Source organism: Rhinolophus sinicus, linkage group LG12 (genome assembly GCF_036562045.2).
Source record: "Rhinolophus sinicus isolate RSC01 linkage group LG12, ASM3656204v1, whole genome shotgun sequence".
Classification (NCBI taxonomy): domain Eukaryota; kingdom Metazoa; phylum Chordata; class Mammalia; order Chiroptera; family Rhinolophidae; genus Rhinolophus; species Rhinolophus sinicus.
The window spans coordinates 68,051,736-68,609,218 of record NC_133761.1 but is presented as its reverse complement, the minus strand read 5'-3'; the positions used below and the strand labels follow the sequence as shown (position 1 = coordinate 68,609,218).

Below are 557,483 nucleotides of genomic sequence, written 5' to 3'. Positions count from 1 at the left end.
AGGAGTATACTCTGAGGAACTGATATTAAATGTGTGGACAGTGTTAGAATATTCATTGCAGAGAAATAGTTGAAGTCAACCTAGATTTAACGGGAGGAAGTCTATAAATACGACATATACGTGAGATGGCATATACGCAACCATTTACAATCATGTTTACACAGAATATGTACGCAGTGGGAAATAATCTTGATGTATGTGGAATTTCTTAAAAATGTAGTAACGGTCTTGGATAAATGTCAAGGAACACAACACCTACCAAGACTAAATCACAAACAAATAGAAAATCTGAATAGACCTGTAACAAATAAGGAGATTGAATCCGTAATCAAAAATCAAATAGAGTAGTACATACAGAAAGGGCTTTGGGAAATGGGGAGAGGTCTACAAACATAAGCTTTTATTGCAGAACACTTAGCAGAATTGTGTCTATAGGTTTACCCAAATTACTTAATGTCTGAATGACTAAATAAGTCTTTTCAACATATGATTGGTAGAAAAGGGAATGGTGAAGATGCTGAGGAGTCACCCTCCCAATGTCACAGGGGCTCCTGTGCCGGTTCATGCTCTTCTAAGTTTGCGGCACTTCAGTGTGTGAGCAACTTGGGGAAATAGGAATTTAATTTTTAAATGACCCGAATAGAACCTTCTCCATATTAGACACACAAACGGTCAACAGGCACACTAAAATGTTAAACATCATTAGTCATGATGAAAATACAAATTAAAACCACAATGTGAAACCCCTTCACGTGAAACAGAATGGCTATAATTGAGAAAAATAAAACAAATGGCAGCAACAATGTGGAGAAATTAGAACCCTTAAATGTTCCTTCTGAAAATGTAAAATGGTGGCCTGAGTGCACTATAGTTGGGAATTTCTAACCCATAAAAAAATTCCCATGTGGTACAACAAGTCCACTTCTAGAAGTAGACCCCCCAAAATTGAAAACAGATGTTCAAACAAACACTGATACATGAATCCACAGCAGCACTGTTCACAACAGCAGAGGCCTAAACAATCCAATGTCCATCTTAATCAGCAGTGAAAACTAAGTAAATAATTGTGCAGCTACTCCAGGATTCTTTAGATTGATATAATTATGAACATATTAATAATTTCTAGAAACATATATCCCCATAGCACACACAAAGACTTTTAATGTACCACATGGCATGTTTACTAATACACCAATGTATTTAGTTCCTCTACAATAAATACCCAAAAAGTTGATAAATCTGTCTTCAGTAATCAGTGTTTCATTATTTTCTCCTATTATGGAAGTAATCTAGACATTAAATACATATCCATCATTAATTTAGATAACAAAACTGTTAAGTTTCAAATTACCAAATACACGTAGAAAACCTTTTCAAAGCTTATGTACAATATAATTATCGCTGAAAAGTTTACATAAATATCTTTTATTTCCATTGTATCTATCTTACATACTAGTTAAAAATTAAAGATGTCAAAAGCAGTTATTACCGAAGCTATTTTCTGGACACATTTTGTAACACAGATAACAAACTTATTTTTAGAAACCCAGTTAAAATATATATTTTTTATGTTAATGACTTTCACAGATATGACTATGTGATAAACCCAAACTAAAACCAGCTTTAATATCAAATATTTCACCACATCATCTGATTCTGAAAAGCATTTGGGTTAGTTTCTATTTTATTTCTTAATTTATGTAAGCATTTAATTTCTTCAAACCAATCAAATATTACACTAGTAACACCATCCACAGATACAAAACATCTTACCACACACAAACTGGTTTCACACAGGGATCACAAATTAACAGAATTAGTAATAACTTTAGAGAACGTACAAGATGGTTTACAAGAAAACAGCTGGTAGTCACAAGAACTCTGTAACACAATTTAAATGTAGAAGATTTTCCCATTCCGGGATCCATCGTCTGTAAAAGGACAGTGAGGACTAAATAGTGAGACAACCAACCAGCCTCCTTACAGCTCCGGCCAGGAAGCCAGAGGCCCCTCCACAGAGAATACAGAGGAAGCAGCCCTCCCAGAGCCAAAGGGTCACCCCCAAAGACAGTCAGAAAAGCACAGACCTTCGTCACCCAGGAGGTCAGGATGGAGGCGTGGACAGGGTGTCTCCGGTCTCCCACAAAATGTGAGGCGCCTCCAGCCCCAAACCCACTAATCTGTGGCCCCAGCAGGTGCTACTAGACTGGGATGTGTCCAGCACTAAGGGGTATGGAAGGCTGGGGGGACAGATGCCCCTTATGGGCAGAGGCCCCTCTGGACACACTCCCCTGGGAGCTGGCACAGCCAGGCAGAGGCGCACTGGGAACCCCAGCTTCTCCCACTGGCCACCAGGCCCAATGGAGTAAGTGCACCTGGCCGATGGTGGGGACCGAGAGGATTAGCTTCCTCGGTCACACAGCCAAGCTCCCGGGACACAGAACGAGAAGGAAAGAAAAACCTCAAGCGGTTTTTCGGCGGGGACCCACAGCAAAGTTTGTCTCCGCAGACGCCGGTCTTGACAGAACTGCTTAACTCCCCAGCCTGTGGGGCCGGCTCCAAGGACAGGCTTACGGGAGCCTGTGCCTGTGTTCTGTCCCCATGGTAGTTCCTTCTTAGGACAAACGACATGCAAGACACAGATACAAGAAAAAACGAACACCTCTGGGAGGAAAGAATATAGAGTCTCTAGGTGCAAGAAGTTAGCTGCAGAAATATTTTTTTCTGACGATCTAAATTCAGAAAAGAGACAAAAGCCTCGCACCCCTTCTAACTTCTACCCAACACCACAGACAGAGACCAGGAATTATGATACATGCGCACCTAGAATTCACATCACCATGAAATTTCCAAATACAGCGAGGAGAAATCAGGTAAATATGACATTTAGACAAGGGTGGGAGTGGACTCTTAGATTTTAGATGTAAAAATGGGAGATTTACAGGTAATTCAGGAAAAAGCTGAACACACGTGGCAGGTAAAGTTTTGTGAGGCTCCTGCATGGAGTCTTCCTGTCTGCTGCTAAGGGGATTGTACTCAGGGTTGTATTTGTGCTTCACAGTCCTTAAGGAGACAGGAAAAGGGGAGCCAGGCTGGACGAGGGAAGCTTGTGTTGTTAAAAGTGCCCGTTTTGAAGTTTTTATTTTATTTAGCTCAGCAGGCCTGGGGCAGTTGTGGGCTATGTTCACATTTCAGATCTACTCAGCAGAGGGCCAGGGGCAGATGCCGAGACTCTCATTTCTATCAGACTGAGAAATCAGCTTCCATTTTTTGTCAAGTTTCTGATTGGTTGTTAAATCCTTTAAAACCTGTTTCAACATAACCGTTCTCTAACTCTTAAATCTCCAGAAAGGTTTTTAACATTTGCACATCTCTTGATTTTCTCTTCTGCCTTTTTTAAAACCTAATATTGATATTAGCATCTGATATGACCCAAGAAGCTAAATACTCATTGAAAACGTTAAGAATAGTTAAATTTCCTTGTATTCATTTGTATTGAAAATGGGGTCTTTCTCTAGGGTCCAATCAAACAGCTGTTTGTCATAAGAGTTCTCTGACACATTTTCCAATTTAGAAGTTTTTCCAATTCAAAGGATCCATAGTCTGACCACTGAAGATAGGATTTTAATAGCTACTCAAACCGATAAGCCTTTTCACAGCTTAAACAAGAAAGCCAAAGGCTTTCGGTCCCTGTGGTATTTCCTCGTTACAACAAATGACACAAGAGACATAGACACAAAAAATGACCACCTCTGGGAGGAGAGATTCAATAAAGAAAACCTGTGAGTCGCTACTCCCAAGAAGCCAGCTTCACAAACATTTTTTCCTGCCAATCTACATGTGGAAGAGAGGAAAAGGACATGCAGCACTTTTAAATTCTCCCCAACACCACAGAAATAGACCAGGAAGGATGGCAAGGTGAACAAAAACACCACTTACCTCTGCCGCAGATGTCCCCGAGCTCTCAGCAGCAGCGGTTGCCAGGAGCTAGCAGTGCTCCAGCCGGTAATTCTCATCGCAGGCCCCCCAATACTGTGAGGGCTTTAAAAATTATTTCTTTTGCTCTAACCTAGTAAGTGTGTTATCGGAGAGCAGGTCAGAGTCATCACGGGAGGGCATTCCAGGATGTAGGTTGTAACAACGCCTCATGAACAAAGGCAAGCAGGCCGAGGAAGTATTAAAAGAAAATATATCCACAAAACACAAGAGGGGACAAGCCCAGAAGTAAGACAGACTGTGCTGGAACAAGGAAAATTTAGGATTATATTTGAAACAGGGCAAGAAACATTCAGGGGTGGAGTCACAGGTGATCCCAGGGCGTTTCCAGTATGTTCCCAGGGTGTGTCTTTGCTGAGGTCTCCTTCCCATTGGAGGAGGGATTCCCTTGAAGGAACTGTCTTGGTGACACAGAGGGTGGAGATTTTTCCCTGCCAGCAATGCTAATAGTATTAGAATCCATTACAATTAGCTGTAGCTGCACCCTTTCTTAGAAGTGATCTCATCTCCTCTCTTTTCTTTGTTTCCCCTCACATCTTCCTTCCTTTCCTCCCTGCTCTCCCCTTGGCCCTGTTCTCTCTGCCTATAACAACTTCTTCTAGCTGAGCTGATCATAAAATTAACAGAATCAAACTAAGATAAAATAGAATTTTAACATATGCACATGGGGAATTCACATACACGTGAAAATTCCTGGGACAGTGAGGTAAGATTGGGTGCTTTGCAGGTAATTTAGGGAGAGTGACACACTCATAGAAGGTACATTGTTGTTAGGAAACCCAGAACATAATGGGACTGGGGGAACTCCCGGTGGTCAGCAGGCTCCTCGGGCGTCTTCCCGCCTTATGCTAAGGAGTTTATGCTGAGGTTCCCTCCCTAAACCAGGTCTTTCCATATGCATCTCTTAGACAGGAAAGGGGGAGGGTCAAAGGTTCTTTATGAGTCTTTTGTTTCCTAATAATCAGCTTAAAGTCAATATGCCCAAGGGCATATTTTGGTCCTCTTCATTCCCACCTTTGAAACTTTAATAAAAGTTTCACATCCAGAAGTAAAATTAATAGATTATCCCATATTTCCTTGATCTAATCATTCAGTCGTGAGAATAACTTAGTTTAGTTACAAGGTTGAATCTTATTTCAGGACCCAGTGATGAAGATACACTTCCAAATTTCACCTTTTATTAAATATCTGATTACTCGCTTATGTGAGGGAGAAACGGACTTTCCTCTACCCTCAGGCTTCTGACTGCTGTAATAATCAAATAGACATGAAACAGATTAGCAAGAGAAAATAAGTAGATCTAATGCATACACATGGGAACCGGCACTGTTTCCCCAGGTCTTCTGTATATTCCTTTAGGCCCCCCAGGACTGAAGTTCCCACGCCAGGCCAGCCCTCTGGACCCAAAAGTGGCCCCAGCCTTGGACTAGACACTTGGACAGATTAAAACAGAAAACTCTTTTAAGACAACCCAGGATCTTTGCTTTGCAGACAGAAAACTTTTCATAACATCTTCTCGGGAGCGAGAAAATGAAGGAAAACTTTGTCCTTTAACAAAGTCGGAAAGAACCACACTCTGCTGCTACGTCAACTTAATTTTCATATTGCAGTTCATTTACTTCATTAAACGTAATCCACCCTTATGTGGCTTGACCATACACAACACTTCTTTCAAGATTTCTCTGTCCAGCCTACATTCAGATTCTGGTCGCGTGTCCCTGCCTCCCACTCTGAAACGACCCGCTTCCTATTCAAAGTCAACTCCCTTTCCTTCAGAAACACATCTCCACATCTCACACGCTTTCCTAGACCCAAGACATAGTCTGTGTTTCTTATATATACAATTCACTTTCTTATTAATTTTTATTTCTGTGGCTTTCATTACATACCAGAAGTCTTAACTTATAAAAAAAAACCTTCATTTCCAGTGAATACTAAAAAAGAAGCACTGTGACTATTACATGAGTGTTCTTTACAGTGACATTCAGAACAAATTTAACACTTTCTACAAATACACTAGCCTCTGGAGGTTCGGCCACATTGTGGTTTTAGTTGAGTGACAGTTGTAGACGATGGCTCTCCCGGAATTAATACAGAAAGAGATGGTGAACAAGTGAACGATGCTAAGAGTAGGGCCATTTCAAAACAGGGAAATCTCAGGGTGAGGAAAAATAGCACGACACTAGCTGAAAAGACGTACAAGTGAAGAAGTTACATCTGTTAGTGAGAGGTGTAAACACAAGGGAAAGAAACAGCAGTGGAGAGAAGATGATTGATGGGCTGAAGGACTTGTGGACGGAAAGGCGTCAGAGGCAAACCTGAAACTGGACGACTCACTCCAAAGAGAAAATGGTGGCGTAAAGTATGAGCTCACTTTACCTTCTAACAAGAGAAAATAAACCATAAAACAACCCTGTCCCCCACCAGCATGCATTACTTCCTATCGGGGTAATGTTAACAGACTCCAATGGGAATAGATTCAAGGTAGGGTACTTCACAAGAAACACAAAAGTTATTGAGTTCCCTTTAAGATGAGAAATGCCCAGTAACACTCTGGATAAAAACATTTAACTCAATGAAAATTAAAGCACATTTTCAAATATAAAGGTGAATTAAGTCGTCTTCTAAATGTAGTAGTTAAGTCAAAGACACATTAAAAAAAAAAAAAAAAAAAAAGACGAACCCTCACAACCGACTTAAAATCCAACTGCTAAACCCTCACTAGGTTATGTCACAACAAACAGGAGAAATCACAGTCGGGATCCGATTTCACCATCTACTGAGATCCCAATAAGACCTTATGAAATTCTTACAGGCAAAACATCAAATTTCCAAGATGTATCCTTGTCTTTTCTAATTCTTTCTTTCTCTATTACCTAAAGAAAATGAACCTCCAGTAAGACACATGTATGTATCTTTTACACAGCGTAGCCCCCCTTTTAATTGAAGTTGATATTGGTGATGTTGTGGGCACTTCAAGGGTTTAAAGAAACAAACTGGAGCCTAACTTGTCAAGCTGGGAGCGGAGAAGAATAGCCTTTACAGGTGACACCCAGACGGGTGTCATTCCCGATGTTGTCCACGAGGCGGCAGCACAGAATCGCTTTCCCTGGTGACCTGCACATGGTGTGAATTCCAAAATGTACACGAGATGGCAGCAGAGAGCGTTTCCTCAGTGCGTTTCAATGAGAAACGGGACACCAGGCAAGAAACTAGCTCCCTGTGCAATAAGTCCTGTTTGAGGCCCTTCACAGGCCTCGTCTCACCCACTGCTCCCCCTTCCCAGATAAGGCAGAGATCATTCTTATCTCCATTTCACATGGTACTTAAACGGGAGACTGATTCTAACACAGTCCTGAGTCCAGGACCAAGGCGGAAATGGGCCCTTAGGGCGTGCACACAGGAGATGCTGGACAAACAGAGTGATCCAAACAGTCCTTGCAGCGTTGGGTGGAATCCTGGTCATTCCATTGAGGAAACTCTGCACGTAAGATAATGGTGCAGCGTGCCAGGCACTCACCCCGGCTGGTTTTGGGGTGGGAGCGGGGCCGGCAGTTGGGGACAGGGACAGGTGGGAAGGGAGGTGGCGGCCTGGCCCTTCACAGGAGGACAAGCAGCACCAGATCCCTGTGACAACGACTGCCCCACAGCTAAGCGATGCCTGAGCTCGGGCCTTTTGAAATCTCCTCTTCCTCAGCCCTTCTGTTAATAAAGTAAATTATATTTATCAATTTTCCCGTTAATTTCGTCGTGCATCCCTACGATTAATCCAACTGGGTCATGATGGAGTATCTTCTTTGTACATTGTTGGATATTTTGTTTGACACTTTTGCACTTGGATTTTAATAAGATTGGCTTGCATGTTTTCTTTCTTACGCTCTAGGATGTCCTAATAACTAATTTGGGGTTCACGGTTTTGTTATCCTCATGAGTTGCAGAGGCTCCCCCTTTCTACTCTAAAAGAGTTGTGTGAAATGACTTGTCTATTTCTTGAATGTTTGGTAGCGGTTACCAAGAAAACCATGTCAGCTTGATTTTCTTTTTTTTTTTTTTAGGATGGATGATTTGTAACTGCTGATTCGATATCTTTTAATAGTTACAGGCTACATGGCACTTTTTTTTTTTTTAACTTGAGTAGGTTGAAAGCTCTATCCCTCTCAGGCCAAAGAGCCTGGGTCTTCTCTTAGTGGATATAAGGGTAATACTAGTGGCACCAAGGCTTTCTCCTATTTCACTCTGAACTCAGTATCTCTGCATTCCCTGTGAAGGGCCCTTTTTTGAGATAAAGTCGGGGAGGTTGCTAATTATCTCTCCCTTCCATTGTTCCTCCCAAGTGTCCATGAACAGAGTTGGGCCAGGCTCCAAAGCTTCAATTTCCCCAGAGGTTGCTGGAGTGGACCAAGAATGTTGAAGGTCCCATGAGTCTCCTGGAAAAGTGAATCATCTACAGGCACCAATCGTTCCTCTTCCCACTGTCCACAGATTTCCTGGGGGCGGGGGGCTGACCAGGCCCAGGAAGCTAGCTCTTCCCTGGACTCCTGTCTCCTTCCTTCCTCTGCCCTGATCCCAATCTCACCAGGCAAGGCAAAATGCTGAGAACGGCTCTCCACAAATTGTAAGACTCGCACCTGGGAAAGACATGTGCTTCCCTTGACTCTAGGACCTGCTGTCACTTGGTCTGGGGGAAGCTGGAAGGGATACTGGCTGCTGAGGGAGCCACCACACACAGAATGCAAAGGGTAGCAAAAGCATTTCAGATAGAGTTGCCGCTGAGAGGTAGGGAGAGGGAGTTTGAGCAGGAGAGAGCATGGCTAGCAGATGTTGGTCACGGCCTCACCCCTGCATCCCAAATCCTGCTTTTCAGGTTTTTCTAAGCATCTTCCCCAGGTGCTGCCTAGTCTGGTGTGGAGTTTGTACTACTAAGCACTCAGGTGCTCCACTGTCGCTTGCTGAAAGCAAAATCCACTTTCCCATGTTCAAAGCTTGATGCAAAGAGGAAAGCCAGATGCCTCTAGGTTAATTCAGTCATTCAGGCAGCAAGTGTTCTTCAAACATATCTCAAGGAGAGAAACATCACTTCCAAAGGCCCACTATTAAACTTCTTTTGGACCGTGCCTTAGTTCGTTCAGCATAGGAGTGGGGAAGAGAGAACATGCAGACGTTCCTGTCACTCCCTTTACCCCCTCAGCCACCACCATATGGCATATGGGATCCTGGGATCTTCGGGGGCCCCAGGGCTGCCCACTCCCTCCTCCAGGTGTCCTGGCCATTCCCAGCTGTTGCCCAAGCCAATAATAGACTCACATGGCCTAAGCAGCCGGAAGCCCAGGCTTAGCTGAGGACTCCCTCCCAGTTTCCCCACCCCCTCAATCCCTTCATTCCTTGGAGACCAAACTCCAAGAAGGTACACTGAAAAGGACACCTTAGAAGAGGCTTCTAGAGGAAAAAGGAAGAAACCGGCGCCCATCACTCCAACCCTCGCTGTGACCTGCCCTTGACCTTCCTCAGAAGCACCGAGGGGCCGGACGCCTCCAAACCAACCCATACGCACAGGCCACTGCTCTTGTTTTCCCAAAACTCCTTCCTGGCATCTAATCTGAGACCCTCAAAGTGCAGCAATCATTCATGTGACCTTATCTGTGCCTCTGGGGGGATGAGAATCTCTACCATATTCATTTTTTAAAGTTCGCTCTCAGTTTGCCCCTCTGCGTCCGTGGCTAAGCCCTAGTTGTCTTCCAGGCTACAAGCTGGAGCTCCTTCCCTCAGCCCTGACCCAGTGAAAGGCAGACTCTGAGTGTAAGGGGCGCTGACTCCACAACAGGAGCCACATCTGAGACCCCTACAGTTGAGCACAGACAGAACATCAACCCCCAGATTCCTATCAACATCACCCAGACCCAAGGGAGACTTGGAGCCAAGTCCACAGGGCCTTGAACTCTGCCTCCCTGTGTGTGAACTTGGACAAGTGACGTCTCACCCTGAGTCCTCAGGGTCCCACTGTACAGTGGGAAGGTTCAACTAGACGACCTACTAGCCACCGCCAACCACTGAACGCCCTTCCCAGAAAGACAGGAGAGCAGGGAGGGCCAGCGCTTCCATTGGCCTTAGGTATGAACCCTCGCCTGCTCTCCTGACCACGAGGCCCCTTTCAACATAAGCCTCGAGCTGAATGTGGGTATCACTCTGTGGCTCCCCCCCCCCCCCACACACACACACAGAAAACGTGTCTCTCTTGGCCGAGCACAATGGGGATTTGCCCTTTATGCTGGAGCCCGTCCTGACACAGTACTCAGAGCCCCCGTTCCCACCAGCAGCCCAGCCAGGCCTTCCTCACAGCCCCACCCACCCTGCTCCACATTGGCAGGGGGACTCACAAGGCCAAAGTGAGCCAGCGTCTGGGCGTGCCTACCGGGCTGGGTCCAGAGCATCTCTGGAATGACGCAGAGGTGTCTGGCCTTTGGAGGGCGTCCAGATATCCACTCCCCAGCTGGCGGAGAGATCTCCCAGAGCAGCAGGCCCCAAATGCCTTGAGACAATCTCTTTCCAATCCTTTAATCCAGTGGTAGGAGCCATTTTCTATTAAGAGACAGTGACATCAGTGGAAAAAAATAGTCATCCGAGGACCATACAATGACATAAAATCACTTAATTTAGGTGTAGATGCTGCTGCTACCTCTTTTTAATCAAGAGAGATGTATAAAGCCTTAAACACACGTGGTTTTAGAGGAAGTCAAAACTAAATAATCAATATTTTAAAATGTCTTTATTCCAAATTTGGGGTAGTTGAGATGATATGATTTGAAATACTGTGAAAGAGAGCAAGAGTAAGACATTGTGGCGGGAAAAAGAAAGATGAAAGGGGAATGGAGAGAGAACGGTCAAGGCAGTGGAAAGAAGCGGGGGGCAGAGAGGGTGTCAGGCGAGAACGCGGGAGTCTCCTTACGCTGTCCCTTACGCTGTCGGTCTCTCGGCTCCGTGCTCCTAACCGTCTAATGCTGCTTTGTAGGTTACTACCTGGATGACAGGTCACCATTTATAAAGAGTCAACATAGTTGGTGCTTACTTCTAGTATAAAATTTAATCTTCACAAGAATTCTGAAAATTAGATAGTTTATACAAGAAGAAACTAAGACCCAGAAAAGCTGTCCAAGTTCAAACACCACAAATAATTGCAGTCAGGACTTAGACCCCTGCTGGGCCAAAGCTCCACACACTGCACGGCCCCTTGGTGCTACCTCGCCTCCGTCTCACCATTGAACGAGCCCTTGATCGTCTTTGCTCATGGCCCCCGATTCTCCAGGACCCACTCTTTCCTTCCTTCTGTTCCTTTTCCCCTTTAACCTCATGCCGCCTCTCTCCCCGACCTTACAGCTTTGTCCAATCCGACCCCCTTCCAGACTGCTCAGGCCCAGATCGTCCCACGGCCACCTCTGCTCATCCTTCAGGCCAACCCTGAAGTCCCACTCCTTCAGAGAGCTCTTGCAACCACTTCCCAGGCTCACTGTCGCATGACTCTCACTTATTTTTATCATGGCGCTTACCACTATATGGTTTTTTCCCTTGTTTATTATCCTTCTCTCTGGGTTAGAACAGAATCTCCACGTGAGCCAGAACGCAGCAGCCTGATTCCTCTGTCTCCAGCACCTGACACTATTTCTGGCACGTAGCAGATGCTCATTCAGTGCTTGGTGGAAGCTGGGTGGGTGGACAAACTGCACTGTGTCCCTTTATAGACTCTGCTCTTAGCAGAGATGTACATTTTGTCAGAGAACCAGTAAAATCAAGCCCTGGGCAGAATTTCCCACATCAGTTCAAGTTTCCCCTCTACAACGTAAATCAAACTTCATCCATTCCACAAGCACGAGCAAACTCCTTGCTGAGACTGTGGATGGACCTGAAGGAGAATCACCCCCGACTTAAGACTGGATCTTCTGCAGTTTACAGATTCTAGACGGGTCACAGGCATGCCCACAAAACATTGTCATTCAAGATTAAATGAGCCACAGCAATGAAAAATGAACAGAAAAAAACAGGCTCAAAGGAAGGAGATATGCCCCTGGTTGGATGATGGGTGAGACAGAGGGGCCAGCATGAGCCTTGAATGTGGGTTCCCACATCCCTCATCCTTGGGGGCAGAGCGTCACCCAGGCAGGAACAGCCAGGACCCACAGGGCATGTCCACACTGGGCCGGGCACAGAGCCCAGGAGGAGGCAGCGTGACCAAAGGGTGGAGGGAGAGGGGCCTGACTGAGCCGGCCTGGGGACTGGCTGCAGCCGCGGGAGAATGACCTGCGTGGGCGTAAGACCCAGAGCAGCCGGCCTCTGGGCAGCAGCCAGGGTGCAGGGAGGGTGGTCGGTGGAGGGCCTCGCCTGCAGCCATGAGGGGCTGACCTCGTTTCTTTCTGAGAAGCTCTGTGAAACAGATTCCTCTCTCTTCTTCAAGCAGTGTGAGTACAAGCTGGTCAACACACACGATTTCTCAACAGCAGGAAATGAAGCAATAGTTTTTGAGGCAACATCCTGCCTTAATGGAAGGCAAGCTCCAGGCTCTGGTCATTTTGCTGTCAGGTTAGTCTTGTTTTTAGTAAACAGTTCTCCTGCTAAGGGTGCTTGCCCCTCAGGAAGGGGTGGAGACCTGGGGGCCTTCAAATGAGGGAGGAATAGGCAGGACTTCATGGTTCTGCTCACTGTCGGGCCTCTGATGGGAAAAGCCTGGGGTGTGGAGGGAAGGGGAGGGGAGCTGGGCCGAGGGCACTCAGGGAGTCCTGAGAAGCGATGCCAGGTCTGGACTAGTTCCCAGGCTCTGCATCTTTTCTCTCCATTGTCGATAAAAGAAACATCCAACACTGTAAAGAATTTTTATAAGAACTTATTTGAGCCAAACTGTGGACAATTGCCAGGAAGAAAGTTCTCAGAGAAGGACAGTTTTGTAGCTTCTTTTATGCATTTGCCACTTGGGGATGGATTACAAGATAGTTAACAAGATTATGTGTTCTCTTGAGGGTGTGTCATGCAGGGACTCATGCGGGGTCTCTGGTCCAACTCCCCACATAAGAACGCAGGACATGGTGAGGCCAAAAAGGAACACCCACAGAGCCATAGGTAGGGGAGTCACACCACTGTATTCTCGCTGGCCGCTGGGGGAGACACACGCAGTAGGCCCACAGGATCCGCCGTCCACCATTCACTTCTTCTGCCTGCCAACCAACCAATCAATGCAGCCCTGCAGTTACATCAGTAGCCAATTGGCTAATGGGTACCTGACGGCCAACCAATCACAATCCACAGTCATTCACCACCCCAGCCAGCACCTCCCCACGCGAGGAAACTGCTCTCTGGGACTCTGTCCCCCCAGGGTGGCTATGCTTATTTGTTTTTGTTGTTGTTGTTGTTTTTCTTATTTCAGAAGCGTGTGAACCAAGATGCACAGAAACAATATGCCAGGGCTGCTCACGGCAACGGAAAAACTTTTCACTAAGGAAGTCACAGGCCTGGGGCGTGAGCACCCACCATGCCAGCCCAGTTAGGGACCTATGATCAGATCCCCCTGTGAGGTTCCTTTCGATAGAACCTGTTTTTGTCCACACCATCTTCCTGAGGCCCACGGCTCAGCCATAAGCCCAGTTTCGGGAACCTGAGACTGTACACATGTCTTCTAGTCCCTTGTCCCGGGCCCATCTCTGTCACTACCTGGTCACATCATGCTGTAACTATAATTGCTCCTGCATCACTCTGACTGCTGGGGGCTGCAGCCCTGGTGGCCCCTGCAGGTTCATAAACGTTTGGCCGAATGAGGCACTTGCTGCCTCACCTTCCTGGTCTCTCCACCTCCACCTGGTCCAGAATTCTCAGAACGCCTGGGGGCTTGGACAGGGCCTCCTGCCCTTCTCTCCTCAGGTGACCTTCTCTACTCCCGTGGCTTTAAGTCACAGCTTTACGCTGACGACAGCACACTTAGGTCTCTCCAGCCCAGACCTCCCCTCTGAACTCCACACACAAGTACCCACTGGTCTGCTTGCTCTCTCCACTCACACGAGGCATAGACAGCTCCTCTGCACTGTGCCTGAAAGAGAACACCTCACTCTAACACCTGTCCCCACCCCAGGGCTCCTCACTTTAGAAAATTACCATGATCGTCTCCACACCACACTGCCGGAGGCGGACCCTTATGGACAGCCCCTGAGGCAGCCTTATTCTTCCCTCTGTGCTCTGCCGGCCTCTCCAGCTCTGGACCCACAGCCTGGCCCAGGCCATCATGACTCCTGCCTGGACCTTTAACAGCCTGGACCTATGTACGTTCTCAGCTCTTCCACGCCTGTCCCACTCAAAACCTACTCCACAGAGCAGCGAGAGGCTTGAAATGGCACAGATCCTGCTGTGGGCCCTGCAGAAACATTCCGTGGCGTCCGATTGCACTTAGAGCAAAACCCCGCACGGTTTACAAGTGCCCCAGGCCTTCTGGCTCTCCACTCAATCTACTCCAGCCACACGGGCCTTCTCTAACTTTTTTTTTTTTCCAATACCCAAAGCTGTTTCTCATATGCTGTCCTCTACCGAGGTCATTCCCCCTTCTTGACATGGCTAACCCCTCTAGGCCTCAGATTCAGTTTAAAGCCACCTCCTCAGACAGGCCTCCCTACCATCCAAACTAAATCCCACTCCTCACCCCGCCCGGCTCAGACCAGGACTTGGCACCTAATAGGGGCTAGGAACCTTCTCCTGAAAGAATGGGTTGGGGACAGCCAGCTCCTGTCAGCACTTTCCTTCCTTTGTCTACACCCTCCCCTCATTTTGACACTTTCTCAAAACTGCCCACACAAACACCACATCGCAGGGTCTCTTCTCTTCCAAAATTAGCTGTAGAACTGGACAATTCTTTGGCTACTCCTTTTAGTTTCAGGGTTTAAGAGCTGATCACTTCAGGGTAAGAGTGGGGAGAATAAAAAGTCACCAACAGGGAGAAGTGGCAGAACCTAGAGACCGACCAGCTTCCTACGGTCGTGGCCGTGCCCTGCAGAGAGCTCCCAGCTTCCTTGCTTGCCGAGATCTTACCAGTTATCTAGCCCAGTCCCAATTTCAACTGTCCTGTCCTATCGTCTGACGATGGAGCATGAGTTTCCTTATAATGTGGTCACCCTTCTCCTGCCTCCCCCCGTAGGGCTGGCCTTCCTGAACCCAGCTGTACTCAGCACTGGAAAGGCCACCATCTGCTTCAAGCCTTGCTCGACCATACAAAATCCACGTGGCTGGGGGCAAATCGCATACACTCTCCAAGCCTCTGTTTGCTCCTCTGTAAAATAAGGATAAGAACAATTGTAGGATTTGGCAGGGGGTGACTGGCATAGTACGTGTCGAACATTTGGCACCCATACAATGTCTCCTCTTCCCCTCACGATGGATAAATGGTGTGAAGTTGTTCAGCCAAAAGACTCCTGGGCTCTAGTGAACCATTTCGTGCTTTAACCAAAAAATCTGCAAATAACAGATCTGGTGTTGGGTGGCTGGTGTGTTCTCTTGTGGTCTGAATGGTGAGCCAAGTCACGCAGAGCTTGGTCTCCCTGAAGAGAGAGGTGCCCATTTCCAGTCACCAGATCATGGGAAAATCTTTATTGGACACCAGAGCTCAGAAGAGGGCCTCCCATCTCTTGGGAACAGGGTACATCTCTGAACAGGAGTGGTCAGATGGCGCCCTCCCTGTGGCGTGGGGGGACAGCACAGCTCAGAGGGGAGGGCCACTCAGCCATCTGTCAGTGTGCCCTGGAGCCTCCCCTAAAGTCTTATTTGAAGGTCTGGGCTCAGACTCAGCTCTGCAGAGGGACCGTGTGCCACACGCTGGGCCAGGGAGTTAAGGGACAACCAGTGTCCTCAAGGCCACGTTGGTCACAGCTCCTCAAGGAGAGGTGCATCAGGGTGACTGCGGGGCAGAGCAGATATCACAGGATCCCCCGCCGCCCCGATGTGGGAATTCTTCTTCCTGTGCCAGCCGAGGGCTTGGATGACCACTAGCCTGCATTAGCTGCATTGGTAACCACCTCTTCAACAAGATGGGCCGAGGCCTGGGGGTTTGATCTTGGTGTGCTCACGTGGGTGATGGCTGCTGGCCCCAATGTCTCGCGTGGCTCCACACCCAGCTTTCTCTTCCCAGTCCAATGCCCAGAGAACTCAGACCCACAGAGAGCCACCGCTGCCTGACAAGGGGGCCCTGACACGGCCGTCCCAGAGATGGTGCCTGGGCCACTTTCCAAGCTGTCTGCTTAACGAGAAACCCACTTCAGGGTGGCCAAGAGTCCCTTGTGCAACCTCTTGGCTGTGTCCAGGGGCCTATCAGGGCCCATCAGCTTCATTTCATTTATTTTAACAAATGTGTATTGAGCAGAAAAAGAAGTTTACACTGTTGCCAACATGACTAAGCCACAGTCGGGAAAAGAACAAACCAACAGGCTTGTCCTAATTGCTTCTGTCCCCCAAATAATAAACCTTGAATACTTCTCACAAAGTTGGACTCGCCAGCAGAAACATTTGGCCCCTGAGTTTCCCTGTGCTGAAATCTGAGCATAGTGTGTGAATGTGACGGTTGTGACACACTTGCTGTTTTCCCCCATGAAGAGACGACTGTAAACATGGTCAGCTTGGTCGTTTGTAATTTCCCCTTTAAACACATGTGCTTTGTATTTAGCCTGCCTGTCTTTGAAGGCTAGCTCACTCTCAGTTTTCACAAGTGAACGTTTTCTTCCCTTCTGTGAACACAGGGGCTCTGGTCCTCCGCTGAGAGCTTCTCCCAGAGGTTCCACGGGGGCTCAGAGTGCCCCTTGTCCAGCCCTGGGCCCCTGCGACCCTGGCTCCTCTGGGGAATCTCGTGTGATGTGAAGAAGCCAGATCTGATTCTTGGCCACACTGGCTTCTGGTCCTGACAGAGCACAGCCAATTGCACACACACTGGAGTGGGATGTGGCCTGACAATTAAGTGATTTCTGTCAGGGGCCAGCAGTGCGGTTTCTGGAATCTGATTTCCTGGTAGCCTTTTCAGAGATTTGCATATAAGGTTATGAAGATTATTATTATTGAAAGGGGTGTGTACTGCTAAATTTAGAAGAAAATCCCCAAATTAATCCAATTTCCAACAACGATGCTTCCTCTCAAAAGAACTGATGGAGCTTAATTAACTACCTAGGTTAGTTACGTGCTACGCTACACCTAGGTTAGGTGATCGGTGCTCTTAAAATACACTGGCAGTGCTTGTTTCCACCGCAGATTCTACTGGTTCCTCCAACTTGTATAAGAGTTGGTAAAATTATCTATTTTATAAATATGAAAAAATTTTGAGGAAGCAAATTGATATGTTTTATCTATTTCTCGAAGGAGCTAATAAATCAGATTGTAAGATCTTTTAAAATCTAATGGAGTAAGCTCCTGGTCCAAACATCTCTTCTTTGAAGCAGTATTACCGTATCAATCACTTACGTAGACGTGAAGAAGCCAAAGCTTTCTAAAGCATCGTTCTACTTTCATGCTTGAGATCTGTTGGCTCAGAATTTTTTTTCTGGCTAAAACTGTAATTCAGGAGGGGAAAGAAGAAAAAAGGTTTTGACAGTTAATTAATGATCTTGTTGCTAGGTTACAAAATAAGAAGTAAAATCATTACTGTTAAACAATTTAAAAGTTTTAATATCTAATCTATAATTGTATACGAAGAAAATTATGCATCACATTCTAATCTAGAGGATTCTTTGGAAAAATTAAGCTGGTTTAATAAGTTTGGTCTAAAATGCTTTATACCTTCTCCCTGATTTCACCACCATTACAAAAACAATGTGAACACAAGAGTCTAGTTTGTGCAACTCTTGGGTTTATTTTGTTGTGAAAAGCCCAATTATTTTGAATGGCTTAAATTTCCTCTACTTTTCTTTCTGGTCATATAAAATACCGTCCATTTATTTAAGATTATAAAATTGCAAAACAAAGAGTTCACCTACATTAATGACAGTAAGTAATATTCTTAGAAAAAGAGAATATTTTGTATAATGCTAACAGATCACACAGATTTGATGTGTCAATTGAAATTGTAATTTCCAGATTCTTAGTTAACTCTATGACCTTAAAATAATAGTAAACTTGAGTTGATAATACACGATTTTTGGAAGCTTGAACAACATGAAATATACCCACTGTTACTTAGTACAGTACAGTGTGGCTGCAGTAACAGTTTGAGAGCTGTGTAGATTCCTTTGGGTTATGTTCATGCACACAAATATTTTTTTAGGAAAGGTAAAAAGTGTGAAAATCAATATAACAGATTACACTTACACAAGCTGGAATGAAGCACTCTTTTAAAAAAAATTTTAATCATACATTTTATTTAACCTAACTCATATAGCCACAATATTAACATTTCAACATGTAATAAATATAAACAATATTAATGAGCTATTTCACACTTTTCTATTCTGTCTTCAAATCCAGTGTTGATTTTTATACTTACAGCCCATTGAATCACTCTTTAAATGTCATTTTGTCACAACTGAACTTTCAAATTTCAAGAGAAAAAAAATTTAATGAGAACTTAACATAGACCATGGACTAGTATGTCATCAGGATACTTTAAAAAGAACAATTCTGTAGATTATAATGACAAGTACTGATTGTCCTTGCCTATAAAACAATGCTAACGAAGGTTAAACTCTCCCAGTTCCTGGAACATGGCAGGCTCTTCCAACACCGCTTTTTCCAGGCTGGTACTCCCCTACCTTCCCTCCTCCACTTACACGTCATTTCCTAAGGAAGGCTTTTCTGACCATCTGTGCCCATTATAAATTCTCTTAACCCTCGGAATTGCCTTGTTGAGCTTCTCACAGTTGTAATAAATAACTTGCTTATGTGATTCTGAGTTTAGCGTCCATCTTCTTTGCCAGACCATATACCTTATAAAGACAGAGACTGAATGTTTTCACTCACCTTTCTGCCTTTCTCCCTGAGGGCAAGACAACTGTACATGCCCAGAGTGCTCAGTAAGCATTGTTGGATGCGTAGATGAAGGACCATTGCAGCAGAGGGGGCTTAGAGACACTGGGTCAGGGAAATTGAGTCAGGACGTTTGTTTTGTGGTTTTATGGTGGCTCCCGAGTCAATTACTCACAGAGGGACAAGAGCTATTGAAGGAGATGGAACTTTGAGGACATCGGGTTCCAAACTCAGAATACAAGAGTTTGGAGTTATGTACTGCGCTACGATCGCTCACTCAATAAGGACTTTACTAAGTATCTCCTCTGCGTCAAGCACTGGGGGTAGACACAAAGGTAAAGAAAACAGCCTCAGTCCTGCCTTCACTGCGTTTATAGTCTGGCCCAGGAGACGGACATTAACAAGACACCTACCTCTACCTCTACACGCCGAATATGGTGATAACTAAGTCAGGTGCTGGGAAGAGAGGTCAGAAGGACTCTGACAGCCCCAGCTGGAGGTTCCCTCACCGGAAGGTGCTTGCTGAGCTGCAATGGGAAGAAGAAAGAGGAGGAACAGGCCAAAGGTGGGCCTGTTGGGGGGCAGCTCTCGGTGGGTCTCACATTTCTGCAGATCTTAGGAGCTGTGTCCTCCCAGACTGCATTTCCAACGATGTTTGTGTAGCCAACAACCTTGCAAATGGACACAGTGTTTTCCTCTGGAACAAACGCAGGTTTGTTTACTGTCCAGTATAAGGAAGATAGCATCTCCCTCCAGGTCCCAGGAGAGGGGGCTTCCTGCCCATTAGAAAAGACTGTGTTCCTTAAACTCAGCTCCCCTGCTGCGTTGCATGCTCCAGCATCACCCTCCAGGAACTGGGGGCCAAGGGAAGTGTATTACAGTACTAGCTGTTGCCATTAAGACTATGCAGATTAGGACTTGCTGACAGGAGGGACAAGCCACCCACCCCTGGTCGGCCAGTAGCTCTCAGCATCCAAGCTTCCACTTTGGGGAAGTGAAAACCCCAGGGCCATTCTGGTTGAAAGCTGTTTCAATACACCCAGGGCCTGCAATGAGCCAGGAGCAGGGCTGTGCCCTGTCCCCAGTCACAAGCGAGCAGCAGATGGGGAGTGGGCACCTACTGCTTATGAGGTGGTTGGTGCAAAAGTCACCAACTTTCATGGGCTCAACTGCAAGTGGTTATTGTAAAAGGTGACCCAGAAACAGTAAAGCAGGAGCTCATGCCGGGACCCTAAGTCCCGGCACACTGAGATGCCCAGGCAGCCTCACAGGAAGTGACGCAAACGTGACGGTCATGCTGCTTGCTGTGTCATGAGCAAGTCCTCTGTCTCTCTCCTAGGTTCTCGTGTCTCTGGCCACAACCCATGACAATGGCTGTCTCATGAGCTTGCAAATGGCATAAAGCCTTCATAGTTAGTGACAGGCATGTAGACAACGTATGTAAAGGCTCCGTGGTGGGAGACAGTAGAGCAAATGCTCAGGTTTGGCGAAGGTGTGATGGGTGGGGTGTAGGGAGTGAAGGGGCGTGGGTGACCTGGGCTGCTCAGCCTTGGCACCGTGGCCAACCCCACTGAGGCAGGCCCAGGGCTACTTGTCGTGAAGCCACTTTCCTGCAGAACATGTGAAATTAATAAACTGAGTTTGGGGGAGCACAGAACAACTAGTCTTGGGCCAGTCCGAGCCTCGGACATAATTTTTAACAAAGGAAGAGAGTGAAAATAGGAGGTGATTTCTTAACACCCTGCACTCTGTTATGAAAAGTTTGCGTGCGTGCTGCTTTGTAACACCTCAGTTCGAAATTAGAGGAAGTCCACTTCTCAGTGCCCCAAATGAAGGTGAAAGTTATCACCGACTCTCACTGCTGTCGATCATCTAGGCACAAAAGGAGTCAGTTGCCTTCAAAGGGAGAAGCACTGACCCTTTAGTATTCACAGAGTACGACTCTGGACACACTGCTTTTTGTCCACTCCTTACAATAAAAAGAAGGAGGACTCATTCCAGTTTTACTGGGAGAGGAAAGGTAATGAGAGGGAGACAGGGAACGAGGGAGAGAGCTCACTCACCCAGATCTAACATGGGAAGGTTACTTAATGTCACTGTAGAAATAAAGGAACTTTGTTGAGAAGACCTCTGACCGAGTCTGGCTCTTGGTGTCCTGAACTTTTCACTCACTGCCTGTTAATTACTTTACAGCCTGCAGAGAATGGCGTTCTCCTGGATCAATGGCCAGAAAGTGTATCCACAAGCCGGGCTCCAGCCTGCACAAGCCTTCGGGAGCTCTGCTCTTCCCCGAAGACTGATGAGGACTCATGAGGGAGGGTGGGTTTCAGAAACAACACCGAGAGAGGAGCAGAGGTGGTGGAGATGCTCAGCCTGGGAGTATCAGGAGTCCCCGTGTCCCCCAGCACTTGGCCGCAGTCCCAGGCTGGCAGCAGACCCTTTCTGCTCGTCCTAAGTGGCCTTTCAAACAAAAAGCACCAGCTCTAAAGTGTTCTCTGGAGCTTCCCAGGCCTCCCAGACTTTTCCTGTAAACAGTCAGCACCTGGTTGCTGAAAGGCCTCTTCTCTCAAGTCAGGCTGTGGGAAACAGCTCAGAGAGAGCTTGAGGGGGAGCATGGGTCAGGCGGGTGCTGGATGAGGGGAGAAAATCAGCAACAGCCTTGTTTGGGCCAGTGGGTTACAGTTTCAACACAGCCAAGGGCAAAGGTACACAGGCTGCCAGAAATGCCCGGAAAATGTTGGCTAGAAAAGCTACAGATGTGGGAAGGAGGTCTTTGGAAGGGAGGCTGAGTCACCCTGGGAGCCCCTGGCGGTCACTTGGTGGCTCTTTTGCTGGCAGGTGCCTCATGAAGAGGGGCCCAAGATTTCAAAACTCTCCGGGTTTCTCAATTGTCCCAGGGCTCCTCCCACAAAGTCCCAGACTGGTGGTTCCTTCATTGACCAGCTCTGTTTCCATAAATGGGATGGTTGGAGGCCGGGGCAGTAGTGGGATAGGTATAAAGAAAGTGTGAGGCATTGGCAGCTGGGCGGCAGGCACAGGAAGAGGCCACAGCTGCCCCTCTCTGCTGCAGCCACCATGGGTCTGGGGGTGGCTCGCACAGGTCTCTGGGCTGGGGATGCCCAGAGCCACTGGCCGAGGGACGTGCTCTCCTACCTGCTGGGGGAGGGCAGGTGCACGCAGCAAGGCCCTAACCCTGGCTTTCTCCTCAGGTTTGGCAGTCCTGGCGCTGCTCCAGAGCTGTAAGTAACCTCCCTTTAGGTCCTGGGAGGCGGGGCTGTGGGGAGGACGTCCACAGGCGGTACTGGCCGAGGGGAGCACTTTTCCAGCTTCTTCTGTGATTCACAGGCTCAGAAATATTAACTCTGGTAAAATGCAGATGATAAGTATTCTGATGTTTGTTATACTATTTCTAGTTTTCTGTATATTCGAAATGTTTCAAAATAAAAATCTTTCAAAGGCTAAGGCTCCATGAAGGCCTGTTGGGAACCACTGAGCGGATGAGCGCCAGCCCCCGCTCCTCCCCCATCACCTGCGGGCAGACAGGCTCCCTTTGCACCAGGAGGGATTCAAATGAGAGCAGAGGAAGGACTGCCCGGTCCCTTGACATTGTGCCGCAGCTTGGGGGTGGGCTGAGGGGAGCTGCTCTGGGTGGGTTACAGGTCAGGGCAGAGAACAGGCGGACCAGAGCCTGTCAGCCAAGGGCCCTGCAAAGCACCACCCTGGAGGCCGGGTCTGTGACACGGGCTGTGTTGGGCTGGGTCCCCTGCTCTTCGGGGAAGCCTTGTTTGCTTGCAGCAGGCCCCATTTCATCCTGTTCTTAGTCTGCAGTATGCTCACATGGCAGGCTCTTCTCCAAGCATGTTCAGAATAGGCCCGATTTCCGCGGGACAGCCGTGCTTTCACTTAGCATTCGGGGTGCTCACACCCCCTCCCCCGCGCCCTGGACCTGAGCTCAGGGCTCAGCACAGGCCCCCCTGAACTCCTCCTCAGGTGCAGCATACAAGCTGGTCTGCTACTACACCAGCTGGTCCCAGTACCGGGAGGGCGACGGGAGCTGCTTCCCAGACGCTGTGGACCCCTTGCTGTGCACCCACATCATCTACAGCTTTGCCAACATAAGCGACAACGAGATCGACACCTGGGAGTGGAATGACGAGACGCTGTACGGCACCCTGAACAGCCTGAAGAGCAGGTCGGGCCACGGGCCAGGCTGGGCGGGCACGTGACGCCTTGGCAGGGCTGATGCTCGATGCCACCTGGAGACGCCAGTGCCGAGCTCCTCTGGGAACGTCCCCCATCTGCCAAGGGTACCTCTCCAGGGAGCCTGGACACTGCTCCCTCTCTGGGTCGCCACGTCCTGGCGTCGCCGCTGTGGGGGACCGAAGTGGTCTATGGTGTCTTAGAATATCGGGGCTGAGAGCTGGAAGGGCCTCCAAGGCCTACGGGAGGCTGTGTCACAACAACTGTGCTCTTCCCTGCGCCCCTTCCTTGTGCCCACAGGAACCCCAATCTGAAGACCCTCCTGTCTGTCGGGGGATGGAACTTCGGTTCTCACAGGTACGACCCACTGCTAGAGGATGATGGGTACAGGTGAGGAGGCTGCACGGGGGTCCCAGCGCCCCAGACGGGCTACGCGCAGGAGCCTAAATCACTGTCAGGGGCCCGCCTCGTGTGCCGCCGAGAAATCAGAGCCCACGGGGGAGGGACCCTCGCCAAGAATCACACAGCAAGTTGACAGTGGATGGTCTGCTTCCTTGCCAACTCTCGTTACAACTCAGACCTGACAAGGAAGGACTTCTGGGGGTACCGTCCTAAGGGCTGGACGGACACAGAGGGGAAGGATGGGGCAGCTGGGGAGTGGAGACCCTGGGAGACTTCCTGGAATGGCTACAGTTGGAGCAGGGCTGGCAAAGGGGGTGGGGTAACAGCTCCCACTTACTGAGGGACGTCTCAGTGTCAGACGTCTTTCCAGCCATTGTCACATGTTATCCTCACAATGGCACAGAGACATTACATATATCCCCATTTTCCAGACGACGTCTCTGAGACTCAGGTGAGAGCCTGTTCAGAGCCGGGCCTGGAACCCAGGGATGTCGGGCTCCAAAGCACATGCCTGGAAGAGGCTCCTGTGGCGGCCGTGGCCTCCTGGAGCTGTGGGCTCAGGGCCCCTCTTCCTCGTGGCTCAGACACCCCTCCAGAGGGCTGAATCGTCCAGCGTTTCAGTGCTGAGCACTCTTCTGGGCTGGTTTTGGTCCTAGATTTTCAAAAATAGCCGCCAATGCCCAGAGTCGCAGGACTTTCGTCAAGTCAGTGCCGCCCTTTCTACGGGCCCATGGCTTCGACGGGCTGGACCTTGCCTGGCTGTACCCCGGAAGGAGAGACAAACAGCATCTCACCAGTCTGGTCAAGGTATTGATTGGGGCAGGAAAGTGCCACGGAGGTGGGTGGACACCGGGGAGTGAGCTGGGCAATGCTGTCTCCACCCGACAGCCTGCTGAGGGCAGGTGCAGAGGGGCTGACGCGTCCATGCTTCAGCTCCTGGGAGCCGGGCCGGGAAAGCCCAAGGGTCTGGGTCCCGAGAGCTCACAGAGCAGGAAGCCGCCTGTGGCCAGGCAGGGCTGGGGTGGGGTCCTAAGAGGCAAAGTACTCACTCATCACTGCTGCTCAGTAGAGTGTCACTGCATCAGGGACACTGAGCCACACCTGGGAACAGGCCACGCATGTCCAGTTACCCCAGAGCAGTGCTTGTCTAGAAAAATTGTGCACAGCACCAACATAAGGCACCTGAAAACTGTGATCTCATGTGCTGGCTCAAACAGGCACCAAAAGGCAAATTTCTTTCAACATCATACGTCCCATCATACAAGGCACGTCACGGTCCCTCCAGGGCAGGAGTAACTGTGTGCTGCTGGGTGTGCCCTGGCCTTGTGGAGACGAGACTGGGCTCAACAGTTTTTTAGGAAAAGCATGGGTGCGCCGAGTCCAGCCGCGCCAGTCTCCCTGCACAGGCCCCTCCCACTAGCCAGCCTCTCCCCCAACCAGGAAATGAAGGCTGAGTTTGCAAAGGAAGGCCAGAAGGGGCCAGAGCAGCTCCTGCTCAGCGCGGCTGTGTCTGCTGGGAAGGTTGTCCTCGACCGCGGCTATGACATCGCCCAGCTGGCCCGGTGAGTCCACGTCCACCTCCCCTCCAGCAATGAGAACCTTGCTGTGTGACCTTGAGCAAGTCACTTCCCCTCTCTGTGCCTCAGTGTCCCCATCTGCCAACGGGGCATAATGAGCCCTGTCCTCCCTTTCTCATTTGGGGGACAGTGCTGACCAGCTAAGAGTTGCCGTGGGCACGTGTGAGGAAAAGGCAAGCGGAGAAGCTAAAGAGCAGGCACTTGCTGCGTGTGGAGCTGAGCAGAGCGGCTCCCAGCAGATGCACTGCCAGTACTGACACTTGTCATTTCCGGGCTGCCAGGGAGCCCTCTGGGAACACAGCGGGGGGGGGGTGACCTCCTCATCTGCCCCCCCCTTGGAGGGAAGAAGCACTGTCACTTCAGAATTGCCTTTCTGATGATCTCAGGGGGCTGCAGACTCAGCGCCCAGGTGGATGACCGAGAGGGTGGCAACGGGGCGGTCCCAGCCGTGTGCCCCAAACACCTGAGGTCGTGTTCACACAGCCCCTCACACAGGACCTGTGTGGGTCGCAGGTCCTGCTCTTTTCTCACAGCTGTCTGTTGATGCCACTTGTAATCTGCACTCACCAAGATGAACTTGGTGGGAGAACGTGACATGTCACCCCCAAACATCTGCTGCGGTGAATGGAAGGGCTCCATTCCTGCCTTAAGTGCACGTGTGGGGCCCTGAGCCCCCCGGGGTGGTCACTGGTCACTGCTGGGTTTGGGTCAGTGGCTGCCCGTCTGCCCTGCTCACACCCTGCTGGGCCCCCCTCGGCCCCCACCCCCCACAGACACCTGGATTTCATCAACCTCATGACATACGACTTCCACGGAGCCTGGCACCAAACCACCGGCCATCACAGCCCCCTGTTCCGAGGCCAGAGGGAGGCACGTGCTTACAGGTTCAACAACGTGGTGAGTGCCCGGAAGGAGGAGGGCTGGCCAGTGCCCACATGCCACGCCCAACTCCTCAGTCCCCTGCCAGGGAGGGGCTGTGGTCCTACTTCACAGATGAGGAAACCAAGGCCCCAGGTCTGTGCGTCCTCCAGGGTCTAGGAAGACAGGACGCCGCAGCACCGTCCAGGAGCAGGGCCTCTCCTGACCAGGCCGCAGGGGCTGAGGAGGCAGGAGTCTGGTCTGGACGTGCTGCTGGCTCCTAGGGAACCTGAGCCAGTCACCTGATTTCAGCACCTTTCACACAGTAACAATCGCTCTGTGTGCTCGTGAGGAGCTTTGGAGGCTGAAACTGCACAATGTCTCTTAGCCTGACGAGGTTCCCGGGAGAAAGGGGGGTCCTGGGGCCTGTGGAGATGCACCCAGCCTTCCTAGCTAACCCTGCCCCCCTCCCCGCCCAGGACTATGCTGTGGGCTACATGCTGCGGCTGGGGGCCCCGGCCAAGAAGCTGGTTATGGGGATCCCCACCTTTGGGAGGACCTTTACCCTCACCTCTTCCGAGACGGGTGTGGGAGCCCCCACCTCAGGACCGGGAATAGCAGGCCAGTTCACCAAGGAGGAAGGGATCCTGGCCTATTATGAGGTATGGCTTGGGGCGAAGGTCGGCCTCCCACTGCCCCCTGCTCTGCTCCTTCGGGGATGAGAACAGTGTTCCAGGGGCCTGGGGGAGGGGCGGCCAGGCACACCCAGCCTGCAGCACAAGCTTCCTGAGCGCCACCAAGAGGCAGGGGCTTCTGATTCTGGCCAGCCTACCGCTCTGTGAGCCTGGGGCCAGGCCATAGAGTCAGCCACACAACTCGGGGACATTTGCATCTGTTTTACACAAGCTTGCAGGAGGCCAGCAGTGTCCGGGGGCCTAGTAGCCAGGAGGATGAAGCAGGGGCTGAAAGAGACTCGGGGAGCTGCACCCTGTGGTCTCAGCACAGCTCCCTGCACCCTGCCTTGCTCTCTGCTCAGATTTGTACTTTCCTCCGTGGAGCCACGGTCCACAGACTCCTTGACCAGCAGGTTCCCTATGCCACCAAGGGCAACCAGTGGGTGGGGTACAGTGACCCAGAGAGCGTCAAAACCAAGGTAGGTTCCCAAGGCCATGCCCAGGATAAAGAGGGAGAGGGACAGCCTGCTCTGAGCAGCCGCCAGATGTGGGTTCCCTGCGGTGTACCAGAGTTTCAGGCCCCAACGATATCTGGCCTCCCCTCTAGGTGCAGTACCTGCGGAACCGGCAGCTGGCAGGTGCCATGGTGTGGGCCCTGGACTTGGACGACTTCCGGGGCGTCTTCTGTGGTCAGAACCTGCCCTTCCCTCTCACGAGTGCCATCAAGGACGCACTCACTGCAGCTTAGCCTCTGTCCTCCTGCCAGGGAGCCGGGTTGCCCACCCCATGAACCTGTCGCGCTCCCTGGGACCCCCCCTTGCAGAGGCCACAGCTCTGAGGCCGGAGCTTCGCTCTGGGGCAGGGCTGGAAGCAGAGCGCCTGGAGGCAGCACACACTGTTGATGAATGTAATACTCGGTGGCCCCAAGCTCAGCACATGGGGATTTCCTCCAGCTCCCTTCCCCAGGCCTCTGTCTCAAAGGAGACCATTTGGCAACCTCCACCACCAAGGAGCCTACTGCCACCTCTGCAGAGCCCCACTTGAACCCCCAGGAGCACAGCTGGGCCCCGCCCACCCGCCAGCTGCTCAATAAAGCACCAGAGCTTCATAGCATTGGCACTCGCTTCAGGACCTCTTTGCAGTGGCGCCTGACTCACCAGGCCCACCTCGCCCATTTCCTATGGTTTCTGTTCTCCCGGGCTGGGGGGGCCTGGGTTTGTGGAGGGGGAGGCCACCATGGCCTCGGCCAGAACCCAGGGCGTCCCAAAGGGAGCCCGCATCCTCAAATCCATCTGCCCTGAACTTTGCCCGAGAGGGCGAAGCCGTCCAGCCGTCTCGGTGCAGCTCTTGATGAGAGCAGCCTTTTCTGCTCCCAAGGCCAGCACACAGGAGGAGGACGCAAGCCCTTCACTCCCAACCCTCCGTGTCCTCTGACGAGGGAGGTGTGGGCACCAGCCCAGGGCCAGTGTGGAGAGCCCTGACCCCAGACGCAGGCTAGAAAGGGGACACCAGTGTTACCTCATGCACCGTCCCTTCATCCCAGGGCTGGAGCCTGCAGGCCTTGGGAGCCGGCCGTCCAGCCTCCCCTCTCCTCCCCTTCCCATTGCTGCATCAGCCCTCTGTCCTACTCTTTTCTCCCCTGGGGACACACTCGGCCCTCAGACCAGCAGAGATCCAGGCTGCGCTGCTCAGGCTGGCGTGGGACACGTGGGTGGGGAGGAGACGCGCCTTGTGTCCAGGGAGAGGCCAGTGAACGCCCAAAACATGGATTCATTCATGGGTTTCCTGAGGTTTGGACCAGCTGTGACTTAGCCTAGTGGTTTGTGACACCAGCTTGAGGTGTAGGGAAGGAAATGCCTATTAGCCTCCCTGAAATCTGAACCAGTTGGAGCTGGGCAGATGCAACTGGTCCCAAGGTCACAGCCTGGCTAAAGGCGGAGAGAGTGGGAACTTGGCCAGAGCCTCAGGGGTACCTGACATTTCACTGCTGGCCAGAGGACCGAGCATTCCCCCAACCCCGCCCCCTGCCTATCCCACCAAACGAGGGTCTTTGAAACCCAGGGGCTGTGAGCTCTTCAGGGCAGCCAAGTCTCCACCCTTCCCCCTGCACCCCCTCACCCTCCCCCAGCCTGGGACAGGCTCTGCAGAGCTGACTCAGGGTCTTGACCAGTTAGTCACGTTCACTTATAGCTGTAGACTCAGAGTCCAGGGATGGAAACCTGGTCTCCAGGCCCCCCCACCCCCTGCGCACAGCACACTGAGTCACCTGGCAGAGGCCCCCAGGCCCTGCACTGCCACCCCCAACAGGGACGCTCCTGCGCCCCAACCCTGGGAGGGACACTGCCTGTGGCTGCGGGCCCTACGTAAACTACATGTGAACTGATTCCTAAATATCGCACGTGCTAAAGTGTGTGTAAAATTTATTTTTTAAATTTGAAGAATTATTATACAATGAACACTTGTGTAACCAACACCCAGGACAGGAAACGTGACCTCATTAGTCTCCTGAAACTCCACGCAGAGGCCACCACCATCTGCTGCCCTGTGCTCTCACCCCCTGGACATGCCCCAGAGGAAGGCAGCCTGCTGTAGTCTGCCGAGTTCCCTTGGAGGGTAACACCACCTCCACACTAGGTGCGAACACACTCCACAGTGACGGGTGCCTTCTGCTGAAGGCTGCGATTGTCCCCAGGTTTGGGGCATGAAGCAGAACACCGCAGAGGGTGTTTCGGGCATGTCCCCTGCGGCACACGTGTGGGTCGCGTGCTTTCAGTTCTTCTAGATGCCATCTCGCTTCCCAAAAGGAGGCTCCCATCTACCCTGCCAGCGGCACCGGAGCGCTCATTGCCTGTCCCCTCCCCGGCATGTGGTGTTTCCAGCTTATTAGCGTTTTCCTGGATGAATGAATCAATAACTAGAAATTTGTACCTGCCTCGTTTCCTCCACTGCAAACGCCTGAGCCTTGCCCCACTTTGAAGAGTTTCAGAGTGCGGCCACCCGCCAGGGCCTCCTCCACATCTGCATTACGACTTGAGCCCACCCCAAGGGCCAGGGGTCCGTCATCTGGAACAGGCAGGGAAGGGGAGGCTCAGAGAGGCGGCACCAGGGGCCTCACATCCCCTCCTGGGGTCCCGTGGCTGGAACACCTTGCTCAGTCCCACCGTGGCCTCCCACTTCCTCCTTCTCCAGGGCCTTCAGCCTCAGGCCCCAGGGGATGTGAGGATGGGCAACCGTGGGACCCCAGGGGCAGAGCTGGGAGTGCTCCCCAGGGAGGCTATCTCAGGCTTCTGGGACCCAGCCCCAGGCTGAGGAGCCCTGGGCACAGGTGACCACAGAGGCCTACACATACTAAGGCGGGTTCATTCTCCAGATAGAAGCTGTCATTCCCACTGCCCTGACCCCTGGCACAGGTTCCTGCCAGCGTCCCACCTCCTCAGTCTGTGCTTTCCTCCCATAAGGGCACCAGCACCTGGCTGCTGGGGTCCAATCGCGGTGACGGTGAGTGACAGATGGGGCACTGCGCTCCACAAGGCACCCTGCAGAAAGGTCCCTCCCCCAGAGCTATTCCTGTCCTAGGAGCTCCCCGCCCCCCAGTCCCCCCGCCCTGACCTGACCCCACAGCTGGGAATCATTTCACTGGGGGTGGGGCCGCCCCTGCTATATAAGCCTGGACCTAGGTGTCCCAGGCACCCCAGAGGCCAGACCCTCCACTGCGGACTTCTGCACACTGCAGCCTGACCCCCAACCAGCCCAGCAATGACAGGAGAAGTCACCGCGGAGGCCCCTGCCGATGGCCCAGAGGAGAAGGCCTCTGAGTTGGCCAAGGGGCCCCCTGAGCCCTTGGAGGAAGGGGCAGCATCAGGGAGTCCCGGGGAAGAGCAGGCTCCAGTGGCGAGCCCTCAGGCCCCTGTCCCCCCGGCCACCAAACCTGCACCCCCAAGTGAAGGTGACAAGAGGTGGGGCAGGTGGGAGAGGGAGGCAGCGGGAGCTCTTGGCATCCTTCATCCTCTCCCCCGCACTCAGACGTGCCCAGTGCCCCGCTGCTGCTGACCGTGGAGGACGTGAGTGACAGCTCGATGACCGTGAGCTGGGAACCTCCGGAGAGGCCAGGGAGGCTGGGGTTCCAGGGCTACGTGCTGGAACTGCTCAGGGAGGGAGGTGAGCTAAGCCCTGCACGCACCCAGGGGGGTGGGCTTGGGGCACAGCAGAGACAAGCCCCCAGACCCTGCCATTGGCCAGTCAGGTAACGCAGTCAGGGGGAGCCCACATGACCTCAGGAGGCCCTTATCCTCCAGCTCCAGGGAGCCCCTGAGTAGCAGCACAGAAGGAGGGGACACAAGGCAGTGCTCTGATGAGAGGTGAGGGCCATGCTACATCTCAGCGGAACCCTGCTGAGGGCGGGGGGCAGAGGGCCAAGAAGCTGGGGGGTGGACGGCAGTTAGACTCAGAGACAGTGAGAAAACTAGGGGACGGGGGTCTGGCGACATTCCCGCTGTCTGCTGTCCACGGCAGCCACGCTCAGCCTGCCCTCTGCCTCTGCCCCGACCGTGCTGTGTGACCTGGCAAGGTGTCCACCCTCTCTGAGCTTCAGCCACCCCACCTATGGCCACCATTCCATGGCTCTAACGTCAGGTGTCTGATGCCATTTGAGAATGAGAAGTCAGGGAAGGGGAGCCCGGAGAACATGGGCCCATAGAGGGAGATGGCTTCCCTAGATCACCAGGGAGCAGAGTGCCCATGGCCACACAGCCAGGGCCCTGTGCCCTCTCCTCTCCGCAGCCTTGGAGTGGGTGCCTGTGAACGCCCGGCCCATGATGGTGACCCAGCAGACCGTGCGGAACCTGGCTCTGGGAGACAAGTTCTTCCTGCGTGTGGCTGCCGTGAGCCTGGCAGGGGCCGGCCCACCAGCTGTGCTGGACCAGCCTGTCCACATCCGAGAAACCATTGGTAAAGCCCATCCTCTCATCTGCTGCCCCCAGCTCTCCCAGGCACTTTATCTGACAGATGGAGAAACAGAGGCCAGTGGGCAGAGCGGACGGGCGGTCACGTCCCTGCTCCCACACACGCGTGCATAAGCCACGTGCTGTCAGCATCTTGCCTTAAGAAAGTCCCAGGTTCTTCAGCAGTCAGGGGCCTCTGGAGGTCCAAGAGGCCATTTCCCTGAGTGGCCGAGTCCCCAAGCATTAGGGAAAGGGCTTCCTGACCCCAGAAGTGACCGCGCAAGCGCCCAGGTCCCGGCCGCAGGTCCCGCGCTAGTCATCCCACCCTTCCACGTTTCCAAGCACAATCCCTCCTGCAGCCGTGGAAGCCATTTCTGCCCATTTTCCATCATTTCCTATGGCCTGGGTTCCAGATCTCCCCCAGGGTGGGACCAGAGTGAAGTCTGCTTCCATCTGGTCCCACCATGTCCCTGGGGGAGGAAGCCAAGGGCCAGGAAGGCTTCTCCACGCCCACAGGGCAGCGTCGCACTGGGGGCCTGGGAGGCCGGCTGCTGTCCGTTGCTGAGACTTCTATTTGCAGGCCGACCCTTGCTCCCCTTCCAGAGCTGGTCGGGTTTCAGACTGTTAACGGCAGTGAGTCATTTGGTCTAATCCAAAGTCTCTGGGGACAGCCCAGGGTCCCAGGTGAAGAGAGACACAGGCCAGCAGGTGGTCTGAGGCCTTCTCCACCTTCCCCTTACTCCCTCTCCCCACCCCCACACTTCTGGCCTCCAGAAAGGGGTTTCATAGCCACACAAGGGGTCAAGTTTGGATTCACGGAAATACTTCTCAACTCTAGGGCCTGAGAGATGTGGGACCCATAGGGAGCTTAGAACTATGGACTGTCACACCTCTCTGAAGGTGACCAAGCCTATGGTGGCAACCCTCCCAGAACCTGCTTTCCACACAGGACCAGTCATGTCCCGCCAGGTGGCAGAGGGTCTGCTCAGCGGTTTCCAAAACCACTGAGGGTCCTGGACCTTCCCCAGGGGCCCCGGGGAGCTGAGACTGAGAGGCTGCAAGAGCCCGGGTCTCACCCCGAAGCCCGACGTTGGCAGCCAGACTCGGCACCCACCACTCCATTGAAATTCCTCTGGCAGGAGAAAGGGGGGTTTCCTGGAGAGAAGAGGCGGAGGACGCTGTGAGCACACAGGGCACACAGGCCGTCCTCACGGGCAGCGCAGGGCGGGGGCCTGCCCAGCGTGCTCGGCCACCTGCAGCTGCCAAGCCTTCTGTGCCTGCCGCTTCCAGAGCCAAGTGCCACGCAGCTAATCCTCAGAGACACAGTGTCCCTTCCCCGTCTGCTCCCCTCCGTCCTGCGCACCAACTGCTGCCACCTGTTTGCTGCTCAGATGCCTCAGTCACCGCCACCCCAGAACAGCCGGCGCAGAGAGTGGCTGGGACTGCTGCAGCTTGCCTCGGAATTCCCCGTGGCTGTGGGGGCTGCACCTGGTTAGGTGACAGCCAGGAAGGTGGTCTGATTTCAGGAAGGACTTCCCAACTGTGAGACTGAAGGTGGTGGGAGGGGTGACAGAGGAAGAAGGGGGTATGTCTACTGTGGTGTCATTTAGGAAGGGACAGATGCTAACCCTCCGGTGACCTGGACACTGGGCCCCTCGGCGGCAGCGTGCTGGGTTGGGGTGGCAGAGGCATCGCCCCTGTTCTGGGCATGCAGGCCACAGGTGCAAGAACCCACTGCCGGGCAGGGTCCAGGCACCCAGCACTCACACCACAGGGACCTCCTGGCTTCCAGGTTCCCAGGCGCCTTGGGGTTTGGGCCCCTGGGCCTCAGGGACAAGCTCTGCCCTTCCCACAAGGAGGTGGCCCCGGGATGCAGCCAGGAGCCCTCACCCACCAGCACCCCACTGCTGTGCTGAGCCTAGACTCTTGCTTTGATGCAGAGCCCCCCAAGATTCGCGTCCCTCGTCACCTGCGTCAGACATACATCCGCCAGGTGGGAGAGACGGTCAACCTGCAAATCCCCTTCCAGGTGTGTGTCTCCTGCCACGTGTGAGCGCAGGTGGACATCAGGGCCCCATGGGAGCAGGTCAGAGGAGCCCAGGGGATGTGAGGACCGGCCCCGCCCACCCTGTCATGCACATTCTCTAGCCTGTGGACAGGACAGCCCATCCCAGGCTGACTGGACACCTGGACGGGCGGCTCCGAGCAGCACCTGTGGCTCCAGCCCCTCCCTGCTGCCCCTCGTGGGCAGGGCTGTTGGGTGGCTCCCAGAACATACCCCAGAGACCCGGAGTTCGGGGGTGGGGACCTGGCTCCTCCTGCACACCAGGGTTCCTCTCTCCCAGGGGAACCCCAAGCCTCAGGCCTCGTGGACCCACAACGGCCACGCCGTGGACAGCCAGCGGGTGAGTGTGCGCACCGGGCAGCAGGATTCCATCCTCTTCATCCGCTCGGCCCAGCGCTCAGACTCAGGCTGCTACGAGCTCACCGTGAAGCTGGAAGACCAGGAGGCCAAGGCCACCGTCCACATCCTGGTGATCGGTATGTGCCGGGAGGCTGCCCGCCAGGGCCCCAGTCACCCTCCACCCCCATCCCACACCTCCTACTGCAGAGCAGACCTCATGGGGTCCAGCCAGGGGCGTGTGAGAGGAGCAAGACCTTGGGTGCGGGGCTCTGTGGTGGCCCCCACCCCACTCCCTGTCACACTCTGGTCCTGCAGAGAGACCTGAGCCCCCGAGCAGTGTCAGGCTGCTGGACGTCTGGGGCTGCAATGCTGCCCTCCAGTGGACACCGCCCCAGGACACAGGCAACGCGGAGCTTCTGGGCTACACGGTGCAGAAGGCAGACAGGAAGACGGGGGTGAGGCCTCCTGGAGCAGACAGGGTGGGGGCCCAGCCCCCAGGAGTCCAGGGACTGAGTTCTAGTCCACCTACTGCTAGCCTGCCTCTTTGTGTGGCTTATTGGCAAGATCTGTTTCCTGTCTGGGCCTCAGTTTCCCCCTCAAGACTGTCAGGGTAGCTCTCTGAGGCACCTCAGACTCTAGGTGGCACTTGTGGAAATGTCATGGGCACAGGGATCACCTGGGAATCCTGCTAAAATGCAGATTTTCACTCGATATGTTCAGGGTGGGGCTGAGATCCTGCACTTGTAAACTAAGCTCTCAGGTGGTCTCAGTTTGCAGGTACTCAGGCCACACTTTGAGTGCAAGGCTCCAGAATTCTCTGAGAACCCCAGAGAGGTCACCCGAATGACCCAAGAGCTCCTCCCAATTCAAACTCCCTCAAGCCCAAGGCTAGAAGGTTCAACCCGCAGGGACTGGGCACAGAATGAGCCCTCTGAGGATGGGGCAGCGAGTGGGGGGCAGGGTGAGAGGTGAGATGACAGGCCGGCTCCCTACAGCAATGGTTCACGGTGCTGGAGCGCTACCATCCAACAACCTGCACCATCTCCGACCTCATTGTGGGCAACTCGTACTCCTTCCGGGTCTTTTCGGAAAACCTGTGTGGACTCTCTGCCTCCGCCGCTGTCACCAAGGAGCTTGCCCACATCCAGAAGGCAGGTGGGTCTGGGCCAGGACCAGCGATGCTGGTTCTCCCCCTCTCATCTCTGCCTTTTCCTGTGGGCTTCTCACAGGTGCTGCCCTGTCCACACCCACGCACAGATATACACACCCGCGCACACATGCACACCCAACCCCATACAGCTATGAATATACCCACGTACTGGAACAACCGTAAAGACACGGATGTGGGGACTGATTTAACAAGCACATCAGAGCAGACCCATTCCAACAAGAAGCCCCGGGTGGGAGGCTGTGGATTCTAAAGTAGCATCATAAAGTTCGCTGGGGCTCACGTGCATGTCCCAAGGGAACCAGTCTGAAGGGCAATGAGCGTGGACAGTGAATTCTGGCAAGTCTGCTGAAAGCACAGCCCTCCCAACCCTAATATGACGCCACATAGATAGACAAGAGAGATACGAGTATTTACAGTCTCCACACAGGGCATGGCCCCTGCGTCACATGTGAAATTCCAAGCCCTTTCTCCCTGTCACCCTGTGTGCTCCAAGGCCCTCCCCCACACAGAGTCTGGGAGGATCCAGAAGGCACACTCTTTCTAACACCAGCCTGAGCTGCACAGAGTTAGGAGGACATTTTTGTTTCAAAAGGAGAGCCAGTCTGGTCTACAGAGACAAACAGAAATGAAATGCTGGTCTCCACAGTCAGCCGAGATCCGTCACCTCTCTGGCCTCCCTGCCACCCAGGCACTTTGCCCCTTTGAGACATTCTGCATCTGAGCTCCACACACTGGCCATGCCTGGCTTCATAACGGCTCTGCCCCGGAACCACAGACGAGTGGTCAGGATGAAATGGGGTGTCTCCGGTCCTGCTGATGCCGAGACCTCGCTCCCGACCATCGTCTCTCTGCCCAGAGGGACGGAGCCGTCATGTGCTCTTCCATCTTGAAGGCACATCCTCCAAGGGCCGTGTTTCCCGTCTGGCACATGGGGACAGCAGTTGCCCTTGCAGAGGGGCGCTGTGCAGACTAGGTGACATTGCTGGGTGGAAGCTTCAGTGATCACCTCAGGAAAAGGAGACCTCAGAGGTCTCCTGCAACTGCACATTCACCCCATTTTCTCCCTGAACACAGAAATTATTGACAAACCTAAAGGGTTTGTGGAGAGAGACTTCCTAGAAGCCCCCTCGTTCACCCAGCCCCTGGCTGACCACGCCACCACCCCTGGCTACAGCACTCAGCTCTTCTGTAGTGTCCGGGCGTCACCCAAGGTGAGGGGGTGGTGGGGGCAGTGGGCTGAGGGATCCCACCAGCGTGTCCCCCTGGGCCCGGAGATGGCCTTGGAGGGCCGCGCGCAGCCCCCAGCCCCCAGCCCTCCTGTGACCTTGCTCCCACAGCCCAAGATCACCTGGATGAAAAACAAAGTGGCCATCGAGGGCAACCCCAAGTACCGCGCCCTCTCTGAGCAAGGCGTCTGCACCCTGGAGATCCGGAAACCCAGCCCCTTTGATTCCGGTGTTTACACCTGCAAAGCCACCAATGCCCTGGGGGAAGCATCTGTGGACTGCCGGCTGGAGGTCAAAGGTGAGGGTTGAAGAGGGCCTCTCCACGGATGGGAGGCAGAAGCTACCTCTTCCCTGGACTGGAGGAGGCTGAGCGCTGAGAACCAAGACAAGTCCAAGGGCAGCAGACAGAGGCCAGGCTGTCAGGACTCGCCACGAGGGAGGATGGCCCACGGTGGGCAAAGCAGTGGGGTGCACCTTGAGCCCCCGTCCTTCCTTCCCCACTTGGGTTCTCAGCAGACACCCCCAACCCCGGCTCTGACCTGTGGGATTTCTTCCAGCCTCAGCCACTCACTGAAGAGCAGGTGGAGGAGGCTGTGACCAAGGAAGGTAAATGGCTCCGCCTACCCCGCCCCCCCACTACCTGGGGCAGAGGCTGGGAGCAGGGGTGGGGTGAGGAGGGAAGGGGCAGTCACTCACCCACTCCCAGGGCATCTCAGAGACACGAGGGCAGCGGAGCAGGCAGGCGTTACCAGTGAGGCCAGGACGGCAGTGACCTAGAGGGCGACTAGGCCTGGCACTGGGTGACCTCAGGTCAGGGCAACCTCTTAGACCCGTCTTCCCATCAGAAAAGGGGGGACAACAACCTGTGCCTGCCTTCCCTGAGCAGGTGGTTCTAGGCTCTGGACAGTGAGGAAGTGGGCAGAGCTCAGACCCGGGAACTGGGCCCCAAGGGAGGGAGCGCTGGGGGGGGGGAAGGAGGGCTGCTCCCCGCCCCAACCCCTCTTCAGCCCGGCTCTGCCCACTCTAGGGGCTCATGGAGTGTCTGATCTGCCAGCTGCTGAGGGCCTGAGAGGTCAGGCACACCAGGCCCGCCAAGCCCAGGACCAGCTCCATGAATGCCCAGACCCCCATTTCCACACTGACGGCGGTTGGCTCTGATCCAGGGCACCAGCCTAGCCTCCTCCCGCCGTGACTGGAGCCCTGAACCCAGGAATGGGCCTGGCAGACCAGCCCAGGCTTCCCGGGCACAAGGGGCCTGGAAGGTGCAGACACTGGAGTGAGAGCCTCTGCAAAGGGTTGTGTGCTGGTGAGAGGCAGTCAAATAAAAGTGTGCAGTGACAGGGAGCGTCATGGTGACGGCGTCTCCACGTAGGATGTTGCAGAGGCACCAGTAGGAGGGGACCCAAGGAGTCATGGGGGTTTTCTAGACACGAGCTTTTTCAGGTTCTTGTTTTCACGGTCAGAGCTTGCCACCCCACGATGACAGTGACACACCCTGCCCTGGAAGCCTCAGTGCTCCGAAGGCGTCCTCATGCCCCTGCCCCACTTCTCGCCCATCCCCACCACTGCTTCCTCTGGGCTCAGGCTGTCTGTCGTCCTCTGGACGTGGAGGTGGGTAGGCAGTGGTGTGCTCGCCATGCGGGTTCACAGTTGTTTATTAGCCAGGTGGCCTTCCCTGGGAGCCGGGGACAGTGCACCTCTGAGAGAGGGAAGGGCCTGGAAACAAGGCCTGGAGGAGCTACCCACACTCAGAGCCACGGCCCTCACCTTTCTGCCCAAAGGGCTCCGGGCTCGACAGGGGGCGACCCTTCCCCAGGTGCCCCAAAGCCCCTGAAAACCAGCTTGCATGCCAGGGGTACTGAGGGCAACTGCCAGTAAGACCTTCCTGCCCACAGTCTCAGGGGGACGGCCTCTGTCCTGCTCCAGCCTGTCACCCCTCATCCCAGGAGTGCCCACAGCCAGCCCACATTCTCTGTCCACTTCCTCCTGGGCAGGCAGAATGCTCCCAAGAGCTGGCATATCTCCATCAGGCCCAGAAGCGGAAGAGATGAGTGTCACCTAGGAGAGTCCAAGCTCATCTGCAGATGCTGCTGGCGCTGGTAGCGCTTGTGGCCCAGCTGACAGGTGGTTACACTCCAGGCTCCTCTTCGGGATGCTCAGTGCTGCCACCTGATGGCTGCGTGAGGCCACACCTCCACATTTGCTCTGGGGGCAAAGGCTGGTGCAGAATAAAGCTCTTTCTGCCTCCCCCAAGTCTAACTAATCCTGGGCTCCTCAGGACAAGGAGAGCAGGCACCCTGGCAGCCAGCATGGCTGGGGACATGGGTTCCTGGCAGGTGGGGAGTGAGGCTCCTTCACTGCTGCCCTCAATGGCTCTGGCCACCTTCTCCGACAGAACAGGAGAGAGAAAAAGGCCAAGATGCCTGGTCTCTCTCCTTCACTCCATCCTCTCCTGTCGTTAAGCTTGGTCCCTGGGCTGTACCAGCAACACCTAAGACAAACAGCTCCCTCAGTGCCCACAGGCCCTTCTCAGTCCCAGAGTCCCAGGCCCCACCCAGACTGAAGCCGGGCTGCCCTTGGGATGGTCAGGCAGGTGGGGAGGCTCGAGCCACTTTCCTCCTCCCCTCAGGTCACCTGGTCCCTTCCCCATGGGCTGCCCCCAAACCTCGTCCAGGATCCAGGGGTGCAGGGCACCGCCAGGGAAGGCTCACGGAGCCCGGGGGGACAGCGGGGTGGTGCGGCTGGGCTGGGGTGCTCTGGGTGTGGCAGGCGGGAGCAGAACGCCACGTCTAGTCAGCGGGCCTGTCTTCTGGGGCATCCTCGCCAGTGGGGGGAGCCGGCTGGCAGCGGAAGTGGTCGTTCCAAATCTTAAGGAAGGTGACACGGAACTTCTGGATGCGGAAGGCGTAGACGATGGGGTTCATGGCCGAGTTGCCGTGCGTGAGGAAGATGGCGATGTAGATGAGGACGCTGGGCTTGTGGCAGGTCGGGCAGAAGAGGGTGATGCAGTTGAGCACGTGCAGGGGCAGCCAGCTGAGCGCGAAGAGCACGAGGACGAGGGCCAGAGACTTGGCGATCCTTAGCTCCTTCCCGTAGTACTTCTGCGGGTCGCCCGCGGAGGCCGACACCTTCTTGGCGAGCTGCTTGCGGATGAGGTGGAAGACCTCCAGGTAGATGAGCACCATGAGCAGCAGGGGGGGCAGCACCCACACAAAGAAGTTGAAGTACACCATGTACTCCATGCTGATGACCTTCTCGAACTCACACTTGATCACGGGCTCGCCCACGCTGCCGTTGGCCGCCCACGCCCGGCGCACCTCACTCAGGTTGTTCCAGCCAAACATGGGTGTCAGGCCCACCAGGAAGGCCAGGGTCCAGCAGCCCGCGATGGCCACCGCAGCCCTGCGCGGCGTCACCACCGCCTTGTACCTGGGGAGAGGAGGGCAGAGGTGAGGCCCAGCCCCGCGCCGGCCGGCGCTGGGGCGGTGCTGTCTTGGGCTGAGCGGATCTGAGATTTAGGCCAGAGCTGGCCACTTGTACAGGGTGGGGTCCTGGTGAGTGACAAACTTCATGACAGAAAGCAAAGGACGCTGTTTAGGAGTTTTAATAAAATCAGCAAAGTGGAAATCGCTCACGTGTGCTTGGCATATGCCCGCTGGCAGTGTCGTCACTGCTTCACGACGGCCCTCGTGGGGCAGGAAAGCATGGGCAGATGAAGGGACAGAGGTTCACAGCAGTGCCACGATCTGCCCAAGGCCACATAGAAGCTGGCAGTGCTGTCCTGAGCCTCCTAACACGTGTCCACACTGACCAAACGGACACCCCCCGCCCCGGGCCTGCGGGCACAACTGTCAGAAAAGCCCACCCCCCCTGCAGGCCCCGTGCCAGGCCAGGCCACTGCCCTCTCCCCCTCCAGCCACTGCACAGGGCTTCTCTCCTGCGGGGTTGTGATCAGGGCTGAGCACAGCCAGGCTGACTGGGAATTAGACTCAGGAGAGGAGAGGGCACTGGGCACTTACTACACGGAAGGATCGACGACATGGGTACGGACACTCCCTGCCTGCAGCACAGTTCTGAGTGCTCTGGTAGGGACCAGACAGGCCCCCGCCACTATGCAGCTCGCATTTTGTGGAAAGAAGCAAGTAACACAAAGGTAAGGAAGTAAGCCAACAAGACAACCACAACTCGCGACATGTCCTTTGAAGGAAACACATGGGACAATGTCAAGGGACAAGGCACCGAGCTTTCATGTCATGACACACACAGAGGATGAAAACATGTGACATAAAGGCTGACGGGGCTGCCCACCCCCCACTGAGGGCTGAGGGTTTCAGTGTCCCCACTTCCCTCTAAACCAACGCAGCCAGCAGCCAGGGTGTCCTCTGCCCACACACCAGCCTTGGAGCCATTGCCAAAGACTGGCCGCCCGGCTCTGTGCCCAGGAGCTGGCTCAGCGCAGCACTTGCCCAGTTGTTATTTTCCAAGGCAGCTCCCGAGATGCATGGAGGGACCTCCTGGGTGTGACAACAGCTACTGGCCCCACTGGTGAGAAGGGCGAGGCCTCCCTCCAGCTGTTCTTTCATCCCACAGCTTTCTCCCTCACAGGGATACTTCCGGCCTCTCTCGTCCTGGACGCCCATCCATCCCATCAAGCCCACTGCACCGTGAAACTTTTATAGGAACGGAAGGAAAGTGGTTCGGGGGTGGGAGGAGAAGTCAGATGCTTCCCTGCCCCGTCTAGAACGTGAGCACCTCCATGGGAACCTCATTTCCAACCTCCTTACACGTCCAGTGGGGACGCCGAGGACCCAAGAGGACTCCAGCACCATCGGTGCCGTGCCCCCCCCACTCTGTGATCAGAGCGTCCTTGTATCCCCAAAGCACCAAGGGCCTGCAAAGCTGCCCAGAGGTTCTCTCCGCTCTAGTCCTTGCTCTCCGGCTGTGGCGGAAGCCCGTCCCCTCCTTGTGGGTCCCCAGCAGGGTGGCCTCCTGGGCACATGCTGGAGTCAGAGGCCCGAATTCGGACCCTAGGTCTACAACCAACTAGGTCAGGTCTCCCTCTGTAAAATTAGACAGTGGGACCCAGTTCCGAGTGTAAGGACCAGAAGACATGAGTGTGGAAGGCTCTGTAAACACCCCAATATTCCTGTGCCTGGGATCCCACACATCCAAGCCCCTGGAAACATTCGCACCTGGAAAACCTCTGGTGTCTCAGCCAAGGGCTGTGCGAACATCTGGCTCAGGGCTTGCTGCTCATGGCCTCAAAGTGACACAAGGTCTGGCTGGGAGTCACTGGGCAAGACCAAAAGAGCACAGATCGTTTTGTCAAGAGAAGAAAGCTGAGGGACATAGGTCTCCAGGACCAGCCTCAGCAGGACTGTGGGTGCAGCTGCAGAGGGAAGGGTGGGGGCCACACCGCCCATCAGTCATTGCTTACAAAGCCCCGTCACATTCATGTCTCGGGGAACCCCCATAACCCTCCTGTGAGGGGAGTGCAGCACAGACGGAATCCCCCTTCCACAGGTTATACATTTAAGGCCCAGGTATCCTGCCACCAGGACACCATCCTTGAGGCAACAGGCTCACTGTGGGTCACCTGGATGCAGGAACGTTTCCTTCCTGTGAACTTTCAAATGGCGACCTCTTACCTGTTCAAAGAGGATACCACCCAGAGATGTGGGGGGACAAGGTGACGTCTGGGTCTACTGTCCAGCCTGGGGGGACCTGGGGGGTTCTAGCCCAGGACCCACAAGTGGGCATTGGTGACCCACCGAGAGAGGTGGATACTGACAATGTCCCAGGTGGGACAGAAGGGGGAGGGAACTTCTAGCTAGAGAGGTGCCCCCCCAGCCCTTCCCGACTGCCTGGAGGCCCGGGGTCACACCTTCCCTGGGGCTACGCCAGGGCCGGGTCCCAGGGGACCCTGCAGCTCAGGGTATCAGTTCTCATCTGTTTTTCTTGCTATTTTCTCCACGGTGGGAAATGGATGCTCCCGGGACCTTGGCTGAGGTGGGGCAGGCTCTCCCAGGAAGGGCCAGGAGAAACTCACCTCTCCAGACATGTGGGAGAGAGAAGCTGAGGCACATGGATGGGGGTGGTGAATGTGCCTCCAGCACTCAGGGTTGCCCTCCCAAAGCCGGTGCAAGGCCTCCCCCCCTTCGGCGTCCCCCCCTCCCGCTGAGCTGGGACTCAGCCAGTGAGGGGCTGCCTCAGGAATGTGCAGTGACCACCAGGTAACAGAAGACCCACCCTCCGCGGGGCCCTTGTACTTCCTGCTCCTCTCCCCCGCCTGGGAAGGCTCTCCTGTCCTTCAGAGGTCACCTCCGCAGAGAAGAGCCCTGACCAGCCCACGAAAGTCCCCGCTTCCTGTGCTCTCTGCCTGTCCCTGACAGAGCCCATGACTTCCTGACTCTCTCCGGAGGCACACACACCTATTCCTCCCCAGGAGCCTCAGCTCGTGAGGGCAGAGCATTTCCTTGGCAGGCTCACCGGCGAGTGCCTCTCAGGGAACCCAAGACAAAGATTAGAGGTAGGTGCTCAATCGGAGAAGGTCATAGGCTTAGCGCTGCAAGCCTTTACGACACCCTGGGGGAGAGCAGTCGCCCGCGCAGGCCCCAGGGCTGGGAGCTGTGGGGAACTTGCTGCCAAGTTCCACAACTACTAGTCCCTGCTGACATAAGGCTGCTTGGATGAGGGACTCTTCTGGAAGGCCAGCTTCCAGCATGTCCACGGCAGCCCGAGCCCCATGCCGCCCCTGCAACGTGAGACAGCGGCCCCGGGCCAGACCCTGCCTCCCTGGAGTCTTCCAGCTGCATCCCAGAGAAGCCATGTCTCCATCTCGAGCTAAACCCGAGCAGCAGCCACGAGCACGCCCGAGATCCCCACTGACCCTTTGCCTCGTGAATAGGCCCCTTTCACAGTGAGATCAGCGCCAGTGGGAGGCCAGACCACGCAGAGGGCTGGCTGCTCCCTGCCTACCCGGGAGGGCTCTTCCCGGACACCACTGGGATGGACATTTCAGCTGAATCTGAGAACACAAACAGTAAGCCTCCTTAGAACATCAGGTGACGAGCAGACCATGGGACCTGGACAGGAAAGAGCCTTTGACAGAGAAAGAGGGGAGGGGCATGGAGACCCAAAAGCACTCTCCTGACAGAGGGGGGCTGCATCACCCTGCCCTGCTGCTCTGTGTCATGGGGCACTGAGCCCTGCAGGTGGCATTTCCCAAGCACCTGGGTCAGCTGGGTCCAAGGGAGGCACTGGAGTGCCAGCAGGAGGGCAGAGAAGCCAGGATATCTCCTCCCCCTCTGGGCAGATGGGTGTCACACAGCAGTTAGTCTCCTCCTTGGCTCCACCTCCCAGCAGACAGGCCCAGGTTCCAGCTTCAGCCAGCCTGCCCTTCCCCCCCACACCTCCCCTTCTGTGTCCTGCAGCCTGGCCTGGGGGCTGTTTCCCATTGTTGCTAGTCTCTGGCCTCCCTCACCACCCCCATCTAGCCTCTCGGATGCTTCAGCACCTGAGTGACCAATTCCTGCCATCAAAGGCCTTCAGTTGTAGACTCCTGAATGATTTCGGTGTTCATGGTTAGAGCCCATGTTCAGGAAGGACACTGAAGCAGAAAGAATGGAGCACAGTGCTCACAACGTCCCTGCTAGAGGGAAGAGAGAAAATACGTGACCTCAGAAGACAGAGCGAGCCCTCACGGCGGGCTTGGAAAACCAAACATGGTTGTTTGATGCCAGGATGATGCAGCGTCCTCAGCTGCTGGGACCAGGCCTGCTGTCCCTGTTTACCTGTCACCTGCTCCTGCCCAGGCACGGGCTGAGGGCTGGGTGGGGGGCCAGAAGGGGTCAGCGCCCTGGGCAGCCCTGCCTCCATCTCCTCCCTCTCCTTGGCTCTGGTCCCCTCCTTCCTGCCTTCTTATCAAGGATCTCAGCCACTTATAACTGGAAACTCGGATCTGAAGACCAGGGAAGTGGGGCTCTCAGACTATTGAACTACTTCCTGCAGAGAAATGCTTCCTCCCAAAGGAGAGACGGAAACCAGATACGATCAACTGCAGGCTCCAGGAGCCAAATATTTGCTGCCCAGAGAGGTCTGGATGGGGGAGGGCAGAGCAGGATGTCTGGGGGCTACTAATCCTGCTGTGACTCTTGCTGCTTCAGGCCCTGAGGCATCACCCACCATCTGCAAATCTCAGTGTCACTCTTCCCCAAAAAGGGGACCATCTGCAGCTGCAGGGCCAGCCTGCAGAGCTGCAGGGGAGGGAGAGCTACTTGGAGCTCCTTGAAAGAAAAGAGCTAAATACGTTGATGAGGTTATTAGTGTCATGGGCCTTGGAGATGACGCCTGGTCACTTGCTGAGGACAAATAACTGCACAGGGAAAGACGATGAAGTCTCTGTGTCCCCTCCCTGCCCAGCTTCAGACTCAGGTCCCTTCCTGCATCTAACTGGGCGCGAGCAGGAGAAACACCCCTAGGGCTGCATCTGAGCCTATGGGGAGGCACAGCCCTGAGCAAAGGGAGGCCAAATCCCAGGTCCAGAGGCGCACGCCCACGGGCCTCCTCCCTGCTGTGCCCCCCACTCTTCCAAAGAGGGGTTTTGATTTGTTCCATTTGCTCGAGGTTCTGAGCCTGAGGAGTCTGCAGGGGCTGGGGTGTCAGGAGGGGGGTTCTCAGATGTGGAGGAGGCACGTTTTCAAAGTATACTTGCCTACAAACCCCACTCTGCATCCTAAGCCCACACAGATGACAGGAGGTCCAGGCACTGAGCTTTGAACTGACGCCACCCCTGGGCGTCCAGCGCTCTGACTCCCAAGGTGCAGCCCGCCTCCCGGGGCCTGTGGTCCAAGAGGAGGAGGAAGTCTGACCTGAACAGCAAACTCAGGAAACTCTGCCCAGGTCTCAGCATGCCTGGCCGTCTCCCGCTCTGAGACTGCACTCCCATCTCTAGGGTAAGGACAAAGTGACCACGTGGCCCCACCTGCTGTGGGAGACATTCTGACGCATCAGGTGAGATGGAAAAAACCACCCTGTCTGCAAACGGGTTTAATGACCTGTGAGTGGCTGGCCCAGTGAGGCCTTCCTGGGGCGTCTGCAGTGTTGAAAGGGGTAAAATTCCTTTCCCAGTGAAGTGGAAAGACCTGCTATCGTGGGGAAAGGGAGCTGACTGGACATTCCCATCAGCCTCTCTGGCCTTTGCGGACCGTGGTCACCTACACAAGGTGGCAGAGAATCCTACAGCCTGGTGGCCGTGTCGGGAGGGGAGCTGCAAATGTTCCCGTCGTCATCCCCTTGTGCCTGGATGGAGCTGCCCCGCGAGTAAAGCAGCAATGGCAGGACCCCAAAGAGGGCATCTGCCTTGGAACACCTCTTTGTGGAGGCGTCAGGAGAACCGGGGGCTGTCCAGGCTCTGCAGAGAGGGTGGGAGGGCGTGAGCTGGCTCTGGTGAGCCATGTGGGGGCCATGTGGGACCGAATGAGATGCCCCCTCTCCTGCAATGTGTCCGTCCGTCATCCGACACAGAGACCAGCCGGGCACCAAGGTCGGAGGCGCCCAGGGGCACAGTCAGCTCCCAGAAGGGCGTCCCCGCTCTGAGGACGTCCCGCTCCAGCCGTGTGCCCCACGGAGGGCAGGGGCAGCATGGAATGGGGACAGACATGAGATTTCAGTGAGTGGAGCAGTGTGAAGTCAGACCTGAGTTCAAGGCCACCAGTGAACAGCTCGTGGCCTTCAGCAAGTGACAAGGCCTTGTTTACACAACGGGATGACACTTGGTTGGCTAGTGACTGATTTCTCCAGTCCCTCACTAGGTGAAGCCCCACGGAAGGGTATCCCTGATTCTTCTGGGAAACAGTCAGCAGCCTGAAGAGATACAAAGTAGCCGCAGGGACAGAGATACACAGTTACTTGTTCACTTGGGAAGGCCGGTCACATGGCCTGAGTGCCAGCTCTGCCACCTCACAGCCAAGGTGCAGAGTCACTCTGTGTTCCCTGATCTGACTGTATCTAGATCTGGGGTGGGAACTTACACCCCCCCCCCCAGCAGCAGCCCTGGGCCCCTCCCTGAGCACAGGAAAGCCCCGGGGTAAGTGGCCAGTGTAGACACTACAGACCCCCACACCCTGTGAGCACCTCCTGGCCTGTCTGGAACCACAGGCGACTCAGCGCCTGCCTGGAGGGTTGCTTCCATCAGAGAACTGTGACCCTGCGTGGACAGCCCGCAGCCACCAGGAGTGGGAGTCACAGGGGTGCTTGCCCCAAGGGGACGACTGCTCACAGGGGCCTGGGTTCCTCTCCATCTCCTCCACCTGGGCCCTCAGGGCTCCCTACAGTTCAGGGTATCCAGCCTCCTGTGCAGGACAAGGCGTGATGAGCGGCAGGACGCAGAGGAGGACAGAGAGGACAGGAGACTCCCCCCTTGCAAATCTTTCCAAAGGAAGAGAATACATCAGAAAGTCCTCCCGAGGGTCTAACGCCAGCTGCTTCTGCGGCATCCCAACCCCAGGGCTCTACTCTGAGGACCCAGGAGGAGCCCGTTCACAGTGTCCCAGGGCCTGGCCCTGTCCACCCTCACATGCTGGCCAGTAGCGTTTGGAGCCCAAATAACAGCAGGAAGAAGCCACATCTCTCGGAATCTCCCGGTGCTTTCTTTGCCGTGCATCCCTCTGCACCCTACTCACAGAGCCCCAGGGCCCCGCAGCCCGTGGGGCATTGACGTGAAATTGCAGGCCCGGCCCAAGGCAGGCCAGCTATGCACAGATGAGCCTGGCTGCACCCCAGCCCGCCTTAGCCCCCCTGCATTTGCCCTGGAGGCGGGCTGCGGGCAGGAGGGGCCCTGAGGCAGTGGGAGGCGGGGAGGCACCAGGCCTGCCCAGGCCAGTGCAGGCAGGGTGGCAGGGTCCAGGTCACAGGGGGGGGGCTGCTGCTGCTCTCCTCCCCCCTTGTGGGACAATCAGTAAAACTGCTTTCCTCCCTGAGCACAACTGCAGTCTGCTTCCATGTTGAGTCCTGGCAGCTGCCACAGTCCCTGGCACACAGTGGGCACCCAACGCTATCTGTGGAAGAAAAGCAGACTCATACAATGCACCCTCGAGCGGAAAATGCAGAAAAAGAGGGGGCTGGGGAAGAAACAGAGAACAAATCCAAAGAACGGGAAACAGTTACAGACATGGGAGAGATTAATTCAGCGACATTGACAGCCACTTTGAATGAGAGTCAGGTGAGGAAGGCGGAGGCTTCCTGCCCCTCTCCTCCCCGTCCCTCCTGCGGGCAGAAGAGTCTGTGCCCCCCACATGCAGATAAGGAACCTTCTGTAGAATCCGCAGGATTTCCACTCCCAGGTCTTGCCCCAGACACCCAGCCCAACACACGAGGCCACTTCATTAGGGGGTGCTGGCAGGAATCCAGCCACACGCTCTCCTGGGGTGAGGCCAGCTATTATCACTGTGGCCCGGTGGGGGCGGTGAGCTGGCCTCACCCTGAACGGAGCAGCTCAGAGGCCTGGCAGGGCCTGATCAATAAAGTCATTTTCAGGCACTTCTCCCACTTCAGAAAAGCCTTCTCAATCACGCACATCTGCCACAGCCCTGCATGGGGGGGTCTCAATTAGGAAGGGGGAGCTTATTAAATCAAAGCCGGTTTTTTCCATCTTCCACTCACGAAAACTTCAAGGCGCAGTGCTCAGAGCTGGAAAAGAAAGTGCAGACGGCTGGCAGTAATGGTCCTTGGGGACTCAGCCAGGCAGAACCCAGGCAGGGCACGCACCCCAGCCAGGGTGGGGCGGGGGGGCACCAAAGAGGCTTCCCTCCCCACTCGGGGGCCCCTTCAAGTCCCGTGAAGGCCTGGCCACCCCGCTCTCCCTCCCTTGACCTCCGGAGCTGGTGCCCACTGTCTCCCACAGAGTGACACCGCTTGGCCGGGAACAAACCCTGGCAGGTGTCACAGGGTCACAGGGCCTGGCTGTGACTCCCACTCAAGCTGCTGTCAGCAACACGTGCAGCATCTGTGAAATCCGCCACATGTGCCGCCAGTGTGTCCAGTTACCCCTGGCACCCAGCTTCCCAGTAGGAAGGCAGCGCCTGTGTGGAGGAGGGCACCGGGTGACTAACACAAGGTCACACAGCTGGTGGCCAGAGTGGGCGCTGCACCTCAGGTCAGCAGCCCCCAAAGCCTCGTGTTTCGGGCCCTGAGTTCCCATGAGGCCGTGAGGAATCTGAGGAGAGCACAGCCTCACACCCGTGTCCTGGGTGCCCCATGGCACACAGCATGTGGCGTGGAAGCAGCTCCGCTCACCCTCATTGGGGAGGAGCCCAGGAAAGGAAAGGCATTATCTGGGACTGTGCAGGACACAGGACACAAGTCCCTGCCAGGGCCACGGCAAACCCGGTATGACCTGCTTGTCCTCGTGGATGGCCACGCCCAGCACACATGGACAAGAGGGGGCCAGGATCAGGAGGAGGGGCAAGAGGCTCCCCCCTCAGCAGCGTGGAGCGCTTCCTACTGGTGGCACACGTAGCCTTGCGCAGTGACAAGAGGAGATGCTGTTGTCACTGGGAAAACTGAGCCCCAGGAAGGTCAGTGAATGCCCAGGGCCACAGCTGGTAAGTGTGGGCTGAGACGGAGCCCATGGTCCTCGGGCTGGGCCAGAGCTGCTGGCAGCATATGCTCTGCCTGTGGTGCCAGCAGGGGCCTCGTGGAGCCCGTCTGCACTCACTTCCATGGGCCTCGCAGGATTATTTCCGCTGCCAGGCGGTCCACGGCACCTCGTGACTTAGCTTCCTGGCACCGTGCAATCAACCACAAGCAGGCACTGGGACCAGAGAGGACGCAGGCCAGGCCAGGCTGAGCTGTGCCCACCTCAGCTGGGACTGTCCCACCCGCTCAGCTCAGCCTGAGCTGACTTCCCTCCTTGTGTGTCTCAGCCGGGAAGCTCCCGAGGACGGCCGCCCAGGGAGCAGCTGTATCACAAACAGGTGCACGGAGGCATCCGGCAGGCAGGTGCTCCAATCCCATTTTTGCTACCTGTGAGCTGGGTAACAATTTTCAAGTTCCTTTACTTCCCTTTATTTATAGAATGCTGTTGATACGGGCCTTGCTGGACTCAATACAATTGAATGTGCTGCCGACAAAGGCATGGACCTGCTCCCAACCCTGACAATGTCAACATGCACGTGGCCCCCACACACACACCAGACTGCATGTCGCCTTCCCCCAGGCCCTCTCAGGCCAGGCAGACCCCGGGCTCACACACGGAGGGACTGGAAGCAGCAGGGGAGGTGCCCCAGGCACTGCACCCAGAACAGTGAAGGGCGCACCCTTACCTGAGCACAGGGCTGCAGGTGGCTCTCAGCCCGGCCACCGTCACTTCCCCATGGGCAGGCTGGCCGGTTGTCATGTGAAGGAAGCCTCAAGCCACACTGGTGGGTGAGCGTTTGCTGTCCACAACAACCACAACACACACACACAGACAGACACGCACACGGCGTCCATCCGTCCTCTTCCCCCACCAACAGCAGGAAAGGGGAAGGAGCCCATATGCTAGAGAGACCGTGTTCTCACGTAGGAGCCGCCATAGTCCCACGAGGTAGAGGCTCCATTTCCATTTTGCAGAAGTAGAAACTGACGCTCCGAAAGGTTGGCCAAGCTCACAGCACAAGCAGAAGCAGAGCTGCGGGAAGGCGGGTGGCCAGGCACTTGGGACCCTGTCCTTCCAGCAACCTCAGCACTCACACAGCTCCCTGGTCCCCACAGCCACCAGAAGGAGTCGGCCTGGGGCCGCGAGTCCCCTTGGCTGTGAGCACGCAGGTCAGAAGGGTGAGATGGCTGTCCAGGCGGACACAGTGGCAGACCAGGCCCTGAGCTGCGGCCTCCTGCTTCCCAGCCCTGAGTCTCCCTCTGTGCTGGGCTGATGAGGGGGGTCTCTCCTCCCAGCCGCCCCTAAATTGGGAGGGGGTTCCCCTCCTTGACTCTCCTTGCAGGTGTTCCCTTGAACATTTTTCCCTCCAGCCTTGACTGCAGACTGAGTTCAGACCCAGGCCACCTTCTGACAGAACAAGTAAGGCACGGAGAATGTGCCCTCCTTGCTGACACTCCTATGCAAACCCACGAGGCCCTAGAGCGGCCCTGTCACGACAAGTCTGAACCAGCACCGGCGGCCGTTCCATCACTGCTGCTCTGTCTCTGCCACGTCCGCGTGCGACACACCTGGTGTTGGATGGAGCCTCCGTTCTGCTGGCTGCCCACTGCCCACACCACAGCCACAGCCCCAGCAGGTGGGAGGCAGACAGGGGATACGGCAGCTCCAGGCGTGGGGCAGCGTCCGCCCCCTACCTGTCCTCTCCCCCAGCAGCGGCTCCTGTCTTTTGGGTCTATGCTCTACTCAAATGCGCGGCCTGCAGACAACAGCTCCCTGTCACCTCAACAACAGGCAGCCCTTCGGCATCGCTCTGAACTGGGAGCCGAGACCAGAGGGGAGTCTGGGGGCCCCATAACCTGAACAAAGACACCTCCCCTCCGGTTCCAAGAGCGCCACCTAGCAGACACAGCTTTACACTAGGGGCTGGAGTAATGCCCATTTTATAGATGTGGAAACTGAGATCCAAACAGGTAGATGATGTCACCACGATGCCCCAGCAGTCTGCGTTGGAGTCGAGACTCAAATACAGGCCTTTCCACTCATCTATTCAATTATTCATTCGACAATTCTGGTTACACTTAGCAGCTACGTGGCTGTTTGCAAGCTGTGCGACCTCCAAGCCTCAGCTTTCTCAGGAAATGTGAACAATGGGCACGTGTTATACTATTGATAGAAAACCAATAGTGCCTCTTCATAACCTGTGCAAGAATTTAAGTCTGAGACTCCATATGAAGATAAGAGCACAGGCTTGGCAAACACAAGGGGCTCCTGTCACCTGCTACAATCACCATTCATTCAGGGAGTTACTGGTCAGTCACTGGGAACCAAACGTGGGCAGGAGGCACAATGGCCACTGTGGAGATCCATAGAGATGAACAGGCTTGGACCCCACAGGCCAGTGAGGCAGTTACCTCAGTGCAATTGCACAAGGGCTGTGCTAAAGGGGCACATGGGGTCGTCCCTATGTGAAGGCAGAACAAGGAAGGCTTCCTGGAGGAGGGGTCATCTGAGCTGAGTATTATGGAAGGAGTAGGAGTTAAACAGACAAGAGAAGGGAGCTGCTTTCAGGGGGTGTGTGTGCGCGCGTGTGTGTGCGCGCGCGTGTGTGTGCATGTGTGTATGTGTGTGTGCGTGTGTGCGTGTGCGTGTGTGCGTGTGCATAAGACGTGGTCTTAGGCATCAAAGGCCCTTTTGTCCTCCTCGACTCCAAGGTCTGGACAGGCTCAGAAGAGCTGGCTGGAAGGCAGAGAAGTGAGCTTTGAGCACGGGGAGCAGGAGGCACACAGCTGAGCGTCACAGGTTGGGGCAGTGACCTGGGCCCTGGGTCTGGGTGTGTGCCAAGCCCGCTCGGGCCTCCTGCCGTGCAGCAGCTGGTGAGTTATCAGTGCTGCCCACCAGACTGTGGGTCTGTGCCCTTGAGAACAGGACTTGTGTCATCACAAAACACTTGTTGACTTGCACATGTGAACTGTGTTCCTGCGTCAAGGAAGATGAATGGTGAGGCGTGGGCGACAAACAGGAAAGAGGTGAGCTTGGCTGGGCCTCTTGTCTGGGCCTTGGAGAAGGATGGAGGGTGGGAGGGGGCAGGGTGAGAACACAGGGTTGGATGGAAGGTCTGGAAGGCCAGGATAGATTTTTTTGACTTGTAAAAAAAAGCTACAACCCCTTCCACACACGTGCATGTGTGAACACATACCCACCACTAACAGCCTGAAGCCACCCTGGCCTCCTGTCACAATTAAAGGTGCCCCTTGGGAATGTCAGCCTCTGGGGCTCTGAGTGGTGTCTGTATTTCTCCCAGCCCTTGCTGGGCCATTGTCATCAGTGGCCCTGGGAGCCCATAACGTGGGGGCAGGGTGTCATGTTTACTGCGCAGAAGACAGTCCTGTGGCAGGCGTGGCAGCTGGGCACAGCGAGTTCCCAAACACATTAAGTGCTTCCCTCCCCAGAGGCGACTTGTGGGGCTGCCGGCCCCCAGGGGAGCCCTCACTGCAGCTCCCTGAGATGCAGGTTCCCAGGAGCTGCACAGGGTGAGGCCCTCAGAGGATTGCGAGGGCTCGTGAGGGGCTACTCACTCCCCTCAGAGGAACAAGAGCTGGGTGTCCGGAGACCAGCATGTGCCCCCCCCAAACTTGCCATGTAAGCTTGGCTGAGCCCCTGTATCCCTCCGTGCCCCAGCTTCCCCCTCTGATCTGGGAATGCTCTAGTGAAATGAGCCTTCGTGCTCTGTGGGACAGGATGAAATAGCCGGCTGAGCTCCCGGCCTTCTGCCCAGTCTCCCCACCCCTGTAAGGGTTCGTCCTCCCTTTGAGCTTCTCCCCTTCCTGCCCCCACAGACTTACTCAGCCACATACTAAGTGCCAGCCAGGGGGTGTCAGGCACTGGAGCACACGAGCAGACAGGAACACAGCCACACCTGCCCTCACAGCGCCTGCAGCCTATGCTGATGGGACGGATGGACCTGACCCCAAAGGGACGACAGGGGCCACAAAACATCACGTGAAATGGAGAACAAGCTTTGGAAAATCTGACAATAACGGCACTGCAAAACCTTCCCTGCTGCACGAGGCAAAGGGACGCGTTTCGGCGTGGGGAGCTGATGGCCCCCTGAGCAGGCTGGGCCACAGACGGCCTGCCAGCCAGGAGGCCCCATCCGGGCTGGGCTGGGGCTCGTGCTGGATGACTGCCGGCTGTTTGTTGAGTGACTATCCTATCCTGTCGGCCACATTACCTGACCCTGGGCCTCTCGGTGCCCTAGAGCAGCTGGGAGGAGCCTGCTGTGGAGGGACCACCCGCAGTGCCAGGTCACCAGTGGGGGTTCGCGGGGGTGGGGGGTGGAAATGAGGCTGTGAAGGCACGCAGTGTCCAGGGACAGGACCTGCCCCAGGGAGACTGAGGGCACGCAGAGACGTGGGCGGCTTAGCTACCCCAGGTGCCTCATCCTGAATGGAGCATGGCAGGAAAGAAGACTCCAGCTCTGCTGTATCCTTCTGGAAGCTTCAGGGAGCCCAAAGCCACACGTCCTTAATGCTGTGTCCCCGCTGAGGAAGCCAATAGTCTCCTGGGAATGGGCTGGAGACACAAAGTGGAGCAGCGGGAGGGGCCTGGGAAGCCGGTGGGGGCAAGACGGGCCCACCTCCACCTCCAAGACCTCAGGGACCACACGGAGGGGCAGAGGGCAGAGGGATGGGAGCTGGCAGCCGTGAAAGAGGGGCCGTCGCTGGGCCGCCGTCACATCCGCTTTGCCCGAGTGCCTGCTGGCTTCTGCGCCTCCCAGTTCTCTCCATCTCCGCCCCCAGCTCCCTGCCGGCGCCACCCCGCCCAGGCCACCCGTCTCAGTCTCCAACCTCCACTAGACAAGCACGGTGACCTCCTCATGTTCATGTGCTGAGAACACGGATTGATTTTTTTTCCAGGTGTGAAACCACCCCTGCACACATGGAATAAACCCTGTTTGGTTGTGATATATTACCCCTTTGATACATCACTGGATTTCATCACTAATATTTTATTAAAGACTTTTGACTTTTTAAATACGTAATTTGGATTACGTCATTCCTGCTTCAAGCACTCAGAGGCTTCACACTACACTCAGATTAACATCCAAATTCTTGACCGTGAACCACAGCCCACATGGCCCTGCCTTAGTCCTCGGCCCTGTGGGTGTCTGGACACTGGCATGGAGTTTGGAGAAGCCAAAGGGAGCTGCCAGGGAGCTGCCAGCATGGCCTCTTTTGTGGAACTCTTTCCAAGTTGTGACTGGAGCTCTCTGCTTGCTACCCTGTGCACTGGCTCGCCCCCGACTAGTCCCTACGTTTCATAAAGGCAGGGACGGGCACCGTGCCTGGCATGAGCGTGAAGGAATGAACGCTCCCTCCTCAGTGCCCGTGCAGCAGAGCACACAGCCTGCTGCCAAGTCTCGCTGCAAATTCCTCACCCTGAGTGTCACGTGGGCCCTTGCTGCCACCCCAGTTGTACAAAACTTCCCACTTCACAGAGAACTACGTCACACGCGCTGCTCTCGCCACCACCTCCTCCCGCGAGCGCCCTCTTAGCGGGTGACCCTGCTTCCCGCATCACTGGGAAAACGCAGCTGTGCCTCCTGCCTGGTGGATGAGGCCACGCCCCTCCAGGGCCAACCCTGTGTGTCCCTAGGTCCCAACCCTGCACGAGGACATCTCTCCACAACGCCTGTCCCTGGGCCCATCATGAGCTCTGCAGTGTCCACGGCCGTGTCGGTCAGTGCACAAACCTCCGTCCTGTTAGAAAACAGCACAAAACACGACGCCTTGACCCCTTCTCCTGACAGCTAGCACCCCGTTGCTTCGCTCTCTTTGCAACAAGTTCCTCCCATGCCGTCCTCCTCTCTCTGCGCCTCCCCACGCAGGATCCTGCTCCCACCTCGGCGGCCGTCGCCCTCGCCAAGCCCCGTGCTCACTCCCAGGCCTGTTCTCCTGTGGCCCAAAGGCCAGCCTCTCGCTTCTCCGTCCGTGGTGCACCCTCCACACCCAGCGTCAGGACACCACACCCAAGGCCCCGTGTGGAGGCCGTGTGGTCGGTTCTCCTTCAGCCTCGGTGCTGGTGCCTCGGTTGTCCCAAAGCTCCCAATGCCTCGTCCCCGGTGTCCCGAGTTCTTCATCTCGGGGTCTCGTCAGCCCGGACCCGAGCTCCACCTGGAACCTCCCACTGCCCGCTCAGCACCCCACGGAGGCACCTGGCAGACACTCCACACTCATCGTGTCCAAATCTGAACCCCTTTGATTGCGCCCCAAACCGCAGCACACGCTGCCCTTCCTTCCTCCTGCCAGTAGCCGAGGCCTGACAGTTTGCTCATGAAGCAGGGCCCGCTTGGGACCCCTGCAGTAGAGGCTGTGTCCCAGCCTCAACTTTCCTTGACCTAAGGCTTCATAATACATTATCCTCCTGCAGCTTGAGCTCGAAACGTCCCATCCCAGTTCCCTGTTTTAGAAAATTACCCTGAAACTCATGATTGATACCCTCTCCTAACTGATCACAATCTCTATGGCCCAGCATTCCTTCCACGTTACTGTCATCACTGCTCCTGGTTAGTTACCACACTCGAGAACAACATCGCCAGAGGGAAGGCTCTGCACAGACCCCCGGAACCATCAGGTGGCCTCTGGAGGAACGCCCGGATTTCCCCTTAAATGTCCCAGGCTGGACGGAGAATGTGAAGGCAGGTTTTGGAGGTGTTAACCAGCCGCCTTCTCAGACCACCGGTGCTCTGATCATAAACGCTTATTCTGTGACCCAGCTCCTGTGTCGGTCTATTGGCCGAGCGGCGCAGGCAGCACGAGCCCCGGACTCGGTCGGCTTCCGGTCCCACTCCTACTTCACTCTTCTCACTCTCACATCCCCACATCCCATCCATAAGCACACCCTTTGGCTCTTTCTTCAAAATACATCCAGAATTTAAACAAATCATTGTTTAAACTGAATACAGTGGAACACAGTGGAACTCTAACAGCTGTGAGGAAAAGAACAGACAGAACCTATCTCACTCGACAACAGGCATGAACCTCAGACGCACGCCTAAGCTTCAGAAACCACACACGGAAGAGTACCTACTACTTGATGCCCTTTACGGAAGGATGTCAGCATAAGCGGCCACCCTTCGAGGGGAGCCTTCTGGGTTGCAGAAATGTTCTGAATATTGTCTGGGGGGTGGTCACGTAGTTCTGTCCCTATGTGAAAGGTACTGAGCCAGCCGCCTGAGCTAAGGACGCTCGCTGCAGGGGTGACTCAGCGGCCCACGGAGCCCCATGTCCTCGTTCCTTTCTGCTCTGTGCCCACCCTGCCAAACAGGCAGCATGAGGCACCGTGCTGAGCCCGCTACCCGGGGGCTGCTCTCCTGTCCAAGAAGCGGAGACCAGGCAACGACGGCGGGACTCAGGGCCCAGACAGTCCTGCGCGCCCAGCACCAGAGCGCACGGGCAGAGGGATGCCAGACGCTCGTCTGGGGATTTGCAGTCGCAGAGAAACTGGGCGGAGGAGCACTCGACTCAGAGTAAAGGGACTTGGGAAACACTCAATGCAGAAGGAAGCACAGCTGTGTGCTGCCATGGGCTACCATGAGCGGCCGGCGGCCAGCGTGAGTAGCCGGCAGCCAGTGTGAGTGGCTGGCAGCCGGCGAGAGCTGCCGTGAGCTGCCGTGAGCTGCCGTGAGCTGCCGTGAGCTGCCGTGAGCTGCCGTGAGCAGCCGTGAGCTGCCGTGAGCTGCCGTGAGCTGCCGTGAGCAGCGAGCCAACCGACGACCCGCGACCGACTGCCTCAGCCGGGGGGAGCACAAGGCTCATAACACCAGCCTGGGTCAGGGAGCTGCGTCCTACACATCCAGACTGAGAAACAACGGCTTGAACTGGAGTTGGGGGCGGGGGAGGCGGAAGAAGGGGGGAAATAAATCCTTACCAAATAATTGTTACTGACATGGGGAAGTGTTTATAAAATAACATTAAGTGAATAAAATGAAATATAGATGTATAGACACTCTCAACCATATAAAAACTGAGAGGTGACAAATGATAAGATAGATAGATGATAGACGTGTGGGATAATTTTCTGGACACCAAATGTTAATACTAGTTACCTGTAGGTGGTAGAATTACTGGTGATTTTTATCACCTTTATTCTTTCCCATATTTCTCAAATTTTTAACACTACATGTGGATGACTTTACACTCAGAAATAGAGATGAAGTGCCAGGCCACAGCCTGAGGGGCTCCACACCATGACCCTGGGTAGAGGCTGCTCCAGAAGGCACCTTGGCCATTCTCGGATTTCAAGCAGCTCACACCTGGTTGTGTCCTGGCAGCCACTGCAATGCCAGCTGAGGGAAGCGTTCACTCTTGGACTAATCCCGAGAGCTCTCAACTGAAGTCCAGTCACCCTGCCCAGCCCAGTCTTTGGTGTCACCCACCTGAGGCTGCCCCTACTTCAAACCAAGAATTCCCATTTGGGTCAGGAGGCAACATCCACCCATGACACTCCCCCGGGGAAAACACACTAACTGCTGACTTCTCTGTTCCGTGCCTTGAGGGAGGTGACAGCTAACAGCCCCTCCTGCCCTGGCCTTTTGGGTCAGAGGCTGGGGAAAGAGCCCTGGGCCTGTCTCGCCTCCCCTTTTCTCACACTCCAGGCCCATGACTAATCTACGCTCACACAGAGGGGCTGGAGGCAGATGTCAGCACTACAGAGCCATTGGTCTGGGACCCTGAGGCCACAGACGGTGGCCTGCTGGGGGACAAGCACAGGAGACACCTTCAGTTGTCAAGCAAAGCCCCGGCCAGTCAGGGTGGGGAGGGATGAATTGATGCCTAACAGCAAACACACCCTAATCGACCAGATTCCCCTCCTGATCCGCACGCCTGCCCCCCACCCCCGTCAACAGCCCAGCTGGGCAGGCCACCAGCTGTGGACAGAGGCCAGGCTGCCAGGGGCTCAGCTGCCACTAGAGCAGAGGTGAGGAGAGAAGCGAGGCGTAAGTGTGGCCAAGAAATATGCAGAGGAAAATCACCCCACCCATCGCCTGAGGGGACTCCTCCACGAATCCTATAGCTTCTTGGGGCCGACTCAAGATGCACATGGCCCACTGGCTAAAGGCATCTGGTCAACAAGCTGGATCCAAACCCCCTCTCTGCTCCTGACAAGGTGTTTGTCTGGGCAAGTTACAGAAGCTCACTGAGCCTCAGCCCTCAGTTTACCTACAGAAGCGTCTACAGAATGGGGAGAATGATAGCCTCTACTCACGAGAGGCCATGGGCAACCAATGAGACGGCGCATGTGAAAAGCAGCATTGTGCCCAGCTCGTATCACTGGGAGCTGAAAGCACAGTACAACCTTCCCAGGGCCTCCACAAAGCACTGGCAAGAGGGAAGCAAGAAAGGGCCACAGATGCCGCTGAGAGAAACAGCAGAGACCTTGGATCCAGCCCTCCATTTAGCAGACAAGGGTGGAAATGGCTCAGAGGTAGAACACCTTATCCGAGGTTGCACAGCCCATTAGTAACAGAGCCAGGTCCAGCAGCTGCCTCCTGGGGATGGGCCTGCGATTCCTGCCAGCACTGCCACCACCACTGTCACAGGGCATGCAGGGCGCACTCCACAGCCCATAACCTCTGTCATGTCAGGACCAGGCCTTTGGCTCACGCCGGCACCCACTCCGCAGACAGAATTTCTTGAGCAGCCTTTCTACGTCCGCACATCTGTGAGTTTCCTAATGTGGCAACATGTACGTGGTCGGGCTCAGCTCCCGCCACTAATGGACTGCCTTCCCTGCCTCGTCTCTCCCCTGAACAACAGTCTGTACCCCACATCCCCGGGGAAACCAGGACTCTGTGAGGGAGGTAGACAGAGCAGAGACACGGTGAGGTGGGGGGTAGGGGGTCAGGAAGGCAGGCAGTGGGATCCTGGGGAGACCCTCTGGCTCTTACTTTTCCCCTCACAGCTCCCGCTCCACCTTCCTTACAGGGTCATGGAAAAAATGGTGCATCGAAAAAAAGCTTCCAAAAGTTGCACAAATGTAATGCAAATGGGAGAAATGTGGGTGTCTAGGCCTGCCTGGGCAAGTTGCCAAGCGAGACCAGAGGTACTGCATCCCAGATATGGAAGCTACTCCGGGGTGGCAGGTGCCAGAGATGGCCAGAACGCCCGGGCGACAACACTGAAAGGGGGCATGATGCCTTGCAAGATCTTCCCAGCGGGGCCGGCCCTGGCCCTGCGCCCAGGCACTGGCTCCTGGTGGCCCAGGCACTGCCTGGTGACGAGCTTGTTGCCTGGAAGTCCTGGCCAAGAAGCCCCAGTGCGGACTGCACACCCCTGCGAGGGCTGCCCCCGTCAGGCGACCCACCGTGGTGCTATCTGACGCTGCATTGGTCCCCCAGCTGTGACTGGCAAAGACACCTGATGGTTTTGCAACAGAAGGGGAAGTTAAGAGAAGGTGCTGTGTTTCTCCCTCCTCCTGCTTACAACAGAGATCCCAGAAGTGGGAGCTGTGCAGAGGCAATGAGCTGCTTAGGTTCCACAGGACAGCTCTGGGGAGTGGGGTGGGGGGAGCCGCTGCCACAGAGACGGGACAATGAGAGGAACGAGATGCAGGAAAGCTGCCCAGTCTGGTCAGAGAGCAGCACCCCGCCCCTGGCGGGCCACCCTCAGCATAGCATCACGGGCCCTAGCAATCTGCTGCCCCCCCTTCCCTGGGACTGGTGGGCCTCAGCTCACCCCCACCCAGCACCCGTGACCTTCTTGGTGGCCCCTGCAATACCCCCGACCCCCGCCCCAGGCAGGCTGCTGACTGTCACCGCAGCACTTCAGCTCTGGGGTCCTGGGCACTGCCAGGCCCCCTCCCTGATCCAAGCACAGCTCCCCCTAGCTCTGCAGAGCAGAGGGCAGGAGGGCAGAACAAGGGCTGGGCCACAACGGCCGGCCGAGAGGGTGTCTGGTGCACCTAGGGCTTATCCTACCTGCTGTCCTCTCTAGATGGCCCTCAAGCCACAGCATGGGCTCAGCGGCTCTGCACTCACCGGAGTGGGGTCTTGACGCGGAGGTAGCGGTCCACTGCGATGGCCAGCAAGGCCAGGATGGAGCTCTGGGTGAGGATGAGGACGGGGCAGGCGACCATGAGGCAGGTGTGGAAGTAGGTCTGAGGCCCCACGTTGATGAGGATGGCGAGTGGGATGACCAGGGCGCCCACTGCCACATCAGCCACGGCCAGCGACACGATGAAGCAGAAGGTGGCGTCCCGCAGCGCCTGGTTCACCTTCACCGCCCAGATCACCAGCACGTTCCCGGGCACCGAGACCAGCGCGATGAGCAGCTCGATGCTAATGTAGGCGGCCTGGAAGGCCGAGATGGACGGCGGCATGTCGGCGCGGGCGGGCGCGTCAGCCGGCGGGCACCTGTGGGCACAGAAGCCTGGGTGGGGGGTGCTGCCCGGCAGCCCTGGGACTCCCGCGGCCCCCGGAGGCGCGCCCCACTTGGCACGCCCGTGACCTGCTCAGGCTGGCGAGGAAATTTGGCCCCTTCTCTGCCTAATCTTTGTCCCCTCCCCTTGTCGTCCACAGAGGCCCCAATCAGCAACTTAAAATAGCAGTGCTCACTCCTCCACTGGCTTTTTTTATCAGGTGTGAGGCTGCTCCCAGCACACACGCACACCCCACAGGGTCCCCCATGCCCTCAGAACAGGGTGCGCCGAGCTCACCATCCTGCTCAAAGTTAGGGGCACCTGGTGCCGCCCAGAGCTCGCAGCGCGCGAGGCAGGTCTGGGCTCCCGGCAGCGCGCGGCAGCTCAGTCCTCCGCTGTGGCCGCAGCGCGGCACCCCGGCCTCGCAAGCAATCACATGGTGCGGCAGAGGCTCGGCCCCCGACGCTGTTAAAGAGGTAGCGCCCCTGCTCCGCACCTGGGACGGGGCTGGCAGACGTGGGTCCGCGGGACTGAACCCCGCACAGGCTGCGGCGCGAGCTCCCCTTCCCTGAGACGCTGGGCACCTGCTTCCCCGCAGTGCCCTGGCCCCGTTCCAGCTCTGCCAGGGACCTTCGCCCATCCCACCCCTACAGGGAGGCATTCTCGTCGCCTTTTTCAACCTTCTGCGGCAGCCCCATCGGGGAACCCCGGGGGCGGACGGAAACACAGACCTACCCAAGGTCACCAGAACTGGCAGGGCTCCCAGCCACCTGAGCGTTCCGACCAAGCGCCCGCCCAGCCCTTCAGCAGCCGCCAGTTCGACGATGGCGGGAGAACCCGGCGCCGGGCTGCCAGGTCCGGGGGATGCAGCTGGCGGGCCTCGCCTCGGACGCCCCAGGCGCGGGAGCTGAGTGACAACGGGCCCCGCACACCGGAGGCGCGGGGGCGGGGGCGGCCCCGCGGGCCCCGCCCCCCTCGCCCTCAGCCTCCTCCCCCACCCTCCGCTAAACAAAGGAAGTGATTCTGGGTGAGAAACGCTGGGAAACGTGAGCTTTTCGTAGGGTTCGCTGTGTGATTCCAGCCTCGGGAGTGTGCAGAGGTGCAGCCTCCCTGCGTCCACTCCCGCCTTCTCAGGCGACGCCTCCGCCGGTCACGCGCAGCATCGCGGCCCCCGGGGCTCCAAATCGCCCTCCTCTTTGACTCCCCCCACCCCATCCCTCACCCCTTCACCCCTGCTGTCCCAGGAAAGCAGCCCGGCGCGTTCTCATGGGCAGCATCCCTTCACAGGCTCTGCGTCACGGCGCGTGCAGGCTCTCCTGAGTCACTATTTCCTTTCTCCTGTATCCTTCAGAGCTGCCTTTAGTCGGTTAGCACTTTCTATTTCACAGAGCACGGTGCTGAGGCTCAGAAGCGACCTTGCTTCCCGAGATGGGCCGCGTCAGTGTCAGCCCTCTGCGCCTCCTCTGCCGCCGCTCCATCTCCGCACAGCCGCGGAGCCAAGGCCACAAGGCATCCAATCCAATCCCCTCGTGTTACGGATGAAGGACCAGCCCAGTGGCACAGCAGGTCTACAGGCCTCCGTGCTGCGCCGTCCCCACTGGGCCCACCACTCAGGCTGCCTCCTGCTACAGTTTCAGATTAGCAGGCCTGCTGGTACCTACCAGAGGCAGTGCCTTGCAGAGACCCCAACCCAGGAGATCCTTGTTCGTGGATACAGGGAAAGGGCCCTGAGAGGGCAGAGACAGGCTGGGGACCCTGGGAACACTGTTGGATGTCAGGACACCCAGAGGAGGGTGAGCACACAGCTTCTGCGGGGTTCTGCACTGATCACAGAGGAATGGGGTGACGCTGGGGCCTGAGCAGCTGGGAGGAGGGAGTGAGGGGGGGTGAACCTTCCTGGGGGACAAGGAAGCCCAGTGTGGGGACAGATAACTTCTGTTTCTGCCTTCAGGGGAGCAAGGAACCTGTGCCTCACACAGCAAAACTGCAAAGATCCCTACAGCCTGGTTGGAGAAACTAGGCAGGGCCAAACCTTCCCCTGCCCCACCCCTCCCACTTCCTCAACACTCTAGTGGCCTGGGGTGTCCCACTCACTCCCCTGCCCCACAGGCCTTGTCATCCACCCCACCTCTCAGCCCTTTCCTTGACCCCAAAACCTTCTGTGACCAAAACTTTCTCTTGATTTTCACTGTCAGAAAAACCTGCGAAGACCCAGGTAGGCCTGGACTGGGGCAGAGGGTCGGGGACTGTGTCATGGGATGCAACCTTCAGCCACATCTTCAGCTCTTGGAGGGTACTTGAGCCCCCGCATACCCTCCCACCCCCAAGTGACAAGGGGTGGATATATTTGCATAATACCTGTAGGTAAGTCGTTTGTTCCTCAGTTCTGGGTAAAATAAACCCAAACCCTCTTTCCTTCTCTTCCCCCTCCCTCGCTGCCCCCTGCATGTTCCCACGCCAGGCCTCCTGGGAGATTCCGAGCGGGCCCAGGCAGGGTCCACCCAAGATCTCAGTCTTCCTGAGGGAGGGGTGGGGGTCAGTGGTGAGCAGAGTGGGCAGCAAGACTACCTGGTACTAAGTCAGAAGAGCTGGCTGCTGGCTTCTAGGCCCTGCTCTGACACTCCCTGGCTGTGTGGCCCCAAGCAAGTCAGCTTTGCCTCAGTTTACCCATCAGTCAACAGAGGATTTACATCTATGGTCCTGTCGTGCTCTGACAGCCAGTAAGTCCTTTCTACCTAGAAACCTTCTAAGTCCCCAACCTGAAACAAGTGCCAGGACTGAGAATAGAAACGTTGGCGGTGGGGGAAGTGAGCGGAGGTCAGACAGCTATCGTGGAGAGAGGACAATGTGGGGAGATATAGGCAGAACAGGTGGAACCAAAATTCTGGAATTTACACTGAGCCAAAAACTCTCTGGCTTCCACATGTGTCCAGGAGCCCCTGGCTAGGTGCCCACCCCACTCCAGGACCCCCCTGGACTCAGAGAACCGCCCCTATTTGGAGCACCACCTCATGGTGTGGTGCTGAGGGCTGACCCATGGAGTGCCCACATGACATCTTACTGACAGGACAAGCAGGCCACACCAGGCAGGTGGAATAGTACCTAGAAAGGGGGCGAGGGCCAAGTTCTGGAATCTGCTCGGTGCAACCAGTCAGTCATGGTGGAGCTGGCACCCAGGCCCACAGGTACCAGGTCTGGGTGCCCTTAAAAGTACCCAGTGAAAAGCTTCGATTTGGCACGTGGCTCTGGGGGCAAGACAAAGTCAGCGTGAGTCTAAACACCAGGGCCTGGTCTCACCCATCCTCCCCTTACCTCGCGATCCTGCTTCTTTTGTCCAAAGCCCCTGTGCTGCTTTCTGCACTGGCCCCTCGCCAGTCTCTGGGCTGTGGGCAGGGGTGTGTGGGGAAGAGGGAGGGCTGAGGTGGAAGCACCCCTGAGGGACAGCCTGGCACCCCCCCCCCCCGTTCTCCACACTGGACGAGATGCCCCGAGTCTGCAAGGGGCCTGCTCTCCATGTGCATCCCTGGGTCTCCAGCATGGGGGCTATCACAGCTTGGCTCGGGCTTTAGGGTTCTCCTCCCATCAGGCCCCTGTGTTGCTTTTCAGCGTTGTTCTGGGGCAGCGTGTGCAGGAAGAGGAGCAAGCCTGGCCATGGCAGAGATCGAAAGCAAAAGGTTCCTGACAGCCAGGAAGCTCCTGGCCTTTCCCCCAGGAGCCCCCAAGCCAAGCCTGCCCCTGCAGTGACTTCCTCGAGGTCCCCGCCCTCTTCAGATTTGAAATCTGGGTCTCTACCTGTCTCTGTCCCTTCTTCCACATCAGAGACTCCTGTCTGGGTCTGTGGGGATGGGCGACCACAGGCCGAGTGTTCCCCTGTATCTGTGTGTTGGGGTGATGGGGCGGGCCAGTTAGACCAAGTCTCCAGATGGCGGGGAGGAGTGAAGAAATCCTGAAGTGAGGATGCCACTTTCATTTCTTTCCTAACCTCACCGTTTGTTTGTTCATTCATTCATTCATTCATTCATTCACTCTATCCAACAAACATGCATTGAAGCCTTTTTGATTCAGACAGTAAGCTGAGCACTGGCCACAGTCCCCAGAACAAGCTCCCAATCAGGCGGGACCGACCCACAGCCCCTCCTGTAAGGGGCAGGACAGCCCTCCCCCGCCCCCCACTAGGGGCACTTCCTGTAGCTGAACTGCAGGGGGCGAAGGGGAGCACTGATGCCCCTGCCAGAAGGATGGCAGCAGCCCTGGGCACCGCATGGCTGGGAAGGAGCCCAGATCTTGGGGACTCAGAGAACCGCCCCTACTCTACCCAGCCAATCTGTCCACTGCACAGATAAGGAAACTGAGAGGAAGCACTTGTTTGCACCCACCCAACAGTTGGCGACAGGGCCTGGTGCGGAGCGGGGAGGGGTGGCGGGGAGGGGGGGAGAATGTCCTGAGGTCCGGAGGTGAGCCGTGCTCAGGACGCCCTTAAGCACCAGCCCTTTAAACTCAGAGCTTGTGGAAGTGGGGGTCCTGACTTTACACCCTCCCCTCCGACGGTGAGTGGGCCACTGACACACCCAGAGACGACCAGCACATGCACACTGTCCTACAATAAGAAAGGCCCCTCACAGACGCAGTTCTGTGTTCGACATACTTTACATCTCACACACGGGAGGGAGCAAAGCAGGTGTCCCTAGTCCCTAATCAGCTGAGGAAACAGAGGCCAAGAGCAATAATGGGAAGCTGGGTGGCAGAGCTGAGACCCACCCGGGGTGCTGTGTTTTACTGGAGCAGGTGTGTGTGCGGGGTGGGGGCGATTGGAAGAGGGTCCAATTGATCTGAAAGGGATTCCTGGGGGAGGAGACTCTCCAGCAGCCCCCCTTTTGTGTACTTGATCGACATGTTCGATTGGTCTTATTAAAGACCCACTATGAGATGGCACTGTTCCAACGTGCCCTCCGAGAGCTCCAAGTGTGGGGGCTGGAGGGCAGGGCTGGCGTCGAGCCTGCTCAGAAGGAGCTGGAGCGCCAGGTGCGGTAGACAAGCAGAGCCAGGCTGGGCTGACAGGCTGGCAGGCCTGGCGAGGGGCAGGGTGCTGTTTGTGGCTAAGGGCTGGTGGCACGAGGAGGGCTCTGTGGGCAGACAGACAAAAGAACAACAGCCTGGGCAAGAGAGGTGTGCTCTGCGCCAGATGGTGGGCTGGGCAGTGGGGTGACAGCTAGGGCAGCGCTGCTGGAGGCCTCCCGGGGAGGCTGAAGAGACGAGTGGGCGGTGACCCGATTACAGCCGCGAGGCCTCAGCCCCATCCCGGCTCCACTCCTCGGCATGGGGAGAACCTGACAACTCACCACGTCTCTCAGCCTCAGTTCCCCTAGTCAACTCCCGTAATTATTTCTTTGAAAGTGCTTTGCAGGTTGTAAGTCACTAGACAGAGATCATGGTCTGCTCTGCTGGTGATGGGAAACGTCTGAGGGTTGAGCAGGAGTCTGCAGGAGCTCTAGATGCTCTGGAAAGACCCTCTGGGGCCTGCGCAGAGTGGCCTGGAGGAGGGACAGGGCACACAACGCAGGAGAAACGTCAGAGGCAATAGCCAAGTTGGCTAATGGAGACTCAAAGGCAACCCTAAGAGGAACAATGGGAAGAGAGGAGATGGACAGGAGAGACGTCTGTCACACGAGCTCCTTGGCCAGCACCGCAGAGCAGCCAGGGAGAATGGAGAGGTGAAGGTAGCTCTTGCATTTCGGGCTCAGGCTCCTGGAGAAATGCCGCTGGCTGTGAGGCAGATACGAAGGGCACTTGGGGGAAGGTTAAGAACTTCACTCCTGAACGGCCTGAGTGGGTGGGGTCTTCCCTTAGGGACATCCAGCCTCTGGGTCCAGCGGCTTGTGGAAATGGCCAAGGGACAGTCAGAGCTCCAGCAGTCATTTCAATCGAGTTGGCATCAAAACTCTGGGTGAGGTGAGATCCCTCAGGAAGAGGATGGAAGTGAAGGTGGCAAGAAGCAGGGCTGTGCCCACCCAAGGGAAGTGGGCATCTCAGCAGCCGGGTGCTGAGGGGTTCAGGGCTGGAAAGCAGCCGCGAACGACCTGAGAGGCAGTGGTAGGATTTGGTGACGTGAAGGGGGGGCGTGGGGCAGATGCACCAACTCCCAGATTCACGCCGGAGCAGGGAGGGAGAAGTGGGGCCGTGGGTGCAGACAGGCTTTGAAGAGCTTGGCAGGGAAGAGAACAGAAGATGGACTGTCAGCTGCAGGAGAGAGGGGTCAAAAAGAGGTTGGTTTTAGACCGTGCGATCTGAGCATGCTCAGAACCTGAGGGAGGCGAGCAGTGCAAGGAAGCGATGAATCAGAAGGAAGAGAGGCTGAGCGCAGACCCCGCTCGTCAAGGTCCTAAGTGGTTAATGACAGCTCGCTGGGCGCAGAGCTCTGGATGCTTGCAGACTTGGGAGTAACGCTCCCTGCCATCTCCAGCCCTCCCGCCCCACCTAGAGCATGGCTGGCAGCTTGCCCCACGACGCTGCTCATCATTTAAAGAGTCAGCCCTCTCCCGGCACCAGCAACTCTTCATCTGGCGGCCCATGGCTGGGCCCCCACCCCTGACCCCAGCCCGTAGGTGCCAGCCATGGAGTTCTGGCTTCTTTGGCCCTGATTGCAGCCGTCTGCCTACCATCCTGCCACCGCCTGGAAGACATGGAGTCGGCTCCACCACGTCATGGAGCCATTAGAGCTCAGCCCCACCCCCCAGCACAGCCCTCCCCAGCCCGGCCAGTAGGTTCATCCCACCATCCTGGTCACCCCAACACCACCTCCGAGGGTGCAGGGCAAGGACCTTCAGGGGGCAGAAGGGGAAATCGAGGCAGAGGAGATTGTGTGACTCCTAATGCCGCCCGTATTCCTTCTCACCCATCAAGCAGTGCCCTTGCCCCTCAAGAGAAAGAAATATACCCACTTCCTTCTGTACATTCTGAGAGCGAGAAGGAGAGCATGAGGGCCGGGGGAAGGAGGCAGGAAGGACAGAAACAGAGCTGCCACATTAAATCCAGGACACCCAGTTACAAGTTTTTTTAACAGCTTCACTGAGATATGATTTACATATCATAAAGATCACCCATTTAAAGTGTACATGGCTTTTAGTATATTTACAGAATTATGCAACTATCACCATAATTTAATTTTAGAACGTTTTCATCACCCCCCAAAAAAACCTTGCACCTGCTGACACTCATTTCCCAACCCCTCCCCATACCCACGCAGACACTGGCAATTGCTAATCTCCTTTCTCTCTGTATTTGTCTATTCTGGACGGCTCATATAAATGGACCCATATCACACGTGGTCTTTGTATCGAGCTTCTGTCACTTAGCAGAACGTTTTCAAGGTTCACCTGTTTTGCCACTGCTTTTGTGACTGAGCGATATTCCATGTGTGTTTGCACATTTATAATGGACGTTGGGTTGCTCCCACTTTTATGAATAATGCGGCTGCAAACATTCATGCACAAGTTTTGTGGGAACATGTATTTTCATCTGTCTTCGGTGGGTAGAGACAGAAGGAAAGGCAGAACCGCATGTCTGGCCCTTTCCCATATGTATCTCCTGTGTCCTCGTGCTGCCGGGGTGGGAGCTGCTGTGACCTCCTTTAACAGATTAAAACACCAAGCCTCAGAGCGGGGCCTGGAGCCACGAAAGCTAGAACTGGAACATGAGCTCAGGCTGCTGACTCCTCGTCCAGGGTTCTTTGCAAAACGTCACAAGGCGCCCTCTCTGAGTCTGCAGTCCAGCCCAGGGAACAAGACAGATGGGATTGGGAAAGCAGCCATCACCTTGTCACGTGGGACTTTTAATCTGGTGCTTTGTGGGTTGTGTCCTGGGGTGAGGGCTCAGACTGAAGCCAGAGGCCCTTGGGGAGCAGCAGGCAGAACACTGATGGATGGAGTGAGCCCTGTTGCCCGCGGGGACCCCGAGAGCATGTCAGAGAGCCCCCCACAGAGGTGTTCACCGTGACGGTGTGATGGAAGTCAGGAATCACTCTGTCACATGAAGCAATCTGAGCTGCTCAACGTTCCTGGGAAAGAACAGGCAGGAGACCTGTGGAAAACACAGGCCTGGCCCCGATTCTGGCTTCAGCCCCTTGTCTCAGCTCCGGTCTCCCCTGGCCTTGCTGCCCTGATCTTAAGCAGAATTCAAAATGCTACTCTGGAACTTCTCATCTGCCTGGACCCTCGGCCCTGAACCCAAGGCCCTGTCACCAGACAGCACTGGGTGTGCGAAAGGTCTACACACATGTTCCTACAGTGTGGGTGGAGAGGTTGCTACGGCCTGGGTTCTTGGCCCCCTCGGAGGGCCCACCCAACGTCCCAAATGCCAGACCAGAGGGACAAACGGGAGCTTGTGAACGGTGTCGTCCTCCAGCTAAGAGCCACCTGCTCCACCTGGCTGGTCAGGTGGGGTGGAACCAGAGGAGCCCTCACAGAGAAGCACTGGGCTTCTCCCTTTCTACCACTGTTCCAGGCCCGGAACGGGAGTCACCCAGGGTGGAAATTAGTGCTGAAGACAGGCTGAGTGTCGGATGGCGTGCGGATGAAGCACAGTCCCGACAAAGTCCGTCAGCACCTTAGGCGGAGAATGCTAGCTCGCACGGCACAGCTGGGAGGCCGGTCGTCTTCCCACCGCAGAGGGGGAAACCGAGGCTCTGGGACGGGAGCGGCTCTGACCGACGGCTGCAGAGCCCGGAGGGCCGCCCGTTCGGGGCCCTTGCCTGGGGCTCGGGGTCCCCCTGCTGGCGGACGTGGGTGAGGGCTGGGCCGCTAAGGTCCGGGGCGTGGCCGCCGGCAGGTGCTCTGCCCCACCTGCCGCGGCTTTGCCAGCTCACCCCTCACGGGGGGCTGAGGACCACGGCCGGCCAGCGGGGCAGACACAGGGGCAAGGCTGCGGTGTCCTGGGGCCCAACCCAAGGGGCTTTGTGCCCACTCCTCCTAAGCAGCCCAAAGGGATGGCTGGCTCCCGTTGCGAGAAATCCACAGAGAAAAGGATTTTCCAGCTTCCTTGACACTCCACCCTTCTCGCCTGGCTGCTCTCTACACTAACGCTCCTGTTCCTTCTGGAAACAGGTCCACTGGCCCTCAGCTGGCGTTTTGTTAGTTCAGTCCTCCGCGCAGGTTACGAATTTGGTCTCTAGTGTCAAACAAATTCCTCATCAAGTCTCCCTCCTGTCCCGTCTCTGGTGTCTGAAGAAGCCTCACCTTCCTCACCGTAAAGGGGGCTTTCGTAGTGGGCTGTTGGGGGGCTCTGTGATGTGCCGTGAAACCGGCAGCACTGGTCCGTCAGTGTGACGAATGTCACTGTTTTCACAGCTCTTTGACCTTTCCCACTCTGTCACTGCACGTCCAGAGCATGGGGTGAGGGGACAGAAAGTGTGGAATGTCTGTCATGTGCTCCCGACATTTCCAGCCCTGTCATCCCCTTGTGCTTCTACCCCCGCCTGCAAGGGAGGGGTGGCAGCTGCTCCTCTCCCCTGCCTGGGCTCCGACCCAGCTAAAGGCCTGGCACAGCTGCTGGAATGGCCTACATGCCTTGGGTTCAGGGTTACGCACAGGACAGCTGGTGGGGGGGTGGGGGGGCAGCTGGGGTACATCTCTCTCGTTATGGCCCCTCACCCTGCAGCTTCCCAAGCCTGCCAGGTCGGCTGCGGCCTCTGACCACACGCCTGTCCAGCTTTGGGGGGCGGGGGGGCAGGAGGAGCTCCCCTCTTTCCCTCCCTTGTCTTCTGCCCTCTCGTGCCTCCTCCCCCAGGGCTGAACCCGCCCACCCCACCCGCAGGCCCCTGCTGCCTCCCCACCCACGTGCTGCCCAGCTGTCACGGGCTCTGAGTGGGCACTCCGCCTGCCGACACCGCTTATGAATTGCCAGCATTCACACTCTGGCCCCAGAGCCTCCACCTGTTCCCCTCGCTCTGAGCAGTGGTGCTGTGTGGCCCCATCTGTTGTCTTCCATCCAGCACTCAGTGCCACAGACTAAACTCCAGCACCCCCAACCTCCACCTGCCAGGACAGGGGTGGGAGGCCTGGTGGAGGGACCGGGTTGGGCTCTTGGCAGAGCAGCCTGACCTTCCCATCCAGGCACAGCAGCACGGCTGGCACAACCTGCATTCCAGCTTGAGAGAAGCGAAAGCCCACTCTTCCCACAAGGCCATTTGCACATGAATGGCATTCTCTCACTGCATTTCATGTATCCATGGCCTGAATCAGGGCCGGACAGTGCACCACGCAAACACAAGAGCGGCGACACCTTCTAAATTAATTTTCTTTCCACAAGCAATAAACGAGCACACTTTCTTCGAAAACAGATTGAAACCATTGCAGTGCTGCCCCAAACCCTCTGAGCAGTCGCCCAGATCTAGGCCCTTTCCCCTAAACACAGAGGTGACCATTATCACCTGTTTTTCTACATATTGCACAAAACTTAGATAGAAAATACATGGTACTATCATGTAAGTCTAGGTTTTGCTGTTATTTTTTACATAAATTGTAACCTACAACTATCCTGCAATTAGATTCACTAAAAAAAGTCTCATCTGTGTAAATCAGTACGAACGGGTCTACAGCCGTCTCCCCAAATCTCCACAGCATTCCTGGCACTGACACGTCGTGCTTCCCTCAGCCCCCACCCTGCTGCCAGACGTGCAGGCTGCCTCTCGTTTTCTCCCATGACAGATGCTGCATCCCTGTCAGGCATGAGCCTCCTCCAGCCCGGTCCTGCCTGCTCTATGTTCCTACCCCGTGAACAGGAGACTTATCACGTACACAAGTGTCCTCAGGAGCATTTTATTAAAATTTTTAGTAATTGTTTTTCAAAATCCTGAGTCCCAATAAGATGATTTTTATTTTCACTTACGGACAAATCAGTGCTCTCAGAAAGAGCTGTGGCCAAGCAGGTAGAAGGAGACGGAAAAGAGAGTGAAGAAGGTAGAGATGAAAGAGAAATGAAGAGGACAGAGTAAGAAAGAGAAAAGCAGAACACACGTGCTGCATGCGTACGCCCACGTTGCTCTCTCTCCAGTACAGGACACTGGACTGTCCAGCGGGAAGGAAACAGTTAAGTAAAACTTGGCATGTCCATTCAATGGAATATTATGCAGCCATTAAATGGTCATTAGCAACACTTGGGAGCATGGAAACGCTTCTGATATTAAGGTAAAGAGTAGACACAGAACTAAAACTATGGGCTGAAGACGACGCAGGTTAGGGGCCTAAACACCAGACAGTTATTCTCTCACTCTGGAGGCTGCATGTCCAAGACCAGGCTCCCGGCACCGTCGCCTCCCTGTGGGGATGCTCTTGCTTCTTGCTCAGTGCACACTGCCCTGCCTCGGTCCACGGACGCAGAGCCAGCTCCCTGGGTCTCTTCTCACAAGGGCACAGATTCCCACCATGAGGGCCCCACCTTCACGACCTCATCTAACCCTCATCACCTCCTGAAGGTCCTTCTCCAAACACCATCACAGTGGGGGTTACGGCTTCGACACATGGAAGGGGATCCACGAGCACCACACCCAGCCACTCAGATTAGCTAATTATCATTTTCAGGTGTACTTACAAGGATTTTGTATTTTGGGCAGTGGGAGTGAGAGTGAAGGCAGGTCCTAAGCGTTCTCAGCCCATTCCCCCAATAAGGCTGAGGGCTTGCTTGGCTCTGGGGACTCAGCAATTCACGGCTTCTGAGCCCCTTTCTGTGGGGGGCGCCTGCCCCACGGCCCTCTCAGGTATTCTGCGTACATTCCATCCACCTTGCAGCTGCTGGGCCTGCGTGGCCCAGGGTTGAGGGGGGAGTGCGCTGATTCTGTGCATTTTCTGTAAATGGGGACTTCCTTCCAGGATTGCTTCTCCCCAGGGATTTGCAGCAAGATGGAAACTCACACACGGCCTTGGAACTGGGGAAGCGGCACAAAAGGGAAGTTTTAAATCTACAGCAGAGAAAAGAAGGTCCTGCCAGAAGCAGTAGATGGGGAAAGATGGAGACAGGGATGCAGGAAGCATCTGCACTTGGTCTCATACTGGGGGTTCGCACAACAGATGCCGGGGATTATTTATAACTCGCAGCAGACAGAGCTGAGATTGTGAGATGCCAGGGGCTTGGCTGACAATGAGTGGGGCAGGCAGAGACCTCCTGAAGGACTCTAGATGCTGGTTTGGGAGGGCGGGGATGGGGGGAGTCACTGTTGAAAGGCTATGGAGCCCGTGCCCACCCGCAAGGCTGGGTAGGACGTCCTCCTGAGAACCGATGCTCTCAGGGATGGCGACCCTCACTCTAATAATAAGAGCTGACTGGGTACCAGGCACGAAGCTGAGTGCCATCTCCCCGTTTGTAGCTATGAGTGGTGAAACCCTCTGCCTGGCTCCTGGCCTGTGTGGGAGACAGGAGAGCGCCAGGCCCCGGACAGCCACACTATCACATCAGCGCTGAGCCACCTAAACAGGCAATGTCACCCAAAGGCACAGAGGTTTGGACTGTGAGCTTTGATGATGGTGGGGAAGAGGACAGGGAGGCTGCAGGAGGGATGCCAGTGATGCTCCAGACTGCACATGTACACGCGTGTGCATGTGAGTGTGTGATGTAGAGTGTGTGTGGGTGATGTAGAGTGTGTGTGGGTGATGCAGAGTGTGTGTGGGTGATGTACACTGAGTGTGGGTAATGTAGAGTGTGTGTGGGTGATGCAGAGTGTGTGTGGGTGATGTAGACTGAGTGTGGGTGATGCAGAGTGTGTGTGGGTGATGCAGAGTGTGTGTGGGTGATGCAGAGTGTGTGTGGGTGATGTACAGTGTGTGTGGGTGATGTACAGTGTGTGTGGGTGATGCAGAGTGTGTGTGGGTGATGCAGAGTGTGTGTGGGTGATGTAGAGTGTGTGTGGGTGATGTACAGTGTATGTGGGTGATGTACACTGAGTGTGGGTAATGTAGAGTGTGTGGGTGATGCAGAGTGTGTGTGGGTGATGTACAGTGTGTGTGGGTGAGGTACAGTGTGTGTGGGTGATGCAGAGTGTGTGTGGGTGATGTAGACTGAGTGTGGGTGATGCAGAGTGTGTGTGGGTGATGCAGAGTGTGTGTGGGTGATGCAGAGTGTGTGTGGGTGATGTACAGTGTGTGTGGGTGATGTACAGTGTGTGGGGGTGATGCAGAGTGTGTGTGGGTGATGCAGAGTGTGTGTGGGTGATGTACAGTGTGTGTGGGTGATGCAGAGTGTGTGTGGGTGATGCAGAGCGTGTGTGGGTGATGCAGAGCGTGTGTGGGTGATGCAGAGTGTGTGTGGGTGATGTACAGTGTGTGTGGGTGATGTACAGTGTGTGTGGGTGATGTACAGTGTGTGTGGGTGATGTACAGTGTGTGTGGGTGATGTACAGTGTGTGTGGGTGATGTACAGTGTGTGTGGGTCATGTACAGTGTGTGTGGGTCATGTACAGTGTGTGTGGGTCATGTACAGTGTGTGTGGGTGATGTAGAGTGTGTGTGGGTGATGTAGAGTGTGTGTGGGTGATGTAGACTGAGTGTGGGTGATGTAGAGTGTGTATGTGTGACGTAGTGTGTTTGCTGGGGGGGGGGCCACTCCAGGTGCAGGCAGTGTGGTTATGTGACAAGGGCGCTGAATGCTCACTAAAGGCGTATTTTGTGGCTCTGAGGATAAGGCGGGCAGGCTGCTGGAGCCCAGCACGGCTTCCTTGGTGCCATCTGTCACCTCAGGCGAGTCGCTTCGTCCTTCCAGCTCTCAGGGCTCCTCGTGGTCTGGATTCTTCACAGCTCTGATCATCTCTGCAGCTATGATCTCACTGCAGCTGGCCAGTGTGGGCAGTGGGAGGCTTGGGATCTCTGAAGGCAGAAGTCAAGCTCCTGGCTCCCAACCCCCAAGGCCCAGAGCCAAGTCCGGGTGAAGACAGCCAGCAAGAGCACGCAGAGGGAAAACTGAAGGTGCTGTCTGCTCCATGTGGCAGGAGTCAGGCCATGAGCACCGCGAACGTGCCCACACCCGCTTGCAAGGCTGCAGGGGCTAGTGCCAGGCAGGTAGATGGAATATTCCTCCATTCATGACTCCAGGAGTGAGGCTGCCCGTCTCAGAATAAACAAAGGCTGAGGCAGCCCAGTGCAGCTCTCACCGGCTCAGGCCACAGCCCTTTGGCAGGCCACGGGGGCCAGCCCGCCTCCACAGTTCATAGCTTATGTCCCCTGAACAACACCTTCATCTCTTCCCAGTGGGTACCAGCAATGTCCAAAGGCCCAGGAATTCACCCCAGGCCACAGAGCACACAGGCTATGAGGTCCAGGTCACCCCAAGAAGGAAAAAGGGCCCTGAAGCCTCACTGTGTCAGAGAAGAGACTTGCTTTGATGAGGTGGCCCGTCTTTCAGTTCAGCTGATCAGTGAGTGCCAGCTGCTTGTCCGCCCTGGGGAGGAGCTGGTCACACTGGTTGTCCAGGACCTGAGTCTGTAGCCGTGGACCTCCATGGAGAAGACGGCTCAGTGCCTGGAGTCAGCCAGGCTGGGCGCCTGTCCTGCAGCTGCCTTCTGTCCGTGCCATCAGCGAGTTCCTTAACCATGACACCCAGCCTGAAAACCGGTGATGACACACGTCATCGATTCATCCTGAGGACTGTCATTCATGTGTGCAGAGCATTCACCGCAGTGCCTATAAACAGGAAGTCCTAGGTGAGGATGAGATGCTGGTGACTGTCACATTGTCCCTTAGTGAGTCCTACCCTGCGCCCATGGTACGTCCCCTGACCATCCGACCGGTACCGGCTGACACCACATGGAGAGTGCAGTTGGCTCTGGGTGCAGGAATCCGAGGAGACCTTGCTCCTTGCACTGGACCAAGAAGTGTGAGAGCCTCGCGAGCCAGCAAAGGAAACAGTCGCTTCCAGAAATGTGGTTACAGCCACGAAAGACCAGGAACAGGCAACAGGAGACGTGGGAAGCCAGACAGTGCTGTGACAGCAGCTCTAATGGAAGAACTAGTCCCCGCCGGGTCCCCACCCAGTTGGGGGAGGGTGAGGGCCCCAGTCCCAGCCCCATCCCCTGACCCACCTCCCAAGGCCTCAACTTCCCTGTCCATAAATGCAGGAAAGCAAGCCACAGGCTAAGGGGGGCAGGGCTGCATGTCACTGTGGGGCGAGCACGTGGAGCGTGGGCTTGGTGATCTCGGCCATGGGGACTCCCCAGGGGCTGAGGCTTGGCCCCTCCGGGGTGGACACAGCCCGCTGAGAAAAAGTGTCCCCAACCTGCCCCCACCCAAGAGGCCATGTGCTGGCCCACGGATTGGGGGTACAGGAAATACGGCTCAGGGAGAACACCCCAGGCGGGTCCCAGAAACCTTCACGCAGGGACCACAGCAGGTGGACCCGCCCGACTCCTGGGAACATTTGCTTCCTGTCTCACATGGATCTCTGCAGAGGGTCTGAGCAGGGCCTGGGGACAGACAGACAAAGGAGCAAGTGGGGAAGGGAAGGGCGGCCTAGCCAGCTCACCCTCCCGGAGCTTGGAACAGCTGGAAGAGACCCTCCAGAGCCTGACTCCATTTCCCTTATTTTATAGATCAGGAGACTGGGGCCAGAGAAGTCAGCATCGCACAATGGGAAGAGACTACAGAGTCAGGGAGACACAACTCACCACTAAAGTGCTGTGTGACTTGGTGACGGTTCCTTAACTTCTCTGAGCCTCAGGTTTCTCCTTTGTAAAATGGGAACCTGTCGCTACTCCACAGACTTGTGAAAAATGAGTGACATGATGCATGTGGCCACTAGCATGGCAGCCCCCATGCAGTAGAGGCTCAGTACACAGGAGCTTCCGTTCCTCAAGGTCACACAGGGGTCAAAAGCAGAGTTGGGAGCTGGGGCAGAATCCAGACCTCCCGACGTCCGGCCCCTGAGTTACACCACATCCTCATCCCAGCTACTGAAAGAGTCAAGGAGAAGACAGCCTATGAGGAGCCTGGGGACGGGAGAGTGACGTGAGAAGGGGCTTTCGCGTGACCAAAGCGCGGGGATGTATCACCGAGGGTTCCATTTCAGGAGCTTATTTAAGTGTGTGCCTGGGACAGTTTAAAGGCTGGGAGTGAACTAAATGGCATCTTGATGACCTGTTCAGCCCTCAGATGCTAGAATTAAACTCACCAGAAGCAGGGCTGGTCACATAGCTCCCTAAAGCCCTGCAAAGGAAGGAAATGAATATGCATTTATTCATGCAACAAACACTGAGTACACAGTAAGCCTAGAAAAACGGGCTTTCTAGTTATCATTCTGCCTATGAAGAAATGATGGCTCCAAGACATTAGCTGAATAAACGGTCACACGGCTAGGCAGCAGCAGGGCCAGGACTCGTCACCATCTGGGTCAGAGCCCTGCCCTGTGCCGTCTTCCGATGGGGAGAAGAGCAAGGCTGTGTCTCGGGCTGGCATCCTTGCACTGGTGTGCTGGACAGAGGGTCTCTGGAAAGCTCCCGCTTGCCACTGCCCTGGGGTAGAGTGGCCTGCGGCTGCCCAGCTCTCTCTGGGGCCACCCTGCCCTTGGTAGGAGTCTGTCTAGGGCGCTATGGCTCCCTCACTAGGGCACTGTGGTGACACCCTCAGTGCCCAGGGGCCCCGCTGGGCCTGCCAAAACTGTGCAACCCTTTTCTGAGCACTGAGGGCCGCGAGGAAGGACGCTTAGAGCCTGAGAGCACAGCACTGGCCCTGTCTGGGGGTAGACACAGTGTCTGCCCTCGGGAAGCCCCCACTCTTTAGAAGAGCTCTCAGGGTGACGGTGATAGAAGAAACCTCCGCTCTCAGGCAGTTCCTAGTCTCATGGAGGAGGCGGGCACAGTAATAGTCATGGAGCTGACGCTTACTGAGTACACGCTGCGTGCCAAGTACTTCAGATATGAATCATTTAATCCATGCACCAACGCACATGGGTCCTGCTTTTATTCTTATTACAAGGATAAAGACATGGAGGCACAGAGAGGCCAAGGCACTCACACAACATCACAAAGCTAGAATGTGGTGGGAGCAGGATTAGAACGCAGGCAGTCTGGCACGAATGTCAATCAAGTAAAAGAGCAAGAAGAGGCAAGCCATGGGCAGCGCTGACAGTCTGGGGACACTATGCTCACAAGGGTTCCAGCTGACCAGCGACGGCGGGTCTGGGCAGAGGAGGCTGCCCGAGGAGCCCTGTCTCAGGCCTCGGACCTACGGTGCCTGGAGGGATGGTTAGTGACAGGGCCATAGCTGAGGGGGCTCCATGGAAAAGGGGTTGTTTTTTGATGGGAGAGACTTCAGCATGTTTACAGGCTCTGAGGAAAGACCAGCCAAGAGGGAAAAGTTAAAGACACTTGAGAAAAAATGGGACATGGGATGCAGTCCTTAAAGAAGACAAGAGTAGCCCAGGAAGAGCTCCAAGTCCTGACAGACAACAGGCGACAAAATGAGGTTGGCAGAGAAGACATTATCCATCATCCCCATTTTAAAGCTAGAGAAATGAAGCCAGAGGGCGTACAGACTTGCCTCAAAAAGCACACGCATCCCCTGACCTTCTACCCAGAAAGCTCCCTTTGTGTCAGACTAGAACCCTGGCCAGCCCTGCAGGACGCAGCGAAGCTGGGACGAGAATGCAGGGGGGGTCTCACGGCACATTCTGGGAAGGGTGGCCGTGGGAGAGTACTGAGGAGAAGACAGAGCCAGGAGACGAGCAAAGGCATCTCCACCCCAGCAGCAGCTGCTCCCAAATATGTCACAACTTGTCAAAGAGGCAGAAATAGAAGCTGTCCGTCCAGGGAGTGGAGGGGGTGGTGTGGCGTGCTGGGGCTTCTGAGCCCTCGCGGAGGGGCACGCAGGGCTAAGTCCGGAGGTAAGTATGACATACGTGCCAGGCAGTTCTAGATAGGCTGAAATGGGTCCAACAACTGCCCGGTTGCCTTGCAGAGACTGAGTGCGGGAGCAGACATGGAGATGGGGAAGGGACAAAAAGCCAAGGAAACCCACCTCCCCAACCCCATTCTTTAGGGCGAGGCCTGGTTCAAACAACTCTCTTCTCACGCTGACCCATGAGCACTTTCTCCAGACCCACATGCTGAGTCAGAAAAGCATGTCACCTCTCAAAGAGCCATTTGGGTCATTCAGTCCAGCATTTTGAGTTACACACGGGGAATGGAGAACCAGAGTGGAGAACAGACAGAACGAGCCCTCCTGACTCCTCATGCCACCGCCCCGGCCCCGCCCGGCCGCCTCCCCCTGGCTGTCAGGGCCTCAGGCTCCCTGCCTCCCCAGCCTGCTGCCGCTGACCCTCCATCTTCATCTCCTCACTACTGCTTCTCCCATGTCGCCTGGACTCTCCTGGAGCACCTCTGTGCCCTGGCTGCCCCTGCCTGTGGTCCCGGGCCCACCTGCCGAGCACGTGCTCACCTGCAGCACCTTCTTCACCTGCAGCCTCGGGAGGCACAGGAGGCCGCTGGACTCAGCGCGAGGCCTACGCTCTGGCCGACCGCGAGCCAACAGCCTCACGCTCCGGGCACTAGGGCTCCGCAGCCCTGGGCACGTCACTTCCCTGGTCTGGGCCTCAGTTTCCCAAGAAGACGTGGGCCAGCTGACCCTCGGGCTGCCGTCCCCGCTCAGCCGGGTCTACGGCCTGTTCTCCCCGGGCTGCAAAGCGGCCGCCCCACAGAGCCCGCTGCTGTCAGCCATGGTGACGCACGGGCGCGGGGACGCACACGCGGCGCAGCCGGAGCGCAGCCCCGCAAAGTGGCCGTGGGGCTCGGAGCGGAGGCTCCCGCCCGCTCAGCCCCTTCGCTTTGGGACGGGAAACGCGTTGCTGTGAGCCCCGGCACCTGGCAGCCCAGGTCAGCCCAGCTGTGAGGTGAGCGGGGCCGAAAGGTGCTGGGAGTCAGAGGGAGGGTGTGTGTGCCCGGAGGGAGAAAGGAAGAGCGGGGCGCAGGTGAAGGGCTCGGCGCCGGGAGCCCGACCACATGCCCATGAGAGCGGCCTGCGCGCACCGGGCTGGGGGCGCCGCGGCCTGGAGCCCCAGCAGGTGGGGCTTCCATCGGAGGGAGCAGGGCGGCTGGGGCGGCGTCAGGGGCCGGCCGTGTGCCAGGCCAGTGGGGTGGGGATTAGGACTTGACGCCCTGCTGTCAGGTTAGAGCTGATGGATCGCCGCTGCTGGGAGCACAAAGGCCGCTCTGTGCGGCACCAATGTGTCCCCATCCATCAGACGGCAGCCTGTGGGGGGTGCAGGGGGACCAGAGCCAGGCCCCCAGGTGCCGCTTCTCCACAGCTCGGCTCTGAGAGAGGAACAAAGTGGCTGAAGGGACAGCCCCCACATCAGGGTTTTGAGGTCAGAGACACCTGGGCTGCCCTCTCTCCTCAGTCCTGGGAGGGCCTGTGCCCCAGAGCTAGACCTTGACATGGTCCCCAAGTCACTTACTCAGACAGATGGATACAAACACTTGGCCAGACAAGATTTCACTGAAACCCAGACACACAAAGTCACCCTCACCTCCAGCCCACTATCTTGTTTGGTCAGAGACAAAGGTCACCCAGACAGAAGGCCTCGCTCACCTGAGCTGAGGCAGGGGCTGTGCCCAGGCTGGCGGGGGCCCAGGGCCTGCAGAGGGCTCCGGGGATGGTGGTGTCCCTGGGGCACACCAGCGCCCTCCTGGCCTCCTCTTCCAGCACCTGGGGGAGCCGCCCTGTGCATCTTCCCTGCTCACAGCCAGCACCACAGACGGAAGAGCGCACCTTACTCAGGACACCGACCCGCAGCCATGCTCATAGCAATACATGCTTCTAGTGTGAAAGAGGGAATGAATCGACACACACACACACGGACACACACAGACCATACACACCACACCTCACACCTCACACCACGCCTCACACCACACCTCACACCTCACACCTTACACCTCACACCTCACACCACACCTCACACCACACACCTTACACCTCACACCACACCTCACACCACACACCTTACACCACACCTCACACCACACACCTCACACCTCACACCACACCTCACACCACACCTCACACCACACCCCTCCCACCACATCTCACACACCTCACGCCACACACCTCACACCACACCTCACACCACACCTCACACCACACCACACCTCACACCACACCTCACACCTCACACCACACCTCACACCACCACACCTCACACCACACCTCACACCACACCTCACCACACCACACCTCACACCTCACACACACCACACCACACCTCACACCTCACACCACACCTCACACCACACCCCACACCTCACACCTCACACCACACCCCACACCACACACCACACACACCCCACACCACACCTCACACCTTACACCACACCTCACACCTTACACCTCACACCTCACACCACACCTCACACCCACCACACCTCACACCTCACACCACACCTCACACCACACCTCACACCACACCTCACACCTTACACCTCACACCTCACACCACACCTCACACCACACCTCACACCACACACCTCACACCACACACCACACCTCACACCACACCCCACACCACACCTCACACCTCACACCACACCTCACACCACACCTCACACCTCACACCTCACACCACACACCTCACACCACACCTCACACCACACCTCACACCTCACACCACACCTCACACCACACACCTTACACCTCACACCTCACACCACACCTCACACCACACACCTTACACCACACCTCACACCTTACACCTCACACCTCACACCACACCTCACACCTCACACCACACCTCACACCTTACACCTCACACCTTACACCACACCTCACACCACACCTCACACCACACATCACACCTTACACCACACCTCACACCTTACACCTCACACCTCACACCACACCTCACACCACACCTCACACCTCACACCACACCTCACACCACACCTCACACCTCACACCACACCTCACACCACACCTCACACCTCACACCACACCTCACACCACACCTCACACCTCACACCACACCTCACACCACACCTCACACCTTACAACACCTCACACCACACCTCTCACCTTACACCACACCTCACACCTCACACCACACCTCACACCACACCACACCTCACACCACACCTCACACCTCACACCACACCTCACACCACACCTCACACCACACCTCACACCTCACACCACACCTCACACCACACCTCACACCACACCTCACACCACACCTCACACCACACCTCACACCTCACACCACACCTCACACCACACCTCACACCTCACACCACACCTCACACCACACCTCACACCTCACACCACACCTCACACCACACCTCACACCTCACACCACACCTCACACCACACCTCACACCTCACACCACGCCCCACACCACACATCACACCTCACACCACACCTCACACCTTACACCTCACACCACACCTCACACCTTACACCACACCTCACACCACACCTCACACCACACATCACACCTCACACCACACCTCACACCACACACCTCACACCACACCTCACACCACACCACACACACCTCACACCACATACCACGCCTCACACCACACATACCTCACACCTTACACCACACGTCACCCCCCCCACCCCCCCCACACACCTCACACACCCCCACACCACACATACCACCCCTTTCCCAGCTGAAACGCATGTCCTCTCCCGGTATAACCCTCCTCCTGCCCGAGCAGGTTCAGACTCAGCATCTGGCTCTGGAAATGCAGCCATGGTGCTCTGCATGGCCTCCTTGCCTCAGCTGTCACGTCCCCCCATTGCCCACAGGCCTCCTCCTGTCTTTGCAGGCTCATCCTGAGCCCTGAACCCCTACATACCTGGGACCCATGCCCCCTTCCCCTCGCTCCTCCTCTCGTCCAGGCCCCAGGCTGCCCCGGATCCAGCCCAGTGCACCTTCTGCACAGCCCGACCTCCAGAGCTTCTGACTCTCCACAAGCTCCTGACACACCTGTATGATGAACCCCTTCATTTGCAATTGATCACGACCACCATGTTTGCTGCTGACGTCGAGTAACTCTCTGTAGGATGGTGATTTAATGTTCATGTTTGCGTGCAGGCTCGCCATCTGGATAAGATCCTGAAAACCCTCGTGGAACAAGCCTGGTTCTCCTGCCCCCACTTCTAGAGGGTGTGGACATGCCGTTTGGAGGTAAGGCAGATTGGATCCCCAAAACCAAAATGATGCAATTTCTGCGTTTCCATAGTAACTTCAACATCACTTTTATCTCAGGCCTCACAGGATTAGGGTGTAAACAGAGGCAAACTTTTCTTTCTCTCTTGTCTTTTTTGGGCAGGATCTTACGTCCAGCTGATCAGGGTCCAGCCGAGCTTTAGAGCCCACAGCTCCTGTGTTGTGACTTTTTATCACACTCATTAGGCCAAATGAAGACCTCACAGCCCCCCTCAGCACATTTAGTGTCCAGCTGTGTCTCCTCCCCCCCACCCCAAAAGGACCCGCATTTTCCTGGCTCCTCCCCACAGACAATGAGAAGGAAAGCCAGGCCCTTCTTGCTCCCTTCAGACCTCAGCCCCCCTGTGACGTCTCCCCTGAGTCCCCTGCGCAGCTCCTCGTCCTCTCGTATCCTTGCCACTCTTTGGCACTGACAGCACCAGTCTCATCTGGCATCAGAGGAGGGGTCAGACTTAGTGCATGGGGTCCTAGAGAAAAAACCGGGACCAAAGGGTAAAGGGGCAGAAGGGGCAGATCGCACTGTGAAAACCACAAGGCCTCCCTTCAGCCACTGCGTCCATGGAATGGGCTGCCCTGTGAGGTCAGCAGAAGCTCGACAGTGGCCACTGGGGAAGGGGGTTGGATAGAACTAGATGACTGGCAGGTCTACCAGATGGCAATGTCCTGGAGGGCAGAGACCCTGCCGTGGACACTCCTGTCACCTTTTGGCCCTCAGACGAGCCTTGTGCACTGCTGGTCCCTGAGGCCAGCCTACTGCATGGGGAGCACTAGTCATTGTGGACCCCAAGGCCTTTGTTGACAGGTGACCACAGACTGAGAAACCCAGAGATTAAGTCGTCCCTCCTCCACCCGATGTGTGAGAGATGCAGGATGCATGTCAAACTGACGCAGAATCAAGCCCAGTGGCCAAGAAGAGGGGAGAGTTACTGAGTTTGAAGGGCTGTGTCTCCACGCACAGTGAGGAGTCAGGAAAATCCTGGCATCTGGGTGGGGCAGGAAACAGTCGAGGAGGCAACATAGGAGGACAGGTGAGGATCCAGAATGCGAGGGGGGGTGGCAGAGGGCTGACTAGACCTCGACCTGGCCACGGTGGGGACGGCGGCAACGCGTAGACTTCTGTGACCCTGACGGCACATTAAAGAGAAAACTGCCACTGACCCCCATGAAAGAAGAAGACCAAAAATGTCCTCTTGCCTCGATGTAACCCCAGTCACATGAGACCTCAGAGACATACGGTGTCAAAGCTGTGTTGGAAACCCAGTGTCGACCCTCCTGCCCCTGGACACTGACCGCACATGCCCCACATTCGCAGCCTTGCCCTTTGGCAGACGGTCATGTGACTGCTAGAGCCTGGTTCAAGTCTGTGAGGAGGCAGGGAGCCGGACAGGTTGACCTAAGGCCCCTTGCAGCCTAAACGCACCCCTTCCTTGCCCCCTACCCTGCTTCTTTGGGACCACAAAGAGAGAGCAGACAGCCCCCCACCAGGAGTAATTGAAAGGAGCAGATGAGAGGAGAATGTGTGTCCCCCCACCTCCCCTGCCCCATGGGGGCTGCCGAGAAATGAAAACTAATCAAGTTACAGCGGACGGCCTCCCTGCCCGTGCACAGGAGCCGGCCGGCGGCCCGGGCAGGCTGGCCGGGAGGGGTGGGGGCCGGGCCGGGAAGGGAATTGCATCTAATCCGCTGTGAACTCTTGATGTGCAGCAACAGCTTAGAGGGGCTCGGGTTTCCGTGGCGTTGGCTATATTTATCTCTGGTTCCATGCCAGCGGGGAGGGTTTAAATGGCACCTAACAGTTGGCGTGAGGGGCTGCAGGAGCTCGGGGGCTGGTGGCAGGAACAAGCCTCTTCCGACCCCATGGAGCTGTACGAGACACCCCCCTACTTCTACCAGGAACCCCACTTCTACGACGGGGAAAACTACCTGCCCATCCACCTCCAGGGCTTTGAGCCGCCGTGCTATGAGCGGACTGAGCTCAGCCTGAGCCCCGAGGCTCGAGGGCCCCTCGAAGACAAGGGGCTGGGGACCCCGGATCACTGCCCGGGCCAGTGCCTGCCGTGGGCGTGTAAGGTGTGCAAGAGGAAGTCGGTGTCCGTGGACCGGCGGCGGGCGGCCACGCTGAGGGAGAAGCGCAGGCTCAAAAAGGTGAACGAGGCCTTCGAGGCGCTGAAGAGAAGCACCCTCCTGAACCCCAACCAGCGGCTGCCCAAGGTGGAGATCCTGCGAGGCGCCATCCAGTACATCGAGCGCCTGCAGGCCCTGCTCAGCTCCCTCAACCAGGAGGAGCGCGAGCTGCGCTACCACCGGGGCGGCGGGCCCCCACCAGGGGTAAGTGGCTCCCACCGCCTGCCCAGGGAGGGCACCCCATGGGGAGGCGGGCTCAGCGGTGAGAGCAGGTGCCAGGCGGGCGCGGTCATAACTGGGCTGTCCCGCTGACCTCCCGTAGTGTCCCCGTGTCCTTTCCAGATGAGACAGAGGCAGCGGGAGGAGAGGCAGTGGTGGGGGTGGGTGGCAGAAGACTGAAGGCGGAAGTCCAGAGCCAGCCCGGGTGGAGGTGAGGATTCATGCCAGTGCCTGGGGACAGGCCCCAAAGGCCAGGCCAGGCACACAGAGGACGGAGAGGGTGGCCCTGCCCCCACCCGGCCCCGCCCTGGATGGGGCTGAGCGGAGAGCAGCAGTATCTCATGGAGCCCCAGCAGCTGCTCAGATGAGGCTCTGCTGGGGCCGGACACTCTGCCCCCTCCACCCTGTCCCAGGGACAGAAGCACAGACCCCTGGAGCTGGTATCCAGTGAGGGCAGAATCCCCACCCAGGACGGAGGCCAGGGCAGGCCTGGAAGCAGGGGCTCTGTGGCCAGGTGGGGGCATGAAAGGAGCTGCTTGTGAAGACTCCAGGTGGGGTGGGGGTGGCCCAGGAGTCTCAGCTCCCTGGGACTGGACAGAAGACACCACCAGGCACAGGGGGCCTGACCTTCGCCTTCACCACCTCGCAGGTGCCCAGTGAATGCAGCTCCCACAGCGCCTCCTGCAGTCCAGAGTGGGGCAGCACACTGGAGTTCGGCCCCAGCGCAGGAGGTAAGTGAGGTGGGACCCGGCTGACCTTGGCTCTAAACCTTCAGCCTGGCTCTGGGCACAATTGTCCCCTTACCTTGTTCCCTGCTCCAATCTTCCTCCCTTGGCCTCTCCAGGGACCTGCTGAGCCCAGGGCCCCAAATGGTGGACTGGGCGGCCCTGTGCCTCCCTGAAGTCCGGACCAGGCCAAAGTGGCCCCAGCCTCCTGCGGCTCCCCAGCTGGTGGCTGGTGGCTCACCTCCACGGGCAGGAGACAGTCCCTGCCCCAGGGGTCCCTGGGAATCACTGAGTCAGTGCCACACAGCTGGGCCCGCAAGGGCAGTCCGTCTCCCAGGACACACCATCCTGGCCCCACCTCTTCCAGCCACAGTTAGAACAGCGGCTTCCAGGTCCCAACCCCTCTAGGGGCGTCCAGGGGGGGCATGGCTTTTATGCATACGGCCGGGAAAGGCAAGGGCTGGCAGTGGGGTTCCTTACACTTGCTCATCTCATTCTGGGTCCTGGGACCCCCTGCACTGCCCAGGGAACAGCCTCCACCTTCTCCCTACAGACCACCTGCTCACAGCTGACCCCACAGACGCCCACAGCCTGCACTCCCTCACCTCCATTGTGGATGGCATCACGGTGGAGGACGTCTCTGTGGCCTTCCCAGACGAAACCATGCCCAACTGAGATTGTCTGCCAGGCCGGGCATCCGGGAGGGCCCCCCAGCTGGCCACAGATGCCACCACGTGGGCAGCAGGAGCCTCCTAAGCCCGGCTGTCCTGATGCCAGGAAGCCAGCCGTGGGGCTGCCAAATGCCAGCCTTCCCCCTCATCTACAGAAGGTTCACCCTCCGCCCAGAGAGGGAATGGACGTTCTCACTTAGCTGACTCCACAGAGCACAGGTACCCCGTTTCCAGGAGGCTAAGGTGGGGGAGCCGAGCGCCCCTCGTGTACGCCCCTGGCCGGGGGCCAACTCAGGACCTGCGCGCTGATCACAGCACAGCCCCCGGCTCCACTCCCCCAGGACCTCAGAGACGACATCAGTGTCCTGCCCTGGACGAGTTGTGCACACCTCCTGTTCCCATCTCTTCCTGATGCCAGTGGCTGGGCTGGGCCTGCCCTCAAGTGAGAGAGAAGAAAGGGACAATCCCCTGTTCCCAAGTCCCTGGGGGGCCAAGCTTCTGCAGTGACTACTGGGAAGCTTCCCGTGCTTTCATGTTCTGTTTTGTTTTGTGTGTTGTTTGTAAAGCTGCCATCTGACCAAGGTGTCCTGTTCGAAGTTGCCAGGGACAGGTGGGGGTGGGGGGTGTCTGGGGGTGATTTCTTTTGTTAACTAAGCATCGTGTGGTTTTGCCATTGTTTTGTAATTTGTTTTTTGCTAACTTATTTGGATTTCCTTTTTTAAAAAATGAATAAAGACTGGGTGCTAAAAGAGTGTCGTGATGATGTAGAGGGAGGGGTGCCTGCTGCTGTCGGCCCCAGTCCAAACGCTTCCCAGGGCCAGGCACCCAAGGGCTGGCGCTGGTGGGGCGCTGGGCCCCTGCTCTTTCTACCCTTCAGAGGAAGCCATGCCCACAGACACCCTGTGGGACACAGGCAAGCCCGCTGAGTGTCCACTGCACTCTAACTCACGGACCTGCTCACTGCATCTTACGTCCCAACAGGTCCTCCAAGGAGCCGACCACGCTCACGTGCCATCCTCGGCGAGTGGGCAGGCTGGAGCTGGAATCGGGGGTTTCCCCTCGCCCCCGGCCACGCCTCGTATGACACTACCAGGAGGAGCCCTACAGGGCGGTGGGCTCAGACACTGTCACTGTTTCGCAGGCCAGTCAGCATGTCCCCTCAGCACACCTGCCATTTCTGCAGACACAAGGGAGGTCGGGCCCTGCCTGCAGCTCAGAGAACGGGAGTGGGGTGCTCACAAGGGATAATCAAAGGGAGAAAAGCTGGGTTCTCTCCAGATGGGATGCTGTTTTGCACAGACTGGCTCCCGGGGGGGGGAAGGTGGGTGGTGAACTGAGAACAAAGATTTTGGACAGCGATTACATACGGGTTAACTGGGGCTGTGTCAGGAGCCAGAATCTGAGTGGACCGTGAAGATCTACTAAAAACTTGATTAATTCCAACTGCTTTAGGCTAAATTTGTCTGATTTCATGCAAATTATAAGTTTCAGAATCATTACAGAAGCCTGGAGGCCCAGCTCCCACTCAGCTCTCAGGCCCTTAATAGATTTAAGCCAGGGTTACTGACCAGGCTCTGGGGCCCATGGGCTCAGCTGGGCCGTGTGCCCCACATCTACCCTCCTGACTTGCTCCTGAACAGGGGCCGCAACACATGGCTCCAAGGGTTCCCTCAGGAAGTCTGAGTAAGGAAGAGGAGGAAGAGGCCTCAGAGCAGGCTCAGAAATGGGGACAGCCGCTCGTCCCACACAGCAGTCGGGCTGGGCCTGGGGAAGCACCAGCGAGCCCCAGCTGCCCCGCTTGTGGGGTTTCCTTCTGAGTTTGCATGAGTGGTGCAGACGTGGGTCACAGGCTGCCTTGTCACGTTCCATGCCGTGGATGCTGCCATCCTGGAGCGTCAGTGTTTAGGACACTGCCAGCCTTGGAGAGGGCAAGGATGTACCGTGTATTATCACTACTCAGGTGGAGGAAACGGCCCCATGAAGGTCACAGAGCCACTGCACGGGTGGCGCAGACGTGGGGTTTGGGACGTGGTCACAGCCTCACCTTCTTGGACGGCTGCAGGGTTCTCTGCACGGAGCTCAGCTCTCCCTGACTCACTGCCCTTGGAGACTCAGGTTCTGCCCGGCACCTCCCAAGCTCCAATGGTGACAGTCCCCCTCCCGCCCCCCCTTCAGTTGTTGGGGCTGGCGCTGGCCGAGAAGGGCACTTCCCTCTGTTAAGGAGCTGGTAGGCTCCGGGTTGCAGGATATATTTTTAGGCTGATTCCTCCTCAGTTATCATGTTGGAAACTGAGGTCCTATTGGAGAAGGAGCAGTCCTGAGCGACAGTTATTGGGTCATCTGTTCCTGAGCACTGTCACCAAAGCACAGGGACTTTGTTAAATTAACAAAAGCTTTGCTTTGAAATTAAGTTACAGATGAGCATTAATGAATAATGAGCAGTTCTTTAGGGAAATCAGCTTCCATTGCTGTCTCCAGAGGGAGCACCTGCAATACATCAAACTGGGTAAATCAAATGCTGCCAGATATGAACTTGGGGTTCCCGGGAGGAAAACATAAGAAGTACTTGAAATTGATAGCTATAAATTGTCAGTGTGCAGATAGGAAATCCTTGGAGCGTTTTAGAAAATGAGTGTGACCTGCAGAACACTTAAAATGCTACTTGTCATGCTCTGATAAACACTCTCAGATACGTAACTTCTCAAAGGGATCTTGTTTGGCAGCCGGAAAACCTTTCTAAGTGTGGCAGGTGTCGCAGGCGGTGGCACCACCTAAAGAGGCAGGTGGAGCGGGACACAGCAGGGTGAGAGGTGCCCCTCAGCTCAGGTGTGTTTCCTGGCTAAAACACTGACGTGTCACATCCCTTGCTTGTCTGAATTCCTGAGTTCTGGGCCCCAGGCTCGGGCACCGGTGCCTGGAAATGAGTTAAGGTCTGGGCTGGGGTCTTTCCTAAGGAGGCACGGCCCAGGCCACAGTGGGGACCCCCCAGTGTTCACCCCATAGCAATGCTGGCTGGGCCTCCCTTCAGCCACCGGCCACCAGATGCTGGGAGAGGCCAAGGAAAGTGCTCTAGGAAGGAAACCTACATTCTCTCTTTTGCACAAATGCCAACAGAAATGGGATGCTGGGGTCTCCTCTGAAGCTCGGCATGGACAACATCCAACTCCCATCTCCACTAACCCTGCTCCGGCTACGACCCCCAGCCAATGGGTGGCAACACCGGAAAACTGAAGATTTTCTGGATCTCTTCAGCTCTTATTCCTGTAACTAGCTGATCACGGCTGCTCAGTTCTACCTTTGATCATGGAGAGGATGGGAAGGGCCTCCAGAGGCTTGTAGGCACCCGGCCAGCACTTGCCCCTTGCCTGTGCCCTCCCTGGGTCACAGGCTGCCTTGTCACGCTCCATGCTGTGGATGCTGCCATCCTGGAGCGTCAGTGTTTAGGACACTGCCAGCCTTGGAGAGGGCAAGGATGTACCGTGTATTATCACTACACAGGTGGAGGAAACGGCCCTATGAAGGTCACAGAGCCACTGCACGGGTGGCGCAGACGTGGGGTGTGGGCCAGCGCGCTGGCAGGCTCAGCCGAGGGCCAGGGCTTGAGCTCACTTAGAGAAGCAGGTGAGATGTGGTGAGCAGTCTGGCAGTGCGTGCGACGTTCTGACACGCTCGTCGCAGCTGAGACAGGCACTGCGGTCAGGACCTGAACCTGGACCCACACCTGTCTCACCAGCTGTGCACGTTTCGCCTTACGGCCTCCTGTCCTGTGAAATGGTGCTTCATGGGATTGTGAGGGTGAGAAGACATGCAGAGTGTGCTCAGAGCAGCGCCTGGCACAGAGCAATTCTCAACGATGTTTAGTCTTACTTCACACTCCTTAGAGGAACCCTCTGGGACAAGACCGGCTCATTTGTCCAGTATGTACATCTAGGGACAGAGACCAACAGACTGACCTACAGTGGCTTCTTCACAGCCATGCAGGATACGGACAGCTCGCGGGGCACAGTGCCATCGGCCTGCTGGGAGGCCTGTGACGCCTCCCAAGTGGTGCTTGGAGTGGGCCCAGAAGCTTCGCAGCTGCAAAGAGCAGGAAAGAAGTACCCGTGCTGCATTCCAGTGACAGGCTGGGTGGACTTGACACTGGGGGTAGGGGGACCTGGTGCAAGTCATGTCACACTGAGGCACTGGGCCTGAACTAGAGGTGCGGGGACCAGAGGGCGACTAGGAGCAGGGACCTTGGGAGCAGCTGCGTAGAGGGGGGAGAAGAGAACTCCAGCCCAGCAGTCGGGGCTCCTCACGCCTCCATCCCATCCCCTTGAGTCCCATGGCACAAGCAGCCCCGACAGCGGCCTCTCCAGCAATCCCATGCTTATGCGAGCAAACAGAAGGTTACCAACAAGTTTTTAAAACCCTGTATTTCCTCCTAGGGCACACTAGCCCTTAGGATGGGGCAGGAAGGTGGGCATGTCAGGCGAGCTCCAAGTTTAAAACGAGCAGAGCCGTTTGTAAAGTGTCTTAAAACCGGGTTGTTTATTGGTACGTACACACGCGCACACGCACACACCCCCATTCCTGATGCACAGTACAGTACTAAGAAGGGACCTCACAAGTACAGGAGGCTGGTGAGGGGGCGCAGGTCACTCCAAAAGTACACTGACTGTCAGACAACAGGTGCCCCAAGACAACTGCCTTCCCACTGGGGTTCTCTGCCCCATCAGCTCCACACAGTACTTCAAAGACACCCTGAAGGGAGCCGGGTCCCACCAGCTGCTGCCTATGACATGGCCACCATGTAGGGTTAAGGTATAGAAGACAGGCTAGCCCATCAGGTCCCCTGACAGAGTCAGATGGCCTTGGGGTCCCCAACTCCACCAATCATAGGAATTTGGGGTGTCTCCTTCATCTTACTAGCTATCACCCAGGGGTGGGGCCTTTTCTCTCCGCCAACTCATTTGCTGCTCAAGACCTCCAGCTCCTTTTGCGGAGGCCTGATGAACAGGGAGGTCAGGAGACGAGGGACAGCAGGAAAAGTGGCTGCTTCGCCCACACCCAGGGGGCCCAGCCAGCCCCACCACGGTGGGGCTCTCCTCTACCGAAAAGTAGCCGCAGGTTCTGAGACCTGGCACTGCCTCAGGCTCCACTCCTCCTGGACCGGGTGCTCTGACCCCTCATCCCACATGCTAGTGCAGCCTTGCTCAGAACCCGAATTGGTCAGGTTACAAACCAGCTGCTCAGCCACCTGCAGGGTGGCACCACACAGGCCCCGCTCCTGAGACATGCTACAGACACTGTCCTCTCCTCTCACTTGGATGAAGCCCTGGGTTCCATCCACTCACCCTGAACTCAGGTCCCAAACACCTGCAGGCACCTTGGCAGGCTGAGGATATGGGTGAGGAAGAGGGATTTCTTGGGGATGACATTTCTACCAAGCCAGGACCTGCATCCCTCAGCCTCAGTTGCCACCATGCTGCATGGTGGCAACAGCAGTTGCCATGGTAGCGGCAGATCTCAGAATCTTCTGGAGGACGCAGTCCCTGCACACCAAGAGAGCCCTGAGCAAGGGGTGGGTGGTTTGGGGACGAGCAGGAGAGTGACAGCCTTCACCAACATTCGGTAACCTGGACCTGGGGCCTGACTCACCAAAGGGGCAGCTTCACTTTCTTCCCAGGTCCGGACAAGGGGCCTCAGTCTACTTTTTCCCCAGACCTGACTCTAAGGTCAGTGTAGATTTGACCCACCCATCAGGTGTGTGCTATAGGGCTGGGATCAGGACACAACGGGCACAGCCAACCACAAGGGAAGGGGTGCCGGAAACGTAGTTGGCAGTTCTGCCCCCAAGCTAACAGCCCCACAATCCCTGCCCCCAGCCCACGGCAGCTCCAGCCCACGGCTGGGGCAGGAGGCAGAGCCACAGCCCTTTGGGCTTAGGGTACCACAGGCCATTGGCTCAGCCTCCAGTGGGCCTGCCTGCCCTCCTCACTGAGTGGGAAAGCAGACAGCTTCCCATGCCCACCCTCGGCCCACAGCTCAGGAGCCGATTTCCCTGAGTCTTCTCACTCACATCTGGGGTTCAGCTTAGCTTCCCCATCCACAGCCTCACCACCCTGAGGGAGAACCGGCCTCCTGGAGATGACTTTAGGAAAACAACGCTGAGCGTGCCCGAACCTGATGGCAGGCCATGTGGCACCGCCAGGGAACCGACAGGAACTGGAGGCCAAGCAGCTCAAACAAGGGGGAGTCTGCGTGTCCTTTCCTTGGAAGGGCCGTCCCCAGCCCGTGGCACAGTGTCCTGGTTTCCAGTGGAGGTCGCAGTACAGACCGGCCAGGTCCAGGAGAGGGCGGGTGGCGCGTCCCCCTCGGGTCCCCCCCCCCCGGGGGGGGTGGAGTGAAGGGGCTGTGCTCCTCGTGAATCTGCACACCACCAGAAAACCCAGCCACATCCACGAGACTTACAAAGGACACGCGGGGGTTGCGAGGGGGGTGCGATGCGAGGGGATGCTATCGAGGGATGGACGAGTGTACTCTGAGATCCAGGGCCGAGCAGGAGGGGTCAGGGCCCGCTAGTCCCGGAAGGCGGAGAGCATGTGTCCGTAGAGATAATGGGAGTGAGCTGGGAGAGAGAGAGACAGGCGCTGTGAGCCGGGGGTTCGCGGCCCAGGTGGGCTTGGGCAGTACCTGCGGGAGCAGCGAGCGCGGCGCGGGGGCCAGGTGGAGCCGGGAGGGCCGGGCAGGCCGTGCGCAGGGCCTGGCCCACCTACCCCGGTCACCGGCACACCCGGCAGACCCGGGCAGGAGCATCACACGGTGGCGGTCTCCGGTTTCGGCGCCCCCGCCATCCCGGCTGGAGGAGCCCGCAGCCGCAGGACACCGGCGGCAGTTAGTGCGCGTGCGCGTGGGACAGCCAGAGCAGAGGTGCCGAGCGAGCTGGCGCAGCGGTCACTCACCTTCAGGCGCGACCTTCTTTGGCGGGGCTGGTGGAGGCTGCAGGGGTCCCTGGCTGAGCACGCTGCCGCCGGGGAGGTCCCGCGGCCGGAAGCGCTTCCTCCAGGAGGGCGCGCGGCGGAACACCTTTTCCTCCCCCTGCATGGGGGACACAGCGGAGATGCCACTCAGCTACCTGCCTGGGACGGGGCAGTCCTGGCTCCTTCTAGGGGTACCACTCCTGTCCCTTAGGAAAGAAGGGAGCAAACATCTGGCCCTCTGCTTTTCCATCTGTAAAATGAATTGGGTTGAAGTGGGCACGACCCCCTAGGACTCTGAGAGTTCCTGACACGGGTGGGAGGGGACCCTCTGAGGCGGTCTGAACAGTCTCCGGGAGGCTCGAGTCGTCTCAAAGCCAGCTCAGAGGCCCAGCGACCTGTCTCAGTCTGATCCGCAGGACGTGGTCGCCAGGCAGCCCCCACCCGCTCCTCCTGCCCTTCTGGGCCTCAGGATGGGTCAGGAGTCAGGAGACCTGGCTTCCCTGAGACTTCCGGTTCCTCGTCTGTAAAGGAGGAACAACATGCCCCACCTCTGACTCCAGCTGCCCATCCTAGTGGGGTCAGGGGACAACACTGAGTGACGGGCCAGGCAGATGGCTGCCTCCTCCAAGGACGTGGTGGGCAGCCCCTGCCACCTGCCGCCTCACTGATGCCAAGTCTCCAAAATAACCATCTCTGCCAAAGGACGCCCAGGACCCCAAGCCCACAGGCTGCCCCTGTGCCCCGACCTCCCCACCCTGCCCTGCTAGGCAGCCCAGTCTCCCTCCACCCTGTGTTCTCGTGCATGGGCAGGCAGAGTGCCGCCAGCAGGAACAGAGGACACTAAGCCACCTGTCCTCACCTCAACAACCCTGCTCAGCTCTAACCACGTAGGGTTTGTTGCTCGTGCCTGGAGGTGGCCAAACGCCCCTCTCGGTTTTAGCTCAAGTTCCTCTGTCATAGCTGTGGTCTGGCAACATCGCTATGTGTCCTCATGAGATGACTGCATCAATCTCCCCCCTTTTGAAGTCTGTACTCCATGGGCCAGAGACCACAATCTTTCCTGTCCCTGCCAGAGCAGTGCCAGGACACTGCAGGCACTGAACACATACTGCTAACCGTGGACGGCAGTGGCTCCCCAGGCAGGCATGCCTCTCCTCATCACTTCCATGCCCCTGGATCCTGCCCTTCACTGGGCCTGCAACCCCTCTCCCACCTTCGGCCAACCCTAAGGGTTGCTCCTGCCTTCCTCCTCCCCAAGAGTCAGACAATCTTTCCGCCCCACTCCTCTGTCCCCTTAATCCTGATCTCCGTGCAGATGGGGACATGGACGCAGCCCTCCAGGGGAAGCTGAAAAGCAAACTGACAGGGGAAACGGCTGCTAGAGACAGCTCGAGGCTGCTGGTGATGTGCTGGATGGCTGGACGCGGGGCAGCTTCCCCAGACCCGACCTGCCCGGCAGCAGCCACCGTACTCCCAGGACTGCCCTTCTTTTTGAAGCTTCCGGCAGGAGCCAGTCCGCACCAGCCCCACCCCACATGCATCCCAGAAACGCACGGCGCTCCCAGCCAGCTGTCACCGATGCGGGAACTCTGCCAGAGCCTGGTGCGCGACAGGGCGCAGTGGCACATGGGGGCACAGGAGTCACACACACTCGCTCCAGTCCTGCCCGCCACACAGCCTGTGACACCACTAAGCCACCTCTGAACTCCAGTTCCTCCTGAGCCAGGTGCCACCGTGACCTGTCACACAGGGTGACTGTCAGCATGAATGAGCGGTCACCACAGCACCACCAGGCCTGGCCCAGACAAGGCCTTCAGACAATCAATCGTTCTGTAAGAGTGGAAGAAATAAGTGGCTTTCTAACGGAGGAAGCAGCATATTGAGATGTCCGGAAGTCATTTCTCAAACAGCATCAAAGGGAGCGAAGACACAGGTGTGTGGGGAGTGGGTGGGGGGGGCCACACTGCAGGGCCACTGGGAAAACTCCGATCTCTGAGAGTGGGGTCTGCGGTTTACCTCCTTGTGTGTGTGTGATGACACCCCAAATTTCAGGGTACCTCTGTGAAGAAAACAGCCCCCCACGTTCTGTGTGTTCCTGAGTGTGTCCTGCCAACCAAGGCCGAGCAGTCTCCCCACAAAGCTGGGTTCTGAGGAGGGAGCACTAATTGTGTCCCAAAGAGCCCAGAAGTCTCAGCAGAGGCGGTGAGGGGCAGGGGTGAGGAGGAAGGGGAGCTGCACACCCAACAGGGGTCAGAAAGTGAGCTGACCGCACCCGAGCTACTGCGTTTGAACAGTCTGGGTTCTCCTGAACTGTTTGGAGCCAAGGAGCGAAGGCAGACCCAACAGGCAGGGTAGGGTGTGGGCAGGGCAGGGAGGCAGCAGGGGGAGAGGGGGCAAGGAGTGGCTGTGCCCTCAGGCATCTCAGGGTCTTCATGGACAGTCCGGCCTAAACTCAGGCCAGGCTTGATGGAACCCATGGGAGGCACTGAGAGGAAATCTTGACTTGGTAAGAAGACAGACACGACAGAAGCTGGAGAGGAAACTGCTGGCAGAAGCCGGGACCACGTGTCCAGCTGTGTCAGCTGAGGATGGAGCGAGCAAACCCGTGACTTCACGGCCTCAGCATCACGTCTGCCTCCCAAGGACCACAGTGCTGTAGGGTGGGCTGGAATCTGAATGAGCTGTGCTGATGGCACTAAAGAGATGGGATCTGAGATGGAGATGCCACTGGGGGCACCGGTGGAGGGGGCACAGGGGCAGAGCACAGAACTGGAGTTGCTGGAGGGACAACACACAGCAGCCTTCAGTTTTCGTTCAGGGAAGCGTCTCAGACACGTCCCCAGCCTGCAGCTCAGCCTGGGCCTGCCTCCCAATCCCTGATCCCCTGACGTCACCCCATCCCACGGCTCTCGACCCTTGGGCCACCCACCCAACATCAGCCCATGAACTTCAATCTGGTGAACCAACAGTGAGCAAAGCCAGGGCCCCTAATTCACATTGGACACTCACGTCATCCAGTTTCCGGTCTGTGCCCAAGGCCAGCAGGTTGTTGAACTCTCTCTCCATCAGCTGACGCGCCTGCAGCCCACAGAGTGAGAAAGGGAGAGGCGGGAGGGGCTGTAGTTAGCAACCTCCATGCCATCTGTCACCTGTTTCCTAGGGGTCCAAGGGCAGAGATGGGCTTTCAGTGCATTTAACCCATTAATTGATCTGCTCCTTGAAGCAAACCTGTGTCCTCTTGAGTCAACTGTAAACCTCAGGATTCTCTCCTATGAAGCAAATTAGAAAACTGCACCTTTTTAAAAAAGAGGGTCACAGAACACGTGGGTGGACAAGCTTCACTTCTTGGGGGAAAACCCCACATTTTGTCTTAGTGAAACTCTTGCCTTTCGGTGGGGGGTATAAATAAGCACATGTGCCATACGTAGTAGGGATTTCACTTATTAGGTTAAAGAAACACAGTTCATAAGGCTGCACTCGGCCAAGTTAGCCCTGGACGAATGCTCAGTCATGGACTGGGGGGCCCTTGGGCTGACTGGCACAGGAGTTTAACTCAGGAGATTTGGGAAACGCCAGAAATAAGAAAGTTTTCAAAACTGCCACCAGATATTTTTCACCATTTTAAATGAAGGGTTCCATATTGGCTCAGATCTCACTTCTCGTAATAGCTGGGCCACGCAAAGGGGTCAGGAAACCAAGACAGGCTGGGCAGCTGTGGAGGGACCCTGCCCTGTCCACGGACCAGTGGCTCGCCACAGAAATGGATGCACTCAGGGGCAGGAAACGAAACATGGAGAGAGCAAGCCCACTTACCCTGCTGTTCCGCAAAGACAGGCCTTATCCGCCCTGGGGACACACCATTTTTATAAATGACCAGGAAGGAGAAGCACAGTGCATTTTCAAGTATCTAAGCTCTCCTTATGGAAGGAAGGTCCCTGCTGACCTGCTGAGGGGCTGGTGGGGTCACTGCACAGAACCCCGGGGGCGGCCGTCACCCCCAAAGGGCCACCACACCACCAGAATTCTGGGACCGCACAGCCCCACCATCACACCAGCCAGAATCGGTGTGAGGCGGCTCTGGGACTGAATTTCCAGAGCCCCGACAGCTGCACAGTCCGGTCAAGGGCAGCTGAGTTGATGATGAGGGCTCAGTGAGGGAAGGCTGGAAGGACGGAGACACTGTCTGGGGAACCAGAGGCTTGGGCCCGGAAAAACAGCAGCAGAGTTTAACCACAAAAGCAGACGTGGTGAAGACCATTCCCACACCCAGGGGCCACCCAGGGTCCCTGACGTGGGGGAGGCTGACACCGGGGGTGACATGTCAGGTCTCTTAACAGGCGCACGTTCAGTACTTCTAGAGTCTGTTATCCACCGGAAGTTAGGGAGGCCAGACAAACAGGTCCAAGAGAATTTTGATCCATTGTTGGACAACAGCCCCTTAGTAATGACATACTTTACGGGCATGTGTACTCTTCTGCGCTGTTGCAGGGACACAGCCTGGCATGCCTTCGAGCAGAGGCTCTGGAATGTGTTACTGGGTCTATTTAGTCTAAGCCTGGGCCTGGGAGCAGCCCCTGAGGGTGGCAGACAAAGGAGATAGATGCTCTGTGGTCCCCTGGGAGCCCAGGGCCCGTTCCCCTCTAAGAAAATTCAGGTCAGGGAGCAGGTTGAGGAAAAGGAGAGGCTGGAGCCTCAGCTGCCAAGATGGGGTGGGAGGAGATGGGGAGCGACGGGCTGACGCGGTGTTCCAGCCGTGCGGGGCGCTGTCTGTGAAGGACGCTGTTCCCTGGGCTTGGCAATGCACGGGGACCCCTTGGGGGTGTAGGGGCACCGTGGTCCCCTTGGGGACAGGCCCCAGAAGGAGCCTGTGGGCGTGTGGAGGAGCGCTGGTGAAGGGACGCCCACCTGGGTGTTCTGTGTGGGAATCTGCAGCAGCAGGGCCAGCGAGCTGTGGTCGAAATTCTCATCCAGGGCCAGGAGGGCGCCGTGCACGCCGCTCTCACGCAGGTGACCCGCGTAGTCGCGCAGCCCGATGGACTGGACCCAGTGAACCACCTGCTCGTTGGTCCAGACCAGCAGATCTGTGGACAGTTGAGACGGGAAGAGGGGGGCGGTCCAACCAGGCCCGTGGGACAGCACTCCCGAGACTCAGGGCCCATCCACTCTAGCACCTGGGCTCCTGGACCACCAGCCCGCAGGCTCCTGACTCTCCCCGAAGCCCTGGCACGGGCCACTCCCTGCTCCCAAGCTGGAATGGCCTTGTTTCTTCTGCCTTCGAGGTGTCCTTCCTGCCCACCCACCCGGACCCCCAAGCATCCCGAGCACTGTCCTGGGGACTCACTGCATTGGTCCTGCTGGTGCCACTGTCTGCTGTGGCAATTACAGCTGACACAGGGCAGGGGCTATTTCTTTTCCACCAAGTGACAGCGTCCTTCGTGCACGGACACAGCCCCCTCCCTCATCAGACCTGGAGCCTAGCTCCTTCAGGTCGGGCTGTACTTTCCGCTGAGATTGGAGCCTCCACTGGGCCCCAGGCCCCCACACCTTTCCGAGGCAGCTGAGCTGACCGCTTACCCTTGACCTCGTGCTGGCTTTCCTCCCGCCTCTTCTCCAGCTCCTGCCGGTCATAGTTCAGCCTTTTCAGGCACATGATGCCACACTGAAGGCTGGTTCTGCAGGCACACAGAGCCTCAGGGCCCACCTCCAGCCACACTGCCCCACGTCCTCACCCACACCCAGCACAAAGCTCCCCACTCTGCTCCACCCACAGTGTTTCACGCGACCCCCCAAGGCCGCTTCCCTCTCAGCCCGGGTATGGGCTGATGTTGGAAGCAGTTCTTGAATGGAAGCAGCATGTCCCAAAGAGAGAAGGAAAAATAGCAGCAGCAGCAAAGAGAAAGCAGTACGTCCCTCCCTCTCCAGGCCCTGGAGTGACAGAGACCCAAAGACCCCGCCAGTCACAGCAAAAGCAAAAACAAGACAGGCCTGTGTATTCCCACTTCACTGAATCCTCACAATGGCCTGCAAGGTATTAGTGGTGTCCTCCCTTCCACCCACAGGCCTCAGGGCCTTTGCACTGGCTGCTCCCTCTGCCTGGAACACTATTCCCCAGTCTTTGCTCAAACGTCCCCACCCCAACCCACACTCCCAACCCCCTCACCCCTAATTGTTTCCTACCACATTTTTGGTTCCTAGCACGTGTGCTACCACCTGTCTGTCTCTCCCAGTTAGCATGGAAGCCCATGAGGCAGGGAACTCTGTCCTCACTGATGGTCTCAAAACCCGAGAACAGCGCCCAGCACAGTGGACATCAGTGCTGGTCAGTGAAATGGAGCCTTTCACGCAAAGCACTGCAGGCACTCGCAGAATGATAACTGCCCTGGGCTGAGAACCACAGAGTGTGAGTTAGATGGGACCTGAGGCCACCAGCCCAGACTCCCACCCAGTGCAGGAGTCGCCTGGCAGCGTCCCTCTGAGTGGCACGCACACCTGCGCCTCCCATCACTGGACGGACGCACTACCTCTCGAGGCAGCTTTCTGCACAGTTGATGCTCCAGCCCTGAACGCGGCTGTCGCCCCTTCTCTCCCAGGGTTGTCATCTACAAAGCTGAGGACAGCACAGAAAGTCCCTGCCAGCCCCACCTGCTGCTCTCCATTAGTGAGGCCATTGCTTTGTGACATTAAATCATGCACATGGCTCCCTCCTGCTGTCCCCTCAGCTGTACCCAGGCAGCCCTACTCCCTGGGACAATCACTCCGTAGCTCAGACACCCCTTCTGGACCTGTGTGACTTGAAGCTAGATGTGAGAAAGGACTTCCTAAAAACTGTCACTGTTGGAACCATTCCCACCCACCTTGCTCTCCAACCCAAATGCTCCTGGGGTCAGGCAGGCATTGCCAATGTGCAAGCAGGCTAGAGTGGTGGTGGGGGGGGGGGGCGGGGGAGCTGGGGGAGCTGGAGGGGCTGGGGGACTTGGGGGCTGGGGAGGCTGGGGGGGCTGGGAGGTTAGGGGGGCTGAAGGGACTGGGGGGCCGGGGGACTGGGAGTCTGGAGGGGCTGGAGGGCTGGGGGGCCGGAAGGGCTAGAGGGGCTCCGGCATCTCAGGGGCTGCAGCTTCAGTGGTTGTCTCCATGTGAGAATGTGCCAATACAGCTTTCAATTTTTCAAGAAGCCAGCCATCCCAAATTTTGTGTGAAATTTCCTGGTGTTTTAATATTGGCAACGAAATTCGTAATTTGAAAAATGCCACGTGTGCCAAAGAGAACAGATCTGTGGGCCAACTCAGCCCACGAGTAGTGGATCGGGGACTTCCCCTCAGACATCTTTGAACGGAGGACCTTTCCAGCAAAGAGGAGAGGACTGGATGATACCCTGCACAAAGGACGTGAGTGCAAAGCACACAGGCTCAGATCCGGGGCAGCGGCCAGGCAGGGGCCCAGAAAGACCTCTCCTCTCAACGCGGAAGCATTCAGTCACCTAACCTAGGCAGTGTGTTCAGCTCGAGTCTTCCTGGTAACACAGAGGCTTCAGCAAGCCCAATGACAAGTGATGGAATTCACGCCTGGGGAGAAACCCCCAAGAAAGTGAAGCTAAAGAGAAACGACTTTGTGTCGTAAGGGCTGGAGAGGAGAGGACGAAGGCCTCCAGCTGCAAGACATGATAGGGGACGGGGCTCCCGCTTTCACAAGAGGGAGGGAGACCTGTTCCTGCCCAACGGGCCACGGAGCAGGGCCCCCCACTCACCGGTGGAAGCTGTCCACCATCTTCAGGTGGACACGCAGGTCCTTCTTGCTGAGGTGGTCCAGCATGCGTGCGTCCACAAGGCACTCCATGAAGTGTGTGCGGTACTGGGGCAGCCCCAGGCTGGGCAGCCACTCGTTCCCGATCCACTCGTGGTTCATGTCCCCATAGGCCAGGGTCTGGGGGAACAAGTCGGAGGGGCTGTTGCGAGGAGGGCAGTGCCAGGTGGCAGCTGGCCTGGCTGCGGGCGGAAACATGACCGCATCCTCCATCAGCTCAGTCAGGGCTAGCGTGGGGAGGTGGGGGTTTTAAATGGAACTTTTTAGGATCTCACAATGATATGGTTCCACTTTCGTACCATTATCGGCACTAATGACAGAAGCAACTACCCAGGCGGCAGATAATGGGACCCCTCCCATCCGTCCCTGGGACGCATCTGTGGTTGTGCCGAGGCCTGCCTTCCTGTGTCAGCTGCACGCCCGCCCACGGAGCCCAGGGGACAGGCTGCGTGACGGCTGCATCGTGGCAAATGTAGCCAGACACAAAGAACAGGACGGTGGTCTGTGTTACCCTCCTGCCCTTCTTCCCCGTCCCCTCCCCTCGGGAGGTGACCACCGTGCTGAGCTCTGTCCCTTGCTTGAAAAACATTTCCACAGTGTTTACAATCACCAGTGTGGGATTCTCTAAGCAATATACTGTTAATTTTGCTTGTTTTTGAGTGTTAGTGTGAAATTCTGTGAATCTGCTGGAGTCACCCTTTTCCCTTGACACTGTATTTCATCCACTTCCTCTACTGTGTGGGTCACTGTGGGAACACACTGTGACCGACCTGTCCCATCCCAATGACGGTCCCCAGTGAGCGCCAGCAGTGCTGCTCCACTGTCCTCACGGCACTCACCGGACTCCCCGCCTGTCTCCCTACCTGTCTCTCCCCACCAATATGAGCCCCCAAGGGCTTGGCTTGTTCACTTCTGTATCCAGAGCCTAGAAAGACCTCACGCCTAGTAGCTACGCAGTGCAAGTTTGCTCACTGAGTGACTGAAGGAAAGGCCTTTGCTCAGCTCAGTGGCCCTGGGAGGGGCAGGGAAAGGAAGAGGGTTCTTCCACTCTGCGTCTCCTTACTCCCCAGAAGGGAGTCAAACTGACAGAGGAGGCAGGCGTGCAGCCTCAGCCCGTCACCCGCCAACATGAGAAACCCCAACAAACGAATGAGGGGCGGGGTCAGCGGAGGAGACCTGTTGGGAGAAACTGTCTGTCCCATGTCCTGGACAGAGGGTCTTACCTGAGCCCAGCTGCCCTCCTCACCATCCTAGCAGCATGTGAGGGAAACAGGCCGTCAGAGGGAACCGCCATCCCCCCCCAGCTGGGTGGGTGACAGGGAAAGTGTGCAGGTGGTTAAGACAGACGGAAGGCTGGTGTAAGAGCCCCTCTTTGCACTTAGAGGGGAGCAGGTTGTGCGTGTGGGAAAAACACACTGTACACCTCCCGGCTGGCATGGGAGCCAGGCTGCCCTGCCCTCCCCATGCCTCCAGCGGTGAGGTGAGGGTTATGGCTCCAGGCGCCCAGCAGTTCAAAGCTCCCGCGGCAGCCTGCTGGGGTGAGCTGTGACCCCGGATGGAGCCCACACACGCACACACACATGTGCACACACGTGCACATGCACACATACACGCAAGCACACGCACATGCACATGTGCATGCATACTCGCACACACAAGTATACACACACGTACACATAACACAGGCAAACACGCGTGTACACCGTTGCCAGTGACACTTCTTTCCCACCAACCTTCCACCTTGAGAACAACCCAGTCACACATCAGGGACACCCATCTCACATTTGATCAACTCCCCAGAATTTTCCCCTCAATCCTTGCGGGTCATCAGCCCTAACCCAGGCACAGGGCCACACTCACTGTTTCAGTGGATGTTGCCAGCGTCTCCATCTCTTCGTGAGTGACCCAGACGTTCCCGGAAGACTGCAGACAGAGAGGAAGTGTAGTTGGTCCCACATATGGGCCCCTAGGGTCCCCATCAGTCTCGGAGCCCCAAGGACAAGCACAAAGCTTGTGGCGTCCTCCCACCGGCCCACCCACAGCTCTGCACTGTCCAGCTCTGAGCAACTCTTACTGCCCCGTGCCACCGCTGAGCTCAGCGCCAAGCACATGGCGTGTTCAGCTATGAGGGCTGCAGCCTGGGACCACGGCTGAGGTCTCATCCTGGGGCCCGGGGAGAGGTCGGAGGACCAAGACAGAATTCACCAATGCCCCCTCCTTCTGCTACCCCAATCTGGCAATAACACAGAACCCTGTGAGTCCCATCCTGAAAATGCTGCTGAGATCTAAACTGGTGGCAGAGTGGGGGGTGGGCAGTGGGGCAGCCGGGTGGTATGTGGGACCCTCCTAGCCTCAGTGTCACCCCTCCTGGGGCCCAGGGGGAACCCTTTGTGGGGATGGAGTAAGGGGCAAGACTCTTGCCAGCCTGCGTGCGCAGGCTACTCCAGAGCCTCTGAAAATGTCCCGGGTGAGGGAGGCCACTCACGGTCCTGGAGGTGGGCGGGGCGGAGGGGCTGGTCAGCGACACCATCTCCCGGATGGCCAGCCGCAGCTTGAGCCGGTGCAGGGCGTTGCTGACCCCGATCTCCCGCTGGATCTCCGTGTCCGACAGAGCTGACATGATGGCACCGCTCTTGACGTTGGCCCGGCAGGCAGCCACGTACCAGGCCGGCATTCCCACCCAGAGCTGCAGAGGGGCACAGTCACTCAGCTCCCTCCCCAAGCGAGGCAACACTGAAGGGCTGGGGCGAGGGGAGAGGGGCAGGGGCGAGGGGAGAGGGCACAGACGAGGACGAGGGCGAGGGTGAGGACAGGCCTCACCCAGGTCACAACAGACAGCAACAGAGCACAGGAACTGAGGGATGTGGAGACGGCCACCGTCAAGTGCCTGTTCCCCATTTTACAACAAAAACCTGAGGCCAGGGCAGGTGAGGGACTTTCCTGGCACCACACGGGTGACCAGCTCCCGGGGGCAGCCTACAGGAAGGGTCAAACAGCCTGTGAAAGTCATGGCTCGGCAATGACTGTGTGCCCTTATCTGAACTCAGCGGCATCAAAGTGTGTTGCTGGGCGCAGGGGATGGGTAAGTGTGGGCACATGTGTGCACCTGGCAGGCGTCCTCGCCCCACCCTGCTTACCTCCAGCCAGGAGACCACAGTAGGGCCGTCCCATTGGGCAAAGGGTGTTCCTTTTCTGCGCACATCTTCAAGTAGCTGGTGTCTTGCAGGAAGAAGAACAGAGTCACCAATCCTTCCTGGTCCACGAGCTGACTACCAGGGACGCGGGCTGTGCCCAAGGTGGCCTCCCACTCCCTGTGTTCCCCACCCCTGCACTGCCACCTCTGCCCTGTGCCTGAAGCGCTGACGACGAGACACAGGGCAGGAACAGCTGTGCATCCCTGAGGGTGACAGGGCATGACAGCATCTCAGTCTGCTCTGCCAGACACCCCAACCCCCTGGCCTCCTGGCCCCACTCCTGTGCCCACACAGACCAGGCCATGCTGGGCTCTGGCTGCCTGAGCTCAGTCCCACAGCAGCCCAGGGGCAGGGCAGTTGGGGGGGCCAAGCCTGGTGTGTGGCTCTTACTTCTTCTTCAGCCTCCGGTCCTTCTCTGCCTGGGTCCCCAGCTTGGCAGGCACCATGGGCTCCTGCACATTGAGTTCAGAGTCTGTCAGCAGAACTAGAAGGGAAGAGATGGCATGTCAGTCAGACCTTCTGCTTCTCCTCCCTTGGCCTGGGCCAGGACTGGGGAGCAGACCGTGACAACCCAGGAGCCTGATGGGACCACCCGTTATTCCTGGAGCCTCGGCTCAGCATGTCTGCAGGCAGGTGGTCCCAGAGTGGCTTTGAGTAGGTGGCCCCAGCCCAGAGTCTCCCCGGGAGTCTAAGCCTGGGGCATTTTCCAGCTGGATGGAGCGACAGGTGCCACCCTAACAGCATCAGAATCCTCGACAGAACTTGTCCCTCCTCCAAACCAAGGTGCCAAGGAGACCCAAGAGCCAGACCCGATGGGCTGTGAGGCTCAGAAAGTGTTCTCCCGACCTGGCTAGGGCTGGGGACAGGGTGTCTTTCTCAGGGTACCTCACAGGCACAAAACCACCAAGAACATGCATGGCTCTGCCCTCTTCTGCTAATGGTCCCCTGAGCAGATGCCAGAACCCTAGAGAGCTCATGGCAAGGGCAGCCCCTTAGAATTCATTCACGTCCCAGTCACCGCACCCAGAGCACAGAGGGCAGTGGGTGTGCCTCACCCAGAAACCACTTTCAGATGCTATCTTAGGTGCTGACATGGTGGGAGACACAGGGGCCAGAAGGCTCCACTCAATGCCTCTTCCAGGGAGCAGACCTCGCCTCACAGCAGCCATGTGCAGGGGACGGTGGCTCCCACACCCCCACACCCCGAGCAGAGGTCCTCGGCCTCCCCTCCTCCCAGCTCAGCTAGCTGTGTTCTGATTCACACCTTCCTGGGTGCAGGAAGGAATAATTGTGCAATTACACCTTGAGTTCCAAGGTTCCTTTCCCTGATCAGGCTTCTCCATGCATGAGGTCACTGATGCCCCTCCACACTGGAGACTTGTAAACGTCTTCCACTGAGTTTGCAAGACCCTTACGAGCTGGCCTCGGCTTAGGACCCAACCCACCTCCCCCACGCACAGCAGACACAACCTGTCCCCCACAAGCCCGTGCCTTTCTCGGACCCACTTTCGGGACACACGCCTCTTCTCGGCACATTCCTGTTTGGCCGTCAGCTTCAGCCCCAGGACTGCCCGGCACCACGGCTGAGCCTGAGTCCCAGAAGCCCCAGGCACCCTGCTGTCCCTGCTGTCTGGGACCTGTCGCCTACTTCCCCTTCATGAGAGCTCCCGGAAGGATGGACCCAATACTAAGCCTGTGTCCAGCGCTGAATCAGAAAATGTGTGTTGAACAAACGACTGAATACAGGAGGGAACGGAGGGAGGGAGGGAGGGAAGACAGCTGACACTGACGTGTAGCTACCACGTGCCGAGCGTGTACTACGACTGTCTATTATCGCACAGGTGGTGCAACACCCAGGCACTTACTCGAACGTGACGCCTACTGAGCCATAATGAGGCAGGATGACATTTTGAGTCCTGGGGGCCAGACGGACTAGAAGTAGGTTCTGTTGACTGGCCAAATAATTCTCCAGATAATCCACCAAAAGAAAACAGAACCACCAAAGAGTGCAAGCGCGCGCACCCGGAGGGCAGGCCTTCGTGGCAGAAAGCCCAGAGACCAACATGGCCCCCCTTTGCCATCTCTACCCCAGAGGTTACCATAGAGTTCAACAGGAAGTCAAGACTAGAGAGTCAGCAAGGGGCCCAACTCCACCCATAGTCCTCCCAGCTCTATGGTTAAGTGTCCTAAAATGTCAGTTTACTTTTAACAGTTCTAATCCAGACCTGATTCTCCTGAAGAGAGAGCCGAGAAGCCCCTCCTGAAGGTCCTGAGCACAGCACATCAGAATACCCCTCAGGGGTCCAACTGTCACTGGGCACAGGCACCCTTCCACAGCGGACCAGGTGACAGCCCCCCGCCAGGTGACAGCCCTCCGCCTACCACCTGACACTAGTTAGTGTAGGAGCCACCTCCCTGGGAGGCAGCCCTTCCCACTGTAAACAGCTACAAGGGAAAACTGTCCATGGCCCGAGGGCCCGAGGGCAGACAGAGGGGCTGGAGCCAACCATAGCCTCTGGTGCAGGCCCCTCTACTCACACCCACGTTCTAGGAAGGGGACAGAGACCGTGGCCCGTGGCTCCGTCCTGGCTCAGCTGGACCGGCCGGCCCTTGTCCTTCTTCCCGAACAGGCGGCCAATGGACGACTTGAAGCCTTTGCGCTTGGCGCCCCTGTGTAAGGAGTCCTGGCTGCTGCTGCTGCTGCTCGGGTTGCTACCCTGGTCCTCCACCGGCCTGCACAGCACAGCCAGGAGCGGGGGCAGAGAAACATACTTAAATCATGGCAGGAGAGATGGAAGGCAGACCTCAGAAGAACTTATAGTGATACAGCTGGGTGAGCTGGAAGGGGTATGATCAGAGCAGGTGATCAAGGGAGATACGGGGCTGTCCTTCCCTGATGGTGCTTCAAGGAGAAGTGACCGGTCAGACCCCTGGGACAGGTGAGATGGCCCTGGGGACGGAGCAGTGGGGCTGCTCGCTCACCTCTTGCCTTCTTCCTGGCTCTGGGCTGCGTGGCCAAGCTTCTCTAGCCGCAGCGTCCTGGGTGAGGAAGGAGGAGAAGTCTCACATTTTATGGTGGCTTTATCCTCTCGGTTCTCTTCCCGAGACACTGGCGGCTGAACAGATAGTGGAGCCATCAGGGGTAGAGGGACAGCTGGGGCCTGCTGACCCAGCCCAGACTGAGGGGCGGATGAGGAAGAGGGGCATGGAAAATGCAGTGGGGAGTCGCTGGGGGCCATGGTGGGGGGCAAAGGGGTAGGGCCTGGCGTCAGGCAGCACTCACCAGCAGCTTCCTCCTGTGCTTTCTTAAGTCACTGGGCTGGAAGAGAGAGTGGAGGGTGAGGTCAGACTCACCCTCTGGATGCCCGAAAGTTATCCCCAAGGGGAGCCCAGTGGTCTGAGGACAAGAAGCGAGGACTCAGTGCCTCACACAGGCCTGGAGACAAAGTCACAGCAGGAAAAAGCTAGCCTGGAAAGTAAATCGGGGCGAGCTCGGGAAGAGAGGAAGGGGTGTGCGCAATGGCAGGGTTTTGTATGTGTCCTGTGCTCGTACAAGGGACGGGCTCAGGAGGACACAATACCGGCCCACCCCACCCCCAGACAATGCGATCGACTCCCCCTCGCCAGCCCCCAAAGCAGAGCCCAGCACGACCGTGCTGCTCCTCTACTGTCCCAAGACTCTCACCAGGGTCATGACCCCCATTCGGTCCAGGTCCTGGGCAGCACTGCGGGAGGTAAGCTTAGGGGCGGAGCGGCCGCTGAGTGCAGGGGACACGCTGGCCAGGGACAGGGCGGTCAGAGAGGAGGGGATAGGGCCACGCTTGTGCAGCTGGATCAGGTCGAGGGCCTCCGAGCTGCCACTGGTCACGCGCGTCTGGATCTCCTCGGCCCGCAGCTCTGTGCACTCTTTCTCCTCCTGGATCACCCTGGGGACAGGCGGGACCATCAGCCACCGGGGCCAGCAGAGGCAGGTGGTCCTGGCACTGCGGGCGTGCAGGCTGAAGGGCACAGCAGGTTCCACTGCTCTCTTCCTCGCTGGCCGGCTTAGGCAACATGTTCCCTGCTTTAACGAAGCGGGTGCCAGGAGGGTGCCATCTAGGCAGCGGCTGGCGCAGACCACCCTGACGGCAGAATCCTGACCTACCGCCCCCTGCAGGTGACCTATCAGGCACTGGGCTGTCTGGCCTCAGCTTCCCAGTCAGCAGTGCTCTATGTCTCCAAGCACAGGACCTGTAACTGATGCTGACCCCATGGCGTTCTCCCAGTTCAGGAAAAGTGAGAACAATGGGAACATTGCGGGTGGGTGGGGGCGCTCGGAGAGGAGTGTACGCCCGTCACACACCCGCACATGAACACAGATGTAACGATGCCAACTGTCTCTGAGGAGCCGGACTTGCCTTTACTCTGAGAGCATGTCTTTCCAACGTGAGGGTGTTAAATGTCCTGCTTCTGCAGAACGGCTATGGCAGGAAATGGCAGTTATCTTGAATGTTTTACTTGGTGGAATAAAGCTGGCGGTCCTGTGTCAGTTCCCTTCTCTGTGTGTGGAAGGGACCCGTGCTGCCTGCCCTTAGGGCTGTGCCAGAGTGACAAGCGCACCTCAAAGCACTCCCCCCAGGTGGCCTGAGTGGGAGGAGCACGGGGAGGGGCATGGAGCCTGAGCCCCTCGGGACAGCCTGGCCCCACTCAGCCTCCCTGGACTATGCTGTAAGGAGCCGCCGGGAGAGGCCAGTTCATGCAGACGTCCTCCCCAGCACCCGGCCCCACCTGATCTCCTCATTGATGGCATCCAGTTGCTCCTGCAGCATCATGGCCAGGGTCTGGGCGTCAGAGTGGCTGCTGGGGGAGGCCACGTCCATAGAGCCCAGCAGACACCCGGGCTCACTCTCATCCACGTCGGAGATCTCAGGGTCACTGTCAAAGGCAGGGGTGGCCGTGGGGGCCAGCACCCCAGGCAGTGGAGACAGCTCCCAGTCCTTGGCAAAGGAGGAGGGGAAAGGGGTAGCAAGAAGACGTCCCCGTGGCTGAGGAGCAGAACGCTCCTCACCCAGGTCAGCAGCACTGGCATCTCCTGGGAGCTTGCTAGGAATGCAGAGGCTCAGGCCCACCCCAGATCTAACAAGATCTATTTGCACATCAAAGTCTAAGAAATGCTACTGAACTGCCTCTGGGAGCTGGGGAGCAGACAGGCAGGCTGCTGCTCTGAATCCCGGCTCCCCCAGACACCAGCTGTGCAGTCCCAGAAAAGTGGTTTAGGCTCCCGAGCCTCAGTCTCCTCATGTGTGAAACGGGGTCACAGGACCTACTCCCTGTGAGGGCTGGCACAAGCAAGCGCGTTAACACAGACGAAGGGTGACAAGGCCCAGGGAACAGCAAGGGCCAAGTAGGCCTGTCTGTCCCAGCTCCAGCACATCGCAGGACCCTCTAGGAGCATCTCAGAAACCATCCTGCAAATCTCTTTGGTGGGCAAAGGCCCAGAAGAGGACAGCACACAGAACCCAGCTGGGACAGGCGGAAGGACAGGGGTAGGAAAGGAAGGGGGCAGGGACACAGAGGGGCTCCTGGGCAGCTGCTGTGTTCTTACAAAGAGGACGAGGAAAGGGGTGAGGGGAAAGAGAAGAAGCCCCTTCAGACTGAGACCCCTCAGCCTGGGCTCCTTCCTGCTGCACCTGTATCTCCCAGGGCCCTGGGGCATGGACAGGCTCAGTAAACAGCACGACCAATGGTTACAGGGCCAGGAAGGCATCAGACTGCCCCTTGTCCTTCCTGGTCCCCCAGTCTCCTGAGGCAGACCCAGCAGGAACTCGCAGCTGCTCCTCAGGAAATGTAAGGTGCCACCCCAAGGGACAGTCAGCCTGCCATCCCGCCCTCCTCTCCCCCACAAACCACAGCTTTTGTTCCAGAAGGCTTGCCAATTCCGTCTTGCCCCTGAATCCCCCACCCTGACCACATGCCCGCACACCCAGACACACGTGCGCACACTTCAGGGGGGCCTCGGGGACGGCTGGCCACCCGCCAGCCCCCACCTCGCCCACCAGGAGGCTGAGGCGAGGGGCACACAGCTGTTGCAGCTGACAAAGGCCCCAGCCCCAGGGCTGCAGCTGTCGCTGACACAGGGGAGGGCAGAGAGAGGATTTGCACCCCATGCCAGCCGTCTGTGAAACTGGAGCCAGGCACATGGCAGAACTGACCCCAAATTCCTGGGGAGACCCCCCCACACTCAGCCCACTGCTCACCACTCACCTTGGCAGGCTCCTGCCGCAGTGCCGAGTAGTGGCGATGCAGGCCTGGGGGCACGTGGCTGGTTGTGCTCAGGGAGAACCGCACGTCCACCGCACTGCCCGGGCGTGACCTTGCATGGAGCGGACGGGGAGAGAAGAGAGCCCTGAGGACTGAGCCCCAGCTCACACCCCCGGGCCCATAGACTTTAGGGTCTTCAGCTTGGAGGAGTCTTAGCAGGACAGAGAGTGATGTGTTTTAGGGCCGCCATGTAAGCAAGAGCTTGATTTATTCTCTGGTGCTCCAGGTGAATGTTCTAGGGAGACAGCCTTCCATTTACAAGAAACACCTTCGAATGGCAAGAGCTGGCTTATGATGCAACTGGGCGCTGTAAGGAAGCTGAGCTCCCCATCGAAGAAACATTCAAGTGGAGGCTCAATGGCCCTTGCACAAGATGCTGTGGAAGGGCTCCTGGCACGGAGAGGTCGGCAGGAGTGATCTTTTTGGGGCCTTCAACTCTGAGGGTCTGTTTCTTGGTCTTCTCCCCAGCAATTTTCCTTGGGGTCTCCCCATAATCTGGATGGCGCTTTGGCCAACATTCCACCCTGGCACCCTCCCCCATCCCAGGAAGCCTCAGGAGGCCCTGACACTGGACCAGGGACATACACTGCCCCAGGGGTCTATTCCAAACCTGGGATTTTAGGGTACCAGTAATGATCCTGTGGGATGTCTGGGTGCCCTCCCAGCTTGGAACCCTTAGGTAAGCCCAGAGCAAAGGGACAGGGTGGGCCTCCAACGGGCATCACAAGGCAACTGGAGGGAAAGGGGAGCTCCTGCCTCTCCCTGTCCCCTCCCCTGCAAAGTGGCACCAATTTCATGCCAGGTCCAGTGCATGTGTCGTCAAAGCCAAGAACCCCCAACCATTAGGAAAGTTTGGTGTGCTCAGGGCCAGAGCTCACTAATGGGGGAGAGGGGCTACTCTCTTCTGAGCAGCCTGTGGGAAGGGAGAAGTCGGAGGAAGAGGCTGGCTACCGTTTCTGTCTCATTCCCTGCTTCTCTCTACACTCCTATACAGAATTCCTGACAAATGTGAAGATGGTACTTAAGTCTGCACCACCCAACACGCTTTTCCCTAATTCCGGCCTCCCCCCACTCCAACGCAGACACACTTCCTTTAACCTCTCTGCAGGAAGCCAGGGCGGCCCCACTGGCCTGATACGGAGCTTCCGAGGTTCTGGTTTGAGCGACTTAGGTTGGGCAAGAAAACAGCCAGGAGCCACGAAGCTGGAGTGGATGCACCCGTTCAGTCTCCTCGAGCCTCATCCTGCCTCTCTGGGCAGAGAACTGAGGGCAGGCTCGAGGTCTGAGTTCAATGTCAATTGCTTCACAAAATATGGAGAAAAATCCAGAAGTTCCCTGAAACGCCAGCCTAATCCAAGCATGAGGTGGAAAGCTCCACTCACCATCTCTTAAAATGTTTTCAGGAAAAGGGGTGGCACAACCGTGCAGGTGACAGTAAGGACGTCTGGAAGCCTCATTCCAATCTCTCTGCCGGCTTCCTGAACCTAGGTGGTCCTCAAGCAAACAGCAAACTGAAGACCCCTCAGACGGTGTCTCAGAATGCGAGTGAGCCAGGCACTCTCCATGAGCGGGCCGGGGGGCGTGGGTGAGCCCTCGGTCAGGAAGCAGGGAGCACGGCCTAAGAGGGGCCTCCTGTGTCTGTGTGCCTCTGAGCGCCCCACGGAGCACAGGCGCTCCCTTCCAAAGTGCCCAGTGAGCTCGGTGGCTTTGACCCAGCTCTCCAAGCCTCAGTGTCCCTCCTGAAACGGAGAAGCACCTGAGGTCCTGTGCAGCCTTTCGGAGGGAGGAAGTGTCTGTCCTCAGGGTCCACCCATGACCCCTCCCAGCACGTCCAGCCTCCCGTGCTCCAGTACCTGGAGTGGACGCCGTCTGCAAATGGCCCCCCTCGACCCTTCAGCTGGTCCACCTCTTGGCGCAGCTTCTCAATCTCTTCAGACAGGCGGCCCTGTGCCAGGCAGACCCAGGTGGGAGTGGCGGCCAGGTGTGGCAGAGAGGGGAGAGGGGGACAAAGAAGACACCAGAGTCGAGGAGAAGCAGAAGAATGCCCTGCAAAGTCCAAAGCCAGGGACCCCAGCCGGGCCACGGATTTCACCAGAAGAGATGAGGTCCAGCTGAAGAGTGACCACAAGGGCAGCAGCGGGCGGGCAGGGGGCGGGAGAGGAGAGGGCTGTGTCTGGGGAAGGATCCTACCAGAGCAGGCCTGCAGGGCCCTCCCCAGCACACTTCACAGGGCACACGAGGCAGAGCACCACAGGGCCGTGCTCTCCAGGCCTTGCTGACACTGGGAGGCAGGCACAGGGGCTGACCCTCCCAGAACCACTGCACTCGTGCCTCAGCCACTTTGAGGTATCACAAATCCTTCTGCTGAGTCCTTCACTGGGTCCCAGGTCTCTGCTGCCCACTCTGTGCCCTGTGCTGGGGCCTGATTCTTCTTTCCATGGGAGGCAATGCATCTACTGCGCACGCTCCAGTGAGGGTTAGTGAGGTAACGTGCGCGCGGACTGACAAGGGCTCGCTTGGTGCGGGGTCCCTCCCAGGCTGGCCGGTTGGTTGGCCAGCAGCTGGGTACCTTGTGGTGCCGCTGTTCGTCAATCTGCCGCTGGGAGCTCTCCAGCTCCTGCATCAAGGTGTTCTGGGGGAGAACAGCTGTGAGCCAGGGACCCCGCCTGGCTCTCCATGGCGGCCAGCTCCTCCCTTGTCCAGCCTCGCTGCAGGCCAGTGCTCACTGGTCCCGTCCCAGACGCGGGCCCGGGACTGACCGCTCACGGCCCGACCCCACCCTCCCGGAAGCCCCGCCCCTCCGGGCCGCCTGGCCCCGCCCCACCACCTGCCGGGCCCGCCCCCCCCCCCCCCAAACCCCGCCGTTCCGGGTCCCGCCCACAGCACCTTCTCCTCCAGGGCGGCCATGCGCTCCTTGAGGTGCAGCTGCAGGCGCTCGTTGGACTCGGTAAGCAGCCGGTCCACCGTGTCTGACAGCCGCTTGTTGTGGTCCTCGTTCATCTTCTCCCGCTGGCGCACCTGCATAGCCAGCCCACCTCGCACCAGCCACCGCTGGGCCATCCGCTGCCCGCCCCGGGAGCCACCCTGCTGGAGCCACCCTGCTCGCTTGTCCCAATGTCATCCTGGGGAGCCCGCCCAGCTCCTCCCGCCCCTGCATCTCTGTACCAGGTGGCCAGTCCCTCCCCAGCTCCCACTTCCTCCGAGCCGGGGTCCTCAGAGCCCAGCCTGGCCCTCACCCGGGCCAGCTCCTGCTTCTTCTCCTCCAGCTGGCCCTCCAGCTGCCGGACGTGCTCCTCAAAGCTGCCGTGCCGTTCTGCAGCCTGGGGGCAGGGACAGGTCAGCGCAGCAGCGGACATCTGCCCCCTGCTCAGGCCTCCTGGCACACGCACCCCGTTTCCAGCGTGACCCTTGGGGGTCTGGGCCTCAGGGAGCAACATAGCCCAGCCCTCCCCTGTCATCTTGGAGCAGAACTGTCATCATCACCCCTTCTTCCTGCTCAGGGCCTGCCTTAAAACATGGCAGAGCTGGCATCGCAAGAGACTAAATTCTCCACACACTTCTGGAAAAAAAACCCACCTGAAAGCATGAGCTGCATGTCTTTATGCCTCCAGATGGATGGACGTGCACCTCAGTGCAGGAATTCAAGCTAAAGTGAGTTCAAATCCTGGCTCCCTCTCTTCCCAGCTGTGACCTTGGACAAGCTACCTTAGTAACTCATGTGCTTAGTAACAGTTTCCTCAACTGCTAAATGTGGATAATGACAGCACCAGTGCCTCGTACCACTGTGAGCACTAAATGAGATGATCCACAGCAAACACTCAGGACACAATTAGCACTCAGTCAGTTGGAAGCAAGGACTACTCTTCCAACAGGCAGAGAGGGTTCCTGGAGTTGCACCATGAGAAACGGTTTCCGGCTCCTGGCCCACGAGCCTCCCACTCTCAGCACTGACAGTCTGGCTCCATAGAGCTCAGGAAGAGGGGGCACAGGCAGAGCCCGGGCCCCGGCCACGTGCCTTGGTGAGGGCTGCAACCCTCTGGGCCAGCTCGGCCTCCACCTCGGGCAGCGTCTCGGCCTTGCGCATCGTCTGCTGCAGCTTCTGCTCTGCCACCTCCAGCAGCTCCTGTAGGTGTCGTGCCTTCTCCTCACACTGGCAAAAGGGCGGGGAGGAGAGCCAAGAGGGAGAACCGAGGCCTCCAGGCCCCACCCGGCCTGAGCAGAGAGCAGGTGATAGGCCAGGAAGCAGCAAGAAACAAGCTGGGTTCTCGGCTGCCCAAGAGGCAACAACATCCAAGGGGATGACCCCGGGGGCTCCTGGGCCACCAAGGGAAGACTCCAGCAGGATCAAGACCCGAGTCAAGTACAAGGCTTCCCCGCGCCACCTGGAGGAGTTACCTGGTGGTGCAAGGACTCCTTATTGGCCAGCTCGTTCTCCAGTTTGTCGTTGAGGTCGTGGATGGAGGTGGCCTCACGCTGAGCCGCCAGGTAGCGCTTCTCCAGGGTGGTGATCCGCTCCTCCATGTCCTCCTTCTGGGCCAGAGCCTGCGCGGGACATGAGGGGACTGATGGGAGGTCATCACCTTCTCCCTGCCCCCGTCCGATCTGCACCTCCCCACCAACAGCTGGTGGGCTGCAGCTTCTCCACACTGCCCGGCCAGTGTATGGCCTCCACCTGTCCCTCCTGCCACTCCTGCCACCATCGGACCCCACCAAGTGCTCCGTGTCACACTTCCCGGTCCTCCCGCCACCCAGGGCATCCAAGTAGCTGCCCTCCTGAGAGCCGGACGTCTGCACCCGGCACGAGGGGGCAGGCCAGGCCTTCGCCCACCTCCCGCAGGTCCCGCTGACGCCTGCTGCTCAGCTCCTCCGACTTGATGAGGTCCCGGCGGGCGGTGCCCAAGTCTTCCTCCAGTTCAGCGACGGCTGCAGTCAGGGTGACCAGTCGCTCCCGGGCCTGGCTCAACTCAAAGCTCTGCTTCTCCAGCAGCTCCTGCAGCTCCTGCACCCGGCCCATGTCACCCTCCAGGGACAGTGAGCTGTCAGTTGGCCGTCAGAGCCCAGGACATCCCGCTCCCTGCCCCACCCAGGGAGGTGGAGGCAGGGACAGCTCTTCCCCAGCCTCAGAGCTCACTCCCCACGATGACACACACCCTGACTCTCCCGTGTATCTCTTGAAAAGCAAGTTTCTCTTTCACCTGCTATCTCAGCCTCTTCTACCTTAGAAAGGCATGACGAGGGGGACCAAGGCTCCGGGAGACAAGGGCTCTCTCCTGAAGTGGACACACAGGTAGAGGGGCCCTAACAATTACACTGGACAAGCACCTGACGTGTCTAGCAGTGAGTCGGGCACTCAACCGACAATCTATACACTTCTCCACAGATGGGGTTAGGGAAAGGCGGAAAGAGGAGGGAGGATACCGGAGAAAGCCCCGAATTTAATTCAAGGAGCTGCTGTCCTGAATAAGCTGGGCCGGGCCCTCTGCACCTGTCTCGGGGAAGGCATGCCCCCTGCTCCATGGCTCCCCAAGACCCACCTTCCACAGGCGTTTCGGTCCCAGCTGCACAGTCCCCTCGTCTCCTGCCACTCCGTCCTGAACCCCTGCCCCCTGCTGCAGGGCACAGCCCCCGGGGCAGTGAGTCACAGACAAGACAACCTGCTATATGTTCCACACACTTGTGGGTCCCCCGCCTCCTAGACAGGTGCCCTGCCTCCCCTTGGCCAGCAGTCTGCAGCCAGGACCATGGGGAGAAACCGATGGGGAGCAGAGTAGGGCAAAGGGGTGCACAACCTTGGCTCGAGGGGCCGCAGTGCAGAAGGAGGGTGGGAAGGCTGCTTACCTGCTGGTGGGCACCTGCCAGCTGCTCCTCCAGTGTGGTGACTCGCTCCAGGGCCGCCCGGAGCCGCTCTCGCACCTGCCCAAGGTAAGAAGTCACGGGGAGATGGAGGGAGAAACGGAGACCCCACTGGGCACTGGCTGGGTCCACCGCTGCTGGGTGTGAGGCAGAGCAGGGTGTGCCAAGAGGCACCCTAACGGGAGCCCCTGGAAATGGCCAGTAGGAGGCGGACCAGCTAGAAAACAGTCTGCCCCAAACACAGGACACAGACGTCGCAGAGAAGGGACCAGAGGCTGCAGGGCAGGCTGGGTACCTTCTCATCCAAGGCCTTGTGGTGCTCAAACAGCGACTTGAGGGCTTTCAGCACCTCCACCTCACTGGAGACCCCGGAAGGCGACTGGGCCTGGCGCTTCACCACGGTCATCCTTAGGGACCGCTCATGGCGGGACACCAGGCATTCCAGATGCTCTAGAAGCAGCTGGCAGGGAGCAGGAAGGCGAGAGGAGTGCTGTGGGTCTGTGTGCAGGGCGACCGGAGTGCCCATGGGCTCGCTGGGGGGACCGGGCGCCCCATCTGTGCCATTGTTCAAATGCTCAAATACTTCCGTGCTTGTCAGCCCCAAGCCGGCTGCCCTGGCCTCTCTCCTCGGACCCCGACTACACGTGAAAGACGGAGGTGTCTGACTGTTACCCCAGCATACAGGGTAGGGATGTGCCGGCCTGGCCAAGGGGTCCACAGCCCCACGCACACGCCCCAGGACCCCCTTACCCTCGTGTTATTCCGCTCTGCTGTCAGCTCTGATATCTCTTCCTCCCGCTCTAGGAGCTGCTCCCGACACATGCTCAGCTCTCGGGTTAAGGTGGCAAATTCCTGAAAACCCCCAAGGCCCCTCAGCACGTGGGACACGCCCCGAGCAGCGTCCTGCATGCACAAGGCAATGGTGGGGCCCTCTCAACCATCCCTACTTCCACCATCTGCCCAGAGACCTCCGTCTCCATCTGGTTGGGCAGTAGACTCCCGAGGGGCCCACAGCTCTGGGTCCTGCACACTCCGAGGGCACAGGAGGGTCTGAGGGGACAGGGCTGGATACAAGAGCCAGAAAATCAGTCTGCTCTGCAGTCCCTTCCCCCTCCAGCCACCAGCATCACCTGATGTCCTCCCTCCCATTTTGTGTGTCTGTTTCCCCAGCAATGCAAGGAGCTTTCCCTTTAGAACATGATGGAGGGTAGTTTTGCCTCTGGTTTGACACAGTAAGGTCCAGACGGACCCTGATGGACATTAGAGAAGCAGGAGTCCCAAGGAGCTTTCCCCCTCCGCAGGGTTTTGGCAGCTGCCGGTGGCCAGTGAGACAGGGGACTGAAGGACCCACCTACACAGGAGCAGGAGAGCATGCAGGCCTGCCCAGCCGGCCAGACGGCTTCAGCTCTGGCTTCTGGGGCCCCTGCTCACTCGGTCCAGGGCTGCACCCTGGCCACTTGCTGGGCCCAACCCAAACCCAGGCTGGCATCCATTCGAGGGCACTGCAGAGTCCTCTGCAGCCCACCGTCCCCATTAGGACAGCACACAGGGGTGACAGGCTGGCCCCACAGGTCCAGGCCCAGGTATCCTACTGATTTCCTTAGACATCACCTCACTCCAGAAAGAGAAGTGGCCCAAATTCTATGGCTTTCCTGGGTTGGGGGTGACTGAACAGTGGCTGTAGGAAGGGACAAGGGACCCAGAGAGGCCAGAGCCTGAGACGCCACAGCCCAGACCCTGCTCCCTGACTCCCTCTCTATCAAGGCCACAGCCAAAGGCAGTCAAGCATCTCGACCCTGGAAGGCCTGGCCCTGGTCCTGGTCATGCCCCAGCTTTCACACATGCACACGTGACACGCTTGTACCCAGAGACAGGACTCGATGGCAGACCCCAGCCCCACCTCAGTGCACCACCACCAAAGCATGGGTGCTCTGTCCTCCCTCCCCTCAGCCCAGCCCCTGCATGGCCTCCCCACCCCAAGACGCCTCTGCAGACGCTGTCCCAAAGCACAAGTCAAACTTCTCCTCGCTTTCCAGCTTCATCGCCCTAAGGCCCTCGGCCTGGGTCCCCTGCTGTTTCCAGCCACCAGCGAGCCTTTCTAATGCCACACCTTTGCTCAATGGGGGAGCCCAACCCTCTGTCACCACCTGAGGAAATCACAGCCATCTTTCAAAACCCATCTCAAAGGCCGTGCCTCCTGGGGCTCCCCAGACTCCCTGGGGGAGGCTCTCCCTGCTCCCACAGTGTTGGGAACGGTGGCTATGCCCATCATTCACTCACAGATACTGTGAGCACCTCCCACATACCAGGCCCTGTGCTGGTCGCTGGGGACAGTGACGAGGTCCCTGTGCTCAAGCTCCCAAGAAGAGTCACCGAACCTCTTTGAACTTGCACCCTCCAATCTGCGAGACACAGGTGTGTCCCTCAAGTGTCTCCAGGAGGGCCCAGTGAGCCCATGAGTGCAAAGCATTTAGCACAAGGCCACCAAAGCCAGCGACCCGTCACTGATACTCTCTCTTCCAGTCACTTGCGTTCTGGTAATGAGCTGCAGGACAGGGATGGCTCCTCCACTCTCGGCCCGTTTGGGCCCCTGCAGTAGGGTAGGACGGCCCACCTCCCACGCCAATTCTTCACCAGGACCCCATCTTCCTACTGACAAAGCATCACAAGACACTGAGCCGGGCAGGAGCCTCTGCCACCCACGCCCACAGCGTCCTGCCACATGGTAAAGGGCCTGAGCTGAGCCTCGAGCCTCTGGTTCCTGGGCTGCCCTGCCAAGCCCTCAGCCTGGGTGGTCACCAGCAGCTAAGCAATGTGCTCGAGGTTTCGTGTCATCGTTTGTGATAACAGTGCCAGCTTCACAGCTGTGAGAACTTAGGGAGGAGCTGAGAGCACAGAACACACGCGAGGGTGACGTGCGCTGGCCGTGGTGCTGAGGCAGGCGTAGGACAGCTGTCCAGACAGCGCTTCCACGTTCAGCTCTGCCTACAATTTCCTACGGGAAACCTCTTGGTTGCTCATCTGAGGACTAAGAGAGGCGACTGGGCACCTCCGAGGCTCCCCCCACGCCGTCTTCGGTCCCCGGTGGCCCAGCACCCCCAAGAACAGGCGTGGGGAGGAGAGGCCGGCCGTGCAGAGGCCCTTCCCTGCCAGGCGCCACCTGCCGGCCGAACAGGCTCACTGCAGTTGGGTTTTCTCCCCATCAAAGTGCAGCCGCTTCTCCAGGTGAAGCCAACAACATGCTGGCTGAGATGCTTGGGAGTGGCAGGGACACGAAGGCAGTGACGCCTGTGAACCCCATGTGCTGACATGAGACTTCGACGCAGATGGGCTGAGGGCCCCAGGACGCTAGGCTCTGGCCTCACCTGAGGGAGCGCGGAGTTCAGGTGACGCTGGAGCTGGTCCCTCTCACGGAGGGCGTCCTGGAGCCGGCTCTGCGTGGCTGCCAAGGCCTCCTGACTCTCACGAAGGGACTCCAGCAACTTCTCCCGCTCATCCAGCATGTTCACCATCAGCTGCTCAAAGTTGGCGTCAGTGTCCGTGCCATGGGGGGGGCCCAGGGAGTCCCCCTCCTTGATTGTGGGCATCACCTCACACATGGTGGGGGCAGGCAGGGCCTTCTCAGCGTTGGGGGACAGGGGAGGAGTTCACGGAGTTGGCAGCTCCAGGCAGCCCCAGAGCACAGGTCTCTGGACAGGCGGTGCCAGGCAGGTGACAGCTGGGCTGGGGCTGGTCCTGCGGCCTCAATCTCTCTGGCTCTGAGAGGCACCTGGTGCCTGAGGACCCCCCATAGGACAGAGCCAGAGGACTGGGCGTGAGCCCTCAGGGCTGGGGCTGGGTGTCCTATGTCCCCAGGCAAGCGGGCAGCAGCCAGGTGTGGCCATGACAGACAGGGAGAGCAGGCTGGAGGTGGACCCTTGCTCACACAGAGCACTGGAGCCTGGCAGAGTTCCCACTGGATCTAGCGACACCCATTGTTTCTGGAGGACACAGATCTGTGGGAGAAGACTGCTATGAGGACGAGCTGGGTGGAGAAAGGCGTGTAGCGGACGGTGGGGGTAAGGGGGCAGGAAGCTGGCACCCCCACTGGGATGGGGCCCTCTCCGGTTCTCCCACCACGGGAGCCTCGGCCTCCAGCTGCCCCACCTCCAGCTGTCAGACTGCGGCCACTGGCTGGTTCCCCCACCCACGTGCTCTCTGGCCAAATATAGAACTGATTCAGGCTGCCCAGACTCCTGTGGGACCTGCGGTGGGAGAGGGGGCAGGAGGGAAGGGGGTTTCTGGCCCTTGCCCCATAGCTTCCCCCACCTCGGGCCAAGGCAAGCACAGAAGGGGTTAAAAGGCTCCGGGCATGTCAGGGTCTCACACAGGGGCCTGACTGGAGGTCAGGAGACAGGCAGGGGGCTTCTCCCCAACCACTGGTACACCTGGCTCATCACTCAGGAACAATGCTCGGCCCCAAATCACGCCCACTCCTGAAACCTGGCTGGCAGCAGGGGTGCATTCTGGGTTCACAGCCTGCTAGCCTGGGCTGGAGCAGGGACCCCGGGGTTGACGTGGGGTGGGGGCCGCTGCTCATGGCTGGGAATCTTCTCCCTCCATATACACCTGCCCGCTGCTGGCACTGCCCGCAGTCACCAGCGAGGGCATTAGCACATGCACAGCCTGGCACAGGGATGCCCGGTGGTCAGAGCAAAGGAGGGTGTGATGAGTTCGGCAGCAGCTGGGGACCCCCCTGCCTGCCCCTGGCTCCCACCTCCCAGCCCACTCCTGCGGCATGACTTGAGACGTCAGGCACCCACGTGACCATGCCTCAGGAACGCTGCTTCCCTTCCTTCCCATCCCACCCCTCCCATTCGGGAGGCACAGAACAGCTTCTTGCCCACCCCTCAGTGGCAGACTGGGAAGGTCAGGGAGGATGGGAGACATGGGGACCCCCCAGTGAGAGCTGAGAACTCAGAGCCTGGGCTGAACCCGGCATCAGGACCAGAGAAGGGCCAAACCTCTTTCACCTGTCATCGCCTCCCCTAGAGTACCGATGGGCTAGGCAGAAATGGGGGGCAGCAAGAGAGAGGCTGGGGAGGAATGTGGGCCTGGACCGGACAGAAGTCAGGCGCCAGCCTGAGAACACCCATGTTCACACCACAGCCATTCCCCGGGGGCCCCGCACTTCAGGCAGGTGTGCACATACCTGTGCACGGAGACCAAGGACATACATGTGGCCACGCACATGCTCCCAGACATGGAAACTGGACACAGACGCTGACACAGGGGACCCTGTCCCCAAGCTGGACAGCCACCATGGAGGGCAGGGTCCCAAGAGGCTACCGAGGTGAAGTATTAATAGCACCCTGGTCTGCCCCCCCCGAGCAGCAGGAGCCAGAGCTGCCCTGTCACTGACGCTAAGGACGGTCATTCCTCCCACTGCCCAGCCTCTGCGCCCTGGACCCCGCAGCCCAGTGCTCCGATCTGGGAGCAGAAAGGCCACCATGGCCCCGAACACCTCCCCAAGCTCATCAGCAGCCACTCCCCACACCCACCCCAAGGAGACATGGGAGAGCAGATGAGGAGGCCAGGCTGGGGAAGGGCCCCTGCGGCAGAAAGCTACTCAGGAGTCAGGGACCCTGGAGATGGCATCAGTGCAACAGACCCCAGTGGCCTGCAGTGAGTGACGGAAGGTCAGGTGGGTGACCTTGGCCGTATCACCACGACTGAGGCCTCTCCTGTGCCAGGGATCCCAGGGTGCTTGTTCTGCCCACCTTGGAGGGAGAGCAGAAGGCACCATGACTGACGGGGACAGTGAACTGCCTGGATGGCTGGGGGCCTGTGGGTAGGGTTACACAGCTCTCACAGCAAAGGGCCGACAGTTCTCTGGCTGCCAGGGTAACAGGCGGCCTGCTCAGTCTCCTCCTGCCAACTGAGAAGCTAGCCCCGCTACCACCAGCCCTCTCCCAGCCTCCCTGCACACCATGTGCCAGGTGGCACCTCCACTTCCCCTGGCACAATGCCCCCACATGGAGCCAGGTGCCCTGTCGAGAGCATAGGGGCTGGGGACACCTGGCTCCTTCTGGCTCCTGGGCTGGCTGGAAATAGTGGCATCATCATCTCAGCCTAACAAAGCCTCCTCAACCCCTGGACTGCGTCCCGGTGACATGCACAGGTCGATTCACAGGCAAAAGCCACCAGCGCCCAGAGCAAGCAGGGGCTTTGCGGTGAGGAGCGCGGGCGGGAGAGCTCCAGTGAGCAGGCGTGTGTGACGGGGAGAGGCTGAGTGAACAACAGGGAAACTTCTTTGGTTTCCCCAAATTTACCCCCATCTTTCCCTAACAACAGGAGGGGCGGGCACATGGGTCGGGTGTCCTGGCTGGTCACACGCAGGCTGGCGCCCCACGGCCCCACCAGATGGCCCGCCCACCACTGCGAGGTAGCCAGCCAGGGCCAGGCTGCCGCCCTGTGGAGGCCACCGGCATGGGCCAAGCTGCCGGAGTGCTCACATCTCAGTGCCTGTGAACTGGGCAAAGAGGGCGCTGCAGGGTGGGGCCCTCAGGGCCAAGAGGCAAGAGGAGGGGCTGTGCACCCCCCCCCACTGCAGGGCGGTGGTCACCCGGGAAAAACGGAGCAGTGCCCATGTGGTCAGTACTGAGCACGTGCCAGACACTGTGTGGTCAGCTTACTTGAATCCTCTCGGTTCCTTGCAAGGAGGACGTGATTCTTCCCGTTTCACAGATGTGAGAACTGGGACTCAAAGTCACGTAACCAAGTCTGCACAGCGAGAAAGAGGAAGAACCAGGGCTTGATTCCAGTCTGTCTGACTCCAGAGACGGGCAGGGATGGAGGCACAGGAGTGGACAGGACTCCTTCAGGCCACAGCCTGTTGCCCTCGTCCGAGACAATGCAGCCGAGGCACAGGTCAGCCCGGGGAAAGGCCTCTGTGCAGCAGCCACCATATCACGAGATGGCCCCTGGGCCTCGATCTGTGAGACCCATCTCTCCAGCTGCTCCCAGGACTTAGTTATGGGCCAACTCTTCCCAAGACACAGCCTGTCACGTGCGTGAGCACCCAACCTGCTGCACAACCAGGGCCTCTGGACAGTGAACGGAGGCACCGTGACAATCACACCAGGACACAGGGGGACACTGGGGCTGTCACACCCACTGTCACCACCCAGGAGGACTAACATCAGGCGAGTGGGGAACGGAGGGCCACAAGTCTCTGTGCACCCCCAAAATTGCACCCCCAAGTCTCTGCGCACCACCAAAATCACACCCACAAGTCTCTGCGCACCCCCAAAATCGCTTGTCCTCTCAAATAGACCAAATCATAGCCATCACAGACCGGGGTTGTGAGCGTACCTTTAGGGACAGCCTGGGGCAAGAAGAGGGCAGAAGTGAGACAAACGCAAAAGGCTCTGAACTCTCTTACTTTAATCTCATCAGCTCCAAGTTGGCTGGACATCCGATTGAGGTTTCTTTTGCATAAAGGGTTCCGCGTCTAAGAGGGGGTTACACAACCCCTGGTTTAAGTGTTGTCTGCAGAGACCCCGCTCAGTGAGCAGGTCCTCAGGGAGGCAGCACGACAGGGTGACAGAGCGGAAAGCCTGGGAGGGAAGGCTGCTCAGCAGGCCCACATTCTAAGTGTGTAACAGACGCCCCATGTGCACGCACGCCAGCACAGAAGTCTGCACCAGTAAACACAGCACACAGCTTTGGCCAAGCTTACATCACCGAGTAACCTTGGCCATCTTCTGCTAAACAGAGCTGCTGGTTAACACTGACATGAGTCCTCCAATAATGTCTGCAAGAGGAAATGAAGTAGCGTGGGGTATGTGTAGAGAATAAAAATCTTTCAAAATAGGGGCCCTGCGGGACAAATACGGGTCTTCTGGTGTTGGAGAAAAACGCTCAGAAGTCTGCATTAGATCAGCCGTCAGATTAGGGAGCCGTCACAAAGCAGAAAGCAGACGACCCAGGAGAACCCAGTAACATGAGATGGGAGCAGTCAGGTGCCAGGGGGCAAAAGGTCCAGAGTGCACAGGACTGCTCAGAGAAACGCAGGCGTCGTAGGAGTGTGAGTGTGTGGTTATGAAAAAGGGTGTGCGAGCGTGGTGGGGTGAGGTCCTGACAGAGAGTGTGAGCGTGTGTGTGCACAAGAGTGAGGTCCTGACAGAGTGTGTGTTCCGTCATGAGAGTGCACAGGTGTGGTCATGCAAACACATGCGTGAAATCACACATGCTCCTAAGAACACGTGGGCGCCATGGGAGTCTGCGCATAACTGTGAAAGATATAAGTGCATGTGTGGTGTTGACCTGTGTGAGCCTGAGAGGGCGGAAGGATGGGGACGACAGATAGCAGGAGTGACAATGCCACTTATTGCAAAAGCTCCTCCCGACAAGGGCCGAAGGTTTCGGGCCCTCCCCCTGGGACCCAGTGCGAGCAGAGGTCACGCAGCTGGGCCCAGCCCAGCCTTCGACTTACCGCTCCCCCATCAGAGCCTCCCTGTGGGGTCTCCGGAGCCCAGGGTCCACATGCACCAGTGACGGATCTCCCAGAATGTCCAGCGCTCAGGAACCAGCCCCAGCCAAACCCCTGGCCTGGCCCACCTCTGGGCCCCCCACTCACAGCCCATCACCGTTCACCCCACTCCCACCTCCCTGGAACTGCGGGTCCTACTGAGAAGGGCTTCCCGAGGTCCTGCGTGCAGGACTCAGACAGCCCATTCTACTTATTACCCCTCAGAAACAAGGAGTCCGACGCTAAGGGAGGAAGCCCTCAAGTCCTAAGGAGGATTGTTCTTAAACGGAGTGCAAGCCCATCACCCCTTTGAAACGACAGTTATCTGAAGACAGTGGTCATGAAGTTACATCAGACGTGTTTACTTTATAAGAACTCAACTCTGCTGAATGGCAAAATAAGAATAAAGGCCTGTAAAGCAAACCAGCTATTTCATCTGACACCTGACTACAAAATTATACTGCACTAAGCACTCTTCAAAATCACGGAATACGTTATGTGTTTATGTAACTGATATATAATGTCTACTAACTACATCTGGACTTAACATTTTGTTCAGTTATAAACCTAAACCCATATACCACGCTTCATCACTTTCCCTACTGCCTGCAGGATCTAATCCCCCCTGAGATGCTGCACCCCTGCGCTGGGTCCCCAGAGGCTCCTCTGCTCCAGGTTAAAGATTTCTGGCTGCAAAGAGGCTCTACTTCGTTGAACCCAGGGGATCAGAAGCCAGACCTCTTCAATTCCATCCAACAATTACTTACCGAGGAGGGTCCTGTGAATCCAGTGCTGACCTAGGAGTGGTTATGGATACAGGCTCGGCCCTTGAGAAGTGCGGCCTCCTGGAGAGAACACAGACACACAGTGATGGCTGGAGAGCCACACAGAGAGCAGCACTGACCGCATACCCAGCCTCTGGCCCAGCCGGGGGCGGCCCGAGCACCACTGGGATTTTCTCCTCAGCTCTCAGAATGAAGCAGCCCTGGCCAAGGCCTGTCGGACCCTGCTCCGGGCTGGAGCTGACCTCACCTGGGGGGCAGAAGACACTGGGGGAGCCAGGCCAGGCTAGGCCAGGCTCAGGCTCTGCCGGGCCCTGCAGTTAGACCCCCAGCTCGGAGCTCCTCCCCCATGACAGTCTCAGTGCCCAGAGACCTCCTCTCCATGCAGCCTGGCACCACGGCCCCTCCAAGTACTTCCACTCTGATGGTCACCCAGAGGGCTGCATTCCTGTGAGCCAGCACCATATGCCTTTCAGAGCTAATTATAGGTCAGCGAGACAGCAGGCCAGAGGGGGCACAGACGGTGACTTCCTGTGGCTGCAGTACACGCCCGTCCCTCCTTCCCTCCGGATTCTCCACCTGGGACCTGGACTGGAGGCTGCTTTCACTGCCTTGGTCCTCCCAACTCCACAACTCGTTCTCTCCAGCACACACTACACACAACTCCATACCACACCATGTTTCTATAGCAACCCATCCAATGGTCCAAAGCCCCGGGGGAGTGTCCCTGGCATAAGAAGCCTCAGCTGGCCCCCCCATATCCTAAAGCCCTCTGGGCCCCAGCTCCATGGCCCTGAGCTGAGTCTTCCGCCTGCCTCCTCATCCTCTCCCTGAGCTCTCACCCCATTATCCTCCGCGGCTCCAAAAGGACCACAGCAATCCCTGACAACTCTTTCCAACTCTAAGATTTCAGCAATCAACTCAGGGATGACACCCAGGAGCCTGGCTGCCTGGCCACCCTGCCCCTCCAATCCTTCCTCGGTCCCCAGCTGCCAGGCCACACACTCCCCGGCCGACACCATGACATGCTCACCGAGTGAGTGAGATTGCCCTTCCACACTGAGCCCCCACACTCTTCTGCCTCCCAGAGATGGGGTCCCCGCTGTGCCAGGTGTCTAATGCCTTTTGGCCCCAGTAACCACTGTGCTCGTCATCATCTCATTATGTTGAGACCCCTTTATCCCAGGCAGCGGCCTAGGCCTCAGGACAAAGTCCTAGAAAAGAGCCAATGGAAATAATCCCAACTGCTCCTTTGGGATGACCTGGGTTGTTAGTAGTTGTAGGGGGTGGGTAGGCTGGAATTCAGTTCAGACCGTTCCATCTTTTTCTAATCCAACAGCAATGTAACAAAATGGGGGACGGGTGTTAACAGAGTGCCTACTGTGTGACTGTGTGTACCTCTCAACTGCCCCACGGCTCTAAAGACCCAGTACCTAACACGTGTCTGGCATATAGCAGGTGCCCAGTAAATGTTTGCTGCGTGGAACCCCTCTGGAAAGACAGGAGATCCCTGAAAGCTGGCGCCTGGAGGGCGGCCTTACGCCCCCAGCAGGAGGGGGCCTGCACGCCAAGCACACCCTCCTTGGTAACCACTTGCTCACGCGAACAGCAAAGCAGCAGCCCAGCTCCCCTGCCCCTCCGACGGACACCTCCAGCATGACGTCAGCACCTAGTGGCACCTTGTCCTCCCCCCTCCTCCTCCTTCTCCAAGAAAAGCACCCACATCGCATTTCCAAGTCCTCCAAACCAACCTCTCTTCCCACCGGCCGTCAGAAGCCGCAGGATCTACACAGGAAAACGTACTACGTGGTGGGAACTCGGCTCCCCACTCTCACCCTAGCAGCTCAGGAATCTCTATTCCGCCCCCTTTTCCAGTTGCTACAGACTGCGGAGACGGGCACCTCTGGCACAGCCTGCGTCTCACAGCCGGAGGATGGAGAGCTAGCGACATGAAGGGGCGCTGTGAGCGACGCGGGAAAGGTGAAGACCCCCCCACCCGGGGGAACGCGACGTCCTCAGCACCTCTTGTGCCTCCGGGAGCGGAGCTGGCCCCGGAGCCTAGGGGCGCTTCTTCTCTGACTCTCCTAGGGGGATGGAGGTGCAGTCCGTCTGGTTTGCTCCAGGACACCTGCCACTCAGGCCCTCCTCTGAGGCTGATGGATGAGCGCGAACTCCACGCCCCCCACCCCGCCCCCCGCAAATCGGACATCGCCTCTACGCTCACCCCAAGGGCAGAGGACTGCAACGTCCGGAGAGAAGCGGCACAGAGGCAGCGTCTATGCCTGTGGAGCGAAAAGGGGCTGCTGCCCAAGGCGCGCCAGAGACCCCTCCCCGAACTGTGCGGAAGCTGGAGGTGGGAAGAGAGCCATCCTCCTCCAGCCTGGGCTCTGCACGCTCACCTGCCTGCACTGCTCCAAGACAGGGCAGCTCCTCGGAGGCCGCAGCAGCCAAGGAGCCGCCTTGACCTGAGGCCCCACACGCCCGACACCCAGCAGCTGCAGCCTCGGGGGCACGAACCCCGCCTCCTCACTCGAGGCCACGCCCCTGCCTGGGGTACGCCCACCCCTCACGTGACCAGAGGCCACCGCAGCCGCCTAGCAGAGCCCCACCCCCAGAGGCGGGGCCTGCCACCTCCCTCCAGGCCGCGCCCCGCCCAGCCCAGGCACGTGACCTGAGAGGGCTGTGAGGCTGCGCAGTCTGGGCTCGGCCTGGAGCTTCCCTTCAGGTGGCGCAGCATATAGGGCCCTCACTTTGAATCACCCAGGTCCCTTAAATTGGGCTCCGTACTGGCCTGGTTGCCAGCGATTTGTCACCTTTCACACCTGCTCCCTCATGCCCATTTCTTTTTTTTTTTTTTTTTAAGATTTTTATTGGGGAAGGAGAACAGGACTTTATTGGGGAACACTGTGTACTTCCAGGCATTTTTTTCCAAGTCAAGTTGTTCTCCTTTCAATCTCAGTTGTGGAGGGTGCTGTTCAGCTTCAAGTTGTTGTTCTTTCAGTCTTAGTTGTGGAGGGCGCAGCTCAGCTCCAGGTCGTTGCCGTTGCTAGTTGCAGGGGGCGCAGCCCACCATCCCTTGCGGGAGTCCAGGAGTTGAACCAGCAACCTTGTGGTTGAGAGAATGAGCTCCAACCAACTGAGCCATCTGGGAGCTCAGTGGCAGCTCAGCTCAAGGTGCTGTGTTCAATCTTGGTTGCAGGGGGCGCTGCCCACCATCCCTTGCGGGACTCGAGGAATTGAACTGGCAACCTTGTGGTTGAGAGCCCACTGGCCCATGTGGGAATCGAAGCGGCAGCCTTCGGAGTTAGGAGCATGGAGCTCTAACTGCCTGAGCCACCGGGCCGGCCCCCTCACACCCATTTCTTGATTTTCCTTTGGTCACACCCATTTTTAAGTGGAGAAATTTGAAATCTATATATATTTCCGTAGCGTGCGCTTAAGTGAATTGTGTTGCTGTGCTGACACTGGAAAACGAAATGTCGGTCTGTTATACACACATTCTATGAAGACACTGTCCACGCCAAAATTCCTGGCAAATTTTAGCTCAATTTCCCTGACTTGCTCCTTCCCCTGTCCCGTGGTTATATACGCATCTTTCCCATCTGGTTTGGGAAGTTTCATCACCGTGCCCAGTCAGGCCTTCAGGGAACCCACGCACACTCTAGAAGCGGAGGGATTTCATATACGTGCTGTGTGTGTCCATCCATAGGCATACACACGTCCTACACCAGCAACATATGCTGTAGTTGAAATCCATGGCAAAAATAACCTTTCATTTATTTTCTTTCCTTCAATATATTCACCATTTGGCTTAGTTTCCTTGTATGTTTGGTAGAAGGCAGGACAATTTGAGTAATTCTGACTTATTTGGGGGGTAAGAAGTGAAGCTAAATTTATGTTATTTTGTCTGATCCTCAGGGTGAAATCAAAGTATAGATTTAAGGAAGTGAAAATTACAAAACCGATTTTACAAAAGTAGTCCAGCAAGTTCCAACTCTTCTCCAGGGGTGGGGGTGGGGGTGTCTCATCAGAAGGAAATCCCTGAGACACTTCCTGTGCTTTCACTAGTAAACCATGAATCATCCTAGAAGAGGCGACTCAGCTAATGAAGAGGGGAGGCTGAGGCTATGAAGGCTGCTGGTAACACACGTGACCACATATTTGTCGCCTTATGCTAAGACAGCAGCTGAGGCACCTACTATTCTATCATCGGACCATGGAGTTTGACACAAAAACTCGGAAGGTGAGTCAGAACACAATTATTAAGCCAAACCTATTTCACGCCCCCTTTGAAGGTAACGCCTAAATTGGGGCCATGCCCACTCTGCTCCAAGAAACCTTTAGTTCAGGAACTAGGGTTTCCTCCTGCCTCAGAGGCAACTTATGACTGCACATATTTGCAAGGTGCTCACTGTCCTTGGGTCTTGTTTGTTTTACCATTTAAATGCCCAGATTCTGTATATGTCACTGACCCAGGCTCCCACGCTCAGCATGGGGTAAGGTTAGCTGTTAGCAGAAGTGTTAAGCAGATGCTCCCTGAGAATACTCCTTAAATAGCAGGGGGTAGGGAGGATGGCAAGGAAAGGACAACACACCAATTTAGCAGTCCGGTAACAACTGCCCCCACAAGATGTTCGTGTCTAAAGAATATCGCCTTAATGCCCACCTCATGGCAATATCCAGCCAAAATCCAGCTCACTGGCTAAGTTGGGGTGGGAGAAAGCAGCAAAAACAAGACAAAGCAACACAACACACCCATGAGGCTCTTCTCAGAGTGTACCAGCTACAGCAAGTCCTCTAACCAACAGGACAATAGTGTTTCTGCAGGGACGACACGGGATGATGGACTGTGCAGGGCGGGGCAAGTGACAAAGTGCTTAGAGCTCAAGAGGCTGGGTTCACCATGGGGTGCATTTTTTAATGACCTTCAGTATAACAAATGCCTTTCTTACAATTTAGTAAAAATACCACTGTCTTTTCTGCAGTATGTTCTTGGTTCGTTCTACACCTTACTTAGAAACATATTTAAAAGATTCTCATCCATCTTATACACCTTTCCGGCTGATCAGGGATAAGGCATACCATAACCAGGTTTTTACTCACCTTTTACTTTATCTACATGCACTCTGCCCACCCCCTCTGTCACCACCTACCACAAGAAAAGTGAGACTGACCTTTCTAACTGTGGCACAGCAAAGACCTGGGCCAGAGTCCTAGCTGTCACTCACTGGCCGGTAGACCTTGGGTAAGTCACTGACTCAGGATGAGGACAGCGGTACCTACCTTGCAGGGCTGTGAACTTTAGAGCTATCGTGTCAAGTTCCTTGGACTGTACCAAGCACAGAAAATCACTATCATCACTGCTCTCAGCCTGGTGCATAAAAACACCTAAAATCCAAAATTGGCAAAAGAATATTTACGTGATAAACTTCCAAAAATCATTTTTGAAGAAAGATACACAAGCCAATCTTGTAAGACTGTGAAAACCCTGTCACCTGCTTTATTTCTAGAGAAGGGTAAGGGGAAAATTTTCATGTGAATTTGAGAGGCAGCTAAACTGGAAGTAACAGTAGCAACAATCCAGGCCTCTCAGGTTCCTCTGAGCCAAAGGCGCCGCGGAAGCTTCCTGGTTTGGAGATTCCAGAGTTTAATTTTCCCCTACAGCAAGGTCATCCATTTTCACTGGGATAAAAGAATAAAGACCACAAACTCAATAGCACCAAATGGGGTTTAACACAGAAAATAGAGCCAGGTTTCTTCTTTCAAATGAAATTTTTACATTAAAATATGTTCAGAAATCATAGTTGCTTTTCCTCGTGATTCCACCTCCTCCTTCCCCTCCCAGGAGCCCCAGGAAGCCGAGAGCGTGTGCGTCCCTAAGCAGACCTCCAGTGCAGCCGCCCTCGCGCTAGGCTCTCAGGGAGAAGGGGTACTGCGGGTGCCACCAGTCAAAGAGCCGCACGCTGTGCACGGGGTCCAGGATCACTTGTACGCCCTGCTCGCTGCGCAGCTTCCGACCGCCGCGGACAGGGACGTCCTGGAACAGCAGTCCCACGCGATGGTGCCTCATGTCCGTGCTCACGCTGATGGTGAACTGGGGGGAAAGCAAATCCGGAACCCAGATCAAACAATCTGTTTTCCTACCGGCTCACTCTGAAGTGACACAGCTGGGACAGAATTTACACGGCTAGGCCCTGACACCTTTGCCAAAGTATAAAAAATAAGGGTGATTGTACAAGTTCTCCTTAGCTTCTTCAGGTGAACTATGCTAAAGAGCAGCTCCCAGGTGGCTGAGTAAGTGAGGGTACCTGCACAGACTACCAGCAAAGCTCATTTTAAAAACTTGGGTTAGAGCTGAAAGAGATGACTTGAAGGGATTCTGATGAGATACTATCGAGCGAGTCAGGCAACATGCAGGAACGTACACCTGGTCCCACTTTTTGGTAAATACACCAAGTCTCTGTGTACACGTGGTCAGTACAGAGCTGTGTGAACGCACAGCACACGGGGAACGGGCAGTGTATGACCAGGCAACTAGCATGGCCTAGCCTGGGGCGGTGGTGGGGAGGAGCAGGGGGTGCTGATAAAAGGACCGTGTAGGACGGGATCTCAATTATATAGGATCACCTAAGGGAGTCGGTGCACACACGTCCATGGCGCACAAAGGGACACAAAGAATAGTTCCTGAAGGGTTACTCTCAGTTTTAGGTTACTGCAAATCTAAGTCGTCTTGTCTCAATGTATTTATGCATTATTTAAATTTTTTACATGAAATATGTATTATCTACTTTACCATTAAAAAGAGTAAAGCCATTTTCAATGTGGAGGGGAGCCCCATGTACCTCTGAAATGAGCCTAAAGTATAAAGACAAATCACATGAACTCTCCAGTTGCCAATGTAGTTAGAAATGTTAAAAACCTAAAAGATAGGCCAGAGGCATATTTCTTGTTCACTAACCTAATTCTTAGCTGAGCATGGAAGGGTCAGAGCACCCCAGGACAGAGCGGGCCACCCTGTTTTAACATTGCATCTATGACACCACATGCACACCTGGGGGCCCCGACACACAGAGCTCACATACAGCCCACCACTATCCCAGGGTCGTGTCTCTCAAACATAATGCTCACTACGCAGGAGGTGCAAAAGCGTTCTCTTTACTGTAGAGAAGAAAGCAGGTGAAATACTCTCAGGCGTAAGTAACTCCTCCATGGACCTGTCTGCCCTGATTTACAAGTCAGTGTTCAGACTCTTTTTATTCTTCGTCAGGGTTCCTCTTCGATGGTGAAGTTTACCAGTTTCCTTCCAACCCTAGGCAGAGTCCGAGTCTACGGAAGAGCGTGAGATGACATCCAGTGTCCACTTACCAGGGTGAATATCATTCCCATGACAATTGGGATAAAGATGAAATTGAGGGTGGTGACCTGCAGCAGGCAGCAGTCCTGGTCCGGGTTGCTGTGGACGTCTTCGTATTGAACAGGAGGCTGCAAGCCCCCCACACGCTTGCTCTTTAACCTGGGGGACTGAAGAGAAGGACATTAATCTCATGGCTCAGAGGGGACGTTTAAGGCTCTAAGACGCACTCCCTGATGAAAACCCTGGGGCTCCACCGATGTTGCGACCCACTTTTCTGTCACCGCCTCTGTGTGTGTACACATTGGCTTCTACGCAGATCCAGGAACACCTGACCTTTGACAGAAGGGAAACACCTTCGCATGAGCAACGTGGCAGTGGGCACAGGGCTTCAGTTACATGGCGTTTCCTGCCAGCTAGTGAGAACTGGCATCTTATAGCTCTACCAGAGGCCGTCCACTGTTTGAAGACTTGCCAATACCTTGTGACTTGTCAATCTCAAAAGCACACCTGCTGCACAAAAGGATGGAAGCAGAAGTGCCATCTAACCCCAGATGCCACAGACAAGGGTCACACGTCTCAGAACCAGAGGACATGTCAGCATTCACTCCCCAGCAAGTACTGCCTGCCCTGCCCCAGGAAGGTCCTGGGGTGACTTCCTACCAGCATCCAATGGGTGTCAACTTGTTGAAAATGATGATTAAAGCTAAAACTCTCCTCTGGAACCATGTTTTTGAAAAAAATCAATGAAAAAATATGATTTACTTTAATTACTAACCTACCTGTAACTCACCTGCCAGCAGTGAGGAAAAACTGACTGTACGTGTAACGTGTCTCATCACTGAGACACTAAGAGGAGGAGAGAAATGAGGTGGTGAGCGCAGGACGTGAAGACGAGCCGAGCAGCCCGCACTGTGGCCCAGATGTGAGGCAGGCCCAGCCAGAGCCACGCGGGGGGACAGACAGTACCTGCTCCCCTGTAAACGGCCTGTTGGCAGTCCCTCTCCTCGTGGCTTCCCCACCGCCTCAGACGTAACACCAGATAGATCACTGGTGTTGACAAATACATTTGCTTCAAACAACAACAAACTTTAGGCAAATAACCTCAGTACATTGTTAGAACAAGCGTTCCCCTTTTTCCCACCTCTAAAGTCTTCAAATACATAGAAAAGTTACTAAAAGAGCACAACGAACTCCTGTAGACTCTCTGGCATTGGATATTTGGCCACGTTTGCTCTCTCCCCCTCATTTTATACATATGCACATGTGAAAATCACACGACTTTGGCAGTGGGAGCACAAAGCCATTTGAAAGTGACAGTGACACTCCACCCTCATTCAGCATAAAGACACTTACATCTGACCACTGTATCATTATCACACCCGAGAACATTAGCAATAATTTCATACCCTCTAATTTCCACCACACATTCAAAGGTAACTGTCCCCAAGATCTCTAGGATAGCTCTTTGTCCCCTGACCCAGGGTCCTCTCAAGCTTCCGTCTTTGCACTAAGCTATTACAGCTTTGTGTGTCTTTCATGAAGGATAGCTCCTTCTTCGTTTTCTTTTCATGGAATTATTACAAGTTTTCATGTGTATTATGTGATTTTAATAAGGCAATTTTATGCCTAGTGAAATTTATTAGAACAAAATACTATCTGAAAAACAAAGAAGAGATACAAATACATACCTGTTTTTTGAACTTGAAGTTGAATTCCCACATTGGTTCCTGTCTGTTCCCAACAATCTTTCTGCACCAGAAAAGTAAGCACTGTAAGAAAATAAAAATAATAAATAAATAAATGACAGAAAACAAAAAAAATCAAAATAAGGTAACGAAAAATAATCAGTAAAAACCATTCTGTTTGACAGCTCTGAAGCCAGCCACCGTCCCAATGCTGTGATTTTACTTTGGCACAGATAGACACCCCCCAATGTGACACTGGTGCAACATGAAAAGAGACAATCCCAGGGCTATTCAGTAACGGAAGAGGGACCAATGTAAGAACCTCAGAGGCTGCTGAGCTCAACCCCTATTGTTCTCATCTCTAGAAACAGGGGCACCCTCTAATTCAGGCCCCTCCCCTATGTTAAAGCATAAGGGCAGCCAGTAGCCACCAGGCAAGATGGTCACAAAGGCAGCAGAGACGGCCGGCCCTGTGACAGGACAAGCCGCTCAGGACCTTCTGGGAGCAGACAGCCGGTGTGGGCTACAGCGCTGGACTGGATTCAGTCTAGAGTAAGCCCTGCAATGAGTCAGGCTAGAGCTAAGGTTAAGCACAAGAAGTTAAGTACCTCCCAGGGGACAAGGGGTGGGTCGTCCGCCGTGCCAGCTGTCCTGCCCTTCAGACATGCCCTGTACGTCCTGATGTTCCATCAAAAATAATGGGCTTGGCTTTAAGGGGCAAACACTTCTGCTGCCATCACAACGGCTCCAGTGTCCCACACAAGCTATGCTACTGAAAAGAGAGAGAGGGGGATCATATACGAAAAGCTGGAGTCCAGGAACATGGGACTGCTTCCTGTAGGCATGCTGGCCACTCCCTGAGCGCCATGCGACTGTGGTTCTACAAGTGGCACGGCCATGCACGGGACACCTGCCACCGCAGGCCCCACTCCTCTTCAGAAGACCTCTAACAACAAGGCACAGGTGCAGCAGCCAGGCGGCCTGGGCTGCTGGCAGCACTGACACCCAGTGACCATCCCACCTGGCTTCTCGGTCCACGTTAGCAGTCAGTGGGCAGCACTGAGCCTACGGGGCTCCTGAGTCCAGGCATCAGCGCCTGCACTGGCACTGGAGCCGCTAGGACGCGTCACGCACGCACCTGCCAACGCCTCTGTCCCAGCAACAACACTCCTGACTGGTCAGCTGCGGGGTGACCCCACCCGTGAGTGGGTCGGACACTATCAAGTGTTTCTTTACTGGGGGAGGGAAACTCGAACTGTGAGATGCTACACTGTCTACTCACATTACAAGCAGAAACCGCAGCGGGGTGCAAGGGTGCAATTCTCCTTCTGCCCTACATCCATCCCAGCCCGTGGCCCTGACCACCTCAGCCTGCAACCCTGGGAGGAGCCTTGATAAATCATCTTGAAATCCACAGTGTCCTTTTCATCAATATGCATCGGGTCAAATATTCTCACACTACAGCTAAATGAGGGCAGAAGAACCATTATAACATTTAAAGCACAAAAACAAAATGCAAAAGAATAGGCAGTGCCACAGAACATCAGATTTGGGTTAGGAAAAGAGTAATAAAAATTACCACAAGCTCAAAATTCAGACAATATCAGTTTGAAAAGAAGTGGGGGGACGGGACATCAACGTGCCTAAATAATCACACGTGCTACACTAGTCCTGCTGGGCAAAGGTACGTTTGCAAAGATTTCTTTACGGAGAAGAAAAGGCAGAGAACAGACAAGGGCTATCAGACCCATGTGCAAATCCGAACACCAGAAACTCGAATGCAATGCAAGACTATAAACGACCGGGGAAGCCCAGGACACCAGTCGTCTGGAACACAGGGATGACAGAGGCTAACGTGCTCACGGTCCCTGACGTGAGACGCCGCGGAGCCTGGCAACAGCAAGCACTCAGCAAACGGAAGGGAGCCACATCGACAGCAGGACCTTTGAAAGAGGTCACAAGAAAGGGAATCCCTGGGGTCACGGTCACATGAGAAAGAGAAACTAGTCAATTGTTTGTGCTGTATCTTTGTCATGGTTTAAAGCGCCTCTTAAGAATTACAGTTGACACCTACCACTGAGTGGCGTTCCTCCTAGCCCAAACCATCGAAACCATCTAAAGTGGTCCAATGTACCGTGCACGAGAATGACGTAGAATAAAGAGAATAAAGAATATGGTAAAAGCACAAGGAAGCTTTCGGGTCACGGTAACACGAGCCAGGCCAGCCCAGCAGCAACGGCTGGAGAAGTGAAACCCCAGCGGCGTGAGACCCACAGCCCTTGCCTCCCACCGAGAAGCTGCAGACAAGCCACGGTGACAGACCCCCACAAGGGTCCACCTGGGAGCCCCCAACACTCATTCTCACTCACTTTGGAATTCCTCAGTGTGCTCGGCGTGCTTTCCGGAATGGCTGGGATTTTGGAGATTCGAGCAGCAAACGGCTCGTACATGTGGTACAGAGACCGGATGACACAAGCCCGGAGACAGCGCAGCTTCTCCATGGACTCTGGTCGCAGGCGCAAAGGCAGACAGGCGTCCAGCGTGTAGTGCCTGGAACAAGACACGTTACTCCCCCAGTGTGTGACTCTGTCCCGCTCCAGGGCAGTCGCCCAGGACTCCCGGTCTCCAGGACTGCCCAGCACTGTTCCCTGAGCAGCAGCTGGTGTGTCCCCAGTGCAGTCACACACATCACCACACACTTCACTTCTCAGCTATGCAAACCCAGCTCCCATGTACCTTACATTCCTGTACCTCTCCATCCATTTAACGTCGCTGCCCCTCAGCATCTCACTCCACAAAAGGGCATCTGCCCAATTCCTGTACTGTAGACCAGACCCTCAGGAAGAGCCTGCGCCTGGAAGAGCCACCAGGCTGTCCTGTCACGTCTCAGCGAGTTGTGCTCACTGCTGCCTACACACGCCTCGCACACGTGCTCATCACCAATCTTGACAGTCGGCACCCAGTCCCAAGAGCAAGCCAGCCCTCTCACTAGCCAAGGTACTCGTTCCCCTCACCACTGCGGCTGCAAGGTCCGCCCAAGTACAAACCCTACATGCCTTCAAAATGACCAGCGAATCTCAGAAACTAATCCACTTGCACAGAGGCAGACAGGCACCTGCAGCTGTTGAAAATCACAGTTGCAGCACCCCCTGAAGAAACTCAGTCCCTTCTGAGACCTGCAGCAAGACTTTCTGCTGCAAGTGGACACTGGATGGGGAAGGGGCCCCCGGAGTGAAGACATGTACCTGGATGAGTTAACAGTACCAAGCTTCACCTAGAGAGGAGCTCAAGGAGTCCAAGCCAGGCTCACACCAGGCATGGAGCAGAGAAAGGAAAAGGTCACAGTCCCAGGAGCAGCTCCACATCACAAACAGCATAACGTCAGCTACAAGACAACAGAGCTCCCGGGGTCGCACCTTCGGTACAACCTGGTCCAAAAGGCGGCAGTGCACGTGACAGTCCAGGCACTCTTACAAATCAGGGAGAACTTCGCAATGTCCTCAGGGCGGATGTAGGCGGCCAGCAGCAGCCAGATGTCCATGGGGTACTCTTCTCCTGCCGCGCCGTCCTTGTCTGCCGGAACACACAGGAGAACCGTCACCCCGACCGCCCCCAGCGGCCCCTCTGAGGAGCCCCAACCACTTCAATTCGCCCAGGGCTTGCACAGCTGAGAAAAAGGTTCTCAACAGGTCCAACGGAGCCTCTCCAACTCATCATTTCCTGCTTATTCTAGCTGCTGGAAACTTGCTTCCTGCTGCCCACGGGGTACGGTACGTCTTGCTCTTAGGACCTTTATTTAACAATTATTTCCATACTATTTTGAGGTATTCAAAGTGCCTTTGTACACATTCTATCATTCAGCTCTAATAATTCCTCAATGGAAACAGGAAAATATTGTGCCCATTTTACTAATAAGAAAACAGAACCTCGCCACCTAGTCAAGGTAAATAGAACCCAGTTTTTCTGACTCCAAATTCCAGCTTTGCACTGTACGCTCTGCCCTTGATTTTCCTCATAGTCTCCACCCACCAAACGGCGTCTTCAGTTCAGTCATTTAAAAAACAAAATTGATTTTAAGATGGTATGAGGAAACCTCAAAGTTAATAAAAAACCAGGTAAGTGACTGTGTTATTTTCAATACTCAAAAACAGCTGTGGACATTTGCTTTTCTTCTGGTTTCTCCTTGTTTCACTGCCAGTCTGACCTACGACCCTGGCCACAGCATTCAGTATTCAAAGGCACTCCATGGCATGTTCCCCACCTCCTCCTCCACTGGTGTTAATCCTCGACTCTGGGGTTCAGACATCTCAGGTTCAAGTGAAAACTCACACTCCATAAAGACACCTGAATCTGGGCTAATCCTAAACCTACCCTTTAACGCAGGTGTAGTCACAGAACTATCCAAAAACCAGTTTTCTTATTTCTCTTTCCTGGGCAAAAAGGCCCTATACCACCTCCCTGAAGGTACCTCTGCTTTTCTAATTTTCTAAATAGCTGCTTCCTGCAGTTCTGTGACTCAATCAGATGCTTGCGTTAGGTTGTCCCTACCAGAGACCAAGGCTTCTAAACTAACATCCTCTTTTCTCTTTTCTCATTCTTATCCTTTCCGGTAATCTCCAGTAATCACTTAAGGCTCAGTCTTAATACACCATGTTTGGGCCCCACCTTCTCCCACATTAAACCTCGTTCTGAAACAGAAGGCAAATGATTATCAGAACTTCCTCCCAAGACCCATGAGAACTTTTATAAAGCAGAATGCTATTAAAATTTTTGTCCTTAGGGACAAAATTCAGTAATTACTGAAGAACTGTGTTTTAAACAAAATTACTAAGAAATTTCAAAATGTAGGAAATGGAATCAGTAAAGAAAAGCTTCATGGAAATAAACCGTGAAGGACACGAAGAATTCTGATAGGCACGGATGAAGAGGAAAAGTACCTCAAACAAAACAACTAACATGAGACCCAGATACTTAGAAAAACAAAACATATGTGAGGGCAACAAAGAGGCAAGCCTAACAAGGTTCTGATATTGAGAAATCACTGTTAACTTTTTTAGATGTGATAATGGTTTTGTTTTTTTTGAAAGGAGTATTTATCTTTTGGGGATAACTACCCTGTTTCCCCAAAAATAAGACCTAGCTGGACAATCAGCTCGAATGCGTCTTTTGGAGCAAACATTAATATAAGACTTGGTATTATATGACATTACATTATACCCAGTCTTACAGTAAAGTAAGATCGGGTCTTACATTAATTTTTGCTCCAAAAGACACATTAGAGCTGAGTGTCCAGCTAAGTCTTATTTTCGGGGAAACACAGTACTAAAATATTTACAGGAATAATAGGATATTTGGGAATTGTGTGAAAATAATTGTGTGTGTATTGCGGGGGGAGTAGTGGTAGAAACAAAAATGGCCATGAATTGATAGTTATTAAAGCTGGGTAAAAGCTCTGTAGCATTCATTATATTATTTTATCTTCTTTTGTGTGTTTACTTAAAAAGAACCTAAAAGAAAAAAGGGGGAAAAAAGACCTGTCTGACTCAAATGAAGAAACTTAACGGGGGTAAAGTGGAGCAAGGAAGTAAAGATAAGTTACACGTAAGAGTCTGTGAGCCACAGGTCACATATTGGTAAGTTACTGGTGTCCTACGTACATAAAGAATTCTTCTCAGTAATTAAAAAAAAAAAAAAAAAAAAGTTTAAAAATGGGCAAAGGATCTGAATAGACTTTTCTCCAAAGAAGACATACGAATGGTCAATAAGCTCATGAAAAAATGTTCAGCTTCATTACTTCTCAGGGAAATGCAAGTCAGATCCCTGAGATCCCCACCTCACACCCACTAGGATGGCTATTACTTAAAAAGTTAGACTATAACAAGTGTTGGTGAGGATGTGAAGAAACTGGAACTCTACTACATTGCTGGTGGGAATGTAAATAGAAACTTCAGAAAACAGTTTGGCAATTCCTCCAAAAGTTAAACACAGAATTACCAAGTAACAATCCAGCAATTTCACTCCTAGCCAAGAAAAACAAAAATTTACGTCCACACAAAAATTTGTCCATTAAGTGTTCATAGCAGTATTATTTATTCATAACAGCCAAACAAAAAGCAATAAGCATGAAATACTGATGTATGCTCCATATGGATGAACCTTAAAAACGCTGCACTAAGTGAAAGAAGCCAGACACAAAAGACCACGTTATATAATTCCATGTATATGAAATGTCCAAAATAGGCAAATCCAGAGAGAGGAAGGAGATTAGTGGTTGCTAGGAATGATGCTAATAGGTTTGGGGGTGACAGAATGTTCTAAACTTAGATCATGCTGATGGCCACACAACCCTGAAATACTAAAGCCATTCGACTGTCCACTTCAAAGGAGAGTATTTCATCTCAATCAAGATGTTTAAAAATCTGTAAGCTGTTCCGCGGAATGTGTCAAAAAAAAAAAGATGAAGATAAATATCTAATAGATTGGTGATGATGAGTAGGGATTTCAAGAAAGAAATTAAGAAACAAAGAAGTGTGAGGAATGTCAATATTAATTTTGGGGTTCTGGAAAACATATCACTGACAATAACCGGTACAGTTTCAAAGCAGTGTCAGTTCATTAATTTATTGATCACTTCAGTATATTCTAATACATACAAATCTGTATTCTCTGATTCTCCAGTAGACGTGAAAGTTCTGGTAGATTTGAGACCAAAAACACACATATTTAGTATATTAGCTTCCCCTAACAGCTGGGCATCAGGAGCACCTCAGCTTTAAGAACAGCTCCAGGTTCTCCCCCCCGAGTCTGAGTCATTACGTCTAGAGCAGAACCGCTCAACGCTCAACGATGGTTAGCACATTATATACGGTTAGTTTATTTTCTTTGTATCATTTGTGTAAGTTTTATCGCCACTAAGATATAAATACCACATACTTTTCTATTCCCCACAGTACCCATCAGACATAAAGCAGACAAGAATAATCACAGAACACTTAAAAGCCACGGTAATATCTAACCTTAGCTGAAACAAAACTAGTTATATGCAATCCACATATTTCGGAAAACATTTTTGTCACATCTCTGTTTCCTTACACATTCCGAAATCCAGAAATACAAAGGGTTTTTGTTTCCACTTTCCCATACGGATTTTTACCTGACAATGACATGTTCTCCATGAATGGCTACTGTGGTCAAGTTCACAGCTCCAGAACTCTACTGACTCTTACTGAGTTCCTTTCCTCTCAAATGGAGACCAAAGTAGAAAGCCGGGATATATTAAACCCTGTACCACTGCTAAGATCCAGACTGTGGTTCTCCACAGCTACCACCTCTGGTGCTACTGAGAGAGTAAGAGCCTCAAGTTCTCACCACAGTCGGGACTAACAATGCAAAAGACAGCGAGGCCCATACCTCTGTGCCTCTTGCTCTTCTTTTTCCTGGAGACAGTTCTCTCGTGGATGCTCTCCTCCTGGGCATCCACCTCCTCACTGCTGTCCATGTCACAGGGCTCTCCAGCCCCAGAAAGAGCTTCCACTGCAGGAACCTGAGAGGCTTCCAAGCCACAAAGGGATTTCACTAGAAGCAAAAAAGGGGAGAGTGAGAAGGCGGAGTCCCACCCAGAAATACAAACGGCTCACGCAGGATATCAGCATCCATCAGGGGGGGAGGGAAAAGCAAACGCAGTATGAGAGAGTCAGCTGAGAATACAAAAAGAAAGAAAACTAAGCATTTTAAATACAAAAAAAATTGGAAAGCAATGGGCAAACTAACTCCAAAGCTGCAGAGATTGACTCCTGAAGAAGAAAAAAAAGGGAGTGCTTTATTCTTCCACTATACACCCTGCAGGATAAGAACAAAAGGTGGACGCTATTCTCATTTGCATAAATTCTGTGGCCCAATGTTTGAGAGGAACTGAATCCAATTTAACCACGTCCCTGAGCTGCAGACCGTAAACGTTATAAAAACACAAGTCTCAGGGACATGTGAGTAAAAAGCTTGAAAGTAAGAGAAGCATGGAAAAAGGAAAAGACTACTTCAAGGTTATTATCACACAAAGAAGCAAAGTGCAGAGCACGTGGAGAATACGTGAACTATGGGGGAAAGGCTAACAGCCAAGAGGAAAGGAGTGGAAACTACGGAAGAGCCCGCAGACAGAAGTACGACTTTCCGCTGCAGAAACTGCTAACGCGCCAGGCCCACCCTCGACCTCCCTGCAAATACACCTGCGCCACCGCCGAGCCGAGCACACACGGTTCTGCGAGGGAGACGCCGAGGCCGAATCCCAGCAGCGGGGACCCCCAGCTGTTCTCCCGGCCTGGGTCGGCGAGCACTCGTCGCAAGCCTACCTTCCTGCTGAACGGCATTGGCCACGGCTTTCTTGACCCGTCCGGACCTCACGACGGCCGGATCCGAGTTGGCATAGTCCGCCACGGTCACTGAAACAAGCGCCAGCCCTCAGCGGAGGCGGCCTCCGCCGCCGCGGCCTCCCCACCAGACCGCCCGCTCCCCGCGGCCCGGCCCGGCCCCTCCCGCCGCGGGCAGGCGAGCGCTCGCCCCCGCGCGTCCCGTCCCTACCGGCCGCCGGCCCAGCTTTGCAACGCTGCGGCCCCTCGCCCACCTCGGCCAGAGCAGGCGTCGTGGGCCCGGAACTTGAGCCGCTTCCCTCGCTTGGGCATGGTGGCCGTGTCGGGGCGCGGCCGGCCTAGCGGGCCGGAACCCCGGGCCATGTCTCGGGCCCCCGAGCCGGCTCCGGCAGCCGCGGGACGGCTCCGCCCGGCGCCGCCGCCATCCCGCAGCGGAGGCCGCAGCTCTCGCGAGGACTTAGCGGGGCTCCGCGTCGCGTTGGCGGCGACTCGTCCGAAGCCAATCAGCGCCTGGCCGAGGCGTGACGCCATCACCCTGCGCCTACGGCTCCGCTGCGCGAGGTGGGGGGGCCGTTGTGCGCTTGCGGGGTTTCGCCGCCTGCACCTCTGGCAAAGGGGTTGGCGTCTCAGACCCGGACGCCACATCCGTGCGGATCAGAACGGAGCTGACACCTTGGTCTCCCCGGTTTTTCTGCCACCGCCTCTGTCCACACTCCAGGTTCACGTCCCCAGATGCACGTGCGTGTCCTCCTCGTGCTCCGTCCCAAGCCGCACAGACTGAGCGCCTGCTGTTCAACGTGCTTCTGTAAGAGTCTTCACTCTAATTTCTTATTCAAAAGCTGTAACTTTGTGAATTCTCAAAATGCGGGAGGAGTTCTTAAAATTATTTCGATCCACAGCCGTCCTCCAAGTAAAATATGAGGATGATGGACGAGGAAAGAATAGTCTTTCCTTAGCATTGAAAAAGCCATTGATTTCAGAACTGAAGGCGTGGGACCTGAATGTGCCACCAGCACGAGTAAGAAGTCATCGGGTGTCCAGGGTGACGTTCTCTGTCCTATTCTTTGCAGCTCCCAAATGATGGTAACCCCCGGCTTGAGAAGCATGGGGATTAGGGACCAAACATCCAACCTGCTGGACCATCAGTGCCCCACCAGGTATCTGGGAGACTCTCGTGTTAATCTAATTACCTACTATGTGGACGTTCATTGAGAGCAAACCATTGGCCTTTCTGCTACCACTGTGTAACAGACTGTTACCAGAGGTCGTGCTAATATGCTTGTGTACATAATGCATGTTGTAGTCAAGTTCAAAATGCAGCTGGTAAGCATTGAGCCTTCTCATTTCATAATGTTATCAATAAAAAATTCATAAGGCCCACACCTATGTACGTTTCTGCTTGTGTGGCACCGTGTTGAAAGTACTCAGGCATGCGGACTCTGCAGGAAACCAAAGGTGCAAAAGACACAGACCCATTAATACGCCAGCACTATCGCAGAGGTTTGAACTGAAATGTTCTCATATTCAACAGTATAATTACTATTTTAATATATTGGAGTGAAGTGCTAATTCCAAAACTGTGTTTCATCTTTCAAAATTTCAAGAATGAAAAGATCTTAAGGAAGGCCCCTCAGACTCTTAAGTCCTTTGGCCAACTTAGCGGAACAAAACACCCATAGATCTTTTATTCCACGTTTTATTAAAGAGCAACAACTTTGAATTAATGGCACTGTTAGCTTCCAGACCCAATGATACAGGTTCTTTCTTCTAGAAAGACAAATTGTAAGTTCCTAAAAGATCTGTTACATTTAGATGCAAGTGGCATTTAGTTATTATCCTAACTATTAGGAAGAAAATAAATCTTTGTCCTCAACAAAGAGGAAAATTTAAGGATGATACGCGAATACATACAGCATTACGATGCTGTCTTTCTAGATTATAACCATCTTACTTTTTTGTACCATATTAAATTGTCCTTTGTTTTGTGCTAATAGTAAATGACAGTGATGGTGTTTGTCTTTAAAGGTCCTTTTTGTTAAAACTTAAAGGTGGCAAAAATATGTTTGCCAGAATTCTTTTAAATTTTAATATCCTGCGAAATCCTAAATCCTAGGAACCATTGCTTTGGAGGCATTGACAAATCATTTTTTCTGATTTGAAGAAATATATAACAGAATTTCCTACTGAAAGCAGTATAGTAAAATAATATAGGAAAGTTTTTTTTTTGAAGTATGGACTCTGAAGCCAGACCCACCTGGATTCAAAAAGTACCCCTGCCATTTGTTGTCTACAGGACCTTGGAAAAGTTAATCTCCCTGGCCCTCAGTTTCCTTGTCTACGAATTAAAGGTAATAATAACACCTGTTTCATTGGGTTATTGAAATAATTCATTAATCCATGAAAAGTATTTAAAATAACATGTAGTAATCACTCCGTAAGTGTCAGCTATTTTGTGGTGGTGGGAGTGCTTGTTACTTAAAGACACCTTAGGGGACATTCCTCTGCTTCAACTACATAAAGACAGGACACATGGAGAAAACAGAAGCGAGACATCCCATTCTAGTTGATGAAATGCTAGAAAACTAGGTGGTCTTTCCTGAGTACTTATCATGCAAGTGGCAGAGCCAGAACTCAAACTGATGACTGTCTGGCTTCAAAGCCCATATATAAAACCACTGTGCTCTCCTGCCTCTAGAATGAAGAAAATCACACTAACGTGTTGCCTTTGAAGAATAATAATCGCCTAATCAGATGCAGCATCACAGTAGCTAAAATGGAGGAAATCTGTAAAACAAAAAACAAACGGAAAGGGTACTTCAACAATGAATTTCTATGATGTGCCCAAGCTGTGGACATGTCTGAGAAAAATCTGATTCAAAATAAGATTCAGTGATACTAGAAAAAGCACATTTGTTAAATCTGGAGAAAACTGCTTGTGACTAACTTTTTATATACCTTATAAAACACAGTATATGGTAAAATAATTTATCTAGTTAAGTTCAGACGGAGGCTGAGTGTTTTTCAGTTAAGAATAATAATAGAACAGCGTAATAATGGGGAGCTCAGATTCTAGAAGCAGATGTCTGGTTGTGAATCACTTCCTCCTTTTAACAGCTACATGACCTTGCAGGTGAGGAATAAAAACTTCTACCCTCAGGTTCTGTGTCTGGAGACAAGACACATTAACGGGAGGAAAAGAAAACAGTTCATTTATGTGTGAACACGCATACAAATGGGAGACCTCAGTGATTAGTAAGCCAAAGTATGATTAGAATTTGGGGACTGTATACCACCTTAATAGGTGAAGGGGAGGGGGAGAAAGGTGTTGAGGAAAACAAGCGACTTTGGAACAAAGAGGAGATCAGAAGGTTTGTGATAATATTTCTCAGTCTTGGTGTGAGTGGTCTCTTCATTTCCTTGAGGGCCTTCAACCCCCCTAAGTAAGAGACTTGGGGTAGGTTTACTTTCATTCTCCCTCTGGGAGAATTGCTCTGACAAGGAATTTACTGTAGCCTGCAGCTTTTAGTCAGATAAAGGAAGCTCTGAGCTTTTTATTTTTTCTGCATGTGTTGAGTCGCAAATGTCTTTAGCTTAAAATGACATTTAGACCAAAGTGGCATATTTTGGGGTGGCATATTCTGGTCTCCTTCAAACTCGAGGAAATTACTTAATTTTACCAAATTCAGTTTACTTATCTATAAAAAAGGCATAATAATGGTACCCAATTTACAGAATTGTGAGGATTAAATGAGATAATATAAGGAAAGCTCTTAGCACCTGGTATAGAGTAAGCACTCAATAAACATTAGCTGTTATTATTTGCTGCACTTAAAACTAGAAGCATATTGGTTTGAATCAGTAATGCTCAACCTTGGCTACGTTATTTTTATAAGAGTCCCCAGATAACATTAATGTTCATCCCAAATATTGAGCACCACAGGTTTAGGCCAGGGACCAAGAAACTAGGGGCTGCAGGACAAATCTGACCCAAGCCTGTTTTTAAAAATAAAGTTTTGTTGAAACAGCCACACCTATTTGTTTATGTGTTATCTGTGGCTACCCTCACTGTACAAGGGCAGTTGAGTAGTTGTGACAAAGACCACACGACTCTCAAAGTCTAAGGTATTTGCTGTTTGGCCTTTATAAGGGCTGTACCGGCTGCAGCAGGACCAGCTAGACCTGGGCGTGATTCCCGAAGGCTGTGCTCTCTAAGCGCTGCTAGGTCCACTGGTGGAAGGAAATGTGTGCCAGAGGGCGTTTTACGAGGAAGACTCTGCAGCAATGGAGTATATGCGACTGCTGGTGCTGTCGCATCCCAAGACTCTTGGCTGCTCACCAGGCAGGGCAAAGTCGACTCAGCCTCAGGAAGAGGAGAGGCAGAGGTACAATGGGAATTCTGGAAGGACTGGTCTTGGGAAGTAACGCTAGACGTTGGTCAAGGCCTGAGCATTCTGAGAAGGGTGACCATGCGATTTACTGTCCAAACTGGGATACTTTTGAGAGTGAAAAGCAGCACTACCCAGTTCCACTACCACAGCAGGTGTATACCAGACTGTCCCAGGCAAGCAGAGATGTATGCTCATTCTGATTTTTGCAGCCTACTTGACATAGATGATATAGTCTGATGAGGGGAACAGACAAGACAATATCCTTTTGGCTTCTGAGGGCCAGAGAGAGGGGAGTCGCCATGAACTGGTTCTTACCTATACCAGATTGTAGCACCCTGAGGTCTTTCCTATCTGTCTTCGTCCATTCAGGTTGCTGCTGTAACAGAACTCCATACACTGGGGACTTATACACACCAAATTGATTTCTCAGTTTTGGAGGCTGAGAAATCCAAGACCAATGTGCTGGCAGATTCAATGTCTGTTGGGGGCCCACTTCCTAGTTCATAGAGGGCTGTTTTTCCTGTGTCCTCACCTGGCAGAAGTGGGTGTGGGAGCGCTCACGTCTTTGCTTAGGACAGGAATCCCATTCATGAGGGCTCTGCCCTGAAGATCTAATCACCTCCACAGACCCCACCTCCTACCGCCATCACCTTGGGGTTAGGATTTCAACATATAAAGGGGGGGGGGGACACATGCAGACCATGGAAAGACCCAAACCTCCAAAGTGCCAAGGCTGAGACCTCACTGGAGCAGTGTTTGCTCAGCCGTGCTTATTTGCTTACATGTCGTCTGTCAGCTGCTTTCTTGCTACAAGGGCCGAGGTGAGTAGCTGCAACAGAGGCTGTATAATTCACAAAGTCTAAAATATTTAGTGTGGTCAACCTCCGATGTAGAGAAGTAAGACCTCATCACTGCTGGTGGTAGCGCAAATAGACACAACCACTTTGGGACACTGGCAGTGTCGACGCAAGTCTGTATGTACCTTGTGATGCAGCAGTTCCGTTCCTGGCTCCATACCCGACACAAACACAAGCACGTGTGCACCGAGACTTGTACAAGGACGTACAGAGGAGAAGCTTGGTAATGGCCGCAAATTTGACCCACCCCACATGGAGACCATTAGGATGGGTTAGTAAGTTTGGTCTAGTCATACAATGGTGTCTAATCAGTGATGAAAATGAACACACCATCACGACAACATGGGGAAAAATCTCATAAACAATGCAAAAGACGCTCATACAAAATATCGTCTGGCCAAATAATTCTCCAGATAATCCACCAAAAGAAAACGGCTTATTCGAGAAAAGAAGTGGAACCACCAGAGTGCAAGCACACTTGCGAACGAACGACCCTCTGACCGCCCAGGTGGAAAAACAGGACGAGCCCAAGTATGGTTTCTCCCTTTATTGGCATCCCGAGCCCTGGCGGTTACCATCGAGTTCAACCGGAAGTCCAGGCTAGAGAGCTAAGAAGGAACCCAGCTGTACCTCCCAGCTGTACCCATAGTCCTCCCAGCTCTACTGAGTTAAGCGTCTTAAGATGTCAGTTTACTTTCAACAAAAATAATACATACTGTGTGATCCCATTTGTCTAAGTTCCTAAAAGAGGTCTGGGTTGTGGTTACGTCTGAGAAGCAGTGAGTGGGAGTGAGTACACGAGGTTTGGTTCCCGGCTAAGCGGGTCCAAGGGCAAAGAGCCGAGGCTGGGGAGGCGGGGCTGGAGCTGCGCTCTTAGGCCGTCTTGGGTAACTTTGGTGGCTCCTGCTCGCGGGCCGCCTGGACCACGAGTGAAGGAGCGGGGCGCTCAGGGACTGCGGTCACACCTTCCGCCGCCACTGAGCTGCCCCTTTGCCGCCCCACACCCGGTCAGGCCAGCCCCGCCCATCTCCCAGCCCCTTGCGGGCCTCCACCCATAACGCCCCCGCCCCTTTTGGGGCCCAATCATAAAAGTCCCCGCCCTTTCCGGCTCCGCCCTTCCGCCCTTTTTGGGCTCCTTTTGTCGTCGGCCCCAGCTCTTACGGTTCCCGCGTCTTCCCTTCCCTCCCCTTCCGGCCCTACAACGTTGATCAGGCCCGCCGCTTCAATCTCCCCGGCACTTGCATCCCTCCGGTCTTGAAAGTACCCGCTCTTTCCGGCCCCCCCCCCGCAAACGATGCCCTGCTCTTGCCAGTCTCCGCCTCTCCTGGCCCCACCCCTTACCCCTACGAGCCCCCCGTCTTGAAAGTCTCCGCCCTTTCCTCCCCAAGGCTCTCATCAGGCCCACCCCTTCCGGGCACTTGTAGTTTTCAAGCGCGGGGCGGGGGCTGGAGGGGCGGGGTTCAGCCCCCGACCCGCCCTTTCCAGGCCCCGCCCTTTCAACTCCCTGTCTCTTCCGGGTCCGCCATTTCCGGCACCGACTCGTTCCAGGCCCCGCCCCTTCCGCCACACTGCCACTTTCCGGTCCATAACTTCCGGGCTTGCCATTTCCGGACTCGCATTTTTCAGGCCCCACCCCTTCCGGGGCCGCCCATTCCTGCATCGGGACTTTCCAGGCCCCCGCCCCTTCCGCCACACTGCCTCTTTCCGGTCCGTAATTTCCGGGTCGGCCCTTTCCGGGCTCGCATTTTTCAGGCCCCCGCCCCTTTCGGGCCTGCCCCCTCCGGCACCGGCGCTTTCCAGGTCCCATCCCCTCCGGCACCGGCTCTTTCCAGGTCCCGCCCTTTCCGGCACAGACTCGTTCCAGGTACCGCCTCTTCCGCCACACTGCCCCTTTCCTGTCCGTCACTTCCGGTTCCGCCCTTTCCTGGCTCGCATTTTTCAGGCCCCACCCCTTCCGGGGCCGCCCCTTCCTGCATCGGGGCTTTCCAGGCCCCCGCCCCTTCCGCCACACTGCTTCTTTCCTGTCCGTAATTTCCGGGGCAGCCCTTTCCGGGCTCGCATTTTTCAGGCCCCCTTCCCCTTCCGGGCCCGCCCCCTCCGGCACCGGCGCTTTCCAGGTCCCGTCTCCTCCGGCACCGGCTCTTTCCAGGTCCCGCCCTTTGCTGCACCGGCTCGTTCCGGGTGCCGTCCCTTCCGCCACACTGCCCCTTTCCGGTCCGTAACTTCCGGGCTTGCCATTTCCGGACTCGCATTTTTCAGGCCCCACCCCTTCCAGGACCGCCCCTTCCTGCACCGGGGCTTTCCAGGTCCCGCCCCTTCCGGCACCGGCGCTTTCCAGGTCCCGCCCTTTCCTGCACCGGCTCGTTCCAGGTCCCGCCCTTTCCGGCAACGGCTCGGTCCAGGTCCCGCCTCCTTAGGCCACAACGCCTCTTCCGATTCCGTCACTTCCTGACCTGCCTTCTCCGGGCTTTTCGGTCACGCCCCCTCGCTGGCCCCGCCCTTTTCTGGCCCCAGGTCCCACCCAGGCCAGGCCCCGCCTCCTGCCCGCCGGGTTGCGTGTTGTGGGATCGCTCCGCGGGCGCGGCGTTGGAGGACGCGGAGCTCGGTCATGGGGTTCCAGCTGGTGAGGCCCTCGCTCCGTGTCCTGTGTCAGGGGAATCCGTCCCATCTAGTCTGGGCACTCAGCTCCGGACCAGGGGATCTCACCGCCGTCCCCGCCCTGGATGCCGGGGTCCCATGACCCTGTCCAGGGGACCCTTCCGACCCGGGCCTGCTCCCGCGCTGGAGCTCGGGGCTGCCACCCTCAGGGCGGCTGGTCGTGCGGGACGGTCACTACCTGTGCCCGCGGCTCTTCCCCCGCGAGTGGTCACGCTGCCTGCTCTCCCCGCAGAACCCAGGCCTGCTGGCCTCCCTGGGGGTGGGGCTGCTGACTCTGCTCGGCCTGGCGCTGGGCTCCTACTTGGTTCGGAGGTCCCGCCGGCCTCCGGTCACGCTCCTGGACCCTAATGAGAAGTACCTGCTGCGACTGCTGGACACGACGGTGAGTGGGAGGAGGGGGCGGGCTAGAGGCGCGGCCAGGGGCCCTCCGCGGTGGCCGGGATGCCCTGGTGAAACGCTCACCCCTCCTCCAGACTGTGAGCCACGACACGAAGAGGTTCCGCTTTGCCCTGCCCACCGCCCACCACGTTCTGGGCCTGCCTGTGGGTAAGGAGAGTGGGGGGTAGGCGCCTTCCCCTGCTGCCCTAAGGGGGTGATTCTCCTGAAACACGCTGCTTGAATCTGTTCCTTCCACACCGTTTCCCTCCCCACCTCGCTGTGAGGTGCCCCTGGGCCGTTTGTAACACTCCACAGTGCTTTCTCTCCGCAGGATTTGCACACATTCTCCTCCCATCCCCAGCAAACACTAACTTTCACCCGTTGCCCAGACCCTCAACTCCCCTGCTGCTGCCGCCAAGGTCCGGGCAGTAACCGATAAGGGTTTCTCCATGGGGAGGGACAATCCGTCAGGGGGCTCGAAGGTGAATCGTCCCTGTCTGATGGTTCATTGGGACAACAGTGGGAAGCAAGATGCCCTTGTTCTCTCCAACATCCCTGAGGTTTTTGAAAGGTGACAGGAATGCAGCACGTCCGTAAGCAGCCCTTACGTAGGTCTCTGCATGGTCTCCAGGCAAACACGTCTACCTCTCTGCCCGAATTGACGGCAGCCTGGTCATCAGGCCATACACTCCCGTCACCAGTGACGAGGACCAAGGCTACGTGGACCTTGTCATCAAGGTAAGGGGGTAGGAAGGAGCCCCAGGGGCTCCTCAGCCTGGTCTTCCTGGGATTTGTAGAAACGCCCAAGGTTGGTTTGACAGCAGGAGAGGCATGTCCTGTGTGACTGTGGAGGACGTGTGTACCCCAGCTTAGGGAGTGTCACTCAGCAGGCTCAGAAATCCGTGATGGGCCCAGCACTGTGCTTCCCGTTCTGTCTCTCAGGTCTACCTGAAGGGTGTGCACCCCAAATTTCCTGAGGGAGGGAAGATGTCTCAGTATCTGAACAGCCTGAAGATTGGAGATGTGGTGGAATTTCGAGGGCCCAGTGGGCTGCTGACTTACACCGGGAAAGGTAACGGCCCCACTGCTCCAGCCCCTGGTCCTCTGGGCTCGGTGTGGCTGTGTGTGCGTGTCATGTCAGCCCTTCCCGTACACACAGCTCTGGAGTCATAGAAAGGCTCACTGTCAGCCCTGTTTGCCACTTGACTTCAGCAGCCACAGCAGCGGGGTTTTAGGCCTGTTCCCTACCCCCCTGAGCTGCTTGGAGAGCCGGAGGCAGCTCCCAGCCTCCCTTGGGGACAGCGGGTGCATTACTGAGCCTCCTCAGCTGCTCTGTGCCACTGGGAGGGTAGATTCCCACCTGGCCCCATGCCTGTCCCCTCAACAGGGAGTCACCCTCTGCCAGCGGCGGCTGATGACTCATGGTGGCCCTCACCTGACTGGTCGTTAGTAACGCGGGACATGCAGTCCTGGCCCATTGTCTCTCAAGTAGCATCATGCTACTCAGCTCAGACCCCACCCACACGCCAGGGTCAGATTTCACGCAGCTGCTAAGCTGGCGTGGAGTATTTTTAATTCTGCAGCTGCCATCTTAGCTTCCTCACTGAGTTCGTTCTTCTGCCCCGTCTTCACTTCATTTCTCAGGGAATTTTAGTATTCAGCCTGACAAGAAATCTCCAGCAGAGCCACGAGTGGCGAAGAGCCTGGGGATGATTGCTGGCGGGACAGGTGTGTGTCACTGGGGCCACCCTCCCGCCATTGCTGATGTCACCACAGAAACTTGCAAGTGGTCCTCGGGAGCTTTGGCGGTTCTTCCCAGCAGTGCCTAGGGCTCCCCAGTACGTGAAAAAGTCATAATCAAGTAGAAACCAAAAGAATTTTCACTGATAGAATGAGAGACAAACCATGTGGGCTCTGCCGAGAGCTCACGTTGAGTGGATTTAATAACTTTTAGGTAGGACAGAGAAGCAGCGAGAGATAGTACAGTCAAGAGGAAAGAAAATTGACATTTCCGTGTCGGAGACACTGTGCTGGTCTTTTACGTGTGTGTCTGTGAAGTAGGTCCCACCCTCCGCTCTTACAGATGAGGAAATGCAGCTTCACCAGACGGTTTCCACTGGTGCCCTGGTAACGCACTAGTGCCCAAGTGAGCTTGTGCCAACCCACGTGCACTGAACCTGCGAGCCCAGTGCTCCAGAACCATCACGTTGAGTCAGTGGGCTTGTAGCACCTGTGACCTGTGAGTCCTAGCCAACAACAGCCTGTGAGGGGACGAGTCTCAGACTCATCCTTAGAAGGAGTTTAACAGTCAGTACACTTAGATGAACGTCGAGTGTGATGACAACTTGTCCTCCAGACATGAATTTTCATGAGTTTGGGGCAAAGGGCATATCTATCCAGAAACTTAGGTGCAGGATGACACAGCAGGGGACCGGCGGTGAGTGGGTGGGTTCCCACAGAGGGCCTGTTGCCTAAGGAGTGGGGGCAGGAGCAGCCGTGGCACGTGTGTCTCTGGTCTCGTGCAGGGATCACGCCGATGCTGCAGCTGGCCCGGGCCATCCTGAAGGACCCTGAAGACCCAACGCAGTGCTTTTTGCTTTTTGCCAACCAGGTTGGTTTGCTTTCCTCGGTCCTGGGACGTCACAGTTGGGTGGCTCGGGCTTATACCAACGGGCCTGTTCTAGCCTCAGCCCGCGGTGCCCCCTGCAACGTAGAATGTTCTACTGCTATAAGGGGGCAGGGTGTTGAGCCAGATCCTGCCCCTGGCTCCAAGGAAAGCAGAAAAGATAACGTTTCAGGAACCAGGCCTGAGCGTAGCTGCCTGCTGCTTGGGTGTCCTTAGATGTTCCATCATCTTCACGCCTGTGAATGAAGGCTCTTGCCCTCCCGTTCCCGTCATCCTGACTCCCTGACGGTCCAGTTTATTCCTGGGACTTGAACGTTCTTTTCCGCTCCTGACTGGAAAGTGGTTACAGCAGAACTTTTGTATTGGGACTCAGAGGTCCCTAAAGCCCTCGCTCCCGTCTCCTTTCAGACGGAAAAGGACATAATCTTACGGGAGGACCTGGAGGAGCTGCAGGCCCAACACCCCAGTCGCTTTAAGCTCTGGTTCACTCTGGATCACCCCCCAGCAGGTACCGCCCCACTTCAGGACACCCCACAAGCCGGGCCGTGGCACTGCGTGGGTTCACCGTGGTCTCCGGGTCCCTTCCTTCCAGTTGCTGCTCACAGGTGGCAGCAGGAATGACCATGCTGCTGAGGCGGGCTGAGTGTAGCCACCAGCTGCCGCTGCCACCTGACACCTCAGGAGCCTCCCGGGGCCCTGGCCCCCACGTGGCTCTGTACCCCTTGCCAGCACGGGTCTGGGTGTCAGTTGTCTCCTCTTCTCTGCACTTCAGGTTGGGCCTACAGCAAGGGTTTTGTTACCGCTGACATGATCCGGGAGCATCTGCCTGCTCCAGGGGACGATGTGCTGCTGCTGCTCTGTGGGCCACCCCCCATGGTGCAGCTGGCCTGCCACCCCAGCTTGGACAAGCTGGGCTACTCGCAAAAGATGCGCTTCACCTACTGAACGTCCTCTAGCTTCCCTGGTCCCGCTCCTGCCCTGTCCCCAGTCAGTACTCATGCTGTAAGCCCTAGATTTCTTCCTGACAGGATCGGCCTTTTGTCTTTCTCTGGAGCAGAAATCTGGGTGGTACCTGCAGGAACGGCATCCCTGTAGCCCTGGAAGCCACACACACGTGCGCGCGTGCACGCACATACTGCCTCAGGTCAGGCCGTGGAGCAGTCTCTTCCATGGGCCAGAAAGAAGCAGGTACATTTGTTCCAAGACGAGCCAGTTTCGTGGTAGAGTCACCCTCTTCTTATGTCTGATGAGAGGAACAGTCTGTGTCGTGGATTTTACTTGCTGTTTGATGCTTTACTCCTCGCAGGTTCTGTGTGCCTGCTGAGTGGACTCCTAGAGTTAGTTACAGAGATGGCATGAAAGGTGGGTGGTTTTTGCAGACCTCATAGGAGGGAATCTGAAACATGTATTTGTGTGTTTGTCTGTCTATGCCCCTGCCCGGGCTGGAGGGCAGTGGCTCTCCATGGGCTAAGACTGCTGCTTGTGGCAGGAACCTCTGCTAATAAATGGGGCTGAGGCCCCAGTGTTTACCTAAAGGGCCGTTGTGTCTGGGGTCCTTGTTTCCAAGCTTTCATGCCTGAGAATTTGGGAGGCTTTCCTAGCAGTTTCTCCCAGGTATTACAGAACCTTTGAGCAGTTGTACCATGTGCTGAAATAAGACCTGTCACCAAACTCAGTGACTCTCTTAACAGCGGTCTCAGCAGAAACAGGAGCTCAGCCTCTCCCTGGAGGCTTTTAAGGTGGGGCAAAGAGTACAAGTTGGAGGCAATGCTTCCTGAGCCCAGCTACCATCACAGTGGTCCTTCTGCCTTCACCACCATATTCACCCTGCAGGATACCTTGTAAACAAAGTATTGCTTTCTGGTCAGAAGGTCTCCTCTAAGAAGTAACCTGACACCACCAGCCCTGGGCAGAGTTGGTGGCCCACGCCCACCCCTCCTGACTGCACTTCCCTCTGCTGTGACAGTTTGACCCAGTCCACTCCCTTCTCCCAGGGCCTGACAGGGCAGCTTCAGATCTTGTTAGTCCCACTGGGACAGTCCCATCAATCTCAGGAGGAAGTCACCGTTGGTTTTCTGCATGGAACTATGTTGTTTCTGTGGGGCTCCTGAAAGAAAGGCTGGGGTACCTGAGAATTCACCCCTCCACAGGGCAAAGTATCAGTACGTTCTGTTGCTGGTATTGCAGCAAACATTTCTTGATGAGCTGGTGTGTGTATGCCACAGGCTGTGTGTGCAATGGGAGACACTCGACTACCTCACCTCCATAAAGGACAGTCTTGCTTAAGATTGTTGGGCACTGACAGGGAAGCAGCTCAGCAAAGAGAGTGTCTCACCCAGAAGTTCACCATGTCTTCTTTTGCCCTGGCTTCTGCCTCTTCCACTCAACCTGCAAACATTCATTAAGGACCTGCCTCGTGCCAAGCACAGCTCAGCCTGAGGATCCGATGGTAACCGAGACGGGTCTCAGACCCCAGAGAACTCATAGTGCAGAGTAAGATAGACCAGTGGGAAATAATGACAACGTGCTTGATACTGTGGTGGAGATACAGGTGTGGGTGGGGGAGGGGAAGGAGGAGGCTGAGAGTCAGCGATGCTGAGTTAGCAGCCGTGGACCAGGCACTGCTAAGAGCTCGCCACATAATTTCATTTTTCCGTCATCCTGTAAATCTAAAATGAGGATTTGCCAAAGGTCATACAGCTGGTCCCGCTGGAGAGAACTGAACTCAGCGCTGTGGACAATGACACATAAGGTCTATGAAGCACTTTCCTGGCACCATACTAAAGCCTGCATAAAGTGTCTCACCTGGTCCTGACAGACCCTGTGAAGTAGCACCACTTTATCACCAGATGTCGGGGGCAGTAATTACCATTTGGAGGGTCGGTAACATGCTCAAGGTCACAGGCTGGCCAGGGGCAGGAAACCTGGGTGTGCGGACTCCAGAGACCACAGAGAGTTAATCCCCACCCTAGGCACCCGTCTACGGTGTCGTGCGGGCGGCCTGCGGGGTCTCAGCTCCCGCTCCCCATATAAGAACGCAGGACATGGTGAGGCCAAAAAGGAACACCCACGGAGCCATGGATACGGGAGTCATACCACTGTATTCTCGCTGGGGCTGGGTTGGAGACACAGGAAGCAGGAGCCACACTGTCCGCAACCCGCCGTCCTAACTGCAACCTGCGCTTGCCAGCCACCATCTTGCTAGCCCCCATTTTCTGTTAGCGTAGCCACAGCGATTATATCAGTGGCCAATGGCCCACTGGTTACAGCCGACGGCCAACTAGCCACAGCTGATGGCCATTTACTACCCGAGCCAGCACCTTTCCACGTGAGGCCGAGAGCCTGGAAACTGCTCTCTGGGGCTCTGTCCCCACAACGGTTATGGTCAGTTTCCTCTGCAGGTACCACTAGTTATGCACCATCCTTCGGAGGACGGAGGAAACGGTCCCTCAAGTCATTTCCCACGTTGCGTGGTTCAGAGGGTTGCAGCACCACGCTGTCGTCTCCCATCTGGGGCCACCGCAGCAGCGGGAGCGGGAGCCGGGAGCTGGAGCTGGGAATTCCCGGGAGACTAGCTGGAACCGATTTCGCTGTTTATGAGGAAATAACAGCCAAACTGAAGTCTCGCCCAGGGAGGGACCGCGAGGTTGAAGGAGGATTCAGCAGCTCAGGCTGGCGGCGGTGGTCACCAATGCGATGCAAGGAACGTCCCGGCACGGAGGGCAGGTGCACCGAGGGGGTGCGGCATGGCTTCGCAGGGTCCGTGCAATTCCCCGAAATTCCTCCGCGCCACGCAGCGCTGTGTGCGACTGGGGGTGTGGCCCTCGCGAGCTGGGGCTCACGATTGGAGCAGAGCGAGGGGCGTGGCCGGGCGGAGCGGGCCTGTGATTGGCCTGCGGGAGGAAGGCCGGGTGGGAGGGGGAGCGGGGCCGCGGCGCGGAGGTGACGTCGTGTGTCGCGCGCCCCTTCCGGCCCGGAGAGCGTACAGATCGGGGCCGCTCGGCCGTAGGCCGCCTCCAGCGCCGCGAGATGTAGCGCGGGGCCCGCGGTCCGCAGCTGAGCCCGCCTCCCGGCCGTAAGTTTCGGCGCCGCCGCAGCGCGCGAGTGGGCGGGGGCGGTGGGGCGCGGGGAGCCCGGGGCTCGGCCCAGGCCTGCGGCGGGGCGTCCTGGGGTCCCGAGACCCCTGGAGCCCGCCCGGCCTCCCGGCTACTCTGCCGTCCGGGCTGTAAACATTTCCGGCCCCTCCCACTGCGCGCCGCCTCCGACGCGACCTCGAAGCCACTTAGGGCGTGGAGGCGGCCGGCGGTCCCGGGGCTGCTGTGTCTTCCCAGCCCCGCCGGGGCGTGCGGCGTCTGGATTCAGGCTGTGGCTCGGGACGGCTCAGGCCGGAGCTAAGTGTGGTCCAAAGGCTGCCGCCCAAGGCAAGTGGGGGGGACGGGGCGGGGTGAGGACCTCGTTCGCGGGGCCGCCTCTGCCGCGGGGAGCGCCTGCCTGTGGTGGCCTGGGAGCCCTGAGGGTCCTCCGCCTGCCGTCTTGGGCAGGGCAGGCCTGACAGCGACCCCACCGTGATGTTGCAGGCGGGGAGGTTGGTGGACAATTGACCTTTACTTAACGGTGCGAAATCTAAACTGCTTTGGAGGACAACGAAATTTCATCCCCTCAGAAATCTGGCATTGACGTAAGGCATCTTATGTTTGGGACTTTGGGTCTGCACGCCTTTGATTTTTAAGAATGTAAAAGAGATAATATGCTTTCCCTCAGTTTCTCGTGGCCATAGGCGGCGGCGGGAAACGACGAGGCAGGTGCATTTACTGTAACACAGGCTCAGCGTCCCGAGCAGTAGGAGGTCTACATAGCACTTACTAGGTGAGCCATTTCCCCAGGTATCAAGAAGACAGACCATAGAACAGCAAGGATTTAAATCAAGTGACCACTCTAATGGCTAGTTCTTTTCTGAAATGAGGTAGTAATGGGTCTCTTCCGGGCCCTTCTCTGCCGATAGGGTTGGGTCACCTCTTCTGCCAACTTCTGTTCCTGGTGTTTTATCTCATCTGCACAGTTGCTAGGGACTTGGGGGGGGGGTGCTAACCAGATTGTGGTATCAGGGTAGCAGTTCCGAGCTCACAGCCACTGAATCTCATTATTCCAGAAGTAACTTCTGTTACTGTGCAGTGGCTGGTACCTCCGGAAGCAGTCTTAACAGCGGGTGTGCTACCTGTGGAGGTCTGTCTTGAGTGGACTGCTGTAAAACTGTATCTGCTTGCAGAGTCGGGTCTGAAAGCGTTTTGTTCTCAGCAGCCAAGAAATTCAGTGATTCCCAAGGGATTAAAAAAAAGGAAATAAATTAACCAACCACTTGCCTGCCAGTAGGAAACCGTCTCAGGCAAGAATCAGGAAGCTGCACTGATCCGCGAGGCTGCTGATGGAGGAAGCACACCGTCACGTAGGCTTTTAGGCTGCTTTCAGTTTTTGCAGTCTGGCCTCCTTTTACTTCCCCAAGACGCTCTTATGGAAAAGTGGGTTCGGGTTCTTCGCTGCCATGGGGCCAAGTTCTTTCAAGGCTGCCTTGGTTCCTACCGCGGTGCCCTCCTGGAATGCCCTGTTCCCATCTTTCCCTGTCAAGGTCCTTTCTCACGTCTCCCAAGAACCTTTCCTGTCATTCCAGCGGAAACGGAATCCCCCCCAGCACTTAATGGCGTTTGGCCTTGTAGTGATGTTAGTGGGAAACAAGTTATTGCCCCTCTTAAAGTAGAGGCTGGCGACCCTTTGGAGCTCCTTTCTCCACCGTGTCTGCGTAACCACAGTGCTGTGCGTTCCTCAGTGAGCAGCAGGGGTTCTCAGGTGGGTAAAAGAACCTGCACTTCCTTCTAGGCTGGGGAGTGTGTTCCCTGTCTCCTGGGACATTTACCAAGGTCTCTGTTTCCCTCTAATTATAGCCAAACCGAAACTCCTTAACAAACTGGATACATCGTTTTGTCCCATCACTTGTGATCACACTAGAGAACTAAACAGTCATCTTTAAATCCAGAAGCTTTAGTAATTATGGTGGGTTTTTCTGGAGCTAGTACTCATCAAAGTCATTACATTTAACCTCCATGTGTCCATCCTTAATGTGACCCCTGGACTTTGTTCATCTCACTATGCTCAGTTGACTCCCTTTTCCTGCTCAGAGTGTTGGGGGCGTGTGGTTATTATTTATGACGTTTGGAGTTACCTTGGATTGAAAGGTCCTGAAAGTGCCCTGTGAGTGCCTCCGGGCTTACGCCTCATTGGCTTTTGTTTCATTGGGGCTTCCGGGACATAGTGTGAAGTCATCACCGTGTTACGTAACTTCTGACCATAAATCTGTCATGTGCTGGACAGCAGGTATTGAAAACGGGCTGGCGTGGAGCTCCTCCACATGCTGTATACTGTTTGCTTTTTTTTTTTTTTTTTGTCATGGCATTTGAAAAGCTTACCCGTCTGTTCGGGATCAAAAGACCTCTTCTGTTGGGAGAACTTTAACTGGAGAAAAGCTACAAAGGAAGTTAGATTGAGATTTTCCACTTCAGACTCTTACGTCAGTGACTGTGCATTGAGTAGGAAAGCTGAGGCCCGTCACTGGTGGGTAATTTTCACACAGGCCTTCGCCCTGACTCACTGTCCCCAGCAGTGCTTTGAGCGCCTGCCCAACAGAGAGAAAACATAGAGGAGAAGATGACTGTGTCCCTGTCTTTACTTCTGGCCTAGGCCTGTTTACCACAATGGGAGTTGGGTGGGCATACATGCACCTACCCATGGGATCTCTAAGGTCCAGTGACCCCCAAAATGAAAACTTCCAGAAACTTTGTGCCTTTGATCCCGGGGAAGGAGTGTGCCATAGCCAGGAAAATGTCTCAGAAAACTGCAAGGGAAATAAACTCTCCAGCTAAGTGGCTGGTGACTGAGAATCAGTCCCCCCGAGTTTGGCACAGGGTTCTCTCACTCACAGGAGCACAAATGCCTCCCTGCCTCCACAGCTCTGTTCACTAATATCACAGCTTCATCCAGTTGGAAAGCTTAGTGGTCAAGACTTATTCGCTGGAATTGAAATCCCATCAAAAATGCTTTCCAGGGAGTTTGACCCAATTCTGTTTTGCTGTATTGGGCGTGGTGAATTTGAGGGAAATGTGTTTGCGCTAAAATACCTGGATACAGGAGACTGGTAGGAAGTTGAAGTGTATTTGGCTTTCCAGAGTGTTTTCACAGTCAGTGTTAACACTTTGAGGGTTTATGCCGATTTTTTAGCATAGAGACAAAAACGCTTGGAGTAATCCCGAGTTATCTGTGAGCGGTCCCCTGTCAGAAGTTACATCTTCAGGGCCTCGTTTTATTACTTGCTCTTCTTTCTTGCCAGACCTCCGATCCCTGTCTCCCTCCCCTGTCTGGGTTGCTACAGTTTAGAAGACCAGAGTGGACAGTGGGCTTTGCTCTCGTGCTGACTTCCTGGCATGGACTTCAGTGCATGATGACGTGGTGATGAGTCGTAGCTGGTGGCTGGTTTGTGGCTTAACTGGGGTGTTAGGGTTAGTGACTGGGTCTAGGAAACAATGCTGAGGGGAGGTGTAGAAGCTGGGGATGGAGCAGCTGGAGGGAATGAGAAGAATGACAAAGTGATTTCCACTGAAAGGGAAAAAATTTGGGTTATGGCCAGGAGACTAAGGTCATGCTAAGAGAATGCTGGAACTTTCAGATCCAATGAGAAAATTACAAGAATACCAAACTAAGTTCTGCATCTGATCTCTGAGCCTAATGCCCAACTTAAAGTTTGTCTGTAGTATTCTCATAGTTATACAGCATTCAGAATAGCTGAACTTAGCTTGTGGTCATTCTGCTTTAGGGGTTCTCTCCCCTCACGGCCCTCCTGGAGCAGTGACTTTGTACATAGTTACCTGTGCCATCTGCCTGTAGACTGTTTGAAGACGGTGATTTAACTCGTTCAGTTTTGTATTTTGTACAGTACCTTAGACTGCCTTAGGGTGCTAGTGCTAAATACACTTGTTAAATACTCTGAGTGTGTTGGCTCACTCTGGGGAAAAGGATGGGAGGAAGTCCCACAGCAGAAGAAAGAGCATGAGCCCGTAGCCAGTGACAAGCAGTTAAGAAGACATGTGCTTGCCAGCTGGAGTGCTGCCTCATTCATTCGTTCGTTCATTCATTTGTTCGTGTGTTCATTTTGAAATGTGGGTTCTGACCCAAATCAGGGACGTGTGTTAGTTTGTTGTGCGTGTAGTGTTGTATCAGAGAACCTGAGAACAGTGTTTTGGGCTGCCTCTGAAGTGCTGGCAGCAGTGTATCCTCCTGAGGCTTCCTTCTGCAAATGCCCAAAGCTACGCGCACAGATTGCTTCCTAGGAAAGCTGTTGAGTAGGTATATTTCACGGGGAGGAGAAGTATATTTTGTAGTCAGCCTGTTGGAAAAGCCTTCCCAGGGTTCCTTCTCATGTGGCTTACCTGTCCCTGGAGGTTCTCAGGGGCCGCGTTTCCCGTTCTCCATGGTCTCAGTTGTTGGCTGGGACGGTGAGCTGGCACCTGACTTGTCAGACTCTTGCACATTTGAAGGAAGAGGAACTTAGTGTTGACACCATGTGACACCTACAGCGAGCTAATGTTTGCTCTCTCGAACTAGATTTGCCTGTTGTTTCAGCTGTGCTTTGGGTTAAGCAATGGCATGACTCTTCTGAAACTTGAGAATTGCCCTCACCTAACTACCTAGACCCAGTTATAACCCCCGAGAAGGAGTTGTGACTGCTCTTGGATGCAGAAAGACGTCAGAGACGTTGGTGTAGTGAACAGCCATGGGAGGTAGGTAAAGTCGCTCCCTCAGGAGCAGGGTCATGCTTACTGCCCGTTATAAAAGGTGCAGGTTCCCTAAGTTGAAGGTTCCACCCCTGTAAAGCAGTTTACTTCATGGGCAGGAGTTACCTGGCAACCAGGGCAAGAAAATGCTGTCATTCTGGGTACTGCGCTTGCTGTGAATAATGAACTCCTTTGTTTCTGGGAGGAAAAACGAGTAATTTACAAGATAGTTGAAGTCTCGGGGCACTTTATCCCTCTTTGCAATATTATTTTCATCTCTGAGGCCTGATTGAAGCCTACTGCCTGGAATGCAACTCAGGGAAACCTGAAGTTTTTGAGACTTTTCCTAGAAAACTGACTTCTGGGTGGCTCTGGTTTTCATAAAGGATCTGTGTGCCTGTCTCCAGTTTCTGAAAAACCAGTCTGAGCACGGCCTAGGTTATGATCTGCGGGGGCTGGGGCAAAGCTGCCTCCTTAGCTTCAGCTTCCTGCTTCCAGGTGCTGTGTTTCCCCGAAAATAAGACCTCACCGGAAAATACGCCCTAGCATGAGTTTTCAGGGTGACATCCCCTGAACATAAGCCCTAACGCGTCTTTTGGAGCAAAAATTAATATAAGACCCAGTCTAATTTTGGGGGAAACACAGTAAGTTATTGGTTACTTTAAGAAGAGACTGCGGTGAAAGCTTGTTGTCCAAGTGTCGAACCAGGCTGGAACCCCACAATAGAATTAATAGACTCTGCAATAGAATTAATAGAACCACCAGCTCCTAGACCACAACAAGCTCCTTTTGCACACAAGGCACAGCTGTCAGAGCACTGCCAGGGTTGGGACCCCGCTGAGTTGAGTTGGCATTTAATTCCTTCTAAGCCTGGGAGGTCTCGTAGTAAATACAGCCAGGCATCGACTTCATAGTTTTGCTCCACAATCTCAAAACCACACCTTTCTTGGGCAGCATGGCTGTGGGTGATAGGCTGGTTCCTCATTCAATGGGCTCCGTGCCTGTGGGAGGGAGGTGAGGATGGGGAGCTGCTTTTCTGTGGTGACAGTTTGGTACAGAAACCACAGGTGCTTTGAAGGCAAGCAACCAGGTGTTATATTTTCAGCCTTATTTATAACATTAGCGAGGTTCTCAGTAAAAGATGATATTAAAGAGGTAGAACGAGGAATACATTTCATTTTAGCGGTTAATTGGCCTTCAGATTTGGAGACAGGGTGTGAGTTGATTAGCTAGTGTCTTATTCAGTCTTGACTTGTGGAAATGAAGCTATAAGAGGAATAAATGGTCAGCACCTGTCATGTTTGTGTTTGCTTTCTAGTGTCTGCCATCACAGGGAGATCTCTGCCCCCCAGGGCTGGGACGCCAGCCTTTCCCCGGGCTGAAACTGCAGGATAGCGAGGTACCAGCCAGATGTCTTCTCACAAAGGGTCTGCGGTGGTACAGGGCAGCGGGGCTCCTGCCAGTAACAGGGCGGCGGACACGGTGGAGCTGGCGGAGCTGGGACCCTTGCTGGAAGAGAAGGGCAAACGGGTAATCGCCACCCCAAGCAAAGTAAGTTGTCTTCCCAGGAGTCATTCCCTGGTGAGAGTCTCTCCTTATACCTCTGTCCATCTCCATCTTTTAAGATCTCAACTCCCTCCCCGAAAAGTGAAACCCCAGCACCCGGGAACGTCTCAATCTCTGTCCTAATCATGCTATATTACAAGTATCTTTTTATTTGTCTGTTTTTCCCACTGTTGGCTTTTACGAGTTCACGTATCTTTATAACCCCAGTATTTAGCACAGGCCCGAAATCCAGTAAGTGCTCAGAAAATGTCTGGGAGTGAATGGAGGCAGCTGTTAGGATTGGGTTTGGCTTCGTGTAACAACAATCATTATAGCTTTGACAGGATAGTCGTCTCTCTCCAGTAAAGGAATTCTAGAAGGAACCAAGCCAAGGCCAGTCCGCAGGCTCCACTCGTCAGGCCCCTGTCGCCCCTCTTCCATTCTGAGCTGTTATCATCACCCCCACATCCTGGCCAGCACAGAAGAGGGAGGGGAAAGGAGGAGAAGGCCCACCGTCTCGGGAAGGCCTCACCACACTGCTCATTACGTCCCTTGGGCCAGCACTTAGTGACGTCGTTAACCTTCAGCTGCGGTGGCTGTGAGGCACCACAGACTTCACCGTCGGGCCTGCGTAGTGACAGTAACATGGTGGTCCTGAACAAAAGCAAGGACTCTGTCACTGAGAACAACAGAGAGGATTGGGGTAGGCCGGCGGGATCTGTATCTCCAAGTCTGAGGCCATTTGCTCACCAGGGACCATCAGCAGGAGGGGGAGAGAGCCTAGCTCTGCGAAGGGGCCGGGGTGCCAGGCCCTCCATCCCCGTGTTGGCAGTCTTGGCACAGAGAGAAAAGCCTCTCTCCGGGGTGGGCTTGTGCTGTCCCATGCACACACTTTGTGTCAGGGCTCCTTTGGGTACAGGAGGCAGCGGCCCTTCTGTGGAAGCAGTTGTGAGGCCCTGGTCCTCCTGGGAGCTGCTGTGGATGCAAAGTTTCAGTCGCTGCAGCATCCCCAGTTAGTGGTCAGGGAACTACAAACAGATGTCAATTGTCAAGGGCCCCTCTGAGACTCTGGCTTTCTCAGTGTGCTGGAAATTTACTGTTCTGGCACAGAGAAGTGTTTGGGAAGCAGGGGAAGTTGAGAACCACTCTCCTAGAGATGAGGGTGGGCCATTCAGACTTAAAGAACGTGTAGCACTGGTGTGCTAACCCTGAGTCGCTCTGGTGGCGGTGCCCACCACCCTCTCCTGTGTGCTGAGTTGAGCTTTCCCTCCAGCGTTTATCTTGAAATAGTGTTGTAAACTCATTAAGTACCATGCTTTTGGAGAAGGGCCCCCGAGGCCCTGTGCCCAGGAGAGAGGCTGGACAACAGGTGTGGAGGTGGGTTTGTCTGGATGCTCCTGAACTGCAGTCGTGTGGTTTGTGGGCTGGCTCCCAGGATTCATTTTTGGTGCTTTTTTTCCCCCTACAGGCTGAAGAAGAGCAAGCATGCCCAGTGCCCCCAGAAGAGGAGGAGGAGGTGCGGGTCCTGACACTTCCCCTGCAAGCCCACCACGCCATGGAGAAGATGGAGGAGTTTGTGTACAAGGTGCAGCCTCCGAGCTTCTGTCCTGGCAGGGGCGGGGCCGCGGGCTAACTGGGCGTGCCCAGCTGGCAGGCGTGCGCTGGGTTGAAGAGCCTTTACTCCTGTGGATTTGTTTTTGCTTAAGGTGAAGTAAATCCAGGGAAAGGCTAGCTAAACTTCTACTGCCTGATGTGTTGGGCATTGTTCAAAATATATTCTAAACCAGGAGTTCTTAAATTTTTTTGCTATGGATCCCTTTGGCAGTCATCAACATATTAAAGTGTGAAATAGTAATATGGGCTCCTGTATTAGCACATAAATATGCGTTAATTATAAGCTAGAGCAGTTTATTAAAACTTATAAGTTCTAAGTAATGATGAATAGAAACAATATTTTGATATTTGCAAAACTAATGTGTGAAAATGCCTATGCTTTCTGTTGGTGACAGAGTCACAAGTTCTAATACTGCTGTGGCTTGTTCATAGTTACAATTGAGGGAAATGTTAAATTTTAGTTAAAGGTGAGTGAAAAAGAAGATAACTTTTTTCCATCCAAATTTCCATCTACTCCCTGGATTCTGTCCACTGTCTATGTGTCCTAGGTCACGAACCCTGCTCTAAAAAGACAGTCTCAACCTACTAAGAATCTAGAATCTCATGAGGAGAAGGATAGAGCAGGGGACAGCCAGACTGTCCTGGAGGACAGTGACAAAGGAGAGCGAAAATGTATGGTTTTTAAAAGCCATGTGCATAATTTCTAGTTCTTTCTTTTCATTCACTAGATGATTTACTTAAGTTTGAAATTTCAAGTAGCGTAAAGTAGGTCCTGCCATATTTTTTTTAGATTGAGAAACACTTACCTCAGCACATCCACATAAACTAACACGACTCTGGAACATCGAACAAAAGGGTCAGTAGCAGGAGAGCCTCGTTCATGCTCTTGGGTTTCTGCAGGTCCAGGCTGGTCCCCCCGTGACCTCAGCCCATCAAGAGCCTGCCCGAATCCTCCCAGACTGGCTCTGTCCTCTCTTGTCCTAGGGCACTGCTCCCAGAGAGTGTATATGCAGTTGACCCTTGAATAACACAGCGTTAGGGATGCCAACCCCTGCACAGCTGGAATTCCATGTACAACTGTGACCCCCCCTCCCCAAACTTCAGTTGTCCCTCGGTGTCTTCAGGGCATTGGTTCCAGGAACCCCCCTCTCCCGACCCCATACCAAAGTCCGCGAGTCCTCACGTCCCTCACGTGAAGTGGCAGAAGTCACTGCGGTCAGCCTCTGCATCTGTGGTTGGTGGGGTCTGCATGTGTGAAACCTGGGGACAGGAGGGCCGGCTGTGTTTGCAGTAAAGGACCCACGCGGCCCCAACCATGTTGTTCACTGGTCACCTGCACCCTAGGTGTGGGAAGGCCGCTGGAGGGTCATCCCGTACGACGTGCTCCCGGACTGGCTGAAAGACAACGACTACCTGCTGCACGGCCACCGGCCGCCCATGCCCTCCTTCCGCGCTTGCTTCAAGAGCATCTTTCGCATCCACACGGAGACCGGCAATATCTGGACCCATCTGCTTGGTGAGCAGTCAGGCGGGCAGGGCGGTCCTGGCTGTCCTCTTAGTGCCAACGGAGTGTATGGCCTTTGTCCCTGGGAGGGAGCACAGGGCTGTTGTGATTGCTTGATGGTGGCTGGCGTTGGGCCAGCCTTGAAGCTGCCACTGAGCTCATTGAGGCCATCGTTGATCTTGAAGCGGCAGGGCGGGGCCGTGGGGGTGGGGCGGGGCGGGGCGCCTAGCAACGGGACAGGAGGTTGCCACCGGGGCCTTCCCTTGTGCTGCCGGCAAGGGCTGTCCTTGCCTGGGCGATTCCTGTTTCGTAATTCCCACAACCAAAGGCCAGCGTTTTGAAAACTGGTCCTTTGGTCTGGATTTAGATGAGCGGCACCCTTGTCTGCTGCAATTCAGACTAGTCCTGTAGCAGTCACTACAGCAGGTTTTGGTCCTGCCGTAGCAATGCTCACGTTTGCCTCTCCTCTTCTCCCTCAGGTTTCGTGCTGTTCCTCTTTTTGGGAATCTTGACCATGCTCAGGCCAAACATGCACTTCATGGCCCCCCTGCAGGAAAAGGTGGTTTTTGGGATGTTCTTCCTGGGCGCAGTGCTGTGCCTCAGCTTCTCGTGGCTCTTTCACACCGTCTACTGTCATTCAGAGAAAGTCTCTCGGACTTTTTCCAAGTGAGTTGAAAGAACGTCAGTAGGAACCGATAGTGCACTGTTGTCATAGCTGTGGTCCAAGTGCTGATGCACTGAGACCCCCAGAGACCCCTGACGATGCCCACGGGCCCAGCGGGAAGGCTGGCCGTCGTGGGTGTGACAGGCAGGTGACGAGCTTTGCTCTTAACTCCTTCACGCCAAAGTTCACGGCAGCCCCCTCCACAGAAGCAGCCATGTGCGGGTACACTTCTGCCCTGCGCAGTGCTGTCGTGAAGCGTGGAGAGCAGCAGTAGTCGTCCCTCTGGTTGGCCTGGGCAGAGCAGGGCATGGGGGCGGGGGGGGTGGCACTCCTGCCACCGTGGAGTGGAGCTTATCTTGGCTGCCCACACGTCGCTGCCTGGCTCAGATGTCCATCCTCTGAGCTCCCAAGTCCCCAGCGTGGAGCCTGCAGTCCATTTGTTGGCTTGCCCTTGTTATGCTGGGCTTTGGTGGTGGTGGTACGTTACTGTTTGTCCCCAACACCGGTAACAGATCCATTTGAGTGATTTACAAAGTCAGTTAGAACAATACCCCTTAATACTACTCCCAATTTAAGGGTTTTATTTTTAGAGCTCAACCTATCAGAGCCCTTCCTGAATGTGAAGCAGGGAACTTTCTGGATTTAAGTACCCAGGAGGGGACTGTGGCTGCTCACGGCGCAGGCAGAGAGAGCTCCGTGACCAGGATTCTTAGCGACTTCTCTGCAGAGTAGAAGGGCTTGATCTTGTAGAATTTGATCCAAGACATAGGGCAGGTTGTATGGGAGGTGAGGGGCGACTGGGCACGGTCAAATCTGGGAGCCGGTGAAGAACAGAAAGAACCAGGTAGACGAGCCGTGGGAATTCTTCGTTTCTCCACTGACGCGGTTCATTTCTGTGGCTTTTGTAGACTGGATTATTCAGGGATCGCTCTGCTGATTATGGGGAGCTTCGTCCCCTGGCTCTACTACTCCTTCTACTGCTCCCCACAGCCTCGGCTCATCTACCTCTCCGTTGTCTGTGTTCTGGGCATCTCTGCCATCGTCGTGGCCCAGTGGGACCGGTTTGCCACTCCCAAACACCGGCAGACAAGAGCAGGTGGGTAGGAAGACCGTGGAACCTGGAGCCCCACGGCTCAGCCCAGGGCCCTAAGGCGTGCGGTTTGGGGACCCCAGCCTCACCCTGGGTTGTGATCAGCACTCGTGGAACAGCATGGGTTTTCAAAGCTCTTTTCTCCCAAGTTTCGTAATGTTTTCATAGAAGGCTAATAGGCCGTTTAATTACTACACTGGCCAGTTAGCTGCAAGTGTAGAAATGACTGCTCTTACATTTGGTTTGAGAAAGTTAAAACGGACAAAGCACAGTTGTTGTAGTGACGTGAATCCTAACCATTCAAAGCAAAGGGTTAAAATTGAAACAGCTTGACATGTTCTACCAGGGAGTAGAAGGTAGGTTTGGTGAAGGACAGACCTTGAGGATAGACACTGGTAACGACTTTTGTAACAGCCCCACGCCCAGACATCTGTGCGGTCTCACCTCGTCTTCTACTCACATCTTACTGGAAGTTAACGGCGGTGTTACGATGTCAGCAGGACGTCAGATCGGTGTACAGGCCACGCTCACAAGCAGTGTTCACAGCAGTCTGGCAGAGCCCACACCACAGGCTTGTCACAGACCTTAAGAAACGTCACCTAGACTTTATTTTAAGCTTTACTTGCAGCAGCACACCGATTACCTCTTTTGACTTAATTCTGGTGTTTTAACCTTTGCTTAAAAGAATCAACTATTCATCAAGCACTGAGCACATGCCAGGATTGTGCTCTGCATGTGGAGGAGGGAGTCCAGCCTGCAGTCGTGTACTGTCGTGGTGTTGACACGTGCCCAGCTTCCCTTGTTTGTGTGTCCCAGCAGTCACACACAGCTTCTGTCGGGGTACCTCTCCCTGCTCGGGGTCACAGGCCTGCTGACCGAGTCTTTTATGGTCTTAATGGGAAACCCATCCTGCTCCTCTCTGGCCACCGGAAGCCTGACCGTCGAGCTTCTGTACCCAAGTCAGCCATCAGGGGGTTTGGCCAGACCATTTTGCCTAGGCTTCTTACCAAATGCTAAAGACTGTGAGATGTGGGTTCTTGGTCCTTAAAAGGTAATAGCTGTATAAGCATTTACACAGTCTTTTTCCCATTCTGGGTGTCCAAGAAACTGCTGCTGACTTCTCCATCTTGTGGCCAAATGTCCTAAGTAGGCACTGGCCACCAGAGAACAGCTAACAGCCATGGACGCGTGACTGCAGAGGCGTCAGTGCCTTGGTGGAGTGGCTGCCTCCTGCTGACTGCCGGCTTCTGTCTGTGCAGGAGTGTTCCTGGGCCTGGGCTTGAGCGGCGTGGTGCCCACCATGCACTTCACCATCGCCGAGGGCTTCGTCAAGGCCACCACAGTGGGCCAGATGGGCTGGTTCTTCCTCATGGCCGTCATGTACATCACTGGGGCCGGCCTCTACGCGGCTCGCATCCCTGAGCGCTTCTTTCCTGGAAAGTTTGACATTTGGGTAAGAAACGGCTCCTCCCTGTGGTGGGTGGGGACTGGCCTAGAGTTAAAAGTTGTGAGTAAATGGCAGTACGAGACGGGGGGTCGGGTACTGTTTGGGGTACATACATATACATGGGAGAAATAACCAACATTAACATTTTGGTGTATTCCTGACAGGACTTTTAACATTTTTTCTACAACAGATATATCACTTTCATGATATAAAATTTTAAGGCGAAACTAGAAGAGGCAAACGCTTCCTCCTCCTTACTCCCAGTCCTTCCTTGCCACTTCCCTAAGGACTCTTCTCGTTGTTCCTACAGTTCCAGTCTCATCAGATTTTCCACGTCCTGGTGGTGGCGGCAGCCTTTGTCCATTTCTACGGGGTCTCCAACCTGCAGGAATTCCGCCACGGCCTGGAAGGCGGCTGTACTGATGACTCGCTCCTCTGAGCCGTCTCTCCTGAGGGCGGGAGGGACTTCCCAAGTGCTTTTAAACACAACTTCTTTGCTGAAGTGACAGGAAGAGTCTCAGTTGTCTGTTTCTAGAAGAAACCTCTTAGAGAGTTGAGTCCCAGCAAGCTTCAGCCCACTTCCCACCCTGGGACAGTAAATTTTCCATTTCCCTGGCTGAGGGAAGGTGGGGGTGGCCAAACGTCACCATGCCCCTCCTTGGCAGTCCCCTCAGCAAGGCGACTCTGTCCCTGCAGAGTACTTTGAAGCTCATGTTGAGATTTTACCCCTCCTCCAACCATTTTGGGGAAAAGTGATGAACTGGGACTCTTCGGAAATTCTGTTTCTGGAAGAAAAAGTCCCTCCCTTACCCCGTCCTTACTTTGTAACCTGGCTTATAACAGGCCACCGTTTTTGTAGCACACTTTTCAAAAACAATTGTAACCGGTCCCGTCTTTCCAGGGCCTGAATCTGCTTACACAGCAGGAAGAACAGAGTCACCAACTTGGATGCAGCCCGGCTAATCATGCAAATGTGTCCAGGCTTCAGATAACTTGAGTTTCAATGTTTTTTTCTTGGCAGAGTAATGTAAAATTAAAAAGGGGAAAGATATTTAATATTTAATACTAAGCTTTAAAAAGAAATCTGCTATCATTGCTATGTATCTTGATGCAAAGACTATGGTGATAATAAAAGAAAGTACAGAAGACAGTTAGTGTCCAAAGACTTAACATGCGTGGTCTCAGCTGCCTGCACATCTGTCCGTGGATTAAAATCAGCAAAGTCGTCTCAGGTCCTGCTGAGGCACAAATCTGGGTCCTAGGCATTGCTCGGCCGGCGCGTGTGGGCCGTGGAGAAGCCCGAGTGAGTTCCCAGCATCTGCTCCTCGATACAGCCTTGTTTTTCTCTACTCATTGCACAGAATTTGACGAGAGAAATTCACACACTGTATCACTCTGTAGTAGTGAGAAGGCCCTCAGAGGTGTCAGGCTATGTCCCTTTTGAGTATCCAAGGTAAGCACATCTGAGAGCTTAGTTCCTTTCCGACTGCCTGCCATGCTTACGGTTGTGTCGTCAGGAAGTTAGTCCATGTTTTCTGTGCCTTTGCAAATCGTACAGTGTCACCTCCCAGCTAACGGGCAGTTAGACGGGAATCTTCCTGAGTTACAAAGACGGGTTCACGTCAAGGTTAGGTTTGTACACTGGGTGAATAAGGGATCATTTTAAAGAATAATCTGACTAGGCTGACAAACAGGAAGTTTCTCAACCTCAAGTGGTAATCAGGGAAATGCAAACTAAAACCAAAGTGTGACTCCACCTCCTCCTTCCGACTGACACATTAGATAGAAGCCCTGACGTGTGGGTGTGGGTGTGGGTGTGGGATGCCATTGGGAGCAGGACCAGTGTGTGTGGACATGCGTGGCGTGTGTGCACGTGTTTCACCCCCAAACAGTTCATGAGAGACCATGAGATGGACCTGAAGTCCACTCTGGATTACTTCATTTAAAAGCACTTGTTCTGACCACTAAACTGTTTCCTTAACGGCTCACGGCCTGCATGTTGAAAAACACTACCCTTGAGCAACTTGGCTTGTATCAAGAGACTCACTATAGCTGGCCACAACTTGAACGGAAAAAGAAATCTTGGTTTAGCTGCACAATGAAACACTACTTAGTTACAGTGACGACAACACGGTTGGATCGCAAAGATTAGGGGGAGGGAGGGGAGCAATTTATGAAAAAATCTATCAGGTTCAGAAATTTGCAAAACCAATGCTCGTTTAGGGGTATGAATGTGGTAAAAATTCAAAAGGAAATGTTAATTTAGGCAAATGGTGCCTCTGAAGGGTAAGAACCGGAGGAGAGGAGGGACACGCTATTTCAGAACTTAGCTCGTGCCTTGTAACTAGCTGGTCAGCACTTGGTGTTCCTTAAACCATGCGTGTTTTTTCTTGCATGTATGTAGTAAGGGGTTAACAAGAGGAGCTGATGGCAGAGCACACGCTGCTGACCTGCAGGGTGCAGTGGTCACAAACGCCTGTACGCTGGGGACAACCCACTGCAGCTCAGTGGCAGCGGTGCCCTTTGTGGAGGGGTGTGCTCTCTGGTTCCCCACACTGCCCAGTCCCTGGAGGCATCTGTTTGCAAGCTCTCCTGTCGCATCTGATCCAACGCCATCTTCCACAGGAAGTACGGAGGCCGGAGCGACTGAAATCCGGTGTTTTCTCATTTTCAGTAGGAGACAGGACCAGGGAAAGAGGGTCTGAGACAAAGCGTTTCTTGAGCATGTGCTTTGTACTTTGCGTATGTCATTTTGTATCTTTTTAACCCTGTGAAGTAGGTGGTATTATCCCATTCCACATGTGAAAAAACTAAGGTCCCAAAAGACTAAGACTTTTTCCAAAGATGACAGATAGGATCAGAGCCTGTATCTGAATCCAGACCATTCTGAGTTAAACCCCATGTTCTAAAGCCTCCGAAAAGTTCAAAGGCATAAAAAGGGAAAAACCTCCCTCCTGCCCTGTCTCCCAACCAACCAACCACATCCTTTTGCCAAAGAAACGAATGTTACCACTTAATTTTCAATATTTCCAAATGCGTTCTGTACATATACAATCAAATAGAAATATATTTTCCCAACCTTTGTATGCAAATAATAGCAAACTGGACGCACTGTGCACAACTTCAGGGTATTTGAGGGATGTGCTCTACTTTATTGAACCAGCCCCCTACTTACACGGACGTGAAGGTGGTTTTCCATATAACCTACGACGACCTTGCACACACTTCACTTTACGTGTGCAAGACTGTGTATGAAGGAAAAAAATGATAAAAATCTCAGTTAAGGATGTCTGTATTCGTAACTTGAGTGAACTTTTCCAAATGCGATAGAACTTGTACCAGTCCTGCAGTTCACCCCCAGCGTGTGAACCCGGGATAACGTGAGATCGTAGGGAGATGATGCGAAAGACGGAAAGGAAACACTGTACATTAGATTGCTGCCCACTTGCCTATGGTTTTATCCCTAAGGAATCAAAGGCCCGAGAGGGAAACAGTGTCATCAAACACAATGTTTGGACAAAAACTGGGTCAAGCAGCCTGACGCCCTTGCCAGCCAGTCAGCTGAGTGCGCCCAAATCAGTCCGAAGCAAAATTCCTAAAGGGGACGCCCCGCGCCCGGGAGCTGGAGACGTCGGCAGACGAAAGGGGATGAGGACTCCTCGGACTTCTAAGGGGTCCCTTCGCATGTCCCTCAGTGCAGGGACCAACTGCCCGTGACGACCAGTCCCTTCCACGAACTGTCTCGGGTGCAAGCGGCAGAGAAGCACCTGCGGGACGGCGGCGGGCCCCACTGTGATGCAGAGAATGCGGAGGTCGGGGGGCGCAGCAGCCTGGACGAAACCTGGCCTTTCCCGCCGTGAGCGCGTCCCTGAAGCCCTGGCAGGAGAAACGTGCGCCCGGCCGTCAGTGCCGCGGCTCCCGGACCCTTCGCGCCCTCCCAGCCGGCGGGGTCTCGGGCACAAGCTCCCTCTCCGCCGCGGGAGGCCGGACGCCCAGCACCTGCGGGTCACGTGCCGCCGCCGCCCCACGTGACGCGCTCAGGGAGGCGGGGCGTCCGCGCTCTGCGACGTCATCACGTCGCGCGGCCGCGGGGACGGCACCCGACGAGCGGGGCGACGGCTCGCGAGGCTCCGGGTCGGGGCGGCGGCGGCGGCGCCCGGGCTCCTGAGCCGCCTGCGGGCCGCGCCCATCGCACGCCATCCCCCCGGGCGGGGCGCAGGTGAGCTGACGGAGGGCGCGGGTGGCGGTCGGCCCGACCCGGGTCCTGGCCCTGCCCGCGTGTCCTCCCCGCCGAGGGGACGCAGCGGACGGGCTCGGCGCGCGGCTCTCAGCTCCGCCCCCGGGACCCCGGCTGCGGTGCCCGCCGCGTCCCCGGTGCCGTCGGGGGCGCCGTCCTCCTCCTCCCGGCCGGCATTTGCTGGGCCGGACTCGGACGCCCTCCCCAGGCTTCCCCGGTGCAACCCCCGCTCAGGTTCGTGGAAGTTGTGGGACACAGGGCCTCGGGCGGAGGGGGGAGGACGTGCCGAGACCCGGCCTGGGGAGGCGGGCGTCCCCACGCCGCCCTCGCGCCACCGTGGTGTGACAGACACTGAGACGTGGGCCGCGCCTGTGGGGACCCCCCCCAAAGCCTTCACAGTCAATGGGCATCTGCTTAGACCTTTCCTTCCTCCGCACAGTCGCAACTCAGTTGACTTCAGGAAAAGCTTTTTGAAAGCATCGTGTGCTCTGATGACTCACCTCCTTTTCTGTAAAGTGGGCCCCGCAGGGTTGCTGGGGGGATTATCTCCAGTGCGCACAGAGCAGCTCGCTGACTGTAAACTGTAAACAGGAGGACGTCAGCGTGTGCGATGTCGGTTTTCCCGTCAAAACGTATGGTGTGAGTTCTGGACTCTTGAAGACCCTGGTTTGAGGTTTATTCTTGGGTCATTTCAGAAAGTTTTGGATTCCAAGGAAGACAGACTTAACCACCCCGTTTCATTCCCCAGAGTTGTCATTGATGAAGAAAAGGAAAGAAATAGTGTGACAAAGCCTGTCACCAGCTGTCGCGTCCAGCGCAACACAGGCACTGAGAGAAGGAGAAGGGGTAGCGCAGGGTTAAGAAAGAAGCAAAGTTTTGAAACGGGCCAAGGGTCTCACAGCCTCAAAGGACTGAGAGCCCCGAATCGGGCCACCTTGTGGCTTTTATTAACACACATACAAGGAAGTGGCATTGTTTTTCCTACGGTCTGTGAGTCTCCTACATCATACCAGAAAGCTGGTTCAAACCAATCACCTTGCCTGCCGGAAGTCCCATGATGTATTAGTAGTTGTTTGTACCTCCCCAGGGGACAAAACCTTTATGCTGAAAACATACTGAGATGGAGAACTGATGTTATCACATCTAGAATCACTTCCCAAGCAGGTTGTGGGAAGGAATGCAGCCACAGAGGCAGAAGCTCTCCTTAGACGGAGGGAAGGGGGGGGCTGTGCCCACCTCTGTCAACCCCGTGAGTTCTCCTGGTGGCCCCCACACAGCTGTGCCTGTCTTGGGATGTTCCTTTCTTGAGGGATCTTACCCGTCATTGGCTAGCCAGCCATCCTTCAGGGCCAAACAAGGAGATGGCATGAAGGTGAAACAATGTCCCTGGAAGGAATAGTCTCACAGACCCTGCTTTCTTTTTAGGGGTAGGCACGAGGGGACAGGCGGGCAGGCAGCTGCATGACAACAACCATCAAGAGAGTACTTCTTTCATTTTTTGATGTGTAATCTAGTACTACATTCATTCAAGTGATGCATGCTGGTGAATTTTGCGGGTGACTGACTGTGGCAGTAAAATTCGTGGGCTTTGGCTAAGTTTCTATCCTGAGAAGGCTGTTTGTTTCAGTACACAGAATTACTACAAATACTAACTTGTTGGTGTTGACGGATGTTTACTGATAACGTAGAGTAGGAAGACCCTTCTGGAGAAGAGCTTCAGGACCTTGATCAAGTGGCGGTCCACACACACGCCTGCGTGGTTTGCGTCACTCAGTGTAGGTAGCGGGTCCTCATTGGAAGTTTCGTTTTAAGAGGAATCCAGATATATTTGGAAATCACCATAAATGATTCTTTGCCTACTTCTTTAGAAAAAAAGTTTACTTTCACTGACTGGCTTTCATGGCTGTAAGGTGGAGGCACAGTTTCTCTTTTCTTGAATGCATTGACTACGCACTTACTGTACACCTGCCTGGACAGAAAAAATACATAACAGGATCCCCACCCTCTCCGCACTTCCCCGTATAAACTACTCATGGGTGTTGAATAACAGGTACGCGCCTTTAAGACATTTTGTCTTTTCATCATTTTATCATTGGAGATAACAGCCTGGTGTAGATGAGCAGGACGTGTAGTTTCTATTTATAATACAGTTGAGCATTGATTATAATAAATGTCAAGAGGTAAGCGCGCACAGAGAAGAGATCATTTTTACTTGGGTTACTTAGTGGCTGGATTGTGGGCGTGATGCCAGGAATGGGGGTGCTCTCTGTTTGTTGTTTGGTTCTCAGGAAGCCTCCTTGAGCTGTAACGACAGTTGAAAATGTCCTGTCCCTACCCCCAACCCCCATCCTTCAGATATGCCCACTCTGTTTTTCTCTTGTACTTGCAGAATCCCAGGGCCTGTTTCGTTCTTTTTCCACGTTGCTTGATGGGAGGCATCATGGCCCCCAAAGACATCATGACAAATACTCACGCCAAGTCCATCCTCAACTCGATGAACTCCCTCCGGAAGAGCAACACGCTGTGCGACGTGACCCTCAGAGTGGAGCAGAAGGACTTCCCTGCCCACCGCATCGTGCTGGCTGCCTGTAGCGACTACTTCTGCGCCATGTTCACGAGCGAGGTGAGACTCATAACCTTGTGGTCGGCTCGCTTCATTGGCTCAAATCGCAGTTCGACAGAACAGTGGATTTCTGTAGGTGGGGTTGCCGTGTTTCCCTGAAAATAAGACTTAGCCGGATAATCAGCTCTATTGCGTCTTTTGGAGCAAAAATTAATATAAGACCCGGCCTTGTGTTAGATAAGACCGGGTCTTATAGTAAAATAAGACCGGGTCTTATATTAATTTTTGCTCCAAAAGACGCATCATCGCTGATGGTCCAGCTAGGTCTTATTTTCAGGGAAACATGGTAAGTGGGCTCTGGCGAGGAGCTGCCACTTGGCCAGGCCTCAGTGTTCTCATCTCCCATCAGGGATGCAAGTTATACATCATAACGTGGTTGTTGGGACAGTTCTTTGAGAAAATTGCGTATAGAGTGCTGAAAACAGTGGCTAGCGTGGTAAAACACACACGTCAGCTATTGGGTTTTACGTACTATGTTTAAAGACTATTTTACTTAGTGTTTTAAAATGTAGCGTAACGCTATTGAATATAGTATGATGTACTCTTAGAAAGCTGAGTACTGTTGGGACATTTTCCCGGAGCAGAGAGACCAAAGAAAGAGGCTGACTACTCCTTGGTTATCTATCAGTGCTGTCAGTGTTTGTTAAGGGAACTTACATGACCACCTTACATTCCTGCTGGGCCTAGGGCTTGGGAGGTGGCTCAGACAGGCGCTGAGGGGTTAGGGAAGCAGTCTGCTCTGGGCGGATCTGGCTGGGTCCAGCTCCAGGGTCCTGGGACAGGCTCTCCAGAAGTCCACAAGTACTGCAACTTTCTTATTTTTCAAGATCTCAAGTCTGATTTTTAATTTTTAAGTAAATTGTCTTGATTTTTTCTTTTTAAGCTTGAGTGCTGAACGCACCAGTGTTCACTATATCATTTATCTATGCTTATACAAATACCTAAAATACGTCATTATGGTAACACTTAAAAAAAAAATCTTTTTAACCACAGTATATTCTTTAGTTAGTCCCATCTCCTTATGAAGATGCTGCTGCTGGATCTGAGCAGAAGAGGTAGTATGTTAATGACAGTAGCTGCCTTTCGTGGGCCAGGGGCTGTGTTGGGTGATGGTTGTATCATGTACCCGAGAGCTAGGTGTCACCATCTCATTTTACAAATGAAGAAACAAGGTGTCGGGTATTAAATGACTTGCCCCAAGTCACATGGATTGTGAATGTAGAGGGTGGGATTGAATCCTAACTTTTTTGACTCTAAAGCCCAAACAGTTTTGAACTACTGTGCCCCACAGCCTCTAAAATACAGATTTTTGTATTCTGTAATTTCATTTTCAGGCCAACATAGTTGATGATACCATGAGCCAGTGCTCGGTCACAGGGCTGGGAGGAGCGTGGAAACCTGACTGATCACTGCAGCCAATAGGGCTGATTGGAAATGATCTTGGGGGGATGACACCACAGATGCCCACTGTCTGCCCACGTGCATCGGAAGGAGTTGGCAAGTGGTGAGGAGAGTGCCGCCCGCAGCTGCCTGCGTCCTCTCCTGTCTGTCCTCACGCTGCTTCCACGTCCAGACTTGATGTGGAGTTTTGTATAAGACTTCCCTCTCTTTTTTCTTAGCAGTGATTACAGTCTTTTTTTAAAAACTGACATTGGGAAAGAAAAGGCTAGATGGTTTGGTCTTTATTTTTAAGACTAATTAATACAAAGGAGGGCATCCAGAGGCCTGGATTTGGGCTCAGTTCTCTCAGCAATTCTGATGAGCCTGGCAGCCACGTAACTTCACGGGGTGGGGCTGGGGGTCTGTAAACTAAAGTGACCCAGCTGGGCGGCTCCACGTTCTCTTCCAGCCCCATGTACTTGTCAGCTGGTCCACAGGAGTGAGGCCAGATGCCTGGTTGTAGCATCTCTTGCTGGTTAAGTCACATGTCTTCTTTGAACCTTAGACCCTTTGTGTCTTACATGGCCACAGTATCAGACCTGACGACCTGACCAGGTCACTGTGAGAATCAGATGAAATAATAGTAAGTGAGAACCATTCTGAAAAGTCTGCAAAGCAAATGTAAATGTGAAATGACACTGTAATTGCTCTGAGTTACTGCGTGGTGATATCGTTTCCATACATAAGCAGTTTGGCAGCTGTGACTGTAGTTGACTGAATAAGAAATTTCTGGAGTAAGTGTCTTATACGAGGTCTGACAGTTAATTCGCGAACTCGTTGCAACAGTGTTGCTAAACTTTTTGTTTTATATCAGAGGGATTATTCATTATGAATTTGTACCAACCAGACAGTTAACCAAGTTTACTATTTGGAAGTGCTGAAAAGGCTGCGTGAAAAAGTTAGACGACCTGAACTTTTTGCCAGCAATTCACGGCTCTTGCATCACGACAATGCACCAGCTCACACGGCACTGTCTGTGAGGCAGTTTTTAGCCAGGAAACAAATAACTGTATTGGAACACCCTCCCTACTCACCTGACCTGGCCCCCAATGACTTCTTTCTTTACCTCAAGATAAAGGAAATATTGAAAGGAAGACATTTGGATGACATTCAGGACACCAAGGGTAATACGACGACAGCTCTGATGGCCATTCCAGAAAAAGAGTTCCAAAATTGCTTTGAAGGGTGGACTAGGCACTGGCATCGGTGCATAGCTTCCCAAGGGGAGTACTTCGATGGTGACCATAGTGACATTCAGCAGTGATGTGTGTAGCACTTTTGTAGGATTAGTTCGCGAACTTAATTACCAGACCCCGTATATTTCTGTTTGTAAATACTTATACCCTGTTAAATGGTAATAAAATAATGCACTTGTGACTTTAATGTCAGGGATTGGTTTTGTTCTTGGCTTTGGTAGCAAATACTTTTTGAGTATTCTGGCTGATGGAGGAATCAGAGGTGACTTTGATGCACTGGAATTTTGTAAGTGTTTTGAATTTGTAAACTGCAGTTAAGCTCTAATAACATTCTCATAAGGTAATCAATTTCCAGATAGTTTACTGTCCTATAAAATTGAAGATTTCCACCCTTCGCTAAACAGTTTCCTATGATCATTCGGTTTCATCAATACTCAAAACTCCAAGGGTGTTTTCTAAACTAAAGATACCACCAGCAACTTGGTAATCCCAAGAGAGTGTCAACCAAGTATCTTGCAAAAGTATCAAACAACTCAGCGTGTTCAGACATGTTAACAGCAGAAGGCCCCTTCGGGGGCTCTACGTGCTCCTTTCGTCTTTACCAATTGTCCAAGGACAGCCAAGACCACACTGGGTAGTCCTGGGGGTCTGGAGCTGTAACCCACAGGGTCTTCCCCAAGCATGAAATTCCTTTGAAGTTTCGTGCTTTGCCTGAAAGGGTCATGGACACTAGTGGTGGAACTGGTGCATTCAATTCTGTAATACACCTATGTTTGCTTTAATACAAAAACAGTGTTTTAAATTATTCACTAGTAAAGTTGATATTCTAAGAAGATGTCACCTCGCTGGGTTACATACAGTTCCTCCCCCACTTGAACAGCTACAGACATAAGCCATATTTGCTTTGTTCCCAGCTTTCCGAGAAGGGGAAGCCTTACGTCGACATCCAAGGTCTGACCGCCTCGACCATGGGAATCCTGTTGGACTTCGTGTACACGGAGACGGTGCGTGTGACGGTGGAGAACGTGCAGGAGCTGCTCCCCGCAGCCTGTCTGCTTCAGCTGAAAGGTACAGCTGCTGCAAGGCAGCCTGGAAAGCTTTCCAGTGAGTGGTGTCAGCTTGCCCAGTCGTGAAACGGTGGAGACAGACTGCAGGCACCCCTGTTCGGTGCCATGGCACGGAAGGTCCGATTTCACTCGCAGTGGGAAGGAACCTCTCAGCATGTCAGTGTTCGGCTTTTAGAAACTAGCGTCTACACCTTTCCTGTTTTTAAAAAGCTGGAGGAGGAGGTAATGGATGCACTTTCTCACATAATGTGCATAGTAGCCCTGCAAGGACCAGACACCGACACTGCTCACTGCCCATGTGGAAGGGGGTGGGGGCCAGGTGGATAGAGACTTTCCGGGGAAACCCTCTTGTACCTCCAATTTTTAAACTGTATAAATTATGTATTAAAAATTTAAATTGACACACTAAAATGAAAGTATAAAGTTTTCACAGGATGAGAGGTGGTCCCCCTTCCAGCCCCCAGTCTGTCTTTCTTACCCTCCACTGAGGTTTCTATTGTTTTCAGTTCTTAGTACCTGGTTGAAACAGTGTGACGCTTTTGCATCTTGCACAGCTGTGACACTGAGGTGATACTCTGAACTTTTCAGTTAAGAAACATGCGATTGTTATCAGTGTCTCCTGTTTTTCCTTCACTGGAATCTTTTAGTAAGTGTTTTGAACATTTAAAACATTTTCAATTACAGTTGGCATTCAGTACTATGTTAGCTTCAGGTGTGCAGGTTGGACAGTCACATGACTCACGAGATAAATTTTCACGTGCAGTAGAAATTAGGGGTGTTGTGCTGAGTTGTAATTGGTTTTGAGCTTGACTCTCAGGGGTGTTGTCGGCATGTTTGCTCAATGGCGCCAGAGTCCACAGATGCGAGTGGTCGTGCGGTGTTTGTCTTCAGCCGAAGTGGCGACCGTGTGGATGCGTCCATGAAGGTCCCCTGACACGTGACACAGACGTGGGACTTGAGTTCCTTAAGCACAAGATTGCGATCTGATTCGTAACTGTGACACTGTGTAGAGAAGATGTTGCACTGCCAGCGTGTGCTGCCCTGACATGTCACTGTCTGTGTGCCCAGGTGTGAAGCAAGCCTGCTGTGAGTTCCTGGACAGCCAGCTGGACCCTTCCAACTGCCTGGGCATCCGGGACTTCGCCGAGACGCACGGCTGCGCTGACCTGGTGAGGGCCGCGGAGGTCTTCAGCCAGAAGCACTTCCCGGAGGTCGTGCAGCACGAGGAGTTCATCCTCCTCGGCCAGGGGGAGGTGGAGAAGCTGATCAAGTGCGACGAGATCCAGGTGGGCAGACGCGGGCCGGGGCAGGGTGGGGGGACCACTGCGCCCTTGCCAGGGGGCTCCCCGTCGGGTGTCCAGAGGCTTCATTAAGTGGCCCTGGAACTCTGGGCCGGATTTATTTGCATATTTATGGGAGGGAGAGAGTTCGCCACCTTCCTTAATAAAATACATGATCCCGACGGTTAGGCGTCACTATTGAACAAAGTGTGGGCTGAGCATGAACTGGAAGGAAAGTGGATTTCTCTGTCAGCCACTCACCCGTTTTACAAACATCTGCCGACAGTGCAGCCATCGCTGTGCCACCTGCTGTGGATCGGAAAGTCAGGTGCAGCTCTTGTTTCGGAGCGCCCCAGCGTAGCGGCAGACAGAGACGACAGAGATCATTAAGTAGAAAATAATGATCCTGTTCAGAGCAAGGAGATTACGTGCGAGAAAGAAGAGTAAACCTGGGTTGAATGACATCGAAGGGAAGGGACACAGGGTGGCGGTCGTGAGCAGCCGCCAGGTCTCATGTGCCTTTGTGGGTTTGAGGGAGTAGAGGGCGCCTGTGAGCTGGAGGTTGGGGTGGTGTCTGACCTGCAGAGGGAGACACCCAAGCCCAGGCCAGGGCTCAGTGACAACGCAGCGAGAAGAGCCTCAGCCAGTTCTGGTTCTAAGATACAGCACCAGGGCTGGAGGGCTTTACTGCCATCGGGCAGGGGTCATGAGAAGGCTGCTGAGAGCTGTTGGTGTCTCTGAACCCCGTGGCATTCATCTCCAGTGCTCCAGTTCTTTCCAGTAGCTTCTGGAAAATACCTAGCAGAGCCAAGTGTTAGATAAAAGTCCACCTGTTGGTTTTGTTTCCCCCAGTTAGGAGAAATTCGATTCTCCAGGAAGGCTAAGAGTTCATTTTTGTCCCTCTTCTTCTCGGATAATAATAAAAAATGAATTTTAAACTAGTGGATTAGCAGAAGTTAGTGGCTTGTCAGTTTCAACACGACACACTGGAAGGAGCCCAAGTTTGATTAATATTCTGGATGCTCTAGGACAGGTTTGCTGCTTAAAGAAACCCTGTGATACATTTTTGTAAATCAAATGCTTGCCCCTGATTTATTGTTGACACTAGGATTTTTACGTAATAACAAGTCTTAGATATACTTCTTGTCAAACTGTAGCCAACTTTCTCTTTACTCCTTTCCCTGCTGACTTTTCGGAGGGAAAAGGGATTAGGGCACATTGACGACCTCGTTTCAGCTCAGAGGAGCGAGTCTCCGCTTGGACTTGCTGTTTCCTTTCAGCTCCGAGAACCTGCTGTCACGAAGCTGCCGAGCCAAGTGTTTGCTGACGTGTGTCCCCACCCTTGGGGGGTGGGGTGTTGTGTCCTTGCACAGAAGTGCCAAGTGGCACGTTCTTCAGCCTTGGACACTGGAACTTTGCCAGAATGCATGGATTTTTCTTGACTTGTCCATACACAGAAATACAGTGAATGGAATGAGCGCTGTAGACTTGAAGTTGGCTGCACATGTCATACAATAGCGAACACGCGGCCTTTACTGTCAGCTCATTGACCGAACACTCTGGGCCCGGAACAGTTCCAGATGCCGGGTCTCCAGCTGTGAACAAAACAGACAGAAATCCCTGGTCCCTGGAGTTCCATTCTCAGGGCACCATTCTTGGTATTTTTAATCTAATTTAATGCTCAGAAGTGTCTGTTTTTCAGAGGAGGAAACTGAGGCTTTGAGGTTAACCGTCAGACCACAGCCTGGAAACGGTCGAGCCAGGACTCGGAGCCGGGCAGCCAGGCTGTCTGTTCTCTCAACCACCACACGATGAGGTGGTCTCCTAGGAGGCGGTTGGTTTGTAATCGACCAGATCAGGGGCAGTCCCAGAAGTCATTTATTTTAGAATGACATCGACTTTGGAATAAAACTACTTGGCATAGGAAGAGCAGATAACTAACCTTTTTATTCAGCAGCTGAGAAGAAAACAGTCTGAGAACTCTGCTTTTTTCTCAGCAAATGACTCATTTTTGTCTCCTCCGTGTATGCCAGTCAGAAACAGAAAGCAGATGTCCGACTCCCGTTGCTGGCTGACACTTCCTGTCCATTGTATAAACCAGCAGCACTGAGAACAGTAGGAAGCCATGTGTCGTGCTGGTTCAAACAGCGAGGGCTTTAGAATAATCAGCCTGGGTGACTTTTGGTGGGTGACGTGTTACCTAACCACTCATCTTCAGTCCCCTTTTCTGTACAATGGAGCTGATGGTCGTACTTTCTAAACAGTAAGTAGGAATGCCAGTGCCTCATACATAAAAGAATTCGGTGAAAATTTTTATGGAGAAATTTTACTCCATGGTGAAGCATTAATGTTGGGACTTGTCCTCCCAGTGCAGCTATTTTTTTCTCCAGTTCTAGTTTATTCTGTTTTCAGTAAGATCAAAGATCCCTGCTCATGACTGAAAAACCCCATTTTAAACCTAAAATGGTGTATCTAATTTAAACCTAGAATGTATCAGATGTAGCATACAGCTGTTTAAAACTATTAGTCTGTCATTCGTTAACAAAAACATTTCTAAACTGTCACAGACACCCTTCCTCACCCTTCCCTGCCCTGAATCCATCTTAGTGTGACCGCCCCTGAAGGTGGTGCATAAATTCCCATCGCTGCTGCTGCGGTCTGAGCACCGTCACCTTCCGCCTCTAACTGGTGTCCCCACTCCTGGCCCTTCTCAACTGTGGTCGTCAGGTGATCTTGACAAACATCAGGGCAGTCAGGTCGTCAGCCTGCTTGAAAGCTTCTCATGGTTTCCAGTTGCCCTTGAGTCAAGTGCCGTGTTCGTGGGCTTTGTTCAGCTCTCCGGCCTGATGTGCTCCCTCCGTCACTCCGACACCAGCCTCCTGCCGTTTCTCAAGCCCTCAAGTCCTTTGCTCTAGGACGGTGCTGTCCAACAGAACAGCATGTGACATGGAAGGGCCGTGTCTGCGTGGTCCAGCTCACGAGCCGCTCAGAGCCCTTGTGCACTGAGCCTTGAAATGTGGCCAGCGTGACCGAGAAGATGAGCTTTTGATTTCACTTGAGTTGAGCTAACCTGTGTTTCATCGAAAATAGGACCTAACTGGAAAATGCCCTAGCATGATTTTTCAGGATGACATCCCCTGAACATAAGCCCTAATGTGTCTTTTGGAGCAAAACTTAATGTAAGACCCGGTCTTATTTTGGGGGAAACACGGTAAGTGCAGCCAGCGCCCGGGCTAGCGGCTCCCACATTGGACAGTGCAGCCTGTGCTCTGCGTCTGCCTGGAGGACTCTCGCTCACCCCGGCGGCCTGCGCTTTGTCCATCAGGTTGGAAGCTGTCGCTTAGGCAGGGCGGCCTCCATGCATCCGTGGGAGTGAGGAAACCCCGTCTTCTGCCGCAGAGCCCTGCACGTCTCCGGGGTGGTGACGGACGATGGCCCGGGCTTGTTCATTTTTCCAATTTAACGCCGTCTGCTTTGTTCACCATCATATTCCAGCCTCAGCACAGGGCCTGGCACTTAGTAGGTGTTCAGGAAGCCATTGAGTGCGTGGGTGTTCGGAAGCACTGTCCACGTTTCAGTTCTTAGGAAAGGTTCACAGAATGGCTTCTTTCTCTAGGTGCTGTCACACTCTGGAAGGTGTCTCAGCCAGAAACAGTCTGGGGCTGCTGGAAGGGACACAGGACCCTGGTCTCTGGTGTGGTCTGTGCGAGGTCCTAGGTGTCATACCTAGTGCTGTTCCAGGGGCGTGTGATGGGTTTCGGGGCATGTTGGCCAGTTTGTCATGTGAAAGCTTGGGGATGAGTCCCCGCAGTGACTGGTGTGTGTCATCTCAAATAGCATGGTAGCTGCCCGAGCGCTAATGGACGGCGCTGTGAAAACGAGTCCCTGCTTCACAGGCCAGTGGGGTTTGGGGAGCAAGCCCAGAGATACTAGGGAGCACTTCTGAAGGAAAGTTGTTTTAAGAACCACCCCCTTAAAGTTTCCAAAATGACCAGAAGAGAGTTCAAGCCCCGGGAAACTGGGAGGTGAAAGCCAGGCTGTGACTTTGGCTGACAAGGCACTGTCTGTCCTTGGTGTGTTAGCCCGTTTGACTCCTTGGCCTGGTCTTATTGGGTTATGTCTGAAAAGATTGTTGTCTCAAGACCCAGTTGTTTCTGGAAGTTGGAAATCATGGGGAACGGGAGGGAAAGGCATGCGCGGCTATTCTTGGACCTGGGAGATCGCTGGGATGCAGGTGTGTGACGCACGCGCGCTTGCACATTTGCAGGTCGACTCGGAAGAGCCTGTCTTCGAGGCCGTCGTCAGCTGGGTGAAGCACGCGAGGAAGGAGCGGGAGGAGTCCCTGCCCGACCTGCTGCAGTATGTCCGGATGCCTCTGCTGAGTCCCAGGTACATCACAGACGTGATAGACACCGAGGTGAGTGGCAGCGCAGGCCCCCCCCTGCTGAGTCTCAGCTCAGTGCTGAGTCCCTGCGACTGTGTCACGAGGCATGGGCTCTGCCTCCAGAGTGCCAGAGGCTGGTGCTGCGTGGTCTCGGGCAGTGACTCGGCCGGTCGTGCTCCTGGCACAGGTGCAGGTCTGTCATTTAATTTAATTTGTGCTTGGTTTTGTTTTACGTGACGCTAAGTGTCCTACATAAGCATCATCTATGATAAATTTTGTGCCCTTCTCTGTTAAACGTAAGTTGTTCCAAATTGCCCTGGAAAAGATGCTTTGCTATCAAGTCTCTATTTTTGACCTCTGGTGAAAGTAACGCAAAAGAAGTTTTAATATCAACTCGGGTCAAATCATATTTATTTGTAAGTGTTTCTCCAACTTAAGTTCTTTGTGGTACGTTGCCATAATTTTATGTGTCACCTGTATTACCTGGACCATACCTTGGGGGAACGCTGGCTTATGACATGTAGGGAAGGCCCAGTCAGGGAATGGCTTTTCTGACCAGCCCCACGTCTCTTTGGGAGTTAACACAAAAGTGTTTCAGTTGTTCACATTAGAGAAGCTCAGGCTTGTGGTGTCACTTCTCCAACTCTTTCATTTGTCGTTTCTTCCACACAACCCATGCATATACCCCTCGTATTCATTCTTTATATTGTGCTCTGGAGCCGGACTTCGAACTGACACCCCCAGTCACCACTTAACCTGGCAGTGAGGGCGCCTCTCCTCTCTGCTCCTCCCTCCCTCCGAGCTCCTGGCGGCCCCAGTGGCTGAGCCCACGCAAAAGCCCGGTGTGGCGCCCTGTGGCCTAGCTCATATCAGCCAGTATTCTGTGCCCGGGAGCCGCGTGGGGACGGTGCCGTGAGCTCTTATCCCACCTGACTTATCCCACCGGCCACCCCAGAGGGTAACAGGAGCCGTTTGGGCGTCCCTTACATTGCTACCAAGTGTTACATACTTGTGCTGCGTGGTCACTGGTAGGGTGTGCAGACAGAAGCTGTTGCTGTGAGCGCCGGGCTGCATGGGAAGCCCCACAGGACACTTTTACATCCTTTGATGCTTCTGCCATGTGACATATTGTCTGTTCCAAAAGCTTTCTACTTTTCTGGAAAACCACAGCCTCGTTATTACCAGCAGCCCTCCTGGACCTACCAGGTTTTGGAAACTGGTTTTCTGTGTCATGTTAATTACAACTTAATTACAAATGTGCCGTTTGTACTGAGGATGCTGGAGGTGGCCCTGCCGCTCACTGTGCTGTCTGCTGTGCCTCAGCCTGTCATCCGCTGCAGCCTGCAGTGCAGGGACCTCGTTGATGAAGCAAAGAAATTCCACCTCAGGCCCGAGCTGCGAAGTCAGATGCAAGGACCCAGGACAAGGGCACGTCTGGGTAAGCTGGCACAGAGGGGGTGGCGTGATGCAGTTGAAAAGAGCGGTCTATAAAAAATTCAAAGACCTTGTTTCAGACAGTTTTTAATCTTGCATTGATTGTTTCATCTCAGACAAATCACTTTACCACCTGAGCTTTCTTTCCTGTAAACCAAGATATCTTCTCTACCTATTTTACATAATTATTTGGAGGGTTAAATGAGATAGTGTGTGAAAGCACTTCATAAATTGTCAAGTGTTACGCAGTGTTAGCATTTGATTTCAATGTATTTGGAGCTGTGCATTGCATATTATTTCAAATGCCATTGTCTTAGCAGACCCCAGCAGTGACTTTGGGCAAGTTTTGTGTGGCTTTGGGCAAGTTTCCATTGATCTGAGCCTGCACTTCTACCTCCAAAACGAGGCTACTGAGGTCTTGTCTCACTGGGCTGTGGTCGCTATTAAATGAGATAATGTGTGTAAGACGCCTAGCGTGCTCAGAGTTTACTTCCATTTCCTGTCCTCCTGGTTTCACTGTTTCAAGAGCCTAGATGATGTTGTGTGTAAACGCTGAGGTGTTAATTGATAGTTAAGCTGTTCATTGATCATTTTAAGTAAAATGATGATTTATCCCCTACATTTTATAATGACGTAAGTGCTGCACGTCAATGTAGAAAATTTAGAAACAGAGAAGCAAAAAATAAATAAATAGAAGTCATCCACAATCCCACCACCTAGAGATACTGTTTTTTTCTTAAGGGAACTGTTAGAAGGACTAGCAGATGATACATTTCTGTTAGTTCCTGCGGGATGACAAAACGTGGTCTGTGTCTCATGCTACGTACAAGATACGTAATCAACGCAGGACTGACCGAAGGTACTAAGTGTGAAAACATGAAAATAGTAGAAGAAATTATAGGAAAATATTTGTATAACTTCTGGATGGGAGTCGGTTGTCTCTTTTTAATTGTGTTGAAATACACATAAACTTTACCACCTTAACCATTTTTAAATGGACAGTTCAGTCGTGTTAAGTACAGTCACGTCATTGTGCAGCTGCTCTCCAGAACTGTTCACATTACGAAACTGAAACTCTGTACCCTTCGATGACAGCTCCCCCTTCTCGCCACCCCCTGGGGAGGAGCCTTCTTAACCAAAACAGGAAAACCTAGAACCCTTCGAGGTTAGTGGACAGCACCTTTTTTTTTTTTTAGTTTCCAATTGATGGCAAAACACATAAAGTCAAAAGACCTAGACTGGGAGAAAATACATTCAATGTATATGACACAAGGTTAATATTTCTGATATAAAAAGAATCCACGTAAATCAACGAGGAAAAGAACAGTAACCCAGTGGAAGGCTGGTGTGAGAGGCTGCAGGTGGCACACAGACGAGGGAACGTAAGGGGACAGTGAACATTTAAATTAGGCTCCACTAGCCGTTCCAGAAGTGAAGATCAGGAGTAAAATGCTCGTGCCCTTCCTGCCGCACCTCTAGGAATCTGTACGAGAAATAATGTTACTGGAATAATGTCATTATGAGCATGCGTAAGTGAGGACATATAGGAATTCACTGTAAATTGCTAACGTGGCCAGAAAAAGGGCTACAAGCTGAATTGCACCTGAGGGGAGTGAATGGTTGACGGGACTGTGAAATGCTAGGAAACTGTTAAAAGCATTGAGTCCGTTGTAAGTCGCTGGGCAGATAGACTAACAGTATACGAAGTGGGGGCGTCATTAAAAAAAAGGAGGCAAAACTCCTGTACGTGTGTATGTTTGCATGAGCATAAACATGCAAGGGAAGCACTAAACCTGCAGCAAGGCGGGGCTGCAGGGGGATGTTAGCTGCCGATGTTAGTTACACCCCTCTGCTCAGGTGAGACGTGCTGTGGTTACCTTTGTTATTTAAAAAGCATACACATGTCCTCTAAGTACCATGTGAACCAGTGGTGTAGTGGAAAGTCAGACATTTTACTTGCTTTGCTTTCTATTCCCAGTTTGAATTTGGACAAATACTTTTACCCCTGTACACTACCTTTTCTATACCAGGGGTGTCTAAACTTTTTTCAACGTGTTTCACCAAGGGCCATATGCGGTAAAATACACAAACAGCCGGGCCACTCACTCGAGGTAAAGTACGTATTGCCTCACCTGGTTTATTTAAGTAAACTAAATGTATTTTTGGAATTTGCTGCGGGCCAGTTAACAATGGATCATGGGCCGCAGTTTGGACACCCCTGTTCTATACAGTAGCCCCCTTATCCACAGTTCTAGTTACCTGCAGTCCACCGCGGTCTGAAAATATTAAATGGAAAATTCCAGAAATAAACAATTCGTAAGTTTAAATTGCTTGCTGTTCTGAGTATGAATGAGATGAAATCTTGTTGTTTCCCGCTGGGGCCACGCGTCCATGCTGCACACGCTCCCTGCCCATCAGTCACTCAGGTGCGTCTGCGTGATCAGATGGACTGTCCAGTATGGTAGTGTGTGTTTCAGTCGTCCTTGGTTAATAACGGCCCCAGGCACAAGAGTGGTGATGCTGGCGGTGCACACAGGCCAAGGAGAAGCCGCAAGTGCTTCCTTTAGGTGAAATGGTCAGTCTGTATTGTGTATGCGGGGAGAACGCAGCATACGTAGGTTCGGTGCTGTCCGAGGTTGCCGGCTTCCACTGGGGGTCTTGGAACGTGTCCCCCGCGGATATGGGGGGCGCTGTATATCTGGAGAGTTAAATTCAATCACTAGGGTTGTGTCCACTGCAGAAGACGTTACTTCTCTGCTGCAAAGCCGACGGTGTCCCAGAGAGCTCAGCATAGCACTCACCAGTTGTTTGTTCAGTTGAACTGCAGCGAATGAGAATTTCTGTGAGCCAGCAAAGCTGGAAGATGCCGTGGGGATGCATTTCCCACATTTCTCTGAACAGGCAGCAGAAACTTCCTGCTTGCTCAGGGGACTTGCTTATTGTCCTGACCTTGAGAACTTAGAATGACTCTGCATGCCCTCCTTGTTTTCTAGAAGAGACATTCTGAAGCTGTTTCCAACTAGACTCTTAACTTGGCATCTCCTTGTCAGTGCTTCAGGAGCACGTGGTCCCTCCCTTCGTGCCCTCTGTCCCAGTGCCCAGGAGGCACATGGTGACCAGTATGTTGACTGACAGGCATTCAGCCAACAGGATGTGCTGTCGGTTCTCTGGGTCTTGTACCGTAAATATTCCCTATCTGCTTCTGTGTCCCATCCTTCAAAAGCTGCCTGAATGAACTCATATTATCAAGAAAGGTTTTTTTTTCCAGTTTATGTTTTTCTTCTGGGAATTACATAAAGCAACAGAAATTGCAGTTGAAAATGAGTGGAAATGTTTCAGCTGTGCAGATATAGACAGTGCTTCTCGGTTGTGTGCAGGTATCAGCCCCTAGCGTGATGCTCGTGTGCACAGGGAATGTGTGTGGATGGAAGGTTTGCTCCTACCTTGTCTGTTCAAGTCCGAGGGAGAGAAGAGGTGGGGAAAAAGATGGGGCAGGTAGATGGGGCTCGTGCTGCCGTCCATCCTCTCCCAGCCTGAAGGCATTTTATGCACAAGTAAGATTAGCAGCATAGGAAAGGGCCCTTTGCTCACGTGCTTTGCTTTTCTAAAGGGAGCTGACTCTGAGGACTCCTTACTGGCTCACCTTGGAGAAGGGGCCAGTTTGCCTCTTGGTGAGATGGGTATCATCCCTGGAGATAGGTTAAACTCCATGGTTTGTCTGTGGGGGGTTATTAAGAAAAATCTCAAACATACACAAAAGCAGAACGATGGAATGATCAGCTGGTTTCAACAATTACCAACTCGTGGCCTATCTTTCCTGAAGCAAATCCCAGACAGGCTCTAATTCCACCCATATGTAGTATGCTTTCATGTGTATCTCTGAAAGATAAGGAACCTTTTTTTAAAATTAGTTTCAGGTGTGAAAAACAATATACTAGTTAGACATTTATCATTTATACCCCTCACAAAGTGATAACCCCCCTCCCCCAATCTACTCTGACATCACACACAGCCTTTACATTTCCACTGTCTCTATTCCTAATGCTGTACTCCACTTCTTGTGACTCTATATATGTGTGTGTGTATATATATACATACACACACGCCACATGTATGTATAAAATTGTAGTTGACGTTCTTTATTATTCATCTACAGCTTCAGGTGTACAGTGCAGTGATCAGGCAGCTGCACCATCCCTGAGGTGGTCTCCCAAATGGGACAAGTGTCCATCGGATACCCTACAAAATCTTTACAACATTATTGATTACATTCCCCAAACTGACTTTCGTATCCCGGTGGCCATCTTGTGGTGACCGATTGTGTTTTCTAATCCCCTCACCTTCCCCCTCATCCCCACCTCTCTTCCCATCTAGCAAACCTCAGTTTTTTCTCTATGTCTCTGAGACTGCTTCTGGTTACTTTGCTCATTTATTCAGTTATTTATATTCCACATATAAGTGACATCATATGGTATTTGCCTTTCTCCGTCTGACTTATTTCACTTAGCGTAATGTTCTCTAGGTCCATCCATATCCTTGCAAGGAACCTTTTTGTAATGTATCCAAAATGTCATTGTTACTCCTTAAAGAAAACACAACTGGTTCTTTGTCAGATATTGAGCACATGTTCACATTTCCCCAGTCTTCCCATAACTTTTTTGTTTTTGACATTGCATTGAATTGATATCTCTTCAGTCTCTTAATCTATAGGCTGTTCACTCCTGCCTGGGTTTTCCCTGCAACTTACTTGTTGAAGAAACTGGGCTGTTGGACCTGAATGTCCCTCTGCTGGATTTTGCTGATTGTACCCGTGTAGTGTCATTTGACATGTTCTTCTGTCCCCTGCATTTCCTGTTAGCTGATGGTGAGACTGGAGGTTCGATGAGATTTCAGATTCAGGTTCAGTTTTTTTGGCACGATTACTTCCTAGGTAGTGTGACGTACTTTGTGTTACGTATCATAAAGTGTGTTCTCTTCCACCTAATGGTGTCGCAGCCCTTGATGGCCATGGTCAGGGTCATTACTTCACTAGGGTCCACCTGTGTTTCCTGTCAGTGTGAAGGTCCTACCTCTGCTCTTTTACTTCCAGTTACTTAAAAGATTGCTCTGGCCTCCTACATGCCCTCCTGGTGACTGAATTGTCTCAAATGCTCCGGCTAACCCACTGTCCCCAGGTGCTCAAGGAGAGCAGACACGTGCTTTCCTCATAAGACTTGGTCTTTGGAAAGAGACAAGGCAGGAGATATTTTATCAGAATAAGGCCATGGGGGAGGGAAAGATAGGCCATGAGAACAATCTTCTTTGGGAAAATTGTAGAGAAGAAGACTCCCTTTAAAAGCCCGGTCTTGTGGAAACCTGGAAGTTTTGATGAACTGGTAGGGAACGTGGTCATATAGTCGGCTAAATTGGAAAAATTAAAGTTCATGGAAAAGAGATTTTTAAAATCTGACACTTGGCTCCTATGCCACACCTTTAAGTGTTTCTGAGACAAGGTTAGGAGAGGGTTCTTCCCCAGTACAAGAAGCGCCGTTTTGAGTTCCACAGGCAGGAGGCCAGGGAGCTCCTTCTGCCTCGGCGTGCACGTGGAGCCCCGTCCATATGTCAGCCAGAGCCTTCTGGACAGGTCAGCATGGTATAGGGCTGTGCTCAGGTTTCCTTCTGCGAGTTCAGTATTGTCCATAAATTTCAACTGCAGAGATTTGGTTCCTCAAGAGCTAGAGCCTCGAGAAGAAATGGTTTCCGATGCCTGTTTTACGTCGGATGGCTTCTCGAGGCCGGCGACCCAGCGTGCTCTCCCTCTGTCCTCAGGGGCCAACGAAGTGCTTCTGGTGGTTGGGGGCTTCGGAAGCCAGCAGTCTCCCATCGACGTGGTGGAGAAATACGACCCCAAGACTCAGGAGTGGAGCTTTCTGCCGGTGAGTAAGGGCAGGTCAGTGGTGGGAGAGTCCTCTGTCACTGACCCTAGGCTGAGTAGTCCAGCCCTAAAAGTAGAGAAGCCGGTGACAGCATGATGTTCTTTACAACGTGGCCTGCACACGGTGGGTGCTCATGGAGAGTTACTTAGGTTGGGCCATTAGACCACGGAGTCACATCAGACTCAGCTGGCCGGCACTGTTCCCATGGCCCTGCAGCTGTCTGTAACTCCCAGCATGCCTCACAGCTGCGCTCGGTAAACGGGACTCGGGGTTACGTGGTGTTCCGTGGAACTCAGAAGTTTGCGTCTTTCTCCCTTGGTGAGTGAACGGTAATAATTCTGAGAAAATGTGGAACTCTCTTGATCAGTCCTGACTTTCTGGGCCTTTGACTCCTGGCCCTTTAATTAGCAATTAGTGCAGGAAAACTTTTCTACTTAATGGAAGGATAGCAGTCTTTAGCCCAGTGCCTTGTGGAATAGAAAGGAATCCGATGCTGGGTAACGGAAAGATTAAGTCTTCTGACAGCTGTGGCAAGTGCACACATGGAGAAGGCTTGCGTGTTTAAGGGCTTCACAACACGCAAGAGGCATTCATTGGGTGGGCACACAGCTGGAGCCGCCTGAGGACGCAGCAGGGCCGGAGGGTAGGTGGTGCCATGACGGAGCAGAGTGTGTAGATAAAACCGGGAGGACGGCCGAGGTGAGGCCCCAGCCTGCGGGACTGAAACCCTCCTCCTCTTCCCTCCACAGAGCATCACTCGGAAGAGGCGCTATGTGGCCTCCGTGTCTTTACATGACCGCATCTATGTCATCGGCGGCTATGACGGCCGCTCCCGCCTCAGTTCGGTGGAATGTCTAGACTACACAGCGGACGAGGACGGGGTCTGGTACTCCGTAGCCCCGATGAACGTCCGGCGGGGACTTGCTGGAGCCACCACGCTGGGAGGTGGGCTGTGCTGTGGGCTGCATGGGGCCGCCCGCGCCGTCCAGCATGAGCTCACGAGTGTGAGCGGTGGGGGTGCTGCTGCGGTCTCGTTCGGAGACGGCAGTGTTGCCGGGGCTGCTTAGTGCTCACCGCGACCCGCAGCAGCTGGTGGCTGGGCTCGGCACGCGTGCCTTCCGAGCCGCAGCGGGTGTTTGGGTGATGTTGAGGGTCCCCGCTCACCCCTCATTTTTAGAGGTCTCGACTGCGCTGTCTTCTTAGCAGTTAGACTGCATTGACTTATTCCAGAAGAAACACTTTGTTTCGTCCCCCACGTTGGCGAGACTTGGGGGGATCTGTGGAGACTTCTCTGACAGCCTGTGACTTATTCATTTGAGCAGACATGATCTACGTGTCTGGAGGCTTCGATGGCAGCAGGCGTCACACCAGCATGGAGCGCTATGACCCCAACATCGACCAGTGGAGCATGCTGGGAGACATGCAGACAGCCCGGGAGGGCGCCGGGCTGGTGGTGGCCAGCGGCGTGATCTACTGCCTAGGTGCCCAGCTGGGGCAGGGAGGGGGCCGAATGGGCAGCAGCCTCGGGGCGCCTTTTGCCAGCATTGAGTCCATAGACTTCCATCCACGAAAACCTGGTGTGGCCCAGCAGTTTCCGTGAACTGGGATTACCGTTTTCGTGGAAGCGGAAAATAGGGTACTCTCAGGTTTCCCTTTGGATGAGGGGAACTCTTGAGGGAGAACTGAGGCTGAAAGAATTAGTGGGAACACGCCAAGGAAGGTGGGCTGGGCCTGGGCGTGAGGGTCTGTCACTCTTCCTGGAACGGCCTCTGCTCTGTCTTTCAGGAGGATATGATGGGTTGAACATCTTAAATTCAGTTGAGAAATATGATCCCCATACAGGACACTGGACTAATGTCACACCAATGGCCACCAAACGCTCTGGTAAGAGCAGTCAGATCTAAGGGAGGGACGGGAGTGCTGTCACGTCCGTGTGTGTGTGTGTGTGTGTGTGTGTGTGTGTGTGTGTGTGTGGTGGGTGCTGTCGCAGGACGGGTCAATCAGGTGGTGTTTCCTCCCTCACTGTAGACTTAAATCACCACTCAGATCGCGCTCTCCTCTTTGCCTGTGTTTTCTTTAAATATCATGAGAACAAGCACAAACTTTCAACTAGGTTGTACGTTTGAGGGCCGAAGCCTTGTTTGATTCATGTCCTGTGTCGTTGGATGCTGGCACGTCTAGAGCCGTTGTGCCCTGAGAGCATCTCTCAGCACAGCGGGCTGGGCCGCAGTCACTGCCCTCGCCTCCTTCTTCCCACTTCCTTCTTTTGCTAATGGAGAGGGTTGGGCTCCGAGTTCATCAGATTAATGGCTTTTTTTCTCATTCGCCTGCCAGCTGGAGGGTTTGCAGAGGGGATAACCTGTGCTCAGCTGACTGTTCCAGGCCAGCCTGGCTGCAGTCCTCACCCTCAGCTCGCCATCAGTGACCGTGTTCTGATTCACATGCCAAGCTCGGTACTAGAACTTGCTGTACCTTTTCCCCGCAGGTGCAGGAGTAGCCCTGCTGAATGACCATATATACGTGGTGGGGGGATTTGATGGTACCGCCCACCTCTCTTCCGTTGAAGCGTACAACATCCGCACCGATTCCTGGACAGCTGTCACCTGTATGACCACCCCGCGGTGCTATGTGGGGGCCACGGTGCTTCGGGGCAGACTGTATGCGATTGCTGGGTGAGCGTTTCATACCAGGCTGGATCCTGCATGCCTGGGGCAGCGTGAGGGAGGGGGATGGTTTGGGCCAGGGGAAATGTCCGCAGTGGCAGCCTCAGTGGGGAGGACAGAAAGCTCCGCCCTCAGGCTTGTCCCCTTCCTTCTCCCGCAGCTATGATGGGAACTGCCTGCTGAGCAGCATCGAGTGCTACGACCCCGTCATCGACAGCTGGGAAGTGGTAACCTCCATGGGGACCCAGCGCTGTGATGCTGGCGTGTGTGTTCTCCGAGAGAAGTGACCCCTGTCGGCGCACCACCCAGAGCTAGTGACCAGCCCATGGGGCAGTTTTCAGGAGAACCAAGTCTCCTTTCCAGAATGTCTGCTTCTCACTGTGCACAGCGTGATGAGCAGCACCGTGCGTGGTGATCGTACTTATTGAACACACTCCCCTTGCGCTGGCGTCGTCCCCGAGGAGGGTGGGGACAGACACTCGAGGGAAGAGAGTACACACTGACTGGATGTGAGAAGCCAGTCACCTCTCCTCCTAGTCTAGGAGCACCTTCTGCCATGTCTGACTTCCCGTGTGCGTAGGAGGACGTCTGTCTGTATGTGTGTAGTGCCCCGTGTGTTGCAGTTACGGTGAGTATGGCCACCCGGGTGTGGGCAGTGCCCAGCTTGCATCGGGACTGGAAGGGCGCCAACGTAAGGAAGCTTGATAAAGTCCAAGCCTTTGTCTTCCAGGAATAAATCCCTGTCCTAGTCTACCGGTAGCTAGGGGCAGCATGCTTCCCTTGTGCAGGAGAACAAAGGGAAGAGCCCTGTCAAAACTCTGGGGCCCTGGGGGAGATCTTGGTGGCATTCCCTCATGGGCACGGGTTGGTGTATTAGCTGGGTTTAGAGCCAAGTGCAGTAAACTGAATGCCAGGGCACGTGACTGAACCTGTACCAGCCCTGAGGAGTGACCTGGAAGACCAAGGCAGCCGTGTCATTTGAAGGATCTTTTGATTCCCCCGAGGTCTTTCTGAACCACATGCTGCTTCTCTTGGCCCTGGAGACTGTCCGACAGCACAACAGAGTGGACAGATGCTGGGATGGGCGGAGATGCAGTAAGTGTGGGAGTCCAGTGAGCCTGGGGACAGACTGAAGTACCTGTGACTTGGTGATCGTCTTACTTCCTGCCAGGGCTCATCTGTGCATGGCAAGTTTTGCCTTGAGTGGGTGACAGACTGTCTTCGTTGAACCACATACTGCTATGACATTTCCATGCTATTTATTTGGGGGTGGGACGGGGTGGTAGCAGCCTGAAGTTCAGCTGCTTGAGTGCTGCCCCATCCTTTGAAGGGCACACTTCTGCTAAGGAGTGGTTTCTACTGCTGTGTTTGGTACATTCAGTCCTTCTCTTGCTACAAGCTACCCTTATGTGTCCTTGCAGTGCATTACGTTCATCCCAGAACAATAACCAAGCACAACCACAATTCTTTCCTTAGTTCCAGTACCTGCTGTCGCCATTTCTGAGCTCCCATTCAAGGCTCCCGTGTTACGGAGTGAAATTCTTGTTTTGTGGGTAGTGGGAGTATGGGAACGTAATAACCGAAACAGTTTCCCCTTACTCGGAAATTCCATGTTTTCCTCTTTCCCTGAGTTGAATTGACCTGAAGAGTTCATTTCCTTTGTATTTTTTTAAGAAAATATTAAAAATCATCTATGTCACATGTCTGTAAGAGAGTTTGTGGCTCACCAGCACTGCCTGCAGACCGTCTGGGGGGCCAGGCGTAGAGAGCACCTGTAGGTCCCTAGTCTCCACCCTACACCCCGTGTGTGTGCCAGCTCGCTCCACTGAGTCCCTGCCAGGGACAGGTCAAAGGTAGCCACTTCACCAATGGAGAGTCTCCTCAGTAAAGTGTTACCTGAGTTTGCGATAGTCGTTGACTCCTCTCACATGGAGGGACTTGAAAACCGGAAAGGGAATGAAGAGGCAATCTTGAGCTCATTTAGTACCCTCTTGAGTTTTAGGGTTTTAGTCACCCCAGCCCTTTATGTCTTTGCTTCAGTTTATAGCACGTGGTAGAAACAGCTATGCAGAAGGCCTGCAGAAGCCCAGATGTTCCCAGAGCAGAGGAAGGGGGCCGAAGGACTGTGTGTTCGATAAAGAACCTTCCTTGAACAGACGCATTGTGCCTGCTGGTTAAACTGCAGCCACAAAACGTGACCGTGTCAGCAGGAGAGCGGGAGGCAGAGAAGATGCTCCCAGGGTGTTTCAGACCAAACGCCCAAGTAGTTCCTATGTGACAGCCACAACTGGGTATCCTGCAGAGGGTGTAAAACTCACGGCTCCCTTGCCACTCTTCCCAGTGCACGGACACACACTGCCCCGGGCCGGGTGCTTCCTCCTGTTTCTCTAGCTCCCTTTCGCGGCAGCCAGCCGCCTAGTTGTCCTACCTCAGAAAGCTGTCATTTGTGTCACAGTACAGAAATTTGACTAGTTCCTTCATGATTTTGTGTTTGTTCCAAATCCATCCCGCTATTTTCATTCCCTTTGATACCACAAAGAGCAGGCCTTCCTCTCCTGCCCGGCCCTGACATCCTTGCCTCTGCTCTTCCTGTCTCCCAGTCTGGCCCTCCATGTTGTCCTCAGTCTCCTTTCTGCAGCCCACGTAGGGTCATTACAGTACCTCACAAATGGCAAATTTTCAGTAACGCTTCTAAGTTACTTCTGGCCTAAAATCCCAGATTTACATTGCCCATATTATAAAGTTCAAATTCCATAGCATGACATTAGCCCCCTGGTGACCTGGGCCCCTTCTACCTTGCTGATCTCACCTCCCTTTACTGCCTGGCCTCCTCCCCCGCCCCCAGGCATAATGGTACTGTGCTGCAGCGTCAGTGGTGGCTACTCGTTCATGTTTCTACTGTTCCTTCTCTGCAAAATAATCTGGCTTTCCTGCCAGAGTCCTAGTTGCCTTTTAATGCCTCATCCCAGCGTAAAGCCTTTTCTGGCCCTAGATTGTGACTCCTTATTCTGTGCTTCCATTTACTTTGTTCCCCAGATTATCTTTATCACACATCGTTGGGCTTGGGTCTGTTTTTCTGCTTAGACCAGGGGTGTCCAAACTTTTTTCAACGTTTTTCATCAAGGGCCATATGCAGTAAAATACACAAACAGCCGGGCCACTCACTCGAGGTGAAGTACGCATTGCCTCACCTGGTTTATTTAAGTAAAGTAAATACATTTTTGGAATTTGCTGCAGGCCAATTAAAAATGGATTTCGGGCCGCAGTTGGCCCGCGGGCCGCAGTTTGGACACCCCTGGCTTAGACTGTTCTCAGATACAAAGTGCCTGTCATTGAATCCTCAGGGGCTAGAATATTATACTCACTAAGTGTTGAGTTAATGAAGAAAAAGGAGAAAAAATGCAGGCGGGGGTGGTGGGTAAATTAGACATTACCTAATCAAGTGGCCTGGTCCCCCCTTACATTCTTCCTCTGCCATTTCAGGAAGCCCATGGCCTAGAGATAAGCTGCAGATCTAAAGACTAATGAGATGGGATGAGAAAGCAGTGCGATGACAGAGCAGTGGCGTTGGGGACCCTGGAGTGGAACCGCTCTGCTCTTGACCGTCCTTGCGCACTGGCAGTAATGAGACCCCCACGAGGGGATTGTGACAATTGCCTCGCTTCCTGAAGCCGCAACACGAGGCTTTGCCACATAGTACTGGTCGCTCTGATCAGGACGGGCAAGCGATCAAAGCGCGCAGGCTTCGTTTCCCAACCCCAGCGAGGTGCATAGTCTCCGGCAGAAGCTAATGTGGCTGAGACTTGCTAACGGGCTCTGCCCTCGAGGCCCCTCGTGGCGCCCGCGCCCCCATTCATGCATGGCGCTAAATTCAAGTCTCAGGAAGCTAGAGTTATGGTCCTCTTAAAGACTTGTCCGGGTTTTTCCCAATAGTAAGGTGAGCCTGGTGACAGGTGAGTGTGGAGAGGATTTGTCACGTCCCAGGCAGTGAGCCTGTCGCAAAACCCTGCCGACACCGAGCACTCGGGGCGGCCGTGAACGCGTGCGCGCGCGCAGTAGAGCCCAGCGCGTGGGAAGCGGACGCCTGCGTAGGGGGGCGTGGCCGCCCGCTCCCCGCCCCTCTGGGCCGCGCCGGCGCAGTCGGAGAAGAGCGAGCCCAGCCCGCACCTGCGCGATCGAGGCCCCGAGGCTGGGGTGGCGGCTGCGATGGAGCCTGAGGCGCCGCCGAACGAGCTGGTGTCGGCCGAGGGCCGGAACCGGAAGGCGGTGCTGTGCCAGCGCTGCGGCTCGCGGGTCCTGCAGCCGGGGACGGCGCTCTTCTCCCGCCGGCAGGTAGGGGGCCCGGAGGGCGGAAGGGCGGGGGAAGGGGAGGCGGCCGGGCGAGTCCCCGCCCGAGGCGTCGGGCCCCGCGGAGGGTCTGGAGCCGGCGCCCGGGTCTGTGAGCCCTCGGGCCGCCGGGCGGGGCTGTGACCAGGTTCCGTCCCGCGGAGCCCCGCCGACCCCTCCGACGCGCCCCCGCCCTGAAGGGGCTCCGGGAACCACAGCCGGGTGCGGGGACCGGGTAGCCGCGGGGACCCAGACCATCCCGACGAGTCACACGGCGGGTGGGGCAGATGCCTCGAGTCCCGAAAAACCATTTTGCAGGAAGACCTGATTTGTATTTTCTTCAAGTCACGAACCGTGCTTAGTCCCCTTCGTACCGCCATCGGCCACGTGAGAAGGGGGGGAAGTGCCGTTTTGCTCGGCTTCCATTGCGGTGTGACTCGCCGCAGGAAGGCGCGGCGTAATCTCATTTCCCCGCCTGCTGTCGCCCAGAAGTGTCCCCCGAAACGGGCTCCGCCCTCAGGCCCTCTCCCAGTGGGAATCGGGGTTCGCGCTCAGCTTGTGGGGAGCGCCAGCGTCCGGTCTGTGGCGGGGCTGCTGGCGTCCCGCGGACGTGCGGGGCAGCCCCGCCGCTGCGACTTGTCCAGTGCCCGTCAGTGGTGCCGACGCTGAGAACCGTGGCGTCGGGACTGCAAAGCACCCCCAGGTCTAATCTCGCTTGGTCTTGCGGGATTATCAGTATTCGTTGTTTCGACTGTTCGTACCACTAGCCTGTGAGTGCCCGGTCCTGCCCGTTCTCGTTTGGGGTCTTTGGCATGACAGCAGCCATCTCACGCTCCTTCTGTCCCGTGTCGGCCCGCGGACGGGGAAGGTGCAGACACGGGCACCGGCAGGGGCTCTGGGGGCCTCTCGTTTCTCAGTGCGTCTCTCCCGTGGCGGCCTCCCATGGTGTTCCCAGAGAAACTGGCAAAAGTGGTAGCTTGTCACCTCCTTGTCACCTCCGCAGCCGAGGCTGTCACAGCGGCCTGCCCAGGCTCGGGGACACCGTGGACCTACCACAAGTGCTCGCGGAAAGGGAGCGCTTACAAGAAAGTTAGCGGGAGAGGGCTCTGAATTGTAACAGTTTGTATTCTCATCTACATTGTAGCGTGCGTGTCGACTTTTTACAATGAGACTGTATTGCTACAGAGAGAAAGAAAATATTTTGTTTTTAAAAAGGTACTTGAGTTAAAAAAGTTAAAAAGTTAACAGTTCCTGAAAAAGCAAACTGAGGCCGCCATCAGAACCTCACTGAGTTGTGGTGTTTCCCTACCTCTGAGGCCCTCGGGCTGCGGGCCTGACAGCAGAGCCAACCCACCTGCTGAGGGACCTAACCGGCAGCTTTGGCCCCCAACCCACCACGTCGGCTGCCTCAGCCTAGGCATTGACTTCTTGGTTTCTACCCGGTGGTCATCAGAAGGCCTCATCGTATTCCACGTGTTATGTCCCATGCCCTGGCCCTAGTAGTCAGGCCGGCTCTGCAGGGAGTAGGTCGGGGTCCTGTTGCCAGACATACGCACACATACGCGCCATCTGGTGGGCCTGACTTCAGGATCTAAACAGAGATGGAACTCTTGGGGAAGAGAGGGAAGGGTGAGTAGTAGCATTTCCCTTAACACTAATCAGACAGGCAGTGGGGACCCTGGGAGGGGGCTGGTGTGCCTTGTTGGATGCCCCCTGAGTGCTGAGGCTCAGGTGCTCTTGGATTTTCTCCCCGTGCGTGTAGTGAGGATGTGACTTCACACCTACAATACAGGGGTAGGTCAGAAGTGTTTTTAGGAAATTCAGGCCCACAGAAAGTTAGTTAGGACCAGGATCCAGGTTGCCTGGTGCCTGAATTTTGATTCCTAACTCTCCTCGCCTCTGCCTGTTTCCATTTTCCCTTAGGGTAAAACAAAGCTTTAGGGACTCATTTAAATGTCAGATGAGGCAAAAAGAGTGACTAGAATGACAATATGATGGCGGCAGGACTGTCCTGTTTTGCGATGTCCTCAGATGTCATCTCAGGTGACACAGCACAGATACCTCTTTTAATCAGCCAAGTGCTTGCACGACGGGCAGTAGGAATGTTCTGGGTCGCCCCTCCTCCCTGCGGGGTTACCCTCCGGGGCCTCACCAGTGCATGTCCACGTATTCAGTGCCCATTAGGAACTCTTGGGGACTTCCTAGCTGTGATGGGGGGGACCTAGTCATCCCTACCAACGCATTTTCCTTTTTTGGACTAATGTTAGTCCACACTCCAATCTTTTTTTTTTTTTTTCTTTCAAAATTCTGCTTTTATTGTGCTTGCCAGTGCCAGACCAGCACACTAAGAGTTTGGGGGTGTATTGCGGGGTGGAAATAAGAGTACTGGCAGCAGCCATGAGGGGTCATGACTTTGCTGGCATCGTCTGGGGCAGCTGAGTGTGTGTGAACTAACCGAATGGAGAGTGTGAAAGAGGTGTGTGCGTGTTTGCTGGAGGCTTTTTCCTGACAACCAGAAGGCATGTGGGTTAGAGAGTCAGGGTCCTAGGGCTAGCAGTCCGAATTCTAGAGCTCGATTTTCCTTTTTAACATTATTTCTTAAGTCCAGCATATTCATAATAGGGAGAGGCTAGAGCAAAGCCGGATAGCCTATATGTATTCTTTCAGCAACTGTTTGAGATTTGCTCTGTGTCAGTCCTATGCTAGGCACTGGAGGTACAGTAGTGAACAGAAAGGTAAGCTTTCTCCTTTCCTGGGCTCACCTTCTAGTGGAGGGAGACCCATGGTAAATGACTAAGCCAGTAAGTCAATAAGGTAATTTCAGAGAATGGTAAGTACAAAATAAAGAGCCGAATGGCGTGAGGAATCTTTGGGGGTCATGAATGTGCTCGTTATCTGATTATGGTGATGGCTCGTTGATGTGAGCCTGTGCCAGAATATATCAGATTGTACACTTGGAGTGTGCACTACACGTGCTGACATGTCGGTAAAGCCGTTTTTAAAAATGAAAATACAGTGGGCGCCCTGAAGCTAATTCAGATGGCTTGGTTAGGGAAGACCCCTGAGCAGGTTACTTTTGAGCTGACAATCAAGAAGGAGCTGGCCTCGCCAGGACCCATGGGCAGAGCACACTTACCCTGTTTGAAGACGGCAGGAAGGCTGGTGTGGCTGGAGCACAGTGAGCTGGGGGACGAGGAGCAGGTCTGGCCTTGGAGCCAGTGGGCAGGAGAGCAGTGAAGCCAAGTTACCACCGCAGCCAGCCAGAGTTCCTCTTTCATGGCGCTTCAGAATCAGGGCCCAGACCACAGGCGACAGGAGCCACCCAGCACCCTCATCTGTAACTCGGTGATGAGAGAGCCCTCGTTTGGTTCCATTCCCAGAAAGCACTGGGCGCCATGCAGAGGGTATGGAGAACGGGGTGGCGGTGACTAGGCTGCCCAGCCCTGTGGTCCTGGCTCTCTCCTCTGCAGCTCTTCCTTCCCTCCATGAGGAAGAAGCCCGCTCTGGCCGACGGCAGCAGTCCCGAGGGCGACCTTCTCCAGGACCACTGGCTGGTGGACGACATGTTCATGTTTGAGAACGTGGGCTTCACCAAGGACGTGGGCAACGTCAAGTTTCTGGTCTGTGCGGACTGTGAAATCGGACCCATCGGCTGGCATTGCCTGGATGACAAGAATAGTTTCTACGTGGCCTTGGAACGGGTTTCCCATGAGTAACGGGGGGTGGGGGCTCAGCTCCACCCCCAACTGTAAAAGCTGCTGCTCACAAGAACTGGTACTTAACCTGGGCAACAGCCTTCTCTGTCCTAGTACAAATCACAAGTGGCGCACGTCCAGCTGGGCGTGCAGAGGGTAGTCCTGCTTCGTCAGCCTCGCATGCACGCCTCTCGCTCAGTTCACTTGGCATCACAGCATTTCCTGACCCCCCTTTTCCCCCCGTGTAGGGCCCGATGCTCCCACCAAGCTTTTGTCACACCCGGCAGTCTGCCTGGGCTCTTACCCAGGGCCCTTGTGTCCTGCTCTGGAACAGCCATCGTCTGCCTTTTAGCCACGAGGACACATGACAGATGATGCTTTTGTGCTGATAGTTGAAGCTCCACCTCTCCTGCAGGAAGCATACAGGTGTCTGAGAGCGACCTGGTTGTAGGGCCAACTGTATCTACAGTAATTTATTCCTTTTAAAAGAAGTATAGCATTTCCAAGTGTCAGTACTTAGACTGCTAATCAGACACTTGGGACACACCTGATACTGTGTGTGAGCACCTCTGCTCCAGCTCCACAGTGACTTTGTGTTGTGAAGGTGAATGTGGCCTCTCTTGCCGTCACGTTAGCGCCTCACTGCTCCGGCCGATAAGTTGAGGATCAGATTTTCAACTCCATCCGGCGGCCACCCCAAGGAAAGCTCAGCCTGGGCTGTTTTCCCAGGATCTCCAGGGACCACAGTAGAGGCTGCGGGCTATGGGCCTAGGCCTTTGCCCTGTCACACAGGAGTTTGTGGTTTTGTCTTATGTGGACAAGTAACGCTTCCTTTGTTCTTAGGAGACTAATCCTTTAAAGGACAGTGAGTGTCATCATTTACTGAACCTGCAGGGCGTGGTTCTCACAGTTTTGGTTCATTTGGAATATTTACCAACCCAGACTACAAACTTCGCATCCAGACGCCTCTGATTCTGCAGCTGTGGGGTTACTCTGACAGTTTGGTACTGGCAGACTTGTTCACCCATTGAGTAGCTTTCCAGTTGTGTATCACTTCTCTTCTGGAATGACTCACCTTCGGAGGAATCTATGTGACCAGGTTCAGCTGTCCTCTCCCTCCTCCTGAGATCCAGGAGGCCTAGAACTGAAGTAGAGACCTTACAGCCTGCAGTCTGTTCGTGTGCATCTGGCTTCTGGTTGCTTCCTGCCCCCTTCTCCCCGCAGCTTACCCTGAGGGCTCAACTAAAGTGCAGGCAGTGGGCACAGTTTTGCAACCAGCCACTTCCCTCTTCCCCAGTCAGAGCCTCAGTGAGCTCTAGTAGAAAACGAGAGAACTGTTTTCCAGAGAATCGGTCAAATGTCCATGATTATGGCATTTGCAGAAAAACAACTGTGAGAATTATCCACTCAGGTCAGAAGGAACAAAACCAAGTAGATGCCTCTGGGGCGTGTGGCCCCTCCCTCGCACAGCCAAAGTAGGCAAAGCGTTTTTTACAATTAGGCTTCGACTTTTCTTTCCTTTTTTAATCACAGAAATAGTATACGTCATTACAGATAAATACAAAAATGGGTACAAACATTTTTTTAATCACTCATATTTCCACCCTGCAGAGATTGTCCATGGTAATGTGGTGTTTATCATTCTCGGTGTTTTTCTACATGTCCATGTAAACATGTATTGTTTGGTAAAACAAATACCAGATCATACTGTACTCTTTTATAACTTGCTTTTTCCTCTTAACAAAATACTGGCTTCTCATGTTAGTAGATACCCATCTATGTACACCACTGTTGTTAGTATTCCATTGTATTTTACTATAATTTATTTCAACAATCCACTATTAGATTGTCCCAGTTTCTTATAAACAGTGTGATACAACGTGCATCCTGTGCTTACGTCTGCATCTGCATCCCCGACTACTTCCTTGGCATATATTCTTACAAGTGGGGTGGCAGGGTGTGAGACGGACTCACTTCCCTGAACCTTTCTAACACTGGGTATTTATTATCATTAAAAGAATATTTTGCCACTTTAATAGGAGAAAAAAATAGTATCATTGTTTTGATTCGCATTGATGTTATTTCTAATGAAATTTTTATATACTTATTGGTCATTTGTATTTCTTTTTTGAGAACTGCCAAGCATTGTTGCCACAGTCGCCAGAAATATCGAGTTGTTATTATGCCTTTTCAGTTTGATGTGAAAGAAATAAAGGCATTTAAACAGTGGAAATTAGATTCCTGCACGTTCTTGGGAAGAATATATAATTTGTCAAAGCAGAGGAGAGAGGAAACCTGAACCTGAGGGTTTATCTTGAGGTCTGTCAACAAATTCATGAATCACTTAACATCCATGATAAAATGAGCGTGTCATCTCTTTGTTCCCCTCACACATGCTAGGCTCTCAGTAAAAACGCCTGAGTCAGCTGAGTGCTGTTTGCCCTAGGTAGGTAGGTAGGTAGGTAGGTAGGTAGGTAGGTAGGTAGAGGTAACTCATGCCTGCTGCCATGAGTATAGAAAGCTGCAGTTCCTGTTGGGGAGGGCACTTGACTTATCCAAGGCCTAACTGTTTCTACAAAAAAAATTTTTAACACAGAATTGGAGATGTACAATGGTGCACTGACATTTTGCATGTTGTTACCATGACATGCAGAGGCTGCTCAAGTAACTGACATGTGACTAACAAGACTGCTTCCCTGGTAAGTGTGGACAGGTCATTTGGAGGGACCACCCACTGAACGGCAAGTACACAGGCTGGCCAAAATGTTTGTGAAATCTGAAGGCATCGGAGGGCTGACATGACCTTGAAAAAACTGGCCCTTGGCAAAGGTGGAGGCTGGAGGAGGAGGCCTCAGGGGTAGCCTCTCCTGCGGCTTTGCCAGAGTTGGAGGCAGCAGTTTGGAATGAGGCCTTCCAGAAATAGGGGACAGGGATAGGCCTGGTGAATGTCCCTCAGTTCTTTGCACCCCAGAAATAAGGGTGAACCAGAAGTAGGAGACGCAAGGCCTCTCAGAGCATTGCAATTAGATTGAGGTGATCCCCAAACTTTGGTGTAAGCAAACAAAAACTCTCTCTAGAGGAAAATATCATCCTAATCCTGGAATTGTTTTCACAATTTTGCTAATATCCCCAGACAATATCCTGAATACAGTGAAATGTAACCAACCATGTGAGACAAGACAGTAAGAAAACCAGGAAAGCAAGACAATGGAAGCAGGCCCAAAGAGGCTGGAGATGACCTTAAGATAACTGCTTACTATGTTCGAGGAGATACACAAGTTTGGTAATTTCAGTGGCTACCTGAACATGTGAAAACAAGTGAATTTTGGAATTTAAATCCAGGAACCAAAATGAAGAGTTCAGGGGAAGGTTTTAACATCAGATTAGGCACAGCTCAAGAGAGAACTAGAAAACGGGGAACCAGAAATTAATAGATTTGCAAGACTACAACACAAAACTTTATACAACACAACAGAGAGAAATTAAAAGAAAATATTTATGGGGCCAGAAAACTACAGCCGACAGGCCAAGTCCACTCAAGCCAGCATCTGCTTTATTCCGGCTCAGGAGCGGCAAACTGAGGATGGCTTTTACCTTTTTAGTTATATAAGTATCTACAGAATAGCCTCAACTTAGCCTCAGCCCACAGAGCCTAAAATAGTTATTATCTGGTCCTTGAAGAAAAAAATGTGCCAACTCCTGACTAATACTGGAATTGTCTACTTTCCCCCAGACTGATACACAAATTTAGTAAAATCCCAATTTTAAAAATCCCAAGTTGTGTGTGTGTGTGAAATTCAATTCTAAAAATTATATGAAAATGCAGAGAACTACAAATAGTCAAGACAGTCAGAGAGGACAAGATGGGAGACTTTCTCCATTGGATAGAACTCCTAGTTTGTCACAAAGATAGACGGATACACTAAAGGAACCAAACAGCTCAGAAATAGACCCAGGCGGATGGACGCAGTGATTTGTGGCCAAGGTGTGTAACAACTTAGAAGGGCATGAGGCACCTTCTGAAATGCTGGGAACGTCTTGTTGTTTTTAAATCTGGGTGTTGGTCATGTGATAAATTAAGCTGTACTTCTTTTGTGCACTTTTCTGAGTATGTTATACTTTAGTAATGAAAAGGTTTTTAAAAGAATGTAGCTAATGGTCCGATACAAAGCCCACTTTCCTAAATATTCTCTCCCTCAAAATTGGATGGCATTTGTTTTCTATTATCTCCAAAACCTATACACATTTACAAATTAAACCTTTGAGTCTCCTTCCTTACCTGTAAGGAAGGTAAATTTTATAAGCCTGGGGACCAGGGACATCCTGTTTGCCGTGGTACCCCGGTACCTGGCCCAGTGCCTGCCAATCGTAAATACCTGTAAAGGGAATTGAAAGTGAACTCTACTGACTGCTGTGTCATTTTAGCAGGACTCATTTAAAGTAATTCATTCTGGTTATTCTAAATGGAGCCACCCAATAGTGGGGAGAGCTACAGGCCACGTTGGAGACTTTCACAGGGTTTTATATACTTTTCTAAACTACAGGAAAGTGGGGGGACTAGGACAATTAACTCCTGTGTGCCCACTACCTAGATTCAGCATCTTACTCTCCTGTGTGTACTTTCTTTTCGCTTTGCTGACCTGTTGAAACTCACTTTGGCTATTACAGAAGATACAAATCTGGTTTTGTGCCTAAAAAATTAATACTACCCCAAAATAAGAGCAGCGTACCAGTATTCAAACTTTCCCGGTTGCCACAAATGTGTTTTACAGTCAGTTTTTCAAAGTCAGGGTATAATTAAGGATCAGGCATTATGTTTGTTATTTGTCTCTTAAATCTTTTAATGTAGGACAGTCCCCTCTTTTTTTCTTTAAAGATTTTATTGGGGAGGGAAACAGGACTTTATTGGGGAACAGTGTATATTTCCAGGACTTTTTATTAGGGAACAGTAGTGTGTTTTTCCCAGGACTCATCCACTCCATCCAAGTCAAGTTGTCCTTTCAATCTTAGTTGCGGGGGGCACAGCCCACCATCCCTTGCGAGAGTCGAACCGGCATTTTACGTGTCCCCCATCCTCACGGCCAGCAGAGGGCAGTAGAGGCCACCACCTGCCGCTGTCCACACTGACACCCTGTAAAGTCCCAGATCCCAGAAGCAGCGTTGTGAGGGCAGGGGTCTTTAGCCTGGGGCTGTGAACATCGAACATAACTTTTAAGGATCCTTAGGAGCCTTTTAGGCAAGGAGGTCTATACCTCTGTTCTCAAAAGGAGAACCGTTTCTAGCACACGAGCCATGGGGACGCCGTGCAGAACGGTCAACTGGGGAACCTCTGCCTTGCCTGCCGGTTCCGAGCCCTCACACCCAGCAGAACACTTGGGGTCACAGAGGGTTCTCTGTCCCACTTCAGCCTTCTCGGGGAGGACGTGTAAAGTCACCCAACCGGAAGGAGAGTCATGCTCTGAGGCCTCCTGGTGGGAAAAGCCACCCCTGCCCACCCACCTGTGGCAGGGCTGGCAGCCAATCTCCCACCTGCCTGGGCCTGTCTGAGGCTCCTGGGCAGGAGGGAGCTCAGACAGCCGCTGAGTATTGGGCCCCCTGAAGCCCTGGGGCTGTGCCAGCAGGAGCAGGCCCCCAGCAGTGAGTGGGGTCCGCCCCTGCCAGCTGGGCCTGGCAGCCTGGGTTCCACTGAGCCTTGTTGGCCTGACCTCAGAGACTTTGCCAAGCACACTCCTCAGGCACTTCACTTGGTGAAGGTTTGGACGAATGAGAAGCCTGGACCCAAAGCTTGCTGCTGGGGGTGGGGGCTAAGCGCGGAGGCTGGGGCTCAGCTGTAAGCATCTCCCCAGCTCCCAGGAGGGATGGCTGTCAAGGCATCCCTGTTCCCCTGCCCCTGGCCAGCGCTGGGCAGCAGGAGGGCAGGAAGCAGCTGCTCCTGGTAATGGGTGTGGCAGGCACAGAGGAGGAAGGAGGTCAGCGGGGAGGCAGCTGGCCGAACTGAGGGGCACGCGGAGGCCTCATAGGGCATGGAGGGGCTTGTCCTCCCGCTTTGCTTCCTCCCCGCCCCCACCAGAGCAGAGGCTCATGGTGTTGTAAAACGGTGTTTTTATAGCTTTTGAATGAGTCTTTTAAAAATTGGGAGGTCTGGGGGCCGACCCAGTGGCTCAGGCGGTTAGAGCTCCATGCTCCTAACTCCGAAGGCTGCTGGTTCGATTCCCACATGGGCCAGTGGGCTCTCAGCCACAAGGTTGCCAGTTCAATCCCTCAAGTCCCGCAAGGGATGGTGGGCTCCGCCCCCTGCAACTAAGATTGAACACAGCACCTTGAGCTTAACTGCAGCTGAGCTCCCGGATGGCTCAGTTGGTTGGAGCACATCCTCTCAACCACAAGGTTGCCAGTTCGATTCCTCCCGGTTTGACTCCCGCAAGGGATGGTGGGCTGTGTCCCCTGCAACTAGAAAACGGCAACTGGACCTGGAGCTGAACTGCGCCCTCCACAACTAAGATTGAAAGGACACTAACAACTGTCACCCCAATAAATTAAAAAAAAAAAAAAAAAAAGACAACTTGACTTGGGGAAAAAAGGCCTGGAAGTACACACTGTTCCCCAATAAAGTCCTGTTCCCCTTCCCCAATAAATTATTTTAAAAAAGAAAAAAGTTGGGAGGTCTGGGAAGCATTTTTCTCAGTCTGTTGAGATCTTGCTTCCAGCTGTATCTCTGTTCGACTCAAATAAATTTTTGTAAAAATTCTCTACAGGTTTGGAAGAAAATAAAATTGGGAGGTCTAACATAATACTTGGGATTTCCAGCTTCTGAAAAATCTCCAGCTCTGGCACACCAGGCGGATACCCCTACCTGGCACTGCCCTTCAACTGGGCAGACCCTGCCACAGGCCTCACGGTGGGGGCCGAAGGTCAGCTGTCAGTTAGGACAACACTTGCTATTGGCTTCCTCCACCTGTTTGCCTGTTACCTGAGGGCCCTGGGGACACGTGACCAGGGCCAGGCACTGTCCAGGGAGAGGCTGCTCTGATGTGGTCTCGGTCCCTTGCTCACATTAGTCACTCAGCTTCCAAGCCTGAGAAACGTCTGTTTGACTCACCTCCTCTGTGAGCCTTTCCCTGGGGGCTCCAGGCAGTCACCCCTCGTCTGGGCCCCTTAACACAGTATTTCCCACTTGATCAGGAGCTGTCGCAGCCAGAGTCCACGGCCTTCCCGTCACCGCTGGTGCCCAGGGCCTGACACGCAGCTCTCTGGCTCTCACAGCTCCCTCTGTGGAGAACTGTGAACAGGAGCCTACGTGATGGGCCGGGCTGGGGGGTCGACACAGAACTACGAAATCACAGAGGTTGGAGCATGGGCAAGCATTTCAAACAAGCAATGCAAGGCGATTTGATAGTTCATAGGCCACTTTCTTATCACAGTTTTAGAATTTTGAGTTTATGTATTAAAGTCACCATTGCCAGGAATAGACGTGTCTGAAATGGGGAACTGCCTTTTGGAACATGCTCAAGGATTTGTTGTTCAACATGTTGGGCTTGAAATGACAGGAAAAGGGGCCGGCCCGGTGGCTCCGGCGTTTAGAGCTCCATGCTCCTAACTCCGAAGGCTGCTGGTTCGATTCCCACATGGGCCAGTGGGCTCTCAACCACAAGGTTGCCAGTTCAACTCCTTGAGTCCCGCAAGGGATGGTGGGCAGCGCCCCCTGCAACCAAGATTGAACATGGCACCTTGAGCTGAGCTGCCACTGAGCTCCCAGATGGCTCAGTTGGTTGGAGTGCGTCCTCTCAACCACAAGGTTGCCGGTTCAACTCCTCGACTCCCGCAAGGGATGGTGGTCAGCGCCCCCTGCAACTAGAAAAAAATGGCAACTGGACCTGGAGCTGAGCTGCGCCCTCCACAACTAAGATTGAAAGGACAACAACTTGACTTGGAAAAAAGGCCTGGAAGTACACACTGTTCCCCAATAAAGTCCTATTCCCCTTCCCCAATAAAATCTTAAAAAAAAAAAAAAAAAGAAAGAAAGAAAGAAAGAAATGACAGGAAAAGAGCCAATGGAGGGTGTCCGTCATCAGTTGGGGGTAATACACTGAGGCCCCAACTAGAGACCGCTGAGGACCCTGGCAACTTAGTTGGGAAAGGGGAGGGAGTGAAGGGAGGGAGAGAGATGAGTGCCATGGATGGTGACACATGCGGGGCACCTGGCACATTTTGTTGTTTTGAATTCTAACTGGCTCCCTGTTCTGACCCCTTCAAGCCAGTCTGCATGCAGCAGCGACCTTTCCAAAGCAGGGCCAGACCCTTCCCCTCTCCTGTTTAGAGCTTGCCGGTGAGGCTCTATGCCTGCAGGCTTCTCTAGACCCTTGAGTTGGCTTCTACAGCTTTTTAAAAATAACTGCTTTATTGAGATGTAATTCACATACCATAAAATTCACTCTTTTTGATAGTATACAATCCAGCAGTTTTCAGTACATTCACAGAAGTGGGCGCCATCACCACAGTCAATTTTAGAACATTCTGTCGCCCCCAGGGAAGCCCGTGCCTGTCAGCTGTCATGCTCCATCCCCTCCCGTAGCCCCGGCTGCTCATCTGCTCCTGTTTCCGTGGATTTCAGCCTTTTGCAGGTGGACACTCAGTTGTCCCAATGCCATTCACTGAGAAGACCCCTTTCTGCCCCAGCCCTCCTCCATCTCGGCTCCCCACTGAACCAGGTTCCTTGTCACTTCTGGTCCACTTCTCCGCGTGCTGTTCCTTTCACTAGAAAATCTCCCTGAGCTTCTCCCTCGTTACCCAGCCATCTTCTCTGGTTATCTGGTAGGTCTAGGCTTAGATGTCACATCTTCCAAAAAGCCTTTTCTAAGCCCCCAGGAGTTTGTGCTCCCCTGTACTTAACACCAGCAGTGTTGTCCTGTGTGCCTGGCACATAGTAGGCACTCAGTAAACAGCTGACGAATGGATGGGTCTCAGAAGCTCAGGAGAAGACTGTTTCCAGGAGGAAGACTAGCCAGTGTTGTGAACTGCAGAGCTAAGGAGAACGAGGCCTGAAAATATGCCGCCGTTTTGACTCTTTTTGTCATTACAAGTAGGGAGCAGTTCCAGCTACACCAAGGATGCAGAAGCCAGTGGGGTGAAGGAGGGACCGGGCGTTACAAAGTATTTATGAGTCTGTCAGGAGAGGAGGGGATACATGGGCACTATGAGCAGCTTAAAGGGATACAGTTCAGATGCATTTTATTGCTACGGGTCCGTCTGCTACTTTCCTGAACTTCCGGGAGTTTGGCTTCTCATGTTGTCAATTCTAGGGACGCCGCTGCCGCTGACTTCCCCATGCACCCTGCCTGTAACTGCGTACGTTCGAACGTGTGTTTGCACACACAACACCCTGCATTGGTGCTGAGCTCAGCATCTCAAGGGCCTAAAGATTCTGCGAGTGACCAAGGCCTTTCCCCACCTTGGGCGAAAGTGTACCTGCCCCAGGAAAACACGCTCCATGAGTCGCTTGTTTGGATAGAAAAAGGAAGGAACAGGTCTGTTGACAGCTCAGTGGCACCAAAGGCACAACAGTCTGTCCTTGTGGCCTTGCACGCCTGTCACTGGAATGAGGTGGCTTTACCTTTTTACACCCTGCTGATTTGTCTTCAGCTCTGAGCTGCTTTCCTATTTTGGCACTTTCCTCCCAGTGGTTCACGTGGCCAATGATGAACCCACCACCCTGGTCCGCGCTCGCCACCAGCCTTACACAGCTCGCATTGTACCCCACGCTTTCCAGAAATCTCTCCCAATCCATCTGCCCTTCCTTCCAAGAGGCAGCCCAGGGAGGCAAAGCTGATATGACATGCCATTGTCAGTGTACGCTGGCTGGCGAGGGTGGGCACAGGGCTAGGGTGGCACGCTCTTGGGGACCACCTCTTCCTGTCCCTGCTCCTGTTTCCCATCTGTACTCTCTTTCAGTGGAGGCGATGTTTAAGTCCTTGTGACTAAAAGTGTGTCCTTCATCCAGCAACACCCGCTTCCCCTAGAAGCCTGCCAGAATGCTTGTCGGGTTAGCCAGAATCTGCATTTTAGTGACACCACCGGGCGCCTGTATGCACACGACAGTTTAGGCCTCTCTCAGCCCTTTGATGCTGAGTCCCTGTGGGTCCCTCCAACTCTTCTTCAAGCCTGAATTTTATGGCACATGGCTCAAGGCTCAATAAGTATTAGCTATTATTATAGGTACGGGTCGTTTTGCTTTTGCCCAGTTCATCCTCCCAAAGCTCTCCTTTGAAGAAGATGGATTAGGAAAAGCACTTCTAGAAGCCAGGAGCCCAAGGTTCTTGTCCCAGTTTGGCCGCTGACTGTGTGACCTGAGACCCTGACCCCTGAGCTTAGCTCCTGGTCCAGAAAACGGAGGGAATTGGACTATGTGACTCTAAGGCCTTTTGTAATCCCAGCGATTCCGCCTTTCTTTAGCAGCTCATTTCCATCTCCACCCTCCTTCCTCATTCCCGACACATGTGTCTGGTGGGGAGGGACCTGTCTGCCAGGTTCGGGTCCCCAGGACACAGTGCTGCTTTTTCTCCTCCCTGTTCTCTTCTCCTTCCCAGCTGCCCTACTTGTCTTCATGTCTCCACTCCCCCTGGGGAGCCCATCCCTCCGTGGAACTCGCTCTTCTCTGCCGGGTTTGTCTCATAGGTTTGAATGTGACACTCTCCAGCCTCCTAGTGGTCTCACCGCCCTTCTCCTGCCGCACCTGTCCTGGGGCACGACAAAGGCAAAACGTACCTCCTTTCGTAAAAGAACACGGTTTACCCCAGTGGCTTCCAGCTTTGCCAGGAGAGAGGCGGAGTGGGCTTTATGAGGGTAGTGGAAGGACTTCACTGACACAGGCAGGGCTCTGTCCCCTCTGCAGCTCCTGTGGCCTTCTCCTGTCGTGCTGGGAGCACTCTGTGTTGCACAGTTTTCTGGAACACGCAGGAGAGAGACAGAATCAGAGAAGGACCAGCGCTTCCTTGGGACACTTCCTTCCCTGACATCAGCCTGGCCACACGGACCGGTCCTTCTGTCTCTCCCTGGCTCACCATCTGCCCAGCCTGTGAACACAGGCGTACAGGCCGCTACCTGGCTCTCTCCTTCCCACTCTCCTTGGGTGACCTTCCCCACTCCTGTGGCTTTACGGACTGTGTATGTTGTATGTGTGTGTGTGTGTGTGCCCATACAGTGTGTGCGCACGTATGCACACGTCATCTCACACACGTGTGCACACACGTCCACACACACTGCTAACTGCCATGGCATATCTGATCACCAGCCCTCGCCCGTGTTTTGGGTTCCCAATTACTCAACTGTTCATCAACTAGGATGAGCAAGAGCTAGCTCACCTCTAACAGAGGGAAAGAGAACTACCGATTCCGGCTGCCTCCCAAACCTGTCCTCCCCGTTTTCCTGGGCTCCGTAAACAGCCCCACCGCTCGCCCAGTTACTCAGGGGAGAGATCCCGGAGGCACCCTTGACGCCTCTCCCCTCAGCATGCCACAGTCCATTATGTAGCCCTGTGACCTTTTCTTCCAACATGCGTCCAGAATAGGGTGCTCCGCCAGCATCTCACTGCTGTTTGGCAGCTTTCAAGACGACACAGGGGCAGCTCTCAACCTGCGTGTAAGTGCATCAGCGTATAAGGGCAAGTATTGTTTTGCGAAACTTTTGTTCTTTTCTGAGACTGTTGGTGTGTAAATGAAAGGGCTGGAGATCACAGTCAAAAGAGAGTGAGGCCGCAGTGGCCTGGCGGGGAGAGTGTGGGCCTGTGCCGCAGGGTAAGAGGCAGCCAGCGGTGAGATCTGGGCTAGGGTTTCCATGTCCCCTTTCCTCAGCTTTAGAGAAGTCAGCTTGGTGTTTGGGGACCAAAGGCCCGAGGACCATTCCAGTCCCAGCTCTGTTACTACTTGTGTCACTTTGGCCAATTAACCTTTCTGAGCCTCAGTTTCTCCATCTGAAAAATGGTGACAGTATCCACCTACTCCGCAGTTGTTGTGTGTCCAGTAGTCTAGTGACTCCCAACCACTGGTCCTGTCTTATTCCTGGTAGTACAGCGGTTCCAGTTCTCACCGATCACACCTTCCTGCCAGGGGATAGAAGAAAGGAAATTAGCACTTAGGATTTTGTGTGTCAGACCCTGTGCTCAGAGAACAGGAGACACAGTTTGGTGGAACTCTGTGGTTTCAGGCAAGCATCGTGGGGGCCTAGTGTTGTGTGCAGGTCTCACGTCATTGGAAGACTTTCATCCCAGACATTGGGAATTCCAAACTTCCCAACTCTCCAAGGCCAGCGAGCCTATGAGGGGCTGCTCAGCCCAGAGCTCTTAGTTAGTTAGGGGTGGTGGCAGCTGCAGGATGTCAGCCTTTTGCAGCAGCACAAGGTTGGGAGTCCAGGACCTCCAAAGTGGCCCAACCAGAATGAGAGGAAACACCCGAAGCCTTGGCCTAGCATGGGTGACTTTGCTCAGGGCTGGTGACCATGGGAATATCCAGCTGCCAGTGTCCGTTGGAGGCTCCCTGGGGAGGGGAGGCCCTGAGCCCTGATCCCCTCCTGCTGAGTCAGCAGAGAAGGGTTCCAAGACTGGAGAGGAAGAAGAGGTATTTGGTTACCAGGTATCATCCCTGGATCCAGACCAGCTTCCCAGGGACAGAAGCCCAGACATGAGACCTTTGTCATGGTGTGAGCTGATCTGCAAGGGGGGCCTCAGTGGCTCGCTGTGGGGCAGAGGTACCTACAAGAGACTAGCCCCCCAGAAAAGGGAAATGAGCACGGCAGGGCCACAGGGAGGACAGTTTATCGGCCTTTGTGGTGCCCCCAACCCCCACGTGCTGATCTGCTTCTGGCTTCACCTGGGAGCCAGATTTTCCTCCAGTCCAGTCCAAAGCTCCATCCTCAGCCAGGCGGAGCCACAGACACGCAAGCAACCCCCCCCCCCCCAGCAAATATTTGTGGAGCTTCTACCAGGTGCCTGGTGGGGAGGTGGGGGAGGGGGGAGACTAGAGACCATCCCTCCTTCGGTCCCCGCGGCTTGCAGTCCGGCGGAGTGGTGCGCATAGGGGAAGAGGGCAGGACCGCCGCGCTGAAAGACAAATCCCGAGTTCTAAGTGCAGTACCAGAGTAGTAACGAGGCGATGTGGGAGGGCACAGGAATAAAACGCGGAGGCCAAAAAGGCTGCTGCCACCAAAGACTCCAGGGCACCAAAAGTGGTGGGAGAGATGATGGCACTGAATTGGCGAGAGGAGCTGAGATGGACCGCGAAGAGGTAGAGGGAAGGCCTGGTCGCTGGGGAGAGGGAGGCAGAGGAGAATCAACAGGCCTGGGAGGGAAGGTGGTGTCAGAAGGGACGCAGTACCAGGAATGTGCAGACCCGAGATCAGGGCGGAAGGGAGCCCTGGAGAGCAGCGGGCGGCGGGGGGATGTGTGTACGAGTGTTGGGGGTGGGGGGAGCGCCCTACACGTGCGCTACGTGCTGCGCGAGCCTCTCCGCCAGCCCCCCCCCCCCCGCCCGCCCGCCCTGGCCGCTGGGAGCCCGGCTGCCCCCATTCCCGGAGCCCGGTGTCGGGCGGTGCGCGGGGGCTGGGGCCGGGGGAGAAAGTCGTCCCCAAGTCTGGAAATCTGCAGCGTAGCCTTTCGATTTAGGCCACCGGAAGAAACGCGGGGGGCGCCCCCTCTCAGGCTGGCGGACCTAGGGGCGCAGGCCGGGGGGTGGGGTCGGGCAGGTTGGGGCCCAGCCCGCCGGGTGAAGACGGAGACCCCCAGGAGTGTGTCCAGAGGATCCGGGGCTGCACAGATGGGGGCGGTTGGGGGACGGAGGCCCGGCGGGGCGGGGTGTCCGGGAGTAAGGAGGGGTTCCTGGAGACGTGGCACTCGGAGGGGGGCTGGTTCCGCCCCGGCCGCCCAGGCTCCGACTCCACTTTCCCTCGGGAGCCCGAACCTGACCCCGTCCAGGGCTCGCGCCCAGCGCTCCGGGAGCCCTAGTCCGAGGGCTGCAGGCGGGGGTTGCCCGGTCCGGCCTCCCGGGCATCCCGCGGTGGGGACCAGACAATGCGCCCGGGCCCCGCCCCCGAGGCCGTGCAGCCAATCGGCGCCCGTGGCCGGGCTCTTTAAAAAAAGAAGGGCCGGCGCGGCGGTGTCAGCTGGAAGATCCCTCCGCCATGTAAACACGCATCATAAAGGGCGGGGGCGTAGCCTGCCGGAGCCCTCCCGGCCTCCGGTCCCCTCACTGCCTGGGCGACCGCCCCTCTCAACGTCACAGCTCTGCCTCACCTGGGAGCCGCAAAATCTCAGCACTTAGGGCCACCACCGGAAACTGAGCGCGAGCTTGGGAGTTGGGAGCGGGCGGGAGTCCTGGCAAACAGGACGTACACAGAGCTAGAAGGATGTCCTTAGGTTGTGCTGTGCACCTCGATTAAGTAACATTCACGACTCATATATGGCTACAATTTTGCTCAAAGTTATGCTTGCCTGGCTTGAAGGATGACACCGTTAAGTGTGAAATAGTCTTGGTGCTCTCCCAAGAGAGCATAAGACAGGAATCAACTCCAGCAAGACCCTCAAAAGCGCAGAACGTCCTTGACAAAGGGCAACGAGGATGACCTTTCTCGCTAACATTTTATTATGAAAAATTATCAAATACTCAGCAAAATTAAAATAATTGTGCAGCAAATTCTTCCATACTCACCACAGCACCTAGATTCTAGTTTTTTAAAAATAATTTGCTATGTCTCGTGTCTGTTTCACACTGATGATTCTTTCTCTAATCTGATGTCAGCTGCCCCTTGGCTTAAGTCTCCACTGCAGTGGGAAGCAGAACAGGCTCACCTATGTCCCAAAGCGCTGGGGAGCTAAGAAACAGACTACCTTCTCCCAGGACCTCTCTGAACTCTTTTGGGGAACAAGTACCTCCAGGAAGAGTCTTTTGAAAAGGCGGCTCCCCCGTCCCCTGTTAATTGGAGAACCCTTAAGGATAGAGACTTCCTCTCCGTGAATCTGAGAGCAGGGCCAGGACTCGTGATGGCTCCTAGAGGCCCTGGCAGATAGTCCTTTCATGGGTTTGGCTGTTTGCTGGATAAAAGGTCTTTTTAGTGTGGAAGTCCTATTTTTTGAGTTTCCTCTCTCCCCTTTTCTAGGGTAGGACACTATCCTCCCTCCCCTAAACCCCAAAAAGTGCGTCGAAAGTGTTGATATGTCTTAAAGTCACTTAACCTTTCTGGGTCTCCATTGCCTGCTCTGCAAAATGGGGATATAGCAGGACCTACCCAACAGGATAGCTGTGAAGATCCAATGGGCCAACATACTAATATATGCAAAGCATTTACATCAATGCCTTACATTCAGCGTTAAATAATAAAATTTACATCAATGCCTTACGCTGAGCGTTAACTCAGGCATTACATAAATAATAGCTCTTTATTATAAATACACTAGTAACTCTCCAGTTCTCATCTCTCCCCTTCAGCCTCTTGGCTAGTTCCAGCTGTACCAAAGACCCCCAAACTCAACACGTGCCATAGTAAACACACTCTCTCCCTCCCCAGACTGACTTCTTGCTCGCATAATGTGGGTGAATGGCCTGCAATGCCAAGGGGCCAGCATACACACAGGCCTGTACTCCTGTCAGGAGCCCTGCTAGGCTAGCAGACCATGCTGCAGTCTCTTTTTGCAAGTCAAAAGGACTAAGCCCCAAGAGACTTTCAGACCCCCACGCACTGATTAAGGCCTCCGGGGTAGCCATGGCTTTCAGTGAGAACTAAGGCAAACCCTCAGGTCTAGTGCCTTTCAATATGGTCATTTATTCACACAGAAAAGCAGTGGAAGGAACAGCCTCCTAACATGGTCACAGCACAGTGTAATCACAGCAATACAGCCGTCAACGTAGCAATAAGTAAGTATTTTGTACCAAACCCATCCCAGAGTCAATCAGAAGCCAGTGCAGGGGTTGCTGGTCCTGGAGGTCAGTCTGGAGAGGATCTGATCTCGCTGGGGAGTGAGGTCGAAGCTCAGAGGTTCGTGGAGCAGCTTGGTCCTCTGTCAATCGAGACGCCTCCCCGAGCTGTCAAAGTCCTGGGCTCTTAAGGACTTCAGCAGAGCCCTATGACACCACCTTATCAGTCCTTGCAGACTTGTTTCCTATCAGCCCATCCAACTGCCACGCTGTCCGTCTGGTGGTGGTGACTTGTACAAACAAGTTGTCTTCATGGGAAATTTCCACAGCACTCAAGTGTCCAAGATGGAGTCACTCTTGCTCATATAAAACCACACTTGCAGGGGCCCTCTGCATAACCCCAGCCACCTAATCATCCTGGATACCTTATTGTGCGTCCCCCATTCATCACCACGTCCTAACTTTACATCCCCATTTGCATCCCTTCCTCCTAGTGAGTGGCACGCTTCCTGAATTTAGGCCCCATCGTTTCTCCTCCGGATGGCTCCCATCTTTGGCTCCTTTCACACCCATGAGGTTGGGGACCACTCTGTTCTCTGCAACGCCCCCACCTTGCAATACGCAGAGGCTGCATCACTTATGATGCGAGTGAATTTGAGGAGGTCGCTTAACCACCCTGCGCCTCACTGTCCTTATCCGTACGGTGGGAACAAGAGTCCTGCCTTGCAGGGCTGCTGTGCGGGTTAAGGGCTTAATCACGGAAGCCCGGAGAACAGAGCCCAGGCTCCAAGGCTCAAAGTGTCAGCTCATCCTTATCCTGTCACTATTGTTTTCCCGCCTCCACGCCTTTCTTCCGGCCGAGCTGCTGCCGGTCCCCCTGGGGTCTTCCTGGGGGTGCATCTCCGCCGTGGCACGTAACACCCACCGGGTGCAGCCACCACCGGCATAATGCGACCCTGGGTGCCCGCCTCCGCCAGATGTGGCTTCTGGAGAGAAGGGCCTGGGGCACGTAGCAAACCGGCAATGGACACCGGCTCCCGGGACCGCAGGGGCGCCCACAGCCCCGCGCAGGCCCGCCCCGCCCGTTCGGGGGCGGAGGGGTGGGGGCGGGGCGGGACTCCTTTTCCTCGCCGCGGCGGCGGAGGCGCACGGCGTGGCTGGCGCAGACGCCGTCGTCGTCGGCGGAGGAGGAGGAGGAGGAAGGCTCAGGCGCCCGAGGAAGGCTGAGGAGCCCGGCGCCGCTGTCGCCGAGCCGCAGCCCGGAGCCCCGTCCTCGTCCCCGCCGGACCGCGGCGATGGAGCCGGCCGCCGCGCCGCCCCCTGGCCCGCGCCCCGCGCCGCCCCTCGGGGGCCCCGGCCCGCTGGGCGAGTTCCTGCCGCCGCCCGAGTGCCCGGTGTTCGAGCCCAGCTGGGAGGAGTTCGCCGACCCGTTCGCCTTCATCCACAAGATCCGGCCCATCGCCGAACAGACGGGCATCTGTAAGGTGCGGCCGCCGCCGGTGAGTCAGGCGGGCCGGGCCGGGCCGGGGTCGGGCCGCCGGGAAGGGCCGGGGCCGGGGCCGCGGGGCCCGAGGGATCGGGGCTGGCGGCGGGGACCTGGGGGCCGGGGGCGCGGGCGCTGCGGGCCGGGAGGGGGCGCGGGCGCCGGAGTTGTGCGCGCAGCAAAGTTTCAATATGGCGGCGGCGCCGGGTCCTTTGTGTGACGGCGGCGGCGGCCCGAGCGGCCCTCACCTGGGCCGGCGCCCTGCGGGCCGGGGCGGGGGCCGAGGTGAGCGGCCGGGGCCGAGGTGAGCGGCCGGGGCGGGCGGGCCCACGGGCCCGGGGCGGGCGGGCGGGCGGGCGGGGCGCCGACCGACGGGAGCAGCGCCGAGGGCCGAGCGCCGGGCCCCCTCCCCGCGAGCTGAGCGGCGGTCGCCGCCGCCCCCGGGGCTCGGGCAGGGTCCCCAACGGCAGCGCCGGCCGCGGGCGGAGGCCCTCCCCGAGCCGGACGCGCCCGCGCGGCCTGCACGGCGGTTGGACGGCTCGGGCCGTTGGAAGGGGGTTTAACCGCCGTCCCGCGGGGACGCGTCGCGCGGCCCCCGCCCCCGCCCCCGCCCCCCCCGGGACCGGCCGCCCCCCCCGCCCCCCCCCCAGCTGGCTCTCGGCGGTGACATTCCGAGTCGCGGGGCCGTGACGTGACCGCGCCGCGGTGCGGGGAGAGCTCGGGCCCTGCGCCCGCGGCCGAGACGCCGACGCCTGGCCTCGGGTTTCCCGGACGAGTTTGCAAACCCAGGCGGAGTACGTGCCGGGATCCCCGGCGGTGGCGCGGGCGCCGAGAAAATGGGCGACTCCCGCGCCGGCTGCGGCTCGTTCCGGACGCTGAGCGGGGGGCTTCCCGGCGGCTTCGGGAGGGGCCGTGAGCAGTGTCGGCGTCGGGGGGTCTGTCCAGAAATGGGGCACCTGAGCGGGGCGGCGGTGACAGCGTGTGCGGAGCGGGGGCCCTGCGCGGGGGCCCCCGTCGCGGCGGAGCAGGACCGGGGAGCCTCCTGCTTCCTTTCTTCCCTGGGCCTTTCATAGGCGCTTTTCCCAAAAAGGTAACGTTGCTCCGCTCGGGCCTGGCCGCCCCTTTCCTCCTGCGGCCGAGATGCTGACGCTGAGCCTCGCAGGGTGTCGTGGGCTGAACGCCCGGCGACACGACGGCCACCATTTTGAACGGAGGGTCGTGCCCCCCGAGCCTGAGAAGGGGGTACCGAGCCCCGCGATCCGCACGCGCGCCCAGGCCCCGTCTGGAGGCCGCCTTTGTTTAACGCGCCCGAGTGCCACATGGAGCGAGTTGGGGACTGTTTGTTGTTGATGGGACCGCGAAGGTGACAGCGTGCCAGAGGTGGTGTCGCTCCACGGAGGGTCTGCGTGGAACAAAAGCTTCTCAGGACATGTAAACAGTCTTTGCATTGGAAACTGTTTTGTTTTAGGAAGTGAACTGTGACAAGTGGTTTCATACAGTTGAGATAAAGCAACAACAACAAGGTATGAAACCTTTTTCTGTGGCAATAGCTACATCGCGCCTGTGTTTCCAGATGACTTTTGCTCACTAAGTTTTCGGAATACAATTGGCTGTATTCAAATAGGGGCCGGGTCTGTGGGTATCTTGTTGTCAGGAGCTTCAGGGGAACAATTACGAAGCATGTCCTGTTCCTTTTGTTCATTGTATCGAATGGTGCTTACAGCTGCTTTCTCACTGAGGGCCCTAAACTGCTGGACTTTTGAAAACTTGGGGTTCACAGAAGTTTGAAAGTATGCTGAGATAAATGTGATAAAAGGTAATACATCAAGAAGACTGTTCTCAAATCCTGAGTTAAAAGTTTAAAGAGGAAAACAAACTTGTTTCAAATTACATCAAGTATGTAGGATAGCCAAGCTTGTTTCTTGTTTCTTTTAATTTTCAATTAATCTGACTTCTGGTTTTGTGACTTTAAAATGCAAATTTGTCATTTCCTCCTTGATGTACTTAAATATGTCTTTTTAAGGACAAATTACATTTTCCATGTCATTTTGTGATAGTTGGAGATGATTAATTTTAGGGGTATAACTATTTGGCAGAAAATAGTTGGCTGCTTTGTAAATACTTTTTTGAGTCTCCCAAGTTTGAATAGAATATAGTTGATGGCTTTATTTTCTTTTATTTTTTTAAATTTGAATCTCTAACTTTATTCATAGTAATTTGTAATCAATTATGTCTGTGGGTGTGAGTTGATGGCTTTAATAACTTTCTTTGTTGTCCTCAAACATCTAACATTTGGCCATAAGTAGGCAGATTCCACAAATTTCTTTGGCAGTGTCCAAAAGTCAGGGGTTTAAATTTAAATCAAACCCCAGATGACACAATTTTTTCAACTTTAACTCCTGTGGTCATTAGTTTGACCCCTTCGTGTAAAACTTAAGTGTTTTACAGTCAGCATGTTGGAGTGAGTCTATTAGTTCACCCTTAGGAACAGGTAAGACCTTAATCCTTTCTTTGTACGATAGAGGTGTTAGTGAGACGGAGCGCGTGTCCTCTCTTTCCAGCCTGTCATTGTCCCGACATTTAGGTTGGATTGACGAAGGCCTAACCTCTTTTCCCAGTTTCCTTGATGTCTGTCATGAAACTTTTCTCTAGTTGTGATACTTTGGCCACCTTAAACCCTTAACATTTGGAGAAAAGGCTTATCCTTGAGTGAAGGAAGAATTTATAATTACCTTTAAAAATGGCAGCTTCATGGAGCTATAATTCACATACCGTCCAATTTATCAGTTTAAAGTGTGCAGTTCAGTAGTTTTTAGTATTTTCACAGAGTTGTATAAGGATCACCATAGTCAGCGTGAGAACGTTTTCATCACCCACAAAAGAAATCCCACATGCACTTGTAACTACTTTTTAAGACAGATTTAGGACTATACGGCTCAGAGGAAAAACTTTTTTCTTCTCAGTTGGTAGGAGGCTGGATTAAGTCCTACAGTTCTAGCTTGAATCTGCCTTAAACAAAGCAAAAACAACTTCATTTGTTGTAGTCTTTGTATGGGTATTTAGCTAAACTTGACTTTGCCAGTGGTAAACTGGTCACCCTGGGAGCCACAAACATATCCATCAAGTTGTACTCTTAGTGAACTAATCAACACAGTTAATAGACTTTCAGACTAGACATTGAGTGATATTACAGGTAAACGAGGCAGCTGGAGAGTCATGTCCCACCCCTACTGGAAAAATGTCCCTCGCTGTGATGGTAGTATTTGTTTTTAAACATGCAACCTAAACCTTTTTAAAGAGCAAATGAATACAGAATTGCCTTTGAAAAGTATTAATAAATGTTCTGTATTAAAGCTGGGGTTTGGATTATTGTGTTATTTATTGAGAGACACTGATAAGAGAAAGTTATTAATCCCCAATTTCATTCTTTGTCTCTAAGGTACTTAATTTTATGATGTGTTGGCCCAGACTCAGAGTGTTTCTGGTTAATAGATTAGTAGTAAAATTATGTGTTTAATTTGGGGACAATGACAAAGTCCAGGATGTTTAGGATACTTTAATATAGGCAGACAAAAATCTGCCAGTGAGAATTTTCTTTTAAAAAGGCAAAAAAAATACTGTAAACTATTCAGTTAAAAAAAGAGTCTGGTTTATGTGCTGTAAATGGGATCTTTTTGTAGACTTGCATAGCTTCTCATTGTTGTCTCAGTGGGACCACACTAAGGTTTGACTACAGAAAAGGACAAAGAGAGAGCTCATGCCCCCAGATGAAATGTGGTTAGGTCTCTGGACCCATGTCCCACGAAGCCTGCTGTGCACCTCTTCGCAAAGGCCATCTGTAGGGTGAAAACCAGGAACCTAGAAAAACCTTGCTTCCTTGCACAGCCCTTTCAGTTGGTCTGTGTTGAGCTGGTGGTGTGGTTCTTGTTTTTTTGTCCTTCTAAGAGAATTTGATAGTCTCCGGAGATTATGCTAATATACTTGTTTTAAGTGCAGAAGATCATTGCCAACCTCAAAAAAATTTTTTTTTTAATTAGATGGAATAAATGTTGGAAACTGAAGGGCTGGCTGTACTTTCCTTTCTGAAATTTCTTTTACCGTGTTTCCCTAAAAATAAGACCTAGCTGGACCATCAGCTTTAATGCATCTTTTGGAGCAAAAATTAATGTAAGACTTGGTCTTGTTTTAATATAATATAAAGACCGAGTTCTTATATAATATAAGATCAGGTCTTGTATTCCTTTTTGCTCCAAAAGACACATTAGAGCCGATGGTCTGGCTAGGTGTTGTTTCCGGGGAAACACTGCGAGCTTGGGTCTTTTGAAGAGAAGTCACCAGGGGTCCCTTTGGGGTGATTGGCTGGGTGGAGTGATAGATACTTCGGGAAAGTGTTACCACGGGCTTACTGCCATTTACTTTGAGACGTTTAGACCTGGACTTTAAAATCTGAGTTGTGAGAAACTTGATTTAGACATGACAATTGTATGCAGCCCGACGAAGATTTCTTAAGCATTTAAAAGAGAAAAGTTAAATGAGATGTTACCTTTGTACACCTCCCAAAATTCTTCCAAAAATGTTCCTTTTCTGCCATTAACTATTAGATGAATTCTATGGTGAATTTACTTTTTTATACTTCCAAGTTTATGAACCTGACTAATGAGGAAAAGCTGCTTCCAGGGCACTGAGACTTTTCTGTTTCATTATTGTAAGGTATTTGGAACAAAGATGTAGAATTGGACTTTAGTGCCTTCTTGTAAAGTCCCTTTTGTTTTTTGAAGCATTCACATCTTTAATTGTAGACCATTCCTCTTAAAGCATCACTACCATCTGTACACCTTTAGACGTAACCTGGAGCCATCCCATCTGTTCATCTGTTTTGTTTTATCGTGATTTAAAGTTTCCTCCTGGATGTAAAGACTAGTTACTTTCCTCTGCTAGAATCATCACTTCCACGGAGTAAATTGAATTTTTTAATTATGGAAATGTTTAGGCGTATTCGTGAGCATGAAGACTCTAGTCCCTTTAGCTACTTTCCCGGCTGTAAGACAGCAGAAGGCAGGGTACAGCGTGGGGTGAGAGCGCACGCGTGGCCGTCCCTTGTTGAGAACAGCTTAGCTTTTGTCTTCCTAGGGGTGTGAGTGACCTTGGGCACTCAGGGACGCGGTCCCCGCCTTCAGTGAGTGGCAGACACTGTCCAGGTTGCACAGTGGCTTTGTTGCGCATTTGTTGGAACCTGTGTAGAAAGAAACGTGACCATCTTCAGACCAACTCTTGGCACAAGTTTGGTGGTGGATGGAGGGCATCCTTCACTCCCCGTCTGCTCGTTGTCCAGTTTCCTATCCGCCAGACTTCCTGTCAGCAGCACGGAGCTGGGAGTCAGGAGTCACCAAGAAACAGGATGAAGCCCATTTCTGGAAAGGAGTTTCATGGAGACGAGAACGAAAAGGCCCTAATGAGCTGTTGGTCAGACTGACTGTTAGGCTCACTTCTGTGAAGAACGGTGCTTTGACTTGCAGCCTTGACTGCAGTTTCTGTCTCAGCAGAGTTGCTACTTAACATTTATATGGTATCAGATGTCCAAAATGAGCAATTTAAAAGTCAGGTCATTGAAAAATATTTTCTGTCAGTAACCCTTTACAATCTAAGCCCCCTGACCCCCCAGTAATAACTTCCTTTTTCATATGGGAGACTAGTTAAACAGTACCAGGCAGAGTATCACATAATGAATCGTTTTTTTAAAACTTGTTGATTCCATTTCCCTCGGCAATATGTCTTACATCAGATGTAAAATTTAAGGACTGTTTTGCAGGGATAAAAAAAATGAGCTTTTATCAAGAGTGTATGTGGAGTTTTACGAATTAGTAATACTTTTCAAAAGTCAGTTCCTCTATAATGTAAAAGAAGGAGTCAGTGTTTCTAGATTTTTGAAAAACAAGTGGGTAGTGTCAGGAATCTAATTCCATTGTGACCTTGGATAAAGTCATTTTTCTCTGACGAATGCCTTCTCATCTGCTCTAAGGGGATCTGACACTGACCCAGGGCTGCTGTCCAGATTCATTAATTGATGGCTTGCAAGGATCTAAAATCCCAAAGCTTATTTGCTCACTGCTTAGAAGAGTCCGGGGACTGATTTATGATTTAGCGAGACAAGTTAGTGCCAAATACTGGTACCTCATGTTTCCCTGCAGTGAAGGGATTTCAAAAAAGTGAAGTTTGAAAACAAAACCTACCCAACATCAAAACTAGAATATACAGAATGTAATTCTTCTATTGGTTTAGGTGAAGTGTTTCTGTATCTGGAATTTAAAAAAAATTAGTGGGATAACAAAACTTTTTTTAGGTAGAGCTGTTATAAATTATTTCAGAAAATGTTCAAGTTCACGTGTGTCATGTGTATCTTGTGTAGTGTGTGTACACAGGCAGGAGTGTGTATTTGGTGAGCTTTGGGCTGAGAGTTTTCAAGATGATTTTCTCTTCCCTCAGTGTGGGATGGCCGTGATGCCGTGGGGGTCGTGCAGTTGGAGGGCGTCTGCCCACCCAGCAGTTTAAATAATTCCAATTCTTGCCTGACAGGAGAGTAAATAGTCGACTGAGTTTTTAATATTCTGCAGTGATCTCACTTGTAAAGTGTGTGTGCGGGGGCAGTGAAGAGGTGGCAGGGGCCATGTTTGTCTTGATGCTCAGAACACAGCCACGTTATGTTTCATTCTTTACTATTAGATAAACTTTTAGAAAAGGAAAGCTAATTAGAACGCCTGTGTAATCATACAAACCTGGATTTGCAAATATTTTGTTTAAATAGATCTTCTGTTATTGGGCCTCATAACGTTAGCTTTTAGGTGGACCCATATATGCTGCATTTCCAGTGCAGCGTGGTTTTGTTTTTGTCGTGCGTCAAGCAGTTTAGTCAGTATTGCTTTCTAGATGTATTAACACCCTCCCTAATGTGTATATACCAAGTTTTAAATCTTTAAATGTTGAGTATTTTAGTTGTGAGCATGTAGCTGGGCTAAGATTTCTCTTCCCAGCTATTCTCTTTCTGTGGCTGCAGGCAGAGTTTTGTGCATTCCTGTATTAATTCTTGCCATTTCACTGGCTTGACCAAATTGTAACGTTCAGCGAACTAAGGACTAAAAGCTAGTGCGTTTTGAACACTTGGTTGGAGCTTTTATTACGCACATACTCCTGTGAGGCATACATACATACTCCAGACGACAGACACCAACCCATTCCTGTTTTGCTCTAAGTCATAACTCCAGAAACAAAGATCAAATCCCTATTAAAACCACATAAATACAAGGTCTTTAAGGCAAGATCCTCCCAGTTTTCTGTGTGGCTGGACCAATGCATCGCTGGGTAATATTGAAGCAGATGGTAGCATGTCATCCTGGGCAGCTCTCACTTGGAGGGAAGAGATCGGTGAGGGGGACCACTTAGGAGTTGTACTCTGGTCGCTTCTTATTTGTGGGTCAAGGGACGAGGGGATGGAGGTGAGAGAGAGACATGTATAAAGAGAATTTGTGGACTGTAACCTTCCTTTTGTAAGATTCCAGGTATTCCACGCTTTTTCTCCCAGAAAGGCTCGTATCCAACATGATGAGGCATTTCGGACAAACCGAGAGCAGCCACCAGTTTGCCCAGTGGGAGGCTGGCATCAGGCATTTATGGCGAGTCTGGGGGTGGGGTTTAGCAAGTTGGGCTTGACGGCAGCCCATTCTTCAGGGTTCCTCTGTAACTCCTCTTTTTTCCACTGCTAACCTTGTGGCTTTTCCTATCTTCCATTTGTAAAGTATATCTTTTTCTTATGTAATAGCTAACTGCTCATCAAGACTCTTTGAGGGGGACAGGATTTAGAATTTGGCTTAGGATCCAAGACAATTTGGTTTTGAAGGTTGGTGTTAGCCAGACAGAAACGAAAACTTGAGTGTAGAGATTTCATGGAAAGAATACTAGAGTAGGAATCAAAACATTTGACTTCTGATATGTGTTCCATTTTTGTTGCTAAGGTAGGACAATTTTACAGGTAAACTGTGCTGAGAGGAGTTATCTAAGGTGACTCACCTAAGGTGACAGCTTTTGAAGGACAGATTGAGGAATTCCAAACCGTGGCTTTTTACTTCCAAGTAGTGTTCTACCTTCTAATACGCAGTGACTCCCTTCACAGACCACAGAAGTTACCCGGCTGCTCTCGGCTCCCGCACAGGCTTTTGGGGGAGGAGAGTAGTTTTCCCTCGTTTCCTTCTGCGGGGAGATCCATGTAGATCGTGAGGTGCACGTCTGTGATGTCAACATGCTGTTTTCTTTTTGTCTCTTACAGTGTTTGTCTATAAAGTTTATGATGTGTGTATATATTAAACTTTCATTTATTTGTGTTTTCCCAGGACCCATCAGCTCCAAGTCAAGTAGTTGATTCAATCTAGTTGTGGCGGGTGCAGCTCATGGGGGAATCGAACTGGTGACCTTGGTGTTAAGAGCACCGTTCTCTAACCAACGGAGCTAATAACCGGCCGCCCCAAAAGTCTATAATATTTTAAATGAATCTTGTACCCTTATTCTTTTAGTTTATCAGTGTACGAGAGCTTAGCCATTTCATGCTCTCTGTTGGTTGGCTCATTTGTATGGAAACTCCTGGCTCATCACTTGCACTGACCACTGGGAGCCCAAGTATTTGAATGTTAAGTACGTCCCCGGTCATTCTAAGGCTCAGCTAGGTTCGAAAACTACTGGTGTAGATTATTCCCTGATGAGGTTTAGGCAGCTGTTAACATGAGGAATTCTCTTACCTGTTGACTTCTAATTAATAGAAATTCTCCGCTCTGCTATAGGAAACTAGGGAGTCCTTTTTTCTCAGCTCTGGTGAATGAAGAAATGATATGGGTCCTTGGGGGTTGGTTGTAGGTTCAGTTCAGACATTTATTGATATGTCAGTGCCAGGCATTCTGTTAATATTCTAGCGTTTTTAGAAATGAGTTAAACAGCTTTGAGTTAAAGACGCTTGGTGTACTGGTGTGAGAGACCTGCGGCTGGACTGTACGGTGTGAGTGTGAGTAGGCGTGAGTGTGAGTAGGCGTGAGTGTGAGTAGGCGTGAGTGAGTAGGTGTGAGTGTGAGTAGGTGTGAGTAGGTGTGAGTGTGAGTAGCGGGGATGGAGCCATCAGGGATGGGGGTGTGGAGTTTTGGGGAGGGGCTGCCTGGAATGCCTGGGAACACTTGGGTTTAGGGAGGAAATGGGATCAAGACAGAACCGCAGAAACAGCACGTTTCCGTTGGAGGCGCAGGAAGTGCGCTGGGAAGCGCAGGAGAGAAAGCAGGTTTGGTGAGTGTCAGTGTTTCAGACTTACTTGACTTCATGGTCATGGTTTTCTTGTTTCAACTGTAGACAGAGCTGCGAAACCCTTTAGAGAAGACCTAGAAAAGCAGGTAATAGCAGAATTTTTACGGTTTGTGTCCCATTGATACCAGGCAGCCATTCAGGGGAACACCAGTTTTATTAGCCTGAAATTCCTCATACTTTGATTTAGGTTACAGTGGGTTATCTTTTAATTCAAACCGATCATTAAATGTGGCAGTAAACGTGAACGTAGGAAGGCAGGTGATAGAGGTATCTCCACAACACAGGATGGTCTGAGATATTTGTATCAGGATGCATTATGTTGAGGTCTCTGGAGGTAAGATCCATTTATATTTTTCTGCCATCCTAAACCGAGCATGCCTGTGTGTTAGTCCATCCTTTTCTTTCAAATGGGACCGAGCCTTGACGCAGGTTAGAACTGCCGTGCACGGAATCCACGTGCAGGTTGCCCTAGTACAAACATGAGGGTCCTGGCCGTGCGGGAAACTGAGCAGCCTCAAGCAATCCGAGTTCAGGGTCAAGCCCGCGCTTTCCTTCAGATAAGGTTGTTAGGGATCATACATGGTCCAAAACCATTTCTGCTTTTAATGTTGGACTTACAGTTACCATATTTTAATTGTAGGGCTAATAGCTGTTAAACATTTGCACCTAGTGAAGTGTGTGGCTCACTGGTTTGGTTTCTTTTTCTTAGTACAGTTACAAATGTGTCTGTAGATGGAACATCGAGCAAAACAGATTTTGCAGGCTTTTAATATCTTCGAGGTTCAGGCTGGTTTTTAGTGCCACTACTGTCCCTTTCATGACATTGATTTTGAATGTCCGAGAGTGACCAGTTTAGCAAGTACTGAAGGAGATAGAGCATGTGTTTATAGATCCAGTGAGGTCTTAAAGTTAGGGTGTGGGATGTTTCACTTTCCCTGCCCTTGGTGTCCAGGCAGGTTTGGGTGTCACGGAGCGAAGTTTGAGTGGGCGGAGTCCAGCCTCTTGCCTAAACCCCTTCACCTGACAAACATCGTTTCTGGAACCTTTCTGAAGTACGTAATCTTTTCTTAATCTTCACAGCCTCAGTTTTCTACCAGAAATTGTCTTTTCCCCCTGGGATCCTAGGTGTGAAAGAAAACAAAACTACTTATTAAATGATTTCCTTGTGGGAAAACCTGTGGCAGTGTAGCTGTTTGATCATCACATGGCTTGTCGGCAGATTGAAGGAGTATGTACTTGCAGCAGTTAGATTCCTGCAGGGGAGCAAGCGCTGAAACTGCTTCCGGTCTTGTTCAGTGACTATTAGCAGAGGCTAAAAGTTTTGGTTACATTATACAATATTCCTTTCGGATACTTTAAAGTATCAAAGCAAAAACCATCACAGTGTTTCTAAGTGGAGATTTTCATTGTTTATTTGGCTACTTAATTTGAGAATTATTTTCCTGTTTCAAAATTTTCAATTCTTAAGAGGCCTTGCTAGGATCTCTTCCCTTCTTTAAATGGCTCCCCCTGTCCCCATGTAAAATCACTGCCCGTGAGGTCAGACTTCGCCGAGGACATCTTAGTTCTAATACGACAGTGTGCGTTGCAAATAATGTGTAATTCTTTCATTGGAGTGTAGCTTGACAGCTGACAACCGAATGACGTTTATGTCATTTTCTCTCATTCTTTATAATAACCAGAAGAGGCAAAGTTTTCAGTGATCTGATTTTAATGAATGACTAATCTTCTGAAACAGTTTCTTTAGTTTTTAAACGTATTATACCCACTGTGTGAACTTCTTAGTGACAGACATGTACTGTCTGTCATTTCATTTTTAGGATGCTTCATTTTCAGGATTCGTTTTATTTTAAAAAGCTTCATGTTGAAATAAGCATAAATTATGTAAAACCAAGAGAGACACACATCTGTGTACATACCTAGTTGCATATAAACAAAGACATAGCTCGTAATTCATAAGGCTTTAATGTATAGACTTGATGGAATTCATTCTATATCATTGTATTTTGGGCTTAGCAGGCATATTTGAGTAATCAGGTACTGCCATTATGCATTACCCATAAGTCTTAGTTTGTAAAATTTTCAGGCCAGTTGGACAGTATTTGATCATTTACTTGGATATTCTGACACGCTGTCTATATGTTTTTGGTCTAACCTTCAACCCAGATCAGTTCGTTCCAGAAAGCCAACAGCTTTGTAAAGTGTTAGAGAGCAGAGCTCTGGGCAGCAGAGTGTTCTTTAGCATATGCCACAGCGTTATTGCGAAGCAGTGTGATTCCCTTCTATTGCACTGGATGGTGTACAACTAAACATTGCTTTCTTTATCTTTAGTTACGGAGCTAAACAAAAATAAATGACTTTCATCTCCTTGACCCAGGCTGAAGTGTAAGGTAGTATTTTTAAATTTATTAGCAAAGTATACTCTGTCTTTAACTGACATTTAAACATTAGCCATAGTCTTTGTTGAAGAGGTGATATGACAGCGTAAACACTTGAAGACCTTATCTGTAATTGCCTTCTTAAACAGTTAATGCTGCCGTTATTTTTTTTCCCTCTTTTTGATGTTAGTAATAGCTTTGTACGAATTTGTAATCTGCTGTTTCCCTTTTTAAAAATTATGGTAAAATGTAATGTACTTTTGAACATATTTTATCAGGCATTGCTAGTTGGGCATTTTTTCCTTTGGTCTTGCTGTCACTAAAACAAAATCTTGTTTTACTTTTAAACTAAAAGCAATCAATAGTGATAAATTGCAACAGCATAGATCTGAAATAAAAGTAACTTCTTTCCCCCTTTCTGTTATGAATGTCTATAAAATTTACATATTTGTAATACTGTTAACACGATTTTGTGTGTTTAGTTTTTTCACTCATCCAGTCTTGTCTGTCTCTCCATTTGGGACATCTAGATCTTTTTTCGTTTATTATAGCTGCAGAGCATTTTCTTGTTATTTATAAATGTATCAACATTTATTTAGCTTATTCTCTACTGATAGGTATTAAGTTCAGTTCTGCAGTGAATTTTCTTGTGCCTGTATCTTGGTGATGTGAGTGGTAATAAGTATTTGTAGAGTAAATTCCAACTAGAGGAATTTTCTGGGTTAGCGGGACTTTGAAAAATATGCTTTCTAATTGCCCTCAAAAAACAAACAAACAAACAAACAAACAAACAAAAACTGCTGTTCTAACTGTCAGGGTACACATCTCCTAACATTGCAGTGCTGGTGAGATGTGTATTTCTAAGCTTTGCTAATCTGGTAGGTACAAGTAAGGGGATCTGTATATTATTGTTCTTAAATTTTGATTGAAGCTGGACACCAGTAATTTTATGATTGGCTGTTTTTTCCTGCTATTTATAGAATTTGTTCATTCCTTTGTAAATTATTAGTCTTTTTCTTATTTGTTGGTATGAGCTTTCTGTGAATCGAGCATTTTAAAGTGCTGTGTAATACTCAGTGTTGATGTAATGCCATAATAACCATATCTACATAATAATCATATATGTGTAGTTTCTAGAGAATTTGACATTGTTATAGCTGTTTTGTAACAAGAGAGAGACTTCTTTTTTGTCCCCCTTCTTCCGCCTCCCCCGCCAACTCCGGTCCAGCCATTGTTTCTCAGTCTGGATGTGTAGGACACAGCTCCCTGGCCCAGGCTGGTGTTATGAGCCTTGTGCTCCCCCCGCTGAGGCAGTCGGTTGCCGGTCAGCTGGCTGCTTAGGCCAACCTCTGGCTGCTCACGGCAGCCCAGCTCCAGGGAGAGCTGTTGTTCACAATTTTAGCTGTAGAGGGCGCAGCTCACTGGTGTCCATGTGGGAATCGAACCCGTGATCTCGGCGTTAGGAGCAGGGCGCTCCAACCACCTGAGCCACCGGGTTGGCCCGAGATACTTCTGTTGACCAGAGGAGTCAGTCTCTCTCCTAAGTCAGTGATTCTTCACCAGAGATGTCGAGGCCCAGGGACGCTGCTCAGCTGGAAGGTGTGAGGAGGGTCGTGTGCAGGACGTGTTGCGGCTCTGGGGAAGGCTAATCATACATGTTCTGCTGTCCTGGTGGGAAAAGGTTGAGAACTGCTACCCTATGTTCTATTTTGTTTGACTGGTTAGAGATAACATGATTTGTGTAACCCAGGTTTTTAATTTTAAAAGTTTTTAAAATATCAGAATTATAAATTCTTCTGATAAAAGCCTTTGATTTTTCCCTAGGATTGGCAGCCACCATTTGCATGTGACGTTGACAAACTTCATTTTACCCCACGTATCCAGAGGCTGAATGAATTGGAGGTAATGTCCTAACTACTGTTCTGGTTGCCTGTACCCCAGAGGGACCTTCTGTGAAGAGGCACTGCCACCAGTCCAGTGGTGGGTGTTAGCAAAGCTAAGATATGGCCAATAATTGATAATCACAGTAAAACAGATGGCAGGAAGGCCTTTGCAGCAAACCCAGTTTCATTAAAAACGCTGATTTTTGTCATTCACTGTTGGCTCATTCGTTCATTCATTCATTCAAATCCTTCCAAATTTAGGTGACAAGCACTAGAATTTGAGTTCTGAAAGGGATGTACTGTGAGATCCGTCTAAAGGAAAAGATTCTTCAGCTCTAATTTTCTTCCAAGTTGATGTATCTTCACTTAGATTTAATAACGCTTTAGTTTCCCAAGGAGGAGTGAGGCTGCAGGGCGTGTCTCTGCACTCCCTGCACTGCTGCTCCCCTAAAGTGCAGGAGTGCGGTTTGGGTGCTGCCAGCATCGCCGTCATTCATTTATGGCAACATTTGCTAATCTGATTTTCATATTGGACCAAGCCATATTTTGTTTTTCTACACTAAGCGCACATTCTTAAATGGAACGTCTGTGGCTGGTGGTAATAGCATCTAGTATTTGTGTTTTCAAGTGGAGCTTGAAAGATGGGAGATGCATACTCACTGTGAGGTCTTGGACTGTGGTCGGGAATGTCTGAGCATTGATCTCAGTATTAGTCTTGTGCAAGTTAAAACTTATAGAACTGTCTGACTGACATTTTACAAGGAAAGAGAAATGACAAATTTTTAAAATAACTTGTAGACAACAGTAATCATCTGGAACATTTAAGGGAGTTTCCCTGGCTGTCTGTTGTCTTGAAGTTATCAGGACATTACAATTGATATAGAATCCCCATTGTGAACCTGTGTTTAGATTTGTGTTTGAGCAGGTAAGAGCATCTGTGCTTTGAGAGAACAGGCCTTTCATGTACCCAGATTGTAACAGACCAGGGGCCGTACAGAAGCTTACTTGTCATAGCTTCTTAACCGGTAGCAACGTTGTGCTCATAGCACGCCATAAACCCAGCACCTGCCCGCCTGCCTGCTTACGGGAGGGAGGGTTTGCCTGGCACATGGTGGGGTGGGATTAAATTTATGTGGTGTTAATATGGAATTATTCAACCAGTTTTATTTTGTATATTTTGGGCAGTTTCTCTGTGGAATTCAAAAAACGGCATTGCACTTAAAAGTATTGTAAGAAAGCACATGCAGAGGTAATAGGCAGGAGCTTTCAGTTGAGGCAAAATGAAAACTCAGGTCTTTGTCCTTTAGGCTCAAACTCGTGTGAAATTGAATTTCCTGGACCAGATTGCAAAGTACTGGGAGTTACAGGGAAGTACTCTGAAAATCCCACATGTGGAGAGAAAGATCTTGGACTTGTTTCAGCTTAATAAGGTAAAAGGTTAATGACCATCCTCTCTCAGTTAATAATTGTTCTGACTGCATGAATGTGATATTCGTTCCTTTAAAAATAAACAAACTTGTTTTCAGTATATAAAATGAAATTCTCCATTCCGTTTAGTGATTGATTGGGCTGTACTTGTCAGGTCTGAAAGCCTTATGACATATTTTACTGCCACCTGTTTTTGTTTTCTTGTTGATGTTGATTGTTTTTTTTGTTTTGTTTTTGTTTTTGTGGGGGGTCATTTTTAAACGTCACAATAGCCCTGTAAAGTACTCCTTTCTGTTTTATTACAGATAAGACAGCTGAGGCTCAGGGAGAAAATTGACCAAAAAGGCTGAGTCACAATTCAGTACCTTAACTTAAGGTTCCCCTCAGTCTAAAGCAGGGGTGTCAAAACTGCGGCCCGCGGGCCAACTGCGGTCCGCAATCTATTGTTAATTGGCCCGCAGCAAATTCCAAAAATATATTTAGTTTACTTAAATAAACCAGGTGAGGCAATACGTACTTTACCTCGAGTGAGTGGCCCGGCTGTTTGTGTATTTTACTGCATATGGCCCTTGGTGAAAACCGTTGAATAAAGTGTGGACACCCCTGGTCTAAAGCCTGCATTCTCCCCACCGAGCACACTGCCACCCTTCCTACTCCTTAGTTCGTGGAGATTTTTAAGGTTCATTGAGTTGGACCCTTTTTTATTAGAGATGTTAATCTAGTTCTTGCTCCCAGAAAATCTTGACTACTTTGGGAAACTGAGAAGCAGCTTTTGCAGGTACAACATGTTTATGGGCTGTGCTCTCAAAAGTGATGTTTTGATTTTCTAGCCTAAAAATAATAGTGTGTATGTATTTTCTTTTGGCTTGGAAAAATGTATTTTTCAAGGATTACCTCAGCCAAGAACATTTTGTGCTTGGAGTCATACCTAGGCATGAGGGAATTAGACGTGGTTTCCATATAGGTGTTACTAATTTCTTTTGAATTTTATTTAACAGTTAGTTGCAGAAGAAGGTGGATTTGCAGTTGTTTGCAAGGATAGAAAATGGACCAAAATTGCCACCAAGATGGGCTTTGCTCCTGGCAAAGCTGTGGGCTCCCACATCAGAGGGCATTACGAGCGTATCCTCAACCCCTACAACCTGTTCCTGTCTGGAGACAGTTTGAGGGTGAGTCTTGGGCGAGCCTTAACCTGTCCTGTTTCACTGCTTATTGACACATTGTCTTCAGGGTGAATGACAAGGCCCTGATTATGTGTGGAAGGTACTGTTCATAAGATTTGTTTGTGAATTTTTCTTCCAGTGTTTTTGTTCTGTTTTGAGAGCAACCATACTTAGACATTTATTTTTGGAATGAATAAGGTTGTAGAGGAAATACCCTTTTGCTGTCAAAAGCTGAAATCTGTTACTATCACTACAGATGTTTCTTCCTTACAACTCAGAGTTGATTATTGTCTGTTTGTTCTGGCTTATGATTTTGCAATCGCCAAGTGTATTTCTGGTTGTCATGTGAACATACAACGTGAAATACCTGGCTGGCCGGTTCTCTTTTGCCCGCTGAGATCTCCAAGGTGATTTTCAGATTGAATGTTGATATTGGTAAAGGGTAGGGAATTTAATAATACTGGGTAGCTAATGGATCTTCTTGTAAGGATCCATGTTCCTGTGTAGCCATGTTTGTTTCCTTACACAGATGGTATTTGCCAAATTATTCAGATAAAAATTTTTGTTCTAATTAAGGTAAAACAATATTATAAAAACTTAATTTTTAGGGCCCTTGTCAAAACAAAAGAATGTCATAATCCATTCACACCCTTGGAGTTACTCTTAGCAGTGAGCCCTGTGATGTTCAGAATTGTTACTGTGCTACAGAGAGATAGGAAGGTAATACTGTATGTTCAGGGATCAATTACTAATAAAAACTGTCTTGATCCAGACATACCACCTATAGTGCTTAAATCTGCCGCGCTCCAAGCGTTGTGCTTTCTTCCCTCCCTCCTTGATTCCAGGTGAACTTTTTTTTTTCTGTGTATAAGAACATGCCCCAATCTAATATTCAGAAAGGAGTTGTTTTTTAAATGTACATTGTATAAATGTTTGGTGAACCCGTGGATAAAATTGTTCAGAATATTGTATGTGGAACCTGTATGCCTCTGTTTTGTAGTCAGATCTCGACGGTAGCCCACAGTACATTTTCTCACAATTAACCTTCCCACCGCAGCGTGGAGGTGACAGTGAACGCAGGAAAGAGACTCTGCCTGCTTTCGGGATGCAACCTTCTAGAAGCATCTCGTCTGTGTACTTACAGAGGCAGTGTTGTTTCATAGTTGAAAAGCATGTAAGCATGTATACAGTCAGTCTGAAAGAAATCAGTATTGCAGGATAACTCTTTACAAACTGTGTCTGCAACACAGGGGCCTACTATGTGCCTGTTGAGGGGCCTACTATGTGCCAACTGTCTTCTAGGCACTGACACATTCACTGTAGAAAGTTTAAAACAAAGGAAAGTATGATGAGAAAAATCACTGCTAATCCTCTCACCTGTTTTACCCCAAGCCCTTTTTATTGCACATCCATACAAATTGAGAGGGAGTATACCCTTCACACACAGATTGTATCCTGCTTATTTCCCTGCCTAGCACATCATAAGCATTTGCCATGTCATCAAATAATTTTGAAGATACTGTTTTTTATGACTCTGTGGCATTCCATTTTTATAACCAGAGCTTGATTTGATTTCTCCTATTGCTGAGTGATTAGATTGCCTCCAATTTTTTATTATAATACTGTGGTGGGCATTCTTTGTACACGTTTTTATGTTCATGTCTATTTTTGAAAAGAATTCTTAGAGGAAAGGAGAATTGGAATACATATATTAATGTTTTTAAAAAGAATGGAAACCAGCGAGGTAGCACTGTACACCTGTTAGTGCGACACAATCCAGAGCGCTGATGACACCGACACTGGGACGATGTGGCAGGACGATGGGGCAGCAGCTCTCACTGGGGGTCGGGGCTGGGGTGTGGGCGGTGCAGCCTCTGGAGGACGGTGAGGCAGATGGTTCGAAAAGGAAACACACTCTGAGCAGATGATCCAGCAGTCACACACCTTGGCATTGACCCGAAGGAGCTGACAACTTAACGTTCACACGAAGCACACCTGCTCATGGATGTTCATAGCAGGTGTATTAGTCATAGTCACCAGAACTTGAAAGTAACCTAGATGTCCTTCAGTGGATGAAGAATAAATTCATTCAGACAAGGAATATTATTTAGCACTAAAAATAAATAAGCTCTCAATCCATAAAAATACATGGAGGAACTTTAAATGCATATTTATAAGTGAAAGAAGCCCGTCTGAAAAGGCTTCCAACTCTGACGTTCTGGAAAAGGCACAAGTGAGGAGACAGAGGATCAGTGACTGCAGGGCCTGGGGGTGGGAGGGGGGGAGGAGTAGGCAGAGCACAGAGGAGGTTAAGGAGGTGAGACTACTCTGGATGGGACCCGACATGTCAGTGCACATTTGTGCAAACCCACAGAAGGCACAGCTCCAAGGATGACCCTAATGTCAGCTGGGGACTCTGGGTGACGATGACATGTCAGTGTAGGCTCATCACTTGTGACAAATGCAGAAAATGAGGTATTTTGATTATGGAAAGTTATTTTGGGAGCTTTTAAGGGGCTTTTCTAACAATTGGGCCTTCAGTTAATTGACACATGCAAACAGGGCTGCATGCGGCTGGCCTCCTGGGAGTGCTGTGAGCCCACTGGTGACACTAACAATGAAATGGATGGAAGCAACACTATTCACTTGCTAAAAATTTTTTTAAAGCTGCCAGATGTATGATTGGCAACTGCAAACGTGTCTCTGTGTTTATCTAGATTTTAAAAATTGCGGACCCGTTATGAATGTACATAGATAATTATAAAATGTATCTTGCAAAAATGCAATGCAATTCTCTAAGGTTCAGAAAGAAGGGAAACTCATCAGTACAATGTGTTTCTTCTCTAGTGTCTGCAGAAGCCCAGCCTGGCCACAGACACAAAGGACAGGGAGTACAAGCCCCACGATATCCCCCAGAGGCAGTCTGTGCAGCCTTTGGAGACGTGCCCCCCAGCTCGGCGAGCAAAACGCATGCGAGCAGAGGTGAGACCGTCGACTCACGCCTGCCTGACACTGGATTGCGCTCGGCCACACGCTCTGCGAGTTTCAAACCTTGTCCGCCCCACAGGGAGTGCTGTGTGTGTTCTAGCGTTTACACTTGGGGGAGTTTCCTGTCAGAGGGGTAAGGAGTCGATTTCTAGGTTAATGCTGCCTGGGCAGACGGCTGCTTAATTGTTAATACAGTCTTGGGAAGAATGGTGTCTGGTTTGCCTGTTACCCACATGAAGTTAGGCAGTATTTATTGGGGAGTAATGCTGGAAGATGTGAAGCCAGGGAGATTTTGGGTGAAAAGAACTAGCTTTTTTAAAAAAGAGCTTCGAAGATAGCTAAAGCTACTTTCTATTTTTCTCAGGCTTCCTGGAAAAAGGAGCATGGAATCTATGGCAAACATTTAATGCAAAGACAAAACAATGATGCAGCATTGGGGGAGGGAGCATGACTATATGAGGTGAAACATGAGGAAAGGTCAGCAGGCGCGAGAGGCTGTAGAGCAAGGCAGTTCGCTGTGGGAGCAGCGTGTGTTGCTGGTTGCCTGGCCCCCACACAGAGGTGTGCGGGTTGTGGCTTCCTGCCCTGCCCGGGAGAGTGGTAGGGGTAGGTGAGCGGTGTGGTGGTGCATCAGGGGCACGTTAGAGCTGGGAAGCTCTAACCTGGTGACACTAACAATGAAATGGATGGTTTCTGAAGCTTCTGGTGATTTAATGATTGTCGGTGAGGATGAAGGGAATAGGCTGTTTTGTTTCCTGAGGAAATGGGTAAATAAGAGAATTGTTTTTCCACTTAGATATTAAAAAAAAATGTAGTGACTATTTTTCAGAATCAAGATCACCTCAGAATAGGAAAATAGGATTATTTGAAGCTCATAAGCATGTTTAAAATTCAAGTTCCATTAATCTACAAGTCACTTCTTGCTTGAGCACATCTTGATTGTAAATGTTTACGACACGCCCAGTGCAGTGGATGCCTAGGTCTGCCTGCTGCCACAGTGGTGGCGGTGTCAGCCGGGAAGAAGTTCTGCTCGCAGGGGACGTCCTGACCACGTAGGAACGAACACGGGAATATCCAGTGGACGTCCTGACCACGTAGGAACGAACACGGGAATATCCAGTGGACGTCCTGACCACGTAGGAACGAACACGGGAATATCCAGTGGGCGTCCTGACCATGTATGAATGAACACAGAAAAACGACCAACCAAGTTCAGTTCCAAAAACATGTCAGCATTACAGACCACAGACACTGCTTTGCTTTATCAATAATTATTAGCACTTCAAGAAATAATGGACGTATGTCAACTATAAGTGAAAAATAAATTTTAAAAATAATGGAAACTGAGAGTGGCTTATATACCCTTGGTGATACGGGGATCCTGAACAATTTTGCTACGTTAGAAGAGTGGCTTTATAGTCACAGTTTACTGAAAGAATTAATAGAAATCTGAATGGAAGCTGAGGTTTCCATAAATGTGGGCAGACTTTGGAAGGAGCCAACAAACTCTTCCAGGCTGACGGAATTACGTGTATAACTACCTGGGCTTTGGTTTTATGGGGACTGAAGAAAGCATCAGGGGAGTAGGTGAGAATTAGGAAAGGAAGAGCTGTTCCCAGTTAGGATAGTAACACTTCCCATGATTTGTTCCTGATCCTTTTACCTTTCCCGATTTTTTTGTGACCTATTGAAGTAGAGACTACTCTCGTAACTTCTAATATTCCTCACCTATTCCTTAAATAACAGTACTCTGAAGGGTGCGCTCTCCCACTGGAGGGTAGTGAGAACTATGTTTTGAATTCCCTATTAATAGAGACAATTTATAGGATTGTAGTCACCTTGAGGTTCCAGATTGATTTTAGAAGATTTATTTGTTTTTAAAGGAAACATTCATGTATATCATAATTTATTTTTAAAGGCCATGAATATTAAAATAGAACCGGAAGAGACAACAGAAGCCAGGACTCATAACCTGAGACGACGAATGGGTTGCCCAACTCCAAAATGTGAAAATGGTAAGAAAATTTATCCCCAACTAGGGAAGTAGTAACAAGTAAATCAGTAAAAACAATTGTTTGTTAATTAAGAAAACATTGGAGCAACTGTTACATGCTAATCCATGACGTGGGCCTTGAGAAGTAAAACACTCGTATGTTAATGTCCTTCTCTATCAAATGTCCATTAGGAGTGCAAGCCGATGAGTGTGTGTGTGCATGTTAGAGATGGGCTGGAGTTTCTCAGCTGTCACTAGTTGCTCCTTTGAAATATGGTTCAGTAGCATTCATTGAAAAGGAGTGATTGTGAAAAGCATAGGTGCCTCTGACTGAACGCCTGATTTATTCCAGCGTGTCCGGCAGACATGCTTTCCAAAGCTGAGTGTTGCTTGATAGTTGGCTGCCTGGCCCTTGCTTGATGTCAGTTGCTGAGAGGTAGGTTTGGGACTCTGTGGAGAGAGATCCTGTATCCTGTGTAGGCAGGCACACACAGGCAAGTGAGCCTGTGACTGACGTTGGTGCTCAGTGCTGGGCGAGTTGGTGGCAAGGCAGCACGATGTAATGGAAAGTAGGTGCACTTTTAAAAATATGGATCTGGATCCTGGCTCAACCAATGACTGGTTAGTTGTATGACCTTAGAGCTGTTCCTTGACTTCCTTTAACATCAGGATTAAGTAACTTATGGGAAGTGTTTAGCACAGTGCCTACCAATGATAGCTCAGTAACTGAGAGCTGGTGTTTTAGCTGCAAGTCTGTGGACGCAGGACGTTGGAGAGGTAAGTAGTCTCAGGTCTCCGAGGCCAGTCTGTACTGGGGAGGAGGTGCCCTGGTGAGAGGTCAGTTCACTCAGTCAGAATCAGAAGGAGCTTGCTCGCCTCGGTGCATGTAATGCCCTGGTCTCACAAAGGCTGTGTCTTCAGCACCTCTTTGAAGGGTGTGCAAACCCGAGCCACATCCTCCTCAGAACCTTCCAGCATCTTGGATTTTAAATGGTGGGAGAGTTTGTGTTTTGTCGTAAGGTAATGAGCACTGAGCCCATGGACAGAGGAACACTGGGTGCTACTGCGGTGAAGTGGGAAGAAACGTGAAATTCTGCTGGTGTTGGGTGTTCTGGGAGGGAGGCGAGGAGGGTAGGGAGGCAGCCGAGTGCTGGCGGAGCTGAGGAATTGCTGACTTGGATCGCCTCTTGCAGAGAAAGAAGTGAAAAGCAGCTTCAAGCAAGAACCTCTGGAGAAGAAGGAGCACGTGGTAGAAAGTGAGAGGGAGAAGCCCAAGAGTCGGCCTAAGAAAACCACCAGCGCAGTGAGTTGACGTGTCTGAGCACTTCTATCCCATGTGTACTTTTGTGCTTCACGGGTGTCGGACGATGAAAAGGCCTTTTCAGCTCAGTTTGTCGTGTTCGTTCCTACACGAGGAAGTGTCCCCAGCCCAGTGGTGGCATCGGGAGCACTGACAGCCACTCCTGGTATCCAGTGAGCACAGGGGGACGGGAGCCAGGTGATGCTACAATTGCTCAGGTGTCCCCAGCCCACCTCCAAATGCGCTGAAGGCTCCATCAGAAACCAAGTTGCTGTTTCCCAACTTTGCAGCAAGGCAGGAAAAGGGACCGGAGTGGGGGCCGAGGCCTGGGCAGAGCTGAGGTCTGGGGAGTGTCCGAGAGGGTCTGCGAGCTTCTTTCCTCTACCCTCTTCTGGAGCCCAGCGAGTAGCTTGACAATAGCGCCTTCCTGTTTGGAATGTGAACTTAGTGCAATAGACGTTTTCTTTCTCAATAGCATTTCCCTTCCACACCAAAATATAACCAGTCAAGTAGCAGAGCCCAAGCTGTTATCTGCTACAACAAAAAGACTGAAAAACTGAGATTCCTGTTCAGTTGGAATCTTCACTTTCTGTTACTGGGTCATGTATTGGTTTGCTGGGGCCGCCACAGCAGAACCACTCACTGGCTGAAACAACAGACACTTCCTTTCCCACAGTCCTGGAGGACAGAGGTCTGAGATGCAGGGGTCCTGTCTGCAGGCTTGGTGTTTTCCCGAGGCCTCACCTTCGCTTCCGATGGCTGTCCTCGCCCTGCGTCTTCACATGGTTTCTCCTCTGTAGTGTCTGTGTCCTGATCTCTTTTTACAAGACCACCAGTCGTAGTGGGTTAGGCCTACGCATTTTACCCTAATCGCCTCTTTACAGACCTTGTCTCCAAACACAGTCATATGCTGAGGACTTCAGCATAAGAATTTGGGGGAGACACAGTTCAGTCCCTAACAGGTAATGATGATGTGTTGTTATCACTGTGTATTTGGGGAAACTCTTAACCATGACTCCTTAATTCGAATATAAAGCAGTAATGTAGCGTGGTGAATGAACTTAAATGGTTTTCTTTTTTTAAACATTGAGTTTTTCCTTTATAAATTCTGTTTTGGGGTAGGCCAGTAATTTATGACCCAACGTGTTATTTTTCTAAGCTACTGAAAACTGGATGTTAGGTAGAAAACTTTGGTTAAAACACGTCAGTGAGGAAGCTTGGAGGCGACATGTTAGAGGTGGGAATGCCTGAGGTGCTGGGAAACCGTGTCACGGGGGGCGGTGGGTGAGGCATTTCTGTGCTCAGCTCCCCTTAGAGGAGAAGGGTTTTCGTCTGAAGCAGGGGGGCCAGGCTGGATTGTTCCTCAGCTGCAGGTCGTTCTTAGAACTTCGCAGAATCAGTGGTGGCTCATGCCGCTTTGTTCTGTGCGCATTGTCATTGCGACAGGTGGACCTGTACGTCTGCCTCTTGTGTGGCAGTGGCAGTGACGAGGACCGTCTGCTCCTGTGTGACGGGTGTGATGACAGTTACCACACCTTTTGCTTGGTCCCGCCGCTGCACGATGTGCCCAAGGGAGACTGGAGGTGTCCCAAGTGTGTGGCTCAGGTGAGAGCTAATGGCGCAGGTAGGCAGCGCTGGGGACTTCCCTTCAGAGTCTTGTTCTGTCTTTGCCTTTGGGTTTGGATGTGGCACTTGACAACAGTGAGGCCCCTGAAGAAGACGGGGCTGGATCTGAATAGAGGGTGGTCTTGGAAGCGAGCCCCACGGCTGTGCCCGAAGCTGAGAGGCAGAAAGAAGTTTCAATAACTATACTTAAGAAGTGTTCTAATCGGAAGAAGCATTGTATGGATGCTTTTTGCAAAAATTCTTGAACACTGAATGATTTTAGAAATAGAAGTGTGAATTCATAATCTATAGGTAACCACCGTTAATATTTTGATGTATGTTCATCCAGACTTTTTTCTATTTTAAATGAATTGAATTGTACTACATAAGTAATTTTAATCTGATTTTTTCATCTATGTGTCTATATATAGGTTAGACATAGATCAAAAACGTTTTGTCTTTGTCTTTTTCCGGCAGGAGTGCAGTAAGCCACAAGAAGCGTTTGGCTTTGAGCAAGCGGCCCGGGACTATACCCTCCGTACTTTCGGGGAAATGGCAGACGCGTTCAAATCCGATTACTTCAACATGCCGGTCCATGTGTGTACACACGTAGTGCTTTAGGGTTTTCTGACCTGTCGGGGAAACGGGTCTGGAGACAGATTTGAGTTGGCGCTTCCCACCGACTGTCCACAGCATGCGCAGTGACACCTCTAGTTTTTTTGGTGGTATTAAAATTCCCACAGTCCTTTCAAATGCATTCCAGTCTCTCAAGTGATTTATCTTTAGTACTTTCTGGAGTACCAACAGGAGCTCCAGCAGTTCTTTCCGCCCAGCAAATGTAACTCGGAGAACGTCACCACAAGGGTCGCCTGACCCCTGTGTGCCAGCTAGTATGCCCGGCATTGGGAACACACATATACTCTGTTGCATAAGTTAGTACCTTACACGTTAGGGTCAGTTCATTTTAAATTCTCTCTGACTCATTGGGAAGCATAGCATGTTTCATTCAGCATTCAGTGTTGCATCCAGTGAGCGCACCACAATTACGTGGTTTTCTACCATAATTCTGGGTATTTCAGCTGTGTTTTTTCTCACTGCTAACAGTGCTACAGCAAACACTTCCTGCTGCTTTAGTTGGATGATTTTCTTGAGATGGTTCTGCGGTCCGAGGAGAGTGTTTATCCGTTTTTCCCCACCCTAGTCGCTGTGTCACTTATGAGCCCCAGCAGTGTTGCGTGAACCCGTTTTTCCCCAGCGTCACTTGACATTAGCTATCAAGTTACTTCCAATGTTTGTTTATTTAATGGGTTTATAATCTCAAATTATACTCCATTTGACTTTTCCGTTCTTTTGACCCCTCGTGTGTTATATTATTTCTCCATTTGTTTGCTTAACTAGTCCTGGTGACTTGTATATGACCTCTTCCATCTGTGGTTGGCTTTTTATTTTACTTAAAAGATGAGGACTTTGAGGGACCGATTTTGGACTCGCATCAGACGAGCCACACCGTCCAGACACTGTCTGGTGGCCCACTGTGTCCCCCGGTCATCATGATTTCCTGCGCCACTCTGAGCCAGGTCTAGAGAGAACAGTGAGAGCTCTGGTGGACGTGGGTGGAGTGTTTGGACACATCTCAGGAGGAAGCATCATTCTGACACTGCCCACTGTCACTGCCGTACGTCAGTCAACCACGTTGTACATTCCATTTGTCCTAATAGAAAAACATGGTCAGTTCTTCAGTGTCCGCATTTTGCTTTCCTTGACTCCCGTTTACAGTAGTGGCCAGGCTTGTGACAGAAGTATACGAATTCTTAATCAGTTTTTATTCTTTTTGTTGTTGAATTCCTTTTAGAAAGTAGTGTTCACGTCTGAAGTGCCCAGGCTTGATTTTGTGGCACGTCGGAGACAGTTGTTCCTTGGGATACTGTCCTGGGGCTCTTGTCACTTAGCCTGTAAAGTCAGATGGCTCATGGGCAGTGTGTGGGTGTCGGAGGAAATGCATGTTTTTCTCTTCTTCATGTTTTGTTTCCAGATGGTTCCCACAGAACTAGTTGAGAAAGAATTTTGGCGACTGGTAAGCACTATTGAAGAGGATGTCACAGTAGAATATGGAGCCGATATCGCCTCGAAAGAATTTGGCAGCGGGTTTCCTGTCCGAGACGGGAAGGTCAGACTTTCCCCTGAGGAAGAGGTAGGCTCTGCTGGGCGGGGCTGTGTTTGCAGAGGACACCTGGTCGTTGAGCGTGTCCTTGATCCCACGGGCGTGATAACGATGGGCAGCAGCCTCCCTGCAGACATAGCTGTAGCTTGGACCGTGGGTAGTAACTCAGTTTCTGTTTGCTTGGCTTGAAGTGCTGTATGATCACTTCCAGCGGATCCTTAATTACCACATTTTTAATGGTTTCAAGAAAAGTAGAAAGAACCCACACAAGAATTCTAGTCCCAACTGTGCCACTGCATTGTGATGACCTGGGGAAATTACTTGTGCCTTGGCCTTCAGAGTCTTACCTTTGGTTTCTCCTTTTGAAGAAAATCGGAGGGATTGGAACCAGACCTATTTATCTTTGAACTTTGATGTTTGAGCCCATTATTTCTCACACTAGCAAACTCCGGGAAAGGTTTCTATCCCTGTCCCAATAGGAAGTCAGACTGGTTATTTTTGTAAGCTTTTTGAAATCTAACCTGTACACAGAAAAGTACATGACTGTGTGTGTGCAGCCTGGTGAATTTGCACAGACTGAACACAGCCGAGTAACCGGCACTGGAAGCAGAAGCATGATGTTCCCACGGGTCCCGGGACCCCTGTCGCTCTTTTTCGCCACCTGCCCCTTGTGAGGACAGCCACCCTCCCTACTCCCAGCACCACTGTCGTGACACTGCAGTGACACTGTGACACTGCAGATTAGTTTACCAGCTCCTGTGTGTGTACTCTGCGGGGGACGGGGGGTACAAAACTATGAGAGTCCGTTTCTGTACAAGTGGCAAAAGTTTGGCATCCAGGAAGTCAGCATAGCTGCTTCTCCCCGCCCTGCTGCTCAACCTTTTTGTTTTTAAGGAAACTGTTTTCATCCATTTTTTTGAAACTATCAGAATTGTAAAGTGGTCGCACGATATAGCCAAACATCTCTATTCTTTTGTCTCCTCCTTTTTAGGAGTATCTTGACAGCGGCTGGAATTTGAACAACATGCCGGTGATGGAGCAGTCTGTGCTGGCCCATATCACCGCCGACATCTGTGGCATGAAGCTCCCCTGGCTGTACGTGGGAATGTGCTTCTCTTCATTCTGCTGGCACATCGAAGACCACTGGAGCTACTCGATTAACTACCTGCACTGGTAAGAAGCTTGCGGAACTGACAAGGGTGCCAGCCAGGTTGCAACCTCCACCTCAGCGGTGTCTCACTTCACTCTTAGTGAGGACACGTCTCTTAACTGTGTATGGAGAGCGAAGAGCTGGGTTTTTTTTCCTTACTGATTTTTCACTGCTGTTGGGACAGGCACCCTAAGTTAAGACAGGTTCTTTAGTATTCCTAGGGAATCCACAAGCCCCCCTGAATGGCATACCCACTGTTTTCAAGTGTAGCATGTTTCTGGGGATACGGCAGACAGCTTTGACCCAGTTGGCACAGAAGCCGTTACTCACTTTAAGGGGACAGCCCTGCACCTTGCTGTGGCTGTGGGACCCCTGGTGGCAGAGGAATGCAGGGCAGGCTCCCTGGCGTCCTCCAGGCCCCAGGCTGCTGCTGCTCTGGGCTCAGTTCTGGTCTCAGCACACAGTCGGGGGGGCCTGGTCCAAGTGTGTGTGGGCGCGATAGTAGGACTTACTTACTTTTTAAACTCTTCAACCAAAGCCATTTTTTCTTTCACATCTGTTTTCCGCCCCCCTCTATTTCCCTTGCTTTCTCAGTACAAAAATATTTGAAGATCTATAACTCACTTGAGTCCCCACACCAGGAATTTGAGGGTGTACCACAAGAAAGAGGGAGTTGGCGTGTGTGTAGAGTATGGGTTCTGCTTCCCGAGGCAATTGCTCCCAGCTGTGAAGTGAGGCTCGCATTTACCATATTCCACAGGCCTGTTACAGATTAAGTGGTTGACAGTTTAAAGTGGTTTGAAGAGTAAGAGCTCTTTAGAAATCCTAATTGCCCTGGTGTCTGATTTAAGCTCATCGGGCAGAATGAACGGGAGAAACGATGGGGCGTTTCCATGCCTCGTCAGTTGCTATAGGAAACTGGGGAAACCACATAGCCTGGAGCTGAGCATGATACCTGCAATGCTCAGAAATTCTAGGTGTCTTCATTTTCCAAAGGGTCCGACAAAAGGGAGGGAGGAGACGGACCTCAGCTGGACGCCCCAGGTGGAGACTCCATGCTGGAGGGGGAATGCACTGCACTGTTCAGGTCACATTTCTGCTGCTGCTTCCTCCGCCAGACATTCCTGTGTAGCAGCAGCTCAAAGCCGGCTCTAAAAAGGACGGCCTGCTTTACCCCCAGCTTTGCTGCTGCTGCGGATCGGTTGTGTGTGTGGTTTGAAGGTGCTGCTGACATTTCATGTTTATGTGTGTTTCGAGATTGATGTAGGTTTATGTTTACAATCTACTTTCAGGGGTGAGCCGAAAACCTGGTATGGCGTCCCAGGCTATGCTGCCGAGCAGCTCGAGAACGTCATGAAGAGGCTCGCCCCCGAGCTCTTTGTGTCCCAGCCAGACCTGCTCCACCAGCTTGTGACCATCATGAACCCCAACACGCTGATGACTCACCAAGTGCCTGTAGGTCCTTAGCAGCCCTCCTGCCCCCCGGCTCCAGGCGCCACTTCTCCCTGTCCCTGGGACTCACTTTTTAGGAAGTGGATTAGCTTCTGTGTTGTCCACAGCATGCCTTGATGGGAGAAACTGCTGTGCAGTTGGTGAATCGGGTGCCGTGTCACACTCGTTGGTTGCAGCTGACACCTTGATTCTGAGCAACCTTACTTTACAAATAACAAGTGCAGTTCTTGCTTTCCTTGGCCGCAGTCCAGGCGTGTGCAGCACACACAGGCTGTGCACCCATCCCCACTCGGTGCTGTCCACACTGCTGTGTCTGTTTTCCACCTCATTCCTGCCCTGCAGCAGAGCAAAACCCTAGTGAATATGTTATTTGTTAGGACACATTACTGTGAGCGTGGCTGGGTTCTGTGAGCATGGAATTCGGTCTAAATTCTGATGCCAGAATACTTCATACTCTTTACCTACTTTAAAAAAGAATTTATTGCCTCGATGTGATCTTCGTTTTGAGTGGTGAACTGAAGTGCCATGCTTGTAGGTCCTGGTACGTTACACCCTAACCCCAATTAAGCTTATTTTAAGGAAAAGCATATTTCAAGTTGTTGAGCTTGGACTCCAGGGCCCCCTCTAGACCGAAAGGCACTGTTAGTGATGTTTCTGCCGAGCAGTTTCCATGACGTGACACATGCACACCAGCTTCCTTTGGGGAATACTCTGGGTGTTGTGGGGTTTAGATGGAGATGTGGGACGTTGAGGGCTCCAGTTCAGCTAAATCAGCTGGAAACTATACATATGCAGTGTTAAAGGAAATTCTTGATGTTCCTGTGACCTAAATTTTATGCTTTTGGGTTCATAGGCCAGTAAACGGGGTCAGATGGAAAAGAATATTTCTTTGAGGCATCGTAGCTTAGAAAAGAATGACCAGTAACTACCAAAATACCATATCGCTGTTGGAATTTTCCACATTGACTCACCCCCCCCCCCCCCACATCCCACACACGTGGATTGATCTTTCTGATTCGCTGTGAGTAGCTTGTCTTAAGTGAGTCCTCTGGCCCTGGCTCTTTAATAATTGAGCAAACCACATGGAATTATTAGATTCTGGACCTACAGAGACAGAAGAATGAACTTCCACACTGGGGAGTCACACTTCAAGAGAAAAGACAGATAACAATGGAAGGCTGGAGTGGTTTGATTGTGCTGTCAAGTCGGAGGCTGACCCCTTAACTCCATGGGGAATCAGAAAGAGTTCAGAATGACATTTGCACTAAGACTTGGAGCCCTGATAAGGAATACATATGGCAAAGAACTGGGGGAGGGAGACGTGGTCCCTGTAGCAGGAGCTGTGCTCGTGGGGGGGGGGGTGTCTTCCGACTTTGGTCTGAATCAGCCCTGAAGGGCAGTGACAGCACACGTGGCTGAGGGCCACCCCTAGTTTTCTTGTGCTGTGGCTTTGGGTTGTACCCGAGAACTCACATAGCTAACAAGTTCCCAGTTACTGAGAAGTACGTTTTGGAGGCCCATTGATGAGGAGACATCTAATATTATTATACAGTAATAAGCTCCTTCTGAGGATTTGTGTGCCTAGAGCAGTAAGGTGCTTTTTGGGTGAGGGTGGTGGGAAAGGGGAAATTTATGGTTAGAGGTAAGTTTGGGGTCCAAATCAAGAAGGGCTCTGTGGGATGAGATCCTTGAAACAGCTGGAACTCTTTTAATTGGTAGGAGATCCCATTTTGGTGTAGCAATGTAGCTTGTTCTTCGTCGTGGCTACGCTTAGAAAGGTGTGTTCTGACCCTGGATGTAGCCGTGTCTTCGGAGCATCAGCGTATTTCTTTTCAGGCGCTAATCAGCCCTGGCAGTTTGGGGCAGCAACTCCGTCTTAGGGCGGAAGCTAGCATCTTGGTGGCATTGCCCCGGCATGGTGGTTGTGGTTGTTCTGGGTTGTTTTTGTTTTTTTCCTGGCTTACTTTTAATTGGTGGAAAGCTGCCCCTGGTGGAGAGTCATCTGACAGTCTGTGTCCACATTGTCTTCTGTGAGAATGTCACTAAAAGTCTCCCGTTCCGTCTCTGTAGGTTTACCGGACTAACCAGTGTGCGGGGGAGTTTGTGATCACGTTCCCGCGAGCCTACCACAGTGGCTTCAATCAAGGCTTTAATTTTGCTGAGGCCGTGAACTTCTGCACTGTGGACTGGGTATGGGGTTGTGACGGCCTCCTGCAGGCTTGTGTGGGACGCGTGGGAATGTCGGGTCACGGTGGCTTACACCTGTTGCTGCCCGTGTTGTCCGCCAGGCACCCTGCTCGGCTCCAGTGACAGTTTTTCCTTTCATAGCCAGAGTTGATGAAGAAGAGTCTCTGACATTTTGGCTACAGCTCAGTATCTCATTGCAAACTAGTGACAGACAGTCAGTCTTAAGACCACCTTGTACAGCACAAGCTTCAGTTGTCCACAGCACAGCAGTTTGTCACAACACATTTGGTTTCAGTTAGTTTTTAACGTGGGTTTTTATATTAATACTTTCCGTCCACCTAAAAAGGACTGTCTAGTTTAAGTGTGTGATGTTAAATCTAATGACTTACAGCCTTGTTTCAGGGTTTTTCTGAACAATAATCCATCCATATCTAATTATTTTGTTTCAGTTTTTGGACCATTATTGTCCCCTGAAGTAGGTGAGCCCCTCCAGTTGAGCACAGTTGTTTCAGGAACTGTGTCGATTCCTGTTCTCCATTAGCGTCTGCATTGCTGTGGACAGTGCTGCGTTGTTATCATTGGGTTTTTTAAACCCCTTTTGAATTACGGCACCTAGTATGCCAGATCTTGTAGATACAAAGATTAAGAAAGGCCCAAGGCCCCTTAGAGTCTGCTTTTAGAGTGGATGAGTGTCTGACCCAGATGTGAGCTTTGGTAATTGGACGATAAAGGTCAGAAGTGTGGAAATGGGAAGGAGGAAGGTGGTCTCACGAGCTTCCCTCCCTCTGCCTCTGCAGCTGCCCTTAGGCCGTCAGTGTGTGGAGCATTACCGCCTGCTTCACCGCTACTGTGTGTTTTCCCACGATGAGATGATTTGCAAGATGGCTTCCAAGGCCGCCGTGCTAGATGTTGTGGTGGCATCGACCGTTCAGAAGGACATGGCCGTCATGGTCGAGGATGAGAGAGCTTTAAGAGACGCTGTGCGTAAGTTGGTAGGTTTCTGGATCCCCATCGTGTGTCCTTGGTGTCACTTAGCGAAGTTCCTGTGCACTTGACCACATCTCATTTCCTTCAGGACCATTCCAATAGATGTGTAGTAATGTCTCGTTGTGGTTTTAATGTGCATTTTCTTTAATGGCTAATGACACGTCAGATATCTCTGTCTGCTACCTGTATATGTATCTCTTTGGTGAAGCGTCTTTTCAAATGTTTTGCCCTGCCCCCTTTTTATAGGATTGTTGTACGATTTCTGTTTATTCTGGATATAGTCCTTTATCAGGTAGGTGTTCTGCAAATAACTCTTTCTCCAGTTGGTGGCTTGACTTTTCATGCTCTTAGCAGTGTCTTTCAAATAACAGAAGTTTTTCATTTTAATGAGGTCCAATTTTATCAGCTTTTTATTTTATGAATCTTTTTGTGTTTTTCTTTCTTAAGAAATTTTTACCTAACCCAAAGTAACAAACATTTTCTCCTATGTAGTCATTTAGAATTTCTAGTTTTAGGTTTTACGTTTAAGTCTTGACTCCATCTCAAGTAATGTTTGTTCACGGTACAAGATGTGGGTCTAGAGCACTGGTTTTGCATATGGATGTCTAGTTGTTCCAGCACCATTTCTTGAAAAGACTACCTACCCTTTTCTCGCTGAATTGCCCTGGCACCTTTGTTGAAGATCAGCTCACGTATGTCTGTCTGTCCCTGGACTTTGTCCGAGTCTGTCAGTCCACATTCGTCCTCTCACTGATACCATGTGGTCTTGGTTAGTGAAACTTTCTAATAAGTCTTGAAATGAGGCAGTGTGAGTCCTCCAACTTGGTTCTTTTTCAAAATTGTTTTTGACTATTTCAGTTCCTTTCCTTTTCCATATACATTTTAGGATTAGCTTATTGATTTCTGCCAACAAACCTGTTGGAATTTGGTTGGGACTGTATTAAATGTATGAGTATGGATAGTTTGGGGGAGAATTGATATCTTAACTGTATCGATTCTTCTAATCTATGGACGTAGTAGTTTCCCCATACGTGTAGGTCTTCTTGAGTTCTTTCATTCAGTGTTTAGTAGGTGGCAGCATGCAGATCTTAAATGTATTATCTTGGGGAGATAATTACGTATCTCCTGGGCTTTGGTACAGTGTGCCTCTAGATAGAATCCTAGAATGTCGGCGCCCTGGACTGGTACAGACTAGGACGGAAGAACTGAATGGATGGTTCGTAAGCTGATGTCATCAGGCTCAGTCATTCTCAAGGTTGGGTTGGAGTCCAGTTCCAGAAAAGGAGAAAAGTGGTAGAAGTTTGATCTCTCAATGACAAAGGCTGAATTCCAGGAGGGCTCTCTAGATGTCAGGTGGCATAAACTACAGTTGAAATTGACTCATTTTTCTTGACACTCTTTCAATTGGGAAATGCTTTATTAATGACTAGTCTATTGCACAAATTGTCGAACCTTTTCAGATAATGATATCCCTTCTGGCAGCATTTCATGTAGGAGGCTCTAGGCCACTCGGCACCTTCCCCTCCTGAGCAGGTCCTGCGTGATCGTGTTTCCACTTCCCCATTTTCTTTCCTTTTACTTACATTTGTTCTTCTTATGAATCCAAGGGCAGTATTACTCTGAAGCCCTATGTAGTGTTTACTCTGAAGTAGAAAGTGTATACATTTACTTTGCTCTTATCTAAACCCAAAGCATGGACAAGGCCAATTTGGGATAGAATATAAACAGCAATCTTAACAGTTTTATAGTACTGCCATTTATTAATTACTGTTTTCCTGCTCACATCACAATGGCCCAACATAAGGACCTACCTTGTCCAAAAACAGGTCCTCCACAGACAAGCGGAGCAGGCTGACTTTCCCACGTTTGCTGGTCATTGTTACTTCCACCCGGCACAGTTTTAACCCTGCACTCCCTATTTAGATAAGGCTTTTTTTTTTTTTTTTTCCCAACTATTGCATGTTTGTCTTGAGGGCTGGTGGATTATATTCTCCTTTGGAGGCCTCTGAAGGATACTTTATTCTAGGGAGTCATTGATTCGGAAAGGATGGATTTTGAGCTGTTGCCAGATGACGAGCGTCAGTGTATCAAATGCAAAACCACGTGCTTCATGTCTGCCATCTCCTGCTCTTGTAAACCTGGACTGCTTGTCTGCCTGCATCATGTGAAGGAGCTGTGTTCCTGTCCTCCTTACAAGTACAAACTGCGGTGAGTAGGGCGCATGGGGCTTTCCCTGTGGAAAACACTAAATCCTGACTCAAAGCTCAATGACATCCTTGTTTCGGGCTGAATTATGAATTGTGAAACCTCTGCTTTTCTCCAAACCCACACGTCTTGAGCTGAGTCTGCCCTCCGTCCCCAGGTACAGATACACTCTGGACGACCTGCACCCCATGATGAACGCATTGAAGCTTCGTGCAGAATCCTACAACGAGTGGGCCTTGAACGTGAACGAGGCTTTGGAGGCAAAGATCAACAAGAAGAAAAGTACGTGGTGTAGAAAGTCGCACAGGCGATCGGCGAGTTGGGGGCTGCGGTAATGAAGTCAGACTAGTAGGCCACTCGGCCCCGCGTGGTCCTGGTCAGCTCTCTGTGCTGGCGGCACGCTTCCAGAACACACGCAGACAAGGCGTAAAGACGAGACTGGGTGCTTTCACTGCACCTGGCACATGAATTGTGCGAGATCGGGAAGCAGAAGAACCATCACTCCTCTTTGTGTCTGAAACAGAAGCATTTCACGTTTGATATGGAACCTTCCAGAAACTTTTTAAAATTAGATCTCATGATAAAGGCAGCATGCCATTAAATTAGGAGTCTCTGAGGTGCTGCTTTTTCATTTCCTGTTCTAATCAAAGCCTCTGTCTCTTATTACTACCTTTGAAAGCCACTGCTTCCCTTCCATCTCTTTCAGAGTGTTTTCACTGGCTTCCCTTCCTATAGTCTGACAGGCAGCTCTGTCCTCTTGTGTTAAGGGGAAGGACGCAGGCTCCCTGTGAGTACACTGCTTACCTGCAGCTGCAGAGTAAATGCGGGGGCAGGACGTGCTTCGAGCACAGGGAGAATCTGCGCTTGCTTGTTTTGACAAGCCAGCTGTTTTCATAAATAAACATTTCCATATTGGAGAGCAACTCGAGGCACTTGCTGAAAAACACTCCCCCCTCAGCCCCCGTCCCCACCGCAATCAAAAGTACAGATTTATTAATGACATAAAGCATTGCAAGTATTTATTGGTCAGAACTGATAAAAGCGACTCCCCTCTACATTTGCACCATTCGAAATAAACGTGATGGTCATAGGAAAGATGACCTCCTCTTTGTTCCTAGGCCTTGTCAGCTTGAAGGCTTTAATTGAAGAATCTGAAATGAAGAAATTCCCGGACAATGATCTGTTACGTCACCTTCGCTTAGTCACACAGGACGCGGAGAAGTGTGCCACTGTTGCACAGCAGTTGCTCAACGGCAAAAGGCAGACCAGGTGTGTATTCTGACTGAGAATTTTGCTGGCTGGTTTTTCTTCTGAATCTGGGAGTGTTGGGTCCGTATGTTGTCACGGCAGCCCAGCCTGTATCTTTACAGGTACCGATCTGGTGGAGGAAAATCCCAGAATCAGCTGACAGTGAATGAGCTGCGACAGTTTGTGACGCAGCTGTACGCTCTTCCCTGTGTCCTCAGTCAGACGCCGTTGCTGAAGGTAATGGATGCGCATGTGAGCGGAGTGGGAACGCCGTGTGGTGTCAATACCTGGTCCACACCATTAAGTCGTGATCGTCTTGGATAGTTAACTTGTGCATTTACTTGCAGGTGTGTTTTGTAACACACTGAGTGGGCTGTGTGTGTGAGGAGATGATGACAGGCCTGTGAAGGAGAGGTAAAGGTGGGAGTGCTTACCGTGCAGGTGACCACCAGCTCCTCCTCGTAGGCACTGTAAGGTCGTGTTACATGGCTTGTTGTAGCTGTCAGTTGGCTTAAGTATGGTCTCATTTACCCGTATTATTGCTGAAATCAAGCAAGATGGGAGAGGCTTGCGTTGAATATGCATTGAGCCTAAGTATGAAAGAAGCCGCTGTTGTGATGCAACAACCTGTGACTTTTTAGGGGCTCTTGAGTCGTGTAGAAGATTTCCAGCAGCACAGCCAGAAACTGCTCTCTGAGGAAATGCCCAGCGCTGCCGAGCTGCAGAGCTTGCTGGATGTGAGCCTTGAGTTTGATGTCGAGCTTCCCCAGCTTGCGGAGATGCGCATCCGCGTGGAGCAGGCCCGCTGGCTAGAAGAGGTGCAGCGAGCTTGCCTCGACCCCAGCTCCCTTACGTTAGATGATATGAGACGTCTCATAGACCTCGGGGTGGGCCTGGCCCCATACTCAGCCGTGGAGAAAGCTATGGCCCGGCTTCAGGAGCTGCTCACAGTGTCAGAGCACTGGGATGACAAAGCCAGGAGTCTCCTCCGAGCCAGGTGAGAAAGCAAGCTGGCACTCTCTCTCGCATGGGGAGGCGGGCTGGCATTTCCATCTTCGCGCACGGAGCCCAGTCACGGGCATGTGACCGACGGGCGGCTCAGCGGCTGCAGCTGTGCGTGTAGACAGTGCAGAAAGAGCTACTTGGCGTTGTGGGGTGTGGGGGTGTGGAATTCTTACTTCGCTGATTATGACACGAATGGTTCAAATGGACATACCTTTTCTAGAGTTTGTTTTCTGGATAAGAGAAGAAAACAATTGATACGTAAGTGGAACTGTTTGGATCCACAGTTAATGAATGAGACCCCAAGGCGTCTTACAGGGAACTGTCGGAGCTAATACTCTCTGTTCTGTAAGTGAAGGAACGTGGCTGCACGCCTGTGCTGCTGCTTGGGGACTGAGGACACCTTGTCTGCACTGCGAGGCGGTGCTGCACTCAGGCTGACCATCTGCTGGGGACACCAGCTCTCCCTAATCTTGCTGTCTGTCTGACAGATTTGTGCTGGGTCTAGCTGACGACACAGTATGAAAAACTTATCTAAGTTGTAGGCATTCTTTGTAATCCTGCAGTTGTGGTCATTGAGCAGAGTCCAAAGCTTTTTCATACTGTGCTTTTGTTATGTTGCTATCCTAGAGAATTTTAATTTTCTTAGTGAAACTGTGTGAGTATTGACAGTGTGTCTAGTTTAACGCAGAGTAAATTATCACTAAGTAAACTGCAAATGGAAGTTTGGTTACACCAGCATCAAATGAGGAATAAGAACTTACACGCTTCCCGCAGTCAGTTGCTTTGTCCTAGATGCTCTGAAATCTTGTGCAGCCATTTGAAACTAGTTACTGTGATACCTAGTAGTCACTGCCATTTAAAAAAAAAAGACTTGATGGATTGAATTTCCTTTGAAATGACTTTTCTAGTTTGTCTTGTAAAGCGCAAGGAAAACGGCCCATCAGACAACATGCTGAGCAGTGTCTGTGCCCTTTTGCAGACCGCGGCACTCACTCAGCAGCCTTGCTACGGCCGTGAAGGAGATCGAGGAGATCCCTGCGTACCTGCCCAGCGGGGCAGCTCTGCGAGACTCCGTGCAGAGGGCCCGGGACTGGCTTCAGGACGTGGAGGCCCTGCAGGTGGGTGTCAGGAGCCGGAGTTGGACAGTGGAAGGGTGTACAGAGCGGCCATTTCCGGGGGGGCACGTTGCTCATTCTGTCCCCGGCCGTCCGCACTCGGATATCTTTGTCCACCTGTTGTCCTGAGCGGTTGGTGCAGGCGCTGAAAGTCGCCCACTGCAGTCGGGTTCCTGGTTGGGGGTCGAAGAGAGCGTGCTGAAAGTGAAGTTGGGAGAGACATGTCGTTTCTTGTCTTTGATGAGTGGTTCTCTTGCATGGCTTGTCAGCAGATGCAGTGACTCCAGTTACATGATTACACGGCTCGCCTAGGTCTCAGGGCCCAGAAACTTCACCGTGTTGTGGCTTAGAAGTACCTCCCCAGCCTCCCAAAGCAGTGGAACGTAGCAAGGTCCAGGGCAGGTAGCGCTAAGAACCTGTGGCCCACTGGGCGGAGTGATATTACTGACGTGGCTTGCAAATGAAAGAAGAAGCTGGGACCCACTGGGAGCATCATGAAGGTCCAGATGGCATTCTGGGAATTGCCCAGTTTTCAGCTGGATAACTTTATTTGAAAAGTGGTTGATGGGGCGGGGGAGCCATGCTCTCTCTAATCATCACAAACCAGTAGGTCTTATGGGCCTGCTGAAAAAAGAGATCTTTGAATTATTTAATGGGCCATGTCTTAACATCTCTAAAATTTCTATCGTCTTTGAGTCTTAAGTTCTGTTTTGTTGAAGCCTCAGATTCTCGGAATAAAATGCTACCTGTTTTGTGAACGTTTGTGTCATTGTACGCAGTGCTGATGAACCAATTGCTAACAAGAAATGCCCAACAGGAGGGTTTTAGCCAGATGTTTGCAACAGAACACCTGGGCTTCTATTCTAGTTAATACGGAAGAGAAGACGTGTTGTTTGAGAAACATGACTACACAGTTAAGGCGTGACCCCGGCTAGCCAAAGAAGACCAAGGGAAGGATTTACCATGTGTGTCAGCTTCCTTAATGGGAGCTGTACGTGCAGGCTCTTGTCAGTATCTGGGGGACCGTAGTAACTAGCTGAAGCCACGGTCCCCCTTTTCACTCATGATGGTGGAAGGGTGAGCTCTTTGCAGTCAGGAAAGGTGAGCGTTTGAAGTCAGACGGGGTACGTTTCTGGGGAGGTAACTCCCTTCGTGTTTTGCCGTGTGCATACTGCTTAGCTCTGTGCCTGCAGCAGGGTCTGCAGGGAGAGCAGGAGCGTGTTGCTTCTTTCCTGAAAGAGCAGGCTGGCTCCGGCTTGCATGACACGTACATCGCGGGGCTGGTAGAGGCCTAACAACAAGGCACCCCTTTGGATTCAGTGGTTTGTTCATTGTAAGGCATTGCCGGTGATCTGCTTGGCACACACGAAGAAGACTCCATGTGTTTCTAAATTGAGGCCATAGGGACAGTCCCCTTTTTCACGTGTCCAGCAGAACATTTACGAGTATGTCCTTTCAGTCTCCGTTCTATCAGAATAAGAATCAAAGGCAGTGAAACATCAATGTGCCTTGTCTGCAGTTTCCCAGTTTCCCCCAGAATGTCCCTTGTTGTTGCTTGTCAGCCCAGGATTCTCGTTAAGTTTCTTTTAGTACGTTCTCCTCCCCGTGCTGCTTTTTTTCGTGTCATTGTCCAGGACACTTATCCTGTGGGATGTTCGTCTGGTTATTTCTTTTGGTGTGTTCTCTCTCCTGTATTTCCTGTGGGCTGGAAGTGAGCTCCAAAGGCTTGATGGATTCAGGTCTAACATGTTGTGATCCTGTGTCCACTCCCACTTGCAGCACCTCAGGAGGCGCCTGGATGACCTGTTCTGTGAGGCTGGGGGTGGTTAACACGGATGCTCCTCCACCCCACCCCTCACACACGCCCAAGGCTTTTATTCTTCCCATTTTGGGTATTTCATTCTCCAAAGGTGGTCCCAGTACCAGCGGGACCAGCACCCCCTGGAAGTGTGTTAGAAATACAGATTCAGGGGCCCTTCTCTGGTGACCGGAATCAGAACAGCTGGGGGTGGGGCCCAGGAAGCTGTTTAAACAAGCTTTCCTGATGATTCTGAAGAAAGGTGCAAGTTTGAGCACCCATGGGCTTTCACAGTTCATTTTGCTGAGTAATCAGTAATTTATGCTGAGTTACTTCAGGTCATCATTGGCGAGTAGATTGGAGTAAAATATTGTTTTGTTGCTTATATTTAGGTAAGTCAGTATGAAAGTCTTTTGAGTTATTACTAATCTACATTTATGATGTGTGTTTTTTTCTCAAAATATCCACAGGGAATGATGTGACAAGTGAATTGAGAAGGGCATAGTCCAAATAAAGGAGCCTCAGTGTGTGTTGTGGTCACAGTTGTTTCCCTGGGGTCCAGCACAGACTGGGTTCTTTAATTATCTGTTGAGTGAAAGAACATGTCATGACCCCCGCCCCCCCCCACACACCCCCATTAGCTGGTGGGTTTTGTCCATATCCGTCTGAATTTAACATGCTGAAGTCGTAGAGTGGGCCCATTCTGAATTGGGCTCGCCTCACTTTACACAGAAGTGTTCCTTTTTCTAAGTCACTACAGTTTTTCTTGATCTATTAGGTTGGAGGACGTGTGCCCGTGTTAGACGCACTCGTGGAACTTGTTACGCGAGGCCGCTGTATCCCGGTGCATCTGAATTCTTTACCGAGACTGGAATCGCTAGTCGCTGAGGTTCAGGCTTGGAAAGAGTGTGCTGCCAATACGTTCTTGATTGAGAATTCTCCGTGCTCTCTCTTGGAGGTGAGTTTCATCCGGCCCGGGTTGGATAAAGCATGCAGTCCCTCCCGCCCAGGGTGGCGTCACTGCCTGGTCTCTGTTCATGAGTCACTGTTTTCAGTAGAGCCTGAGAGTTGCTTCTAAGCTGCTAGTGATGTTTTCCAGACACACAGTGTCTCAGGAAGGACTTCCTGTCATGGGGTTCGTGCCTTAGTCCGTGTTGAGATTGGACTTTGGACCTTGGCCAAGCTTCACCCGTTGATCTCCTCCACTCCTCATAAAGTGTGGTAGTTGGGCTTTTCGTGTGTTTTGTAAGCTGACCCTGGTCACGTTTGGGACTGAAATCAGCATATGTCCCATTTTTACTTACTGTTAGATTGAATCTGGACTCAAAGTCCGTCTTTTGTGAGGTTTTCTTCTTCCCCTTCCTTCCTTTGCAAAGGAGTCTTCTGGCTTCAGGGCAGCATGTTCTAAAGAAAATGTTAGACACTGAGGGCTTTGCCACCTCCCCACGCTCGGGCTTGACCGGAGGCTCCCCGGGGCTGCAGCTGAAGTCCCTGTCACCAGTGCTTGTACCGTGTCCCACATTAGGTGCTGTGTCCTCGGTGTGATATCGGCCTTTGGGGATCGAAGAGGAAGCAGAAAAAGTTAAAGGAGCCCTTGCCAAGTGGAAAGAAGAGAAGCAGCAGACTGGAGAGTCTGAGTGACCTGGAGAGGGCCTTAGCCGAGAGCAAGGAGACGGCCGCCGCTGTGCGTATGGGCCTCTCGCGTCCACTGTGTCGCTCGGGGAGGGTAGTTTCTAACTCTTCCTTGTTTACAGTTTTGGGAGGGCAAGTAGAAGGAGAATTTTACAAATACTCAGTTTTTCCAAAAACTTTCTGAAAATTGTCAAATGTAAGTGTCCAGCTGGAGAGGCAGCAGCAGATTTAGGGGCCCCCCAGAAACCGCCGTCGCGTGCCTGCGGGTCAGGCCAGCGATCCGGGACATGCGAGGCCGTCCGCCTTTGCAAAGCGTTGTTGATGCGAAGGTGGTGCCTCTGCAAGGTGAAGCCGTGTCCGGCTAATGTTCAGTGAGCACAGCGTCAGGACAAACGGAAGTAGCTATGTGATCTCGATGCTTTAAAAAATGTTTTAGTCTCAGGTGTAACCAGATACTGATTCGGTATTTATACCTTGTGAACTGATGACCACAGTAAGTCTAGTTACACTCGTCACCACACAGAGACTTTTTTCTTAAGAGAATTTTAAGGTCTGCCTCACTCTGTTCGGCAACTTGCAAACATACGAACCGGCAGTGTTAACAGTCGTCACCACCCTGGACGTGACATTACCCCCCAGGGCTCGCTGGTGTTACAGCTGGACATCTGTACCTCTGACCCTTGATCCATATGACTCATTCCCCACCTCTGGCCACCAGTCTGTTTTCTGTATGTATGAATTGGGGTTGTTTAGATGTCACATACAAGAGAGAGTATACGATTTGGCTTCGTCTGACTCGTGTCACTGAGCAGAATGCCCTCGAGGTCCGTCATGTTGCAGATGGCGGTGTTTCCTTCCTTACGTCTGAGTAATACTCCATCACGTATCTCGGCAACAGTCTCCCTACCCATTCCTCTGTCGATGGACACCTCGGTGGTTTCCATGTCTTGGCTACTCCGGGGACCATGGGGGTGCAGATGCCTATTAGTGATTTCTTTTTCTTTGGATAAAGACCCAGAAGTGGGATTGCTGGCTCCCGATGAGGTAGTTCTGTGTTCAGTGTTTTGAGGAACCTCCACACCGTTTCCCACAGTGGCTGCACCTTTGCCATCCCTGCAGCAGTGCACAGGGTGTCCCCTTCTCCACGTCCTCACCGGCACATGACATTTCTTGTCTTTTTGATGACAGCCATTCTAACAGGTGTGAAGTGATAGCTCACTGTGGTTTTGATGTGCATTTCCCTCGTGATGAGTAGCGTTGCGCCCCTGTTTATGTACCTGTTGGCCATCAGTGTGTTTTCTTTAGAAAGGTGACCATTCAGATCCTGTGCCCGGTTTTTAATTGGATTTCTTATTTTTTTTATTGCTGCTGAGTTGTATGACTTCTCTCTGTAATTTGGGGATTGACCCCAATCAGATACGTGATTTACCAGTATTTTCCCCCATTTGGCAGGTTGCCTTTTGTTGCTGGTTTCCTTCACTGTGCAGAAGCTTTTCAGTTGGATGTAGTCCCACCTGGATGTTTGTAATGGCACAAAGCATTGCTTGTTCTGGAGTAGAAATACACCTGCTGCTAGGACTGGAATGGGCACCTTCCCACCCTCTTCCTTTACAGCAACCTAGTCTCTCTTGTGATGGACGTAGGATTGCCTTGATTCATTTATGCACTTTGACACAGCCTTTCCTGGGCATCTCTACACTCAGTCAGGTTCGCATCAGATTCTGCTGCCTGGGCAGAATTGTGGTGTTTTTAAGGAGCCACCTCCTGCTGTGGGAACACTGGTTTGAACTTGGCTGCTGTGTCTTTAGGCGCCTGGACTGTGAGCCCCTCATGTACGAGCGCATCCGTTTCCTGTTATTTCATAGGGGAATGACAGTAGTCACTTGCCCTCTGTTTCTAACCTGTAGGAAGGCCCCTTGTCACCACTGACCCAGACATACTGCCTGCACTTGGTCTTTGTTTGCAGAAATAAGTGGGTGTTTTTTCATATACCAAAGGTTTGCTACCCAGTTTACTTACAGATCTTTTGGTTTCTTCTCTGGTCCTGCCTTCACACATTTTCTTCTCCAGAAGGACAGAACGGAGGTTCATTCTGGCCTTAGCACTCAGGGTGCCTCATCTCCTGAGTCATGTTGTTGCCGGTAGGCAAATGTGATGGTTGGGAACGGTTTAACTGTGACAAGCTAACATTGTCAGGACTTGGGAATGGAACTGGGAAAGGACTAGTTCCTGTGGCCCGTAACGTTTGTCTTTCGAGGGGGGCAAGATCAGTTTTAAAGGTGTGCGCTTCCCCATTTATCTGTGATTATTGCGGGGGTTCTGGGGATGGCTGGTAGTCCAGCCTTTTGTTGAGGAAAGGGTACGGTAAGTTAGAGGTGGCGGTGGCTTAACTGACATAGGCAGTTTGGAAGTTGTCACCTTCAGACGCTGCCTCTCCTTTGTGGTGCTGAGTAAGTCTGAGGCGCCTGCACTTAGATAGGTCTGGGGTGCCTTGTACGCATATGTCCTGGGTGCGTATTGTGTCGTGTGAAAGCCCCTGATAGACCACTGGCACGTACTGGTCAGAACCACTCCAGCCTTTCCCTGTGACCTTGATTCTGTTTGTGTGTTTTCAAGTCATTCATACAGGTTTAACTGAACTTGGCACTTTCCTGGGACGTGGCTCTGATAATAGAGAGGAAAAGACTTTGCAGTAGGAGTATACTTGCTGCTTTCTGCGGAAAAACATCTTGCTTTTGTCTGCCCTAACAATTTCATTTTACTCTCATCAGGCCTGTGTGCATGTCTGTGCATGTAAGAAAGTGTTAAAGTCGTTTCTATTTAATTTTTCGTGAGGGATCCAGTGTCATCTTCTACAGTTGCTCTGTCCAGCACACATGTGCGGCCTCAGTGTCAGAGACAGCCAGAGGCGTGGCCTGCTCCTGTGTGGTGGGTGCCCTAGGAGACCTGTCCACCCAAGTACCTTTTCAGGAGAACACACAAGCTAACACACTGAGGAAAAGTTAGTGCACGGAGATTGTGAAACCAAAAGTCTGTGGCTTTCAAGAGAAGTACATTTTCCAGGAGGTAAATGAGTGAGGAAGCAGGAATTTTAAGAAGTGGTGTGTGTTGGGTAGTGCCTCCCCTTGAGTGTGGACTGTGCCAGGCAGAGCGTGTGCAGTCAGCACTGCAGCCTGTGAGGTAGGTGGGCACTGTCACTCCCTCCTTGTGCTGCACGTGGGGTGTGTCGCCAAGGTCACTCAGGTGCTGGTGGGCAGAGCCAGGGTCTGGATGCAGACGGTCTCCTCGGCGCCCAGGAGAAGGCGTGGTCTGTGACACCGTTCTCCTTGTTCACTCCTGCAGATGGCAGCGCTGGGGGAAGCTCGCCTGAGGGAGATGGAAGCCATGCAGTCTCTCAGACTAGCCAACGAGGGGAAGTGGCTGTCGCCCGCCCCGGACGTGGAGACGAAGGTCTGCATGTGTCAGAAGGCGCCGGCCGCCCCAATGATCCAGTGTGAACTCTGCAGGGATGCTTTCCACACCAGCTGCGTGGCAGTCCCCAGTGCTGTGCAGGGCCCCGGCGTCTGGCTCTGTCCCCACTGCCGGCGGTCCGAGAAGCCCCCCTTAGAGAAGGTCTTGCCCCTGCTGGCCTCACTGCAGCGTATCCGGGTCCGGCTCCCCGAGGGGGACGCTCTACGGTACATGATCGAACGGACCGTGAGCTGGCAGCACAGAGCCCAGCACCTGCTGTCCTCAGGGAGCCTCAGGGCCATGCACGGCCGCACGGGCGCGGGCCTGTCACCGAGCAGGCGGCAGGCCCCGGCGGGGCAGGCGGCACAGACCAGCGAGGTGAGCCGCCCCTTCCTCCACTCCCCTGGGCCCCGACCGTGTGGCCTCAGGTGGCCAGGACTGTGTCTCAGGCGCTCAGTGTGGAGCAGACCTCATACCCGCATGTGTGCAGAGCCTTTCCCACACTGAGGTGTATGGACCCAGACTCGTACGTAATACCTGGGTGTGGGAAACCTTTTTGCCTGACTGTTTTTCTCCTCTGTCCTCTTGTGTAAGCCGCGAGTAGGAAAGCGAGGGGCCCTCCCAGTGGTGTTTCCCTGAGAGGAGGAGCAAGCTTCTGCTCTTGGGTGTCTGCTCTTCAGAGGACAGGCAGAAGGTTTCAGACCTTTTGTGGTCTTGCTGCCAAAAGCCAGACTCTTCTGAGTGTCCCTGGTATCGCAGCGGTTTCTGTCTCCTGTGGAAATGGCTGCAGGAAAAGAATGTCCCTCTCTTCATGGGTTCCCCTGAGGGCTCAACCCACACAGGTTTCTCCATCAGAGACGTCACAGCTGCCTGTGCTCCAGGGGGGAACGCAGACGTAAAGTCTGGGTTCCATGCTCAGCAGATCGAGAGGCAGGCTGGAGACCGCTCTCTGCCATGTTTATCGCCTCGTCTTTTACCTTTTTCCTGGGCTTCTGAAATACAGCGCCTGCCACTGAGCTGGGACCAATCAGATTTTTGTTGCGTAGGCGAGTTGTGACTCGGCGGCCTCCAGTCGAGACCTTTGTTTTCTTTATACCAGATGTGCTCACATGTGTCCCCGAAAATAAGACCCGGCCGGACCATCAGCTCTAATGCATCTTTTGGAGCAACAATTAATATAAGACCGGGTCTTGTATAAGCCCCGATCTTATAGTAAAATAAGACCGGGTCTTCTATTAATTGTTGCTCCAAGAGATGCATTAAAGCTGATGGTCCGGCCAGGTCTTATTTGCAGGGAAGTACGGTAGGAATTTATTAGTACAGGGAAAGGACCCAGCTGTTGAGCAACAGTTTCTAATCTGGGGGCCGAGGAGTGTTTGCCCTTTAATGAGCGTGAAGAAGGTGGAAAGGTGGGTGTGAGGGATAATGGCAGTTCCTCGGCTGGTTTACTCAGAGGGTGCTGTGTTCACCGTGTTAGAATCTTCCTAAGGAGAATTTCACAGGGATACAAGGCTGCATGACCTGTTCTCATGCAGCGAACGTGACTTAACTCCCAATGCTGCTTTTCCCCTCTCTGAAATCTGTCCAAGTGAAACCAGGAGGACAGGGCATGGTGTGGACGAGGGTTGGTTGGGCCACCTCTAAGATGCCAGAAGACACCTTTCAGTCAGGAAAGTCCAGTCTGTGTGTTGGGCTGCCTGTCTGCTGACCCCGGCTGCTTGCATTGGGCTGGTGGCGTGTTTGTGGCCCTGGAAAGGCCCCCCACAGAGTGCTGTCTCCCATTAGGTGTCTCCGCCTCCTGGGACGACTTCGTCTTCCTCGCCTGACGACCGAGACAGCAGAGCCTCGTATCCGCCCTCTTCCTTCTTTACCGGACAGAGTCGCATCCCCCTCCACGGTGTGTATTTTGTTTTTAGTTCTGTGTTGAAGGATGGATAGTAACAGGTGGTGGCGTGGTAGGTTTTTGTTATAGATGGTAGAAAAGGATTGGACCCTCGATGTGGGATACAGGGTAGCAGTGTTTGCAGGGCAGAGAAGGAGCACAGTGGCAGGCTTACCGATGCCGAGGAAGCAGAGAGGAGGACTTGACTTACATCCATTGCCGTCAGGGCCGAGAGGGTAAACAGCGTTTCCACCCCAGGCTCAGTCAGGCTGCCGAGGTCCTTCATTACCTGCAGGGAGTCCTGGACATAAGCCCCACCTGGCAGCGACCTCCTCCTCGCCTGTCTCTACCTGTCAGTGCCGCCCCATGAATTGTGCCTGAAGCGGCAACTGGAGTCCTGATCCGACCCCATCCCTCGTCACCATGTCACACAGGCCCCTGCCCAGGGTCCCTGTTCTGTGCCTTCTGTTGAAAGCTGTCAAGACAGAGGGACTCTTCTGCGTCCGCAGGGAGTGAGTGCGGAGGACTTCGGTGTAGGGCTAGCACTCCCCGTGTCATCGGAGGACTTAGAAAACCTAGTCTGGGCTCTGCTGGAGGGGGACTTGAGGCACTTGAAGTGAACCTGAACTTGAGCTGGGTGCCGTTTAAGGAGAGGCTGGTAGAGGCACGAGGGTGAGCCTTCCGCTGAGTCCCGGGTCTGGTGCAGTTTGGGCGCCGGGCGGGGCCTGATGCTGGTGTGGCCTCCGCAGGCATCAGCGCTGAAGTGAGTGAACTGCTGATGGAGGCGCAGCTGCTCCAGGTGTCGCTTCCCGAAATCCAGGAACTTTACCGGACTTTGCTGGCGAAGCCCAGCTCTGTGCAGCCAGCTGGCCGGAGCTCACCAGTCAGACCCAGCAGTGAGAAGGCAAGTGTCTGGGAGGCGGTCGGTGGGGAGCTGCTGCAGGAGTGCTTCCTGAACAGCTCACAACTTGAGGCCCCGGTGACCCCGAACCGCGTGCGGACTGTGCCAGGGAGCGGGCACGTGCTGGCCACCACGCGCTGGGGCGCCCCGCCGGGTCGCTCCTGGTTTTCAAGTCACCGTGAGTTAGTTAGTCTGTAGCGAGGTGCTTCTCGTCTTTCCCACGTGGTGACGGCCGGAAGCAGCGTCATTTTTTTTCTGTAAGGGAGACACGGTAGAGATGAAAATGCAAGTATAGCTGGGGTAGAGGCTTCAAAAATCAAAGATATTCTTGGAGTTAACATTCAGCAAATGCTCTCACTCCTCTAAGCCCAGCAAGACAGCTGTGGGCAGGGCTGTGTGGCGCTGGGTTTGCTTAAGGGACACTGGGATGTCCTGTTTCCTGGCACCCAACAGACGCTGCTTTCTGCCCGTTTGGGGACTGACCGACCCGTAACATCTAAGGCCTGAGAACACGGCCATGAGAGGGAATAATCTCCCTAACGAGGGCAGAAGGGCAGGTATTGGCATTTAGGAATTTATTTGTCATCATGATACCAAATAGCAAGGCACCCTTGTCGATTATGGTCGGTTAATGCTCCTCCTCCTGTAAGGGGCGGGGGTCCTGTTGGGACGGAAGGAAGGAATCAGCGTGGTTCTTTAGACGTGCGTAGGTCAAAGGATGAACGTTAAACACCCGGGTAGAAACCTCATAGCACTCAGTTACACCCTCATGCATTTGGCACAAAGAAGAAAGTAGGCATCTGTCCCCCCCACCTCCGGGCCGGTCGGCTTACTGACGGCTAATGGTGTCTCCCATTTCCTTCTCCCAGCGTCACTCTGGCAGGATGGGCGGGGGTGATGGTGTCGATGAGGGCCCCTCTGCTTTCACACGGCTCCCACAGCCTCACCAGTTCAGTCATAGGCTAAGCTGAGGCTAAAATGGAGTCTGCCCATCCCCCACCCAGAACGACGGCTGCCGCGGGAAGCGAGATGGGGTGAACGGCCTGGAGAGGAAGCTGAAGAGACGCCTAGAGAGAGAAGGCCTCGCCAGCGAGCGGAGGGATCGAGTGAGGAAAATGCGGACCCCGAGAAAGAAGAAAATCAAACTGAGCCACCCCAAGGACACGGACAATCCCCAGTTAGAGAGAGAGCGTAGCTCTGAGGCAGCCCCATCTGCCGAAACCCATTCCCCGCCCTCAGACGCGTCCTACTCCGAGCAGGACGACTCTGAGGATGATGACGCCATCTGCCCGGCTGTGAGCTGTCTGCAGCCGGAAGGAGACGAGGTCAGTGAGGTGTGGGCCATGGAGGACATGCTTCCCCCTAACTCAGGAACCCTGTGAGCTGGACCTTACCTCGCTGGGTCCCTCTCTTCGCTTACCTGCTTTGAGCTGCTCTGAAAGGGTTGTCAGCCCTCCCCTGCTGACACCTCTGCTCCTACCATCGCTCCTGGGTCTTCTCCCTTTTCTGGAAGAAACTCTTCTCTTCTCTTCTTCCCTTTGTCCTTTTCCTGCTCCTCCAGCTTTCACCGTCCCGGCGCTAAGAAGGTGGGAGGGAGGCTGATGTAACGCCCTTTGCTCACTCACCACAGGGCAGCGCAGTCTCCACCCCAAAGCAATCACGACTTGAGCAATGGCTTTGGCTGGTGGGCCAGAGGTCCCGGTGGTGGGACAATGGCCGTTAGTGGCAAATGGCTGAATGTCTCAAGGCCGGCCTGCCCAGTTTTGAATCCCGTTTTTCCTCTGAAAACCCCATCTCCCTGCTCTTTGTAACCAGGTGGACTGGGTCCAGTGTGATGGCAGCTGCAACCAGTGGTTTCACCAGGTCTGTGTTGGTGTTTCTCCAGAGATGGCAGAGAAGGAGGACTACGTCTGTGTGGTCTGCACTGTGAAGGACGCGCTGAGCCGGAAGTAACCCCACAAACCCCGCTCAGTACTCACTGTCGTTGAGGACTCTCCCACGACCCCTTCAGTTCTCTGCAAAGCTGCAGGACTGGGGCCCAGACCAGCCTGTAAACGGTGCTATTTCTATTCCTTATGGATCGTTTTTCCAGAACTCTTTGAAAAAAAGAAAAAACAACTAAAAAAATTTTTGACACCTTTTGTATTTTTCCCCCTAAGAGCTGTTTGTGGTTGTCGAGGTTTGAAATGCTGACTGTTTCTGCAGGGTTTCCACGAGTTGGAAGGCAGTGGAGCTCACACCTCTTCATGCCCAGCATAAAATCTGACCTCTGTCTGGGATTTACCGGCTTAACGAGTCCAACTCAGTCTCAGTGCCCAGAGGGCACCAGAAATTCCAGTAAATCCTCATTTGAGGAATTTCTCTCTTGTTTACTCTGTTACCATATTGGGGAGCTTAAGTTTTTCACTTTTGGGGTTTTTGTTTGTTTCTTTACCCTCTTTTCTTTTCCCTCGTAGACTAGGTTTATTTATCTAAGCAATAACTTTTATGTTGGTTTCAGTGGCTGGAATTAAAACAAAACAAACTTCCAAACGGTGTGTTGGTGCTTCAGCATTTGGTTGGTGTGCAGAATGCAGACGTCTGGTTTCTAGTGTCACCAGTGAGCTGGGGGCATGGAAAAGGGACTGCTCTGAGCGCTTGCCACAGCTGTAGCTGACTTTCTTCCTGCCCCTCCTTCCTCCTGTTCTTTGGTAGCTTGTATCAAATGTTGCGGTTCATATTGTGAATAAATCCTCGATCCTAACAGAATACTACATGCTGCTTATTTCAGCCGCGGGACTGTGGTGCCTTCCTCCCTCTGCCAGGGAGCTGCTTGCTTTTGCCTCTGCCCAGCCAGGCTGCAAGCACCAGGGACTCCTGTGTGTCCAGCTCTGCTGTGGGCCACGACGCGGCCAGTCCCCACTGATAAGGAACCCTGCCCCCAAGTCTTCAAGGAGTAGCACCTGTCTTTAAAGCCGTGCTTCCTCAGGATGTGGCCAGGTTACTCCCAGCTCCCGTCAGCCCTCCTGTGAGGTGATGACGTCACATCTGAGCTCACAGGGAGTCGGTTTAGGGTTCATTGTCAGAGGAACCGAAGGGCTTGGGCAGTGTGGGTTGAGGGAGGCTGGGGACAGCCGGGCTCTGCCCTCCGGACGCCACCGTCCTCCTGACTCCGGCCGCTGCAGTGCTTATGGGTGACCCATAGCTTCCATTCCTTTGCTTACAACGGACTGTTCTTTACAAGGCAGCGGAGCAGACTGCCTGTGACCAGAACAGAATCCTGCTCGCTTTTTCCCGTTCTGTTGCTAATAGTGGTTTTCTCCACTCTCTATAGCCATAAACCTGAAGGTGGGTAGAACTAGTGGGTCTTTAATTGAAAAAAAAAAAAAAGAAAGAAAAGAAAAGAAACGGCAGTTTGTGATGTGGCAGAGTTTTAATGTACCAACCCCTTTTATGCAATTCGTGTGATTAAATCTCTTTAAGACTCCAGATTGTCTGCACTTTCCCACAGTTGTTGTGATGTTTCTCCTTGTCTGATGGGGGTTGAGGGGCCAACAGAGAAGAATCTCCAGAGCGCGATCTGGAGTGTTGGTGGTTTGGCCTTAAATGTCCACATTCTCAGAGCCCCCTGACATTGGGACAGGATGCCAACTGAGAAAGTAACCTTGAAAAGGGACCCGGCAGCTGGAAGAAAAAGCCTCTGCCTTTGGAGAGGTTTGACCCTGTGATACACGTCCCCCACCCGCACACACTCCGTCTTCTTCACCTATAGGTTGTCCTGACCAAAGCATCTGTGGGGAGAGGGAAAAGGGGGAGGCTGAAACCTTCCGCTCCCCATGTGAGGACCTTGTGACACAGAACTTCAGGACAGTGGTGGCCCAGAATTACTGTTCCTGCCCTGTTTCCCTGAAAATAAGACCGAGCTGGACCATCAGCTCATCTTTTGGAGCAAAAATGAATATAAGACCCGGTTTTATTTTACTCTTAAGACTGGGTCTTTAATATATATATAACCAGGTATAATACATATAATACCGCGTCATATTAATTTTTGCTCCAAAGGACGCATTAGAGCTGATGGGCCAGCTAGGTCTTATTTTCGGGGAAGCACAGTAGGTGACAAGGCTGGGCAGCGTCTCTAGGCCTCTGTTTCAGTGCTACGTTCTCCAGCCAGTGCCGTCTGTTGTGTACGCAGTGGCACACGGAGCTGACACTTGCCATCATTGTCCTCCAGCTTGTGAGGAGGGATCCCTGAGAGAGGGCTGGGGCCTGAGCCTGAGGGTCAGTGGGTGGAGAGAATCTGATGAGCTTGGCACCGAAGGGTGGACGAGGCCCCCACCGCACCTCAGCAGCCGCTTGCTGATTTTCCTTCCAAGTCCAACAGGTTTCTTACGTAGAATAAAGGGTGTGCTGTGTGTAGGGGCCGGCTGTGCGGGGGGGCGGGGGGGGAACGGGACCAGCTGCTTGACTACTTAAGGGCAGCGCCCGCCAGGGACCAGGGACGTGGGGCTCATTCTTCTGTCTCAAGGTTAACCTAACGCGAGGTGTGGCCTTGGGGCGTGGACTTGGTAAAAGCCAGAATTTCCCTGCTGTATTCTGCCCTGCAGAGCTTTGCAAACGAGGTATGAAGATGGCAATTTGGATCTTGTGTTTTGGGAGACGTATCTGAGATTTGCTGTTGTACCCGCTGTAAAAGGCAAGCTGACCGGGTGTCTGCGGGACAAGGCTGAGAGGGTGGACGCCACCTGGAAGGGTGAGCCCTGGCTCCTCCCGCCTCCCACTGGCTCAGAAGGCCTTTGTAACCATCTTTGCCTCTTCCACCTACCATCTTGATGCGTGTTCGACTTTATCTAGTGGTCATAGGTGTTTTTCCGAGCTCGGCCCTGCCTGGCGTTCTGTCACATAACAACAGCCTGGCATGATTATAGGTGCCATGGCTCTGTAACAGGAGATAGAATGGACGGCGAGTGTTTCAGGGGTCATTGCCCGTGGCCGCCAGTAAGTGACTGCTGGTGTGCGCCAGGCACGAACCTGTGGTAAAGTGGTCTCGCCATAACGATGCAGAAAAGAGTCCCCTTCTGATGAAACTGCCCGTTGGGAAGAGGAGCCGAGGAACAGCGACGATGGCATTGCCGTCCCTTAGCTCACACGAGGGTCGGCGGCCCCCTCACTGCAGCACCAGGGCCACAGCCTCGCAGATCGGTGTGTAATAGAAATGTTGCTGAAAAGCTACCTAAACCATACATTGTATAAAGTAAAACTGTTGTAAATCCATTTTCAAAGCATAAAGAGTCAATCTGTAAAGTGTACATTGCATTTCTTGCAAATTTTTGCTAATCAAATTTTCACGTTTCAAGATTGCTGGCATAAGAATCCAACTGCATTTGTATCAGTCCACACGGAGCATGTACACAGCCAGCAGCAGCAGAGTATCCAGCTCCCTGCTGCTTCTGGGTCAGTTGTATGAGGGGAAGGGCTGGGACATGTTGGCTTTAGACGTGTCTTTTATTTTCAGGATGACCTGCTGCATTGTGACAGGAATGGACTTAGGAGGTCATTTGATCTATTCCAGGTGAGTGGAAGCCAGAGGACTGTTCCTTCTCTTTCCTCTTGGATGGGAAAATAGAGAAAACGTTACCTTTCTGAGGAAATAAGTTACGTGTTCTACTAAAAGTAAAAGCCAAAGACACCCTGTCTCCCCAAGAAAATCTAGCTCCTGGCAAACTTACCTGTCTGGCACTGAGTGGTCTGCCCATGACTCCAGTGGGAACACAGATGGCAGAAAGCCCCCTTTGCATATGGTAGCTTGACAGTCAGTTAAATGGTGAAAAAGATGTTGAGTTTAACCTAAGTCGAAGGTATGAGGTCAGACATTTAAGTTCGCGAACTCATTTTGAATAATTCATTGCTGAATGTCACTACGGTCACCATCGAAGTACTCCCCTTGGGAAGCTATGCACTGATGCCAGCGCCTAGTCCAGCCTTCAAAGCTATTTTGGAACTCTTTCTGGAATGGCCATCAGAGCTGTCGTCATATTATCCTTGGTGTCCTGAATGTCATCAACATGTCTTCCTTTCAATATTTCCTTTATCTTGAGGTAAAGAAAGAAGTCATTGGGGGCCAGGTCAGGTGAGTAGGGAGGGTGTTCCAATACAGTTATTTGTTTACTGGCTAAAAACTCCCTCCCAGACAGTGCTGTGGGAGCTGGTGCATTGTCGTGATGCAAGAGCCATGAATTGTTGGCAAAAAGTTCAGGTCATCTCACTTTTTCATGCAGCCTTTTCAGCACTTCCAAATAGTAAACTTGGTTAACTGTTCAGTGGGTACAAATTCATAATGAATAATCCCTCTGATACCAAAAAAGGTTAGCAACATCGTTGCAACAAGTTCATGAACTTAATTGTCAGACCTCGTATGTCCGTTTAGTAAACACTGAAATTGAGCGATTGCTGTCGGGAGGCAAGGACCTTTGCTCCGATAACGCGTTATCATCAGTGATTTTCAGCATGGGCTTCCTTTGAAATGGTTAAAGAATAGAAACATGTGAAGGAATTTAACTTGTAGAATGCTTTTACAATTCTAGATACCGTGTTTCCCCGAAAATAAGCCCTAGCCGGACAATCAGCTCTAATGCGTCTTTTGGAGCAAAAATTAATATAGTAAGGTCTTATAAGGGAGACTTGGTACTAATATTCTTCAATCCTTTATGAGCGTTTCATCGATATTTAACAGCAAGTTTTATATGCAACTCAATCTTGTTTTTATAAAAACAAGTGTTCACATTTCATTGGTTTGTGTAACAAAATCACTGACAGATTGACTGTTACACAGTTGGGAACAAATGCCAGTCACCAGGTGAGAACAGGAGGAGGCTGGAGCTGCTGGCAGGGCCGGCCGTGGGTGTGGCCCACTGTTTGCAGCCCCTGGTCTGGTTCTGGCACGCAGGGCTGCGTAGCTCCCAGGATCCAGCTCAAAGCTTCTGGACCTGTCCTGATTCACCAGCTGCTTATGGCACCCTTGGAATTGTGTTTAGTGCCAAGTGGTGGCCTGTGATGGTCAGTGTCGCTGCTGCACTAAGGAGGTGGCCAGTCCTAGGGGCGGTGGACTGGTCGGCCTGCACCTTGCAGCGAAGAGCACACCTCACCTGGCTTTGCAGTTCTGCTGGCTCTGGAGTCTGTGGGCCCTGCGCTGGGGAGGCTGCCTATAGCCTCGGTCCCTCCCACACTTCCTCTTGTTCCCAGACAGCAGATTGAGTGGGCGAATGTGGCCTGGGCTGCAGCTACCAGGACTTCACTTGCTTTGTTTTCTAGAGGTTTTGAAATCTAGCAGCCATCTTTAGCCTCGAAATAGCCACCACCAAATGGGCAAAATGCCTCAATAAGGGTCCTTTTCCCCACGGATAACTGGGACATGTGGCCAGTGACGTGTGTCCCCCAGCGGCGCTGGCCTTCGCAGGCGGCCACTGCAGCCTCCCAGGCCATTCCCCAAGCAGGCAGCTCCGGGTACAAGCCTCGGCCTTGGTGTGCCTTGGAAGGTTATATTACGAGTGTCCAGCCTGCTTTCATCTTCGTGTCCATCCCACTCCACTCCCCCCACGAAAGAAACCCCTCAAGCAGCAGCGTGCACAACTCAGGGTGCAGGTGGTGTCCAGAGAGCAGGGGGTCTGGGGAAGGAACAGGGTGTCGGGCACAGAGCCGTCAGCTCAGCCTGTTTCCCACGGAGCCACTCCAGGCTCGGCCGCCAGAGGGCGCCGTGGGGTCCTGTGAGTGCCCTGGCTTCTGCCAGCAGATGTGGGTCTGTCCCATTTCGATTGGCAGGAGGGAAACAAATTAAGAGCGAGTTTAGGCAATTGTCAATGTTTTCAGGAAATACAGGCTCCAGCCCTGTCTTGCACACAACCTTTCCCAACTTTGGCCTTTGAATAGGTAGGTTTGTGGGTCCAAGGGACCGTGGGATAAAGGCCCTTCTGCTACAGAGAAAGGCTGGTCCCGATCAGGACACGTGGGCTGCCCCCAAAGCCACCTCTGGAGGGAGACCAGGGCAGAAGAGCAGGAGGGCTTCCTGAGTCCAGACGGCTGGGACCTCGGAAGCAGATGTGGAAACTGGTGTGGGAGCCGTGGGCCCACAGAGGATGCATCGTGGGGTGTGGCCAGTTGCTGAACCAGACGGCAAGCCCGAGTCTCGGGGCCACAGCCCTGCGGTTTCTGAGCCCTGGTGTGGCACTGGGTGCCAGCGAGTGTCCTCGGGCTTTGTGTGTGCTGCTCAGCCGTCCTAACACTTGTGAAGTCCTGGTGACCTGTGGCTCGCTGGCATTTTGACACAAAGCTGCCTGTGTTAGCTTTAGAACTGCAAGTAGGAGCAGTGCCTGTTCTCAGTCTCCATTTCTGCCAGGTCCTTGGAGGCGGGACATCAGCAGTTCCTAAAGGGACGGCTTCTTTGCCCAGGAAGACAGTGGCCATTTCGTAGTCTGAACCAATGGCAGTCACAGTTCCTGTTCTGTTTCTACTATTAGTCCCTCGTACACGGAGACCGTAGGGTGGGGTGGGGTGGGGTATTGCAGGAGAGGAAGGGTGTTTGCAGGCCCTTGAGGACAGGGCACCGGGGACTTGCAGCAGACAACCGGGGAAGGCAGAGCACCAGGAGTGGCCTGCTCTCCCTTGGTTCCCGGAGTCAGGACTGGGCCACTGGGGGGGCAGTGGTGGGCTCTGACACCCTCGCTCGCTCTCCAGCCCAGACTTCTGCCATGTTAACCTCTTACGAATTCACTTCTTCGTTTAACTTGCTGTTTGGGAGATGGAGTCGTAGACATGAGGCTGGGAGCAGGCCCTGGGCCGCCCCCTACAGGGCTCCGAGCAAAGTCCTGCGCTCCTGTGCTCAGCCCTGCATGGCATCTTACAGGTTCGGAGACATGCAGAGCGTGGGTGCTGTGCCCAGGGGGCACACACGGGGCAGTGTCTGGGGCAGCCTCTGGCCGGTGTTCGGTCCTTTCCACCTTCCCTAGCCAGGCCGTCAGCTAAGCTTGAGGCTCGCAGCCAGCCCAGGGCTTCTGGGTTCCTCGGGAAAGTCACCCTACTTCTCGGGCAGGTGAGGAGGGCCGTCTTTACGTGTGCTGGCCGTCTAGAGCTGGAAACGCAATTCCTGTCATCGCCACACTAAGTTCTTGCTGAGGGTCAGGCACCTCGGCCACCTCACCACTCTCCTGTGAAGTAAGCCCAGTTACCTCGGTCCTCACGGCCAGCGAGAAGCGAGCTGAGATTTGAACCCAGGCAGTCGGGTTCCCCAAGCCAACCTGGTAAGCACTACACAGACGGCCTGTGACAGGCCAGCCAGAGAGGGCACCCTGTGGGAGCTGTGATCTAACCCGTAACCCGATCCGATGCCAGTGGATTTCCTGAGACAAGGCTCCTGCGCAGACCCTTCGATTGGTTTCAGAAGAACCCCCATGGCCTCACCTGTGCCTGTGACCGCCCACTGCTCCCCTCTCCCACCCCTCCAAGGCCCTTACAAGCTCTCATCACTTCCCTCAGCATGACTGGTGGCTGCCTTGTGTGGATAAACACTACATCATCCAATCTTCACAACACCTCAAGGCAAGCGGTGAAGTCACCCATCAACAGAAGCAAATGAGGCTTTAGACCAGGGGTGTCCAAACTTCTTTCAACGCTTTTTACCAAGGGCCATATGCGGTAAAATACACAAACAGCCGGGCCACTCACTCGAGGTGAAGTACGTATTGCCTCACCTGGTTTATTTAAGTAAACTATATTTTTGGAATTTGCTGCGGGCCAATTAATGGATTGCCGACCGCAGTTGGCCCGCGGGCCACAGTTTTGACACCCCTGCTTTAGAGGTTAAGAAACATTCCCAAGGTCACAGCTTCCTGACCCTACTGCCTCCTTTCTCCTGCCACAGTGCCTACCTGGAGGCAGCGGGAAGCTCAGGTTACCACGCAGCTTGCCCTCTTCCTGGTGCCTGTGACTCCACATCTGTCTCCCGTGAGGCTCTGACTGCCTGCCTCCACCTTGCAGCCCTAGTGGGGCGCCTGACATGCAGTGTCCTAGGAGGGGGTAAAACTTTGGGTCTGAAATTTAAGACCTTTCCTCCAGGTTTGCACCTAAGACCCAGAGAAGGGTGACAGCTGGCCCTGAGATACCCAATGTGCACCTGTCAGTGCTAAAGCTCCCTCTCTGCCGTCCTCTGCGCTGGCTTCTGGCGCTGCCTCCCATGGCTGGGGCACGTGGAGGGCAGCTCTGGGGTACGACCTCCATTTGTGAGGGTTTTAATGGATGGGGGATATAGCAGGCCAGGGTTAATTATTCAGAGACTCTTCCCACCCACTTGCTTTCCTCCCCTACTGACTTCCAAGCCCAGGCTGCCTCCTGGAGAGAGGCGACACCCCGCTTCTGAGCGAGCGCCTCCCGACACAGCACCTGCTCATTCCTGGGTTCACCACAGGCTGTGAGGGGAAGTGGTCTGGAAGGGGCAGCTTGTACACGGGGCAGAGGGACTCAGAGAACCCTCCCCTCTATAGAGCGGTGAGCACCAGGGCTCAGAGTGACTTACCTGGGACATCAGACGGTGACTGGTGTCGGGGGTTAAAGTTACTATTCCCTTTGAATCTGAGAAAGAAAAAGAAAACTTTCACTTTCAGACAAGTTAGGGGGTAGATGAGGTCCCAACTACAGTTACTATAGTCCTGGGATGGGATAAAACTCAGGTGATTATTTAATACCTAGTGACTTAGTGAATTTCTTCATTATGCCAAGTATGGTCCTAAAGATGAAAATGCCTCCTCTCCCGGAGTGGAAAAGTATAGAGGAGCAGCGTCAGGCCTCCCTCTTTGAGCTGTGTTTTAAATTGTTTTTATTGTGGGGGTTTGGCTGTTCAGAGACCAGGGTTTTTAATTAAAACCTAAGGTTTTATGTGGATTGTACAATATTTCATTTTATCCACATTTCTTTCTTCCCCATCGTATGAGTTAATGACTTCTGTGTTAAAAGCACGCTTATGCAATGATATCTGAAAGTTAAATGGATTTTAGTATGTAATATAGTAAGTAAACTTTAAAATGTATGTCCACAAAATCAGATTAAAAGAAGGAAACCAAGACCTTTAGCGACAAGGAAGGCATGGGTGTTTCTCAGACTGACCGTTTACTCAGAATCGGGGGAGCCGGGGTGCCCAGCAGAGTGACAGGGCCCTGTGGGGATGGTGTTGGGCAGGGAGAGTGGGAAACGAGCTGGCCAGCACCCGCAGTGTGGACCCCCTGGACAGCCAGAGCTTTGAGAAGCTTTGAGAAGACCAGGACCTCTCCAAGAAGAGGACAGCAGTGCAAGTGTTGGGGTGCAGGCGCTGGCAGGCCGGTGAGTGGATGGCCCCAAAGTGCGTCAGATGCCACAGGGAGGGCGCAGGGATGGTGGGTCCCCGGGGACAGCGGGGTGGGAGCAGTGCTTCACTCCTGCCCCTCATGCCCCATGCCAGGGAAGCCACTAGAGAAAGACACCAGGAAGCTCTGAGCAGTGGGAAGTGGCAAGACAGCAGTCCAGGGCTCACAGACCCTTCCTCCCTGGAGAGCTCTGGGAACCAGGGGGGCTGCCCTCCCTCACCTTCATGCTTCCACACGGTACTGTCCTCCGGCAGGGGCTGCCTCAGCGGCCCCTGGACGAGCTTGCGGTCAGTGATGGTCTGAGAGCAGCAAGGGCTCATCTTTTTAAAAGCCCAGACACTTGAAAGCTGGGTGTGGATGTCACATGCCTCCCTTTTCTGGCTCCTGGAACCTGGGGAATAAGCAGGAGGGATGCTGCACCCCCATTAGGTTTACAACGCAGACACTCACTCCTGGTCCTGATGAGTTAAGAGAACACAAGACCGTGGCCAGGACACCATGTTTTTCATTTAACCAAGTTGCGGTTTCGACTCTTAAGCAGTGTGGGGAGGCAGGCAGCCTTCCTCTGCTTGTTGGTTCCCAGGCGCAGAAGTAGGGCGGCAGGTTGACAAAAACCTCCACTGGGATGGGGGCAGCCCTTCACTGGCTTGGCTGGGCTCTGGGCTCTGTGTGTATATGGGGGGCACAGCCCTCTCTGGCTGGCGTCCTGCAGACTCATTGTCCAAATGTAGAGTAGGAAGGAGCCAACAGACTAAAGCTGGCCCCTTTGGTCAAGCAGCTGAGGGTGGGGTCCAGTTTCATACTGTGTAGACTTAGACCCCACTTCCTCCTCTGCCCTTGCCAGGCTGCTTGCAGGTGGGCCTCAGGGCCGCAGGTGCAGCTTCAGTCTCATTGAGGACCCCAGAGGCCTCCATCACCTTTCCCTGACGGCCTGGCAGGTGGCAGCCACTCCCCGTGCTCTGAGGCGAACCTGAGGTGTGGCCTCTGTGTCCTACCTGGCGTTACTGGAAAGTGATCTGAAGACAGAGCCTCCAGTGCTGCTTGGGCCCCCAGGACGGGAGCCTCACCAGCACCCCTGGGAGGGAGGCAGGGCCCAGCCCCACTGCAAAGCAGACTCCCCAGATGTCGAAGTGGGTGTCCAAATTATATAGACCCGGGGTCCGGGGCGCTGCCCTCCTCCCAGGGAGGGCTCCCCTGCCTGCATGTGGCCATGCTTCCTCCCCAGGCCTGTCTCAGTGCCATGCGCTCTGTCTGTGACTCCTTGGCCAAAATACCGTTCAGGGGGCTGTGTTCTCAGCGCAAACCGCCCGGAGTGATACCCACCTTAAAGGGACATCTTAAGCAATAAGAAACTAGCAAGTGTGGAAAGCCCTGTTTGTTATTCAGCAAATGGTAGTTTCCTCTTTTCTTTTCCAGCTCATCCAGATCCTCCTTGCCACCTTCCTTGACCCTTCCCTGTCCTTCCTCTGCCCCCACCCACCCTATTCTCATGGGCCCCAGACACCTTTAACTTCTCCCAAGGATCCCCTATTCCTCACCAACCCTTTAGGCTCAGAAGCCCCTGCCCTCCTGGTGACAACTACAGGTAGAGGGGGCTGTACAGTGGGAGGGGGGAAACGGGAGGGAAGGGGCTCTGAGATCCCCAGTGACTGTGGGGGGCTCCTGAGGCCGGTGGTGTAGGCTTGGAGGGGCCTTGAGGCCCCGGTCTGACTTCCTGACGTTCAGCAGCAGGCAGGGCCCTGAGAGCTGGGGAGGGGGGAAGGGGGGTCTGCCCGCGGAGGCGGGTGCTGCCCGCGGGGTGCGTCCCCTCCTCCCCTCCTTTCCCCTCCCCCTCGTCCTCCTCCCTCCTGCCCCCCCCCGGCTCCTCCCGGCCCCGCCCACCGCCGCCCGCCCCGCCCACAGCCGCCCGCCCCGCCCACAGCCGCCCCGCCCCGCCCCGCCCCGCGCCGCGCCGCAGCGCACGCCGGCGCTCCCTCGCTCCCTCCCTCCCTCCCTCCTTCCTTCCCTCGCTCCGCGGACGCAGAGCCTCCCGGCAAGTCTGCGGCAGAGCCTCTTGGCCGAGTTGGGGCCGGGCTCGCGTGGGGACTCAGGCGCGGAATTGTGCCAGCGCCGCGTCCTCGCCGCCCCTCACTTGGCCCTCGCGTGGGGCCCCAGGTCTCTCCGCTGCTCCGACCGCTCCGGGTGAGTCCGCGCCCCAGCTGTGGGGCACCCCTGCTCCCCCAAAGTTTCTCCTCCCGGGCGGGCTCTCAGCCTGAGCCGAGGGGCGCGAGGTGGGGTCCGCCTCCAGGCTGGGTGGTCGGGAAGTTGTGGCCGAGGGGAGTTTGGACGCGTCCAGACCGAAGGCTCCTTCTGGGGGCCCGGCTCCTTTGCGGGCTGGGGGCGGGAGGAGGGCGCAGACTCGCCAGGGTCCCGGGGATGAGCCGCAGAGCAGGGCGCTGACTCCCCGCGCCGCGCCGCTCCAGTCTCCTGGACGCCCCCGCCTGCCTGAGGTCCCCACCTCAACTTGGGGATCCCCTCCCCGCCGTCTTGGGAGGGCAGGCAGGGTCCACGAGCACCAGGAGGCAGAGACCCTGGATCCGGAGGGTGGGGACAGACGATGGGTCGAGAGGCGCTGGGACAGGGACTCGCGCGGCGGGGGGGTGGCGGCCCCTCGCCTCTCCACAAATCTCATGACTCAGCAGGACTAGGACGTCCCGCCCGCTCCAGTCGCCGCTCCTGGGCTGCACTCCCCCCCCCACCCGAGACTGCAGACAACCCACCCCCATTCTGGAGTCCTTCACTGACCTTTCCTTTTTGGGGTCTCCCTTCCCCTGTGCCTATTCCCCCTTCAGTGCACTGGGTTTTTAGCTAAAAACGCAGGTGATTTATCCTCCCAGCCCTTTGACCCAGCATCTTCCCCATTTCTATTCTCACATCCCTCAGGTGCCTCCAGGACACCCCCAGCCCCTGGTGTGTGTGTGTGTAGAGGGGCTGCCAAAGCCCCATCTCTCCCTCTGCAGCGTCCTCCCCTCCCCTGTGAAGGTACAGAAGTGAATGCATCCCCCTGCCAGCAGGAAGAAGTGAGGACAGGAGGTGCGGGCCCTGGCAGGGGCACTGCAGTGAGGGGAAAGGCTGCGGCTGGCTGCGTGGGGACACCCAGATGGGGTGGGCAGGTGGGCCCCAGAAAGAGAGGAAGGTGGGCTAGAAAGGGGGTCCGGCCTGGAGAGTGGATGGTGCCCTTCCCCCTCTCTTCCTCTGCTGCCCTGAGGGGGTCTCCCACGTGTCATAGATTGTCCTCAACCTGGGCATTTTATCAGAGGGTGAGCCCTTAGTCCTTCCAGCCACCTCCCCTGCTTAGGTTCCTGTCCAGCCTGAAAGCTGCTGGAAACATCTGTGGCCACCAGAGGACCCGAAAAGAAGAGCTAAGCCCAGTACCCTTAAGGCCGGCCAGAGGGCCCGCACACCGCGGGCAGGGCAGCCGTGATGCAGTGGGACGTGCCTGGCCTGGCCTGGGTCCTGGTGAGCAGTGGCCTGGAGGGACTGCAAGCTGCAGCCTGTGTCAGGGCCCTGGGGGTGAGTCAGCGTCAGGGGTCCAGGCCACCCCCAACCCTTCTCCACATGCCCCTGGGGAACCACCAGTGCTAGCTGAGCCCTCATCCCTGGGGTGCTGTCCCCCTGGCTCTCAGACGCATCTCTGACTTCATGCCTGGCTTTTTCTGGGGACCTCTTGAGCTTGATTCTCCCCTCATCCCCTCCCTGTGTTGCCCAAGGATGAGCTGGGGGGCTTCTGGAAAGCTGTGGGAGGGGGAGGCAGTGGCCTCACTACCGTCTCCAGGAGGAGGAGCCCAGAACACTCTGCTGAGTCAGCTTTGCTCAGCAATCCAGGAGTTCTTTCAGGCAAGTTTCCTTTTTGAGGGGGGATTTTGCAAACACAGTTCTCACTTTTTCAGCTTTGCGTCCTGACACCCACAGAGCAGGGCGCAGGGAAGAGAAGGCTGTTGGTGCTTGTAAACATTGCTCTTCACCCTCAGGAGAGCTGGCAGGTGCAACGGGGCTGTCCTGGGCTCTTCAGGGACCTGGGATGGGTGGGCTTTGAGGGGGCCTGGAAAAATCCTCTTCCGTGCCCTCTGCTGCCAGCCCCAGGCAAGCCCGAGCTGAGTGCAGTGGCCCTGTCCCTGGATTTCTGCTTTCTCTTCCGCACGAGCCTTTCAGCCTCTCGGAGAGTAGATATGGGGTGGCAGGTGGCAGATAAGGACGGAGCTGGGGCTCCATGGGCTGGAAGAATGGCCGTCACGCCCTCCCCAGACAGAAATGTCCTCGGGTTGCCCAAGGCTGTTTCGGAGTTTTGTGTTTGGGCTTTGCTGACCCAGGTTCTAGCTGAAGCTGGGTTTGCTTGTCTTGAAGTAGATGACGGGAGCTCCTTAAGGACTGGAATGGCAAACCAACGGGAACAGCAAGTGGGTGTTTGCTCTATGTGGCTAGTGGCTAAAACAGGGGCTGGGAGCTCTCCAGGCCTGGGTTCAAGTCTCTGGGCCACCGACTGCAAAGTGTGTGACTTGATAAATTCAGCACTGTTTGTTGGTGAACACCTGCTGTGTGCCAGGCACTGTTCTTTTCACTGGATACTGCAGTGAACACAACAAACCCCTGTGAGCCAGTCTGAGCAGAGTTTCTACGTTTGTTCACCTTCGTCTTTGAGTCTGTGTGCCGGGAGCTGTGCAGGGCAGTGGAGACTCAGTTGGCAACAAAACACTCCTGGTTCCTGCCCTCATGGCACTTACAGTCTAGAGAGTAACAGGGAATTAAACAGATAATTGCACACACAATTCATTGTAACTGTGACAAATGTCAGGAATGTAGAGAGGGTGCTTTGAGGGCAAAAATGGGGTAACCTGACCAGGTCAGGAGAGTTTCATCTACAACAGGTAAAGCACTCACCCCACAGGGTAGAGCGTGCTCAGTGATGACGGCAGTGTGGCCCATGGGACAGGCACACCTCACTTCTTAAGGTGAGTTCTCATTGCACCAGCGACAAGTCACAGAGGCTGGGATTTGGTCCTGACTCGTCCTGGACGGGAAGCCTGAGATGATTAACACAGTTTATTTGGAGAAAAGTCACGTCATAGGTATTTGTCCTAAGAGGCAAGATAGTGACTGTCACCTGGGTTCCTTCTAGTTCTGCCCCTCACTGTGACCTGGGTGAGTTCATCAAAGTCGGCTGTAGAATGCAGATACAGTTCAGATCTGTGACGTAGGCTGTTTTGGGTGAGATGGACTGAATTAAGCTCTGTAACATCTGGAGCAGTGCTGGAGAGCTGGGAGAGGCTCCAGGGGGCCTGCGGGCTCCTCACACCCCTCCGCTGCCCACAGGCCACCTTGTTTCTCAGGTTCCCCAGCTGGGGGCACTTTCCGTTCTGTTATTCTTAAAGACTCAAGGGGAGGGTCTGCTCTGACTCCCATGGTCGTTTCCCAGAGTCTCTTCCCGGTGACCTTTGGCCTTTCTCTATGTCTGACGAGCCGTATCTTGTCACAGCTTAATTTCTGGGAAGGGTTCGTTCCCGCAAGCCTCCATTTTCGTCCTTGGAACTGGGAGTTCAGGCCAGTGACGGAGTGAGAGCTAATGTGGCTCCAGGCCCAGGGGGACCTGACCCGTCGCTGTGAGTCTGGGTTGCCGGGAGCACCTGGCTGTCAGCTTCCCTGAAAGAGGCCTGAACTTCAGCGAGGGGTCTATAGTTACACAGCAGAAGGATGCCCCAACTCCATGGGGCAGAGACCATGAGAAAGCTCCCTCCCCAAGAGATTTCACACTAGGACAGAGCTCCTGTCTGCCTGGTTAGGAGGTCGTCAGCTGAATGCCAGGGTGGGGAGGCTGAATTCCAGGCCCCTTCCAGACCTTGCCGGTTAGGAATGGATGATGTGAGTTACTGGGACCATTATAATGGTCCCCAAAGCTCAGAGGGTTTGGTGCTACCAAGCAGCCCCCACCTGGAAGTCAGGGCAGAAAAAGAAGGGGAGTTACCCTGCACCCCTTGAACTGCTTTGTCTGGGCCTCAGGATTTCAGCTGTCACTGTGACATCACTCACCAGCAGGCAGAGGAGAAGGCAGAGCCAGAACGGCCTGGCATGCAAGGAGCGTGCTGACAGGTGCTGAGCAAGACAGAGGCCCCCAGCCTGCTCCTTGCCCAGCTCTTTCACACCCGCCCCCTTACTCCAGCATGAAGCTGTCACATCTGCTGCGGCCCTCAGGCCCTCAGCCCCACCGTGAGGTCTGCCACTGTCCCCATTTTACAACTGAGTCCCAGGCAAGTTATGTGAGTTGTTCAGAATCTCATACCATCCAGGCAGGAGCAGGTCTCAATTCAGGTGGCAGGTGCCTTGGGGGCATTGCAGGCCACTGCGGCCGATTGGTCAGAACTGCACCGCCTCCTGCCCCTTCTCACCAGCTGTGCCTACAGTGGAGCCGCAGGTCAGGGGTCCTTAGAGGAAGGTGCAGGCACCACAGTTGGTGTTCTTCAGGCAGAACTGGAACAGCAGGTGGCAGCTGGGAGTCAGAGGGCCAGACTCCAGCTAGAACTACCCCTTCCAGCCTGCGCCTTTGCAAAAGCTGCTGACACTGTCTGAGCTGCAGGGTAATTCTCTGTGATGAAATGCGACGTCCACAGAACACTTCCAGTTTAGGGCATATGACGTTTTACCCCGTTTACATATGAAAACAGTAGCTCTCAGAAGGTACATAGCAGTCACACTGCTATGGGTGGCAGAATCAGCATCTAGCTTCAGGTTTGCCTGTTCAGTGCTGCTCCCGCCAGGCTGCGCACTCTGGAGAGGGGAGCAGACAGGCCCACTGCCTGGGGACGAGACAAACGCCCACCACGCTGGCACCCACAGAGCTGTCTAGAACTGGTCGTGCTGCCCACACAGCTCTGGGGATGCACAGGGAACCAGAGCCCAGCCCATTCGGAGAGAAACATCACAGTGGAGGGCTTGCAGTGCCCCCCCTTTGCCTAACGCTCCTTATTGAGCAGGCCCTCCCAGGGCTACCTGCTGTGACCCCCAAGGCAGAGGGAGTCCTTCCCTGTGCGCAGCCGCACTCCTCCCCCTGTAGACCCTTTCCTGCCTGCTGTCCTGTGAGTTTGGGGGTCAGTGCACACAGTCCTGCGGCTGCAGCGAGGCTGAGAGCTGGAGGCAGGATTAGGGGCCATGCCTGCCTGGACATGACAGGTGTGTTCCCAGACTGGCTGGAGTCAGAGACGGAGATATGACAAGAGAAAGCTGCTGTCATTGCACTGAGGACAGCACTAGGGTAATGGTGGAAAACTGAAGCAAGCAGGGTTTAGGTTAGATATCAGGCCGCACTTTCTTGCTTATTGCGCTGAGACTTCAGGAAGGTGATCATAGGGGTGAAGGAAGAGTGTCAAATCGGCGTTCCAGAAAAGTAGAGAAAGCTTTTCAGAGGGACATTGGCATGGAGACCAGGGTGGGTGGGTGACCTTACAAGGTCCCTCCCTCACATGAGCCCGTGGATCTTTCTCCTTGCGGTGCCACTGATGTCAGCGCTGTCTGGATGTCTGTGAGAGGAAGATGTCAGGTCCTCTTGGAAATGAGCTGTTGAGCATAAACTATCCCCAGTTCACATCTCTCGATGACATATGTGGCTAACTGCAATTGTCACACTCAATCAAATGCAGCCCAATTACACCTTTGATCTCTTGTCCTGCTGTAATATAAATATGGCTTCTGAGAAGTGTATTAGTTGCTGGCATTGTGATTGCTGCGGAGGCTGGGTTTGGGGGCTAGGGGAGGCCAGGGCGTTTCGTGTTTCAGATCCAGAAACAAGGGCTGGAGGTGGCTCTTCGAGGGCATGGGATGGGGCAGCCCATAAGGCTTCTTCCCAGGTCCCTGCAGCAGTCCTGTCTCTAGAAATGGGGGATGGATCAGATGCCCTCTCAGGGTCCTTTGTGTCCTTGGACTTTCTGTTGGTACCCGTGGTCACAGATTCTCTGTGCGCGTGCAGGTGGGGGGAGCATTATACCGGAGCGTGCGTCTGCCTGCAGGTTACAAAAGGTCTTTTGAAACCCTGTTCCCCATTCCTCTGAGAAAGATGCCCCACATCTTTAAAAAAGATTTATAGTGCAAGAAAGACAGGAGGGTTAACCTCTAGCATGAAGGACGCCTGGTAGACACAGGGGAACTTCTGAACAGTAGACGTGGTTAGACATTGTGACAGAAGAGCGAACAGGTGGTGAGACCTCCTCCAAAGGGAAGGAGAGCCTGGGGCAGGGTAGGAATGAGGAAAGGATAGATTGGCCACCAGGATTCCCTCCATCCAAGGAAATGTGGGTGTAGATGTGCTGGAGAGAGCTGACGGTGCAGTTTCGTAGTTGACTTGTGTTCAGTGAGTGTGTCACAGTGTCGGGGGAGAAGAGGAGGAGGAAGAGATAGTGCTGTGTGTAATAGGGCTCATTGGGGTGAAAAGCCCTCCTTTGTCAGTGTTATGATGTAATCTCTGGGATAAGGGGTGATATCGTGTGTGTGTGTGTGTGTGTGTGTGTGTGTGTGAACTCAGCAGCTTCAGATTTCTGTTATGAGAGTCAAACCTGCAGCAGAACAAACAGCTCCTTCGGCTGTGGCCCATCCACAGGTGCTGACTAACTGCCCTGCCAACAAGTTACATCATTCAGCCTCAGTTGTGAAGGGAGGACCTTCAAAGGAGCCAAGGACCTTGTGAAGATCATGGCTTCTAGATTTGTTCAGCAGGACTCCAGTGTGGGGCTCAGGATAGATTTAGCTCCTTCTTGTCCACACGCTCCTGATGTCATTACAGATGTTTTCAAGGATTTCTCAAGGGTTATGTTAGTAGATACATAAATCTCCTCTGAGGTTACTTTGCCATCAACAGTGGAGGAATGGACAGTACATTTATTTTTTGAGACACCCCCGCACTTGACTCCAAGAACCCACAGAAGGATCACAGTCATGATTTTGGACTTTGGAGGGTACTCTTGAAAGATCCAACCTCCAGGCCCTTGGCGAGACCTTTCACACCCACCCCATGTCTTCTAAAGAGTGTTGTTATCCTCATATCCTCCAAATTTCTCTTGGCACTCCCTTCTGGTGATTTCCTTTTTAGAAACTTTCCCCTTGGAAACGTTGGAGTTAACTAGTGTCGGTTACGTTGTTTTCCTTGAAAGGACCTGTATGTGTCTCAGTGTGTTAGAATCAGGGCCATGCTTGGTTCGAGGTGATGAGAAGTGAGAGGTGGGGATGGTGCACTGTCCCCTTCGCCATATTCTTGGACATCTGCCTGTGTGTCCCCTTGGAATCCATCTCTGCCTCCTTTCCCTGAACCCGCCATAGCACCACTATGACGCTGGAGGTCCCAGCCGTGCTTAGAAACGCAAACCGTGCTGCTCAGGACCGGGGTTCAGCACCACGGAGAGCTCCGCGACGCTCCCCTCGGACCCGGAGGCCCACAGGCCCGCCCCTGACTTTCAGCACCACGGACAGCGGCCCAGCTCAGCGCTGAGTCCTGACTTTCCAATTTCGGAGACGCGGGCAGCGTGAGGGAAAACCAGTGTTGTGGGGAGTTGTTTACGCCCTTTACTAAGTGTGAGATGGTGGCCAAGCCACCTCGTCTCCCTGGGTCTCACACTTTACTGTGTAAAATGAGGCGGTGAACTCCAAGCGCACGTCCATGACTCTTACCCAGGAGGCCTTCAGGTCGCTTGACACACATGGCCTGGTTAGGGGACGGCCACTCTGGCCGCTAGGCAATAGGACTTCAGGACCTCGGGTCCTGGGTTCTGGCTGTGGTCTCCCAGGGTCAGTGACTTGCATCTCCCTCCAGTTGTTGAAATGTTGAGAGCAGGGACACATTCCAGATAGGTCACTTGCAGGAGGGCTGGGCTGCAGTGACAGCAGCCTGGCCTGATCTCACGGCAATGGGGCCAGGTGTGGGGGGAGGGTGGGCAGTGGCTGCAAGCTCCCCGAGTTCTGAGGGCTGGGGAGCCTGTGGGAGTGGAGCGAGGACAGGGTGCCAGACCGTGGCTGCCTCCTGTGCGACTGTAGTAGAGGCTTCTCAGACGCTTGGTTCATCTGAACAAGGTCGTTCTGCTTCCAGGCTCAGGAAAACCCGGGAGGGAGGCAGCTCTGCTCCCTTCTGAGTCCTTTCCCCAACCTCCCCCATCTCCATCTCTTTCTCGACCACCATATATCTCACTAAGCTGATAATGCAAGCCCTGCTTGTTTCTGCGATAGAGGGGGCAGTCAGCCTGGGGCAGAAGGTGACACTGTCACCCTTGGCTCATGAAAGGCAGCCCAGGCTCCACGTACTGGTGGCATCTCTTGGAACCCGCCAGAACACACCTACTACCAAAGGGGGACTGCAGGTGATATTCAGGTTACCCTCTTGTTTCCCCTTCAGGTGCTTCTCCTCATCAGCTCCCCTCAGAGACGCCAAGTGCCTGCCTGCTGTCCTTGGCCCCCAGTCCCCCCACTCCCCCAGGTCTGCTCGCCTCATGTCCTTTCCCAGCCCCGAGGACAGGTTGGGATGTCTTCTGCAGCCCCGGGCACAGATTCAAGCTGCCCTCTGCTGAACATGCCCCCCCAACAAAGGTTGGGTGGGTAATGGTGGGGTCCCAGGCATGGTGGGGCTGCTGGAGCACAGCTTTTAGGCAGTGCTTCCTGTGACAGCTACGCCACCAGTGGGCAAGCCTAGCCCTCAGGAGCAGATGGGGGCAGGGAGAGGTGGAGGCAGAGTCTTGCTTGGCAGGGAAGACTGTTGTGTTCATGTTTGGTAGTGTTCTTGTTGGGGGAGGGAGAACTGGGGGCTTAAACTTCTAGAACCAGGAGTCCCCATTGCTCAGGTCCAGTCCTCCCAAACACTGCCCGAGCAGGGAGGCGGTTCTGGGGAGCAAGGCCAGACTGGGGGAGCAAGCTGGGTTCCACAGTGTCACAGCAGTGAGCCCAAGACTTTGGTCTTAAAGAGAATTGACTGCATCTATCTCCAACTAGGCCCAGGGAACACAAGATCCATGGAGATGAATTGGGACCCACTCTTAGGAAGATGGTTTTAATAGACCAAGAACTTGGTGTGTTTGGGGTGTGAGCCTGGGGTTTCATTCAATTCCTGGAACTTGGAAGATGCTCAGGAGATACGTACTGAATGAGTGTTGACGGGTTAGAACTGTCTAGACAACCCGTGGTCTTCGTCAGGAGACCCCAACACCTTGTCCCGGTGTCAGCAGAAGCCCGGTCACCACTTACCTGTGTGGTCAGAGGGGGCCTGCAGCACTGACAGCTGGGTCTTGAGGCCTTTTCTCTTGAGATCTGAGAATCAATGATTGTGGGACCTCTTCTGAAGAAAGGTGACCTTCAGATGGGGCCAGAGCTGGGTGGGCAGTGGGCGTCTTTCTCAGGGACACGTAGCCCAGTACCTTTTGCCACATCTGCTGTATCAACCTGCCACCAATATGCTTGTTGTGTTGGTAAACACAGTGTGTCTGCTTCACGTTTCTTTGAAATCCTTCTTGTGAGGTTGCGGCATCGTAGTCTAGCTTGGCTGGAGCCTTGCTGGCCATCTGCTGGCCAGCCACCTGACTACCCTGGACACTTCTCAGGGGGAGGCGCTCAGGAGGACCCTAGGTGGGCAGGGGACGGAGAGATGGGTTACCCTTAGGGGGAGTGAAGGGGGAGTGGGCATGGGTCTCCGCTCCGCTGTTCCCAGGCTGGCCCTGGCCCTGATGGGGATGAATAATTGATGTGACTAATGGATCATCGCTCCTGGATAAAGTATTCAGCAGGGACCGTGGCAGATTTTGTAATCAGATGTTTCACGCTGCCCTCCTGGTAGGTGTGGGACTCCTGGGTTTCCCTGACTCTCAGAACCGTGGGAGCGGGCACTTCCCCAGAGAGAAGAGGGTTTTGTGCAGGGGGGCCTGTGCGGTAGCTTTCTCAGGGTGTACTTTGAGAGGGGAAGGGGTCCATAGTTCTTAATTCTGGGGACTGGACTTGCTTGCTTTGTGGGGTGTCTACACTGCCCGCCATTCAGAATGTTGGTGGACTCCCAGGAGGGGCTGCTGGGGGTAAACAAAGCTGCAGCACATAGTTTGGGGGTATCTGGGGGGGGCACACATAGCGCTGATGGTGGACGGGGGACCCGCCTCTCCCAGGATGCTCCCTGCCCCCTGGGCACTTAGAACCACTGTAAAAGTGGTTGCAATGTAAAATATGATGCAATGAAGAAGGGTGCTCAGAGGACTTAAGTGGTCTGCCTAAGGTCACACAGCTAGTGAGTTGTGGAGCTGGCCCCTCCCACAGGGCTCTCGCATTGCTGTCTGCAGCCACAGTCTCATGGCCTCTTCTCTCCACCCACCTTCAGCTTGTCTCCTCCGCTTCCCCACTGACCCTGTGGGACTGATGTCATTGGGATCCCAGGATAGAATTACAGCTACAAGCAGCCGTGTGCTGAGAAGGCTGGCTGGTCTCCGATGGGGACGATGGGGGCTGGATAAGGGGAGTGAGTGTTTGTGTCTGTCCCTGGGTAGGAGTGTGTGTGTGTGTGTGTGTTTGTCTGTTTGTCCCCAGGTATGGGCGTATGTGCCTGCCCTATGTGTGAGTCGGCACATGGCCGTGCACAGGGTCTCATGCCTCATTCAGGTGTTGGCCAGTCTGCACTGGCTCTGCTGGTGCCACCGGCACTCGAGTGAGGGACAGAGCCCACGTTGGAGGCACAATGGTGGCTTCAGGCAGCAGGGTGGTGACGACACAGCTGTTGTTGGCAGAGGCTCTTCGCTTGCTCCCCCGGCCCCTTGAGCTCAGCCCCAGGCCCACCACACACGTCTGCAGGACCTACAGCTTGTTGGACAGACGGTGTGGGACGTGGGCTGGGCTGCAGTTCTCTGGGAGTTGCCCTGAGGTGGACAAGAGCAGGCAGGGCAGGAAGGAGCTGAGGCAGATTCCATCATTAGAGGATTTGGGGTGGCCCTCCCGGCTCCCTCTTCCTGCCCCACCAGTTATAGCCAGGATGCGTTTCACCAGCTGGTTCTGTGATGAGAGGAGGAACCATTCAGAGATTCCATAGGTGGGCCCCGTTTGCTGTATCTCCTGGGGGGAGAAGCGAGTGTGTTCTGCTTTGCTGTTTCAGAAACAATTACGTAACGGCCCATATTAATTAGAATCCTCTGAATTTCCATGTTTGATTTTATCAAGCTCTATATTTAGCCAAAACGTCTGGTGCTCCAAGTAAGTGGCGGCCCTGTGTTGGGTTCTGGGACAGAGCTGAACAGCCATGGCCCTGCCTCCCGCGAGTCCAGACGCTGAGGACACAGACAGGGAGAAACGTCACTTCAAAACTGAGATGAAGTTCAGAAGGATGGAATGGTGGGTTCTAGAGGAGGTGATGTTTATAAGCGTCTTGGAGGAGTTAGGGGGCACTTGTTGACTAGAGGGCGTCCTCGGGAGGGAGCAGGAGCAGCGTTGGCTGACGGCACCGAGGGCGGCACCGGGGCCAAGGCTGAGGGAAGGGCCTGCAGGGCCTGCAGAGGCGTTTGGATTTTCCCACCGAAGGACGTGGAGCAGGGCTGTGATGGGATCACATTGCGTCTGAGGAAGTTTCCTCGGGGGACATGTGATTTCTGGTTTGAGGGGAGCAACAGAAGACAGGCGGCAGTTCGGAGATAATTGTGGAATCTAGGTGACAGACGCGAGGGCCTCCGGGACATGGAGTCTGCATCTCACCTAATTAGAAGAGTGCGCCAAACTGATGGCCAGTCCATGTGGGAGGTGGAGGAGAAGAGGCCAGGGCGAGCCCTTCGCCTCCCTTGGAGCCTCAGAGCCCAGCCACCGTGAGCAAGGATGGTGCCTGAGCTGGGAAGGGACGTAGAGGACTATGGCTGGTTTCGTGAGGGACCACAGGCAGTTTATTTTGGACATGGTGAGTCTGGGTTGCCTCTGTGTGGAAATTACCAATAAACAGTTGCCAGGGTGGGTCTGGTACCAGGAGAGACCCAACCTTTGCCATCAGGGGAGGTGGGGCAGTGAGGCAGGGTGGGGAGACAGAGAAGGGGGTGGGGACGTCCTGGGGACACCACGCAGGACAGCAGCAAGACAGGGTGAGCTTGAGGGAAGGAAGCAGTAGCAGGAGAACAGGAGTTGAGTGTTGCCTCAAAGCAAGGGGAGCGGGGGGGAGAGGGACGGGGTGAAGGGGAGGGGAGCGGGGTGCAGCACGTTGTCAGGTGCCAGTGAGATTGAGCAAGGCAGGGGCCAGTGTCCTCTCCAGAACAGGCACTTCAGAGGATGCTGGGGACCAGTGGTGACAGGTAGCAGGGCAGCTGGATGGAGGTCGTGTGTGTGTGTGTGTGCACACGTGTGTGTGGATTGTAAATGGGATAAACTCAAATTTGTCTGTAGATGGAGGAGGCAGTGGGAGACGGAAGAGAGATTGAGGAGGGTTTCCAGGGGCCCCAGGGGAAGGCGGTGAGGGCGCAGAGACGTCTCCCAGGGGTGTGAGGACAGGCAGAGGGAAGCTCGAGTGCCCGCCCATGGAAATGCTCACCCACAGCCAGGCCTGCCCGTCTCCTGAGCTTGTCCCCCAGGCTTCTGACAGCAGGTGACACCAGAACTCTGCAAGGACGTGCTCTGCACTGAGTGCACATGTGCTGAGGAAATGTCCCTGCCTGCAATAAATCTTGTGCAGATGCAGAAAATGCATTTAAAGGCTGAGAAAATAGAGGTGTCTGGAGCTGGTGGGGGGGACTAGGGGCGTGCGAGCTGGGGCTGCACAGGGCCCAGGCGCAGAAAGGGAGCCCCACGTGACCCAGGCCGTCCTCCCTGGTGCTGCTCTGTCAGCACACAAGTGAGCGGAGGTCTTGGTGACACACAAACAGCCGCGTCATGTGGACATTCCGGGGGGAGGAGCACGACTGAGTCACGTCTCAGTTCACATGGCTTTGGGGTGTGCAGACCACACGGTGCTCTGGTTGGTTTGGGCCCGATTTAGGCGCAGGTTGCTGATTCTTTCCTGGAGCATAACTGAGCTTCCAGGCTGCGACTTTGTAATGCTGTTGGGGCCGTTTTTGCTTCCTTTTTAACTTGCGTGCTGCAGCATGAAGCCAACCTGCCAGTTCTGACATTAGCTTGCTTTTGTTCTAGAAGTTTGTTGTTTCTATGTCTAAGGAAGACTTAAAAGTAGCTCAGACAGTCCCAGCTGGTCGGTGACTGTCAGGACACCTGGCCGGGCGGTCCCACCAGACCTAGCTGCCCACCCGCCCTGGGCCCAGATGTCCAGGCGAGACTGACAGGTGTCTTGGTTCATTGCCCGTCTCAGCAAACACCCCGACTGACGCCCCCGCCTGCACTGCCCTTGTGACCCCGGGTTGGTTGGCTTTAGTGTTGAAGACTTTTCCATTTGGTTTTCTGCAGTGTGTCTGTGATGTGTCCGATGTGAGTTTTTTATTCTTTCTACTTTGGGATTTGTCGAATCTGCGCATAATGTCTTTCATCAACTCTGGGTGTTTTCAGTCTTTGTGTCTTAAAATATCACATCTGCCCCTTCATCACTCTTTTTCTTACTGTAACCCTAATTAAATACATGTTTTCTCCCTGTGCCCTCTCGGTCTGTCACCCTTTCTTCTGCATTTGCTGTGTTTTTTGCCACTACGCACTGTGTCATTTCTTCTAACACGGCCGATTGCTTCTTTGACTGGATTCGCCCCAGCCAGCACTGGCCATGTGGGTGGCGAGCACTCGGGGTCCAGGAAGGGGAGGAGGTGCCTGTGAAGGGAAGAGCTGTGGTTAACGTCAGTCCACCACCCTGGCCACTGCAGACGTTCTGTTCCATCCCTGACACCTGGACCGCCTGCGACTGGTTCAGAGCCCATGTTGATCAAACAGACAGAGGCACGAACTTCAGTACAGAGCAGTGACCCAGGGCTGTCAGGTTCCTTCCTGTCCTTTACAGCTGCCTTCAGACATTAGGTGTGATGGTGAAAAGGCACCCACCACGTCCCATCCATGCTTTTCAGAGGCAGACTTGGCCGTTCCAAAGGGGCAGCCACGTTGGGCTCCCAGCCTCCTGGCAGTGCAGTAATTAATTCTGGCGGGAACTTCATTAATCTTGATTTAGTGCCCAGTATCCTTGCACCTCTCCCCCTCGCCTTCACTTTCCTGCACCTTAGACTTCAGGAAGCATGTTAGTTCCTGCTGACCGCCAGTCCAGGGTGGGGTGTGAGTTCTGCAGGGAGCCCCAGGCACCTCACCCCAGTTTTCAGCCAAAGGAAATTTGGCAGCACAGGGGCCAAAGAGTCAAGTGCACTTTTCCTGCTTCCCCATCACCTGCACCCTGTTCTCTCCGTCTGGGCTCCTGTCTGGGTTCAGCTCATTCTCCATCTGCTCCCAGGGCTCCCATGAGGTGGGGTCACTCATGGGACCTTGCAGGCTGCAGGGGGCTGAATTCTAACCTCCTGGGGGTGGCCAGTTAGCTCAGTTGGTTAGAGTGTGGTGCTAATAACACCATGGTCACCGGTTCGATCCCCACATGGGCCACTGTGAGCTGTGCCCTCCTTAAGTAAGTAAGTAAATAAATAAATTCTGACCTCCTGGCCTCACACTAAACACTCGTGGGGGTGTTCTCTGGGCTGCTGTGGCCCTTCTGACTGGTGAGCGCTGCCCGACGAGTCCGTGCTTGGCACACAGTGTGATGCCATCATTTGGTGGGTCTGAACCTACAAGCTTTGCATTCATCAGATCGGTTCTGTCCACACCAGCCAGGAAAAGCTATCTCCAGGCAGGCAGGTGGCAGTGGGGACACAGGTGTGCCCTGATCTGAAAGTCCAGGGGTCTGGTGAAGGGACTGAGCGGGAAGCACGCTCATGTCTTTCTCCTCAACCACGGTCTTCACACCTTTTAAAGATGAGAATTAAACATCAACTAGTACTTCTAAATGGAGTTGTAATGCACAATTTAATGCACAATTTAGAGAGACACAAAGACTGGCTAGTTATGTGACTCACGGTGTCTGATTTCATATTTGTTGCTGACGTTTTCCTGGCTTGTGTGGATTTATTAATGCGCACTGAAATTATTAACAGGGTTGCCTGCCGTGGAGGAGCCCTTGGCCCCAGTGACCATTGGTACACTCCCTCTCTTGTAACAGCTGCCTGAACCTCACTGCTAACTGGGGAGTTAACTTGTGGGGCCCCAGGCTGGCCCCGTTCCACCGAGGTGATGCACCCAGGTGACTGGGAAGTCCAGCTCCTGCGAGGCCGGAGGGTCCTGGGACCTGAACACCTGGGTCTGCTCCTAATCCTGCCACCAGCTGTGTACACACCACGCCTGTGTCTTGTTCTCACGTGCCCTCTGCCCTTCCCACACATCTCCGCCCCGCTGCTCGGACCAGTGCGCTTACGGTGCTGTGCTGTGTGACATGGGGTGTCTGCATCGCAGTGTGAGCCTCTTCCTGGATGTCCAGTGACTAGCAGCCTCGGAACCTAACAGACATTCAAAGTGTCTGACAAATGAGTTAATGAATGAGTAAATGAATGAATGAAGTAAACGTATGAGCTTTGTGACCGACCCTGAGAAAATGAGGGCCCTGCTCTGAGCCTGTTACCCCATCTGCAAAGTAAGGGGTTGGGTCCAGTGAATTTGAAGGCCTCCGTGCTTTGTAAATACTCCCACGGCTGGCGGGACTGGCCAGCACCCGCAGAGTGTTCTCACCGAACACCTGCCCCCTTGGAGCACAGAGTGGCACTGGCAGCCGGTGATGGATGCCAGGCTGGCATGAAAAATTCAGGCCATGGGCTCAGCGCCCCCGCCGGTGGCTCCAGGGCCCTGAGTCCCAGCACAACCGCAGGGGAGTGACACTGTGTTTGGGGATTAGCCCATCGTCACACATAGTTATGAGACATGGGATCACGTAAAGGGGCAGAGCTGGGTGGGAAGGGAAAGAAACACTTTGTACCCAGCGGTGACACTGAGTGAGTGGGGAGGAAGCCAAGCCATCCGTCTCCAGATAGTTCTCCTCCAGACGGTCCCGATCTGCGGTCAGTTGTCCCGTCTGCTGCGTCTGTGTGTGTGTGGCACAGCAGCCAGCCTGGTGCTGCCCTCTGCCCTGGGGTTTGGAGCTGAGTGTCCCCAAGGGCATGTAGGCTTTTCCTGACAAGGAGTGCTCTGCAGGTGTCACGCTCGCACCCAGCGTGCTGCCATGCGGAGAGCAGGCACTCTGACTATTGACTGAATGAGTGAGCGAGTCAGTGAACACGCGTCACGGGGCCCAGGAGGGCAGGAGCTGGTTGTACTCACTGCCCGAGCCCCGCACCTGAAGTCTGCGATCCAGCAGCTGCTCGCTTAGTATTTGTGGAAGAACTGACTTGAGGAACGGGATGTGAATGGATGAGGCTGGTGGGAAAGCTCGAGCGCTGCATAGCCCTGCGTCCAGAGAAGGGGCCACTGGGGTCACACTCAGGGTCACGGTCAGGACTCGTGGGCTTGGGACTCTCCCTCCTGCTTGCACAGTGGTCTGGGGACGCCGTGTCACATTACCTGGGTGCCCGAGCTGAGCCCACTGAGTTAGTCTTGGGGTTGGGCCTGGGAACCTGCAGTTAGAGATGCACATGAAAGTCCAGGAGCCGTTGGTCAGGCTGCTGGGACTGGCGTCCAGCCTCTGTCACCTGCTGTTCTGGGGCTGCGGCCTTCCTTTACTGAGGGCAAAGGTGCCTGGTGACCTCCCCTGTCACAAATGAGGAAACAGGCCATGAAGTCAATGAACTGTCCTGGGACACACAGTGAGCAGGGCTGAGTTGGGACCAGAGTCTGGGCTGGTAAACACCACACTGTCTCGTGGGGTCCCCCAGTGGCTCACTCCATCCCCCCTACTGTCGCCTGAGCCCAGCCCCTGCCCTCACCTTAGGGAGGAGAGCCTGCGCTGTGTGGAAATACACAAGGCAGAGGCAGCCTATCTCGGGTGGATGGTCGGTTTGTTTTCCTTTAAAGACCACCTGCCATGTGGGCCTGGTGGCCCCTCCTGTCCTCTGCCCAGGGCGTCTGATGGCAGCAGGGGGAGGTCCTGCAGGCAGCTGCTTGCCTTGCCCTGACTCCTGTCCCTCACCCCTGACTTACCTGTCAGTGGCTGTCACCTGCTTGGCAGATGGCAGACTGGCAACACCTCTCCCTGGGCTGTACCCAGATTGGCTCAGCTGTGTCCTGGTTGTCCCTGAGCTGGAGCCATCTGTGCCTGAGAGACACCCAACATCAGAGGAGAAGGGCAGCAGGACCCTCACAGCCCGTGCCACGTAGGGGGAGAGCGCAGGGCCGAGCAGCTTTACCGGCCTGCAGACAGGCTCCCAGGCTGGACGCCACTCTCTCCAGCACAGGCTCCCATCTCAGCCGCTTCCGTCTGCTGTTCTGGTCAGCAAGGGCCCCGCCTCTGTCTCTCTCTGGCAACTGCAGCTCCTGGGAAACCAGGGGAGGGAGGGGCGCTGGCGGGGCTGGCGTGCCTGTGCCAGTCCACTCGTGGTCATCCTCTCGTTGTGTTTTTGTGGCTGGCCTTTTCCATTGGGAATCAGAGCTAGACTGAAAAGTTCCCTTAAAATGAACAGAACAGGGCCGGCCCGGTGGCTCAGGCAGTTGGAGCTCCATGCTCCTAACTCCGAAGGCTGCCGGTTCGATTCCCACATGGGCCAGTGGGCTCTCAACCACAAGGTTGCCAGTTCAATTCCTTGAGTCCCGCAAGGGATGGTGGGCAGCGTCCCCTGCAACTAAGATTGAACAGGACACCTTAGCTGAGCTGCCACTGAGCTCCAGGATGGCTCAGTTGGTTGGAGCGAGTCCTCTCCACCACAAGGTTGCCGGTTCGACTCCCGCAAGGGATGGTGGGCTGTGCCCCCTGCAACTAGCAATGGCAACTGGACCTGGAGCTGAGCTGCGCCCTCCACAACTAAGACTGAAAGGACAACAACTTGACTTGGAAAAAAAGGCCTGGAACTACACAGTGTTCCCCAATAAAGTCCTGTTCCCCTTCCCCAATAAAATCTTTAAAAAAAAAAAATGAACAGAACAGAACACAGAGGTGGGGTGTGTGCAGAGCAGTGGAACGGGCCCCTTCCACCCAGACAGACAAGGAGGGTGGATCAAGGGCATGGCCTTCCTGAGACCCTGCAGCAGATTTGGTGTTTGATACTTCAAAGGGGGCATTGTTGGCCCCCGACCCCCAAAGAGAAAGCTCATTCAGACAGAGAGAGAGAGGGAGGGAGGGGGAGAGAGAGGGAGAGACAGAGACAGAGAGTGACGGGGAGAGATGGAGAGAGAGACAGAGACAGATTCTTGAGTCTGGAGGCCTCTCAGCCTCTGATGGAGCCAGATGCCCTGGGGACCAGGAAACAGAACTGCTCCAATTCAACAAACATTTGAGCTCCATCCACCTGCCCGCCTGCCTGCCTGTGTCCCAGGCCTGGGGCGCGGGGGGTGGAGGGGACGAGCAGCCCTCATGCTCCCTCCCCCAGACCAGCAGGAGCAGTGGGGAGGGGTGACATGAGCGCTACCACCCTCAGTAGGACGCCTTGGCACATCCCAGACAACCTGGCCCCCCCTTTCTGGAAGCATTTGGCTTCACATTTCCCTGGGAAATGAGGACTCTTAGGGGAAAAATGAGCAGCAAAAACCCTGAGCACTGCATTGCAGTGCCTCCGAGCTCGGTGCGGACTTCTGTTTGAGGCACCACACGGCCTCCCCCAGCCTGCGCTGGGCCCCCTCTGGCAGCTGTTGTCACAGCCCTGAGGGCCAGAGGCAGGGGAAGTGGGTCACCAGCTATGCTGCCACCCAGCCCCGGACTGGCCCAGGCCGGATCCAAGGAGCTTTGGTAGAGGCAGAGGTGGAGGTGACAGCTGTGGGGGAGAGCAGGGGACACGGTGGCCTGGCTGGAAGGCCCTGCCTCCGCCCCTGTCACAGCACCTGGTTATCTCTATCCCAAGGGCACCTTTTCGCTGTAGTCTGTGCGTTCCCATTGCTGACACCATCCAGTGTGATGTGACATGTCCTCATCATTTTCTCTTCTTTCTCTCCACAAAAGGGGCCAGGCAGCCTCTGCCATCCACCCACTCCCAGTTTCCCAGCTCAGATTCAGAACCATCAGAGCTGAAAGCCACCCAAGAGACCATCCAGTCCAATCATTTCATGTTATCAACAAGGAACCTGAGACCCAGAGAGAAGTGACTTGCCCAAGATCAGTCAGTGGGCCGGGGGCAGAGCAGGTCCTAGCGCCGCGGCCTAACAGTGCTGCCGGAAGTGCCGGGACAGACCCACTGAGGCCCCCAGAGGGCTCCGGTGACTTCCTGCCAATTGATGGATGGATTCTTGGGTCAGCTGTTCAGGGCAGCCGAGGAGAGCAGTGCTGACAGCAGTGCCAGGACCAGGGTCAGCGTCCACCCACCCCACCCTGGGCTTCCTCTGGGTGCTGAGTCCCCCTGGAGACCTCTGCCCTACCCCTCAGAGCCCTGTCCCCACGCTGGCTCCAACACGGCTTCCAGAGTGTCAGGGTTCAGGAGGGTCTGGGCTGCTGCTGTCCTCCGGGCAAGAGGGAGGCCAGGCAGGGGCATGTCCCTCCCAGCACCCTGGAGCCAGTCAGGGCTCGCCTTCCTGTGTGAGGGAGCAGACAGTCCCCTCCCTCTCTGACTTGTCCCGGAAGAAACCCCCCCCCCCAAATCCTCCTGCCAAAGCCGCCAAAGCTCTGTCCAGGGTTCTGAGCTCCACCTCCCAGGGCCTGGGCCCTAGGGGGGCCTGGGTGGGGACAGGGGCCACCCAGTCCTGCCACCGGTGGGCTCCCCTCTGGGTGGCCCTGCGGCCACGGCAAGCGTGGCCCTGGCGCAGGGGCTCGAGGCCTGATGAAAGGGCTGCTGAGCAGGAGCCTCGCCCCCCGTCCCACCTGGAATTCGGACTAACTGGCTCGTGTTTGGGGGTGCTGTGCCTGTCAGGTCACCCCACTCCCAGGACACAGGTGCACTGGGTCTTGTCCAGAAGGATGGTAGAGGCAATGGAAAACTGGAACAAGAGTGGAAGGAGCCCCTGTGACTAGATAGCGATAGTCAGGGCGGCTGTGGTGGCTGCTCTCAGGGAGCTGGAGAACCGTCACGTCTTCTGAACGCTGCACGCTCACCAGTGCTGGAAGCCACAGGGAGACAGACTTTAGCTCAGATAAGGAGGTCCACTCGAACGCTTCACAGCGCACAAGCCGTGAGAAGGGGTCTCCCAGCGTAGTGGGTCATCTGCCATGCGGGCACTGAGGGACGCAAGTCAGGGAGTCCCTGGGCTGGGGACAGCTCAGCAGGAAAGCAGGGGGACCTCACGTCGATGGCTGTGTTGCTGTGTCCCTGTGTTGGGCCCTCTACACAAGGTGTGTCTAGCTATCGAAGCTTCATACCGTCCTTTGCTGAAAAGTGGTATTTCCCGCTTTCATAGATGGCAGGTGAATGTCGGGTAGGTTAGGACGCCTTGCGATGATGTGCGTTCAGCAAGTTGAGGGCGGATTTAAGCAAAGCATATGTGGCCCCCTGTCCCTTGGTCCCCACTGAGCTTGGTCTCAGGCTGGGGCAGGGTGACCGGGCCCAATGCCCGGATAAGGCTGCACTGCTGCCGCCCTAGGTCTCAAGTGAAGAGCGGCACAATCAAGCACATGGGGAGCAGAGCCCTTAGGGCCTGGAGGGCTGGAGGCCCAGAGAGGTGTCCATTTGTCTTGGAGTCACACAGCAGTGAGCCAGATCCCTGTTCAAGCTGACCCCACGACTGACCATTCAGATTCGTGTGTGTTCCAAAGCTCACCTCCCCATCAGTGCCTCACAACCCAGGCGCTGCAGGGCCATGTGTGGGGACACTTGCTGGCCCTGTACAGCCCCAGTAGGACTGGGCCCCGCCCCCTCCGCCGCCATTGCAGCCCCCAGGATGTGGGGCGTGGGTGTGGTCAGGAGCCCCCTTGCCCTCAGCTCTGAGGACTGCACAGCCATACTCCCTGGGCCTTATTTCCGGGCCTTTGGTCACCCTGTTGCTCTGACCAGTCACCTGCCCCATTCCCTCCTGTCTGACCCGGCACTTCCTGCCCCCCAGAGGGCCCTGGTCACCACACTGGCATCACCCTGCCCTGTGCCCTCCCACATGCAGCCCTGGACCAGTGGCAGAAATCAGAAGCCAAACCTTCGGTCCTTGCACACCTGAGGTCTCGCACACACACACACTCTTTTGGACAAATAGAGCCTGGGCCTGAGAACATCGCTTAACTCCCCTGGGCCCCACCGTGCTGTTCTGGAAAATGAGGGTAGCAGTCTCTGCCACACGGGCGAAGTGAGATGAAGACATGTAGGCTCAGCACCGAGTAGGGCTGGCTGATGTGTCCCTGTGCCTGAGTTACTGCAGCATCCCCGTGTCACTGAACACTCGGACACACAATCAGCTGGTGGTTTACAACAGATAAAGGAAGCAGAGGGAACGTAAATGACTCTGAGAGAGACGAACGGGAGGGTGTTCACACCTGGTAGGGCCGCAGACTGGGTGCCTCACCCCAGCTTCCTCAGGCTTGTCCCAGGCCCTCTTCTCACCACACCTAGCAGCTCTGCAACTCCTCAAAGGAACACGAGACCCCCCCACCCCACCCCAGGCCCTGGCACACTGAGTATCTCCTTCAGTGTCTCCAAGGGACCTCAGCACCAACCCCTGCGCCTGTCCACCTGCCCACAGATGCTCCAGCAAGGGCTTTCCGTCCGTGTAAGGGACCCCCATGCAGCCCGCAGCACAGGAGGGGACTTCCCTTGCCCTCTGCCTTCCCCTCTGCCTTCAAATCCACCCAGAGGCCACAAATAGAAATGGTGGCACAGGAAGCTGCAAGGAGATGACAGGAGGGGCACCTGGGGGAAAGGGAGGGGCCCGTGTGGGCTGGGGGAGGGACAGCATCTGGGGTCAGGAGCCCCAGCTCCATGCCCTCACTCTGCACCTTGGGAAGCCTTTGGGGGCTTCCTGTGCCTCCATGGAGTGACAAGTTGTCCGGTCCCTGGATTGTTCAATAAGATCGAAGGAAGTCACACTGTAAGCTGTCATTACCACCCCTGTGGCTGGGGGATCTTCTGGGGCCTAAGTGGCTCTGAGCACAGATGTCTCAGCTGCCTCTTCTCAAGGGACCACAGTACTCCCACCTCCCCCTGCTGACCCAGCCTCTGGCTGTGCAAATGTCTTCTGACCTTTCTCTACCCCATCAGAGCCCCCTGCCCCCGAGGGAGGAGGCTTCTGCGTTCCATACAGCCACTTTCAGGAGGAGGACCGAATCCTGCATAAACGCTTTATTTGCTGTAATTAGACCCTGTTTTACTGGAGGTGGCTTTTGATGCGTTTTACTAGAAGGAGCTGTGGGGGTCATTTCATCCTCGCTGCCTCTGAGCAGCACCACCTGCAGTCGTAAAGGTGGAAGCGTCCTGGAAGCAGGACGGGGCCCTGGGACCCTCAGCATCGGGAAACCCCAAGTCTAGCCTTAATCCAGCCCCCTGAATTTTGCGCCCTTTCCTCCCTCCTCCCGGCAAAAGAAGCTTTGGGGAATTTCAAAAGAGAAGCATTTCTCTCCCCACGGAGAAAGGGAAGAGGCACACCAGATGACAGGCCCCTGTGGGACACCGGCAGACGAGACTGTGAGGTGTGGAGTCCCGGGTGCCCTCCTGCGAGCGTCTGGCCTTGAGCCCTTGGCCCTCGGGTCCCTCTTCCCCTCTGAAGAATGGCGGCTGGGGGGTGTGTGTCTCAGGCACCGTAGGTCTCCCAACGCCCCCCTCCCTGCCGTCCGGCGGTGGCGCACACTCCTGCACTCGCTTGCAGCCTGGAAATCCTGAGTCAGCTTTTTCTGCAGACGAGGGTCGGTGACGAGCGAGCTGCCGCGGTTCGAAAGGCAGGCTGCTGCGGGGCCGGGAGCCGCGTGCTGCAGCGCCGCAGTGGCCGCGATGGCGGGGGGAGGGGCGCGCAGGAACGGGGAGAGCAGAGGGGATTCGCCGAGGCCGTGGGAATTCCCGGGGCTCCTCGCGGCATCTCGGGACTCGGTGGGGACCAGCAGCGTGGAAAGCCCTGAGTGAGGCCCTCCACACACTCACGTGGGGGTTGTCACTTTCTGGTTTGAACCCCAAACTTGATTCATGATTCTGAGTATGAAGAACTGGAGCAAACAGGAAGGGAGCAGAGGGGACGGGGCACGGGCGGGGTGGCACTGGCAGCCTGACACCTGCAGAAATTCCACCGCTGGGCTGGGGTCCTGAGGTGGAGGCAGGGGAGGCACACCCAGGCTGGCAGTACCCCGCCCGACCTGCCTGGCCTCCCAGTGCTGCGGAAACCAGGGGAGAAAGCGGGGTGGTGGCAGGTGGGGGGGCTGGGTCCCTGCGGCCGACCTCGGGTGGGTCCCTACGGGGCGGGGCAGGCCCAGGGTCCTGTGCGGCAGACACTCCCTCCTCTCCCCCGCTCTGCCCCGGTTTCTCGGCTCCCCAGAGGCTGGTGCTGAGCCCTGGGCGCCAGCCCACTGCACCCTCGGGGACTGAGGCTGGGGGCGCCAGCGGCGGAGCTCTCCGAGCGGAACCCCCACCTCCCCTACCCCTCCAGACTCTGCCCTTTGTCTATATCACGCCTCTTCTCCCTCCCTTTTCTTTTCTTTCTCGACTCAGGAAACCTTCATCCGCATCCCCAGAAGCGAATCGGCTCCCTTCTGCCGGCTAGCCTTCCCCCCCCCCGTCCCCCAGCCAATCCCCACACCCGGAGGCTCCTAAAGCTGGTGGGCGGCGGGGGCGGGTGGGGGTGTCGCGGGAGAGAACGGAGCGGGCGGGGACCCCTCCGCATTGCCCCGCGGGCTCCGGGGTCACGAAGCCGGCCCCGCCACCCCAAACTTCTCCAGGGGCGCGCCAGTTGGAACCCGTCCCCCACCCGCGTCCCTTTCGCACCCACTTCCCCTCCCCTGCCGCCTGTCCTTCAGCCCACCGGCCGTCCCGGGTGGAGAGGGGGCGCGCTCCCGCGGCGGGGATCGCCCGGGCGGGGGCCGCGCGGAGCTGGCGGGGATCGCCCTGGTGGGGCCGGCCCGCGCCGTGTGCAGGCGGATGTGAGGAGCATGTCAATTGGCGGCGGGGGAGCGGCTCGGGCTGTTACTACCGCAGAGCGAGCGAGCGCGCGCAAGGAGCCGCAGCGGCCGGCGGCGGGAAGGGGCAGAGGGGACCCCGGCCGACCCGCCCTCCGAGCTCTGCACGAGCCAGGCCGCAGTGCGCCCTGACGTCCCGGGTAAGAGAAGCCGGGCGGGGCGCCTGCGAAGGCAGCCGGTGGTCCTGGGCGAAGCCGTGCGCGGCAACCCCGAGGGCCTGGGGCGCGGGCGGGCAGACGCAGGGTCTCCAGACTGGGACACTTGGACTTTCCGGGCTCGGAGCTCACAGCGGGATAAACTAAGTGCAGGACGGAGCGCGTGGTGGGGACTGGGTTCCGGAAATCTACTTGCATGGGAATTGCCCGGTTAGTCCCGGGGGAGGGGTCACGAATGATCCCGGGGACCCTTTGTCCTCAGCCTGGTTCTCCTCACGGCAGCCCGGGACAGGCGCGGGCGGTACTGGGCAGCGCAGAGGCTAAGGCGCCGCAGCTGAGAACGTGGGAAGGAGGGGGAAGTGGGGTGCGGTGAAAGTGGGTGCGGGGCACCTGCGACCCCCGCCCCCGCCTCTTTGGGGAGGAACCGGAGGGCCCACGCGCGTAGCTTCGAGCCCCCTTGCGCAGAGCTAGGCGTGCGGGGGAGCCTGGCGGTGCGCGGAGCTCACTTCCCCTCCGCGCCCCGAGCTCTGCCGCAGCCGTCCGGGGCTGGGATGGGCAGAGGCATCTTAGGCCCCTTCCTCTCCTTGAAACTTTCTCATCTTCCAGCACCGGTGCGGCTGGGTGAACTGGAGGAAGCTGGGGCCCAAGGACCCTGGCCCGCGGCAGAGCTTGGAAAGAGCGGGGTGGGGGTTGGAGGAAGGGGCCACAGGGCAGTAAGAGCGCATGCTCTACTCAGTTTGCTGTGTGACCTTGGACAAGCTCTGCACAACTCTGAACCTCACGGTGATGGAGGCGCGTGGTGACGAGGAATGGGGACGATGTGGGGGCAGGGTGGTCGGGTAAACGCGCCCTCGGGGGCACCTGCCCCCAACCTGGGTGCTTAGGAATTCTCCACCTTTGATCGCTGGCCACTCTGGGGGCGGGTGGGGGGCGGGGGAACTTTCAGTCAGCTCTGGCCTCGGACAGCACACCTACCCCTCTGGGCCTCAGTATCTCCATCTGGAAAATGGGGGTTTGGAATGTACGGTGTTGGAAGCCTGTCCCAGTCCTGACACCTGCTGGCCCCAGCATGCAGGTGAGGTCTACTGAAAGGTTGGGTGGGGTGCAGATTCACCAGCAGCATTCCTTCTGTCACCTGGCCTCTGGGGAAACTAACCCCCCCCCCCAAAGGCAGCAGGGTTGTGGGCCCCTTAGCCTGCTCACCCACTCAGAGCCTCCAGTGGTGGTGGCACCAATGGCCACCTTCCCAGACTGCACATTCTCTGCAGGGGCAGTCTTTGGGGGGAGGTTTCCAGGGACAGCTGGGGTCCAGGGAGTTAAAGGGGGGAGGTCAAGGACCTCCCAAGGTCATGCCCTCTGGCCCCTGAGAGGTCCCTGGTCTCAGACCGGGATGATCTGAACCGATGGTGATTAGAAAGCCACCCGACAGCCTGCAGCACTGTCCTCCTGGGGTGAGCGCCCAGTCTTCAGTTGAGAGGAAGCAGCAGCTTGGCCCGGGGCTGGGGGTTGTGGGCAGAGGGCGGGTGTAAGGTAGGGGCCTGAGTTTAGTTCTAGTCTCTGCCTGCAATTTCGTGCCCCGTTTTTCTTTTTCTCACCTGGACATTGACAGGGTTGAACTGGGTACTCTCACGGCTGAAGTTCTGGGCTGGGGTCTGAGAAGCAGGACGTGGGCTTGGCAGGGTGATGGGGCAGGTGGCCTCCAGGAATTCCCAATGCACTAGCCCCACACTTCTGCCCCCAGAGTGGCGACAACTTGAGACAAAATGCCCTGTGTGGATGGGGCCACAGTCCAGGCCCTGCACACGTGCGGTCTGTCCTCAGGCAGGAGCTGCTGGTCTGAGCTGTGTGACCTTGAGTGAGTTACTTGACATTTTTGAGCTTCAGTTACTTGTCAAAATGAAATGCTAATAGTGGTGGTATTTTAAGGTTGTGGTAGAATGCTTGGTGTGATGCTGAGCCCGCTGTCCTCAGTGCGTGGCAGCTGTGTTGACAATGACAGTAAAGGCTGGTAGCAGGCAGCAGGCACCTCTCTGTGGACAGTGGCCGTGGGCAGCAGGAGAAGATTTGCGGACTTGCAGGGTCATCCCCAAAGTAGCCCTGCAGAGTGGGGACCCGCTCTGCCTCCCTCTGTCCCATCTGTCTGTCTCCCCTCCTCTCTCTCCCTCTGTCCCTCCCTCCCTCCCTCCCTCCATCTCCCTTTCTCTGTCTCCCTCTCCCTCTTCTCCCCCCTCCCCCCTGCCTTCTCCCCCTGACTGGTGGAGTCATTCCACAGCAGAAACTTCATGGGAAAGAAAGGAACTGCGACACTTTCCTATCACCCCACAACTATTCCCCACTCTCCCGTTCTCTCTCTGCCGCCTGGTCTCTTCTGTGGTTGAGCGAGGATCTGTGCTCACTCGGCACCTTGAGCTGCTGCCAGTGGTGAGGCTGGACCTGCCGGGAGCTCTCAGGCTGGGACTCCCAGGGTCCCCGCAGGGTGGCAGCGCCCCAACTTGGGTTACCCCAGATGCACCCTGAGACCTTAGGCCTCCTTATTTACTAAGTTCAAGGTTGGTTTAGATCAATCAGTTCCCAACCTGTTGGTTCCGCTGCCCGAGGCAGGTGGAGTGGATGGGAGGTTCTGGGAGTCATTTGGGCCTCGCTGCCCTTGGGCACAGTCCTGTAACAGCCTGGGGAGAGGTGACGTCTCATCTCAGTAAGAATGCTGGTGGTGAGAGCAGTGGCTTTGCAGGCAGACAAGGCCAGCTTCTCATGCTGCTCTCTCCTTATTAGCTGTGTGACTCTGTGCAAGTTACTTAATGTGTCTGAGTCTCAGTTACTCACCTGTGAACTTGAATAATATCACCAATCTGTCAGAGGAAGGATGGGGACAGAGCCCCAATTTCCTGCATCCCCTTCCCGCTGTCCACTGGCTGTGGGCTGCAGGAGTTTGCATGCTCTGGCCGTGTCCCCAGGAGCTCCACCAAGGGGCTGCAGGCTGAGCGTGAGCCTGTCAGAGGGAAGCAGGAAGGCTACCAGAAGGCTCCTGGGCGTTAGGGAGCGGGAGCCCGGGCGTGACCGCTTTCCATGAAAGGTTGTTGTGAGGAGACGGCTGTACAATGAGGTCTTGGGGACAAGGGCTGATTGGAGCCACAGCAGGGGCCGCTGAAAGGGGCCTTCAGGCCTCGTGTCATCCAGTCCTCTGATTCTGATTATGGGGAAATGGGCTCAGAGAGGGGAGCACCGTGCCCAGTACCACAGCATGCTCGCCCCGGAGACAGGGCAGCACCCTGTCCACTCTCCCTGCTAAGCTTGGAGCAGTTATTGTCACATCTGCTAGGATCAGGACACCAGGTAAAATACAGCAGGGCCGTGAGTCACTGAGAGGGGGGCACCTCCTGACCTCGACGCTGAGGCCATCCAGTCCAAGTCCAACACTCCCATCTGGCAGATTGGATCACTGAGGCCCAAAGAAACGCAGGGACTAGCCCAAGGAGACATGGACTCCTGGGCCAGAGCCTTCGTGGCCTGTGTCCACCAGCCCTGCTGACAGCCGTGCCCTCTGAGGGGAAGGGGACAATTGCCAGCCTCTCCTCTCAGTTCCACTGGCAACGCTGAGTGAAGGAAAGTCAATATTTGCCCTGTGCCAAAGGACAGGCGTCTGACTTGGGCTGAGGGCTGCTGCCTCCCTGAGAGCCTTTGCATTTGGTGCATTAAATAACCCTTTGTGTCTCGGCCCAGCGCCGTGCCCTCCCTCCCAGCAGCCCTGCTCCCTCATCAGTCCCCCTCATTGTTCAGAGCTGACACGTCCACTGGAGAAAGGGACCTGCAAAGGCTCTGGGCTCTGGCCATGGAGCAGATGGCACGGTGAGCCGAGCTGTGAGAAAGAATTGCATATCTGGGCCCCCAGCCCAGGGAAGGATGTGGGAAAGCGCTTGGCAGGTCAAGATAGGCTGTGAACGATTTTTCCTGCCTTTGTTCTGTTATCTGTCATTTTCTCTGCTTTGCCTCCTGCTCTCTGTGCACTGTGTTCTGAAGTGGGGGGCTGGGGGGGCAAGTGCGCAGTGCTGGCTGAGCACAGCCCAGCTCCCCGCAGGCACTGGGCTTCCTGGCGGTGGGACGTGGACAGCCCTCACGCCCAGCGCCTCGCCGGGTCGCCCTGTTCAGGTCCCAGCTCCTGCGAACCTTTGGCAAAGTTGTTTGAACACTTGGTACCTCAGTTTCCTCATCTTCAAAGTGGAAATAAAATGGTTTGTGCAGCACAGGGTTGGTGGGGGGTTGATGGGTGAATATGTGTGTCAGGCTCCAGCATAGCCAGGCCGGTACACAGCGCTGTGAAGGTTCAGCACAGGGTTGGTGGGGGGTTGATGGGTGAATATGTGTGTCAGGCTCCAGCATAGCCGGGCCGGTACACAGCGCTGTGAAGGTGCAGCACAGGGTTGGTGGGGGGTTGATGGGTGAATATGTGTGTCAGGCTCCAGCATAGCCGGGCCGGTACACAGCGCTGTGAAGGTGCAGCACAGGGTTGGTGGGGGTTGATGGGTGAATATGTGTGTCAGGCTCCAGCATAGCCGGGCGGTACACAGCGCTGTGAAGGTGCAGCACAGGGTTGGTGGGGGTTGATGGGTGAATATGTGTGTCAGGCTCCAGCATAGCCAGGCGGTACACAGCGCTGTGAAGGTGCAGCACAGGGTTGGTGGGGGTTGATGGGTGAATATGTGTGTCAGGCTCCAGCATAGCCGGGGCGGTACACAGCGCTGTGAAGGTGCAGCACAGGGTTGGTGGGGGTTGATGGGTGAATATGTGTGTCAGGCTCCAGCATAGCCGGGCGGTACACAGCGCTGTGAAGGTGCAGCACAGGGTTGGTGGGGGTTGATGGGTGAATATGTGTGTCAGGCTCCAGCATAGCCAGGCCGGTACACAGCGCTGTGAAGGTGCAGCACAGGGTTGGTGGGGGTTGATGGGTGAATATGTGTGTCAGGCTCCAGCATAGCCGGGCGGTACACAGCGCTGTGAAGGTGCAGCACAGGGTTGGTGGGGGTTGATGGGTGAATATGTGTGTCAGGCTCCAGCATAGCCAGGCCGGTACACAGCGCTGTGAAGGTGCAGCACAGGGTTGGTGGGGGTTGATGGGTGAATATGTGTGTCAGGCTCCAGCATAGCCGGTACACAGCGCTGTGAAGGTGCAGCACAGGGTTGGTGGGGGTTGATGGGCGAATATGTGTGTCAGGCTCCAGCATAGCCAGGCGGTACACAGCGCTGTGAAGGTGCAGCACAGGGTTGGTGGGGGTTGATGGGTGAATATGTGTGTCAGGCTCCAGCATAGCCGGGCGTACACAGCGCTGTGAAGGTGCAGCACAGGGTTGGTGGGGGTTGATGGGTGAATATGTGTGTCAGGCTCCAGCATAGCCAGGCCGGTACACAGCGCTGTGAAGGTGCAGCACAGGGTTGGTGGGGGTTGATGGGTGAATATGTGTGTCAGGCTCCAGCATAGCCAGGCGGTACACAGCGCTGTGAAGGTGCAGCACAGGGTTGGTGGGGGTTGATGGGTGAATATGTGTGTCAGGCTCCAGCATAGCCGGGCGGTACACAGCGCTGTGAAGGTGCAGCACAGGGTTGGTGGGGGTTGATGGGTGAATATGTGTGTCAGGCTCCAGCATAGCCAGGCCGGTACACAGCGCTGTGAAGGTGCAGCACAGGGTTGGTGGGGGTTGATGGGCGAATATGTGTGTCAGGCTCCAGCATAGCCGGCGGGTACACAGCGCTGTGAAGGTGCAGCACAGGGTTGGTGGGGGTTGATGGGCGAATATGTGTGTCAGGCTCCAGCATAGCCGGGCCGGGTACACAGCGCTGTGAAGGTGCAGCACAGGGTTGGTGGGGGTTGATGGGCGAATATGTGTGTCAGGCTCCAGCATAGCCAGGCCGGTACACAGCGCTGTGAAGGTGCAGCACAGGGTTGGTGGGGGTTGATGGGCGAATATGTGTGTCAGGCTCCAGCATAGCCGGGCGGTACACAGCGCTGTGAAGGTGCAGCACAGGGTTGGTGGGGGTTGATGGGCGAATATGTGTGTCAGGCTCCAGCATAGCCAGGCGGTACACAGCGCTGTGAAGGTGCAGCACAGGGTTGGTGGGGGTTGATGGGCGAATATGTGTGTCAGGCTCCAGCATAGCCGGCCGGTACACAGCGCTGTGAAGGTGCAGCACAGGGTTGGTGGGGGTTGATGGGTGAATATGTGTGTCAGGCTCCAGCATAGCCGGGCGGGTACACAGCGCTGTGAAGGTGCAGCACAGGGTTGGTGGGGGTTGATGGGCGAATATGTGTGTCAGGCTCCAGCATAGCCGGGCCGGTACACAGCGCTGTGAAGGTGCAGCACAGGGTTGGTGGGGGTTGATGGGCGAATATGTGTGTCAGGCTCCAGCATAGCCGGGCGGGTACACAGCGCTGTGAAGGTGCAGCACAGGGTTGGTGGGGGTTGATGGGCGAATATGTGTGTCAGGCTCCAGCATAGCCGGCCGGGTACACAGCGCTGTGAAGGTGCAGCACAGGGTTGGTGGGGGTTGATGGGCGAATATGTGTGTCAGGCTCCAGCATAGCCGGGCGGGTACACAGCGCTGTGAAGGTGCAGCACAGGGTTGGTGGGGGTTGATGGGCGAATATGTGTGTCAGGCTCCAGCATAGCCAGGCGGGTACACAGCGCTGTGAAGGTGCAGCACAGGGTTGGTGGGGGTTGATGGGCGAATATGTGTGTCAGGCTCCAGCATAGCCGGGCGGGTACACAGCGCTGTGAAGGTGCAGCACAGGGTTGGTGGGGGTTGATGGGCGAATATGTGTGTCAGGCTCCAGCATAGCCGGGCGGGTACACAGCGCTGTGAAGGTGCAGCACAGGGTTGGTGGGGGTTGATGGGTGAATATGTGTGTCAGGCTCCAGCATAGCCAGGCGGTACACAGCGCTGTGAAGGTGCAGCACAGGGTTGGTGGGGGTTGATGGGTGAATATGTGTGTCAGGCTCCAGCATAGCCGGGGTACACAGCGCTGTGAAGGTGCAGCACAGGGTTGGTGGGGGTTGATGGGCGAATATGTGTCAGGCTCCAGCATAGCCAGGCGGTACACAGCGCTGTGAAGGTGCAGCACAGGGTTGGTGGGGGCTTGATGGGTGAATATGTGTGTCAGGCTCCAGCATAGCCAGGCCGGTACACAGCGCTGTGAAGGTGCAGCACAGGGTTGGTGGGGGGTTGATGGGCGAATATGTGTGTCAGGCTCCAGCATAGCCAGGCCGGTACACAGCGCTGTGAAGGTGCAGCACAGGGTTGGTGGGGGGTTGATGGGCGAATATGTGTGTCAGGCTCCAGCATAGCCGGGCGGGTACACAGCGCTGTGAAGGTGCAGCACAGGGTTGGTGGGGGGTTGATGGGCGAATATGTGTGTCAGGCTCCAGCATAGCCAGGCCGGTACACAGCGCTGTGAAGGTGCAGCACAGGGTTGGTGGGGGTTGATGGGTGAATATGTGTGTCAGGCTCCAGCATAGCCGGCGGTACACAGCGCTGTGAAGGTGCAGCACAGGGTTGGTGGGGGTTGATGGGTGAATATGTGTGTCAGGCTCCAGCATAGCCGGGCGGGTACACAGCGCTGTGAAGGTGCAGCACAGGGTTGGTGGGGGTTGATGGGCGAATATGTGTGTCAGGCTCCAGCATAGCCGGGCGGTACACAGCGCTGTGAAGGTGCAGCACAGGGTTGGTGGGGGGTTGATGGGCGAATATGTGTGTCAGGCTCCAGCATAGCCGGGCGGTACACAGCGCTGTGAAGGTGCAGCACAGGGTTGGTGGGGGTTGATGGGTGAATATGTGTCAGGCTCCAGCATAGCCAGGCGGGTACACAGCGCTGTGAAGGTGCAGCACAGGGTTGGTGTGGGCTTGATGGGCGAATATGTGTGTCAGGCTCCAGCATAGCCGGGCGGGTACACAGCGCTGTGAAGGTGCAGCACAGGGTTGGTGGGGGGTTGATGGGCGAATATGTGTGTCAGGCTCCAGCATAGCCGGGCCGGTACACAGCGCTGTGAAGGTGCAGCACAGGGTTGGTGGGGGGTTGATGGGTGAATATGTGTGTCAGGCTCCAGCATAGCCGGGCCGGTACACAGCGCTGTGAAGGTGCAGCACAGGGTTGGTGGGGGGTTGATGGGCGAATATGTGTGTCAGGCTCCAGCATAGCCGGGCCGGTACACAGCGCTGTGAAGGTGCAGCACAGGGTTGGTGGGGGGTTGATGGGCGAATATGTGTGTCAGGCTCCAGCATAGCCGGGCGGGTACACAGCGCTGTGAAGGTGCAGCACAGGGTTGGTGGGGGGTTGATGGGTGAATATGTGTGTCAGGCTCCAGCATAGCCGGGCCGGTACACAGCGCTGTGAAGGTGCAGCACAGGGTTGGTGGGGGTTGATGGGTGAATATGTGTGTCAGGCTCCAGCATAGCCAGGCGGTACACAGCGCTGTGAAGGTGCAGCACAGGGTTGGTGGGGGTTGATGGGCGAATATGTGTGTCAGGCTCCAGCATAGCCGGGCGGGTACACAGCGCTGTGAAGGTGCAGCACAGGGTTGGTGGGGGTTGATGGGCGAATATGTGTGTCAGGCTCCAGCATAGCCAGGCGGGTACACAGCGCTGTGAAGGTGCAGCACAGGGTTGGTGGGGGTTGATGGGCGAATATGTGTGTCAGGCTCCAGCATAGCCAGGCGGTACACAGCGCTGTGAAGGTGCAGCACAGGGTTGGTGGGGGTTGATGGGTGAATATGTGTGTCAGGCTCCAGCATAGCCGGGCGGGTACACAGCGCTGTGAAGGTGCAGCACAGGGTTGGTGGGGGTTGATGGGCGAATATGTGTGTCAGGCTCCAGCATAGCCAGGCGGGTACACAGCGCTGTGAAGGTGCAGCACAGGGTTGGTGGGGGTTGATGGGCGAATATGTGTGTCAGGCTCCAGCATAGCCAGGCGGTACACAGCGCTGTGAAGGTGCAGCACAGGGTTGGTGGGGGTTGATGGGCGAATATGTGTGTCAGGCTCCAGCATAGCCAGGCGGGTACACAGCGCTGTGAAGGTGCAGCACAGGGTTGGTGGGGGTTGATGGGTGAATATGTGTGTCAGGCTCCAGCATAGCCGGGCGGGTACACAGCGCTGTGAAGGTGCAGCACAGGGTTGGTGGGGGTTGATGGGCGAATATGTGTGTCAGGCTCCAGCATAGCCAGGCGGGTACACAGCGCTGTGAAGGTGCAGCACAGGGTTGGTGGGGGTTGATGGGTGAATATGTGTGTCAGGCTCCAGCATAGCCAGGCGGGTACACAGCGCTGTGAAGGTGCAGCACAGGGTTGGTGGGGGTTGATGGGTGAATATGTGTGTCAGGCTCCAGCATAGCCAGGCGGTACACAGCGCTGTGAAGGTGCAGCACAGGGTTGGTGGGGGGTTGATGGGTGAATATGTGTGTCAGGCTCCAGCATAGCCAGGCCGGTACACAGCGCTGTGAAGGTGCAGCACAGGGTTGGTGGGGGGTTGATGGGTGAATATGTGTGTCAGGCTCCAGCATAGCCAGGCCGGTACACAGCGCTGTGAAGGTGCAGCACAGGGTTGGTGGGGGGTTGATGGGTGAATATGTGTGTCAGGCTCCAGCATAGCCGGGCCGGTACACAGCGCTGTGAAGGTGCAGCACAGGGTTGGTGGGGGGTTGATGGGCGAATATGTGTGTCAGGCTCCAGCATAGCCAGGCCGGTACACAGCGCTGTGAAGGTGCAGCACAGGGTTGGTGGGGGGTTGATGGGCGAATATGTGTGTCAGGCTCCAGCATAGCCAGGCCGGTACACAGCGCTGTGAAGGTGCAGCACAGGGTTGGTGGGGGGTTGATGGGTGAATATGTGTGTCAGGCTCCAGCATAGCCAGGCGGGTACACAGCGCTGTGAAGGTGCAGCACAGGGTTGGTGGGGGGTTGATGGGTGAATATGTGTGTCAGGCTCCAGCATAGCCGGGCGGGTACACAGCGCTGTGAAGGTGCAGCACAGGGTTGGTGGGGGTTGATGGGCGAATATGTGTGTCAGGCTCCAGCATAGCCAGGCGGGTACACAGCGCTGTGAAGGTGCAGCACAGGGTTGGTGGGGGTTGATGGGCGAATATGTGTGTCAGGCTCCAGCATAGCCAGGCGGGACACAGCGCTGTGAAGGTGCAGCACAGGGTTGGTGGGGGTTGATGGGTGAATATGTGTGTCAGGCTCCAGCATAGCCAGGCGGGTACACAGCGCTGTGAAGGTGCAGCACAGGGTTGGTGGGGGTTGATGGGCGAATATGTGTGTCAGGCTCCAGCATAGCCAGGCGGGTACACAGCGCTGTGAAGGTGCAGCACAGGGTTGGTGGGGGTTGATGGGTGAATATGTGTGTCAGGCTCCAGCATAGCCAGGCCGGTACACAGCGCTGTGAAGGTGCAGCACAGGGTTGGTGGGGGGTTGATGGGCGAATATGTGTGTCAGGCTCCAGCATAGCCAGGCCGGTACACAGCGCTGTGAAGGTGCAGCACAGGGTTGGTGGGGGGTTGATGGGCGAATATGTGTGTCAGGCTCCAGCATAGCCAGGCCGGTACACAGCGCTGTGAAGGTGCAGCACAGGGTTGGTGGGGGGTTGATGGGTGAATATGTGTGTCAGGCTCCAGCATAGCCGGGCGGGTACACAGCGCTGTGAAGGTGCAGCACAGGGTTGGTGGGGGGTTGATGGGTGAATATGTGTGTCAGGCTCCAGCATAGCCAGGCCGGTACACAGCGCTGTGAAGGTGCAGCACAGGGTTGGTGGGGGTTGATGGGTGAATATGTGTGTCAGGCTCCAGCATAGCCAGGCGGGTACACACAGCGCTGTGAAGGTGCAGCACAGGGTTGGTGTGGGGTTGATGGGTGAATATGTGCGTCAGGCTCCAGCATAGTCCGGTGGGTAGATCGGTCTGTGAAGGTGCAGCACAGGGTTGGTGGGGGTTGATGGGCGAATATGTGTGTCAGGCTCCAGCATAGCCAGGCCGGTACACAGCGCTGTGAAGGTGCAGCACAGGGTTGGTGGGGGGTTGATGGGTGAATATGTGTGTCAGGCTCCAGCATAGCCGGGCGGGTACACAGCGCTGTGAAGGTGCAGCACAGGGTTGGTGGGGGGTTGATGGGCGAATATGTGTGTCAGGCTCCAGCATAGCCAGGCCGGTACACAGCGCTGTGAAGGTGCAGCACAGGGTTGGTGGGGGGTTGATGGGTGAATATGTGTGTCAGGCTCCAGCATAGCCGGGCGGGTACACAGCGCTGTGAAGGTGCAGCACAGGGTTGGTGGGGGGTTGATGGGCGAATATGTGTGTCAGGCTCCAGCATAGCCAGGCCGGTACACAGCGCTGTGAAGGTGCAGCACAGGGTTGGTGGGGGGTTGATGGGTGAATATGTGTGTCAGGCTCCAGCATAGCCGGGCGGGTACACAGCGCTGTGAAGGTGCAGCACAGGGTTGGTGGGGGGTTGATGGGCGAATATGTGTGTCAGGCTCCAGCATAGCCAGGCCGGTACACAGCGCTGTGAAGGTGCAGCACAGGGTTGGTGGGGGGTTGATGGGCGAATATGTGTGTCAGGCTCCAGCATAGCCAGGCCGGTACACAGCGCTGTGAAGGTGCAGCACAGGGTTGGTGGGGGGTTGATGGGTGAATATGTGTGTCAGGCTCCAGCATAGCCGGGCGGGTACACAGCGCTGTGAAGGTGCAGCACAGGGTTGGTGGGGGGTTGATGGGCGAATATGTGTGTCAGGCTCCAGCATAGCCGGGCGGGTACACAGCGCTGTGAAGGTGCAGCACAGGGTTGGTGGGGGGTTGATGGGTGAATATGTGTGTCAGGCTCCAGCATAGCCGGGCGGGTACACAGCGCTGTGAAGGTGCAGCACAGGGTTGGTGGGGGGTTGATGGGCGAATATGTGTGTCAGGCTCCAGCATAGCCAGGCCGGTACACAGCGCTGTGAAGGTGCAGCACAGGGTTGGTGGGGGGTTGATGGGTGAATATGTGTGTCAGGCTCCAGCATAGCCGGGCGGGTACACAGCGCTGTGAAGGTGCAGCACAGGGTTGGTGGGGGGTTGATGGGCGAATATGTGTGTCAGGCTCCAGCATAGCCGGGCCGGGTACACAGCGCTGTGAAGGTGCAGCACAGGGTTGGTGGGGGGTTGATGGGTGAATATGTGTGTCAGGCTCCAGCATAGCCGGGCGGGTACACAGCGGTGAAGGTGCAGCACAGGGTTGGTGGGGGGTTGATGGGCGAATATGTGTGTCAGGCTCCAGCATAGCCAGGCCGGTACACAGCGCTGTGAAGGTGCAGCACAGGGTTGGTGGGGGGTTGATGGGCGAATATGTGTGTCAGGCTCCAGCATAGCCGGGCCGGTACACAGCGCTGTGAAGGTGCAGCACAGGGTTGGTGGGGGGTTGATGGGCGAATATGTGTGTCAGGCTCCAGCATAGCCGGGCGGGTACACAGCGCTGTGAAGGTGCAGCACAGGGTTGGTGGGGGGTTGATGGGTGAATATGTGTGTCAGGCTCCAGCATAGCCAGGGCTGTGAAGGTGCAGCTGTTGTCACCACCATCCTTCTCGCACCTGAAAGGGACACTCGGCCGAGAAAGACACGGCATGGGGGTGGGGTGAGGCAGCTATGTGACCGTATTGTCTGGGAGGACCTAGAATCCAGTGGTTCCACCGCGAGGCCGCAGGCAGGCTGGCTCTTCCTGCCCCTGGGCCTCAGTGCCCCATTTGAAAATGCGGAGGAAGATGACCATCTCCCTCATTTCTCCCAAGATGCTCCGGGATCAAATGAGGTAGACGATGGTCTGAAAAAGCCAGCGGGCCTGCGACACACACGTGGACCTCCTGTCAGCTCCGTGACATGCAGGCTTCCTGGCTGCAGCCTGGCCTGTCCCTCTTTCCCCCTGGTGGACCGCTCTCCCTGCAAGGCCACGGGGACCTGGGTGGCTCTGGGCCGAATCACCTCTGTGTCTGCTCGTCCTCATTTGGCTGGGAAAAGGGATGGCATGTCTGTGTGTCCGAAGGCGCCTTAGCAGGGTGGCAGGATGCTTCTGGACCTGGCCCGTGTCGTACAAGCAGAGAGCAGAGGGTGGCGGGACGCTCTAGCCCAGACAGGCTGAGGTGAAGTGTCCCTGGGATGGCAAAAGTGGCAGCCTCACCCCCACCCCCAGGCAGTGCAGGGAGCCAGGGAGAAGCGGCCAGGAAACTCAGGACCTGGTTTGAGCACTCTTGTCCCCGCCCTCCCTGCCTCCTTTCTGGGGTGGCAGGTGGTACCAGGCTGACCTGCGGACAGTAGCTGATGACCAGGCTAAGGGTCTCAGGATGGCAGTACTGCCCAAGGTCGCTGCCAAGAACTGCGGGTGGGCAGGATGCAGACACCCCCAGCCAGCAGCCAAGCAATACCCGCTGCCCCCCCGTCCTCCGGCTGCTCATCTGAGGGCAGGTATGGAGAGGGTGGCCACTTGGTGTCAGACTTACATTGAACACCCTGCGTGGCCCAGCGCTTCTCTTCCAGGAAGCTCCCCACCCCCCGTCCTTCATACCTCTGCCCCGTGGCCCCCAGCAGGAGCCTCTGCATCACGGGCATGCAGCCTGGCAGCTCAGTGCTGGCTTCCTCCCACCAGTGTCCTGGGGCCAGCCCCCGCACGCAGGCTGCAGGCGTGAGTGCCGGCCTGGGGTGCTGACCACCGGTCAGCTCCCTGCTCTTTCCTCGCACATTCGCTTCTCTGTTTGATGACGTATGACTAAGTGGGCAGTGCCCAGTCTTGCTGTGCCCCCCTGTACGAGCAGCTCCGGTGTCCCCGCTCATCACCACTGACCACTCTGGGAACCCTCTGAGTGCTGCTTTTCCTCTGCCCGTCACACTCTTCCCCAGGTGACTGTCCCCCTGGCACCTGTGCTAATGGCTCCCAGAGCCACAGCCCAACACCCGCCACGTGGATGGCTGGGCTTCACGTGGGATGGCCTCAGTGCATCCCAGTTCTGGCATCTGCTCAAGGGGCACGGTGGCTGGAGGAGGGACAGCGAGACTCTGCCCCCCACTGTGGGGGGACCAGGTCAGATCCCACACATGAGAACTTGGGAACCAGAACAAATGGAGCCCCAGCAGCTGGAGCCCAAGGGGCAGTGATGCTGAGCGATGGACAGGGCTAGTGTCCGGGAGGGCAGGCTGGAGGGGAGGCTTGGCAGCGAGTGGACACAGGCAGGGAGAACTGGGGGCAGTGCAAAGGCCCGAGAGGCACCTCAGAAGGCACGGGAGGACGCGAGGCTGCCAACCTCCCCTGCATTCCCTGCGGCCCGGTCCCGCCCCTTGGCATGGGGCATGGGCATCACGTCACATTTACCTACACTGTTCCTGGGCCCCAGTACCCTAGGAGGCAGGTCCCATTCTCAGTCTCACTTCACAGATGGAGAAGCCACCTGCCTGAGCTCACATGGCTACCTGGGCAGAGCCGAAACTCGAAGCCAGGTGGTCAGTCTGGAGGCTAGGCACTCGCTCATCTGCCTCACCTGGCCAGGGGAGGGTGCAGTGGCCGGAGACACCCCCTGCAGCTCCCCCTCAGGGGCACTGCGCGTCCTAGGTTGGACTCGTAGAATCGCACACTGGGACTTTCCAGCTTGGAATGTCCCTGCCCCTCTTCCCTCCTCCAGCCCGTTGGCATTTTGAGGACACAGCCGCCCTCCCGGCCTCCTGCCCATTTCCAGTGTCCGTTCCAGCCCCCGGGTCTGGCGGAGGAAGTCGGCTTCTTCGGGGAATATAATTGTGCCCCCGGGACGTGCGTGACCCATTTTAGTTCCGGCCTGTCAGAAGTGCTGGCGGTAATGGGCATCTCAGAGAGCAAGCGGCGTCTTCCCCAGGCCCTGTTCTCCTCACTGACCCTTCCCAGGTGCTGGCCCCCTCTCCCGCTGAGAGCAGCCTGGGCCCCGCGGTCTGACAGCCTGCGGTGGCTCCTTCTCGTCGGCTGCCTGGGGACCCAGCTGAGCTCTGCTCATGTCCAGTCCCAGCACTCAGCCCAGGGCCTGGCACTGGGGAGAGAATGGGTTTTTAGACACTTAAACTTACCAGGGTTACTTTCAAGGTTGGACAAGTCTTCTGCACGTCCCTCATTGATTAGAGCAGCAGCCTTCACGCCCTCCCTTCCCTGGAAGGTCTGAGCGCCTGGACGCCCCTTCCTGCGGGACAAGCCCAAGGGAGGAGCCCACCCATAGGCCGCCATTCATCTCCCTCTTGCTGAGCTGTCCCAGACAACGGCGCCCACCCACACCTGTGACCACTGAGCCCCTAGGGTGGGGGCGTCTGGCCTTGATAGGCTGGCGTCCAGCGTCAGGGTCTCCTTTGCTCTGGGGCTTGATGGCTGGTAGTTGCCAGAGGAGAGGGTGCAGTGGCCAGAGACAGCCCCGCTTCTCTGTTACCTGCGGCTCCGGGGGGCCGGGGTGGTGGGGCCTGACCAGAACGCAGCCGAGTAAACAAGACAGCCCTTACGGTCAGGAAGCTGAGCTACTTGACAGGCAGTGAGGGCTGCAGTCCTCACTTTAGGGACACGTGGTCTGTGTGCACCATCAGCGAGGACGCAGCCAGCTCCACTGAGCGCTGAGGAAGGAGAGGCGTGTGCCCGGGGCCCTCTGCCCCGGCGCTCGGGGCATATGTAATGTCACAGCTCCTGGGAGACCAGGCACCTCACCCTGTGTTGGCAGCTGAGGAAGTGACCCCACTGGGACCTGACTGATGTCTCCCAGGGGCGAAGCCCAGGGCTCCTCTCTACCCCGCCCCTCGTGCAGCACGCGCGTGTAAGTCTCCACGCGACTTCTCACGTTCCCACACGTGGCCGAGAACACACATGCTTGTGCAGCCGCGTCCACACCTGCATGCGTGGTACCCACACAGGCGGTGTAGCACGCACACACTGAGCCTCTCCGGGCCTCCATGTCCCGGCTGCTGCGGTTTCTCTGCCTGAGACGTGAGGAGCGGGCCTGGCCTTGGCACTGCGGGCGGCAGACATCGCGGCGGTGTGAGCTGCTCCGTCGCTCGGCAAATGGGCCTCGCTGCCTGCGGCTCCGCTTTCCAGGGTCTGAGCATTGACTCGGGCGGGGACCCGGCAGCCTGGTTCGGTCGGTGCCCAGCTGTGCGGAATAGCCCTCCGCCCGCGGTGCTGGGGCCGGTGGGGCTGGCGCTGCGGCCCCTGGACAACAGGGGGCACCTGCGAGCCGGCCGGGGCGGAGCGAGGGCGGGGCCTAGGGAGGGCGGGGCCTAGGGAAGGCCGGGGCGGGGCCCAGGTGTCTCCAACTTGCCTCATTGAGCGACCAGGGCACCTGCCGCCCAGCCCAGCTCCTCCCTCCCCAACCACACGCGCACACACTGCACACTCACACATACCTGCACGCTCACATACACCCACACACACGCTCACACATACTCACATTACACCGGCATTTGCTTTCAGCCAAACCTCCAGCACCTGGTCCCTGCGTGAGACAGGGCTCATCAGAGCTGCTGTGTTCAAAGCTTGTAACGTTTAGTCAGGAAGAAGATGCATCAATTTTTAATGGTTATTAGCTCAAAATGAAGATGTGTGTCTGGTGAGAAGGCTGACAGGACCATGCTAGGAGTTGCTGTGCGTTTCCTGTGGCAGAGCAGGGACCCATCCAATTGTGTCACATAAACTCTCCAGAGCGTGACCAGGGCAGAGCCCCATGGTCCCATCCTTTGTGCCTCACACCGCTAGCACACGCTCAGGTCCCCCAAGGCCCCATGACTTTGGGGGCAGGCCCCCAGCCCAACTTGCACCCCATTTCCCGTAACCTATAGCAGCAGCGGTGCCGGCTGGTCCCCAAGCTGCCTTGTGTTCCCACTCAGTCACCGATCCACTCAGGACCCCCACACTTCCCAGCCTGCTCCCCAGCATCCTGCCGCCGCCCCGCCCCCCCCGAGACCCTGCGTGATGGTGTGGGACACCCTGCAGGGTGCTGGGCATGGGGACTCCTGTGAGGGCCTGGAGGCGAGGAGGAGGGAATGCAGCAGGCATGCGGCACAGGGAGCCCTTCAGTTGTGCTGTTTGCAGCCAGGCGGCTAGACAGCGAGTCAGCAACTGGTGGGGTGCACGGAGGTGCTCACTCACATCTCTCCTCACGGGGGTGGGGGCTAGGGGAGGGGCTCCAACACCCAGGTGAACTGTGGTCCAGCTTCCGTGGCAGAGGGCAGGGAACATGTCCCTGCCCCCTGCACCCCACAAGAGCTGTCCGAGGATGAGCATGGACGGTGGGACTTGCTGGGGTGGAGGGAGGGTGACAGACAGAAGGATGTCTGGACAGCTCAGGGCTCTGCCACCATTCAGCAGGTTACTTGTGCGACTTGAGGGAGGCCTGTTTCTTCATTTTTGCAATAAGGGCTTCGTTCTACATTGTCTGCAGGGTCCCCAAGCTGTCACAACCCAGTGCTTCATCTGTGTGATTTAAAAATATTCACGCTCAAAGTCTAGATTCAGAGAGAAACGTCCGTGTCAGGTGTGCGGTGCTGAGGGTCACAGGCCTGACTGGGGCGCGTCCTCGATTGACTCAGGCAGTAGGTACAACCCTCACTCGTGGACGTGAGGCTCGTCGGCTGGCCCAAGGCCACACAGCGCTGAGCGAGGAAGGAGGGGATACTTGGCCCTCAGGTTCTGAGCCTCAGGCCTCTCTCAGAGGGCCTGGGATTTGCTAAGCTAAGCCTAGATGCAAGAAAAGGGAAGTGAGCGGCATTGCAGCAGGAGAGACTGAGGGAAGGACTTTCTAACTCCCCAGTACCCTGGTGGGCTGCTTCCCCCAGAGCCGGTCAACTGGCAGTGTTGGACCCGCAAGCAGCGGCCACCTTGCTCTGACCCCAGAAGCTCACCGGGCCTCGGTGGGCAGGGAGCTCACAGGCAGGCAATTCATTCTCAGAACGAGCTAGAAGTCAATTCCCTAAAATTCCGTCCGCTGTCCGCCAGGACCAGTGTTGGCCTGGAGCATGCGTACAAAATACAAAGGCATAAGCTTTGCCAGAAGTATTGGTCTTTGTTAGCCGCGCTCAGTGACAGGAATCTTGCTGATGCCCCTTTGCGTCTCATCACCGTCACCGTGGCCCCAGCAGGTGCAGGTGGGGAGAGGAAAGCAGCCAGATCCTGTCCGCCTGCATTACCTGCATTATCTAAGGACAGGTCTGAGCAGACGGTCCACAGGACAGCACGGCCCCCAAGTCCTGCTCAGTGGTTTGGGGTGAGTTGGTGGTGAGTGAGTGTGTGTGTGTGAGTGATTTTGGTGGGGGGCGGGGAGCACACTCACTGGTCTCTGATGTGGGGTCAGGATCCCATTTTGCAGGCGTCTCATCTGGGAGGACGCAGGGGAGCCTGGAAGCCAGTTGCAGGAGCGAGTGGTGTGTCAGGGGAGAAGCGGGATGGGGCCCAGGGTGGGCTCTGGGTGAGGAGAAAGGTCTTAGTGGCAAGGCTGAGACTTCAGAAGCTCCTGGTCTGAAGGACCGTGGCGTCGGGGAGGGGACAGGCAGCAATCTTCATGTGATTCAAAATCCAAGATACAGAAGGGCGCGCAGTGAAATGTTGGGCACCTGCTCCTTCCCAGCTCCCCTCCCCAGAAACGACAGCTGATATCCCAAGTCCTTGGTCACCATACCCTCTGCGCATGCGTAAGCCGCTGACCCTCCAACAACACGCGTCTACTTACATGCAGGTTGTTCTCAATAAATACTGTAAAGGTATTTTCTCTTCCCTATGATTTTCTTTCTTTTATTTTTTTTAGATTTTATTGGGGAAGGCGAACAGGACTTTAGTGGGGAACAGTGTGTACTTCCAGGACTTTTCCAAGTCAAGTTGTTGTCCTTTCAATCTCAGTTGTGGAGGGTGCAGCTCAGCTCCAGGTCCAGTTGCCATTGCTAGTTGCAGGGGGCGCAGCCCACCATCCCTTGTGGCAGTAGATCCGGCAACCTTGTGGTTGAGAGGACGCGCTCCAACCAACCGAGCCACCCGTCTGCCCCCCGTATGATTTTCTTAATAACATTTTCTTTTGTCTAGCTAACTCTATTGTAAGAATACAGTATATAATTTATATAACATGCAAAATATGTGTTAATCGACTGTTTATGTCATCGGTAAGGCTTCCAGTCAACAGTCGGCTATTAGTCATTAACTTTTGGGGGAGTCAAAAGTTATATGGGGATTTTGGACTGCGCAGGGGTTGGCACCCTGACCCCACGTCGTTCAGGGTCAGCTGTGTGTATTTGCCACCCCCTACGGATGTTATGCCCTCTCCTGGGCACAGTGATTTTTGACTAACACACTCTCTTGAGGTCATTGTTCGTCTGCTCCCAAACAGCACAGTTCTGAGCACCTCAGCCTTCACGACACTCCCACATGGGCTGACCATGAGCAGAGCAGAGCAGAGCTCCAGGACATGCTAGGACGTGTGTGAGTGTGAGGCCATCTCACGCCATCCCTGCCTCTCGTCGGACCCCTGCCCTCTGCACTTGACAGGCTGTGGTCAGTGTAGACCCTGCAGCTATGTTCTGAGCAGCTCGGGTGTTTGGAGTAAAGGGGACGCAAAGGCTCTGGATGGGCTCTCTGGGGAGGCATGGCCCTCGGTGTCCCCGCAGGGAGAGGTGGTGTGCCGGAGGGTTGGGCTGGCTGAGAGGTGGGCCTTCCCTGGACGACAGAGAAGAGTCTGGAGTGCAGGCACTGAGTTGTCACAGGAGCCACGCGGCCACACTGGTCAGACAGACCGGTGGACGGCAGTCAGTGGGCTGGGGAGGAAGGGGTGCCTGCTGGGGGCACCTATTTGGTCTTAGCTTCTGGTGCACTTCTGCTCCTGCAGCCCCATCTCCCACTCTCGGCGGAAGCCCTTCTTGAGCTCTCGCTGAGGCCGGGCCGCCCACCCTCAGCCCTGATAGAGCGGGCAGGTGGGGAGGACAGGTGGTCAGATTCAGGCAAACAGGTTTGAGTGTCTGCTGACGCGGCGGGCATGTCTCTTAACGAGTGGACTTGCCTCATCTCTGAAACGGGGCTAATATCGGCGCCCTGCTCTGGTGGATAAACGAGGACGCTGTGGCCTGATGCCCGCTTCACTCCCGCCACCTGGTCTTGAACTTTAGTTCCCCTGGGAAGTTTTTCCGAATCCTTTGAACCTCGTTTTCCAGTGTGGCCACTGGCCATGTGCCTTAGAGTGAATGGGGAGCTTTTAAAGGCAGGTTCCTGGCCCCCCTTCTGTTCCACAGAACGGGGCTTGAGTGGGTGCCTGGCAGGGGTCCTGCGTCATAACGGGCCCTCCAGGGGTCTCACCAGGGACAGACAGGACCTTCCTCAGCTCTTCACCAGGATTTACTCCTAGAGGTTCCACCAGCCCAGCAGGTGGGCTCTGTGGAGCCTGCAGCCATCACTGCCTAATGTCTCTGTTTCACGCTTCCCTGCTCGGGGAGTCTGAGCACACAAGGCGCTTGCTCTGTCCTGGGGTGGCTGGAGCCCCAGGCCATGTGTCATCCTCAGCCTTCCAGTGGCTGCCTTCCCCAGGACTGCGCCTGAGCCGGGGCAGCCACCAGCCCTGAGCACTTGGCTTTCTCTCTTTGCTCTCCTGTCTCCTCCCTGCCAGACACAGGAGCCCTCCGGCCACGGAACTGTGCTGTTGGGCAAGGAGCAGCCGTGCGGTCACTACCTGGGGCCCAGAGACTTGGATTCTGCTCCCAGCATGGTCCCCGGCACCATGTGCTCTGTGGCCTGGGACAAGTCACTTCACCTCTCTGGGCCTCTTTCCCACAGGAATCTCAAGAACTGGTGGCAGATACCTTTGTTTCCTTAGCTTCTGGTGGGATAAGTAGGGATGAAAAGCACCTACCCCTTTCACACAGCTCAGTGCTGGAGAAGTGGTTGGTGGCACCAGCCTTCACAAGTGGGCTGGAGAGCGTCGGTGTCACAGATAAGAGCCTCTGATTCACCCCGGCCTTAGCGTCAACTGACTGAGCACCTCCTACGTGTTAGTCCTAAGTCCCTGCATTCATGGAGCTTAAATTCTAGTGATAGGAGACAACAAATAGAAGACACAGAATACGCAGGGTGTTGGTGATGCTGTGGAGGGAGGTAAACGGGGGATGGGAGGAGGTGCTGGGGGTCCTGGAGTTGTAGCTGCAGGTTCAGTCATCACATGGGACCTTGCTGAGCTAGACCTTGAGCTGTTTGGAAATCCACGGGGAACAGTGTTGCAGGCAGAGGGAACATCAGGTGCCAAGGCTCAGAGTCAAGCAGGTGCCTGGTGGGTGTGTGGGTGTGTAGGAGGGTGTGAGGGCGTGCGGGGGGGCGTGAGGGTGTCCAGGGGGGCGTGAGGGTGTGCAGGGGGTGTGAGGGCGTGCAGGGGGCGTGAGGCGTGCAGGGGGTGTGGGGGCGTGAGGCGTGCAGGGGGAGGGCGTGCAGGGGGGTGAGGGCGGGGGGCGTGAGGGTGTGCAGGGGGCGTGAGGGTGTGCAGGGGTGTGAGGCGTGCAGGGGGCGTGCAGGGCGTGCAGGGGGCGTGAGGGCGTGGGGGCATGAGGGTGTGCAGGGGGTGAGGGCGTGCAGGGGGTGAGGGTGTGCAGGGGGGTGAGGGCGTGGGGGGCGTGAGGGTGCAGGGGGTGTGAGGGCGTGCAGGGGCGTGCAGGGGGTGTGAGGGCGTGCAGGGGGTGTGAGGGCGTGCAGGGGGCGTGAGGTGTGCAGGGGGTGTGAGGCGTGCAGGGGAGCGTGCAGGGGGCGTGAGGGCGTGCAGGGGGGAGTGAGGGCGTGCAGGGAGGCGTGAGGGCATGCGGGGGGTACCTGGCGATGGGCATGGAGGAGATAGGGCCTTACAGCCTGAGTGAGGACTCTTTGGAGGGGATGAGGACCGGCTGTAGGTCTGTTATGACAGCAGGTGCTCTGTCTGCTGCGCCCAGCACACGTGGGGAGGGCGGGACCCCTGGGGTGCTCATCAGCCCCTTCCTCTCCTCCACAGCTGTTCCCCCCACCAACATGAGGAACATTTTCAAGAGGAACCAGGAGCCTGTGGTGGCTCCTGCCACCACCACGGCCACAATGCCAGTCGGGCCAGTGGACAACTCCACTGAGAGTGGTGGTGCTGGGGAGACAAAGGAGGACATGTTTGCAAAGATCAGGGAGAAATTCTTCAATGAGATGAGCAAGATCCCTTGTGAGTGTTCCTGTGGGGACGGGGGTGCTGCTGGGGTGGGTTTGGCTGAGTTCTTTCCTACTGTTTGGGTTCCAGGCTGGGTTATTTGGGGAGCCCCTTCAGGAATGGGGAATGTGGACTGGCATGATGAGGGGAGCAAAGGGGTTTATGTGCACCAAGCTCCCCGGGGAAAAAAGTTCTTGTACAATTTAGAAAACTGCCAAAAGATGAAACCAAAAGAAGATGTAAAATTATGAAACAGACATCACTATTCAAGTTTTCCAGTTGCACTTTAAAACCACTTTTATTGCTTTCTTTATGTACATGTAAGTACAGTGGGAATACAGCATTCCATTAGCTACGTCAGTCTCAGCTGTACAGCGTAACACGATGGACAGCCTCATGTGTTGCAACGCCCCTGCTGTGGGAATTCCTGGCTGAGGCTGCGTGGGAGACACCAGAGGCCCCGCATAATGGGAGCAGCCCCACGCAGGCAGGGGGTGCATGAGGGCCCTGGCTCATGGCTGCCCAGACGGAGCGGAGGGTGGGCCTGCGGGCTCTTCCTGCCCGGTGTGGGGGGGACCACGTGTCTCCAACACCAACCAGTTCTCCGGAGATCAAACTAATCAGCGGGTGCAGCCACAGTGGCTCCTCCTGGCTCGTCCCCGGCCGCTGCCTGGCTGGGAGCAGCTGTGTCCCCAAGGCAGCGGCTGAGGGAAGAGCCAGCTGTCAATGAAAAGGCGACCTACCCGCAGATCTCTCACAGTGTGGGGTTAAAAGTGGAGAGTGAGCATTGGGGGCAGTACCGCTGGGGGCACTGCTGACCCGGGGTCTCCGTGTGGGCACTGCTGACCCGGGGTCTCCGTGGGCACTGCTGACCCGGGGTCTCCGTGGGCACTGCTGACCCGGGGTCTCCGTGTGGGCACTGCTGACCCGGGGTCTCCGTGGGCACTGCTGACCCGGGGTCTCCGTGGGCACTGCTGACCCGGGGTCTCCGTGGGCACTGCTGACCCGGGGTCTCCGTGGGCACTGCTGACCCGGGGTCTCCGTGGGCACTGCTGTCCCCGGGTCTCCGTGGGCACTGCTGACCTGGGTCTCCGTGGGCACTGCTGACCTGGGTCTCCGTGGGGCACTGCTGACCCGGGGTCTCCGTGTGGGCACTGCTGACCGGGGTCTCCGTGTGGGCACTGCTGACCGGGGTCTCCGTGGGCACTGCTGACCCGGGGTCTCCGTGGGCACTGCTGACCGGGGTCTCCGTGGGCACTGCTGACCCGGGGTCTCCGTGGGCACTGCTGACCCGGGGTCTCCGTGGCACTGCTGACCGGGGTCTCCGTGGGCACTGCTGACCCGGGGTCTCCGTGGGCACTGCTGACCCGGGGTCTCCGTGGGCACTGCTGACCCGGGGTCTCCGTGTGGGCACTGCTGACCCGGGGTCTCCGTGGGCACTGCTGACCCGGGGTCTCCGTGTGGGCACTGCTGACCCGGGGTCTCCGTGGGCACTGCTGACCCGGGGTCTCCGTGTGGGCACTGCTGACCCGGGGTCTCCGTGTGGGCACTGCTGACCCGGGGTCTCCGTGGGCACTGCTGACCCGGGGTCTCCGTGTGGGCACTGCTGACCCGGGGTCTCCGTGTGGGCACTGCTGACCCGGGGTCTCCGTGGGCACTGCTGACCCGGGGTCTCCGTGTGGGCACTGCTGACCCGGGGTCTCCGTGTGGGCACTGCTGACCCGGGGTCTCCGTGGGCACTGCTGACCCGGGGTCTCCGTGGGCACTGCTGACCCGGGGTCTCCGTGTGGGCACTGCTGACCCGGGGTCTCCGTGGGCACTGCTGACCCGGGGTCTCCGTGTGGGCACTGCTGACCCGGGGTCTCCGTGGGCACTGCTGACCCGGGGTCTCCGTGGGCACTGCTGACCCGGGGTCTCCGTGTGGGCACTGCTGACCCGGCGTCTCCGTGTGGGCACTGCTGACCCGGGGTCTCCGTGTGGGCACTGCTGACCTGGGTCTCCGTGGGCACTGCTGACCGGGGTCTCCGTGGGCACTGCTGACCTGGGTCTCCGTGGGCACTGCTGACCGGGGGTCTCCGTGGGCACTGCTGACCCGGGGTCTCCGTGTGGGCACTGCTGACCCGGGGTCTCCGTGGGCACTGCTGACCCGGGGTCTCCGTGGGCACTGCTGACCCGGGGTCTCCGTGTGGGCACTGCTGACCCGGGGTCTCCGTGGGCACTGCTGACCCGGGGTCTCCGTGGGCACTGCTGACCCGGGGTCTCCGTGGGCAGTACCGCCGTGGGCACTGATCGCCATCGCCGTGGTTGCCGGCCTCCTGCTCGTCACCTGCTGCTTCTGCATCTGCAAGAAGTGCTGCTGCAAGAAGAAGAAGAACAAGAAGGAGAAAGGCAAGGGCATGAAGAACGCGATGAACATGAAGGACATGAAAGGGGGGCAGGTAGGACGCCCGGCCTCCCGGCCACACACCAGCCTCTCCCCGTGACGGCCACACCTCCGGTTTGACCGCCGCCAGTGTGGGGGCACTTGTGCCAGCACGGACCCGTCCTTGCAAAGGCAGAGGAAGAAAACAATACATTGACCTCAGAAGAGGCTAGTGGGACAAAATATAGGAGCGAGAGACCCCGGGGCCACACTGGGCTGCACGTGTGGTTTTCTGCCCCAGGGACTGAAGGACAAACGTCCAGCGGGGGTGGGGGACCCGGCGAGGCCCCAGCACGGGCCACGTGGAAGCCACCGCTAGTCATGTGGGAACTTGGTTTATTCCCCCCTGTCCTTTGGATGCCCTAGCTGCTCCTTCTGCGTTTACAGAGGCCCCCGTGAGCTTCTCGTTTCCCCACTGGGATGCCTGGGAGAAATCTTTTACTTAAGGCACTGATATGGGTGGAGCGTGCAGGGTGGAGGGTGGACAGAAGGGTCTGATCTCAGGCAGCAGCCAGGCGAGGAGCAAACGGCCTTTGTATGTTGTGCCTGTGTTCACGTGCATGTGTGTGTGTGTGTGTGTGTGTGGGGGGGGGTCCCACGGGAACCTGCAGTGTGTGGGGGGCGGGACTCCAAGAATGCCTGAGGCCTCGGCCAGCCTGGTCTCCCCCAGTGGCTGGGACTTCAGGCGCTCGTCTGAGCTGCAGAATTTGCTCTTATATCATTTCTTCCTTCCCGTCCCACCTCTGTGGACTCACCTGCTCCTGGATGCCTGGACCACACTCTGGTAGGCGGGGCCTGGGCTGGGGGCGGTATGAGGGAGGGGCCAACAAGGGAGACACCCCCACCTCGACAAGTCCTGGGGCATCTGGCACAGCGCTGGGCCTCACAGGGAGAGGCACCCCCAAACCAGACGCAGGGCAGAGTCTCTAAGGGCCCGAGTCCACCCAGAGCCCCACGTCTCCCCTTGCCACACCCAGCGTTGAGCCAGGGTCTGCACAGAGGGCCGCTTCCCCCCACAGCCCCTGTGCCAAGCCAGGCTGCTCTGTTCTCTCCTTTTAACTCGTCCCTCCTCCCCCTGCAGCCCCCACAGGATGATGACGATGCAGAAACGGGCTTGACAGAGGGCGAAGGGGAGGGAGAGGAGGAGAAGGAGCCGGAGAACCTGGGGAAACTGCAGTTTTCCCTGGACTACGACTTTCAGGCCAATCAGGTGTGTGGGGCTGGGCTGGAGGCTGGGGGGGGGGGAGGTGGGCTGCCAGCCCTGGCTCTGGGGACACCCCTGGCCCAGGCGGGCTCTGCCGTCCAGCTGCCCACCAACCTTGGGCGAATCAGTTGCCTGCCAACTTCAGTGACCCCTGTGTCATTCCGAATTCCTGGTGGTGGACATGGGGACCAATCTCGGTCTCCAGCTCCAGCCTGCCCCCCTGCTTCCCAGCGCCCTCCTCTGGGGAGGCGAGGCTGGAGCAGTCTGAGACTCAGGCCCTGCCTCGCTTGTTTCACAGCTGACCGTTGGCGTCCTGCAGGCTGCGGAACTGCCTGCTCTGGACATGGGGGGCACTTCAGACCCATATGTCAAAGTCTTCCTGCTTCCAGACAAGAAGAAGAAATATGAGACCAAAGTCCATCGGAAGACGCTGAACCCTGCCTTCAACGAAACCTTCACCTTCAAGGTGACGAGGGCTGGAGGACAACACCGGCTCCCTCCTGGTCCCTGTCCCACCTTCGTCCTGCAGACCTGTCCTCGGTCCTCAGCCGGCGCTAAGGCCGGGGACCCAGCCTTGTCTGGAGCTGTGGTCGGCTGGACTGTGACCTGCATGTGAGGTCGCTGCTCAGCCTCCAGGAGGAGCGGGCCACCCCAGCCGCGCTCCACTCCCCGAGAGCCCAGGCTCTCCTGTCTGTCTCTGCAGACTCGCCAGGAGTCCTGTGAGCAGCGGGACGAGAGCCGGGCCCAGGGATCTGCCCATGGCAGCCCTGGGGGCACACGAGCGGGCCTGACCTCTCCGACCTTGTTTGTACTGGCAGGTGCCGTACCAGGAGCTGGGAGGCAAGACCCTGGTGATGGCCATCTACGACTTTGACCGCTTCTCCAAACATGATATCATCGGCGAGGTGAAGGTGCCCATGAACACCGTGGACCTGGGCCAGCCCATCGAGGAGTGGCGAGATCTGCAGGGCGGGGAGAAGGAAGAGGTGAGAGCCGAGGCTGGCGCGACAGGCAGACGGGGACCGCAGGAGGTCCGGCTGGGGTACACAGGGCTCCTCAGAACAGGGTCTTTATCGGTCTCTGCAGTGGAGGATGAACCATCTGTGTAGAGCACATAGCGTCCAGAAGGTGTTGGCAGCTGGCAGGGGCTCTCATTACTCCTAAGCCTCTGTCACTTGGGGCCAGTGATGCCAGACTCTGCCTCAGTTTACCCACAAGGAAAGCCCACAATTGTTCTAAAGGATTCTCGGCATGGGGGCTTGTGCTGTCAGCAACTGCTACAGCATTCATTCACTTACCAGATACTTACTGAGCACCTACTGTGTGCCCAGGCGTGCTGTTAGTCTCGTTCAAGCCCCCGTCGTGTGCCGGGCAGTCCCTGGCAGTGATGGAAAGGTAGGAAGAGACACGAAGACATCCTTCCTTAGCTGGGGGTCACAGTGTCTGAAGAAGGGCCCGTGCCCTGACCCAGAGGGGGTGAGGTGCTCGTCACTGAGAAGCAATGATTGAAGGGTGTCTAGGGGCAGAGAGCTTCGGAGCGGGGGGCCCGGCACTCCTCCTGCCGCCCTCCACATTCACCCCCTCTCTGAACCTCCATCTCTCACTGGTCACAAGGAATCCTTGCCCTGTCTACGTGAAAGAGGTGCAGGGACAAAAATATAGGGAAAGGGATACAAAGTGCTCTGACCACCACATAGCTCTGCACAGAGGGCCCGACAGGGAGCCATCTTGGTGGAGGGATTGGAGGCCTCCTTCCGAGGCACAGCGTCCAGGGCCCAGGGACACGAGAGCTTGGGTTCCACACCTGTGCCTCACCCCCAGCCCCACTCCCCCACGCCTACCCACAGCCTGTCCTCCCTGCACCCACGGGCCAGCCTCCTGAGGCTGTGGCTTCCTCATGCCGACCTGTCACTCTCGGGGACTGCGTTGAGTGGCAGCGAGTGGCCTAGGGTGGGGGTGGGGGTGGTCAGAAGCTGAGAGACCTGCTCAGCCTTTACAGACTGGGGCCTGGGGACAGAGGGAGCTGGGTTTGCTAGTCTCGGGGACCTGGGGTTGGCCATGCTAGAGGCAGTGGGATGGCGAGGGTGACCTCGGGTCCCGCTTCTCCCCTGAACAGCCAGAGAAGCTGGGGGACATCTGCATCTCCCTGCGTTACGTGCCCACGGCCGGCAAGCTCACCGTCTGCATTCTGGAGGCCAAGAACCTGAAGAAGATGGACGTGGGCGGCCTGTCAGGTACATGCAGAGCTTCTGGCTGCCACTGGGTGGCACCAGCGGGCCAGTCCCCTCCGGAGCTCCCGTGGGTAGAAGCTTCGCAAGCTTTCCGCCCTGGGACAGAAGTGTCCCTGAGCAGCTGTGGGTCCTGAGGGCAGGACCATGCCGCAGGGGACTGGTTCCCAGCCCCTCCCTTTCTCTTAGGGCCCCCTGGCCCCTTCTGAGCTGCCATTCTGTGCTCCCCTGCGTGTCCTGGGGGCCATGGAAGAAAGGATCCCTAATGACTTAACGACTTAGGATTCTCCTTCTCCTGGGGATGTGTTTGGACTGGACAGGACTCTGTCTGTGATGCCTCCACAACTGGGACAGTTCCCTAGGACAGGCTCTGGGGCTTGGGGCGGGGAATGCTCTGGGTGGGGCTGGCCCACAGCCCAAGTGGACGTGGCTGCTGCCTCTGCCCTGCCTTCCTGAGAAGCAGCTGGTGCTTGGCTCCAACCAGCAGGTCTGGCTGCCAGCCCAGCCCTGTCACTGACCCATGGTGTGACCTTGGGCCCATGGCGTCCTTTCTGTGGGCGTGGGCTCCTCATCTGCAAAGCCAGGAGGGTTGGGTGGGTGTCTCGTCCCTTCTCAGCCCTCCCTCCCCTGCCCAGGCCCGACAGCAGCCAGCACCCTAACAGGCTCAGGGACGGCCTCGACGCCGTGCTCTTTGGGCCTGAGGGCCGTGGGCGGCCTGGGCTGACGGGACCTGTGGGCCGGGCCCCCCCTGCAGACCCCTACGTGAAGATTCACCTGATGCAGAACGGCAAGCGGCTCAAGAAGAAGAAGACGACGGTGAAGAAGAAGACGCTGAACCCGTACTTCAACGAGTCCTTCAGCTTCGAGATCCCCTTTGAGCAGATCCAGGTGCTGGGGCCGCGCGGGCAGAGGGGCAGGCAGCCGGCACGCGGGAGACATGAGGGCGGGCGAGCGGTGTGGCTCCCGAGCCTGGTCCTCGAGGAGGAGCCTGCGCTGCGGGGCAGGAGGAGCGAGGCTGAGGCTCGCCAGCAGCTCCTGGTCCCCGCCAGACACCGCCCCTGCCACCGCCCCTGCCTTGGTGCAGGCACCCAGTGTCCAGCCCCCGGGCCCCTGTGGCCCCCAGGCGGTCTCCCCGCAATCAGTCCCACCCTCCTTCAGTGACTCTACTGCCAGGGCTCTCTAGTAAAACACCCAGGCCGTACCTCCAGGCCCACGTCTGCAGGAGGCCCTGCCGCTGGCCCGATGGGTCAAGTGCACACCCCTCAGCTGACCCCAACCCGCCTCCCGACCTCAGTCCCCCTCGTGGCCTCACACTGCACCTCCTAACAGCAAACGCACTCGTGTCTCTATGCCTGTACCTGGTGACTTCACCGCCCAGTTCATAGGTCACCTCTTCTGTGAAGCCTTCCCGATTGACCTGAGCAGGACTGTCACCTCCTCTGAGTTCCCCTAGAGCCTCGTGCTTACCTCCCTATGTGACCTTCATAATTTTGTGCTGTAAGATCTGAGCGTGTGTCTGCTGCTTTCATTAGAGGTGAAATTCACCTGCTCACGTTTCCTCACTGCCCTGCACCCCCAGGCGGCAGCGCGGAGCCCGGAGCACACAGTACCTGCTCAGGATATACCTGGGCTCGTTTCCGATAGGCATGGCCTCTGCGCCCATGGAAGTCCCATCTTAGTTGGAGCCCTAGGGCCTTTCCAGCCCCCGTCTGGAGCAGAGGTTGGGGGAGGAGAGGAATCGCAGCGCTCGCCGCCCAACCCCCGTCCTCTGTTCCCTGCAGAAAGTCCAGGTGGTGGTCACGGTGCTGGATTACGACAAGCTGGGCAAAAACGAGGCCATTGGCAAGATCTTCGTGGGCCTGAACGCCACGGGCACAGAGCTGCGGCACTGGTCCGACATGCTGGCCAACCCCCGGAGGCCCATCGCCCAGTGGCACTCGCTCAAGCCCGAGGAGGAGGTGGACGCACTTCTGGGCAAGAACAAGTAGGCAGAGCGTCACGACCGCGCCGGGACGGACCTGACGAGACCCAGAGCTATCAATACCTCAGTTACGCACCCGTAGACGTTTCCTCCTTCATTTGTCTGTGGTTGTGTCGTTTTTCCTTCCTTTTTGTCTTTTTAAAGACCACCTTCCCTCTGAAGGCTGTGAGGCAAGTCCCCGAAGAGGCGAAGAGAAGCCTGGCTCTTGTGGTCGTCCCAGGAGCAGTCCTGCTGCATGCCCTCACGGTCCCCACTCGCACAGCTTCACTTACGCGTCACCCAAGTGAGGCCCTCTTTTGGCAGAAAGTTGTAGCATTTCCTGTTTTTTGAGTGTTCTGGACCAACAACACGGCAGCACTTCCTGTTTCCTGATAAGGAAGGCAACACAGTGGCCAAAACTCCATGTGTGTACGTGTGTACGTGTGTACGTGTGTGTGTACATGCATGTGTGCGTGTGTGAGCATCTCTCTCTGTTCCTGGAACGAACCATGGACAGGGAAGCTGTGAGGGAAGAGAACGCTCTTTGTGGACCCGGAAGTGAAGAGAGGTCCATGGGACCTCATGGGAGGTCAGCGTGTGGAGAGGACTCAGGACCCTGCTCAGGGGGCAGAAGCTCCCATCCTCCTTGTGGGTGGCTATTTGGGAGGCAAGACGTGGAGACTAGGTTTGTCCAGAGCAAGGACCAAGCCCCTGATGCCGTCACAGACTTCCCGCTGTCAGCTGTGGTCACCCCACAGGGGCGGTTCCAGGGATATTCGTGGACGCAAACTAGTCGCTAGACGGTCAGAATGTGACAGGGACGTCAGTTCCGGGACCTCTTGTAGTTAACATCAAACTACGAAGAAGCAGAAGGCCTGTTACCCAGACAGACCACAAAGAAACTTCTGGATCTTCGTCCCCTCCAGGGGAAAGACAGGCTGTCTCCCTTTGCAGAATATAAGGCCTGCGGATCATTTGCTCATTCCCCATCATGCTTTTGCTCGTTTTCTCTTTTAATCTAAGTGGAGCAATGCTGTCTGAAGACATCATCTGCAGAGCCAGAGAACTAAAAGGAAGGTTTAACGGTCCTTAGTTGCCCTGAGGTCCAGGTAAGAAGCGGGAGGATGGTGAACCCATGGCAGAGATTTCCTGGTTAACGTAGGTGGGGGCACTGAGAGCCCCCAACTCCCACGCCTCTGCCCTCCCTGCTGGAGGCTTACGGGCAGCTGGCATGGCCCAGCGCGGCCTGTGTGGACGACCCACCCACTGCTCCTCGGGGTTTCTCTCTGGGTGCCAAGAGTCAGGGTGTCCCTTTCCAAACCAGTGGCCGGGGACTCCTGCCAGCGTTTCTACCCCACGCTCAGTCGTGTCCCATTCCTTGTCACCATTTGTCTCCTGCATTGATAAAAAGCCATATATATGTTAGTCAAATTTGCACTGAGTCCCCTTCCAAACCTTCAGCCCCCACGTGGTCACAGGCCGGCACCACTCTCGTGGCCCCTTGCTTCAGCCTCTGTCTTCCATCCATGAAGCCCCCTGGGCCTTGCCCTTTGTCCACGCCCAGCTGCCCCAGGGGCCTGGGCGCTCTCTCCCTCCCAGCAAAGACGGCGGCACTTCCCGTCCTGCCCCACCTGGGCTGCCTCCGCTTCCTGTAGGCACCTGAGACAGACGGACACTGTCGCAGATTCAGGCTTTGAGGATCCAGAATGAACGAGGTGCAGAGTGTCTTTTTATTTTACTAAATGGAAGGAGAAGGGTGTTTGGTCTTTGCTTTGCCACCATTTCCAGTTGGAATAGGGGTGAGGGAACACCTCCACCAGAAACAGCGTGGGAAGGAGGGCTCAGCCACATCGCCTCTCAGGGACCGTCTCGGGGCCTGGGAGGTTATTTGTTACTGGACCCTGTGTGTGTGCTCAGCAGTGAGCAGGGAGGACCCTGACAAGGACAGGAGCTGTGGTGCTGGCAGAGGCTGCAGGAGTCGGGCCTGCAGAGTGGACACAGCAGTCACCGGGCTCTTCCCCCTCCCCAGAGCCATGGACCTTGGTGCTTTCTCAGGGTCTCCCGCCCTCCTCCCCTCCCTGCACGCCCCAACCTTACCGTAGACCCCCACCCCCACCCCCATCAATCTCACCTCCTCTCCAGTCAGCCTTCCTCCCTTTTCCATCCGCCTTCTCCCACTTGGGCAGCTTCTGCCCATGAGCCAGTTCAGCCCTTCCAGAGCCCAGGGTTGGCCACTGTCCTGACGGGGAGGAAAGGAACCAGCAGGCACTCGAGTGGCTCGGGTGTTCCTGGGCCTGGAGACCGGCTGGATTTTATCGCCCCCGACCCACCTGTAGGGGCAGCCATGAGGGGTCCCGACAGGTGGCTGAGAGGCGGAATGTCAGTGCCAGGAGAGACATGGGTGTGGGGAGCAACTCCCTCCCAGGCTCCACGGGTCCTGGGGTGAGCACATGGCCCAGCTGAGCCGTCCTAGCCAAAGGCACCTGTGTAAACAGTGAGCAAGGTAGACACAAATGTAAGTTTTCTCACTGAGCGGTGACGTTAACCGAACTACAGGATGTCGTCCTGAACCCTCACTGTCATGCAGGTTTCTTTCTGGGGCTATTAGGGAGCTGGGGTGCTGGCCCCAAGTAGGATGGAGTGAGGGTCTGTGAGTTTACACCCCCAGTCTATTCCAGGGAGAGGTGAACAAAGGGGCTGGGACCATGAAACCCAAACCCAACCATGTCCAGAAACTGGGGGGAGGCCTGGGAGCTGTCTTCTCCTTTCTCTTTGCGGAACACTCTGGAAGGGAGACCAACTCTGCCAGAGCGACAGGCAGATGGGGACTTTGGAGATGGAAGTTGAGGCCGGGGAAGAACTGCGGCCACCCTGACAGTGAGAAGTGGCTCTTCAGGGGCCCCTCCCTGTAGGGTTAGACCAGTCAGGTCCTGGAAACCATTCCCAGCTCATCTTCTGCAGAATCCGCTTGGTGGGTTTGCTGACCCAAGGCCTCAGTGGGAGGGGACGGGAGGCAGGGCTCATGGCAGCCTCCAGCCAGGCAGAGGCTGAGAAAACTTCCTGGGGTTGGGGAGTGAGAGTCTTTAATGCCTGGTTAGGCCTTGGTCTCTCACGTTCGTACAGAGAGCGGCTGTCCCTGGTGTGTCGCTCCCCAAAGGCAGGAAGAGACTGAGCCTGGAGCTGCCCTCCCTCTGCCCTTGTCCCACAGAGGCTGGTCAGAGCCTTTCTCAGAGCCCTGGGGGTGGCAGCCACAGAAGCGTCTCAAGGCCTGATCTGGGGGACCCAGAACCCCAGGACACAGTGCCAGATTTGGCAGATAAAAATACAGGACGCCCAGTCAACTTTGAATTTCAGATAAACAACGAGAAATTTTAGAGTATAAGTAAGTATGTCCCGGGCATTCTTTGGGACACACTCTCAATGTGATTTGTCTGAAATTACAACATGGGTGGCCTTCCTGTGTCTTCCATGGCAGCTGACCCTACGACCACTTGTCCCCATGCCCTCAGTCCCAGGGGCCAGACTGGTCACCAGGGGTTTCACGTCACTGCTTTTTGAGCTGCAATATTGAGAAGGGGACACTGTGACTTGAAGACACATGAATATACTTTATTTTTTAAGCGAAACAAAACAAGAACTTTCTGAAGCCATTTGAGCCTCACCTCACCCTCCACGTGCGTTTGGTTGCGTAAAAGACGGCGGTTGTCTGTAGTGTCTGCAGCGAGCTGCGCGTGTCCAGTGCATGTCCCCGACTTCCTGTAAATAGCGCATGGCAGGTGCTGGTCCCACGCCACCTCACACCCCTGCCCCTGTCCCCGCGGGGATCCCAAGCAGAGATGCCACCTGCCCCACTGTACACGTCCCCCGCCAGCTGCACACCCGTCTGCAGAGCCAGCCCTCGGTGCACCGAGCTCTGTGTCCAGCTTGGGGTCTGGTGTCTCCTTCACACACCGTGTGAATTAACTGAAAAGCCATAAGGGGCTCCTGCTGGAGACTGAACCCCTGCCTCCCAGGAGCCCCGCCCTGACTGGCTTCCCACAGAACATGTGTGAAGGGACGTCCGCTCACCTTCCTCCTCTCAGCCTGCGTCCAGGGCCCTGGTGGATCCCCAGCAGATGCCGTCCTGGCAAGCTGGCCCCTGCCCCGCCCCCAAGGTTTGGCCGTCCACATCCAGCTCCACCCTGTGCTGGACAGGGACCGGGTGGCAGGCCACAGTTTGGGGTACTTTCTGGGGCCTGTGGGGTCAGGGTCCCTGGATGGCAACGGAGGGGGCGCCTGGGGGAAACGAGGCAGCTGTGGGTTATGCCCCTCCATGTGCTCCCTCCTGCAGTCCGAGAGGGCAGCCTGGGGTGGGCACGAGCACTGCTCAGGGGACACTTCACACAGCCTCCCGTCAGCTCCCAGAGCAGCCCAGCCAGGTGTGCCTGGTGGCAGAGGTGGGGAGAGGGCGACGGGGCTCCAAGGTCCCAGGTTATCAAGCGAAACCAAGGGGGACATGTAGCTGCCAGCCTGCAGCCCCTCACCTCATGGGACCCGAGTCCTGGGAACACAGACGGAGGGAGGTGAGCACTCAGGTCCGGCAGGCGAGTCCGGCGGCCAAGGTGGCGTGGGCCGGGGGGCCGTGCTCCTCACGAGCCTCAGCACAGAGCCACTCAGGGGCCTCTGTTCCGAGGACGTGGAGGGCGGGGAGACCAGAGGGGTCGTGTCTGAGCCGACCGGGTGCTCGGAGGGGTGGGGGGGACACCAGGCTCTCCCCATGGCAAACAGTGAGGCCAAGGAGGTGACTGGGGGGTCCCCACCTGGCCTTCCTCACCAGGACGATCCTCACAGAAGCATGACTGCCCTGCCCTCACCCCCATCTGAAGACTTGATTTGCTGCTTTCTGAAAGTTTCAAGAGCAGGGCGGGCAGACACCAGCCTGCCCAGGTCCCCCCAGGAACCCCGCCTTCTCGGGTGGACACACGCCAGCCCCCCCCCCCCCCGCCCAGCTTGGCAATGCTCCCCACACCCTCGTGTGGACTCTGTTCTTGTCTGATCTGTCAAATTATTTTGTAATGAGCTGCGTCTCCTTATTAAATAAATGAGCTGAAAGAAACCTGGGGGTGGGGGTGTCTCTAGTGTCTGCTGGGCTGGGGGGTCCCAGGGCGGGCAAGGGGGGAGGGGCAGGCAGGCAGTCTATGGTGTCCCCATGACAGCTTTCTTGGGGAAGGGTGGATGGCGGGCTGCGGATGGAGCAGGTCCTGGGGTCCCTTCTGCAGAGCTGAGCTTGGGGACAGGCGGGCACATCTGCCCCAACGATGGGAGGCTGGCGCTGGGGTCCGGGGTTTGGAAAGTAAGACTTTCTCCAAGGTCCTCAAGGCACATTGCAAAGAACTTCAAATGTCTGCTTCTGAGGCAAAGCCATCAGGGACCAAAGACGGGGCTTCAGGAGTTTAGGGCAAGCGAGCGGGGGGCACGTGCCCGGCCTGGACGCTCACAACAACCTGTGGACCTATCTCCTGGCCCCACATTCAGGCCATGTGGTCCCAGCTCGAGGGCCAGTGAAGGCCCTTCGGCTTTCATCCCTCGCAGGGAGGCTGGGTGGCTGTCCGGCAGGGGCACGGCCTGCTCGGCGAGGGTCCCGGTTGAGAAGGTGAGTGTTTGCCCGCTGCTCATCGCAGACGTCAGGCCCGCTGGGCTCCACGTTCCTCCAAAGCTCACACGTGCTCCTCTGCCTGTTCTGGGCCCAGGACAGGTCTTCAGTCATGACATCATGCGTGTGTGTTTGGGCCACACGCCACAGGGTGACAGCAGGGCAGAAGCATTTTTCCGCTAGAAAAGACTGTCCCTGTGCTTCCGCCATCCGGCACCAGGGATTCCCGCCAGGCAGGACACGGCTGACAGGGAAGCCAGACCCACCTGGGCCGGGTGACGTCAGGCCTGACCGCCTGCCGGCAAAGCCCGCAGCGCTGGGCACCCTCCCCCTGGGCCTGGCCCTCGGCTCTGAGTTTGGGTTTGACCTCCAGTAACCCCGCATAGCCGCTGTTCTAGTCTGGAGCTTCGGGTGGTTTGGTTCTCCTGAAGCCCAGGGACTGAGGGGAGGCCGCCCCTCCAGGAGCCCAGTAAACAGTCACCTCTGACTGCGACTTCCCAGGGATGGGGCAGTGGTGCCGTCCGACAGGCTCAGCACCCTGGTCACAGCCCCGCTGCCTCAAAGAAATAACCATCCCCCAAGTGGCCGGAAACTGGGAGCCTGCTTCTCACAGTTCTGTTGAACCTCCAATCTAGGCTTCTCCTTGTCCTGACTCCGGGACCCTGTCGGATGGTGACCCACTTGTCCCTGGGACAGAGGCAGGAGGGCGAGGGCCCCCCAGATGGGAGCCTATAAATCCCCTTTCCTAAACTGGAGACAGTCACAAAGTTAAAACACAGTTTTATTTACTGACTTATAAATACTGTTGTGATACAGGCATCACAGAATGTGAATGTTACCATTCCCAAACTTCCAAACACAATACTTAATAAAACTATATAACAACAACCAGTAAAACAAATTCATCTCAGGGTTGAAAGGCCACTCAAAGTCGCATAAAAGTACATTCAGTTCACAAAGCAGTCCCCACCCCATCCCGGGTGTATTTACAACGGGCTGCGGTGGGGGGTGGGAGGTGAGGGTGAAGCGGGCGGCAGAGAAGAGAGACACGACGCCCCCTCAGGTGGGAGAGGCACGGAGACCCCACGTGGTTCTCAGAAGCCCTTCGCACCCCGACAGGAAGGGAGGGAAACCAGAAAGCCTGAGTCCAGAGCCACTGTTCTCCAAGACGGGGACGCTGGGTGACACGCTTCCTCCCTCCTCAGGGACACAGTGGCCCGACTTGGTGCCAGCTGGATGGCAGGCTCAGGGGTGCTGGCCAGAGGGGCTGCTGCCCCGGGAGGCCCCCCCATGTCCCTCCTCAGCCTGTTACTTGGCCTCGGCTCCCCAAGGGCCAGGCTGGGATCTGCCCCAGGTTTTGGGTGGGCGTGTGGGCGAGCAAAGGCAAGGCCCAGGTGTGTAGGTGAGGGCAGTGAGTGGGGGCAGCTCGTGCTGTGTCCGGGACCTGCTCTCGCCCCGGACGTTCGCGGCATCGTCAGCAAGCCTCCCTGGCTCAGCTGTCAGACACACGACTGCACTGGTCAGGTTTCTTCTGCGAGAACCACCGTCTCCACCTCTCGGGACGAAGCCCGAGCAAACCAGACATGCTGCCCACAGCCCCCGGCCAGGCTATGGGGCCCTGGGCTCTGCCAGCTGTCACCCCGCCAAGCAGCTCTGGTCTTGGCGGGTTCGTGGAAAACCCTCCAGAAAGCACCATCAGCTCTGAGTGAGGAGAGCAAGGAGTAAAGGGTGGGGGTACGCGAGTGTGAGGCTTGTTACTGGGGGGACACAAGAGCATCCTGACGCCACCTCGAAGAGCCACCAAGCACGCATGTACTGGCGGGAGTCGGGGAGAAGAAGCAGGACGCCCGCTCTGGCGAGCTCACCATCAAGAACCAGACACCAACGGACGGGATGTGGCTCAGAGAAGTCCCTGGGGGTGGGGGCGGGAGGGCGGGGCGCGAGGACACCCAGACTTGCTCTCCAAACATGCCCACGTGCCACAGACGGCACCGTCGCCAAACCTCTCAGGGTGAGTGAGGCCAGAGTGTTCTGAGTGGGGCCCGCGTGTCACTGACACTTCTTCCCAAGGATGGGCGTCCACGCCCAGGTGTGGTTTTGACTCTCGGCCACAGCAATCAAAGGGGACGAATGTCTGCCTTCTCATGCACTTGCTGGCTGGCTGGCTGAGCCCGAGAGACCCCCGTCCCCTAGCAGCTATGACAATGACAGTTCCCAGGCTGCAACGGAGCTGATCTACTTTCCCATCCAATCAGAACACAGGCAATCAATACCATCCTTGGCAGGGCTGCCACCCCTGAGCAGGCCGAGCCCCATCGGGGAGGTTGATGACAATCTCCGACACGCTGCCCTGCTGCTCTGACCCTCCCGTGTACAGGGCCCCTGTCACCTGCTGTCCTGCTCTTTCGAACCTTGTGCACCTAGACTTTGCCTCTTGGGTCGCCGGTGCCCTCCGCACGCCTGCTCCAGGAAGGGCCATCGTAAGCGGCATGGACCCTCCTGACAGCGCTCGCTCGGGGCTGAGCAGACGCTCGGCGGAGCCCCAGGCCGAGGTCATGACCATGACTGACAGAGTTGGGGGTGGCGCCAGCATAAACGGGGGCCTGAGGTGGTCAGACGAGTGGACGCGGCAGCACAGTTAAGCTCCGGGAACGTGGCCCCCCCAGGGCGTGGGACCAAGACCCACATCCCACAGGCCTGCTTGTCAAGCCCCCTCGGCTCCCCCCTTGGAGGAGCGAGCAGCCTGGCCACGCTGGAAAGCTCGCTCCCTGCGTGCTACCTCACGAGCGCCACAGGCCTGGACAGGGTCTGAAGCGGGCGCCTGGCTTTAGTCTCCTCTTCACTCAGCTGTGGCTCATTAAAGCCCCTGGTGGCTCCCACACATTTGTGGGCCGCACAGGCTGGTAAGTGGGGTTTCCGCCTCTTTGCTTCCTGAGTGGAAGGGTCCAGCCAGCACACGCCTCATTCAGGGCAGGGAAGGTGTGTGGAATGGCCCCGGACAGAGAGGCGACACCTCCCTCACCAGGGGCCTCAGAGCAATCAGTGCATCTCGGGAGGTGGGCGAGGGGTGGGGATCCCCAAAGAGAAGCTGCACATTCTTTACCAGCAACACCCAGGTTGGCACTAGACACGGGGCCGGGCCGGGTCACCACGCCCGAGCGGTCTGAGAAAGGGGGAGCCCTTGGGAGACAGACTGACGGGCGGGGCAGCACAAGTCCAGCCAGAGGCTGCGCGGGGCCAGGCACGCCTCCGAGGGTGCAGCTGGGGTTTGGAAAACCCCAAGTTAACGAGAACAGAGAGGGGCAGCTGAGCCGAGAACCTGCTCGTATCCCAATGGCTCATGCAAAGGCTGAAATGACAGCCGAGCCCACGCCCTTGGCCTGGCCGGAGCTGCCACATGTCGGAACAGTGGGTGAGGCTGGGGCTGCGACCCCTGACCATGGAGCTGATGACACGGCTTTACTCTCTAGAAGGACAAAGGGGTCCAGAGCCCATGTGTGGTGACCAGGGGGCCTCAACTCCCCCAGGAGGGCCTGCCCTCGCCCAGCTCTTGGCCACAGAATCCAGTATTCCTGAGACTGAAAAGCGAGTAACTTTCATCACGAGGAAAACTTTCTGGCAAGAAAAGGCATCTTTATGAGGGAGGAGCCAGGAGAGCAGAGGTTTGAGAACCTGTCCCGCGTTTGGAAAGGCACAAGTAGGTCTGAGGAGCCCCAGTGCAGCACACAGGGGAGGGGCAAGCAGTCTTTCTAACAACTCAATTTTCTTTTCCTGAGAAAGAGGCAGCAGCCTCCCGTCCCTCCCCCAGGATCCAGGACGTGCCAGCAGAATCGGTCAACAGAGGCCTCTTCCCGAATGGAGGACACGACCTGTTCCCTGAGAACTGAGCTGCCAGGCGCCCAGCCCCCACCAGAAGGGCTTCTCTCGCAAAACGGTCGGAGACAGGAGAGGGGGTCTCCTACGCTCTGAAAGCGGGTTTTGCCAGAGGAGACTTATCTCCTTTTCTGGAACTGGGGTCTTGAGTGACAGCTTCTGGTTTGACAGCACATGACGTTTCAGAGGGCCATGGATGACGACACGGACATTTTCTGGAAGGAAGTGCCAAGTGGTGGGACACACTAAGTACTGAGTGCCACCAGCCCCCCGAGGGAGGAGGCTTTCAGTGACCTGCACACGTACTTACAAGAAACCAGCCAAGGGCTAAAAGGCCCATAAAAGCAAATACTTCAAGTACTAACGCCGGTCGCCATCAAGAACGAGGGGACGATTCTGTGCTGGACCCTGGGGAGAGCTGTCCAGGCCTGGGCATGTGCAAAAGGTGGCTTTTGTCCAGAGGAAGACCGCCCAGATGTGACAGGCATGAAACGCATGCCACATGCAGAATGGCTTAAAGGGCCAGGAGACCGTGGGCGGGAGTCAGAGCAAGGGGCGGTCACCAGGCCCGGGTCTGAAGAGCTGTCACCCCAAAGGGAAGCACTGAAACAGGAGCGCCCACCGCGGACCGCAATTCGTATCATGAAAAACTTCTGATCATTCAAGCCACCCAGCTTCTGAGACACAAAGGACGGCCACCGAGGCTGCCTGAGCGTGGGTGGGAGCTGTGGCGGTGGGGGCCATGGGACACAACAGTGGGAAGCGGGACCCAATGACCCCGGGCTGTCACCACACCGTAGACCTCCATGAGGAAGCCCTTTCTCCTGTGGCAGCTCAGAAACCAACGCCTGTCCCCTAAGTCTACACACCAGAGACAGTCACCACCTCACAGCACGACGGGCTGTCACCTCCTGTCCTCTCTGGCATGAGGCTGCGAGTGTCACAGATGCTCGCACACCTTTCCCTCAGCCTCCACTCGCGAGTGCCTCGCTTATCAAGCTGTGACCTCCTTCCCCACCTTGTGAAGACGTCATTTCTCTTGAGGACCAGGAGCAGAGCTAAGAGGAAGGGCCACAGGGGTGAGGTGACAGTGTCTGCAGGGCCAGTTCAGCCACCACGGTCTGGCCTTTCAGGGAGGGGCCGGGGCGCTGCCACCAACAAAGCTCCTCTAGTGCAGGGCGTCCCGGCAGAAACTGTTCCCTGATGGCCAGACCGCTGGGGCCAGTTGTTCTGTTCTGCGTGTGCAGCGGCCGCATGGTGGAGGGGGATGGGGGACGGAGAATGAAACGACACCCAAGGCGCCTGAGGCAGGCAGAAGGGAGTCAGGAAAAGCCGGTTCCTGAGAGGCGAGGATGGTGGAGACCTCCATGCACTCACGTCACCGTGGAATCTACCAGAAACAGTGCTTCCCGTGCCCTGCCGTCTGTGTGACGTCCCAGACGGGCCTGCAGTGGCCGCCACTAGACTCACCTACATGGGAGGACCCCGGCAGCAAAGGCTGTGGTTTGGGTCGAGGTCTCACGTGTCTGGACCCCGTCCAGCGTGGACGGTAGCTTCTCCACGTGGTGCAAATGGTCACAGGCAGGCTTCAGTTAAACTGTCCTGGACTTGGCGTGGGTGTGCAGGTGACTGCGGGAGGCTCGGGGACAAGTGTCCTCCCAGCACACAGTCCCTCCTTCCCGCTGGGAAAGGGCAGCAGCGCCGTCCGGGCCTCTTGAGTCCGCAGCCCGGCCTATTTGGACAGTTTGCTGATGACCCTGATGAGGGCGCCGTTTTCGTCTTTCAGCCTCTGGTTGTCGGATTTCAGTTCCGTTAACACCTGCAGTGTGACAGGGGAAGGAGTGTTAGACCTGACGCAGCCAGGCCAGGCCAGCCCAGGGGGCAGCGCCTCCTGAGACAGCTTATGGAGGGGCTGTCACCACCCTTCTCCCAGTGGAATCTCCTCGCATACTGTGTTGGGTTTTAGGGAGCTCACAGCCCATCGTTTTTTTGGACACCTCACTTCCTGGTGCACAGGCTTCATGCCCCACACTGCACACCCTCCCACTACAGTCACCTTGACTCTAGAGAAATTGGGGACAGTGCCAAGGTGAGCTGGTGAGGGCACAGGAAGGGGTGAGCTGACAGGGAGGGGGACAGTTCCTCATACCCATCAAAACCGGGCATTGGGGCGGGCGTGCCCTCCTGGTGCCCCCCGGGGGTTAAGGTCCCCCTGTGATGGAGTCACGTGTCCACTTCTACCACAGCCTCGGGATCTGGTCCCCACGGAGCCGTGAGGCGCAGGGAGCACTGGGCGTGTATTCAGCCCCCCCAGCTCCCCACTGACAGGTGCCCGCGGCATCAGGAGGCCTCGCTCGCTGTGGACAGAACTGTCCATCAGCACCTCTAAGGCGGAGATATCATTCCAGGAACCAGCCTTGGGGCGAGACGGAGGTTTCCATCAAAACCCTGCAGAGCTGCCCAACCTGGACCAGGGGGTCCAGGAGCCCCAGGTCCAGCCTGATGGCCAGGTCCCCACTGGTGACCAGGAGCTCCAGTGGGCAAGTGGTGCCCCTGAGACCCCAACGCGTTTGGTGGGGCTACACAATGCAGACGGCGTCTGTGCAGAGCAGAAGTCCACGCACGGGACGTGTGGCAGGCGACGTGTGCTGCTCATTCCGGCTCGGTGAACCGCGCAGGGAGCTAAGTGACACGACAGGACAGCACTGCGCCCTGTGTCCTGTGTGAGACGTGGCTGACCTTGCACGAGTATGTGTCAGGGGAAGGACGTGGGAGCTGGCACACTGCGGGAGGTGCTACGCCCATGGGCCCAGGAGTCTCGAGAGAACAAGACTCTGTGCCTGCTCCAGGGCCCAGCTCCTCACTGGCAAAGCTGAGCTGAACCCACGTGTGTCCAAGTCCAAGATGATGCCCTCATTGGACGGGGCCTGGGTGGGGGGACAAACCACTGCAAGTGCAGAAGCTGAAATGCCAGCCGTGTCACCAACGCTCTGTCACCTTGGGGGAACCAGTCGACTTGTTGGGTTCCTAAAGAATCGAACCCCAGTCCCTTGGAGATCCTGTGAGGCCCACAGGCCACAAAGGGAGCGGATGTGACTGACTGGCGGGCTCCCTGGATGGCAGAGGGCGGGTAGGTAACCTCCAAACTTGACTCGCAGGACTTGACTCCAGAGAACCCCCCATCGAGCCTGGCCTTGGACTCCTCTCTGCTCCCTCCGACCCAGTCACAGCAGGCTGGCTGTTCTCTGCTGTGTCCCCACCCGGACGGCCTCACCTCCCACCTGCAGCCTGGGCAGGGGTGACACTCTGACGGCCGTGTTTCCACTGGCTGGGAGCAGTAACACACGGTGATGCCTGCTTCTCACGGCCAGCAGCAAATTGAGTCACATCTGAGCTGTGCCCCTCCTCCTTAAATGGACAGCTTGTCAAACATTTATTTCCACATTAAGAACTCAATTCTTTGAAAGGCAGCTGCCCAGCTGCCACCCTCTCCAAATGGCAGCTTAAGGGAGCATCAGGAAGTCCCAGAAGTGGAAAGTACAAATCAGGGGACAGCCTCACACCCAACCCACTGAAGCTGGCGTGACAAGAGCACAGAGCGAGCCGTGGGCACGAGGGCTAGGAGGTCCTGCACATCAACTCCCCTAATCGCCACCTTCCAGTTCTCCACGGTGGGATGTACAGGGACCCTGGCCAAGGAAACGTGAGTGCACGTTTTCTCAAACATTGCTTCTTACAGACTCTGATGAGGCTGTCAGAGCAGGACCCAGGGTCCCGAAACTGCAGAGCCCAGGGGGCTGCAGGGTGACGGGACTTGGAGGGGGTGTCGCCTGAGCTGCCTGGCAGGCGGGAAGTGGCTGTGCACACCGTGCACCGAGACAGGCGTTTCCTCCAGGGGCTTCCAGAGAACAAAACCGGAGAGTAAGAGGGCAGGCGGCGCTCGAGGCCACAGGCCTCCTGCAGAGCTGGCCTTGCCCCTGGCCACAGTGCGAGGACAGTGAGGACAGGGGGGCCATTCTCAGGTCCTTCCTGCACCGTTCGGACCCAACATGGGGACGGCTCACCCAGCAGTGGGTCCGGCTTTGGCTACCACTGACAGCATGACCTGGGCCAAGTCACTTCATGGGGAAAAGGTGTTTCAAAGTCAGACGGCTGCTCTGGGGGACGGTGAGGAAAAACACACATAGCACGGCACCTTAGCAGAGTACAGGGCACCGTGGGTGCTCACACTGGAGGCCGTGGTCAGCTTCTCCTGTCTCCTGCACCGTCTGCACAAAGACGGAAACCAGAGAGAACTGGGACACCTGCTGGGGGTCCCTAGTTCACCTTGAGTCAAGTTGCTGGGAACTGTGAGGCTGATTTTAAAGCATGGGGTCCAGGCCGCACACGGCTCTGTGAGGAGGGGCCGGCTGGGTGGCCCCATTGGGCCTGCGTGCTGATGGCATGTGGCACGATACTCGCTCGGCCCTGTCAGTCACCTGGCTGCTTCAGGTCAGGGGCTATGAGCTGCCAGCTACTGACCCAAAGGGACAAGCAAACAGGCAGGAAAACAAACAGGCTTTGGTCAGGACTAATTCGACTGCTGCTGAGAATTAAAACCCGTTTCAGAGTGGAACCGCCACCTTGGGTTGGACCACAAACATTCGTGAGCTTGCCTTTCAGTCCCACATCCAGGGAGAGGCATCTCAGTGGACCATCACTCCCGTCCCACGTCCTCTGCAAAGCTGGCCCCATGAGGGACGGCCGGCTTTCTGCCTCAGCCCACACTGCAATGGGGTGGGGGACACATCCCTGGGGCCCCAAGATTTGTGACAGAGATGAAGGCGGGAGGACGCAGGGCACACCCAGATCTACCCGGAGGCGGGAGCAGGTTTTGCTGGCAGTGGGGCGGGGCCACAGCAGCTCCAGCCCCTGATCTGGCACGTTGTCAGATGTGGGGGGGCTGGCTCTGCCCAGCCCCCAAAAGGCCATGGTTCTCAACCTGGCTTCAAGAAGAATCATCCAGGAGCCCTGAGAAAATACCGGCGCCTGGCTAAACCCGGACTGCTGGGTCTTTGGGGAGTGGGCCTGGGCACCGTCCCTGCTGCAAGGCCCTGCCCTCAGCCACCCAGGGCCCGGGCCACTGCTCTGGGGACCGGGCCGCACTGGGGTGGCTGACGGAGAAAACGCGGCCTGTTTCACAGTGACCGTATCGAAGTGCGTGCGCAGCCGCGTGAGAACAAGGTCCCAGCAAGGTCATCCCACCCTCCCCGATGAAGGGTCAGTCCCAGCACCGTCCATCCGTGACCGACCGACCTGTACAGGAACCTGTGTGGGGCTCTGATGGGGGGGGCAGCCCCGGGCTCTGGAAGCAACAGGAAGAGAGCACCTGCCTGGAGTGGAGCGGAAGGGGGGGGGCAGAGGCTAGAGCTCCTGTGTCTCCGAGGCCTCCATGGACGCCGAGAGCCTGGCCACGACTCGGGCCAGGGCCCTGTTCTCGGCCTGCAGCTGCTCGTTCATCTGCTTCAAGGTTTGGATCTGTTTTAGCTGGTGGAGGTTCTGCAGAGTGAAACATGGAAGGAACAGACAGAGAGACAGAGAGACAGAGACAGACCAGGAGATAAAAGTAGGACAGAGATCACATGACTTTTGTCTTTGTTTTGAGTCCACATGCACAGAAATGAGGGAGGAGAAGGGGGGTGAAGAGAGAAGCACAGCGGGCGGGGGGCGGGCGTCCAGCTCGTGGGCGGGGCGGGCGTCCAGCTCATGGGCGGGGCCTGCGTCCAGCTCGTGGGCGGGGCGGGCGTCCAGCTCGTGGGCGGGGCGGGCGTCCAGCTCGTGGGCGGGGCCTGCGTCCAGCTCGCGGCCGGCCGAGGACTCACTGCTGAAGGTCGGCACCCACACAGCACCAGGTGCTCTGTCCAAAAGGACATCTGGTGGCTTTTGAGAATGACAGCCCGCCCGTGGCGGGGGCTCTGCTGGAGCCCCAGCCTCGGGGACTCTTCACCATCACTGGGACCAGACGTGAGGATGCAACGTCCTAAATCCACGGCTGCCTGAACCCTTCTCTGCCCCAGGTGGGCCCCCAATTCCCGCCTGCTTGCTTTCTGGGTCTCTTACCTCACTTATCTTTCACCTTGAAAAATAAACAATGACAGTAAAAGAGGGTCTGCAGTGTGAGCACTTTGCATGGAGAGACACCTGCACGTGGGCCCCTGGCACCTGCTCAGAGGGAAGCTCCTCACTTGCCCCAGGACCCAGGAGCTCCGACCCTGTGCCCCACGGACTCGGGCTCCCGGGCCCAACCTGGTCCCCCACACTTGGGCTTACAGCTGTGTGCTCGTGGGGCAGACACCAGCGGTGCCCAGGGACGGCGTTCCTCACCCCCACAGGGACCCCATAAAGCCACCAACAGATGGCCTGCTCCCTGCTGCTCGTCATCTGCACTAACCCTGAACCTCAGCAGGAGAACGACTCTGTTACGGGCACGGGACTCCCCAGACGCAGAGAGACGGTCCCGTGGGTTGTGCTGACCACAGAGAGGTCGCAGGGTCAGAGGAAAGGCTGTCCCACCCGTGTGGCCGAGAGGATAGGAATGAAGGCTCAGAGGAGTCACAGTCCTCAGGATGAAGCAGCAGGGAATGGACGGATGGAAGGCAGCGTGAGGGGACACAGCGAAAAGGAAAAACAAGCAGAGACAGACTGCTGAGTGTCCCCAAAAGGGAGGATGACAAGCTTGGAAAAAGCTTGGACATGGCGAGGCCCATGTCACTGCCGAGAGGCAGGGCCAGGCCACCGTCTTCTCTCGGAGAGGACAGAGCAGGGGTCAGAGAGCAGCATGTGGAAACACTCAGCGGGATGGGCTGAGATGGTGGGAAGCCCCTGGCTCTCGCCCTTCTCTGCTGCTGCCACTGGACCAAAGCGAGCAACAGCCACGGCCATTGGATGCCGGGGTCCTGGCAGCCTACGGAACAGCATGGAAGCCGTGAACTATGGAAACGACTCAGTCCGACATGTGGGGGGCTCAGAGGTTCTCAGCACCAGGAAACGAGGCAGGGAGCCGTCTGGCGGGATGTTCCAGTGGGAACAGCGCTAAGCAGGCCCGGAGAAGGGGACCGGGCACGCGGGGCTTGGGGCAGCATGAGCTGGGGACGTTTCCGCAGCAAGACCAGCCTGAGGTAGACGGGCTGCAGGGCCCTGTGCACGAACGCCTGGGGCTGCTGGTGGGGGCTGTGGCACAGTGACCCCCAGGACCTGAGACAAGGACAGGCCAGCGTAGCTCACGGAACACACAGGCGTCAGAGCCGTCCTGTGACCGGGCAGGTCACACACCTCATGCATCTGAGTCCAGGCCGGACAGGCATTCCGTGTCACAGCCACAGCACCCACACCTCACGGCTCCCCTCCCACCTGGACCTGCCACCGACCTGTCCCACTCAGAAACACAGGGACACAGCACCAGCTGCCTCGGGGCTCACTGGGGGTCACCCATCCACCTGCTCCCGACCAAACATGCACTAAGCACGGGTCCGACTGGCCCTCAGCTCCACTGGGTCCCAGACTGGACGAGACCATCACCTGCCCTGTTGGCTGGCTGCCTGGACAGAGCCCTTGGCACAGGTGCCACACGGAGCTGGCGACGAGCTAGGAGGCCTGACGCCCTTTCTCAGGCTCTTCAGGCGGCCGCAGCCCATTTATGGTGCCTGCACCTACACACCTGAAGGCCATGCCTCCACACAAGGCACAGATGCCACAGAGCTGGTGCTGCCAGGGGCCCTCTGGGGCGGCCACCACCTGCGCACCTGCCACCTTCAGGCAGGGGTGCCCCCCATCTGCCCGCCTGGCAGTCATGGAGAATCATGGCATCTGATGGAATGGGCGTGTTTTTAAACTAAAACAAAGCCAGTCTCACATGAGTGTGCCCGAGTGTGGGGCCGACACAGCCACCATCTGGCTCCACATGACAGTTTCAACAACTGAATTGAAAGTTGGCAGCAAATGACTCAGGACCGAGGATGGCAGACACTGCCACAAATCACCGTCTCCACTGAGAAAAGCAGGAACTCGGGACCTAGTTTGGGAAGTCCCAGCAGGACGGGACAAGGGACAGGGAGGTGGGAGCTGGCGGGTTCCCACGGCCACCCCTGGAGGACGGCACACGGGGCCCTCGCTGTCCCCCTCTGGGACGTCGTGGGAAGGACAGCCGCCCAAGTCCCGTGACCAGTACGCAGAGCGGGCCGGGCTGTCAGAGGGGAGCAGGGCTGGCGTCACTGCTCCCAGCGGCACTCAGGCCATTTCTTACTGACTTCTGCCTCACAGCAGACGGTGGAACTCAAGGGGCCCCACAAACAGAGGTGAGAACGGGGTGCGTGGGGTGGTTTGGGAAAACCGGAGGACAGAGACGCTGAAGATCAGACTGATTTGTCTGCTCGGAGAGCTAACCATCGATCACCTCCAGTTCTCACTGCTCTGAATCGATTTCAAAGGCACAAAGTGTCACCATCTGAGACATAAGCCGGCCCTGCTTGGGTTCTGTGGGGCCGTGACCTTGGGACGGTGAACACAGAATGAAGGGCAGGGCTTGGCATGTCTCCTTCGTTCTGGAACATGAGCCCTGGCTCTTGCACAAACTTCGAACTTGTCAAGTCCTGCAAAGCTCATTTCAGGGAATAACCAAGCTTTGTAGGCAGAACAACACGCGTCTCCCCACTGGCACACTGACGACCCCACCCACAGACTGGGAGTCCCGGGGAACCATGTGCCACCAGATCAGTGCTCAGCATCTGACTTCCGGTGAAACGAGGGCCCAGAGGAGGAAGGAAAGCCGAGCAGGGCTAAGCAACTGCAGGGCCTGCGGCGTCATGCAGGGCGAGGCTAGGGGCTCCCAGCATCCCGGGCGGCCCCGCACCCCATTCCACAGCAGGGCCGACTCCTGTGGGGAGACTGCCAGTTCTCAGCCGGACAGCAGTTGTCCACCAAAGGGGCAATAAAGGATGGTCCCTGCAGTTGTGGGACGCAGCGAGGGCCGAGCCCGTGGCCTGAGCTTAGGCAGTGGGACAGGGCCATGCTCCTGAGTGTTTTGGTCAGTGGCCAGGCGGGAGCCAGTGTGAGCGAGTCATCTTGGCTCCGCCACACAGAGGATGGGGCTGTGCTTCCTGCAGGGGCTGTGCGCCTGCGCTGAGGCCTGGAGAGCTGCAGCCTCTCCATCCAGCCCCTGGAAGGCGAAGCAGGGCTGGGGACCCTCAACAGCTCAAGCCGGGCTTGCGTCCGTCCAGCCTGCCGGACGCCCCTACCGGGCAGCTCTGCTCCCAGGGGCTTTGAGGTGGCCGTGTGAACCGGCTCAGGAGGGGCTCGTGCGTCCTCCCCACCTCCTTCCGGAAGGGTCCTGTGCAGTGACATGTGGAGGGGCTTGTGCTCCACAGCCGAGCCCTGGCACGGACTCGAGGAGGAGAAGGGGACCTTCCCATACCTTCATCTCTTCCTCCATCTCTGACATCTTCCGCTCCAAGGCACGCCTCTCCTGTTGAGACAAGGGCCTGTTGAGCCGCCCTGGGCTCAGAAGGAGCCCAAGCACCGCCTCCCGCCGCCGCGGACCAGCACACCGCACCCAGGGGTGCGACTGGCCTCCTGATAAAACCACATTCCTGAGCCTCCCACCAAATTAGACGCAAGCAAATGGGATGAGACCAGGGAACTGAGCGAGACCGCACGGAATTTCGGATGTCCAGTGGCCAGGCCCCCAGGTGGCTGCCCGTCATGCTGGGAGCGGGAGCGAGCTGACACCACGGCTATGAAGCGGCAGATGCCTCCCGCACGCTCCCCTCTCCTATGTCGCCCCAAGCCAGGCAGGCTCCTCGGGGGACGATACCAAGGAGGTTGTCACAGGCCAAGGGACTAGAATACAACACTCGGCAGCTTTCCAACTCCAGCAGGACACTTGCGAACACCATGCCTGAGGGTCAGGTCAAAGCCAGGGCTCATCAGCCCAGCCGAGGTCCCCACCCGAGAAGGGCAAGTTCCAGACAGACATTCTGATGAGGCTGCGAGGTCAGCACCTGAGCCAGGACCCTCCTCAGCCAGTGAGTGGACGTGCTGCTGGCGCGTTGGGAGTCCCAGGAGGGACTCACTATCACCCAAATCAATGTCTGATAGTCCTGCTGAAGTGAAAGCTTCCTCATGCCCAGCGTGGTGGGAAAGGCAGAGACTGGACCTGTGCGTGTGTGTGTGTGTGTGTGTGCGCAGGGCTGTGTGTGTGTGGGGGGGCCTGCATGTGTACACGCACACGCACATGTGCAGGTCTACCTACAGGCAGAACAATGATGCGATGATGTCCTCAGGACCCTACGTCCCCAAGACGGCAACATGTGAAAAGCCCTGACCGTCTGAGGAAGCCAAAGGACTAGCAATCAAACTGCTGTCCAGTCAGATGAAAAGAATTTATTGAGCTGGAATGGAATGTGGCAACTCCTGCCTCTGGAGACGGGACTTTCCCGATGGCCTGAGCAGCAAAGTTAGAGAGACCAGGAGAGAAGAGGTGACAGAGGAAGAGACACACGTACCCGCTTCTCCACCTCCAGCACTGAGGACCTGTCAGGCGTCTTCTCTTGTCTCTGCCAGAGCGAGGGGAGGAAACGCTGTCAGTGAAACTGCCTCAGGCCAGACGTCATCACCGGACGTGCACAGCGCAGGGGTGCCCAGCAAACAGGTTCTGGTGGTCCCCAGCCTAATGTCACGGCCTCTGCAGGATGCAGGGTTCCCGCCGGGCCAGAGGGCAGGAGCCGCACGCCCTGACACTCGAAACAGGCACAAGTTCAGACCCCCCCCAACTCGCCCCAGGTCAGCGGTTCCCACAGCTTCACAGCCCCCCCCGCCCCCCTGCGGCCTCTCTGTGAGTAACGTCACCATAGGAGGACAGGAGCTTCCAGGGGCCTCGCAGCCCCATGGCGTCTGCGGCCCTGACACACCAGGCCCACTGCCTGTCCATCCATGGTGCTGCCCGAGAAGGGACGGCTAGGACTTCCCTTTCCATCATCTCGGACTTTCAGTGTTAGTTCGCAGAGAGGCAATGGACGTGCAGCCAGCACAGTGATGGAGCAGAACCATGTGAGTCGTGGACACAGACGCTGACGTGCTCCGGCCTCGGCATTCGAGGGCGGACGGATGTGTAACATACACGGTCTGCCGCACGGGCTCCTTTCCTCACACAACTAAGGAGGACCAGGCCTGAGGACAGCACCTGGCAGGGCTCCCGTCCTGAGGTCACTGCCATCTGCCTTTGCCCCACATCTGCTCTGAAGCAGAGGCAGGAGACAAAAGGCCAACAGGGACCCTGCAGCTCATTTACACCCATGAAGTCTCGCTTTCCCGGCCTGAAAGGCACAGAAGCTGCGATGACGTCGCTGTTTTCACTGAGTTCACGTAGACAAAGAACCAGTTCTTCTGTTGTTTTGTTTTTGTTAAATCTTAAGCCCCTTAGGGATTGGGGTCGGGGGGCTTTTCTGTGGTACCTGTGTCCATGCGAGTGTGTGAGGCTGGCTGGCCCCCAACCACTGTCCTGCCAAACACTCCAGTTTCTGTAACTAGCCAAGAACTGCTTTGCAGCCCCACTACTTCTGAATTTCGGTAACTTGTCTTTGGCAAACTAAGTATGTGCCGACACACCCAGCGAGCAGTTGGCTGGGAAGGGACCGGGAGGCGGATTCACTCCCAGAGCTCAGGCTGCCAGCCGCTGGGAGGCAGGGGTCAGGGGAGGCTGAGAGGTGTGGTCGGAGGCATCTGCTGGGGGCCGTGGGCCGGTCTTCCTGTGGTCCCTTGCACGTCCGCTCCCCAACTTTCTGCAGAACCTGACGAGAAGCAGCTACGACCCGTGTTTAACAACCACTGCCAACTCGTGGCTCCAGTCAGACAGAAACCCGCCTCACACACCTGCTGAAGGTCTGTGTGGTCCTGGGACGCTGGGGTCCAACAGCCCCTCCTCATGGCAGCTGACACCTCAGCGGGGGCACTGAGAGCTGCTTTTCCTGTCCTGCTGAGTCACATCCAGCCCCCTGTCACCTGTGCAGCAGTTGGCTGCAGCGGCCCCAGCACAGAGCCACATTCAAGGGCACGGTGTCTCCTGAGCCGATGGGCAGCTCGTCGGCCAGGCTGGGCCTCCTTCACCCGGCCACGCGGGGCTCCTGTGGCCCAGGCAGCCGTGGTGCAGCTTCCGAATGCTGGCCCCGGTCCCAAGGGGTTGCGACAAGATGTCAGAGTACTGAGTACCTGCCCTGCAAGCCCAGGCGCCCAACACAGTGCAGCCCTGGCGTGCTGGCCTGGGCTTCGGGTCGTGTCGCAGCCACGGCCGGCTTTCATTTATGCCGCCAGGCACAGTCCTTTTCAGAACGCTGAGTGTCAGGGACCAGAAGGCTTCCTGTTACCACGGCAATAAGCGGGTGCCGTGGCTGGGGGGTGACATGGCCGCTGCCTCCAGCTCCCCCTAACATGTCACCTAGTGAGGCCTGGTGCTGAGGGGACGGCTTGCCTGGTCTTCCTGTGCTGAAGTCCCTCTTCAGAGGCTGAGTGGCAGTGGTGGCCTGGGGGTGGGGGGCACGTGTCCCAGGACCGAGGTTTTGCTCAGGACTCGATCCGGCGTTCTCACGACACCTCTGTCTGAAGCAAACCATTCACTTCTCTGGGCCTGATTTGCGACCTCTCTGCACCGGGTTTAAGTGTCCCGTTTACCTGTCTCTAGGAGGCGACGTGCAGGTGAACTGGACTGAAATGAGATGGACACTGCAGGCCTAAGCCCACGTCGCTGGTGGTGCCTCTGCCAAGAACGCCGCACACAATCCGTGACACTGTTCTCGGCACTCAGGCCACCAGCAGGTGCCCCACGTTCAGTGAAACGCCCGCTGAACCCGAAAGTCAAGTTAGAATCCGAGAGGCTCAAGCCCCGACCCGAGGAGGCCCGTGCCCCCCCGTCCCGCCAGCCCCGTGTCCTCAGCCTCCCAGCCTCCATGTCCCCTCACCTGGGCCATCTTGTCAAGCCTGGATTTCACGTCTGCCAGCTCTTGCTGGGCCTCCTGCAGCTTTGTTTTCAGTTTTTGGTTTTCGGTCAGTGCACTCTCGTAGAGCTGGGGGATGGGAAAAAGACCAGGTTACCTCCGAGGGGCTCCTGGTACACAGAATTTTCACAGTGTGACCCGTGAAGACCACGGGCTGTGCCCCCAGCCACCATCACCGGGCAGAGGGTGGGGACGGAGGTGCAAGGCCAGAGCACATGGCGTTCACTGGCCTCTTGCTTCTTAAACTCTGCGAAGCCCCTGGGGCTGGGCTCAGGGCACTGCACCCCAAGCTCAGTCACGTCAGCATCAGGGAGAACGCGTCACTCCATTTCCTACAGGGCACAGCTTAAAAATGTGGATCCCTGGGGGCCAGCCCAGTGGCTCAGGCCATTGGAGCACCGTGCTCCTAACACCGAGGTCTCGGTTCGATTCCCACACGGGCCAGTGAGCTGCGCCCTCTACAGCTAAGACTGCGAACAACAGCTCTCCCTGGAGCTGGGCGGCCGGGAGCAGCCTGAGGTCGGTTGAGCTGCCACAGACCAACCTCCCTGTGCTGCCAGCAGCAGCCAGCAGCCGGCATGAGCAGCCGACCCAACCGGCGACCGACTGCCTCAGCGGGGGGAGCGCAAGGCTCATAACACCAGCCTGGGTCAGGGAGCTGTGTCCTACAACTAGACTGAGAAACAACCGCTGGAACGGGGTGGGGGGGGCAGAAGAAGGGGGAAAAAAAGTGGTTCTCCACAGACAAGGGCGTGACTTTCCGTGGTGGCGTAGTGTGAACACTGGGTCTAGTCGTTCTGCCCGAGAGAACCAACCTTTTCCTGACCAAACGCTTCTCCCCACATCGTGAGTACTTGGAAGTGTGTCAGTCGGCCGGAGCCAGGCCCTGCTGTGACGTGGAAGGAGCGAGCGCTCGCCAGGTCACTGCCCCTCTCTCCAGAAGTGCCCGGCTGGCATCCACGGGCAGCGCTGGCCGCCGGGTCACAGCCTCACTTTTACTTCCCCCTTGACAATTCTTAAGCCTTCCTTTTTCCTACACCCCTAAGTACCTCATTGTGGGCACATATTTACTGCACTAAACGATATGCGAAGGGTCTTATTTAGCTGGCGGAGCAGCCGGGAGACCTGGGGGGACTTATTGTCACTGTCACTTAAGTGCAGTTCCCTGCTGTATCAGAACTGTGCTGATTTTCCTACACGGTGGAGAAGGCCGGGAGCTTTACGTGCTAGATGCCACGAACAGGAAAACTGAGTGGGACCCTACGTTTTTATAATCCCTGCTGGTGTCCTCTTCTGCGCGGCTGGTCAGGATGGCCAGGCGGGCCTCCCGCCGTGCTCTCGCGGAGGCCCGGTCACTGTAGGACTCGCTGGTCACAGGGTTACTGCCTGCCGATTCCAACCTGCGGGAGACACATTAGAAGTAAGAGGTGGTTCTGGGAAGCAAGAAGGGGGCCCCGCGTGGGGGCAGCACGACGTCCTCTGAGCCCTTGGCTGCTCTGGCAGAAACGACACACACACTGTGTTTCCTGACTCTCACGGGTGCAGGGCCCAGCTTAGAGGAGGCCGTCACCGGCCAGGAATGGAGCTGGCTTGAAAACTTGCTGGTTTGGACCCAAATGCTCACTTAAATCTTAGAGCTTTCCCAGTAAATTCAGGGTTGCGCTGCTTCCCTCAAGACTGTGCTTTTAAAAGCAAACGTTTCTTGGATTGCAACAGCTCTTGGAAAATGGGTCCGATGAAGTGTGAATGGACCAGGGACACATGGGCTGGGAGGCCGGACGGGGGTGTGTGTGGGGCAGCCACCGGGCAGGGCAGGTCTGCGGGGGCCCAGGCCCGTGTTTGCTGCCCTCTTATCCATGTTCCACCAGCACTGACACCTGTGATGGGCTCCACAGCTTGACGCGGTGTCGTCCCACTTTCCTACAGGGTCGTTAGTGGGGTCAGTCAGCTGACTGTGGAAGCGGGCCTCAGTGCCGCGTCACATTTTTCTGGGGCTCTGCTCCTCCCCGATTAAATGTGGCCCGTGACACTGCCATATCCAAGCCAGCCCTGCAGAGCTCTGTGCTCCCGCTGGGGCGCTGTGGGGCTTCCATCCGAGGCCCCGTCCTGTGGTGGCCTGGCCACAGCGGGGGTGGGGAGCAAGAAGGACGACACAAAGCTGCCAGTCCCATCAACGGCCTCACAGATGTGAGCACACAACATTCCTCTTCTTCTTTTAAACGTGTGAATGGGAATCTCTACTGACTCCCCGATTTCACAAGCGATGCGTGCTTACAGAAAACGTGAGCAGCGCTCAAGTGACCAAAACAGAAAGCGAAAGTCACCCCATAATCCTGCCCAGGAGATAACCACTCTTAACAGCTTAGTTCTTCTATCCTCGCAAGATGTTAAATACACAAATATGCTAAGAACATATTTCCAGAAATAAAGCGAGGTAACAGACTGTTTTCTAGGCTTCCTCCTCTCTTTTCTCTACGTTCACTATGACTGAAGTATCTTACCTTGTCAGTAAAAACCAACTGGCCTCGTTTATGAAGAAAGACTGCAGTCTTCACTGTACGGCTGTGTGACAATTTAATCCTCTACTGACACACATGTTCATTTTTTACCTAATGTAAGTAATGTTACAACGAGAAGACCTGTCTACAAACCCAGTGCATTTGTCCAATTATTTCATTAGGATAAAAATCTGAGAAGTGGGACTGGCCGAGGGGTAAAGGGGTTTTAAATGCTGCTGCCTGAGTTCTCAGACCACCCTGCACGGAGGTGTGGTCCTTTCCCAGCCACTAGTGTTTTTCGATCATTAGGGAGCTTCCATCTTTGCTCACTTATCCCTCTGTGCCTGAGCTGCCTGTCACGGTCTGAGTTGGTCTCTTCTTACACAGCGAGAAGTGTCCTATGGCTTTTAGAACTGACATGAGCTGCATGTGGGGTCGTCCACTGTACGTTTTGTCTCTTTCATCAGGTCTTTTACTAGCAAAGGTTTTCAATTTTACATAACTAGATCAACAATTTTTACCTTACTGGTATTGTGCTTGGAATGGTCTTTCCTCATAAAGATTATAAATACTCTCTTCTACTACTTCTGTAGTGAACTCTTTCTGTTAAAAATTGTAATCCATCTGAAGTCTGTGTTTTTCGTTTTGTTTTATTTTATTGTTTTGTTTTTCACTTTGGGTTGACGGAGGATCTATTTCCCCAAATAAACAGTCAATTGTTCCAATGATCACTTAACAAGTAGTTCTTTCCTCACGGGGTTTAAAAGCCACCTTACACCCATGACTTTTTTAGGGTCACCTACTGTGCTCCACAGATCTGTTTAGTCCTGAACTCACTGTTTTAATCAGTTTCAGAGCATATTTTTGGTCTGTAGGGAGAGTCTCTTCTTATAAATGGCCATTATAATGTATCAGTTCCCAAGAAATTACCTAGGAAAACACCACATTTGATCAATTTTGCAAAACTAATTTTCTGCTAGGTAAGAGGTAAGCTATTTATTCTCAGCTGGTCCTGGTGAGAAGCAAGCAGAGGAAAAGTACTTCCAAGCTCATGGATTTTAAGATACATTACAAAAGGAGAACAAGCTCCATCCAGTAGCCCTGTGCTGACCCCCAGCTGCCCCTTCCCTTCAGTGTCTCAACGACTCCATCGGAGGACATTCCGGCTGTGCACCCACAGTCTCTACCGTTTTTCCTTCCTTCTGCGGGAGGTCAGGGTTGTGCCCTCAGGTGCCGGGAGGAGAGTTACAGAGCCCATCCCCAAGCCCTGAGGTGCTTCTTGAATTCTCAGCAATTGCAAGTCAGGTCTTTACTTCATCCAACACAGTCAGCCAGCACCATCAGGTGAAGGAGCAGTGCTGTCGTGATCAGGTGACAGCATCTCAACTCAGCAGACTGTCACTGCCTCCTCCCTGCCCTAATGCAGGCCAACGGCTGCCCTGGCGCCTCCTGGAGGTAAGGCCACTTCCCCAGCAGGGCGCCTGGTACGCTGGCACCGCAGGACAGTTAAGGTAGCGAAGGGTGCAGAGCGAGTCGGGAGCAGGTGAGGAAAGAGGGAGTGGAAAGCTGCCGCATTCCTGCAGGCGGGCGGGCGGGCGGGCGGGCGGGAGGGCAGTGAGAAAAATCCGAAGGACGGTGCTGGCTGGGCCGGGGAGGAGCGAGGGGCGTGCGATACCACCCACCACGAAGGCTGAGTTTAGTCAGACATGCAGTCGCACGAGCGTTAAGCGTGTAAAACACAGACATCCTTACCTAGAAAGCCTTTCGTGCTAGAGAAAGGAAGAGATAAAAAACAAAACAAAAATTAAAACCAGCATTAGCAAGGATGGTATTTATAATTTCCATTTATAAATGCACTTTTCAAACAGACGTCTCAACTTCAGCACAGGAAGAGGGGTGCAGTTCGTTCCCTCCAGGCTGCATCCAGACTGAAGGGGTGGGGGTGCCCCTCAAATGGGGCGTAAGCAGCAGGTGAAGTGACACAACCTGTCCACCCCCACAACCCGGAGTGACGGACTCTGGCCTCAGTGTCCGTTCTGTTAGATTCCTTGGTCCAGCTGTCCCGAGGGAACACTGCAATTAAAACATTAGAACTCAGGACAGTTCCTGGCTGTCTCCTGGGTCTCCCATGAAAGAAGGAGCGTGAGGGGGACAGTCCCCACCTGGTCCCCAGGACAGTGGTAAGAACTGGAAAGAACGTGTGCATGAGGTCCCAGAAGAAAGGCCTTTGGCAGAGGCCACCTGCACGCTTCACAGCTATGGTTACTGTAAATGGACAACAGACGACAATGCCGTCTGCGCTTTGCATTCACTTTCTGATCACAGATCACCTTTACCTTCTTATCGCCACTGTTTTGTTTTTAAGAACTCACGCCAATGAAACCCCAGCTGACTTAAACGTATTTACTTATTTCTCTTTTGAGGTTCTAACAAACTCAGACGCAAGAAGAAAGGGAGAGACCAGGGCCCCTCCACCCACGACGCTAGCGACAAGGACGGACCCTGAGGAGTGTCTGGAGCAGGAGTGAACCCACACGGTGTGACGCCACGTACGCCGGCCGAGCTGTGCACGGCTCCCTGCAGAGGGCCTGACCAGGGACCTCTCTCCACGGGTTCCCCTGCAGTCGGGGTTCCGGTTGTCGGAACTCCCTCCGTGCACAGCTGGACCTCAGTCCTGGAGACTCTCGCCAGGGCCAGGGCACTGACGTCCTTTCTCAGGCATCTTCAAGCCCCCATCCTGTTGTGCAGCCCTGGCCACACAGGCACCACCAGCTTTTTAACCATTTGAGATGGGGGTCAGTAAGAAGAGTGTATGGCGTGTCTCACACACTTGCAGGTGGTACCCTAGAACCTGCAAATCTGGACTTCAGGACCTGTCCTTCTCGCACGTGTCACGGGCCTTCAGGGCGCTCCTGGGGCAGCCCTGCCGGCCAGTCCGTCAGCAGCATCAACGGCGAGCACACTTCCCCTACTTGAGCCTTTTCCCTGGTGGGAAACCTCTAGAAACCGCTGCCCGGCTTGCATCCTGACATCCTACAGAATCTGCTGTTTGATGAAACAACGTTGGTTAGATCGAGGGAGAGAAAAGCCCGGGTTTCCTGGGTAAGCGAAGCAGAGCTGGTGGAGGCCTGGCTTCGATTTTCCCTCTTCGTCCTGCTGTCACTCAAACTACACAGGACACGTCACCCTGCCGCTGCTTCTCATCTCACTGCACAAAGCTGACCGCAGGGGGCGGCTGAGTGACTGGAGAGCAGGGAACAAGCCGGTGGGGCCCAGAAGTGATGCCCAAAGCAGGCAGCAGGTGAGGACGGGGTTCCAGAGCACAGGCTCAGGGACCGCAGTCAAACGTGGGCGTCTTGGGGCTGGGATGGGGTCCCCGACCTGCACACTGGGGAGGCCCCACCTCTCCAAACAGTTCCTGTGGTCTTTTCATAGGGTCTGTGCAGGGTATGTGGACATGACGACGTCGTGTTTTAGAAAAGGCACGGTTCTTCTATCCAGTCTGCAGGCTGACACTCACGCACCATCACATGCTCTCATCAGGGAGCTTGGAAGGAGCTCCTGCTTCTGTGAAGGGCTGCTTTCTACCTCCTACCAAACGTAAAGAACACTGGCCATTACGATGGGACTCTGGGGCACCTGGATTAGAACAAACTGCTCAGAGAAGGAACTCTTTCTCAGCTTTCATGGCCCAACTGGGGGCCATAGATACTCTGAATGGAGCCCTGGAGCAGGAGGGACTAAAAGCTGCTCAGAAACCAGAATGAACACAGAAAATGGAAATAAAAGGAGTGATTCACTAGACCAACCAGAGTTTAAAATGCTCCAAAGCCAAGAAACAGCCCCTTCCATTCCTAGCTCTCGAAATTCTCCCATGATCATGTCCGTGGTCAGGACCTGTTTCTAATAAAAGAACGGAGTCAAGGTCACCACCAGTTCAGAGGGCGATACTGGGAGGGGCAGAATCAGGCTGGATTGGATTTGTGAAATGCGTAGGGCTCTCAAAGCACCAGAGACGGCCTTAGAAAAGCTGCACAAGAGCTTTTAACTTGAAAGTAACCAGGAGTTCAGAGAGGCACATAATTAAAACCAAACCCCTTTGACCAAGTCTAAACTAAAATTGTGGCTCTGGAAAGCTGGGCCCCAGGGAAAGGAATGAGACCCAGTCACGTGTCAGCTGCCAAGACTGAGGCAAGCGTAGCCGAGTCCTTTGGAGTTGGGCCTGACCCCACAGTGATGGGAAAGACCTCCCACTTACATTTTCCCTGACGAGGGACGGAGCAGCAGGAACGTTTCACGTCTGTTCTTGTGCTCTGGCGGGGCCGGGGGCACAGTCGGAGCTATTCTGGGGGCCTCAGGGGACCAGCCTGTCCCGTCGGGTTCTCAGACTGACGACGGGTGAGCAAGCCAGGGACTATGGATTTTCAGGGCTATGCAAACCCAGTTACGACGGAGTTAATGTAAACAATGTAACTTTGTGATTCAAGGAGGTTAAAACCCATTCTGGTTTCCTAGGTGTGTCTGAGAGACGAGAATGGCCCCCAACCTGGGAGAGTCCCCTGTCCGCAGCTCTGAACAGGCCTGTCCAGGTCCATATTGCTCCACTGACACGTCTGGGCACCCAGCACAACTTGGAAATACACATGGGGGGGGGGGCGGTGGCGCAACAAACACTTTCAAGATTTACGCAAACGTGTGACAGTAGAGGATGGTGATGAGGCCACAGCAGGTGTTTTTCCCACATCTGAAACAGGAATATTTCCTAATATCGTCAAGTTTTCAGTGGTATTAGTTTTCTACCACTGCCGTAACAAATTAGCACAAAACTTAGCGGCTCAAGCGTCCCCTTATTATCACCGAGTGTTGTCAGGAGTCCAGCTGGCCCCACTGGGTTCCCTGCTCAGGTGTCTGCTGGCGGGGCCGTCATCAGAGGCCCTGGGGAGCGTGTGCTTCCTGCTCACTCAGGTGCTGGCAGGGCCCCGCCTCTGTGCTCTCAGGCCCGTGTCCCTGCTGCCTGTGATACAGCAACGGTACACGGATGCCTCTCCATGCTTCGGGTTTCTCTGGCTTCCCCGTCACCTGCTGAGAAAGGGCGCTGCTTTTCCGGGTGCACGTGATGAGACCAGGCCCACCTGGACAAACAACAGTCCCGGGAGGGCACGCTCAGCGAATGTACGGGCTCCGGGGATGAGGCCGAGACGTCGCAGGGGAGCATGTTAGAAAGTCCCACAAACACAGGCTTCCCCTTAGAGAACACGCATTCTCTCTGACCTATAACTTTGTCACGGAAGAAACAGCCACGTGCACGGCACTCGCTGTGATCACACGTGGTGATCACTCACTAGGCTTAGAACGACGCTGGTGGCACCGACTCGCTGGGACAGGGCACCACGTGCCCAGGTGCATGGGGACAGCACCCCCCATATAGTGCACAATGGTGGTGAGTGACAGACGGACGTCATGTGATACTCCTGATCCGTCTGTACCAATTACATCAGGAAAGTCAAGAAACACCGAGCTTCCATCCAGCTGACGTTTCTCATCGCCAGACTGTGGCCGCCCTGGCAATTCAACGTGGTGTGCAGAAGAGAGGTGACGGAATGCCAGCCACATATTCTAGGGGAGAAATCATTAAATTACAGAAACAGACACGTCTCCTGTGGTATCTACAGGTCGTGCTACCTAAATGTCATCGGTGCCAGCATTTCCTGTTATGATCTCAGCTAATTACTTCTCTCTGCCTCAGTATCGTCGTGGGTAAAATGAGAGCAAACGGTACTGTGTGTAACGCTGTCGAAAAGGCCCCACGAGACAGCAGAGGTAGGCGGTGGGATGGCAGCCGGCACGTGGTGGGCGTCTGTAGATACAGCCGCTGCCATTACCGCACTTGCACTTTCCATCCCCTCTTGTCCCTGCTGGTGGCCGGGCTGTGGCTGTAAGAGGGACAAGCTCACACGACGCGTCGGCATCGAGGGCAGGGCTGGATTATTGCGGCTTCGATCCGCCAGGCTAATTCCTACCTACCCGTCCCGCCCTGCTGCCTGGTGGCACGTTCTCCCCGTAACTAACCTTGTGGCGCTGACTCTGAAAGTCTGTACGAAGACGTGACGACGAAGAGGTTCAATCCAGACACACAAGCACCTCTGCCCCTCAGGGCCCGGCTCCCGGCACCGTGTGGCCACAGCAGGAGCTGGTCTTGGGGCTGAGATGAGCACTAACGCCCAGTCGTGACCGATCACCAGCCACTGCACAGTGAGCAACAGGAGCAAAAGGCGCTGAAACAGCCACAGGCAGGCAGATAAAAGCCACCTCGGGCTGCTTCCCTTTGCTCTTCTGACTATAATTAATTGCCGGCTCACTCAAATATTAAGACACTGAGAAAAAGAAGGACAAAAATATGGGGACATCTTCAAAGTTGGAAAACCCACCCCTGATCACATGACGGGTTATGTACTGAAAATAAAAATAAAGCTAGGAAACCTCACCTCTCAACACAACTGAGCCCGAGCTGGCCCCCTAAGCTTCTGTATTCCTGGAGAAACTCATCACCATGACAGAGTTGACGAGACGCCTCCAAACAAGCAAACATCAGACCTCGTGTCCCCTGAGTGGGATCCCAGTGGTGAGCACACAGGGACAGCCCTGGGGAGAGGCCGAGTGCTGCCCGCTGCTGTTACCCCGCTTACTCTTAGGGGCACCCCCCCAAGACAGGCTCACCACTCCCATGGCGTCATCACAACTGCCAGCCCATAATTCTCTCCTGAGCTTCAGACCCTATGGACATCGCTGTCTGAATGTCCTCAGGCACCTCTGACTCGACACGTCTAAAAGCGAGGCCATTTCCCCACTCGACACCCTTTTTGCCTCCTGCATTTGCCAATTAAGTGCCGTCATGCCACTTCTTACCAAGTCCCCCAGACCCGAGACTAAAGAATGGCTGCTTACTGACTTTTTTTTGAGGGGAGTTAAAAAAAAACCCCTCACACACTAGTGGTTTTAATTAGAGAGAAAAGATGGTTAACAGATTGCATCCTTAATTAACATCATTCACCCAAATGTTTCTCATTCCACAACAACAGATTCTGAAATGCAGTACAAGTGAGTTCCAGATGGGTGGTGCCCAGATGCAGTGTGAGACGTGCAGGGATGAGAGGACACACGAGAGGCCGTGCAGGCTGCCCCGGGAGCAGAGGGGACGTCACCTGACTGTCCCTGAGGCCCCGGGCTGTGTGGCCTCCTATCCTGAGAGCAGCAACCCTTCCCCACGCAGCTGCTTGTGGCCTGTAGCGGATTGGTCTGTACTGTAGGGCCGTGGCTGATTGATCTGTAGGGCTGTTTACCAAACAAAACACACAGGTCAACTGTCCCTTTATTTACATTAATGGCTCGCGTGAGAAGATCATGTGGGGTCTCCGTATTTTCTGTTGCGATGGTGGTCCTGCAGAAGGAGCAATCCAGAGTAAGTGGGGAAATGCTACTGACGCGGGTCATGGATGCAGGTCAAACCCTACTATCGGAGACAATAGGATTGAAACTCGGTCAGTGCAATGAAACTCGGTCTCATTGAAAGATTCCCAGGCTTCAGCTGATAACTCACTTCAAGACTATTCAACATAACACACATCAACCGAGCACTGCAAGGTGGACATTCCCGGGCATTTCATCTTTGGATATGCCCTGCATTGAACAGTATTTTGTAAACTAGCAAACAGTCACTGAGACTATTGACCAATGACTACCTGGCTCTTGCTTTCAAGACGATTTAAAGACGTAAGCCATCTAAACTGACTAGTTTGAGTTACTAGAATCTATGGGGCTGAGACTCAACAATACACACAGCGCTTGGAACTCAAGAGCTGGAGGTGTGTGACGTGTCTGTATGCGGTTCACAGCTACTGTCGTTACTGCCTCGGCTGCTGGGAAATTCGATCAAAGGAGGCGTCTGGATTGACCGTGAACTCAGCACCCTGTGCAGTTGCTCAGGACGAGAACAGAACCTTCAGACTCATGAACAGGCTGTGTGGTTCCCGACAGAACCCGGAGGGAAGCTGGAAGTCGCTCCCCAAGCCAGAAGGCGGAGGGGAGAAGATCTGTCACTCAGGGAGCGCCCCAAGTTTTGGAGACAAAAGAGGTGTGACCCAGGATGAACCTAGCGTGAACGCCAACAGAATTGTTTAGAAAAAACCGATTTCGCTCTTTAGGGTCAAAAGATTGAAACAGCAGGATGGGGGCGGACAGCTGGAATGGCCACTGTGGTGGGGCCTGGGGGCCGAGACCCAAAGGACGGACGGTGCGTGTTTGGCTTATGGAGACGGGTGAACGTCAGAAACCATGTTTCACAGCATAATTTTGTGTTCAGAGAATGAAAAGTATCATGTCTGCAACACAAACCGGAGGACGGGAGTAAGTCTTGGCCACTGAGGACTCGCCCGTCGTCCGCCCCCCACAGGGAAGTGCGGTTTCACTGCGAGGGTTGCCCTGCGTGGCTGGGGGCCAGCGCTGCCTCTGACATCACGGAACGTCAGGCTTTCCCAACCAGCACAGAAGCACTCACGCACACACGGCAACTTTAGGAGCGTTAGATGCCGCTGGCAGTTTAAAAGCGGAGGGATGAGGAGACAGTTTCGGCTTTCTGGGGACTGAAAAGTCATCGTGCTGTTTCTTGTCTCGAGTTAAAAATAAGGCCTGTTGACCTGTAGTTTATAGATTGCCCTTGCTGCTCCCTGAGCCTCTGACTAAGGGACAGTGTCCCCATGTGAACAGCCATGATTTTCACATTCCCTTTGAGAACGTTTTCCTTATACGGAAGCATCTGATATTCAGCCCCTTTAACAGAGTAAGGAAAAAAACGGTCAACTTTCATCCGTTGGCTCAGCGTCCCCACTGCTTCGAGGAGCCCGCCCAGAGGAGGCCACACCTCTTTAACTGCAGCCGCCAGCACAGAAGTGCGTCACAAGTCACAGAAGTCTGGATGAGGACAGCAAGAGCTTTCTGATCTCAGCGAGCCTCACACAGACGCCCCGGCACCCTCAGGGAAGGCTGGAGCCCCTGCAGCCACCAGGTCTCGGGTCCTGCGGCTCGTCCGCCCCGGCTCCATCTGAGAACAGCCGCCCGTTCCCTCCCTGGTCCGCACACACAGCCTTCCTCCCTCCTGCAATGTCAGCTTCCTGGGTCCCCATCATGTCTGCCTCTGGGCCTCCCACAGCTACCCAAACTCTTTCCTGTCACCTTGGACCCTCACCCTTTGTCCTTAACCTTCGGCATCCTGACATGAACGCCAGTGCTGTTGATGGATACGGGTTTGGAGTCACAGAGACGTGACTGCTGAGGGGGCTGGGTAAGCGCCTCATGCACCTCAGTTTCCCCCAGGTGACACGCAGACAGCAGTGCCCACCTTTCCAAAGCGAAAGGCCCGGCCAGGCTGGGCATCATGGGTGTGACGCTCTCGTTTGTACTGGCGTTGGACCGTTGGGAACACTGTGTCTGGCCTGTCCTCCAGCGACGCCAGGTTACAAGGCAGGGACGGCGACCCCATGTGCCTATAAGCGAGCAGCAGCTGGTCATCAGCCGGCCCAGCAGGCCCATGATCACAGCACGGGACCCAGCGCTTTGAGAGCACACTGACCAAAGGACGGGTGGGGCTGCTGTGCCGTCTCAGGAGTTGCACCTCAGTCACAAGTGACACATGGGAACCAACACTCTCTATGGCAGCCTCCAGCCACCTGGACACTGGACGGCAGTCACAGTAAGGCTGCAGTGACCCACAGCCACTGACCACTAAAAGGGGAGCAGTCTTATAAAGCCACCCAAGCTTCAGTTTCCTGCTGTCCAAACTCTCAATCTCTGTCCCACTCACTGTGGCCTCTGTCTAAACGTGGGGAGGGGGAGGGTGGGCAGCTAGGACGGAGACAGAAGAAAGGGGACCCAACTCTAAAGGGGGAACGGCTGCCACTGCACAGGCTTTGCTGAGAGCTCACCAGGTACCACACACGCAGCTCAGGGGGCTGTGCTCAGTGTGAACAAATGTCGCCAAGGGGCACTGAGGGAAGCGGGAGGGGACCCAAGGGATACAGTAATGGAGGAAAAAGGATCCGTTTTGTGAGCCTCGGCGGGTTGCCACCAAGAAATACCCACCAGCCCCGGGGGAGGCATTCTGTGGCTTCCAGGAAAGACCGGCACCAGCCGATGTGAAGGAGCAGGTCCCCGGGGCCCAGTGGGGGACAGGCACGTCAGAGCCCTCTCAGTCCTCCCACAGAGGGGCTCATGAATGAAACACCTTAATAACCAAGTTCCTCTGATATTCTGGTAAGCAAACACCCCCCACTGTTGCCCCAGGACAACAACCAACAGGCCGCACTCCGAATTCCACTCCAGTAACTTACACACGAGAAAGCCCGTGAAAAAGACATGAAACAGCGCAGGGCCCAAGTCTGTCCGTGTTCCGCGCGGGTTTTCCCCGCACAGCTCCCAAACTCAGGCGCGGTCACCGCCCGCCTGTGTTCCCTGAGGAGCTGCCACCTCCCCACTACCTCCTGGGAGCAGCTCCTGCTTCGGTCCGTCCAGGGAGACACGAAACCGGAAACGAACACCCACAGGCAGAATCACCCTGCAGAGAGCGGGTAACCCCTGCGCAGCCGGTGGCGACGGCTGGGGCGGCTGCCTGGGCTTCTTAAGCACGTTTCCTGGCGACCCAGGAGCAAGTGCAAGTGTCACGCTCTTGCTCGCGCCTGTTCCGCGGGCGCACACAGGCAGAGGCTCTCTCCCTCCCACACACGGACACGCGAAACTTGCAGGGCACTGAAGGTTGGCGCACATAGTTCCACGGCCGTTTGGGAGCTTTTTTTCTTAAAACACAGCCCTGACCCATAAAACGCAGGAAAGGGGGCAACTAAAAATAGCCGCGACGTTAAGGAAAGGCGGTGAGACCCAGTGACAGGACTCTCAGGCCGCCCTGTGCCGGGTCTGCCGCAGCTGAAAGCCACACAAGCGGCACCGCCACTGGGGAGGCGCCCAGGCCCCGCGGCCCGGTCCCCCCGCTGCGCTCCCGCCGCCACCTGCCGCACGGCTGTGCCCCGGAAACAAAGCGCTTACTCGGAGCGTCCTGGCGGCCGCGGACGGGGACGCCGGCGGGGACTCGGCCTGGGACTTCCGAGTCCGCGGGAAGTCCTTACTGCGGGCAAACAGGGACGACATGTTCCTTCGCGGCTGCGCGCCCAGGACGCCCCTGCCGGCGGCGTCCACACTCGCTCCTCCGCAGTGAGCGCAAGACGGCTCCGCACCGAGCTAAATAGAGCGCGGAAGCCGCCCCGAAAGTGACAGCCTGCGCTCTGGGCCAGTCGGCGCGGAGGAGGCGGAGAGGCGTGGTCCCTGTCGGCTCAGCTCCGCGGCCCGCGCGCGGCCCCAGCCCACGGCCGGCCGGCGAGCGCTGTGCGGAGACCGAGACCTCGCTTCTCCCACAAGGACACTGCTCCCCAGTAACTCCTGGGCCTGGGATCCCGATGACACAGATTAAATCCAGAGGAAAGGCGGCCTTGGACCCTCGGAGGCAAACCCGGGAACAACTCCTTGCTCCAGAGGGGAGAACGGGCTCCCTCGGGGAACCTGCGTCTTCCCTGAGCTTGACTGCAGGGGGCTGGACGGGTTTGCAAAGTAAAAAACAAATGAGAATAAGGAGCCAAGGGTTTAGGAAGAAGCAGTCTGAAAAGTCAGGTTTGCTCAAGTCCTCAGCAGAGCTGCTTAGCAGGGAAACAGTCACACATGTCCCCTCCCTCCTCTGCTTGCTGACATTCCAAATCCTGTTTGCTCAGTGAGGAGGGCTGGAGAGGTGCCCAGGGCAAAGATTCGCTTTCAGCTCACAGGGTTCCACTTGGAGGAGGAAAACCAGCTGGTCAGCCTCTAGGAATACGCCCCAGGGGGACTCTGGGGGGCTGCTCGTGGGGGGCTGCTCGTGAGTTCTCTGAGCGCCTCTCCAGTTATGAGCCGGGGCGTCTGAGCTTCCAGGTCTCTTAAGTAACAAAGCCCAGACAACACATCCAGGCCCTTAAGTCCCATTTAGGGGCCTGCCATTCCTGCTGCAAGGCTGGGAGCCAGCAAATCGAAGAAGCTTGGGCCCCTGCAAAGGGGGCGCTCCTTACAGCAGACACACAGCTGACCCGAGTTCTCTAAGGCCACAACCAGGGAGACGGGAAAGGGTGCGAGGAGGCAGGGTCAGACCTGAAGAGGCAACAGACAGCAGGGGCAGCAGCAACAGGACTGGGTCACCCACAGGGGACGTTAAGAATTAAAAAGAAAGGAACCTACTTGCTTAGTGTTGAGGGATTTGGGGATTTTGGCCTTAGCTGGGAAGCCTTCCGTCACCTTCTGCACTGTGTCCGCACCACTGCACTCCCCGCCCCAGCGCTTCTGGCCCAAAGCCTTCTAAGCCGGCGGTGTACCCCGAAATAACAAGTCCCTTCCGTCGGGGCTCTTGGGGACCCTATCCTGCCCCCTTTCCCACATGAAATTTACACTTTTCCCTTCCAATCTTCCCAGCATGCCACTCTTTCCCTTCTAACTGTCTTGGTATCTTCCTTAGTCTTACGACCAATCTTGTGAAATTAAATCAAGGGAAGTGATCAGTTACTTGGGGATTGTTCTGAGTACAGGCTGAGAGAGCTTATAAAGAAGGGGTCCTGATTCATTCCTTACCTAAAAACTTCTTAAGATCCCACCCCAAACCAGAGTCCGTTGCCGGGGTTCAGAGGAGGGCACTGCATTCTGGATCCTGCCCGCACAGCTAACCTCCTGTGCTAAGTGAGCTTTTGTCTAGCAGAGCTTGTCACTCACAGGGACAGGCTGACGGAACCTGGACGGGAGACTCTGCACCCAGGTGACACTGTCCCTCACAGATCAGTGGCCTCTGACCTGTTTCTGGAAGGTTTACAGTGAAGGCCGGTTGCTCCCCGTGCCTCCTGCCTTTCATGCCGTCTCACGCCTACATCCAGAGCCTGCTGACAATGGAAACTTACATTTTACTAATACATTCTTTCACGGGCCCTCTCACCCAGGCTCAAGCATAACTGTTATCTCACAGACGTGGAAACCAAAGTCCCGAAAGGCTCCCAACATGGCAAACACATGCCTGAGGAAGAAGGCCAGGCTGATCGAGGTAAAGGGCCTGAAAACATCCACTCCTCAAATCCTGCACGAAGATTCTGGGCTTGTGGGACATTCCAGGCACATCCCAGAAATACAGGAACCAGTAAGTTCTCCAGAAAGTTACATCGATGTTCTTGCCTTTTTTTTTTTTTTTTTTAATTGGGGAATATTGGGGGACAGTGTGTTTCTCCAGGGCCCATCAGCTCCAAGTCATTGTCCTTCAATCTAGTTGTGGATGGCACAGCTCAGCTCCAAGTCCAGTCGCTGTTTTCAATCTTTAGTTGCAGGGGGCGCAGCCCACCATCCCATGTGGGAATTTAACTGGCAACCTTGTTGTCGAGAGCTCGCGCTCTAACCAGCTGAGCCGTCCAGCCACCCCCGACGTTCTTGCTTTTGTTCACTCGGTCTTTCCACCATTTTCTTCCACCAGCCGACAAGCACTTACAGTCTCCTTTCTCAGGAGAGAGGACACGAAAGTGTCCTTCGCATGCTGGTGGGAACAAACTCGGTCACAGCCTGTGCCTTTAGCTACACACAGTCGCTTTCCAGGTGGGACAGTTCAGGTCCAGTGCCACCCAAGTGAGGGATCCAGGCATTAAACAACCCCCGCTGGCCCCTCCCAGGTGAGGTACTGACCCAGAACACACACTGCAGCTCCCAGGGTCTCTGCTCAGAGACAACCAGCTCGGAGGGACTGAGCAGGAGGCGTTTCCCAGCTGAGGAGCAGTCTGTCCTAAGGCTCAGTCACCAAAGAGCCTGGCAAGGGACATCTCAGGGGCAGACTTCGGGGGGAGGGGGAAACCCATGCCCTGAAAGTTGAAGCCTCAGGAACCAGCGAAGGGGAAGGGATTATCGAGGCCCTTTCAGAGAACATTCTGTGGACCTGTCCCAGAACTGGTTTACGAGTTTAGTGTTTTCAATTAAATTTAAATGTAGCAACAGCTAAAAAAGGCAAACCCAAGTGGGAGCTGCCTCCTTTTGATGTGGGAACCTGTGCAGCCTCCCCCCTCACCAGGCAGAATGAGCAGCAAAGCTGGGGGGCAGAGAGGCGTGGTGAGACACAGGGACACTGGCTGTCACAGTGGCTGGACAGTACCAGTGGGGTGGGGGCTGCGGTGTCCGGCTGCACTGCAGACCCAGGTGACGGGGGTGGCCCAGCCCAGTGTCCACGGGCCCTGGGGATGTGGGGGGCACTTGACCTGAGCAGCAGCAGCATCAGGGCTCAGCCAGGCTTTCCGGATTGGCTCAGAGTAGCCCAGGGCTCTCTCCAGAGCTTCCACGGCTGGTTAAACAGTGCTGAGGAGCTGGAAAGACTACAACTCTCCTGAAACTTTCTTAAAACTGTAAATATTGAGTAGAGCTAACAGTTATCTAGAAAAGTTGTTTATCTCAATACAGTTGTTTAAGTCTCGTTTTCTTAACCACATTTTATAGCACCAGATACTACTTATATTCTAACCTTTAAAATAAATGAATTTAGCACCCAGAGATGTTTCTGATATTTACGTTGTGCTTATCCTCTGGGTGTTGGGCAAAGCAAGCTACCATCTGGTGGCAACATGCCGAAAATTTAGGCTCAGTGTTTGGGAACAACAAGCTTTAAAGATGAAACCTGCAACTTCGAGCCATAAAACCAGACAGACAACCATCAGAAGCTACAAGTGGTAGAAACCTACAAAAATAAATTACAAACGCATGGGTTCAGAAATTCTACTTTAAGTTCAAGTTTCTAAACTGTCATCAACTTGATTTATTTTTTTCATATTTGGGTAATTTTCTTTAAAGCCCACAAATGAGGCCGGGTGCTCCATCAGGTCGTCAGAAAAGGGGCACTTCCTTCCATTCCTGCCCCCAAGGCCAGAGTGAAGGTGAGAAATTACCACGTTTCCCTCCGCTGATGTGGGAGCTGTGGGTTCTGTTTCTTACTTCTGTGACTTTAGTGGTTACTCTCGCATGTAACACGTATTTCAATACGTTTTTTCTTTAAAAGTCTAGGAGGTTAATCAGCATCTTCTCCGCTTAGAACGAGGAGCCATTTTTATTGCTAGATTTTAGATCCAGTTTCTTAAACATGAAAGAAAAAACACAAGCTTCATGGCCATATTTTATCACTTCTCGTTTCCCGCATCCCACTTCTTTCTGTGCTTCTTTCTCTTTTGGCCAAAGAGCCTCCTGCAGACCAGCGTCCTACAATCTGCAGGGCTTGGGGGGCGCGCAGCCCTCCAGACCCTGAAAACGCCGTGATTTTGCTCACGGACCAGAACTGCGGCCTCACACTTGTTTTCTTCCCACAGTGCTCTGCGGACACCACTTTGCTTTCCGGCTTCCGTGGCTGCCAGAGGCCCCGCCAACGGGACCTCCCTCTCGGTGTGGAGTGTGTCTTTTTGCGGCATTTCCGTTTTCTGTCCTCGGTGGCCTACAATCCCCATGGAAATGACCATTAGCCATGGTGTACCTACCCTGCTTTGCACTTGGTGGGGTTCTCTACCTAAGGACACCTGCCTTCATTTCTGGACAAGTTCTTGGCTGCAGTTTTTATTCCTCTTATCGCCTCTTTTTCATTCTTTCTCTTGTCTCCTTTGCAAGTCCTGGAGACGTAGGTTAGCTCTCCCCAGGTTGTCACGTCTTCTCTGTCTCAGCTGCATTCTGCAAGTCTGTCCCCGCGATGCTGGGACTCGCACACTCGCTGCTGGGCTGTAAGAAGTGTGTCCGCAGACAGGGCGGCCTCTGTCACTTCCTTCCAGGACTTCACGGGGCCCTTCCCCACCTTCCTCTGGGTCTCCCCGCTGTGCTCGTTATTCCTGTGCGGAATCGAACACCTTTGTCTGGGGGGCTCTTAACTAATTTTAAAGCCTCTTTCAAGAGGCTTTTAGATTGTTCTAGTATCTTGTTTCTGAGGTATAAATTCTCTCATTTGTTGGGTCAGTGACCTGAGTGCTTTTCAGTCATAAATTATACGGATTCTGCCGTATTTTGAGGACTCAGCTCCTATGAGAGCTTTAAATGTGAGCACCTGTCTCGATACGGCCGCTCCAGACCCCGCAGCTCAGACCTGACAGAGCGCCGGCCCCAAGCCAGGCCCGAGGCTGACAGCTCAGGTCCTCTGACCCGGGCAGCTGGCCAGGGCCCTTCCAGCGGCCCGGGGCTGAGCCGTGCCGGGTCCCCGTGCTTCCCGCTCGCTCCCGCCTGCGCGTCACAGTGGTACCACTGGGATGAGCTGAACCAACGCCGGCCCCCTTGCAGACAGGCAGCTCGCGTGCTCCTGGATCCCTGCGGGGTACACAGCACCCTGGCCAAACCCCCGGCCCCAGCTGCCTGGCCGCATTCATAGCCCCCACCACAGGACTTGTCCCCACACTACTGGCCCAAAGAGACTTCCTTTCTTGTTTCTAAGAACGACTGTACCTAAAACTGCTGGAAAAAGCACTTGCCCATCATTTCTGTTTGGGAACCAGGGGACTCAGTGTCCTCACTCTGCCATCCTGACCTCGGGTCTGACAGTGGCTTCCGCTTTTGAGGTGACAGTGGTTCAAGTCTCCTGACCTCACCGGTCTCTAAACGGGGCCGACGTGCCTCACTCACTCGCAGCCACTGCAGGACCCCCCCATGGGTCCCAAGCGTCTGGACCGGAATGAACAACAGATGTTCTGGAGGCAGGTGCTCTGAGGAGGCGAGAGACCTGGGACAGCAGACACCATCTCAGCCTTGTGTACAGACTCCCGGTGGTTCCCACATGTGGCACCAAACCGAGCAACGGACGAGGGTGCATGCCACGGCGCCCGCAGGGCCTGTGACGCGCCACCAGCCTGCGGGAAGCCGGTGATCTGGGCACTCAGCTGAGTCACTGTTCAGCTGAGGTCACGCATGCCCTTTGGCACCCAGGTTTTCATGGATAAAGTAAGGGAGTTGGGCTAGAATAGCTTCTAAAGTACCTTCCAGAAATAATTTTCCGTGACCTCAACAGTCTGGTACTTTACGAGCATGCTGAGTCCTCTGTTCTGCAGTTTGCTGAGCAAATACCTTGCGGGTACAGGAGAGAGCCCAGCAGGCCTGGGCTCACGCCCTCGTCCCATCACCGCTCTGCAAAGGAGCAGCTTGGCGCCTGGTGGCTGGGGGGCTTCTGTGTGGCCGCAGACACAATCTGAGTTTTAAATAGAAAAAAGCAAACCAACCCAGACCCTCAACAAAAACCCTACACACAAGTCCTAGACCCAACAAAAGGAAGGTGTGCCACTGAGCGCTGAGAAAACAAAAGCAGACCTCAGGCTGAGCAGATCAATGTGCAGACAGACAAAGGCAAGCGGGTGGTTTCCGGATGGGACCTGACCCTGCAGTCGGCAGGCAGAGACGCAGCGCAGGGAAGAGAGCGAGGGAAGACCGAGTGAAACCGGGGAGGACGATAAAGAATTTGAAACCCGTCGGGACAAGGAGAACTCAAGGATTCGCACACAATTTGTTTTTTTCCGACACTGCAGGTGGGAAGGATTGGAGACCTCAGTGCAGGTGACACCCTGCGCTCACTGAGAAACGCACTCTGCCTGGTTCCCACCAGGCTCCCCGAGCTTTCAGAGCAAGCCTTCACCTTCTGTAACTTTGTAACTCTGTGTTTTACACAAGTCACAGGGGCTCATTAAAGAAAATTCAGAAAATAAACAAAAGTAACAAAAAGTCAGTCCTATTTACTGTCGCTGTAGAAACAAGCACTGTTTGTTCATTCAGTAACATTGTATCACAAGCACTGACCCACTTACTACATGCTCCTTGTAGCTCATTTTTAAATGGTGGCCTCTAGCCCCAGCCTGTCCCAAGAAGACACCCTAAGTGGCCAGTAGTCAGAAATGGGCATGCAAACTGTGATGCCCAGAATTCTACTTCCCAGATGAGTCATCGCCTGTAACGCAGGTTCTTTCCAAATCCCCACTGTTACGAAAAGCTAAGCTCACTGGCTGTTCTCCAGTGGTGCCTAATAAACAGCCTTGCACACAAAGGCACTCAGTGTTTACTGAATGAATGAATGAATGAATGAATGAATGAATGAATGAATGTTTCCACAGCTACATCTAATCCGTAATGTACCCTGTGACCAAAGCTTTTGTTTCTTTTTCATATTTCAGACTGTGTCTTAGAGACAGAGTTCCATAAATGAAAATCCAAAATCATTTCAATTTGGGGCATTTAATAATTTGGCAATTCACGTTCCAAAAAGGAAGTATTAATCTGTATTCCCAACAGTAAAATACGAGAAGCCCCAGTTCACTACACTCTCAGCTCAGTAAACTGGGCATTATCTTTTCAAAATCTTTGCCTATTTTGGTTGGTGAAAAAAATGCTACTTCACTTCTAGCTTCATTGAGAATACTAGTGAGGTCACATACTTCCCCTTGTGTGTGTTAACTACTTGTCTATTTGGAAATTGCTTCTGATAATCATTTTTAACAATCATTATCTAAATCAAAGTTACTCCTTGACCTGCAGTAATAACACGCTTTCATGAAGCAGATCCTCAAGGAGCCTAAACACATGGCCGGAGCGCCTTCTGCCGACACCGTCTGCAGCGAGCTCTCATTGCTCGGGGAGTGGCGGCGCTCGGTGCCCGACTCGCCCGCACACTTATCTGTTACACACTTCGGTTTCATTTGTGTTATTTTTCTGGGGTGATGACGTAACTGACAAGGGGAGAGCTGGGAGGAAGGTGCCCGTCTTCTCCTCCACGTCGGGTGAAATACCAAACCCTGCTGAATCTTCATATTTCTTAAATCTCTCCAATTCGATCCACACCCGGCATCAGAAAGCTAGCTCATTAGTTTTCACCTGGACTCTAGCAGGTGAAAAATTGCTCTCCAGGTGTAGAGAGCGAGGACAGAGAATGGGAACCAGAAAGGTCGGGTCAGAACGACTTCGTGTTCCTGGCACGAGACGCACCACCCCACCTGTGTGCTCTCCTGTCCCAGTGGAAGAAACATGCTGCTCTGGTCTCAGGGAGCCCAACGCATCACCGGCACGGCCGCGGCCCTCGGTCTTCTAATTCTGCTCTTGTCTCGGTCTCACCAGTCCTGTGCGTCAGCACCATCTCCGAGGCAGTGACTCCCAAACACATGCTTTCCGGCTCTCTCCTCTCCCATGACAGCTGTTCCTGTGTATCTCACTTGGGGGTCTCCCCACCCAAATGCAAGCGCTGTGAGGGGTAGGACACTGTCCCCCTTACACACGTCTGTGTTCCCAACACACAACAGTGGGGGACTAACAAGTATTTGTTGACTGAACAAATGCATGCTGCTGCATCACGAAAGCCTTGCTGAATGGGCCTGGCTGTCGTGATGGCCTCTGAGAGCCTGGCTCTCTGCGGGCGAAGTGTGCATTTCTGGAGGACAGGAAGGAGCAGGCTGGCTCCCAGCCCCGCGGGGGCCAGTTACGCCTGCTCTTCATGATGCCCCACGCGAGACCTCAGCAGCCCCTGAGCACCATAACTCTAGGACAGTGTCTGCCCAACGTGCCCGGGTAGCCAGACAGGGCATTCCAACCCGCCCGGGCTCTAAGTCTGACAGTCCCGGAGAGACTCATAAGTTGCCCACACAACATTTGCTAGTTTTCTCCCAGAGACCAGAGGTCACCAGTGTCCTTGGAGACTTCTTGGACATGTCGTGCCTTTGGCGAACCTTTATTCTACAGAAAGAGCCGGGTTAAAAAAAATAAAAATAAAAAAGAGCTGGGTTTTGTGTCCTTGGCACAGAATCAGCTATGCTGACCCCATTCGGTTCCCATACTGATATGAGTCTTTACTGGGACATGTTACTGTCAACTTTCACCACTTTTTCTCCTGAGAGTGGTCCAAGGGCCAGAATTTAGCTTCTCTTTCCAAAAGACAGTTTCCCCTTAACTACGGTGTTTCCCCAAAAATAAGACCTAGCTAGACCATCAGCTCTAATGCGTCTTTTGGAGCAAACATTAATATAAAACCCAGTAGTATATTATTATTATGTTATATTGTATTATATTGTATTATATTGTATTATGTTGTATTATATTGTATTATATTGTATTGTATTATATTATATTATATAAGACCTGGTCTTATAGTAAGATGAGACTGGGTCTTATATTAATTTTTGCTCCAAAAGATGCATTAGAGCTGATTGTCCAGCTAGGTTTTATTTTTGGGGAAACATGGTACCATTTCAAGTAAGCCCAGGGTCACAGTTTTGAAGATTTCTGCCACGGCCTCTGTAAATCCCCCAGATTCTTCCTGCATATTCTGCAGACTGAAAGCTAACAAGGCAAAAGGACCAATAAACTCTCATGTAATCTACTCCAACTAAGGAATTCAAATGACAACCAGCAGTTCAGTGAATGACAGCAATTAAGACTCTCTGACAGGCCCCCTCCCAAGAGTCTGTGAGCCTTAAAGGCAGACAGTCCCAGCCCTCGTCTGCAGAAAGTGCTGATTTATCCCCAGACGGCAACTTTAGCTAACCTCAGAGACAGGTCTTGGGAGGTCAGAGCTTGGACAGGATCAGATGGGAAAAGCACACGGGGACAGGCTGGGAGAACCAACCAAGTGGAGACAGCCCGAGCGACCAGGGGAAAAGGACAGAGCTTGTCCCCCTCACGTCTTCACTCAGGAAGAGTCACAGCTTGACCCAACTCACCAATGCTTTTCCAGGAGAACTAGCACATAACTCACCCCCACCCCCCAAGAATCAGAGGGATTGGGAAAACACTGAATTACCAGAGAAGTACCTGGATCAGAGAAAGCCAATGTTTAGAGCCATGTGGGCAGCAGAAAATTTCTCCATCAGTCACCGGACAGGCTGGCACACTGTGGCCTGGTCTGCAGGCCGAATCTGGCCCCCAGCCTGCTTTTGTGAATAAAGTTTTATTGGAACACAGCCACGCACCTGACTGACACTGCTATGGCTGCTTCCCACTAGGACAGCAGAGCTGAGGACGTGGGAGGACTCTGTGACCCGCACAGCAGAAAACAGGCACCGTCAGGCCCTTTCCAGGTCTGCTGAGCCCGACCTACAGACTATGTGCCAAAGACAGGACCAGGCTGGCCCTGCTACCCCGTCCCCCCCAACACACACCCGCCCGCCCCGGCCTCGGAAGGGCTGAGTTTTGAGTGCTGAGCCCCGACAGCCAGCAGGGGGCCGGCACCGGACACTGGAGAAAGCAGACACTTGGCTCTGTTATCACAAACAGCCCATGACCCCCCCGTGTGACAGTCACCTCTGAAAGTCCCCCATGCCTAAGGAGACACCATGACATGGTTTATTTCGTTATACGCTACCCAAACATGTTATTTTCCTCTTAAAATGCTTCTATCACCTGGAAACATTTCAGAACTATGGCAAGAGCTATAAGCTCCAAGACCATATTAAGTATTTGAGTTTGAGCTATTAATTTGCCAGTGGGTTTTTAAAAGGTCCCTCCTTTCTTTAGTAGTCATAATAGTGGTGTAGTTTAAGGCGTAAGCATTCAGGCTGTAAGAAACCAAAAACACGCTAAAGCCTAAGAAGTCCAGTGGCGTTCCAAGCTCTCAGCCTGTGCAGGGACACCTGTGTGGTGTGTGCCTTAAAGCGTCATGTGTGGATACGACACTGTGCTTTTTCTGCGAAAGAAATTTGTGTTGCTAAACGGCTGCCGTCTGCTCCTTGAACTTGCCTGATTGAAAACTGAGCTGGTTTGGAAACAGTGACCATCATCTTATGTTTTCACCCGAACCACCCGAGCTTTCAGGCCCCACCAGACAACACTCTGAAGGCCACCTCTGTCAGGGCCTCACCCCAGTGTCGCCCGGCAAACCTGCCGACGGCCTACTTGCTGCAAAGGAGCTGCGAAGCCCACATGCAGCCTTTCCCGGGAATCGCGGGCCAGGACTCTGACATTAGCTAAACCGAAGCCATGGTTAGCGCGCTCCAGACACGCCAGCATCAGAAGAAATGAGCACTTTGTGACTAAGGCGACCGGAGACCCCGCGGGAGGAGAGGTCCCTGCGGGCGGCCCCAGTCAGGCCTCACAGTCCGGCTGCCTCCACAGAGGAAGGAAGCCAACGCTTTGAAGACAGCCTGAGACTGTCATCAGGGTAATGAGGGGACTCAGGGGCACTCAGCTTGAAACCATCCCTTTCTTAACAATGTCATTAGTGGGTCTTGAACATGTTGGAAAAAAAAACAAAAAACAAACCTTAGGAAATATTTCAGCAGAAGTTCACCAGCATGTTAAACCACAATTTCTTCGGAGTGGTATGACTCTGAACAATTTTTTCTTGTTCTTTACACCAGAAAGAATCTCCTGCATAACACACATTTTCAAACTCCCTACCCCAACCTCTACTATCCTGAAATGAAACTCATAGATATAAAACTTAGCTAAAGTTAAAAAAAAATCAGTAACAAAATAGGAAGAAACACAAGGAAAATAACTTGTACCGAGATATGTGTTTCACTGTGGAAACTCTTGGGCCAATAATACCAGAAGGCACACAAAGCAGTCGGGGACTTGGGCCATCACAGAACCTTCCAGAAGGCGGGTGGCGGCCCCACCCTGGAGGACGTGCTATGCGATGTGCACACGAGCCACCATGGATGAGGGAAGTGAGGGGCAGGGTTTCCTCAATTTACATGGTGGGTGAATTTTTAGAACCTCCCTCTGCCAACAAAATGTGAATTTATACATAAAATCAAGTTTGGTTTCGGACTCACATAATAGAGAGCTGCCCCTGTGTGACTGTTCAGGGAGACGGTCAGTAGTGCAGCCAGCCACCGGACAGCTGAGGACAGGCCCAGGAGGACACCCCCCACCGCGGTGACCCGGAAGGGACCCCAGGAATTCTTACAGCCCCCTCCAGAGACAGCCCTGCTGCTTCATACTTTTCTGTACTTCATGTTTTCTACCACAAACTATGTCACCTTTATAATCATGAGAAAAGTTCCAGCCGAGTTTCAAGCTCATCAGTGTCTCTCCAACAAAGACACGTAAGGTCACAGGTCACCAACACAACTACCACCTTGAAGGCAGCAGGAGGCAGAAGGAAGACACCGGAAGACGAAGAAAGATCCCGTGGTTAACTGTACTGTCCTTGGTGGTTGATAAACCTTCCACAACCTGGGATAAGATGTCTGAGCAAAGCCCAAACAGAGAAGGTGAAAATCAGTTTATTCTCTCTTGAGAAAGCTTTCTGACTAAAACAGAATTCACTGATGTAAGGGACAGTGGGCCCAAAAACTACAGGGTCTCAAAGGAACAGATGTGAGGTTTAATGACTGAGATTTCCTTGGCAACAGCACGACCTAAAATTAATCGAGTCCTTAAAAGGAAGATGCCAAGAGAAACTGCTCTAAGATGGTCTGTGCAACTTGGGGTGTGGAAGGCGCGGGCGGGAGCGGGGGGGGGGGGGGGGGCGGGCACCAGAGAAGCAGGGGACCTGCAGCATTTCACAAACTGCAAGAGCAAAAGCACAGCGCAGGGGACCGTCGGGGCAGATGTGCGGTCACCCCCTGGAGACATCGGGACACGGGTGGAAGACGGGCTCCCACACTCGCTGCCGGCTGCCACTTCTCATCAGTCTCCTTCCCGGACGACCCACTGCCATCGCCCATGCAAACCAGGAACGCCTGAGCTCCCAGACGCTGCTTGTACCAAATCTATCCCAAAAAGCACGATTATATTATGAGAGTCCTCAGAGCTCTCAGAACCCTCCCCCCGCCCCACAAGCTGCCCACCCCCTTCTTATCTGGCTAAAGATGAAGAGGCTGAGGGAGGAAAATCTATAATTTACTCTCTGTTCACTCAACTAAATGGAAGAGAGGCTTGCTTTAAAGAAGATTCTGTTGTACGGAACACCGTGAAACACGTTATTTTACTGGGTGCATAACAGCACACCTCCCTGGTCTCTAACCACCTCCCTGGTCTCTAACCGTCCTGCCCCCTCCATCTCAGGGCGGTCTAGTCAGGACATACCTTACCATATTAGGCAATCGGGACCCAGAGAGCCGGGAGGCAACTGTCCTGGGACTTTACCTAAAAGGACAACAGCGCAGAGCCAGCCCGGGGGGAGGGGACAGAAAATCTCAGGGCCCCCAGCAAAGGGGCTCTGTGAGATTATGAAACAAGATTAAAAAACACTGCTGGGGGGTAGGGGGTGAAAGATGCAGCAAACAGCCAGAAGCAAAGTTGTGCAAAATTAGAGCACATAGGAAAAAGCGCTAGTGTTTACTTAAAGGAAGAGTGAGGGTGTGGGGGGATAGTAAAAACTCATGGCACCGCAGCTGCTGGGACACCTGCACAGAAACAGAAATGGGGGGAAGTGGAGGCAGCCTGACTGGGTCACAGGCTCGGGGCTCCGTCCTCTCCACTCACTTCTTCTCTCCCACCTTTAAAATTTGCTTCTCAGGACCCAGTGGGCACATTTTCGGGACCCTAACATATGTTGGAGGGGCCTGGGCCATGTGTCTGATTCACCAAGTGACCCATTCCTTATGGATCAACTAATAAGTAACGTCAGTCACACGAGTCTAAGGTCAGCGGAAGAGCTCCAAGGTCAGCTCTTGGTGCTGTCAGGACCTGGCGAGCAGCTGGTGCAACCTGCCTCGCCTTGACCATTAAACGCATGAAGTCACTGCGCCTGACACTGTCGAGAGAACACTGGACGGCACCCCACTTCCCAGGTGAGGGACCCGGATGGAGCGCAGACAGGTGGTGAGCTGAGCCTTTGCCGGGGGTCCAGCTCCAGGCCGTGCACTTGACCTGTCCATGCCGCTGCTTGTCCCCACGGCTGGTCACCTAAGACACACGGCCCACGCCGAGACCCAGCAGAGGGCCGTGCAGCCGCCACGGACGGGACACAGCTGTGCCCTGGCAGTGCTCAGCCTCTGGCCGCAGCTGCTGTCTCTGAAATGGTCTCCTCCAGCTCTGAAACTCTCTGTCGTCGTGGCCTCCCAGCCACCAGAGCTCACCAGGCTTTAGGGCACGACAGCACCAGGGAGCCTGTTACGTGCAGCTGAGCTGCGGGAATCAGGCTGAGCCAATGCAGGGCGTCCTGAGCGACGTGCTGTGACAGGGGTCTGGCGAGCTCCGGGGCTTCCCAGGCCCAAGACAGGGTTTGCAGAGGGGCAGTCAGAGGGCACTGGGGGCCACCGGCTCCCCCACACCAGGCTAAGCAGACCTCATGGGGCGTGTGCCTACACAAGCTGAGAAAAACAGGAAAACAACAAGAAAATGACCTACTGCCCGTGTGCGTGTGGTTCATTTGTGTTTGGGGAAAAGAGGGAAGCTGCATTTACACTCTCAGAGCTGAGCACTTGGACCAGCCGGCACCCCACTGGCTCTTCGCTCGGGTGTCCAGGGCTCTGTCCTGGGGCCGCGTCTCGGCCTACACCCACTGTCGTGATCTCATCCAGTCCGTCGCTTCAGCTGCCCTCTGTGCATTTGCTGACCTCAGTGTGGACCTGCCACCTGAGCTCCAGACTCCCGCCTCTAACGCCTCTTGCCCTTCCCACGTGGACGTCAGTCAGGCACATTAAATCTAACACCCTAAACCCAAAACCAAACGCCTGCTCTCTCACCACGTCTACTCCCACACGCTTCTCCATCTCAGTTCACGAAAACGCCGTCCTTCCAGGCGCCTGACGGAGGAGCTGTGGTGTCAGCGTTGACCCCCGTTTTCCTCATGAGCCACCAGTCCAGCTGCAAACCTGCTGGTTCCAACTTCAGATCCCCCAACACTGGTCCCCAGGCGCCGCTGGCCCCAGCCACCGTCAGTCCTCCCGGGACCATCAGCACAGACTCCTGACTGGGGCCTCCACGCCCACCCACACCCCCTTAGAGTAAGTTGTCGGAGGAGAAAGACTCGCCCTCTGAAACCAAAGTGTCGTCACTCACTCTTGGCTCTGACTTCACAATGGTTACCACTCATTCAGATTGGAGCCCCTTGGGGTCACGGTGGCCTGCCTGCCACACGCGTGTCCTCAGCACACCAGGCACGCTCCTGCCTGCGTCTCTGTAGCGGCTGTTCCCCTGCCCACAGGCAGCACGCAGGTCCACCTCACCCCCCGGCCAGGCTCAGACCCCAGCAAGGCCTGTTCCAACCACCCTGCTTCTGACGCCCACCCTGTCCCACCCACTGAACCCTCACAGCCAGAGCAGGCTCTGAACTTGTTCTTCAAGAGACGTCACTCCCCTCAAGCAGTTGTGAGCTCTGACTCCAAGCCTGCTTCCCCCGGGCCCAGAGACGCAGGGCAGCCCCTGGCAGGCCGTCACGTCCCTGAATACTGAACTTCTCTGGGCCCGTTTCCTTAACTGTAAAACAAGGTCCCTAACCCCAGTTATGTCCAAATTCCCCAAAGCTGGGGGACAAGTAACTTCACTACTGTGGACGGGTCCTCACAGTCCCTCTACGGCAAAAGCACGCTGCCTACTGGCCGCTCCTTAGCCCCACTCTGCTTCTTCACCAACGTCTGTCTGCTGGCCACTTGTGCCCTCTAGTGATGCATCTAGTGACACAGCAGAGGCAAGAGTTGAACAGACAAAACACATCAGAAGGGGCCCCGGCCATGATGTGGGCAGGAGTGGGCGGCCCGGTGGCCAGCAGTGGGCAGCATGCTGAACCTCTGAAACCAGCCTTGTGCAGACACCATCGGCACAGAAGACTCCCCAGTACAAAGGGTTTTCAGGTACGATGTGAACAACCTGCCTCCTTAGCCAGCCAGGGGCAGGCTGAGACCTCCGAGACGTACACACCTGGTGCACCCAGCTGAGCACGTGGCTTTAAGCACGTGGCTTTAAGCACATCCGCCAAGAAGAGGCAAAGACCCCACACTCCACACTCAGGGCCAGTCTCACTGGTTCATGGATTTGCCACAGGGACGGGATCTGACAAAACCACGCTTACGCGGGAATTACGCAAACTGCCAGCCTTCGCAGCATCACGTGTTGGTGTCACCACTACAGACATTCATGGCTGGTCTTCCCTCTATCACGTAATCGATAGCACACGTCAGGGCCATCCCTGCCTTAAATCTTATCTGCAGAAAAGTGCTGGCGACATGTTCCCAGCTACGTGCACAAACAGAAGAAATGAATTTCAACGATGTCTACAGGGAAATCGTGTCGCCCTTCCCTTTCTTCCCAGGATTTCAAAGTCCTTTACACAACCCAGCGACACTCTCCCGAGAGGGAGAAAGCAGACCGACAGGCCCTGCAGCTGTGCAGGAGACCACAGGGTGTGGGAAACGGAGGGCCTCGTCCCGGCCCCACTCACAGCGCAGGGCAGACAGCGGCACAGCTGCCACCCGCCACACCGCACACAGCACGTCTGCCCCCACCCGCCCCGCTCTGCTCTCTCTCCCACTGAAACTGTGTGCACATGAGCAAGCCGAGCCAAGGACACGCCTCGCTGGCCTGTCACTTACCAGTGCTTCTGTCACCTCTTCAGACCCATCAGTTTCATCTTCCTGAAAAGGAAGGAAACCAGAGGGCACAGTCAGACATCCCTGACAGCCATGGGGACAGCCTGCCACTTACATACCCTGAACCTGTCACCCAGGGCCGCAGGGGCTGACAGACGAGGGACGTGGCTGCTGCTGCTGCTTCAACAGCCGCACATGCAGACAGCTCGGATGTCACCTGCCGTCACAGTGTCAACCGCACCACAGCTGGGGGAGGGGCACCTTTAAGACCAACACACTTTATTTCATCTCCGTCAGCAGTCTGTTTGGTCCTCAACAGTGAAATACTTTATCGCGAGCGCAGTCTCTAACAGGTGACAATTACTGACATTTCTTGTCTAATTTTCAAAGGAGTCGCTGGAAGCAGCGGCTTGTGATCACCGGCCACTTGATTTTTAAACACAGTGACAGAGCTGGGTGACAGGGGTGTAGACTGAGCATGAGGTAAAGTGACAAGCGTGTTTGCAGCCAGTGAGCACTTGACTTTAAAGCGGGGAAATCCGTTTTACATTATTCCTCCCTTTTTTACCCCAAAAGAGTGAAACTGAGTCAGAGGAACGTGGTTACTTCCGGTGGCGCTGCTAAAACTTTCGGCTCCCTGCTTACGGGGGCACGCGGCTGCGGGACTTTCCGGGAACAAGGGGGTACTGCTGATCCCCATTTGCTGCTGTGGCTGGATGTCAGATTCCCCTCCTCACGAGTCACGTCCTGAGCTCCTACTATGTGCCTGGTGTGCTCCGGGCCCTGGGCACCCAGTAGGAGCACCCAGACAGGCCCCCCACAGCAGTCGTTCTCCTTCCCTGCCCCATCAGTGCCCCTGACACCTGCAGCCCGTGCCACGTGGGGGACTCCCCGTGAGCTCCACACAACGGAGGCAGCCCAGGCTCCGAGGCCGCCCCAGCACAGACGGCCACTCACATCCTTTGTCCAGAAGTTGATGCCCGTGCCCCTGCGGCGCTCCCTGGGCCGCCTCCGCTCGCGGACCGACAGTCTGCTGGAAGACGGGTCGCCCACGTCGGCTTCCTCGCCCTCTGCTGGAGAAGAAGCAGCATGAACACTACGATCGGCACATGGGGGGCAGGGGGGGGGCTGTGCTTCTGGAACTCTACACACCGTTTCTGTCCATTTCTTTCGCCTCCGAGGTCTCAGAATCGGGGGCTGGTGATCTGCTCGGCTGCAGCAGGTGGGAGCAGGCAGAGACAGAGGGTCTTGGTGTGGAAGGGGACACTGGTGTCGTGGGTTTGTCTGGCTGAGCTGGACACCTCAGGTGACGATGCACAGGCTGGAAGGAAGGCACAGGCGAGGTTGGAGGGGTCACATCCAGCAGAGGACAGCACCGCAGGCTTACTGAAATGGGCCTTTTCTGCATCAAGAGGCTTATTAGCAGTTAAGTGCTCAGTCCTGAGCTGGACTAAAGCCAGCCAGTCAGTCAGACAGTCAGTCAGTCAAATGGTCGGTCAGCCAGCCAGTCAGCCAGCCAAAGGGGAAGCAGCTTCTGCGCTCGTATTCTGATGACACCAGGAAAATTATCCCTGACCTCATTGATAAAAATTCCTTTGATTTTGGAATGAAAATAGGAAAGATGATGATGACTTTTTAAGATGGAGAGTTAAAAGGCAAAGCTTACATAGGAAAGCAGAAAGCTCAGGGACATGAAAAACAACAGACTTATCTGACAACACAGACCAAATCTGAGCATTCTGCCCATTTCTGAGCTCTCCGACTTGCCCCAACGGGCTTATCGGAACCCTCGAAGAGCTCCCATTTCCCCTGTGAATGTTTTCTTCCCCCTGAGAGTTAGGACAGAGAACCTGACAATAAGTCTTAACTTGGTTTACTGAAGATGCAGAGACAGAAATTCTTACTACCTGCTGAGATTGCATTTTGCTTATAAGTGATAAGGGCAGAAGCACTAAAACAGAGTCAGTTTTGGTGTCAGACAGAACCTGGTCCAAATTTGAGCTTCAGCACTTGCTGGTCTCAGCTTCCCCATGTGTAAAGCCGGGGTGAGTCTTTCTCAGAAGGTTGTGAGGCCCCAGGGAGACAATGCAGGCTGGGTGCTTAGCACAGTGGCCCCAGTAAGCACTCAGTGAGCTGGTAACAAGCATCAGCTCAGCTAGTTGATACAGCCTGGCCACTAGAGTCAGAGCAACAAGGAAAACTGACCATCCCAGCTGGGCCGCTTCGGAGACTGAGAGGAGCCATGCGGTGTCAGTGGAACCATCAGAGGTGAAGCAAGAGTTATGCCTACCCTACATGTAACCCACAGCTCTGGCCACCAGCGGTACATTAGTCACATGTCCACCCCGAGAGTGGCATCTGTGTGTGGCATGGGATGCAGGGTGCTTTGCAAGCTCCCAGGTTTGCTGCAGTTTGGAGAGCACGCTAGTGAACAGTCAACAGGCCGAGCCCACAGCCTTGCTTGGCCGCCTGAAGTGCTGGGCAGGCTATGTCACGTCTGCGGCTTGCGTCCCTCTGACGTTTGTACAGCAGGAGTGGTGACAGCCACCTGGGAGGGCGGTTCTGCCATGGTTAAGGGGATGCCTGGTGTAGACATGCAGCAAATGCTTATATTTCTGTGTTTTTTTATACTACAAACTCTCTTTTTAGACTAGAAAGACATCGATCCTCTAGCTAAGGAATAAATCAACCTAAGTGACATTTAGTTAAGCTTATTGTGGCGACCATTTCACACACATACTGTATACACATCGAATCCCCGCATGCTCCTAAACACAGTGTGATGTCAATTTTATCTCAGCAAAACCAGAAAAAGAAATCCTTAGTCAACTCCCAGAGGACAGAATGAGCACTGAGTGGGTGATGGTCTCTGAGTCCCTTCAGCCTCCCAGCTCTGCTGACTAAAGGCAGATGTGAAGTTTCCTGCAGGTCGTGCACTGGGGAGCAGGGCAGCCGAATCAGCAGAGGACAAGACCGCCCCCCGCCGCCCGCTTCAGCACAGGACGCGCCACCCCCGGGAGCTCACCTCCTCATCCAGACTGCGGCCCCAGGGCTGGCGGCCCTCCTCGGCCTCCTTGGCGGGCGCTGGGCAGGGCCCCTGCTCCTCGGTACGCCCCTCCAGGCCTCCAGGGCCCGCAGGCTTCTGGCCCGGCTGCTCCTGGGCTTGTCGCTCGGCCCGCGACCGGCTGAAAGTCTTCTCCACTTCTTGCAGGTCTGTTAGGGTGACACCCTGGGAAGATATCACAAGTCAGAGACAGTCCACTCTGACCGTGGAAGAAGCAGGGACTCTCCCTAAAACATCTAACAGCATCGAATTCCTAATGAAGCTCTCAACATGAGGCCATTTCAAGCTAAAATAAACTCCCGAGTGTGCAAAGAACCCAGGCCGGGTGGGTCTACACCCACTCCCCACACAATGCTGTGGCTTCCCCAGGAGGAGGCCCAGAGACCGGCCACCGTGCAGGCCTGCTCACCTGCCTCTGACCTCACCGCCCTGCTGCCTCCCTGGGCGCTCCCCGGGCTGCCTCAGTGACCATCAGCGTGCCACTCCTCACTACGCCCGTGAGTGCCCTCTGTGTGGACAGCCAAGTGTCTACCAGGCACCAGTTCACAGCTGCCTCCACGTGGCCACCGTGACCGAGGCAGCTGTAAACAGCTGTGCACAAGCTGCTGTGGGACGTGCGTTTTCATTTCTCGAGTGCCACTAAGGTTAGGACTGCTGGACATTTTGAGGAGCTGCCAAACTGTCCTCTCTAGGGATTCTTGAGCACAAGAGGAGTGACCCGTCCTGGGCAGGAAGGGGATAAACGCGCCCTGAGCCTGGAGGACAGGAGTGGGAGCGGCCGGGGCCCTGCGACCTCGTTCGACAGTGTGCAGGCTGAGACTTACCACAGAAGGAAGCTTGTTGTTCAGGGGTGGGAACAAGGCACTCAGTTCACTATTTTTCATCTCTTCCCCCAACAGAAAGGCAGACAGACAAAACGACGTAAAAGGGCGTCACACTCACTTGCGTTGACCTCCGGGTCTGCCGAGCTTGTCGGGAGCGTGCCTTCCGTAAAGACTCTGCCTCCTCGTCCCGAACAGGAGTCAGATATGACCTGCTGAGAAGGAAGTGACCAGGAGTGAGGCCTCCTTGAGGGATGACCAGGTGACTTGTCCACCCGAGGAATGGCCACAGGCAGGACGGAAATGAGAGCAATGCTGTCGGCGAAATGTAAGCACCCCACACGGGTCTGCAAAGCGTCAGGGGCGGACCCGTGTGAGCAGAGGGCTGTGGACACCGAGGACCATGCAGGGAAGAAGGGGCTTGAGGCAGCAGGAAGACCCTGCCAAACCTGTGACTTTAACCTTCACTGAACATCAGCTACTTTTCGCTGAGTAAATGGTAATCTTCCCAGAAAAGCATGTTTAACACGTTGCGTACAGCAGGGTTTAAATCCCTTGTGAAGATTCTCGTGATCCGCACGCAACGTGTTAACAGAATTTTGGTACCAGTCTCAGGGGTTCCTGGACTTTCCTGGGGCCCAGAATAAGAAGGGAAAGGTCCAGAATGGAAGAACTCCTCCAAAGACCTAGATTGAAGTGAACTTCCCGTCCATCACCCCACTTTCCAGGTGACCCACATTCCTTTAATTCAGACTCAGTGGCACTGGTTGACAGTAGGTTTCCTGAGGCATAATTTCCACATGTTGCATCTGCCCTCTTTTAAAGGCAGGTCCCTGAGTTGTGACAAGTGTAGTCTCATAACTGTCACCACAAACAGTGCCCCCCCAATTCTCTCATGCCCTATTTGTAGCCAACCTCCCCCAGCCGCAGCCTAAGGAGAGTTTTCTTTTAATTACAAAAAAAAGCCTTAAAATGCACTATTGAGGGAGCAGACTGAAGTTTTCATTCCCACTAAAATGAAGGCTATGACTGCTGCTTGGCCCGCGAGCCAGCTTCGCCACTGTGGTTTCTATTATAATCAGAATTGCTTAAGGTCCAGTGAAATAAAAGCCCTTACATTCCACCCGTGCTGGCCACCACCTGGAAGCCCTTCATCATCACATCACAGCATTTAGCCTGAGCCTCGCCTGTCAGGTGGGTCCGGGGGGGGATACAGAGTCGTCCCGGCCTGCACGACTTGGCCCCAACTACCGCTCATTTGTTTATGACCCACTCAGGAGGCTGAGTTAAGAGCGGGCAGAGCAGACGGAGGGGGAGGCTGGGATCCACGCTCCTAAGGGAACGGAAGGCGAGACTTGGTGACGGGTGTCACGCGTGGTGGGAAGGCTTCCAGTTTGATGACCAAGTTCCTCAACTGGACGACACTTATGCCGGACACTGACGGAGATTTAAAACAACACATGAGAACAAACAGGCGGCGCTCTCCTGCCTTTTCAAGGTCACAGGGAAGGGCGTGGGGTGGCCTGTTTGCTTGTGCCCTCTTTCTGCAGAGAGGCGAGGGCACTTAGAGAAGTTCACACCTGCAATGACACTTTAAACAGATGAAGAGACGGAGAGAAAGACGACCAGAACGGCTGTAGCTGTGCTGGCACCCGGAAGGTGGGCCTGTCCTGGGTTCCCACGCGGGGCGGAGGCCATGGGGGTGGAAGAGCCCCGAGGAGAGAGCAGACGGAGGGGAGCAGAGGTCAGCGGCCAGAACGGCCGCCAGAACCACCGAGTGCTGCGGAGCTCCAGGTCCAGGGGGACGTCACTGAGGAGCCTGGCCATCGGGGGCCACAATGCCCTCCGCCAGAGCGCGTCACTCAGCGGCCTGCCTGCCTGGGAAGGCCTACTGTGCGCTCGCTCACCCGCCGAGGAGTAAGCTGGGTCTCCTGCCTTGTGACCCCGGGGCGTCTTCCCCTTAGGCCGCTGCCCTCACGTGAGGAGCACGGAGCGTAAGGCCACTAAGCGCCCCTGCACTCTGCCCATCGAGACCCCCTGGGAGGGCAGGTGCGCTCCCCGGCGACCTGCGGCGCCCGGGGGCCCGACGGGCCTCTGCTGCCACCTGCTGGACACAGGGGCGTTACTGCAAGGGCGTGTTTTCGCGGAAACCTTTCTTTCAGCAGCTCATCCAGCACTGGCCAGGTGTGAAGCACCTTTGGGAAGCTCAGGAGTCTCCCCGCCCTGAGACAGTGCTGCAGGGGCGTGTGAGGGGGTCCTGGCTCAGCCTGCAGCTGGCGGAGGGCTTCCCGCGGTATGAACGGTCAGCAGAGGTGACGGGCCATTCCAGAAAGAAGCCTCCGCGCGGCCCAGAAAGGGCACGAACGTGACCACGGTGAGGAGACGCCCAGGCTTTCTACGTGGCTGCGGAGTGACACGGTGACAGAAGACAGAACCCGGGTGGTCGTGACACGGTTACCGAAGACACACAACACGGAGCGAGGACGTCGGCAGAGCGTTGAGAGGCCTCGCACGTCTCTGCGGGGCTGGAACGGCGGCCGGCGGCAGGTTTGCAGTTCGGTCTGGAAACTCGGCCTCTGCGCACCCAGGCGCGGCGAGGAAACGCACCGTTTCCGTGCGCGGGAGTCACCTCCGTGAAGACTCAATCAGCAAGCTGACAGCTGACAGCTGGCCGCGAACTAGTCCCTTCACTGATGAGTCCTGCTCGAAGGCCAGCCGGGGAGCAGGGTCTGCCTCTGCGCCTACCCGAACCAGCTTCTGTCGCTGCCCTGCATGTCCGGCAGTTCTTTCTGCTTTACTTACTTAAAACACATAATCCGCAAAAGGAGAGACATAAAGAATGACGACCATCCGACATGACCGGTACCAGCGCCTCCTAAAAGGAACTCACGTTTCTATTCTCGAAACTCTCAGCGGCCCTCTGCCCCCCACCTCTTGGGCGGGCTCAAGTCAGTGCGCGTGCTTGAGGGCGTCAGGAACACGCAGAAGCCCCAGGAAAGCTCCACACGGGCTGCTCTCAACAGCGGCGCTGGGTTGTGCCGTCCGCCTCCTCCCCGCCTCCCAGACCCTCTTCCCCAAACACCACCTGCAACCAACACGCCCGCCCTCGGACATCAGCGCTGTCAAGCAGACGGTTCACCTGCTGGGGCCACTGCTTGGCTCCGTGCCTGGCACTGCCCGGGGCCTCAGCTCAGCACGCCCTTCCGTCCTACACGCAGAAGCTGCTTTGACTCCCCAGAGCAGAGACCAACTTCCAGGGCCTCCGATTTCCATAGAACCAGGAACAAGAAGTCACCGCCAGGTCAGATCGTTCCAGGGGCTGGGTCACGCCTTCTCAGCCACACCTTGCAACACACCTGGCAGCAGCTTCCCAGAAGCTCAATTTTCAACCACCAGGTGGCCACCCTTCTGGTTGATCTTCCCCAGGAAACACAGCGCTGGCTTTCCGGGACTGTTACAAGCGACCATCTTCTACCCTGGGAAAGTCGACTGGCAGGAGGGTGTTGAATGAGGGCACAAAATGTTGGTTTGTCCCACGTGTCAGGAATACTCGCAGCTCTGAGCAAAGAACCGCCTTATCAGAAGGAGATTAACTGTAAAAAGGTGTCTGACAAGGCCGCTGAGGAGCAGGTGTTGGGTGACTGCTGGCTCCGCTGGGACGCGGCTGGGAGCTGGGCAGCAGCGGCTGTGGAAACAGGAGGGTTCTCGACCTTCCTCTGGAACGCGTGTGTCCTGGGGGAGGGGACCCTTTTTAAACCCCTACTCCTGAAGTATTAAGGGGTGTGCTGAGCAACTGTGTCACAAATGCCACTGTCTCTGGAAAATGAAGTGGGTTCCTGTCTCAGTAGCCATGTTTAGCAACAGAAATACAGGCAAAAGGTCATCGACCTTAATTCAAGACCTGAAATCTCACTGCAGTAACTTAGCAGGTGTCATCCAGGTCTCCGGTCCCAGAACTGCTGAGCTGTTTTTACACCACTTTATTGAGATATAATTCACATACCATTTAAGTGGACCATTCACTGGTTTTTAGTATACTCACAGACTTACGTAATTGTAACCACAATTAATTTTAAAACATTTGCATCACCCCCAGAAGAAAGCCCATGTGCGTCAGCATCACCCCATGTCCTGTGTCTAAATGCAGACACAGCGTCACTCTCACCGGGTGAACCTGGCCGTCACCGCCTCACCACTCGGAGAGGAAAAAGCTGTGCCCGGCGCACAGCCTCTTACTGCCTTGTCACTTAACTCAGTAGTCATTGAAAGGGATCCTTTGGACTTTATTTAGACAAGGCACACAACTCAGTGGAAGTAACACAATGAACCGTACGACCGAATTCACACAATGTGCACCAATGACAAGACGTCCTGAGTTCAGGTACGAAAACTGTCCATCCTGGAGTCAACAACCCCTACACTGCTGGCATGAGTGTACTGGCGACCAGACGACGGGGCTCTGACCTCGCTGACAAGGGCAGGAAAGGAACCACATGAATAAGCCAGTAGGACTGTCATCTAAGCAGCAGAGCCCTCTCGAACCACAGCAGCAGAAACTGGACCCACGGCTCCCCACGCCCCTGGCTCCCTACGCCCCTGGCTCCCTGCCCGAGATTCACGGAAGGCAGGCAGACAGAGACCTCTTCATGGCAAACCTCGGCCAGCGCAGCCGCACTGCAGTCCTGACAGGGACAGAAAATGCTCATTTGACAACAAAACGGAGGGAGGCCGGAGCAGCCTGCGAGGTCTGTGTTCTAGAGTCCTTCATGCGTGGCCACTGCCTGTCTTTCGCTTGGAGGCAGAGAGATGCGTCAAGTGACTTGTAAACACCATGACTCAGAGTTTAATTCCTAGGGTTAAACTTCTAACATCCCAAGGACGTGGCCAATTAGCAGGAACATGAGCAGGTCCTATTAGCAGGAACAGAGACCCCACCCCCACCTCGGGCACCAAGAAGGTCGCCAAGCCCGTACTGACCACTGACCGTATCCTCACCTATTTGGGGAAAGAAAAGAATTTAGCTTCTTGCAGAGAAAAACTGTTTTAGCCATTTCCGTGAAGGCAAGAAAGGGCACCCATGAAATGGAAGATGTAAAATTCAGGGCAGAGCAGAGCCAGAGACCAGAGGCCGACACTATCGGGCTCTAATATTAGCTGAAGGCACTGTTGACATGTTGCTAAGGAAAACTTGGAGCTTTGGAAAAGGAGCCCAACCAGGACACTGTGACAGCTGCCGTGAGGCCCGGTAACCCTGCAGAGCGCGTGCCAACTGTGGCCACTCACCGTCCCTCCCACTGAAGGCCCTTCACAAGCCACTGTCCCCGCCGGTCTGTGGAGCCCCCAGGAGCCCCCGGGCTCGGCTGGACAGCAGGACTCACCTGCCTGGGGATGAGGACAGCGCACTGAGCTCCACATTCAGACCTCGGGCCGCGCACCAAAACCTTTACTCTTCAATCTCAGAGGAGAAATGGTTGGTGAGTTCACTGAGCAGGAAGAGGAGGCACGGGGGACGGTCCCCACGGTGCCCGACTCAAGGTGTGACCCTGGGCCAGTCACCCCCCTCTGAGGGCCTCCGTGCTCCCACCTGTAACCCAGGGAGCTTAACTCCTATTCCGGTCCATCGTGCAAACAGAATACATTTACGTACACTGAGCTTTTCAGGAAGGAAAAAGAAAAAAAGGAACTTTGTAAACCCAAGACCGTGCCCTTCTTAAGAGTAGTAACTGCTTTGGGAGTCCCACCCTGAGCTTATGTGGCAAAATCATAAACCATCCAGAAGCCTACAAATCTCGACTCTCAACTGCTGTTTGCTCCTCAGTGACGTCATTTCCACAGACTTACAGCACGAGACTGCTGGCCCCTGAGTCACTTGTCTTTCAGCTTTCCTGCCCCAGTCCCCCATTATAACGGTAATACTTTATCACTGCTGGAACTTTGGAAAACGCAGGGAAAAAAGTCACCCATAACACATACCCTGGAAAAATCTAGTGTTGACATTCCCATGTCAACAGCTGGTATCACAATGGGTCCTTTTGTTTCTAGCTCTGTCCATTTCACAGTGCATGTGTGGTTAACATCTGTGGCCGACAGTAAGAACTGTCACCACAGGGTAGACAGCTCAGGCTGGTTGCTGGCCAGTAGATATGTGTGCACCCACTTAGCGCCTCTCAGAACAAAACTCTCGGAAAGGGGAGGCCATCCCTGCTCCAATCACGCTGCCGATGGAGCCCGCTTCTGAGGTGACCTTTGCGCTGCTTAGGTCTTGCTGGGCCTAATGAGTCTTGAAGACTCATTTCCCCACCGGTCACTAGTTGCTTCCAACTGGACCTGTGAACGCGGGCTCAGGCCTCCATCCGGTTCCCAGCAGGAGTCAAAACGTGGCCACAGGAGCAGATTAGCGAGACAGCTGGAGCTCCCAGAGAAGAATTAGCGCCCAGCATACTCTTTCAGAGGAAAATTCAGCGGGTTTTAAAACGTGATTTTTTTCTTTCAGCTTGTTTGTCTAGAGCAGGGGTGTCCAAACTGTGGCCCACGGGCCAACTGCGGCCCATGATCCATTGTTAATTGACCCGCAGCAAATTCCAAAAATATATTTAGTTTACTTAAATAAACCAGGTGAGGCAATGCGTACTTCACCTCGAGTGAGTGGCCTGGCTGTTTGTGTATTTTAGCACATATGGCCCTTGGTGAAAACCGTTGAAAAAAGTTTGGACACCCCTGGTCTAGAGGGAGAAACTAAATGGCTTCAATTGTGTAATTGCTTGAATGACACGTTTTATTTGATGATTCATTCCCCAGCCAAAGCCCTGCGGTATTTCACAGCCCGGAGGACAGAGCCCGTCGTGCGGCAGACAGAACTCTGCACGGTCGGCTCCTACCTAGATCTCCAGGTACACCATTTCTAAAGCACACCCAGTGCAGTACCAGGCTGGGGTGTCTGTGGAAAGAAACAAGTCTATTCCATGACACAGAAATTAGGAAAATGCTGCAAATTCTAACCATCCGCACACCCCACTTTCCGGCCGGAGGAGACGTGTTCCTAGGTGGCTTCTGAGTGAGCCACCCTGTCACAGTTCACTTGGCACAGACTGCCTTTCCCCTCATTTACACCCACGCCACTCTGGACACGGCCCTGCTTCTCCAGCTCAGGCACCCTGAGCTCGGCCTTGGAATGCCTCGTTCCCTGAAGTAGCGCCGCCTGTCCCCACACAGTTCGCTGCGAGGCACCTTTTCAGGGCAGCTCCAGTCATTGTGTCCCACTGCTCGGCCCCGTTTGGATTGGGTGAGGTGCTAGGTAAGGTTCAGGATTTCCTTGTTCGGTGCTGAATGTTCTGCAGTGGGGCTGCTGCTGGCCGCACGTACCTGTGAGGACGCCGGAGCTACTCCCTGGGCACCTGGAGTGGGGGAATCAGGCGGCACGAGTGTGTCTTACATGGCTGTTCAGGACCCTCTTCCAGGCCCCCGGGGCTCCCAGCCCATCGGCAGGACCGCGTGACGTGCCCACGCCCCAGCCTGCATGTCCACACTCGGCCTCCCCACAGCTTTGTCACAGGGCCGAGCACGTTTGCCGTGGTGCTTGGCTGGACGCTCAGGCCGTCTCTCCACCTGGTGTCCACGTGACCCGCAGACCTGGGTGGGAGCACCCGTCAGGAGCTGTCCTCTCCCCTCCAGGACACACGGCACAGCACCTCCGCCTTCCCTCGTCCCCAGCACACAGTCCACTCGGGCCCAGGTCTCACTGTGCGCTCACTGCTGTATCGTCCGGGCCAATCATAGCACTTGGTGACGGCAGGTGCTCGGTACATATTTTGAAAAGAATGAGCGCTAGCACCGTGCGTGTCAGGTGACTGAGTCCAACAGCTCCTTAGCTAAGGTCCTGCTTATTCGTCTTGTGCCATCTGCTTATTTAATTTACTGTCTAATGAACATTATTTATTATCTAATAAATCGAACGTCTCTCTGCTATCGTGAGCTCTGGCCTTGACACACCACACTCACATTGTAAACATTAACATCTTGATTTAATCCTTCTATTCTTCCACCTGCGGCTCCTCGAGGAGACAGGCCCTAGTTGTAACATGGGGTATATCGCAGGAACTCAGTAAATAACTGTGGCCAGAATAGAACATCTGTAAGAAACTCAGTCTGTAGCAGCTGCTAGCTTACTGATGACAGGTTATAAAATTCCCAGGAGACAGTCACTGTGTCTCCGGGTTTCTCTAAATAACGGTTCATGCAGACGGTGTCTACAACGCAGTCCGACAAAGAGCCCGATTCCCCATTTCACAGCCAATGATCCGAATGATGGGTTTCACCCATTTTACTTGTCTCAGCTCAGAAGGATTTTTCAAGGGAGATTTTCCAGCCAATGAAAGATTGCTCTGCTTGTCCCTCCTAGATGACATCTAAGTGACAACTGAGCACAAGCATTACATAAGCAGTACAGACCGAAGGTCCGTTTATTGACACTCTCCTGGCTGGAAGCCAGTGGAGGGATGACAGCTGTTGGCTCTGTGACCTGTAGCCCAAGAGTGGGATTTCTTCAATTTTATGCAAAGAGATGACACAAAGGATGGAAGGAAAGAAGGGGCAAAACACTACTTCTCACCCCACTTAACATCTCCCTCCCATCTCCTCTCATGATGCATGTTTTAGAGCAAACGTCTGATGGCAGGATTCTCTGACTTACTACACACACACACACACCCACAAAATAAAATCTCCTTCTGGATGTTTAGAACAAAATGAAGTCAAACTGAGAGCTAAATTTGGGTAAGATTTCCCCTCTCTCTCTAGTCTGAAAGAAGGGACAGTGGTCCCCAGCCTTGGACTGCCTCCAGCTTCTCACACTTCGTCAACGGGGAGAAATGGCCCAATTCTCCTTGGTCACACCTTCCAAGGTCTCGGAATCCTGACCATCAAAAAGTTCCTCTCAGCTTCTTAAGTCTCGCCTGCGTCAATCCACGACTGCTCTTGGAATCTCTCTCTAAATGAGAGACACCGCAGAACAGCCAGTCGTTACGCAGCTACCAGAGCACCACGTTTTCAGTTCCTTTTCTGGTATTCGTCTCAAATTCATTAAAACTTGATATCCTCACTCTATTTCTCTGAGCCCTTTACCATGTTACTGCTTCTCTTTGCTGCCAGAGAAATCATCGTAGGCTGCCGGGAACAAAGCAGAGGACCCACCACCAAGTGGCGAGGCCACACGACACCACTTCTCACAAGACAAACAGAAACCTTTGCCCGTCTCCACGGCAGAGCAGGGATCTTTGGTAAATAACCAGAGACAAGTAAGGTCTCCACCAAAGTCTCCCAGAGGCAAAATACAAAACCCAAACTGTAACATGAGATCTAATTTCATAAACGCATTTGAGATTAAGGAAAAGACTTCACAGCAGTTCTTCATCTCCCGCCTCCAAGGAGCCCACCAGAGGACGCACCTCCGTCTCTCTCTGCCTTCCAAGGACGAGTCCGGCACAGCACTGGACAGCTGAGTGGCGGCTGTGACCCCATTAGCAGTGCTGGGCGGGGGGCGGTTGGTGATCACACACAGAGGGGTGCTGAGACAGGAGCTGTCTGCTGTTCTCTCCGCTGTGGAGTCGGCCTGGGACTTGTAAGGAGTCCTGAAATGAAGAAGACACAGCAGAAAGAGGGAAGTCAGGCAAGCCACACGACTAAGCACTGCTCAGACCCAGACAGCTCGCGACACGCTGACCTAGAGAACCTATAGGTTTGGTTGCTTGCTGCTTGTTTAATTCTGAGCTCTTCAATCTTTGAACAGTACGATTGCACGTTCAGTCAGATACCTCTGCCCGAGGAGCTATGTTTTATAAAATTATTCTTTTCCTGAGATTAAATTTTGTTTTAAACTAGCTATGGCACAAGGCAAGGAGGTGACATGCTGCTGTAATGGTGGCTGGCCACCATCTGGGCCCCCCACACACACACAGAGGCAGGTGCTCCACACACGAAAATGACACCGAATCACTTACGCCACTCGTCCCCACCTGCCCCCACCTGCCCCCTAATGCTCGGCAGTGAGGCTGCGTGGCGGCCCTCAGCCTGGACGGGGCCCTGCCTGTGGACGGTGCAGGTCCTGGCTGGACATTCTACAGCCTCAGGGGCAGCCCTTTGACCAGATGCCTCATTGTCTGTGTTCACAACTGCACACGAGAAACTGAAACAAAAACCCTAACTACTGACTTCCCAACAGCAAGCTGTGTAATTAAAGTCAGTTACATGAAAACAAGATCTTTGTTTCTCCACAAAGAGTTGAGAGCCACCATTGGCTCTCCACCCAGAAAGCTATCATTTGTGATGTCACAGCTTGTTGCTGGGGTAACAGAGACCCAAAATTGACACTCACAGACATGGGAAGAGCAACGCTCAAAAAGAACGCTAAAAACCTCATTTTTTCACCTATTCACAATGACCAAAAATGCATACAAAGAACTAGAAGCTCACTTTCAAATTATCACATCATTAGAATGAACTTGAAACAAACAACCCGATCAGGAAAACCTAAACATGGTACTTACATGCAAATATAAAAATAGAACAGTCCTGAAGTGCCATCCAAAGAACACGCCACTTCTCCAGCAGTGATTAATGACCCCAAAAAATGGTGAAATTTATATTCACGTTTTAATTTTTAAAAATGAAGGCAAACAATTCCTCAGACTTACAAGATGTCTATGGAAGTACTAATAAAATTGGACGACACAAAGCTATAAAAAAGTTACACTTATCAAAAGCTCACCTGAAATTCTTTTCAGGTTAATAACATGCTCTCGTCTCTCTGCAATTTCTTAGGCTATAGAAATGCCAAGGATTTTATTTTATTAAATTACAGACATTTTGAAACGCGGCATAATTTCACAAAGGGATGGTTGGAGCAGACTCACTCTGGAGCAAGGATCAGAGGAGTGGGAGCCACTGGGGCTAAGTTTCACGCGACTGAAACTCTCTGGCTGTCATTTGTAAAGTGGGGAGAATGAGATCTTAAAATGCAGGAGTCTTGTGATGATTAAAGAAAATAATGTATGTAGAACACTTTGTAGAGTGTCCAGAATAAAATATAAACTCAGTGGAAACAAAAGAGTGAAACAGACAACAGCTCTGAGAGGCACAAATCTGGGCTCACATCGTGCTTCAGTCCCGAACTTACTGGGGGCCCTGAGCAGATGATTTTCGTCTAAGCTTTTGGTCTCCGTTTCCTCATCTCTAAAACGAGAATGACACTTCATGCACTGGGGGCTCTTTACAAGACTATAACATGTGTGCCCAAGGCAGTGAGCGCATAACCCATACCACAGTCCTGTTCTTCCTTGCTAACACAGCCCCATAGATTATCTGGGGTAGCAATGGCCCTGGTTAAAAACCTGTTTTCCATGTCTCCTTGGCTGCCAAGGGTAGCCAATAAAACCCAAGCAGAAAATTAATGCTTTGGGGAAAATTCTCAGTTCAGAGGCATTCCCTCTTTGCACGCTTGCCCCTTTCTTCCTTCTGCCTGCCTGGAATGCAGCTGTGATGGCTGGAGCTCCAGCAGCTACTACAGACCATGAGGCAGCCAACAGACACGGAAGCCACGATTAAAGGACTGCTCGGCAGACTGACAGGAGGAACCTGGATCCTTCAATGACTTTGGGGCTGTGCGCCAGCCCTGCCTATTTCTGGGCTTTCCTAAGTGAGAGAAAAATAACAAACCTTGATCATATTTAAGCCACTATTGTCTGGATTTACTGGTATGAGTGAGTAAACCAAATCCCAATGTAAGTTTTGTCCGGGACCTGACCCCACACCTGGCACGTGACAGGGTTCAACAGATGGCAGCCGCTCTTATTCCCCAACCCAGTTCTCAATGGTTCATCGAGGTTTCTTTAACTGTGGGGGTAATAACTGCTGTGCCTGTGCAAACGGAGTGCTGTGAGGACCTCTAATTTGCATGTCATCACACAGCGTCACCACAACATGCCACCCCGGCCTCCGCCTCGGCCAAATCGCTCAGTTTAGTGGCAGAACCCGAGCAACGGGCGAGCACCATGCGAGCACCCCGTGGATCGCCTGACGGCCAGCAGCATCCAGGACTGTCGCTGTCTTTGTCAGCTGCAGAAACACGACCCCACAAAGGAGTCCCTCTGCTGTCCCCAGAAGCAGAAGGCGTGTGACCACATATGGGACTAAGATCCAGCTGAAACTGCAGCTGAAGGCCTGTCGTGCTTCCTCAGTGTCACTGCCCATCGACCCCTTATGCGGACCAGGAACCAAGAGGCTGGCCCAGGAACAGATGGAGACCAACATGTGCCTCTTTCTTCCCACGCTATTTCCGTGGGCTGGGGAGTCTCGGAAGGCTGTAGGAGTCTTCCGGAAAGAGATTTAGCGCTCCTTCTGACTTGGGTTTGTAAGCCATCTTCCAAAAAGACTAAATAAGAGAGAGTCCTACGCATGATGCTGGAAAACCACCATAAGTGAAGTACGGGGGGTTTCAGTGTATGATTTACCCCAGTGGTGCGACACTTACACTGTCACCACAGCTGGCCAGGTCGCTGAGACAGAGCAGTCAGACTGAGCGATGCCTAAACCCTGTGGCTGCCCCAGGGCGAGGCGAGACCAGCCAGGGCGCCCTCGGCACACGGGGGTGTGCTCGTGGGGCCACCCGCTCCCTCCTGCCTGACAGCCTCTCTGGTTCCAACGTCATATGTGTGTCCAGAGGCGTCCGCTGGGATGACTGTCACTCAAACGGCTCCAAGAAGCCTTACCTGCCATGCTGCACAGATGCGGGCCGTCCGCACTGACCGGTGCAGGACAAGAAGAGGCAGGTGGCCACTTGCTGCCCCGACAGGTGGATGAACCAATGGTAATGGGTGAGGTGGCAGGAGATGCATTGCGATTGGCTGAAATGTAGGGGTGGGTGGGGCCACTACTTCTACCAAAGGAAGCACTGAAAAACAGCACACAGCAGGTTCTTCAGACACGCTGATCGCCACCGTCCCAGCACCGCCTCCCCACCCTGTGCACTTAGCAGGGATGCAGGGCGAGAGGGCCTGACACCCGGGGCGTGGAGTGACCAGCTCCACCTAGAGCTGTGTCACTGCAGCCAGCAGGCATCTGTGAATCATCCAGAAGAGAGAAGGGACGCGGAGGAGAGGCGAGATGCGGCCAGAGAGAGCAGAAGAGGAGAACGGGGAAAGGAGTGGGGATCAGAAAGGGAAATGACAGGAAATACGCTCATTTCATTAGAAAAACAAGCCCAACGAGCCCCAAGGCTAAAGGCCACGCACCCAGCTGTCCACCTGACAGAGAAGTGACCGTGCAAAGGTGAGACCCAGGGTTTGGAGAAGTGCGGAGCAGAAATCTATGCGGAACAACGGGGGCGGGGAAAAGAATCCCCGTGGGAAAGCGCCTTTGGGGGTGTTTCAGGTTTTAAGCCCAGAAAGCTGTACTGTGAGGGCGACAGAAGACAGGAAAGAACCATCTCAACTGCAGCAAACAATTATTTGGATTAAGGTTTTTAAAAAACTTCTTGAGTATAATAGCAATCAGACACTGGGGGGCGACCAAAAACGCTATGAAGCCCTCTCTGGAAAAGAGGCATTTTACTGGGTCACAAAAAGGCATTTTTGCCTGAAGAGACGGACTAGAACACGGGGCATATGCTGAGGTTCAGCACAGCCCAGGGTGGACAAATGTCTGCTCACACTTTCTTTGTAAAAAGTGGTGACACATGATTCTTTCCTTTTGAAAAAAATCATAAGATTTTGTACAACCAAAAAGGGCTTATGGTTGCAGGAGAAGAGCTTCGGGAATCCAAAGCATGAAGCAAGTTGTCAGTCTCTTCTCAGAAAGTGCTCATGTAATTAAGCCTGTGTCCCACCCCAGGGAGAGGCGGCCTTTCTGCTGTTGGCCAGAATCTGCCCAACGGCATCTATCAAACCCTGTGACGCTCCCTCAAGCCACATGCCAGTGGCCTGGACCATGGACGTGAACAACCCGCCACTAAACAACGGAAGGCCTGCAGATTCTAGGGCGTCCTCGTCCCTAGAGCTACAGCATTGTTTTCCTAGAAGAGTCGCGTCTTGGTCTTGGATCCAAACACAAGGAGTGACGGTGCATCTAGCTGGACTAATGCCTTGGCTGTGAAGAGAAGTAGGTGCGGCCTCAGTGAGACCCCTGAGCTGCACCCATTCACTTCCGGGGGACCCTTCCTCCAGGACATGCCTGCAGGACTGAAGCCCAACGCACCAGGGGCTGTCTGCTCTGTAACTTCCTGGTTCCCACGTCACACCTTAACCAGCTGACAAGACTCTGGCGGCAAGTGGAACGAAGTTTTGAACCCCCATGTACCGACTGTGGCCAAAGCCTACTCTGGCAGCCAGGGAAGCACCTAGAAAACCTGCTGACGAGGGCTGTGGTGTAAAGAGGCAGCTGGAGGAGCAAGTAAGTGGCGTCAAGAAAGAATTCAGAGCGAGGCTTGAGAGTCAGATTCTCCCAGGGCAGCGGCAAAGCTGAAATGAACACTAACTAAGCGTATCTTGTAGGTTAACGGCTCTGGCAGAGGCACTTTGCTGGCTGGTACCCGGCAAAGACAGTAACTGCAGAAAAAGGGAGACAGGCGAGCAGAGGGAAGGACTCATGTACCTTCTCTGCACCCAACTGGCGACTTTCAGATCTGAATGGATCTGAGGGTCATTAAAGTTATTACAAAAACAAAACAAGAACACCCAGGTCCCTAAATTAACAAGCTTCACGTGAAGCTTCTGCCTCCATCTCCCACCCTACACCCTGCGGGCCCTCCCTTCCTCTCCCCCAAAACACAACCTGAGATGACAATGCCTCGCGTTGTCACAAAAGGACAGAGCTATTGGCCGAGGTGGCTTCCGTCCAGTCCCACTCAGTCCCAGGAGGCTCTCCTGGCGGAGAGGAAGGCCTGGTGGGACTGAGATGACGGACGGCAAGTTCAGTCTGTGGGCTGAGGGTCTGGAGTCAGCTTTCTCCAGCTGAGATTATTTAAATTTAGTCAAGATGTTACTCCCCCAAAATCTACAACTAATTCATTTCTGGATTCACTCTTGTGGGGCCAGTTGGCTACAGAGGTGTGATTACGACCCACACCCCATGGCCAGATGGGGACCACCTCCCGCCTGTGGAACCTGGTACCTCTTCAGGTAGGTTGACACGTAGGTGGAAGGAGCAGCCGTCTGTGGTGTCTCACTCCCCTTGGCTTCGTCCCCCCTCAGCTGCCGCGTGTAGGAGCCGCTCCTCACCAGGTTAACAGCTGATCCCCTGAGAGGCAGGAAAGAAAACCAGCCCACACAGTGACCCCAGCTTCTGCCCATGACACACGCACACTGCAAGAGAAGAGCCAGACAGGCAGACTGTAATCCCGCTACAGAAACACACGTGGGCAGTGACTCTCTCACACGCCTGCCTTCTGTGTAGGCAGAGGATGGGATAAGCATTACTATCCACTTTCTTTGACCAACTTCAAAGCCAACTACTTTCCACAGGCACCCAGTCCTTAAGCCAAAATGGCTCTGACCCTTTGGTAACGACAAGTCACTTGTGCTCCTCCTTTAATGAGCTTTGTGAGTCCATCCCCAGCAGCAGGCAGGACGCTCATACTGAGCAGACAAGGGGACATGGGGACGATGAGGACGTACGTCTGTCACAGGGAAAGAGGAAAAAGAGGACTTGCTGAGGCCCCTTTAGCCTCAGAAACGAAAAGGCTCCCAGGGCAGGGCTGTGACCCACAGGTATCCCCAGGGTCTTTGCTACACGACTGACGGGGTGCTGATTTCACAGGGGTCTCCAGGGCAGAGCAGGCCTCAACTTCAGTGTGCACTGAATTGCCCACGGAATTTGCTATAATGCAGATTCCAGTTCAGCAGGTCTGGGGTGGGGCCCGAGAGTCTGTGTTTCTGACATGCGCAGGTGACGCCCAAGGGACACACCTGAGACAGGCTGTGGGCCAGGTTCACATGAGACAGTGACGCCTCACAATCCCGCATTCACCTGGATTGACGAGGACTTGAAATGTTATCTGCTACAAATTGGAAGTGGACGCATTCAGTTGAACAACACTGACAGGGACGGCCCTGGGGCAGCCTGCGCTGGGACCCTGCCTTTACAGCGCCAGCGAGCCCACCCCCGGGAGGGTCTCGCACAGTGAGGACGGACCTCAGGACGTGAGCTGGCAGAGCGGGGGTTGGGGGGGTGAGCAGAAGGAGCAGGACGTCATAACGTGCTGGGGACACTGCAGAGAGGGGCCGCCATGAGGGTTACCTGTTCTCCTTCTCCTCAGTGTCACTCGTGCCGCTCAGCCTCCGGGACGTCAGTGAAGTAAAGCAGCTTCTGTTTTCTCTGTCCTGTAAAGCCAAGACAAGGCAGCACAGGCGTGGGCTAGCACGGACACAGTAATAAAGCATCTGGGCAAAAGGCAGGACTTCATACACCCATAGAATCTGAGTTCTCAATTCAATCCCAATTTCCAGTCTGAGGGGCACAATAAAAGGTTAGCGTTCCGAGGCCGGTTCCTAATGGCCCTCCGTCACAACCAGCATGGAGGCCTGATTCTCACGGGAGAAGCGGGATGACTAGTGAGGAAAGAGCAGTGCAGACCGTGGCTGCAGTCCTGTGGGAGGGGGGAGCCAAGCAGCCGGACAGGAAGGCCGCTCCCGAGCCCGCGAAATCAGCCCGCTCTCCTGCCCAGCCTCCCTCCTCCTGAATGCAGCTTCACCGGCACCGACGGGCTGCAGGGGTAGGCACTCGCCCGCGGCTCCAGGAGCGCAGCACCGGGCAGGGGCCACACAAGGGGCACCATCGGGGGCCCCCAAGGATTTGGGACCAACAGTGCGGGAACGCGTGCGTGCTCATCTTGGCTGGTGCACAGACTGCCCGCTGTGGAGTCAGCCTGACCACACAGCTGAGGGGGAAACTGAGGCCCGGAGCGTCTTCCCCTGCCGGCTCATCTGCCTGAGCTTCACCAACATGGAAAGCTCAGCTGAGCAACTCGCTCGCAAACATCCAAAGGTTAAACTGCTGTATTGGCTCAGAGGAACCTTTTAGGCACCTTGTCAGGCTCCTGGCTCATCCAAGAGGAAGGACGAACACGAGGTGTGCCAGAAGGACAGGGGTTTTCCTTTCTGCCAAGCACATAAGAGCCAGTGGGCAGCTCCCGGTAAAGAGCCAGCGTGTCTGTACTCCTGGAGTCAGACCAGGGCCTATGAAGTCAGTTCATTTCACTGGAATTCTCAGGGGAGTCCCACGTGCGGCCCACGCACCTTCTCTCTGTTGTCCCCCAGCGCCGAGACCCGGGGGCTGGACGCCGAGCGGGGCAGGGAGACGCCCCAGCTCCTGGGAGCCCCCTCGCTCAGCACACTCTGGCTGCCAGTCTTCCTGAGGCTCAGTCTCCATGAAGAAGGGGACTCGTCCGCAGGCTCCTCTGGCTTGTTACAGAGGCTGGAGAGCTATGAGGGACGAGCAGGCAGGAGAAAAGAGAAAGAAAGGGCCCGATGACCTCTTTCAGCCTGCGGCCTTGCCACACTCAGTTCCAGGGAGACCACACGGGAGCAAGGCGGCCACGGGCACAGCTGGCTCTCGGCCAAGGTCCCGTCCTCCTCTGCCGACGCCAGGTACCCCAGCGCTCCCTTCGTCCCCGAGCTTGAAAGGGCCTCAGCCTGTCAGCAGGGCTGCGACCTGGCAGCTGCCCTGAGAAGTTAACATGGTTCGTTGTCCATGTGTGACGGGCCGAGTTGCAGTCACACGTCTTCCCTTAACTCGCCGTGCACCTGCGCACAGGACGCCTTACCTCCCTGGGCCTTCACACGCCCCTCTGAGAGGTGGTGACATGAGCTCAGCTCCTGCACAGATGACGTGGCCACTGGACAGCACGAGAGGACCCCGGCATGCATGTCAGTTATGACTAAGGTACGAAGGGCCAGCGCTCAGGTCTATTCTCATCGTAAGGAAACTGCTGCTTTGAGCTACGGCAGCAGGTCCAAGCATTGCAGGTTTCCCCAGCAGCAACATCAAAAAGAAAAACATGGCAGAAGCCACAGAGCTGCCAACCTTGTAGTTTTCAGAAACTGGCTACCATTCCCATCACCATCATTTCATTTTAAGAAGAAAGATTTAACTTCGGAAAAGAAAGCTTTACAGAGCATACATGGTCTTCATCTCATTTTGCCGCAGACCAGAGACAACGTCATAGTCTGGTGTCAGCCCAAAGGCCAGTTTGGGTCCAACTGGCCCTTAGGACATCAGCCAACGGTCTCTCCCTGGGCCTGGGGACCTTTACTGCCAGGTACAGTGACAATACATTAGACACTTTGAATCCCTCATTTGCTCACTTGGATTTTCTCTTTTCATCGGTCATTTGAATGTACATTTTTATGTGCTGCTTCTAAGAAGCTTTAGAGGCCCAAGCATGTCAGCACTAAGCCACCTGCTTCTGAGGGAAAATGCCTGTCCCAGCACTATTTCAGCCATGTGGAACAAGTATATGTGTGTGTGTGCATTTTGTTTTTTTAATTTAGTGTTTTTCTTTAAAAAAGCAGGTCTGGCCACACCCAGAAGCAGTGGGAGGGCAAGAGAGGGGGCCCGTCCCCTGGTCACTGAGATGCTCCCAGCCTGTGTCCCAGCCTGTGTCTCACCATGGTGTCCCACCACGGTGTCCCACCATGACACCAGCCCTGCCTTTTCAATGCCTGAGGCACTAAGACCATCGAGTTAATATCCATCAAACCATAGAGCTTTTTGACAGCTTCACCGTAAAGAACTCAGGTCCGTTCTTAACCTCAAAACTGACTTCACTCTAAGGGGCAGGGCCATCGGCTGTCCCCTGACTGGGCACCGACAGCTCTGAGAGGCCTGGGCCGAGCCGCGGGGCACACGCTGCTAGCACTGCAACCATCCTTCTACCTCTGCTCTCTGTCGTCACAGCTAGGTATGACGCCTTGACTTGTGAAAGTAAAATTTTAAACAAGGAGTGAAAAAAAGGAGAGTAGCCACCAAAACAATTAATGCTGGCTGCTGACACCTTCCTGGCCCAATGTGAGCTTTGGTTATACACTTATCTAATTCCAGATATGAAGAACAGGCAACTGACAAAATTTCTTTGGTCCCAGACTATCCTAAGTTATCTAAACACATTGTAACCAAAATTGTACAGAGCAAGGGTTGTACAGTTTTTGTGGGCAATGTTCCAGACCCAGTGTTTGGGTTCCCCACTCCCAAATCCATGCGTTGAAGCCCTAACCCCCAATGTGACTATATCTGGAGATAAAGTGGCCACCTGCGAGCCAGGAAGAGTCCTCAGCAGGAACCGAATCTGCTGGCACCTTGATCTTGGACTTCCTCCTCCAGAACTGAGAGACTCTGTTGTTTAAAGGCAGCCAGCCTGAACAGACTAAGTAAGGCAGGCAAAAACGTATCTTTATTGCTTTGCAAGAATGTATCCTTAAGGCTTTTCTAATTGGATGTTACTACAGTAGGGGGAAACATAATATCCAAATTACTTGCAAAATACTCACTCTCCCAGATGGGAAGGTATTCTGAGCCCGCCCTGCTATCTGCTCCGGGAGGCACCTCTTGCTTTCGGAGCTGGAATGGTTGACAATGGCTTCTGGCTTTTTATCTGTTATTTAAAACAAGGGAACGTGCGTATGAAAATCTTATCTCTGTGTGCATCTGCTTCTCTGCTAGACAGACTGCCCGTCATCCAAACAGATTATAGGTCCACGTAATGCCTGACCTCAGACTGAGGTCTAACAACTGCCGCCATAAGGAAATAAACTCGCCATAAGGAAATAAACTCCGTGGTCTCCTGTCTGGGTAGGCTCCAATGCCAACTCCCACATACATAGAAATCTCCTCCACATTCTATACCAAATAAGAATTCTTCCTCAGTATGTGCTAAGAAGCTCCTGTGGCCACAGCGAGTCCTGACCCATGGAGCACGGGGCAGGCCGGCTGGCCAGCAACTGAAAGGCCAGGCGTGGAGGCCGGGGCTCTAGGCTTTGGGACTTGCCTGCAGGCAAAGACAGGGTGGGGAAGGAGGTCACAGGTTTCAAAACAGGGCTGCAGTGTGAGCAAAGGGTGCCAGGGGGCTTTCATCCCCCAGCAACGGACATGGGCAGCAGGGAACACGAGACCCAGGGCTGGGTGCCCATGAGGAGGCAATTACAGCGGCCCCACATTCTGATACCCTGGTAGCCAACGAAGCGATCTAGCATAGAGCACGCCCAGATCTCAGTGCCAGACAATACTTGAAGCCTAAGACATGTAAATGCTGACACATAGTGAACACACAGAAACGATGGCAAGCTGAGCTGCTTCTCAGAAGCTGAGTCTCCGTGAGTAAAGGTCTCCTTTTCACTACCAGCTGCCTGCTGCCTGCTCTCTGCACAGAACCGCTGGCCTCTAACGTCCTTTGCTGACAGTCAGTGAGCCTCAGAGTCAGAGACACGAACAAAGGCAGCAGTCTCCCACGACGGACAGAGACCGTGTTGGCAACGCAGACCTACCAGGAGCTGGGCCCAGATGACAGGCTGAGCAGGACCCGCTCCCTGCAGCGCCCACTGGGCCAAGTGCAGAGGAATGCAGACCACTATAAACACGACGCACCCTTCCCTCACGGCTCTCCCAGCTGGAGGCAGAGCCGCACCTGACCAGGCGTGCGTGTGTGAGGCCGCCCGTCCTCTGCCGGTCAGCACACTGCACTCGGGGAATCTGCCTCTACACCCCAGGGACCCCCGGTCAGAGCAGGCAGCCCCTCATCATGTGGCTACAGGAGAACTGGCACAGGTATTCTACTATGGCTCCCCACATTCAGCCTAGCACCCTCTGAGACCCTCCGAAGCCTGCCGCCTGTGATGGGCTGAGTGGGCGCAGGGACAGGACTGGCCGGCGCGTCGGCATCGCCTACCCGCCTCCTTCTCGGGCTCGGACTCAGACGCTTCGTCTTCACCCTCCTCCTCGGAGCTGGAGCTGCTGGACTCCTTGCTTCCTTCCTCCGCTTCGTGGGCCTTGGGCGTTTCCTCCTCATACAGCAGCTTCTCTTTGCTAAATAAGGAGACGGTCTGAGTGTCATTTGTCAGAAATGACAAACCGTTTCTTAAGTGTCCAGACACCTCTGTGTAGCTGCAGTAACAGAAGTGTGTTCAGTCTTCCTCTGCATCTGTGTCCCCCGAACCCATTTCCTGTGGACTAAGGTTCACTGTTTGGCTTTAGAGCGTGACTTAAGCAGCTCTAGCCTTAAGGACCAGGGGCTGTGAATCCTGGTGCAGGTAAAAGTAAGAGATCATCTGACGGCTGTTTACAGGGTGCTTGCGAGCTGCGGGCAGGCAGCTGGCACTGGGGTGGTGTCCCTGAGCTCACAGCATTTCCGGTCAGGGAAGCAGGTGGGAGTCAGGACCCCTAGGGCAGCGAAAAGGAAATGCTGCAGTCTGAATTCATTCCCAAATGCAACACAGGCTTGCCCACCTCAGCGTCCCCCCTTTGCCCCCAGACATCCCCACATTTCAAGACCACAGGGCTAAAATCACCCAGTTTTGTTACTGCATAAACTCTCACGCTATCACATGTGCGTCCCCAGGGCAGAGCCCTCACAGTCCTCAGGCCCCAAACGTCTTACTTCTGGAAGAATCCGCTGGGCAGCCTGCTGTCCAGGTCTGACTCGATGAGCTTGTTTCGTGTCTCTTTTTCACTTCGAAGCTGGAAGGTGAGAAAAGGGAAGAGGCGGAGCACAGGTGAGAAATCAGCAGAAGTGAGAACTCGTGAGGGCCCTGTCCTTCTTCAGAAGACAGGCCAGTACCAGAGGGGAGGGGAGAACTCTGACGTGAACAAACCACACTCCTTTTCCAGAATGCAGGGGAGCTGTTAGTTTGCTGCCGTTGCTTTTAACTTTCAGCTGCCTGAAGGCTTCCCACAATGAGCAACCGTTCACAACCACCCTTTCTGGGTGTTTCCTCCTGACAGGCGGCTGGCAGCCCCGGAGGGAGCGGTGTCACCAGGTGCTGGTGGGGCCGAGGGCCACCCCGCGCACTCACCACGCTCTGCTTCTTCTGCAGCTTCTCCAGGTGCTCCACGATGCCCTCGTCAGCCACGTCAAACGGCGTCTGGCCCTGGCAGAGAACGCGCAGAGAACCGTGACGGCAAGCAAACAGAAGCGGGGAGCACGTGGCTCTATCACACCCTGGCCACCGCCGCTGCCCGACGCGGGGACGTGGCCTTGTCATGATGTGTCCCCTCTCCCAGGAGAAGCAGCGAATCCTTAGGGAGTCCCCACTCTGAACAGCACTGAGGCAACGGCCATCGTCCTAATGCTTACTGCTACTTGGCATCTGCCGGGGCCAGTTCCGAAATGGTCTGAGTTGCTGTGACCAAGTCGAGGGGCCCTTAGGAGCCCCAGAAGGTCCAGGGCACACGTGCACTAAAGGTACATCACGAAACCATGTCCCTGGAAGTGAGACAAGGGCTGTCTCTTCTGGGAAACATCAGCAGTGAGGGGCCCTAACCCACAAGCTAAGAACGACCTGGGCTTGAGAAACACAGGAGGCGGATAAGAACGTCTCCGCCTAATTCAGACCCCAGAAAACGCACAGACGGAGGGAGGAGTGTTGTGTCCAGTGAGCCCGAATAACACGATTTCAACCCAGCTCTAGGTCCTTGTCATTATGGTGCTTTCACTGACTGGATGGGAACAGAGCGCAGCTACTGAACGTCTTTGAATGAAAAATGAAGTAAAATCTTTCGTACGTCACCATGGACGGTGGCCTTGGGGTTCCCCAGTGTTCACCTTGCCGAGGGCGAATCTGTTTTTCCTGTGTGTTTGTTTGTTTCAGGGGCTTCAACACAAGCCCAGGAGAAGGCAGACAACTGTGTGGGATAACAGGGTGCGGGCAGAACCACAGCTGCCCGTGCTGTGGTCCCACTTCCTTGGACAGGGCCTGGGACCCTCGCGACGCTGAGCTCGTTGTCCCGCTGGGCAGGCTCACTCACCAGCTTGTTCCTGATGTCCATGTCACAGAGCGCCTCGGCCAGGATGGAGCAGGCCTCCTTCACCCCCCAGTGCGCGGCAGCATGGAGGGGGGTCCAGCCGTCATGGTCCTGGACGTCCAGTTCATAGCCAGCCTGAATCAGCAGTCTGAGGAGAAAACATGAACAGGCCATGTATGTCCTGGAGAGCACCGGTCCCTGCCGAATGCACTGTCCCCCACTGACCCACAGGCTGCTGCAGGCACAGTTCAGCCCCCCTGGTGACTACGTGAGACTCAATCATAGGTGACATCTATCCACCGTCTCCGAAAGGTCATGTGGGCACATCTGTGTCACACAGGACGAGTGTCTGGAGGCGCGTACCTGACATTAACTGAGCCTAATTCAATCAGCCCAGCCCCACGACGAGGAGGAGGTGTGCTCTGTGTTTCCAGTGTGTGTGGGGACCCCCTCAAATCAGGACGGACGCTCTTCAGGGCACTGCACTTACTGGCTTTCTGCTGGGCACCTGGGACGCCCTACGTTTACTGTGGACGCACAGCCCCGAGCCTGCAGATGTGTGTGCAGGGGCTTCTCTCGCACTGTGCACCTTGGGCTAACGTGCTCGCGGGGTGCAGGTGTGAGTGGCTGCTGAGGCCCAACCTGCACGCGCTGATGCAGGGTTCCCACATTGAGGCCCTCCAGACCCTCCCAAGGACTGAATGAGCATGAATGCCACTCAGGTCACACCACGCTGCCATGCCTGCCACAAACCCTGAGTGGGGTGGAATGTGAAGCCTGGAACAGCCTGCGGTGACCACACATCAGCGCGATCGGCAGCCCGTGCGCTTGGGACAGTGTCAACGTGTTGCAGTACGACCTGCATGGGGCACGTGTGGACACGAGGGAAAACGACCAGAGAGCAGAGCTGAAGCCCTCACGTCAGTGTGGCCGTCCTACCCTCACGACACACACTCTCCAGGTCTGTATCGTTAATCGGATGAGCCCAGAGAAAGCGCCTGTGCCCAGAGGACCAAGCCACACTGCACTGTCCGTCACCACAGGAGGGGCTGCAGGGGGATGACGCTAAGCCCTGGGCTGGGACCGTCGAGCCAGCCGACCTCGCCCGTTTCACGTCACGTGTCTGAGAAGGCTGGCCAGCAGGAGGGGCCCGTCGGTGGACGAACACCAGCAGAGATAGAAGGGCTGGTGGTCAGACAGGAGACCACGCAGAGCGCGGGGCCCGTGCTCACCCCTCCCCAAAGCCCGTGCCGTCTCGCCCATCTCCCGACTGCGCTCCATGGAGATGACACACCTGAGGACCTCAGAGTATCCCTTGGCGGCGGCCACGTGCAGCGCGGTGGCCCCTGAGCGGGCCTGCCTGGTGTCCTGTATCTTCCCACTGTTGAGCCACTGCCGCGCGTCCTGCAGCAGGCACTGCTCTTCTTCCCTCCGCGACTGGTCCAGGTCGACCCCTGCGGGAGCACATGGCACCAGGTCATGGGGCCGTCGGCCTGACAGTCCCAAACACACCCCGGACCACAGACCACGTGCCCTCAGCAGCTGTGTTTCCCGAGTCCTCACGAGGTGAGTGACAGCCCCAGCCAGTGCCTCAGGGGAATACACCTGAAACTGCTTCCAGCTCAAGAACATAAAGACCACATTTGTACAAAGCTACATGTTTCCACGTCCTCTTATATGTTTGTTACACCACGTCAGTGTCTCGGCCATCCTGTCAGGTAAATCTGTTTCTCCCCATTTCACAGGAAACACACACAGAAAGGTCAGGGCCTTGCTCCAGGCACAGAGCACATGAAAGCTGTCCCCGGGACTGTGACATCCCAGGACGGGCAGGGAAACCAAGCACCTCCTTCAATTCAACAGCGCACAAAGCTGCACGGGGACAAGGAAGGCAGGAGAAGGGACCCGGGAACGGCCCTGGCTTAAGGCAGGTCAGCATGTTTCCCAGGAGGGCAGATAGTAAATATGTCAGCTTTGTGGGCGCCTGTGTCTGTCACAAGGACTCCACCCGGCTGGTGGAGTGCAAAGGCAGCTCTGGAGAGTCTGGGAGGAGATGGACGCGGCCAGAGCTGGCCTTTTGGAAAGGGCCACTGCAGGAGCGGACCCTGGCACTACGTCCCTTGGCATGAAGTGTAGGTCGTGGGTGCGGCAGCTCCACAGAAAGCCTGGCAGTCACCCCCGATCACACGCAGGACGTCAGTGACAGTCCTGGCAAACGTCTGCGGACCCTGCTTCTGCTATCTGACTAGCTATTGTAACCTTACTTTATCAAATCCCGTCCCGAGACCTCCAGGAGCGTCCTGACCTAGTCTCTGAAACGGTGTCTTATGAAAGTAGAGAATCAGAGGACGTATTTTTAGAGCCTCGTCTTCTAAGCCAGCTTGCTCACCCTAACGAACTACTGGGAAGGTTTGCACGGTGAGTGCGGCTGAAGGTCATTTTGGAGAGAACACAAAGCACCCTTAGCACCTCCAGCGCTCGTCAAGACTCAGAAACAGGCCCTGGGACTTGCAGCCCTTCTGTGGACTCTCTATTGAGCGCTGTGCCCACCTGCTCGGCCACTCTGTGCCCTCAGAGGAGACCCGGTCGCTGCTCATGCTCAGTGGGTGACAACGTGAGGGTGGCAGAGACGGGGACAGCGTGAGGGTGGCAGAGATGGGGGGGCCCGCCCTCTGCAGCCTCTGAGCTGCGAGGGGACGTGTCCTGTCCCAGGACAGCGGAGGCTCTCTGGAGGTGGCCATGGTGCCACCCCCAGCCCTTACCTTGCTTCTTGACTTGCTCCAGAAGCAGGTCCTTCATGGCAGGCTCTTCCGCGAGGTCAGAGGGCACCTCCCCTTCACAGTTCACAATGGCCACGCTGGCGCCATGGCTGAGGAAGTACCTGTGGGGACAACACCAGGGTCTGCAGCACCTCTGCCAGGCTGGCACCCGTGCGGACGCACGCACCTGCGGCTAGTGGCCTAGCACGACCTCCGCTTTGGGGGTTTAACTGTGGTCCCAGGTACGGCATCCACTACTAATTCCCAGCTCCATGAGCCTTCCCTGGTTCAGGCCAGCAGCGTCTCTGGTTCCTGACGACAGTAACGCCAACAAACAGATTTCTTCCACACTCACATTCCTAACCCCACCCTCTCACCCCAGTGGAGAGCAAGAGACTGTCTACATACTGTGAGGAAGACACGCAGCCCCAAAACCCACCTTCCATCACTGACGTCAAACGCAGGTTCCCAAAAGGACTTCTTACACTCGGACTTCTGAGAACGAGTCCCCAGGAGATTTATAAAGAACTCATTCTCAGGAAAACTTCCCCAGTGCCACACGGGAGTACGTTAAGTAGCGTTGGGTATAAAAATTGGAAAGTAAAGGAGGAGCTAAATGATGCCTCCAGGAAACTCTCCCTCCAACCAGCCACCTCCATGAAACCTGCTCATGCTAAGAGGGAACTGAACTGCTAAAGAAGTGAACAGCTACATTTTAAATACTGAGACTGTAGAGCAAAATACAACACTTGACCCTGAAGCAGGAAGATCTGATAATTTTAATACAAGGGTCCTTACATGGATCCTTTCTGATTTCCAAAGCACTTTCATGTAAAATTGCATAGTGAGTCTCAGCCAGCTTATGACGTAGGGCAGGTGGGTGGTATTGCCCCTCTAAGAAACTGAGGTGCATACGTAGTGAGTAATTTTCTTAAAGTCACACAGGTGGCAAGTGGCACAGGTTATGGCCCCAGTCTTTTGACTTCACGTCTAGTTCATCTTTCCCCGAGATCCAGTGACTGTCAGGCCAGTGAGAATCCCGATAAAGCTGGGAGCTGCAGCCAGCACTCAGACGCACTAAGGGGACACCCAGCTGAGTCAGACTTCCACCGTTCAGCGCCTCAGCCAACCCTCATCGTTCCTCCACCATGTTTGAGGCACCACGTGTTAGACACGGTGGGCGATTTCAAAAACGATAACTGACCTATGACCACTGTGTTCAAAGGTCTGGCAGAGGAGAAAGGACCAACAAGGATTCGGCTGAGACCATGTTTTGCTCTCCGAGTGCCTCGTGGCTGGTATAACGGGCCTCAAACAGTGATTTTACTGTATAGATCAATCCCACCTGGAGAGACCCGGCTCCCTCTCCTTCTCAGCGGCCTCCTTTCCTCTGTCACCGGCTCAGAGAAGACAGCGCCCTCTATCTGCCTTCCTAGTCCCACGCCAATTACCCCTTCACCCCCAACACATTCAGAAGCGCCTGTTCTGGTTCCTTCTTCAGGCCACGGGAACATCCAACTACACCGCCCCACCCTGAGAACTCCAAACGCAACCAAAACACACAGTAGGCCCTCAATCATGCTTGCTGAGCTGTACCACACCCCTGCTGCCCCCCCCCCACGCTCACTCAGCTCAGGCACCCCCCCCTCTCCTTTCTCTTCTGGGAACCTTTCCTATCATTCAAGGCCAACGCCTTTGCCTGCCTGAAGCCTTTGCCCGTTCTCACCAGCAGCCTCCCTCCTGCCCTGATTCCACCTCTGCCCGCCCTCCCTAGCAGTAATCCCGACTGTCGTGACACACGCCATGTCCCACCCGCCAGGCTGACAGCCACTTGGGGACAGCCACTGTGTCTTCCTCACCGCCATCGCTGCCGTGACGTCTGACACTTGCTTTCTTCTCTCGGCACTCCACAAATGTTGCCAAAAGGAAGGAAGCATCCTGACCGCTCTGCTCCTGCGTCCATTCCAGTGCTCACCGGGCCGGATGCAACGTCATTTGGGTGCACGGACCCTGCTTTGCCTTTTCTGATATGTTCTCAGGCTGCTCAGTAGGGAGACATTTCTATAAAGTCACCTGGCTCACCAGGAGTCAGGAAAAGGTCACTGCTGAATAAGGCTGCCTTCTTCCTAAACCACTTTCAGAAAAAAAGCAAACTCCTCTTTAGCCTCACACTTTTCCCTGAACAAGAATAAATATAAACCTGTGAAATAATATTGACTTCACCTCTGAGCATCTTTATAGTTACCCAGAGGCTCAGAAATATCCACTAGCTTAAAACATGCACACTCCTTAGAAAATAACGCCTTCCTCTCCCCTAACCCATCACTGAGAGATGGTCCTTTTGCTACTATTCCAAGGGAAGAACTTTGAAAGAAAATGAAATGTGTTAAAAACTCAGAATAAATTAGCACCCAATAAACTACAAAGCCAAACTACATGCTGAACCCTTGGGTCAACCTGCTGCTTCTATGTTACACACTTATTGGTAATAAAAATGTAAAACACCCAGCTAACTAGCAAGAAACCTAAACTCAAATTAAAATGAGGAAAAAGCAGCCTCTCACCCTCTTTTTAGAAAGCAAATCATGCTGAGTTCCAATGTGACATAAAAAAGGTCACCGTGGAATCTGAAATACTTAGATTCCTCCTGGAAAGCCATTTGGCCTCTTGCTCATTTCCAATCCCTTGAAACTTAGAATTCCTAATGATTCTGAGAATGAGAGTGTACACTTTAAGATCTTTAAGATATAAAAAGAAAAATGTCAAAATGACCAAGGGCTCATCTTATCTAAAACACTGTCCACATTCCCTGAGACGAAGCGACCAAATGAACGATGTAAGCAATGAGTTCCTTTCCAATGTCTAGGAAGTAATGCTGTAACCCCAAGTAAATAATGACAGTGACGTGAAAACCCATCTGATGACGATGAGCACAGTGAAAGCTACAGAAGCCCCGCCCCCGCCACGGCTCCTGTCCAGATGGCCTCTCCTGGTCAGACGCTCGCAGATCTAATTAGTAACATCGAGTAGGGAAAACAGTAACTCTCACTGATTCACTTCATTCAAGGTAATATTTTTGTTGGCAAGAAACGGTTACATTCTAGACTTCCATCCAAAGGAATTGTTCGCCCATGAAGACGAATGGAAACCACGGTACAAAGCATTTAGTCATTCTCTGCCCGCTGCACCACTGGAAGGCCAACACCAAGGATCGGCGTCTAAGCATGACCCCGCCTGTCAGCTTCTGATGCAGAAACGGTGAAACCCTTGAATGCAGGGAGATATGGCACCACATCCAAGCCACCTGCACAAGTACTCACACGTCAGGACTGTTTCTTAGATAAATTTGACAGTGGAAATCGAAATATGAAAACGTCCCCGCCCTTAGGCATCAGATGCTGGCGTTAGTGGCCAGGCCGAGAGTGAGAGCCCTTCCTGTGAGACAGGGCAGGTGGCCTGGGGACGGGGAGGTGATGGACTTCACTCAGCTGGAACAGAGTGAAGCTCAAGACAGATGGAGACGCGCTGTCCGTTCTGTTGGCTTGGGGGCAGGTCCAGCACCCTTGGCTGACCCCCACCATCAGCATCGCTCACCGGGCGCCCGGCTCAGCCCCGGGGAGCCCAGGCAGGCCAGGCTCTGTGGGCAGCCACCCCCAGGCCTGGCGCAGCTGCCAGCGCAATCCCCCTGGAGCGCTCATCATACCGGAAAGGCCGTACAGCAGCAGCCTGATTTTCAAAAGACCACAGGTTGGTTTTACTGGGGGAACTTACCGTGTCCACTGAAATGACCCTCAGCTAGGACACACTGCCCTGCTCCGACGGCCAAAGCCGCCTCCCTGACCATCCCTTCGGCAGATGCTCAGAACACAGTATCAATTACTCCTTGGAGAAAAGTCAACTTCCTGCTTTAACAATTTGTAATAGAGAGATTTGACTGTTTCTGAAGCTCAGGCTCTCAGCGTGGAAGAGAAAGGAGGGCTGCCCCCACCAGGCCCGCCCCACTCACTCTGCGATGTTGAGGTAGCCGCAGGAGGCCGCCGCGTGGAGGGGCGTCCAGCCTTCGTTGTCCCGTTGGTTCACGTCGGCTTTGTTCTCCACCAGGAACTTCACCATGTCAAAATTTTCATCAATGCAGGCCTGCAAAGAAAAGCCCATCCAGTGACTCAGCAAATCTCCCTGAGCTCAGCCACGTGCCACGGCCTGCTCCAGGCGCGGACAATACAGCCGTTCCAAGCACATGCCAGTTCCCAGTTCTCGCACAAGTGCCCAGAGCATGACTTCTGAGCTCTGCGAGCTGATGCGAAGCCCTGCATGGTCTCCACGCCTCAGCATCTCGCTATGAAGCAGGCATAATACTTAATCTTGTTCACAGGCCTCCTGGGGTTTATCGTGAACGCGACTTTTCAAGTACTAGAAGTGGGGGAGCTGTTGCATCGTTATAAAAAGGAAGACGTTATAACCACTAATTTGCTTCTGAATTTCAGAAGAAACCAGTCGCCCAGGACCAAATGCAGAGTCTGGGGATCCCCTCCAAACTGCCTTCCTTGGTGAGAAAGCACCAGGTGATTACTTCAGACGGAAGAAGTGTGCTTTTCATATGTATTTTCTGAACGGCTTCACACAACAGGGCAAAGCGCGTCTGACCTGTGGACGGCGAGGGTCCCTTCACTGCCCATCTCACAGCAGCATGGGGCGGGGGCGGGGGGGTGCTGAGGGACTCTCTGCACAGAGGCCTCAGGCCGCCTTGGCCTGGAAGGCACAGACAGCAGCGACACTGCAAAGACCGAATGGCTGTCCTAACAGAGCTGCGGAAGGAAGGAGGGAAGCCAGCGGACACAGGTGCTATTAGCAAGGTTTAGGTGATTCACTGGGACTCGAAACAAATGAGACACCTTTCTTTTAAAATGTGTCATTTATCTCCTCCTTCAAAAAAAAAAAAAGGTAAAATTTTAGCGGAGAAAACAAGCGATTTCTGAGAGACTACTGAGACAGCTGGCCTGTTTGCTGTGTCAGCAGTCACACTACGTGCTGGCGGTGCTTCGGCACGAATCACAGCGGCCCCGAAGGTACCAGCACTCATGGCCCCCCCTCACACACTCCAGCTAAAAACAGAGCGCCACTTGAGGATGACCTTGATGAGACAGTAAAACTCATTAATCTTATGGAATCCGATCTGGGGTTCTAAGGACGCAAACAGCCCCTTGGCGGCCGAGCGAAGCACGCTGCTGTGGCTGAGAAAAGCACCTGTGCCAGGCAAGGGACACAGACGGGCCCTCTTTCCACGGCGCGCTGCTTTTACTCAAAAGAACAACGGACGGGTAAATCGCGATTATGAAGACTTGAAAATGGACTCAGTGAGCCTGTCACTTCAAAGAAAAGAACTAGTAGTTTTTGTCAAGGAGAAAATCCGACCATTCACGTGAACTGTGAATCCTGGGAAACACATCCACTACTAGGTCTGAGCACGACAGTTTCCTGACTCACCTTTCTGATGACACCAGTGGGACTTCACACAAGTGTCATTGTACAGTGAAACACACCAACATCTGGGACACCTGCACTAGTCATCGAGCCGATATTTTTCCACTAATGAAATGCAGGCTGTCAGAAAACCGTGCGCAGTTAAGGAATCACTCAAAGGACAAGTCAGACCACTGGCTTTTAATGTCACAAAGAGAGAAAACCCACTGACACGGTTTCAGTTTCCACACTGCAACCGACAGCTACGAAGCACGATGTGGCCTCGCCTCCAGGGACAGTCCCCACTGTCTGAGCCCTTTCCCACGCGTGCGTCTATGTGAGGCCAGAGCTCCTTAACGTACTTCTGGCAAAATAACGTGTCACAACAGGTTGAATCCAGACATTAAAAAGATTTCTGAAAACGTAAAACAATGCCACTCTTTTCATTGTTTCTTTGTGTTTGGAAGAATATAGTTATTTCAACTACCACCTATGTGCTTTAAATGACTTTGTAAGAGAATATTTTTTATTTTCTCAGTAACGTAAGTTGACCCATATGAACAAAAGCTTTTTGAGTCCTGAACACATTGTTAGAGTGTAAAGGAAGCCTGAGATCACACAGTGTGAGAACCGCTGTCAATCAAACATATGAAGGAGTATTTTATGGTGATAACGAGCGACTGTTTCAACAGCACATGGTCACTGGGGGAACATTCAAGTCAGAACTCCACGGGCCTGTGGACCGGGCCTTAGGTAGTGCGTGTCTTCCTAGAACTTACGGGGGCTCCCTTCAAAGACATACGTCTGTCATTCCTGCAGAGAAGCAGCGGGACGGATGAAAAAGGCTGATTGGATTTAGATGAAGATTTGAGCAGGCAGCCGTTGTTACAACATGTATCTGTGCTAATCCTTCCCAACCATTCGATGTTCTTTCACGTTTCCTGAAATTAGCTAAATGTATCAGAACAGACCTGATCTGATGCAATACGCATATTCGTCCCACCTGACCTTGAGGCCAGACGACCTTTATGCCAGTTGTCATCATGGTCCCTTTCCAATAAGCAGCTCCCCAAATTGCACGCCTTGTACACTGTTTTCTCAGGTTTATTGACTTCTACGAGCATTTCCCACGTACTCTCTACTCCTTTGCCATGTAAAGCATTTCATAACAATGCTTCTCACTGAATTTCATAAGCTGCACGTCTGCCAAAGGGCGAGATTTACCAACTCACTGCAGAGCGCAACTGTCAACACAGGCTTTCGGGCGAGATGATGTCGCGGGTGCTTTCCAGGTGGTGCTGAAGTTAAGGAGAAGGAAGCATTCTGGAAGTGCACTCCCCGCCCAGGTAGGAAGTGCCTGTGTCACGATGGTCAAATGAGTCACCTTCAGCTGTGTCGAGCAGCTGGGCCCACTGCTCTTTGCCTGGTTGCAAAATTTCTTTGGCTCTGAGAAAACAGTCTCAAAAATTAGCTGCAATGGCCACACCACCGCCCGGAGGACTTTTGGAAGCCAGTGTTTTCAAGATCATTCTTTGCCCTTTGAAGATGACAGCAGCCAAATTCCAGAGGGCCTAAACTAAGCCCCACTAGGCCAGATATCGAAAAGGAGAAAACGTCTCTTTCCTTCCCCCTCATTCTCCCTTCCTTGCCTTATCTCCTTCACCCCATCACAACTTGAGTTCTCTCCCTTCTCAGTTTCATGACATTTTCATCTATGAACCTAAACCCTTGACACAGTGCTTCTATAAGAATGTCACTGGGATGTGTTTCAGAGAAGGACCTTGAGAAGTGGGTCTGATCTGAGTGTAACCTGGCAGGCGTCAGTCTCCAAAGAACCCGCTCAGAAAACGGGGCTGGCTGACTGTTAAACGGTTCCACATACACTACGTGGAGGGCAGGCAGCGTTCAAGGCACCAGCTCAGGGGCAGGCAGGCCCCCGGGGGCTGCATCCCAGCACTGCCAGTGGCACACTCCTGAGTGACCTGGAAACCTGAGGACCACAGCCTCATCTACAGCAGGGGGACACAACCCGCCTCTCAGGACTTCGTGAGGACTGAAGGAAATATGTCACGCAGTAGTGGCTGGCACTGCTGTGGTCTTTAAGCCAATAGTTTAACAAATAGCAACTCCCCCGGAAAGGGCACAAACTGTACCTACTCCTCACCCATCGCCCCCCACCCCACCTCAGCATCTTATGGTGGCGGAGGCAGTTGGTTAATGACATCTTGGAACTAGTGAGATTTGGGCGCGTGTTTGTTAAGTCTGATTTCAGGAAATGCCTGTGGGTTCCTAAGCTCAGGAGCCATGTGAACAAAACAGTGTGGCCACAGCTAAGCGGAAGAGCGCGTCCTTGGAGAGACCGGCAGCAGAGCTGGAGGACGCACTCACACCAACTGGGGCGACAGCTCTGTTCTCTTCTCCTTCTTGCCTCCAGAGACGGAATCTGACTAAAGCCACGGAGGAGACGTGGACAGTCCCTGGGGACCTTCTCAAGTGAGTGACGACTAAACGTACATGTCCTCCTGCTCACGCCTGTGCTGTGGACTCACCACCCAGAAACCACGTCCAGGGCTGTGGACCCAACACCAGGCCTCCATGCAGCCCGCACGTGACTTTCCAGGCCCTGAACAGGCAGAGGAGGCGAAACGTCTCCTACGATGCCCAGGACACCAGCGGGGCGTCCTCCGCGTAACCGGACTCCTGGGGCTCGTGTCCTTTCCCGCCATGTGCATTCCTGAAGCCACACTGCATGGTACTAAAGTAGCAACTTGTTCTAAGCTCCTTAAGAAAGGGGGCTATTACTTCATTATTGTTTCATTAATGATTAGCCCAGAGAGCTATCAGAAACATTGCCAGGTAATAACTGCAGGCTTCCTGAAATGAGCATGTCACCTTTCCCTGGCAACGACAGGCGATCTCCAAGGAAAATAGTGGCTTTTACCAATGCAATGGGGAAAGAACACGACGAGCTCGCTGCCTACTGTACCTGACATTGCTCTCTCTACATCAAAGGCACAAGTGGCTGATGGCGGATGCGTGCCAGGGTTAAATCTGGGACTGCAGAGTAGGCCTTACAAAACAAAGCTGCCTCCGTTCCCAAAATAGCCTGCAACTGTCACCGCCACGGAGTGCCGCTGGCTCCAGGAGCTGACCTTGCTGTCATGTCTCAGACTCCTGCTATAGCTACCTGCGTGGGCCCCAAAACAACTCTCTTCCCCAAAAGCTCAGCTCCGGGTGCCAGGGGCAGTGACACCCCTACTTGTTTGGATGTTGCCTTGATTTCAACAGATCGTGCCGACACAGCGCTGGGTGATGAGGACGCTTGTGATACATCCCCGTTCCATACCGTTCACTATTCTGCCCTGTATCCTCCCCCAATTTATGTAATTCAATAATAACCTATACAAAAGTTACAACTCAAATTTTGTATAATCCCCTAAATTATATAATTTCAACTTTACGTTGAAAATCCTAAATGCTTAGAGGTAATAGCAAAGAGCGTAATTTCTTTCCCGCAGACATTTAGCAGCCAAACACCACACCCCCGAACACCTAAGACTTTCCTCACTCACTGCCGTCTATCCCCTGGTGTAGCCTAAACGCTGAGAACAGGACGGCACAAACATCTGTTGAATGAAACAATGGGTGCCCCCGACGCACAGGAATCACATCTCCTGTACATGCAGTGGGTTCGCAGTTATCTAGATTTGCACAGCCTTCTCCCCAGGCCCCCAAACTGACCCCAGCAAGGCCAGGCAGTGCCTCCGAGGGTGGCCCTGGCCAGGCCGAGCGTGCGTGTGGCACACTGCTGCCTCCCACCTCCCGGCACCTCCACACACCCCCTTCCCACTGCTGCAGTGTACTGACTGCTGGTCCCCAGAGGCGTCCATGCCCTCATCCCTGACACCTGTGCATGGGACCTTGCCTGGAAAGGAGTCTTTGCAGATGTAACTACGGAACTTGAGACGGGCTCATCCTGGGTCACCCCAGTCGCCCTAAGTCCAACCATAAGTGCTCTTACAAGAGGCAGTTTGGGGGCGCTTTGAAACAGACAGAAGAGGCGGCAATGTGACCAGAGACTGGAGTGATGTGGCCACACATGTAGGCACGATGGTCACCAGACCCTGGAGCCTCCAGAGGGAGGGTGGACCCTCGACACCTTGATTTCAGACTTCCAGCCTCCAGGACTGGGAGATGATAGACTTCTGTTGTTTTAAGCCACCCAGTCCCTGGTAATTTGTTACAGAAGCCACTGGAAACGAATCCAACTGGCATAAAGGGGAAGCTGGCACCTAGAAAGCCTGCCACATCCTCACTCCCATTAATGGGAACCACGGCAGTGATTCACCTCTCTTTGCCCAATGAACAGAAATTAATTATACCACTTTTTAAAAGACAACTATATTAAACAGAAAGTTTCAGGGTTCTTTTGTTTTTTGTTTTTAAACCAGTCTTTAGCCCAAACAGCAAATACCCGGAAACACCTGACCATGGTTCTCACATTGGGCATTTTGCTGAAAGTATTTTGGCTGAGGACTGAAACTAAAATGAGGGTGGCAATACTGATTGATGAGTTTGCTGTGAGACCCAACATTTCTAAGCTCATGTCCCCTTGCTCCAAAGAGGTAGCCTCATCATATGACTAGAAATTATACAGATAAATTGAAAGTGATAAAAGAGTCAGTAAATTTGGAATCTCAACTCTCAGCAGAGGATCACCACAAGCTTTCCCATTCATGGTTAAGAGTTGATCCAGCACGAATCAATCCTTCAACTTCCTGTCTCTCCACTCCCATCGTGATACAGTGTAACTACTTCCTGTCTCTCCACTCCCATCATGATAGTGATACAGTGTAACTACTTCCTGTCTCTCCACTCCCATCGTGATACAGTGTAACTACTTCCTGTCTCTCCACTCCCATCATGATAGTGATACAGTGTAACTACTTCCTGTCTCTCCACTCCCATCGTGATACAGTGTAACTACGTCCTGTCTCTCCACTCCCATCGTGATAGTGATACAGTGTAACTGCTTCCTGTCTCTCCATTCCCATCACGATAGTGATACAGTGTAACTACTTCCTGTCTCTCCACTCCCATCATGATAGTGATACAGTGTAACTACTTCCTGTCTCTCCACTCCCATCGTGATACAGTGTAACTACTTCCTGTCTCTCCACTCCCATCACGATAGTGATACAGTGTAACTACTTCCTGTCTCTCCACTCCCATCACGATAGTGATACAGTGTAACTACTTCCTGTCTCTCCACTCCCATCGTGATACAGTGTAACTACTTCCTGTCTCTCCACTCCCATCGTGATACAGTGTAACTACTTCCTGTCTCTCCATTCCCATCGTGATAGTGATACAGTGTAACTACTTCCTGTCTCTCCACTCCCATCATGATACAGTGTAACTACTTCCTGTCTCTCCACTCCCATCGTGATACAGTGTAACTACTTCCTGTCTCTCCACTCCCATCGTGATACAGTGTAACTACTTCCTGTCTCTCCACTCCCATCGTGATAGTGATACAGTGTAACTGCTTCCTGTCTCTCCATTCCCATCACGATAGTGATACAGTGTAACTACTTCCTGTCTCTCCACTCCCATCACGATAGTGATACAGTGTAACTACTTCCTGTCTCTCCACTCCCATCATGATACAGTGTAACTACTTCCTGTCTCTCCACTCCCATCACGATAGTGATACAGTGTAACTGCTTCCTGTCTCTCCATTCCCATCACGATAGTGATACAGTGTAACTATTTCCTGAGTAAGAATCACAGTAGCATCCGGCTCCAACATGACAGGCGACACCAGCCTGTCAGCGTTGTGTGAGACTCACAACCCCCTGGCACAGACACTTTGGCTCCCACATGGTGAGAACTATATATCTGGTTATGTACTCAGTGGTCAGGCAGGCTCTGGACCCAGATCTGTCGCCTTTCAGGAAAGGGAGCCAAGAGAGACAGCAGAAGCAAAGAATTTTCCATGGAGCAGCACACTGACTAAGATATTTATTCTCAGTAAACTGGGAATATTGCCCCCAAGACTGTAAACGGTTATCATGTGGGACCAGAGAACACCTTCCTTCTAAGGGTTGATAATATTTAGATTTCAAAATATGTTCATTCTGGAGTTTAATAAAACCTCCTCTCAACGGCCCAAGCCCACACCCTTCAAATGTTCTCCCACCTTCTCCACTTCCCATGCACTTACGCACTTAAACGAAGACCAGTCCTCCAGGTATCGCCTTGGCAATGTCTGTACTGTATCAGGCTGTACCTTCTGGTCTATCGCTTGTCATCAAGCAGGTTTAAAAAGTCAAGAAGAGGAAGGAAGATGGAGGAAGGGCCCAGAAAACACCAGGTGCATCTTCTGAAAGCCCCCAGTTCTCCTTCGAGCAGAAGCTTCATAGTTCCAACCTCTAAACTTCTCCTTAGTTCCTCGTGGATAATCCTACTTCTGCGGAATAGTAAGTGCGGCCTAGAAATGGTAGTCAAAACCCAGCATGAGTTTCTTGGGTCAAAGAGTGCACACAGCTGAGTTCCTGACACCTGCAGAGAAGCAGGGCCCGCTGCAGCTCCCTTCTCACAGACTCTGCACGTACGAGATGACGTGCACTGAGGGACAGAATAACTCACCTCGACAGACTTGATCAAAAGAGGTTCCTTGCAACATGTCTGCTGTAACAAAGCCATACAAGAAGGAAGAATATGGTGGCGGCAACAAAGAGTGTGCAGATTTTCCCCTTTACAGATGGAGAAACGAGGCCCAGGAAAGTTAAGTGACCGATGGATGGTGACATATACAGTTGGTGAACCACCTACATGTTTTCTACCTGCTATTCAGAGACGTCCCAAACAGACTTCAGGCCAGGCTCTAGATACCACTTGGTTCATGGGACCTTTTTAATACCTGATACTACCATCCTAAAAAGAACGTGCTTTGGCATCTATAGGGCACACTGGTATCGATCTAGCTCTCCAATGATTCCGTGGGCAGAAGGGGGCCAACTGGTTGGTCGGAGTTGGTTGCTCCTGCCTAGACCTAACGCAGACCACAAACACGGCATCGAAGCGCCCTGGCTCCACCCTGCGTCTCAGCGCTCAGAGCTTCGCTGCCTGGCTGAGCCCAGCCCCCACGGCCTACTCCGCTGCCAGCCAGGGTGCAGGGCCAACTGCTGTCCGCGGAGAGGACTTTCCTATTCAAGTCAGATCCCTCTGTGCCCATAAACAAGCGTTTCATAAGCCATACAGGCAACACGCCAGGGCCGTCCAGCGGGCCTTGCGGTCAGCAGGCAGGCGACTCTGGGACCTGAGCTGGGTAACGATTAAAAGCCACAAGAAATCACGGGAAGATTAAATTCTCAGAAATGAGTACCACACATTTTATCCCTAAAAGGAGATATTCAACAAGAGGTTATTATTTTCCCAGCATATTTTCAGCAAGGGTTCTGCCGAGCAAAACTGGCAAGATAACATTTGTCCTCGGCACGTCCTGGCATGTCTCCCGAGCAAGGTCCTACGTGATAGGAGATACTGAGGACGCCGCTGTACAGCCACCCGTCCCGTGCAGGGTGCCGGCCACGCAACAACACTCCCTGGGTTCAAGTCCCAGGTCTCCTGTTGAGTTTCGTGTTTCTGAAACAAGTCATCGCTGCATTTCCCCACCTGCAGCACAGCACACGGATCCCAGTACCTACTTCATGGGGTCACAGATGAGCTAATGTGTGTCAAACACTTCATGTCAGGCTTAGAGTGAAGTGTCAGCTGCTGCTGCTGTTCCCACCACCCTTGTTTAGTCCCTAGGAGTTAGCAGGACGCTCCTTTCCACACCAGGGCAAACATTACACACTTAGCATAACTGTACGTTTAAGTAGATGCCAACAGACCACAGTCAAGTTCTATTAATAAGAGAAGGAAGTAAATTAAAGGCAGGATTAGGGAGAAGGAAGACATGAGCCCGGAGTGGAAGAATGAGTCCCCAGCTGGCCAGGGGCGTTCAGGGGCTGCAAACCGAGTCACCAGCACGGCCGCTGGCGGCTGAGGCCCATCGAGTCTATTGTTAGCACAGGCAGAAAACCCGAGAAGACAGATTTAAGTCCCGGATCTGACAGACTCACATTACCAAAGGACGGGTTAAGAATTCATCTGAGTAACATGTTCCTTGACTGTAAAGTGCTTTTCCATTGATTCATGGAACAAACATTTATTGAGGCCACACCACGCAGGGGCGATGCATCCGACTTAACCATTCAGTGGGGACAGAGACGTGGCAACGTGCCTGCAGCGGAACCACACTCTCATCTACAGAGAGCTGGACATGCAGTGTGCTACTGCAGACCGAGAAGTCACCAACTGTCTGGGGCACCAGGGGACACTTCCCAGGAGGTTGTGAAGGACAAGGAGGAGGGAACAGAGGGGAAGAAGCAAAGGGAACAGCACATACAAAGGTCTGGAAGAAAAAAACAAAAGGCAGCTGTTTGGGATGGTGAGAATCTGGCATGTGTATCCTCAGGCGGGGGTGGGACAAACACGAACACCTGAAGAGAATGTCTCGGGGCATCCGGAAGAGTCTGAATTTGACCCCACAGGCTAATGGGAAATGAAAGGAAGAGAGGCTGGCAGGGTGGGCTGGCAGCAATGCAGGTCCCTGTCCCCACGGCAAACCGTGACCCGAAGGGAGCAGGGAACCAATGAGCTTTTCAGGCAAGGACTGGTATATGCGAACTGCATCCTAGAGCGGGAACGGCGGCGGGAAGACGGAACCGCGGGCAGAAGCGTGAGGCAGAGACACGACCTGGGAACCACATCGAGGCTGGAGGATGACGATTTGAAGAAAGGCCCTGGCAGTGGAGACATCGCAGCGGAAGGGAGTTGAGAAGGGTCCTGAGGTAGAAGGGCCGGGCGGCTGACAGAATGCCGATGGTGAAAAGGATGACACAGACATTTTTAGAGCTTAGGACCCTGCGTGGACTGTGACACCACTTCACCCAAACAGGCAACACCCAGAAATCTTAGTCTTCTGTTTCTGATCCCCATCTCGCTAATTTCTCTTAAAGCCGAAGTGACTCACAGCCAGGAACTAACTCCATCTGGGCAGCAGGCTAGCAGGTCTGCTTGCTGTCCTGTCCATACTTAACAACCTAAAGCCAGCCCAGGGAAATCAATGCCAAGCTGCCCAGCCTCGCAGCTGTCCCCTGCCCCCGACAAGCCCTGTTTGGGCAGTGCCACGAATGCAGCGGAGTGGCCCTGGCACAGCACATCTGTACAACAGCCCACATGCAGGAGAGCCGAGGTTATGGTAAAGGGCTCAGCTACAGCTGAGCTCTCTGCAAAGTCACGTGGTACTATAGCAACTCAAGAACACACCTGCAATTTTTTCTCTAAAATTGAAACCTTAGGGGTGGAAAAACACTTGGTAAATTAAAAGCACTGTGTTTGGCCCATGTGGCATTTTTAAGAACAAAGCCTTTTCACATTGAAATCTTCCGGTTTGAGACCATCTGGCAGCACAGTGGCCACACTCCCGCAAAGGGCCAGCCGGCTGGAGCGGGGCCGCAGGTGCCTTCTCCAGGAGAGCGTGAGCGGCCCGTGCCCCACGCCCTGCCACTCCCCACTGCCACGCCCAGCTGCTTTATCAACCCACACTTCCTGTCCCACCCTTTAGGCATTTTACCCAAGTATCGTATATGGAAAATGTCCACACACAGAGATGGAGGAATTCAGCGAGTCCCCAAATGCCCACGTGCCCCGCAGCCCACCAGTAACACGGTACCGTCCTCACTTTGTCACTCGGCTGTCCCTTCCCCATTCATCCCATTTCAGACATTCATGAGAATTCCCCCAACACACGCATCTCACTGACTAGGGTTCAATTCTTGTTTACAGCATTGCCTTCCCTCTGCAGTAACAGCTCCGAGCAGTGAAAAGCACCAGCCATCCACGCACACCTACGCGTGCTGACAGCTGTGCGCTCGTTAGCCTGACAGCGGCGCGGTGTGTGAGCTGCAGCCCCGGGCCGCCCGGGACAGCAAGGTCTCCTGCGTCGCTCTGCCTCAGGCATCAGGGCCGAGGGCACACTGGCGGTGAGCAGAAACGCAGCCTATCTCCCTGAAGGTGGCATCTTATTCCTGCTGGGCCCTCAGACCAAATCCGGGTACAATCAATTTTGCTGATAATATAAATTCACTCTTGGGGCTGAAAGAGAAGGTGCTAGTGGTTAGGACTTCAGAAATCTAACTAACTTGTCTTTCCTTGGAAGCATCAAGCTCAGTAATTGAAGAAACACGGCCTATAGTTCAGCCTGCAGACTGCTACAGGGAAATGGGCACTGACAACAACACAAAGCGATAAATGACAAACGCAGAGGAGTCAGACCCACTCTCCCCGACTGGCCAAGCGGTAGTGCCGAGGTAACAGGGAAACCTTCCCTCCTTTGCTTGTTCAGAGGAGACATTCCTGAGCCCAGGACAAGATCAGGAATAGCAAAAAGGTAGAAACCTCATGTTCCAAAGATAGAATAATGAACAAGTGGAAACCTGGGGGAAAAATACAAAATTTACTGTGAGGGCAAAGGTTTTCCCACAGCTGGATCTCGCAATGGTCCTTCATGGAAATTCAATGAGCAATGGCCGTGTGCTCTGATGGTGAGGGCTGCTTCTGTGCAGTCAAGCCCAAGGCCTCCAGGGCACCTCGCTGGCTGTGCTCGGACCTAGGGGGACCCCGCAGGGCAGCGAGGCTCAGACCCCACGGCAGCCGGGCAGCGCTGAAGGGGGGCACGTTCCCTGGCTCCTGCCATCAGTCTCCACCATCTCCTTTATGGTGCGGCCTTGAGTCCAAGCCCAACTGTGCCTGTAGGACAGGACAGGGGACAGAGAAGACACTGCGCAGGCAGAAGAGTGGCCCTGACGGCACAGCCATCCCATATTTCCACAGCTTCGCTTCCTGGCTGGGAGACGGAAAGTTCCACACGTACCCTTCCTTTTATTTCCAGGTAGATCTGAGGACACATGAGATAACAAATCTGAAAACAGATTTTTAAAAAGATAAGTATTAGCACGTGCTCTGTGTGATTGTATAAAACAACATGCTGTGAGACAGTCCAGGGCACTGATTCAGAGTAGAGGTCGGCCCGCTTTCTCCGTACAGAGCCAGAGAGGAGGGGTTTCAGGCTGTGCGGCCAGGCAGGCCCCGTGCAAACACTCCGCTCTGCGTGCAAGCGCAGCTGGCCAGCAGTCAGCCAGCGCGTGGGGCGGGCTCCATGCAACATCGTAGACGCGGAGATTGGAATCCGTGTGTTTCACGTGTCACAAAGTCTTCTTCTGTTGCTTGTCAGCTGATGCAGACGCAGGCGCACCAGGCAGTGGCCGCGTGTGCCGAGGACTGGGGGTGCTGGCCCCCACGGAGCGCGCTGGCCCCACGGAGCGCGCTGGCCCGGGAGCCTAGGTTCACGCTTCCGGCTGCAAGTCACTGAACTCCATAAGACCCTCCGTAAGTCACTGAGCTCCATAAGACCCTCCGTAAGTCACTGAACTCTCTCTGCCTCGATGGCCTCGTCTGCACATGGGAACGACAACTACGTTTTTTCAGGGTGTCGTAATGAGGACCACATGACTTAACGTGCACACGGCTGAAACTGTCCTGCGTGCTGCTGAGCTACCACACCCCATCCCTAGCAGCTCTCTCACATGCCGTGTCCGCGCCTGCAGTGTCCCTCCCTGCATGGAGCTCCCATGTGCTCTCAAACACTCCACTCCAACGTCACCTCCTCTGTGACGCCTGGCCCAGCTGCCCTTCCCATGTCCGTGGTTCGTCTCTACCACCTATGTCTCCACGCCGGTGAGTGCTCATTATAATTCATGGGGTTCTCTGCCAGCCAATTCCCCGCCAGACTGAACTCCTCGGCAGACACGATGACTTCCTAAGAGGACCCCAGGACTGTGCAGTGCCCCCCTCCCAGAAAGCACTGCAGCAGTGGTGTTATTGACCCGATACTCCGAGTATAGGTAGGATTGAACTTTCCTGCTTATATGACAAACATGTGACTACACCTGATGGGGAAGATGCCGTCTAATGCTCGTGTTCAGTGCACTCAGACACGTGCACCTGTGTCAGCAGGCACGTCCGCGAGCACCTGAGCTTGACCCAGGGCAGGTGGCTGGTAGCAGACACCTCAGGGCACAGAGAATCCCAATGCTACCATGTGTCCCCGAAAATGAGACCTGGCCGGACCATCAGCTCTAATGCGTCTTTTGGAGCAAAAAGTAATACAAGACCCAGTCTTATTTTACTATAATTTAAGACCGGGTCTTTAGTATAATTATAATGTAATACTGGGTCTTATATTGATTTTTGCTCCAAAAGACGCATTAGAGGTGATTGTCCAGCTAGGTCTTAGTTCTGGGGAAACATGGTAGCTTCTGTAATTCAAAAGTCATCTCCCACCTCAATTTACACAAAATAGTCTGTGTTTGGTAGTGAGGGAAAGGCGACTAAACGATGAAACCTGAAGTGTCCACCAACATAACACTGTTTATGGCAAAAGGCAAGAGGCCCACAGAATAGGATCCCTTTTCTGATTCTGCTCTAAACTCTTGAGGAAACAGTCAGCGATGAAAAGGCTTCACCAAGGCCACTCAGGGAGGTGTGTTCTCAGGGCTCGGCCTCTTCACTAACGCGGCCCACAGCACCACTGGCCACACGGCCCACGGGGAGTCCCCCCTGGCCCCGATCTCCACCCCTGTGCCAGACACGACACCCCTGACAGCAGGCCCCCATGGCTGGTTCCGCTGGGCTGACCAGGATGCCTGACAGCTGTCTCTGAAAAACCCAAGTGGTTTTGGAAGAACAGCTGAGAGGGGGCGGGGCTTGAAAGTGCCTGCAGGTGAGTGGCCACTTCTTGGAAGGCACTTCCATATGATCAGAAGCAGTCCCTCGCTCTGACAGCTATGAAGATAGCCCAGGGAGTTCAGACCACAGCCCAGCAGGGTACACCACCAGGACGTAACACAGAGCAGGAGCTTACCATTTTCTCAGTTTATGTCCCATTTCTAAGATCCCACCTGGTTGCTGTGAAATCGCCATCATAACTGGTTTGTCCTTGCATTTTCTGTTTACCTTTTGGGGGGTGGTGGTGTGTGTGTGTGTGTGTGTGTGTGTAACATACCAGCTGAGAATTATCGGGTTCTCCAGAGGTCTCTTTCCCTCTTTTCAGCCATGAGATCATACACTATGAGAATCTGCTGAATTTAAGGAAGGGAAAATGCTACATCTAGAAGCTGTTTCTGTCAGGACTGTGCTGGATTCTCGCCATTGTTACTATTATCATTACCGTCACTAACACCATCACATTGTTTGCTTCAGTGCCTCAAGATGACTTCATGTACAGTATTTCTCTTGTAAATTCAGTAAATACATTGCTCAATTTGGATACTCTCATGATAGCTAATTCATAACAGTAATTCTAAACACATCATATCCACAACTTTCTTACTTTAATAATATGTCACCGTAATAAACTTAATCAACAGGATTGCGTCTTATTGTATTTAGAGCTATGTTATGTTCAATGCAATAATAAAATATAAGTAAATTATCATCTCATTCTTTCTTCCAAAATACTCAAATTTAAATATATTCCCATGGGTCACCCCCAGAATCCTGTAGGGAAGGGAAGGGTGGGTGAGTAATGTGACAATGCTGCCAGCTGCCAATGTTTCTGGAGGAGCTGGGCATGTGGACAGAAGACGGGAAGAGAGGAGTAAAGAGAAGACACAGTACCATGGCTGGAGGGATGCTAGCTTTTAAAATCACGTGGGAAAGGGCGTGCAAACGAGGAAAGTGCAACCAGAGAAGTAAAGAGATTTGTCACGAAGTCCTGGGATGCAAAGCGCAGGAAGGTCAGCATGTTGACGGAGCTGAAAGTCAAGTACGATGAAGAACGGAAATGCCAGGATTGCGATCTGAGGGTCACTGGGAACCTCAGGAGCAGAGGCTCGACGCAGCCCAGGCCCCGGTGACGCAGACACGCAGCGAAGAACGCGTGGGTCCAGGCTTGTCTGCGCATGTCTGTCCGGCTGCATGCCCAAGAGCGAAACTGGGGGGTTACGTGGTAAGTCTGAGTTTAACCTTCTGAGGAACCACCAGACCGTCTCCCAAAGTGGCTGCACTGTTTTACAGCCCCAACAGCAGTGTCTCGGGCCCCAATTTCTCCACACCCTCTCCAATATTTGGCATTGTCCATCTTTTGTATTAAAACCATCCAAGTGGGTGTGAAGTAATATCTCCTTATGGTTTTGATTTACATAACATGTTTTACTAGCAAAACAAAACAACAAGCAAATAAACATCATCACCCTGCAAACAACTCAGGTGCCCCCCAACAGGAAACCATTCATTTCAGGATAATCATCCACTGGGCTACCAGATGGCATTGTGACGATGAATAAGTGAGTGTCACGTGAATCGAGGTGAAAATGGATGAGCCAGTGCTTTGTGTAACAACACAGAGAAATCTTACAAACGTTACATTCTTAAGAGCACAGAGGAAAAGTATATGTAGACTCTGATGCCATTTATGTAACACTGAAAACACGTAAAACGATATTGCAAATTGTTTAGGGATACACTCATGTGAGATAAAAATACAAAGGCATTTCCACTGCATTTGCTAACAGGCTATTTCTTAAGCCTGACTGCGCAGGTATTGGTGCCTTTCAGAGAGTACGTCATAGATACATGAGACCTGAGCCTGCAAGTGTTAGAACAGAGCATGACTCAATATGAAGAATTCACAAGGAATACGCATAATCATTTCTTTGGAGAAGCAAGAGGTCTTAGAAGGGATGCACTCAAGAGAAATAATCTATCAGGACAGACAAAAAGTCTTGGAATAAATCAGGAACCAAAGCAGAGAGAAGGCCTCCAGGGCACTGTGCAGAGGAGGCGAGGACCGAGCCAAGGGGAGGGCAGGTGACAGCCGGAAGCCCCAGCGCCTGCTGCCGGGAGGAAGCGTGTAGCCACTCTCTAAAGCGGACAGAAACAAGTGCAACAATCCGAAATTCTAATTATGGTCACAGAAACTGTTTGAAACAGTTTCCTTTTTATTCCAGGTCTAGTAGCACCATCTGATAGATCTCTCCACGGGGCGACGCAGCGCAGGCTGGAAACACCAGGTAAATGATGAAGCTACTTGGCCTCCGAGTCTCACACCTGCCACAGCAGGACCGGCTGAGAAGGACTTGACAGGAAGCCTGAGAAGCTCGGAAGTTCCGCGTCTCTCACCTTGACTGTTTGGCAGTAAAGCAGAATTTACACTAATTAAGTGTATGCACGTGTTTGCCAACGTGAAGTCCTGGGCTCTTTTTCCCAGGTTTAAAATGCAGCATCTTTCATTTTTATCAGTTACAAGTAAGACCTGAGAAAACCACAGTTTAGTCAATAAATCATTGCTGGCAGCCATGGGCCAAACTGAGCCTAATAAAGATGTCTCAAGATGGGCTACCAGGTCAAAACGGGAATTCCCTGGCGGCATTACCAGAAGTTCATTAAAAGCACAAATCATAGGGGAGACACGGGACTCCTCCCCCTTGTCCAGCAAGTAATCATGAAGGTGTAACAGCCAATCAGGACTTCCAAACCTGCATTAGAGTGTGATTCTGACAGATTGTCACAGTATTACAATATTTAACTACACTAAGTACAAAGTCTTTCCTAAGTTTTTAAATAAACCCATCCCATAATTACAGTGTAGTGCAATATTGTATTAGAAACCTCAAACAGGTCAATTTTCAATATTGAGAACTAAGGCTTCAGTTTTCCAGCTAAATGGACTCATGAAACAAATATAAACTCTGCATACCTGATAAAACTTCAAGCCCATAAAATTTATTTATACTGGTAACAATCTAAACTCTAAGATTTAAGAGACAATTTTTTAAAATTACACTTCCAAAGCAGGAAAAAAACAACAAAAAACCCTAACAAGAAAGTAAAAAAATTGAGCACACTTCAATTAGCAACCCAAACGAGGTTTAAATTCTTTGCCCTACATGAAATTCTGGGTCAAGATCTTCAATCTGAATCTATTATTACTATGTTAAACCACTAATGATTTATTCAAGATCCCAAACTTCCATCTTTCACCACCTTTAGGCAAAAAGGTATAAATAGAATAATTTTCATTCATAAGCATAGATGAAAATAGTCACAAATACTGATGAATATAATCCGCCCCCTCCACCCCCCAAGAGCCAGAATGCTAGAATAGAAAGTCACTATGTAGCCAATTTCCTATTATAAATGAAAATAGGAACCAGCTATTCTGGAGTGCATTCCCAAAATTCTATTTAGTTTCTAAAATGTATCAATTGCTAAGCAACAAGTAACAAGAAGCACAGAGCCGACACTAAGTAGACTTTCAATAAATGCCAAAGAATAAATGGCAGAAGAAACTTTAAGGTACTAACCTCCCTGTCGTTGCTCCCCTAAGGAGCCTTCCAGGGACAAGGCTAATGAGTGAGAAGTGGCGAAACCAGGAAACAAAATAATCTGAACTACCGCGTTTCCCCAAAAATAAGACCTCACCGGAAAATAAGCCCTAGCACTATCTTTCAGGATGACATCCCCTGAACATAAGCCCTAATGCGTCTTTTGGAGCAAAAATTAATATAAGACCCCTCTTATTTTCGGGGAAACATGGTAGCTAACCAGCTCTTCAGTGATAGGAAGATAACTTTCCTGCCTCTAAGGTCAGGTTTAATATCCTAAAACTTTCTTAACTCATCAATAATGGAGCCACTTGAACTAGTCAGAAAGCAGTGCTGTAGGAGACTTCTCCTGTATTTTGGGCCCTAATTTACAGTTACAATCATATTGATCATAGATCTATTTTTTGTTCTTCCAACAGTTAACAGAAAGACTACCTTAAATCACGCTTAGCAGGGAAAAAACCTCACAGACTTGCCACTAAAGTCCTCCAAACATCTTAGTACTGACACTGCTCTCTCAAAGGTTGTAAAAGCCCAGCGTGGTCTCATGCATCATTTGAGCCAACCTGAAGAGGAAAAGTACACAACAATCGGATGACTATTCGGGATCCACAGTGGTGTTAAGGAGTTTCTTAATCCCACATGGCCTGGGGTCCTGACTCTAAGCTGACCTCACAGGTGAACTATAACAGGAAGAAGGGGGATGAACTTGGAATATAAGAGAAGGCGTGAAGAACACAACTTGGATTTTACCAGTCAAGCAGGCACACATACGTGCTGTCTTGTACTGAACTGCACACAGTATCTTAGTTGTCGCCTGTCTTACTCGGCATGACTGAATATAAACTGCTTTCTCCTTCCCTCATCTGTCCCTTTCTCCACTCTCTTCCAGAGAAAGATCATTTTAAGCTCCCTGAGGCCTGAGGCAGCTCTAGAATGACAGAGTCTACTAGGAGTGGAACGCCAGTTGGGGTGACCCTGAAGGCCACACTTGGACTTGGAGCCCTTCCAAAACTAACCTGAGCGCCAGTCAGGCAGAGAACCCTGCTAGTCGCCTCGGGATTCCTCCAAACAAAGACCAATCTCACTGGTCCGGAGAAAAGATCTGTGCGGACTGACCTCAGGCCCCCCACCCACACACAGATATAAACGTCAATATAATATATTCTGAAGGAATAAGCCTGCATTCATTTCAACAAATCCAGAAAAATCTCCTTTCCAAAAACAAGCACTTGCCCCTTATAACAGCCCACTAATTTGGGAGACAGTTTTAAGAGCCTGTATCTAGGCCGAAAGCACCCGAGATTATAATGCTAAAGATACCAGGACAGATGCTAATAATCAATCTTGCAAAATAAATAAATAAAAATCCAAGAAGTTCAGCCTACGCAGGATCGTTGGCCACGCTCCGTGCCCTATGGTGTATACACATACATGAGGTGGGGAATCCCTCTGTGAGCAAGCAAGGGTTACGTATTCAGATTAATTCCTTCTTCATTGAAGACCCCACTATACTAAGGGCATACACACCAAATCTTAATTTATTCACCCAAGTTTAGTTAGTCTGTATCAACTTCCAAGCCTTTCATCAGAGTAGGTCTAACCTTTGAGATACTTATCCCAGTCTATTTCAAGTATTATTAATAGGCCCCCTGGAGCTTGTTATGTTTGACTCAAGCATCTCGTGGCCTAAGCAAAGGCGGCCAAGAAGGAAAGGTCTCTAAGTCAAAAGCAGGATCAAGGCACCACAACCTGAGGTGCAAATCTCCTACTGTGACCTGGCAGGGCAGGAGGAAATCTTCCCTGACATCGTGTGGGGGTTTCTCCCACCATGACAGGAGGATAACCCACATGGTCAAGAGGCTGTGGCTGAAAGAAGAGAGAAAGGAAGCAATCATGCTGATGATTCATACCATGTTTGTGTACCAGATGGAGATTGTAATTAAATAACTCAGATAATGGTGCCATTCTCAATTCCGCTGAACAGTCAGTCATAAAGTAGCTTGTCCAGCTACTAGCGGCTCCAATTTCACTTTGAAAATAATCTTTCATGTACCTAAGAGTTCTGCAGGTGATGGAGAAACATTGTAACTCTGCGGGAACACATATGAGAGAGTTCCTGAGCCAATAAAGGCCCCTTGTCATGATTCAAAGAGATGGTTTCTCAAGAGAAGGTTTGTTTGACCTCAGATCTTCCAGTAGCTTCATCTTTAGCCGAGTTTGTCTCGTACTGAGGACACTTGTTCAATTCAATTCATTGCCAGCCCTGTAAATATGGAGGAATTCCTACACAGTCGTCCCTCAGTATCTGTGGGGGTGTGTTCCAGGCCCCCCGGAATATCAAAATCTGAGCAGCTCAAGTCCCTCAGTCGGCTCTCAGAACCCACAGATACGAAGGGCCAACTGTATTACATCTGCAAGTATTTAAAAAAATTCCATAGCTGTCATCTCCTTCCACTCCTATTTCAAGAGATTACTGAATGTGAAGAGTGTATTAACTACTGCACTTCACAAGCTGGGGTGGGATTTAAGAGAAGGAAAGGCACCAGGGAGGTCGGTCTCAGGAGAAGGGATCAGAAAAGTGGTGACCTGGTGTGGGAAGGAGAGTGACCTCAAAGTCGGTGCTTTTCTCAGGGCGCAACTAAAATGTGTACGGTAAGGACAGAACTCAGCTAGCAGTCACCTTAAAAGAAAAGGGTACTGAGTTTCACTAAGAAAACTGCTCCGGCAGAACAGTCAATCACTGACTTCTTGGTTAGTAGGTCTAACCTTTGAGATACTACTCTCCCAGTGACTCACATGGACTTCTCGGTCCTCTCTGAGCCCATGAAACGGTCCCTCCCAGAATCAGATCTCAACCTTAACATCCCAGGGACACTGGAAAGATAATATCCACCTTCTCAGAGTTCAGAAATTTAAATAACGAACGTGGGCCTATCAGCATTTATATTCAGCTCTTTGTTAGGTGGGATGTAAAGCTCTAGAATTTAAATCTGAAAAGTCCATGCTTAATTTTCTCCTCTCGGTTCTTGCCCAGGTCATGGTGCTGAGTCTCAGATTCCTCTCCTGGGTATAACGACACCACCTGGCACATCTACCTCAAAGGGTCACTGCTGAGATTCCCATGGGGAGAGGCATAAGAAATAAGTTCAAACAGCAAAAAGCCATACAAGTGTTGGTTGCTACTTCAGGGCACAGTTATGAGCAGAGAAGCAACAGATACAATAGGGTGAAGAGAAAGGATGCAAACAGGTGAGGAGTAATTTTAAGCTGCTGGCTGATACACTGAGAGAAGTGCTATGACACAAAATTGAAGTATTATTTAGAAGTGTGTTCTTGTGCCAACACATTCACTTTGCACTGACAGCAGAAGAAAAATAAGAAAGATTAAGAGTGGGAGTCCAGCTCGCAGCTCACGGAAATAACTACGAAGTTCCACTCGGGGAGGGAGGGTGGAGTCAGCGGACAGTCGTGTATGCAGAAGACTGTTGCACAGTGAGAGCAGGGAAGCTGTCACCAAGCCACTGTCCGCACTGTGCTAAACACAAGGCGTGGGGTGTCTACAGAGGGCTTCGGAGAGAAGAAAACGGGCAAGGCTGTTCCATAGGTCCAACACACACGAGCGGTCAGGGTGGTTCTCCAGAGAAGGCCCGCGGGGAGGGGACCGCTGAGAAGAGAGTGAGACGGGCCGCAGGAGGTCGGGGTGTGCCAGGCGCCGCGGCCGCAGGAGACAAGCGCTTTTGAACCGTCACAAATCAGCAAAGCAGAGGTGTGGCTCCGGAAGGGCCGCTTCCTGCACCCCACTCGGGCTTCCCCCCTTCAGGGGCCTGAGCCTCTTGAGCGGGCCCCACAGCACAGGGAGTTGTCCGCGAGGGCGCCTGCCGGCCGGCGCTGCCCCGCACGCAGGGACGCGGTGCTCAGGCGCCCGCACCCGCGCGAGTGCGGACGGTCACCCGACAGGGCTCCGCCGGACCGAGCCCCAGTTACCATGACGACCCAAGGCGGCGCGGGGAAGGCCACACGCTGGCCCGCAGGCGGGGGCCCTGGGGTCGGGCGGGCGCCCCGTGCGCGCAGGGGGCTGGCGGGACAGCGCTGCCCCGGCGCCCGGGGTCGCAGGCTCACCTGCAGGGACGGCGCGGGTTACCTGGTGCAGGGCTGTCAAGCCGTCCACGTTGGTCGTGTTGATGTCGGCTCCCCTGGCCAGAAGCCTCTTCACCTCGTCGGTGTCCCCGCTCGAGCAGGCGGCCAGGAAGACCGCGCCGTCCTCGAAGCGGACCCGGGGGCCCCCGCGGCGGGTGCGCGGCTGCCGCTCGGCGGGCTCCTGCTGGGTCTGCGAGCCCCGCCAGCGCCGCAGCTGCTCCGCCCGCCGCACGCGCGCTGACTCGGCCCGCTTCCCGCCCAGGTGCTCCAGCTCGGCCATCGCTCGGGCTCGGCAGCCGCGGCTGCACTACCGCCACCAGGTCGCTGCCGCTCGCGCTGCCGCCGCCGCCTCCCCGGGAGCGCGTCAGCCGGGGGCAGAAGGCGGAGACGCCCGCACCGCCATCTTTATTCCTCCGCCGCCAGCGCCGCCCGCGCGTTCCCGCGGCCTCAGCACGCAGGCGCGCCGCGCCCGGGGCGTCACGGGACTTGTAGTCCGGGGCCCGCCCCAGGGGCGCCCCGTGGTCTGCAGGGAACCACAAATCCCTGGATGCACCAGGAAAGGGGCGAGCTCCCGCAGCTCCCGGCTTCGCCGCGGGACCCAGCGGCGGGGTCACCTTTGCCCTAAAGCTGGAACAGGCTCCTGGACTGGCGGCAGCTCTTTGGGCATTTTGGGAGTCGTAGTTTATTCTTGCTATGACTCTAAACTAAACTTGGCTCCCTAATTATCACATCAGCTCTTCTTTGCAGTGGAAGAGAAGCAATCATTATCCCTATTTTCCATTGGGGAAAACTAGGCATAAAGTACCTGGTTCTACGTCTAGAGTTTTATTAACGTTATAACATATAATACATTAACATGTAGTTATCACCGTGTCAGTGTGAGCGGGGAGAAGAGCAATCTTGTACACAGTAGGTATCCTTAAACACTTTATAAATTCTAATTAAGTCTTACAGCATCTTTGTAAACCGTGAATAACAATGGGCATAAAAAGGTGTAATAATATATACGTTATAAAGCCTTGTTTTCCTTACTATGTGCATTAATTTACAGTTACTAAATATAATTTGTGCACATTTAAATGTATAAAGTGAGCTGGCCATGATGTATATATATTCTTGTATAAAGTGAAGAAACTTAAAGTAAATTACAGTATTAGAATACTGTTTTTAAAAGCAATGAGACCTGTACAGTTGATGAAAATCCGGAGCCTGGCTTTCATTCCCACCAGTTACCACACTTCCCTCTGGTGGACAAATGCAAACTGTACATTTAGCCCAAGGAGTTTTTTTCGGTTTTCTTTCATCCAATCCTTTCAATTTGGTTGCCAAAACAACAGGTATCTGCTCGTTTTGTCATCCCATCTCTTCTTTCCGCCAGACTCAATAGTTCCTGCTTTTTCTAAGAGACATTTTTAAGACGCGTTTCGAGAGAACCACCCAAGGAAGAAATCAATTTCAGTTCTGAAGACAGAACCGTAATTGAGATACAGTTACAGTTGGCGTAGGAAGAAAATAAGACATTGAAGGGTTACGCCAGAAAACGTCAGTAGTAACAGAAGCAGCCAATCCCAGAGTCACGACCCGAACACTTCACGACAATGCCCACAGTAAGTGCAGGACGCCGACCGCCAGCCGGAAGCTGGACCGGACAATAGCAGGACCATCCACAAGCCGCTTTAGGTGGTTCATTCCGACGGCCAGCGTGCGGCTTCCCAGGGCGGGAATGGGACAGAGCCCTAGTGAATGTGTGGGTCTCTCGGGCAGACCACGCGCGGTCACGGGGGACCCGGTGTGGACTACAAGCAGACATCACCGCAGTGGGCCCAGCTGGTTGGCAACGTGGGAGACTGGCCGTCTCTGCTAAGCGATCGCTGTTCCAAAGCCGGCAATGAGCTGAGATCAGTGAGATGAGGCTGGGGTGCGGCTGGGGGCTATTCCCAGAGGCCAGTCGCTTCCAGCCGGTCCTCTGCAGCCCATCAGCTGTGGGCCTTCGCTGCGCCGGCTGATGTCAGCAGGTACATCCCGGGTCAGGAGCCGGCAGGATCCGCCCGGCGCAGGACCCTTCGCGGTGGGGGAGGAATCGCCGCGTCCAGGGGCGCCGCTTCGGTCTGAGTTCTAACGGCCAGGACGCCTCGCTGCGCTACATCTGCAATCCGTCACGTTCATCCATCGGCCTCAGTAGACGCGTCCTCGGAAGCACAGCCTCCTCCAAAGGGAAATACTGAAAACAAATGACGGGAAGCACCACGACCCTCCGCGCCAGATCCAATGTTCCCGCTCCCTTCGCTGTCCCTCCGGTGAGGCGGTCCCCAGCGCCTGCCCTGCTCGGACCAACAGAGCCGGCCTCGGAACCGGCCTCTGCAGCAGCGCCGCCGCGCGCAGCACTCGGCGACCAGCGCAGCCGGCGTCCCAGCGGAACCCGCAGCGTCGCGCGCTCCCACTTGAAGCGACGCGCCTCAGAGCGCGGGCCAATGGGCGGCTGCGCTCGTCTCCCTGCCTCGCCGCGGGCCAATGGCGACGCGCGCGGGCGGGAGGCGGGGCGACGCCAACACCGGCCGGCGCCTGCGCGGGTGGCCGCGGGTGGCTGCTGGCGCAGAGAGGCGGTCGGCTCGGGGAGCGAGGGGCTCCGTGTCCGGTCCCCGCGGAGGTCCCGTGGGTCTGGGGTGAGTCCCCCTCCTGCCTGACGTGTGGATTCCCTCCGAGGAGGAGCCCTCGGGAGAGCGGCCGTGGAGCGGCGGGGCGGACGCGCCTCGGGGTCGGGGCGGTCGGCCTGTGGGGAGTCGCAACGGCGGACGGACGCTCGCTGGCGGCGTCGGCTCGGGCCCCGCGCACCACGGGGCTGTCACGCGCGAGGCACCGCTGACGGGAAAGCCACCTAACGCCACCAGGGACCCGCCCCGGACCGCGCCCCGTGACGGGCCGTCAGAGAGCGGCGGCGGCCGGCGCGGAGAGGGGGACGGCGGGAGGGGCCTCGGCGGCGGCCCCGGGACGCGCGACCGGGTCGGGGGCGTGGGGGCGCCCGGGCCAGGGGCCGCTCGGCGCGAACACAGTCGCGGGGGGCTTTGGAGAAGGCGCCCCCGCCCCGCGCCCCCGCGCCTGCCAGCGCGGTCCCGCGTACCCGGGGCTGCTGCTGTCGAGGTCGTGGAGGCTCTTGCTGAGAAAAAGACGTAAAAACCTGCCAGTAGGAGGCGCCTGTAGACGGCGAGGTTCGCTGCCTCGCGACCTCCTGGGCGACGGGCCTCAAGGTGTGTGAGGAGCTTGGACGTGGTGCAGGGAGGGGTTCACGTGCAAGGCGGGTGCGGGATCCTACTACCAGGTTAATTCACCGACCGCGGTATTAATTCTGCACGAGTCTTCCGGAAAGAGCGCGTTGCTCGTGGAGGAGCAGCGTGGCTGGGGAAGAGGAAAAGGCGAGCGCGGCACCGTGCGTTGCACCTTGGCCGCAGCTCCCGAGCGAGTCCTGACCCGGCCCGTCCGCAGCCCTACACGCCTGTCAGTCACCAGTTAGCACCGCCCGACCAGCCACAGGCCACGCCCACCGCGTCAGCTTCTGATTCTCGCTAGTTCTCCGAGTACAAATAGTTTAGGGAGAGAATGTGTGGAATTAAAGTTGTTGCTGTCGTTTCACAGAGTAATAAATTGACCTTTTAATTAATGTTTAAGCCTTTGTCAGTGACCTTGGCATGAACTAGTACATACGAGCCGTATGGACTTGAGGCTTGCTGCCAAACTGAGTTTTTAGGCTACAAAACAGAACCAGATCCTGAAATGGCAGGGACCATGCCAAGACCACGTGGCCATGGAAGGCCTAGCTTGAAAAGGTGACCTTTTTTCCTAACATGCCCACTTGATCTCTCACCCTTTATTTGAAATCATTTATTAAGCTCAACAGTCACTTAAGCAATAAAGAAAGAAAATGGGAACTTTGCCATTTAAGAGCTTTCTGTCTAATAAAAGTTATTAATTATAGATACAGTATCATGCATCTTTGACATTTAGTAGGGCTGTATCTTGAGATCTTTTTGAATCCTCAAATATACTGTAGAATTTTCCCTCAAAATATCGTAAAGTATAATTTGGAAATGTAAGTGACTCAGATTCTTCCTGATGCTAGAAATGCAAGATTTGAAGTCATTTATATAGTTCTTAAATCCACATTTTGTGTTTTCGTTAGCTGACAGGCATTTGGGTTGTTTCCATTTTTTAGCTGTTATGAATAATGCTGCTAAAAACATTTGTGTACAGATTTGTGCACAGGCGTGTGTTTCCAGCTCTCTTGAGTGTAAACCTAGGAGAACTGCAGGGTCCCAAGGTCGTCTGTGTTAAACACTGGACGGCGCCGGCAGGCTGTTCTCCAAAGCAGCTGCATCAGTTTGCATCCCTGGTAACGTATGGAGATTCCAGTTTCTCCACATCCTCCAACAGTGGATACCATCTTTTTGATTATAGTTATCCTGGCGGTGTGACGTTCTGGCTCTTTGTGGTTTTGATTAGCATTTCCCCTAGTGACTTAGATGTTGGGCATCTTTCCGTACGCGACAGCTCTTCTGTTCTACTTGGTCCTGGAAGCTATAGGCAGGAGAAGGATTAGAAGGGAAGAAATCAGTGAGGATTGTGGGTTGGCTGTGTAGTCACCAACCGCAGCCTCACCACCCAAGTAGATCATTTGCATTGTTAAGGTTTTGGTTACAAATCAGTTACATTTACATCCACCTCAGACACTTCAGCATTAGCTTATAAATGTCTCAGAGTCGTGGCTCTGTCCGTGTCACTGTCCTTGCCAAGCACACATAGGCTTCCTCCCGCAGCTGGTAGTTGTCCATCCCTTTCTGTGCCAGCCGTGCTGAGGATGCTGCGTGAGCAAAGTTAGACCCAGGCTCTGCCTCAGGAGTTTATAGTTTATCAGTGGAAACAGACCTTGATATAAAATAGCTAGTCTTCTTGTTCGTAGGACTTTTTGCATCTTTTATACTTTATTTTTAAAATTTGTTTGCTTAAATAGATAACAAGAAGGAATGGAAAAGACTCAGACTCCCTTCTCAGAACAGGGTTGGGATGAGGAATCTCTGTCCTTCATTTAATTGAAGCCATGTGCTAAAAACCCCTGTCACCTGTGCTATTTCATGGTTGTCCCTTTTCTCCCTAGAGTACAGCCAGCTTTTAGTGTGGCCTAGTGAACGGTGTGGGGTTCCTGTTACTTGGGGATCATGCAGAGAGCATCACGTCTGAAGAGAGAGCTGGACCTATTAGCCACGGAGCCACCGCCAGGCATCACATGCTGGCAAGACAGGGACCAGATGGGCGATCTGCGTGCGCGTAGGTGATGGCGCTGGGATCTGTACATTCCTGTGAAGTGGGCAACAGTGCGAGGGCAGCCTGCCCACCAGCCTCCCCTGAATTAGTTTGCATTTATACAAGGTTGGCTTGGTGGTACTTTGGCCTTACGCTACACCTTCTGCTGATGTGTAGCCAAGATTTGGGCTTCCGCTCCGAAGCAGCATTTATCTCATATCTGTGAGGCTGGACAGGACACGAAGTGCTTAGAATCCGCAGTCCAGACAAAGCAGATGTGCAGGCCGTGTTCGATCCATGGCCCTCATGTTCCAACTTCTGTTTGATCTCCTGTATATCCTTGGCTTGACACCCTCACCTTTTGGGGTTCATGGTATGAGGCCTGGTTAAAGCCCTGAGAGAGAATTATTGCCCTAGACCCAGCTTCTCTGGAAGACCCTGTGGTGTAATTCAGGTCATCCAATCACCTCTTAACTTTTTCTTTCTTTTTCTTTTAAGAAATATTAGGTGGGGCCAACACACCTTATGAAAAAGGTGTGTTCAAGCTGGAAGTTATCATTCCTGAGAGGTTAGTGTGAATTAGATTCTAAGAGTACAGGGTAAGACGCAGTTATTGGAAGAGTGTTAAATGTCACAGTTGAAGGTCCTGGATTTTCATATGAGTCCTATCATGACTTAATGTAGAAGTACTTAGCGGGTGGGCTGGCTGGGTCCACGTCATACAGGGATATCAGTGTTTTTAATGCTGTCATTTCAACTTTTTGATGTTTATAGATTTCCATGATACACTTGGGGGCAGAACAGTTTTACCTCTCAAAGGCTGTTTTCCAGGAAGCTGTTTATAATGTGTTAAGAAGCAGTCTTTTAATAAAGTTTCTCTGTTGCCCTGTGCTTTCAAAGGTACCCATTTGAACCTCCTCAGATCCGCTTCCTGACTCCTATCTATCATCCGAACATCGACTCTGCTGGAAGGATTTGTCTGGATATTCTCAAATTGCCGCCAAAAGTGAGTGGTGGGTACGGGGCTTGACCGCAGCCATCAGTGGTGCTTGTTGGGACAGCTTGGCTTGGAGGGCCACGTTCTTAGTCGTGTGTGTGTGTGTGTTTGTGTGTGTGCGCGCTCACAGGGTGCCTGGAGACCATCCCTCAGCATTGCAACTGTCCTGACGTCCATTCAGCTGCTCATGTCGGAGCCCAACCCCGATGACCCGCTCATGGCTGACATAGTAGGTGTTCTTGTTGCGTCTACTCTCGGCACACAGCCTGCTTTTTCGATGCTTCTGTTCTCCGTTTGGGAGGCACGGGAGAAGCTGGCACCTGCTACTGCAGGCCCCTGTTCTCTCCGCTGACGCTTTTTCTTTTGTCTGTGTCAGTCCTCAGAATTTAAATACAATAAGCCAGTCTTCCTCAGGAATGCCAGGCAGTGGACAGAGAAGCATGCAAGACAGAAACAGAAGGTATGATGTTTGTACAGCTCTGATCTTGCTGCTGCTGTCAGCCCATTAAGTGGGTCTGTATCTAGATGTGTATTGGTGTTTATTAGATTTGCCAAATGTGTACTGTACTCTAGGATGGCGAGTTGATCTTTTTCTCCTGTTGGAAGCTTCTAAGTGATTATTCAGGAAAATAGCCTCGTAGCTCAACCAACACATTTTCCCAGCAGTTGTCACCTGCTGGCAACACTAGAGGGCAGGCGGCAGCTGGTTAACTTTTTTACATCCTGTGGGCATCATGGATGAGAGGCGACTCGGATCCTTCTTCTGATGTCTTATTAACACTGAGAAGGGACTTTGCAGGAATCGGCGAGGGGGGAGAGGTCCAGGAGGGAGGGGAAGCTGGGTTTTCTTAGGGGACCATCATGGAGGAGGGCGAAGGAAAAGCTTCCCCAGTTTACGTTGGCAGTTTCCTCATTTAATAAAATACAAATGGCAGGGACACAGATGAGCACATTCTGGTTCTTGCTGAGTTAGGACATCTTTCAGATTAAGTAGAGTTAGTGTCACTGTGGAAGGAAATACAAAATGAAAATATACGAAAAGTTGAGAAGCTGCTGCTGGAGGGAATGGTGTGTACAGGAAGCAGCACAGAAGGGCCGGGAAGCCCCTGGTTGTCCGCCCTGGCATTGCTGTGCCCCCGTGTTCACCCTACAGGCTGACGAGCAGGAGACACCTGGTGACCTGCCAGAGGCCAGCGACTCAGAAGTGCACAGCACGACCCAGAAAAGGAAGGCTGGGCAGCCAGGAAGCCCTGAGAAGAGATTCCGGCCTGGTGCTGAGGGTCTGGCTGTGCGGCCGGGCCGACTTAGCTGATGCATCTCTGCCAAGATGGTCTAGTCGGCCTGCCTTTCTCGAGTGTTTTCTCTGATGACATTATCACTGTTGTATCGTGTGAAGCAGACCTTGTGTATTTATCCATTCTGCTCCACATGGATTCTCGAAGCGTAGTTTGTTTTAATTAGCTTGACATACGTATTTTGAAACCTTTTAAACCTGAAAAATAAATAATCATTTAATGTTGAGTACGTGTTTATCCTGCATGTGTGTCTGGGAGCAAACGGGCCGGAGAGCTACACAATGAGAATGGTAAACAGTTGGAATTGTTGCCCTTTGTTTTGCCAACTTACTGACATCCCCAGGGACCCTGGGTGTTTGACACAGATGCAAAGAGCTGTTAGAAACAATTCAGTTAGCACCAGGCCTTCCTAGGTTTTCAGCAGTCATATACAACGTGGGAATAAGGTAATGTACCCTTTGGTTAACTTTTCTGCAGCTTTCACTTTTTGAGTTACACAGCTCGTCAGAATTACTGTGGTATAACTTTCTTTTGTTCAAAAATATTTATTGAACACCTACTGTGTACCAAGTATTGTGCTAGTGTTTTAGAACAGTGGTGAGAAAATCAGACCTGGGATTAAGCAACAATCTTACAAATTTAAGGAGGGATTTTTACATTCCCTTTCCGTCCCTCGCTTCATTTCCTGGCAAGTCCTACTCTGAACAACTAGGTGCCAAACTTGAATCCTCGTGATTTTATCAGACACTTGGACTTGCCTCTGTTACCCTGTTAGGTGACAGAAACTAGTTGAAGTGGAAAGAGGGTGCCATGCTGAGTGAGAGTTCCCAGAGGGCAGCTGTTAGGACTGAAGTCCTATCAGTGTCCAGTGGTGCTGTGACCCCACAGGGGAACCGTGCACGGAGCACGCGTCACAATAGTCCACTTGCCATGAGTGAGTTCCCTTGGCCCTCAGTCCGCAGCAGCCACGGAACGTGTGTCTGGGGCTCAGGCCCAGAAGACAAGAACGTGAATTTTGTACAGCCCATTAGTGACAGACGGAGCACATTCCCAGCTTCTCCCGCATTCTTGAACCCAGTTCTCCAGTCAGTCACTGCTCTCTTTGAAGCCCGGGCTTGTCTCCTGTACCCATGCACAGTGAAGCCCAATTTGGGGTTCCCAGACCCCATTAGTGGCCAGCTGGGGCCAGTTGTGAATGATACCCCAAGTCAGACGGGGGTGGTCGCAAGGGGCAGGGTGAGCATCTGTGCTGGTGGCCGCAGACTCTGCCATCCAGAGTGACACCTTTCGCCCAGGCTGCTGGCCCCTGACACTTGCCCCCTCCCGCAGTGGCCAGCAGCGCCAGCCAGCTATGCGCCTCCTTACTTACGTCCAGCCGGTCATAAACGAAAGTCCCTGCGACTGGACCATCCTGAAACCGGTCGCTGGCCAGGAAATGCCATGTGCTGCCTGGGGTGAAGCCCGGATGTGAAGGGAGATGGGCTCCGGCACCGCGGGACGGACACAGCGCCTCCTGCAGGACAAAGCCCTGCACAACCAGTCCATCCCCAGCTGCCCATCCCCGCCTCCAGCTCTAACGAGTTCCAGCCGCCATCATCCGGCACTTGCATTAGTCGCACCCATTATCTTGTCTCCTTGCTCCCAGCCTTGACCCTCTACCGTCCACGCATCTCACAGCAGCAAGAATCATCTTTTGATGATACAAAAGCCAGATTTGACTTCCCTCCTTAAAATCCTCCAAGCCGCTTCCTTTTACAATTAGAAAAACAAGTCCGGTCTCCTGCCCTGGCCCTCAGGACCTGGGCCAGCCCCTGCCTCTGCCCCTGCCCCTGCCACCCAACGCCACACCACAGGCACACGGACCGACGCGGGCTCCTGAACACACGCAGCTTTGCTGCCTCAGCACTTGCACATATGCCGTCCCCCTGCCTCCTATACTGACCGACAATCTCAGCTCAAATCAGCTGGCCCGGAGGGTCCCGTGCCTTCTGAGGCGAGCGGAGCCCCAGGCACCCTGGCCCACAGGCAGGATGGACGTCACTCAGCACGGCAGCCATCTGAAAAAGCGTCCAACTGCAGGGACTCTAAGTGCAAGTTACTCGGAGCCATCTGTCCACCTGACTCAACAAGTGCGAGGACTCCTGCTAGAGAACGCAAGTGAGAGGAGGGCTGAGAAGAGCCCGGGTCCCTACTCCCAGCCTGAGGAATGGTGGCAGGGCTGACAGCATGGACTCAGGGTCGCCGACTGTGTGCCACCCCAGGCTCATCCCATAACACGCGGGTGATGACACAGCTAACAGACGGCTGTGTGAGCACTGCTGAGTGACGCACCCGAAACCCAGCACAGGGCTGGTGTCCCTGAGTTATAGCAGGGGACAGGGGTGGGGCCTGCCCTGCCCCGTGCCCGCTCGCCACTCGGCTCCGTTCCAGGACAGGCGAGCTGAGCCCCGCCTCAGCTCCAACCCCTAATTAGAGAGAGATGACATACGTGACTGGTCACATAAACTCTGCAGATTCCACGCTCCCCGCTCCTGCAGCCCTGCCCCTCCCCACTGCTCCCCCAAAGCGATCTAAATCAGAACAGATTTTGCCACCCACCTCGTGGGCAGTCTCTGAGCGAGGCTGGGCCAGCTATTTATCCCTCAGCTGCGGTGGGAATTCAACACATACAAATAAAGCTCCCTTTCCAGCCAAGTGTGTATTTTTCCCTCAGCAGGCGGCCCCTTCCCAGGTTGTCTTGTTTAGGTTGGGGCAGCCTGAGGGACGCAGCACTGGGAGCGGGTGGGGCTGTGGCTTCAGAACCTGTCCCCCGGCTGGTGCCGGCAGGGCCACTCGGAGTCCTGCCCAGGGCTGCCTGGTGAGGCCAGGGCCGGCTGGGGGATGAGCCCAGACGCAGTCTGCCCAGAAACAACCCACCCCACGTTCTCCTTGCTCCTTGGCAAGTCGCCTCTGGCTCCTGCCAAGGGCCCCTGAGAGCGCCCAGCCCACCCTCCCACTCTCAGTTTCTATCAGGGCTGACAGGTGACCCACCCTACTAGACCACGACCCCTTCCTTCCATTGCTTCATCCTTCAACCAGGACGTTGCAAGTCGGTGCTTCCAAGATGGCCTGCGGAGGCATCTTTCCCCAAACCTCCCAGCAGAGGCGACTTCCTCTGGTTCTGTCCAGACCTGGGAGTTATGTTTGAGGAACCTCCTGGACAGGGTCAGGTGGTGCAGGGGTCCTTTCTGGGGAGCATTCTGCTTTCCCCCACTGACCTCAGAAGGTGACGGGGGGGGGGTCCTCCCTCACGGCCTGCCGTCCCTTCATAGCTCAGCAACGTCCCCATGAACCACAGCCTTGCTGCCAGGCTCCCCGCCCAGGGGCCTGCCTTCCTCTCAGGAGTAGCTCCCAGGACCCTTCCGTTTCCTCCTCAAGCTGAGCTGGCCCCCAGACGGCCGCCTGTGTGGAGCTGGTGAGTAATAACAAGAACAGCTAACATTTCCCAGGTACTCATGCGCCAGGCACCAAGCGAGGCTCTTTACATGACAACTCCCTTCCGGGGGTTTCCAGAACCTGCAGAGTTTAGGCACTGCCATCACCCCTGTTTCACTGATGATGAAGCAGAGTGGTTACGTCAAGGCCACAAGCTGCTACTCTGGGCCCAAACGAGACCTGTCTGAGTCCAGCATCCCACCTCACAACAGCAGCAGCGGTTCCAACATTTAGGCTTTGGCGAGATGTGGCATGTGAGGGAGAAACAGGAACGCAAGTCAGGGCCAGAGGGAAGCCAGACAGCCAGCCACAGGCTCGCCTGTGCACATCTGCCAGGAGCTGGGAGCCCCTCTCTTACCGAGGGCAGAAGTGTCTCCAGCACCTGGGCTTGGGGGGCAAAGGGGGCATATGTGGGACCCCTTGCTCCCTGCCCTGGCACCAGGGGCCGAGGCTGGTCCCACCAGGACAGGCTCGTCCCCACCTTCCCAGGGAAGGGCAGCAGAGTGTGCAGTCTCTTCTGGTTGATGACTCACCCACTTTACCCAGCTCAAGCTGGGCTCAGGGCCTTCAAGGACGGGTGCCACACTGTGGGGTCACTGGGCAGTTCCAGGCAGTACAGAGATGAGGCCGGTGTGGGAGCGGGAACTCTGGGACACGTTCTGAGATATTCCACGGAAACCAAACAGGCAAACAAAACCTGTCGTTAAATAATTTGGGGAAGTGGGTTAAACACAGGCCAACAATTTTACTGCTGCAGGAACACTCAGAGCCTTCCCTACACGACAATGCACTTGATTCTGTAAGAAATGGCCGTGGTGTGTCATATCGTCCCAAACTCATTTTAATATGCAGCCTTTTGGCACAGCACATCTCAGGGCTAATGGACACCAACACATGTCGTGCCACCAGGAGTCAGGGGGCAGATGCCCAAATGCCCGTGGCGGCCGGTCCTCTTGTCGGTGCTGCTGCCCGTCATTCCCTGCGCCTGCACATGCTCAGTCCCCACTGCCTGTCACCATCTCAGGCAGATTTGCAGACCTCTGGCCCACAGCTTCAGACATGACCGGGAAGAGGCCCAGAGGAAACCAGGCTGGAAGCACCCTGGTGATGGCCACGGAGAGCGGAGACCAGCGCAGACGGGCCTGGGCCACCCTGTTACGGGCCAGCTGCTGAGTTTGGGTTAAATTCGTTTGACAAGCAGCCATCATTCATGGAGGGGAGAGAGAAGCGAAGAACGGGGAGGGACGTTTATAAGTGTGAGGCGAGGGCTGAGCCCCGGGGCTGGACGCTCCTACTGGTGGACAGGCCCCCATGGGCTGTAGCGGCTCCCTCCGCCCTCGGCAGTAGTTCTCCATCCATGAAAGGTTGTGGGTTCCCAAAGTGGGTCCCCTCTGGTTCCACAGAGTGGCCGCCCTCCAGCCTGGGGGCCCCTGGCTGCTGACAGATGAGGGTCACTGCAGGAAAGCCATAGGTGTCCAGTCCAGGGGGCTGCCCAGTTTCAGAAGCTTCCAGAATGAGATCCACATCGGATAAGGCCACCAGGGCCTGTGTGGAGTCGCAGGAGCTCTTCTCCAGCTCGCTGGCAGCCGCGCGGGCCAGGGGCCCCGGGGCCCCCACGCACAGCCGCCGCAGGTCCTCCCGGGAGTGGGGGCTGAAGAACAGGTAGAGCAGGGGGTTGAGGCCGGCCGGCAGGGGCAGCACCACCAGGAGCACGGACTTGACGGCCTCGGGGGTGACGGGGAAGAGGCCGAGCACCGAGGCGAAGCTGAGGAAGGCCACGGGGCAGTAGAGGAGCCCGTCGGCAAGCACGAGCCCGGCCACGTGCCGCACCAGGGCCCGGTCCCAGCCAGCCCCCAGCTCGCCCCGCGGCAGGCCGCAGAACAGTTTGATGTAAGCGCCGGCCACGACCAGGAAGCAGGACGAGTTCATCATCACCAGGCCCACGGCGAAGGCCAGGGCCGCCGGCTGGCCCTCGGGCGGGGTGTAGGGCAGGCAGAGTGGGGAGGCCCCGTATTCCCCCACCGAGGCCAGGGGCAGGGCCGCGGCCAGCCCGGCCAGCGCCAGGCAGCCCAGGGCCCCTGCTCGCACGCTGCCCAGGGAGGGGGCCTTGCCGTAGGCCTGGACACAGGACGCCGAGACACTGCACTGCACGGCGGCCAGAGCCAGCAGCAGCACCGAGGCCTCGGAGCCCAGCACAGCCAGGAAGCCCGTGGCCCGGCACCCCAGCCCCGTCTCCCAGCGGGCCCCGTAGTCAGCAAACTGGCCGAAGGTCAAGGCGTCCACGGATGCTAGGAGGCCACAGGAGATGCCGGTCACAGTGTTGGCGCCTGCGATGGCACCCACCACAAACTTGACGGGGGGCAGGGGGCCAGGCCCGGCGGCAAACACGCTGAGAAGCACCAGCCCATTACACAGCGTGGACAGCAGCACGATGGCCCACACGGCCAGGCGGATGGCCCAGCTCTCAAACAGGTGCTGGCAGGGCTTGAAAGGGCCTGGGGGGAGAGGACAGACATCATGCCGGACACGGTCCCAGGGACAAGGCCAGGGAGCCTGTGCCCTCAGAGACGGCGTCCGAGGGAGGCTGACCAGTGGGGTCAGGGGAAGGACCACGGGGTTGCACAAAACTCTTCTCGGCCAGAGCTGCCAACAGAGGGAACGCTAACCTGACACCCTCAGAAAACAGAAACACATGAGCACCCCCGTTCACGCCCGCGCAATGCCAGCCGGGTAGTGAGGAAACGTGAGGCAAAGCAGTCTTGGCAAAGGGGCAGCATTTGGAAGGAAGGAGGGACAGGCCAGTACCAAGGCGTCAGCACCAGCTGCAGCCAGAGTCGAGACCCGGAAGTGGAGGGGCTGCCGGGGTCCACTGAGGCCCCCCGTGGATGGGCCCTGACCAGGTATATTGGACAGGCTGGCTCTCCCTGGCTCTGTGACAGGGACACAGGCCACGTTTACCATTCAGTGACAGTCAGTATCTGGGAGGCAAATCAGTAAATAAATCCAAATCCAATGACTTCTGGGGTTTTTCCGTCTGGCCCTGCATGAGATGCTGAGATCCTGGTGTTTCCTTCTGTCGCCCGGGTTCTGTCCTCAAACCACCTTGTAACTTGGGACTGTTATTTATTTCTTTCAGTGTCAGACTCCTGTTCTGCAATGCAGCTTGGGAATTGGAGAGGCTTTCCTGGGTAGCTATGCTTTAAATACATATTTTTTCTGATCACCAAGTAACAGGTGGTAATCATAGAAAATTGTGGAAACTGTAACATGGAAGAATTAAAACTATGTATGATCTCACTTTTCACAGACAACTCATCATTTTGGTGTGTTCCCTTCCATTAAAATATATATGTATGTATATATATATTTATTTATTTATTTATTTTTAACTAAACTGGGGTTTGACTTGTCATTCTCTTTTAAAGTTAAAATGCTGTCAGGCACTCTTTCCGAAATCCTTATATTCCTCCAAAACCTGTTTCCAGTGGCTGTTAATAAACACTCCACCATACGCAGGTACCCTAATTTGGCCATTGCATGGACCGTTTTAAAGGCAAGTTCAAGTTGGACTTTGTCTTTTTGAACGTCCTCCTCATTTACCTCGTTTTGGCTGATTGTTGGTTTTCAGAGCTGAAATTTCTGCGCAGCGTGAAGCGCGTGGGTTTGTTTCCAAGTCAGAAAAAACAGCGCCCGGGGCCTCCTGCGTTGGCGCGCTTGCCCAGGGCGGCCGCTAGAGGGCGCGCTGCAGCCACCAAGCGCGGGGGCAGGTGTGGGGCGGTGATGCGCAGACGGGGGGGCCAGGGGTGAAGGCCAAGGGCCCGAGCCAGAGAGAGCCGGGAAAGTGGGAAACGGAGGTGGGGTCACACGGTGAAGCCCACTGTCCACTGCTTCCCGCTCACTCTGCACAGCGCCCATCCTGGCCTCTTAGCCTTTCACACCCGAGAAAAGTGAGTTCGTCCCTTTTGACACCTCACGTTGGCTAGCACCACGGAGGAGGAAAGAGGAGGAGGATTTCCTTCCTTTCTTACAGTCCAAGGAGTTCCTTGGCGGTGAGGCTTAGACACTGCCTAAGGAGTACCCAGGGGCACAGGGGATTTCCCCTCCTGGAGTTTCTGAAAGAGACACTGCAGTATTCCTGGGTGGAAGAGAGGGGCGGAAAGATGCGTTTCAGGGCTCCACTGCCAGGAGTCTATGGGGCTGAGACCGCGGGGCGCTCAGAAGCCCCCTCACGCCAGATGAGCAGTGGGCTCAGCACACTCTTCCCCGCTTCTCTCCAGACAGTTCCTCCTGGATGTATAACCTCTAACTGGCTGACTCGTAAAGGCTGCTTTGACCCCCCTCCTCTAAGCAGCCACCGTGGGAGAGAACTCCAGCTCCTTCCCCAGGGACCATGCGAGGAGGCTGATCCCCAAGGAGGTGGGTCTGGGACAAAGAAAGTGCCGGAAGCATGGCTACAAACATGCCAGGCTGAACCTGCGTCCCCACCCCCACCCCTCAAGATGCCTCCTCACCTGGAGTAGGGCTGCACTGGACACTGGGGTGTGGCTTTGTGTCCTCCATCTCCAGCTGGAGCTCGTCCAGGTCCAGGTCATCTGAAAGGGGAGAGCAGAAAGTGGCTCAGGGCCCCGAGCTGGGTGTCAGTCATGCTCCAGTTTCTCTGAAGTCACCCTGAGTCACTGGGCTCAGCACAGGACCCCTAGCGGCCCTGCACATGGCTCCTGCCCTTGGTGTGAATGCTGGGTGACTCCCTGTGACCCACATGTGGGTCATCTGCACTGCGGCTCTTTACAGCAAACGTGTCTTCCGAGACGTGTTCTTCCTGTAACTCGGCTGTGTCCTCTCCACGCAGCCTGGGTCCACGCGTGCTGCCTGGGCGGAGGCGGCCTGGATGACAGGAGCTATTAATCACCAGCCAGTCCACCACGGTCACTCCCCATCCAGGTGGGGACACTATGCGTTAAGGACATCTGAAGACGGGGCAGTGAACTGGAGCGCGTTCCGAGGAGGTGACCCAGGGACAGTGAGTGAGTGAGCCAGCCAATCCAGCAGCTGTGGTGTGTTTAGTCAGGGGGCTGAGAGTGAATGGGGACGCACTGGCTGTCCCCAAAACACTGAGGGCCTGTCAGACACTTGCCCATGTGCTATGTCGGCCCAGAGGGTGGGGCTAGGAAAAGTGATGGATCGTGAAAGGTGGCAAATTAGGATCCAAAGGGAGACATTCCAGTTTTTACTGGCACAGACTTCCACAAGGACAGTTGTCCGACCAAGACTTGGGACCCAATGTCTGTCGTGTGCTGGCCGGTGCCTTGTCAGGGGTGCACACGATAGCCCTGTGGGCACAAACAAGGGTTGTCGTGACACAGGAAGAGCTATGACTCCTGTCGTCAGGGCTTAGCCACCTTCACAGCATGACATTGTGAGCAAATGAGGAAAAAGGCTCACGGAAAGGGAGCAGCTTGGCCAGGTCCCAGCGCCAGTGAGCGACAGGGCAGAATGCACACCCAGCCTCGTCTGCCCATCAGCCCAATGTTTAACCACAATGCTTTCCCAGGGCAGCATGGATTTTGGGGGGTGGGGCGAGGATTGGGGAGCTTTCCAGATGCATGAGGTGGGCATGAGCTGTCACTGGAGACAGTGAAGCAGACAGTCCCTAATGTGACAAAGGGAACATCTGCCCCTAGTTCAAGATCATCTTGAACCATCCTTCGGATTCTAAGTCTGGCTCTGTGGTTCTGTCAGTCGGAGAAAATAGGATTAGAAAGGTAAATACATTGTTCAAGAAATTCTGCAACATGTTTGAAACAAATGGAATGTTTCCTTAGTCGCTGTTACAATGTTCCTTAAACAAGAGCCTAGGAACTCTAGCTCCAGCAGGGGTGGTAGGACATCTCTGGGCCCACCAATTCTGTAAGAATTTTGAAATGGTAATCTAAACATTTTATAACTTATAAAGATGAAACTCCCGCACAACGTCAGGTTTCACAGCCAGCACCTTGTGGCTCTTCCCCGTCCTCCAGGTCCTTTCTAGGTGACCATCTGTCCCACTTTTTGTGTGCTTGGCTCATGTGGGTTGTTTCCAGCACAGACTCTCCCTCCCCACTTAAAGGCTCAACGCCTCAGCAGGAGTGTGCCCTGGAGGCAGGATGGCCAGGAGCTGCCCCTGGCCCCGAGTCGGGTGGGTGGAGGCCGCCGTGCGCCCTGGCATTTCCTCCCTTCTCTCCACTTTCCCTTCCTGCCGCCCCTGCTCTCCAGGATGGAGCTCAGCCATACTGTGAAATCAAAATGCGTGAATGAAATGCAGGGCTGAAAGCCGGCTCCGTCTGAGGCTGGGGAGTCACAGCCAAGGTGTGAGCACCCTTCACACGGGAGGAAGTCGGATCTGGCTGCAGCCGCAGCCGCAGCTCCTGGCTCTCCTTCTCCAGGCTCATTAGCTCCCACAGGAAATGGGGGCCCTGCCCCAGCTCCTGTTCGGGCGGCAGGCAGCCCACGCTTGTCCAGACCTAAGCCTGGTGGAAAGTTTCACCTTGAGGAAGCAAAGTTTCCATCCCTGCCTCCAGCCCCAGAGGGAGTGTATGGCAGACGTCCGGGACGTCCAGGGGACAGCCATGTATGGCCCAGAGTCAGCCCGGCTGCAGGGCACGTCCTCGAGGCTGCCCAACACTGTGTCCTGGACGTCACCCCTTCCCGAGACCCCGCTCTCAGGACAGTCTTTAAGCCTCCTGGCAGACATGGAATATAAGGAAACTGAGGCTCAGGACGGTCCCTCAGGACCCCGGCTGCCTTTTTGCCGTTTACCCCAACTCTTCCAGAAACACAGTGTGGCCCGACAGCTTGTGCTGTGATGGCACCGCTTGCCCTGGTGGCCTCTGAAGTGTCACCCCGAGACTGGAAGGCAGTGACACTCCCTGCGCTGCTGACCCTTGGCTCTAGGACACAGCGGGGGCTTGTCTTTGGCAGCAGGTTGGACTCAGTTGACTCTGTTCGATCCCACTTGGCCAGCTTGACTAGAAAATGCTTGAAGTTGAAGCCACGTGGGAGGACGCGGGATCCCCAGGGCCGCAGGGTCCTGTGAGAGGCGGCCTTGGACCGCCTCGTGAACTGTGAGGGGCTCGGCCAATCCGAGATATTATTCTGTCACTGTCACCGTCTTTACTTTCTCCCAAGCACCTCAGGATGGCCTCGGAGAGACGAGGTTCACGGTCCATGTCCTCCAGGTCACCAGTGGTCCTCCCTGGGGGTCTCGCTCAGGGTCCCCCAGGCCTCCTCCCACCCCCCCACCCAGGGCCCCCATCACTCACAGTGGTTCTCGGCTCTTCCGGCCAGAAGGCCCAGGGACCTCTTCGGGGCCTCCTCGTCCTCTGCCTGCCACTGCCCAGAGCCCTTGAAGAAGCTGGCGCAGACGCCGTAGGCACAGCACTGGTAGGCATACGGCACCTCCAGGGTCCTGGGGCGGGGGAGTGACAGCTGCCTCAGGAATGTTTCGGGTGTCAGCCCAGGCAGGCACCGGCACCCAGCGCCTGCCCTGCGACCCCAAAGTGCCCCGACCCTGTGCAGGTGGCCTCCTGGCTCTGTGTGCGGCTCCGAGAACATTCCAGTCTCCTTGATCATCTTGAGAACGGAGCCGGGAGCTAAACTTTCTTCCCTGAGCCGGCTCCGATTGGGGAGCTGCTCTCAGGTGCTCCGGCCCCTCCCAGCCAGCACCTCGGCCTCTCTGTTTAGGAGACAGGGACCCTCCTAGCGACCTGTACCCTTGCCCTCAGGAAGACCTGCCTCCTGCCCCCCAGCCCGGGACACATCACAGCTGGGTCCACTGCCCTCCGAAGGGGAGGGAGGATGCGTCCAAGCGTGTCATTAGTTTGTAGCGGCTGAGACTCAAGCCACACAGGAGGCCGGGCTATCATTAGCACCAGGGGCTGGTCGGGCAGCCTGTCTGCCACTCCTCTGATCCCAGGGGCCCAGATGCTACCCAAGGGAGGATGGGCCATTTGGGTGCACAGAATGGGGCAAGGAGGAGAGGCCAAGGGGCCTTCCCACATCCTACTTCTGCCCTCACAGGAGGTCTCAGTGTCCCCTGGGGCTGGTACTTGGGACTGAGAAGGGGACAAACAAGCCCTTCCCACTCAGTCGTGGCCAAACCCTACGCTGCCAGCCACCAGGCTTTTCCTGTGGCTGTCTCTGGTCCCTCCATTCCTCCCAGCTGCCCTGGGAGAAGGCCAGGCCCTCACCTCAGTTTGGGGAAACTGTCCTTGGAGAAGGCCTGAGACAGAGCCAGGTTTCCTCTGAGCTTGAGATGCATGAGGCCCCCGAGCCCGGCCAGGGGCAGTGTGGTCAGCTGGTTGTCTGTCAGGTCCCTAGGACAGGACACGGTCAGGGTTACTGGGGGTCTGGGCTGCACGGAGGGTGCGGCCAGGGTGCCTGGGACGGAGCAGGTGGACACGAGTGGAGGACAAAGCTCCCGCAGCGAGAAATAAGTGCTGGAGGCAGCCGGTCACTGGAGGCAGCGCCCATGACTCACTCGCTCGGCAAACAGCAGTACCGACCGTCCACCTGGGGCCGTCGTAGGTGGTGCTACACCACGAGGTGAGCCGCTCAGCCACAGCGCCTGTGCCAGGGCCGAGTCCCACCCCGGAGGCCCTGCCTGCCCCCTCGGGCACCTGCCTGTCGTCGCCCCATCCCCTGCCTCTCTGAGGCTACGGGAGCCCAGAGCTGGGGTTGGACAGAGCCGGCTGGCCAGCCGCAGTCAGCGACACGGTCATCCATTGTTTCCGAGCCAGACGTGAGGCCATGCGTGGCCTCTCCCCTCCCCAAGATCCAGAGGAGCGAGGGCTCCAAACCAAACACTGTGACCACAGGCTGTGCTGTGGAAACAACCTGGAAGGCAGGAAAGCTGGCACTGTCACCACCCGTGAGTCACGGGGTCACAAATCTGCCTGAGTTTGTGTCCTCATCTTTCAAACGGATAAAAATACCCACTCCACCTATCTGGCAGGAGCAAAGCAAACAGAAGAAGGAAGACGGAGGGAGAGTTTCACAGGCTGCGGCCCGGAGCCCGGAGAGCAGCAGACTGGAGAGGAATGTGGGACCCTGCAGGAGCTTCCTGGCCCTTGGGGGCCACCCTGTGAAGTGAGGGGCGGCCCTGGGGGATCTCTGAGACCAGGCGGGGGCTAGGCCATGGGGTCTTCATGTTAATCAGAAAAGGACCCATCTAGGGGACACGCCTTTAGGACACAGGCAGCAGGCAGGCAGCTCCCCTGGGGCAGTGATTAACCTGGGCCACAGTGTGGCAGTCCGTCAGGGCCCCTTGCAGCTCTGATATCACGGCCATGCAGCCAGCATGAGATGCTTCCGGCTTACGTCCCGTGTAATTTAGGGGCCTGTAGTGCCTGCTGCCTGCAGACTGGCAGCTCTCTGGAGAATGCTCGGCGGGGCCATGGCTCCCACCTCTGCCGGGGGTGCAAGAGCGTCAGCAACGCAGAACATCAGCAGATGATGTCCCAGAGCTTGTGGGAGGCCGGCTCTGTGTTTATCAGGCCCCACAGTCTGTCAAACAGACTGTCAGGATGATTGATGAAGCTCGAGCCATGTCCCTGGATGTGTGGTCAGATATCTCTGTAGGTCCCCACTCCAGGGTGGGCCCTCCTGCCCACCGCCAGCCCATAGCCCCAACTGGTCTGCAGTATTCAGGACGGGGTCAGTGGGCACTCACAGCTTGATGAGGGAGCGCAGGGTCACGAAGGCCTCTGGGTGGATGGACCGGATGGCGTTCCAGCTCAGGTCCCTAGGGGCAGAGAGGATGTGACAGGAGGGGACAGTGACAATGGAGGACTCATTGCTCCCCTCCTGGTTTTCCTTTACTTATTCCCTGTGTGAGCTGCCCCCAGTAGCAGTACCTCCTGCCCTCTGGGGAAGGTACCTGCTGCCTGCCTCCCGACCTGGCTGTGGCCCCAGAAAAAGGGATGTGGCAGCCTGGCTTCAGAGCCTCACGGCCCCCTGGGTACCCACCAGGGACGTGGTGTGAGAAGCCCTGTGCACGGGGAGGCACCGCTCTTCTGTGTGCTGGGGGCAGGGAGGTGGAGCAGAAGGCTGTGTGCATGGCAGGGACATGAGTGATGGGTCTGAGCCTCCCAAGCCCCCCACCCACCCCCTGGCTGCGGTACTCACAGGGTCCGCAGGGAGCTCAGCTGGCTGAAGGTATCAGCTCCCACTTCCCAGATGCGGTTATGCTGCAGGCCGCTAGGGCAAGAGAGGTGGGTGACCGATAGGCCCTGTCTCCATTCCACACCCCCCAGAGCCTGGGCAGGAGAAAGGAGAGCCCTGCCCTTCTCCCAGCCCGCGGAAGTCATCAGAACTGAAGGGGGCACAGAGCACCCGGTTGCCTCGGGTAAGTGGGTCAGGAGACAAAGCCACAAACCCATCCCTGTGGCCCAGAAGGGAGTCAGTTTCCCGCGCTCCCGCTGTGCCTGGCTCCCCGCCAAGCTGGTCTTGCCCTGTGGGTCCTCCAGACCCGGGTCCAGCAGCAGAGCCCACCCAGCCCTTGGACAGCCGTGACAGGTCCCAGGGGGCAGCAGAGCTCAGTGGACTGGTTGTTTGAAGGCGACGGCCCCGGGGCCTCAGCGCGTTGGAGACCCTCCTCCCTTGGGCTCCCTTGGGCATCTAGACAAACGTGACAGACCCTGACACTCCCATGCCCTGGCCCCAGAAGGCATCACGCTGCCGAGAAGCAGGGGCAGACACAGCAGCGTCAGGAGACACGGCCAGCCTGAGAAAGCAGGGCTGGGTGAGGAGAGCTTAGAGACGTTGTGAGCAACCCCTTTCCCTGTCAGATTAGAATCCCAGGTCTCTTCTGTGTGAGTGTTGGTGGGCTGTGGAAAATGAGAGCATGTGCTTGGAAACGCAGGCACGTCCAGTGCCCTGACACTTCCCTTGCTGGTCCAGCCCACCAGGCACCAGGCCCACCGTGGCCCTGCCCCTCAGCCGGCTCTCACCACCACCGCTTTCCTACTGCCACCTTGAGACCCCTTTGGGGCACTGGCTCCCGGGCCCATATCAGGCAGGGCTCTGCTGAGTTCCCGGCCCTCAGAGACCGGGGGTCAGCATGCGGAGCCCCTCCCCTCAGGCCTGCCCAGAGCCGGCCGCATGCCTTCACCTCTCCCGACCCCAGACTCACATCTCCTCCAGCTTCTGACACCTGTGCAGACCGGGCAGCTCCTCGATGTGGTTATGAGACAGTTCCCTGGGGACACAGGCCAGGGCCAGGGTAAGGCGGGGCCAGAGGAGCAGCTCTGGCAGGGCCCTGCTTCCCTGGGGACGTGGCTGCTGACACCTCACACGGGTCCACCTCCTCAGTCAGACTGGTCTGCAGCCTCCCATGGGCCTGGGGGGGGCTGACCACTTGTGGGGCTGCCTCATCCATATGAAGGCCAGAGGGACCCCAAGGGTCCTGGGGGGAAGGGAACGGGAAATGAGAGGCAGAAGGCAGTGCAGGGGACACGCAGAGGCACTGAGCAAGCCAGTCGTGCCAGCCCGTGACCACCACCTATCGTCACCATGTGTAGAGTTGGCAGGAAGGAAGAGCAGTGCTGGTGCCTTTACAGAGCATTGGACACAACCCCTTCACCTGACAGAGGAAGAAACTGAGGCACAGGGAGGGGACAGGACCGGCCCAAGGACACACTGCCAGTCAGTGGAGGGAGGGCTGGGGAGGGAGCCCACGTCTCAGACACGCAGTCCAGCCCTTCCACGAGCGGGAGCCAGGTCCCTGTCCTTCTGGGGGGAAGGAGGACTGCGTCCTGGGGGAGGCTGATTCAGCTGGAGTCAGGAGGGGACACTTAAAAGCTCCACGGCTCCAGAGGGTTAATTTTCTTGTGTAAACTAGAGTAATCACACCCCTTATTGCGCACCGACTATGTGCTCTACATGTATTTTTCAGCCCTGGCAAATTTACCCCCGTTTGCAATCAGAGCTCTGAGGTGTTACAGACTGAGTCCACATTCACACTGCTGGAAAGGGGCAAACCCAGGCCTGGCTCCCAAGACCACTGTCCTTTTGCCTTGAACAAGAGAGGACAGCCCCCACCCCCATCCCAGGCCGGCTCTGAGCAGCAGCTCAAGCTGTCCCACTCCAGGGAGAGAGGTGACCTAGTGGGACAGAAGCAGGAGGCGCCTTTGCAGCCCATGGTGCATGGGCACAGCGGGCCTGGACAGGGCGCGTGAGCCACTCACAGGACCCGGAGCCGGGGCAGCTGCTGGCACATCCCTGCTGGCAGCATCCGGATGCCGGCACGCGTCAGCGTCCTGCAGGGAACAGACACAGAGCTGGCAGGAGGTGATGGGAGGTACAGGGCAGCGAGTGGGAGCAGACAGAGGGGGACACAGGGACACTGAGTGCCCAGCCCCACTCGCCACCCCCCACTGTGTCTCCACCCTGTCTCATAACTGACTCCAGCAACACTGGGCTGATAGCACAGGGGCTAGAATCTTCCCTGCTCTCCTTAGAGAGGACGGGCAGCCACGGGGAGGGAGGGGCTTGGAAAAAGCCTGTGGTGGAGCCAGGACACCCGAGCTTGCAGTGGGCTCTCCGGGGGAGGGGGAGGCGTGGGAAAGAAGGGAAGGACAGATGGGGTAGGCTGGAGGGGGGCTTGGCTCAGGGACAGGGTGTCCCAGGAAAGACCCAAGGCCAAGGTCGTCCTTGGGGAACTGTTCCTGCCCTCATGGAAAACTTTCCAGATGCTAGCGAATCTAGGGGAGGGCACAGAGGCACAGAGGAGCATTGGGCCACATCACGAATGAGCCACGTGATGTGGGCCAGACAGGGGGGTGCTCGCTTGCTCCGTTCATTCTCTTAAACTGTCTTGCGGCCTCCTGTGCTCTGACAGCCCTGCACCCGCTGCACAGGGGGTAAGAAGAGCAGCCATGAGGGCATCTGTGCTGAAACCAAGCTCCTGAAAGGCACAGGAGACCGCTTTCCATAGCCCTTCCCCCAGCATGGGTCCTCGGCGCCCATGCCTGGGCTTGGGAACTCTGAAGTCACCCATGAAAAATCCAAGTACAGTGAAGATGGAAGACCAGTCTCCTCACCCCCAACCACCAGTGGCAGTGCCACATCTAGCAGTGGCCATGGCCCCTGGGGCAGAGCCAGGGGACCTCTGGGCCACATAAGGGGCAAGCAAAGCACCAGGAAGCCTCAGGAAGCAGACAGAGAGCCCCTGGTGAGAAGTGGGGGGACAGAACCACTCACAGCGTCTCCAGGCTGGTCGTGCCCTTGAGGTCGGGAAACTCCTGGATGTCTGTGGCTCCATTCAGGGATCTGGAAACAGCCAACAGCTTGAAGGCTGGGGTCAGAGCACGTGCACATCCAACCCCTGGCCCTCTAGGGAAGTGCCCCACGTCCCCTCAGTCACCCCAGCTCTCAGACCCGCTGCAGGCTTTGCTGAGCAGCCACCAGCCCAGATGGAACCGGCAGCCTCAGCATTCTGGCCCCAGTTTGCAAAAAAAAAAAACAGGCAAGAAACCGGGGGCAGGTGAGGGGGCGCCTCTGTGTCAGAGGTGACAGCTCAGGTGCTCCTGAGAAGGCCCTGGGCTGCTGGGTTTGCTCTCAGCCCAGGACGGGGTCTCCCCTAAATTATCATCCGCTGGCGCTTCACCAGAGCTCTGGACAGCTTCTTCTTGGCCGCCTCAGACTGGTGGCTTTCCCGTCCCCACCACCCCGTCCTGTGAGGACATGCACACATCAGCAGCACAGAAAACGTGCTGTCGGACCCCAAGCAGGCAGCGTGGGGCCTGGGCTCAGATGCGTCTAGAAAATGTACAGACAGCCTGCTTGCAGCGCCGGGGGAAGAGCGTTGCAACAACAAACACGGAGCTGAAGCGTGAGCTTTAAAGATGCTGGTGACGTCACGATGGCGCCCTGTGTCGAGGACAGCATGAAAGCTTTTGGGAAGAAGTGGGATTTCAGCCGGGAATTAAACGAATGGGAGGCAGGAAACAAAGCAGTAAACATGGGGCAGCAAAGGGCTGGGGGCCCCCCATGCCCAGGCCGCTGGAGAACCGCCACTCTGGCCCAGTCTGTTTCCCACAGGCGCTCAGGGACCAGGGCCCCCGGCACCCATCTGGGGTCCGGGAAGAGGCCACGTGGGGAGGGAGACCCTGAAGCCACCAGGTTCAGGCACATGCCTTCGGGGCAGAGCCTCGGTGCCAACTCACAGTGTGTGGAGCTTAGGCAGACACTGGAACGCTGACCTTCCCACTGACTGGATGGGGTTATCGTAAAAGTGTCTGGAAGAGAGACCCGGCACCGAGGTCAGCCACTCAGCCCTTTCAGGGGCACCCCTCCACCGGCCCCTCCCCAAACACGGCCCAGAGGAGCGGGGCTCACACTGTTTGCAGCAGAGGGTTCCCCATGAAGGCCTTTTCTGGGATGGCCTTGATGTTGTTGTTATGGAAGCCCCTGCAACACAAGCCAGGAGTCAGTGAGCACCCAGGAGAAACATGCAGAAGGGGACAGGGGACCAACTGTCCGGCACTGACTGGGAAGGACGTGAGACCGGGACACTGCCCGCAGACTCCAGCTTCAGCCCTGCCTCTGACTTTTCTTGTCCAAGAAAGCAGCCACCGGTCCCCTGGCCCATGTGACAGGCGGGGGCCCTCAGGAAGCCCCACAGCAAGTCAGCTCCCAGGAGGGGCAGCCTCTCCTTAGTCACTCGTGGGGGAGGGAGGAGCCCTGGAGAATCCCCGAGGAGGAAGCTGAGGGGGTGTGGGAGGAGGAGAAGGTGGTGGTGGGAAAGACACAGCTCCCAGGGGCCCCTGAAACTAAGGGGCAGAGCTGGGATGCTGCCGGGTTGGCACTGGGGAGCCGAGGAGCGTGGCCCAGCCCAGCCGGTATCTGCAGCTCTGGAAGCACAAGCCCAGGGGAGCTGGGGAGGACTTTTAACAGGAAGCGCTGGGCTGAGAAGCAGCCGTCCTCGCGTCCACGGCCACTGCTGGCTCTCTGGGTCTTCCTCGCCTCTTGTCCTCACCCCTTCTCCACCTCACACTCTCACCCTCACCCCCACTCACCTCCACCCCTCCAGCCAGGCCGCCCCCAGGCTACTAGTCACTCAGCCGTCCCTTTGTTAAGTTGCTAGTTCATGTTCCTGAACCTGGCGTCTGGGACTATGCTGAGTGACACTCTGCAGATTTAGGTGCTGTCCCCAAGCAGTTTTGTCTCCATAGATGCAGAGACACAGAGACAGACAGATGCGCACCCCTCAGGCCCGTCCCTCAGCTCGTCCTTATCTGCTATGTGTGTCCGGCCTTCACACCTTCCAACTTCCGGATGAGTGCAGGGCTGCTCTGAGTGAAGACACTGTTCGAGAGCCAGGGCTCCGCTCACAAACCTCGTCCCCCCAGCGAGGCCGCCTCCCTCGGGCCCCCACCCCGTGGTCATGGTCTGCCTGTCTGGTCTTTCCCTGCACTGTTCTTCTGTCTGAAATGCCTCCCTCCTCCCATCACTGCCACCGAAATCCCGTCTTCCCAAATGCCAATGTCAGCATGCATTAGTCACAGCTACTCCGCGTCACGACTGTTTTAGCCGTTACTATACAATTTAAGACCAGAGTTACATGCCGCCTCTAAGGGCCTGGGCCTGGTCCCTGCTTTACTGTGTTACTGTGTCCTCAGCGGGTCTGAAGGACCCTGAGGGTGGCCCGTGCCTGTCTTACTCCCATGTGTGCTCAGCACAGTGGGAGCTCAGTGAAGCTGGAGTCAGCTTCTCACCCCCTGGTAGCACCAGTGCTGGGGGTGACCCGTAGGCCAGCCCCCAGTCCCTCATTTGCCCCAACCAATACGGGCGATGCGAGGCCTGGACTCACAGGACGTGGCGTTTGCCATGTGTCTTCCAGGCCGGAAGGGCTCAGGGCTTTTTCCGCTGCTGACACCCTTGAAAAAGCTCGAAGCCATGCTAACAGGACTGTGACCACGCAGACTTGACCTGGCCTCGGAGGATGGGAGGCCCGGGGCGGGGGCAGGGGACACTTACAGCTCCTGCAGCCGTGCCAGGGTCCGGATGGCAGCCGGGAACTCCCGCAGCTCGTTGTGGTTCAGATCTCTGCAAGGCAGGCAGACAGGGCATCACAGGCGGCAGCAGGCAGGTCGGGGCCTGAGGGACGCGAGTGTGGCCGGTCGTCGGCCGCACAGGTGGCTTTCCAATACTGGACCCAGCTGTCCACGCCGGGACGTGCATTTTGGGCGTCTCAGATATTCCCAGGCCACCAACTCCCGGCCGTCCTGACAAGTGGAGCTGCTCTGAGTCGACCCTTCAGGGACAAGGGGCTGGCTGAGGAAATATCTTTAGCTTTTGGGGACACCAGAGGTGGGGGAGGGCAGAGGGGAGAAGGGGGCATCTTTGACCCCTTGTCACCAGCTGTCAGGATTCTGGAAGCTTCCTCAGGTGACTACCTGAGCTATCTGCGGCCTCTGCTGTCACCTTCTAAGAAAATGAACAGCGCCTCTTACCTTGGTGGTGGCGTGACAGCTCATCTGTATTTTCTCTTAACCTTTTCAGCATTTTCCAATTTTTCTTTTTATAACAAACATGTATCACATGTATAATCAGAAAACATGGCGGTGATTTTACAAGTGGTAGCAACGCAGGTGGGTGGGGTGTGGGAGGCAGGACACTACCAGGCGGAAGGTGGGAAGTGAAGTCTGCACAACCGTTCGGGCGTAATTTGTCACTACCTTTTCTAAATGAACGATTCATCCCCAGTTGCCCGAGGTCCAGGGACTTGTCCTACAGACAAGTCTGCACCTGGGTGGGAAGACATCTGTGCACAGACAGCCGCCCCAGCAGAACTACCGTGTGTGGCTGCAGCTTTGGTCCCTGCCAGGGGCCTCCTTCGCGACCTCTGCGGTAACCACAGAATAAAGAGGAGGAGGGGACACGGAAGAGACCAAGAGCAAATTTGATTTTCTTTAGAAAAGATTTAGAACTGCTTGTGACAAAAAAGAGTCTCAGTGGAAGGGAGCCCACCCAAAGAGGGGGTGCTGATATCCTGAGAGAGGCAATAAAGACACATTGGGAAGAGAGAAAAGGCCCCAGGGGATTTGCAGGTGTCCTGCTGTCATGTGATGGCTCCCTCAGGATAGCTGTCAACATCATACTTTTAAAGTTGGCCTTTGTTTCACTTCGCAGCCAACAAGTTAGGCCCACACGGAAATGGGCCTGATGGGGGGGGTCTTGGTGCCCCTCAGTTCCTGTGCACGTCCCAGCTCTGGCACTCGAGGGGCTCAGCTACCATGCTCCTCTTGAGCCCCCCAGAATGACCGCAGCCTACCTTCTCAGCCTTTTAAAGCCACCCCTGCCCTGACAACTTCCGTGAGAGGGTGGTCCAGTGCCAGGGCGGGAAACATGGAGATAATGACAGGTTCCTCTACGTGACAGGGTCGCCACACTTAATAGTCCACAGGTAGAGGCAGGAAGCCAAAGGCCAGAAGAGCAGTGACAAGGTCTGGCAGCCGGTGAGCCAGATACCCCCCCCCCACCAGTCACCCACTGTGCTCAGATTCATGGGGGTCCAGGTGATTACAGCGTAAGCCCCCCCGCCCCACCCTGCCCCACCCTGCAGTGAATCAGACACTTTCCCTCCAAGTGACAAACCTCAGCACCCCAATGGGCTGCGCACAGGCCAAGGCCAGGACATGTCCCTGAGGCACTGTAGTCAGAAGCGGGGGAGTCAGGGGCAACAGGAGGCGCCCAGAAAACAGGCTGGAGGAGCAGGGTGAGTGCACGGACAGCCCCTGGTCCCAGGTCGCACGGAGGACTCACCCTCTGCTCTCAGTGGCCAGATCGCGTCCCCTTTGAACTTGGCTCAGCCCATCTGGGGTTTCTCTACTGCGGCCCAAGCAGAACTGGATTTCCCATAAGGAACCACAAGCGTCTTCGTCTAAATGTCTTACTATTGCGTGACTACCGTGTTTCCCCGAAAATAAGACTCAGCACCCTGGCAGGAAGCCTGTCTCCTGATAAAGGCAGCATGTGGAGAGGACTAGCCGCCAGCCCAAGGCCCAGACACGTGCGAGAGACACCCTCCAGGACCCCGGAGCCCCAGCGGGTCCCCAGGCAACTACAGCCTCTGAGTGGCCTGGGGACACTTAGGTGAGCCCAGTCGATGCACAGGTGTCTGAGGAAACATAAATGGTCATTTTCAACCGCTAACTTTGGGGTGAGCGGTTGTGAAGCCATAGAGACGAGGTACCCTGCTTTCCCAAAAAATATACTGACATCTGACATACATTTGTTACTTTACTTTCTTCCCACCCAACTAGGATGTAAGTTCTTGAAAAGGACATTTGTCCATTTCCCATTCTGGCACAGAGCTTAGCTCAACAGCTACTCGTTAATGAATACATGAATGGAAAGTTCTAGATACACCAATGAAAACATTAATGGACTCTTAAGGAATCTACGGTATTTCGGGAAACATTTAGATTTTGAGGTTGATGTGGAAAAGGCCCCAGACAATCGTGAGGGGCACTGCCAGGCTTGCCAAGGGCCACAGACACCACGAGACGAGTCCCCTGTGACTCTGTTGTCACTGAGCCCTTCAAGTGTCGCTAGACCCACGTCCAGGCGACTAGACTGAGTGGTTCCAGCCGCTTTGACCGTTTCTGGTCAGGAACTGTGCCAGGAGGGGCCTAACAGACAGTGGGGGAAGACGCGTGGCAAAGGCATGTGCACTGAAAGGCTATTTTTGCAGAGCGATGGGGGGCAATGAAAACTGTGCAAATGTCAAAAAGAATTCGGCCAACCACAGGCCACGAGGTGGCCCCACCTTCCTGCTTGGGCATCTGTGAGACTCAGCAGCCGGGTTCCCACCAAGGCCCCCTTCGTCTGGTGCTGTACAGGTGCTCGCGGTGCTACCTGCCCAGGGATCAGGTCGGGCACCGCTCCCTGCCCCCGAGGCTCAGGGCTCAGTTCAGGGCTACGGACGTGTGCTGCCCACAGCGCACAGAACTCTGCAGGATGGAGCAGAAGGGCAGGAAGGACAAGAAACACGTCTGTCCAGACAAGTGCACGAGACAACTGGACGAGAGGCCTCGGCCTGGAGCGGGACGTTCGGAGACGACATCAGAGGCCTGCTTGGACATGAGGCGTTTGAACAGTCTTGACTGCAGGGCGAAGCTTCGCAAGGCTGACAAGGGAAGGACAGGGCGTCCAGCAGAGAGAAGTGTGGCTATGCAGGCTGCGGGGTGTCCCGGGGCCGCTGTGCACGCTCTTCACGGTCTGCAGTCACCACAGGCTAACCTCGGCGGACAGCTGTCTACGTCCAGGCATAAAGGGCTTTGTCTGAACGTTCTTATCATCCTCACAACAGCCTCACGAGGTGGACACCACTATTGTACCCGTTTCACAGCTGAGGAGAGCCACACCCAGTTACTAAACGCTGAGGCAGGACCACTCTCCGTCCGCCAAAAGCCCCTCTCCTTTTCCAAGGACTGCGCCTACTGTAGCCACTAACCATGTGTGGTGATTGAAATTTAAATCGACTGCAAGTTAATCAAGTCTAAAGCTCAGCTTCAGTGTCACCAGATGGCAGTGGCCACCACACGAGCAGCACAGGTGTCAAACGTCTGCATGGTGCAGAAAGCCCTGTGGCACAGCGCTGTCCCACAGCAACACGAGAACTGCCGTGTCCCAGCCTCCCTTGCAGCAGGGGGGCCGTGTGACCCGACTTCTCCCACGCAAGGTGGGCAGCAGTGGCACAGGCCACAGAATTCATAACACAGTCAGCGTGTCTCCTCCACGGTCTCTCCACCCTTCCACCAGTGACCTGCCAAAGCAGGGTCCCAGGTCCCAAGAAGCCGGGTGGGTCCCTGAGTCACTACGTGGAGGGGGGCCACCTGCCGAGAAGAAACACACTCCCTGGACCACTGTGTGATCCAGAAATATCTGCCGTGTCTGACCTATCACACGTGGTCCAGCCTTTCGGCCTCCGGAGCTGACCGGCATCCCAGCCTGCCGCTCTGAGTCTGGCGCCCACACTCAGCGGCTCCCTTCTGTCAGAGCAGCAGCTTTTTAAATGCACAGCTGACTGCCACTCTCCTCCTGAAAGTCTGAGGCGGCTCCGCGGTACACACATACACACACACACACACACACACACACACACGCACCAATTCCAACGCCCAACACGACCTTGCAGCTCCGTCTGCCATTGCACCCTCCGCGTGTCTTCATACCCTCATGCATTTCCTGTGTCACTCCTGTCCGTGGCCTGGGACGGCCCCTGCCCACAGCCTCAGCTGTTGAAATCCTCGTCACCTTGGAAGTCCAGCTCAAACGTTGCTTTCTGCATGAGTCCAGCCCCCTCCCTGAGCCAGAGCGGCTCAGTCACTCTCAGCATTTTTCTGGACTTCTCTCCAGAAGTGTGCTCAGCCTGCGGCTGGTAAAGACGATGGTGGAGACAGCAGTCATTACCATGTACCAGCCACGGTGCTTAGTGACTTACATCTATCAGCTCAGGCAGGTGCTGTTACTACCTTCCTTTTGCAGCTGACAAACTGAGGCACAGACAGAGGCAGTCAGCTGATCCCAGTTGAGCCGCTAGGCATGTGCGGGCTGGCATGGCTGCCGGCCAGAGCTATCTGCGTGCAAACCGTCTCCCCCGCGAGAGGAAGCTTGCTGTCATCCGGAAGCCTGTGGGTTCCCTCTTGGGTCTCCCGAGGCCGGGCACAGGGCCACGTGTGTGAGGGGCATTGTCCAGGCTGAAGGCCTGCAGAGGGTGCTGCAGCATGGCTGGCCCCTGGGTTAGAGGTTGACATGCAGACTCCAGGCGTTGCTGGGAAGCCCCTGCCCCAGGCCCCTTCAGCCTGGCCCTTCCCTTGCAGGGTGGTTTGCGATGCCTTTGGCTGCAGCTGGAAAGCCCACACCTGTCCTCCCAGTCTATCGTCTAACAGCCCAGAATCAGCCAGAAGCCCGAGAGGAGGTCATGGTCCCATCTGCCGTTCCGGAGAGCCAGGAGCAGACGGGGAAGGGCCAAGGTTAAACAGAAGCCGTCCCCAACTCCAGCTGGAGGCTTGTCTGCAAGCTGCAGCCGTCCACAGCTCATCCTCCCCTTGGTGAGCTCAGCTGTTTCCAGCCAAATCCAACCAAGCTGGTGGCAGACACGGCCATTGGGAAAAACAGCTGAGAGGGTGAAGCCCAGAGCTGTCCCGGGGCCCACACCCACCTGCCTCCCTTCCAGGACCACCCCACTTTCCTCTTCCCATCGGCTGAGTGACAACAGCCAACTGCTGAGACCACTGGGGAGCCTCCCTGCGGCAGGAGTCGGCAGGATTTTATGTCCTCTTGTCCAGCCCCGCCTTCCCGTCAGCAAGGAAACTGAGGCTCGGACACAGGGGCAAATGGCTGCAAGTCTCAGAGCCTTGACTCGCATCAGGCCTGCTGGCTCCGATTAACACCCTTTCCACACACGCCACAGCGGCTCCCGATGGGAGTTTTAGGGAGCGTAGGAAGAGGAGATACGGAGAGGGTTGGGGAAAGAAACCTGGCAGTTCCTTTGGGCGCCGACAAGCGTGACCAAGCCAAATGGTCATGATCGGAGGCTGGTGTCTGTGTGTGTCACCATTTTAGGGTAGAAAGCGCCCATCCTCTGTGTACCCAGGATGGCAGGGAAGCAGGTCAGGAAATGCTCAATGTGCTTCCTTCCCGGTTATCCAGGCCACCCAGTCCCAAAGGCTGCTCCGTCTGCCTCATCCAGAGCAGACGCCTTTCCCCTGTCTTGCGCTGGACGTCAGACTTCCGGTCACTACACACCAGCCCCGTGGACACGCGAGGTGGTTTTGTTCTCCTCACAGCAATATGGAAGGGCTGATGGCACACACTGGCTTCCTCTACACTAGTCTCAAGGCTGACGTCAGTGTTTACTCCCGGGTCACAGACAAGGTCACACGGAGGACTGGGGGTGAGCCCGCTCCCCAGCGTGAGACACAGAACACACACGCCTCCCACAGACTGGAAACCCAGCCACCTCGTCCCCAAAGGCCCTGCAGACTCGGCCTCCATCTGGAATCAGGAGTGTTTGGGGCAGACGACATGGCAAGCCAGGAACGACGCAAACTGTATGACTGACAGCATCGTTTTACCTTCTAAACAACCGGCACAAAAAGCCACCCATTAATAAACGCTGCAATTAGTAAAACTGTCATCAGTTTCTATGGAGAGACACAGACATGCTCCAGCTCGGCCGCCCTCCACCCACACTCTCGTCCGCGCCAGAAAACTCAGGAGACACCTGAAGCCAGCACGGTAGGTTTCAGTGGGAGTGGCTGGTCCCTGGTTCTGAGAGGACTTGTTCCCTAATGAAGCACCGGGGATCCGAGAAGTCGGGGCTCGGACGGGGCTGAGAGGTGACGGGCCACTTGCCGCCAGCAGCACCAGCAGGGGTGCCCAGGGCTGCTGCTTGGTCAGGGAGCCCTTCCTCGTCCTGAGCTGGGGGGCCACCTGTCTTATTCCCTCAGGCCTCCCCTCGGCGGCTGCAAGACTGTAAGACGCGTGCAATCTGCCTTCCCGAGACAATCGCCGTGTTCCGCTAAGGCTGCTCCCACATTCTCCGAATCAAGGTTTGGAGACATTTCATCTTCTCACCACCCTCCCCAGAGAAGCCCTGGTCACTCTTAAGATGTGACACTCACAGCAGGACCCAGTCCTCCAGATGTGGGCAGTCCCTGCGGGCAGCACGTCCCTCACTTGGAAGCCCTGGGGACCTGAAGGCTTTGGGGTGCTGCTGGTCAGAGCAGAATGTGGCCGGATGACCTGTCCTAGTGACCTCACTTCATTGGTGTAAAGTCGGGGCCTGGGGTTCTCAGCCACAGAGCTTGTGGGAAGGGGATGCCGGATGATCCCGGGGGTTCAGCACACGCCCAGGGCATCCCTCCGAGTTAGAGGGCAGGGGACAGCGGTGCCATCTCACAGGCTGTGACAGGACCCCTGCGTGGACACTTAAGTCTGGGGCTCAAGGGACAGGTGTGGGTGATTGCAGTAAGGATGGACGGGGTGGGGAGTTGGAGATCAGATTATCCAGGACGCCTGGCCGAGAACCCTGGAGCCTCTGCGATAGCACGACACCCTCCTGTTCCCAAGTGTTTCCCCAGGGCTTATGATGGCGGCGCGGCACATTCTAGAAGCTCAATAAATACTTATGGCATGAGTGACTCTAAAGAAACAGGTAAGAGAGAGTGGCAATTATTGATTCTCACCAACATACCCGAGCTTGTTAGTCTCCCAGCCGCGGCCCCACCATGGCCGCCAGTGGTTCCCCCGCCCCAAGCTCTGGCCGCTCCATTCCAGACCAGCAGGGGGGCACTGTGGGGACCCGCAGGCTCAGAGGGGAAGCTTCAGCCCACTGCCAGCAGGGGACAAGAAGGGTGGCTTTGGCTTCCCCAGTGCCGGGCAGTGGGAAAGGGAAGGTTGTGCTGGGAGGAACGATTAGCAACTTGCCCTGGTCACAGACGCAGGACAAGCTCACTGGGCAACTCAATCTTCTGCCTGATAGAAATCATTAGTGGTTCTGCGGGAAAAGCCAGAAAGAAAACGTTTTATACGGAACAATGAATTCCTGGATCAGCCACAAAACCCCACACATTTGCAGCTAATAAACCCACAAATGGGAGCCGATTAAGGGCTGTGAAGGAAGAGTGCTGCAGCCCTGGGAGGCGGGGTCCTGGAAGGCCGTGGTGGGACCGGCGGACACTGGCCAGAGGCCGAGGCCGCGACCTAGTCGGCTGTTCATTAACTGGATGACCTCGGGCACGGTGGCCACTCTCTGCCTCAGTTTCCCCACCTGCGACTCAAGGGCACACAGCTCCTGCCTTATCTTCCTCAACAGGCGCTGGGGAGAGGGGACACGTGAGATGCGACAGCCTTTGAGAACAAAAGCCCTTTTCACTGTCTCATGTGGGTGCTCAGCAGGGTGGAAGGTCAGAGGGCAAAGTGGTCAGAGGGCCGCTGCTCCCTCTGGACTCTGGGGCAGAAGCCTCTGAACCCCTGCTGGCCCCTCCATCCCTGCTGACTGCTGTCCGGAGGTGCTGTCCACACCTCGGCCCCAGGCTCCCTCCTAAGGGAAGGCCCAGCCCGCACAGGGGCTCCCAGTTACCAGGAGGCCCAAAGCGCCTCGCTGAGGCCTGAGGGAAGGAGCCCTGTTCCCACGTGCCCCAAGTTCTGGCTGAGATATGGATCTAAGGCTTGGGGGTGGGCCCCTCAGGGAGCACCTGCTTTGCTCGGCATCGTTTTCTTTTCTTTTTCTTTTTTTTTTAGCACAGATTTTACTGGAGAGTAAAGCTGGGGTCCAAGGACCATGAGCTGTGGCCTCAGAAGAGCCGCCTGGCCTCCAAGCGCCACCAATCGCTGACCTGAGGGCCTCCTGGGACAACCTTCCCAGGACTATCCTTGGTCCTGCCTCCTCCTACTTGTCAGCCTAGACACCTGGGGAGTCCTGTGATGGACCTGACCTTGCAGGAGCAATGTAGGAGGCAGGCGGCAGGGGCCAGCGGCTTACCATCACCTACCAGTTCTAGAAACGGGCAATTTGCCCCACACGTCTGGATTTGGCCTGATCTGGAAAGTGGAGGAAATAACACCTCACAGGCTGGGGGCCAGCACACCTTTGATTCCTTGTGGGGCAGGGGCAGGAGGGAAGCGTGCCTGCAGGCTGCAGTCTGTGCTATCCGCCTCCTGCTGGGCTTTCTTGGCAAGGCCTCCAGGAGAAGTGGGAGCGGGTCCCCAGCCCCACAATGCGCGCCAGGCTTCCTGCTGCTGGGGGCCCTGCGTCTGCACGCTGCTGCCTCTGCTCAGCAGGAGAGGGTACAGCAGCGCCTGCCCCAGGCCCTGCCCCCCACTTGGATTTGCCTGGCTCTCTAGCAAAAGAGCGCAGGGCACATGCCTATCTGCTAAGCCCTGTGCCTCGGTGCCGCCCACCTGGCAGGTGAATGAGGCTCAGAGCTGCGGCCACTTCTCTGGCCCAGTGGTGAGCACAGGCAGAGCCGGGGCGGGCCCCAGCTCCCAGGGCAGAGCAGCGGTGTCTGTGCTGTGCTGGGGTCTGAGCGCCTGCAGGCCAGAGCTGCAGGCATGTGCATTGTGCGTGCACAGTCTGCTGTGTGGCCCACGTGCACGGCCGGCCCCCTTCCCCAGGTGGAAGGGCTGGGTGCAGCTCCCCTCCTGCCTGCTGAGAGGAGCCCGTCCCTGGAGCCAAACCACAGCGGGTGGTTTGATCTTCCCTCTGCAGCGAGATGAGAGAGGTGTAAGTGGCAGAGAGTTATGCCCGAGGGGGGAGAGTAATAAGGCGGCTACAAAGCGCGCCAATTACGCAACAATTAAAGGTCTGACTCTTTGTCCTTTCAAGCTCCCGGCCCCTCCCCCACACCTGGCTGTCCCTCAAGTGCTCAAGGACAGAGGACAAAAAGCGCACTCTCCCCTTTTAACTGCAGGTCAAAAACTGGAGGAACTGGGCCCTGGAGGGTGGGGAGGATGGACCCAGAAGGCGAAGCAGGACAGAGTCCCGACAGCTCTCCTGTCACCCACACAGCATTACTCAGATGACATTGCAGATTAGGACGCAGACTCACAGAGGCCCATGGCCCCAGGCCGTGTAAGGCTCTGTCACAGGCTACTTGCCTGCACAGCGCCCACTGGGGGGACTGCTCGCGTCCCCACCTTGGCTGCCCCATCTGTACAGTGGGTGCAGGGATGTGAGTGGCAGGCCCTGCGCCCCCAAAGACGAGAGATGCAGTGGGCGCCAGGTGGCAGGCTCTGAGCTCTAGCCAGCACCAGTGGACCGGGTGCCCACGCAGGCCTCCCGTGGCCCTTTGAGAAAGCAGCAGGCAGCCCCAGAGTGAAGAAATCACTGCTGGCTGGCTCTCAGAGGGGCCGTGCATACCCAGCACATATGCCCCCACGGACTGCCCTGCCCAGTGGGAGAACGCCCCACATCCTGGGGCAGGGAACCTCAGACTCCCTCCTGCTCTGCATTTGCCCAAAGCTCTGCATCCCCAAGAGGTGGCTGTGGGGGCACCAGCTTCCCTCAGGGCTCTCCAAACACCTTGCACAGTCCCCCTTGACCCAGACGACGAAGGCAGCAGGGCAGTGAGCAGGAACTCAGGTCTGTTTTCTCAGCTCACAGACCAACTGGCCTGGGCCTGCTCGGCCCCAGCAGGGAGTGACTTCCCCAGACATCAGTTCTCTAGCTGTTGACCAAAAGGCTAGATTGTTCTGGAGACGCAGAGGGGGCTCAGGGTGCATGTCGGTTCCCACTCTCCTGACTCCAGGTTGGGCATGCGGTCAGCGGAAGGGACAGCTGGACCCAGCTTGGCCATTTCTCCTGCTTTGGCTGAGCCTGAGAGAACAGCAAGCTCCTGGCTGTCCTGCCCATGGGACGCGGAGGGGAGGGGCGTCGGCCCCCATTGCCCCCCACAAGCACAAACGCAGACACTACATGCACCAAATGGTTTTGCCCAGCGCATGGCCTCCACGGGCCAAAGCTTGCCCCCGGCACCTCCCCTCTGCTGCTCTGTCACCTCAGGAGGGTCGCTCTGCTGTGTGTTGGGGGCGAGAGAAGTGACCATGCCCCTGGCACAGCCAGCCCTTCCCCAACCTCACGCCCTGGGTCCTTCACTCCCCAGCACTGCCTTCCCGGCTGGCACCAGGTGGCCATGCAGCCCCCCTCCTGGGAGCCAAGGGACCCCAGCTGGCATGGTCGGTGCAGTTCTCTGCTCAAACGGGGCCCCGGGGCCTGCTCTGCAGGGGTTGGCAGTGCTCCGGAGGGAGCGATGAGAGGCGCAAGTGCTTTCTGACCTGACCAGAATCCCAGCACAATGATGTACGGACAATACAGCTTTTTAAGAGTCAAAGTTTAGGGTGCTTTTTATAGTCAGGCGGGAGCGCCGAGGGGGCCACCCCCCATTAATCATTTAGCTGGTGAGGTCAACTGGCAAACAGGCCCAGCACTGCTCTGTGGTATTGTTTTCCCTCTGTCAGCAGCCACTGCCACACAGATGTCACACTGCCCTGAGCCAGCCCAGCCGCACTCCCAAGCCTGCCGTCCCATCCCGTTCTTCCAGCTGCTCCTTGCTGTTCCTATTTCTACTTACAAATGTCATTCTCCTGGTGGGCTCTGCTGGCAGGGATCCTAGGTTCCCCCTTTCTGGGCCACCCTGAACCCCAAGAGGGCACCTTCCACCAGAGAGGAAAGGCATTCATTCTGGCAACAGGCCAGAGGAAGTGGCAGGGATGGTTGCCTGGTGAGCAGGCCCAGAGCCAGACCCCAGCATCCAGTCCTGCTGGCCTTGCCCCTGCCACCCCCGCCCCCGATGCCAGGCTTTCATGCCACCCTCCCTCCGACGTCAGGCTTTCCTGCCACAACCCGCCACTCACAGTGTCTCCAGATTGCGCAGCCCCTCGAAGCTGTGGGTCCCCAGATGCTGGATGCGGTTGTTATGAAGATGCCTGTGTGGGAAGGAGGGACACGTCACACAGGTGCCACAGCCCTGGGCCAGGGTGGGGGCGTAAGTAGGAAGGTGGAGGAAGAAGCAGGCAGAGTGACCCCAGTGGTCCAGCGCTGTCTCCAGGGACAAGATGATTGGCCGAGACCGACCTCGGAAGTCAGTCTCCAACGCTGGGCTGACCACGGGCTGCACCGTTTGGACTGCGATTGAAGGCAAAGGGGAGAGGAATGCGCAGGCCCCAGCTAACTTGTCTCCTACTAAGTTCTCAGACAAGGTCTGCTGTCCGCAGAGGCTGAGGGTGAGGGGGCGCTCCAGTCTGAGGTCCTGCTCCCCAGGACACCGCTGGCCTGACTCAGTGTCCAGACGCACTTCTGGGAGCCAACAGCCAACCACTGCAGACAACATATAATTAAGGGCTAAGCTTTCTGTCACAGCTGCAGGGAGCTGCAGACAAGCTCCGAAGTGGGGACTGGTGAGGCCAGAGCAGTCAGGGCGGGCTTTGTGGAGGCGGTGATCTGAACAAGCACGGGAAGGGCATTCCAGGCAGGGGACAGTGAGGACCCAGGTGCAGAAGGGAGCGGGGCTTGGCCAGGGTGTATACAGGCTGGGAGAGGCACACCAGTTCGGGAGAGACTTCCGGCGTAAAAATAGCTAATTGAAAATAAGAGACTTCTGCTCTTGGTTCTTCTGCTAATTGCTAATGAAATGAGTGAAACAGCAAAAACAAGACCCCTGCCCTCACCCCAAATATTACCAGTTGCAACAAAGCAAGGGGCAGAGACCTCACTTAATGTAAACAAACTGCAAAACTGGTGCCAAAGAACTGGCACGAAAACAAAAGCTGGAGAATTCACCCTAAAACCCCAAATCTAAAGAGAAGCAGCTCCATGAACATCCTTTGCGCCCTCCCCACCTGGCTGCCCAGGGGACAGGTGAGAGGGGAAAGCAAGCCCAGCTCCAGGCTCCTCGCTGACTGAGGACACAACATGGCCAGAAGCCCAGAGAGATCCTGGGTAGAAGGTGTGGCTCCGGTGGGTACCACACACTGAGCCGGGCTGGCTGGAGCAGAGCCCGTGGTCTGATGGAGACCGGACAGCACTGCAAGCGCCCACCTCCCCACACCAGGGCTCAGCCAGGCGAGGAGACCCAACTGACCTGCAAGGCCACCCACAAACTGGAGCTCTGCACCGGGCGGGGGGCGGGCGTGTGGACACCAATGGGGCCCAGCGATGACGCAGCTAGAATGAGTGGACAGCAATCCAAGCCCAAGAGGGAAACCGAGGGAGAGGGGACACGAGGATGCAAAGGTCTGAGCTTGGAGAAAATGTAAGTCATGAATGAGGAACAGAAAGAAACCGTCACAATGGCTTTCTGCTACGAGACCATCCATGAAGCAATACTTCAAAGACAACATTTTTTAAATGAAAGAAAAAATGGCAATATAGACTGGGGACCACAACGACATTATTAAAAAACTCGTCAATAAATTTGAAACAGCCGCATAGACTCTGCCGAGAACTGGAGTCAGAGAGAAAGTCTGAGGTAATCACGGAGGGCTTGGCGGACGGAGACGAGAAGGTAGGACCAGGCCCCAATGGCTGCAGACGGCCTTCAGGTGATTCAGCACAGGGCAGCTGCTCGCTCTGAGGCAGGGAATCCGAAACGAGACAGAGCAGCATTCAAAGACAGACTACAAAAGAAAATTCTCTACGATGAGGCAAGAGTGGAATGTGCAGCTCAAAAGCATCCATTGTTCCAGAAAGTGGGACGCGGCCTATTCTACACGCTGACATGATCTAGTGCAGCTATTAAAGTTCCAGGATTAAAAGACGTCTTCAGGCAGAAAGGGGCAGAGGCCAGGCTGGGGGCCGGGAGGGTTCTGGGTCCTGTGTCCTCCCGTCGCGCTCAGAGGGTCTGTCCCTCCTGGGAACCGGGAAGAAACCGGGACCCCTCACCAAGAGGTTAATATTTCCATCTCCTCCGTGCCTCTAACCCAGTCCCCAAACTGTCACTTCTGCCTGCTTCCTGTTGGACTCTCTCCATTTTCCACCCCTCCTCCCTTTGCAGCCTCTCTGGACCACACTGTCTCAGCTTTCCAAAATCCCAGCCCCCGGCCTCTGACCCCCTGAAACCACCCATTGAACCGGGGTCCTGCGCACCTCTGGCAGCCGCCTGGGGCAGGGTGGTGGTGCTTGTCGTCCACATGAAGGGACAGCATTTACACACGTGACACCACTGCTGACCAATCAAGTGCTGCCTCGGGGTCCCATCAGTGCCACGGCAGTGACAGGAAGGGAATGCACGCTGTCACAGCAGCGTGACGCCAGTAGGGTGCCAGCAGCAGCCCCTTCTCCCTGCCCCCCACTGGGGTGTCCCCTTGCCTCCCATCACCCCCAGGTGTCCTGATCTGCCTCCCGGGCCTTCAGCCGCTCACCCCACCATCCCTACACAGCCTTCCCGCTCCGCCCCCTCTCACAGGTCACCTGCTGCCACCGGAAGCCTCTCCTCTGCAGCCCTGGGAGCTGCAGGCAGGTGAAGGACAGAGGCCAGGGGCCAGCTGTCCTCCACGGCTTCCCTCCTGCATGGTGGGCTTTCTCTCCTGGCCCCTCGCCCGTCCTCATGTCTGGGGGCAGCGCCCTCCCTGAGCTGCCACAGCTCAGCTTCCAGCTCCCTGGGTCCCAGAGAAGCTTCAGATTCTTTCCACCATCCGAGAACCTGGGGATCAAGTCGCTTAGCCTTGCAGACGTCCCTCACCGTCATGCCTCCCCCGGCCCTCGGCCACCTCCCCAAGCCAGACCTGGTTGATTCACGAGAGCCTGCCGACTGACCTCTCTGTCGTCAGTCTCCCTATTCCCACCCCTCCTCCCAATTGACCATGAAACACCCCTGCACCTTTGCTCGGACCTCCGCTCCCCTGCCCCACTGGCAGATGAAGCCACACTGTGCTCTGGCACTAAGGCCCCAACTCACGTTTCCGGGCTTTGCTCCCACACACTGCTCCTGCCAGGCTGGCCGGTTTGCACCGCTGCCTCCCCCGAGGGCCTGTACTGACACCTGTGGGCCTGCCTCGTTCCTCACCACCTTCCAGGCCAGGACCCAGCCCACCTTCCCCAGGACCTCCCACACGTCTGTGAGTCTGCCATCTCCAGGCCAACTTGGCCCAAGTTCCAGGACTCATCAGCTTCCTTCTCGTATGTCTTCTGCTTTTCCCACAGCCTGTCGCCCCTTGAGGGCAGCAGCCGTGTCCCACATAGGCTCTGTAAATGCTGCTGCTAGTCATTCACAGGGGACCCATCACGAGTCCCTCATTTTCCGGCAGACCTGAGCCCACTGCCTCGGGATGTCACAGGGGTATCAAACACCAGCTCGCTGCACCCCCGTAAGTACCCACCAGCTCCCAGAAGGCCCAGGGACGGGCGGTCATCCTGGTAGCAGGACGTGGTCCATACAGATGTTCACTCAGGATCTCCAGTGTCCCAGCACAGAATTACCTTTTTCCCGAAAATAAGACCTAGCTGACTAGGTCTTATTTTCGGGGCAACACAGTAGACAAACAAATTGGTACCTGCTTTTTCATCTCTCAAATGGAGCTAAGCGTCATCCATCCCCTGGTTTAGAAAATCACACCAGCTTTCCAAGAGCACGGGGGGCAATGAGCAGTCACCAACACACGCTCTGGCAGCAATCAGTGTGGAACCCAAAGCAATTACACATGACCTCCAAGCCCTGAGTAATTACCCCATGAACTTACCAATCACTCACAGCAATTAGCTCGAAGCTAATTTGCCTCTAAAGTTCCCACTGAGAACGGGGCAGAGTTAACCCCAGGCCCCAATTCCTGCCAGGGATGCTATCTCCCCGGTAATTACCAGTGACGCCTTTTGTGTGCCTCTCCAGACCCCGGAGACAGGTGAATTTACCCTCCCCCTACCGTGCCCGCGCATACAACAGCACCACCTGGTTCTCAGATGTGGTGCAAAGCATGTAAGGCATTCTGGCTTCCATTCCCACTAGAAGGCGTCCTCGTGTTTGCGTGGTGAGGAGGGCATCTTCAGTCCTGCTCTCTGGTTACGGCGCTCTGTCCTTTATCGACATTAGAGCACGTCGATAGCCCTCACGTCACTGGCTTCATGACAACCCCATGGGGTCAACAGGGCGCGAGACGCCTCATTTTACAAAGGGGAAACTGAGACCTGAGGTTCAGTAACTCCGAGAGAAGGGGAAGGCCATGGACCCCAGCAGGACCCGTGGGGGCAGGGCAGAGCATACTCACAGCACAACCAGGCTGGTGAGATTCTGGAAGGCGAAATCAGGGACACGGCGGATGTGATTGAGTGCCAGGGTCACGGCCTGCAGAGCAGGCAGGTTGTTGAGGGCCCTGACGGGGACCTCGGTGAGGGCATTGTCGTCCAGCCACAGGTGGCGGAGGCAGGACAGCCCCTCGAAGCTCCTCTCCGGGACCAGGGAGATGAGGTTGGCATCCAGGCGCCTGGTGGGAAAGAGGATGGAGAGGGTCAGTGCAGGCAGGACACAGACCGAGGCTTGGAGCTGGATTGGGTGGGGCAGCCAGGACCCCAACAGGCTTCAAGAGCAACCAGGCCACCACTGACCCTGTGTCACACCCCTGCAAGTTCCCAGGTTTCGCCCCATCCCAGTTCTTGATCCTTTACGCCATATGTTCCTATGATGGCACCAACCCCCCCTCAGACCCAGGGCTGAGCCCACATGCATAGATCACAGCACCCCAACCCCCAGGCTCCCATGTCTCCCCACCCAGGTCCACTCCAAGGCCATGGAAGGGACATGTCCCACGGCTGACAGAGCGAGTTCCCCTCCCCTAACCATAGGAGAGGCTCTCGAAGAGGCAGTGGCCGTGTCACCCAACCCCAGTGACGCCTGCTCCCTGTCCCCTCCAGGACCCAGGAATTTGATGGGATCCTGCCAAAGCCCTGGGGCTTCTTGCTCAGTTGGGGGCCTGTGGGAGCCTGCCTGCCACCACCGGAGTCCTTGATACACTATTTCTCAGAACAGAGGGGTGGCCCTGCCTGTGCCGCCAGAGGTTCTGTGGTGACAGGAGAACTTCTGATGGGGGGTCCAGAAGATCTTGGCAGCCCACAAAACCGGAATCTGCCCATCTTACCCTTAAAGATGTGCCCAAGCCAATGTCCCTCATCAATGTGTTCCCGTCTGGGATGCGGGCTGAAACCTCATCACCCTATGCGGCTGGTTCCACAGGGACCAGAAGGTTCAGTAACTCCGAGAGAAGGGCAAGGCCTGTGGCCAGAGATTTACGCCTGGACTTTACTCCCAAAAGAGGCTCTGCCCCGAGACGTGGTTCTCCCCCCGCGTGGCAGCTGAATCATGGACACCCCAACCCTCATCCCCAGAGGCCCCAAGACTCCATAATCTGAACCCAGAGAAGAACTGATGTGACTGGGCTGGGGGAGGGGAAGAGGTGACTTTCTCTCGTTCCCACAACACAGCCACTTACAGAGGGCCCAGCCCAGCTTCCGTCTCAGCCTTAAGCCGTTTCGCCAGTGCCCTTCTTGCCAAAAGTGCCACTGGGGAATGTCCCCAGCTCACTAGTAAGGGGGCCAAAGGTGGACAGGCCAACAGTGAACTGACCGGGACACACCTGAAAGCGCAGTCAGGAAACACCTCCCACCCACAGCAAACCTGACCTGGTGGGACCATAAACCCTCCTGTGAGCGCCCTCTACTGGCGAGGCCCGTCACTGCAGTCGTGGTCCCCAGTAGTCTGACTGTGGCCAGCTGGCCTGGAGCTGGGAAGGTCCTCCCCAGCAGAGTGCGAGTGGTTCAGAGGGGTGGGCACCTGCTTGTAAAGAACGCCCTGATGTCTCCTGGCACAGACAGGTCTGGAAAGTGAGAGCTCCCTGCCCCTCGTCCCAGAGCCTCCAACCCAGCGGCAAAGCCAGGCTGACAGCCACAGTGCAGCGTGGGGGCAGCACACGGGCGGGGGGCGGGGGGGGGGCTCCTGTGGGGCAGCCAGGAAAGCAGGGCAGAGAAGTAAGTAAGTGCCAGGGGGAGTTGCTCGCAGCCTGTCCCTGAGGCCTGGGGACAGGGTTGCCCAACAGCAGGGTGGGGGGGTGGGGGGGTGCAGCTGGTGATCACAGGGCCAGCGTCGCCAGGCCAGGTACACGCGGGGTGAGTGGGGAGCCCCGGCTTCCACGAGGACCGGGGTAGCACTGCCGGATTCAGCCCATAACACATGGTGCCCATTTAAACTGGAATTCTGGGGAAATAACAAATAATTGTTACTGTAAGTACGTCCCGTGCAATATTTGGAACGATGCCCAGTTAAATTTGAATTTCAGATAAACAAGGAATCACTTTTTAGAGTAAGTCGGCCCCCTCTAGTATTCGTAGCTCATGCTGCTTTTTGTTTTTTAAACGCAGTGCTACCCCAGGGGCTCCAGTGAGCGTGGAGGGGGTGTGGGCTTAGCCATCAGGCCGATCTCGTCACACATCCTCACTTAGCCTTTCGGGTGGCTTTCCTCAGCTGTGTGGGGTGACCGTCCGCCTACCCAGACGCGGTTTTGAGATTAAATGTGGGCAAATGCACAGATCAGGGCCTTTCACCCAGACTCCCTGTCCTTCTAACAGGGAGGCCACCCTGCAGGCCCGGAGACCCATGGGAGGAGCTGGGCACCTGGCGAACACCGGTCCTCAGGTGATCTCGGCCGTGAGGACCAGACGTCCCCTCGAGGTGGCTCCCCAGTGAAATGGAGCAGCACCGGCTTCTACCTCCTCCCGCTCCCCTCCGAGGGACATCCCCTGCTTACCCCACAAACCCCTGAACCTTGAGGACCCCGAGGGTCAGCAGCCTGGCTCTAGAAGCTCCTGCCACTCTCTTCCTGCCCAGCTCCTGGCAGGATGGGCTGCTCTCCCCCCATCTCCTTGAGTCAGGGTTCAGGCTGCCCTGGGGTCCCTGGTCCTCTAGGGCGGGTGGGAGGGGAGCTGTAGGCAACACGAGCAGCCAGCAGAATCCCTACTTGGGACTCAAAGACCTTTCTGAGCAGCTCCCATCCGCAGGTGGGAGAGCCACCCAGACAGACTCTGGTTTGGCAGGAAGAAGAGAGCAATTATACCAATTAAGCCCTGGAATAAAGTCAATGCCCCAGCGGCCCTCTCCCCACGTGGGCCTGGGCTCCGAGCGCCATCCTTACCCGCAGTAACACAGCAGGTTAGCAGGGACCTCACAGGCCGGCTGGGGCTTGCCTGGGCCCTGGGGAACCCGCTGAACCTCTCTAGTGTCAAACTGCTCCCCACACCCCAGCGCAGGGCTGAGGCTGAGGCAGAGAGAGCAGACGGAGGGGCCAGGCCCCTTCCCTGCAAGTCCCCAGGGGCAGGCGGCCTGAAGGTCGCCTGGCCATAGACGTCCCAGAGAGCTGGGAAGATGGGTGCCTGGTCCCACCTGACTGAAGCGAGATGAGGGAGCAGCAGCAGCAGAAGAGATTCAGGTGGGAGGGCAGGAAGCTGCTCACTGACAAAGATCCAGAAGAACAAGAGTGTAAACTCTGAACACGGTGTCAGAGCCTGAAGGGGCCGGCCAGCCTCACTCCTAAATAAGGGGGGGTCAAGAGAAACATGCAGAGGGAGTGGCAGGGCTGGGATGCAAACTCAGGGCCACCTTCCTCCTTCCTCCCAGCCTGGCTGCTCTGACGTGACACCTCCAAGCTGCGGGGAGCACATTTCTGTTTGGGTCCAGGGTCCCTCCAGCCCACAGAGCAGCAGACTGACCTAGTGGATGCTTTCTGGAATCTGTCTAATCCATCTTATATGCTGCTAGGTCTTAGCCAAACAAGAGGGACAGATTCAGGGCTCCTAGTCCACCACCAGCTGCCCACGGATGTCACGAGGAACTCACTTAACAGGGGCCCCGCGTGTGAAGCCCCAAGCTCAGGCCCTGGTCCATGTACCTGCTCCCAGTGTGTCCCAGGGGAGGACCAGGAGGCCAGCAGGGAGGGGGCAGGTGTCCTGGTCTGCTCCCCTCGGTCAGGCATGACTGGAGGCCTCGCTCCAGATGAGTCACGTGATGTGAGAGACATGGTGGTCACAGGAGCAGAGAGAACCCGTGAGGACAGGTGGGCCTGAGGTGGGCTGGGGACCAAGGGGAGGAATGCTGCTCCTCATCCAGCCAGAGCGAGGTGGGCTTTCCAGGGCCCCTGCCACCCCGTGGTCCCTGTTCCTGGGAAGTATGTCCAGCCAGTCCCGGCTCTGCGGTGCCCTTTCCCTCCCAGCCCGTCAGGCTGTGAAACGAGGGCCAAGGTGCCACTCTGGATGCTGGAAGTTCAGAGCGGGGCCCCTGCCAGCCCGTGAACAGTGCCCAGGTGATGGGCCTCTCTGCCCCCACTCGCGCCCCAGCCGGGCTGCCTCCCTCTCCTGGAAGCTGCTGTCCACGCAGGCTCTCCGAGAAGCACCCGCTATGTAATTTGCGGAGCACAACACAAAACATGAATGGAAAGCTCTGCTCACAAATGACTGAGGATTTCAAGGTGGTGACAGCAGATCATGAGACCTTCCAATCTGAGGCCCCATGTCACTAACGGCCCGGGCCTCACGCTCCCCCAAGCCGGTTCTGCTCCGAGCTCAGAAATTTTCCAAGCTGCGGGCCAGGCCACTGTCCCCACTCCAAACCGTGAGAACAGTGAGAAGGGGGTGGGGCAGGTACCTGAGGCTGAGAACCATTCATTTGGCGCCCCGTTACCGACTGGCTGCCCTGGCCAAACCCCAGGCCACTTTTCACCTCAAATCCACAGCCCCCCCAGCGCAGCGCATGCATGACTCTGGTGGATGTGGGGAAGGAAGGGAGGAAAGAGGAGGTGGGAGCTCCCGGCCCTGGTGGGGTAGAGAGCAGGTGGGAGGAGGGCGGGGGGACTCAAGGTGGAAAAAGGAAGGAAAGCAGCACCATGGAAACGGTTCCTCTGTGGGGAAATACCACAGGTGGGCGCTGTTGATTGCCTGGGGGGGACCAACAGCCCCAACCAACCTGCCAGGGAAGGGAGACCACAGGGAGCAGGCTGGCACCTGCAGAGCAGGAGGAGGTGCCTGGGCCTCCCACAGGCGGCGGGGCCCCAGCCTCCCGCACCAGCTCCCCTGTGTGCAGGGTTGTGGGAACCCAGCGGGTGGCCCAGCCTGACAGAGGGCTCGGCCACTAGGGACCACGCTGACTCAAGCAGCTCCAGCCCAGGACTGAGGTCCCTCGTCTGTCACTCACGACAACCCCAAGGCCCCCTCAGGCTGTGTCCTGGGAAGCCCCCTGTGGCTCCATGATGCCCCTGATGCCCCAGGTACAAGGTCACCTGGCATGTCCCTCACCACCTAGTGTCAGCTGGGTCAATGAGGTTAAATCCAACCTTGGACCTTTGAACAGCTTTACCAAGCTCTCGCTTTGCCAGCTTTTCTCCTGGTCGGACTGAAGGCCCTGAGGGCTGCCTCCTTGTCCTCTGAAACGTGCCCACAGTGGGACCCGAGCTTTCCTGCTGATGGAATTATGGGGCTTCCAGCCCTGCTCAGAGCACTGCCTGTGAGACCAGCCCCAGAAACGAGCATTGAAGGACCCACTCAACAAGGAGCAAAGGGGTGACCATCCAGGTCACAGTGGAGACACGGCAAACGTGGCTCTCAGCCCAGGGTCCACGTCTCTCCCGCGTGTGTCCACTTGGGAGAAGGTATCTCTCAGCCTCTGCTCCACAGACAGAGCCACAGGGACAGCCTGCCAGGGACCCCACAAAGGGGAACGCTGCTCCACCCACATCGCTGGCCAAGGTCTTGTGAAGAGCTCAGTTTCCTAGAGCTTCCTTGGCAGAACCCAACATTGGGGTCCCCTCCCTTGGGTCCTCGTCATGGCTCTACCCACTTGGAAGGCAGACCTGAGCACCCTGGCAGGGGGGAGGGGTCCCATGGTGACAGAGATGGGGACAGAGGCCACAAGAAGCTTAGAGACCCCAAAGTCCCCTGCAGGGTGTGAAGGTGGGTGGAGCCTCCAGCTGACCTGTGCTCACTGTGGCTGAGGGGGAGGGGCAGGTGAGAGCTATAGCACATCCCTCCCCCCATACACGGGGAGGTCTGCATTATGTCACCTAGGAAGATGCTTCCCCTCTCACTGTCAGCCTTTCACTACACTAGATCAAAGGTGGAATATTAAAATGAAGGTGATTCCAACTGGTTCTCCGGCTGCCAGACCACCCTCCCTCCACCTGTCAGGAGCTGATGGATGAGCATGGCCCTGGCAGGTACAGAAAGCGCTTCCTGTGAGGACATCAAAGGAGGTACCTGAGCATACACAAAACTGCCCGCCTTCCAGGAGGGAGGCAGAGAAGAGACTGTGTGTGCAGCCCTTACGCGCTTCCCCTGAAGACACAGCCCTTCGGATCTGGGCAGAGGCCAGCTTTGTGGGTGACAATCCCGGAATCCTGGGGTGGGGACCACAAAAAGCCATCTCATCCACCCCCTCCCCAGCCTCCAGCCATCAGATTCCTAACATCCAGCGGGCTCTGGGTCCTTCCTGGGCTGTCTGAGATGTGTGTAAGGGCCGGTCCTGTGGTTACTCGGTGCCTGGACGGCCGCCCTTGGCAAAGAGCGGCTGTGGTTGCTGGATGAAGACACAGACGGGGGTTTTCCCAACTTGCCTCTCCAGAGAGGGGGCAGTGATGCCAGAGGCTTAGGGAACAGCAGCATCCCAGGGTTTGCAAGACACTGAAAAGCCATCCCAGCAGACGCTTAGTAAGAGGTACCAGGGAAAACGAAGCCACAGGTGACACTTCTAAGGGGACCTTGGAAGGAGCAAAGGTCCCTATCAGTTCACCTTCCCCAACACACGGTCCAGTCTTCCCACAAGCCATTTTCTCCTCCCTCACTTCCAGGGTCTCCGAGGCTCCCTGTGGACCAGAGTAAGACCTGGGGGGTCACAGCCCCGTGGTGTTAACCCTCTTCTCCCCAGCCTCCCTGCGCCCATCCACCCACCCCTCATCTGCCACTCACACAGACCAGAGACCCCTCCCCTGCTGTGATCTTGTCTCTCTCCTGCTCAGTCATCTGTAGCTTCTGGCCAACTCCAAACCCTTTGGCTTGGGCTTCAAGTTTCCCACCCTGGAACGATTCTCAGTCCCATTTCTCGGAAGGGCCCCCGTGCCCCTGTCCTCCCGGAAACACTCCTCTCTGGCCCTCTTCCTGCCCCAGAGCCCACGGCTTGTTCCTCTCTGTACTTCGTGTAGGTTGGCGTTGTTTGAAATGAGCTTCTCCAAAGCTCTCCTGGAAACTCCTGTCCTCCAGGAGCCTCCTGACCAAAGGGTACACGGCGCTGGCCCCCACACTCACGTCCTGACTGCCGGGTCCAGGCCCTGCCCCGCCCAGCATGCCGGCAGGTTGTAGCCCATGCGGACACTTGGGAGAAGTTTGCCAGTCCCACAGGAAGACCATTGCCAGCAGTGCCATTCGCAGAGATACACCCAAGAGAACTGCCCACCTGGGTCTACGTGAGTGCACAGCAGTACAAACAGCGGAAGCACCTGACGTCCGTTGTAAGTGGGCACACAAAATGCGCCCAGCTGCCCAGTGGACGATTCCTGAGCGACACAGAGAAATGAAGGGCTGAAGCATGTGTGAACACATACGTGATGGGCCCTGAAAACATGCTAAGGGCAAAGGAGCGGACACAAAAAGCTACATGTAGTGTGATTCCGTTTGTGTGAAGTGTCCAGAACAGGCAAATCCAGAGGCAGGAAGTAGACGAGCTTGTCAGGGCCGGGGAAGGGGCTGGGAGCGAGGGCTGATGGCGACTGCTTTCTCCTGCGGTGCTGAGACGACCCGGGAGTAGACAGGGGGTACGGCTGCACAGGTTTGTAAATGTACCGAAAGCCATGTTACCAGGTTATACATAAAACTGAAATGATTACGCTGCATTAGGAAACTTCTGAAGGGACGAAAAACCAGACCCCAATCCAACGTATCGTAAAGGATGCATGTGTTTCTGAGAGTGTGGTTCACAGGGCAACACCCAGAAATGTTAATGAGCGTTGTGTCTGGGTGGTAGAATCGTGGGTGATTTTTATTTTCTTCTTTTCATTTTTTGTATTTTCTAAATTTTCTACAATGAGTCAGAACAAAAATAAACATGTTTTTTAAAAAAAAAACAAATTGCGTCAGTGTGTAATTAAGTCCCAGGCTCTGAGAGTGGAGAGGAGGGAGGCCAGCCGGGGAGGGCGCTGGGGAGGGAAGGGTTTGGGAGGAGCACAGGGGACTCACTGCTTCCTGCCGCCTTTCCCTGCTCTCCAGGCCCCGACTCTTGCTGTGGTCCAGGCTCCATCCTGCCGCCATCTTAGTGGCCTCACTGCTGGGTCAGCCAGGCTCCCTGTGCTCTCTCGGAGACACAGGTTTGTCGGCGTGAAAACACCACTGTGGGTCCACTGCCCGTGGATGGTCCTCAGCTGGCCACTGCAGGCCGCACTCTCTCTGCAGACCTGCTTCCTACACGCTGGCAGATGGTGCCGCACGCTGGGGGCGCTGGGTCTGCAGCAAACCAGCTGCCCATCTGAGCCAGCGTCACACCTCCACGGCCCATGTGCTCAGGCACCTCCCCTCCTACAAAAGCTGTCCTCTGGTCTCCACCAGTCCGCCTGTCATTCTGCAAAACCCAGACACTGCTCTCTCTTCCACAGACCTGGGATCTTCCTGCCAGGCGGGATCCCACCCATCATGGGGCCCGCCTCTCGCCTCAGAGGATCTGAGACTGCCCGCTGGCCACTCCGTGTGTCCTAGTGGCCACACGTAGGGTCAGATGACGGGGGTTCTCTAAAGCCCTAAAAGCCTGTGAAGGGTGTCCACAGCCATGCCTGTGCTCAGTCATTTCCTGTTCACTGCGGCGTCCCTTCCTGCCCGGGCCCTGGGTTCCAGGTTGTTTTGCGGCTGTGCCACCAGCACAGCGACGCCCCCTCTGATGTCACAGAGACCAAGGACAGCATCCTCTACGCCTTGAAACTATGAAAAGATTGACCCCCAAGAACGCTCCATAAATTCCTGTTTCACAAAAGGCCTGGGCTGCGTCTGCACCGAGCAGAGACTGTCACGGCCACGGAGGAGGGAGTTGGGTTTGAAGTGGCACAGACGTGGAAAAGCGCCCCCGTCCGCTGGACATTGGGGACGGCTCTGCAGACAAGGAGGATGGGCACAAGTAAGGCGTCGGACCCCTTTACGTCTCTGAGAGGAGATGCAGGTGGTCCTGGCGAGCGACTGGAAGTGGGGCCGCGTTTGGCATCGTCACTGACACGCACAGAGCGCTCGGTTGGACTCGCATTTAAATCGTCTGCATGTTTTGCCCTTTGAAAATAAATCTATAAAACCCAGACCCCAAAAAAAGAAAAGAAAGAAGAGAGACTAGGTTCTCAAACTTGCACCTACAAAGAACAGCGACCCCAGTGACACGCTGGACGGACCCAGATTCACACGGGCAGCCTGACGCTCAGGGCCGGGAATGGCCAGCATGGCTGGCACTGCTGGTGCGGCAGGGTTAGCTGCTGCCCTTCCCTCTGTGTGCCTGCCGTTCCAGCACGTGCACTCTGAACGCGAGCTGCATGCCTGACCTAAGCTCCACTCCTGCGGTCAGAGGCATCCACACCTGTCAGGGCCAGTGCCGCAGGAAGAAGGACCACAGCCACAGCCCCAGCGCCCACCTGGCTCAGCTCCCATAGCCACGGTCTCTCTGAACTCCTGAATCACCTCGCCTCAGTCCCTTCACTAAGGGGGATGACACTGGGTGACAATTCTGGAGGTCAGTCCGACAACAATCCTAATAAGAGGACCACCGTTTATTGTGCACTTGGGACATACGTGGCACGCCGCTAACCCCCCAGCCATGTCTCATGAGTCTCCATAACAATTGCTGTCACCCCCCAGTCTACAGCTCACAAGACCAAGGCGCAGAAAGCTTACACGATTCACAATCCTCTATCTAGAGAACAGCAGAGAAGAAAAGCAGCAGCTATTTGCAGAGGAAGACCGTGCAGCCCCACACCACTGTCTCATCTGAGAAGAGACAGACTGTCCGGGCTGCCAGAGTCCAACTGAGCTGGTACCTGCGTCAGGGCTCCCAGGCTGGGCACGGGAGAGCCTGCATTAGAGGCGGGTGGGAGTGCCCACACACGTGGCATGAGGCCACGGGCCCCTCTGCTATGGTCCTCTATGGTCTCCAGCCCCAGAAAGGTGCTGCCCTCCCCACGCACAAGGCGATCAAGAAGGGACACGAGAACCACCCTCCAGAAGAAGTCAACTTCTTCCAGGAGACACGGGAAGGTGAGAGCTGGGGTAGAAAAGATGGCTTTGTGGGGGGACGCAGTGACCTCCGTTCCGAGGGCTGCCGAGCCCCTCAAGGCTCTGCATACTTTCAAGCATGCCACCCAGAGAGGCTCACCCTCCAAACGCCGTGGCCCCTCCTGCCTGCTCACCCCCAGCCCCCATCCAAGGTGCACCGAGTCCAGAGCAGGCTGGCTGCAGCTGTTTTAAGGGTAGACATGGGGCAGACTTGGCTCTAAGTCCACAAGCAAGTGTCAGGGCTGGTGAGGGGAGAAAAGCCACCCTGGCGAGCGTCTCCCAGATGGGTGACATTCCAGAACAACTGATCTTTGAGCCACCTAAAGAGGTCACAGAGGCTCATAAACAGATCACCCCCTTTCAGAGGGAAGGGGCGTCTGTGGGCCTGGCCTGGGCTCCAGCTGGCAGAAACTTTTCCCCTGCCTTGCTGGGTGACAATGTGAAAGTCACTCCCCTCTCTGCTGCCTGGTTTCCTCACCTGGAGCCAAGGCCGTCGGACTGGGTGACCCCACGGCGCCATCCAGCTGGTATTCTGAGGTCCTGTGGTCTGGGGTGGGCGGCCTCCACCCACACCACCTCGCCGGTGGCCAGAGCGGGAGCCCGGTGCGCTGGCCACCTTTTCCGGCCGCTGTGTGGATTTCCACACTCCAGCAAGCAGCTGGCAGCCACCAGGGCTCCAAAGGCTCATAAACGGGTGGAAAATTACTCATGGATTCGCACAAGATCACACTTTCCCGGCTCCTGACCAGTCTTCTCTCCCCAGGGCGGCAGTGAGGCAGGGAGGCTGCCAATGGCAGGGGTGCGGCCAGCAGAAGGGGGTGCAGGCACACAGGTTGTCTCTGCCCCTGCCTGGCTGTGACTCTAGCCAGCTCCCACCGCCTCTCCGGGCTCCCCTAAGGCAGCACGGGGACAGAATTCTGAAAAGATGTCGGCTCCCAGAAAGTGAGGGTAGATCAGCAGGAGATGGTCAGGCAGGAGGAGGACAGTGGGTGAGTCTAAGGTCTTCAGAAGAAAGCGTTTGAGCCCTTCCGTTCCTGGTGGTAACCAACAGCAGGGAAGTCCTTCCCAAAGTCTAACCGTGTGTCTCTAGCTGCATCCCCTAAGAGGTCATTGGCATCTCACTGCCCCTGGGCAGGTCCATAACCAAACCAAGCCGAACCTGACACTCCCCCTGTGTGCAAGTGATGGCAGGGGGACAAAGGAGCGGACAGTTTTAGGACTGCACAGAAAGTCTTTAGGGCCTTGGGACAGGTGATAATGATGGCTACCCATCCTAACTGAGGCTGGGAGAGGCAGAGGTTCCTGGACAAAAGGCCAGTGATCCGCACATTTTAATTACACACGAATGCAGTAACTGCCCAGAAGGGGGGGTTGGGGTCCTGTTCAAACACAGATGCTACATCACTAGAGCTGGAATGTGGCTGGAAGGTCCACACTGCCCATGGGCCATGTCTGGGACCGAGGCCGCTGGCCCATGAGCCGTGCCTGGGGCAGCAGGGCCCACAGCAGCGGTTCCCTTGTCTAGCTCTGCATCAGGTGCCACCTGAGAAGACGTTTTTCCAAACGCAGATTCCTGGGCCTCAGCCCTCAGGACTCTGGCTCAGCTGGCCTAAGAAGGGGCCTGGGGACTGCACTCTGTACACTTCCCGGGCGGCGACGCCAGCAGCCTGGGAGCCTGGCTGGGCCCCTCACAGCTGCCCTCGACACACTCAGGAGTCATGTGAAGAGCATGCCTGGGCTCAGAATTCACACAGACCACCCGCTGGTTCTGGGATCAGCCCCCAGACCTTCATTTCCTCACCTGTAAGATGAGGAACATGGACCCCCCCTAGAGATCAGCTACACAGAATAAAGGTGGTGTCTGCTAAGCACGAGCCTGGCACCACAGTCAGCAGTGGGATTCTCCCTGCACTCACGGGCTCCCCTGGGCTCCATCGCCCCAGGCAGCTCCTTTTTAGCTTTTCTGCAGTAACCTTACAGCATGTTCACCTGCACTGACTTTCCTGTCTCAGAAACTCAAGTCCATAGTGTGTACAAGGGAGGAGTGAAAATGGGAATCAGGGCATGTGTGATATTGCTACACTGGCCTCAAGCTGCTGGAAGGCAGGGACCTTGTTTGACAACTCTTCTCAGTAACTTGTCTGCCAAGTATTTCAGGCTCTCAGCAGAGCTTGGAGGAACAAACTGATATTGGATGGATGGATGGATGGATGGATGGATGGATGGATGATGGGTGGATGGATGATGGGTGGATGAATGATGGATGGATGGATGATGGATGGATGGATGATAGATGGATGGATGGATGGATGGATGGATGGATGGATGGATGGATGATGGATGGATGATGGATGGATGGATGATGGATGGATGGATGGATGGATGGATGGATGGATGATGGGTGGATGATGGATGGATGGATGGATGGATGGATGGATGGATGGATGGATGATGGGTGGATGGATGATGGATGGATGGATGGATGGATGATGGGTGGATGGATGATGGATGGATGGATGGATGGATGGATGATGGGTGGATGGATGATGGATGGATGGATGGATGGATGGATGATGGGTGGATGGATGGATGGATGATGGGTGGATGATGGATGGATGGATGGATAGATGGATGGATGGATGGATGATGGATGGATGGATGGATGGATGGATGGATGATGGATGGATGGATGGATGGATGATGGGTGGATGGATGATGGATGGATGATGGATGGATGGATGGATGGATGGATGGATGGATGGATGGATGGATGATGGATGGATGGATGATGGATGGATGATGGATGGATGGATGGATGGATGGATGGATGATGGATGGATGATGGGTGGATGGATGGATGATGGATGATGGATGATGGTTGATGGATGGATGATGGGTGGATGGATGGATAGATGGATGATGGATGATGGTTGATGGATGGAAGGATGGATGGATGGATGGATGATGGGTGGATGGATGTGTGGATGGATGACGGAGGGAGGGAGGAAGGGAGGGAAGGACAGAAGATGGATGGATGCAGGGAAACATAGACACCAGTAGTTGGGTCTCCTCCTCCCTCTGGCACACTCAGAACTCTGCACTGGTGCCAGCTGCCCAAGATGGAGCCTTAACACAGGAGGGAGGAACTGGGGGGAGGGGGTCCCCTACTTCCTAGCTCTGCCTGGGTCCCATGTCACATGACCACATCTGAGTTCTCAGGCCCTACAGCCCCACCCCTGGAGGGGCTCCAGCCTCTGTCAAGTCTCTCAGAGCCAGGTCTGCAAGATCTCCAGGGCTCAGAGGACTCAGGAGGCTGAGGAGACCCACGAGTCTGGGCTGAGGTGCTCCCGGGGGGTGAGGCACCACGCTGCCACTGGGTGGCCCAGCTTAGGCCGGCTCTACCCCACACTAGCATTTACGGCTGCAGGAGCCTCCCCAGCCCACCACAGACACTGTCCTGGTGCCTCCAGGAGCCAAATGACCCATGTTCAGACCTTCATCATGTGCAGGGGCTGCCCGTGTCCCCCCAGCCACCCACTCGGAGCAGGAGCCGTCTCTGCCCCAGACACACGTAGTAATCAACTCCAGGAAGCCTGGGGAGGTCCAAATACAGTAGCATATAATCACGGGGCCCAAAATAGCTGTGCCAGGGTGGCCATCTGCCACCTCGCGTGTCCCTGGGGACCCCGTGGCCAGGCCCCACAGCACGGCTGGGGCTCGCAGCCTCTCTGGCTGGCAGGAGAGTTGGGTGGTGCTGACGGTATTCATGGATCACCTGAGGACCTGAGGGGCACCTGGGGGTCTCTCCAGAATGGAGCCTACACCAGGGCCGCCTGGACCTAGGGGCTCTTGGTCCCTCCTCCTGCAGCTCTGGGCTCCGTCTCAGCTCTCAGCTTCTCACCCTACGCACTCTCCTCTGCTGTCCATCTGACCCCTTCTTGTGGGTTGGATGGTGGCCCCCCAAAATATACGTCCACATGTTAACTCCCAGAACTTGAATAGGGTCTTATTCGGAAGAAGGGTCTTTGCAGATGTCACTAAGTGTTGGCTCCAGAGGTGAGAGCAGCAGGGTTGCCTGGATGACAAGCAGCCTTCTCAGAGGTACAGACACAGGGAGGGGAAGCCACGTGAAGGTGGAAAGCAGAGCTGGAACGACCGGCCACGAGGAATGCTGGCCGCCAGAGCTGGAAGGGGCAGGGAAGGAGGCCTGAGGCCTGCGACACCTTGATTTCAGACCTCTGGCCTCCGGACCATCAGAGAATACATTTCTGACACAGTCCTGCCAAGCGTGCCCGCGTCCTTGCAAATTCTCTACAATGCACTTGGTTCCTTCTTACTCTGTGTCTTTGCATGTGCTGTTCCCTCTGCCTAGCATGCTGTTCCCTGCCTCTTCACCAGACTGACACTTTCCAATCCTCCCAATGCGAGCCAGGCTCTGCCTCCCGAGCAAAGCCTCCAGCATACGTGCAAAAGGATGGGTCCGTGGCCAGTTAAAGGGACCACGTCACACCAGCACCATCACACCGCACCACAGTGCGGACACCTCCTTTTCAAGTTCCTCTCACATTTGCTACATCTGATCATCATGACAACCCTGTGAGACAGGCAAGGGACGCAGTCATCCCCAATTTGAAGGGGAGAAACTGAGGCCCAAGAGGGTACATGGCCCAGCAGTCAGGCTGAGCCTGGGCTCCGTCCAGGGCTGCCCTCGACTGCAGAGGCAGATCAGCTCATGCACCTCTGAGCGTGGGAGGGGAGGGAGGGCTGTGTCCCCACCCTGTCCACCCAGAAGCTGACTGTCCAGCTGTCCCCTCACAGGAGCGGCAGCCCTTCAGAACTCAGGGAGCTGCCTGCAGAGCCCACCCGCTCCGTGCAGCCCCCAGCATGCTAGACCCGACTTAGCCTCACACGAAGTGTGAAGAAGCTCACATGCTTCTTCATGCAGGTGAGGGGCCCATGTGCCGACACCTGCTCGCCAACCGCACCTCAGTTCCCCCACTGGCTCCCACCTTTGGTTCCCCCCACTATATGCTGCCCCATGAGGTGTAGAAGTATCTGAAAATGCAGTTGGCTCGGCAGGCATGTCTGAGGCACCTACTGCATCCCAGGCCTGGCGAGGGGCACTGTGGGAGCCAACCCAGCACCTGGCCCAGGGTGGCTGCCACTGTCAGCCACACTGCAGCCCCAGGCAGCTCCCTCCCTCAGCTCTGTCTTGTGTCCACCATGCCCCTAGTGGGCAGCAGAGGAAGTGCAGGGCCCCTTGGAGGACGGCTGTGTCCCTGGTGGCCAGGGAGTCCCAGACACAGCTCCCCCACCCCCAGCAACAAGGGAAATGGCCTACACCCCAAAACCCTGGGGGCCATAGCAGCCTATGTGGAGGAGAAAGCCCTTCCTGACACTTCTTGGGGTGGCAGTCCCCACCCCCACCACCCCAGGCTCCGTAGTAGAGCCAGACACCCCAGGACCACTGCCCTGGTGGCCCCACCCAGGGAGGTCCTATTCCCACAGTCCTCGGGGGCGCAGAGGCTTGCTTCCCGGATAACACATGAGTGTGCATATACACACTCTGACGGCAACAAAACCCCGAAGAAACTGAAGCCAGGAGCTGTCTGGACCGTGGAGGAGAAAGGGGGGCACAGAGAGGAGGGACGGCAGGCGGGGGGCTGGGCTGTGACTCACAGAGACTGCAGGCTCGGCAGCTCCCACAGCGCTTCGGCGGGGATGCCTCCCAGGTGGTTGTTCTGCAGCATCCTGTAAGGAGAGGAGGGGCTTGCAGGACCCCAGGCATGTGGGGCTGGGGCTCCTCCCGTGCACCCCCCACCCCAAGTCCAGCCTCAGAGCCCAGAGTCCTGGCCCAGCCTCCGGCCGTTAGTGGGGCTTCAGAGGCTGTCCAGGTTGTGTGGTCTGTGCACGGGGCAGGGAGGCGTCTCAGAGGGGGAGGCAGAGCTAAAGAGGACTATGGAGAAGAAGCAGCAGAGACATGTGGGCGGCAGTGAGGGTCAGAAGTCAGAACTCGCGATTCTGTTGGCGTTTGGTCAGGAAGGATGTGGGGAAACGCGGGTTTCCTCCCCAGGCCTCATTTCTCTGCCTGTGCACCTGAGAGGCTGGGGTTTCTTTGGGGCAGGGTGGATGGGGTGAGGGCAAGGCCCCCTCGGGTGGCAGGGCCCCAGGCAAATAGGACTGACGGAGTCCGGGGCTATAGAAACCATGTGCCACACCCCAGGTCAGCGTGGCAGCACTGTTCTGAGGGCCCAATGTCACACAGTTCCTCAAAGAAGGAACATGCCAGCCAGTGGGCATGGCCGCTCAGCAGGCCTGGCCCCAGGACCAGGAGTCCTGGAGCTTCTCGGGGCACCTGGAAAACTCCACGTGCAGATAGGAGGGTCAGAGAGCAGGCAGCAAGGAGAAACAGGGTCATTGCTGACCCCAGGCACCACAAAGCACAGGGAGTCCCCTAAGACACGTCACCTGATGAAGGCTGTGGCTGGTGCAGGGGGAAGATGCAGGGGGAAGATGTGGGTAGTAGCTGCCATCAGAACCATCTGCCTGTAGCCTCTGGACCTGGGCCCAGGATTGAGGAGCGGGAGGGCACACAGGTGTGGGACGAGGTGTACAGGGCCCGGGGCAGCTTAAAGAAGGTATATGGGGCTAGATCCTATCTTCCCCTTGAGATACACACTCACACACACTCACTCACACACTTTCACACTCACATACTCACATGCATGTGTACTCAGACACTCACACATACACACATTCACTCATACACACGCACACTCACACTAACTCACTCTCACACACTTATCTGGGCGGGCACAGCTCCACACGACATTTTCCCTACAGTGTCGAGAAGAGTCAGGAGGGCTGAGTAGATCTAGCCTGGCCAGAGCCTGGGGGGTTCAGACTTGGAGAACCCACCGGGGAGGGGAGGGTCGCAGAGTAACAGCTCCAGGTCAGGCATGGGGCTGGGGGGGAGGACGGAGGGAGGGGCCCTGCCACAGGCCCTTAGGACAGGACAGACAGGGAATCCCCTTCCTGTCCTCTGCCTCTGGGAGGGAAGGAGGCAGGCAGAGTGTCCTGTAGGGACAGCCAGCCTCCGAGAAAGGAAGACGCAGCTCAGACAGAGTCCCAGACTGGCAGCAGCCAAGGTGACGGTCACCTGCGGTGGGCTTTGCTGCTCAGTCTTTCTTACAGGGGACTAAAGAAGGGCACTGCAAGGAAGGGCACTGCAGCAAGAGAACCTGACATCAGACTTTGGGGCACTGGGGCCCAGATGCGGGTGGGAGCGCGCTCGGAGCTGCCACAGAGAAGCCCCACAGGCAAGGGGCTGACACGAATGGCAGCTCGTCTTCCAGGATGGGGTCCAGGGGCAGTGGACAGTCTGGCTGTCCTCAGCGCCCCCCAGCAGCCTCTTCCGCCACCCGACTGGGTGAGCCCAGGGCCATCTGCAGAAGGGGCGGGGCCTGCGGTTTCTCCAAGGCTTTGATTCACTGCCTGCCGAATGCAGGCAAGAAAGAAAGAGGCTCGTCTCTAAGCCTGAGTCTTAGGAACGGACGTGAGCCTCACATCTGAAGGCCCAGCACACAGCCCGCTCTCTAATCCAGACTGCAGGTCTGAGCCTGCACCGGGCACAGACACACCACCAAGCAGGCCTGGTTCAGGATGCGCCCCACCCCATCCCCACCCCCTGGGGCAGTGGAGACCCAGGGAAGACCCAGGAGGGAGAACCAGGAGGAAGGTCTGCCCCACAGAGGAAGGAGACAGGAAGACAGGCTGGACAGGACAGGAGCTCCCCAGGCGAGAGAACACAGGCAGATCCCCAGGGAGCTCAGGGCAGAGGTCCAGAGACCAACACGCTCAGCTGTGGACTCCTCACTCACCGGGCACTCGAGGCTCGTAGGCCAAGGGCACCGCCAGCCCATAAACAACTTTGAGTGAACTAGAAAAAGACATTCCTTGCTAGGTGAGTGTAGCCACAAGCCAGACATAGGACTGGATTTCAGCCTGTCCTCACCCCTCAGCCAGATGGTCTTGTGCAGTAGACAACCTGCTCAACTGTACAGAGAACACCTGAGGTCAAGTCGTGGCTGAGGGGATAGCAAAGCTGGGGACGGCTCCCCACGTTAGGGATGACCCACACACTCACACTACTGCTCCAGGATCAGCCCCACAATCCTCTTTTTTTTCAAACCAGTCCCCATGGTGACACGTCTCCCCCGAAGAGACTTTCCCAGCAACTCGCAGACCCTGTGCACGCACTGCCCCTCCCCCTCCCACACTCATCAGGACAGACTGGGGCCTTGGGGGGGGACATTCTTGGGGGCAGGAGACAGTGCCTTAGCTCCGCCTTCCCTCCCATGGGCCACCAGCTCAAAGCCTGGGGGAGCGCAGGTGACGTAACATAAGGTACTCTGCAATTCTCACTTTCCTTCTCCTTCAAGGGGAAGGTGAAAGGAGCCGGGACAGAGAAACCTGAGACCTGATGGAGGAGGTGAGCTTACAGTGACAATGGGGGCTCAGGGCTACAGCCAGAGACCAGGGTGGGGCCCAAGAAGAGAAGCCCGCGTGGACCCGCGTGGATCGCTCCTGTGCAGTCTTCCCCCGCCCCCACCCCCATCCAAGAGGACAGCACTTGGGTCTGTAACAGCTCAGTGCCGTGGACACCTGTGCTGATATCACTGCTCAAACCACCAAGGAGGGGACGGTCTGCCTCCCTGGGGCTGCGCCAGGCGGCAGCTGAAACGTGCGTCCACCAGTCACGCAGGGTGTTGTAGACATGGGGTACAGAAAGAAATGGACAACTAGAGGGGCAGTACAGGGAAAGGAGTGGCACGCGAGCAGGTGACAGATCAGGACTCACTCTGCCCCCAGTTCTCCAGGTTGCATCTCTGTGGAAAGTCATACTTACAGGATTTTCAGGTTGTAGAGACCAGAGAATGCTTGTCCTGGGATGTGTGACAGATGGTTCCCAGAGAGACGCCTGCAAACCAGAGCAAAGGTGTGGTGACGATGGCAGGGAACCCACCGAGGGTCCCCTGCTTGGCTGTCTTGGGATGCTGGTGACAACTACCAGGAACTTCGAGCTGCAATGTATTTCCATACTTCACACCCATCACCTCACTCCATTCTCATTATCACCTTGGGGTGCCTATCATCACCCCAAGTTTCAGAGGAGGAAACTGTGGTTCGGTTCGACAGGGCAAGTCACTTCCCCTTGTCAGAGCTCGGTGGTGGCAGGGCCTGGTGTCTCCAGATCTGACTAACTTCTCGGTCATGTCTGCTCTATATGCCTCCCGTGTGAACCTGGTACCCCGTCCCCTGGGGAGGGTTCCACACAGACGGGTGTCTGTGTCCCCATGGCCCAGACTCCACAGCTAACCTCAGGGACCCAGGAGGGTCAGGACCTGGGTCTGACTAAGCATTTCCACATGTGTCACAGGGTCACCAACCCTAAAAGGAGCAAATGCGACAAAACATGTGCCATGCTAGAGCCAAATGTGCAGAGCTTACTGGTGGACAACTCGGAAGGCCCCTGGAGTCCCCGAAGCCCCTGTCACTGTCACATATGTCAGTCCTGAGACGCCTGTGATGCAGGGACCACTCTGACCATCCTCAGAAACTACTGCTTTGAAATCTCTCTCTATGAAGAGTCTCTTGACATGACACCTATTCTTTTTACAGACCACGTGGAAAGGGCATGACCGTATTTGAGGTCCCAAGCTCGGGTCCTGTAGGTGGGTCCCCCTCTGCACTCGGGTCCCTTAGAGGGGCCTTCGAAACAGGCCCAGCCACTCAGGGAACGGAAGATGGAGGATCAGACTTAAAACTCCGGTGGTGCCCCTGCGTCACCGCCCGCAGCTCCACAGCCTCTGTCCCGCTTTTCATTCCCACCCAAACTGTGTCACCACCTTAGAAGACCCCTCTGGTGCCTCTCACGCTGTCACTTCCTTTGAGACCGGGCTTCCCTGCCCAGTGCGGGCCCCACCCTTGACCAGTCCTTACACAGATGCCCTGGTGTCCACATCAAGCTGCCACACTCGCCTGTCACCTGCCCACCTGGCCTTTCGGCCTCACCTGGAGGCTCCCTGAGGGCAGCAAGCAGGTCTCCCATCTTGTTTTCCCCAGAACTTGAACTTGCCTTTCACAGGAGGGGCCAGAAAAGCTGGTCTGGCAAACCCAGCAGTGGCCCCGGGGTAGATGGGATCCTAAGTGCAGCCCCCCGCCAATGGTGCTCTGGGAACACCTGTCAGGGGGGTGGGTCCTGGGTGGATATGGACTGTGAATGTTTTCAGGGCCTGGAGCCACAGTTAGTGCAGTCAAACCAAACCTTACTAGAGCTGCAGGGTCTCTGCTGGTGCAGAGATGGGGTAGGGGGTACACGGTGGCCCCACAGCATACCCCCATGCTGGGACAGTTGCTGAGAGGTAGAGAGAAAGGAGGGCCTGCCAGTGGGGAGGGGAATCTGCTCAAATGCAGGAGGGGAAACCGGGAGTGGAGGCCAGCGCTGGCCAGGTGGGTGTGGTCAGGTGACGAGGCCCCTGGAGGTGGCCGCCAGGCTGTGGGAGCCACAGGAGCCTCTGAAGCTGGTGGGGTGCACCTTGGAAGGGGTGGGGGCGTGAGCTGGGGGCTGGCGTGACCCCAGGTGTGAGGGAAAGTCTCGGGGCTGCAGCAGTGGGGATGGAGGAAGGACACTCCAGAAAGAGCCGCCAGGACTTGGAGTGGCAGGTGCTAGACACAGGGTGAGAGCAGGTCAAAGGGGACCCGCAGGGAGGCTTGTGGCTATTGACAGAAACAGGGAGCTCAGGGAGGAAGGAAAGGCCGACTTTGGGGATCCTGTGCCAGCAGCCCCACACTGCCACCCTGGGGTCCTCACCTGGGCCAGGTGCCCCGAACACCCCGAGGGACCCCTGGTCCCAGCCCGCGAGGCATCTACTCACAGCTCCTCCAGGAAGCGCAGGTGGTGGAAGAGGCCGGGCCGCAGCTCCGTGAGGTTGTTCATGCTGAGGTCTCTGCATAGACAGACCAAGGGGCCTGTGAGCGGCCTGTCAGCCCCATGCAGCCTGCCCAGCTCCCCACACCCACCCATGTCCCCACTGACAGCCAGCCTGGTGGGACCAGCCGGTCACATTGTTCCCTCGGCTCTTCCTTCCTTCGTGGCCTGCCCGGGGCCAGCTCTGATTAGGACAGAGAATGAAGCTGAACTCCCAGCACAGGGACGAACTAGAGAAAAGTCCAGGGAATTTCAGAGCAGGAGGCAAGGGGCTGTTTCATACAGATGGCACTTTAGGCACCAGTGGGAAAACTGAGGCGCAGAGCTTCCTGCCACTCAGCCCTGTGAGCGTCCCTCCAGCCAATCCCAGAGCTGGGGGATGGTGCTGCCCTCCGAGCCCCTGCCAGTCACCTCCCTGGCGGCTTCTTTCCCTCAGTCTCCAAAGAGGCCGTGGCCTCCGGGGCCCTGGAGAAAACGCCGGATCCCGGGTGCTGGGACGGAGACCTGGCCCTCCCACGTTGCCCAGAGCTGCTTTCTCAGGCACCACCCTCTGAGGTGCCCTGCACCCCAAGTTCTCACAGTGACAACAGCTGACACTCGCCAGGGGCCTACTCTGTGCGGGGCACTGGCTAGTCTTTACCCAAATGACCCCGTCAGTGCTCATAACACCCCAAGGCAGGGCCTATTGTCACCCCACTTTACGTAAGAAAATGAAGAAAATGAAGGGTCTGAGATCAAGCCTCTTCTCATGCCTGCGACCCTGGGCTCTTACCCCTGGGACCCTCGGCTTCCTGGCCCATAAAAGTGGGGTGAATTGGCCCAAGTCCTCGGGTCCTCGGAAGGATTAGTGAGCGATGCTTACAGATGCTTACAGACCACCTCGCTAACAGTACGTGCACAGTACTGCGTCCCCCCTTCCAGCTGACCCTCGGTGACCTCCCAGCCCAACAGGCCTGGGGTGGGTGGGCAGGGGGCAGGTCCTTGGTTGGTGGGTCCCACCCTGTGTTACCATGTTCTTCTGTTTGTGCCTGGCGAGCAGCCACTCAGTGTGTACCTGTCACAGTCGGGTCCCATCCTGCTCAAGCTGCCAACAGGGGCTCCTGGCCTCTGCCAGCCCCCTCCCTGGGGCACACAGGTGGGCCCAGAGCAGACCGTCATGCCACTGGGCACCGCCACCCTGGGGCTTTCTCTCTTCTCGAGGACGGTGCTTTCACCCTCAAATTCAGCGTCTCCATTCCCCCCAAGAAATGCGTGCTCCATGTATGCACCCCGAAAGGTGTGTGGGCTGTGCGTGCAAGTCCAGTTCCAATCTACATAAAGACTGTTTAGTCTCACATGTCTCATGGTTGATAAAGCTCCGAGGCAGACACAAAGGAAGGACGGCACTGCATGCCGGGCAGAGCCACGAAACCAGGCAGGGAGCGTGGGCTGCTGGTGGCCCACGGTTCCCACCCTGCCCACCCCGTGTGTGGGTCGGCAGCAGGCTGTCCTGGGTGCTGGTGGCCACTGTTAGGGAGCAGCACCAGAGAGCTCGTCAAAGGACTCTAACCAGGGCTTGTCTGCAGGGGTCCGCAGGCCCAGGAGCCCGGCTCTGGCACCAGGTGCAGAAGCAGGACGCACAGAGCACTGAGGTGGCCCAGGAAGCCACTGCAACCGCGGCTGACTGGCCACACCCCCCCGCCCCCCAGCAAGTCCTGGGCCTGGCTCACCCTCGAGGTGCTGCAGAAGCAATTACCTCTCAATGTTTACCCTGAGCATTTCTGAACGTGCCTCCACAGGAGCCGGGGTGTGTGACTCAGGCCCCATCACTCAGCTGTCCCTCCAGGGGCCGCACCGCAGAGGCTCTGATGTGGCTCCATGCCCCCACCCCCTCTGCCCCACCAGCCTGACTAGCGGCCTCATTGTTCTCCCCTGGGGAGGAGGGGCCACAACACCCCCACATCCTGCCCCAAGACGGCACAGCCCAGCTGCGCTGTTCAGTGGGGTGGATTTCAGGTGGTCCGGGTGGGGGAGCCCCACTCAGGCCTGGCCCTCTCACAAAGGAAAAGGGGTGAGGCTGGTGCCAAGGAGAGGGAAGGCAGGGGAGCGCAGAGCTGGGAGAGGAACCTTCCAAGCTGAGCTCCTCCGAGCTGATGCCACAGGCCCTGGGAGTGGGAAGAGCTGCTGTGGGGAAGCGGCCTCAGGGAGGGGGACTGTCCTGGGAGAGCAGCTGCCCCTGTGCAACCAGAGAGCACAGCACAGACCCGGGACGAGAGGCCCCCTGTCCCAGGCTGCCTGGGTCTGTCTGTGGTGGCACCGGCCTGATGGTACCGACTGCCGACTACTTACAAGGCAGCAGGTGTTGGGACACACGAGCTCTTGGATGTGCGTGTCATGTATCTGTACATGTGCATTCAGAGAGCTGGGCTGCTGTAAGTCACAGACGCTCTCAAAGCACCCACACGTCACAGTCAGGAGCTCTGGGAGACACGAGTGGCCTCAGCCAGCTCTCACCCTTTGGCTGAAAACCTCGTGGCTGTGACCGTCTCTGGGTCTATGTCCTGGCCCAGGAAGGAGCACAGGGTGCTTGGTGACGCTGTTCTGGGGCCCAGCTTGTGACTGAATCACATGCCCGAAGCCTGAACTCACTCTGCCCCACCGTCACCCTGTGACCACTACCAGCACACGTGCACACACACGTACACATGCATGCACAGACACACACATGTACACACATGCACACTTGCATACATACACGTACACATCGACAGAGATACACACATACACACATGCACACGCACACACACACACCACTGGTCCAGGACTGGCTTCACGGGCATGCGCCCTTGCAGTTGCAGAGACCACACTTGGCAGCTCAAAATGCTGCTGTTGGTCTGAAATTCTTCAGACGTTTTGCACAAGAGGCACCCACTTCCATTTGCACTGCACCCTGCAAACTGCTTTTCCCAACTGAACAGCAGGGTTGAGAGGATGGGTTGCCGCCCCTTAAAAGTCTTCTTCCCAGCAGCCCTGCGTCCTCTCAGTGGACACAGCCAAGGGGGGAGGAGGGTCTAGGGGGTCCTGGGATGAGGCAGGCAGGAGAGGAGGGAGGGCAGAGAAGAGCGGGTAGCCCTGGGCATGGGAAGTGGGAATTTCTGGCTGCACATCAGGAAAATGTTCTCAGAGCTTCACCCTGTGAGGCGACCAGACCACCCAGGATGCTGGGTGTGGTGGTGTCGCCATGGAGACCAGCAGCAGGTGTGATAAGAGGGGAATGCTGGGGTAACTGGAGGGGGTGGGGTAACAGGAGACTCTCGCCCATGGCGATTTGGCTGGTACCCAAGGGCCGGGGGGAATTTGTTTTGTGTGCGCTTTTCCTATGGGAGGAAGAGACAGCGGAAGGTGCAGCCCCTGGCTTCTGCTGGGCTGCTCTGGGAGGACTGTCCCCACCTGGCTGGAGCAGAGGTCCAGGAAGCAGGCCCCCTGTGCAATGGCTCTGCGTGGGCTCAAGTTGCCCATCTCTGCAGCCAGGTAAAGGGCAGTCGGATAGTGACCTGGAGACGAGCTCCCGTGCATGGGTCCACTCCCGGCCACCTCCCCCATGGGGCCTCCCGTGTGCACGCTCCCTCTTGCCCTCTGCCCAGCACTGTGCTTCTTTATATCATCCAGCTCAGTGCTAAGAGCTATGCCGCCTGGTCACATCACCTGGTGTCGCCAAGCCTCCGTTCTTCCATCTGTGAAATGGGGGCAATAGCACTAGCCTCATAGGGTTGTTGCGAGAATTACAGGAGTTAATAAATGTAAACCCAACACAGTGCTCATAATTCACGGTACACGCCTCCAACTGAACTATAATGATTAGAACAGAATGGCCCACGTGACGTGACCTTCTCCACGGCAAGGACTGAATCCTAGTCCGATTCCCCCGGTCCTAGCAGGGGCCTGGCAAGTAGGGGCATGCAGTAAACACCGAAACGTGTGCAAGTAGTGATGCACACAGACCACAGGCCGCCCCGCTTCCGTTCCCGCGCTGACAGCCCTCACGAGGGAAGTTCTTCCTGTTGTCTCATCTGAGTTCCTCCCACTGCTGCCTTAAGGACACAGGGTCTGCAGAGCCCAGCAGGCACTGAGCTCCAAGCCGGTGCAGAGTCAGTGGGGCAGCTGCTCCCAGCGCTCACCCTTCCCTTAGTCTGGCATCCTCTGGAGAAAGTGAGCGCAGGGTCCTGCTCTGCAGGATGAAAGCAGACCTCACGTTTGTCCTGGGTCTCCTCTCCACGAGGCCTAGGGCTGCCTAACCTTTCCTTCCTGCCACATTGGGAGACAGCGCACGGTCCGCAGGGAGCAGGACAGGCCAGCACAAAAAGAGCCCAACGGGGGTCTCACCTGCCAGCAAGGGCAGGCAGACAGGCCCGCTGCCACACCTGTGCAGTTCCTCTGTCACCAAGAGAGACAGGTGGCAGCATACAGAAGAAAGAACCAGCACCTGGAATCAGGGACCTGGTTCAATTAGGCCAGCGCCAAGGTCCTGTCCAGCCTCAGGTGATGGGTTCAGGTCTGACCCCGGCTGGGTGCTGGGTGCGTGCTGCGGCTGCGGACCCAGACGAAGTAACACCACCAGCCCACAGCTGAACAGGCTCTGCGATTCAGCAGCTGCTTCTGCAGCCACCACCCCACTCAGTTCCTCCCTGTGTGTCCAGGTGGGAGAGGATAACAGAGGCTCAGAAGGGGAAGCGTAGAAGGGAAGGCAGCTGGGGCAGGCGGGCGGGGTAGGGTCCCGGGAAGTGAGCCCACAGTGGTCGGTCAGCACCAGAGGGCAGCAATGTCACCCCGGGAACGAGAGCTCTCCCTAAGCAGGACCCTCCTGCCCTGCAGCCTGGGGGTCCTCAGTGACCATCTGTGACCACCCAAACACCCCGGAACAGAGGGCACCTGATCTAGACACCAGCAGGGTTGCCTCAGGTCACCCAGCCTGTCAACAGCAGAGGGGGTGCTGCAGTCAGGTCCCCCAGAGCCCGGACACTGCCCTGCCCACCCACAATCACCTCCGTCCAGGGGCGCCCCAGATGCCATCTATCAGAGCTGGCTCCTGAGAGGCTCCAAACACAGCAGCTGACACAAAGTTCTCTTGGATTTCCGCAAGTGTCACACATTTCCAAAGAAGGGAGCGTATGGGATGGGAAGTGTCAGCGGCTCGTGCACGCAGCTCAGTCCCTTCTCTCGCTTCCCAGAGCCTCCATCATAAGTGCTGTGTTTCTCAATGAAACGGCCTTGCTGACTTAGTCACAGTGGCTTGCTCATCTGGAACCAGGATGTCTCCAGCCTGCCTGGGGCCACAGGGGATGCAAGTAAGAGGCTTGGAGGAAGACGGGCGGGCACCTGGATTTGGGGGTCATGTGTGAGGGGACCAAAGGTCCCCCTAGTTGCTGAGCAAAGGCGAGGCCTGTGTGAGTCAGGCTGAAATGGGGGTGGGGTGGTGAGCCAAGTCATTCCTGTGGGGGGTTGAGGGGGGCAGCGAGAAAGGCAAGGGAAAGACACACTCTTAAAAGTTGGGCGAGAAAAGAAAAGCAGGGAATTTTCTAGCCCTGGGTTGAAGTCAGGGGACATCACTCATCTCGTCACAATGGTTCATCTGTGTGAAGTGGGCCCCCCAACTCTGATGGCCTAGAAATAAGGCCAAGGGGGGAGGGGCCCAGGAGAGGCCCCGCCCACTCAAAGGTGTCAGACCTGGGAAATTGTGGTTTGGGGCCATGGGAACCCACTTCAGCCAAATCCTATGGCCCTACCTTCCTCTTACTGAATGGGGGACGTGACAGCAGCAGCAAGCTTGTGGGTGCTGGAAAGAGTGAGAGGGGACACGCACCCAAGCTGGAGACTGAGTTCTGGGGCTGCCCCGACCCTGCCACCACTGTGATCCTCTCGTGAGGGGCCAGCCCCATCTCACCCTTGGGGGCACCTGTGGCTCTGGTGACAGCGTGGCTCAGCTGAGGTGGGCGCTGCGCCCCTGGGTCCCAGACAGAGAGCTGGGGGTCATGGGCAGTGGTGCCGGCGCTGCTGTCCATCTGCCCGGCCCAGACCAGGCGACGGCTCTCGAGAGCAAAGCATGGCTCAGGGGTTGCAGTGGACATGCTTCTCCCCCAAGGCCCCAAGTGCCGCCCACAGGCGGAGACGCTGAAGGGACCCTGGCCTCTGGCATTATGAAGAGCAAGCTTCTGAAGCCACAGGACAGACCATGGTCCCCTTCTCTCTGCAACACCCCAGACCTGTGCTGCACAACAGAGACCATTGCCTGCCCACACGGGACCATTTCCATGTAAATTCACTCAAATTCAGTCAGCTGCTTGGGTGCACCAGCCACACTCCAGGGCTCAACAGCCACCATGGCTCATGGCTACGACGCTGCTAGCACCTCCATCATCACGAGCAGGTCCCCTGGACACACTGCAGCCTCCACATTCACACGACCTGTGTCTGGCTCCCGGCTCTGCCACTGTGTTGCTGTGTGACTTTGGGAAAGTTACGTCACCTCTCTGTGCCTTAGCTTCCTCACTGGTAAAGGGCTTAGCTAGTGCCCAGCGCATGGTAAGGAACCAGCCGACGTGACCTGTGAGAACCACGAGCCAACACTCCCATTCACAGAGGCCCAGCTCAAGTGCCTCCTCCTACAGGAAGCCTCCAGCCCTTCCTTTCATCATCCAGGCATGTGCCGTTCAACCAGCATTAACAGGAGCACCTACTACATACCAGGCATTGTGCCAGGTCACAAAGCTGCAAAGCCCAATAATGTGTGCTCCCTGCCCTCAAAGGACCCCATCAGTAGGGACAAATGACAGAGCCTGAGTGACAAATGCTGGGGCTGGGGCTCCCTCAGACCACTCATGAGGCCTCTGACTCCATCTGAGTGCTCGGCCACAAAGGCAGCCAGCCACACGGCACTGCCCTTGACTGCAAACTGCCGCCTCCTCGTCTCAGCTCATTCACGTGCTGTCTCCCCAGATGGGCTCCTCCACAGCCCCCCATCCTCTGTCCCTGACACACACACACACACACACACACACACACACACACACACACAACTCCAGCACAGCTGTGGTGGGGTGGGCACCCCACAGACAGCCCCAGAGGGACTGAAGAGGTGCAGGAGACACACCTGCCCCGGGGGATGAGGACAAGCCCTCAGAGGGCACGGCCATGACCGTGCCACTAGGGACCTGCCCGCCTCACCTGCCGAGCTCCGTCTCTTCCGACTCACCAGCGTCTTCCCCAGCCCTTCTCTCTGACTCTAGCTCTGTCTTCAGGGGCACCATGCCTGTGTGTGCAGGGGTGCAGCCATGGCTCTGGGGTCCTGTGGGATTTGAAGCACCTTGCAGAGAAGGGCTGTGACATCCCGTCAGCTCAGACCTCCCCTCAGACTGGAAAACCCCTGGGAGAGGCTGGGTGGGGTGCGGAGCAGGAGGGGGTGGGGGGGAGGCGGCGTCCCCTTTGTGCACAGACCACAGCCCTGAGCTGTTCGCTGAGCTGCAGCTCCTGGTCCCGATGCCTTCATTCCACCGGATGAAGGGCCAGGCTATGTCTGGGCGGAAACCCCAAGAAGGGTCCCTCTGCTCCGAGCTGCCCCACTTCTGCACGGAAGCTTTCCTCTCCCAGCAGGACGCCAGCCTCCCGTCCCCTCCCAGCACCCCACTACCCAACACCACACGCTGTGGAGACCACCGCCTCCCACCCGCCCCAGCCAGACAGTTCTCTGAAGGGGGCCGGGTCCCAGTCGCACCCAAGGCCAGTGGGAAAGAGCAGATGCTGGGAGGTCAGGTCACATTAGGAGCGATGCCTGTGGGGCAGACACATGTTGAAGGCTGTCGGCCCCTTCACAGGGGGCTCAGCAAGCCGCCCGGACCATCCTCGCCACCACACCCTGTCCTCCGCCTGCACGTCCCTGGCAGGTGACAGAGCTCTTGTACATCCTCAGGCGCATTAATTCAACCCTTTTCTCAGGCCAGTGAGGGAGGGAAGCATGAGATGTGCCCACTTTAAATGGAGACAGAGACAGGGAAACATCACGTTAGTCCAGGCCGAGCGACACACTTCCTAAGTGACAGAGCATTCTGTTGAACTGCAGCTGCACTCACGAGTTCCTGAACGGCTCAGTCCCCACGACGCCCCCTTGGGCACCAAGGCTGAAGGACATGGGGGTGAGGCGGCTGTCACAGCTCCAGCGGGAGTAGGGCGGCCTGGGAACCCCAGCTGTCACATCAGCCTCGGGGTCCCTCGGCCCCCTGCCTATCCCACCTGTGTGCCACCCTGCGCACTCATGGCCCAGGGGGTCCTGCTGTACCCACACAGACCAGCTGTTTCTCCCAGCACCGTCGGCTGAGGCCCCCACGCCTGGTCCCCAAGACACTCCGTGCTGACCCTCTCCCGTTCTGCCACCTCCTTCCTTTCATCTGGGTGTTGCCCCAGCAACCTCCGGACCTATTTGGCAGTTGGACTTGTGCAGACTAGATCCTGGCTCTAAGTCTGCACCCCTCCCAGCAGGAAGTCTTTCCTGATGTCTAGCCTCGCTCTGTGCTGCTGCAGCTGGGCTGAGCCATGTCCCGGGCCTTCCACCAGGCTGCTGCTCACGGATCCCGGTGTCACCCTGCCAGTGTGTCTCAGCCCTTCCACCCACCAGTTGTTTGATAGTGGGTAAGTCCCTTGTCCTCTCTGGGCCTCAGTTTCTCCATCTATAAGATGTTATATAATAGTTCCTCGTAAGGGAATTGTAAGGGTTACCTGGAGATGCCTCGTGTGTAGGGGGTACAGCTGTGCCCACCACGTGGCATGAATGCCAGTTAGCATCCCTCCCCTCCCCTGCATCCAGCCCCCAGAGCCCATCTCCGGAGAGGAGCAGCATGGCAGAGTCGCACACAGAGCGGGTGGGGAGGCTGAGGGAGGGAGAGCAGGAGGGAGGGAGGGCATTCTGGGTCAGCCCTGCCCTTAGGAGGCACCAGCTGCTGCTTCTCTCTGGTGCCCCAAGTGACTGCACCTGCCCCAGCCCTGATCTTCGCATCCTTTGATCTTCTGAGCTCTGGCGCGGTCCCCCAGCCAAAGGCATTCTGTCTCCCCAGCCTCCTCCAAGGAGAGCAAAGGGCTGGGCTCCCTCCTCCCCCAGGCTCCTCCCTCCCTCCCTGTTGGTATGTAACCAGGACTACCAGCCACAGAGGCCCTGGGACAAGGTCATAGCCAGGTTCCCTCTGCGGTGGCGGTGTCTCAGGGGACAAAGGACGAGGGGAAAGGCTGGCCACTGGGCCAGTTCTGGGCATGGTGCCTGGTCTGGAACTCCTGGAAAGGTGCCGTCAGCCTCCGTTCCCTGCTCCTAGTACTCGGGTGTGCAGAGCCCCGCTGAACACAGCAGAGGAGACACTCCCTGCACAGAGGAAGATTCAGAACCACACACCCAGCTGGACAGGAGCCTTGACAGTCAGGCTGGAGGAATGTCAGCGTCTGAGGATAAGGAGACAGTCAGGGAGGGCTTCCTGGAGGAAGCCTGGCCTGTGATCGTCAAGAGGGAGAGGTTAGCCACCAGAAAGTGTCCTGCGAGCTATGCAAAGGGTGGAACTGAGCTGGGGTGCCTTGGATGACAGTGGGGGACAGTGCAGGAGGCTGATGTGTGACCCCACGAACATGTATGTTCAAGTCCTATGCCCTAGAACCTGTGACGGGGACCTACTTGGGAAAAGGGTCTTTGCAGGTATAATAAGTGACAGATCTGGAAATAAGGAGAGCATCTTGGATTATTCGGCGGGACCCTAAATGCAATGACAGTGCCCTTAGAAGAGACACACAGACAAACACACACCCTGTGAGGTGGAGAAGGAGGGAGAGATTAGCATGATGTGGCCACAAGCCAAGGGGCCGGCCGCCACCAGGAGTTAGAAGCCACGTGCAGTGGAGCCTGTGGAGCGAGCCCGCCCTGCTGACCCCTGGTCCTGGGCTCTGGCCTCCAAAACCACGAGACAACCCACCGCTAATGTTGTAAGCCACTAATGCTATAGGAGCCACTGCAAACTACAGTGAGTCGTCAGAGGGTTTTGCTATAACCCTGGGCTCCCCCTGTCCTCCCTCCCTCCTCACCCCTCCATCACTGGCCTCCCTGACGCCACAGACCAAGCCAGTGACCCATCACACGTCACCTAGGAAATGCATTCTCACACTGAGACTGCTCCTAGATTTTCTAGGATCCAGCAATTCCACTCCGGGGTTTATAACCACCAGAAACACAGCCAGCTGCTCACCATGCAACCATACAAACTGCTCAGGGCAGCAGCACTGGCCGTAGCAGCCCCAAGGGGACATGTCGGGTGGTGTCTGCAGGAGAAGGGGCTGGTCGTGCCGTGTGCGGCAATGGGTGGAAAGGCTACAGCCGCAGGCAGATCTCAAACACGGCGCGGGAAGAAGCCAGGCACAACACGTGCCCCCCTGGGGTACAGAGAGCAGAGCAGAGGCACACACCTGTCTGGTGACCTGGGGGGTGGGCAGTGCCTGGAAGCAGGCCTGGCGGGTGGGGATGAGGAGGCTGCTGACACTGTTTCTTGGTCTGGGTGCTGGTCATGCAAGTGTGTCCAGCTCGTGCACTTGCGGTGGTCCTCTCTTCCGCGATGTACATTGGACTTCAGTGGAGTTAGTCAAAGAGAGAGAGATGCAATCCGAAAGGCTTCCGGGGACCGCAGGCTGGGGAGGGCTGCCCTCCAGCCTCCCATGGCAGCTCACGGCTCGAAACTGGAACGACATCCGACTGGAACTGGATGTCGTTCTCTATTCCACACCTCGCACAGGCTCTGGCACACAGTAGGCGCTCAATAGTCATTTGCTGAGATTTGCAGGCGTGGCTAAGGGCTTTGGTGTCCCCAGACTTCCCTCCCAGAGTCCCCTGGCCACCAGTCCCCGCGCCCTGGACTACCACAGGGTTCTCGAGTGGCCACCGGCTCCCCATGGCGCCCACCGCGAGTGCTCCCACGCCAGGCTGTGCGTGTCTCCAGGCAGCACTTGCAGGCCGGACGCTTTCTGACCCACAACTTGAGCCAGTCTCCTAACAGACGCCGGCCTTACTCATCCTGGACCTTCAGAGGACAGGCCAATGCCAGACACAGTGGCTATTTGGGAACCAACAGCTTCGAGTCACTAGAGCTCTGTCCGTCCAGGCCTAGGGCAGGCCTGTAGGAAACTGGGTGGAAATTTTCAAAAGAAGTTCTCTTAAAAAAAAAAAAAAAAACATTAAAGAGACTGAAAAGGAAAAGCAAACACTCCTTGTAGAGGGGTTTACAGAACAGACGTCTCACTCTAATGAATCCAGGCCTGGCGAGCAGGCTGATTGGCAGCGTCAGGGCTCCCCAGCATGACTCCTTCCTCACCACAGCTGTCTGGGTCACATGCCACACCTGGGGCCTGCGGTGGACCCCTGGGTGTGAAGGGAGCTGTCCCCACCCCGGCCTCTCTCTCAGATAAGCACCTCTGCTCCAGCCTGGGCCCCTTCTGCTTGGCACCTCCCACTTCTGGCCACCCATTTGTTTATTCTTTCATTTCTTCATTCATTCTACCAATATTTTTGAGCACCTATGTGCCAGGGGTTTATGCCAGCACTGAGGACACCAGGGGAGGACTGGCGCTGGGGCCCTGATCTGTGGGGCTCCTAGCCTGGTTTAGGAAACAGACAAGTAAACATGACTTACAACCCAGGGGGTAACCTTGGGGCAGGGCCTCTCCCAGGGTTAGGCAATCTGGGAAGGCTTCCTGGAGGAAGGGACATCTCAGGCAGCCCTTGTGTCCCACATCAAGGTGGAGCTTTCCTGGCTTCCTCCAAAGACTGCCCCGAAGGGGTGCCTTTTTCTAATTCTCACAAAGGCATCGTTTGGGCTAGCTGCAGCCCAGAGTACTGGGGACAGGAAGGCTGCAGTGACATGGGGATTCCCGCGGGACAGGGGGCAGGCAGGCCCACCAAGACCCACTGTGGACCCCACAGCACCACCACGTCTAGCCTCCACGGTCGCCTCTACTGGCCAGGTTCACTTCCTCAGGGAGAAAAGGATATGAAACCCAGCCTACCTGCCCACAGGCTAACGAAACAGGGGTAGCCAGGGGCTCTCTCCCCTCTGACCAAGATAGGAAGGTCCCTGCAGCGGGAAGGAGGGAAACAAGGAAGAACGTCTCCATGAGCACATTCCTGGGGGGCCAAATACTAAAGCAGGTGGCGGGGTGCCGATGGGCAACTCGGTCTATGTGGGGGTTCCTGTGAAGGTTAGGCACAGCAAGACGTCAGGAGGCCCCCAGGCCAAGCTTCTGACCTTGCAAGCCTTCGCTTCTTACTATGCTCTCCATTCCCAGCCCCTAGAGGCCCCAAAGCTGTCCAACAGCACTGGGCACGCCAGGGGGCCTGGGGTTGCCCCAGGTATTTATGACCCCAAGTCCCATCCCTAGCAGGTCCCCAGGCCCCACAACACGGTGCCTTTGCACCCCCATGCCAACCTAGACAGTAAGGCTAATATTTCCTGGCAGGTAGAGGCAGGGCCTGCAGAGGGGGGGACACCCCAGGCTCCTGCATTCACAGCAGGACAGCCAGCAGTGAGGCGAGGCTTGGGGGTGGCACAGCGTCGCTGGCGGGGGGTGGGCATTCCTCTTTCCGCTGGCTGCACATAGTTAATGGGGGGCCTTGTTCTGGCTGGGCACGCAGCCCGGGAGGTGCTAGTGATGGCCATGGCTTGTCCCAAGCCCTGGGATCTCAAGTCTCACTGAGTGACACTGCAAACCTCCCTCATCGTAGCCCTCTGCATACCAATTTACACACAATCATTTGTCTCAGCACATCCTGGGATGGGGCTACCAACCCACAGGAAATAGGCCAAAGAGGTCAGAGGGCTCGTCCAAGGTCAGTCAGCAAGCTGGTGGCAGAGACCGAATTCTGGCCAAGGTCTCCTGGTCCCATTTCCACTGAATGCAAACCTAAAGCCCAGATGGGTGGGGTCAGGGGCTTTCTGACAGAACTGGAGGAGATTTACGGACCTCCCCCTCCATTCTTCCAGAGGACTCTGCAGTCCCTGCTCCACTACAGCAGGCAGTGGGAGAGGGGGAAGGGGGCCAAGCAGCAGCTCTGCAGGGGGTGAAAACATCTGGGGGGTGGGGGCTCCCACAGCTTGTTTTTGTCTTTGTCGCCCCAAGCTCCAACCACCAGGGCTGTGTTTGTTACAGAGAGTCCATACTAAAATACCAGTGCTTAGCATCACCTGGGCCTGGGCTCTGTGTACACTCAACCAGTGCTTGTCAGCTGAATCGACACATAATAACGGCTCACACCAATCGAGGGGTTACTGTGTGTCAGATACCCCTCTAAGCACTTTCCATGTGTGTCAACTGGTTCAGGCCTCACAGCAGCCCCTATGGGCATCATTATCACGCCCATTTCACAGGCGAGAAAACCAAGGCACAAAAGAGGAAATCCTCTATGTTACACACCTGAAACTAACATAATATTGTAGGGCAACTGTAATTGAAAATTTAAAGAAAATGTTTAAGTCAGCCCTCCCCAAGATTGGTAGAAGGCAGAGCAGGATCTGACCTAAATGGGTGGCCCCAGAGCTTGTGCACGTTTCACTCACTGTCCTAGAAACACCGGCAAGGAGCCACACACACACACACACACACACACACACACACACAGGATGCGGACATGCCCTCCCTCCCATCATGCAAGGGGCTTGCCCACAAAGTGTGAGGACTCCGAGACCAAGTCTGCACAGGCATCCAGAACCCGTGTCCCGCAGAGGCCACGCCCAGCCCAGTGAGGCCCAGTCTCCCCCATCCAGCCCCAGGGCCACTCCGGTGCATGGGGACTGGACAGAGGCGGCCTCCTCTAACCAGAGGGTCCCTGAGAAGACGACCCCCCCCACCCCTCCTGCCCTCGGCTCGGCCATCGTGATTGTGGGACAGAAGGAACCACGGGCACCTCCAGGGAAGTGGTCTCATTCGAACTTGTGGCCACTTGTTATGGGGGCAGGTCGAGAAATCCTCATTCTCAGCAGAAACACGAGGCTCCAATGGTAAGGGCAGGGCACAGTGCAGACTGAAAACGGGGCCCTCCTTAAAAAATGATGGAGAAACGTAAGATGGTGACAGCAGCACATGCACCTGGCGCTGGGCCCTTCTAAGCGCGGGCCTGTGCGAAGCACAGGTGGCCGTCTCCCAAGCGCCCTGGAGGCGCCTGGCCCATCATCACGCAGCTCAAAACGAGGGACCGACGAGGTCACCGCGCCGCCCACCGGGGCTAGCTGGCGTCCAGGCCGGTCTGGGAGGTGAGCTGGGTCCCACCCCGATGTCCGCAGTCCGGCTCCCGCCTTGTCCCAGATAACAGCCCCCTGCTTTCCTGTCTCCACGGCCTCCCAGTAGCACAAAGGCTGGGGTTCGTTTACAGCCCTTCCTGCCCCGACTCCCTCCTGCAGACCCTGGACACTCAGCACCCCCACCCCTGGGCGCTCCTTACCCGGAGCTGCAGGCGGGAGGGACTCTGGTCCTGTACCTCCTATGGCCTGGGCCCGAGCGGCGCCGCTGCGGGAGAGTCAGGTGGTGGGAGCGTGCGTGCCTACGTGTGCAGGTGCGTGCGCGTGCGTGGGGGGTGAAGGGCAGGTGATGGGGGCCTGAGAACAGAGGCCAGTGCACAGGCCCTGCCTTCAGGACGCTCCCAGGCTGCAGGGGCGTCCTCCCCCAGCGCTGAGCCTGGAGCAACAGAGCTGAGCCCGGGACAGACAGGACGCAGGTCGGTCAGGTGGCCGAGATGCACAGACAGGAGGCAGGGCCGCGTTGCGCCTGCCTCAGTTTCTCCTTTCAAGTGCTTCTCCCACCGGTAGACCAGATGGATAATAACAAGTCCTATTATCACCCCCATTTCACAGGTGAAGAAAGCAAGGCCCCAAAGAGGAAATCCTCTATGTTACACACCTGAAACTAATGTAATATTGTAGGGCAACTGTAATTGAACATTTAAAGAAAATGTTTTTTAAGTGCCCTCCCCCAAGATTGGTAGAAGGCAGAGCAGGACCTGACCTAGATGGGGTGGCCCCAAAACTTGCGCTCTGGGCACGCAGGTGCCACGTGGCACACGCCGTCCAGAGAGCTTACTAGATTTACGCCCACTTTGCAGCTAAGGAAACGGGCTAAGAGCCATAAAGAAACACACTGGCCACCCGGCTGGTCAGTGCTGGAGACCTGAACGCTGGCCAGCAAGGAGGCACACCTGAGCTCCTGACAGCTGTACTTCCAGCTGTGCCCAGTCTCTTCTGCCCCGAGGAGATGCTGCCTGGAGGTGGCTGCTGAACACCCAGCATCTGTGCCCTCAGGAGACAAAGGCGGAAAGCCCTGCTTTGGGGCAGCATGCCTCAAGAAGGGCAGCAAAAAGGCTGCCCTGTGAGTAACAGAAGCCCCAGCATGTGGGCTTGTGCTTTGTCTCCTACAGGCCTTCCTGCCGCTCCCTGTCTGGACTCGGGCCTCGCCTCCTTCCCCAGGACTCCCCCCCCCCCCGCCCAGCCAGTCTTGTCTCCTCACTGCTGACCCTCCGGGGACACAGCCAGCTTGTCCCGACTCCCCTGGCACAGCACCTCACTGAGGACCAACACCTTCCCTTCAAGCAGCCCCCACAGATAGGCTCCCAGAGACCACAGCTGAGCTGGCAGATGGGAGAGGGATGGGGAAAACCACTGATTCTTCCCCAGAAAGATGGGAAATGGGAAACAAGTGTGAGGGGCTGCTCAGCCTGGGCGTTTAACATGCCTGCAGTCTTGCCCAAGCCCTGGAGCTCAGCACCCCAGCTCTGCCTCCGAGAGGCAGTATAGTACAGTGGTTACTGACTAGTGGCCTTAGGCCAGCTCCTTCACATCTAAAAGCCTCAGTTTCCTCATCTGAAAGATGGGGTAACACTAGCACCCTCACAGGGTTTACCTGAGATGATGTAGGTTAGGTGCTCAAGTAAATGCAATGCACGTGTTCGTTTCTCAGCAGTGTTGGCTCAGGCAGACTCACTAGCCTAATGACGCCCCGGCTGTCAGTCTCCAAAATGGGCCTTCCCAACCATCTAGTCTTCCTGGAGGAAGGGTCACAGTCCAGGGCGTGAGAACTCCGAGCAGGAAGGTGTCCTCACTGTGAGCTGGCCCCAGGCTCCAAATGCACATCTTGCACTTACTCAGAGGAGACCCCAGACCCTAGGGCTGGGGAGAATGCAAGATACAGGCCCTCTGGGTGGGTCTCTGGGGGAGAGAGAAGACTGCGGCAGGAAGAGAAGGCTGGGGAGGGGACAAAGGTGGCCTCAGTGCTGGAGGTGCCCTGTCACTGAGCGGGGGGCCCAGCCCCCACCCGCCCACTGCCAACATGCCCGAGGCCCGCACTGGCATGGCTGGTGGCTGGGGGGGGGAGGGGAGGCACGGTACCAGCCCCTGAGCTCCGCCACCATGTCCATTCGCTGTTTCCAAAATAACTCTGTGCTCATTGCCCAAGCTTGGCCTCCTGGGTGTTTCTCCTCCTAAGAGCTGTTCCCATGTCTGAAGGGCAGGAGGACAGACCCGAATTGTCATTAGAAATTGGGGACCACCCCTGTTTTACCAAGGGACCAGTTAGCACAAAGGGGCTTCCACAGTTCTGAAAGCCCCGGAATCACTGACTCCATTTCAGTTTGGCTAAAAGAAGTTGTCATTTCCAACATGGGGTGAGGGCTGGAAATCCCCCCCAGCCCGTCTCCTGCGCCTCCCACGGTGCCCAAAGCCCCAGCAGGACTACTTGTCCTTGGGTCTGTCCCAATAGTCACACAGCCCATTAGGGATGAGCTCCGGGCACGTCCCTGGGCAGCCATGGACAGCAGACCTGAGCGCCCGTCACACCTGCTTTCCTCAGGCTGCCGGGGGAGACGCTAACGCCACAGAACTCCGGAATTCCTTTCTGGGGGGAGCTGGACTCCCCAGACAGGAGGGACCCAGAAGCCTAGGCTTTTCCTCTTTGAAGAGTGTCCCATGAGGCACCAGGCCAGGCCCATCTGCTCCAGGCATCCCTGGCGGTGGCACTTCCTCCATCCTGGCCAAGAGCCCAGGAGCCGAAGGTCAGTGGGACAAGCTCTAGTAGTAAGAAGGGATGAAGGAGGGACAGAGGGACGGACGGAGGGAGGGAGGGAGGGCCATCTGATGAAGCTCTGGACTGGACAGCAGTGCTGGCGCCCGAAATCCCACCCAGTCACAAGTAGCTCACTCGTAAACGTGTTGAGAACAGTGTTAACCCTCAACCTTTACAAGCAGGGGTGGTATGAAGGGCGCCGTGCTTTGCTGTCTGTGTCTCACTTGCTCCTCCCCTTGCCCCTCCAGGGTGGCACCGCTCATGGTTCCGGTTTCAAGAGAAGCAATGGAAACTCGGGAGAGGTTAAGCGACTCGTGCAGAGACAGACACACAGCTCAGAAACCTGGGGCTGCAACTGGAGTACCGGGCACTGGACTGCAGAGCCGGTCCTGACCGTCCTTGGCGGGCAGAGCCTCCCCGCGGGGCACTTCTACCTGGTGGGTGTGGGTCAGGGCAGGAAGCGGCAGGCTCGTGTGGGGCCATCAGGGTTGAGAGCCCAGGGAATGGGGGAGGCGGGGGCGGGGGGAGTGGGGGTGGGCCGGGGGCCAACTCTGCTCTGAGCCAGGCTTTCCTGTCCTCCGCCAGCCGCCCCACCCGGCCACACCCCATGCCCGCTGCTGCCAGAGCCCAGACATTTCCTTTTTCTCTTGCCTAGGGCTGCTTCCTGCCTTTCCTTTGAACTGGGGTGTTGGCTCCCCCACACACTCACCCTCCTCCAGTGACCCCCCAGGTCTGCCCTCTGATGGGCCCGCCCCCCCAGGCTCCACTTGGAGTGAGCTGGCACAGGAGGCTCCCAGAGGACCCTGTTTCCTGGAATCAGTCTCCCTTCGCCCTTCTCTTCTCTGCACTGGTCTGGGTGCTGTCCCATTGCCTCCCTTCCCTCTGTCCCTCCCCCACTGCCTGCCACCCAGCAGTTCTTCCTGCCAGGGAACCAGGCTTCTCCCTGCCTCTCCCATGCTCTTGCTTTTCAACAAAACGTGTAGACACTGAGGTCCAGAAAAGTTTGGGACTTGCAGCACAGCAACTGAGGGACCGAGGGTTAGCCTCACAGACCCCAAGTTTCGGGGGTCGGGGGGGAGTGCAGCTCAGGCTGTTAGAATCCATTAGATAGTGAAACGGAGGCCTGGCCCAGGAAGGGTGGCGTTGGAGGTGAAAAAGGAGGCCTGGCACATTGACCCACCGGACACATTCTGCACTGAGGCCACACGTGTCTCTGTTTCTTCATGGAACAGGGGTGCAGGCTGGGGTCTGCCGTCATTTGGTCCCCCACTTTACCCCACACCTGCATTCCAAGTATAACCCATCCTGTCTCCTTGTCAGCCACTCTCCCCTCTCACAGCCCCCAACACACACACACCCCTATTCCACGCCTTTCACAGAACAATGCCCCTCCTGTCCTCCCAGGACCACCCCTAGGACTTCCTCCTCCAGGAAGACTTCCATGACTGACAACACTTCTTGGCCCTGGTCACCTATTATCAACACTGGCTGACACTGACTGAGCCCCTCCAGACACTACACCACAACCTTCACAAACATCCCCTCAGTGGATCCACAGCAAAACCCTGGGAGGTGGGTACTAGCTCCTTTTATAATGCGGAGACTCAGTCACACAGTGCTGATCAACTGGCCCGGTTCACACACCTCGTGAGGGTAAACCAAGCCCTGCCCTGCTGTGGCCACCCCATGATCTTGACTCCTCTGCTGTCCCCAGCACCAAGAGTGGTCTGGCTGGGTGGAATGGAGTGGCACCACCTGGCCCCACCTGAGTCCCACCTCGGCCCGTGGGTGATGGGAATGGTGCTTAGGGATATCAGCAAATGAGCCTCAGGTCTTTTCCGACCAGCCACCCAACACAGCTTATCTCCCACCGTCCACTTCCTGACACTGCTCAACTCGGGGGGCCAAAGGAGATGGGTTCCCAGAACAGGCCCTTCCAGGGAGAACATCCGACCCCCAGGGAGTCTCCAGGAGTCTCACCGAGAGGACAGTTCAGGAGGATTATGGGTATTTGAAATCTGCCCTCCCAACCTTGATCAAACAGGGATCCAAGTTGTCATTGTTTTGGCCTTGAGGTCGGAGCACAGAATGGCAGTTGGACAGAAAGAGACCTCTGGGTCCCCCCTGGAACCACGAAGAGGGAGGTTGGAGTGTGCTCTCCATGGAAGGCACTGACTGCAAGGACCGACTCGCAGCTCCCTGCGGGAAGCAGGTGTGATGGATATCTCACCGGGGCCAGAGACCCACAGGTGTCTTGTGGGGCCCTGGTGCCTTGGTGGTCCTGTGGTTTGTTCCATGCATAGCTCCCTCTCTGGCCTGCCATTTCCTGTGCATCAAGTGTTTCAATCTTACCTTTCACCTTCTTGACTCGGTGTCAGGAAGACCTAAGTGTCCACGCCCCTCCCACCCCATCCCCGTTTTCACCAGCTGGTTGGACCCCAAGTCCCCAGAACGGCCAGGCATTGACCAAGACCAGCGCCTCACAGCCGGCTCGCAGCACACACTTCGCTCCCCCTGCCGCAGACCATTCCCTGGGGATCGACAGCCACCCCTGGGCTCAGTTTCCTCCTGGGAGCTTCACCTCCACCGAACACCCATCAGGAGGCTTGACGATGACAGTCACTCTTTGTGTGTCACTCTGTGTGCCAGGCACTGGGCTTTATATACATGTCTGATGTCATTTAATCCTCCAGGCACCTACTCCTTCCGCGAACAAAGGAAGACGCTGAGGCTCGGAGGAGTTCAGAGTCTCAGGAGGTGGCAGGATGAGGCAGGCACTCAGGTTTGGGAGGCCTGGACACAGAGGCACTGTGGCCACGTCATCGGATTGAATCTGCACCGTCCTTGGCAGGAGCCTGACTACCGGGGTCAAGGCCAGACTGGCCACTTCCTAACGTTGCCAGGAAGGGACAGGGACCCCAGGACCTCCGTGCCTAGGCTCTTCTCAGTGACAACTCACTGCCACTCCACCCTCAGCGTGTTTGTGACCACGCAGCTCCTAAAGGTAGAGAAGGCCCCTTGTCGGAGCCCTGCCACCCAGCCACTCCCGCAGAGACCCTTCACCCACCATCCAGAGGGGACATTCCAGCCCAAGGCCAGGGGCAGGGCTCTCTCTCACCTCCCTCCCGTAATCCAGAGCTAAATCCCCCTGCCTTGTCTCTGTCTCCTTCCCTCTTCCACTCTCAGAAGCACGATCTGTGTCTTGGGAGAGACGGGCTTTCTCAACCCCCAGGGAGACGCCAGACCGGCTCAAACATCTCACCTCCACTGAACCCAAATGCAGCTTTCACAGCTCGAGGGAACTGTGGCAAGATGGTGGGGACATCTTCCATCAGCATGGCTGGTGGGAGGCTCAGATCCCAACAGTGGAGCTGTGCCCTCCTTTCCCAAGCCCTTCCAGAAAAGGGTCCGCTTGACGGGACAGGTGCTGCGGACAGAGGAGGACCAACCGGCCTCTGGAAGGCACTGCATCCCCTGTCCCCTCAACACAGGAAAGAGATCTTTCTTCTGCCCACCCCCACCCCCGTTTCCACACTTTCTAGCCACAGAGAACCCTGTCTTTAAATGAAACAAGGGCATATGCCCCCAATATACATATACATGGATGAGAGTGACACTGCCCTGGCTCTAGCAGGGCCAGAGCACCCTTCCTGCCAGCTGCAGGGCTCCCACCACCACCATCCCCAGCTCAGCTCATGGTGTCGCCCCTGCCTTCACCCCCTGGACCAGGAAGGAGTCAATGTCCCCTCCTGGAATGTGGACACTACTTTCTCCCTCCACTCCCTCCCCCGGCCCCCAGCCTGTGCCTCTTGGAGTGGAAGAGGACACCCCACAAAGGGCATCCCACAAAGGGCAGAGAGACTGGGAGGGGAGCCCCGTGAAGTGTAGCAATTCAGGACCTCCACACCCAGCCAGGACGGCCCCAGCATTGAGCGCCCTAGTGCCATGTGGTTCAACAAACACTTGCTGGACTCCTGTGAAAACCATCCCAACTCGCCCTTCCTCAGAGCTCCCAGGTGCTGGAGCCACAAAACCAGAAAGCTGCAGGCCCCTACCCCTGCAACAGATGGCCCAGGCTTTCCCACCTGCTCTCCTCTAAGAAAAGGTGATGGAGTCTGGGCAGGGCTGAGCTGGGGACCCTTCCTTTCCCCAGAACAGGAGTGGGAGTGGGGGTGGGTCATCTGGAGTGTGTTCTCACATCCCTCCCCCTGTCTCCACCCCTCAGGCTTGGAGGGGAAGCTCCTCTGAGCCATCCTCAGGACAGCTGCCCCTAATAGTATCCCCTTCACGTGCCATCTCACCCCAACTCAGACTCTAAAAATGGTTCCCTGTTTTCAGTCTTAGCGTCTGCCCACAAATTAGTGTGTTCACACTGCCTCTTGGGACATGACTTCAGGGAGGTCCCTAGAGGAGCCAGGAGGCCTCAGCCAAGGGACATGCTGCTGACAGGGTCCCTTCTGGAAGAGACAAGAGTGGGTAAGGCCCCTCTCCCAGCTTCTCGGACCCCCCATAGAGGCCACCCAGCCTCAGTGTGACAGCTCTGCTGTCCTTGCCACAGCAGAGGAACAGACAACTTTTCCACCCGCTGAAGCCCCCTTCCCTCTCCTCCACCACTTCACTCAGCTTCACCTCCAGCCACCCTCTGGGGCCCTCTGCGAAGGGGCTGCCAAGCCAGGTCCGTCCAGCTCAGGGTCCGAGACCACCTCTTACTGAGCCTGAGCTCCCAGGTGGGGAAGCCCAGCCACTCTTGTCTGCCGTTCAGTCTGACCCTGGCAGCCCGTCCAGTGGACGGGGAGAGACCCAGGCGCCCATGCCTCAGCACCCACAAGGCAGGTGGCCCAGACTGAGGCCAGCAGGCGCAGGCCGGCAGCCAGGAGGGGCACGCGGCCAGTACTCACAGGTAAGCCGTCAGGGGGGCCAGGTCCCGGGGCACAGCAGAGAGTCCCAGCTCTGAACAGTCCGCGGACAGCATGACGCCGTCCTCCTGGCAGTGGCAGGGGGCCGGGCAGGCAGCGGGCCCCGGGCTGGGCTGGGGGGCGCTCGGGGAGACGCAGAGCGTGGCGCACAGCCACAGCGCGCACAGCCCGGGCGCGCGGGGCATCGTGGCGGCGGGCGCTGCGCCGTCGCAGGGACCTCCCCGCGGGCTCTGCTGGGGCGCAGCGGCGGGGCGCGGGGACGGTGTAGTCAGAGTGGCGCAGGCATCGCCGAATGCGTCGTTACTCCGCTTCACAGGCTGGGCTTGGCAAGGGAGGGAGACCCAGGCGGAGGAGGAGTCAAGGAAACGTCTGCGCTGCGGCTCGCTCCCCTTCCCTCCTTCCTTCGAGCTGGCAGGGATTCCGCCCAGGAAAGAAAAAAGCAGCGAGGATCCCAAAGACAGCGAGCAGAGCCAGCCTGTCAGCGAGCGACCTGCACTTGTTTGGAACCAGGTCCCAGGGCCTCGTGTGGGGACAGCCATGGTGTCACACGGGATGGGACGTGAGAGAGGCCCCCAACCGTTCCTCTAGATCCCCAACCTCTCCACCACCACAGGAGGAAGCTGAGACCCCAGAGGGGTCACACTGCTGGTGGGGGGAGGGTCGGTCCTCGGCACCCTGTCTCCTGGGGGAGGGAAGGAAGTGAGGGGTTGTCCTCAGAAGGGTCAGGCTGGGCAGGGCTCCCCTGCCAGCGGGGATGGGGATGGTGGGAAAAGGGGCGGACCCCTACTCTGAGCGGCTGTGTCCTGCCACTAAAGAAACGGGGGTGCACTGCATCTACTGAGTGTATGTAGCATGTGGCTCAGCCGACCTCCGGCCCTGGTACCACCTTGATTTTGCGCCCAGGACGGAGCCAGGAGGCCGGGCTGAGGGACCATCCCAGCTGCTGTCAGAGCACGAAAGGCAGCAGATTGGCGCCACCTGGAGGCCAGAGCCGCAGCTGCAGCGCAACCATCCTGAGGCTGGAACCCCAGGGCCCAGGGGGTGCCGGATGATGGCTACAGCGGGGGTCGAGTCCCTATTCACTTCTTAGACTAGACCTTTTGCTCTCTCTGGTGTCTCCCGCGCCAAGCCAAGGCGCAGCGCAGAGCTGCAGCCGGCGCGTGTGAGCCACGGTCCATCCAGAGTGCACACTGACGCCGGCCATGCCCTACCGCCACACGCAAGACGCTCCATCAACCCTCTTGGTCTCTGCCACCGCCGCTAACCTCCCGCGGCCCAGGGGCGAGCGGCCCAGTCTGGCCCTGCCCGGTTCACAGTTGCCCACCAGGCCGTGGCGTTGGGCCCCCGTGTCCCACAATCTTTAAGGTCGTTTGTTTCCTCCTTGGAGGGTGACAGAAAGGACACACTCGGCCTTGGGCTTGACGACGTCGTTTATTCCGACTCTGCCTGGGCACTGCCCAGCCAGCGGAGATGTGCTATGCTGCGTGCAGCCAGTGACCGCTCAGGGCAGGCCGTCCGCCAGCGCGCTGTTCAAACAGTCGTAGAGATGGACGTACTGCGTCTGGGGACAGACACGGGGCAACGACCCCTCCGGCCTGCCCTACCTGATTAGAAGGGTTTCCTGAGTCTCCCGCCCGGACCCCTCGGAGCGCATGGTGGTCCACAGCGCCACCTGGTGGCTTCCTGGATGGCGCCTGCAGAACTGTCCCTGTGTCCCCACGCCTCCCCACGGCTGAGCCCCTGGTTGCCTTCCACCAGGCTTGTTGCAGGAAAGGATGCAGAATGCCCCGTGTTTGGTGCTCATCCTGGGCAGTCCTCCCCTCATCTGTCTCCTGACCCCTTCTCTACCTACAGCAAGATCAAGCGGACACAGTGAGAAGCAGCAGAAGCCAGTGGAAACCGAGTCAAGCTGGGACCTTGAGGAGCTGGTCCTTTCCCTGAAACCCTCAGCCATCTCCAGGCCTGACAAGCCTCACTCCTGCCTGACCAGCCCTGGGGGACCTGACTGCCAGAGCCATTCCTGCAAGAATGTACGCCATCTGGTGGCCACTCCCGGAAACTGCAGGCGTGCTCACCGTCCAGTTCTCCATGCCCATGGTCAGCATGACGACCATGTGGACCTGCCGCTTCCACACCAGCCGTCAGAAGTCCTCCAGAATGTTCTTGATGGCCCCTGCTGGCAGCGCATTCCTGCCAGTGGGTGTAGCCCTGTGGGGGCAGAGGGCAGGAACGTGTGAAATGGTGGCTCCTGGGTCCCCCAGACCCCACCAAGCACAGCAGTAAATAGCCCTCGTCTGATCTCCAGGAGTGAGGACATTATGTGCACGCCTGTATGCGTGCAAACACATGAATGCCTGTGTGCCGCAAGAACTCCAAGGAGGGGTGGCTTCAGAGACCCCATAAGGACCACCCCAGCCCCCCACCCCCTGGGAGGGGCAAGGAAATCCTAGAGGAAAATAACAAGACACTGACGTGCCAGGAATAGTCTCCCAGCCAGTGCTCTTCACCAAGCAAAATCCAAAGCCCTCAGCCTAACAGTCAGGCAGCCCCTGCATCCAGCCCGTCTGCCCCTCCCGTCTCATCCCCCACCACTGACAGCCCCACTGCACACACTGTCCTTCTCTTCCATCACTATCCAAGTTCTATTCATCCTGCAAGAGAGCAAATGTCCCCTCCTCCAGGAAGCCTTCCTTGATTGCTCGGATAGGCTCAATTTCTCCTTCCATGTGCCCTGAGCACCATGCTTATTTCCCTTATTATAGCACTTGTCACTACGGGTGGATGTGACACAAACACACATGCCTGTGTGCACACACACGTACAAGCACACAGTAGGCCCCCAATACAATAGGCACAGGGGTGGGCACAAAGGAGGGGCGGCGGGGAGGGCTTGAGGGGAGCAGGGCAACCCTTTGGGAAATCTGCTGAGTCTGCAGTGCTCAGTTTCCGGGCCCGGGTCCAGGGGCCAGTGGGCAGCTCTGAGGTTTGGGGCTGGGAGGAGACTCAGGGGAGGGAGGGCGGCCCGGACTCTGGCCGAGCTGGTGTCTGCAGGCCCGTTCTCCCTGCCCAGCTGACCTGAGACAGGCTACCATAGCTGCTGTCTGGTGTCCAGCTCTGTACCTGCCTGCTTAGTGCATAGCCCTGCCCTGGTGGTCTTCACAGCACCTGCTGCCAGGTGGGGGCTGGGGAGCCAGAGAGGAGTGGGGAGGAAGCAAGATCCTGGGGGCTCCAGCAGATTTCCCAGGCTGTGTGCAGGTGTGTGCCATGTGCACGTGGATGCTGTGTGCACGTCCACACGTGTGCTCTTTCAAAAGAGGTGGGGGGAGAGCACCTAGGCAAACTCATGTGAAAGGGAGGTCTCAGTCTGGCCAAGAGGTGGGGATATCCTCCCCACTCGCCCCTCCCCCAGGAGCACCTCCAGTAGTCTCGCAGCGGGATGGGGGGGGGGGGGGATGCGGTGGGAACATCCTGATTCAGAATCAAAGGGAGGGACAAGTATCATGACATAGTTTTAGGTAAGGAGTGTCTCAGACCTTTCCCAAGAGTCACCATAAAAGGGCCTGCTGGGGACAGCACGGCCCCATGGGAGTCCACTGGGGCACCTGGCCACAGAAGCACACCTGCCGCCCCCCGCCAGCCTGGGGCAGCTGGCGAGGCAGGTGCTGTAGAAAGACTCTGGCATAAAGCATCCTCCCCAGCCCGAGCCTCTCCACTCAGCAAGAAAAGTCCCACAAAGGCTGTGCCTCCCAACAGCCACTCCCACAGACAAAGCCACATCCTCTCCCCAGAGAGCCTCTGGGCCCTCCCCGGGTCTCAGAGCACCTTACTGGTCCTTCTGGAGAGAGCCAGCCCGGAGGCCGAGGAGGGTGGGGGTGGCCCAGGCATCCTGGCTCCCAGGGTGAGCCAGCCTGGTCTCTGCCACAGCTGTCCCAGCCAGCTCTCTGCCAGCCCTCTCCTCTTCCGCCTGAAGCCAGGCCTCGGGCACCCCCGCACCGGGGGAGGAGAGCCGCCAGGCAGAAGAGGTGCAGGGCAGATGGATAGCCAGGTTTCCCGGTGTCCCTCCCACAGCCTGGGACGGTGACCAGGGAGGAGGGCCTGGGTCCCTGAGACCAGGAGGGACGGCCCCGTGCAGGGGACAGTCATGTGCACGTGTGAGCTGTGAGGACATCATGTCTATCTGGATGCACGTGCACCTATGGGCATCCTGGGACATGGGGGTGGGGGGACAGGAGGGCCCCTGCGAAGAAAGGGCTGCATTGCGGAGCAGTCGTCCTTCCTGCTGGCTCTGGGCCTGGGAGACAGGGAGGGGCTCTCTTCTGTCCTAAAGTCCTCCAGGGACCTCTAGGCCGCCACCCCCTCCCCACCTCACATCCTGGATGGGGCAGAGTCCCGACCACGCAGAGCAGATGGGGTGTCCCAGGCCCTAGGCCAGGCTGGGGAGGGGCTGTTTTCCCACAGAAGGCTTGTGGGCGGTGCTCTCACCCCTCCAGTGAGCTCCACGTCACACCTCACACCTCCATGGCTGTCCGGCTGTCCGGGTGTCCGGCTGTCCGGGCATTTCTGAGCAGGAGGAGGGCAGGAGGCAGGACACACCCAAAGGGAACTGAGTCCCTATCTTGCCACACCCACACCCCCAACGGCCTTTCCACCTCCCGACCCCCAGTTTCCCTGCTCTCTGCCCGAGACCTCAGCTCCTCAAGTTGCTGCGGGGTTAGGGTTCTCACAGCCAATGGGCTCAGGCCATGGCAACCTGGGACACTGGCCACAAGTGTGTGTGTGGGGGGGCTTTGGCCGCTTCCTCCTCCCACCTTGTGGTCCCCTCGCTTCCTGTTCTTGAAAACAATCACCAGCTTGGCCCAGAGGGGGTGGCTCTCTTTCCAGTCCCCTCCTGCCCCCTCTTTGGTCCCCAAGGCCCCCACTATCTTCCAGTGGAAACACTGTTGGGTTGAGATGGGGTGTGGCTAAGGCTGAGGCCAGCCCCAGGTCACTTCCCGCAGGTGTCCAGGGACGCCCAGGCTCCTGCCCCTCCCGTGTCCTGGTACCACTACCCAGCTCTGAGCGCCTCCTCGCAGGAACACCCCCCCCCCCCGCCCCGAGGAGCACACACCAGGGACAAAGGAGCCAGGGCCAGCTGGCCATGCAGGGCTCCGTGAAGGGTCTGTCCTGGCCCCTGACGCCAAGAGCAAGGGCAGTGCCAGGAGGCAGCCAGGCCCCAAAGGGTTGCCCTGCTCCCCTCAAGCCCCCTCCCCCATGGGCCGAGAGGCCAACCCCTCCCCACCGCCCCTCCTGTGTGCCCACCCCTGTGCCTATTGTAACGTCATTCCTTTCCTGCTGTCACTGTTTGATGGCTGAATCAGAGAAGTGGGAGGAAGAGAGAGGACGGGATTGCGCGTGTTGGGGGCCAGGAAGGGAAGGGTGTTCGGAACGTTACAAGCTAAAGGGGGCACAGCACAGGCAGCATGAAGCAGCTGGGCTGCTGGCCAGCCAGCGGCCTGCTGAGACCAGGCTGGGGCGGGGGGCACTGCAGTCTTGGACTTGAGGGCCACTCCCCAGGCCCCAGGCATCCAGGTGCCCCAGAAGCAAAGGAGACATGGGAGTGCCCTGGTGTGAGAGCCAAGACGCCCCACTATCTGTAAGAATTCTGAGTGGGTGTCTGGGTTCCGGGAGGCCTGGAGGGGGCTGGGGCCCGGGAAAGCCCCCCAGGTCCTCCTACAAACTCTCTGCTACGCCCTTCCCAGGTGGCTGGCCCAGGTCGGACCAGAGGCAGCTGGGAGCTGGGGTGCGGCCCAGGGCCTGGGGATGACCCGTCTGGCCTGGCCTGGGCCTTTCCTTCTCACTGTGCAGCGGTGCCTGCCTCCTCTTCTGCTCTGCAAAGGCGCAGCCTGTGCCCGACCCTGAGCTCCCAAGGCTGGAAGGGGCAAACGCTTCTGGGGCGAGGGCTCTGAGGCAGACCAGACAGGCAGACAGCAGTCTCTGGCCAAGGTCAGCTTGCACAGCAGAAGCCTGGGTTCTGTGTGGGGGGCAGCATGGAGCTAGGGGTCAGCTGAGCTCTGGCAGCTAGCAGGCAGAGGCTGGACGTGGTAAAGACCAGACAAGCACCACAGAAAGCAAGACGGTTTGGACCTGGGGGACCTGGGGTGGTCAGGAATGTCAGCTGTCGTCCATCCCCAGGAGCAGGGCCTGGGGCCCATGGCAGCGGAGCTGTGACACTGCCTGCCGCCCTCCCTTGGAGGGCGCCGGCAGGAGGCACCTGACCCCTGGTGGTGGCAAGAGGGCAGCGTGCATCTGGGCGTGCGTGGGTGGCTGCAAGGAGGGGCGGAGGGAGGAAGCTGGCTTCCTGGAGCCTCCTCAGCCTCAAAGACAGACCGACAGACAGACATCTGGCAAGAGGCAGCCTGGGGGGCACAGCAGCTTCGGTAAGTGCTGGATGGGGGGAAGACAGGTCCTGTGGCCCTGGGGTGGTGAGACCTCTGGGGAGACAGGACGTGTCTCTGAGGAGGTGCATTGGGGGCCACAGTGCCCGGATGAGAAATGGGTGCAGGTCTAGTTGACGTCCCCGAGGGCCAGAGCAGGGGGCCCAGGGAGCTGCCAGGAGAGCAGAGAGAAGGAGCCCTCCTGGTGCGAGAGCCCCTTCCTACCACCCACCTCTGCAAGGGCCTCTCTGTCCCCTCACCTTGGCCCCTGTGGCCGTAGGGACCTGAACATCCCCCCAACATGCCTCAGAAGCGGTGACCCTGGCTCTGGTAGATGGGGACTGTCCCCAGGAGGAGATGGCCCCACCACCTCCCTGCCCCTCTCGTGCCCCCAGCTGTGGCCTCTCCATGCGCTGCCGCTCAAGGGCTTGGTGAGGCCATTTCCTGTGACGGTTAGGGAGCAGGAGATGGGGGTGGGGCAGAGGGGGAAGACGCACCCCCAGTCTACCTCCTTGGACAGAGACCAGAAGCCAGGATGAACTTGGAAGGGGCCTGGCAGCAGTTAGGACAGAATCCTGCTAGGGGCCAGCAACCAGCACGCCTGGGTCCCCGTCTGGGTCCCCACCTGGCTCCATGGCTGCCCCAAGCCTCAAGCTTCTCACTCCAAGAAGGCCGACTGGCTGGGCTCGCAGGTGGTGTCTCGCCCCCCCTTCTACTCGGAACACCCACTTCACATTTCCTCCCTCGCCTTCTCTCACCTGGGTCCCCAGCTTAGAGCCCTGTGAACTTTGGGCTCTGGCAGCCCCTCCCCACCTGTCTGCTCTTTTTGGATTCTGTCCTACCTTCACCCACACTCTCTACTTCATCTTGACCTTCCTCGGACCTGGACTGCCGGCCCCCCGGACCCCCCCACCCCGTGGAAACCCTGTCCTTCCTGTGGTCAAAACAATTCCACTTTGTGGGGAACAGAAGTCCCCCCAGTGAAAATGAGCCAGAGGGCAGAAGGCGGCCTGGGCTTGGGAGCCTCGTCCCACCTGGCAGGCCAGAGGTCAGCAGCAGAGCGGCCGTCTCTTTCAGGCGAGCCTCATGGCTGCGTGAGCCTCCCCTGGGCCCAGCATGGTCCAGGCCTGTGGGGGGCGTTCCAGAGCACAGCTGCCAGCCTGGTCTTTGGGGACAGCCATGACCCAGCCTCCGCCGGCCAAAGCGCCAGCCAAGAGGCACGTCCGTCTGCAGGAGAGGTGAGCTCTTTCCTGGGGGTGGGGCCTTCCAGCCCTGAGCCCTGTCCTGTGTCCCCTCCCTGGCCCCTCCAGCCCTGACAGCTGCGTCCACAGGGCCCTCAGGTGTTGATTCCAGTCTGGAAGGGAAACCCAACGTGCTGATTTGCATGGCATTTGCATGCCCTACATGTCTGGGGTGCAAAGTCCCATGGCAACCTTGCCCATGCTCCCTAAGCCCCAGGTTGAGTGGAGGGGTCCCTGGAAAAGGGGGCCAAGCTCTGGGGGTCCAGGTCGGGAATGGGAAGAGGGGGCCAGCAGGTGCGAGCAGCTGGGTTCCATGCTGTGCTGCTGTGGCTGACAAAGAGAGAAGGGCTAGCAGCAGGGGCCTGGACCCGGGAATTCACTGGAAATTCACTGGGCCACAAGTTGGGGGAAGACCAGAGAGGCCTCCTCAGACGTACCCCAGAAGCAGAGCGAATGTCACCAGGCATCACCAGGCCCTGGCTGTGTGTGCCTGCAGGCGGGGCTCCAACGTTGCTTTGGTGCTGGATGTGCGGTCCTTGGGGGCCGTGGAGCCTATCTGTTCAGTGAACACACCCCGGGAGGTCACCCTACACTTTCTGCGCACAGCTGGACGCCCCCTCACCCGCTGGGCCCTGCAGCACCAGCCACCCAGCCCCAAGCAGCTGGAAGAGGAATTCTTGGTAAGAGCTGGGGTTCACTCTGCCCCCCTGATGCAGAGGCAGCCAGCTGGCACCGGTGCACCCTGGGCCCTATGGGCAGAGCTCAAGGGAGGACACTGGCCGGTGCTCCTCTTCTGCCCTCCCTCCATCCAGACCCACATGCTCACTCCAGGAGGGACCAGACAGCCAGGGCCTGGCTCTGCCAGAAAAGGGTGGAGGGGCAAAGGGGGCTGGAGGGGCCTCGGCTGTTCACGTGTGTCCTGCCTTGCCAGAAGATCCCCTCAAACTTCGTGAACCCCGAAGAGCTGGACATTCCTGGCCACGCATCCAAGGACCGATACAAGACCATCCTGCCAAGTAAGGGCCACGGCAAGGGGGCAAGGGAGGTGGCACTGCCCCTGGGGCTTGGAGAACATCGAAGGCAAGACACACGGCCCAGCCAGGGAAGAGTGGCCGCACTTGGGCCTCTCCCCTTGCAGACAAATCTCAACACCACACACTGGGCGGTGGGGCCTGAGCACCGGTGGGGACTGAGCCAGAGTCACGGCACTGCTCCAGTGCTCGCAGGGACGCATTTCCTGAAAGGACACATGACATGGGGACTGTGGGGTTATTATCCCCATTTTACAAATGAGGAAACTGAGGTGCAGAGAAGTTGCATACGTTGCCCAAGGTCACACAGCTAGTGCCACCAAACCTGCTTCCTGCTCCTCCTCACGTGTGGGAAACACCTAGCAAAGGTCTGTAGGGAAAGAGGCAGCACCGCTGTGGTCCCCAGAGAGGGGCTTTGAAAATCTGGCATGGAGGCAGGGCAGTGGCTGGCAAGGGAACACTGATAAGGATGGACAGGGATGTCACGGGGTTGCAAGCCTGACAGATGTGGGCACAGAGGCAGCCTGAGGCCCGTGAGCAGGTGGCCCATGGGGAAGCTCCTCCCTCCTCCTCCCCCCTCAGAGGAGCCTTATGGGGCCGACCCACCTCAGCAACATCGTCCTGAAGCCTCAGCTCAGGGCCCCTGCCCATCCTGTCCCGCTGCGCCCAGGCTGTGCCAGTGTGGGCGTGGGCGTGGTGGGGCTGTTGGCTCTCTCGGCAGTGGGGCGGGGACAGCCCTCCCGTGTCCTAATTGTAACCAGTCCCGCAGCCACCACAGCGGGAAGGTCCCTCTGCCTGAGCTTCCTGGCACCCAGGGTACTGGGAGAGTGGTGCCCGCTCCCTTTCTCATGAGTAACTTCCTCGTCCTGAGTGGACTGGATCCGGAGGACAGGCGGGCACACACTTCATCACTGTGTGACGTTAGGCATGTCACTTGTCGGATCCCGTGTTTGCCCCCTGAAAAGCATCCTCTTCAGCGGCCCGTCTTCCTTTCCTGCCACGAGGCTTCCCATGCTCTCCTACCTGTGCTGGCTCAAGGCCCAGAGGTCACAGTGCCCTCCGTCAGGTCTCTGCTGCCCGCCCCTCTCCTGGGCAGCCCATGCCCCCCACACTGGTTCACCTTCCCGAGTGGCTGGGTCAGGCCCCTCTCCTGGTCAAAGCACGCTGTGGCTCCCTTCTGTCTACACAGAAAACAAGCCTCAGCTGCACACAGGTGCTCTGATGAGCACAGAAACGCGCGGTGGCCGAGGGGGCTCCACGCGCGGTGGCCAGAGGGAGGCTCACCGTTTGACCTCTGGTCTCTGCTGATTCTACCTCCTAGACCCCCAGAGCCGCGTCTGTCTCGGCCGAGCACAGAGCCAGGAGGATGGAGACTACATCAACGCCAACTACATCCGAGTGAGTGGCGGCCGTGGGGGGAGGGGTCCGCAGGAGCGGCTCCTAGCGGGGCAGGTGGCTTCCCCACTGCTGCTCTGTCCTGCCAGGCTGGCTTGGAGCCTGAGCAGGCCGACACCCCCTAGAAAATGGGCTGAAATGAAGGGACTCCCAGGTCTCATGAACCCACCCTATTGCCTCATCCCTGACAACCTAGAAATAGGGAGGCAGCGGGCATGTCGAGGACAATTTCAAGCCGTGGCTTGAAGCACCTGAAAGGCTAATGGCACCTGAGGCCTGCAGGGGAGGTGCCCCCACAAATGGGCACTCCTCGCTGCCCCTGTGCCCGTCTGTCTCTCCCCACCCCCACCCCCACCTGCCCGCCTTACCTGCCCACCTTACCTGCCCGACATGCAGCCCCTCCTTTGTGGACATCACGCGGGAGCCAAGCTCTGCTCTGCCTCCCACGGCTCAGGCCCCAAATACCGGATGTGAAAGCAGCGCCCTCTAGGGGCCGAAGCGGGTAGGTCAGCGGTGAGGCACAGACAGGTGGAAAGGGTCAGGCAGGGACCCTTGAGAACGCCATCCCCCACCTGACCGCAGAAACCAGGTGAACAGAGGTCTGGAGTTCACCACCATCTTCAGGCAAGAGGCTGAGGGTTCTGAAGGGGAGAAAAGAGGGCTGACAAGAGTGTGCCTCATCTTGCTACTAAATACATCAAAGTAATATGTAAAAGAAACATTCATTCAACAAATATTGAATAGTAGTTTCTGATGACATGCTAGGAGAAAGCAGCAGGGAGGAAGGAGACAGCATTTAAAGAGGACCTGATATGCACCAGACTCTCAGTGTACTTTGATTTTAACCTGCAATACACTCCTGCAAGACAGAGATTGTGCCCAATTTACAGATGAGGAAGCTGAGGCTCACGGAAGCAGGTGGCACAGCTAGTCAGCAGCCGAAAGGGATTGAACCCAGGCGGTCCTCACTCCAGAACCCACGTCCTCTGCACCATGTGGCTTCCGGTGTGTGTCTGTGTGTGCACGTGTGCCTGCATGTGTCTACATGTGTGTGTCTGCACGTGCACGTGTGTGTCTGCATGTGCACGCTCACGGGCTTCAGCCTGATCCTAGGCTCTGCAGAGTCTGGGGCTTCCCAGAGCTGTCTGTCACCGTGTCCCCACCCCTTCTCCTGTGCACCGCCTCTGCAGGGCTACGATGGGCAGGAGAAGACCTACATTGCCACTCAGGGGCCCATGCCCAATACGGTGTCAGACTTCTGGGAGATGGTGTGGCAGGAAGACGTGTCACTCATTGTGATGCTCACTCCTCTCCGCGAGGGCAAGGAGGTAGGAGGGAGAGCCACAGTCCTTGGTGATGCAGAGGGCTGCACACCTCACCCCCCCACACCCCCCACTCACACACCTACAACTCAGGGCAGCTTAGAATTCCCCTGGGAGCTGAGAACACCTACAGCCAGGCCCAGCTCGCCCCTCTCAGCAAAGATCCCCGCAATGTACCCCAGGGAGGCTCTCCAGCCAGAAGGTGGGCTGGGATGAGCATTTCAGCTGCAGGTGTCAGCCCAGGAGAGCCCCCAAGTGGGGTGGGAGGTGAGGAGGGGCCCATCCCTTTCTGCTCCAGCTGATGTGCCCTCCCCCTGACTCCCAGCTCCCTCCCTCCTAGAAATGTGTCCACTACTGGCCCACAGAAGAGGACACCTATGGGCCTTTCCGGGTCTGCGTCCAAGAAGAGAAGGAGCTCCCAGAATACACGGTGCGGCAGCTCACCATCCAGGTACAGGACAGGTGCCCAGGGAAGCTGGGCCACCCCCAGCCTCTCCGGGACTCGGGGACGACCTCCCCTGGGAGCCAAGGTTCACTCATCTAAACCTCCTTGAACCCACATCTGAAAGAAGTGCTGCGGCACAGGGCTGAGAGACTGGGTGCCTGTCAGGGCCTCCCGACTAACGGGGCAGAGCTGACAGACAGGTGGGAGCCGGCAGGAAGGGCCTGGGGAGCAGGGCTGGGGCCTGGAGTCCTGAGGAAGCAGCCTCAGGGGGTCCAAATCCAAAGAGCTGGACACAGCACACGCAACGTGCTTAGAAGGGCTTCGGTGGCTGGCAAAGCGCTGCTCTATCCACTCGTCGCCCTCCCAGCCTCCTGGGAAGTGAACCAACGCTGTCAGTGTCCCATTCTCCAGGTAAGGCACCCGCCCAAAGTCACGAGCTAGTTGGAGGCCGAGCCAGGACTTGCCCCTGTCCCGGACAGCGCTCCCACCAGCACTTGGGAGGAGAGGGTGATGAGCAGGAAAATGGCTGGGCCTACGGCTCGGGGACTGTGACCAGCCCCCTGGGACCATTCCAGCCTTGGCCTCCCCTGGTGCCAGCGAAGAAGTCTGGCAGTGCCGCACCTGACCCGGCTTTCACGCCTGTCCCCATGCCAGCATCAGGACGAGTGCCGGCCGGTGAAGCACATCCTCTTCTCGGCCTGGCCTGACCACCAGACCCCAGAGTCGGCCGGGCCGCTGCTGCGCCTCATGGCTGAGGTGGACGAGAGCCCAGAGGCAGCTGCCAGCACCGGGCCCATTGTGGTCCACTGCAGGTATGGCGGCCCACCCTCCATGCGGCCGATGGGCCGGGTCCCCTTGCCTCCTGTGGGTCTCTCCTGGGCAGGCCCACTTCTCACCGACAGGAGCCTCTCACTTCAGCCAGCGCTCCGTTAGTTCCTCCTTCGTGCAGCTCCCTAGTGTGTGGGTGGACATCCAGGCACAACCCAGGGAGGCAACAGAGTGTCAGGAAGACGGAGGTCTGCTGGGGCAGGGGATCAACAGTCATTCAACAAGGCTGAATGAGACCCTGCCGCCGTCAGGACGTGTGAGAGGCTAAGGGGACACTGTGAACAGGACGGGGGACTCTGCCCTGACAGGTGCACAGATAAGACAAGCAGCACACAGTGCAGTGACAGATGGCACTGGCCACACGGGGTCACAGGACCAAGTTGCCCACTTTGGCCAGAGAAAGTTTTCCAGGAGAGGGGACATCTAAGCTAAGCTGAACCCTGAAAGGTGACAAGGGGTTGGGGAAGTGTCCCAGGAAGGTGGCACAGCATGTGCAAAGGCCTGGAGACAGATGTTCAAATTGACACACTGCTGGGAGTAGCTAAAGGCTGGGGGCCTGGAGGTCGTAAGGGGACAGTGAGGACAGGTGAGGCGGGATCGCCCGGTGACCAGGGGCCCTCATAGCAGCTGAGAAACTTGGATTTGCTTTAGCTACAGCGTAAAAAGTGGGTTGGGATGGAGTAGGGGGCGTGCAGGGGATAAGCCTGAAACAAGGACACCGTCTGGGGGTGGGGGAAACAGAGGCAGGAAGTCCAGACAGAGGGGCTCATGACCCCACACACAGCGGCCCGTGGACCTCAGGCTGGGAGGTGGTGAGTGGCTTCTGTCAGGGGTTCACACAGGGTGACTTGCTAAGAAGGGGCTGAGAAGGTTTTAAAATGATGGACAGATGGAGTGATGGAGAGAGAACTGTGGGAAGGACCAGTGGTGGGAACAGGCTGAATGTCAGGAGCTTAAAAAGTCTGCACTGGACAGAAGTCATGGTCAGATGAGGCGGGCTCGGGGGCCAGCCAGTCCAGCGTGGGCACTGTCACTTAGAAACCGCTGTTGACTGCTAAGAAGAGAGCTCATCGAAACCCACACAGGGACCCCAGGGCGACGAGGCACAGGTTAGAGCGAAGCCAGTGAGAAACGGCACTCGTCCGGTGCCAGCTACGAGCGGCACAGGTGTTGCCACCTTTCTCCAGCCCCCAAGTGGAGTAGGCTCAGTCCCTGCTGCCTTCGCTGGAGTTTGCTCCCTAGACCCACATTCCCCACACCCCTGTGACTTCCCACTGCTCCCCGCCTACACCCAGTGCAGGGATTGGCCGGACCGGCTGCTTCATCGCCACCCGGATAGGCTGTCAACAGCTGAAGGCCCGAGGGGAAGTGGACATACTGGGCATAGTATGCCAATTGCGGCTGGACAGGTGGGTCCGTGGGTGTCAGCAAGACCGTGAGTGGCACCCGCACGTCGCGGGGTCAGAGCGCTTATAGGCACTTCCTGTGAGAAAGGAAGGCGTTCCTTCTGCTTACAGAGCTGTTTCTCTGGCGATAGCCCCCAGGAAAGAATCTGTGCGTGAGCCTTAGCGTGGGGGCCTGGAGTGAAACGGACCTCTCTGTGGGCTCGGCCTTGCCGTCAGTGCGCTTTTGTTTTTGTCTTGCTGTTTCCCAAGTCCCTACTCAGGGGAAAGGTGGGGGCATGGCGTACGGTTGGTTCTAGATACTAGTGATACTAGGGATACAAGTATCTAGATACAAGGGATGCACAAAGGTCACTGCATTTAGAGACAGAGGACCAGGGAGCAAATGCTGATTTGCAGCTCACCGAGCAACCACTGTATTTCTCTAGGCCCCATTTGTCTGTCTAGAGAGAAGTAATGACCCCTTCTGCAGAGGCCTGCCATGAGTGAATGTGTGTGAACGTGGTTTGGGAACGTGAGAACCTACTGTACACATGTATGGGGTTATTATTTTTACTTTTAAGATCACTGGGAAGAGGAAATCTTGGGGCTCAGGAATGTTCCTGGCCCGGCCTGAGGGTCAGGGGCCTGTCTGCCCCAGGAGCTGCTGGTCCCACAGGACCATCCTCCTCGCGTGGCCCACCCCAGGCTCAGCCCCTGGTGGGGAAGGTCTGAGGGGCAGAAGACAGAGTAGGAAGCAGAGAAGAGGAATCAGTGTGATGGGAAGTCAGGGTCACCCTTGGGACTCATGGCGTGTGCTTGTCCTGCAGGGGGGGCATGATCCAGACCACGGAACAGTACCAGTTTCTCCACCACACCCTGGCCCTGTATGCGGCCCAGCTGCCAGGGCAACCCAGCCCCTGACGCCTGGCGCCTTCCCCAGGCCTGGGAAAGTGGGTCTGGGGAAAGCAGGCCTTGCAGCCTGGGGACCCAGGACGCACAAGGGGAAATGACTGTGTGCGGTCACAAGATACTCACCAGCAAGGACCAAGGCCAGGCTGCAGGTCTTCACCACTGGCCAAGCCTCTGCTTCCTCTAGTGGCCCCGACGGGACACCAGGGCCAACCTCACTTGTCTCTCTGAACTTCAGGACCAGAGCTTGCGTTTCAGCAGATCTGAGAGATGCCCAGGTGTCCTGTGAGCTTCAGCCTCTGCGTGTATGACACGGACACCACCTGCTTTGCTGCCATTAAAAGGAAAACAATCAGAGAAGTTCTAGAAACTGTCCCAGCTGTACCACCTTCTTGAGCTGGCAAGAGGGTGATCCCAGGACCGTCCCCGCCTGCATCTGCCCAGGAACATGCCAGACACCAGAGCTGGGAAAAGTCTGGCCTGACGTTGGTCATTTTCCTATCACTGACTGCTTCCTCACCCCACATGTGAGGGCTGGATGCCCCCAGAGAACAAGGACCTACATTCCCCCCGAGCCCGCACGTGTCCAAGGGGCACAGGTGACCAGGCCTGACAGCTGAAGTCTCTGGAAGAGGGAAAGTGGGGACCCATCAGAGGCGCAGCGGGCTGCTCTGCCTCTGTAGCTGCCGACGCCTCACCCCAGCTATTCCCTAGGGAGGCCTGCATTGTCTGTCCTTTCAGAAGATCCCCTGGGCACCTAGGAAGCACGAAAGGAAGGCAAGGAGACAGAGCCCACCTGGTCTCAGACGACCAGCCCCACCTGCACTTGCAGAGGATGCAGGAGAGCATGTTGTCCCCACGAGCAGTCTCAGTGCAAGCCCTCCACGCAGACCTGGGCTCAGAGTGACCGGCCCCTGCTGGTCCAGCTGGAGAACTGCATCCCCTCACCGTCTCCACAGCAGCACCTCCAGGGCACCGGCTCCATGCAGCACTGACCTGCACCTCCCAGGAAGGCAGGAAAGCCTTTGGCTTTGAACCTGACGGGCTGCCCATGGCCCAGGAGGCACCGTCTCCCAGGCACTCAGCCCCTGAGGTCTGCATTTGCTGATGCCAGGTCTCCATGGAGCCCCACGGGACCGGTCCCAGAGGCCACCAGGGGCTCCTCATGCCAGACCTCGCTCTGAAGGACACACACAGCTGAGACTGAGATGGAGGTCGTCTCCTTCCTGACTCAGGAACTGCCCTCCCTACAGTCCCAGGAAGGGGCTTGCCCACACCTGTCTCCCCTGAACCACCTGTCTCCCCGTGACACTGGCCTGAGAGGTCTTGCCTGGAGCTCAGACATAGCCAGATGGAAGCAGCTGCACAGATGGCGGTGGCCCACAGGCTCCCCCACCCTGGGCCCCCACAGGCCCCCACCCTGTTCCAGAATGTAGAAGGCAGAGCTCTGCAAAAGACACCGAGTGGGAAAATAAAGATTCTTGCATGGCTGATTCCTTTCACCTCTCCTCTGTCTTCTCAGGCCTCTGGAGCCTCTTTTTAGCAACAGAGAGAGCAAGAAACCACAGGCAAGGAGCAGCTCTAACCACGCATGTGCACTTTCCCAGCCCTTCCGGGACACGTGAAACAAAGTGAAACTGAGTCAATTTAGGTCCCAGGGCAGGCTGCACCTTAGGAGGTAGACAGGGCTACAAGGGCAGAGACCGGAAAAACAATGGTCAGTACCCAGAATGCTCTGGGGCCAAGGCTGGCATTCTCCACTCTGGCAACTGTGTGGTCACTGGGGTCGTCTGGGTGGGTGTGACAGACACAGTTGGCACTGATAGTTTATGTACATTTGACAACCAAGTACTAGGGAGCGCCCAGCATAAGTTGGGGACTGCCCTGAAGCCTGGGGCTGTCCGGGCACCCCCAGCCCCAGGGTTCAGTTTGGGTCCTCTGAGGTGGGGGGACTATGCCTCCCACCATCAGTCCTCCAAGAAAACTTTGGTATTTACCAATCAGACCAACTTTTCCATTTGCCACAGAGCTTCCTCACTGGACCCCACACCCCACCCCACGCCCAGGATTTTTTCTGTTTAGTATCATGGTGACATTAGTAAAAATCAGCATCAACCTGAAACAACTATTTCACTTTGAGTCAGAGTCTCCTAAACAGGTGGTTCAGGTAAATTGTGAACAAAAGATGGGTATGGAAACGCCCAACGCGGTGTTCCCCTCCGTTAGGTACGTTGGGGGGCGGGGGCCTCCGCGCCGAGATCCTCACGGGCAGAGGGATTCGGGGAACAAAGCCTCCGTCTCCTCCCTCTCTCAGAGGTCCTCCCGTCTGAGCCACCCTCTCGTCCTGCTTCACGGGCATCTCACCCACCTCGGGCCCACACCCTTTAAGAAGGAAGCGCGTGCAGTCGGGCGCGGCAGCCGGGGACCGGGAGAAATACACCCAGACCTCTCTCCCCAAGAACCCCGGACGCCGGCAGCCGCTCGGGCCCGGTCCCGAGCCCGCGGGCCCTCCGCGCACCCTGCCCGGCCCGGCTCCGGCGGGAGGCGCGCGCGCTCGGGCGCGAGCAGGACGCGGCCCCGGCTCGGCTCCGGGCGCGCGGGGGGCGGCGGCGGAGGAGGCGCCGAAGCCACACCCAGCGGCGAGCGGATCCTGCCGCGAGTCGTCCCGCGCCTAAGCCCCGCGCAGCCCGGCGGACCCCGCGCACCGAGGCCGCTCCGGCCGAGCGCGAGCGCAGCGACCATGATCGCTTTGTTCAACAAGCTGCTGGACTGGTTCAAGGCCCTGTTCTGGAAGGAGGAGATGGAGCTCACGCTGGTGGGGCTGCAGTACTCCGGCAAGACCACCTTCGTCAACGTGATCGCGGTACGGGGCGCGGGGCGCGGGGCGCGGGGCGGGGACGGGGCCTGGGGGCGTCCTGTCCCCGCCCGCCGCTCTCCGGGGAACCGGGTCGCCGCCTGGCCCGGCCGGGCGCCGCGGGGAGGAGAGGCCGGGCCCTGGGGCCTAGCGCGGCCCGTGGAGACCCGCGGGCGCGCGACCGGGTCTCCTGCCCCGCCGGGGTGGCACGGCTGGGGCGGGGGACCAGGAGACAGGGCTGGTACCCGGGACCTGCAGCCCCAAGGGGTCACGAGGCCGGAGGGATCCTATGCCCGCGGCGACCAGCCCCCTCCGCCCCCGCGCAAGGGGGCATGACGGAGCGAAAGTGCCGGGCCTGCCAGCCCTAGTGCGGAGGGTCGCGGCACCGCGGCCGGCCCAGGGGCTAAGGGAGGGGGCCTGGGTCAGTCCAGCCCCACCCTGAGGCCTTAACCCCTTCTTGCCGGAAGAGGAAGCCCCGGCGCTATTGAGGGGGAGGGGTTGCGTCCCCTGGGAGTAGCGGAATCAGCTGAGGCCCTTGGCTCCGGCCCAGGCTCCTCCTGGAACCCCTCCTCTACCAAAGCGGCTGCAGGGGTCGGGGAGGCTGGCATCAGAAAGGAGTTTGGAGTCTCCTCCAGGCTCAGAAGTTGCAGGAGGAGGCGCTCGGGACCAGAGGATGAGTGCGAGGGGCACTGCCCAGTCTGGGGACATGGGAGACAGTGGCTCTGCGGGCTTTCCGTAGTCAGGACGCAGGTGGGCCAGTGGGAGACTTTCAGAGCCAGGGCAGTGGTGGGGAAGGAGTTAAAGTCTCCTCCTCAAAAAAAAGGGGGTGGGGGAAGATGAGCTCTACGGTGTGGGAGCTGAGGCTGCGGTAATGGCTGCGGCCTGCATTTCCCAGCCTGGCTGGACTGGGCTTGGAGGGTTCAGGAAGGCTGGGGCAGGCCTGGGGTTGTCCAGGGACCTGGTCCCTCTCTCCCTAAACTGGGGTTTCTGAGAATTGTGGATTGGCCAGAGACTGGCCAAAAATGCTGATGAGATAGGTCAGCAAAGAAGTGTGGCCCACCAGCCTCGGTGCCCACCTGCCTGCACTGTTGCCCAGTGTCCCAGAGGAACACTGCCTGAGACGGGGAGGGCAGAGGGAAGGCTGAAGGGCCAGGGAGCTCCCGTCACACAGTTGGGCATGGCTTCCTTTCTCAGACATGCTCTGCAGATGACCTCTGCCCCTTCAGCCCACACTGGGTTTTGTGGTGCGATGGTCTCTGAGCCAACATGCACCCGGGCCCCTGTCCACGCGGCCCTGGGCCCGGCCAGAGACCACGGCTAAGACTTGCCATTGACCTGGGCTCTGTGCTCTGTGAGGGCCCAGTGCCTGCATCCTGAGCTGCAAGTGGGATGCATTTAGATACGGGAGAACTCTGCGGGGTCAGGCCGAGAGGAGAAACAAGTCTCTGCCACCCTTCTGGCTGAGTCTAGGTGTCCCCTCTGATCCCCATGGGTTCTCACTGGTAGCCGTGCTCCTGGACTCCGTCCCACGGTGCCCTGGTGACTCCGCTTCCTTGTAGGGGATCTCTTCTAGGCCAGCGTCACATCCAGAGACTAGGACACTACAGCAGGTCAGGAACAGAAGCCGAATTACAGACTGCACTGGGTCAAGAGTGCCTGTGATGTCCTGGGAGAGTCCCCCTCCCCGACCCATGTCCCCCTCCCTGGCCCATTCGTCTGCCCTTTTGATGTGAAATTTGCCCTTCAATTCACACATCCTAAAAGTGCAAGCAAATGTCCCTTTAATGACGCTTCCCAAGAAAAGCCACCCCATGGCTGCAGTGTCAGGGTCACTCCAGGTTCTCAGGTCCTCCAGGTGCCTTGCCGTGCCCTGCTCCGTGCATAACCACTGTAGAGACAGACGGAGCCAAGCGGGGACCCTGAGTTCTGTTCCTGTGCCCGGCACTGACTCTCCCACCTCCGTTTCCTCTGTTTTTGGTCTGTTTCCCCAGCCTTTCCTCCACCCTGTTTTTGTATTCACTATGTGAGGTCCGACTGTAAATAGAAACTGAGTTGATAGAGCAGACTGATGTGAGCCAGAAAAAAATTATAGTGAGACTTTACGATGCTTCTAAGACCATAAACTCATCTTTTGAGTTCTGAAATATGTGATGCTAGAAAGTAGATATTTTGCCTAAGGGAGCCGAGAAGGCCATTCTCAAATATTTACAAGTGTGGACAGTTGTCATGGGGGAGTTGTCATGAGGAACAACTAGTCTTGGGGCACCCGAGGGGAGACGTAGGAATGGGTAGGAGTTACAGGAGGGTGGCTGTTTGACTCATTCTAGAGAACTTTGGGAGAGTCGGAGCTGCCCCAAGGTGGAAGGGGCCAAACGGGATTCAAGTCAGAGACAAGAGGTTGAACCAGCTGACTTTAGGGTGACAGTCATCACCCCTATTTATCCACGGGGATACATTCCAAGACCCCCAGTGGGTGCTTGAAACCGAGGCCGTATGTAGACTATGTTTTTCCCTGTACATACATACGTGCCTGTGATAAAGTTTAACTTGTTAATTAGGCAGAGTAAGAGGTTAGCAACAATAACCAATAATAAAATAGAACGATTATGACAATAGACTGTAATAAAGTTATGTGTCTTATTGTCCTGTACGTACAGCATGGAGACGCTGGACAAAGGGATCGTTCACATCCCAGGTGGGACGGAGTAGGATGGCATGAGATTTCATCATGATACTCAGAATGGCTTACGAAATTGTTGGTTTCCGGAATTTTCCGTTCAATATTTTTGGCCTTGGTTGGCCGCAGGTACCTGAAACTGCAGAAAGTAAAACTGTGGATAAGGAGGGACTTCTGATCGTCAGTGAGGAGCTTGTGACACCAGGAGGTGTGAGCAGGGAAATGGAGTTTTAACAGGTTCCAGATGAGCTCCGACTCCCCGCAGAGCTGGAGATGCTGGAGCAGAAGCCCGGCTCCCTGAGGGTCCTCCTGGCACCCCCTTCGCCCACGATCACCTTCTGCCAGGCTGGGTCTTCTAGCTGTTAGAGAGCAGTGATGGGTTCTCATGCTGTATGGCCACCATGTCCAAGCATTTGGAACCCTTATTTGCCAGTCTCCAAATCCAAAACCCTTCCTGCCATTTCATCGAAGGAAACCGCTCCCCCATGACAAGAGATAAGCAGTAACTGGGCTTCGTTCCTGACTGTCTTCACCGGCCGGAATGGGGATGGAGTGGATGTTAGTCCAGCCGGTACCCACGCCACAGCACCCTGCTGGGAGCTGGGGGACTGTAGGACCTGGGGCTCTTTCAGGGCACCCCCTTTTACTCAGTGATCCCGACTGTCAGGGGCTTTCAGACCCTTTTGATGTCTGATAAACTCAGAGGCGCTTTCCCCAGAAAACATGCACACGGAAGTGTGTGCACACGACTGTGAGTGTCAGGGGCTCAGGGGCCCCCAAGCCTGTGTGGGCCCAGGTTGGGGGCCTTCTCTCCGTTGTCCTGAGCAGGATCTGGTTGATGAGCTGGGTGGGTCCTGCAGACAAAAGCAAGTCAAGGCGTCATCCTTTAGATGGGACCCAGGGGTCTTCAGTCAGGCTCACAGGCTCTGAAGAAGAAACCATCATCCACACCTTGCTGGTGGTCAGAGCACTGACCTCTTTGCGTGACCCACCACCCGGCAGAAGAAAGTGGCCCTGTAAAGGAACAAGGTCGTCACCCCTTGTTCAAGGTTAAATCTGTCCCATTGCCTCCAGCCTGCATCTGGGGGAGCCAGCAGAACGTGGAGATGACCCTGGAGGGGGTTTGGTCCGGTCATAGGGGTGGCTGGTGGCTTCTTTAGAACAATCTAGAGGTCTTGGAGACAATTCAGAGGGAGAAACAAAAACTGTTAGAATTTGAAAATGGGTTCTGGGAAATAGAATGACAGCCAACTCCTAATTATTCAACATTTACTAATGTTCTTAATATAGAACGGGTCCCTCCCCCCAGAAGCTCTCGTCCAGGGGGATACACAGAGTCAACAGACACCCACCCCCACAGGAATGGGGTGTAAATAAGCACCACCATGGTGTGTCTTGCATTTTGGGGGTGGCTGATGCCCCAAGTTTTGGGCTTGAATATTTCCGTCTTGTTGGAAACAGGTCTGCTTCCCTTGAGACCCCTGACTGTCCCGCGGCCCGTTCAGGTCTGCTGGGAGGTACAGGTTCCTCTCCACCAGGGACCAGGTCCCGCACTGGGGCTTCTGTCCCGAGGGGACTGAGTAGACTTGAGAAGGGTGTCCAGAGACTGGTGGGCCTCTTGTTTCACAGGTGATCTCCAGGTGGGGCTGATACGCCGCCCCTGGGTCGGCCCATGCCCCCTCCCTGGGGCCGGTGGCCTGGTCTCTGGCATCCCGCAGCCTTGCCGTCTGTGGGGTTTGCCCTTTTCTGATTCTGACTCTCCCTCCAGTCAGGACAGTTCAATGAGGACATGATCCCAACTGTGGGGTTCAACATGCGGAAGATCACCAAGGGGAATGTGACCATCAAGGTGAGTGAGCGCTGGGGACCCGGGGGGCGGGCGGCACAGGAGCTGCAGCAGGCCATGCCCACGCACCCTCCTGTGTGTGTGCGTGCATGCGTGTGGTGTGTGTGTTGGGGGGTGCAAAGGAATGGTGGGAGGGCACCTGAGGCCCTGGGAGGAGAAGCTGAAGGGAAGCAGAGGCTTGGGTCCCAGGTAGTCAGAGGGGCTTGGAGAGAGGAAGAGGGTGGGCGCAGGGGACCTGGGCGGGGTGGCGGCAGTGGAGTACGTGGTGGCCTGCTGCTGCTGACCCCGCCTCACCCTCTCTTGCTCAGCTCTGGGACATCGGGGGACAGCCCCGTTTCCGCAGCATGTGGGAGCGCTACTGCCGGGGAGTGAGTGCCATCGTGTAAGTGCCACAGGGGCTCCTCGGCCTGGCTGCTCATGAGTCCTCAGCCACTCCTCACTCTGTGGTGCTTGTTTCCCGTCTGATAAACACTCTGGGCGCCCACAGCCAGTCCGGGGCCAGAGCGTCAACCGGCGGGCATCCCTGTGCTGTCCCCACTGTCTCCCTGGGTCCCCCAACCCAGCGCCACCACTGGCCTGCATTCTGTGTGTTTACATGGTCATTCCCTCACTTTTTAAAAATAATTTTACCCACATGTGCACGCCCTAACGAAAGATTGTTTAGTTTTCATTGTGTTTAAACTGATTTCTACAAGACGTCATGGAAGGAAACCTTCCGGACCTTCCTTTGCTTTTTCACTCAACCGTCACAGGGTCACCGTGGGAGGGAATCCCCGAGGGCCCAACTCGGGGGCCAAGGGAGGGCTTCTCCAGAGCCCACTTTGGAGGACGGGATACTCAGGCCTGGCAGCCCCAGCACATGTCACTGCCATCAGTGCAGAGAACGTTCCTGGAGTCCCTGCCTGGGAGAGGTGACCAGGCCACAGCTTGGTCAGCACGATGCCCCGCCCCACCTTCCCCAGGTACATGGTGGACGCCGCTGACCAGGAGAAGATTGAGGCCTCCAAGAATGAGCTGCACAACCTGCTGGACAAGCCCCAGCTGCAGGGGATCCCTGTGAGGCACCGAGGAGTGGGGGCGTGGGGGGGCGCCACGGGTGGGGGGGCCGCCCTGGACCTGGTCCTTGTGCCTCGTCCTCTGTAGGTGCTAGTGCTGGGTAACAAGCGGGACCTCCCGGGAGCACTGGATGAGAAGGAGCTGATTGAGAAAATGTGAGTGGGCGCCCTCTGCCCCTCCTCCCTGCTCCCTAAATCCCCCAGGCTCCAGAGCCAGCCGGCTCGCTGCAGCACTAGTGTTTGCCACACGGGGGCAGCAGCGCCCACCTTCCCAGAGCATTGCTCACCTGGTGCCCTCGCCCCAGGGCCCCGACACATTGCATTCTGGTTTTCCCCCAGGAACCTGTCTGCCATCCAGGACCGAGAGATCTGCTGCTACTCCATCTCCTGCAAAGAAAAGGACAACATTGGTGCGTGGGTCTGGGGGAGCTGCTGTGTTCTAGCATATCGCGGGCATGGGTGGAGGGGACGGGCCCTCTGGGTGTTTGGGGCAGCGGCTCCCACAGCTGTCACTCCAGGACAGTGCTCTAAACCCAGAGCACTGTGGTTCCCCTGGGGGAGGCCAGGCTCGAGCACCACCCCCGCTGGGCCCCTGCCTGGCTGTGGGATCGCCCCGCCTTGGGCCTGTGATTCCCTGCCCCCTTCCGCCTCTCAGCACCCAGACGCCCCTGCCACCTGCCTCGGGCTGTTTGGAGCCCGATGCCCCAGGGTTGATCCTGGCTGCAATTTGGGGGGCCCTGGGCTGACATCACTGCCTCAGGTGTGTCTGGACCTCCCCAGTGGGTCGAACCCCGGAAGCCCTGTCACCTCTCTTGTCCCCATGCAGATATCACACTGCAGTGGCTTATTCAACACTCGAAGTCACGGAGAAGCTGAGACTGCGGCCCACCCCCTCGGACCAGGGACCCGCCATCTGATCCTGAAGCCGAGCTCCCCGTCCACCCCACTGTCCCCCAAAGCCCACCCCTCATCACTGGTGTGGGGTGGGGCCCTCTGGGGATCCCAGAGGCCTGTTCTGCTGAGGTTTGAACTCCTGTTTTTATTGTAAAATAAATCGCCCCCCTTCAGGTCCCCTAACCTCTCGCCCTTCCCTTCTCACCTGTCCCTTCACCCTGCCCTGCTTCCTTCCCTCCCCACAACCCTGGCCCCCAGCCCCTGCCCTCCCCTCACTCCTGTCCCCTTCCCTTTTCAACACTTCTGTTATTGTCCTGTGTGTATAGTATATATATGTATATATATTTTAATTTTTTTAATTTAAGCAAAGACTAAAATCAACCATTTGATGCTGCAGGGGTGAGTCAGGATCTGGGAGGGGAAAGCTGTGCAGGCCGGCTTGGGGCAGGCCCCGATCAGGAAAGGTGGGGGCTGGCACATGGGGCAGGCCCCAGCCTGGGCACTGGTGGCCGGCCCATGTCCTGTGCATTCCCACTTCCCGGTCTGGCTGTCCCTGCTTGCATGTCACAGGCTGCAGGAGCCCCCAGAGGCGCCCCTCTCTGCCCCCAGCCTCCGTAGGGCCCCCAGGCACAGCCAGCTGCCAGAGACCACCGTGCCCTGGGGGGGGCCAGCGCCAAGCGCCCGCAGCCCCTCCCCCTCCCAGGCCCCACTCCACGGGCACCTTTTTCTGTTCTCATTTTGCAGAGTTGCACAAGGAGAGAACTTGGCGTGGGGGGGTGGGGGGTGACTCTTTGGGTTTCGTGTTTGTTTATTTGTTTAATTTAATGATTTGTAAAGTGATGTCCCTCTTCCTTTTTTACACTTTTCAGCTCATATCTAACCTCTGTTTGGAAAATGATTCTTGTAACTGTACATTTTTTTGCCTCCTAACAACAAGAATAAATTCGCAATTTTGTGCTGGGGGTGGCGTGTGGTGCCAGTAACTTTTCCATAGATGGCATGGAATGACTGGCAGGCCCAGGGCCACAAACAGCCACAGAGAGGCAGGCACGCGCCCACACGGGCTCACAATGGCACCTCTCAGAACGGCCTCTGCACGTGTGCCCGGCCCTCGCCACCTCCTGTCCTCATTGGGCCTTCATGTGGCCTCAGCTGGGCTTGCAGTTGCCAAGTGGAGCCAAGGGGTCCATCTCAGGAGCTGCTGGGGGCCGGGTCATCATGGCAGGAGGGGCTGTCCCTACCTGTTTCCTTAGAGCCAGAGCGGGACCTCACCTGCAGCCAGAGTTGGGGGGAGCCAGCTCTGTGTCCCCACCACCCACCTGGAGCCGGGGAACTGTCCTCAGGGCAGAGCCTGGAGGCCTCTCTCCTGGGGTGTTGCTGCTTTCCTGGGCAGGGCAGTACCTTCACTGCCCTGCCCAGGTCCAGCCCTCTTCCCACCTTCGGAGCTGGTCTTCCCCTCGCTGCCCACAGCTGCCGGCCCTGCTCACCCAAATCCGAGGCCATCTTGACCCAGTTTTACAGTCAGCCCCACCTCCCCCAGCCTCCCCTCAACCAGGAAATGGATCAGGCCCCGCAGAACACACCACGCTTCTCCCTCCCTCCAGAATGGCCAGGGCGGGCCTGGGCCTGCCCTGTTGGGTCTGAGCTTCCTCAGCCCTCCCTGCTGCCCAGGGCTTCCTCCTGGAGGCGTCTGCCAGTCGTCAGAGAGACGCCTGCCTGCCTGGGAGGACGGAACCGTTGC

At 55.3% G+C, this 557,483-nt stretch overlaps 17 protein-coding genes and 4 long non-coding RNA genes across 58 annotated transcripts; 14 read left to right on the top strand and 7 right to left on the bottom strand.

Moving 5' to 3' along the window:
• The first annotated feature begins 21,162 nt into the window (after positions 1-21,162).
• On the top strand, positions 21,163-27,778 carry CHI3L1 (chitinase 3 like 1). Its single transcript, XM_019750841.2, has 10 exons — positions 21,163-22,054; positions 22,164-22,193; positions 22,945-23,146; positions 23,455-23,511; positions 24,213-24,363; positions 24,997-25,118; positions 25,907-26,030; positions 26,471-26,653; positions 27,028-27,144; positions 27,273-27,778. The coding sequence occupies exons 1-10, from the start codon at positions 22,030-22,032 to the stop codon at positions 27,411-27,413; spliced, it is 1,152 nt and encodes a 383-aa protein (XP_019606400.2). The 5' UTR covers positions 21,163-22,029; the 3' UTR covers positions 27,414-27,778.
• A 2,400-nt stretch (positions 27,779-30,178) lies between these two features.
• On the top strand, positions 30,179-37,589 carry MYBPH (myosin binding protein H). 2 transcript variants are annotated; one of them, XM_074317159.1, is made up of 11 exons: positions 30,179-30,611; positions 30,689-30,823; positions 31,445-31,612; positions 33,546-33,634; positions 33,951-34,146; positions 34,325-34,464; positions 35,005-35,164; positions 36,255-36,391; positions 36,518-36,704; positions 36,964-37,012; positions 37,461-37,589. In XM_074317159.1, exons 1-10 carry the CDS (start codon positions 30,422-30,424, stop codon positions 36,978-36,980), a joined length of 1,419 nt encoding a protein of 472 aa, XP_074173260.1. In that variant the 5' UTR covers positions 30,179-30,421; the 3' UTR covers positions 36,981-37,012; positions 37,461-37,589. The 2 variants fall into 2 exon arrangements, with proteins under 2 accessions (XP_074173260.1, XP_019606399.2); XM_019750840.2 differs by having other exon boundaries at positions 37,434-37,557.
• Positions 37,590-37,876: 287 nt separating this feature from the next.
• Positions 37,877-61,645, bottom strand: ADORA1 (adenosine A1 receptor). 3 transcript variants are annotated; one of them, XM_019750843.2, is made up of 3 exons: positions 61,197-61,645; positions 60,082-60,456; positions 37,877-39,835 (listed from the first exon to the last, which is right to left on the bottom strand). In XM_019750843.2, exons 2-3 carry the CDS (start codon positions 60,420-60,422, stop codon positions 39,196-39,198), a joined length of 981 nt encoding a protein of 326 aa, XP_019606402.2. In that variant the 5' UTR covers positions 60,423-60,456; positions 61,197-61,645; the 3' UTR covers positions 37,877-39,195. The 3 variants fall into 3 exon arrangements, with proteins under 3 accessions (XP_019606402.2, XP_074173261.1, XP_019606401.2); XM_074317160.1 differs by lacking the exon at positions 61,197-61,645 and adding an exon at positions 60,958-60,977; XM_019750842.2 differs by lacking the exon at positions 61,197-61,645 and adding an exon at positions 60,759-60,931.
• Positions 61,646-62,264: 619 nt separating this feature from the next.
• LOC109457739 (uncharacterized) lies at positions 62,265-67,897 on the top strand. Its single transcript, XR_002139068.2, has 2 exons — positions 62,265-62,825; positions 64,068-67,897. It is a non-coding gene; the product is annotated as an uncharacterized LOC109457739 (long non-coding RNA).
• A 16,565-nt stretch (positions 67,898-84,462) lies between these two features.
• On the top strand, positions 84,463-86,962 carry MYOG (myogenin). The gene is made up of 3 exons (XM_019750816.2): positions 84,463-84,986; positions 85,651-85,732; positions 86,280-86,962. The coding sequence occupies exons 1-3, from the start codon at positions 84,516-84,518 to the stop codon at positions 86,399-86,401; spliced, it is 675 nt and encodes a 224-aa protein (XP_019606375.2). The 5' UTR covers positions 84,463-84,515; the 3' UTR covers positions 86,402-86,962.
• Positions 86,963-90,899: 3,937 nt separating this feature from the next.
• PPFIA4 (PTPRF interacting protein alpha 4) lies at positions 90,900-128,356 on the bottom strand. Of its 16 annotated transcripts, none has more exons than XR_012490995.1 (33): positions 128,200-128,355; positions 125,786-125,863; positions 123,181-123,268; positions 119,872-120,501; positions 117,257-117,358; positions 116,802-116,966; positions 116,492-116,566; positions 116,188-116,262; positions 115,482-115,673; positions 115,049-115,195; positions 114,669-114,803; positions 113,890-113,973; positions 113,540-113,671; positions 113,223-113,285; positions 112,507-112,598; positions 110,597-110,705; positions 109,121-109,329; positions 108,039-108,279; positions 107,637-107,750; positions 107,336-107,469; positions 106,920-107,086; positions 104,744-104,837; positions 104,297-104,378; positions 103,645-103,845; positions 103,020-103,082; positions 102,383-102,409; positions 101,104-101,279; positions 98,934-99,031; positions 98,265-98,440; positions 96,369-96,437; positions 93,342-93,477; positions 91,880-93,007; positions 90,900-91,848 (listed from the first exon to the last, which is right to left on the bottom strand). XR_012490995.1 is itself a non-coding variant. In XM_074317145.1 (33 exons), the coding sequence occupies exons 5-33, from the start codon at positions 120,103-120,105 to the stop codon at positions 92,958-92,960; spliced, it is 3,642 nt and encodes a 1,213-aa protein (XP_074173246.1). In that variant the 5' UTR covers positions 120,106-120,501; positions 123,181-123,268; positions 125,786-125,863; positions 128,025-128,082; positions 128,200-128,302; the 3' UTR covers positions 90,900-92,957. The 16 variants fall into 16 exon arrangements, 15 of the variants coding, with proteins under 15 accessions (XP_074173246.1, XP_074173243.1, XP_019606431.2 ...); XM_074317145.1 differs by adding an exon at positions 128,025-128,082 and having other exon boundaries at positions 90,900-93,007; positions 128,200-128,302; XM_074317142.1 differs by having other exon boundaries at positions 90,900-93,007.
• A 2,919-nt stretch (positions 128,357-131,275) lies between these two features.
• On the bottom strand, positions 131,276-143,591 carry TMEM183A (transmembrane protein 183A). Of its 4 annotated transcripts, none has more exons than XM_074317156.1 (8): positions 143,457-143,591; positions 143,062-143,274; positions 142,250-142,414; positions 138,256-138,412; positions 137,209-137,389; positions 134,843-134,923; positions 133,166-133,321; positions 131,276-131,894 (listed from the first exon to the last, which is right to left on the bottom strand). In XM_074317156.1, exons 1-8 carry the CDS (start codon positions 143,563-143,565, stop codon positions 131,709-131,711), a joined length of 1,248 nt encoding a protein of 415 aa, XP_074173257.1. In that variant the 5' UTR covers positions 143,566-143,591; the 3' UTR covers positions 131,276-131,708. The 4 variants fall into 4 exon arrangements, with proteins under 4 accessions (XP_074173257.1, XP_019606481.1, XP_074173259.1 ...); XM_019750922.2 differs by having other exon boundaries at positions 143,185-143,274; XM_074317158.1 differs by having other exon boundaries at positions 133,166-133,313; positions 143,185-143,274.
• A 76-nt stretch (positions 143,592-143,667) lies between these two features.
• Positions 143,668-145,635, top strand: LOC109457777 (uncharacterized). Its single transcript, XR_002139092.2, has 2 exons — positions 143,668-144,007; positions 144,273-145,635. It is a non-coding gene; the product is annotated as an uncharacterized LOC109457777 (long non-coding RNA).
• Positions 145,636-150,916: 5,281 nt separating this feature from the next.
• On the top strand, positions 150,917-155,644 carry CYB5R1 (cytochrome b5 reductase 1). The gene is made up of 9 exons (XM_019750941.2): positions 150,917-151,070; positions 151,338-151,487; positions 151,579-151,651; positions 152,115-152,221; positions 152,426-152,555; positions 153,128-153,211; positions 154,009-154,094; positions 154,518-154,617; positions 154,882-155,644. The coding sequence occupies exons 1-9, from the start codon at positions 151,056-151,058 to the stop codon at positions 155,052-155,054; spliced, it is 918 nt and encodes a 305-aa protein (XP_019606500.2). The 5' UTR covers positions 150,917-151,055; the 3' UTR covers positions 155,055-155,644.
• A 2,400-nt stretch (positions 155,645-158,044) lies between these two features.
• Positions 158,045-171,939, top strand: ADIPOR1 (adiponectin receptor 1). 4 transcript variants are annotated; one of them, XM_074317141.1, is made up of 9 exons: positions 158,086-158,184; positions 162,774-162,931; positions 164,244-164,476; positions 165,939-166,055; positions 167,429-167,600; positions 168,068-168,254; positions 169,161-169,348; positions 170,602-170,795; positions 171,100-171,939. In XM_074317141.1, the coding sequence occupies exons 3-9, from the start codon at positions 164,336-164,338 to the stop codon at positions 171,226-171,228; spliced, it is 1,128 nt and encodes a 375-aa protein (XP_074173242.1). In that variant the 5' UTR covers positions 158,086-158,184; positions 162,774-162,931; positions 164,244-164,335; the 3' UTR covers positions 171,229-171,939. The 4 variants fall into 4 exon arrangements, with proteins under 4 accessions (XP_019606486.1, XP_019606487.1, XP_074173242.1 ...); XM_019750927.2 differs by lacking the exon at positions 162,774-162,931 and having other exon boundaries at positions 158,045-158,184; XM_019750928.2 differs by lacking the exon at positions 162,774-162,931 and having other exon boundaries at positions 158,045-158,184; positions 170,980-171,939.
• A 2,929-nt stretch (positions 171,940-174,868) lies between these two features.
• On the top strand, positions 174,869-198,727 carry KLHL12 (kelch like family member 12). 2 transcript variants are annotated; one of them, XM_019750889.2, is made up of 12 exons: positions 174,869-175,008; positions 177,416-177,649; positions 181,200-181,353; positions 182,421-182,638; positions 186,900-187,049; positions 188,340-188,454; positions 194,259-194,365; positions 195,115-195,310; positions 195,688-195,846; positions 196,151-196,249; positions 196,851-197,037; positions 197,189-198,727. In XM_019750889.2, the coding sequence occupies exons 2-12, from the start codon at positions 177,455-177,457 to the stop codon at positions 197,313-197,315; spliced, it is 1,707 nt and encodes a 568-aa protein (XP_019606448.1). In that variant the 5' UTR covers positions 174,869-175,008; positions 177,416-177,454; the 3' UTR covers positions 197,316-198,727. The 2 variants fall into 2 exon arrangements, with proteins under 2 accessions (XP_019606448.1, XP_019606449.1); XM_019750890.2 differs by lacking the exon at positions 174,869-175,008 and adding an exon at positions 175,024-175,260.
• On the bottom strand, positions 187,413-191,493 carry LOC141567951 (uncharacterized). Its single transcript, XR_012490993.1, has 2 exons — positions 190,710-191,493; positions 187,413-188,501 (listed from the first exon to the last, which is right to left on the bottom strand). It is a non-coding gene; the product is annotated as an uncharacterized LOC141567951 (long non-coding RNA).
• A 2,416-nt stretch (positions 198,728-201,143) lies between the features above and the next one.
• RABIF (RAB interacting factor) lies at positions 201,144-207,282 on the top strand. The gene is made up of 2 exons (XM_019750847.2): positions 201,144-201,360; positions 204,825-207,282. Exons 1-2 carry the CDS (start codon positions 201,235-201,237, stop codon positions 205,068-205,070), a joined length of 372 nt encoding a protein of 123 aa, XP_019606406.2. The 5' UTR covers positions 201,144-201,234; the 3' UTR covers positions 205,071-207,282.
• A 9,259-nt stretch (positions 207,283-216,541) lies between these two features.
• LOC109457745 (uncharacterized) lies at positions 216,542-217,788 on the bottom strand. Its single transcript, XR_012490994.1, has 3 exons — positions 217,670-217,788; positions 217,043-217,143; positions 216,542-216,677 (listed from the first exon to the last, which is right to left on the bottom strand). It is a non-coding gene; the product is annotated as an uncharacterized LOC109457745 (long non-coding RNA).
• A 4,267-nt stretch (positions 217,789-222,055) lies between these two features.
• On the top strand, positions 222,056-273,140 carry KDM5B (lysine demethylase 5B). Of its 3 annotated transcripts, none has more exons than XM_019750845.2 (27): positions 222,056-222,444; positions 235,964-236,041; positions 237,330-237,452; positions 238,449-238,619; positions 241,461-241,595; positions 243,520-243,616; positions 244,788-244,897; positions 246,341-246,499; positions 246,977-247,096; positions 248,532-248,690; positions 249,652-249,833; positions 251,103-251,265; positions 253,333-253,452; positions 254,247-254,441; positions 256,463-256,644; positions 256,799-256,923; positions 257,760-257,910; positions 258,012-258,126; positions 258,531-258,886; positions 259,874-260,012; positions 262,586-262,765; positions 263,333-263,491; positions 266,782-267,267; positions 268,675-268,786; positions 269,521-269,675; positions 270,677-270,997; positions 271,488-273,140. In XM_019750845.2, the coding sequence occupies exons 1-27, from the start codon at positions 222,241-222,243 to the stop codon at positions 271,623-271,625; spliced, it is 4,635 nt and encodes a 1,544-aa protein (XP_019606404.2). In that variant the 5' UTR covers positions 222,056-222,240; the 3' UTR covers positions 271,626-273,140. The 3 variants fall into 3 exon arrangements, with proteins under 3 accessions (XP_019606404.2, XP_074173240.1, XP_019606405.2); XM_074317139.1 differs by having other exon boundaries at positions 222,081-222,444; positions 271,558-271,799; XM_019750846.2 differs by lacking the exon at positions 222,056-222,444 and adding an exon at positions 223,183-223,518.
• Positions 273,141-283,025: 9,885 nt separating this feature from the next.
• SYT2 (synaptotagmin 2) lies at positions 283,026-342,379 on the top strand. 3 transcript variants are annotated; one of them, XM_019750835.2, is made up of 9 exons: positions 283,026-283,219; positions 329,291-329,485; positions 331,742-331,908; positions 332,983-333,102; positions 333,395-333,562; positions 333,915-334,082; positions 335,213-335,330; positions 336,079-336,212; positions 337,106-342,379. In XM_019750835.2, exons 2-9 carry the CDS (start codon positions 329,308-329,310, stop codon positions 337,310-337,312), a joined length of 1,260 nt encoding a protein of 419 aa, XP_019606394.1. In that variant the 5' UTR covers positions 283,026-283,219; positions 329,291-329,307; the 3' UTR covers positions 337,313-342,379. The 3 variants fall into 3 exon arrangements, with proteins under 3 accessions (XP_019606394.1, XP_074173238.1, XP_019606393.1); XM_074317137.1 differs by lacking the exon at positions 283,026-283,219 and adding an exon at positions 305,658-305,678; XM_019750834.2 differs by lacking the exon at positions 283,026-283,219 and adding an exon at positions 306,477-307,288.
• Positions 342,380-343,679: 1,300 nt separating this feature from the next.
• PPP1R12B (protein phosphatase 1 regulatory subunit 12B) lies at positions 343,680-446,020 on the bottom strand. The gene is given in 27 exon segments (XM_074317136.1): positions 343,680-348,608; positions 352,162-352,327; positions 356,238-356,288; positions 357,328-357,378; positions 359,776-359,880; positions 361,076-361,211; positions 364,062-364,078; positions 389,855-389,896; positions 390,809-390,921; positions 391,004-391,172; positions 392,877-393,080; positions 393,858-393,948; positions 403,180-403,362; positions 406,498-406,522; positions 406,525-406,679; positions 408,896-409,021; positions 410,021-410,103; positions 411,019-411,204; positions 413,269-413,372; positions 414,663-414,799; positions 415,371-415,450; positions 415,786-415,860; positions 416,738-416,882; positions 418,029-418,188; positions 419,497-419,615; positions 423,500-423,630; positions 445,597-446,020. Coding segments are annotated over 26 exon segments (3,099 nt in total). The 5' UTR covers positions 445,873-446,020; the 3' UTR covers positions 343,680-348,608; positions 352,162-352,192.
• Positions 446,021-448,125: 2,105 nt separating this feature from the next.
• UBE2T (ubiquitin conjugating enzyme E2 T) lies at positions 448,126-453,402 on the top strand. 4 transcript variants are annotated; one of them, XM_019750827.2, is made up of 7 exons: positions 448,126-448,255; positions 450,739-450,908; positions 451,383-451,452; positions 451,785-451,890; positions 452,012-452,110; positions 452,258-452,341; positions 453,035-453,402. In XM_019750827.2, exons 2-7 carry the CDS (start codon positions 450,800-450,802, stop codon positions 453,191-453,193), a joined length of 627 nt encoding a protein of 208 aa, XP_019606386.1. In that variant the 5' UTR covers positions 448,126-448,255; positions 450,739-450,799; the 3' UTR covers positions 453,194-453,402. The 4 variants fall into 4 exon arrangements, with proteins under 4 accessions (XP_019606386.1, XP_019606392.1, XP_019606389.1 ...); XM_019750830.2 differs by lacking the exon at positions 448,126-448,255 and adding an exon at positions 448,279-448,837; XM_074317138.1 differs by lacking the exon at positions 448,126-448,255 and adding an exon at positions 448,847-449,413.
• A 4,066-nt stretch (positions 453,403-457,468) lies between these two features.
• On the bottom strand, positions 457,469-532,131 carry LGR6 (leucine rich repeat containing G protein-coupled receptor 6). Its single transcript, XM_019750849.2, has 18 exons — positions 531,430-532,131; positions 509,388-509,459; positions 507,359-507,430; positions 504,130-504,201; positions 488,397-488,612; positions 484,053-484,124; positions 472,665-472,733; positions 471,024-471,095; positions 470,852-470,923; positions 469,887-469,955; positions 468,872-468,943; positions 467,818-467,883; positions 466,812-466,883; positions 466,357-466,428; positions 464,876-465,001; positions 463,949-464,094; positions 461,162-461,242; positions 457,469-459,145 (listed from the first exon to the last, which is right to left on the bottom strand). Exons 1-18 carry the CDS (start codon positions 531,984-531,986, stop codon positions 457,899-457,901), a joined length of 3,225 nt encoding a protein of 1,074 aa, XP_019606408.2. The 5' UTR covers positions 531,987-532,131; the 3' UTR covers positions 457,469-457,898.
• A 5,595-nt stretch (positions 532,132-537,726) lies between these two features.
• PTPN7 (protein tyrosine phosphatase non-receptor type 7) lies at positions 537,727-547,909 on the top strand. 6 transcript variants are annotated; one of them, XR_012490990.1, is made up of 10 exons: positions 537,727-537,863; positions 538,938-539,098; positions 539,598-539,781; positions 540,033-540,117; positions 541,454-541,530; positions 542,418-542,532; positions 542,718-542,855; positions 543,190-543,300; positions 543,949-544,106; positions 545,418-545,531. XR_012490990.1 is itself a non-coding variant. In XM_074317131.1 (10 exons), the coding sequence occupies exons 2-10, from the start codon at positions 538,977-538,979 to the stop codon at positions 546,426-546,428; spliced, it is 1,080 nt and encodes a 359-aa protein (XP_074173232.1). In that variant the 5' UTR covers positions 537,727-537,863; positions 538,938-538,976; the 3' UTR covers positions 546,429-547,909. The 6 variants fall into 6 exon arrangements, 4 of the variants coding, with proteins under 4 accessions (XP_074173232.1, XP_019606411.2, XP_074173234.1 ...); XR_012490989.1 differs by having other exon boundaries at positions 543,175-543,300; XM_074317131.1 differs by lacking the exon at positions 542,418-542,532 and adding an exon at positions 546,335-547,909 and having other exon boundaries at positions 540,036-540,117.
• Positions 547,910-549,001: 1,092 nt separating this feature from the next.
• Positions 549,002-556,704, top strand: ARL8A (ARF like GTPase 8A). Its single transcript, XM_074317134.1, has 7 exons — positions 549,002-549,279; positions 553,716-553,796; positions 554,102-554,175; positions 554,756-554,849; positions 554,937-555,004; positions 555,188-555,258; positions 555,675-556,704. Exons 1-7 carry the CDS (start codon positions 549,157-549,159, stop codon positions 555,722-555,724), a joined length of 561 nt encoding a protein of 186 aa, XP_074173235.1. The 5' UTR covers positions 549,002-549,156; the 3' UTR covers positions 555,725-556,704.
• Positions 556,705-557,483: the final 779 nt, after the last annotated feature.

Excerpts from the sequence above, each read along its gene's own strand:
- KDM5B (XM_019750845.2), top strand. The coding sequence starts at position 222,241 with ATGGAGCCGGCCGCCGCGCCGCCCCCTGGCCCGCGCCCCGCGCCGCCC. Across the intron at positions 258,887-259,873 it reads AGGAGTCTCCTCCGAGCCAG|ACCGCGGCACTCACTCAGCA; the intron begins GTGAGAAAGCAA and ends GCCCTTTTGCAG. Across the intron at positions 260,013-262,585 it reads AGGACGTGGAGGCCCTGCAG|GTTGGAGGACGTGTGCCCGT; the intron begins GTGGGTGTCAGG and ends TTGATCTATTAG.
- CYB5R1 (XM_019750941.2), top strand. Across the intron at positions 151,652-152,114 it reads CGTTCTGGGCCTGCCTGTGG|GCAAACACGTCTACCTCTCT; the intron begins GTAAGGAGAGTG and ends CATGGTCTCCAG. Across the intron at positions 152,222-152,425 it reads ACGTGGACCTTGTCATCAAG|GTCTACCTGAAGGGTGTGCA; the intron begins GTAAGGGGGTAG and ends TCTGTCTCTCAG.
- TMEM183A (XM_074317156.1), bottom strand. The coding sequence starts at position 143,565 with ATGGCCCGGGGTTCCGGCCCGCTAGGCCGGCCGCGCCCCGACACGGCC. Across the intron at positions 138,413-142,249 it reads GAAGAGCAAGAGGCACAGAG|ACAAGGACGGCGCGGCAGGA; the intron begins GTATGGGCCTCG and ends GTGTTCCGGCAG. Across the intron at positions 133,322-134,842 it reads ACTTCAAGTTCAAAAAACAG|TCCCCCAGGTTAAAGAGCAA; the intron begins GTATGTATTTGT and ends CCTTCTCTTCAG.
- LGR6 (XM_019750849.2), bottom strand. The coding sequence starts at position 531,986 with ATGGCTGTCCCCACACGAGGCCCTGGGACCTGGTTCCAAACAAGTGCA. Across the intron at positions 465,002-466,356 it reads CTGCGCTCCCTCATCAAGCT|GGACCTGACAGACAACCAGC; the intron begins GTGAGTGCCCAC and ends GTCCTGTCCTAG. Across the intron at positions 461,243-463,948 it reads CGGAAGAGCCGAGAACCACT|ATGACCTGGACCTGGACGAG; the intron begins GTGAGTGATGGG and ends CTCCCCTTTCAG.
- CHI3L1 (XM_019750841.2), top strand. The coding sequence starts at position 22,030 with ATGGGTCTGGGGGTGGCTCGCACAG. Across the intron at positions 22,194-22,944 it reads CCTGGCGCTGCTCCAGAGCT|GTGCAGCATACAAGCTGGTC; the intron begins GTAAGTAACCTC and ends ACTCCTCCTCAG. Across the intron at positions 26,654-27,027 it reads GGATCCTGGCCTATTATGAG|ATTTGTACTTTCCTCCGTGG; the intron begins GTATGGCTTGGG and ends CTCTCTGCTCAG.
- ADIPOR1 (XM_019750927.2), top strand. The coding sequence starts at position 164,336 with ATGTCTTCTCACAAAGGGTCTGCGGTGGTACAGGGCAGCGGGGCTCCT. Across the intron at positions 164,477-165,938 it reads TAATCGCCACCCCAAGCAAA|GCTGAAGAAGAGCAAGCATG; the intron begins GTAAGTTGTCTT and ends TTCCCCCTACAG. Across the intron at positions 170,796-171,099 it reads CTGGAAAGTTTGACATTTGG|TTCCAGTCTCATCAGATTTT; the intron begins GTAAGAAACGGC and ends TTGTTCCTACAG.
- UBE2T (XM_019750827.2), top strand. The coding sequence starts at position 450,800 with ATGCAGAGAGCATCACGTCTGAAGAGAGAGCTGGACCTATTAGCCACG. Across the intron at positions 450,909-451,382 it reads GATGGGCGATCTGCGTGCGC|AAATATTAGGTGGGGCCAAC; the intron begins GTAGGTGATGGC and ends TTTTCTTTTAAG. Across the intron at positions 451,891-452,011 it reads TTCTCAAATTGCCGCCAAAA|GGTGCCTGGAGACCATCCCT; the intron begins GTGAGTGGTGGG and ends GCGCGCTCACAG.
- PTPN7 (XM_019750852.2), top strand. The coding sequence starts at position 538,977 with ATGGTCCAGGCCTGTGGGGGGCGTTCCAGAGCACAGCTGCCAGCCTGG. Across the intron at positions 539,099-539,597 it reads CACGTCCGTCTGCAGGAGAG|GCGGGGCTCCAACGTTGCTT; the intron begins GTGAGCTCTTTC and ends GTGTGCCTGCAG. Across the intron at positions 542,856-543,189 it reads CTCTCCGCGAGGGCAAGGAG|AAATGTGTCCACTACTGGCC; the intron begins GTAGGAGGGAGA and ends CCTCCCTCCTAG.
- MYBPH (XM_074317159.1), top strand. The coding sequence starts at position 30,422 with ATGACAGGAGAAGTCACCGCGGAGGCCCCTGCCGATGGCCCAGAGGAG. Across the intron at positions 31,613-33,545 it reads CCACATCCGAGAAACCATTG|AGCCCCCCAAGATTCGCGTC; the intron begins GTAAAGCCCATC and ends GCTTTGATGCAG. Across the intron at positions 34,147-34,324 it reads CGTCCACATCCTGGTGATCG|AGAGACCTGAGCCCCCGAGC; the intron begins GTATGTGCCGGG and ends CTGGTCCTGCAG.
- PPFIA4 (XM_074317142.1), bottom strand. The coding sequence starts at position 120,105 with ATGTGTGAGGTGATGCCCACAATCAAGGAGGGGGACTCCCTGGGCCCC. Across the intron at positions 116,567-116,801 it reads ACAAGGCCTTGGATGAGAAG|GTGCGAGAGCGGCTCCGGGC; the intron begins GTACCCAGCCTG and ends TACCTTGGGCAG. Across the intron at positions 104,838-106,919 it reads GGACGGAGCCACGGGCCACG|TTCTGCTGACAGACTCTGAA; the intron begins GTCTCTGTCCCC and ends CTTCCCTTCTAG.
- ARL8A (XM_074317134.1), top strand. The coding sequence starts at position 549,157 with ATGATCGCTTTGTTCAACAAGCTGCTGGACTGGTTCAAGGCCCTGTTC. Across the intron at positions 549,280-553,715 it reads CCTTCGTCAACGTGATCGCG|TCAGGACAGTTCAATGAGGA; the intron begins GTACGGGGCGCG and ends CTCTCCCTCCAG. Across the intron at positions 555,259-555,674 it reads CAAAGAAAAGGACAACATTG|ATATCACACTGCAGTGGCTT; the intron begins GTGCGTGGGTCT and ends GTCCCCATGCAG.
- MYOG (XM_019750816.2), top strand. The coding sequence starts at position 84,516 with ATGGAGCTGTACGAGACACCCCCCTACTTCTACCAGGAACCCCACTTC. Across the intron at positions 84,987-85,650 it reads GCGGCGGGCCCCCACCAGGG|GTGCCCAGTGAATGCAGCTC; the intron begins GTAAGTGGCTCC and ends ACCACCTCGCAG. Across the intron at positions 85,733-86,279 it reads GTTCGGCCCCAGCGCAGGAG|ACCACCTGCTCACAGCTGAC; the intron begins GTAAGTGAGGTG and ends TTCTCCCTACAG.
- KLHL12 (XM_019750889.2), top strand. The coding sequence starts at position 177,455 with ATGGGAGGCATCATGGCCCCCAAAGACATCATGACAAATACTCACGCC. Across the intron at positions 177,650-181,199 it reads GCGCCATGTTCACGAGCGAG|CTTTCCGAGAAGGGGAAGCC; the intron begins GTGAGACTCATA and ends CTTTGTTCCCAG. Across the intron at positions 188,455-194,258 it reads CAGGACAAGGGCACGTCTGG|GGGCCAACGAAGTGCTTCTG; the intron begins GTAAGCTGGCAC and ends CTCTGTCCTCAG.
- RABIF (XM_019750847.2), top strand. The coding sequence starts at position 201,235 with ATGGAGCCTGAGGCGCCGCCGAACGAGCTGGTGTCGGCCGAGGGCCGG. Across the intron at positions 201,361-204,824 it reads CGCTCTTCTCCCGCCGGCAG|CTCTTCCTTCCCTCCATGAG; the intron begins GTAGGGGGCCCG and ends TCTCCTCTGCAG.
- ADORA1 (XM_019750843.2), bottom strand. The coding sequence starts at position 60,422 with ATGCCGCCGTCCATCTCGGCCTTCCAGGCCGCCTACATTAGCATCGAG. Across the intron at positions 39,836-60,081 it reads CGCGTCAAGACCCCACTCCG|GTACAAGGCGGTGGTGACGC; the intron begins GTGAGTGCAGAG and ends TCCTCTCCCCAG.
- SYT2 (XM_019750835.2), top strand. The coding sequence starts at position 329,308 with ATGAGGAACATTTTCAAGAGGAACCAGGAGCCTGTGGTGGCTCCTGCC. Across the intron at positions 329,486-331,741 it reads TGAGATGAGCAAGATCCCTT|TACCGCCGTGGGCACTGATC; the intron begins GTGAGTGTTCCT and ends CTCCGTGGGCAG. Across the intron at positions 335,331-336,078 it reads GGACGTGGGCGGCCTGTCAG|ACCCCTACGTGAAGATTCAC; the intron begins GTACATGCAGAG and ends CCCCCCCTGCAG.